Source organism: Triturus cristatus, chromosome 6, assembly GCF_964204655.1.
Source record: "Triturus cristatus chromosome 6, aTriCri1.1, whole genome shotgun sequence".
Taxonomy (NCBI): Eukaryota; Metazoa; Chordata; class Amphibia; order Caudata; family Salamandridae; genus Triturus; species Triturus cristatus.
The window spans coordinates 1,824,450,518-1,825,009,438 of NC_140589.1; the positions used below are offsets into that span (position 1 = coordinate 1,824,450,518).

Consider the following 558,921-nt stretch of genomic DNA (forward strand, 5'->3'; position numbering starts at 1 on the left):
CTCCTCGGCCCCTCCCATCGCAGCACCCTTCCCTCCCAGCACGGGGGGCTCGCCCCCAGCTGACTGCAAGCGCCGCCGAGTGCCTGCTACACTCACTGGGGACGGGACGAGTGTGTGTGAGGGCGCCTCCCGCGCCCCTCCCCTCGCAGCATCCCTCCTCAGCAGCACCAGTGCAAGTCACCAGAGCATCCTAGTGGAAGGAGGCGGGAAGGGGGCGCTATGCACCCAGAGGCATGCAGTGTGGGGGCGCGAACCGTGGGACATGCTCCACGGCGTGCACAGCACACGCCGTGAGGCATGCGCACGTTCACACTCACACACAACTTCAGTGTGGGGTGCATGCTTCGCAAGTTTGTAGCTTCGGGGCGATGTTTGGGTTGTTACATCATCCCCTGATACATGGATTATCTAATTGTTAGTTGGAACAGACACCTGTCCAAACCCCTCTGAAAACAACCACCCCCTCAAGAGGGCAGGGGGAAGGGAGTGAGTAATTAGTGTTTACTGAGACCTGGTGGCTTGCTGAAGTTCCATCGTGATGCTGTGCCCACCCCATTATTGTAAGAAAGTGGGTAATTGATCGAGGAATGTGAATGCAGACTACAAGTAAAAACGAGAATATCATTCAAAAGAGCTACATTAACTTGAGCCCAACCCCTGGCAGCTATGGCACGGAACAGACAGACTTAATTTAGGGCAATGTGTAAAGTATTCATCCAGTACTGAAACAGTAATAAAGTGGAAATGTAAAACAATAAAAATCCCAAACTGAATTAGAAACAGAGAGTAAAAATCACTAAACAAACGTTCACCAAAATGACAAAAATCAAATAAAGGAAACTGGAAATATGATTTTTTAATATTTCAAATGGGAACGCTGCCAGGAAGAATAAAGTGCCAATGGTCATTAATGGTCACAGTAGATCAGGACCTCGGCGCAATTTGACTCTGACCGAGATGGAGCGCGAATCAGACACACCAACCAGGTTCATCCTGGTCATAAATTGTAACTTCCGATTTTAGTCCCTTTAGTCCTAATCCACCACAGGAGCACACTGGTAAAGCCCCCCCAGGACCTAATGGGGGGCATTTAGAGACTCACAGGGTGGCAGGCAGAGGCCAACAGGACAACAGGAAGGTCTACTCCAGGTCCAGTTGCCACTGGTCAGTAGTTGCAGGAAAAGTCCTCTTGTAGCCTCTGCATACCTGTAGCTTTAACAGGCGGTCAGCCATCTGACTTTTGGAGTCCACTCCTTTGTCCTGGGTACAAGAGGGAGCGGGTCCAGTCCTTAGGGGCTCCCCCTAGGTCACAGACAGCTGGTCCAGTCCTCTTCTGTTTTTCCTCAAATTCAGTGGTGCTCTGAAGTGAGTGCCTAGAGATACCACATTCAAGCCTGGCACAAGCGGGTGGGTAGGAATGACTCCTGGGCACACCCTAACCAATGGGATAAAAGTTCCCAGGCCAACCTGGCAAGATGCAAAAGTCTTTAGTCACAAAATCTTGCGATATGAGGGTTGAGTATGTGTGTGCAGAGTGTAGTATGATAATCCCAGTGTCCTCCCACACCAAATGCTAAAATCCAGTTTGGGGCAGTCACTGTACCCACAATAAACCCATAAGCAGAAGTCTGGTAAAAAAAAAAGAACAGTAGGGGTTTCCATCACACATACAGTGGACACAAAATAATAGTTTTGGCACCCTGGTTCGCTTCCTTTCAAATGTGCCCCCGGTGTTAAATGTGAAACCCAGAGACAGATGCTGGTAGAATAAAATTAGGGGTTTCAATCAACCAGAAAGTGGATACACAAGAATGGTTTTGGCATCCTGTTTCCCTTCCTTTCAATTGCTCCCCCATGGTTATATGGAAACCCAGAAGACCTGTCAAGTAGGATTTGACATTCAAGCAGGATTTGACAAGCTAATGTCAACAAGCATTGGCCAATAGGTTACTCCTTTCTTTTCTTATGGTGTGTGGGAAACATGGACCACAGAAGGGGGGCTGTGAGAGAGAACGGCAAAACGGACAGTGGGAGTGAGGGGACAAGCAGTGTGATGGTAAAAAAAAGTACTGTGATTCTGCTTGCACAGGCCGCATCATAGTCATTTGTTTCTAACTTTTAGCAATGCTGCAAAGCAGCCGCGCTTCTCTGCAACATGGCTAATAGACATTGGCAAAGTCAATAGCTCTTGCATAGAAGAAAAACAGAAAAAGAAGCACGGGCTACGAGGAGGGAGAAGCAACACAGTTGAGGAAAAAGAAAGAAGAAGAAACAACACCGATAAAGAGGAAGAAGAAAGACAAATAGTACCTGAATCACAACTCGAGCAGTGGAAAGCTACTAATCAAACTAAAGCAATCAGTACTTGGTCCATGCTCCACACAAAAGAAGAAGTGAAACTGACATGTGCTAGCTAATTAGGAGGCGGCAAATAAGATTTGCAGTAAAGCCAACAAATGGAAAGCAGTGGGCTGACTCTAAGCCCATTGTGGTAAACAATATCTCTTGCAAGTGACAGTACATGCACAATGTCTTAGACAAGACCTAAAAAGGATGCTCACAGGCCCACCTTGCATATTCTATCAGGCTTATAGGAGTCCTCTCCGTCAATCAGGTCAGGCTATTGTTTGCTCCAGGGAAGCATTTCACACCTTTTATTTTTACAACTGTTCAGATGCTAAGGACTGGTTGACAGAGTGGGAGAGTAAATGCATATTTAGCCTCCAGGAGCTTCACCCTTTTTATACCTTTCAAATTTTCCCCTACTTACTGCAGAGGGAATAATTAAACTTTTACTCAACAATAAGTCAGGTGCCCCCTCTGTCTCCTGCCCCCCTAATGTACTCCATGAGGTTGTCGGGACAGTGGCAGGTCGTCTCACCTCCCTTCTGAATAATATCATCCTGTCCAGACACTTTCCAACTCTTTGGAAAAAGGCCTCTCTACTCACTCTATTAAAAAAAAAAATCTCAACCCTCAGGAGGAAAAAAAACTTTTATCTAATTTCATGTTTGCCAATGCCAGCGAAAATTGTTGAAAAGCATCTTAATATGGCTCTTTCTGATTTCCTTAAGCAAAATGAAGTCTTAGAGCATTCCCAATATGGTATTAGGAAAAACCATAGCACTGAATTGGCTCTGGTGGCGGTCATGGAAGAGATCAGATCCATAATGGACAAGGGAGTGAAGGCTGCGGTGATCCTCTTGGACCTATCTGCAGCCCTCGATACGGTAAGTCATTCTGTCCTCTTATATCATTTAGAGGAGATAGGGATTTGTGGAACACATTGGATCTCTTCCAATCTTTTTTTAAATAACAGGGAGCAGTCTGTTGCCCTGGGAGAGTTCACGTCTAAACCATTCTCACTGCTTTGTGGGGTTCCTCAGGGGTCGCCATTAAGACCCACGTTGTTCAATGTGTATGTTGCGACCTTAGCATGGCTGATCCGCTCTTACGGTTTTTCAATTACTTCCTACGCTGACGACACCCAAATTGTAGTGTCTATTTCCAGCGATGTGGAGGGTGTCTTGCGCCGCTTTAACATTTGTATGAGCGAAGTTGTCTGTTGGATGAGACTTAATTCCCTTTAATTGAACTCGGATAAAACAGAGGTCCTCCTCTTTGGTAAGAACCTTTCCTTATGGGTTTCTTCCTGGTGGCTGCAACACTTGGGTCCCCGTCCTCTTCCTGTTATGAAAGTTAAGAATTTGGAAGTGATCTTTGATTCTACACTTACTTTGTTTGATCAGGTCAATAAGCTCTCTCCCTCCTTTTTTAGCCTTTTAAGTATGTTGGGGAAGCTTTTTTATTTTATCTCATTTGATATGCAAAAACAATGGTCACTGCGTTGATATTTTCCAGGTTGGATTATTGTAGTGCCGTTTATCTGGGCATTCAGCAATGATTTCTGAATAGATTACAAATTTTGCAGAACAAAGTCGCTCGTCTTTTTTAGAGAATACCTAAGTTTAAATAGGTATCCCACAAAATAGCGAAGCTCCATTAGCTGCCGTTAAAAATGTAAGTTAATTTTAAGGCACTCTGCTTGACCCATAAATCATTGCATAATACAGGCCTGGAATATTTGAGGAAGTCCTTCTCCTTGTATATACCTAGGAGAGCCCTTCATTCCACAACATCGAAAACTGTGACTATCCCCAAATGGACCAAAATCTCTTGCTGGGGCAGAAGCTTTGTCTTTCTAACATGCAATTTTTGGAATAAACTGATCATTTAGTAAAAATATCAGCCTTATTTGATATGTTTCATGAAACAACTGATGGCTTTTTGCACTAGAGTATTAGTTCTAGGCTGTACTGAAAATATAATTTTTTGTTATTTATACTCTTTTTCTGTCGCTTACCTTGTATATACTAGTGCCAAGTCATTTGTTTCACTTTATAAATATTATTAATACCTGTTGACATGGTAATTAGTTGCTAGCAGAAGTTGGAGAGCGAATGCAAATTTCAGCTCAAGGAACTTAAGCAGGAAAAAGTTAACTTCATAAAATGTATTTTCCCTAATAGTAATTAACAATCCAACTTCACAATTGGATTGGATTTTTCTCCAATTTCCAAGATACAGTATCATGATTTTTAATTTGTACTCTGGTTTTCTACACAGGACAGCTAGGCCTTCCACAGTAATAAATAGGCTTTGGGTAAAAGTCACTGTAATACATGTTAAGATTAAGTTACTAAATTTTCTACTTATAAATACCATGCACCCTGTCTTGTGGGCGACAAGGTCAACATAGAGGTGACTTATTAATATTTAAAAGGGAGGTGTTGACCTGTCTAAAGGTTTTTTTTTGACAGGTCGAATTGCAGTTTTTACAGTGCTACAATCCGGCTACACTTCTAAGCCTGAAGCCGCCATTGTAGCCAGGTGTCACTGCGGTCAATGGCACAGTAGGGGCTGCAGTCCACTAGTGACATCTAACTCACAGATCATGTGTGCATTTTGTAACATATACTAGGGGCTAATATGTAAGTTAAATATACCAACTAGGTATATGCTAATTTGGCCATATTTTTAGGAGGAGCACAAGCACTTTACTGCTGGTTAGTAGGGGTCAAGTGTACAGAGTTCTAAAGTCAGCAAGAATATAGAGTTCAGCAAAAGAAGAAAAATCCGGGGTAACCACACAGAAAAGGCTATTTCCTATTCTTATCATGTTCTAATGTTTCTAATCTGGTCTCAACCAGTCCCAACACACACAATACTCTTGTATGTGCAACTCCCTCTCTTTCTTTTTCTCTCGCTCAATCCCTCTCTTTCCCTGTCTCTCTCTCTCTCTTTCCTCTCTCTATCCCTCTCTTTCTTTTTCTGTCTCACTCTCACATCACAGCTATTTATTACCAAACCAAGCTGTGTTACTGGCATTTGAATCTGTAATATGCAGGTTACACCCAAAGTTCTGTACCAGACACTCAAGTATGGATCTATCTTTTTTCGGATTCGAGCTTGTAAGATGCAATTGACTGCTCTGTTAGTTTCTTTCTGAGAGAAACCAGACTGTGGCCAGCCATCCTTTTGTTCTGATTCTTTCTTCCTTCAATGTGCAGTACAGCAGGGCTCTCCTTTAAGCCCAACTCTCTTCAACTTATACATGTCCCAGCTGGCTGCTCTTGTGAGATCTTTTGGATCAAATATCTTATCCTAAGCAGACGGCACCCAAATTATGGTCACTACTACTGATGACCCAAACTCCACCTCAATGAATTCCAAGTAATGTATGTTGGAAGTTGCCCACTGGATAAATTCAAACTATCTTAGGGCAAATGGAGGCAAAACAGAGGTCTATCTGTTTGGCAAAAAGGCTTCCACCTAGCCACCCTCTTGGTGGCACAAGTCTCTGGGTACTCAACCTGTCATGGTTAAATCAGTCAGAACTCTATGGGTCATCTTTGATAGAACACTCTCGTTCTCCACTCAGATTAACCAGGTTGTCAATACCTACTTCTTCATCCTGCATACATTTCAAAAGATCTTTCCTCTTATTCTATTAACATCTTAAAAAGTGTGCCATAGGCCTTGCTTTCATTAAGACTTGATTATTGCAACTCCTTTTATTTGGGCACCTCCTAACTTCTTTGGCAAAGGCTGCAGGTGGTACAAAATGGGGTACACAGGCCATTTTAGACATCTCTAAACACAACTCCATCTCAGGATCTATGAAAATGTTGCATTTGGTTGCCAACTGGATCAGACTGGGACAGAAAATTGTCCTGGACATCAAAAAAGAAGTGGCCCCTAATAGCAAATCAGAGCTAAAAAAGTGGCCCATATTTTCAAATCAGAGCAGTTTTGAACTTTGCAGAGACACGCTATACACATGTTTTGCAAGGTATGGCTGTGAGAAGTCGGCCTGGTATATGCTGTCCAATAATTATGGTGGGCACCCTGTATCAGTCCAGACAACCCTTATGGTGATTTAAGAGGTCAAAGATAACCGTAGAAAGCTATCAAAGTGGTAGCTGTGGAGAGCAGCCTTCAGGCTTAGTCTTGAAGGAATGTTGAGCATCTTGTTTTAGCAGAATGCAACCATATAGTATTGGCTAAATGAAAGGAGAACCACACAGTAGTTATAAAAATATGTATTTATTAATATAACACTCTCTAGTATGACACAGTATCTGCTACACGAAGATACTCACAAAGCACACAATACTGTAGCACAGAAACAATAGTAAATAGCACTAAAACACAGTGGCCCCGGGGGTACCAAACCATATACTAAAATAGTGGTATAAGAACCACGACTTGAGTAAAGACAGTGTCTAGAGGATGTAGAATCGCTGGGACCCCAAGGAACCATCGAAGGTGAGTAAGTAGGGACCCCACAGAGGACGTGTGCAGTGTGGGAACACAACTGCGTGCTCCGTACAATTCTATGGGAAAGTCACGACTGAAGTTTAAAGTTTAAGGACCCTTCCCAGTGGACTTCGAAGAAACCCTGTGGAACTTAGGAGGTTGGAGAGCCACCCCACCCATGGATACCGTAGTACCAGAGCTACCTATCACAGGGAAGCCGGGTGCATAGGTCTGAAGTGGCATCAGAAACAGACGTCGAACCCAATGGAGGACTTCGAAGAAGAGCTGCTTCTGGAAGGAAGAAAAGTGTCAGTTGGAATCCAAAGGTGGATTATTGTTAAAGAGTGCCTGAAAGCAGAAGGGACAGAGTCTGGGGCACTCAGGAGTGACCAGGGGCTCGGTAGACGAATGCCCACCGATGTCAGGTGCTTCAGGTGCGTTGAGGGGGTTCTTGACTCTGCAGTCACAGGGGCCAGGAGATGTCAAGGATGACCAGGTGCTGGATGCAAGCTGTCGCACAAAGGATGTCAAGTGCTGAGGGGTCGGTATCTGGCGGGAGCACCAACAAGCCTTGGCAATGACAACCCATGCAGAATGTCAAGGAAGGTTACGGTTCGGACCAGCAAGGTCCAGGAGACTCACCAAACACAGTGGAGTCAGGGCAAGCCTGGATCAAACAGGGAAGCCCAAGAAAAGCAAAGTTGACCCTCAAGGGGACTCACAGGCTGGAGGCAAAGGAGTCGCAAGGAGACCTCAAGCAGTTTCACAAAGCAGCAGCCCACGGAGTACTCAGTGCAAGGAGGCGATAGTTCTTTGTAGGAAATGGTGCCAGAAGTTGAGGCTACTCGGAGCCCAGTGCACTTGTTTGGGAAACGGCAACAAGCTTAAGCACTTACAAATGAACACGGTGCACAGGGGTATGGTATTGTAGCCCCCACTAGGGATTCTGGCCTCAAACTTGGTAAGAGGGTAGCTCAGACCTCGAGGGACATAGAAACCCACCTTTTGTGTTACTGTAGACTTTGGAGTCTGTAGGAGCCCAAGAGCAGCAGACTGGTCAGTTGAGGTGTGGTGCCTGCGGTTGCAGGGGAGTGACTCGTTCACTCCAAGGGAGATATCTTCAGTTGTCCTTGATGCTCCACAGCACCTGCATGGAGCCTGTATGGTGCACAGGCACAGACAATGCTTCAGAGTGAGAGGGAGATGAAGTTGGGCACAAACAAAGTCCAGAAAAGTCCAGAGTTTCCAGACGGTCGAATTTCAGTGGTTCCTGGTTCAAAATCTTGTCCATGTTGAATCTAGGGTCCTACAGCCTGGTAAGACCTTTTGTACCCATGGGAGAGGGTTGGACAGATTCAGGGGACTCTCTCAGGGGAGGATCTTGACAGTGGGGAGGTTACTCTCATGTCCTTTGTTCAGTTTCACACTAGAGCAGGAGCCAATGGCTCCTAGGACTGGTTTGAACTGGACTATGCACAGGGACACCAAATGTGCCCCTCATGCAGACTTTTGGTCACTGGCAAGCACACCCTCCCAGCCCTAATACACTAAATCCTGTCTGAGAGGTGGTCACACCTCCCTGTGACAGGATGCCTATTGTTCCACCTTCCTCTGCTCGAGCTTGGCTCAGCAGCAGGAGGGTAAAAATATGTCTCTGGTTGGCAGCAACCATTTTGTGCCGCCCGGTACTAGAAGACTGCTACCAAGAACATCAGGGACACCACAAAGCTCATCTCTAAGGGGTGAAATCATACCTCCCACACCAGTTACAGGTGTGGGGGTATGATTCCACAATGATTGACATCAAACACGATAGGGTTACTTTCAGCCATTTTAGAGGTGGTCATCACGCGGTCGCATAATGCCACTAAATATGTCGTAAATGGCTGTTGCACTAATAGCTTGGAAGAATGGGCTCCATAGGCTGCAGGGGTGTCCTGCTCATGCAGTGGCACCCTCTCACTTAGAACCAAGCACCCTGCCTTCAGGATTGTCAAGGCCTGCCACAGGGGTGACTTATAGGTTTTAAGTGTAGTCACACTTGGATATAGTAAACCTATATCTTAAGTAAATGGTGCATGCACCAACTTACACAGGCTGCAATGGCAGACCTGTAGTTTCATTTTGCATGGCCTCTCATGGGTGGCATAATACATGCTTCAGTCCATGGGAGGCCTCTGGGGTACCTATGCCCTGGGTACATGGGCACCATATAGTAGGGACTGACAAGGGTACACCAGTATCCAATCTGGAGTGTACCTAAGTACATGACATAACAGTTTAAGGAGAAAGCAGATAGACTGGGGTCCTTATTAGCAGGAGCCCAATCAGACTTGTCAAAAACAGTATCATATGAAGCAAAAAGTGGGGTTAACCATAAGAAGCAGAGCCTACTTTACTACAGTGTACAACTGCATGCATTTGTGCTTGCTGCAGGCAATGTTTGTGGTAATAGCAAAAAAACTAATCAGCCCACCTGACTATCAAACAGGCCCACAAACAGCTAAAAACACCTGTGCTTTTTGATTGGTACTTGTACCCTACCAAGCTCAAGCCAATTTTTCCACAAACCTCAGATCTTTGCTGGCAGGGGTGGAGTTTACTGGGGGTTTTCTGCCCCATTTGGTTGGATTGCCCAACCATCAAGCCATTCTGGGAGGAGATTCTGGCTCAAATGAAATAGATACTGGGGCGACTCTTCTAGGCCTTAGAGATGCCTCTCTGGAACACCAAGTGGATAAGGCAATCATGTGGGCTTGCTTAGGGGCAGTTAAGAAGGCTATTGCAGCCTCCTGGAAGAGAAAGGAAGCCTCAGTGCTATCACAATGGTACTCACGCCTGTGGAGGACACTCACCATGGAGCGGATGTCGGATATCTTTAGAGAAGACTATAAGAATTTTGAGTACAGATGGGGTCCCTTAGTGTCTTATCTCACAAGGGGTCTACTGTTGGCGGTGTGCCCACCCACCCTAAGGGAACTAATTTTTTTCAGTTCTAGATCCCCTGTAGGAAGGAATTCAGATAACACCTACCAACGGGAGGTAGAGGGCCACCCAGAGTTCCATGGGGGAAGAGATCAACGGGATAGAGCAAAGAGCAATGACAAAATAGATACAGCTTCTCCACCACAGGGGTGGGTGAGGGAGGGGGGGAGTTATATTCGTTGTAAATTTTTATCTTGATAGGCAAGAGGCTCGAGTCAATCGATTTAATATTGTATCTCCTGCGTTTTAAGACACTGTGTGCTCTTTAGCATGGGGAGGTCTGCAGGAGAATTCTTGAGGTGCCTTTCCTTGTTTAATAAACAGAAGTTTGACAAAAAACACCTGTGAGTCAAGTTCTTCAGGCACTGCCAGATTGCCTGATAGGCCTGTTCAACCCGGTTTGCCGATCTGCAAGAGAATCATGTACAGAGCCTTGTGTATCATCCATAAAGATGATTACAAGAGAGGTTGATCTTACATCGCAAACAAATTCTCCTCTTGCAATGTTAGATCTACCTACCTGCATAATGTTAAGATCCCTACTATCAAATTTTTCAGAGTGGCAGATTACTATGGCGCAAATTATCAAGCACGGCGATAATGGGCTTGATAATATGCCGCAGAGAATTCCAATAGAAGCCCGTGTTGACACCAGAACACTGCCGCTAAAGCGGCGATAATTTTAACACCGTTTCTTGATAATATGCCCCAATGTTTTTTTGGCAGCAAAGCTTTGGAATTCTGTCTCTTGAGGTCAAAAACATCAAAAATCAATCCCTGTTTTGGAAAAAAATGACTATTTTAATTCCAGCTGTTTCTGACGGCCAATGCCTTCACTAAATCATGAGGCATATGGTGCCAAGACACTAGAGGATATTTGTGCTTGTTATAAATAACATTTAGTTGATTAATTTCACATAAAGGCCTTGATTTAGACCTAAGCAAAGTCACCTCCACCTCCAAGGCGCAAACCCTGCCAACAGACTCCATTTCCTCATCACGGTCACCAGCTGTAACAGTCCTCGATTATAAGATTTGTTGGGGTGTGGCTGGAGAATGACAGGGTAGTGGGAGACATCAGAATGATGGGGTGGGCACTGCCAAGCTGATGTCCCTGTTCCGCTGATCCCCTATAGAGCCACCTGGTGGTAAAAGCAGCTGGTCAAGACTGCTGGATCCTGAAGGACACCCTGGATCCTCCGTGCATGCATCCTTCATGGGTAGAAATCTTGAGAATCCCACACAACCAGTGGTTCCCGAGGCACCAGGGCCTTCACTGGCGTGCACAAGCACTCCCTCCCTGATATAAGGGGAAATACCTTGCCAACTGCGCATGCTCACTCAATCACCAAGGGAATCTCGATTGGGCAGTCCTAAGTATTGACCCCTTCCTGGGAATTTCTTGATTAACCGCGCACATGTCGCAGGTCAGGAGGTAATCCCAGGGGATTCCCTGAATGCATTTGAGGAAGGGACAGCGGTGCCAAACCATGTAAAAATAGGGTGGCTATTGCTTCCTCCTGATTCTTACATGGCAGGGATTTGGCATGCTGGTGGCAGAGGTGTGGATATCTCCATTTGATTGGCGCTGTTCCTGCCTCTGGTTTGTGTTTGGCAATTGAATTATGGCGCCTTATTCAAGGCAGGCTATCGCTTAGTTCCACCAAGGTTAAGATCGAAGCCAACATTTTAGTGGTAGATTTTCTCATTTCTAATCTTTTGTCTACAACAGACAGACAAGTCAGTGACTGGATAGACTTGCAGATTTTCAAGAATGTTTTTACCTTTCAAGGTATATCCCTTTGTTCATTTTTTTACCATTTTATGAGCCATATGTTTGCTGGTATTATGACTCTGCATGGTGACACTCCTATTCAGTGCCACAGTGTGTGTGCTCTGTCCCTAAAATTATACTGTAAAGCTGGTTTCACTCGTTTGCTTTATTTAACTCTCCAGGAAGGGCATTGTAAGTTGGCACAGAAACTGCGCCAGTGGCATGAAAGTAACATGTCATATATGGACTGCAGTGTGTATTCAGACCTCCACATATATGACAAAATGTAGGGCTCCAGAGAACACCATTGTCCAAGAACCAAACGCTTCAAACCAAGATACGGATTTTTAAAATCGATTCCTCTGTATGGAGCAGAAACTTGGAGGACTACAGTTACCACCACTGACAAAGTCCAGACCTTCATCAACACCTGTCTGAGGAAAATCCTCCAAACCGCTGGCCAAACACCATCAGCAACAACGACCTATGGCAGCAGACTTTCCAACTCCTTGCTCATGGAAGAAATTATGAAACGACGCTGGGGTTGGATAGGTCACACCCTCTGTAAGCCCGCATCAAATACCACCAGACATGCCCTGGCCTGGAACCCTCAAGAGAAAAGCAAAAGAGGAAGGCCAAGAATACCTGGCGCTGGGACCTCAGGCTGGCTGCAGGGAGATGGACTACACCTGGAGTCAGATTGAAAGAAAAGTTCAGGACAGAGATGGCTGGTGAGTCCTGGATGATGGTCTATACCCTAGGAGGGGTAGTAGGCTTACGTAAGTAAGTGCTTAGATTGGAGTGGGGATAGTAAATCTAACCCTTCCAAAGTCCAAAACCTTCCCTACTGTTTTTTAGATTGGAGTGGGAATAGTAAATCTGTCCCTTCCAATGTCCCACACTTTCCCTGCTTTTGCATATGCTTGAGTGGAAATAGTACATCTAAACCCTCCACAGTCCAACACTTTCCCTGGTTTTTCCTTACTTTAGAGTGGGAATAGTAAATATAGACCCTGCAAAGTCCAACACTTTCACTGCTTTTGATTATGTTGGTCTAGAAATGGTAACTTTAACTCCTTCAAAGTCCAACACTTTCACTGTTTTGCTCATCTTGGAGTGGGAATATTTAATCTAACCCCTACAAACGACATCCGTTTTCGTACATTTGCTTAAATTGGAGTTACAATATATAATCTAACTCCTTTGTAGTCCATCACTTTTGATAATGTTGTTTATTTTTGATTGTTGTCTTTTTTTAGTATTGTGTATTTTAAATTTGTATATTATTATTAAAACATATATATTTTTTAAAGATTTACATTCTTAATATTAATGTAATGTTTTTAATTAATTGTCATATATGTTATTAGCCGATATATGTTTGATATTTAAGTTATTGTTATTATTAATGTAATTTGTTAATTTATATATTTATATAATATTATATTTATGTATTTAATTCACATTATTAATGAAAACTATTTTTACATACATCTTTATTTTATGGGTATTGCTAATATATTTTATTTTCATGTAGTTTAAATCTTGGTTAATTGTTTTTACATTTTTTTAAATATATTTATTTATTTTTTATTTTAAAGGTTTTATATAGCGCTGGCTAGACCCGGAGGTATCAGAGCGCTTTACATGAGTATAAGATCATAGTTGGAGGTTACATCGTTACAAAGGTTACACAGTTATTAGAGCATGGCAACATAGTTACTTGTAAGGTCGAGATAAACAATAAACACATATACGTAAGGGAAAAAGCAGTAAGGTAAGGGGCAGGGGAAGTCGACAGAGAATGAAGGAGGGAAAGAGGAGGGGCGGGGGAGAGACACAGCGTGGAAAGAGGGGGGGCGATGGGGACACAAACCGGAAGACGAGTCAAAGCTGCGTCCAAAGTCCAGTAAGCTGTGATCATAGGGGAAGTGGTATCATTTCCCCATCTCTGTTGCGAGAGGCTCCCTTTACGCAGTGGACTCTCTCAAAGGGGTCTCTGAGACTCCAAGGCCTACATACTGGATCCTTCCCCAAAAAGGGGAGAGGGAGTGCTTTGGCAAGGGGGGCCATACCATACCTCAGTTGTTAGTGGCTCCCTTGGCACTGTGGACTCTCTCAGCGGGTTCGCTGAGACTCCAGAGTGTAAATATTGGATCTTTCCCCAACAAGGGGAGAAGGAGTGCTTAGTCAAAGGGCACAAAGGACAGGGGGCTAGGCGGTGTAGCAGGTAAGGGGAGAGATTCGGGGGAGAGGGGATAGGAGCGAGCGTTTTACATGAGGAACACTAATGTTACAATTTTACAACAGTGACAAGTTGCATAAGTATCACGAAAAGCATTTAAAGAACATAGGGGACAAGGTTAATGGAGCAAGGAAGGGTAAGGGGATAGGGTAAAGGGGTAGGAGGAAGAAAGGACGTAGAGCCGAGACGAGCAGCGCAGTGCAGGACTGGCACAGCAGGCCGCACCCCTTGCCGCGCACCCAGCATCGTGCAGCGGGGGCTAGTTAGGGCGCAAAAGTTCACAAGTGTCAGCAGGAGTTTCCGCATCCCAAGCAGCCAGCCAGACCTGCTAATTATTTGGCCATCCATGGCTGGATCTTGTGCTGGGGTGGTGTCCGCGAGCTTCTCAAATGGAAGAGTTCTTTGCATTGGGTCTTTGCGGCCCATGCCACGCAGAGCGATGTTGCCGTGACCCACCAGGTCCCTCAGCGGGTATTGCCGACATGTTCGATCACTCCCGCCTCGCTGCGTGAGCCGCCAGGCAAGCATGGGTGAAGCAGGTGCCCAGTCGGCACGGCGGTGGTGTGGGCCGGGGGAGGGAGGGTGGGGTAGGGGGGGGGTGGAAGAGGCGCCACCCCAGTAGCTTGAAACAAGAGGAAAAAGAGGGAACTCCTCACTCCTGCTGTTGGTGACCAGTCTGTCACGGCATCTGTTCAAAGGCAGACTCCATATACCTCAGGGGAGAACAGGCGTAGTAGAACGGGGCAGATGGTGCGGAGATGAGGCTTAGTCTTGTGAGCCCTGTGTACGGGTGCAAGTTCCAAGAGCCCACTGCGTGGCAGGATGGGGGCTCACAAAGGAGTTGGCTCCCGCTGAAATGGAGGGTGCGAAGTCTTGGCCAGCGGATTAATACAAAGGCAGCAAACTGGGGCGGAAATGATGTCGTCCTCGAACCATCGTCATCACCGGCACGAGCGCTTGGAGCACGTCGCTCCTCATTCCGCCACAGCCCGCTTTTATGCTCGTCTCTATGTGCGCATGTGGTGGTAGATGCACTTCAATCGGCCAGCAAAGGTGAGGCCGCGCGCCGTTCCATTACGCTTCCCTCCCCCCGCAGGCCACGTGTGTGTCGCAGGAATCGGCAACGCTGCCGGTAGCGATGTTTGTCCCAGCGGCCGGAGGCAGTTGATAGGGGCATCGAGGAAGTCGGCAAAGGGAGGGAGCGCAGAGGCTCTCACCGGCAACGGAGGCAGTCTAGGTCAGTCCCGGGCGGTCCGGGCCTTGCACGCTGGGAAGGAGACAGAGCGTGGAGCCCGCGGCTGATCGGCTGCACCGCGAGGATCTCCCGCCTCCGTAGCGTCTGTTCCTGGGCACCCAGCGGATCCGTTCTTGCATCAGAGGGATTAGCTTCCCTTCCGATATCCCTCACATCGCGTTTGCGGAGCGATGTCGGCGCTGGCTTCAGGAACACGCCGGGAAGCTGGAGAGCCGGATGGAGCTTCAGAGCCAGGCGGCCAATTTAGTCACCGGCTTGGCCACGCCAAAATATATATAACAGCTCCATGATATCTTTTACTAAACATTTTAATAGTTTACAGACAAAGGACCTGATTCATGAAGTGCACTTTTCATTTTGTTTACACTATTGAGTAAGTTTGCTATTTTTCAGCATTCACAAACTGCACTTTTGAAATTCAAAACAGGTTATTATATATTTTATAATTAAATAATAAGTAAGTAATATTTATATATTTTTTAATAGGCCAGTCCCACTCAGCACCTGGATACCCTCACGGGTGATTAGCTGAGCTCTACAAATCCACATAACATAACCTAACATAACCACATAACATTAATGTATATTTATTTACATTTGTAACTATTTAAATAATTTATTGTAACTTAATGTAACGTTATTTCCTATCTTTTTTATTTTAAGTCTCTACTACATCATTTTCTATGAGAGGGTGTTGCTGTACCTGTGGCTGTCCATGTGTAATACTGGACCTACTAAAAAAGTGTAAGTTGCTACAAAACTGCAGTTTGTTAATACCGAAAATGTGTAAATTACCTTTGTGAATCAGACCCAAAATATGAGAACTCAATATTTTTCTAGACAACATTTTTGTCACAATATTCTTGTTCACTTTATTTTGTTATACAAACTGCAGTTTGTGAATACAAAAAAGTAGTTACCTTTGTGAATCAGGCCCCAAGCATGTTAACTCAATATTTTTGTAGACAGTATTTTTGTCACAATATTCTTAGGTCACAATATTGCTTTTCACAATATTTTGTTATATACCCTCCCTCAAAGGTTGGTGTATCCATTAAAACCTTAAATTTCAGGCCATACACGTCACACTTAGGACGTCAACTACAACAACAGCAAGTTGATGGACAGAATGCTTGAATTAATCTCAGCCACTGGCAATCGCTCGGGCCACATCCCAATCCATCGTTTTTCACCCCCCATACCACCTCAGTCTTATGGAAATCAGTCTTGATCCTGCTCCATTGGAAACAGTCCAGCTCGAGCTGCCAAGCCATGTCCTCTCAGGTCCTCCCTGAACCGCAACACAAGCAACGCTGGATTGGTTCCTCCCTAGTTATGGGCTCATCAGCTTGGTTCCAGTGACACCATGTGCCCTGTATGGTCAGCTTGCCCCTCCTGCCCTGCCCTTGTTGTTTTTGCATTTTCTTCCCTAAGTGCAGCGGGTATGCTCAGAGGTGGGTCCCGGGCTCACTGTGCCATTGTAACCAAACTATAACTGTCTGGAGAGCCCTAACTAGGTCGATACCGATCTTAGGTAACTTGTGTTTTGACTTAGGGAGTACCTGCTCTGGAAATTTGGCTGGACTCTTCCCATGAGGAGCAGGGTCAAGACTGATTTTCATTGGCTGGGTCCAAACTGATGTGCCATGGTGTGCAAAAAAACAATGAATTGGGATGCACCCCCAAGCGATTGCCAGTGGCTGAGAATAATTCAAACATTCCATCCATCACCAGTCATAAATCAGCTTGAATTTTGTCAATGGCCTGAGCTATTGCTTATAAAGGATTTTTAGTGGGATTAATTTAAAGAAGAGAATAAGGCGGCACAGAAAACTGTCAGGAGCATTGGATTGGGCTATCAAGTAGTCTTGCACTCTGGTACTGCCAATTGGCCAGCTTGAAAGGACCAGTGTGTGGGCTGTTTTTTTCGTCCTGTGGGCTTTAATAGGACCTAAAAAATGGGCCCACATACTGGTCTTTTAATCTGGTCCATCTGGAAAAACAGTTAAAGACAAGCTGTCCTCTAATAGAAGTCTCCACACAATTTTTATAGTCACACGTTGATGCTAGTACACTCAAGGCAGTAAGCCCCAAACTCATCACTACCCTGTTTACATCTGAAAGAAATTGTGCCTGTCCAACAGAACTCTAGACTCTTCTGAGTACTGTCTCATTATCCTTTCTTTAGTTTCCATATTAACAGTCCATTCTATATTATCAGCATTAGGCAAAGCAACAACTGGAAGGTTATCAAAGTCCTTTTGACCAGCAATACCAAGATACCTGAATAAAAGAGCTAACTTTCTAGGTAGTTCATAGGTTAAAGCATCAGTACCTGTAAGATAATTTTTAAATATGCAAAATTACTGTGTTCATTTGTTCTCAAGCTTGCCAGGTCTTTGAAGAAATGGTGGTGGCTGCACCACATTCTGAATAATAAAATAGATACATCATTTACAAGACAGTAGTGAGTAACGACAAAACAAAATTTCCACCTAAAATGGTTAAGTGAAATGACTCTTTGTGAATGGTGAAGTAGTTTAAAATAAACACAGTGCAAGGTAGGCCAAACACTGCTATATGAATAGAGCAGCTCGAAGAATCCGGATTCAGGAAATGCAACAAGGAAAACAAATATCATATGAACTAGTCCAATTCAATATGGCCACCGACGTCAATCATCATACATAGGAGATGACGCAAAGTAGACTGATCCAGACGCATGCTCAGCACTGCACGTCACACCAGCAGGGAACAGACTAGCGTAGGAGAAGTCACGCAGAAGGAGACAGGCTTTCGACTTCCGCGAGATCAGTAGAATCTATGCGCCAAGATAGCCTGCTGCAGCTTTTATGGTTCTTGTCCAAGGTCCCTTCAAATAAAGGTAAACAGTGAACAGTACCTTTAAACAATCACCAATGTGTTAAATTTGGCAAAGTAAAACACAACTCTTTCTTTCCTGCATTCCCCGCTGATTAACAGATTTTCTCTGTCCTGTGGGCTGCTATATAAGTAGTCGCTTACCTTACCCCTGGTACCAAAATGTAGGAGGGACGGTTGAAGAAAAGATCGTATAAAAGATCAATCCCACAAGATTGAGAGTGGACGTTGAAGTAATAAGTTTCATTCCTATACAAAACATCCCACGATGAGCGAGCACACTAGTCGGTTCAAGAGCCGTCAGCCTCTGAACAAGAACCATGGCAACTAGAACCATAAATACTGCAATAAATGTATGTAGTCATGTTGCTTAGTGATTGTTGCAAATGCATGGTGTGAGGTAATGGAATCCTCGTGGAGCTGTGGTGATAATTTCAGCTGAGAAGGCAAGGGAGCTCCATGTATGTGGCTGGTTTGGGTAATAAACTTTATTTCCTCCGTATCCTAACTCCATATTTACTTCAAATTGGCAACAAATGTCTGCCCTGATTGGAGACTAGGTACATGGAAGCTGAACCCAGTGAGTAGGATTCCCTGCAAGTACAAGTACGCTGACTGGAAACCCTATACCCGGTTGTTAACAACATTACAACATTTCCTTTAGCACCTCAACCATTTGTTGGACAGCCTCTTCAAATTTGCAGGCAGTGAGCAGTGTCTTGGGCACAGCTTATACTTGTGGGGGTGCCAGAACTTTTATTATAATGGGAGTGAAGCACAGGCCCAAACCGCATTACTTTCAATGCAGAGGAGATAAGCCTGTGCGGTCAGCGCGTGCAGTCTTGGTTGAAAGTGCGCACTGAGAGACGAGCGTGTGGATTCAGGAGCCTTCGGCAATGCTGGTGAACGCATGACTTGCAGGAAGGATTCTGTGGCACTTGGCACAATGTCATTGGAGGAGGACATTTAAAGCATTTAAATTGAGAGGTGCAGAGGGGAAAATATATGTATTGCGAGATGATCCTGCAATTCTGGGTTGGGTGCAGCAGAATGACTTACACTTTGTACTTGATCCTAGGTCTAGTGAGCAGGTTTTGGGTTTACAGGATTAGGAGGGGTTGGAAGTCATTTTGGACACATTTACTGATGTTTTCAAGGTACTAATTGGAACATTGGAGGATTACCTGCACAAAATATAGCTCAAGGATGGTTCAAGACCAGTGAGGCATAGACTAAGGAAGGTTCCCATAGCAGTGCGGGTTGAGGTGAGAAAGATGTTGGCTGATCTGCAGAGTGAAAGTATCATAAATCCTGTTGAGGCATCTGAGTGGCTTTCACCTGTGGTGATCACAAAAAAAGGAAATGTTGCTTAAGGTTTTGTGTGGATTTTGAGGACCCTGAACCAGTGAATAGTGTTGCACAGCTTCCCTCTCCCAAGTATATCTGAAATGGTGTTGCTATTCAATAATGACAAATATTTAACTAAGTTAGATTTTAAATCTGTCTTCCATCATATCAGACTACATCATAAATCTAAGAACCTCACAACTTTCATCACGATGGAGGGAGTATTCCATTTGGTTTAGCAGCAGATTCAAGCGTTATCCAGCGTATGATGAGTAGGTTGTGTAAAGACTTGTCAAATGTGTGTATCGTCCAGGATGAGTTTATGGATCAACAAAGGAGGAACACAATGGGGTTCTGGTTAAGGTGTTGGAGGTGTTGAGGGAAGCAGGACTAACGCTTCGCAAAGTGTCAGTTTTTACTAAAGGAAATAGAATATCTGGGGTATACCATGGTGTCAGGCCCAAGGAAGATTTGGTTAAATCTATCAGACTAGGTCCAACACCTCATGGAAAGGATCAGTTGCGCTCCTTCACTGGGTTAATAGAGTATTATGCCAAATTTGTCAACAAGTGCAGAAAGATGAAAGCATTGTGAGAGTTAAAAAGAAAAAGAGTTTGTGTGGGGAGAAAGGCAAGAGGAAGCTTTTGTGAATGTCAAATCAGAGACTGTCAACTCAAAACTTTTAACACCATTTGATCCCATAAGTATGAATATTTTAACCATACATGCCAGCGCTCATTGAATCCGGGCCTTGTTGTCTCTATATATAGGTGAGATGGAGAAACAAGTTGCATTTCCATCAAGATCTTTGAGTGAAGCAGAACATAACTACATTGTTATCGAGTGAGAAGCTTTAGTAGCTGCATGGGACCATTGAATATTTCCATACTTACCTGTGGGGAGAGTGTTTTATGCTGTGGACGGATCCCAAACCATTGTTGAGGGTGTTAGAGCCTGGTGGATTTGCATCGCGATTACAAAAGTATCGATACACGGTACATGTTGCTGGTTGGAAAAATGTGCCAGCCAATTCCTTGTCAATGCTGCTGTTATGTGTGGATAATGGACATGACACAATGTGTGAAACTGGGGAGGTGGTGTGTGTGGTAGCAAATGTTGAGGTTGCATTGGAAGGAGAGTATGAGGCTGGCACACAAGAAGAATGAGAAAATACAGTACAAAGCGATGCTGTTTTCTGCGCTTTAGTGAGGAGTATTTGGGATGGTTGGTAACTAGAAGATGTAAGTGTTCCTCTGCACTGTTATGTTAAGTTGCAAGGAGAGTTGAGCAATAGTTATACCGATGCTTTGATCATGAGAGGAGAAAGTTATATACCTCCGGAGGGAGTAAGGCGAAAGGTAATGGAATCCTCGCTGAGCTTTGGTGACAGGTACAGCTGAGCAGGCGAGGAAGCTCCATATAATGGGATGGTTTGTGAAATAAACTTGATTTCCTCTATCCAGACCTGGGGTTTACTTCAAATACATTCTGAATGATTACAACAGTTCACAGGAACATTCTACAGATTAAAGAAACAGTGTGAGATGTAACCGATAATTGCAAATAAGTTGGTAGAAATGCTTCTCAAAATTGAGAAAGAACCACACATTCAAGTATTGGAACAATCGTATCACCTTGTATTGTAATGTAGTATGAGTGGATTTTAGTTTAACATAATAGTTATTTTTAGGGAGCTAGCTTAGCTCAAATGCAGCTACTACCAAAAGATGCTAATCACACGAGAGAAAAACAAATGTGTATGCAAACCCAAATTATAGAGCACTAATGAGCACACCCCTTGATATTAACAATCCACTAGGGTATGAGATAAGTAAAATGAATCCTGAAGTTCAAAGTTACATGTATAATTCTTCAGCAAATAATGTCAGTCAAAGCGATCAAACGGCATACAGAGTCAACAAGAATCAACGTTTCTTCAATTTGGCGATTTTATTCTTATATTCCATACATCCAGCATGAAATCTGCCAATGTGGGGGGGCGTGGCTAAGCACGCGATGGAAGCAGACGTGCCCGGGTAGAGCTCCCGCTTGAGCCCTCCTGCCCCGGGTCGTTTATCCGTCACAACGCTCCTGTGTGCTGCTCAATCTGACTGGCGGGCCTGCTACGGAGCCTTCTCCGTCACCTGGCCGACTTTGGAGAGAATCGGCGGTGGAGAACCGCGCCGACCCTACAGGCGGGACTGCGGCCGCTCTGCTGGGCGCGCGGCCGCGGCCCGCGACTACGCGAGCCAGAGGCGCTGCCTGATCCCCTGGGCCCAACACTGCGGCCTACGGGGGAGCTGCTGCGACGCTGAGCGGCGGCCTGCGGCCGCGGCGGGGGTGGCCTGGAGAAGCGGACGCCACGACTGGACTCGTCTGGGGACCCCCCTGCGGAGCCGAAGGAGGGTGGCGACGAACGGGGGACACCCCCGAGAACACGAGACCGCGCTACTGGCGACGCCCGGACTCGGGGTGAGTCGTGTGCCTGGGCCCCAGAGACAACCGGACAGACCCGGGGGGGCGCGGCACCCGATCGCTGCTACGCGTCGAAGGCAGCCATCGTGTTCCACGTGGCTTGAGAGTGCCCTGGACGGGCAGTGGAGGAGGCCCCTGGACCTGTGAGGGCGCGCACGGCCCTAGCTTCTCCCCCCCCGCACTCTGCCCGGGCAGTGGATGCACTGGGGCGGCTTTAACTTTGGAGGTCGACAGTACTACAGTACGGCGCGCCGGCGCACGTTGCCGCCACCCGTGGGCCCTGAGGCCACTATAGGAGCGCCGACTTGGGCCTTCTGGACACGCACATGGCACGATCCCCGCGCCACGGGCTGAAGTGAGGGGCGACGTGGGAGAAGAGGCGCAGGAGTGCCCTGCAGACTGAAGGGAGCCACTGAGCATTGCACCGGCCGCGACCGGACCCCTCACTAGTTGGGACCCCTGGACACATGGCGATGACGGTACGGCCTGGCTGTCTGAGGCGGTGAAGCCTGGCGAAGTGCGACACTCCTCTCCCTTGGAGTGGGGCATTGACGGAGCGGAACCGCCTCGCTGCGCGGCAGCGGCCCCCCTACCCCTCGGCGACGGGGGGGACACCTTGCACACGCCGCCGGCTCCATGCCTAGAGGGGCGCGAACCCGCTCCGGACCGGGAGCTGCAGCGGAGAGGGGACGACACGAGAAAGCGACACCCACGATGGACACCGACCACGTAGCGGCGAAATTGGATAGCGTTCTGGCGGCCATGGAGAGGATGGAGGAATCGCTGCAGCAGACGCGCACCTCCCTGGAGACCCGAATTGACAGTGTGGCAATCGACCTAACACACCTCCGAGCCGACCATAAAAAGTTGCAAGCGCGCACCACCTCGCTGGAAGGCGCCATGGCGGAGGTCGAGCCAGCGACGAAACGGACAGAAACAAGGGTGCAAGACCTTCTGCATCGGGTGGAATTGCTAGAAGGACGGGCTGAGGACGCGGAAGGCCGGGCACGAAGAAACAACATTCGCCTGGTGGGCATCCCGGAGAGATGGGAAGGGGCGAACCCTGTCTGCAAGGTTGAGGACTGGCTACGAGGCCTGCTACCAGACAACACACTTTCCCCGCACTTCGTGGTGGAAAGGGCCCACCGCGTGCCCGCGAGACCACCTCCCCCGGGCTCTAATCCTAGGCCGTTTCTCCTCCGAGTACTCAACTATAGAGACCGCGATGCCATACTGCGAGGAGCCAGAGCCTTAGGGGAAATCACCATTGACAACGCAACGGTGATGTTCTTCCCAGACTACACGGCGCGAGTACAGAAGCAGAGACACTCTTTCCTAGCGATCAAACGAAGATTGCGCGAAGCGGCCCTCCAGTACTTGCTACTCTTCCCGGCCAAACTACGGGTGGTGGCGCACGACAAAACCCACTTCTTTACGAACCCCGAGGAAGCGGAGGCCTGGCTTGATGGCGGGATGCCGGACGCGCCACGGCGGACGATGGGAGCAGACGCGGCGGAGAGGACGAGGGGATCAAGACGACGACACCGCCGCAGGACGCCCACGCCGCCGCCGGCTGGAGGGACGGCGAGCCGCTCCCCGCCGGTGGACCTCGTTCAGCAGGAGCAGCGGGATGCCTTGCGCAGGGTGGCAGAGATCAGCAATTCCCCGGCGTCGTCGGCTCGGCCGGACGCCAGCCCGACAGTGCACTCAACGGACGACGAGGCGATCTATGGCATCCCGGACACACAGGACTCTGGGGGACCCCCGGAGGTCACACCACAAACAGCGGACCTCTTCGGCTGAGGAGCCCTGGTGATGAGCTGCCGCTTGACGCGAGCCATTGGCCTACCGGAGTCCCTGTTGGGCGGCCCCTTGCATGCCTGGACCTGCTGGAGGGCCCCGGCGCCTCCACCGTTGGCACTATGAGGGATCCGCCCACGGAGCTGGACACTGTGAGTACATTTTCTACTTATGAACACACGGCCTGCACACCCAATTTACAGACATGTAGAGATGCCTCTTGGTGCCGCATCGTCGGCTTGTTGCTAATGGCGTGATTCGAGGGGGGACATGCCCATGCCCCCCCCCCCACGGGCGCTCCTGCCCCCGCTGGCCCGATGGCCGGGCGCACAGCTGCTACGGCCTTGAACTATAGACATCAGATGCCTGCCGGTCGACAGCAGCATATACGCAACACCTGGGAAGCATGCGGGGCGCTTCCAAAACTGCACTGTTTTCATTACTGTTAAGAAGATACATCACCCACCCCCAGAGACTGTATAGTTCATAAGCTCACTTGAGTGTTTGGACGGCGACCTGTTGTGCAGCCGACCTTTTGGTATTCTACATTTTCTAGTTGCCATGTTCAGGCTTTCTATGTACCCTTTCTTCCCTCTCCCCTTACCCTGCTGGAGATCACGACACTGCACGCACATCACCCGCTTTAGCTGCACGGTGGGAGCGGGCTGCTGGCCCTGGGGGACCCTTGAGATGGGGGATGCGCTCTTGGGGGCTTGGGGAGACGCCCACGCACAGGACCACTATGGCTAGCATACAAATATGCACCTGGAATGTCAGGGGGATGCATACACCGGCTAGGCGCTATCATATCTATTCGTACCTAAAGCGGCACAAAGTCAACATAGCGCTGCTCCAAGAAACCCATCTGAACGGGACCGAGGTGAGGGCGCTCCATCGTAGATGGCGAGGGCAGCTGTACGCTACGGAATACTCCTCATTTGCTCGCGGAACACTGATATGGGTTCGCCCAGGGACCCCGTGGGAGGCCACAGACACTGCGATAGATAGTGAGGGCAGATATACGGCTGCGCAGGGCAGACTAGATGGCCAATTTATCACGCTGATGTCCCTCTACTCCCCAAATGTTGATCAGGGCGGCTTCCTGGCGCGGCTATCAACGACTATGGCAACTTGGCATGACACTTCATGGATCATAGGGGGTGACTATAACTGCACCTTAGACATCACACTGGATCGCTCCTCCCCGCCCCCAGCTAACGCCCCTACCAGGGGAGCCACGAAAGCGCTGCTGGAATGGGCCGCGCAATGGGACTTGCAAGATGTCTGGCGGCAGCGCAACCCAGGGACGCGGACGTACTCCTATTATTCTGGTGCCCACGACTTGCATGTCCGCCTCGACCGCTTCATGGCATCCACAGACCTACTACCTCATGTGACGGACGCACAATACATGGGCCGCACGCACTCGGACCACAATCCACACTTCATGTCCATAGCCTGGGCCCGCCCACACCCCCCTGTCCCTACATGGCGCCTACAGCCAGCGCTGTTGCTAGATGCGACTTTCCGCGCTGCCCTGCTTGAGCGCACCGCGCAATATTTCGAGGATAACACCGGTACAGCAACTGACTCAAGGGTGGAGTGGGACGCCTTCAAGGCAGTGATACGAGGCCACTGTCTACACACACAGGGGCAGATACGGCATCAACTAGAGAGAGACCTTACCAGGCTAGAGTCGGACTTGCTTGCGCGGGAGGGGGAGGCTGCGGATGGAGACGGGGGCCCACTGCATGAAGCCCACACGGAACATGCGCGCCTTTTGGAGCGACTTCGTAATGTCAACTATGCTGCGCACTCGGCGAGAACTCACCACCTTGGTGACAGACCAGGCAAGCTTTTAGCGTGGCTGATTTCGCGGGACGCCCGCTCCGCACCGGTGACGACTATACAGGGCGAGGGGGGGGAACTGACGTACACGCAAACTGGCATCCATGACACTTTCACTGTCCACTATAACGCATTGTATCGCTCCCGACTCGCGGTCCCTTACTCTGACATTACCGACTATCTCTCCCCCCTGCCAATGCCGCAATTGACTATTGCACAGCAAGACGAACTCGGCGCCCCGCTGGAGGCGGACGAGCTCAGAGAGGCCATCTTTCAGCTCTCCAATGGGAAAACCCCAGGCCCGGACGGGCTACCGGCTGAATACTACAAGGCTGGCTCGGACATCCTAATCCCGGAACTCCTGCGAATGTATGCAGCGGCGGCGGAGGGAGCTGCTTTGCCCCCGACGCTGAATGAGGCCACACTGGTTTCTATACTTAAGCCAGGCAAGGACGGCACGCGAGTGGGCTCTTACCGCCCATTGGCTCTGCTAAACACAGACTATAAAATCCTTGCTTCTGCGTTGGCTAGGAGGCTGGCCCCTCATGTACCTGCTCTTGTGCACCGGGACCAAAATGGATTCGTCCCCACACGCCACACCTCCTACAACATCCGCCGGCTCTTTCGGGTACAGGAATACGCCACGCAACAGTGGCCAAGGGCGGGATGCCTGATACTGGACTTGGAGAAAGCCTTCGACTCCGTTGAGTGGCCGTACCTGAGAGCGGTAACAGAAAAATACCGGCTGGGGGGGGGGCTATAACGCCAAGATCGCCCTGCTTTACAGCGGACCGACCGTCCGGGTCCGCACGGGCCGCATCCTCTCGGACGCCATCCGGGTCCACAGAGGCACCCGCCAGGGCTGCCCGCTGTCGCCGCTGCTGTTCGCGCTGGCAATGGAACCCCTGGCTGCGACGCTTAGGGCACACAGACTAGAATGGGGAATCCCATTGGCGGATGGCTTGCACGCGGTATCTCTATACGCAGATGACCTGCTGCTGTACGTCAGGGACATAACCGCCATCCCTGCCTCCCTCGCTGACGTATTCTGCACCTTCGAGGCAGTATCGGGCCTGAGGGTTAACTGGGCCAAGTCGGGAGCCTACCCCTTTGGCCCGGAGACGCCTGAGTGCGACGTCCGACTGGGAGGGGACAGACTGCAGTGGCACTCCACCACTTTCCGCTACCTGGGGATTAGAATCTACAGAACCCCGGCAGACGTTTTGGACGGGAATCTCCTCAGAGCGATCACATCTGTACGTGCGCAGGTTGGCTACTGGAACACCCTGCCCCTCAACGTGCCTAGCCGGGTGGCACTGACCAAAATGATAGTGCTGCCCCGCCTATTGTACTATTTTGCAAACCTGCCCTTGTATGTACCCGCCAAACTATTCCGCGACTTGGAGGCACTGCTGCGCAACCTCATCTGGAACAAGGGGAGACCGCGTGTAGTGTTGGCCAAATTGTACATGCCCACAGACTCCGGGGGCTTGGCGGTCCCCAATATGGAGTTATATTATCTAGCGGCGCAGATGCAATGGGTGGCGGGGTGGCTGAGTGGCAAGCAGCTAGAGGACACTGCCTCGCATGCGGCTGCCTGGACGCGGACACAAGTCCACACGCTGTTCCACCCACTGACTCGTGCGCCCTGCCCCTCCCAGGTCTACCTGGCAGTGGCACGCAGGTGTTTCCAGCGGTGCCTTCGCCTCACACGCGCGACCACACCGTACGCCCCAGAGTTACCGCTATTGGGCATGCCTGGCCCGACGGGACCGCTCACAGAGGCCCACTTGGCAGGATGGGAACAGGCAGGAGTAGACACGCTGAGTGACCTATATGAAGATGGTGACTTGCTGACGTTCGCCGCCCTGGCTGAGGGCACGGCGCTCCCGGCAGGGCAGTTCCTCCTACATGCCTCCCTCATGCAGACACTCACGGCTTCCTGGGGTGACATGGCGGTGGAGCCGCCGGCGCATACCTTCATCCAATATCTGCACATTATGGGAAATGGCGCACATGTCATACACTGGCTGGCGCAGGCGCTATTGGCGCATTCGCGACCGTCCATTTTGGTGCTGAGGGAGCGCTGGGCGACAGACAGGGGCAGAGACTGGACAGACAAAGAATGGGCGATGATACTGGCCAGCCCGACCAACGTTCCACGCAACCCCCGCTTCAAACTCATACAATATTACATACTGCAGCGTGCGTATCTCACTCCCGAGAAGATAAATAGATATTTCTCGCGGACGGACGCTATCTGCCAACGGTGCTCGTTACCGGGAGCGGACCTTTTACATATGCTCTGGCATTGCACTGGTGTGCAGACATACTGGAACGACGTGCTGTCACTGATAGAGCGCGGTGCTGATGGACGGCTACCACGCACGTGGGAGGCATGCATCTTAGGCCTATACAAGCGCACAAAAGCAAATAAGGTGCAGGCGCGCTTCTGGGACATGGGGCTTGTAACGGCCAAACGCCTACTCACCAAGCATTGGAAGGCGACGGCCCCCCCGCACGTCAGACACTGGAGGGCCTCCTTCGTAAACTGGGCGCAGGCGGAGAGTGCAGTGCTCTTACGTGAGGAAACTGCGGGGCTCCGGAAGTTCCCCATTGCCCAAATTTGGGATGACCTCCTTACCACCTTTCAGGCAGCCTGCCGGACCCGAGGGATAACCTGAACCTTGGGAGGGCATCGATGCACTACTGGCTGGATAGCGACATCCCTGAGACCATGGCGGGGATAGCTCCCGGCCCCCTCTGCTTGCTTGTTCCCCTGGCGCATCTCGCATATTGTGCTGCAGGGGATTGCTGCTAGACATCACCTACAGTGTGTCTATGGCGCACGCGCAGGGCTTGCTGCCGCTGCTGCTTGAGAGGGCGCGCGCACTACTGGGACATGGGCACACCCGGGAAGATATGACCATTCCGCCCCGCTCAGATGCCCCTTACTAGGCGTGGAGGAAAACCTCCCTCACATGAGAGGACAATCTCAGACCGCGGACGCAAGCGCGGCGGACTCTTGGCCCCCCCTCCGATGGCCCTCTGCCCCCCCCTTCTTCTTCCCCCCCCCTCACGACCTGCTACTCGGCGCGCCTCCCATACGGCCCGGCTATGCCCCGCTGGACAGCTCCTGTCTCCTCTTACACTGCTGCAGAACGATCTCCACCTCCCCCCCCACCCCTCTTACTCTAGTCCCCACCCGAGTTTTCGACCCTGGCCCTGACCCCTACGTTCATGTTGCACACACGGGGAGCAGTTCAGCGACTGGTTACGCCCCCTGGCCGAACCCGTGTTCCACCACAGCAACAGTTGCTATGAGCGTCCTTGCGAGCTATACTGCAACCTCCTCGTCGCGCTCCAGCTTACGCCAAGAGCAGGCCACCGGGGCTCCGTTGCCCGGAGACCAGGGCATTTGGTGGAAAACCAGGCGCCTAGCGCAATTCCTCCTATGAGCCTAGGGGCTAATTGACGGCGCTGCACTGCGGGCTGGCACACAGCGCCCTCCTCTCTTGCAGGCAATGCGCTTCAGATGAGACACGACGAAATACAGAAAAGCACCATCGACCCACTTACACGCAATGTACATACCTGATTCCTATGCATATGTTCAACTGATTACCGCCGCCGGACCTCCGGGTTGTCGGCTAAATGGCTGTGTCTCACCATCTGAACGTGTGTATTCTAGTATTGCTGAATCGATGCCTTGGCGAAGGACTGTACATTGTCAATTGATGCAACTGCGGTTAATAAAGGTTTTAAAAAAAAAAAAAAAAAATGAAATCTGCCAATGTGGCTGCCAACACGTGTTTCGTCTACCCGTAGACTTTTTCAAGGCAGTTAGCGCGAAAAACTGTTGTTCTACGAATTGTAATTCCTGTCATAGTTGACTCCTATCTGTAAAAACACATACATCCACATGCTATAGATAATGGGTGTTTCCTCATGTTCAAAAGTTGATTAAGTAGCTGAGTCAATGTTGATTAAAAAATGAGCGGTAGCCCTGATAAGTTCCACTATCCCAGAGTTGAATGGTCCAAACAAAACTCCCTGTGTTTTGAGTCATTACTGGTTGAAATATGTGTGGAAACCCTGATAAGTTCCACTATCGCAGAGACGGCCGAAGTGCGTCCTCCAACTCCTTCGCGTCGCTGAAACGCGTAAACCGATAATAATACATTGGAAAACATAAATAAAGAACAAACACACCACACAGCTCCTGCTCTTGGATTCCAGTGGCTATGCCACAGCATCAGAGCTAGTCTGGAAGAGGCTGGCGCTCCCTGGGTGGATCGGCAGGAGGTCCTTTGCTGTGGCCCTAACAACTAACATGTTCTACTTCCCCTCATTGGCTGGTGAGTTCTTCTAGATTTACTAATGGTAGGATAGGTTCTAGAGTGCTGCCAGGTGACGTGTTCTACAGTCCTCTCAGCAGCCAGCCTGGCATTCTAGATTTACTAATAATAGAATAGGTTCTAGAATGCTGCTGGGTGACTTGTTCTATGGTACCCCCAGCGGTCAGCCTAGTGTTCTAGGTTTACTAATAATAAAATAGGTTCTAGAGTGTTGTCAGGTGGCATGTACATCGCTTCAGTAGCCGGCCTAGTCTCCTAGATTTACTAATGGTAGTATAGGTTCTAGATTGCTGCCTGGTGATGTGTTCTGCAGTCCCCTCAGCAGCCAGCATGGTGTTCTAGATTTGCTTATAATAGAATAGGTTCTAGAATGCTGCTGGGTGACTTGTTCTATGTTACCCTCAGTGGCCAGCCTGGTGCTCTGGATTTACTACTAATAACAAAGGTTCTAAAGTACTGTCAGGTGACGTGTTCTACATCGCCTCAGTAGCCTGTCTGGTCTTCTAGATTTACTAATGGTAGAATAGGTTCTAGACTGCTGCCAGGTGATATGTTCTACAGTCCCCTCAGTGGGAAGCCTGGTGTTCTAGATTTTCTAATGGTAGGGTAGGTTCTACAGTGCTACCAGTTTGTGTTCTGTGGTCCCCTCAGTAGCCTACCTGGTACTCTAGATTTACTAATGGTAGGCTAGGTTCTAGAGTGCTGCCAGGTGGCGTGTTCTACGGTCCCCTCAGAGCCCAGCTGGTGTACTTTACTAATAATAGAATAGGTTCTAGAATGCTATCGGGTAATGTGCTCCATGGTATCCTCAGTGGCCAGTGCACTACCACATGATGCTTTAGTTAAACTCAACAGTCGTCTGCCTCATGCCCTTTAATGATAAGTGGGTCATGAACATTGTTGTACTAAAAAGTGGGCCTTGGTTGTCAAAAGTTTAGTAAGCACCCCCCTATATAAACATTACTGTTCACCAAGCGCCTGAGCCCATATCTAGTGCCTGTCCTTAACCAATGTCTTTGTGGTCTCTCCCTTCGCCCCATCTTTCCCCTGGTTCCATTTCAGACATTATTCTTTGTTGTATGAGTTGTAATGGGTGGAAGAGTGGGAGGATTGGATGCACCTTGTTGGCTTCTTAGAACCTCTTGATCATTCATCGGTGTTGGACCGATACGAAAATGCAAAAGAGGCTGTTTAACTGTAGGAACCCATCTCTGTCCGAATTGTGGATATTGCAAAAAAAATTGAGAGATCAATTGTTTCATCTCAAGCATTAGCAAAACAAGAATGCTTTTCACCTGTTTATTGTATTTATGAAGGATATGCTGTTTGTGCTGTGTGCACTAAGGGGGATATTCTCAAGAACGTGTGATAATTATCGCAAAAATAGCTTAACGCAACTTTGCACATCGCAGTCTATCGCAGGAATATAATGCCGGGTTAACGTTGTATTCTCAACCCGGCGGCACCATGCGATAGTCTCACGATAACGCGCCAAATGACCGCGTTAAAATTAACGTGATGCCGAATAAACGTGAAACACGAACGTGAAAAAAGTTGCGGTGTGGCCAATTGCGATACAAAAATCAGCGATAACCAGTGACAGGCCTGCAATTCCCACACGTCAAGCGGGAAAATGCACTATAAAAGCAGAAGAGAAAAAAAGGCAAAAATAAATAAACTGCGTAGCACCATGGATGCACCCGGACCGAGTGCAGAGGACAACGCGAACCCCACAAGCCCCACAGACGAACAGCAAGGAACCTCGGGGTCGGGGAAGGCAAGGGGAAGAGGAAGAGGAAGACGCGGTTCAGTCCGCAGGAAAACAGGATCATCGTGACGGAGGTGATAGAACACTACCAACAACTGTTTGGCACCTCTAACGTGTCATTGGCAACAAAGGCGCAAATATGGCAGACAATCTTGGACCATGTGAATGCAGTTGTAGCGTTGAGGAGGACAATGGAAGAGGTCAAGAGGTGCTGGAATGATGTGAAGGGCAAAACCAAGAAGAAACCGGATGCCAACATGAAAGCAGCAACACTTATTGGAGGTTGGGGTCCGGGGGGGAAGGAGGCAGGCCTGGGGGTGGTGGCAGTGGGTGTTGTGGCCCTCTTGGGGCCCGAGCTGCATGATCAGTAGCTCCATGGCATCTGTTGTTCTTCAGGTATGGCTCTGGCCTGGGCTCCCTTTTTATCGTGCAGGTTGTCGCCCGACTTTACACCAGGTAAGAGCAGGTGTTAAATCCCTGCTGCTAACTCGCCTTATTGTATGTTTTGTGATCTTATCACCGATCTGGCTGGTCGTTGAGAATGTTGCGAAGTGGTGTTGTCGCGGCTCTTTGCACGGGAACGCCTACTCTGTATATCATTAGAGTTAGTTGCCGGTGTCATCTGTGGCGATGTTTTTTGCGGATGCTATCGCAGGAAAACTGGTGATATCGGCTGTTAGCACTAGCTTGTGAATAGGGCAATATCTTTCTCTCCACTTTGGCTGCGATAATGTGCCGCTAACTTGGCGATAAGTCCTTGAGAATATGCCCCTAAATCTTTAAAAGGCAGGAAGGGACAAGCCAGCTGTTATACATGTGGTTTAATGAACAAATTAAGTAACATCGCTTTATGCTCCGTTGTGGGAAAGAAATGCAAAAATTGTGGTAAGCTGGGGCATTTCCAATCTGCGTGTAGAGCACAAAGAAATACCAATAAAATCAGCAATATGGATGTTGCAGAGTGCATATACAGATTTAGGGGGCGTTTCCGATCCGAGTCGGAAAGCACTCCGACCAAACCGGATCCGGAGTGTTTTCCGACCGAGCCGGAGTCCTGCAGTCCGACCGAGCGAGTGCGATGCGGCCGTATGCTGTCGGACTCGGTTCGGTCGGACTCCCATAGAAGTCAATGGGAGCCGGTCATACGACGAGTACATGTGCTCCCATTGACTGGATGGGTACGTCTCGGACAAGTGCGCCCCGTACAGTGAGTACGCGTCGGTGCCAACCGCACAGTACATGCCTGTGTTTGGGAGACCCATGGGTCTCCCCCTGTGTCCAAGTCGTAGGGACGCGGACCCCCAAAAGCAACCACCCGGACGATTTACGAGCCGGACACTCCGGCTCGCACAGGCTGTCTTACGCGTGCATCGTACTGGCTCGGTCGTGAATCGCATCCATTGCACGCCACGGTTGGCTTACGACCGAGACGTACGGAACGGTTCCGACCCGGAAACGAGTCGGTCGGTGAATTTCATGTAGCTCACATCGTACTTGCTCGCTCGTACAGCTGTACGAGTCAGGCGCGAAACACGCATACAGCGCATTGTTTTTATGGCCGGATCGCATTCGGTGCCCTTCCGACCCGGATCACAATCGGCCCCACAGTAATGTTGTTCTTAGCGTTGACACAATGGGCATGATGTCGGGCGGACCTGCGATTTTGGGATCGAGCGACTTGCAGTCACCAATCCCAACACTGCAATTACAATGCTACCATACGTGGTGCAGTCGCATAACCTCATTTATCTATGGGAGCTTGTGCTGCGGCATCAAACTGGCCGTAGCACAAGCTCCCATAGAGAAATGGGAGTCTGTGTAAATCCCTGCACTGTGTGGCAGGCACCTCAAGGTGTTTGCCACACAGTGCAGGGATTTACAGGGGGTACCATAGGTGGCCCCCAAGCCCCCAACCAGAGGGCTAGGGGGAAAGATGACCCTGCTAGGGGCCCCCAAATGCACTTCCCAGAGCAAATCCATGTCGGAAAGGCCGAAATGGATTTGCTCTCGGAAAGTGCCATCATAATCCCAAAGGCAGAAGCTCAGGGGATTATGTGGCCCTTCCAACTGGCCGACAGGCTCCACGAGCCTATTGGAAGTCAGCTGATTGACTGGCCGGTTTGAATTCCGACCACCATGATTGTAATACGGCGGTTGGAAGTCAAACCAGGGATGTCGGTATGACCGACATCCTAATTAGCCAACGTGTGAAAATGACAAAGATGGTCAAATCAAAGGTCCTATTTGTTAGGCTAAGATTGACAAAAAGTCCATAAAGGTGATGGCTGACTTAGATATGCCATTTACAATTTTGGCAGATGAAAACTTTTTCAAACATTGGCCTGAAACCTTTACATTTGAAAAGCCTAATATTAATCCCAAGGCGTTTGGAAATCATGAGATTAAATTATTGGGGAATTTTAATTGTTTATTGGAATGAAACATATTGTTGGATAGAAGATTTAGCCAGGTTAGGTATTCTTGTGAGACCTGGTCATAACAAACCAATTGTGTTTGGTGAGACACCTATTTTTTCCATAGGTGCTAATGATGATGTAGCTCGATTAATGGCTTCTAAATACTCTAAAGTATTTAAAAATGAGATTGAAACTGTTATGGGGTTTAAGCACAGCATTAAGCTTAAACAGGATGCAGTTCCCATCATACACAAAGTTAGGCCAGATCCTATTAGCGTTTTCGAATTTAAGAGTTAACTAGACAAACTTCGTGCTGAGTGGGTAATTTGTCCCACTAATTCATCCAAATGGGTCACCCCGTTTTAGCTTGAAAGATGTCTGGGGATCTATGAATGTATAAATTGTAGCTGATAACGGCACTCATTTTTTCTCAAATAATATGCGCCATTTTTGATATGATATGATATTAAACACCGTCAGGCTGCCTTACATGGTCCTTCTGCCAACGGCATGGTAGAAAGAGCAAACCAATTTAAAAAAGAAGGCGTCCAAACACCTTTATCTACTGCGCTTGATATCAGATGTTTTCCCAATGAGAATGGTTGGGCATATCACACTTCTCCACATTCAACTGCAGTAATGTCGCCATTTAAATTATTGAGAGGAAGAAATCCTAAATCCAAACTTCTTTCTCGCTCGTTAAGCCCAACCTGTGAGACTTATGTCCTTTTGCATGACGATGTTACTAAAATGTGTGATAGAGTTGTATACAAAAAAAATAATAATTAAGAAAAATTTTATAGCATTTTTATAGCAGGAGAAATAGGAAAGTGCTCGATTTTAAGGTTGGCAACTGAGTCCTGATTTAAAACCCTTTAAAATTGATAAAGAGAGAATCTAAGTTTAATCCACCAGTATAAATTGATAAAGTAAGTAAAGATTTGGTGTTGGTGGTTGGTGAAGGTTGATGGAATAAAAGTAATATAATTCCCATTTCTGACGTTCAAGCTGAAATCTATAATCTCGCATGTACCACGAGCTGCAATGGAAATTTTGGGAGATATCAGAATCGATGTTATCGTCTGATGTCATAAATTCTCATTCTAATAATTTTCATGCATCTTCAAATTACAGTCAAGAGTCTTAATTAGGAAGCAATTCTAAAACACTGCTAAATGAAAATGTGGTTGAGCAACAGCCCAAATTTGTTGAATCCAAATCTACAGTACGATCCGATAATAAATTGTTCCTCAACAAAATTTGATCCACAGCTCACGCAGGGTGAAGTTACCTGTAATACTGATAGATTATGATTGAACTTATTTTTTTGTTTTATGGGGTCAAATAATGTGGTATGTAGGTCTTTATATTTGTTTGCCAATGTATTATTATCGGTTAAATCTCACACTGTTTCTTTAATCTGTATTAGAATAATGTAATGTTCAGAGCTCCATTTAAAAGGTATTAAGACAAAGTATTGAGTTGGAAATGTTGACCTACATAAATATCGAGTTGTAAATATCATGACACAGAAATATCGACAAGAATATTGTGGTCAAGAATATGAAATTTAAGGTAAGAAATATCCTTTTTAGTGCTATAGAAGTTAATATTATCGTTTGCAAAAATATAGGGGGTCATTATGATGGCGGGCAGATTGCCACCGCCCGGCCGGCGGAGGTGATCCGCCCGTCATCACAACATCATTTACCCCCTGCCACATTATCATGGCGGGGGGTACCGCGGCAGACAGAAAGTCCATCCGCCGCTTTTCTGCATTGCCAGCCGGGCGGAACTGGGGCATGATATGCTGGCGGTGCCTGGAAGGCACCGCCGTCCATATCATTATGCCAGGTTTTCAGGGCCTTTCCATGGTGGCGATGCCGCCATGGAAAGGCTGGCGGGAATTGCTTTGGGGGCCCCATTGAGGGTTCCCGGTGGGGGTCTGCACTTGAGGGTACCTATGGTACCCCCTACATTGCCATGCTCAAGGTGGCAGGCCCCGTGCGGAGCCTGCCACGTTGTGCATGGCAATGCATGACATGCCTCTTTGGCATTGTGGTGGGTGCCGCAATGTCAAAGATACGGACTGTGACCGCCACGGTGGCGGTCGCATCCTAATTTGCGGTGTGGGACCGCTGCACCACTGGCGGCTGGTCCCAACACCACTAGGGTGGCCCGCCCGCTACCCTAATTGGGCCCATAGTTGTTTAAAATATCAATTTTTTTATTAGTGTTATGTATTTTCGTATAAATTTTAAATGCATGTGATGTATTTTTTTTGTATAAGTATTGATTATATTTTTTTAATATATGTGTCACATTTTTCGTAGTTATCAATTTTATTTTAATTACATTTTTACATTTCTTAGTTCCGTAGTGGGTTGTGGGTTTATAGAGGAATAGGGTGGGAAGTAATTTAATTATAATAAATTAATGATTCTTTTTTATTTATTATTATTTATGTAATTGAGGTTTTATAATGTTAATTGTGTTTTTATTTTTTTTAGTAAATTTTATGTGTGGGTTGTGGGGCTTATAGCGGTATAAGTTATTTATTTTTAATAAATTAAAAATTTGTTGTTGAATAATATTAATTAATTAATTGAAAATTAAATATGGGAATTGTGTAATTAATTTTAGGTGCGGTTGTGGCGTTTATAGGAGTAAAGGGTGGGAAGGAATTGATTTTTAATTAACTAATAATTAGTTGATCATTAATATGAATTAATTGATTAGGGTAAAGGCTTAATTATTTTTGTGTGTGGGTTTTGGTATTACAGTGGTAAAGGGTGGGGCGTAAATTCATTTTACTTACTTTATAATTAGTTGGTAAACACTTTTCATTTTTTCATTGAAAAATAATTTTAATTGTGTAATTAATTTTTTACAGTTTAATTTTAGGTGTGGGTTGTGGGGATTACAGGGGTAAAGGGTGGGATGTTATTTTTTTTTATTTAGATGTGGGTTGTGAATTGTGTGGTGTTATAGGGTAGGAACTAAATAAACTAATTTTTTGCAATAAATAAAAATATGTATTTGTTTGCAAAAAATGTTTTGTATTTTATTTAACATAATATTTGTATGTATTTGTGATATGTATTTAACATTATAATATGTTTTTGTTTAATTTTAATACTGCATATATTTTTATTTTTATTTTTAACATAAATATTTTTTGTTATTTCTTTTATTTTCAATTTTGTTTTTTTGTTGACATTTTGTTTGTTTTTAATTTTGAACTGACTGGAGTGGAAATAGTAATTTTTACCCCTCTGCTATCCAACACTTTCCCTACTCTTGCAATGACTGGAATGGAAATTGTAAATTTTTATCCCTCCGCTATCCAACACTTTCCCTACTGTTGCACTCACTGGAGTGGGAATTGAAATCTTTACTCTCTGCTATCCAAGTTTCCCTACTGTTGCACTGACAGGAGTGGGAAATTTAAGTTGAAAGATTTCCAATAGTTTAATGCTTTAATTTATGATAGAATGCTTTTTTAAATAGATGTTATGTTATTGGTATATGTATATATATATATATATATATATATATATATATATATATATATATATATATATATATATATATTTCTTTGTTAATTTTTTTATATAATTTTAAAATTATAAAATAAATTAAAATTAATAGTTTTAAATTGTTTTATAGTAAATATATATATTAATTATTATATGTGTTTTTAACTTTTTTTAATTATGTGTATTTGTTATATTTCTTAATAGGTATATTAAATCTAATTTATTTTGTTTTTATTAATTTTATTATTTAACATATTTAATTTTTATTGTTTAATTATATATATAAAAAATGATCTTTTGTACAACTATATTTATGACAGATTTTTTTTCTCGATATTTTTGTACTTCCCATTATAAATATAGGATGTCGATATTTTTGACACTGATATTTATAACTCGATATTGTGGTATGGGAATATTTTAGGTGTCGATATTCTGTCAGTGAACCCATTTAAAACAATTGAGTGGCTTCAGGCTTATAATGGCAGACATAAGCGCAGAGCTCCAACCTTCCAATGTTTGTCTTCATGTTTCTTCCTATTCAATTTTGAACATTCTACCCTTATTGTGTGGTATGGCCCTTCAGCCTCAGGCTATACCGGTTGTTAAAGGCCCTCTCCCTCGTGATAGGCCATCGCCTGCAGCTCAGGCCTATAACTCAGGTTCAGGGCATTTACCAACCGGTATAGCCCTGGGAACCGGGCTATATGGCTATAGAATGTTCCTTTGAACTGTTGAAATAATTTATAATGTATTTGTGATTCTAGTTGTGATGATACTCTGCACCACCAGCTCTCTACACCACCAGCCCTCTGCACCACCAGCTCTCTCTCTGCACCACCAGCTGTCCTGTACCACCAGCTCTCTCTGCACCACCAGCTCTCCTGCACCACCAGCTCTCCTGCACCACCAGCTCTCTTGGACCACCAGCTCTCTCTGCACCCCCAGCTCTCCTGCACCACCAGCCCTACTTTACCATCGGCTCTCCTCTACCACCAGTCCTCTCTGCACCACCAGCTCTCCTGCACCACCAACTCGCCTGCACCACCAGCTCTCCTGTACCATCAGCTCTCTTGCACGACCAGCTCTCCTGCACCACCAGCTCTCACTGCACCACCAGCTCGCCTGCACCACCAGCTCACCTGTGCCACCAGCTCTCTCTGCACCACCAGCACTCCAGTACCACCAGCTCTCCAGAACCAACAGCTCTCCTGTACTACCAGTCCTCTCTGCACCACCAGCTCTCATGCACCACCAGCCCTACTCTACCATCAGCTCTCCTGTACCACCAGTCCTCTCTGCACCACCAGCTCTCCTGCACCACCAGCTCACCTGCACCACCAGCTCTCTCTGCACCACCAGCCCTACTCTACCATCAGCTCTCCTGTACCACCAGTCCTCTCTGCACCACCAGCTCTCCTGCACCACCAGCTCACCTGCACCACCAGCTCTCTCTGCACCACCAGCTTTCTCTGCATCACCAGCTCTCGCTGCATCACCAGCTCTTGCTGCACCACCAGCTCTCCTGTACCACCAGCTCTCTCTGCATCACCAGCTCTCCTGCACCACCAGCTCTCTCTGCACCACCAGCTCTTGCTGCACCAACAGCTCGAGCTGCACCACCAGCTCGAGCTGCACCACCAGCTCACCTGTACCACCAGCTCACCTGTACCATCAGCTCTTTCAGCACTACCAGCTCTCGCTGCACCACCAGATCGCCTGCACCACCAGGTCTCCTGTGCCACCAGCTCTCTCTGCACCACCAGCACTCCAGTACCAACAGCTCTCCAGTACCAACAGCTCTCCTGTACCACCAGTCCCCTCTGCACCACCAGCTCTCCGCACCACCAGTCCCCTCTGCACCACCAGCTCTCCTGCACCACCAGCCCTACTCTACCATCAGCTCTCCTGCACCACCAGCTCTCCTGCACCACCAGCCCTACTCTACCATCAGCTCTCCTGTACCACTAGTCCTCTCTGCACCACCAGCTCTCCTGCACCACCAGCTCTCTCTGCACCACCAGCTCGCTTGCACCACCAGCTCTCTCTGCATCACCAGCTCTCCTGTACCACCAGCTCTCCTTTACACCCAGCTCGCCTGCACCACCAGCTCTCTCTGCATCACCAGCTCTCGCTGCATCACCAGTTCTCTCTGCATCACCAGCTCTCGCTTCACCACCAGCTCTTGCTGCACCACCAGCTCTCCTGTACCACCAGCTCTCTCTGCATCACCAGCTCTCCTGTACCACCAGCTCTCTCTGCACCACCAGCTATCCTGTACCACCAGCTCTCCTGCACCACCAGGTCTCCTGCACCACCAGCTCTCTCTGCACCACCAGCTCGCCTGCACCACTAGCTCTCCTGCACCACCAGCTCTCCCCTGTACCACCATCTCTCCATACCACCAGCTCTCTGCACCACCAGCTCTCCTGCACCACCAGCCCTCTCAGCACCAACAGCCCTCTCTGCACCACCAGCTCTCCTGTACCACCCGCTCTCTCTGTACCACCAGCTCTCCTGTAGCACCAGCTCTCCTGCACCAGCACCTCTCCTGCACCACTCTGCACCACCAGCTCTCTCTGCACCACCAGCTCTCGCTGCACCACCAGCTCTCTCTGCATCACCAGCTCTCCTGTACCACCAGCTCTCCTACACCACCAGCTCTCGCACCACCAGCTCTCCTGTACCACCAGCCCTCTCTGCACCACCAGCCCTTTCTGCACCACCAGCTCTCCTGCACCACCAGCTCTCCTGTACCACCAGATCTCCTTTACACCCAGCTCGCTTGCACCACCAGCTCTCTCTGCATCACCAGCTCTCGCTGCATCACCAGCTCTTGCTGCACCACCAGCTCTCGCACCACCAGCTCTCCTGTACCACCAGCTCTCTCTGCACCACCAGCTCTCCTGTACCACCAGCTTTCCTTTACCACCAGCTCGCCTGCACCACCAGATCTCCTTTACACCCAGCTCTCTTTCACCACCAGCTCTCTCTGCATCACCAGCTCTCGCTGCATCACCAGCTCTTGCTGCACCACCAGCTCTCCTGTACCACCAGCTCTCTCTGCATCACCAGCCCTCTCTGCACCACCAGCTCTCGCTGCACCACCAGCTCGCCTGCACCACCAGCTCCCCAGTACCACTAGCTCTCTGCACCACCAGCTCTCCTACACCACCAGCTCTCTTGCACCACCAGCTCACCTGTACCATCAGCTCTTTCAGCACTACCAGCCCTCTCTGCACCACCAGCTATCTCTCTGCACCACCAGCTCTCGCTGCACCACCAGCTCGCCTGCACCACCAGGTCTCCTGTGCCACCAGCTCTCTCTGCACCACCAGCTCTCCAGTACCACCAGCTCTCCAGTACCAACAGCTCTCCTGTACCACCAGTCCCCTCTGCACCACCAGCTCTCCTGCACCACCAGCCCTACTCTACCATCAGCTCTCCTGTACCACCAGTCCTCTCTGCACCACCAGCTCTCCTGCACCACCAGCTCACATGCACCACCAGCTATCTCTGCACTACCAGCTCTCCTGTACCACCAGCTCTCCGGTACCACCAGCTCTCCAGTACCACCAGCTCACCTGAACCAACAGCTCTCTCTGCACCACCAGCTCTCCTGCACCACCAGCTCGCCTGCACCACCAGCTCTCTCTGCATCACCAGCTCTCCTGTACCACCAGCTCTCTCTGCACCATCAGCTCTCCTTTACACCCAGCTCGCCTGCACCACCAGTTCTCTCTACATCACCAGCTCTCACTGCACCACCAGCTCTCTCTGCATCACCAGCTCTCTCTGCATCACCAGCTCTCCTGCACCACCAGCTTTCTCCTGCACCACCAGCTCTCTCTGCGTCACCAGCTCTCCTGCACCACCAGCTCTTGCTGCACCACCAGCTCTCCTGTACCACCAGCTTTCTCCTGTACCACCATCTCTCTATACCACCAGCTCTCTGCACCATCAGCTCTTCTGCACCACCAGCTCTCCTGTTCCACCAGCCCTCTCTGCACCACCAGCTCTCTCTGCATCACCAGCTCTTCAGCACCACCAGCTCTCCGGCACCACCAGCTCTCTCCTGCACCACCGGCTCTTCTGCACCACCAGCTCTCCTGTACCACTAGCCCTCTCTGCACCACCAGCTCTCCAGTACCACCAGCCCTCTCTGCACCACCAGCTCTCTCTGCACCACCAGCTCTCCTGCACCACCAGCCCTCTCAGCACCAACAGCCCTCTCTGTACCACCCACTCTCTCTGTACCACCAGCTCTCCTGTAGCACCAGCTCTCCTGCACCACTCTGCACCACCAGCTCTCGCTGCACCACCAGCTCTCTCTGCATCACCAGCTCTAATGTACCACCAGCTCTCTCTCTGCACCACCAGTTCTCTCTGCACCACTAGCTCGCCTGCACCACTAGCTCTTGCTGCACCACCAGCTCTCCTGTACCACCAGCTCTCTCTGCACCACCAGCTCTCCTGTAGCACCAGCTCTCCTGCACCACCACCTCTCCTTCACCACTCTGCACCACCAGCTCTCTGCACCACCAGCTCTCGCTGCACCACCAGCTCTCTCTGCATCACCAGCTCTCCTGTACCACTAGCTCTCATGCACCACCAGCTCTCCTGTACCACCAGCTCTCTCTGCACCACCAGCTCTCCTGTAGCACCAGCTCTCCTGCACCACCACCTCTCCTGCACCACTCTGCACCACCAGCTCTCGCTGCACCACCAGCTCTCTCTGCATCACCAGCTCTCCTGTACCACCAGCTCTTATGCACCACCAGCTGTCTCTGCACCACCAGCTCTCTGCACCGCCAGCTCTCTGAAGCACTAGGTTGCCTGCACCACCATCTCTCTCCTGCAGCCCCAGCTCCCCAGTACCACCAGCTCTATGCACTACCAGCTCTCCTGCACCACCAGCTCTCGCACAACCAGCTCTCCTGTACCACCAGCCCTCTATGCACCACCAGCCCTTTCTGCACCACCAGCTCTCCTGCCCAACCAGCTCACCTGCACCACCAGCTCTCTCCTGCACCACCGGCTCTCCTGTACCACCAGCTCTCTCTCTGCTCCACCAGCTCTCTCTGCACCACTAGCTCGCCTGCACCACTAGCTCTTGCTGCACCACCAGCTCTCCTGTACCACCAGCTCTCTCTGCACCACCAGCTCTCCTGTAGCACCAGCTCTCCTGCACCACCACCTCTCCTGCACCACTCTGCACCACCAGCTCTCTGCACCACCAGCTGTCGCTGCACCACCAGCTCTCTCTGCATCACCAGCTCTCCTGTACCACTAGCTCTCATGCACCACCAGCTCTCCTGTACCACCAGCTCTCTCTGCACCACCAGCTCTCCTGTAGCACCAGCTCTCCTGCACCACCACCTCTCCTGCACCACTCTGCACCACCAGCTCTCGCTGCACCACCAGCTCTCTCTGCATCACCAGCTCTCCTGTACCACCAGCTCTTATGCACCACCAGCTGTCTCTGCACCACCAGCTCTCTGCACCGCCAGCTCTCTGAAGCACTAGGTTGCCTGCACCACCATCTCTCTCCTGCACCCCCAGCTCCCCAGTACCACCAGCTCTATGCACTACCAGCTCTCCTGCACCACCAGCTCTCGCACAACCAGCTCTCCTGTACCACCAGCCCTCTCTGCACCACCAGCCCTTTCTGCACCACCAGCTCTCCTGCACAACCAGCTCACCTGCACCACCAGCTCTCTCCTGCACCACCGGCTCTCCTGAACCACCAGCTCTCTTGTTAGAAATGGGATTTCTGGTTGGCTAAGTCTTGCGCCAAAGTCAGACAGAAACCACCACTCTAGTCAGGGCTGGGGAGTTACACGCCAAAGATAACCCTTGCTCACCCCCTTGGTAGCTTGGCACGAGCAGACAGGCTTATCCCTGAGGCGATGTGTAAAGCGTTTGCGCACGCACCCAGCAACAACACCCAAGGCCCACCACAAAGGAAACTCCACACAAGGTATTATATAAAAATAACCTTTGTATTATACACAACACATTAGATAAAAACACACACTTTACAATGTGCCAACAGGCACGGGCAGAATTTACAAGGGATTATATATACAGGGGACAGGGCCACATGGACCACTGTCAGGAATTAGCACTCTTTAGAAATAGCACTTAGAACGTAGGAATAATATTTTAGAACATAGCACATACAATCACTGTAGCACTAAAAATAGAACATGTAGCACACAACCAGTAACTACTGGTATCAGAACGTACCACCTACGCAACCCTAACCACCTTTAGGAATACCACGCAGGGAACTAGGACCTTACTAGTACCACCTGTACTAAGGAGAAAACAACCACCTAAGTATCACTCTACCTGTAGGGGTCTAAGCACATAAACACATGATGCATAACATTCAGAGGTGTAAAGCAAAGCACATGACGCATAAACACATTCAGAGGTGCAGGAAAGGAACACAATTGCGCAAGAACTCACATAAGCCACCACCTGTGGCAGTCCCTAGGCCAACTGGCCTTGTCGGGGCTAGGACGCCCTATGTCCCAGCAAAGTCAGGGCGCGACTGCGCAGGTTGCGCAGACCTGGGCGCACAAAGCACAACCTACACGTAGCAGTTGCCCACTAAGTGCTGGGCAACTGGTGAAATGCTGGGGCACCACTGTGCCTTCCTAAACAAATATGGCAGGGGTTGGAGCCTCGTGGCTCTAAGAAAACACTTGTGGCCCCCTGAGCCTCGCAGGCTCTGATCAATATTGTGGGGCAAGGTGGGAGTGGCCCGCTGCCATCTGGGGCCACTCAATCGCCAAGGAAATGCCCCCAACGTTGGAGCGCTCTGAGCGCTCTACGCAACCACTGCTGGCCTCGTTGGAGCCTCGTGGGCTCGGAACCACTGTCAGTACATTGGAGCGTCTCACGCTCAGAAACAAAGAACAATGCCCCCTAGAGCCTCGCAGGCTCTAAATAACAATGTGCTCCTTCGTTGGAGCGGCCCACTGCCTTCCGGGGCCGCTCGTAACTGAGAAGGAATGCCTCCGTAAGGTGGAGCCTCGATGGGCTCAAAGAGAAATGCCCCCGTTCGTTGGAGCGCTCTGGGCGCTCTGAGCACAAGAGTGCCCCCAACGTTGGAGTCCCGATCGGGGGACTCGAAAGAAGCAATGTGACACTGTTGGAGCCTCACGGGGCTCGTGAGCACGGCTGCCCGCACCCCCTGCACATGCGCGGAGTCCCCTCAGCCCTCTAGACACTCACCGGCTGCTTGGGGGACTCCCGCGTCGTCTCCGTTCTGCTTTGCTGGTGCCGGCGGACTCTGGGGCTGCTTCTCGACACGGAGGGGGCAGGCACCGACAATGTGCCTCGCGCCCCCCTCCGCTCCCGCTCCGGCCGTCCTCGTGACTCTCCTCAGTACCCCGGGGCGCAGGGTAGGCTCCTGCCGGCTCCGGGGCTTGCAACAACAACGCGAGTCCTCGGTGGGAGGCGGGGTAGGCTCCCGCCCTCCTACTTCCGGTCCTGGGTGTCCCGGAGGCCCGCCCTCGGCCGCCTGACTTCCTGTGAGCCCGGCCGCGGCGGTGATTTCCAAACTTGGCAATAAGAGGGGTAGGCTCCCTCGCGATGTGAAATATACGGCGGGGTGGGCACCCGCCGCGAAATTACGACAAATAAGCGGGGTGGCACCCGCCAACGACCCCGGCAATGTCCCTGGCAGGGTGGGCACCTGCCAGAGGAATTCAGAAGCTGTATAGACGGGGCAAATGCCGGGTGGGCACCGGCTGTTAGAAATAAAAGCGCTCCTGAGCGCTAAAGGAAAATAAAAGCGCTTCCAAGCGCCTAGGGACACAGATAGAGAATTCCCAGCGCTCCAGCCCAAAAAGCACCACAAAGTCCAACAAAGGTCTCCCCTGCACACAGCAAGGCAGGGGTGGGGGCAAGGCTGGACCCAGAGCCAGCTCACTGGGCCTCCAGGCAGGGAGGTAGTCCAAGTGGCGGTCCTCTGGTCCAGCAGCAGCAGCAGCCCCCCTCAGGCAGGATCCTGGCAAAGAACAGTTTCTGTGGGGACACAGCCCCATTTTTATACAGGCAAACCCTTTGTTCTGGGTTCAGGGTGAGGGGGAAAACCAGTCGCAGCTGGTTGGGGAGCACCCTTGATGTGCTCAGCCCCTCACTCTATTCACTGGCAGGGCTAGGGTCGTCAGTCGCACCACAGGGGGCGGGGCCAGCATTGTGTGTGGAAAACCCTGTCCTATTCAGGACCCAGGTGTACTCCTCCCACCCATCTAGCTGCTGATCTCCCCATTCACCACTGGGTGACTCATCCTGACTCTGGGGAATCCCTAGCCAGTCACATGACATGACCAGCCAATCACGCGACAGACACACTGCACACAGAAGTGCCCACTTCTAGAAGTGGCACTTCCACACTAGGTACATGCACGCCGCACACATCATCGCGCAGCATTCACTCCCACGAGTCCGCACATACCAAACTCAGGCCTGCACACCCCACGCATCAGGAACTACTAGGGACACATACATTCCCCATGCATTCCTATGGGAGGGCAGGCCTATCTCACCACATGCACTCAGAGCACGCACGCACTTTACCCTGGGACACAGGGAAAGTGCGCAAAAACCAAAAAAATTACCACACCAAGTCACCAATAAAAAGCCAAAAAGTCCAGGGGTGAACCTGCCAGAAGGGCCAAGTCCAACACAACCCCCTTCCAGCCAAAACGCAGGGCAGACCAATCACCACCGTGATGGACTTCCCTGCTTGGGGCGATAGAACACGGACGCGGGCCCGCAACTGCAGGGACACCCTCCGGTTCTACGCCACGGTGAACCCATGGAATTCTTTCTAACACCACTGTCTGGACCAACTGGGCTACCCCACTGGTACTCCCAAGCTGTCCGCGGCCAAGACCAGGCCCTAGGCCACCCAGGTGCCACCGGTCTTTGCCTAACCATAGAGTGGGGGGTAGTAACCCCTGGCACATAGCGGCCATTCTCCACTCTTCCTCTCTGAAAGACAGGACTAGACTGCCACTGGTTCTCCAGCCTAGGGTCTACACCCTCAGGCGGACCAGGAGTCTCAGGGAAGGCTCTCCTCCCCCGACCTCTTCTCCTAGGGTTCCTCCTTCTCTGGCGAGGGGTACACCTAGAACGCCATTCCAACCCAGGGTTTAACCCCTCAGGTTGTACCGGGGGCAGAGGTGGGCTCTCCCACCCTCTGCACCCCCTTCCAGAGCCCTGCTCCCTACCAACTGGGGCGGTACCTCTGGAAGAAGAACTGGTCGGGACACTGGTTACAGACGTCCCACCATTCAGGTCAGGCTGATCCGGAACCTGGCCTTCCAACCTCCGGCCTAGAACCTTTGGTGGAATAATTGCCTGGCACTCCAGGACATCTGGGGATTTCCACTCCATCCCCCTGAGGCTATCAAAGGACACATACGTCAAGCGACTGTCTGTCTGGCGCTGATCTCCCGTCCCCTGTCCACCTGACAGTGCGCGGAGATCCCCCAGAACAGAAGTGGTGCCACCCTGGTCACTACACGGGATCCTAGCCCAACTGGGTAGTCCCTGACCCACAGGCTCTTCCACTGGGAAACTCATCCCCCAATCACTCCTCACACTGGACTCCTGTACCCTCCCTACCGGAGCGGTACTGCCAGACTCTAGAACCACAGGAGCCCTGGTTACAGGTGCTCCAGGTCCTCTACTCACCAGGAGATCTCCCTCAAATGGGCTCACAGGACAGCCTAGGTCCCCAACTTGGTGTTCCCTCATGGAACCATCCAAGTCCTGAGGCAGGGTTTCGTACGTCAGGGGACCCTCGGTCACCCTCTCACTCCTGCTCCACTGAGCCAGGCAGTGAGCCCCTACACCCTCCTCGCTATCCTGGGACCTAGCTGGGCTACACTGAGCCTCTTCCACCACGCTGGGCTGGAAGATACCTGACCCACTACTTTTGGAGTCACTCCCTAATGACTCTAGAGAACCTCTAGCCCTTTCCCAGCGCTCTGCCTCATCCGCAAGGTCAAATGGCTCAGACAATCCACACCCCAACAGGTGTTGGCGCAGCCCCGGCACACAACAACTGAGCAGGTGTTCTTTGAGAAGCAGATTACACAGTATGTCAAAATCACTTGCTGTGGAAATCCAATCAAACATTGCATCCTCACATCCATCCACAAACCCCTCCCAAGTCTGGTGAGACAGTTTCCTACTGCCCCTGAATTTCAACCTTAACTCCTCCTCCTCCTGGGGAACAGGTACCAGACTGGGGGAACTGGGACTGGGATTTCCTACACTGGAATCTACATCGCTACTACCACTGGACTCAACCCTCCCTGGGGAGCCCAGAAAATTAAAACTGCGCGCAGGGGATAGTCTACCCTCCAGAGCTACTTTGCCTCTGGTGGAGGCCCTCTCAGCCTCCTCTACCCTCTCCCGCGCCAAGACCCACTCAGTCTCTCGCTGTTGCTTCCTGGCCTCCAGCTGCGCCATAGCCTGAGCATGCTCTAACCTGAGCTTCTCTAACGCCAGCTGGTGCTCCCTTTCTTTCCTCCTATCTTCCCACTCCTCTGGGGACAGGGAAAGGGATGAGGCGCTGCCTCCTACGCTGGACCCAGCAAGGGACGCCCTACCTATGGGGTCCTCACTCTCTACTGGCGTCCAGGTATTGTCATCCTCTACCTCCTCTTCTGACTCTTCCTCTGTACAGTACCTTTCTAACTCCTGCCTCTGGCGCCAAGCTAGCTCATAGGGATCACAAGCAGGCTCCATTCTGGCGGACGTTATGGTAACAATTATACAGGGAACCTAGGGGTCTGAGTTTCACACAGGAGCACACAATTCACAAAAAGATTCAGCAAGCTCTCTAACCCAGAGAACTCACACTCACTTGCCTAGTGCCACACACCATTCATCCACACACACAACCCTCCCCTCGGACTGGTAAGGCAGTTTCTACCACCCCTGATTCCTCAACCTGACCACCACGTGACACAGGTACCAACTCTGGGCGCAGGGCGGGGGACAAATGTACAGGACACTATTACGCTGCCACCACTGGATCCCACCCTCTGGTGAATCCAGAAACACAATGCACTAAGGGGGATGATCTACCCTCCCGAGCTAGGGACACCTAACTCACAGTGCACAAAAACACATTTCCAAAGAAATGACAATTAAAAACAATTTTAAAACAATAATCCCTATACCATGTGATTTATCTAAATGCAGAGTTTTGTAGTGCGGCCAGTTGCCGCTGCGGTACAGCGCAAACGCAAGTCCAAATCCCACCGCTGATCACCAATGTTAGAAATGGGATTTCTGGTTGGCTAAGGCTTGCGCCAAAGTCAGACAGAAACCACCACTCTAGTCAGGGCTGGGGAGTTACACGCCAAAGATAACCCCTGCTCACCCCCTTGGTAGCTTGGCACGAGCAGACAGGCTTATCCCTGAGGCGATGTGTAAAGCCTTTGCGCACGCACCCAGCAACAACACCCAAGGCCCACCACAAAGGAAACTCCACACAAGGTATTATATAAAAATAACCTTTGTATTATACACAACACATTAGATAAAAACACACACTTTACAATGTGCCAACAGGCACGGGCAGAATTTACAAGGGATTATATATACAGGGGACAGGGCCACATGGACCACTGTCAGGAATTAGCACTCTTTAGAAATAGCACTTAGAACGTAGGAATAATATTTTAGAACATAGCACATACAATCACTGTAGCACTAAAAATAGAACATGTAGCACACAACCAGTAACTACTGGTATCAGAACGTACCACCTACGCAACCCTAACCACCTTTAGGAATACCACGCAGGGAACTAGGACCTTACTAGTACCACCTGTACTAAGGAGAAAACAACCACCTAAGTATCACTCTACCTGTAGGGGTCTAAGCACATAAACACATGATGCATAACATTCAGAGGTGTAAAGCAAAGCACATGACGCATAAACACATTCAGAGGTGCAGGAAAGGAACACAATTGCGCAAGAACTCACATAAGCCACCACCTGTGGCAGTCCCTAGGCCAACTGGCCTTGTCGGGGCTAGGACGCCCTATGTCCCAGCAAAGTCAGGGCGCGACTGCGCAGGTTGCGCAGACCTGGGCGCACAAAGCACAACCTACATGTAGCAGTTGCCCACTAAGTGCTGGGCAACTGGTGAAATGCTGGGGCACCACTGTGCCTTCCTAAACAAATATGGCAGGGGTTGGAGCCTCGTGGCTCTAAGAAAACACTTGTGGCCCCCTGAGCCTCGCAGGCTCTGATCAATATTGTGGGGCAAGGTGGGAGTGGCCCGCTGCCATCTGGGGCCACTCAATCGCCAAGGAAATGCCCCCAACGTTGGAGCGCTCTGAGCGCTCTACGCAACCACTGCTGGCCTCGTTGGAGCCTCGTGGGCTCGGAACCACTGTCAGTACATTGGAGCGTCTCACGCTCAGAAACAAAGAACAATGCCCCCTAGAGCCTCGCAGGCTCTAAATAACAATGTGCTCCTTCGTTGGAGCGGCCCACTGCCTTCCGGGGCCGCTCGTAACTGAGAAGGAATGCCTCCGTAAGGTGGAGCCTCGATGGGCTCAAAGAGAAATGCCCCCGTTCGTTGGAGCGCTCTGGGCGCTCTGAGCACAAGAGTGCCCCCAACGTTGGAGTCCCGATCGGGGGACTCGAAAGAAGCAATGTGACACTGTTGGAGCCTCACGGGGCTCGTGAGCACGGCTGCCCGCACCCCCTGCACATGCGCGGAGTCCCCCCAGCCCTCTAGACACTCACCGGCTGCTTGGGGGACTCCCGCGTCGTCTCCGTTCTGCTTTGCTGGTGCCGGCGGACTCTGGGGCTGCTTCTCGACACGGAGGGGGCAGGCACCGACAATGTGCCTCGCGCCCCCCTCCGCTCCCGCTCCGGCCGTCCTCGTGACTCTCCTCAGTACCCCGGGGCGCAGGGTAGGCTCCTGCCGGCTCCGGGGCTTGCAACAACAACGCGAGTCCTCGGTGGGAGGCGGGGTAGGCTCCCGCCCTCCTACTTCCGGTCCTGGGTGTCCCGGAGGCCCGCCCTCGGCCGCCTGACTTCCTGTGAGCCCGGCCGCGGCGGTGATTTCCAAACTTGGCAATAAGAGGGGTAGGCTCCCTCGCGATGTGAAATATACGGCGGGGTGGGCACCCGCCGCGAAATTACGACAAATAAGCGGGGTGGGCACCCGCCAACGACCCCGGCAATGTCCCTGGCAGGGTGGGCACCTGCCAGAGGAATTCAGAAGCTGTATAGACGGGGCAAACGCCGGGTGGGCACCGGCTGTTAGAAATAAAAGCGCTCCTGAGCGCTAAAGGAAAATAAAAGCGCTTCCAAGCGCCTAGGGACACAGATAGAGCATTCCCAGCGCTCCAGCCCAAAAAGCACCACAAAGTCCAACAAAGGTCTCCCCTGCACACAGCAAGGCAGGGGTGGGGGCAAGGCTGGACCCAGAGCCAGCTCACTGGGCCTCCAGGCAGGGAGGTAGTCCAAGTGGCGGTCCTCTGGTCCAGCAGCAGCAGCAGCCCCCCTCAGGCAGGATCCTGGCAAAGAACAGTTTCTGTGGGGACACAGCCCCATTTTTATACAGGCAAACCCTTTGTTCTGGGTTCAGGGTGAGGGGGAAAACCAGTCGCAGCTGGTTGGGGAGCACCCTTGATGTGCTCAGCCCCTCACTCTATTCACTGGCAGGGCTAGGGTCGTCAGTCGCACCACAGGGGGCGGGGCCAGCATTGTGTGTGGAAAACCCTGTCCTATTCAGGACCCAGGTGTACTCCTCCCACCCATCTAGCTGCTGATCTCCCCATTCACCACTGGGTGACTCATCCTGACTCTGGGGAATCCCTAGCCCGTCACATGACATGACCAGCCAATCACGCGACAGACACACTGCACACAGAAGTGCCCACTTCTAGAAGTGGCACTTCCACACTAGGTACATGCACGCCGCACACATCATCGCGCAGCATTCACTCCCACGAGTCCGCACATACCAAACTCGGGCCTGCACACCCCACGCATCAGGAACTACTAGGGACACATACATTCCCCATGCATTCCTATGGGAGGGAAGGCCTATCTCACCACATGCACTCAGAGCACGCACGCACTTTACCCTGGGACACAGGGAAAGTGCGCAAAAACCAAACAAATTACCACACCAAGTCACCAATAAAAAGCCAAAAAGTCCAGGGGTGAACCTGCCAGAAGGGCCAAGTCCAACATCTCTCCTGCACTACCAGCTCTCCCCTGCAACACCACCTCTCTCTTGTACCACCAGCTCTCCAGCACCACCAGCTCTCTGTACCACCAGCTCTCCTGTACCAGCCGCTCTCTCTGTACCACCAGCTCTCTTATAGCACCAGCTCTCCTGCACCACCCCCTCTCCTGCACCATTCTGCACTGCCAGCTCTCTCTGCACCACCAGCTCTTCTGTACCACCAGCCCTCTCTGCACCACCAGCTCTCCTGTACCACCAGCTCTCCTGCACCACCAGCCCTCTCGGCACCACCAGCTCTCCTGTACCACCAGCCCTCTCAGCACCACCAGCCCTCTCTGCACCACCAGCTCTCCTGTACCACCCGCTCTTTCTGTACCACCAGTTCTCCTGTAGTACCAGCTCCCCTGCACCACCACCTCTCCTGCACCACTCTGCATCACCAGCTCTCCTGTACCACCAGCTCTCATGCACCACCAGCTCTCTCTGCACCGCCAGCTCTCTGCAGCACCAGGTTGCCTGCACCACCAGCTCTCTCCTGCACCCCCAGTACCACCAGCTCTATGCACCACCAGCTCTCCTGCACCACCACCTCTCCTGCACCACCACCTCTCCTGCACCATTCTGCACTGCCAGCTTTCTCTGCACCACCAGCTCTTCTGTACCACCAGCCCTCTGCACCACCAGCCCTCTCTGCACCACCAGCCCTCCTGCACCACCAGCTCTCTCTGCACCACCAGCTCTCCTGCACCACCAGCCCTCTCAGCACCAACAGCCCTCTCTGTACCACCCACTCTCTCTGTACCACCAGCTCTCCTGTAGCACCAGCTCTCCTGCACCATTCTGCACCACCAGCTCTCGCTGCACCACCAGCTCTCTCTGCATCACCAGCTCTCATGTACCACCAGCTCTCTCTGCACCACCAGCTCTCTCTGCACCACCAGCTCGCCTGCACCACCAGCTCTCTCTGCATCACCAGCTCTCCTGTACCACCAGCTCTCATGCACCACCAGCTCTCTGCACCGCCAGCTCTCTCTGCACCTCCAGCTCTCTGCAGCACCAGGTTGCCTGCACCACCAGCTCTCTCCTGCACCCCCAGTACCACCAGCTCTATGCACCACCAGCTCTCCTGCACCACCAGCTCTCCTGCACCATTCTGCACTGCCAGCTTTCTCTGCACCACCAGCTCTTCTGTACCACCAGCCCTCTGCACCACCAGCCCTCTCTGCACCACCAGCCCTCCTGCACCACCAGCTCTCTCTGCACCACCAGCTCTCTCCGCACCACCAGCTCTCTGTACCACTCTGCACCACCAGCTGTCTGCACCACCAGCTCTCCTGCACCACCAGCTCTCCTGTACCACCAGCCCTCTCTGTAACACCAGCTCTCCTGTACCACCAGCCCTCTCTGTAACACCAGCTCTCCTGTACCACCAGCTCTCCAGCACCACCAGCCCTTTCTGCACCACCAGCTCTCCTGTACCACCAGCTCTCTCTGCACCACCAGCTCTCTGTACCACTCTGCACCACCAACGGTCTGCACCACCAGCCCTCTCTGCAACACCAGCTCTCCAGCACCACCAGCCCTCTCAGCACCACCAGCCCTCTCTACACCACCAGCTCTCCTGTACCACCCGCTCTCTCTGTACCACCAGTTCTCCTGTACCACCAGCTCCCCTGCACCACCACCTCTCCTCCACCACTCTGCGCCACCAGCTCTCTCTGCACCACCAGCTCTCGCTGCACCACCAGCTCTCTCTGCATCACCAGCTCTCCTGTACCACCAGCTCTCATGCACCACCAGCTGTCTCTGCACCACCAGCTCTCTCTGCATCACCAGCTCTCCTGTACCACCAGCTCTCGTGCACCACCAGCTGTCTCTGCACCATCAGCTGTCTCTGCACCACCAGCTCTCTCCTGCACCACCAGCTCTCTCTGCAGCACCAGCTTGCCTGCACCACCAGCTCTCTCCTGTACCACCAGCTCTATGCACCACCAGCTCTCCTGCACCACCAGCTCTCGCACCACCAGCTCTCCTGCACCACCAGCCCTTTCTGCACCACCAGCTCTCCTGCACCACCAGCCCTTTCTGCACCACCAGCTCTCCTGCACCACCAGCTCCCCAGTACCACTAGCTCTCTGCACCACCAGCTCTCTTGCACCACCAGCTCTCTTGCACCACCAGCTCTCCTGCACCACCAGCTCTCCTGCACCACCAGCTCTCCTGCACCACCAGCTCTCGCACCACCAGCTCTCTCTGCACCACCAGCTCCCCAGTACCACTAGCTCTCTGCACCACCAGCTCTCCTGCACCACCAGCTCTCTTGCACCACCAACTCTCCTGCACCACCAGCTCCCCAGTACCACTAGCTCTCTGCACCACCAGCTCTCCTGCACCACCAGCTCTCTTCCACCACCAGCTCTCCTGCACCATCAGCTCTCGCACCACCAGCTCTCCTGCACCACCAGCCCTTTCTGCACCACCAGCTCTCCTGCACCACCAGCTCTCTTCCACCACCAGCTCTCCTGTAGCACCAGCTCTCCTGCACCACCAGCCCTCTTTGCACCACCAGCTCTCCTGCACCACCAGCTCTCTCCTGCACCACCGGCTCTCCTGCACCACCAGCTTTCTCCGGCACTCCGTGTGCCCCGATTCAGGGGCATATTATCAAGAAACGGTGTTAAAATTATCGCCGCTTGAGCGGCAGAAAACTGCCGCTAAAGCGGCGATAAATGGGCTTGATAATATGCCCTTGAGAATTCCCATAGAAGCCCATGTTCTGGTGTCAACATGGGCTTCTATGGGAATTCTCGGCGGCATATTATCAAGCCCTTTATTGCCGCTAAAGCGGCGATAATTTTAACGCAGTGCTTCATAATATGTCCCTCAGCTCCCTAGTTCCCGCTACTCGGGGAGCCCCGGTATAGCTCCTTAGTTTCCAGTACTCCGTGTGCCCCGATATAGCTCCACAGTTCCGGGTACTCGGGGAGCCCTGGTATTATAGCTCCATAGCTCCTGGTACTCGGGGACCCCCGGTATAGCTCCTCAGTTCCCAGAACTCGGGGAGCCCCGGTATAGCTCCTAAATTCCCGGTACTCAGGGAGCCCGATATAGCTGCTTAGTTCCCGGTACTCGGAGAGCCCTGGTATTATACCTCCTTAGTTCCTGGTACTCCGGGAGCCCCGATAGAGCTCCTTAGTTCCCGGTACTCCGTCAGCCCCGGTATAGCTCCTTGGTTCCGGGTACTTGGTGAGTCCCGGTATAGCTCCTTAGTTCCCGGTACTCGGGGAGCCCCGGTATAGCTCCTTAGTTCCGGGTACTCGGTCAGTCCTGGTATAGCTCCTTAGTTCTCGGTACTCGGTCAGCCCCGGTATAGCTCCTTAGTTCCCGGTACTTCGTCAGCCCCGTTATAGCTCCTAAGTTCCGGGTACTCGGTCAGCCCCGGTAGCTCCTTAGTTACCGGTATTCAGTCAGCCCCGGTAAAGTTCCTTAGTTCCGGGTACTCGAGGACCCCGGTATAGCTCCTTAGTTCCCGGTACTCCGTCAGCCCCGGTATAGTTCCTTAGTTTTCCGGGTACTCGAGTACCCCGGTACAGCTCCTTAGTTCCCGGTATTTGGGGAGCCACGGTATAGCTCCTTAGTTTCCGGTACTCGGGGAGCCCCGGTATAGCTCCTTAGTTCCCGGTACTCGGTCAGCCCCTGTATAGCTCCTAAGTTTCCGGTACTCGAGGAGCCACGGTAAAGCTCCTTACTTCCCGGTACTCGGGGAGCCCCGGTATAGCTCCTTAGTTCCCGGTACACCGGGAGCCCCGGTACAGCTCCTTATTTCCTGGTAAACCGGGAGCCCCGGTACAGCTCCTAAGTTCCCGGTACTCGGGGAGCCCCGGTACAGCTCCTTTCTTCCCGGTACTCGGGGAGCCCCGGTACAGCTCCTTAGTTCCCGGTACTCGGGGAGCCCCGGTATAGCTCCTTAGTTCCTGGTACTCGGGGAGTCCTGGCGCCTATTTATAGCCCGGGCCGGGCCTGCGAGCGGCGTCTCTCTCGCATCATTGAAATTAAATCCGCCTTTGAGTCATCAGCAGCGGAAACTGAAAAAGGCGCCCGGGTGACGGGGGTTGGTGGGGGGGGGGGGGCACTAATGCATCCGCCTCACCTGTAACCCCCTCACCTTCCTCGGCAATAACCTCATCGCTGACATAATGTCATTGTCTGAGCCTAACCTGGCAGGGTGATGACATCCTGGGGGTTTACTGCTACAGAGAAAATACAAGCCAATAAAAGTGCCCATGAACAGGTCTGTGATAGGCCTCACACACGTTGCCAGGACGGAGAGGTCATTGCCTCAGCCCGGGAGCGTTGCATCACCCCCGGAGGCTGGTGTCATCGCTGAGTGACGCAGGCCTCAGGTCCCCCACTGCCAGCCGGGACAGGATATTGCCTCAGCCCGACGAGCATTGATCGGTACTGGCGAGTCCCGTCACGAGGACACATTATAACCCGCCAGAATGGAGCGGCAGGAGCCGTCTCCCCTAGTGACTCCCCAGGGGCGCTTGAAGTGCCAGCCGGGACAGGACATTGCCTCAGTGCTGGAAGCATGGGCGCACTTTTGGTAGGGGGCACCCGAAAAGACCCGTGTCTGTCGGTGCAGGACCCACTGCTAAGTGACGTCACGGACAGTCGCCCTCACATACATTGCCAGTCCATGCAGCCTCAGTGCTGGGAGCTTTACCTCACTTTCGGTGAGTGCCCTCATCAGGACTCGGTGTCTGCCGGGGGAGGGGAAGGAGGCGTCGAGTACAGAAGGACTTCCCCAGAAGCCAAGGTGGGAGGGTGGGCGACTCGGAGACCATCTGGGTCCCCGTGTGCTAAGCGGCCAGCAGTAGCTAGCACACGAAAATACGAGAAATAACCATTTGAGGATAATGCACATGATGTCACTGGGGGAGAACAACAGATGCTGGGTGCCCACTTGGCTGTAGTCTCGCCTTCAGAGACCGCAGACAAGTTGGCACCCATCACCTGCTACTCTCCGCTGATGAGGGCACCAGGCACCTGCTCCACTCCGCTGACGAGTCTACTGAGAGCGAAACACGGGTCAGAAGCTGAACTCTAACTATAATATTAATGGCAATCAGATTCATTTAAAAACGGAAAACACAAAGAGGGCAGAATTAATTATGAAATAAATGGTTACAAAAACAGCTGTCTGGCTTTCCCTCACCTGAGAGTGGCCATTGTGCAAAGATGACCTACATTGACCACAATGCAGGAGTTAAACTTTATAAAAGGGTCCCAAATCAAGTGACTTTACAAGCAATATGGAAATGGCCATATGCTTTTTTGTGCGAAGGCAGTGGCGGCTGGCAACTCTGAGAGTGGCCAAATGAGTGACGGGTGAGTGCATTCACGTGCGCTACATGCAAGGCGCTATAAAATAAAAGGCCACTTACCTTGAATGCTCCTCGCTCCGGTATTCTGCGTCTCTCGGCCAGGCCCCAGCAAACTCCATTAACAAATACCGGTGCTACTTTCATGCTGTTAACCAGCATGAGAGAAGGTCCAGGATTGGAGGGCGTGGGCTCTCTCGATGCTCCCCAGAGCACTGGAGGCCTGTGCTTGTTCTCAACCCAGCTGTTTCAACACAGCTGGGTTGAGGGGTTTAAAGCATGCATGTCAGGCTGCTTAGCAAGACAGCCGGCCAAACAGACATGAGCACTTGAAACTTAAGTGCACAGGCATACCACCACTCCTCCCTGCTAGGGTGACCAACGGGCATGGGTGCAAATTCAGGACGGTGCGTGTTTTAAAATTCAGGACAAAAGGTCAAAATTCAGGACAAAAATTCAGGACAGAAGGTCAAAATTCAGGACAAAACTTTGGGACTAAAGGTAAGCTTTACAGACATATCAGAGGAGATCGCGCAATCATATATAAGTAAGTGCAAGTCAAAACAAGTTTATATTCGGTAAACATTGTTATTTTCAAAGCACTAAGCTCTAACTTGCCCAAACGAGTGACCGATTGCATATGCTTGTTTTTTAAAAGTAACTGGACAATGTTACTTCCATCTAATGCGTTACATTTTTTTGCCTTGCCTTCAGGCCCACCACAGGCCTTAACTGCCCAGACTGGCCCATCGTCATTCTGTGTGCCACAATCAGCCGGCAGACAGAAGGACACTGGATCCATCGCAGCCTGTGAGAGGCTGGGGGGGGGGGGGGCTGCTCTTGAGCACAGAGGAGTGCGAGGCGCCTCCAGCAGGGACGCTTCCCAAAGGTGAGCAGTGCGGGTATCTGTAAACTCCCAAGTTACAGACAAAAGGCGTCCGTAAGAGGGATCGTCACGGACAACGGACGTGACTTCTAATTAACGGACGGTCCGTGAAATTTACGGATGGTTGGTCACCCTACTCCATGCTGCTGTCACTCAGCAGGCTCCGCCCTTCCTGACACTCGGGCCGGGACGGGTTGATGAAAACTAAAATGGTAATAAACTAACTGTATCACCGTTTTATTTTTCTTCTCTGGGGGCATTTTAGTTAGCGGGCGACGCTCCTCTGCTGTAATGAAGGAGCCGCGCCTGTGCGAAGGACTCAAAAAGCACCGAACAAAAGTACACCCACTCTCGCAGGCACAGATGGTCAGCTTCACAATGATAGATTTGGTCATAAATATATGTTAACAACTAAATTGGCAATACGTATGCCAATCAGCAGCTCAAATAGGGATTCCTGGTAGGCATAAGTCCACTCACATATGCTGAGATGTCTGCCAAGAGTGTGGTTTACTATTCACCCTTAAATCCCACTCGGGGTGCAAGGAAAGTGAGCTTTCCAATGTGACCCAAGAAATAGTAAGATTTCCCTCCAGCCAGGGACTGGTGTAACTCTTCCCTGGGCGGGAGAGGGAATGGACCACACCCTGATTTAGTGGGGGCTTATGGGAAGGGGTTTCTCTATGGGAAAAATATTTTCCACATGGCAAAAAAATTGAGTTTGCACAGGAGATCCAGATCCTCTTGTGCAAGGTTCACCAGTGTATAGAACGTCACACAGCGGGAATAAGATCCGGCTGGGAATGTTACATGAGCTTCCCAAGAATCCACATGGAAACCTGGGCCTGGAGCCAGGGACTGGTGGGAATTCTAGAAAGTATCTACACTGGCACACAGGTGTAAATCTGCAAATGTAGACTCAATGCACCTTTCACAATTGGGCCGGATTGCACTGGTGAATGTTTGTCCAGCCATGTTTGAGTTATTGCCAAGTGAAAAACACAAAGGCCCACATTTACAAACACTTTGCATTGGGTTTAGGCCACTTGTGTGATTGAAACCTGACCCAAAGTTTTGTGGTCAGATTTACAATCCAAAGCAAATTGAGATTTGTGTTGGATTGTAACTAGGGATCCTGGCTTTATGATATTTATTTGTGTAACATTTCCGTCTGTATTCATCCATATTTATTTTGTGTTTTGAGTATAAACGAAGTTGTAAAACTTTACATTTCGATATTTCTTTAACTGATAGACACGCACTCATACTTTGATGTATGTCGTGTTTTAGCTAATTAAGCTGCCAAATATTACATAACAATGCATTCACTGGTACATACTAGCATTATACCACAAATGTATGCTGACACATGCAGTTATTTAGAGAAATATCCTCTTGTTTGTTAATTTCCCATGCTGTCCATCTGCTCAGCTGTTGGGCTATAATTCATGAAAGACAGCACGGAGAGTCACTTAAAAGGTGCACAATTTTCTGTATTTATCCACTTTTAAAAATAAATGTTTTTTTCAGTTTTTATCTGTAAAAATTGGAAAACAGGGAGCCTTAATTGTAACACAAAGTAATACAAAACTGCGCAATGTACTGCCTTGCATTACTTTGCGTCAAGGAGGTGCTCCCATGCAACCACCCATGGGTTTTGGTGCAAATCCCTATGTACTATGGGGCAGATTTATGTTTCCTGGCGCATCCCTGCAAATCAGCAGGGATGCGCCAGGAAAGATGCGTCACACAAGTTTACCCTTGCGCCACCACAGATGCGCCGCATTTACAATGCAGCGCATCGTGGCGCAAGGATAAACAGATGCGTGACGCATCTGATGGCGTAAGGGCGGCGCATTGCTGGAGTCGTGTCGCAAGCACGACGCAACTCCAGCAATGTTTAGGGGCTGCCCATACCTTACATGCTGCGTCATGCCTTACGCCTGCTTCAAGCAGGTGCAAGGTTTTGACGCAGCAGCGTCGGAAAAGTGACTGAGTGAAATCTTGTAGATTTCACTGCGTCACTTTTCCGAGGCTTTTTCCGCTGGAACGCCCACCCTGCATACATTAAACCTGACGCAGGTTTAATGTGGCGCAGGGCTTTACAACGTGACGCATCTCCCTAGATGCGTCACAATGTAAATAGGGCGCAACGTGGCGCAGGGTTTACGCTGCCGCTGCGTCACAAAAGTGACGCAACGGCGGCGTACAAGTGGCGCAAGTCTAACATAAATCTGCCCCAAAGAATTGTAGACAGGGATTTACCCAAAAATCCTGTGCCTCCTTGGCCCGGCACCAGGCATAATGAGGAGAATTGTTGTAACTTCTCGTTGTTTTTCCCACTCTGTAAGGGAAATGTCCTAACACATAGTTTTTGTACTGAAAGGAATCCTTTACAGCAGAAACCATATGCTTCCTTCAGTGCAGACACCTTTCAGTATATGCAAGGGTGTCTGCATTGAAGCATGGCAGCCAAGAGAGCACAAGGAGATGGGAAAACAGCACCACATATTAGCAGCTATGGCTCTGTTCGGCTCTCTCCCGTTCATGCAATGCAGCGCAGCAACTTTACTTGCTGCGCTGCGCAGTCACTGGAAGTAGCGGGGGTGGTGCAGCACCCCAAAATAACAATAATGGAGTTCAAAAGGTGATGGTCGATTAAAACTTGTTTTCTCTTGTCGAATTTCCTGTGAATTCAAAGACAGAGGTGAAATGCCAGGGTATGTCTTCTGACAATGACTGCTCATTCCTTTCACGTGGAGACCAGGGTTACCCTTCCTTTCTCTGACTGCAAAGAGAGAGAATTTTGTAAAGTGAACTATGTGACAATCTTGCTGGTGTGAAAGGAAATGCTGTAGGATGTCATTTCTTTCTAAATCACAGCAAAATGCAAATACTTGCAAATTAACTGCACACATATTTAAAAGAAATAGCAGCTAGAGAGCACAAATGAAATGCTTTTTTGTTATTATGAAGTGTGATGGGAACATAGATTTTAATAGGACCACAATAAATCAAGACACTTGAATTGGTGATAAGTAAATGACAAATATTTGCTGAAAACCGATTTTTGCAGATTGTTGTTTGTGCGCTATATAGTTTATTAGTAAAATCGTGTCTGTGCAAAATTAATGCCCCGTACAATATGCTGTCTGTAAACTGTGTGGTACCACACCATCCTTTAGCAATATATTTCCACAATGTGGCACCAGCCGCTTGTTACCCTCTTATCACTCTCTTGCTGAATGGGCGTGGCCTGTTTGCTACACGTGTTCTTTGCTTGATACTTGACTTTTTCACAGTCCATATGAGTCCAGCAATATAACGTTGACGGCAATACCCCGCTCTAAAAATGCTCACACCACTAGTGCTGCGTTGCGTGACTTCTAAGTAAATTTGGGCTGCAGTGCTGTACAAATCAGTAAATATTTTCAACTACCTGGTAACGTTACTTAATTTGAGCCGGTGGCGGACACCGATACTCATTTTTGGAGACCAGCACTTATTTTTTTCTCATTGGACCCTTTCTGAGAGCAAGTGATGGAAAAACCCACATATGGGAACCAAGGAGGAAGACAGGAACCCGCAGGAGAAGGGTAAAGGGACAGTGAGTGTCTTGCAGTGGATTATAGAGTGCTGAGGTGGATTTAGGAATATGCACTCTTGGTATTCGCCCCGGCCGGGCTTCAGAGCAGCTCTTTTGGGCACCGGCACCCATAGATTTTCAAATTAAGCACTGCCTGGTAATGCTTCACAAGCAATGGAAACTGGTGACCATGCACATGCTCCACATTAGCACATTTTGACATATGCCACGAATGTGTGCAAGCACTAGTAGTTGCACACGTCAATGATTGCAAACATCACAATATAAACCATGTGGAAAATGGGAGTGGTAATAGGAGGGCTAAAGCTTAAGCTGTGGCTCTGTCACACCCAGCACACACACATACGCACAGGTACACATGCACGCACTCACATGCACACACACACATCCAGGCCACAAGTTAGGTTAGATAAATAATCAGAAACACCCCAATGTTTGCAAACATCAAACTGAACACTAGCTGGGTGCGGCAAAGCCTGGCACTGCATCCACAACTGACCCACCCTCCACACTCAAACTCAGGCCAAAAGGGAAGCCTGACAGAAGGAGTGCAGACCAGGCTTTGGATTTTTATTTATTGGAGGAAAGCCACAGTAATGTGTAATGGCCTCCCTCTGACTCCTGGTCCCACCCAGAGGTTGCTTTCCTCCTTTATTCCCTCATAATGTTCATTATGTGATTCAAATACAGGATCTGCTCAAGAATTCTGTCCTGTATGTGGAGATCTCATGCCTGATATAGGGCTCTCTTGTCAGGGTAGCACTGGTCATGGTTTTAGGATTTCCTCTCGTGTGGTCCTCCCGTTAGGCAGACGGATGCGAGGTGTAACCAATCATCCTAGTCTAATCTAATATCTCCCTCTTTTCCCTATGCTCATCCCTGAGTCCAGGCAGCAGATGAATGCAAGGTGTCAACACAGCATCTCTCCTGACTAATATCTCCCTCTTTCACAATACACGTCCCTGAAAGCAGAACGATGTGAGGAGTCAGGACAACATCTCTCCTGGTTTAAATCTCCCTCTTTTCACTATACACATCCCTGAATGCAGAAGGATGTGAGGTGTCAACACACCATTTATCCTGTGCCAATATCTCCCTTTTTTCACTATGCATGTCCCTGAAAGCAGAAGGATGGGATGCATCAGCACACCATCTCTCCTAGTTCAAGATCTCCCCGTTTTCAATATACACATCCCTGAAAGCAGAAGGATGCAAGGAGTCAGCACACCATCTCTCCTAGTCTTATATCTCACTATTTTCCCCCGTAAACTTTCCTGGGGGGTCAGCACACCATCTCTCCTATTCTAATATCTTTGACTTTTTTCCCTATACACTTCCCTGAAAGCAGAAGGATGGGAGGTGTTAGAAATCAGGTTACTGGTTGACTGGGGTGTGAGCCCTGGTCAAGCAGCATCTACAATCCTAGTTAAGGTAAGGCACAAGTAAACCCCAAACTAACCTCTGCTCAACTCCCTGGTAGCTTGCCACAGAGCAGTCAGGCTTAGAGGCAATATATAAATAATTTGTGCAACACTTCAAACAAGAAAACAGTGAAAACAGTGAAAACACGACACAAAAAGATCCCACACCGGGCTAGAAAAAGACTATAGTTGACAAGAGATGTGAGGACCTGCGCCGGAGATGCGTTGCGCAGCAGCAGTTTCAAAGGCAATGCGAGTTGGGGTGGCGATGCGCATCGGGTTGCGAAGCACATCTTTTCCACGGGTCCAATCCACGCAGCAGCGGAGATGCGACAGTTCTGCTCGGGATTGTGCCGCGCAGTAGAGGAGGTGTGTCAGTTCTGTTGGATCCACAGAGGCTGGCAAAGTCCCTTAATCCCACTAACAAGTGTACAGGATTGGGGTTCCACCACTTGGCAGGGTAGACTCGCAGATGGCAGAGTCCAGGTGCAGATGCAAGGTCATTGGAAGCCTGTTATGTCCCTGTGGCTTCAGATCAGGAGGCCAGCCGAATAGCTATTGGAGTCACTCTACGTTCTGGGCTCAAGTGATGCAGGTTCAGTCTTTCTCACCCAGGCAAGGGGGCAGCAGCAACAGGTCAGTTCAGCAAAGCAGGAGTGCAGCATGGTTCAGTCCTGCAGAGTTGCTGTCCTTCATCAGCATAGCAGTCCTTCTTCCTGGCGGAGTATCCACAGGTCAAGAAGTGTACTGAAGTTGTGGTATCTGAGGACCTTCTCTTATACCCAGTTGTGCATTTGAAGTGGGGAGAAATGTCTAGAGGCATGCCTTCAAAGTGCACAGATGCCCTGCACTCCCTGTCCTGCCCAGGCTCCACAATAACTACAGGAGGGAGCCAGCCCTTTGTGTGGAGACAGGACACATCCTATTCAAGTATGAGTGGGATTGTGCCCAGCTCATCCCTCTCCATCCTGCCAGTGGTGGCCCTTCCAGTCACACCTAAGATCCCAATGTATGTGGTTGTCTAGAAGAAATACACAAAGCCCAACTGCCAGCTACACCCAGTCATGTCCCTAAAGACAGGCTACAGGCACCAAACGGCTAAAGCAAGAAAATGCCAGTTTTCTAAAAGTCCCATTTTCAGAATTGTAATTTAAAATCCGACTTCACCATACTTTAGGATTTTAAATTAGGATTCCAGAGACATCAAACATGAACCAATTACCTTTCCCATTTGGAAATGACACTTATAAAATGTAATAAGGTAATTCTAATGTTATCCTATGGGAGGGGTAGGCCTTGCAGTAGTGAAAAATGAATTTAAGAGTTTTTGACTGCCAGGACAAGTACAACTTAAACCTAGATGTCAAACTTCTTAAATGCACTGCACCTTGTCCTTGGGGCTGTTCAGGGCCTACCTTATGGGTGACTTATATTTATTAAAAAGGAAGTGTTGGACCTGGCAAATATATAATTTTGCCAGGTCAAAAAGGCAGTTTAAACTGCACACCCAGGCTCTGCAATGGCAGGCCTGATACATGTTTTAAGGGCTACTTAAGCCAGTGGCACGATCGGTGCTGCAGGGCCATTAGTGGCATTTAATTTACAGGCCCTGTGCATATGTAGTGGCACTTTACTAGGGTCTTATAAGTAAATTAAATATGCCAATTGGGTACAGGCCAATTCTACCATGTTTTAAGGAGAAGGCACAAGCACTTTAGCATTGGTTAGCAGTAGTAAAGTGCACCAAGCTCTAACACCAACAAATACGAATTTAGCAAAAAGGAGGAGGAGGAAGGCAAAATGCTTGGGGATGACCCTGCAGAAAGGGCAAGTCCGACAGGAGGCATAATACAACAGTCAGACCCATAACATCATTGATGTGCATCGGAAGGAGACAGCTTACATAGAGTGGAGGGAACACCAGATCCTTCCCTGCAGGTAGCCCTCAACGGATGGATTGCCAGTCCGTTTTCTCCCTCCTTTACTCACCATCTCTAGATTGGGTAGAATGGTTGAGGACCCCACCCTTCTTAAAAGAAGATCCCGCCCCCTCTTCACTGCCCGAGTTTCACTATGTCTACCTGGGAGTGCAAATTCAGAGTGTTTCAGCCAATCCTAACACTGCTGTCAGCATGAGAGCAGCGTCAAGATTGGCAGCAGGGGGTTCTGGGAGCCTGTGCCTGCAGTGCACAGAGCCAGAGAGGAGCGTCAGAGGGCATGTAAGCTCTGTTTATTTTTTTTTGTTAGGTTGTCCATCGTCCCCAGTCGCCCCCTCCCCCCACCTCACCACTTTGCAAGGACACCGGCCGCTACTGCTTCAGCAGCTCTCGAACCTGTCTAGAGCGTATATAATGCATTCCACCACAAGTGGCTCCAGCGCGGAGATAATGCAAGTTAAAAATGGTACAGGATGATCCATTTTAGGTCTGAGGTGCTGCGGGCAGACACTGACGCCCATCCGCCGTGGGTGTCCCTGGCAACATATTCAGTGGTGGGATTGAAAGGGGTATCCAGTGTACACAGCCCCAGCCTGGCATTGTTAACAATCAACAGCAACAGCAGGCGCTCCTGAGTGTTGCTTTTTTTGATGATGTCTGCTTGGGTCTTCAGATGGATTGTGACATCCGTCACCGGATGCCCCTCGAGAGCCCTCTGCAATGCTTGTAGTCTGAGGGTATTTAAAAATAGCCATTCCATAGCACACAGTATGATCATATAGATTATAGATGGATAACAGTAAATACATGGGGATGTGTTTTAGCGATGGGTTCTAAGTGAGGTTAAATAGAGAGCAAAGCTCAAGTTGTTTATGGTGCTCCTCAGAACAGAAAAAAAGAAAAGAAAAACATCCCCACAATTCCCTTTTTACCCATCTATAGGCGTATGTTATATATGGCCCACCCACCCAAATCATGTGCCCCTGCTTTCGAGTACTATGGAGGGACAGAGGAGTAAAGGGGAGGGGGCCATACATAACATGACCTCTTGATTTGATTTGATTTGAATTGTTATTTATAAAGCGCAGCGAATGCCGTGGCGTCTTGGCGCTAACTGTGATACATGGGTAATTGGAGCCTGGGTGTTTTAATTTTTAGCAAATAGCCAAGTTTTTAATTCTTTCCTGAACCTCATCCGATTCGATTGGCAACGCAAAGTAGATGGCATCTGGTTCCAAAGTGTTGCCGCACAAAAAGACAGTATGCGGCCCCCCCCATCTTACCTTGCGTGTTTTTGGGACACAAACAAGGCCCTCCGTAGAGGATCTAAGAGTTCTTACTGGAAGATACCTAGTAAAGAGTTTCCGCACCTCCCTGGAAATGCCTCCATGAAGGGCCTTAGGTACTAAGCAAAGAGCTTTAAAATTGGCTCTTTGATGGACAGGGAGCCAATGTAGTGCTCTAATGGCCTCTGAGGTGGGACGACCCTTGGGAATATTCAATAGTCTAGCCGCTGCGTTTTGCAGTGATTGTAGCTTCCTCTCCTGTGCTTTGTCAATACCCCAAAAAAGAGCGTTGCAATAATCCAATTTAGATAAGAGCAATGCAACTACAACTGTCTTTTGAAGCTCAGGTGCTATAAACGGGAATATTTTCCTCAATGTTTTTAAGAGGAAAAAGCAGGAGGAAGTTAGTTGGTTGACATGGGTGGATAGATTAAGCTGTTCATCTAAGGTCACCCCTACATTTTAAACTTTAGTAACAGGGGTTGGACAAACTCCCGCCTCCATGGGCCACCAGTTGGTGTTCCATAACGGTGGTCCTTTACCGAATTCTAGGACCTCGGTTTTATCCGTGTTTATTTTCAATAAATGTGAGCTCATCCAGCACATGATATCTTTCAAACATGCATGGAAGCCAATGGCTACTGTGTCTGAAGATTTGGCAACTGAGACGGTAAGCTGTGAGTCATCGGCGTACATGATCAGTGAAAACCCATGTTTCCTGACCAAGTCGGCCAATGACGACAAATATATGTTGAAGAGGGTTGTGGACAAAGCAGATCCTTGCGGAACACCACATGGGAGTTGGAAAGTTCCAGACTGTGTATTCTCCCAATGTATATTTTGTTCTCTGGTTTCTAAGAAGGAGGAGAGGAGATTCAATGCGATATCCTCCACCCCTATCTCTTTCAGCCGCGGCATCAACACCTTGCGATTTACGGTGTCAAACGCCGCCGAAAGGTCTAATAGGACCAGAATTGCTCTGCCACCTCCATCCACTATCCTCCGAATCCCCTCTGTGGCCAGCACCAACACTGTTTCTGTCGAGTGACAAGGCCTAAAGCCATGTTGTGTGTGGTCTAACAGAAGGTTATCTTCTAGGTAGTGAATTAACTCCCTGTTTATGGCTCTTTCCAGATTTTTTGCTTTGTAGCGATAGTCGGGAAATTGGCCGATAGTTTTTTGGTTCTAGTGGGTCCAAGGCTGGCTTTTAAGAATTGGCCTTATACAGGCCTTTTTCCATGCATCAGGATATTTACCTGTTTCAAGGACCTGGTTTAAGAGAGGGGTAAGATGTGTACTGATGACCTTGGGGACCAGATGAAGGACTGCTGGGGGGCATGGATCATTTGGAGAACCGGATTTGGTGGATATCAGGAGGTCATGGACCTCCTCCACAGTAAGTGTCCTGAAGCGTGCAAGTCTACCACTTGTTGCCCATACATTTATATTTGGAGGATTACTATCTGGCATAGTATTGGCCAAGTTTAAAAGATCATCATAGATCACTTGTACTTTGTTTTGAAAGAAATTGGCCATCACGTTGCAGAACGTGACCTCTCCACCATATCACAAAAAAAATACAGACAAGGACAGAGATTTCTCATCAATCACACAGACCTTAACTAGGCCTCTACTAAATTCGAACTATGCAAAAGTGATCAGAGTAATTTTGATAATTTTACTTTACTCTTGTGACACAATAATGAATAACTGCAAATTACATGATTATGCACGCATGAGTAATTTAGAATAACTTGGGGGGAAAACGCCTACCGCAAGAGCACAGGAATAGAGCCTGAGCGGCCCACCAGCTGCTGTATTCGGGGCATATTATCAAGGGCAATATCGCCACTTTTGCTCCTCTTTTGCTGAAAAAGCGGCGATATTTATATCGCCTTATTACCAAGCCTGTGCTAACAGGTGTTAGCGCAGGATTACAGGCATCAGCTGTCGTTTTTTTTCCACTTTGCATGTCAGCGATATATATCGCTAATGACATGCAAAGTAGGTGTTCCTGACTAACACGTCATGGAAACACTCACAGACACAACTTCGCTCTATTATCAACATGGCCCTAGAACCACGAAGCGATTAAAAAAGCCGCACTAACCGCGGTTATCACCGGTAATTAACGTCTGCAAAAATCCTGGCTTGCCTATCTGCATCATGGGAGGTGGATTGTACGGCTAAGTCCACATCGCCCTATCAATAAGGATTCCCCTATCGCTGCAGGTTTATCGCTGGATTCACAGCGATAATCCCGCATTTCTCCACTATAGCTGGATTTTTAATCGCCTTGGAGATATGCGTTGATAATAACGCGATATTTCGGCAATTAAATCCAGCAATAGCCGGCGTTGGCAAAAATCGCGCAAAGCAGGAAATGCGATATTTATCGCGTTTCCTTGATAATATGCCCCTTCGTGTTCTGCTGCATTTAGCACTATTTTTTCTAGCGCAGACTGCATCCTGAGGTGCAGCCTGGACGCAAGGGAGCATTTTGCTGTAAAAAACTATTCTTAAAAGCAGGGTTACACTCCTCGCATGATACAGTGTCATTTTGCTGTCATTTTGCATAACTACACTACAGCAAATAACACAAGCTACGCCCACCTTTAATCATAACATTATTTAATTATTATTGCCACACCATATCATTAATCTGTAGCTGTTAACGTCCATGGTCAAGAATGGTATATTAATATTTCTATCTGTAGTTTTATAAAGTGTGCACAAGACCCAGGACATTACATTTACTCACAGGACACTACAGAAAGGTGGGTCTCAACTTGCAATGCAGGATGAGAAAAAATACAAGTACACAAATCTGAAGCAAAGGTCATTCGTAGGAGGTAGCTATAGTATTCCAGTGACACGCCTCAAAGGTTAGACTATAGACAGTGGTCCCATGAAACCCACCAGCCCCTGTTAGATAAAACTACGATGTTGCCAAAAACACCTCCTCTTCCAGTAGGAAAATTTCCTTTTCCAAAAGGTTGGGGGAAGGCCAGGCACACTGGGCTCTGGGGCCAGATATCACCAAACCTTTCTTGAGGGAATGTAATGAAAAGTGCTGCACATATTCACATCAAACCACAAAAGGTTTGGACCGGAAGTATCCTCATGCAAATATCACATATCTTCGGTACTTTTTTGCTATACGTGGAGCAAAGGATCCTATGACACTTTGAATGGGAAATACACATTTTTGGACCGCTGTGACGTCACACCCCACCCCACGTGACTTACAAGGAAATTCAGAGGGAGGCAAATGCTTCCACTGTGCCGATTGGTTAAACGGGGCCACCGTTATTACAAGGGATAAATAAAGGGATTGGTTTTCCCTCAGCAATATGATAAGCAGGTGATTGGTAAAATCCACCTTTTCTGGTATTTGCTTCCGCAACTGCGGATAGAAAAAATGGGGCCAGAAGCCAGTTGTATTCAGCAGTGGGTGTCGGCACTGATGTGAGATTACCAGCATGCACACACTGTTTTGCAGTCCAGGGCATATTAACAACGCAAACATAGATAGTTTTGCGTGTCCAGGTGCTTTATTTTAATCTGGCTCCAGAGCAGCGGTTAAACCTAAAACAACAGGGTTACCCTGAAAAGGCGACCTAGCTGGGTTTTCAATTAAGTAACAGACAAAAGCAGGTTAAAAACATTTTGCTTGTAGAAGAAAAATATTGTGATTTTAGCAGAAAGATTATATTGTGGAAAGTATTTGTCAATAAAGCTTCTGAAATCTACTTCCATAACGAGAAATTGCATCTAAAAAAGTGATGTCAATATTAGAAAGAAGGAGTGAGTTGCAAGTCTGCATCAATACCTTTCCGAAAAAAAAATCCTAAACGAATACATTTCAATAGCTCTAAACAACAGGACAAGAAGTCAAACGATGATACAATGGAAACATTCCAAAAGGAGCATCTAAATAATAAATAATTTGACAAATCACTTGCAACAGCACACCGCAGACGCAGATACAAGGGAACAGAGAAAAGACCATCATTGTCTAAGGGAAAAGGGTATAATTGTTTCGGCAGTCAGATCATTTTTAAAGGACTTCTTCAGGGACAAGAAATATTAATCTAAGGGATGCGAAGCCAGGGAGACAGGTTTCGAAAACCAATGATGTTAGCTGGTTTGATACTTCATGTAGAACTGCTCGACAAAGGCTGAGTGAAGCCCTAAGGTTAAGAGATCACAGGGGGGTTAGGGATGCAAGGGATCATTATAGGGAGGTGCAAAAAAAAGCCAAAAAAGACTGGGATCAACTATGGTGGCAGGATTTAAGAAGTGCCTGTGCTGCGAAGGACTCGAGAACCTTTTGGAGCATTGTCAACTGGGATAGGGGCGGGCGTCCAGAGCCCCCACAGAATAATGTTCCCCAGGTAAAATGGATTGAATTCTTTGGCCCCCAGTACGCTTGTAGCGTAACTAGCGAACAGACTTCACCATCTCTCTCTGAAAAATTTTATTCCGGTCCAGTGTTTTTTATTAAGGATGTCGAGGCAGCACTTGACTGTGTGGCAAAGGGAAGAGCTCCAGGTATGGATGGAATCCCGGCCGATATATTTTTAAGTGACAAGCCAACTTGGTGCCAGTACATAGCCCTTCTTGCTAATGCAGTGGCTAATGGAGCTCCAGTACCCCCATCATGGAAAGGTGCTGAGATAATCCCTGTTTTTAAGAAAGGAGACAAATTCCTCCCCAGTAATTACAGGCCCATAAGTCTTATTGATTCAATTCAAAAGGTTATGGGTCGTTTAGTGCTAGGAAAAGTACAGACTTGGGTAGAGGATGCTAATATCTTGTCCCCATTTCAAGCGGGATTTCGTTCCTGTACCAGCACCATAGACCAAATTTTTCGGTTTATAACTATCTACTGGAGGAACGTGCTCCTGAACGAGGGGTCATTATACGCTGTCTTTGTAGATCTCAAATCAGCGTTTGATTTGGTCCCTCGGAGGAAATTATGGGGTGTCCTCGGTGACCTGGGGATGGCTCCAGAGTTATTAACACTTCTCCTCCGCTTACATGAGGGTAACTTTGCAAAAGTCAGATGGGGGGCACAGGGGGAGGTTACCGACTCTTTCCCTGTTGGGCGGGGTGTCCGACAGGGGTGTGTGTTGGCTCCTACCCTGTTTTCTTTGTATATCAACGGGGTAGTTGAGTATCTTTCAGCGGTCCCCACCGATGCTCCCCTTCTGGCTGGCAACCATGTTCCTGTCCTCATGTTTGCGGACGATACCTTGCTCATCTCCAGGACTCCGAGTGGCCTCCAGAAGGCCATTAATGCATTTGTAGATTTTTGTTCCTTAAGAGGGTTAGAAATAAATATCTCGAAAACCAAGTTTATGGCTTTTAATCAGCACAAATCGTTTAGAGGCAGTATTTTATTAAATAATGAGCCCTTAGAACAGGTGAGTGCGTTTACGTACCTTGGTATCTCCCTACAAAAGGATTTGGGTTGGAAACACCACTTGGACATAACAGCTCTAAAACTACATCAACACATAGGGTGTTTGACCAAGAAATATAAATCCTCCTTCACCAAACCAGTTACTCCTGCCCTAGAAATCTATAACGCCAAAGCAGTGAGCTCGGCCCTTTATGGAGCTGAGCTCTGGGGATTTAACGACTTAAAACACCTAGCAAGATTAGAAAATAAATTTCTACGTAACCTTGCAAGTGTCCCGCAAAGCACTCCCACGATCCCGCTCCATCTAGATCTAGGGAAGAAACACATAGTGGACACAGCAAAGCTACGGCCACTCCTTTATTGGAGGCGTCTTTGGGTCACCCCAGAACTTGAGCAGTACGCTATGGGTTTCAAGGATGTGATCTTGCGGGACTGTTTCCACAGAGTAGGTTGGTTAAAGGAGGTTAGGGCCCTACTCATTAAACTGGATCTAGAGATACTCTGGAATAATCCAGAGACGGCAGTCTTCCCGTCTAAGGTACAAGTGAAACAGAAATACTGGGAAATGGTTTATGCATCTATAGGTCACTCCAGTACTCCAACTAGCCTAACAGGTCGTTTTTTGGATTTTAAATCATGGCCTGTATGTGAGGCTTACTGGGATTTGATCGAGAGGCCCTTTGATCGAAAACTTTATTTTCAGTTTAGGGCAGGTAGTTTGCCTATAAAGACTTTTACGTGTAAATGGGCCTCTAGAACTGATGACAAATGCCATTTTTGTGTGACAATGGCAGAGACCATTCCCCATATTTTCTTTGTTTGTCCATTATATGCTGCCCCACGGAGGAGATGGCTGAGGCCGATCTGTAACCTGTTGGGTGTCCGGAGATGTGCCGTTGCGTTGAGAATTTTAGGGTCTGATTGTAGCCCTAGTATAGCTATAGCAATGGCCAAATTTCTGGGCTGGACCTGGATTATTCGCACTCGCACTTTAAACAAAAATGTTGCTGCTACCTTACCATAAGATGTATCTTTTAAATAGGACTTGTTTATTCTGCTGCCTCTTCTCCTTCCTTTTTAACTGTTCTTAAAGTTTTTAGATATCCGACAGTATATGGAATTTAATATCTTTTTTAATCTGTAACTGTAATGTATTATGTGTTATTTATATGTGTGTTATGTGTTGTTTGGTTGTGCTTTTATGACAAACTGTCGAAATAAAGCTATTTGAATTTGAATTTGAAATATTAATCACATTTTACAGATCTAAAAAATCAAGTCTAGTTTTTAGTGCTACGTGCTGGGGAAGTTAATTTACTTCTGCAGGCAGAACATTTAAAGATGTGTTATTTATCACTGATACGTGGGCTACAAAGGAATCAAACTGTGACTTTCACGCTGGACTCTTCAACTGCGGGGTCCTTCTCGGGGAGTCTCTGTTATCGCCTTCCTGGCTCTTCTTCCACATTTGTGCAATCCTGGGCCGATCTTTTGTTTCCATTAAACCTATCGCACACGGCTTTCTTTGTATTGGGTGATTTTAATATTTGGGCAGGGATAGAGTGAGTTGCAACTGCATCAGGCTTGATGTGTTCATCAGAGGCCTTAGGCCTGGCGCAATCAGTATCAGGGCAGATGCACATTCAAGGTCATACATGATCTTTGCTTCTGAGGCACTGATTTCCTCAGTGGTAGAAATGTATTTATGTTCGAATAATTAAAATCATTACATGTATTTATCTTTAAAACAAAGTATTGGATAAATAAAAAATATAAAAGATTAATATAGAGATGCTTAAAAATTGGCATTTAAAAGAATTTTTCCTTTGAAAGGATCAGTAATTCAACACTTGTGCCCTCTGATTTCCTGAGTGGGCAGACAGCCTTTAAGCTGAACAGACCACATATGTATGTCCATCCGGATTGAAATCTTAGACCTTGTGCTGTGTGGACCCAAGTTAAGTATCCATAGACCCAGCAGAGCGTGCTCCAAATGAACACTTAGATTATATTATGGGTCACACCCACCATATCAGTAACCCAATAAGCAGATACGTTACATGAAAACAAATTTACAGATCTGCAGGGAGCCATTGTCAACTAGATGCATATTGATTAACCCTTACAACTTCAACTTTTTTGTTTTTTCTTTTATTCAAAACAATTTTCTTTTTAAATCCCTTTAAAAAAAACACCTGTGGCTATATCTGAGTATCAAGAGCTATTTATGGGACTTGTACTTTGTTTTAAAGGTGACAAAAACGTTATCACAGTAGAGCAATTCTGGATTAAATGCATTGATGTGACAAGTAGAAAGTTTTTTTTGAAAGGGGATTTTAAAAGAAATTGTTTTCAATAAAAGAAAAGGTGAAAAGGTGAAAAGGGTGAAGTTGTTAGGGTTAATTAATATGCAGCTAGTTGACAATGGCTCCCCGCTGATCTGTATATTTGTGGTGTAAATTAACACATCAATTTTGCGCGAAAGCCCTTGCAACCTCCTATGATGTGTGATGCAAATCGCACAGTTGACAACAATTATGACTGCGATCCGCATTGGGTCATGACAGCTCTTATAAGGTGTTGCCACTTAAAGATAAAGCGGCTCGCCGAAGGTCTTCAGTGCCTTGGTACTCAGACACTCTGAGACACTCTACAAAGCGATGTAAAAAAATTACAAAGACCCTGGAGTAGAAACTACTCTCAAGAGGACAAGGAGTTACTTAGGATAGCATTGAAGGAGTATCGAAAGGTCATTCGAACTGCCAAGGATTATTATGCCAAGGAAATCCCTGATGTGCTGAATGGGACTAGAATGGTCTTTGAGGCAGAGTGTAATTTGTCTAATCCAGATTCTATAAACCAGAGGGTAAACCCCCCCCCCCTCCCCCCTTTGCAAGGCTTATGTGACAACCTCACCTACTTTTGTGCCAAGAAATTGAGGGGCATATTATCAAGAAACGGAGTTAAAATGATCGCCGCTTTAGCGGCAGAAAACTGCCGCTAAAGCGGTGATAATGGGCTTGATAATATGCCCTTGAGAATTCCCATAGAAGCCCTTGTTGACACCAGAACATGGGCATATTATCAAGCCCATTATCGATGCCCCTGAATTCCTTTCTGTCCACCATTGAGCCGCATATGGTAAACTCTCAGTTTACTGAATCCTCTTCTCTCCATGTCTCTGTGAATTCATCCTTGACCTCCTTAGATGTTTTGGGGTTGTTGTCAGAGGTTTATTTTAGATCTGCCTCCTTCTCAATTGCTTCTGGTTCCTCCTAAGGCATGGAAGGAGCGGGCAGATTTCGTGATACCTCCAAGCTACCAACAATCCATTGTTGGAAGAAGGTATTGGAGCACGGGTATGGGAGAAGGTCCTGGCACATCCTTTGTTAAAAAAAGCAAATGCGGATCCTCATGAGCTCAGTAATTATCGACCTAGCTCTCAGTTGCCCTTTCCTGTTGAGATAATGGAAGGATATGTGAAGAAAACATGAACTGACTATCTGAAACTGCACAGTCTTCTGGATGAGGTACATGCAGGTTTCAGACCGGCTCATGGAGCGGAGTCAGCGCTGGTTTCTGCTTTGGATGATTTGCGAATGATGGCTGATTGTGATCATGCAGGGACTCTTGTGTTGTTAGATCTGTCTGCCGCTTTTAACACCATGAATCACAAAATTGTGCTTTCCGGCCTCGCAGAGATAGGTGTGAGTGGCAGAGCCTTGGGATGGTTTCAATCATTGAAAACAAAGAGGTATGCAGTTCCTAAAGTAAACGCGAGGTGTGTTAGAATGACTTAAGGTACCAGGGTGATACTGTGACGATGATGTGATAAGCAGGAGTGAAGACTACTCCTTTTGGAAAAGAAGACCCTCACACACCCAACAAGCGGGTGTCTTGCTTCATCACCGGGTCTTTGCTCCTTATCGGGCCGGCGGTGCAATGCCCGATCAGGCACCCAATGGGGCCTTCCTATCGGAGATCTTTATTTCCAACGCCGATGGGTGAGGTGTGTGGGGGAAGCGAGGTTAATTATAGTAGTGGGTGTAGGTGCATGTGAAGTGAAAGGAAAGTGTAATAAAACAGGGGTAGGTGATCCACTTAAAACAATTTTAATAAAGCATGGTCACCATCCTGATGAAAATCAAAATAATCCGCACATCTCTCACCTTTAGGTGTGTGAGTAAACGTGCTAAAAAGGATCAAAAGGTCAACATGTTTCTTGCCTTGTAATGTATTAAAGGGCAATTCTTCAGGACCAAGGAAAAAGGCGGCTACCTACACCTTTTTGGTGGTGGCCACAACCTCTAAGAGGTACTGCATACCTCTTTGTTTTCACTGATTGATGGGCATGTATGCTGGACCCCTAATAATAATTAGATAGATTATTATTGAATAGCCCCCCCCTTCCTCCTATTTGTTTGAGATGGTTTAAATCATACCTTGTGGATAGATCACAAGCCGTACAGCTGCTGCATGTTTTGGGCCCCGGTCGAGAAATATTCCTGAACCCGTTGTTTGGAACAACATTGAATTTATTATCCATTTTCAGCGCATTCCTGTCTCTTTCCCCGGCGCCGGTGCACAATGGGCTGCCGTGCGCCAACACGAGCACCTTTGCACCATGTTGCAAGGGTGTCTGCGTTGCGGGGATGATAATTTTTGTGCAGGAAGGGAAACCATCCTTTACAAAAACAATCACAGGAGGCTTTTTCCTCTTTCTATGTGTGCTGCAGACTAAGGAGGAAAAACAAGGAGAAATAAAGATATTTCCCCTCGTTGTGCCTCCCTTACGTCTCCTGTGGGGAGGCGTATGTTTTTGGTGCTGTTTCAGATTTACAATTTCTCATAAATCTGGGGCAGTGTCAAAAAGCCATGGATGTTGCTGGGAACACCCCCAGCAACACCGACAGCACGCCCCTTTCACACAGTTTTCTGCGCAAAAAGGGCACATATTTATAAGGCCATGTAACATGGCTTTACGTGGCCTTATAAATATGCCAGTGGTACATTGAGCCACCGGAACATCAAAAAAGTGACGTTCCGGCGGTGCAAAAGTTCTGGTTGAAGATGAGGCCCCCTAAATTTCATTTAATTCATAAATTAACATATAAAAACAATCTTTTTAATTTTATTGGGAAGGGTGGAGCTTTTCTAAATTCACTTGAGGGCACTCATCTTCCATACTATATTCTATTTGATGCTCTTGCACTGCTCCAACGAATCAATCTGAGGATACTAAATTAATTTTAGCCTCCAATTTTAGATTCATTCACATTTATATAACTCTTTTAAATGTTTCTGTTTTAAATTTTGCTTCTTAATTTATACACACTTTATACACACTTTATCAATCTGTTTATATTATTTAATTTTCTAAGCAGTCGTGGAACCCGAGTACCTACAGGAGTCCCCAGACAATAGGTTACTCTGGTCTAGTACATGGAATTAAAATAGCTTTATGCTCACAGCGATCGAAATTATAGTGTTAATTAGTGCATATTCATAACCACATATAAATCCCCTTCACAACTGGCATTCTCGCTGCAACACTGAAAATCAAAGAAATTGCTCCAAAGATTGTCACCATTGCACCAGGTGTAATCTGATAACTTCCTGCTCAGTTGTCTCCTATTCCGTATCCCTCCTCCCTCTATCTGGGTTCACACCTCTCCCCCCAGCTCTGCTGAGTAAGAGGAAAGGTAGGGGAGGTAGACAGGAGAAGATGAGAAAGGCAAACAGAATTAGGCCTGGGTGGTAAATTTCGTTCCGCTCGTGGAATTTGCGATATTTTGACATTTTCGCGTTCCGCGTAGAGCGCGAAAATGTCAAAACTTTCGCAACCTGCCGCGAAATGGAAGTATTTTTCTTGTTCGTGCTTTAAAAATGCATTCTCGCGCACGCGGTCGCGACTTACCGGGTCCCTGCGTTTGCTGACGAGTTTTCCTAACAGTTCACGCGCGCCACGAGATGTTGGATTGTTGGTAGCCGGTCGCGCTATCCCGCGAGAGTTTGCGATCGCGAACACGTCATTCGACCCGGAACAGGAAATAAGTATCACAAGCAAGATGGCAGCACCCATTAGCGACCGCATGGGCAAGTTGGAAATATATTTCCCCGCGAGCACGCAAAAACACATCGCGAACGGGCGGGAAAAGCAATCTCCACATCTTCGCGAAAGTTCTGCATGCTCGCGGAGATTTTGTGCAATTTCGCGATGATTTGTGAAAGTCAATTTCGCAAATTCCGCCCACCCTTAAACAGAATGGTATAGTGCAAGGGTGAAGTATGCGAACCCTTCCTCCCTCATTTCGTGCTTGACCCGGTTACCGGATGCGGCCTTCTCAAAAATCCCAATTGTAACTATATTTTCATTCTACTCTTCGATAACACTATGTTCTTAAACAATAATTCGCAACACCGACTGTGGTTATTCATTATTCTCTTCAAAACTGTTAATAACTGATTCTACACGTCCTTTGAAATCGCGTAATTTCCATTTTGAACTTTGAAATTGCTTTATGCCATGTTAATTTCTAATGCTGACTTAAATGGCATATTATGCTACTATGTGATCCACATTTCCTCTTATATTCTTTCTCCATATGAACGTTTGTTGATTACAATGTAACTCATATTATGTTTTCTTCCGCATAAACATATACCGGGTACTGTTTATAATTGTAAAATGTGCTTTCAACTGAAACTTGTCGAATACTCCCCACTAAATATACCCACCTTTCGTGTTCTAATTCTCACTATCTAATCACAACTGCTTATCCTCTCCCTCTAAACCGATTACACTCTGTACCATATTTTAACTATATTTCTGTCTCTCTCACTGACTAAACCGCTGTTACTCATGCAACACACTTTGTTTCCTTAAATGTATCCATATCTGCCGCACGCTTACCCTGATCCCTTTCTCACCTTACTTTCATTCTCTCTTCCCACACTTACTTTTTTTCTTCCAACGCTGCGTCTCCCTACGATTAAATAATTCTTCCTAAATCACCTTCACTATGTACATAATATACACATGACTTACGACACCATGTCCTTATCCAACCTTGGTTTGACATTGTCTATGTACAGCCCTGAGGAAGCCCCAGGCCTGATGGCCAACTAGGGGGCGAAACACGTGTTGGCTGTGCCATCCTTTTTTCGTTTGCAGCTACCAACAAGAATAAAAAATACAAACATCAACCGGATCTACTTGTATCAATTGGATTTTATCCCAAATAACGGAAATTCAAACTCTAGCCCAGACACACCATTGCAAAACTAGTTTCAATTTAGGGGGAAAGGGGCATCTCCCCCTGTCTCTGGGCCAGAACCAGCACATGAAGGCTTCTCGCTTATTATATGATGAGTAAGGGATGAGGATCTCTTTCCCCTCGCACACATACAACAAGGGTGAAGTATAGAAGGGAGGTAGAGGCAGAGATGAGGTAGTGAGGTAGAGGAAGAAGGGAGAGGAGTAAGGTAAAACGAGAAAGCTGATCTAGCCAGTTAGAAAGATACAGAGGAACAGAGAGGTAGAAAAATAGTGGTAGAGAGATAGGTGAGGTTTTAGGATGAGGAAGAGAGGTAAATCGTACCCAGAGATAAGAAGGCAGAGGGAGGAAGAGAGGGAGAGGAGTTGAGTGTACCGAGAGGTGAGGAAGAGAGTCGACTAAGAGAGAAACAGAGATGATTAAAAAATATAAAGGCAAATCGATGCAGAGGCAGACAAGTGCAGAGGTGAGGTAGTGAGAGGCGTGTAGGGACAGGCTAGGAATAAAGGGTGAAAATACAGCCACATTGTCAAGAGATAGAAGGTGAATTAGAGAGACAGATAAAGTAGATCAAGAGAAGTGAATTAGATACAGAGATAGAAAGAAGGTGAGGTTGAGACGGAGAGGTGAGGTAGAGATATTTAAACAGCAGCGAGGTAGGAAGATGTGAGGTACAGAGGGTGAGTTGAAATACAGTAAGTACAAAGTTATATGAGAGAGAGCGAGAGAGAGAGTGAGAGAGAGAGAGAGAGAGAGAGAGAGAGAGAGAGAGAGAGAGAGAGAAAGGTGTTTAAGAAAGACAGAGAAAAGAGGTAGAGACCGAGAAAAATATATAGTTACAATGGAGTAAGGTAGTGAGAGAAGTGTGATAGGGGGAATATGGAAAGGAGGTAATAAGAGTTGAAGGGGAGGGGGAGACATGAGGTAGCAAACACATGTTTAAGTAAATTGAAATATCAGGTAGAGGGAGTTGAGGTAGTGGTAGATGTGGGGAAGAGAGTGAAACGAAGGAGATAGATGAGCATTTTACACATGAGACTGGTAGCGAGAAGGGTGAAAGTGAGGTACAAGTAGCGGGACTACAGAGAGAGAGAGAGAGAGATAGGTGAGGCGAAAACAGAGGTGCGGTTCAGAGACAGGTGAAGATGTGGAAGAGAGATGCAGGTATGTGAGATGGAAATGCAGCAGTCATCTGGAGAGAAAGTGGTAATGCAGAGATAGAGATCAGGTTGCGGGGTTGAGAAAAAGAGATGCAGTCGTAGGCAGAAATGTAAGGTAGAGAGGGGTTGAGATACTGAGATGTGGAGATAGACAGAGATGTGAGTTAGAGAGGGGTTGAGGGAGATGCAGTGGTAGACACAGATGTGAGGTAGAGAGGGGTTGAGCGAGATGCAGTGGTAGACACAGATGTGAGGTAGAGGAGTTGAGAGAGAGATGCAGTGGTAGAGAGGGATGTGAGGTGGAGAGGGCTTGAGAGACAGAGATGCAGCGGCAGACAGGGATGTGAGGCAGAGGGGGGTTGAGAGTTGGAGATGCAGTGATAGACAGATGTGAGGTAGAGAGCAGTTGAGTGATGGAGATGTGAGGTAGAGAGGGGTTGAGAAATAGAAATGCATTGGGAAACAGAGATGTGAGGTAGAGGGGGTTGAAAGATAAAGATGCAGTGGTAGATAGAGATGTGAGGTAGAGGGGGCTGAAAGATAAAGATGCAGTGGTAGACAGAGATGTGAGGTAGAGGGGGTTGAAAGATAAAGATGCAGTGGTAGACAGAGATGTGAGGCAGAGATGGGCTGAGAGACACAAATGCGGTGGTAGACAGATGCAAGGTAGGGAGCGGTTGAGAGACAGAAATGCGATGGTAGACAGAGATGTGAGGTAGAGAGGGGTTGAGAGAAAGAGGTGCGGTGTTAGACAGAGATGTGAGGTAGAGAGTGGTTGAGAGCTAGAGATGCAGTGGTAGACAGAGATGTGAGGTAGAGGGGGTTGAGAGATAGAGATGCAGTTGTACATAGAGATGTGAGGCAGAGAGGGGTTGAGAGGTAGAGATGTGGTAGACAGAGATGTGAGGTAGAAAGGGGTTGAGAGCTAGAGATGCAGTGGTAGACAGAGATGTGAGGTAGAGAGGGGTTGAGAGATAGAGATTCAGTGGTACATAGAGATGTGAGGCAGAGAGGGGCTGAGAGGTAGAGATGTGGTGGTAGACAGAGATGTGAGGTAGAAAGGGGTTGGGAAAAGAAAGGAGTTGAGAGAGATGGCATGGAGGGAGATGAAGATGAGGGGCAGACTAGTCCTGATGTTCATCAGCCAGTGGGGGTGCTCCAGTGAGGCTCCAGTGAGTTTCCAGTGAGGTTCCAGTGAGGCTCCAATGAGTTTTTAGTGAGGCTAGAACAAAGCTCCAACAAGGTTCCACTGAGGCTCCAACGATGCTCCAGGGAGGCTCTGGCGAGGCTCCAGTGGGGCTCCAGCAGGTCTCCAGTGAGGTTCCAGTGAAGCTCCAGTGAGGTTCCAGTTATACTCCAGTGAGTGTTACGCAAGTTCCAGTGACGCTAGAGCAAGTCTCCAATGAGGCTCCAGCAGGGCTCCAGTGAAGCTCCAGTGAGGTTCCATAACGGTCGAGTGAGGCTAGAGCAAGACTGCAGCAGGGCTCCAGTGAGGCTCCCGCAGGGCTCCAGTGAAGTTGCAGTGAGGCTCCAATGAGGGTCCAGTGAGGGTAGAGCAAGTGAGAGGTACAGAGACCTGAGAGGATTGTGGCAGCTTTCTCAGCAAACCCCAGAAGAATTTCGTTTTATCTCTACTGAAGAAGGATGAAATCCAGAAACACATGTGTCTAGAGATTAACAGCACTAACCTGCGTCAACTTTGGTGAGACACTCTGCAAAATTTCAAGTAAGCATTTAAATTGAACTGCATGGACCATGATGCAAAGGGGCGAACTGTGCTGGGAGGTAGCAGTGTGCTCCCATCCCCCTTCAGGGTAGAGCAAGTCTCCAGGTAAGCTCTGGCGGGGCTACAGTGAAGCTCCAGTGAGGTTTCAGTGAGGTACCAGTGAAGCTCCAGTGAGGTTCCAACAATGTTCCAGGGAGGGTCCAGCGAGGTTCCAATAAGTCTTCATAAAACTGAAAAAAAGAGAACTGTGGAGCGGGATAGGAAGAGTGATTCTAAAATAAAGATAAAGTGTAAGTTATAAAACTTCCAGTCCAAACAGGAATGTTAGTAAAATTAAAAACAAGCATTTGCAATGCAATAGGTCTCGCATTTGCACCAGTTTGAGCTACTGACATTGTAAATGAGAATGCCTTTTATTTTTGTTTTTAAAACATAAATAAAAGGGATTGTCATTTACAATGCCAATAGCTTAAACTCTCGTATACTGAACATGTAGGTATTCTATATATCTGCAGTAATAGTGATCTCACACCTATATCCGCAGTGATGGTGATCTCACATCTAAATATCTGCAGTGATACTGATCTCACACCTATATCTGCGGTGATGGTGATCTCACACCTATATCTGAAGTGATGGTGATCTCACACCTATATCTGCAGTGATGGTGATCTCACACCAATATCTGCAGTGATAGATATCTCACACCTATATCTGCAGTGATAGTGATCTCATACCTATATTTGCAGTGATGGTGATCTCACACCAATATCTACAGTGATAGATATCTCACACCTATATCTGCAGTGATGGTGATCTCACACCAATATCTGCAATGATGGTGATCTCACACCAATATCTACAGTGATAGAGATCGCACACCTATATCTGCAGTGATAGTGATCTCACACCTATATCTGCAGTGATAGTGATCTCACACCAATATCTGCAATGATGGTGATCTCACACCAATATCTACAGTGATAGAGATCTCACACCTATATCTGCAGCGATAGTGATCTCACACCTGTATCTGCAGTGATGGTGATCTCATGCCTATATCTGCAGTGACAGTGATCTCACACCTATGATAGTGATCTCACACCTATATCTGCAGTGTTAGTGATCTCAGACCAATATGTGCAGTGATATTGATCTCACACCTATATCTACAGTGACAGGGATCTCACACCTATATCTGCAGTGATAGTGATCTCACACCTATATCTACAGTGACAGTGATCTCACACCTATATCTGCAGTGATAGTGATCTCACACCTGTATCTGCAGAGATGGTGATCTCATGCCTATATCTGCAGGGACAGTGATCTCACACCTATGATAGTGATCTCACACCTATATCTGCAGTGATAGTGATCTTACACCTATATCTGCAGTGTTAGTAATCTCAGACCAATATCTGCAGTGATATTGATCTCACACCTATATCTACAGTGACAGTGATCTCACACCTATATCTGCAGTGATAGTGATCTCACATCTATATGTGCAGTGATAGTGATCTCACACCTATATCTGCAGTGGTGGTGATCTCACCTATATCTGCAGTGATAGTGATCTCACACCTATATCTGAAGTAATATCTGCAATAATAGTGATCTCACACCTATATCTGCAGTGATAGTGATCTCCCACCTATATCTGCAGTGATGGCAATCTCACCTATATCTGCAGTGATAGTGATCTCACAACTATAGCTGAAGTAATATCTGCTGTGATAGTGATCTCACACCTATATCTGCATTAATAGTGATCTCACACCAATATCTACAGTGATAGAGATCTCACACCTATATCTGCACTGATATTGATCTCACACTAATATCTGCAGTGATGGTGATGTCACACCTATATCTGCAGTGAGAGTGATCTCGCACCTATATCTACAATAATAGTGATTTCACACCTATATCTGCGGTAATAGGGATCTCACACCTATATCTGCAGTGATGGTGATGTCACCTATATCTGCAGTGATAGTGATCTCACACTTATATCTGAAGGGATGGTGATCTCACACCTATATCTGCAGTAATAGTGATCTCACACCTATATCTAGAGTAATGGTGATCTCACACCAATATCTGCAGTGATGGTGATCTCACACCTATATCTGAAGTGATAGTGATATATCTGCAGTGATGGTGATCTCACACCAATATCTGCAGTGATAGTGATCTCACACCTAAATCTGAAGTAGTGGTGATCTCACACCTATATCTGCAGTGATAGTGATCTCACACCTATATCTGCAGTGATAGTGATCTCACACCAATATCTGCAGTGATGGTGATCTCACACCAATATCTACAATGATAGAGATCTCACACTTAGATCTGCAGTGATAGTGATCCCACAACAATAGCTGCAGTGATGGTGATCTCACACCTATATCTGCAGTGATAGTGATCTCACACCTATATCTGCAGTGATGGTGATCTCACACCTATATCTGCAGTGATAGTGAACTCACACCAATATCTGCAGTGATGGTGATCTCACACCAATATCTACAGTGATAGAGCTCTCACACCTATATCTGCAATGATAGTGATCTCACATCAATATCTGCATTGATGGTGATCTCACCACCATATATCTGCAGTAACAGTGATCTCACACCTACATCTGCAGTGATAGTGATCTCACGCCTATATCTGCAGTGATGTGATCTCACCTATATCTGCAGTGTTAGTGATCTCACACCTATATCTGAAGAAATGGTGAGCCCACACCTATATCTGCAGTGATTGTGATCTCACACCTATATCTAAAGTAATGTGATCTCACGCCTATATCTGCAGGGATGGTGATCTCACACCTGTAACTGCAGTGATGGTGTTCACACATCTATATCTGCAGTGATAGTGATCTCACACCTACATCTACAGTGATAGTGATCTCACACCTATATCTGAAGTGATGGTGATCTCACACCTATATCTGCAGTAATAGTGATCTCACACCTATATCTGAAGTAATGGTGATCTCACACCTATATCTGCACTGATGGTGATCTCACACCTATATCTGCAGGTATAGTGATCTCACACCTATATATGCAGTGATAGTGATCTCACGCCTATATCTGCAGTGATAGTGATCTCAAACCAATATCTGCTGTGATGGTGATCTCACACCTATATCTGCATTAATAGTGATCTCACACCAATATCTACAGTGATAGAGATCTCACACCTATATCTGCACTGATAGTGATCTCACGCTAATATCTGCATTGATGGTGATGTCACACCTATATCTGCAGTGACAGTGATCTCGCACCTATATCTGCAATAATAGTGATTTCACACCTATATCTGCGGTAATAGGGATCTCACACCTATATCTGCAGTGATGGTGATGTCACCTATATCTGCAGTGATAGTGATCTCACACTTATATTTGAAGTGATGGTGATCTCACACCTATATCTGCAGTAATAGTGATCTCACACCTATATCTAGGGTAATGGTGATCTCACACCAATATCTGCAGTGATGGTGATCTCACACCTATATCTGAAGTGATAGTGATATATCTGCAGTGATGGTGATCTCACACCAATATCTGCAGTGATAGTGATCTCACACCTATATCTGAAGTAGTGGTGATCTCACACCTATATCTGCAGTGATAGTGATCTCACACCTATATCTGCAGTGATAGTGATCTCACACCAATATCTGCAGTGATGGTGATCTCACACCAATATCTACAATGATAGAGATCTCACACTTATATCTGCAGTGATAGTGATCTCACACCTATATCTGCAGTGATAGTGATCCCACAACAATATCTGCAGTGATGGCGATCTCACACCTATATCTGCAGTGATAGTGATCTCACACCTATATCTGCAGTGATAGTGATCCCACAACAATATCTGCAGTGATGGTGATCTCACACCTATATCTGCAGTGATAGTGATCTCACACCTGTATCTGCAGTGATGGTGATCTCACACCTATATCTGCAGTGATAGTGAACTCACACCAATATCTGCAGTGATGGTGATCTCACACCAATATCTACAGTGATAGAGCTCTCACACCTATATCTGCAATGATAGTGATCTCACACCAATATCTGCATTGATGGTGATCTCACCCCTATATCTGCAGTGATAGTGATCTCACGCCTATATCTGCAGTGATGTGATCTCACCTATATCTGCAGTGTTAGTGATCTCACACCTATATCTGAATAAATGGTGAGCCCACACCTACATCTGCAGTGATTGTGATCTCACACCTATATCTGAAGTAATGTGATCTCACGCCTATATCTGCAGGGATGGTGATTTCACACCTGTATCTGCAGTGATGGTGTTCACACATCTATATCTGCAGTGATAGTGATCTCACACCTACATCTACAGTGATAGTGATCTCACACCTATATCTGAAGTGATGGTGATCTCACACCTATATCTGCAGTAATAGTGATCTCACACCTAAATCTGAAGTAATGGTGATCTCACACCTATATCTGCACTGATGGTGATCTCACACCTATATCTGCAGTGATAGTGATCTCACACCTATATATGCAGTGATAGTGATCTCACGCCTATATCTGCAGTGATAGTGATCTCAAACCAATATCTGCTGTGATGGTGATCTCACACCTATATCTGCATTAATAGTGATCTCACACCAATATCTACAGTGATAGAGATCTCACACCTATATCTGCACTGATAGTGATCTCACACTAATATCTGCAGTGATGGTGATGTCACACCTATATCTGCAGTGACAGTGATCTCGCACCTATATCTGCAATAATAGTGATTTCACACCTATATCTGCGGTAACAGGGATCTCACAACTATATCTGCAGTGATGGTGATGTCACCTATATCTGCAGTGATAGTGATCTCACACTTATATCTGAAGGGATGGTGATCTCACACCTATATCTGCAGTAATAGTGATCTCACACCTATATCTAGAGTAATGGTGATCTCACACCAATATCTGCAGTGATGGTGATCTCACACCTATATCTGAAGTGATAGTGATATATCTGCAGTGATGGTGATCTCACACCAATATCTGCAGTGATAGTGATCTCACACCTAAATCTGAAGTAGTGGTGATCTCACACCTATATCTGCAGTGATAGTGATCTCACACCTATATCTGCAGTGATAGTGATCTCACACCAATATCTGCAGTGATGGTGATCTCACACCAATATCTACAATGATAGAGATCTCACACTTAGATCTGCAGTGATAGTGATCCCACAACAATAGCTGCAGTGATGGTGATCTCACACCTATATCTGCAGTGATAGTGATCTCACACCTATATCTGCAGTGATGGTGATCTCACACCTATATCTGCAGTGATAGTGAACTCACACCAATATCTGCAGTGATGGTGATCTCACACCAATATCTACAGTGATAGAGCTCTCACACCTATATCTGCAATGATAGTGATCTCACATCAATATCTGCATTGATGGTGATCTCACCACCATATATCTGCAGTAACAGTGATCTCACACCTACATCTGCAGTGATAGTGATCTCACGCCTATATCTGCAGTGATGTGATCTCACCTATATCTGCAGTGTTAGTGATCTCACACCTATATCTGAAGAAATGGTGAGCCCACACCTATATCTGCAGTGATTGTGATCTCACACCTATATCTAAAGTAATGTGATCTCACGCCTATATCTGCAGGGATGGTGATCTCACACCTGTAACTGCAGTGATGGTGTTCACACATCTATATCTGCAGTGATAGTGATCTCACACCTACATCTACAGTGATAGTGATCTCACACCTATATCTGAAGTGATGGTGATCTCACACCTATATCTGCAGTAATAGTGATCTCACACCTATATCTGAAGTAATGGTGATCTCACACCTATATCTGCACTGATGGTGATCTCACACCTATATCTGCAGGTATAGTGATCTCACACCTATATATGCAGTGATAGTGATCTCACGCCTATATCTGCAGTGATAGTGATCTCAAACCAATATCTGCTGTGATGGTGATCTCACACCTATATCTGCATTAATAGTGATCTCACACCAATATCTACAGTGATAGAGATCTCACACCTATATCTGCACTGATAGTGATCTCACGCTAATATCTGCATTGATGGTGATGTCACACCTATATCTGCAGTGACAGTGATCTCGCACCTATATCTGCAATAATAGTGATTTCACACCTATATCTGCGGTAATAGGGATCTCACACCTATATCTGCAGTGATGGTGATGTCACCTATATCTGCAGTGATAGTGATCTCACACTTATATTTGAAGTGATGGTGATCTCACACCTATATCTGCAGTAATAGTGATCTCACACCTATATCTAGGGTAATGGTGATCTCACACCAATATCTGCAGTGATGGTGATCTCACACCTATATCTGAAGTGATAGTGATATATCTGCAGTGATGGTGATCTCACACCAATATCTGCAGTGATAGTGATCTCACACCTATATCTGAAGTAGTGGTGATCTCACACCTATATCTGCAGTGATAGTGATCTCACACCTATATCTGCAGTGATAGTGATCTCACACCAATATCTGCAGTGATGGTGATCTCACACCAATATCTACAATGATAGAGATCTCACACTTATATCTGCAGTGATAGTGATCTCACACCTATATCTGCAGTGATAGTGATCCCACAACAATATCTGCAGTGATGGCGATCTCACACCTATATCTGCAGTGATAGTGATCTCACACCTATATCTGCAGTGATAGTGATCCCACAACAATATCTGCAGTGATGGTGATCTCACACCTATATCTGCAGTGATAGTGATCTCACACCTGTATCTGCAGTGATGGTGATCTCACACCTATATCTGCAGTGATAGTGAACTCACACCAATATCTGCAGTGATGGTGATCTCACACCAATATCTACAGTGATAGAGCTCTCACACCTATATCTGCAATGATAGTGATCTCACACCTGTATCTGCAGTGATGGTGTTCACACATCTATATCTGCAGTGATAGTGATCTCACACCTACATCTACAGTGATAGTGATCTCACACCTATATCTGAAGTGATGGTGATCTCACACCTATATCTGCAGTAATAGTGATCTCACACCTAAATCTGAAGTAATGGTGATCTCACACCTATATCTGCACTGATGGTGATCTCACACCTATATCTGCAGTGATAGTGATCTCACACCTATATATGCAGTGATAGTGATCTCACGCCTATATCTGCAGTGATAGTGATCTCAAACCAATATCTGCTGTGATGGTGATCTCACACCTATATCTGCATTAATAGTGATCTCACACCAATATCTACAGTGATAGAGATCTCACACCTATATCTGCACTGATAGTGATCTCACACTAATATCTGCAGTGATGGTGATGTCACACCTATATCTGCAGTGACAGTGATCTCGCACCTATATCTGCAATAATAGTGATTTCACACCTATATCTGCGGTAACAGGGATCTCACACCTATATCTGCAGTGATGGTGATGTCACCTATATCTGCAGTGATAGTGATCTCACACTTATATTTGAAGTGATGGTGATCTCACACCTATATCTGCAGTAATAGTGATCTCACACCTATATCTAGGGTAATGGTGATCTCACACCAATATCTGCAGTGATGGTGATCTCACACCTATATCTGAAGTGATAGTGATATATCTGCAGTGATGGTGATCTCACACCAATATCTGCAGTGATAGTGATCTCACACCTATATCTGAAGTAGTGGTGATCTCACACCTATATCTGCAGTGATAGTGATCTCACACCTATATCTGCAGTGAGTGATCTCACACCAATATCTGCAGTGATGGTGATCTCACACCAATATCTACAATGATAGAGATCTCACACTTATATCTGCAGTGATAGTGATCTCACACCTATATCTGCAGTGATAGTGATCCCACAACAATATCTGCAGTGATGGTGATCTCACACCTATATCTGCAGTGATAGTGATCTCACACCTGTATCTGCAGTGATGGTGATCTCACACCTATATCTGCAGTGATAGTGAACTCACACCAATATCTGCAGTGATGGTGATCTCACACCAATATCTACAGTGATAGAGCTCTCACACCTATATCTGCAATGATAGTGATCTCACACCAATATCTGCATTGATGGTGATATCACCCCTATATCTGCAGTAATAGTGATCTCACACCTACATCTGCAGTGATAGTGATCTCACGCCTATATCTGCAGTGATGGTGATGTCACACCTATATCTGCAGTGACAGTGATCTCGCACCTATATCTGCAATAATAGTGATTTCACACCTATATCTGCGGTAACAGGGATCTCACACCTATATCTGCAGTGATGGTGATGTCACCTATATCTGCAGTGATAGTGATCTCACACTTATATTTGAAGTGATGGTGATCTCACACCTATATCTGCAGTAATAGTGATCTCACACCTATATCTAGGGTAATGGTGATCTCACACCAATATCTGCAGTGATGGTGATCTCACACCTATATCTGAAGTGATAGTGATATATCTGCAGTGATGGTGATCTCACACCAATATCTGCAGTGATAGTGATCTCACACCTATATCTGAAGTAGTGGTGATCTCACACCTATATCTGCAGTGATAGTGATCTCACACCTATATCTGCAGTGAGTGATCTCACACCAATATCTGCAGTGATGGTGATCTCACACCAATATCTACAATGATAGAGATCTCACACTTATATCTGCAGTGATAGTGATCTCACACCTATATCTGCAGTGATAGTGATCCCACAACAATATCTGCAGTGATGGTGATCTCACACCTATATCTGCAGTGATGGTGATCTCACACCTGTATCTGCAGTGATGGTGATCTCACACCTATATCTGCAGTGATAGTGAACTCACACCAATATCTGCAGTGATGGTGATCTCACGCCAATATCTACAGTGATAGAGCTCTCACACCTATATCTGCAATGATAGTGATCTCACACCAATATCTGCATTGATGGTGATATCACCCCTATATCTGCAGTAATAGTGATCTCACACCTACATCTGCAGTGATAGTGATCTCACGCCTATATCTGCAGTGATGTGATCTCACCTATATCTGCAGTGTTAGTGATCTCACACCTATATCTGAAGAAATGGTGAGCCCACACCTACATCTGCAGTGATTGTGATCTCACACCTATATCTGAAGTAATGTGATCTCACGCCTATATCTGCAGGGATGGTGATCTCACACCTGTATCTGCAGTGATGGTGTTCACACATCTATATCTGCAGTGATAGTGATCTCACACCTACATCTACAGTGATAGTGATCTCACACCTATATCTGAAGTGATGGTGATCTCACACCTATATCTGCAGTAATAGTGATCTCACACCTATATCTGAAGTAATGGTGATCTCACACCTATATCTGCAGTGATGGTGATCTCACACCTATATCTGCAGTGACAGTGATCTCGCACCTATATCTGCAATAATAGTGATTGCACACCTATATCTGCGGTAATAGGGATCTCACACCTATATCTGCAGTGATGGAGATGTCACCTATATCTGCAGTGATAGTGATCTCACACCAATATCTGCAGTGATGGTGATCTCACACCTATATCTGAAGTGATAGTGATATATCTGCAGTGATGGTGATCTCACACCAATATCTGCAGTGATAGTGATCTCACACCTATATCTGAAGTAGTGGTGATCTCACACCTATATCTGCAGTGATAATGATCTCACACCTATATCTGCAGTGATAGTGATCTCACACCAATATCTGCAGTGATGGTGATCTCACACCAATATCTACAATGATAGAAATCTCACACCTATATCTGCAGTGATAGTGATCTCACACCTATATCTGCAGTGATAGTGATCCCACAACAATATCTGCAGTGATGGTGATCTCCCACCTATATCTGCAGTGATAGTGATCTCACACCTATATCTGCAGTGATAGTGATCTCACACCAGTATCTGCATTGATGGTGATCTCACCCCTATATCTGCAGTAGTTGTGATCTCACACCTACATCTGCAGTGATATCGATCTCACACCTATATCTGCAGTGATGTGATCTCACCTATATCTGCAGTGTTAGTGATCTCACACCTATATCTGAAGAAATGGTGCGTCCACACCTATATCTGCAGTGATTGTGATCTCACACCTATATCTGAAGTAATGTGATCTCACGCCTATATCTGCAGGGATGGTGATCTCACACCTGTATCTGCAGTGATGGTGTTCACACATCTATATCTGCAGTGATAGTGATCTCACACCTACATCTACAGTGATAGTGATCTCACACCTATATCTGCAGTGATGGTGATCTCACACCTATATCTGCAGTGACGGTGATCTCACACTTATATCTACAGTAATAGTGATCTCACACCTATATCTGCAGTGATAGTGATCTCACACCTATATCTGAAGTAATGGTGATCTCACACCTATAGCTGCAGTGATAGTGATCTCACACCTATATCTGCAGTGATGGTGACCTCACACCTATATCTGCAGTGATAGTGATCCCACACCTATATCTGAAGTAATGGTGATCTCACACCAATATCTACAGTGATAGAGATCTCACACCTATATCTGCAGTGATAGAGATCTCACACCTATATCTGCAGTGATTGTGATCTCATACCTATATCTGCAGTGATTGTGATCTCACACCAATATCTGCAGTGATGGTGACATCACAGCAATATCTACAGTGATAGAGATCTCACACCTATATCTGCAGTGATATTGATCTCACACCTATATCTGAAGTAATAGTGATCTCACACCTATATCTGCAGGGATGGTGATCTCACACCAATATCTGCAGTGATAGTGATCTCACACCTATATCTGCAGTGATGATGATCTCACACCATTTTACTGTTATCACATCACTACATCAAGGCCAAGCGAAAGGAGCTCCTAGGGCATGAAGGGGCGTCTTGAGACCTCAATAAACAACAAAGGAAGGCTGGACTCTGGTGTTGAGCAGTGACTGATTGAAGAGTTGAAGGGAGCCTTGGCAGCTGGCAGGGGGGGGGATGTTGCACATGTGTGCTCTGGAGGCAGAGGGGGGAAATGGTTATCAGCACAGAAATCTGTTTAAACTAAACATTAGATTTAGGGTGAGGAAAAATACAGTAGCGTGAACGTTTTATTTCGGTGTAGACGGCGCGGTGCTGTTTTGTAATGTCGTCACTGGCAGACATAATCACATTTAGAAAAAAAACTGATTTTGGAAATATGATCTGTCACTACACGCCTCTTTTAGATAAGAAATACCCTCACGACAGCTGTTAAGCAAACGATCCAGTCTGGATGGCCCGTCCCAAAAGGAGACAGGGCACAGTTATGCGGGCAAACTCTTGGGCCAGTGCCCAAACCTAATTAGAAGCATCATGTGTCATTATTAGAATCAGGCCTATGGTTGTAGCATACTAAGCAAAGCCAAGATATTTTGATCATACAGGCTGTCATGCGCCCATAATATATTATAAAGCTAAGAATGAGAGAATATAAATAAATAAATAAATAAATAGATCAGTAAATGATCACCATGATATAATATTCAATGGATCAATCCCCCTGAAATAAGTCATTATATAAATCCTGTATGAATTAATTTATATCATAAAGTACAAAACACCAAATAAATCAATCCAATAATTCTTACAAATACAATAAATAACCCTGTATGTACAAACATTTGTGCATAAAGTGTCTGAGTGCGGGCCTGTAATTACAATATATTGGACATAGCCAACTCCAAAATGTTTTGTTCATCTTAAATATTCTGCACATATGATAAATGATGATGCTAACAATAAGTGAACATGGATCAACAAATAAATAAGTAGCAGCTATGATATGATAATCAAAAGATCAATCCTCATAAAATATAATACGTATAGAAATCCTATGAAAGTAAATTCATAAAAAAATACTTTGATTATCATATATCAATCCAATCATTCTTATAAATGTAATAAATAGCAAATGTATGTGCAAAACTTCTTTGGTGCATAAAGTGTCCAAGTGCAAGATATCACCTATAAAGGGTCATATATACCAAAACATACAAAAGTTCTCTAATACAGAGATGAAAGCATCTCTTGTTATGAAGCCAATCAGTGTAGAAAACTCATTGGGACTCACTTACCTCCACATGCAAGTTATTTTGAAATACAATATATGAGGAACAGGGAGATGGATGGGCAATTCCTCACCCCAAATATACTTCTAACTCCTCATCCCTGTTCAACACATTAGGACATTTAGTGTTCAAATCCAAGATATATCTAGATTCCAGACGCCTTAGATTGATAATTCTATTGCCTCCTCTGATGTGTGGGGGAACCCTATCAACGGCAAAGAACATCAGTAAGCCAGGATCACTTTCATGTTTGTAGTAAAAGTGTTTCACCACAGAATATGTAAAATCTTGATTCCTGATTGCTCGCTGATGTTCTAGCATGCGTTTTTTTAAAGGGAAAATAGTACTTCCCACATACATCATGGGATAAGGGCAGCTGAGTTCATAAATGCAGTGGTCAGTATTGCAGTTGTAAAACCCATTAATCTTTTTCATATGTCCATCACTTGATTTGAAAGTGAGGATATTTTTCACCATTCTATAGGCCTTACAATGATTGCACTTATAGAACCCCTTCATAGTTTCTAGCCATGTCTCTGGTGTACGACTGTCATCGAAATAGCTATGTGTCAGGTTATCACCCAGGGTCCTCCCTTTCCTGTATGTCCCTGGTGGTGCCATAGGTAAATCTTTACCAATTATATTTTCACTTTTGACTACCTGCTAGTGTGTTCTCAGGATATGTTATTTTTTCGGAGACATTTGATCGAAACAGGTGATAAATCTGGCCACTGTTTCTTCCTTGGGGGCTCTGTCATTCGGATAAAGCAGCTGATTTCTGGTGACACTCTTTGACTTGCATTTTGCCCAGCCAACATCTTGGAATGATATCCACGTTTACTGAAACTCTCATTCATTTTCCGTACCTGCCCTTGGAATTCCTGTTCCTGGCTACAAATTATTTTCAGCCTTAATGTTTCCCCATAAGGGATGCTAGCTTTCAAGTTGGTTGGATGTTGACTTTTAAAGTGCAGAGTGCTATTACCAGCTGTTGTCTTGCGATATACTGTTGTACTGATTTTACCATCCTTCACTTGTAGCAAGATATCCAAAAAGTATATCTCGCAAACACTCATCTGTGCTGTAAAATGTAGGTTATAGGGGTTTTCATTTAGGATCTTCACATATACTTCAGCCTCCTGCCTGGACCTACTCCACAACAGAAATAAATCGTCGATGTACGTGGTCCAGACTAGGGTATCTTGTACATATTTGGCATTTTCATCTGCCCAGGCCACCTGCTTCTCCCACCAGCCCATAACCAGATTGGCAAAGCTGGGGGCGAAGCAGGTGCCCATAGCAGTCCCCATGGTCTGTCCGTACACCCTTCCGTCATGCATGAAGATGTTATCCTTCAAACAGACTCAAATAATCTCCAACAGCATTTGTGTGTGTACTAAAAAAAACATGCTGGTCTCTTTTTCAAATAGTACTCGCATGCTAGCATTCCTAAATCATGGCCAATCAAAGTATATAGGGCAAAAACATCGAGAGTGATCATAATATAAGAATTACTCCACGCAAGGTCATTGATTTTTGTGAGGAAGTTTCCACTATCTTTACAATAAGATGGTAATGTTTTGACAAAGGGGAAAAGAAATGAGTTGATGTATATGGTTGTATTCTCCAGGAAACTCACTTGAGGAGACAATTGGTCTTCCAGAGGGGTTGTGTTGTCTTTTATGGCCCTTCGTCAAAAGATAAAACGAAGGAATCTTGGGATGCTCTGATCTTCAAAAATTGAATTCATCCTGATCTAAAATACAGGTATCATACCAAGACTTGAGTTGTATTTGAAATCTCTTCACGCTAACACAATATTCCTCAAGTGTAATAACCTGATAACATCCTACATTTTGCAATTGCCTCATACCTTCTTGGTTGTACTTCTCAGCATCCATAATAACACACATTTCCTCCCTTATCACTGTTCTTTATTACAATAGAAGTATCTTCTTTTAATGTTTTCAGAGCCTTCCTCAATTCAGGTGTTAGATTATCATTATATCCCCCACTTTTGGTTCTCAATTCAAGTAAGTCATGAATGACTATCTCGTGGAAGCAATCTATGTTGTCGTGAGCTGTAATATGAATAGCGCTGGACTTAGGTTTGAAACCACTCACACTGGTGGACCCAATATCGATCCACAGATTCGACATAAGATGTTCCATATCCACATCGGGATCGAAATCCTCACTTTTTCTATGTAATATTTCAAGAGCTAGAAGTCTCTCAGCCTTCCCTATCACCAAATCACAAGATGGTACAATAGCAGACACAACAGACTTGTTTTTCAATTTGTGAATTTTAATTTTCTAATAAACAAAAACAAATCGACCTTGGCTTTGGCATAATCAAATCCTGATGAAGGGCAAAAGAAAAGACCATATTTCAACAACGTTGTTTCGTGGTGTGTTAATTCTCTCTGTGAGAGATTAAGCACAGTTAATGTTTCCTCCAGGTTTTCTTTATCTGGCATAGATTCCGTTTGCTCTGTGCTCCTTTTCCATTTGCTTCTTCGGGTCCAGCATCTTTGTTTTCCCCTCTTCTCCTACCCCTTCCTCTGCCCGGTGGGAAGGAGGGGGGGGGGGGGTTGTCCTTCTTTGGTTTTTTTGCTTCCCATATTAGGCGATATTCGTTGTGAAAACCCGAAGCTCCAGCTCCTATTCCAGAATTGTCCTCATCATCAGTACTAACATCAGAACTGGATCCAGAAGAGATAAGGTCTTGATTTCTCTGTACATCTTCTTGGAGCAATTCTTTTCTATGGGTATCATATTTTTGGGCAAATGTCAGGATACGTCCTTCCATATAATCTTTTTTATCTCTATGGAATTTCTGTTTTTTTTATTTTTATTTCACCTCATTCTCATGCTTTTAGTAATCGTTTATTCATCTTGTCTCTGAATTCCTTAACGAAATTAGAGTTTTCCTCATTATCTTTATCCTCACGCAAACGTTTCAGTTCTTCTCTTATATATATGTCTCTTTGACGCATCTCTCTCTCTCGCTGTTTCTCTCTTTCCTTCTCCCCCTCTCTCCTGCCTCTCCCTCTCTCCATCTCCATCCTCCCCTCTCCCTCTTTTACAAGTCCTCTCTTCATTGCCTGAGATTTTCCAAGACCTCAGTTCAAGTTTTTTCATTTGCATTGTACAACATTTTGTTACCCTTCAAGATTACACTTTATTATAGAACAGCAAATCAACTAATGAAGGCTTAAAATAGAAGTGTGTTTATTCTAGTGCAAGCTCACACCACAACCCTCACACAATTAAAGAACACACGACCATATCGGTGATGCAGGGTTAGTCTCTCCAAGAAGAGACACCCCGTCCCTGCGGTCATTTATTTTAAATGTATTCAAGGAAGTGCACGCGTAGCAGATGGAACTCCTGTGCCACCTCTTTGCCTCACCGCGCCCCTTTCAGAAACCGCCGTCATTATGTACAGTGCGTCGTGTTTCCCCCGGCTTCCGTAGCCTGGGACTCAGGGCTGCAAGAATGTCAGACTCATACATTGGGTTGCATTGCCATCTACAGGCAAAAGTGTAGAATGCATCACATAACACAAAAAAGCAGCTGTTGACTGACCTGAGTTATCAAACAGCATTGGTCGTAGAAGGACATGTATAAGGGGGGAAACAAGATGGGTGTACCTGTCAGTGAAACATAATTTACATTAGGAAAATTATAACATTTGGGAAATTGGGATATAGATCATAATTATTGTAAAACGCTTGTTATTCACTTGTAAAAAAAAAAAAACGTTCATCTGGAGAGCAGTGAAAAATTAAGGGATTATGAACACCCTAGTTGTGAGCTGGAAATGTTTTAAAATAATGAATTCCAATTTCCAAATCACATTGATTTACTATTCACAGTCTGTACCAAATATCGATTTCCAATCTGCGAGAAGGGGGGGCATCGCAAATGCTGGGGGAGGTCGAAACAGCCACAATCGGAGCGACTGACGACATCAGAGAGGCAAGAATTCAGTCAGAATCCCTGTTGCAGCGCCTGGGAAGAGGTCACACCTCCCAACCACTGGATGTTACCTGTAGACATTATTCAGATTGTCGAATCAGGAGCCACAGCTGGAGGTGAGAAGAAAGAGGAAGTGGAATTCGGTCACTGGGACCTGGAGATCCTTGCGGATGATGAAGTGGACAAAAATGAGAATCTTTTCCGAAAGGCCTGACTTACCATCCCTGAGACTATCAAGAAACAGATAGGGAAGCACATTCAAGGACGCGTTAATGCTGCCGGGGTTTTCAATAGGATGTGGAGAAAAACTACAAATGTTTGTCATACTTTGGGTCTAGGAGGAAGGAAGGAATTGCGCTCCAGAGGCAAGAGCAACAGCCAGGGACCCACCATCACCAATGGAACAATTAATAGGGTTGGCTTTACAAATATCTGACCCACTACATCATGGGTACTGTGCAATTTGGCGTCTTTAAAAAGAGGCTTGCCTTTACAACGAAAGTTTAAAAATTAAATAAACCTTAAATGGAAAATGAAAGCTTATCATTAATACAGTCTTTACTGTTTGCATCTCACTTCCAAGTGTCCCCTTTTAGAAATGTTCACATGCTTACGTGTTTATACATACTACATTATTGCATTGTTACATTTAAATTATAGCAACGTACTCCACAATCAGAGCAGGATGACAACACTACAGCAGCACTAAACTACAAGTACTTATGAAACGACTGCTGCACCAGAAGAGGCCACTTATTAACCAATAGAACCTATGCCAAGACCATGAACAATACTTTCAGGAGACAACACATACATGCCTTTTAAAAAGACAACAATACCCCTGCCCTGCTTGTGTGACGCAGGGGCGGCTGGTGACATTTGAAAGTGGTAGGCGTAAAATGATTGGCATACTGCACCGTTGCAAGCGAGCGTAGCGAGCGAGCCCGAACCACCATAAGGGGGGTTTATTGCGATTCTCTTCCCGTGAAAATTTTGAAAAAAGAGAAGAAAAATGGTGCATTTTCAAGCAAATTTGAGAAACCAGGAAGGTTAATAAAGCAATTGTGAAAGTGCCTCTGTGAACTGTCACTTTTCTCTTTACCTATCTCTCTCCCAGAATTCACCACCTTCACCTGTAAGTGGCTGCGAGCTACTCTATCGGCGTCACTCTCTTCCAGTGACACTCTCACTTTCCCATCATCTAAGTATCCCTTCCTACCTTATCTCTTTTGCTATCTCAGCATCTCCCCTCCTCTGTCACTGGCTGGGTGCTGCTGACACTGCCCGGTGACTGTCTCTTGCTGCACCTTCCATTGTCTCGCAACCCCCCATGCTCTCCTCTCCCTATCTTGCTATCTCTTCCTATCTTGTTGCTGTCACATCCATCTTGCTTGCTATTCCTCCCTACAATGCCAGTATCCCTTCCTCCCCGTCTCTTTCTCTGTCTCCGCACCTCCATTCCCCCGTCATAGCAAATGACAAGTAGTTACGACAGAGCACATCTCACACAAGAATCGGATGAACTATCTCTAGACTCTACTATAGCGCCTAATATGTACCGGTGATTGCAGGTGGTGGGCGCTTAGCGCTGCCACTCCTTTAAGGTCCGGCGTCCGGTCCGGGGCGTATTTCTCATCATCGGCCTTCACCCCCAGAGCAAGAGAGAAAAGTCAGTTAACCGGGGAATAGAAAGAGAAGGAAACAGTGAAATAAGGGAACGAGGGTGCAGAAAGGAACGTTTGAGAGTAACGGAGCTGACCTAATGCCCATTGCTTATATCATTACAAAACGAAAGCAGAATGGTTTCAAAAGACCACGTTTGTGAATACAGAGCCGCAGTATGCATTTTGTTTTCCAATGCACGCCCCCAACAAGCAGGTATTTCAGTACCTCCAGGAATAGTGTGCTTTCCCACCCAGGGAAAACATGGTTGTTCAAAGAGCGAGGAGGCGACAAAAGTAGGGCTTCACTGGCAAACACTGTAATGTGGCGCTAATGTGTTTAGGTGTGAATAAATCAATATGGCCACCTTGCTTTAGTTAGTTAGTTATTTTTCATATTTTGAATGTTCTATTTCTCTCTACCCAGAGGCTGCACTTAGAAATTGAAAAATGTCAGCAAAAGACTACGTTTCCAGCAAGTGTTTTTCTTTTTTGGATCCATTTCACAAGGAAACAAATAAACGAAAGGAGGAAAGAGAAGGTAATACCTGTTTCTTGAAGTCTCAGACCAGTTTCTACTTCATGAGGAGGAGCGAGACAGAGAGGGAAGAGGGGGAACAAAGGAGGGGGGGCCAGCTGCCAGCAGTGGGAGAACTGGACACTGTCCTTGTCTTCTTTGGGCACGAAGGAAAAGACAGAGTTATTTTCCTTCTCTGCCCGTTTCGCCCGTCCCCAAAGGCCGAACCTTAACCATCGGCCTTGCCCCTTGGCAAATTCCGCCGTGGGGAAGGCATGTTTAAGAAAGTTGGGGAACGGACTCAAGCAGTGACTTACGACAGAGCACATCTCGCGAGGGGGAGGGGGGGGTCACGCGGGGGACCGAGGGAGAATAAAATTAAGACAAAAACTTACCTGACCGCCTCTGCTCCGCGTTGGCAATGGCGCCTCTTGAGTTCAACAGCACTGGAGTGGCAACCCCTCAGCCAATCCTGGCGCTGCTGCAGCGCCAGGATTGGCTGAGTGCACAGCTTACTCTTCGCCCGCCGCCTGCCCATTAGGAGACCGAGGAGCTCCTAATGGGCATGAATGTTCTATTTCTCTCTACCCAGAGGCTGCACTTAGAAATTGAAAAATGTCAGCAAAAGACTACGTTTCCAGCAAGTGTTTTTCTTTTTTGGATCCATTTCACAAGGAAACAAATAAACGAAAGGAGGAAAGAGAAGGTAATACCTGTTTCTTGAAGTCTCAGACCAGTTTCTACTTCATGAGGAGGAGCGAGACAGAGAGGGAAGAGGGGGAACAAAGGAGGGGGGGCCAGCTGCCAGCAGTGGGAGAACTGGACACTGTCCTTGTCTTCTTTGGGCACGAAGGAAAAGACAGAGTTATTTTCCTTCTCTGCCCGTTTCGCCCGTCCCCAAAGGCCGAACCTTAACCATCGGCCTTGCCCCTTGGCAAATTCCGCCGTGGGGAAGGCATGTTTAAGAAAGTTGGGGAACGGACTCAAGCAGTGACTTACGACAGAGCACATCTCGCGAGGGGGAGGGGGTCACGCGGGGGACCGAGGGAGAATAAAATTAAGACAAAAACTTACCTGACCGCCTCTGCTCCGCGTTGGCAATGGCGCCTCTTGAGTTCAACAGCACTGGAGTGGCAACCCCTCAGCCAATCCTGGCGCTGCTGCAGCGCCAGGATTGGCTGAGTGCACAGCTTACTCTTCGCCCGCCGCCTGCCCATTAGGAGACCGAGGAGCTCCTAATGGGCATGCGCAAGTCAGTGAAAACACAAGTGCGCATGACTGGGCACAGGCGAAACATTTGTGCACCGTCCCCACTCATGCGCACTTGTGCTGCAGTGCTGCCTGTCCCTGCCTGGTCTGACAATGCATGTCAGTCAACATGACACCGGACCGCCCACTGTCTGACGTCATGCTGACTGACATGCATTGTCAGTCCTCCCTCGGCGTCTCTGAACTTAAGTAAACTAAGTTCAGAGATGCTGAGGGAGCTCGGGGCGTGGGCGGGGGGTGGGGCAACACCCCAACGCCCCAATGGACGCACCGCGCCTGGTGTGATGTGTCATACATTAATTCCCTTGATGCGTGGCCAATCAGATATCGTGACAATATCCTGGGAAATAACCCATATGCACTTCTAAATATGGGTATATTATAAATGCTGTTTAAAAAATATATACTTAATTAATTTTATAAAGTGTTCTTTTAAATTAACCTACCAAGCACCCATCACCCAGCTCTCCTCCAGTCACAGTACGAACAAAGACAGAACATACATGATGTGTGTGTTCTTCCTGGGTCTGTAATAATAAAGGCAGCACTGTACACCACCTGCATGTTGCGTGAGTCCTGATTGTTCCTGTTTCTGTATAAAAAAACACTCGCCACTTACAGAATGAGGGTGCCATCAACACATCCTATTACATCTGGAAATGGTGCAATGGCATAGAACTGGTCATTTGTATCCTGCAGCTCATCAGGTGTTCTTTGAAAATGATTTATTTATTTGTGACAATATGGCATCAAGGACGTTTTGTGAAACCCTTGACAAGGCACTCTGAGAAATCCCACCTGCAACAGCTGCAGTCCCCTGATGCCAGTAGGGGAAGTCTACACACAACTTGTCTGTGTGCGGGCATGGCCTGGTTGGGTTGTGCTGCTGCCTAGGCTGGGCTCCAACCCATCCATAAAGTGAAGCATGACCTGTTTAGTAAATCTGTACTTTGCTTGAATCGCTGCTTCTGTTTGAACAACTAATGCCACCTTTATCTGAATAGCCTTCGCCTCTGCAGGGTCGCTCCAACACACATGCTCCTCATGCCTGCATAGAGCGCAGCCATTGTGAAAGTTTGCATTGTATTTTGCCTCTTTTAACACTTCACATCTGGGGTATATTCACATCAAAAATGTCAAAGCACACATGGAAAGAGCAATACACGAGGAGAAATGAATAATGTCTCCTCGTATCGCCATTCTAACGCCTGATATTTCATGGCGTTAGAATGGCGCTGTTTTTGGCGCTGCCCAGACTTGCAAATCTGGGGAAGTGTCAAAAAGCAATGGGTGTTGCGGTGGAACGCCCACGGCAACACCCATTGCACAGCCCTTTGCTACAAAGTGCTGCGGCAGAAAGGGGCATATTTACAAGGTGGCGTTAAGCCGCACTAACTGACTTAGCACCACCTTGTAAATATGGAAACTGGCGCTACGCCACACGAGCATCAAAAAATGGATGTTCCGGTGGTGATAGGGGCTTGTAAATTTTGCATCCACTAGCATCCACTTGATAGTAATTTGCAAAAGCTTAGTTCATAGTAACTGTGATTTGGTGATTAGTTATTGATGCTCAGAAATCACTATTTCACTATTGCAGCATAGTGATTTTTTTACTCATTGCTTAGCCCAGCAATGTTTGCAAACATTTAATTTTTGTGTTAAGTAAATTATAGCACGCGGATTTTTCATTTACAAACCAGTTTTCAACTGGTTGCAACTCGCTGTCACTGCATAAATCAGGCCTCAAAAGTGTATTCATGTGTGAGTGAGGGAGTGAAATATGTGCCCAGATCGCACCACAATATGAATTGCATGTTGATGCTGTTCGAGGGACAACCAGCAAATAAAAAAGTGTGGGTATTTGGGATAATGAGCAAGAAAGCCAGGCCTTAAAGGAGCAAGACTAGATTTTGGGATCATTTTCTCCCCTGGAACTATAGTGGACCAAGACATAGGCCTTGCTGTTCCATATCCCAAAGGCCCTGTCATTTAACATAGTTTTATTTTGTGAGCATGAGATTCTTGTGCATGGCAAGCCTGAGACTGGTATGAATGAATGAACGAACGAAGGAAGGAAGGAATGAGTGAATGAATAATTTTATAAAGCGCGCAGCTACTCCTCGAGTGTCCCGGTGCTGAGGTAGACAGCCAACAGGAGGGTAATGACAATCTAGTACTGGGCCAGTACAAGGGGGCTCCGGATTATGAGCTATTTTACTGGGCAGCACAACTTCAGCTGGTTACAAGGTGGGTAATGGACCCCTTACTGCAGAATCCTGATGCATTTTAGTAAAGTTTCCTGAGTGTGCAATCATGAACATGCCTGAGAGTGGAGCACATGGCTGGGATTCTGAACAGGTCACTAGGGCTGCTAGGTATTGCCGAGATAGGTCTTTAAATAAAACTGATGTCGGGACGGCTAATGCCCCAATGTCCCATCTCTACTACTGAATGAAGCCAGAGCCTGGGGGACCGAACCCGAGGAGTGGGTCAGGACAATGGAGGAGGGGTGGGAGGTGATATGATTCTGGGGCACTGTGGACGTTTCATGTCATATGTATAGCACAGATGTGCAACACGCCAGATGGACAGCGCTTCACCACAAGAAGATTGGGGGTGCAGGTTGCTGTAGCCGATAACTCGGGACCCACCAAACATGCAATGCTGCAATCGATATTAGTGAAGGAAACCGATAGAGAAAGCAGGTACTTTACTATAGAAAACAGTCCTTGATCTCATGAACATGATTGGAGGACCTGAGGATACATGGTCCAATGATATGGGCAGGATGTTGAACTGAGCCCTAACTCTGAGTCATGGTTAAGCCTAAAATATCCAAGAATGTGAGATTTAAGCTCTTATATTTCCACTTTGTGACCAGAATACACCCAATGCACAAAAAATTCGATAACATATCCCTGTTATCCACCGCCTCTTGTCCAAGTTGTGAAGCACAGAGGGAAACTTTTAATAAAATGACCTGGTCGTGCCTGGTCACTACATCCACAGTGGAAGGGGTGCCAGGAGGTCTGGATAAACGAAGCCTGAAATACCTCTTGTGACTACTGCCAAGACCCAGGGGAGGAACATTTATAAGAAGGGGAGAGGCACTGAAACAAAAACAGGATTGGGATTTTTTGATGCAATCATTTTTAAAACTCACAAATAGGAATTCGGCGCAGTCCTTCTTTCATTTGGAGGCTGGGGTCTGTCACCTTTTAAAATAAGGGATACAAGTTCTCTCGTTCCCTAATTCTGAGGTTGTATTACGTTTCAACATTGCACAGGATAGCTGTCCCATAAGAGTTGGCTAGGGATTCGTGTGTAGCTTCATGTCTGCCAAGATTCCAATTGACTTTTGTGCTGTGGAAGATTTAGAGGTTCTTACCAAGTTTTCCACTTGGGGTTTAGCTAGTTGCCTATGGACGCATCTTTGATGAAGATACTTCGATCAGTCTTTCCACTGTGTTGATTAGTAATATTGAGTTTGTTTACAGGTTCCTTGTGCCTGGGAGATTTAATGGATCTTATAAGATTTTTCAATTGGGGTTTAGTAAGTTGTGATATGGGAGCACCCTTGATGGAAACGGTTTTGTCAGTCTTTCTCCAAGTTGTTAAGTCATCTTGGGTTTCATTGTCATCTTTTTGAGCATTTTCATTAAGTTTGTACATTTTAGTTGTATGGACAGCCCACTCTTTTCCATCCTGTGGCGGTGCTGGTGTTCCCTATTCCCAGAACTATTTTTGATTTATTAATTATAATTTAATTCTTTTTCCTTGTGCCATTATAAAATCCGTCCGGAATCTTTATTTTTCTTTTAAAATGTTTGTTTTATTGTGTCTAGATATTGACATCTAGATAGTATCAAGTTTCTTTCCCAGTTCTCCATTTTCAAGGCATCACGAATCGGTTTATTAAGCACTCTTCTAGCTTTCTTTTTTCAGAGTCCCTCTCATTCTTTTTTACACAGCAACATGTCACCTTAATTGACGGTTTTAAGAATTGTTTAAAACGCTGCAATAAATATTTTATAAACATTCAAGATTTTCATTCCTCGTTTCGTCAGAGGTACCCTTTAAGCCACGGGTACTCACAAACTTTCTCTCGGGGGCCAAAATTACAGTGCGGTTTGTGGTCAAGGGCCGCACCGGTAGGGGTGGGGTCAGTGGGGGGCGGGGTCTAGAGTAAAAAAAATCAAACCTGTTTCAAAGCATTAGACAATGCGACAATGCTGTATTTCAAAAGCAGATGTAACTACAAAGAGCACATTTTGATAATACATTTTTATTAGCAAACAATAGCAATCTTAAGAGGCATTGCATAGCTTCATAAACACTTTGACCCCAATTCCATCACAGTTCCTTTCTCTCTCTCTCTCTCTTTCTCTCGCAGTCTCTCTCTCTGTCAGTCAGTCAGTCTCTGTCAGTCTGTCAGTCACTCAGTCAGTCAGTCTCTCTGTCAGCCAATCAGCCAGTCTCTCAGACAGTCAGTCAGTCTCTCAGTCAGTCAGTCTCTCTCAGTCAGTCTCTCTCAGTCAGTCAGTCAGTCTTAGTCAGTCTCTCTCAGTCAGCCAGTCTCAGTCAGTCAGTCAGTCTCTCTCTGTCAGTCAGTCTCTCTCTCTGTCAGTCTCTCTCCGTCTGTCAGTCTCTCTCTCTGTCAGTCTCTCTCTCCGTCAGTCTCTCTCAGTCTCTCTCTCCGTCAGTCTCTGTCAGTCTCTCTCTCCGTCAGTATGTCAGCCTCTCTCTTTCTGTCAGTCTCTTTCTCTCTCAGTCTAGCAGTCTCTCTCTCTCAGTCTGTCAGTCTCTCTCTCTAAGTCTGTCAGTCTCTCTCAGGGAGGCAGTCTCTCTCACGGTCAGTCTCTTTCTCAGTCAGTCTCTCAGTCAGTCGCCCTCTGTCAGTCAGTCAGTCTCTTTTCTCTCTCCGCTCTCTCTCTCTCTCTCTCCTCTCTCTCCTCTCTCTTCACTCTCTGCACTCTCTCACTCTCTCCACTCTCTCTCTCTCTCCACTCTCTCTCTCTCTACTCTCTCTCACTCTCCACTCTCTCTCACTTTCCACTCTCTCGCTCTCCACTCTCTCTCACTTTCCACTCTCTCTCACTCTCCACTCTCAACTCTCTCACTCTCCACTCTCTCTCTCCACTCTCTCTCTCTCTCTGGGGGGCCATGGAGACATTACCTGCAAGGTCTGCGGGCCGCCAAAGAAGGTTTGCCGGGCCGCTGGCGGCCCGCGGGCCGTACTATGAGTACCACGGCTTTAAGCTGTGATATAGGAAAACTGGTAGCCATGAATACTCTGCTGCACATCCAAACATTGTAGTCGGGTATGTGTTAATTGAGCCTGTGTATAAGGAGTACATTTTGGTGCTACTACAATGTCTAAAAAAAGGCCCCGCCACCTAGGGGAGTCATAAAAGCTGGCAACCACAATACAAAGAAAGCATCATAGCGCACACATATATAACGTCACAAAAGGAATTCCAATGACATTAGTAGGTCGATAGGTCTATATTTAGTGCAAAGAAATAAATGTTAGAAATCCAGTGTCCATGCAGTCAACATGTCTTTCATCCAAAAGGACTTTTTCAAGGCAAATGATTTCACGTATATTCCAAAACGAAGGCGTGTAATCCAAAAGTGCTTATAAGCATGTAAGGAAACCTTGGAGAAAACAGGATGCTGGCTGTAAAAGATGTGGTACCTTATATCCTAAAGATATGTCCTTGAGATAATCATACAAAATGGAGGATTGTTCCTGTGGCTAAGTAGTTGAAGACAGCTGTGGGGATGGCGTTTGATATTTCCTAACCAATTGCATATATAAATGAAGGCTATGAAAGGCCCACGGCACCTGAGAAAACTCGAGGAGATTCTTCTGTTCGTTTCGAACTATCCCCCATTTCGTGAAGATTATTTCATTGGACATTTCTTTAGAATGCGGGGTAGCATACCTGTCCTGCCAACATCCTTATTTTCCATAACACTATCGGCCTACATCACGATGTTGGGCGGACTTAAGTCTGCCTGGCACCATCTCGGTCCTGGGACCGACCGAACTCTGTTCGGCGGTCCCGATCGCATAATTAGGATGTGACAGAACTCTCTTCGGTCTCATTCCTACATTTTCCTATGGGATCCTGCATTACAGTCATAAACCGGCCGTAATGCATGCTCCCATAGTGAAATGGGAGATGCTGTTTATCCATGCACCCGTGGCAGGCACCTCAGGATGCCTGCCACGGGGTGCAGGGATCAACAGGGGGGCACCATAGGTGCCCCCTCGGCCCCCAACCAGAGGCCGCACACACAAGGGGGCCCTGCTGGGGGCTTCCAAACACACTTTCCGACATAGTTTCCATGTCCGACAGGCTGGCATGGAAGCCATGCCGGAAACCTTGCATCATATTCTCAAGGGTGGAAAAGTCCGCCCTTTAAGATTACGAGCCGGTTCCGACTGGCCGACGGAAGCCAGCCGAAATGAACGGCTGGTTTCAATTCCGACTGGCTGATACATAATCAGCCGGTCGGAATTGAAACCGACGATGGGGGTCGACCTCCATCATAATCGGCCCCTATATATTTATGTGCTCTTGTGCTTTATTTGTATTGTGGTTACCTTTAAACCTACTTATACATTCTGCAATATCTCCTGTTAGACTTCCTTCTATTTAAGCATTCTCCTCCACTAGCCTTAGCCTTGGTCCTCCCAGTCAGTTTCATAAGGGTTTAAATTGGTCTCTCATTGCTTCATCCATGATCTACAACACACATATCAACCACCAATGAAACGCCTTGAGAAGAGATTCCCACACAATCAATTAAAGAGGTAAAAGGGACATTACTAAAGGTGTTCTGCATCTGGTTGATCACTATAACATCTTTCATTGATTACACTTAGATTGAGATTTTTAAAGATGATGTACACTTCTTCCTTGATATTACATCACCCATCATTTGCCTCCTCCTAAGATTTAAATAAAGGATTTTGATATTTACTGCTGATAATCTTGCATTAAAGTTACTTCATAGTCCTATTGGGAAGGAGGGGTAGTTATTCTCAATTTGCTTGTCTGGCGCCTTCAGATGGCTCTCTGCTTGATTCCCTGGTGGAGTGTACGCATTCACATACATGACCATCCCAAACAAATTCAGATCAGAATCTAATTCACTGTATTTGTGTATACCATATAAAACCACTGTGAGGAAGTTACAGTGATTCAAGAATACTTTGTGTACCTTGTCATTTGGAGATGCAAAAATGAGGGTTATCAGTCCTCCAGAAGTACAGCCATACTTCCCTTTCACTTCATTTAGACCATACCACACTGTAATTGTTAAAAGTCCTGGGTTCCTAAAATTATTTCAAAGCTATAAGCTGTTCCATCCACCCCCCCCCTGTAATTTATGCTCCAGCCCTCTCCCCACCACCTACCTATCATTCACCGCTACGTTTCAGGCCATTATCTTCAAAGGGCCTTCATCAGGGTCTGCACGGCCTCTGTAACCGGTAAGCAGGGACACTGCTTTCACTATCCATTTTTTTGTTTTCACTGTCTATTTTCCTAGCATTCTGAAGAGCTGGTATTACCCTGCCTATATCTGTTTTGTGACTGGTATTTGATGGTTTTACATTCTTAAATGATTTAGCCACTCTGTACTCTCTGTACGAATCTTTATTAATATTGAGATACGGTCGTATATACTGTTTATTTCTTTTCTCATCCTTGTGCTATGTGTTACATTTGCTCATTTTGCCACCTGCTTGGAAGATTTTGCCCTTTTGGTATGTGAATGAAAGTTTGCAATTGCCCTGTTACATATTTTCTTCACCTCCTTCGTGAGTGCACTACACTAAGTATTATTCAAACATATTACTACTTCTTCTTCACCAAAGATGCCTTTAAATTTAAATAATTTAGTTCCTAGACTTGTGGTAGTGTTGTGAATATTAATTTCTTCCTTAGTGATGGGTGTGAGAAAGTGGCTCTGTATATACTGTTCCCATATAGCTACAGTGTGTACAGAGTCCACAGTCCCCAGAGGTTTGACAGAGGCTCAAGTTAGATATAACCTTACTCTATACAGTGGTAGCTTGTTCGAGCAGTAAGGCAGTATCAAAGGACAGTGTAAAGCATTTGTTGCACACACTCAATCAGCAAATGGTCTCACACACTCAATAACTGAACTCTAGGCCAATGGTTTATATAAAAAAATATGTCTGTTTTATTTTAGAACCAACAATAGGTATTACAATTTACTTTCTCAGAGTGAGATGCTTTAGTTAAATACTTTTGCAATATGCAATTGACTTTTGTAGATAGTTACAGGTTGTTGCAATAGGCAACACAATTTCAAACACAATAATGCATTGAGCTCAATGGAAGTTTTAAGTTATTTGCAATAGATTACTTTCAGGATTACTTTTGTAACTCCACGACTGGATCCTAGATTCAGTCCTGGGACAGTTTTTAGAAACAAGTGATAAAAGTCGACTTAGTTACTGTTGTGATTTTTAGGCAATATTTTGCTATTTTAAAAGTTGACACTTAGAAGAAATTTCATAGAAAAACAGTCAATGATTCCCTATGGAAGAAAATTCAAGTTGCAGGTAAGGTAGGTTCTCGTTACTTTTGTAATCCAGGGCTGGGCTCCTAGACTCAGTACTGGGACCTCTATCTAAAACAAGTAAGTAATTACGTTTTCACAGTTAGCACGATTTTTAAAGAATATTTGAAGTTTGCAAAAATCGACACAGAAGAAATTTCACAGAAAAACAGTCAATGATTTCCTATGGAAGAAGATTGGGTTACTGGTAAGTACGGTTGTGAATATTTTTCAGGGTCAGTGCTGGGCACAAAGATCCAGCACTGGGATCTCTCCTAATAGCAGGTGAGTATTTTCGTTTTCGTTACTCGGCTGATTTTTGGTGAATATTTTAGGTTTTTAGAAACTCCACACTTAGAAGAAATTTCAGAAGAAACCAGTCAATGTTACCCTATGGAGAAAATTGAGTTATCGGCTTCTGGGTAAGTACTCGACTGGCAGAGTTAAGGTTCTGGGCACAGACTCAGGGGTCTCCCAGGGTCAGGTAGGTACAGTTGTTACACCCTCAGCAGCGCAGGGGGAGCCAGGTGCAGTGTGAGTTAGGCCCAATGTTACCCTATGGGAGGCAGGTGGGCCTTGGTTGGTGGCTGCTGACTAGCAGGCCACACGGCTGTGGGAGCTGGGCTCCTGGTCACTTGTTCAGGGCAAATGGGGAAGTAGATAGGTGTGGAGGTTACACTGCCAGGGCCACTCGGGCGGCTGGGTGCAGGGTGCTTTTGAGCCTTCGGGCGCTCAATTGATTTTAATGGGAAAGCTTCTGGTTGAAAAAAGGCTGCAAGCTCGGGGACGAAGATTCTTCAGGTGCCACCACCACTTCGAGAGGTACGTTGGGTAGTTGGAGGATAGGTAGGTACCCAGGAGTTGGGCACAGGGGGCCGGGTGCAGGGGTGCCTTTTGGTGTCGGGAAATCTTACCCTCTGTTGATCGCGGTAGGGGTGGTACCTGGTTCTGAGGCTCCAGGCGTCGTCAGGAGCATCGAGGGAAGTCCTTGGGTGCCAGACTCAGGGTTACAGTCGCCGGGGGGTCGTCCTCGTGGTCTTTGTTCACTACCGGCACAGGCCAGGCCTGACGGGTGCAGAGTGTGCAGGGTTTGCGGTTCCGGGCTGATGCCAGGGATTAGAAGCTGATTTTGAGCAGATCCTCTGCTCATGGGAGCCCCAGGTGCTTAGAGCCAAAAGGTAGCCAGGTCCTCCGGGGTTTGTGAGGTTGCTGGCCCCAGAGAGATGCTGGGATGTAGCAGGAGCCGGTTCGAGAGTCGACAGGCCGGTAGGGCTGGGGTCAAAGCAGTTGGTGTCTTCCTCTTCTTAGCAGCTGCACGGCAGGTCTTCTTTCTTATTGCTCTTCTTTGTATTTTGGAATCTGGAATCTAAGGAAGGAAGGTTCAGGGTGCCCCTAAATACTAGATTTAGGGGTGTTACATTTAGGTAAAGGGCAGGGACCAATGGGTCCCTGTCCTGGGGTGGGTACACCCCCTATCCTGCCACTCTCCTGTGGGAGGGGGGCAGTAGCCTTGTCCTGATTGGGCAGGGCCTCCCATCTTCAAGATGGCGAGTGCCTGGAGATGTGCTTCACCTCGCCTCCCTCACCTGAGGGGTGGGGTTGGCAGGCTGGCACATCCCCTGTCCTTATTTGGGGTTTCCGGCCAGGTTTCCCACCAGAGTGGGGGCTGCAAGTGGCCTGGGGAAGCTCATAGAGGCGGCATGCATTTGAAGCTTCCCCCTGTCCATCCTGGGGGAGGAGACCTAGCACCTCGCCCAGGATGTGCATTGTTGCAGGTCCAGGAGAGCAGGGGCTCTCCTACCCAGGGGTCCAGCAACAGGTCTGCTGTGTGGCTGCCTAGGCAGCCTCCCAGACCAGACGTGGATTGTAGGTTAGGTTTCAGGGGGCATCTCTAAGATGCCCTCTGTGGTGCTCGGTACATTAAATCCCCCACTGGCATCAGTGCTGGTTTAATGTGCTGAGAAGTTTGATACCAAACTTCTCAGTCTTCAGTGTTGCCATTATGGTGCTGTGGAGTTCGTGTTTGAGGAGCTCTCAGCCCCATGTACTCTTAAATGCACTTACAGTACCCAGGAATGGACCTGGGTACTGTAGGGGCACAGGGCTCATGCTCCTGTGCCCACACCACTGGCATAGGGCACCCAGCTAGAGGGGTGGCTGATGTATGCCAGGGCAGTGTAGGTGGTGGGCATGGCACACAGGGATGTGTGCCATGTTGACTCTTTGTTTTGTCTTGTACCCAGACACTCAGCCTGCAAGGGCAGTGTATGTGTGTTAGGGTACAGGGCCTCTAAGGGTGGCACAATGAGTGCTGCAACCCTTAGAGGCCTTCCCTGGTCAGAAGGCCCTGGGTACCTAGGGTACCATTTACCAGGGGCTGACATGTGGCCAGGGTTTGCCAATTTGGGTTTTGAGGTTTTTAGGGAAGGAACGTAGACCCTGGGCACCTGATTGGCAGGAGTCCAGGGCACACTCAGTCAAAGTACATTCAGCTATTCAGCAAAAAGTGGGGGCATACCATGCAAGAAAGATGGCACTTTCTCACAGTGGGTCTTCACCCCACATCTCCGTGTTCTGTAACTGCCCAGCTGACCCCCGAGCAGAACCTGGTACACCGGAGAGAACCAAGGATCTGCAGATGTGGTCATGGCTGGCAAGAAGCTGAAGCTACCCAAAGAGGGAAGCAAACTCCTGCCCTCCACCTTGGATATCAGCTGACCTGCCACGGTTGAAGAGAGCCTGGGCCACCCCAGGTGGACGCCAGAAGCCAGATGGCCAAGGGAAAACAGCCCCCCTTTTCCCTCACTACCCTTCCACCGACATACTCCATGTTTGGTTGTGCACAGTGAAGGGAGAATGGAAGAGGGCAGGGAAAACTATAGGCTCTGTTCAGAGGAAAACTAAACATCTGGTACGAATGAGGGTAACTAGACAAGCGTTACCACTTAAATATGCAGCTACAAGCCTGGTGTGAGAAAGTGCCTCTTTGGACATGGTTAGCCCCCACGTTTTGCCTGGAAAATGATGTGGATTCTATTGATAGTACATAGGGTCCTTGCCAACCAGGTCCCATGTGCAAAAGCTCCTTCTCTAAAAACTGTACCATAATTGGCAACTTCAGACCCCCTTGGTACCTAGGGCATTGGGACTGAAGAGGGTCCCCCAGGGATCCCTCACCAAGGCCATGCAAACTGCCACTGCAGCCAACACGCCTTGGTGCAGAGCAAAACCGCAATGTCGGCGTGGCACACTGCCTGTGTGCCATACCAAGCAGCACTGCCTAAGGTATAGGTAAGTCATCCCTCTAGACGGCCTTAAAAGCCCTGAGGCTGGTTGCACTATATCTCAGGTGTGAGCATATTTACATGAGCAGATATGCCCCTACAATATTTAAGTCTATTCTTAATATTGTAAGTGCCAGGGAAGCCATAGAGAGTACATAGGCTGGAAACTCGACAGCTCGAGTTCCCCGGCACCATGATGGCTTCACTGAACCCAGGAGTGTTTGGTACGAAACAACGCCTCTCAATAAACTCATTGATGCCTGTATGGGATTTATTGAAACGTACCCAGAGGGAACCTCAGAGATGCCCCCTGAAAACCTACCAAGCCTGGTGTGGTCTCTGACTGGCTCTAGGCAGCCTGGCACGACCAGAAATGTTCCTGGACCGTGGGTCGAGAGCCCCTACTCTCTGAGGCCAAAAACAAAGCCCATCCTGGGCGGAGGTGTCAGACCTCCTCCCCCAGGATGAGCACAGTGCTCTAGCGGGAAGCTTCAAAGGCCTTTGTAATGCTACCCCAGCCTCTGCTGATAGCAGCAGATGGCATCTCCAGTTCAACCCCCTGCTTTTGGTGTGAGAACCAGCGGGAAAACCTAAGGGAGAACAGGAGGTGGGCCCCTTCGCTAACTCCACCCCTCAGGTGCTGGAGGCGAAGTACAGCACATTTTTCAGTGCCCACCATCTTGAAGATGGTGGGACTTATTCATTCAGGGCTAGGGTTATGCCCACCTCCTACAGGAGGGTGGGATAATACTGACCCCTTGGTCCCAACCTGTCACACCCCTGTAATGCCCCTAAATCAAGTACTTAGGTGGCACCCCAGACCCTGAAATCAGATTCCTGATGGCCTAAGAAGGGCTGAACATTACAGTCTCGCACCAGCGGAGAAGATTGCAGACACCAACTGACTTGGCCCCAGCTCTACCTGTCAGATCTGTGTACTCCTCGGGGTCCGGATGATGCAATCAGGGGTCCACCCCTTGACATCCCCAAACTCAAACTGAAAGTTACGGAGCTGTAGGGCGATCATGTGAGGTAAAGGAAGGGTAGGGAAAAGCAGGGAGGAGAACCTGTAATACAAAAAGTGACACAGAGTAAATACACACACACCTTATGCTACTCTCAATAATTCTCGCTAAAAGGACATAAGTACCTTATCCACTGTAGTAATATAGCAAGCCTGCATAGCCAATGAGAACCACGATCTCCAGTGGTGGATAGGTCTACAAAACAGAACACAAAAACATGAGATCACACGTATATCAGATACACACTCCCACTCTGTAAGTATTCTTCTGCCCAGCACACCCAAAACCCCAGTTCCTTCCTGCTTACCCAAACTAAAAGAAAAACTGCTTCAGGTAAAAACAAAACACCAAAGTCTCGATTCACGGAAGTCCAAGGAGCACTCCAGATCCAAGTGAAAGAATGCCAGTCTGTGAAATGAACTCAGGTAAAGAACTAACCAAGATCTGTTCCCTTTTTAAATAATTCTCCTACTTTTCATTTTCCGGAATAAGGTGTAGCTTCCACCTCCTTGACACCCAGGGTCAATGTCTCGCAATACAAATAACTTCTTTGTCTATAGACCTCGCGGTTATACTCACTGACGAATTCACTCCTCTTAATCCCTATGCGCTCACGGCCGAGCTTCGCGGCTTCCTCACCGTTTGCTCCTTAAACTTCTGATCAGCCGCAACCAGGGCTTAATCTGGCAAAGCAAGCTCCCCAAGAGCAATCCTTTGGTATTGGCTCCGACGTCCTGTTGAGCCTCGATTCTACACTTGCACAGTATCATGCACGTTAGCCGAACGTGCGTTGCGTCTACTTGTTGATGCTAGCTCCGTCCCTCCTGCTTCTGGGACATGTAATTTTTGGCTAGGTAGGCACGGATCCACGTAAAACCTGATAGTAGCCCCCCCCCCCCCGTCTAGCACCTCCTAGAACCTGGCTTGGAGGGATACCTGCGGCCAAACGACCTCACTGCCGCGGGGGCATGCACATTGCAACACAGCTCCCAGGAATCATCTTCGGCGGTATACCCCTTCCAGGAGATGTGGTACCACAGCTTGTCCCTCCAAAACTGAGAGTCCACAATCCTCTTCACCTCGTACTCCAAGCCCTCGTCACAAGAGATCGGAGGGGGCGTCCTCCGATGTGCCCCCAACGCTGGTTTCAGGAGACTGCAATGGAATACCGGATGAATGCGAAGACTTCCCGGTAACTTTAGCTTGTTGGCCACAGGATTGACCTGTTTCACCACGGCATAAGGACCGATGAACCTGGGATGGAATACGCTGCATAGTTTGAACTTGATGTTCTTAGTGGACAACCATACCCGGTCCCCGACCCAGTACTGAGGACCGTCGGTCCTGTGGCGATCCGCCCATCATTTGTACTCCATTTTAGCTAACAACAGACATGTAGCTTCCTTATGTACGGAACGTAGGAACTCAATGTGCGCCTGCACAGAGGGCTGGTTTCCCAAGTCTGCCGGTAAGTCGATGGGCAAGGTCTTCACATCGTACTCATAGTTCGCCACGAACGGGGATACTCCGATAGAACAGTGTACAGCGTTGTTGTACGATAGCTCTGCCATCCACAACAGAGATACTGATGACTCTCGAGCCTCCTGGGCGTAACACTTCAGATATTTCTTTAGCGTCTAGTAAACTCTTTCGGTCTAACCATCGGTCTGTGGGTGAAAGCTGGTTGAGACAGCCGTCTGGATTTTCAAAGCTCTAGACCATGTTCTCTAAAAACGTGCGATGAACTGGGGGTCTCTATCGGACACGATTACCTGTGGCAATCCATGCAGTCTTATGTCGTGTTCCAGCAGTAGTTGGGCTGTCTGTCCTGCCGTGGGCAGGTTTTTGCAGGGAATGAAATGGCCCAGTTTTTTAAGTCTATCCACTACGATCAAAATTGCAGAAAACACTTGATCCACAGGTAACCCAGTGATGAAATCGAGACTGATATTCTGCCATGGCTGTTGAGGAGTTTGCATAGTCATGAGCATACCTTTTGTCCTGGTGGTTTCTCCTTTCCCTCTTGCACAGTCTTTACACTGTGCAACCCATGAACGTACATCCTTGTTTAACGTGTTCCACCTGAAATAACGTTGGACTAACTGTGTTGTTTTCCATACTCCTGGATGCCCTGCCAATGGAGAAACATGGCACCATTTGTATGCTTTTTTCCAAAATTCTTCAGTAGGGAGATACAGTTTATCCTTCTGAAAAGGCAGTCCTTGTTTGATGTGACGATCTACCTCCTCCTTTGCCCAGGTCTCCCATTGACTGACAGATTTATCCCTGTCCACTTCAATCAGGAAGTTGTCAGGCTGTAGAATGCATATGACTTTAGCCGGATCGATTATGGCCGCAGGAGCTTGAGTGAGGGTTTCCACTGAGGCATCCTGCCTGGATAATGAATCAGCCTTGCTATTCTCAGTCCCTGGCCTGAAAGTGATGATAAAATCATATTCTGCAAAGAATAATCCCCACCTCATCTGCCTCTGAGTGAGATGCCGCGCTGTCTTCATATATTGCAAGTTTCGTGATCGGAATACACCGTGATAGGGTGATGGGCCCCCCATAAGTAGTCTCGCCATTCCTGGAACGCCTTTTTAATGGACAACAGCTCCTTCTCTGCAATGGTGTAGTTCCTTTCAGCCGTGTTCAACTTTTTGGAGAGGTAAACTATGGGATGCAACTGTCCAGTAACTTTGTCTCTCTGGGAGAGAATGGCTCCAATAGCCTTATCCGAAGCGTAGGTTTCTACTATGAAAGGTACCTCCAACTGAGGATGTCTGAGCACCGGAGCTGTTGTGGAAACCTGTCTCAAGCAGGCAAAAGCCTCAGATGCCTCTTTAGTCCATAAAAAAGGATCCCCCTTTCGGAGTAGTCTGGTGATAGGGACGGCTACCTGGGAGAAATTTAGGATGAATCTGCGGTAGTAGTTCGCAAAACCCAAAAAGCATTGAACGTCTCTCGTGCGATTTGAATGGTCCAGTCCTGTACAGCTTTCACCTTGTTCGCCCATGTTCAAACCTTCGGGACTCAGTATTACCCCTAGAAATTCCACTTCTTTCACGCCAAATTCACATTTACTCAACTTGCAAAATAAATGCTACTCTCTCAGTTTCTCCAGCACCAAGATGACATGGTTATTGCCCTTACGCCGACATAGAATAAACCAAGATATCGTCTATATACATGATAACGAAACGGTCCACATAGTCTTTCAAAACGTCGATCAAAAAATACTGAAAACCCGCCGGGCATGACACAGCCCGAACGGCATCACAGTATATTCGAACAAACCGTATCGGGTCTTAAAATCTGTTTTCCACTCATCCCCAAATGATATGCCCCTCTCAAATCCAACCTAGTGTAGATCGTGGCTTCTCGTACCTGGTCCAACAAAACTGAAATAAGGGGCAAAGGATAGTGGTTCCTAACTGTATTCTTGTTTAGCATTCAGTAATCACAACATGCTCTTAGCTCGCCACTAACTTTAGCTATAAAGAAAAGAGGAGAGGCTGCCGAAGAACGTGAAGGCCTGATAAAACCAATTTCCAGAAAATGATCCAGATATTACCTAAGATGGCGAGTTTCAGGGTCTGACAAGGTTGTACACCCTACAAACTGGAATGTTCGCTCCCTCAATCAAATCAATCTGGCAATCGTATATTCGGTGGGGCGGAAGCTGTTCTGCCTGTACCTTGCTGAATACATCCTGAAACTGAGCGTACTCTTCGGGCAACGCTACCTCCTTCTCTGCTGCCGTAGCCACACAAAAAGGGGAAGCGAGAGCTGTAGCCTGTGATGTATGGTCCTGCATGCAGTGTTCTTCACATTCTATTGACAGGAACTGTACGATTTTAGTTTTCCAGTCTATGGTGGGATTGTGATGCCAGAACCATGGCATTCCCAGTATCACCTCATACTGTGGGGCATCTATGATGTTCAAGGCTATCTCTTCCAGATGCTGTCTTATCCCATCTTCCATTGACAGTCTGAGGTATTCAGTTTGCTCAGTGATGAGACCTGATTTTAAGGGCTTCCCATCCACAGCTAGAACCTCATCGGGGTGTCTCGAGTGTACATTACCGACTGCTAACTGTCTTACCAACCCACTATCGATGAAGTTTCCTGTTGCCCCCGAATCTAACATCGCTAGTACTTGATGTACTTGTTGTTTGTACTCCAAACCCACAGCCAACACTATGTGTGTTTCGGTGTCTTTTACCCTGTTGGTAGACAAAGATGGAATCTTCCAGTCCTTATCTCCCAACAGCGCCGAAGGAGTGTTCCCTGAAGTAACAGACTCCATACCAACCACTGACGCTGCAGCCTTCCTATTCCTGTAGGAATAACCTTGTGCCTTGGGTTTCGATGGGTAGTCGCGTACGAAATGCCCTCGCTTACCACAATACATGCACAGCCCTTGTGTCCGACTTCTCTCTCTTTCCACTTGCGAGAGTGGTGCCCTTAGGGCCCCTATCTCCATAGGTTCACCTCCCGCCTCATTAGACGCTGTCTCTTTCCTGGCATACTTGTCCGACCTATAGAAAGATCTATCACCTTTATGCCTCTCTCCACCTCTCTCGGACATGCGTCCGTCTAGTCTCAACATCAGACTGATTAAATCAGAGCAGGTAACAGGCTGGGGATCGATCTGAGCTATCACATCCTTCAACTAATCGCGCAACCCCTGATAAAACAGTGACATCCTTTTTTCTTAGGGCCATGCCGCTTCCGCTACTAACCGATTAAAAGACGTAAGGTATGTTACTAGATCCTCTCTTCCTTGTTTTAGCTCTAACAGCTCCCTATCAGCGCTAAAGGTAGTGGATCTCCTGTTGAACACCTTCTCAAAAGTGGTGCGAAAAGCATCCCAATCAGACAACACAGAGTCATTGTTCCTAACCAACGGTACTGCCCAATTGGCTGCATCACCTATTAGATATGAAATCGCGAAAGCCACCCGGGAGTGATTACTTAGAAAAGACGAGGGTTTACAGGAGAAGTGAAGCATGATTTGAGTTAAAACACCTAAATCTTTAAAGGGCCACCCGAATACCTCTCTGGGCTGGCCAATGGTATAGGTGGAGAAACTGTGACTTGTATCTGAGGTGTGCCTGAGGTAGATGCATCAAAAGGATTCCTCACCAATCTGTCTACCCTTTTGCGCAACGCCGTGGTTTCAAGCCTAGAGGCCGCCAGCTCCTGTTGAACTGCAGCCAAAGCTTGAACCATGTCATCCAAAGACGCCATGTATTGCCACACCCGGACCAGGAGGAGTAACCTATTGTGGGTGTGTGATTCTGTCAGATCCTTGTACTCCTCGGGGTCCGGATGAGGTCCACCCCTTGACATCCCCAAATTCCAACTGAAAGTTACGGAACTGTAGGACGATCAAGCGAGGGAAAGGAAGGGTAGGGAACAGCAGGGAGGAGAACCTGTAATACAAAAAGTGACACAGAGTAAATGCACACACACCTTATGCTACTCTCAATAATTCTCGCTAAAGGGACATAAGCACCTTATCCGCCGTAGTACTATAGCAAGCCTGCATAGCCAATGAGAACCACGATCTCCAGTGGTGGATAGGTCTACAAAACAGAACACAAAAACATAAGATCACACGTATATCAGATACACACTCCCACTCTGTAATTATGCTTGTGCCTAGCACACCCAAAACCCCAGTTCCTTCCTGCTTACCCAAACTAAAAGAAAAACTGCTTCAGGTAAAAAACAAAACATCAAAGTCTCGATTCACAGAAGTCCAAGGAGCACTCCATATACTAGCGAAAGAATGCCAGTCTGTGAAATGAACTCAGGTACAGAACTAACCAAGAACTGTTCCCTTTTTAAATAATTCTCCTGCTTTTCATTTTCCGGAATAAGGTGTAGCTTCCACCTCCTTGACACCCAGGGTCAATGTCTTGCAATACAAATAGCTTCTTTGTATATAGACCTCGCGGTTATACTCACCGCCGAATTCACTCCTCTAAATCCCTATGTGCTCACGGCCGAGCTTCATGGTTTCCTCACCGCTTGATCCTTAAACTTCTGATAAGCCGCAAACAGGGCTAAATCGGATTCTGCCAAAGCAAGCTCCCCAAGAGCAATCCTCCGGCATTGGCTCCGACGTCCTGTCGAGCCTCAATCCTACACTTGCACAGTATCACGCACGTTAGCCGAATGTGCGTTGCGTCTACTTGTAGATGCTAGCTCCATCCCTACTGCTTCCCGTAGCGTAACAAAAGTTGAAGTGGTCCCCCTGCAAGGTACACAGAGGGGCCCGCTCCGTATTTAATCTGGAGCTCTTCAGTGTGAGTACAGTGCTGAGGGGCCCACCCCCGTACTGTGGGGGATGCGGGGGCCTGTGTTATGCCCCTGCCTGCTTCTGGACATGAAGTTTTCGGCTAGGTAGGCGCGGATCTACATAAAACCTGACACTACCGGCCTGTCTGCAGTCCTCAATGAACCTTCACCAAAAGATGACCCGTCATGTAGCCAAGCTACCTCCAAAGCCTTGGGAGGAATGTCTGCCTTCGACAAAGACCAAGATCTCCCATTGACAGCAGACCTGTCCAGAAGAAACCAACTTTAAAGAACAAAGACCTCTGCCGTAAGGAACCACTACCGGAACCACCGCCAGACCCACCTCTGCACCCGACGCACACAGCCCAAGTCCAAGTGGCCCACTGGTCCTGTGGAGGTTTCCCAGTACTTCTGAGCAAGAGTCTACCGTGGGCTGAACCCTACAGACTCCGCCTCGACGCCTACAGCCTCTACTTGAAGACTCCGCTGAGCGCGAGCTGCCCTGTAAGACTTTTTCGATGCCTAAGGACACCCGTTCACCCAAAGCCCCTGGGCCTTCGGGAACACCACGGCCAATGGTGTCCCTATGTCCTGTAGCATGTGTACTTGCCTGGGCAGTTGCGCACCCAGCCCCCCCCTGTGCTGCTGAAGGTGCAGATTTGCTATATACCTGAACCTTGCCTGGTGGTGAGTCTTCATCCTGAAAACCAAGACTGTAGGTTGTGTACTTACCTGCAAAACCGCATTCTTGTTTTCCTCCCATAGGTTAACATTGCTGAACTGAAAATTGCACTAAGTGTCCACTTCTTAAAGTGAAAAGTTTTTCTCTTGAAGATCGTACTTATCTTTGAACTTACATCTTGGTTTTAAAATAAATCTAGAAAGAGCTTATTTTTATAAAATTGGTGTGGATCTCCTTTTTGAGTCATGTGGCATTTATTGGTCAATGTGTGTGTAACAAATGTCATACACTCCTCTGTGTTAGGCCTAAGGCTGCTCAACCACACTGCCATAAATAGAGCACGTTGTGTTTACACTGAGCCCTGTACGCCTCTGGGAGAATCTCTGGACTCTGTGCACGGTATACCTAGTTATTGGTATACCACATAAAGAGCCAGCTTCCTACACCTGCTAAGGTATATATAACATATATCCACCTTCAGGCTGTGCATCAAGATTCTGTAGGTAACAATAACCTGCAGGTCATTTTGATGAGAGTTTGACTACAGAGTTCAAAGACAGTACTCCATACAGGACGTCATTACCCTTAGAGCTTAGGACACCAGTTTACTACCCCTACATACATCCTGCATGACTGTTTATGTGACGAATGAGACACCTATAAGGCCACCTTTTATACAAGATTAAGTGACTGACTACAGCTGGTAGGAGTAACAGTAGGTCAAGATGAAAACTGCAGACTCTGCATATGGCTACCCAAGGTCTTGTTAAAACATGTTGACCGTAAGACTGGGGAGCCATTCCCAGTTTCTACATTCAACACTTAGGGGCATATTTAAGAGAGCCTAGCGCCACCGTAGCATCACCTTTTGTGATGCTCTAGTGTGACAAACAACCAAATCTTACATATCAGGCCACACAAAAAGCCACTTTGCGTGACTTTGAATGGCCTCATAGATATGGAGTAAGGCAAGGCAGCACAAATCGCTGCGCTGTCTTATTCTGCATAAGGGAGGCATTCCATTGGCGTTGCGGTGGGTGTTTCCAAGCAACGCTCATGGATTTTGACACTTTTCCAGATTTACAAGACCATGTAAACCTAGGAATGCACCAAAATCTTATGCCTCCCAGGGGAGGTGCAAATAGGAGAAATAACACACGTAGTAAGAGGAATTTGCCTCAATGGATTGTTTCTGTGCGAGTAGGTCCCCTTCCTGCATGTAAACAATCCTGTCGACAACACAGGCATCCTTGCAACATGGTGCAAGGGTGCTTGCATTGGTACTAGGCTGCCGAAACGGTGCTAGCGCAGGTGGAAAGGACAGGAATGCACCGTATTGGATAAATACGGTGCATTTCTGCCCTTTCACTTTCATGTAGGCAGTGCAGCTAGGTGACATGCTGCGCTGCCCTATGCTAAATCCCCATAAATATGCCCAATAGTTTTTAATCATGCCATAGGAGACCCCCGATAAAATATTATAGGGCAAACCATAAGACAGTTTTATCCAGATAACATACCCCTGCACAAAAAAAGATCTCCCAAAGTGCTTCTGAAGTTAATGCCGTGCCTGGAGGTTGAACGAGGAGCAGCCCGATGAGGAAGCATGCCATGTAGGTTAATGGTGAGGGTTTGCATCCTTCTTTAGGGGACCGCTTGGGACCTCCTTGACAGGTTAGATACTATTCTCTTAAAAACATAAGTTCAGGTCCTAAGTAGCTGGTTGCGTTTCTTGATTCAAATAGAACAAACACGGCAAGAGAGCCATGAGAAGCAAATAGTGTTACGATGTTGGTGGTTTTCTGTCCTTTTCCGTTTAAGCTGCAGTAATTCTTAGTTATTTTTTCGCTACGGCAACCCACTGTGGAGTGGAAGCAGAGGAGGGGATCCGGGGATAACGAACGGGGATGTTCCAGACCCTGATGGAGAAAAGTGAGAGAACCAAGGGGCATATCAGCAACAACCGGCGATAATTATCGCTAAGCACACTTAGCACTAGGATAATTATCGCCGGCTAAAGTGGATTTTTATCGCTGAGATAGCGTGCTATTAGCAACTCGTATCTCAGAAGCGATAAAACTCCTAGCGCTAACTGCCAAGCGTGAGATTATCGCTGGAAACCCAGCGATAATCTCACAAAGTTTGGTGTTAGCTTGATTATAGGGCTTCACATACTTAGCCATGATATCCACCTTCCATAGGATATCATGGCTAAGTCAGTCCTGAAGCAGGCATAAGGAAAGTAGCGATAACAGGGGTTATCGCTACTTTTTTTGTTGCTATGCTTCATAGCGTGGGGCTTGATGACAGGAGAAATGTCGCTCAGCGACATTTCTCCTGTCATGTCAGGAACGCCCACTTTGCATCTCATTAGAGATGCAAAGCTGGGCGTTAAGAATCTGGGCACTAATGCAAGGTTTCACGTGATAGCGTGACCTTGCTAATTAGGCGATAAAATTATCGCCGATTTTCGCCCGAAAACGGACACAAAAGCGGCGATAATTTTATATCGCCTTGTTGCTGATATGCCCCTATGGCCCTTATCAATATGGACCGAGTCTGCACTGTGAGCAATTAACCTCTTTTTTTAGGAGAATTGCTAAATTACAAAAGGGAAAAAGAAAACCAGAAATAAATATTGAGTAGATGCATTCATATGCTGTGTCACATGATTTCCTTGTGCCTCAAACACCCACGTGACATGGATATTGAAAGATGTAATATCCTTATGCACATTGCCTTCCTACATTTTGACCAGTGAAATTTTCTTTTAATAATTCTCAATTTTACCTCTGGCCCTTATTGAAACTGCTGCCAACCCTGAGGTCTGATGCTTCTAAGTGCTTCTGTTCTAAATGTTCACGAGACTGCATCTCTGCAGTTTCAAACATTGCTTTTTCTCCCAATATCCTTTTTCTCTACATAAATGTTGACTCGATAGTATCCCCAGACGACCACTTTCTTTATTCCAGGAGTTCTCTTTTTTTCAAAGTCAACAAAGCACTTTTAGGCATTTTATCCAGGTAATTTAAAATATTATTCCTTATTATTGTTTGTTTGTTAGTCTTTGAACCTAGTGTTCATATTCTTAAATCTATTCTTTCTTTGCTGTGTACCCAAGCCTCCTTCACTCTTCACTGACGCAAGTAGCCCTCTCAGCACAGTTCAGCTCAACCGGGTTTTATGGGTCAACTTCACCTAAACACAGGGTCTAGAAGGTCAAAGGGCACTATAAAAAAGCAATAATAAAATAAGTTCTAAAAAGATAGGGGCAGATTTAGAAGCCCCTTGCGCCACTTTTGCGTCACTTTTAACATGGGAAAAGTGACGCAAAAGTGGAGCAAAGGGCTTGTAAATCTGCCCTATAATGTGCTTTATTAGCCTCAGTTTACAATTAGCGTACATTTGAAAATGTACTAACTTTCCCATAGTGTCATATCCATGACAGAACCTCCCCGCCCTCCTCACTCATGTGAAAGTGCTGTAGAGGTCTCCAGGAGACCCCCAGTCCTTAGCCACACTGGTCACCCACGTATTTCCTTTCTGTCGGGGGCTTCGCTGAGTTCTACTACTTGTTTGTCTTCAGTTCAGCCAAATGAAGCTAGGAGTCAGTTGCAAATCTGTTTTAATCCTCCAAAGAGGATAGGGGATTGTCCTGCTCATTTAGTGTGCCTCACTTTACTTCTCCTGACTTCTGCTTCCACCTTCTACCTTCGCGTAACTTATGGCACTTCAGTCCCAAATCCAAATTGAAACACTTTGCCCCCACTCCTGAGTGACTCAGTGGCTGAAGCAGTAACCTGCAGGCGGTGCTGGAATCAAAAGAGTGGTTTATCCCTTCTGGGTCCAAAGTAAGTCCAACTGGTCTGGTCGAGCTCAGCCTTACTAGCAAGGCAAGACCAGTCAAGATTGACTGTTGACTAAAACTCTGTCAAATTTGTCAGCGCCAGCAGCTCCAGATCACAGCGACAGCAGCGAGAACGCATGAACCGATGTGTACTGACACACTGGGTGGAGACTCGAGGAGAGGACAGAGGCACAACCCACAGCAAACCAGAGAAGAAGAGGAGGCAGGTCAAACACGAATAGCAATCGAGTGGAAGCGGGCTTCACGAGGATCTTGAACAAGACTTTGCAGAAATATGATCATGAGAAGGCCAATTCTGAATGGACTCCCTACAGCAGGAGTTTCTGTGTGAGTACTGCAACACCCCAGCCTCCACCGGAAACACTCACAGTTGCATGGTGTTAGACCAACCAGCTAAAGACATGATTCTGACTCATGCCAGATGCACTCCTTGGTTTGAGGATACCGCGCGATGCCGCCAACGAAGAAATTAACAGATGCCTGACTGTGGGCGGGATAGATGGATCGACATTCACTACCAAGGATACGGTGCTCATGTGAGATCAGTGACATGGATGTGAGTCCCTTTTATTGAGCCCACCACATGAACCATCAATGGAATAAAAGTGCACAAGATGTTAGTGTGGCAATGTGTCCCTTTTCAAAAACTGAGGGGCTTATTTACAAACCCCTTGCACAACCGGTACGCCACTCTCTCCCATATTAAAAGTGACGCACAGGCGGCCCAAGAGGCTTGTTAACAAGCTCCTGAATCTCAAAGGGTCCAGACTGAAGGATCCTACAGAGACCTGGATGACTGGGACACAGAAAATCTTTCTGTGAGCCAAGGTGTGTTGCTGGATGTCTCTGCTCCTAGCCTTCCTACCCGTCCTTTGCTTCCTGTAGCAGTCGCTGAAAGACAGTGACTCTTCCAGGCTCTGGAGTACTTATGAGTCGAAAGAGGCAGTCTCCATATATTCTGTGGCACCGTCCACAACCTTCCAAATAGTTCTGGGAATTTGTAGTGCTTTGTTTGATGGTAACTGGGGACTTAGAAGCAGTTTTCATCCTTTGTTATTGTTGGAGTATTTCTTGATCTCCTGCTTGGTAAGGAATGTTGTGTCCACCCAGGTTTAGTTTGGTCTGGCCTATTGTAGGGGGTTGATAATTTCCTCCTGATGTCATGTGAGTTATAAAAAGACTGGGAAACCGGCTTGTGCTACTTATATATATATGATATCATATATGTTTATGGGTCTACAGATGTCCGGTGCTTACAGTGGCCAGAACACCCCCCCTTCAACCCACATTCCACAAAGTGATGTGTTTTCTCCTAGCATATGCTTGCCCCTGCCGACTTCTGCTCTCCCCTTCCATTCTGTCTGCTTATTGAGCCAATTGCAGTATACACGGAAGTCTACTAAGTCCTTTTTTCACATATATTGCGTGAAAATACTGAACCAGAACATTTTTTTAAAAGTAATTATCCTTGTAATTTCTAATCTTTTAGGAATTATTAGGCCTTTTTAATTGGTCCTCTCTGGAACCACGATTCAGGTCTATGGAACTGAATTTGTCAATATAAGATTTTTCGGTGCTAATTTGGCTACTCCTCGGCCATGTGCAGACCTCACAAGGTATATTTGGCAATCTTAGGCTAGTTTAACCAACACGCTGTACCACCCTATAAACGGATTTCATTGCATCAAGTCTGATTAAAACACACACACATTATTATTCATGGCACAGTTCGCCTCTTAAGGCCACCTCTAGTTTCCCTACCCCTTCCCATGTGTCATCAGTCTGTCTCAGCCGGGTCAGACCCTATCAAAACCGTGGGAGTTTAAAAACAGCTCGCCCGGTGCTCAGATAGCCCTGTGTTCATTCTCAGAGCATGAGACCATTTCTCTGAGCCCAGTTGCACTTTGGGGTGAGATGTTCAGCTGACCAGGTCACAGCCCTCCACTGTCTGCACTGCATCTGCAATGTAAGGATCAATTCTAAGCGGCAGGTGTCACACGGTTCCTACTAATCTCGTAAGACTGTATGTAGAACAACAAAACTTCATAATACAGGGACTGAGTCTTACCATATAATCAGCAATTGTTGGTCCGTTTTGGCAAGCTCACACTACTGCATCTAAACTCCTAAACCCGCAGAGTTGTAGATGTTGTCACTAACCTAAAACATGACTCTCATATTCCCAAGGAAATCATAGAAACAAATCTATCCCTTTTGTTTGTCACTCATCCATGCCCAAAGTGTCACAAAGAAATTATGCAGTATTGCAACTATTTATTTAAAAGCTCTAATCTTTTAAATATAGCATGAACTGCGATTATGTAAAAGATGAGACCCATCATTGCAATAAGCAATATGAGAATGGTGAAAAGCACAAACAATTCAACCACGGTTATTGTTCACAATGTTACTAACATTACTACTATCTAGTCCTAATATCTCAATGCTAAAGAGAGCCTATTGGGAGAACCCTTCTGCCAGGAGGCCAATTGGAATGACCCAACTCCATACCTTGGTTTTGTACGTCAGGAAGCCAACCTTAGTGCATTAAGGAATACACTGTGGGCCATATTCTCAAGGAGCTATCGCCAAGTTAACGGCACATTAGCGCAGCCAAAGTCGCAATACATTTACCGCCCCATTCACAAGCCGGTGCTAAAAGCCCATATCACCAGTTTTCCGGCGATAGCATCCTCACCACAGATAACTATCGCTAATGAGATGCAGAGTAGGCGTTCCCCAGCAAAAAGCCGCGACAACACCACTCCACAACATTCTCAATGACCAGCCAGTTTGGCGATAAGATCACGAAACCTGCGATAAGGCGCGTCAGCAGCAGGAAATTAACACCTGCTCTGACCTGGTGCAAAGCCGGACGAAAACCTTCAGCATGAAAGGGAGCCCAGCCGAGAGCCCCACCTGAAGAACAACAGGTGCCATAGAGATACTCATCATGCAGCTCAGAGCCTCAACAGGGCCACAACACCCACTGCCACCACGTCCAGGACCGCCACCCTCCCTGAACCCCCACCGCCCCCCCCCAGACCACCACAGAGGCAGCACAGACAAAGACATCAGACCTTCAGGAAATGCACAAGCCTCACAGACTTAACACCAGAGCATGTCATTGCCCAGTACAGACTCAAAAGGACAACCATCCTCCGCATCCTGAACATCATTGCCCAAAGGCTAACGGCACCAACACAGCAACATCCCTCCGCAGACAAAGCTGCTGGCTGTGCTGCACCTGCTGGCCTCTGGTACCTTCCAACCAACAACCACCAGAGTCGGAAGAGTCGCACAGCCAGCCCTATCAAAGTTCCTCAAACCTGTCCTGGATGCCATCATCAGCTTGGTACCCCAGTACCTATACTTTCCCCACACTGCGCGGGAACAACTAGAGACCAAGCAAGGCTTCTACGCCATAGCTGCATTCCCGCACGTGTTGGGGGCAATTGACAGCAAACATGTCCTACTTGTGCCCCCTGCCGACACTGCACACAATTACTGCAACAGAAAGCACACGCATTCCATCAATATGCAGGCAATAGTGGACCACCGGGGACTCTTCACCAATGTCGTCGCCAACTACCAAGGCAGTGTGCATGACTCATACTTCTTCCGACAGTCCATCATCAACTGGCGCTTCCAGGATGGCACCTACGGAAATGCAGTGCTCGTTGGTAAGTACCAAATGAACACACCACACACCTCAACTCCACAATCATGCAACTCACAACTCTGGCAAAACACACGTCACAAACACACATACAACATGCCAAACAACATGCCCACGCACCAGACACTACAGCACAACTTACTGTGGTAACCTGAGCTAGCCATGTACATGAGCCATCAACGGCATGGCACCTCAGCCACACAATAGCGCAATGTGGGGAGAGGTGGGAACCAGGCATGTGCGAAGGAGGCAACTGACCCATGAATGAGAATGCACACAATGCCAAGTGTGGCGTGGATGTGCTGGACAGACTGCAGTATGCAGACCACAGACATATCCATGGCAACATATAATGCTGGTGGTGGTAGTGTCGTGGACAGTTGACGCAACCATTTCACCCCAGCCAGTGGGGAAAATCACAGAAATGTAGCTTGGTACGTCCCCCCTGTAAGCATGTGCAGAGTGGGCTGGCCCGGCGTACACCAGGCTAGCATAGGGGTGTGAATAAAAAGCACGTGGCGCTGGGCGTGGTTCAGAATGCACAACGTCTCTGCCAGGGCGGCGCTTCTCACCCTGCCACAAGGCTGAAGACGTGTGCGGTCTTGCCTGCGAACCTGGGTGCCTGCCGCAGCCAGGGCCGCTGCTCCGAGGACCAGTCTCGTCCGCCCCTGCGCATTCCTGGCATCACTGCTCACCTGCAGACACCAGCGTGTCTCCAAGAGTGCTCACCACGTGCTGGTACAAGCTCCAAGTCTTAGGCCACTGCGAATTATTGGCAGCCTCCTCAGACCATCACAGCCTCCGCGAGCAAGGCCTGCAGTACTCCTTTCTCGGTGACGTACTCCACCGGCATACACAGCGGACAAGTAGGTCACACATTTGGAACTGAGTCTTGATTACCCGATGGCAGAGTTCATATTTAAGGCAGAGGTTAAATCCCTATACTCCTTTCGATGTGGTGCCATAAACTCTGTGCATGGCCTTCCGACAACACGTGTCTGTGGGCCCCTGAGGACTTCTGCCTTAGGCCCACACACCGGTCCAGCAGGCCTCAGACAAATCCAATCCAGTCCGTCCCAGGCATGACACGACATCGTCGCAGGCTACGCACACGCTCAGCTCTGGTGCCCCCACCTCTGTCAACCAGGAATCTTCCACACATGCCATTCCAACGCCGTGTGTTAGAGATCCAGGAGGAGCTGGCTGCACAGCGATTGCCCCACGCTGACCCCTGCCTCCGGCACACACTGAGGTCAAGTAGGACACACAATTGGAACTGAGTATTGATTTGTCCATTGCAGAGTTTATATCATTGTACAGGCCTCATTGCAGACTGCATCCCCTCCAGCTCTGGTGCCACTGACTCTGTGCCACAGGAGTCATGGGCACTCTCTTGTTGAACTTTGTTGGCGTCTGAGTCCATGGCCTGGGGGTTGTCTTCATCATGTAGCTGATACTGACATGCCGGGGAAAAAGGAGACTTTAGCATTCAACTCCTCCATATTGCCTGTTTCTGCTTGTTTCTGCCCTCTGCATCATGCTCTGGATGGACACCTTCCACTGTTCCCCGTAACCCTCCACGACTTTCTCCTGAGACCCCGTTGGACTAATTTGGCGTCTGAGTCTATGGCCTGGGGGTTGTCTTCATCATGTAGCTGATACTGACATGGTGGGATACAGCAGACTGTAGCATTCATCTCCTACATTATGCCTGTTTCTGCTTGCTCCTGCCCTCTGTATTATTCCCTGGATTGACACCTTCCACTGTCCCCCGTAACACACTGCGACATTCTCCTTGGACATCAACGAGGACCCGCTCAGCTCATGTGTCCCTATCTCAGTTCACCATAAGTCACCGTCCCTTGCGGGTGTGCCTGTGCGGACCGCAGGGCATCCGGGACCACTAATCCTGTGCAGCTCACGTCATGGTCCCCTGCCGTTTGTACTTTGAACTTCTGATTGTCTGTTCACTGTTGTAGATGTTGCCAGCATCAACCCACCCCTGAGGGCTTGCGTACACTACCCAACACCCGTCCAGCACAGGCGTCACTGGACATGTGACCCTGGCAATAAAAGGGTCCGAGCGCACGTGCCCGTAGCCAGTTCCACAAATTCTCTCAGTATGTCCGTGTGGTCATTATGTATGCATGAGGGCCCCTGGCCATATCACATCACATTGTACTATGTACAGCGTACGCAACCTTGTCACCTCAGGCAGTGGGGTAGACCTGGGACATGTAGCTGTGCTGGACCCCCCTGTGAGTGTAGGTGAGTGGACCTGCATACGGCAGTATGGCGTAGGGGTGTGGTCATTCGACATGTGGCTCTGGGCGTGTTTGAGTTTAGGCCTTGACAAGGAGGTAACTGATGCGTGTGTCCCTTGTGTAGTGTCTGCGCCAGCCGTCACGCAATGTGCAATGTTACCATGTAGCATGCCCACGGATTGCGGGCTCGTCCGAGGGGTACATGAGGGTGAGCAAGCCCGCCTGGGGTCCGGGATCATACATGCCAACTTCTGTGTGTGTCTCTATTTCCGCTGCATAAGCCGAAGGTCTACCCTCAATGGCAGGGTGAGTTCAGTCAGATGGGGCATCGTGGAACGCACATTTGGCATGTTGAAGTCACGTTGCAGGTGCCTGGACGTCACAGGTGGCAGTCTTCTGTACAGCCCAGACATTGTGTGCAAGATGATCGTTGCATGTTGTGTGTTGCACAACATATGTGTACACAGCAAGGCACCATGTAGACCAGTTCCAGAGGCACCGGATGATAATAATGAAGATGAGGCAGGTGGACCACACCCCACTGCAGCGGCAGCAGGAATTGCCCGCAGGGACACTATCATTGCAAATTTCTTCTGATGATCACGTCACATTGTGACAGTCCTTGGCAATCATGGGACAGTACAGTGTAAACACAGGTACAGCATGTGCAAATAAATGCATTCCAAAATGACATTCCCTAAGTGCATGTCACTCATCTGTTCGGGCACATCACTCAGACAGGTGTGAGTGCGACATGTGTTGATGACGAGTTTATGATGTGTTCATGGATGGTGGGTGTGTCACCTCTGTGCAGAGGGGCTGTTTGAGGTGTCATGTGTTCGTACTGCCAGCTCTGTGTGTCACAGTTAGTGTGTATCCCACTATTCGACGTTTCACGTGTCCATGTTCATTCCATTTTGACTGCCATTTGTGACCTACAGGTGACGACAGTGATCCTTTGGGGGTCAGTTATGTGCCAACATGATGCAGGGATGCCCCCTGTGACTCAAATCCTACAACATGGGCAACATGTACGTAATTGGGAGTCACTGTCCCTTTATTCGTCCACGTTGTCATTGTTAATTGATCATGGAAATGTCTCATCTGTGTGCGGGGGGGTTGCTTGTCCCGTTGCAATGTGAAGGGGTGATGCGGTTTCACTGTGTGTTCCATGCATGTGTCTGCATTGGCGCAGTTTACATGTAGACTGCATGTCAATGTACATTGTGACTGTGTGGAGATGCCTATGTGATGCGGGACAATGGTCAGTTGTCCTAAGTCACGGATTTGGGGTTGTGCTCGTACATTGTCATCTCACAGTTTTTGCACGCTGCTTTTATGGTGCCTTTTCCCACATGAGACGTGGGACTTGCAGGGCTGTTGCTGGTTATCGCTGATTTTTGTATCGATATTGGCCTCATCGCAGCTTCTTTTGCATTCTTGTTTCGCATTTTTGCGACGTCACGTTAACTTTATCGCAGACATTTGATGTGTTATCGTGAGCCTATCGCATGATACCGCCGGGTTGAGAATACCACGTGACCACTGTGTTATTTTCCCACGATGGACTGAGATGTAAAGAGTTGCGTTAATCTAAATTTGGGATGATTATCACACGTTCTTGAGAATATGCCCCTGTGTCTCTAGTGTGCAAGCATGCACACTTTTTCTGCACGGCTATCTTCCTTCTTAGGATGAAGGCCAGGGACAGCTGACCTGCATCTCAGTCACAGGTCACTACAGCGTTCCATGACCGACTTCAGCATGGGCACTGGTTATATAATAAAACGGTAAGCTTATCACACTGTGCCAGAGGTGCAGAACAACATGATAATTAGACTGCAGCAGAGAAGTCGTATCCTTCAAGCACGGTAAAATTAAACAATACCTCGTATTCTAAATTGTACGACCCTGAAACTGAAATGTGCAGACTACAAGGAAGCAATGTCTATCTAAAATAAATGTGTGCAAAGGACATTTTTGCAAGAGGGAAAAGCATGTGCAAACTACCACTAAAAAACGTAACAGGTGTGTGATTGGCTGAGTCGCAGTACTGCAATGTGTGCACATCATTTTTGATGCGACCCAGACCCTTCTTACTGTTCCGCTGGACGACCACGATTGGAACAGCACAAAAAGGCCATTTACAAGGACTTCAGAAACAATTCCTGATTAATATTCAGGAGGCAGGATTACTCTAGTGAATCGCATATAATGACAGGCAATGCAGGGACGGAGGCCCGCAAGGGACAGCAGGCCTCCACCTTTGCATTCGTATTCACAAAGTGAGGGCACTGCGGGCATTTCTACTTGAAGGGATAGGAGCCGCAATAACAAAAGCATAAGTCTCAAGGCGAAAGGGTCAATGGGATGGTTTCCCTGTCCAGGTGACTCCTGTCTTCTCCATTCTATGCTGCCACCTATTCCTCATAGACAGTTGTGGCTGCTGCCTGGAAACAGCGGTGGGGCGGGTGGGTGTGAAGGGGCAGGGGGAAATCAGGTAATAAAAAAATCACTTACCTCCCGGCCGGCCAGCTGGCTAGAGGGGTGGGCATGTTTTCCATGAGGGCTGTAATGCAGCCTGCATGGAGAACAGGGAAGTGTGCATGACTGGTGTGGGCGGCCCCAGATGGCCGACCAAACAGTCACTGTGCAAAGGTGTGTTTTACCACTCCTCCCCTGCTCTGCAACCTCGCCCCGTCACGCACGCTGCTGCTGCAGGAGGACAAAATAAATTGAAAATACCATTACGTTATTATCATTATATTTTTTCCTTTCTTTTGCTGCTTCCTGGCAGTGGGACGACGCTCCTCCGACTTAGCGGAGGAGCTGCCACTGCTCATAGACAGATTCCACCATGTGATTGGTCAGTTGAGTCAGCCTCGATGTAATGCTTTGTGACCATGGGAGCCATTACAAGCTGTCTGTACATGTAACAAGGAGAGGGGACGACACCTTTGCAGTGCGCCACACAAATGTCACAATGTGGACATTACGGTTGCAAATACATGTCCACCTCGCAGTGTCACTTTTGGGTTGTGCAGTCAAAAAGTTTGTCAGTTTCTGCAGGGCATGCTTTGAAACTGCAGGAAGGCTTTATACGTCTCGCCTTTAGTTTGGCTCTTTGTAAGAGATGAGATGCATTTCATATTCAAAAGATCACAGAATGTTTTTGAGGACTGCTCCTACTTTCATTTGGCAACACACGGACTTCTACCCGTCAGTATTTATTCCAAAACATGTTTTATTGATTTTGCTAGAATACATATCAGATAAGTATAAAAGACATATCCAGTGTAGTGGTAGCAAGCAGAACTATCCTATGGCCTGCTGTCAGTTTGATGTGGGTCACACTGTAGTAACATTAATTAAGAAATATTGCACATACAAGGCATCTTACAACCAGTATAAACAGTATAACCCAGGCGGGTCTGCATAACAATAGCTGTGACTATCCACTGGTTCATGTCACTAGTGACAATACAAGTCTTACCACAAGTTGGGTTCTAATTACAGTTGTATCAGCGCCTTGAAGTCCAGCACAACGGAGCACCCACACCGGTTCATTCCCACCACACTGTGCAGCGAGCCCCACAACGGGACACCCTCACTGGTTCATTCCAACCACACTGTGCAGCGAGCCCCACAACGGGGCACCCTCACTGGTTCATTCCCACCACACTGTGCAGCAAGCCCCACAACGGGGCACCCTCACTGGTTCATTCCCACCTCACTGTGCAGCGAGCCCCACAACGGGACACCCTCACTGGTTCATTCCAACCACACTGTGCAGCGAGCCCCACAACGGGGCACCCTCACTGGTTCATTCCCACCACACTGTGCAGCAAGCCCCACAACGGGGCACCCTCACTGGTTCATTCCCACCTCACTGTGCAGCGAGCCCCACAATGGGGCACCCTCACTGGTTCATTTCCACCACACTGTGCAGCGAGCCCCACAATGGGGCACCCTCACTGGTTCATTACTACCACACTGTGCAGCGAGCCCCACAACGGGGCACCCTCACTGATTCATTCCCACCACACTGCAAAGCGAGCCCCACAACGGGGCACCCTCACTGGTTCATTCCTACCACACTGCGCAGTGAGCCCCACAACGGGGCACCCTCACTGGTTCATTCCCACCACACTACAAAGCGAGCCCCACAACGGGGCACCCTCACTGGTTCATTCCTACCACACTGCGCAGTGAGCCCCACAACGGGGCACCCTCACTGGTTCATTCCCACCACACAGCGCAGCGAGCCCCACAACGGGGCACCCTCACTGATTCATTCCCACCACACTGTGCAGCGAGTCCCTATCTAGAATTCCCAATGCGAGTACGTCCCCAGAGCAATGTCGGCGAAGCTGCCCTGCTTCCCAACATCTTTTCAAGGTAGTCATGTGCAATTCAGGCAAACTCTTTGCAAAATTAAATATTAAGTATTAAATAGCCTAGAGCGGAGGTCTTCAAACTTTTGTAGGTTGAGCCCCCCCAGTTGAATTTTTTTAGATGTTGGGGCCCCCCCCCACCACCTGACAGAAATTTCTGGAATCTGGTACACTACATAATCGACTGCCACGCGCATATCACGGGCCATATCTGGCAAATAATGTTCAACGCAATGAGTTTTTAGTAAACTGCAGGTTTGTGAATGGGTTTGGAGGAATGACAAAGGCTTATTACACAGCTCAAAACACATTTTTCCAAGATAAAATGTGCGCAAATTCTTTTTACTAGGATGCTTTGTTTTATACAGAACATAGATTAATAATAACACCACCAACATAAATGTGACGGGTGTGCTGGTTTTTATCCAAATAGACCGTCAATCTCTGGATGGATTTTTGCTACTGCCATCCACAGGTGGTGCTCCACATCTAGTCGTGAACGGTACTTATTCTTTAATACCGCAAGTGCTGAGAACCCAATCTCACATAAATAGGACGAGCTGAAAGGCAAGAGAGTTTTGATAGCAGTTTCTCTCAAAGCTGAATACTCTGCAGACATTTTCAGCCAAAACAGTGACTGTAAGGGAGACCGTGTTATCAGATTTTTCAAGCACTCCCTAGCTCAGAGTTGGTACACGAGAAACAATTCTTCTCTAGAAACCATTAACAAATGTTTTAGACTGCATTATAATGGGATAATTGCCCACCAACCAGTTATAAATCTCTCCAGAAAGGTGAAAGTCCACAGAGAGGGCGCTGAAAGAACACCTAATTGAGAATTCCTTAGTGGTACGATAAGTTGCTAACCTGAAGCAGTGGGGGTTTAGGACACGTCGGGCTTATGTTTTAAAAAAATAGAACTGATAATGAATTAATGATGTTGCCTATTTTACTTCAGAGCAATATCGTCTGACAGACTTTGTGGTGGCAGGGACATGTTAAGGAGTTTGGGTGCCCTAGGCCAGTACTATTTTGGGGGCCCCTGTTAAGAACAGCTTTGAGATTAAATGATTCACTTTCTCTACAAATTGTAATAGACTCTCTCACATCAATCACATTAAAAAGAAATTAAACAAAACAGTATTTACAAGAATCTGTTTAGAAATTAATCCAGGCCATCAGGGCAAAAACAGAGCTGCCTCTATCAAGGAACAGCCTGAAAGGCTGGATTGCAGTGCATGTAAATTTATCCATTTGTAATTTAGGACGAAAACCTTGATGGGGCACGACATGCCCATACTTGTGTACAGGGGCGCAACTAGACCCGAACTTCAGGGCGGGGGGGGCGGGGGCTAACTCTCCCATCCAGGCTTGCCCGGGCTGTTTTGGCGCCCCTCCCTCATATCCTCCTTCTCCATGAATTTCCTCACTACTGCTCACCAACAATGCACCCCATCTCGCTATAGCACCTTTCTGGCAAACATTTCATTTTTTTTATAGCGCTACTCATAGTTTACCCACACTCAGTTCTTTGATCTGGATGGTACACGTTCGTTGTAGCAGGCACATTAAACCTCTGCGCTGTGTGGGTGGTATGAGTACCCATGTGAGTGCAGGGTGAGCCATGCAACAGTGTGAGAGTAGGGTAAGAGGAGCGAGTGCAGGGTGAGTGAGGTGACCATATGAATTTGGTTGTGGATGTAAGTGCAGAGTGGGACAAATTAATGTATGGTTAGTGATGGTCTTATTTGAGTGAGTTTGCACATTGAGCAGTAAGGCAGACATGTGAGTGAAGTGTTGCATGAGTGCAGGGTGAGTAGTGTGCTTGTGTGACTGCAGGGTGAGGTACAGGGTGAACAGCGCAAGTGCATTGTGAGTGCAGAGTGAACACTGAGTTCAGGGTGAGGAGTGATCAGTGTGTGTGCATGGTGATCAGTGTGAGTGTATTGTGATCGCTGTGAGTGCAGGGTGAGCATGAAAGTGAAGGGCGAGAATGAGGACTTAGTTGTCTGAATGCAGGGTGCATTCCCAGACACTTGAAGTAACTCAGCAGGTTATTGACGGCAGCGTAGGGTTTCAGATATGTTGAACTATTGCTATTATGGCATTACCAGGGATCAGGGTGGAGGAAATAAATGTGCTGATCTTGCAACAAACTTTCAGTTTTATGGTTTGGGTTGCCAGCTCATTATTTTGATGTCCCATGCAGTACAAAAAATAAACAGTCACCTAAAGCTGTATTGTCAGCACTTGTCTGTGCATGCTTTGAACAGCAAATATAAATAGTAGCACATTTAATTGTGTTCTATAGCTGCCTGAATTTTCCATGACTGATAATAAAATGGAACAAAGACAGAAAAGTCACATTTCAAATGTATATATACTTATTTATTTATAAGCATATTTAGTGTCAAGACCAGCAATTTGCAGGCTATTTAAAAAACACATGGCTGACTGGCATTTTTCTGTTGCTAACTTGAAGCCCTGTGGGCGTTGTGGCGCCTGCCTGTGTAAATTTAAAAGAAACTTTGTCTCCTTTCTGCTAAGAGCTAACCCTCCCAAGAGGAGGTTAAACTTGTAGAGCTGAAATGCTTCAGCTGCAGTAGGAGGCAGGATGTCTCCTCTCCTTAAACTGAAAGAAAGGAACAGACAGTTATTCAGCTGCAGTGGGAGGCAAGAACTCTCCTCTGATATGAAATGGAACATGAAGGATTTGCTTTTGGTTTTAGCAGAGGAGGCACTCCCTCCCACTGCAGCCCAAGTATTTCAGGTTAACTGTTAGCTCTTTACAGGACAAAAGCGCTAGCTGTGCCTCATCTATTTCCCCTCCCTCCCCCCTCCAACCCTCTGTTAACAGAGCTTGCCAATAAAGAATTCCCATTTGAAATGGGTGAAGACTTGTGAGGCCTTGGCACAGTAAAGGTCCAACAAAGGTAAAATTTTAGCTGGAGTGCGCACCCCCCCCCTGAGATGGTGTCGCGCCCCCCTGGGGGTGCGCGCCCCACAGATTTGAGAACTCTGGCCTAGAGGCTGGATAAGGAATTGGTCCATCCGCCAAAATTGTAAGTAGACTTTGGAATGATTCATTCACCAGTGAATGGGTGTTTATTTCTGAAATTCCAGATAGAAACATACTCCATACAGACGAAAGCTCCATTTATTTACTTTTTTGCAGAGTTTTATATAGCGCAAAATTGACACGAATCGGGTATCAGAGCGCTTTACTTACATGAGGACACACATTCATTTTTGTTAGGCCCGGGGAGATTAAGTGATTTACCCAGAACCACAGGATGTTCAGCGTCATTGCCGAGACTCGAACCCAGTTCCCCCGGTTCGAGGTCGACCGCCCTAGCCGTTAGGCCAACTCCTCGCCATTGTATGCGTCTTACATTGACTTCCTTTGACTTGATCATCAGAAACCCTTTATGGAGTGAAATATTGGCATGTGGAATCCTGATACTTTTATTATGATTATCTGGAGTCCACCCAGACTCTTGGATGGAAATACAACTTGTTTAGTAGGCAGGGGGTTCTCACAACAGACAAAGGCACCAAATGTTGTAAGTCAGGTTTGTGTTTTGGCATCTCTCCTGCTCACAATGTATAGCACTGATGCATCCAAGGCCCTATAGAAGGTGCTGCCAAACTACTGCAGGAGGTCGATCCAAAGTATGTTTTATGCCAATAACACGATTCGGTTTGACCATACACCAGTGCTTAATTTGTGCCAGTGTTTGCGGTGCTCGCCATAGGAACTTAGGGCCCGATTCACAAAGGGCACCCGCACTCGTGGCGAGACTTCCTCACTGCAGGCTCTCATTGCGGAGGTCCTGTCATGAATGTGGGGCCCTGTCACAACTGTGGGGCCTTTGCCACGAGTGTGGAGGCCCATTGTGAATCAGGCCTACTACTCTTAGTACCGACACTTCTGTATGACACTCCACCACAGGGTGCCACTGTCTGCCTATTTTCAGCAATGCACATTAGTTTAGCAATTCAGTAAGTCCTAAAACAAAATATAGCAGAACATCCAGGCACTAGAACTGGCATTTTGAGGCAGGAGTCGGGGCAGAGGGTGGTACAAGCAGGGCCGGACTGGCCGTAGCGGGCACCGGGCAAACCCCCAGTGCGCCGCACGGGTGGGGACCGGTTTTGGGCCTCTGGGGGCCGTTTCTGTTGCAGAGCCGATCTGCAAAATCGGCCCTGTAACAAAATTGGCCGAAAACCGGCCCTGGCAAAGAGCTCGGTGGCACCCCCAACCCCCCGTGGGGGAAGGCGGGGCGGCCGAGCACTTTGCCAGGGCCGGTTTGGGTTCCCAGTGCGGCCCTGCGTACAAGCTGCAGTTGCATCTGAGGCGGTACCTTGTGCCCTGGCACTTATCGTTTTAGAAATTAAGTGCTGGTTTACCCCATGTAAATCAGATTACTTAAAGAGTAATATAGGAAGGACCACATGGTGTTCATTAAAAGCAGGTAAAATAGTGGTTCCCAATGTGCTGGGATGCATGCCTGCTAGAGGCAGTAACAAGACCCTGCTACTGAGGGGTAATCTTTTCAAGTAACTTGTCTTTTATCCACCATGTCAATGTGCCCATAGGTCTAACCAGGGTGATAACAGGAGCACTGAATAAATTAGACAAATGCATGCCGCACAAATCAGTTGAAATGTTGAAGGAAATGTAGGAGCTGAAATAAGTTAGTCTGCTGCTGCATGGAAGTGAACTGCAGGATCAGAAGGAGCGGCACAAAATCCCAAAAGTGGAAATGTCCATCTGGAAGAACTGACTGAGGTTAGCTCGAGACACATCCAGATTTGCTCTACCTCTAGAGCTACGTAAAACACAAATTGCATTTAAATAACATGCAAGAATAATAACATATATTCGTAGAATGTACTTAGCAAGGAAAGGCCCCACGCGCTGTATCATCAAATAACCTCTTGATATCCCACCTACTGCTTTTCAGCATTCCAAACCCAAATTGATATTATTATGAAAACCTGGAAGAGCAGAGTTGAACATATCACAAGGCAGGAAAGTTTTGAAAGAGACAGTCAGAAATGGGGTTATTCATTTGGGAGAGGGCACCCCGCTGACTCAATAAACCCACTCTGGTTAAGTTAAAACATAGTTCTAAAAGAAAACCTTTGCTCAACCCCTGGTAACCATGGCAGGCAATACCAAGATAAGGGTTTGCTAAGTTCAAGCAGTACCAACAATTTTAAAGTAAATAACACAACACAAAAAAAATTCCAAACCAATTAAAAAAAAAATGTGAAAAATGTAATGAGAAGAAAGATACTAAGGTCATCAAGGGGCATATGTATCAAGCGATTTTGTATTCGCAAACGCTACGATTCGCAAGAAAACAGCGTTTGCGAATACAAAATCGCAAAACGCGATGTCTGAGCCTTTTTCGCATTGCACAAATAAGGAATCATTAATATTGCGATTTCTTAATTTTGCGTAAGCATTTAAGGAATCGCAAATTGCGATTCCTTAAATGCTATGTAACAAGCACCCAAGTTGTGCGATTTCTCCTTAAGAAATCGCAAATTACCACCAACTTCAAGTTGGTGGTATTTTGCGAATTCTTTCAAAAATGCACTTTTTGTCATTTTTCTAGGTGCCATGTGGCGCACATTCATGCCCTTATGGCATGTATGTGCGCCATATGCGCACACATGCTCATTTCAGGGGTGCATCAGGGTGTCTTCATGACACCCTTGCACCTTTGAAATTATTCTGAATTTGCGATTAGCAAATTGCGAATCGTAATTTGAGAATGACTTCCCATTCATTCCTATGGGCCTCCAGGCCCATAGGAATGAATGGGAAGGTATTCCTTAATTGCGATTTCGCAATTTGCTAATCGCTATTAAGGAATATTAAGAATTCGCAAAATATGTGCGAATTTTTCAATACATCCCGTTTTGCAATTCTCAAATAGCGATTCTCAAAAAATCGCTATTTGAGAATCGCAAATACGGTTTTTGATACATATGCCCACAAGAAACAAAATAGGTAAAGGGTAACCGGAGATATGAATTTTAAATGTTTTAAGGCAAAAAGCGCCTAGAAAAAGACAAGCACTTAAAAAAAATAAGAGTTTGTGGTGTACCGGGATCTAGGCACAATTTCTGGCTGCACTTGATGGAGCTGAGGTCGGATACACCAACCAGGATATCCCGGTCAAAGGTTTTACCCAGGGGTGTGTGAACATTTGAGTAATTTGCATAAATACACAATATTTTGGAAACATGTCTCATTTTTATGTGTAATTACATGAAAGGCAAATTCATCACATTTTAGTGTGAAATGCTTCCTTGTGTCAATTTTTGAGGCAAGTGTGCATTTTACGCAAAACAGGCAGGCACAAAAGACACAATTTCTGCAAACAGCAGCTTGCATTCTGGTTATTCACTTTTTTCCCACACTACCACACTATAATGTTGCTGAGAACAGCTGCATAATTATGCAACATGGTGTAATTTGGGGTATTTCGTGCAACAAGCATAACACAAAATTCCAGAATTGACACAAATTACAGCGGCGCAATCTACATTCCACCCAGGCCCAATTTTACCTGCAGACTGAGGCACAGATTTACTAATCTTTCACGCAATGCAGTGTAGCAAGACAACTTGCCGCGCTGCGTTGCGTGAAAGGCAGAGAGCAGAAATTCGCCGTATCTGCTAAGATATAGAGCATTTCTGCTCTCTCATCGCGCTGACGCACTTCAGGCAGCCTATGCCGGCGTTATAAGGAGAATTGTTTTTGGGCAGCACAAAAACAATCTCTTGGGGCTTTTTCCTCTTTCTCTTTGTGCTGCATTGTGCAGCACACATATAAAGAGGAAATAAGTAGAAAAAAAGATTTTTCTCCTTGTTACGCCATCCTCTGGGAGGCGTAGCAATTTCACACAATCCCAGGTTTACAAAACTTTGTAAATCTGGGATTGCGTAAAATCCATGGCTGAATGCATGAGAACGTCTATGTTCCACCCATGGAACAGCTCCAGAATGGATTGTAACGCAATGTAGTGCAAGTCGCTGCATCGCATTGCAATTTGTTTACAAAGCCACACAAGGCGGCACAAATCACTCCTTGCGTAGCTTTGTAAATGTCTATTAACATTTTGCGTCATGGATATGTCAAATAAAAGTGGTGCAACCATGAGGCAAAATGTTCGTAAACCCGGCCTTTGGTCTCCAAATGCTGTGAACGCTTCTTCTGGTCAGTCCTGCAGCCGCTAGCGCCACAGGGCAGGCTTCTGGGCACCACCTATCTCTCCAGCTAGATCTCGTGAAGGGTCTAGCCCTCCTTAGTTAGCTGGGCTCTATTGGAATCAGGAGCCATTCTGCTTTCTGTATCCCTGAAGCAGATAACCAGGAGGCCAACTACTTCACCCTTATGTGAGTCCTCTTCTTCCAGCGTGGCCTTCTTTGTCAGATGGAGTCTTCCCTGTCCAGAGAATGTTCTGAGAAGGTGGAGGTCGAGGTCCAAGATTTATCCTGTGCACTAGCCAGCAATTGTAGAAATTCTACCACCTAATCCTGACAATTTTTGGCAGTCCCAAACTCCTTTTCCAGCACATCCTCTTTGAGTTAATATACAATTACAGAAGCCTCTGTTTCAAGATAGTGGGACACATTTGCCACCAGGCCGGCCTTTCTTCAGATTCTTGGCCACTCCCCTACCTGACAGGGTTACAACTGGCTGGAGCCAGTTCGGCTACCTGTTACTGTCCACACACAGATAGCTAATCCCAGATAAGTGGTGACCAATTAACACCCATTGTCCTCTTCTGTGTCGAGAGGGAAGCCATTGTCCACTAAGTTAGAGTAATTAACTCTCCCATGCAAGGATGTCTATTGTAACTCTAGAGGGCAGATGAGTGGCAGAAATGCTTTTTAACCAGTTCTGGCTCAGGCATCCTAAAATAAATTTTTACAAGGTTACTTTTCTGCTTCAGTTATTAAAAATCTGATTTTACCATTGTTGGTCCTGAAATCCTTGGCGTGGTTTTCCCCCCAACTTTTTGCCTTCCAGCCTCCTGTTATGGCTGACTTCATCTTTGCTGCTTTTAAGACTCTGTGCACTTTACCACTGTTAACTAGTGCTAAAGTGAGTGTGCTCTCTCCTTTAAACATGGTAGCATTAGCTTACACCGAATTGGCATATTTAATTTACCTCTAAGCCCCTAGTAAATTGGCACTACTTGTACAGAGGACCTGTACATTAAATGCTACTAGTGGGCCTGCAGCACTCATTGTGCCACCCACTTAAGTAATTCGGTAAACATGTATCTGGGCTGAATTGCAGCCGATGTGCACAGTTTTAAATTAACATTTAGTACTGGCATGTTAAACTTCGTGCTAGGCCCAAACCTTCCTTTTTAATATATATAAATAACCCTAGGGTAGGCCTGAAAAAAACGAGAGGGGAGGGTGCAGTGTATTTAAAAAATTAGACATGTACTATTAAGGTTTTCATTTCCTGGTAGTGAAAAACTTTTACATTGATTTTTCACCACTCTGAGGCCTCCCTCTCCCATAGGATAACATTGGGTTAACTGATTACATTTAATAAGTGATAACTTTCAATTGGGAACAGGTAGGAATGTCGAGTTTGGTACCTAAAGAACTGTCATTTAAAGCCCTCTTTAATGGTAAAGTCGAATTTTAAGTCACAATTCTGAAAATGTCACTTTTAAAAAGTTAAGCCAAAAGGGCACGTTGCTGCGCACCCATCTTTCGCACTGCGAAGTACTGGAATATATCCTTTATCATGAAACAACTCCTTTAAACAGTAATCCTCTTTTTCCAAGTGAACCAATCAGTAATCAAAAACCTTCATTCGAAGTTCATCCATACTTTCTTCATCACTACGAAAACAGCGCAATTACAGCATGATCGCTATACTGTACATTTTCAAATGTCTCCTGCACCCCAACCGGGCTTAAACAGTGACATGTTTAGGCTGAATCATACACAGCGAGTAGACTCATAAAAAGATTTTATTGGTTTCAACCCAATGCATTTCAGGCCGCAATGGCCCTTCGTCAGGGCTCACTAAAATAGATAATGAAAAAAGTCGTCTCATCATTTCTGTGCAATCCAAGCTCTCTACATGATAAATAATACAATAAATGATGATGCAACCCCTAATAGTTCTACCCTCTACTCACCCATGCTCACACAAAAATCAAATTTCAAAATGCTAATACCCCTCCCCACCGCATGTTATCCCCTGCACAAACTGCAAGATTCAAAATAATCATGTACTTAAATTCGAAATGATTTGAAAGCCCCACTGCCCATCTAAACATTCACTGAAACTACACCCATATCCCACCTAAAGCCTCTCAGTACAACCCCCACATTTGACTAATGTCAACCCTTTCAGTGCATTATGAGTTAAGAACGTATAAGTAGTTTAAAAGCCACAAATGGCTGCATAATCGTAGTACGCTTCCATTCACCACTGCGAAATTCTGTTTGTCTCCACCCTCTCAGCGCGTTGTTTTAAAAAGAGAGACTAACCACGTGCGCACTAGGAAACAGGTGTGGCTTTAACCCCGTGACCTAAACCAGTAAATACGAGAACTTAAAGAGACATCTTACGAAGATGTTACGTGAAAACAAAAACATCCCCATACAACACCCAAAGAGCTCATGTGTTATACAAAACTATATATACAAATATCCTTCCACCCAAGCTCATCCCAAATCAGACCTCGACCGTTTTAGACAAAATAAAACAAAAAGGGGCAAATTTAAAAAGCAAACAAACTAATGCTCAATGTAAAAAAAATAATAAACACATTATTACAACTACTGTTGAATAATGCAGAGGACCCCAGGTATCTACACAATTGAAACGCCCTGAAGGCGAACATGGTGATCTCAGTCCATTGTAGTCCATTATCTACTGGGGCGCCACTCGGATTTTTCCATGTCCTCACGCTGCTTCCGGAGTGATGTACATATATTTGCAATCAGTCCGTAATGATGTACATTTAATCCATGGGGTGCAAACTAACTTAGGGGCAGTCATATTGCGAAGCAAGGAAATAAACGAAAGAATGCACTCCTTCCCTTATGGTTGGTAGTTTGTCGAACTTAGTTGAAAAATTGTTTATAAATGCGTGCGATTAGACTGTGATCTGTCTCAACATCACAGATCTAACAAAGATAAGCAAAAAGGGCACGTTGCTGCGCACCCATCTGTTGCACTGCGAAGTACTGGAATATATCCTTTAACATGAAACAACTCCTTTAAACAGTAATCCTCTTTTTCCAAGTGAACCAATCAGTAATCAAAAAATCAGAAAGTTGACTTTCCCAACCATTTGGTGTCTGCTGCCTGTCTCCTGGGTAACATAACTAGGTGTAGCTGGAAGTTGGTCTTTGTGAATTGCTACCAGATAGTGAAAGAAAGGGACAACGGTGTTGACAGGATGGCCCATCTCAGACTTGATGAGGGGAAGGAGCTGTCACCTATCACAATTACACATCACAAAGGTTGCCTGAGCACACTCACAAAGGGTTCGACACTTTTCTCGTTAGTCATGTTTAATTCAGGTAAACTCTTTGCAAAACACATATTAAGTAGCCTAGAGAATGGATAAGGAATTAATCCATCTGCCAAAACAAGGTCTATTGTGACCCTAAACAATCTGGGGTCAGGGCACGGAGGCAGGAAATTCTAGTCACCTCTGGGGTTGGAACCCTCCAGAACCTTCTCCAACTTCAAAGTGGGCACCAGTTATAAGTATGGGACCCTCAGACCCAACATTTCAGTACACATCTGGACTTGTGGAAAACTCAGGACTGCTCTGCTACTTTGCTGAAAAAAGGACTGCCACTCTACTGACCTGCTGTATTGCCCTGCTACCCTGTTGCCCTCCTATTTGAGTGAAAAAGACTAGGCCAGCATCTTGAACCAAGGGCCACCAGAGTGACTCCAAGGGCTAGTTGGCTGACCCCCTGATCAGAACAGGCTCCAACAGTCTTTTACCCAGCACCAAGACTCCAGCTGTAAGCCCTGCCATCCCAAGTAGTGCCACCCCAGTCCTGGATGCTTGGCAATGGGTCTGAAGGTGCTCTGCTAGCCCGGCTGTGGTTCCAGCAGAACCAACACAGCATAACGCATTGCTTCCCAAAAATTCACATCAGAACTACAGTGTGACGCTTTGACTCACAAAAGCTCTACATCAGAACCGCTGTGTGACGCATGCCTGGTGCAGGAATTCACATCTCAGCCTGCAGTCCCCTCGGAACTGCCACTACATGGCGTATCCTTGACTCAGATCTTTGCATCGCAAGTCACTCAACGTCATACCAACCCATGCAACTTCTTCAGAACCAGCCAGAGGGCAATGCATCTTCGACACAGGATCTCACATCGCAAACCCCTCATCGACAGCATCCTTAATGATGATGCTTGACCTCACAGCTCAGCCTTTCAACTTCAGGACCATTGCTGCACGACACATCACCACACCAGGACCTTGCATCGGCTCAGCTATGCAACACATCCTTAACACAGGATCTCTTAACGCTTTGCAACCAGGATTTAAGAAACTTTTATTCATCGGGCCTTACTTGGTCCCTGTAGCTGGCCCACAATCCATCGTGATCGGCCTGAACTTGTGTCTTTGGCCCAGTCCAGCGTGATCATAGTAACCACAGTTGGCGCTTTGTGCTTCTTGGCACCATTTCTAATTAAAACTTTAAAATTGCATATCTCCAGTTCTATTTTAATTACATTTTACTTTTATGTTCTAAATTGGTTGGGATTGTTTTGTGGTGTGTTTTCACTTAGTTACTGTTTGAAGTGCTGCATAAATACTTTACAGATTGCTTCTAAGTCGAGCCTGACTGCTTTTGTGCAAAGCTACTAGTGGGTTAAACACAGGCTAATTTGAGGTTTGCTTGTGTTTCACCCTGACAGAGATTGTGGTTGCTGCTTGAGTAGGGTTTCACCCCCCTCAACCAGTAACCCAATTGCCAACAACCATCAAGTCAGTTTCAAGAAACTAAGCAGGAAATAACTTTGAAGCATTTACCAGTCCTTTCCTAAACAAAGGTACAAAAGTCTACAAAGTGAAATTAGTTTGGGGTATTATTTGACAGAGAGGAAACACTCACCCAATATGTGAAATACCCTACTTTCATATATTAGCACTCTGCTCTGAGGGCTTACAAGGCACACTTTACGGTGAATTATGAATATATCAAATAGGCTTTGCGTACACGGCAAAGGCATTTTCCCTGTCATGTGTCACTGCAGTGCATTTAAACTGCAACCCAGAAAATGTACAGCTGTTCGTCTGGCAGAAATATATTTTTGTCACATACGTGGGCTGTGTAAATATACACTGCAGCCCACATATAACATTTAATATTCCATGCATTTAATGCACTTTAGGGAGGGTACATGTCCAAATAAGGGGAATCCCACGTATAGCACTTATGTAAGGGAAAGCATTGGCACTTTACTACTGTTTAGGAACGGTAAAGTGCACAGAGGCCTAAAGCCAGCAAATCCAGACATGCAAGTATTGAGGGACCACAAACAAATTTGGTAATTTCTTACACAGACTGACTTGGATGTATAAAACATTTTTATCTCAACCACATTGCCAATAGGGAACTGTCAAGACACCTTCAGCAATGTTTGATTAATTTCAATCCCAAGAAATCAGGAGATGGATGATGAATCTCAGGGTTGGATTCTGTTGTAGGAAATAAGGAACTTATAGAAAAAAGGGTCAAAATCCTTATAAACATGTTCATTATCCCAAGGTGCAGTTCAATCTCTTTTTTGATTTTATGTTGTTACACTCTTATTCAGGAACTGAAAACCTTCTTACTTTCCTAATGAAGAAAATTACAGATTCGAAAAGTACAGAAGGCTTGTGTTATCTAATGAAATTCATAGCTATTCAACTATGTTATACTGGGGAGACATTTAAGAAAATTTGATAAAAGGTTGAAAAAGATTTTTATCTTCTCTCTCATTTAATCTTTTACTTGTTCATAATTGTATAAATAATCATTTAGAGTAATGTTTGTGTGGAGATATTGGGCAAAATCAAACAAATGAAACTCGATGTGCAATGGTCAGTGACTAAAGAGTGAAGTTAATTCAGGTCCCTTAAATGGGTGACGGCTCTCTCTCTGCATTCCCGCATGGGTCGATAGGTATAGAACATCTTCTCCAGATAGGAGATGGCATCATCTCAGAGGCTGTCTGCACTGTCTCTACCTCAAAATTCTTGCTCTAATCATCCACAACAAGAAGTTAGGGCCTTATTTAGGTTTTGGCAAATGTCTCGCTATCCCACTGCCCAGCCAAGGGGCAAAGGTCATGACCTTGACTATTCTGGCAGATGACCGTTCACCCTATTTAGATTTCCCCGCCTTCCTGGCAAGGATTTCTCCAATGTGAATGGAGCCAATCTTTAAATTCTCACACTGCAGTCCTTTTTTGTTCAGAGAAAACAACCTCCCAAAGCTTAATATTGACACAGCCTTCTCCCTTGAACTCTCTTTTGACAGAAACTGTCTTCACAATATGTCTGTTGCGGTATCGTTCCAATCTCTTCTGCACTTTACTTTGTAAAATGTCATGCTCACTTCTTAACACACCACACCTTCGCATTCACGATGAAAAACTCTTTAGGCAGGCTACTGTGCCTTGCAACAACTTCAATGGCAATTCTCCGGTTTCAGGACGCAAAATAGAACTATAATTCCATAACATACTCTGAACTTCCCTTTTTATTCCAGATGATAACAGTCAATCAGTTGTACCCTATCCCTCCAAATCGATTGAAGCGCTAAACTAAACCATTCTCAGGTAGATTACATAATACTGCTTTTAGTCTATGATCTCACACTTCTTCAAAAAGTTCTCAAATTCCCTTGATACAAATTGTGGACGAATATCAGATCACAAGTTTCAATTCCGGCCACTTGGACAAGCAATTAACTGTTAGTAATGTATTTTTTACATTCAGCCCTGACCATGGAAAGGTCGATATGCGTCAATTCCAATTTACCGTCACTGACATTGTGGGAACTGCCTGGGAACTAGGGAGTTTCTTTTACCACATGTGATTTGCCACTGAATCTACACAAAAAGACAATTTCTCACAAACCTTTCAATTTACCGATACACACCTGGCCACCAACAATCTCCTCTTGCCATCCTCTGTACTGTAGATGTGTCCCATTGACCTTCATGTAATAAAAACATTAACCTTTCAAGCAAACCTAATAAAACTAACAGGTTGTTGGATCTTTTCACAATTCCCTTATAGTTGGACAAAATGGACATCTCATGTTTTGTCACTAGTCACCCTGACTGTGTCTTCTTGACTTGAGATTGATTCAGCGGAATGAGAGACAACATTTTTATCTCACCACAATTTTTGCAATTTGATCACTTCCTCTCACTGGGTCCATATCTTAACCTCATGTAATCACTATTCGTCCAATGGGTCTTTTATGTGAGCTAACAGGGACTTGGATATTTAGAGAATGTGAGGCAATTCCTTATGAGGACCTGGAATAAGAAATGCCAAATGCATGCAAATTTCCATCACCAATTCACAGTTGTCATTAACATTTATAAATCTTAAGACAAGATAATTTACTCCAAGAATGACTCGAATACGATAAAGTTTGCCCACGTAAGTCATTTATCTAAAGCCTCAATTTGAATGGTCAGGAAACATAAAATCGCATTTTATAATCAGATTTAATAACAGTCATTTAGTAAAATTAGCCACACAATGCCGTACAGATTCAATGAAACATTTGCTGGTTACTTGGGAAAAGAATAAGAGCGAGACATGGGAAAAACTTGAGATTCAACATTTAGATCATTCAAACCAAATATGCAGAGTCGAAGCACAACGTGCCACAGTAAAGAGTTAATAAACCCTTCAGCCTGAATATTTAACACCTGCACACTTAACCAGCTGGCAAAATACAGTTTTGAGTCAGTTCAGGAAAGTTCAGTTCGAATGGTTTGGCATTAAAGGGAAGATCAGAGTTCAGTCCAACAGCATGCCAGGCAGGGAAATAGAAAATGACAGTCAGCCCGACTCCTCCTCCAGGGGGCAATTTTACTTCCAAAGGTTTTCAGTTTACGCCCATAAAGGATCCTTTTAGTCATCTCATTTGATTTCCATTGGTTGTCCACAGTGGGCTGCTAATGGTGCGATCAATACCTCACTCAAAATATGGAAGCATTAAGTAATTATTTTGCAAAATCATCAAATTTAATTATTTTATATTTCCATCCTTTCCTCGAAAGTAAGAAAATTCACTTTGTTCACTGTCTGTCCGTTCCCAGATGCTCTCTCTGGGTTTGTAATTTTATCGATACATTTCTGTCAAAAGTGTTACAGAATCAAGAGAGTTCTTTGTCCTAGTGCACAGGAAAGAAACTTCACAAAAAGTTCTCACAGCATCTAAAGTGAATACTTCAGATAGATTCTGCCTTTCGAACAATAAAAGGAAAGCATCTGAGGCCTATATGAAAATTCGCTGAATCATTACCACGTTATGATTAATGTAAAACACACATTAATATGAATATTTCAATTTTCTTACTTAATTCAATCAATAGTCTTTTTTTAGTTACATGTCACTATAAGGTTCTACTAAAAAAAGTTTTGTTTTAATGTTTATCATTTTCAAAACAAAATAAAATACGTGTCACTCTGAAATACACGTTTTTATCACACAATACTAAGGGAAAAACTGTGAATCTACATATTATTAATCATTTCTGAATTAAGCATTTTAATCATTTCAAGTGTTTCATTATCGAAGCATTAATTTAATTTCACACATTTTAGAAGTTCTGGTCAGCGCATTTTCTATGTTAACTATGTTTAGTTTCTCAAACTCAGGATTACATGTATAGGTAAATGATCATTGTTTTTTCTTTATTTACGTTTTCACATTCCCATGTTTCAAAATACTCCTGCATGCTTTTACGATGCAGTATGCAACCTCACGTTTTTCCTCCAAGTCATTTTTCATGATTTCATCAAGAATTTGTTATCGTAAATCTCTTTCAATGGTGAAAATTGATAGAGGCAACCGTTATTTAACTTTTACGCTCCCTCAAGATCTCTTCATCCTTCTCTACTTCCTTCTTCCACTCATCTTCACTTATGACACCACCACGGGACGCCCCCAGATTTGCCGCAATCCAATATTCCTCCTCTATGCAAAGTCACCATCCACTGGTGTTCTTGACAAACCATATAATTTTACATTTAGATTTCTAGGTACATACTCCATTACAAATGTAAACTCTTGCAAATAATACAGCCCCTCTGCCAGTCTTCAGTCTTTGTGACTCTTTTCCTGCCCCCTTCATCTTGAAAGTATCCACTGAGGGCAGATGATCAGTTCTGACTTTAAACTCAGTTCTCCAAACATATGATCTATAATGTTGTAATCTCCACCAGCATACCAAAGCGTCTTTCTCTGTCACTGAATATGTCCTTTCTGCGGCTCTAAATGTGCGTAAATCAAATGCAACTAAACTGTTTGCACTGTTTGAACTTTCAATACCATCCCTCCTGGACGTCATATAGGGGTCGCAGCCGCGACTACGGACTTGCTTCCTGATACCCCTGGCACTGACTTTGAGACCCCTGGCATCAGATGTCCTAAAGGCAGTGGCAGAAATACAAATGAAATAAGGTTCTCGCATTGTTTACTTTGAGTAGCCAGCAGTTATTTAAGACTTTATGAGAATAAATGCATTCAGGAGCAGAACACAGGGCTACAGTGAAAGAAAAGGCTTCCATCTGAACCTGGACAGGGGCACCATCATCTGTGTCCCGTTGCTAACTTTGCAGCTTAGGATGGCATGAAAAACAACGCCGGACAGCAGCACTCCTGCAATAAAATGTTATTTGTTTTCCTAGTGGAGAGGGCCCATGTTACAAGGTGTATCATGTCTTTGGTTCTCTGTGAGCATGTGTGGGGAGAGGAAAACTCAGCCTAGGAGAAAGATGAGAGAGAGCAAATAGGAGAAGATGAGCAGGGTAGCAGAAATACAGGAAGAGGACACTGCAGAGTGGCAGGTCAGTGACAGAAAGACAAAGACAGATGTGTGTCTGTATGTGCGTGAGAAATGAGAAAGAGAGAGCTGAGAGTCACAGCATGATTGTGAAAGACATCAACACCTGTAAGAGAGATTGAGACTGGTGAGAGAGGTGAGGGAAATATGATAATAGATGAGGAGAGTATAAGCGACAGAAAGAAGGGGTGAGACAGGTGTGAGAAAGATGCGATGGAGATAAATAAATGAGAGAGACAGCTCAGAAAAAGAGGGCGGACAGATCATAAAGAAACAATTCAAAGAGCTAGAGAAGGGAAGACAAGAGAGGTGATACAGAGGCAGACTGGTGTGAGAGATAACTCATAAAAAAGAGGAGAGAGGGGTAAAAGAGGGGATCTACAGGGAAAAAAGAAAAGAATGAGATAAATGGGAAAGTAGTGAAAAAGAGACAGCTGTGAGGTGAGAGATATAGGGGAGAAACAGAGAGGTGATACAGAGACAGGTGAGAAAGAGAAACATGAGGGAGTGGGACAGAGGTGGGAGACAGGTGACAGAGGCTATAAAGAGACAATCAAGAAAGGTTATGTGAGGTCACTTCCTGTGATGTCACTGGGGACAAAGGGCATGAGATGTCACTTCCGCTTCCCCAAGCAATTTGGTGAATCTATGTCTATGACATCTCTCCTAATCTATGCACACTAGCATCAGTTACAATGACTGTGGTATCTTTTGGGTCATAAGGCTTAAGAACATCTGCCTCTGATGTACACCTTTAATGCTCCTTGAATGTGTTTCAGACCATATAATTCTTCTTCAACAACATCCTCATGTATCTTGTTTGGTCAGAAAAGTGATCTATAAAATTAGCATAATATCTTTACATCTCTATAAAAGAACACAGTTGTTTTTTTTATCAGTAGGACTGTGTGTATTCTAAGTAGGGTTGACTAGCTTCAATTTTGGCTTAAAGGCTTTGCCAGAAATTGTACACCCAAATTGAATGCTCCAAGTATTCCCCTTCCTTCACTCTCAAACGTGCATTTTTTTCCTTCAACTGCAAACCTCTTAGCCCTTAAAATCATCAAGTCATCTCGCAATATCTTTTCATGCTGTTCTTTATCTACTCTCCAAACTCCCAAGCTAGTAAGTCATCTTGGAAATTCATGAATTGAGGTATCTACCCAAGCAATCTCTGTAGTGCTAACTGGAAACCTTACCGATCATCTCGTTAATATTCAACAAAGGATGACGTTCGTCCAGATGCATTTATTCAAATCTCTTAGACCTACGCACATTCTTATACCACCCTTTGATTTTTTTTAGCAGTACCACAGGACTTAACTAAGCCAATTATTCCATTGGCTCAATGATGTTGGTCGCACAGAGTCTTTATGCATAGACAGGGTGATATCCCTTACTTTGTGATCTTTCTGTACACGTCCCTACCATAAAGCAATACTATGTGAAAATAATGTTCAAACACCCTGGTCCTCTCGAGAAAACTCTGGAGAACGTTTTCCTCCCATGTCACGGTGTCCCCTTACTCATTACTAAACTCTGATCAGGATGGCTCTGGTTCAGTACAATACCCTCTGCTCCCCCATCCCAATGCTCACCATATGCACCTTACTTACTTAATCTGTTGCATCACCTAAAGCTTGATTCAGTTTTAAAATACTCTTTTAACATACCTACTGATTTGCTACGTATATTGGCAGAACCTCACACCACAAATGAAATTGTGGTGTGAGGTTCTGCCAATATACAGAAGGCTGATCAACACACCCCGTTACTCAAGGTTGTTACCCTCAACACCAAAGGCCTCAATCATAGAGTGAAACGTAGGAAGTCCACGGACTAATGCCACTGGCTTAGGGGCGACCTGGTCTTCCTCCAGCAAATCAGATGATAATGGCAGATGGCTGATCATGCGGCTTCTAAACAGCACAACGGAAATATATGCAGTAAACATTTGTGCCCCTACTTTGGACAAACCACAATTTTGAGACAATTTATTTGTGAAACCTTCACTTCTCTCCCCAAAAGCCCGGATTGTCCTGGTTGGCAACTTTAATCTCACTATGGACATCACATTGGATAGGCACTCTGCCTTCAGGTACAGAGTCCCCCAAGGCTCATAAAGCGATGCACTCTCTCTGTACAGCACCCTGCCTAGTCGATGTCTGGAGACTGCATAACCTCACAGGTAATGACTTCACTTTTTTTTCTCCACCACACAATACCTTCTCTAGAATCGACTATATTCTGATCGACTCTTCCCTCCTCCATGATATGTCCTCCACGTCTAGTGAATCCATTACAATTTCAGACCACGCCGCTATCTCAATCACTTTACAGTTACTACCCATTCACTCTGGAGGCCGAACTTGGTGTATGAATACTGAGGTTTTGGACGACAGCAGAATTGTGCATGACTTACATAAAGAACTGACCCTATTCATACGAGAGAACAATGATTCAGGCTCCTCCCCAACCGTACTCTGGGACTCTCTGAAGTGCTTCTTCAGAGGCCAGGTGATAAGCTGCATGTCTAGGATAAACGGAATGAAAAAAAGCTTCCCTAGCCAAGCTCTCTGCTGAGATTATGGCTAAAGAATTGCGTTTTAGACAATGAAATGACGCTCTAGACATGGTGGCACTCAAACGTCTCAAATATGAGTATTACTCCATTATCAGTGAATGCGCTTATTTATGGGTGCACAACCAGAAAGGCAAGAAATTGTTTTACTTGAACAAGGCTGGTAGATCCCTGGCGGCATACCTGAAATTCAAAATTAACTCCACTCTAACCCAGGGCATTAGAGACCACCATGGAAGATTGCAAACAACAACTGATGATATCATCAAAGCCTTTCAAAGATTCTATACTAAACTATACACTTCAATCACAAATACACCCACTGAGGCCTGTTTAGACTTTCTCAAAAGCCTTCCCAAGAAATCAATCTCTACCGATGATCAACTAACATGAAACAGGCCGATCGATCGAGATGAGATTAAGCTAGCAATAAAATCTATCCCAACTGGTAAAGCCCCAGGCCCGGTTGGTCTCCCCATCGACATCTATAAAACCTTTGTCCCCGCGTCTTGCCTCGGCTGGGGGCAGCACGCGGAGCCCACATGACCTGCTGCTTGCACTCTCCGTGATCTCCCTCTGTTCACGATGCTCCCTGTTTCAGCTTCCTGAGCAAAGATGCCGAAGGTTTGCCTGAGCACGAGGCAGGGCCGTTTCTAGGTGTTTTGCCGCCCTAGGCGAGAAATTAAAAATGCCGCCTCCTCGTATAACTACCATCACTCTCTCCCCCTATCATCCAAACTAGAAGAATTAATGCATTAGATATTCCCAAGCTCATGGTTTTTTGCCGCCCTCCCCCTTTTGCCGCCCTAGGCAGTTGCCTAGTCTTGCCTAATTGTAGAAACGGCCCTGGCACGAGGGCTGCTGCTTTGAGTGTGTCCTGCACAGCTTTACAGGAGGGGGGGGGAGCAAAACTGCTGCGACCATGGAGTAATAGCCACTTGCCTCACAGAAGGAGAGAAGAAACACAGCCTGCACAGCGCTTGAGAAGGGTATGTAAGTAAGAGGCCGGGAGGTTCTTAAGAGCTTCCACGGTGGGCTCGGCTAAATCTACTATCTTGTGGGGGAGCTGCTTGGTACCAAGTCGGGGTAAGGAGAGTGCTCTCTATATGCAAGGAGTCAGGGCAGGGGGTATCTCTACTAACCGGCTTTTGGACCTTTGGTATGCCCGCTAATTGACGCTTCACAACAGCATATTCTGCAGCAGCTCAGCCGTACATGTCAGAAAGGCGCCTCCCCCCGCAGTCAATGGATCAGCATTAGTTAAAATCAATGACTCTATGCCACGGGGTTTCATAGTATACCCCAATACTTTTCTTCGACTATTATACGGCAACTGCATCTTAAAGGAACAACGATGCTTGAGCTCGGTGTACTGCACCTTTGCAAAAAGCTAAAAAACTAATTGTACAGGCACGCCTCGCTGCAGCAGGGAAGGCATAAAGCGCTGCTTCTAGGGGAGGCCCGTACAGAGCAATGCCTGAAATGTCTACAGCAATTGATTCTGTTGAGCCTGCTATCCAACAGACAGAAAGCAGCCGAAGCCCACTTTACGATTGATCTTATACGCTGGTGAGGGCCAGTAATTTGATTATGCCTATGATAAGATATGTTTAGAGACTAGTGGTGATAGGCGCTATATAAGAATATTTTAACATAACATAACATAACCAGTACAATCAGCACAGAGCTAAGTCCAGGGCTAAGCTGCAGAACCATGGAAAGGGCAGAGAGCCTAGAGGGGGGTCATCCAATCACACAGCAGGGCAGAGGTGACCAAAAGAAGGAAGTATGGCCAAACGAGTATCCGCTCTTTGTGAACCAACAAAGAAGTTGCACCAAGATTGCAGCGTCGCAGTTTCCTTCGGCCCCACCCAGAGCTGGTACCTGCGTTAGTAGGGGAGAGAAGACTGCAACTACCTCAGATCTTCCACCCACCAGGCTTACAGGTAGCATGACCTCCCACTCCCCGGACAAGCCTAAGGACAGATCTCTCCTCAGTCAACCGCCCTTCCTGGAGCCAAACTTGAAAGGCCATTAAGCCAAGTGGCCAAGCTGGCTCACCAACACCTTTTGCCGCCCAGCTCTCTTAGTACAGTGGCTCCTGGGCTTGATCAAACCGCACTGCTTCAGACTTAGCCGGAGACTATCGTTACAGGAATCCGGGATTTAAAACTGACCCAAGCTCTGGAGGTTGCCGCTCTTCAACCGAGGCTGAATAAAATCGGGGAAAGTGTCTTGCAAATTCTAGCGAGACTGTTCACGGTAGAACGAAGCGTTTTGGACCTTGAGGATCCCTCCCTTTCCCTTGATAATGACGCAAGGAATATTAAAAAACAAACCATCAGTGTCTGAGAACAAAATCAATTAAATGGACAACTATGCAAGGAGGTCCAACTTGAGATCTGTGGGGGTTCCCAAAGGAGCAGAGAACTCAGGTAGCCATTAGAATACTTTTCAGCTCATTGAATTCCTGCTTAAAACATACATTCTTGATGAGGTTCCATCCGATATCTCCATCTTGCAGGCTCATCGGGTCCCTACCCACTGTCCTGCCAATCCTAAATTTCCTCGTACCATCCTTGTTAACTTTGTGGACTATCACATAAAGGGGCGCATTCTTTCAACAGACATTCAGAAAAAATCTTTTACAATGGCTGATAAGGTTCAGTTTTGAAAGTTGTCCAGATATGTCCACATTCGCGACTTGACAACATAGAGAATTTCAAGGATTTGAGGGATGCGTTGAGGCTGCGGGTACTCAGGCTTCAATAGCCCAATAGTTTAAATTAAAAGTTCTGTGCAAGGGACAATTCAGCTTTGTACAACCATTAAAGAGGCACAAGACCTTTTGCAAAACATGCATTTAATTGGTGATAGAGGATGCAAGGTGCCAGTTCAAATTAGCATATAATAGTATTTGTTTCTGTCCAGGAGCAATTTGTTGCCTTTTTTTCTCTTTTTCTTTTTCTTTTTGAGCAGGGCGCGGGGAGCTGCTCTGGACTGTTGCCAGGTGCAGTTACATGGCACCAAAAACAAGGTTGGGGTCTACAGGGACTGTGGTATCTCAGACTCTTAGGAGGAGGAATACTGATTTCTAGGCTAACACCTTTTCCGATCATTCTATAGTATCAGTACATGCCCAATGCCAAAGCCTCCAGGACTGGATTACATGTGATTGAGGAAAGGTGGAAGCCTTCCTTCTTCATTTAAAGAATCTGTGATAGTCAGCTTCCTTAAAAAAGATAAATCGCCCATTTATGTTCATTCATATCGCCCAATAAGTCTTATAAATTGTTCACCAAGCTATGGGCATCTCGAGTTATTCCCTCTGGCCGATTATTGATTCATAAGGATCAGAATGGTTTCTAACCCAATAGCCGATGATCGCGAAAGCAAATTTCTTTATCCAAGCAATTGATTACTTCTCCTGTAATTAAGAGAGAGCAGTGATCGTGATGATTGACACTGAGAAGGCTTTTGACTTGGTTAATTGGAATGCTTTATTTTTTATTTTGGACAAATGCGGATGCGGATCTCATGATCAATTCTCCAAGATGCTTAAGTACTTATAGCAAAACGCAGAGGTGTGAATTATCATATTTTCTTTTCATGCCCTAAACTTTATCAATTTTTGGAGGAACTATTTCAAACCGTTAGTAAATCTTGGCAATTTACAATTGTGCCTAAAGCCACTTTAGCTTTTTTGGACGCATATTTTACTAGCCGGAAGTTCAACCAGTATGTGCAATATTTTCTTTCAGTCGCCCTAACAGTAGCTCGTTCCCTGCTACTTCAATCTTAGCAGTCGTTTAATATCCACACCGTTAAAACTTGGTATGATAAAATGAGGAAGATCAAGGCCTTTGAGGAGGCAAATGCGTATCGAGTGGGGAATATCTTTCGGTTTTCAGCTGTTTGGGAACCATTTGAAGTTCTGGAATGTAGTGGAGAAGTGTGGCTCAATGGTTAGAGTGGCAGACCTCGATGCAGAGCACTGGTCCGGGACCAGGGTTCGATTCCCGTCACGGTAGGGTCTCGGGCTATAAATTCCGCGGACCGGATATTCTCGCCTCAGTGCCTATTCTAATCATGGGTCCCACGCTGCAACTCTGGGCAATAGCTTGCTTAATCTCCACAACGGCCCCAACAGCACTGGGATGCCTGGCCTCACCATGGGGGTGCCCAGGAGTGGACACCTCACATGGAAAGCCAGGAAGGGTTCCACAGCGGTATGAGTAAACGCGCCAGGATGCCCCCGTTGGGGGTGGCAGTGCGCTATACAAGTACAAACACATTTACATTTACATTTAGCCCAGTCTAGCATTTTATGTTTTTGGGAGGGTAGCCGACTTGGTGCTAAAGGAGAAACGCCATATTTGCTTTGCCTAGCTTAACCCGAAATGTATAATTTTGTTTGTGTACTTCAGGGGGAGCTCTCCAAATTTAAAGTTTATTCTTTTTTTGTTGTTGTTGCTGTTTCTGCTCTTCGAGCTGGGAATATGATTGCACTTTAATATTTATATTTACTGCTAAGATAGTGACGTTATGCAGTTGCTCCTCACGTTTTTTGCACAATTACACTTTATTCCACTCAGATGCTTAAGTTACGGTGCTACTCTCTCTAACTTTTCTCTCTTTTTGTATTGGTGTTTTTTAAGTCAAGTTCTTTAAATTTGCCGGATGATCTTTCCCAGGATTATTATTGCACTTTATTATGCTTATTCTACAATGATGATGTTCAAATGTGTGCGATTGCATATGATGAGGCTATCCTTATCTCTTTCGTTTATATCCTGTAAGCACTTTCGCACTTTACTCTGCATTGCTGCTAAAGATATGGTGATGCATTTTATTCTTTATTAGTGCCAATATTGCATAGGATAATTTTCCATCTACGCATTTCAGGCAGAGTTCTTCAATTAAATTTTTCTGGATTATAACTAAACTCTATATTACTGAGTTGTGGGTAAGGCACTGTGGCACTTTGTAAAGATGTAGCTGAAGATTTGCACTTTATATATTATGCAATCTGGGTTTTCGCATGTCGAGGTTTAAATTCTTCTTGGATCTGCTTAATAAAAAAGTAGAAATAAAAAAGTATGTGTGCATATTTGCGGCCTGCAAGTGCTGCATGCATGATCCCACCCTTCGTCACAAGTGTTTTATCCAATGCTCATGTAAGGCGCGTGCCACGATACATATGAGACACCACCAATTAAAGTTGAGATCACAAAGGGCCTCGTGCCCATACACCTGGTTCCCTTATAGCTCACATGAAGGGAAGTGCTGAAGTCACAGATGCTAGAAGTGCGAAGAAAGTGACTGATGTTTTTTAATCAGTGCTGAGGGCGAAGAAAGAAAAGACAAACAAGCACGGAGTTTCCACCTACCCAATAAAGATAGGTCAAGGAGAAGGGACAGAAAAGTGCACACCAAAGGGGGCTACATAGGGAAGTATACTTTGGGGCATATCCCCTGCTAAGCAGAAAGCATGCATTACAGCTGCAATGCAATTTCATGGAAAATGCACTAGCCAGGATAGATTCAGTTTAGCTGACGTGTCAACTCAAAATGACATCTTCAACAAGGCATTCATTCAGTCCCATTCATCAGCACAACAGAGAACCAACAGGGAGGGAATGACAGAGACTCAGTGTCACCTGTGAAAGGTTTGAAGCCCAGCTCTAGCACGAAAGGGCCCACCTTCTTTAGAAGATATAAGGGCCATCCTAGTATACAATGCAACCAGTCATTTCACAAGTCAGCAAAGGAAAACCCCAACTCATATTATAACTCGATGTTATGGGGCTTCCGTGGAAGCTAAGACGTCTGAACAAATACACTGGCAAGCATGCATTTGGTAAAATCAATGACGAGAGGGACAGGAGCGAGGCAGTCATCTGACCCCCAACAGGTGCTGTCATGACTGAACCCGGAAGTACCAGAAAGCGGTCCTCCAGCCGGCGAGAGGAGGCCGCGGCCTCCTGTCCCAGTGGGCCAGCCGGCATGGTCTAACATGCCCAATTAGTTCAAACATAGCATGAGGTCACGCGTCATATGTGCTGTCAGAGTGAATACTGTGATAGATGTGGTATGTGTTGGGCTGAGCCCTGCTGACGGGGTGCCTCAGATTCTTTTCAGAAATGCTGAGCCAGAGATTGGCTGATCCATGTGGCCCCTCAGCCAATGGTGCTGCAGCAGTTTTGGGAATGGGGGTGCTGCCATCAATGGTACATCACTGAAGTCAGAGGGCTTTGTGACAATTCCAAGAGTCCCACAAAGAACAAGTGTTCCAAATGAGCCACGCCCATTCAGCAGGAGAGTGGTACGAGTGTGGTATGTTCCTGGTGGTGCATTGTGGAGCACACTGTGGCACATATATTGCTAAAGCATGGTGTAGCAGTGCACTGTCGTTTACAGACAGAACATTTTCCATTACAGTGCCCACAAAATTCATACTGACGTACTTTTACTGATAGAACTGCATAGCGCACAAATGCAGAGACATTTTAACCTGCAACCTAATACCTGGGCAAAGTGGGCAATTGCCCAGGGCCCCTCTAGGAAAGCGAAATGTCCCTCTATTTGACCTCTGTCTATTCTACTCTTTCAAAATGTTTCTCCATCTCGTCCTACCTCACCCACTGACTCTGTCTCTCTACTCAGAGTAATGTTAAGGATTTTTGTGGCAGCAGATAAGTCATATTTTAACAGTTTTTTTGTGGACCTCTTAAAGTTTAGAATAAAATTTAGAACTGTTCAGCATCATGCAGGCTTGAATTAGCAGCAAAGGGTAAAAAAATTCATATTTGCTGCATATACGGACACCCTAATTATGTCTTGACCTGGGCCCTCAGAATTCTTAAGATGACATTGCACAGATGGTAAGGCATGGAAATCAGGTTTCAGTAAACAGTTGCACATCACCAAGCAAAGTGTCCTGATTTCTTTGAAACCTATGAAAATAATTATTTCAGTCACACTTTTGAATAACAGAAAAATGTGCTTCATTTGTGCTTTCCTAACTGCTCTGTTTTGAAATATTTGTACAGTTCATTTACAGGTATTTAAATGATGTTCTGTGTTAGAAAAAAATGACTTCCTACAGACTTTCCTTTCACACTCCCTGGACCCCAGAAAGATTGTCAGATCACTTTACAAAATGTTCCCTCTTTAGTTAGAGAGAGAAAAGTAAACACCAGTCTACAAGGTAAGTGTATAAGCCTGGCATTTGACCTCTTTCTTCGAATGCTTTACTTAATGTGACAAGATAAATACAATATTTAAAGGCATCTTTATTGCACATTCAACTCCTGAATTCCAGTATGTTCATTGCGGGGGTGCTGCAGTGCCCCCTGCATCTCTACCTCCAGTGCCCATTTTGGGGTGGAGGATATGCAGGCAACGCCTAGCACAAGATTAGGGGAGGAGGGTGTTGTGCCTCTATATCTCAGTAAGATACCAGATCATGGGGTGCATGAGGTGGTGAGAAGCTGAGAGGTATGAAATAGGCCAAAGCACACACTAACAGGCAGATTTTTATTCAAAGAAGTCACGCAACGCAGTGCACCAGCCAAAAATGCTGCGCTGCATTGCATGATAGGGAGGGAGCAGGAGACCGCCATATCTACAGACATATGGCTCTCTCCTCCCCTCTGCCTAGCGCCAGCGTTGATTTTAGCTGCTGTGGGCCAGGCACACACCTTAGCGCCATAGCGCCAAGGTGCGTGTCTAAGTGTAGCATAGGTTCTGTACAGGAAGGATATCCTTCCTGTACAAACTACTATGCCTAGACAAGATCAAACACTTTTCCCACTTTGTATTTGTGCCGCACAGTGCAGCACGCATACAAAGTAGGAGAAGAAAGGAGAAATGTTTTTGAAAACATTTCTCTTCTTAACGTCTCCTTTCAGATGGAATTCACTTTTGGCACTAAACACGGTCTACAATTTCTTATAGATAGGGTTTTGCGTCAAAAGTCATGGATGGTTGCATGGGAACGCCCATGAACGCCCCTTTGGCATTACGTAATGAAAAGCAGTGCTTTGCGCTGCTCTGCGTTACTTGTAGGGCTCTTTCTAACACAAAACAAGTTTTGCCCTGTAAAGTACATTGGTAAAAAGATATTTTGTGCTGGTGATGCTAACCCAGTGCAAAATGTTTGAAAATCTACCGCCAAGTGCCTTTCAGCCTAGGTCACTACGGACTGTTCCCAGCTTAGGTCACGTACACCAAAGGAGGATATTGTCTAGACAAAGCCACAGAAGCAGGACCAATAACTGTAGATAGTAAAGGTCAAGGTCAAACAAAGGTTAGCCTGGAGGACAGGAACATAGCTGGTGACGTGTAACCAGAAATGACAGTGGCCAAGGGGAAAAACTTACATCTACTGAAAGATGTCTGACGGCGCTACCACTAATCACCACTAGATGAAGCCAGATCACAACAAATGGCCCTAAGAGTAGCCTTAGCTTGAAGGGGTGTGCAAAACCATGTTAGTTTTCTGTGAAATTTCAAGAAATTCCACAAAATTACTTTTTTGGAGTGAAATGGGGCTTATCTGTATATTGCATTACGTGTTTTACCCAAACACGCACCCTGCGTACAAAATTGTCACTAGATGGCGGCAGGATAGTGGCAGGAGACATTTTCTGTGCAAATTAGTCTCCTGCTAATATTTCATTAAGTTTTTTTTGCGAGTTCTCACTCGGGTAGAAATATGTTAGATGAAATTGTATTATACTACATTTTGAGAAATGTCTTTATACCATAAACCTAATTTAAATTTCACCCAGGCCTGGGAACTACAATGCTAAAAATGCAAAATATAGCTTTGGCCAGGCAGAGTTTAATTTGAGCCAGTAGTTTTCAGTGCTCGGCACCAGCACTTACAGTTTTCCACAGCACAGCAACAGCTGTTTAATCAGTTAATATACATTAAAAATGAAGATTACCTGCACCCACAGCGCTCTGATACCATCGGGTGGCTTGTGTAGTCTGAATTGTCACACTTTTATGAGTATGGTAGTTAATAGTTGTGTTGAGACCATCATTGGCGGCAATGGGTGGTGCAAGATGCAGTGGCCTCCCGAGAAGGGCACTGGCACTTACCTTTTTACAAATAAAGCACTGTCAGGGCTTCAGAACTTCCTAACATGTGAATTCTCTGAAATTGAAATTGCCACTTAACAATAACCTTTGTAAATTATTGGGCAATAGATTGATTTAACTAGTCTGTGGTGCTCATTGAACCAATGTTTTATTTGTGAACAAGGTCTAGGACGCTCCCTGCATAGCAGAAAGCCCTTTATAAAAATAGTAAGTGGACACCCCAACCACCTAAAAAGCACAAATATTTGAAGACATTACCACTTGTTGCTCAATGGAGTAGGGGGTATTGTGACTACATTCAAGCAGAGCCATGGGAACCAAGTACTTGCAGACGAGAACCAGGAGGGCACAAATGGAAGGTACACGCAAGTAGACGGGAGCTACCCACTATTCTCCCAGGGTGTGCACTGCCCCCCTGCAAAGAAGTTGGGCCCCAGTGAGGTAAGCTGAATTTCCCTGGTGTAATTTTCTGACACAGGGACACACTCAGCAGCACCTGCCCATTGTCTGCTTTCTGCCGAGCAACAATGTGCAGGTGGTGGAGGGGTTTTTTAGGGTAGAGACTGCTGGAGCATGCACTAGTGCACGCGTCTCGCTTGCGAGACACTGTAGTTAACAAAAAAGGCTTGTAGCCCACCCATTGCTTACCATTTGGAGGCTTGCATGGCATTCTTCTTTACAGCCTCGCAATTCAACAAGGCAGGCCTTACATTATTTCCGGCCTCTGTGGAGCAGGGACCAAGCACTGATTGATTAAACTTAATCAGAGCCCCTGGCGCGGCTCCTGATGTGATTGAGGTACTACTTTGTTCTGTTTAACTTTTGGTGTACTGCAAACAGAAGGCGTGTGACTGGCAAAAGCGTGCCCAGAAGGACAAACAAAACTGCAAAGATTTATTTTCTATAGTTGACTTTCTTTTATTTTGCCAAGTCTTCTTTTCTCACTTCGCACTCATGTTTTCCTATTTTTTTGCTCGTGGGTGTTGTTCTCAAAAGATATCGATTATCTTATTGCAAAGTGACACTGCTTCTTTCTTATGTGTAACTTCTGAAATTATGCTTGCTTTAACACATAATCGTACAGTATACCCCAATCCACCTCACTCCAATTTGCTCCCACACCAATCCACCCCACCTCACCCCACACCAATCCACCTCACTAAATCTAATGCACCCCAGACCAATCTAATCCACTCCACTCCAATACAAAGCACACATCCAATCCACTTCAATCCTCCAGACTCCAATCCTCCCACCCAACCCCACTCCATTCTGCCCCATTCCAATTCGCCCCACTCCAATCCAAAACAATCTGCCCCACTCCAATCCAAAACAATCTGCCCCACTCCAATCTTCTGCTCTCCAAGCTGCCCCACTCCAATCCAAATCAATCTGCCCCCCTCCAAACAATCTTGCCTACTCCAATTCAAAACAATCTGCCCCACTCAATCTAAAACAATCTGCCCCACTCCAATCAAAAACAATCTGCCCCACTCCAATCTGCCCTCCTCCAAACCACCCCAATCCAACAATCTGCCTGACGTCAATCCATCCACAACATACTGTCCCACTCCAATCCAAACCAAACCAATCTGCCCCACTTCAATGTGCCCCACACTAATCCACCCCACTCCAATCCAAAACAATCTGCCCCCTCCCGAATACAAAACAATCGGCCCAACTCCAATCCATCCCACTCCTATCTGCCCCACTCCAGTACAAAACAATCTGCCTCACTCAATCCAAAACAATCTGCCCCACTCTAAACACCCACTCCAATCTGGCCCACTCCAATTCAAAATAATCGGACCCACTCTAATCCACCCACTCCAATCTGCCCGACTCCAATTAAAACAATCTGCCCACTTCAATGTGCCCCACTCGGGACCAAAACAATCTGCCCCACTTCAGTCCAAAACAATTTGCCTCACTCCAGTCGGCCCCAATCCAATCCACCCCACTCCAATACAATCCACCTCATCCCAATTCACCTCATTCCAATCCAACACAATCCACCCCACTTCAATCCAGTCCACCCCACAGCGATCCAATCCACCCCAATCCGGCCCAATCCAATCTACCCCACTCCAATCCAATCTACCCCACCCCAATCCACCCCACTCCCTCCCCCAATCCACCCCACTCCAATCCAAAACAATCTGCCCCACTCAATCCAAAATAATCTGCTCTACTCAATCCAAAATAATCTGCTCTACTCCAATCCAAAACAATTTGCCCCTCGGCAATAAAAAACAATCTGCTCCACTCCAATCCAAAACAATCAGTCCCACTCCAATCTGCCGCACTCCTATCCAAAAAATGAGCCTCTCTCGAATCTGCCCCACTTCAATCCAAAACAAACCACCCCACTCCAGTCCAACCCATTCCAGTTCACCCCACTCCAATTTACCTCACCCCAATCCAATCCACCTCACCCCAATCCATCCCCACCAGTCCAGTCAAATCCACCCCCACCACTCTCATTCACCCCACTCCAAACCAATCCACCCGATCGACTCCACCCCACTCCAATCCACCCCACTCCATTTAATCCAACCCACTCTACCTCTATCCAATCCACCCCAATCTACTTCAATCCAATCCACCCCATTACCTTAATCCCCTCCACTTCGCTCCAATACACTCCACTCTACAACACTGCACTCTATGATACTACACTCTACAACAGTCTCTGCCAGTATGCCACTGAACCCTACAACACTGTACTCAAAAATATCCAGTCTGTGACACACTACTCTGACTAATCCAATCTGCGTCACTCTTCTCTAACAAATCCAGTCTTCGACAATCTATTCCCCTCACTCCACTCTAGGACACTGCACACCACTAGCTTGTATCCATGCCAAACAGCAGCCACACTGGTGTACAACATGGCAAAACCCATAGCCAAAGCTAATAGCTCTTGTATAGAGACCTATTGGCTGTGCCAATGCTTATTTGTTTTCACCTCCAGCTGGGTCAAGACAAAGGGCTGAATTAAGGGCCATCAGCTTTGCAGTACAAAACTGTGAGAATTCTGCAGCCTCACACCTAGGTGCAAGAGCAGCTTGTTATCACTTCACAAGCATGTCAGAGAAACTAGGATTTGGAAGCAAGCTTTTGACTTTAATCAATCCCCACGTATAGCCATTTAAATACCCACTTTTTATGTAATTGTTTAACAGATACCACTTCCTGTGTTCTCACATGTGATGCGACATGCAGTGAGGTCACACGCTGTGATGTCATTTGCATTTTGTGTAACTTAGTCTCCCCACTTCTGTTTTTAGGTCTCGGCTAGCGAAGGCTGCGCTTGCGAGATTTAATGTTTTTCAGTAGTGGGGCTTGAACCCGCCCCTCTTCTCCATTGGCTGGCTTCCTAAACGGAGGCCAGCCATTGGAGGAGAGGGGCGTCTGTCCATTTAAGCCCCGTCTTTTTCGGATTCGGGGGCGTGTTTTTTAGTTTCTTTCTCTCCTCTGGAATGTAAACATTCCAGCCAATGGGAAGAGGAGAGAAAGAAAAACACGCCCCCGAATCTGAAAATGATGCTGCGTTTTTCCGAGGCATTTCTGCTTGACCTCGGAGAAAGATGGTGGCGCTCGCTCCCTCTCCTCGGGCTACTTTTTACTGGGTGAACTGCATGTCCTTATTTGCCTTAGTGAATTGACTGGCATATGTGTGTGTGGGCAGTGGCCAATTTGTTTAAAAAATAGGGACCGGGCTTTACGCTTTAATTGGGACCTCCCTGCCTCACCCCGCACGATTTGGGAATTTCCGAATACCAAGACTGATTGGCTCATTTTGCCTATTTCTTCCGCCGCATCCTACGCTATTGTTTTTGCCTCTTGGTGTGTATAACTGTCGCTTGTCTGGTCTGGCAGCCTCGTACTGCAGGTTGGGCTTGTTTGGGGCTTCTTTCGGCAGGAGGTGGGTCTAGTTGCCCCTACAGGCCTGGTTCCTCTGGGCATGCGTTGTTCCTCCCATCACACCCCTTGCGCTGTGGCTGGCTGCAGTGATTCCTGGATTTCTGCCGTCTGGAGGTTATCAGCGTCCAAGAGGGAAAAACGACAACAGGAGGATTTGGCGTTGGCCAGGCTTGTTTTTTGGGAAGTTTGGAGAAAGTTTCGGGTCCCGGAATCTTGCGCCTGGATGGACCACGGAAGGGAGAATGCGGCCGACTAGGATTTGGGGGTGAGTACCGGGATCCCTCCCAGCAGGCCCCGCCGCTGGTGTCATTTAACCAAAAAGACTCGGATTACGGGATGTTTTAAGGGCTGAACCGGGGAGTCCCTCTACCCTTTAAACGTATTTTAGAAATCTCTGTTTAGTAAATGACAGCCCTTTACATTGTCCCTCCGCTGGCTAAGAGGGCTGGAAGAACTTCAAACAAACAAATCTGAGCATTTGGCGTTGTATGGTTTGTAAAGCTTGCGTGATCTGTCATCACCAAAAATGCATCACGATCTGCAACAAAATAATCACGTAACCCCTCCCCCACACTCTAGGATTTTTGTATTCGAACTGTCCTTTTTTGTTAATTGCGTACCACCTTCATCATAGGGAGTCGCAAGGTTTTCTTTGATTGTTCTATTTGTTGCCATATTTTTGCAGTCGGTGTTGGTAGCTCTATTTTGAATACTGTGTTAGTTATTGAAAATTGTGTAAATTCTACAAATACCCTTTCGCGCAGACTATTGCCTATAAAGGGAAACGCTTGTCATTCTCACGCTCTCTTTTGGTAAAAGTTAACAAAAAGTGAATTTATGTCCACCATCGTCGAATTGGTTGCAGTGCCAAAATGTGAACCATTTTATTGGGGTTTTGCACATTCAGGTGATGCTTTACCTAGTAAATGTTCGTCTTCATGGTGTAGAACAGCATGGGAATTTACAATGATATACTTTGTTGAACTAAGATAAACCTAAACCATTATCCCACCCCTCCCCGGGAATGTCCACGACTACTTCCATCACTTTTTGACGAAAATGATACCTTTCTTTATGTCTCCTCCTAAATGTGTTGCTTTAAGCAGCCTTCGGAAGAATTAGGAAGGCGTTTTACAGTTATCTTGGTTGTATAGATAAGTGGTGATATTCACTTGTCGCCTCTAGGTGAATAGCTCTGTGTAGGTGGCTCTGTGTGTGTGGGTGGCTTTGTGTGTGTGGCTCTGTGTGTGGGTGAAAATGCAATAGGTCTCGCATTTGAGAGAGATTAAGCTATTGGCATTGTAAATAACAATGCCGTTTCTATGTTTTAAAAACAAAAACATAAACAAAAATAATGTCATGAGCAATGCCAATAGCTTTAACTTTAACCCCTTCTGTGCCACGCCCTTTCCCCCTCCTGTGCCGGGCGTTTTATTAGTGGGTGGGGTTCATGACGAGATAGTCTCGTCATGGGCACAGCGCGACCGTGCTCTATGACGAGACTATCTCGTCATGGGCACTGAAGAGGTTAACAATGCCGAGACCATTGCATTGTAAATGCTTGTTTAGGACGTGTGCCCTGAAAGCCAGAAGTGAGGGTCACCCGTGTTTATCCATGCTCGGCGGAGGACTGCGAGCTCCCCAGGTACAGAAACCACACATGCCCTCTCCAGGTGTGCAAACAACTGGCTGCGTGCACCCCACCTTCTATGTACGTGCAACATGTGAGAGAGTAATGCTTTCAACTGTAGAGGTTTGATTTACAGTTACCTCTAGTAAAATCGCTAATCTGACTAGAAGCAGGGTGTTACAAAGATGACCAGCGCTTGACCCCAGATGTACGGGCTTGATGCCCTCATGTTAGCCAATAAACCTTTTATCTAACAAGTCTTTTATCTGTAGGTACAGCAGTTTCAAGTAGCGTCCAAGCCCTGCTTCCCATCTCGTTGTCAATGCCTGGCCGCCTCACTTTCACTTCCTGCGGAACAGAAACTACTGACCTTTGAAAAGAAATCCCAAAGAGAGAAGTGGTCGCGGGGATGACGTGCAAGTCAGCAAATAATACTGCACGTGCCAGCTGGGGTCATGTCATGTCTTCCCTCTCGCCTCCAGCAGAGGGAGCACCAGGACCACAGATCAGGGCCTCGCGCCGGAGGGCGCATGCAAAGAAAGGCATTGTACTTTCAGGACAGGGTGTGCTGCTGGAATATGGTTGTCAATTATTGTCTGAGATAAATCTGATAAATGTCATGTCCCAAGTATCACCCACAAAAATATCTAATCTTTGGGGTGAATAATAAAAAAATGTATATCGAAAGGTACAATAATTTTCTAATTCGAAGAATTCAAGGCGCCGTGTTCATGCCTTTTCTGTAAACAATATTGTGCCCAGCAACTGAGGTCAAATGGGTGCGGTCCGTGAATATTTCTACTAAGGAAACAGATAATGCAAAGTAAAGTGCTTTGGTTTCCAAGAAATGTGACCACACAGCATCTCTTGGGCACAATGAATCACTCTTCTCTTTCCAGAGAGTCTTGGCTTTTTTTGTGGTTCTGGTTTGATTTCTTAAAGTATTTCAAGGTGGCTCAAAAAAGCCACTGCTCTTTGAAATGTTGCCAAGTAGTTTCAACTTGTCGGTTCAAGGTTAGATTCTTTTTGCAGTTCTTCAACTGCAGCAACTTTCAAAAGTGGAATGGGATAAGCAGGAGGTCTGAGGTCTCTGCTTCTTGTGTTTCTTGTTAGTGCAGAAACCAACATACAAATTGACTGACAAACAAATTCACAACGTGCAATAAAGTGCACCTAGAATGCACCCAACGCCAGCTTCCAAAAATGAATCCATGTAAAGTCACTCGCCTTACAACAAAACCAACAGGCTGTATTCCAATCGTGTTTCCTTACCATACCACTGTCATGTTATTTGCCCTTGCCAAAGCTTGATGTAGCTTCTTGGTTACCATGTCTAGAATGTGTCTCATTCTGCATCCATCAGTTGAGTTGTGGATTTGTGTTGAGTTATCCGAAGCACAGTTGCTGCAGACAGACTTCCTGCTTCTCCTCGTGGGCCTTAGACATTTACTCCTATGAAGACACTGCCTTGCAGAGTCACAGTAGGACAAGACATCTCTCTGGACCCCCTCCCCCTCAGTGTAGGAAACTGATGGAGCAGGGTTTTCGAAAGAAATGAAACCTGCTCAGATCATGTATCCCCATAATTCATACTAACAGTAAGTAGACGTAGTAAGTCCAATGTGCACCCACATAAGCACAGGGGAATTGCTTTGCGCATGTTTTAAAAATAACCCATAATCACATTGTATTGTGATAATTGATGCGTTATTGAAGAAACGAGAAATTGCATGAGTAGGTCGCAAGTGCTTCAATGTTTGCATGTCGCATTTTGCTTCTAAATTAATGATTAATGCCGCTTGCTTGTATTTGGCAAATGCTAGGTAGCATTAACGGGAAATAGTGGATGGTGGGAGGTAAACGGTTAAGGTTTCATTACCATATAATTAATAAATGTTCATTTTTATCCACTTTAGTGTGCTGAATGAAGACTCCATTTTATTCTAACTTGGCAATGGTGGGAGGAGGGATTGCTAGGAGAGAGTTTGTTCTGCCATGAGGACAGAAGGCTGTGCCGTGTAATGAAGATGACAGAATGGAGTGAAGGCCAGTGCCTGCATCGCCTGCCAACTACTGTACATGAGCGTGGGACCGGAGGTGTCCTCAGCAAAAGAACTGTATTTCACTAATAAAGAAATATACATTTGTAACTAATTTGTGAACATGTGAATAAAGTTGAAATCCAAACCCTGGGAACACTTGTGAACAAAGAAGTGATGAAGAAAATGTAAAGTCATGGTGATGTGACAGTACCACCTCCCCCAGCCCACCATTAACAGTGCAAGATACAGCGTAAATGCAACATTTTAAGGGATGAACTTGTCGATTTAGACTATATTTGGGACTTTTGGGGCGGAGTTTAAAGAGTAGAAGGAGACTGCCGCTAGGAGAGAGAAGAGGGAGATACGCTGATGTTCGTCGGGTTTCCTGAGATGCCTAACTGTCCCATCTTGGCCTGTACCTGTCCTGAATCTCTGCGTCACCTTGGTTATCCTTTGGGAACCTTGGTCATCTATTAGGACCAGGGGTGGTCTTCCCAATTTCCCTACTGACCGATAAGATCGTATGTAGCTTAGATGTCCTTTAAAATTCTTTGTATTAATATATCTGTTTGAACCTTTGTCTCTCCATCTATCCACTCTATCAACAATGAATGGTTATATATATTTCTAGATGAATCTATTGTCTCTTCATCTATCCTTCCGTTAGGTATTATATATATTGGTTGGCTTATTCATTTATGCTGAACCCTTATGTCTCTTACTCTATCCACTCCTGCATTGCATATTGTCATTGAATATGAAGTCTGTAATCAATAGATAAGAATTTCTTTCATGAGATTTGGTGTTTATGTAATTGTGACCTCAACATTATGAGAATTCTTCCTTTGAATTGAGATAAAACTTATATATTAATCTTACCAAGTGTCTGAAGTTTATTAAATAAATGTTTAGTAAAATTTGTCTTTATTATTACCATCAACTATTCAACTAATTGATCCATCGATCAAGTAGAGGAAAAGTTGATAAATCATATAGATAGTTAAGAAATGATTTAACCAACACAAATGAACTTTCGAAACAAATTGACCCCCGGCGTAATCAGGGATTTCTGGGTTGAATGTGTATGGGCCATTGGAGTGATTTGTTGTGTATTGATCCCTGATCAATGGGTAGTATTGGCGCCGGATCAAATTCATTTCCAGTTCCGCCACACTTGGATACTATTCTCTGCATTTCGGAATTCGGGAAAATAGTGTTTCGATCTTGACGTTTTCGATTCACCATTGCCTTCTTATAGTGGATATAGAGCCTCTTGAGTGTCCCGGATGTTAATTCTGCGCCCATTAAGTCAACAATCCGGAGGCGGGCATTAACTTGTGGATGCAGAATTAACAGGAATTCTGCATTGAACTCTGAGAATCCCCCGAAAGGAAAGGAGTTATTGGCGGTATCAGTAATTCTGTGTCAGATTAACCCGCTAATGTCTCAGTTCCCTAGACTTTCACTTGGAGATTTCATCTGCTTTCAACACCCAAAATGTCCAGGTGACGGTAAACAGATCTGCTGTGTTCCTATGGATCTCATAATTCAGATAGGAAAGAATTAAAAGTGAATTCACAATGAGGTTCTTAATGTTGTAGTCTTTCTTTCTGTGGTATTGTTGCAAGGTGGAAGTATTAAATGATATGGCTGAGGGGCCTTATCATGTGATACTACCACAGTACACAAAAGTGGACCTCGGGTTCACCCTTAGCAGCCTTGACTCGGGCGTGGTGGTGTAGGTTGAGCGGTCAGGCAAACTCAGAGGAGCATGTGTTAAGCATTTCAAAGTACCAACATTGTCCAAGAAGTAAGTGACACAATTTCAAAGAAACCTTGACACCAATTTATAAAAATAGAATGTATTTTTATACAAATATAGGCATAAAAATGAAGTTGATATGTTTCACATAACTGAAGTTATAGATTTTCAAAATGCATTTCACCATTAAAGTCAATAGGAGAAAGCACAGCAATACAAAACTTGCAGGATGAATTCAACGGAAACCCTCTTGTGGTTAAGGTTCTGCGGGCCCCTAGGCCAAGGATCGACAGTCGGTTCTTCGTTATCTTGCTCAGGGATTCCAGGTGCAGAGGGTACCTGGCTGTGCTTGGTGATGAGAGGTTCCACGGAAGCAGTCAAAATGCAGCACTTAACAAAATCACAATTGTCATTGAAGATATGCTTTACCCTTGGGAAGGAGACGTTTTTGGGGGTCCCAACAGCTAGATTTCTTCTACCTTGCTCGGAGGCGCCAGGTGGCGAGGGTAGCTGTTAGTCCCCGGGGCAGATCGTGCCAAAGAGGCTTTGCTGCACACTCGAAGGCACCAACATCAAGATGCAGGGACACAGCAGCGGGGTTCTTGGCAAGGTCGGTCGCTGTCGCTGTGAGTTGCTCTCGGGCTGGAAAGTTCACTGATGAGGACGATCACTGACTGGCGATCACCAAGCCTTGACTGCAGCAAATGCAGTCTTCAGATACTTTGGCAGTGGGAGGTCAACAGGAGTGAACTAGCAGCACAAAACTTGACGTGAGCTTGGCTAGGATTATGGACTTGCAGGACATCACTTCTCTTTCGACAGGACCAGCGGATCGCAATTCTTATCAATTCTTCTGCAGGTTGCAGTTAACGGGTTCCACCAATCAGAGGAGTCTGCTTTGGATTTCTGGTGTTCACTAGAGTGCCTCTTGGCAGAAGCAGCGAGTTTTCACCACAGGCACATGTCACCCAGGTTCAGTATATGGTCTCTTCAGGGCATTTAAGTGTCTTTTCATTGCGCTACGGCAGAGTCCAGAGTTCTGATTTCGGTGACAGCGTCTTCTTCGTGCTTCTTCTCAGATTCCAAGGTAGTACTGAAGTTCTGGTACCAGGGGAGCCCCTTACATCCCAGTTTAGGGGTTTTAAAGGCATGAGGGGCAGTGGTCATTGGGTTACTAGTCCCTGCGGCTAACCTGCCACTGTAGTGATAACATCCTATGGGTGTATGTCAATATGCTACCCAGAATATACTATTTTGGGTGCTTTCAAAATGGCAGGACCCTCCCTCAGCTGTATAGACCACCTAGCCCACCCTAAAAGTGTGGCTAGCCTTTTGGGGGTGTACGCCTCCTGAATACCTGATTTTTCTGCCTGTCGGGCTGGACAGGGCAGGAAGGGCTTCATCCTTGAGTGGGGGACAATGTAATTACATATCAACGGCAGTGAAGCCCATCGCCTTGATCACAGTAAGCACTAGCCATCCTAGAAGGGCCAAGTTGTGACCTCCTTCCTGCTCGAGTATTTGTCTCCGGCAGCACATCCCACCGGGAGGGGAGACTATTGTCTTGGCTGCAAGCATATAAGGGAAGCTCGCAAAGGCACTGGAGCTTTGTATCCTGGAGGGCAACATGTACAGTGGCATCCCTGTGCATGCCGGCTCACCCTCAACACAAGAATCATGTTGGGGGTGAAAAAGCACGGTGTTTGGTACCAAACATGACACAATTCAGTCGTTCTATAATGGAACTGGCTATCTTGAGTTTGCTTGATAGCCAGCCCATGTTACTCTTTGGAATGCTGGTCACTAACAATAAAACTTTGAATTACAGGGTTACTGTAGTAATATCTATGCATATATATATATATATATATATATAGTAGCTATGGGGGCCAGCTTCTCTCCCAGCTATGCATGTCTCCACATGGGCTGGTGGGAGGAGCTGGTCCTCAACACAGATTACCAACATGTAGTTGAGAGCAATATTAAAATCTGGCTACGCTACATTGACGACCTGTTTCTGGTTTGGCAAGGTAGTACAGAAGGAGCGCAACAATTTGTTGATAACATTAATTGCAATTTATTTAATCTTCACTTCACTGCTACTATTAGTGACACAACAGTCAATTTTTTGGACACACAGATATTTGTGCACAATAACAAATTAGAAACGCGCATATATCGAACAGAGACAGCTGGTAATTCAATCCTACATGCTGATAGCTCCCACCCTCAACAACTAGTAAACAGCATACCATATGGAGAAATGCTGCGATTAAAGCGAGTGTGGAGTACCACAACTGACCTTAAAATTGCACAAGAATCAAGTAAAAACAGATTCTTAGAAAGGGGATATTCATTAAAAATCATAGAACTAGCTATCTCCAAAACAATGTCTGTTGATAGAAAGATTTTATTGCAAGATAAACAAATAGCTAACAGCCTTGATTCCATTGAAGTGGCTGACAAACCCAACATAAAGAAAGAGTTTCGTCTCATTATGGGTTTTAGCAAACAACACAAGGCAATTCACAAACTCATTCAATCATGTTGGCCGTTAGTACTGTGTGACCCGGTATTAGGACCCCTGCTACCGCAGAGGATGTCCATTACCTATAGCAAGGCACCGTCCATGAGAGACTGTTTGCTGTCCACTAACCCTGAAATTATTGAGAAAACCTCATGGTTACAAACACACAAAGGTTTCTTCAAATGCAAGACGTGTAAAGCTTGTATTTATGGAATTAACACGGTGACCTATATCACCCCATTCTGCAATAAGAAGTATAAAATAACCAAACTTCTGACTTGTAAGACGGAATATGCTATTTATGTATTGATGTGCCCCTGTGGCCTAAAATACATTGGGAGCACCAAACTCCAGGCCCACAGCGTATTTTACAACACCTCCGCGCCATCACCAATAAAGACAATACATATCCTGTTGCAAGGCATTTAAAAAAATTCCATCATTCAAACAACAGAGATCTTAGCTACTTCGTGATAGATGCAGTACCTCCCAGCAGAAGGGGTGGAGACCGTGATTTCAAACTCAGGAAACTTGAAACAAGATACATTATACAATTAGACACTAAGCACCCCAACGGCCTTAATGTGACGGAAGATCTATATACATGCTTATAATTGTTAAATGTGCAAATTTCTTTTGTGCCCGATAGATGTAGTAATATAATCAACTTATCAGTCATAGGCAGTCCAATATACAAACACACAGGGTATTATATCCTATATTATCATGTTTTTGATATGTATCTTTTATCTGAGATGTTATGAAATAGAATATATTTATATATACATTTATATATACATTTATTTATATGTACAGTCATATGCTCAGCAAAACCATATAGGTGTGTTTATAATATGTTAAGTATACATATACAGAAACATATATACATATTTTTACTCATGTTGGTCGACCACTAATTAGAGATATCAACCGGTCTGATATTGGGTAGGACTTTGCCTTTACACTATCTGATTTCAACTTTGATTTTTAACTTACTTATCTTACATTTATTGTTCAAATTGGGCACAACATATGCACATGCTCAAACGTACACTCACATGATAGAGTTTCATATTGGCGGATACCTCATAATATAAAATAATCCGTTTTAGATTAAATGGTTATTTTTAAAAGGTTACAAATTCCGCAACCATGTTTCCTGACGGCCCACATATTGTATTTCACATATATGCTCACGATCATTATGATGTTCTGCCCAACTTAAACAAACAAAAAATGTGGACATGTTCTCAGGTTTAAATATATAACTATACTCATGAATTGTTTCGGTTTTTTAGCAATATTTTAATACAAATTCACAACACTTTATTATTGTTATTTGCACATATTGTTGTTCTTCCCCAGGGTGATTGAGATTTTATGAGGAACAATTGTTTTTAATAACACTCATAGAAATATCAAATGACAATATGTATGACAAAATGGCAGTTGAATTTTAACAACTTTGGTGGTTTTTATTGAACCAAGAACAATTTGAAGTTTGTTTTTCATGCTTTACTATTTAATACTCCGACTTGACGCATCTAAAAACGATGAGTATTTTGTCTATGTCTATGTATTTACCGATCACGTGGGGTAAGACTATTTTGCACGCTCACTTTAAATTCACGAAAAAAATGTATCCATGTTGAGTGAACAAGGCTCGTAAGAGCTGAAACGCGTATTGAAGACAATGGAGGAATAAATATTTCATAAGCACCTATTTCGGGTCTGTGTGCATCACTGGTTTCCTGTTTATCCGGAATCTTGCTGGAAAGAAGTTATATATATATATATACACACACACATCTTTAACATAATGCACTCTGCCCACTGGGCTAAGGAGGGCAACCTTAAGCGTGACTTACTTATATTAAGGCTGTAGGGTAGCTCTGTGACAACTGGAGCAGCCCCAATCTGCTCCAGTTCAGGAAAGACCTCAAGACCTGCCACTTCAGATGACTCCAACGGAACTTCACACATTCCCCCCCCTAGCCCCTGGAGGCCCTAACGGGTGAGCAGTGCGCTTTACAAACCCCTGATTGATTAATTGTTGGTGTGTGCAGATCGCTTCTCAAGCAGAAAGGCTGCTCGTGCAGGACTGTAATGGCTCACCTGCAGACACACTTTTACTCAGGTCATCCAGGGTGGCACAATAAAGTGCTGCAGCCCTGGTAACCCCAAGCTTCTTTTACCTGCTTACACTAAATTACTGTCGGTAAGAATGCGCTTTAGAAATCCCAATTAACAATAACATATTTTGACGAGGAGAATACCTTAATTACTTGGCACACCGAAGGATCCTTTCTGCATTTATCTACAGTGAGATCCTTAGGCCTGGGCCAAAATTCCGTTCCCCTCGCGGAAATTGCGATAATTTGGCATTTTAGCGTTGCGCGGAAAGCGCGAAAATGTCAAAATTTCCACAATCCGCATCTTAGCGATAATTTGTTTTTTGCTCGCGCTGTAAAAAAATACATTCTCGCATGCGCGCGATCGCCTTGCCTGAATCTCCGTGTTCGCCGACAAGTTTTCCCGACCCTGTCGCATTCTCCACGAGATGTCGGATTGTTGGTAGCCATATTACGCTGTCTCGCGACAGTTCGCGCCCACATTAACGTCATTTGTCGCGCGATCATGTCATTTGTCGCACGATCACGTCTTTCTTCTCGCGATCATGCACCGCATGAGTATGAGAAGATTGCGATCTCGAACACGTCATTCTCCACCGCGAGGGAGAACGTGAGGACATGGGCACGTCTAATCGAACGCGAAAAGGAGAAAGAGACCCCGAACACGTCATATCCAACGCGACAGGGAGCGAGAGAACGCGATCAAGTCATTTTGGACACGCCATCGACATCCGGCGGAAGTAATGTGAAGCTCAAGAACTCGAACATGTAAAATTTTCAATTTGGAGAAGAATATCAGCTCTAGCAGCATGAAACCTTCTGCAAATGATGATTTTGGATGAAAACAACTCCTCAGATTGACATTTGGCTGTCCTTTTTTGTGCAAGGAGTCCTTTTTAGGTCTCGCCTTGCTATCGCGTAAGCGATCGCAAAGCGAGACTATAGAGAGCGGATTTGAAAAGTGCTCCCAAAAAGCGGATTGCCTTGCTAGCACGCGCACAATCACGCGCATCGTGCCGCCATGCAATCTGCCTTTTGGGAGCACTTCAAAGGGTCCGCCCCCCCGCCCCCAAGCGCTCGCGCGCCACGCTCTGCAAACACAGTCCGAGTCTTTGATCTCTACGGAGTGTCTTGCTCACGCTGTCTGCTCTCTGCCAGTCGGCTCCCTGATTGGTTGGCAACTACCAAATAAGCTTTCAGATTGGTAGACCTTGTCAACCAATCAGAGAGCCTACTGGCGCGTGCAGGCAGCGTGAGCAAGACACGCTGTAGACTCGCTGTTCCAAGTGCAGCACTGGCGCCTTTTCCTTCCATCCGGTCACAAAGGTACAGGGCTGAAGCAAATACTTCTAAAGAGGACCCCTGGAGGCCGGCAGAACCGGAAGAGGCTGGAAACATTTGGTAAAGTTTCATGGCGATGACTGTGAAGGCTCCGATATTTTCAAAAAACGTAGCATGTATGTTTGTGTATGACTTTGTCCGCTCTTTAAGCTCTGGCTGCCGACGTGAGGACTGGATCATTCACACAGTCGAGAGGCATACTTCGGTAATTAACCATTCCACAATTGAACTTCTTAACTACAATGTCACATCTGCCGAACTGTTCCAACTCCTCCCGCAGTCCCACCCCACCAAAACACTTGTATTTGGCGCTATTCGCTGTGCGTGGTGGAGCAGCCCCCGCCCATCCCTGCCGACCAAATTTGCCAGCCCGCCCCCATAGGCCATAGCCGGCCCTCCCTGTTCTCCTTATCTGAGAAATTCCTTTCCTCGGACGGCCCCTTCCCTCCTTTCACTAGCTGCCTAAGTTAGTGTCACCCTACCCCCCACTCCGCCGCTCCCCCTGGCGGGCTTTTTCTCCCTCCAACCTTACTCCCGTCGCGCTGCGACTTCACCAGAGACAAGGTACCACCAAATCATCGCTGAGGAGGGGGCTAAACACTTCTGTAGAAAGCACCCAACTGTCCAATGGTGCACTGCACACTCCCAAAACCACAATCCGTCCACAAACCACCGGGCCAGTGCCCCTCCATCTCTGGCGACCTGCAGCAGTCAGAGCCTCCCGCCGGCCAAATGGGTGCAATCTGTGCAACCTATGCCTTCTTTGTGTTTATTTATTTATGCTTTTTTTTTATATAGCGCGGACTTTACCCGAAGGTGTCAGAGCGCTTCACAAACCCACTTCACTGCCCGACCCCTGCCCGCTGGACAGCGGCACTCACAGCGGCTAACACGTCACTCACAACCCCACCGGAAAATGTCACACTTAGCAAACCAAAACCTTGGCCGCTATGTCCGTTCCCTAAACTGTATTCTCCTTCTGTTTGTAACATTCAATTAGTCTGTGTATTGTGGGAATGGCGCCAACCCCATACCGCACAGACCCCATGTGAGCGACCACCTGCTGGATTATAGTCATCACCCACCCTGTTCTCCTTATCTGTGATAAATTCCTTCATTTGGACGGCCTCGACCCCCCCCCCCCCACTCACCCTGTAACCAGACCCCTCGCTACCTCTTCCTTAGCTGCCTAAATTACTGCCCACCGCTCCCCTTGGCGCGCTTTTGCCCTAATCAGTATCCTCTATCCTGCCCCCTGATCCAGAGATGCGGCCCTCCCAGCGCTCCCCGCGTGTTGCCCCACTCGCGCGGCTTCTACCACTGGCCACCGCTATTGTTTACGGCCCTAAACCTTGCGTTCTTTTCACACCATTTTATTATGACCTGCCCATAAACCGACCCTCTTCCCCACATAGACCTCCTGTCACCCCGTCCGCCCTGGATCCCGGCATGCCACTAACCTGCAAATCCTCTAACCACCATTGTGCCAGACCCCGAACCAACACCTCCGCACATTATATATGCCGCAATGGAAATGATCAGTCAGGGTTGGAATGCCTGCTCATGACAGCAGCCACTGTGACAAATTGATTTATTTAATATATAGTACCATACGATACCCAACGTTTAAAAGACAATCAGATTCAGATAAGACCTTGCACACCGTTTGCAGGGCCCCAGTTTTAAGGTTGCGTCAATCAGAATATAAACTTTATTTTACAATTTAATTTACAACCGCGGTGAAACTATAGATTTGCTGCAAAATGTTTAACATGCGATTGTCAGAAATTCCTTTGTATGATGGGCACAAGCTGATGAGCTTTGCGGGGGTCAACAGGGGTTAACAAGCATTTGCAATGCAATAGGTCTCGCATTTACGCGAGTTTAAGCTATTGGCATTGTAAATGACAATGCCTTTTATTTATGTTTGAAAAACGAAAACACAAATAAAAGGCATTGTTATTTGCAATGTGAATAGCTCAAACTCGCGTAAATGCGAGACCTATTGCATTGTAAATGCTTGTTTAAAAAGGTGGGGTGAGGGAGGAAGTGCCACAGAATCTCCAACTTCCTGTTCCTGTCCAGCAGGCTCCTCCCAGTGCTTTGTCCATCTCCTGCTCATTCTGCCTTTGGATTTTGAGCTGGAAAGATCACTCTTTTTGTCTGCTGCATCATTGCAATTGGATTTGAGGATTTTTTACTTGGATATTTTACAAGTAAGTGGTTGTTGTGTCTGTTTGATTGTGGGCATTGCAGTTGTAACTAAAATGTATTTTTGGTAACTATCATCATTCCTTTTTTTTAAAAATGTTGTGGGTAGTAGTAGGCCCGAGCTAGTCATGGCCTCATGGGTGTGTGCATGATGAAGCAACTATTCCTTTGGTGTTTTTTGAATTTATTTCATTTTCAATCATCATTTAGGGCCTGGATGGCATTGGAATTAGTTGGGGAAGTGTGTTTTTTTGGGGTGGGCTTTCTGATGTTGTTGGGCCTGGCCATGGGGTGGTGGCCATTTTGAAGCCTAGGCCTGCAAGCTTGCCTGGCCTTGTCTGCCAACAGGCCTGCTTTCATCCAGTAGGATCAGAGCAGGTAGCCACAGCTTTATTAATCAAGTGTTTTCTGTGTGGTCTGTTGAATTTAGACATCATTTAGGGCATGGATGGCATTGGATTGAGTTGGGGATGTGTGTTTTTTGGGGTGGGCTTTCTGATGTTGGTTGTCTTAAAGACATGCTTTTGTTGTGTATGTCTGGTGTATGTTGGTGTGCAATGCATGCACCCTGGAGACCTTTCTGTGAATGTTCGTATTTGCATTTTGTTGCATTAAAGAGGCAGAGCAGTGTGCTTTAGCATGCATCCTTTACCTGGCTTTTATAGGCCTTTTGTCAGCTCCTGGTGTTTCCCAGGCCCCCTGCTTGTTTGTGATTTGTGAGTGTCCATGTGGCTGGTGGCCTTTTTTTGTGTTGGGAGTTATTAGTGTCCTGCTTTTGCCATATAGGCCTGCATGGTTTTCATATTGGCTTACTGCTTCCATACATCCACCCCCTTTGCCAGCAGCAGCTCCATGGATGCTGAGATGCTCAAATAATCTAATGGCAAATAGGGTCCACCCCATTTCCATTACATTTTTATTTTGGTGGTTCTTATTAACTTTCCTATCCTTCCTGAGAGTGTAGTGTGTGACTGACTGTACACAGTAGTATAACATAGCCCTTGTTAAAAAAAGTCATAAATGGCTAGACTATATCTTTTGTTTGCACTAGTACAGTAGTAAGTAACTGAACCACAACAACAAATGCAACATTTCACTGATGTTCTTCTCCTGGCTTATTTGCTTTTAGGTGCACAAAAAGCCAGAGGAGGAGGTGTCATCAGCATCACCCGGCTACCCGTTGTACTGCCAGCCAGACAGAAGTCCTGCTGCGCATCACGTCCACGTGTGACCAGAACTTGTTGTGCATCTGCATCCTGCCTGACATCTGAAGATGATGGCCCCAAAGAAAGGTACCAGGTCCAGTACCAAGAAAGTTGCCGGTGAGAAGAAGGAACAGAAAAAGGAAGTGCCATTAACCATGACTGGTGGTGTGCCGGCCAATGTTTTTTTTGGCACCAAAAATGTTACGCCTGCAGCAGCGTTGTCCGGGAACCAAGCTGGGAGCGGCACCAGCGGTCCAACCCCACCAACCTAGGCCCAAGGGCTTTAGTGTTGCAGACGTAGCCAGTCTACTAACGAGCAGCGATGTTGAAGAAATGTCATTATCGCAAAGTAGTACACAATCAACACAGGCGCAAACTCAGCAGATAAGTGTGCAGCTGCAACAAGAACAGCAGCGGCCGCAACAAGAACAGCAGCGGCCGCAACCGGTGATCATGAAGCAAGGAGGTGCCACACTCTTATGGAGCTCCCTACAAGGCCAGTGCCACCAGTGATCATGAAGCAGGGAGGCGCCACACTCCTATGGAGCTCCCTACAAGGTCGGTTACGCACTCTTATGGAGCTCCCTACAAAGCCGATGCCACCAGTGATCATGAAGCAGGGAGGTGCCACACTCTTATGGAGCTCCCTACAAGGCCGATGCCACAAGTGATCATGAAGCAGAGAGGTGCCACACTCTTATGGAGCTCCCTACAAGGTCAGTGCCACCAGTGATCATGAAGCAGGGAGGTGCCGCACTCTTATGGAGCTCCCTACAAGGCCGATGCCACCAGTGATCATGAAGCAGGGAGGTGCCACACTCTTATGGAGCTCCCTACAAGGCCAGTGCCACCAGTGATCATGAAGCAGGGAGGTGCCACACTCTTATGGAGCTCCCTACAAGGCCGGTGCCACACTCTTATGGAGCTCCCTACAAGGCCAGTGCCACCAGCGATCATGAAGCAGGGAGGTGCCACACTCTTATGGAGCTCCCTACAAGGCCGGTGCCGCACTCTTATGGAGCTCCCTACAAGGCCGGTGCCACCAGTGATCATGAAGCAGGGAGGTGCCACACTCTTATGGAGCTCCCTACAAGGCCGGTGCCGCACTCTTATGGAGCTCCCTACAAGGCCGGTGCCACACTCTTATGGAGCTCCCTACAAGGCCAGTGCCACCAGTGATCATGAAGCAGGGAGGTGCCGCACTCTTATGGTGCTCCCTACAAGGCCGGTGCCGCACTCTTATGGAGCTCCCTACAAGGCCGATGCCACCAGTGATCATAGAGGAGAACCCGGGGATAGAGGCCGAGGTGGAAAGCAATGGGGCATGGAAGTGATCAGCGACAGCTTCCACCATCTCCTGATTCCAATCCTTACTGGATTGACAAAACATTTGGGAGGCTCAGCCATCCAATGATTGAAAGATGTGAAGAGCTGCAAGAAGGCTTTATCTATGCCTGGGGTTTCCAGTGGAGGTCCCGGAGGGGGGGGATAGAGGCAAGATTTTTTGAATATAGGTACAAGATAAATTCACATGCAATTAATTTAAATTGACTTCATTTACAACGTTAATGATTAACCTAAACAACTGACCTGTACCCTGCCTCCCTGAATTTATGTTGAAAATCCCTGCTCTACGTATAAAGCACTTTTACCTAGCGACATTCAACCAAATTGTGGCTAGAACCTCAGTGTCTGCCCCCATCCACCCCAGCTCCCTTCACCCTGTGCAAGCAGAAGGAAATCTTATGCATCATGTACCCACCCTCCCCAAAGTCACCAATGTTCATGCAAGTGAGAGTAGGAACTGTACAAAGAATGAGCTTACGCGTGACGGAGGTAGCTGTCAAAAACTATCATGCCCTGCCCATGCCTTAATATTGCAACCACTAGCATATTTACTTTTAGAAACCCAGAACAGTGGTCACTGTCTTCCCAGCCTGACCAATCCTTATTATTCCAGCTCTTCCAAAGTGTGTTTCTCCATTTAGCTTGGTAGACGTCTTCCTTATGGTGTAAGGCTTCAACCTTCATAAAGTTATCACTGAACTTGTAGGAAAGGCTCTGAAATGCACTGCCCAACCTCCAGGGTGTAGGCAGGACAAGTGGATACAAGACCAGAGCACAATGTAGCCCAAGGCTCTGCACCCAGACTAGGGGCATCAACCTCGGCAGTGGGAGAATGACACCACCTGCACTTTTCTCTTTAGTAGCTGAGACTTTCCTGTTTTCTATTTACTGTGCATTCTGGTGGGGGTTTTCTTCAGTGTAAAAAGAAATCTGTCAAAACAAGTCAGTAGCTATCAGTGTTTTTTCATGTTTGCTCCATTAAAAAAACGTGTGGATGGTGCCTGTATCTATAAGGAGTTTGGCTTTTCTTTCCTTCCTTACTTTATTCTGATAGTCCATTCTTTCTTCCTTCAATGTACCAAGCATCTTCTCTGAACCTTGTCCTTGAATTTACTTTTGCAAGTAACTTTTCGTTTTTCCCTACCCTGTCTGATTCCACAGCACTGCGGCTACTTTTTCCAGCAGTCCAGTCCCATCCCATATCAGGTGTACGGATGGATGTTTGCAACTCATTAGCATCTGATTGCAGCACATAAATGGTTCATGCCAAGAATTCATTTATTTTATTGTTTTGGATTTTTAAAGCGCATCCTACACCCAAATTGAGTTTAATGGAACTTCCCCAAGACACCTTCACAAACACCAACAGAGCACAGACTGAGGGAGCAGCGTTGACATATGGATAGGAAACCACCAGGTTTTTCAGACGTTTCTGAAACCTCAGCAGCTTTGGTTCTGCCAGTAGGTAGGCGGCCGTAATGGGGGGAAAGTCATACTTTCAACTGCTTTACAGCAGAGTTTGGGCACCACTGGCCATATTTGCTTTGCAGATCTCAACAGGGGGGTCAGCACAGTACCAGCTAATCCTGGATAGAACAGCAGCAGCGAGGGGTATCACCCGCCGTGTTCACCAAGCACGTGGACTGAAACCAAACCTGCTGATCTACAGGATGTCAATGCAAGGAAGAGGGGGCAGGCGCAGTACAATCTCCCCAAAAGTGTTAGAGCAGCCCTAGCTGCAAAGCTTGGACCAGCCGCAGCCTAGGAGTCTGGTATGCAGGAAGTTCAAGATAGATCAGAGCTGCAATAGTTCAAGCGGATAATAGGACAGCATTGACTGCCCGAAGCTTTTGAAGGGGCGTAAACTGATAGAGGATAGGTTTCAAAAATCTGTTCTTCAGATGACGAAGATGGACTGAATGAAGATGTTCTACTTAGGACACGTTATGTACTGTGGTTGCTCGATGCTTTTATTTCAGCCCTGTGCTTGGACCCATGGCTTCACTGTTGCCGGGGGGGAAGGGGGATTACCTACTGAGAGGGACGCTACCGTTTCTGTTGAAGATTCCCCTTTGGTCTCCCCCAATTTTGGGTCGGTGTGTCCCCGTGCACTCTATGCTGGTTGGTAACCCTGGACTGGTAAAAGAGGAGACCACTGTTGGTGCATGGTCTTGCCTGGTGTTCCTCATGGATGGTCGGACTTGAACAATGCATTCAGTATCCTTAAGTTTTACAAACCTAAGGCAGACACCCTAAGCCAAGAACACCTTTTGTAATCATTATCTGGCAAACAAGTCAGCAGCTAAAGTGGATTTCAAGGTGATATCACAAACAGAGCAGGTCAGCTTTTTACGTTTTACTTCTCACAGAAAGGGTACTTCACAAATAATAAAGCCACCCTGTCCTTTTGGACCAATCAGAACAACAAAGTCCGTCTTTTCTACTGGAAAACTGAGCAAAGCACTGTAGTTTCTCCTCTCTGTGGGACTGTGCTGTTTATCTCACCAGTTTTAGGGAACAAAACTTCTCAATATGAAATACTTGGGGTTGTCACACACAGATCAAGCTATTTTGTGTTTAAACATTGAAGATCATTTGACGGGAAATAGTCTGTGCTCTAATTCCTTAAGAATTTAGGAGGTGACCTACTTGTTGCCATGGCAAGATCTCATCTGGTCAAAGCATTTGAAATCTAGCTTTCATGCATGGTGTTGGCCTTTGCGTTGAAACAATATTACTGAGCCATGGAGACATTTTCTTCTTCCACTACAGCAGACCCACTAGCATAGGTGTGGTCTTTGTGCGCCATTTTATCTTAACACTCGTTTCTGGCAATTAGAAGACAGTCTGTACCTAGATTCCAAAGATGTTCTCCAGCCGACCCTTCATATGTAAATACCGTATATGCCTGGTGTAATGTTTGAAGAGGGAGCAGGTTTCCTCTTCGTCAGCTTTCATCTGTAGATGGAAAGTACAAGTATGGAAAGAAGGGCTCTGCCCTGAAGTCTTTCCCACATTGAATCACTGGAAACTGCTGATTAGGACATGAAAGTAAGATTCTTCTAGATCCCAGTCACACTTCAAGTCCCATTGATGGAGAGCTAGACAAAATCCAGAGAAATGTATCCTGAACTTTTTCTTTTGACTATTATGTTGCTCTTTTGGAGATACAGGTTAGGATGAAATGTCCCCAGTTATTGGCGTTCATCGGTGCCCGAGTTGCAGCCTCAACAGACCCACGCAGAATTACAGACACGTATCATTTTGGTGGAATCGGAGGCAAGGAAATCAAAATCGATGTTTTGTACCCATTCCCACGCATCGTTTGTGATACTCAGCAAAGATAAAAATGGGTGGAAATACTCCCACTGACTTTTAGGTGTGGGCATGGAAAGTGGGTTGGGGGTGAGATGGATGATGCAGAACAGATCTTGTCCTGCAAGAATCCTCCCAACAGCTAAAAGTTGCTCACCGGTGCCTGTGCCTCTGGAAGACTTTTGGCCCACAAAGCTTTTTGGTCTAAAGTTGCCTCTTCCACGATCAAATACAAGTGTGATGCTTCTCTCTTGCATTCCCCTTAACTAAACATTTGGAAAATTGTTTCTTTTGCTCAAATCCTACAGATTTAAATGATAAGATCCAGTTTTCCGGGTTTGAATGCCATCACCCACGTGAGCCAAGTGCAGAAATCCACGTGAAAGGCAGGTCCAGCATCTCCTATTGAGCCTGTACCGATAGAGGCGAGTCTCCGCCATGAGGTACGGCAAATGGCAATACGGTGACATTAGTCTGCACTGGAAACGGTAGCTCCGTCTCTTGCCACTCCAGTTAAGCGGTCTTGAGTTACCATTCCCTCACACTGCTTAGAGAAAACATGCTCTATTCATTTGGCAGGTACTGCAAATAAAACAAATCTCACAAGCCAAAAGAAGCTGTTGTAAATCCCAAACAGAGCCGAACTAAGGGCTCTATGGATGCCAGTCCAAGTCTGGCAAAGCCGACTTACAAGCCCTCCAGTCTTCCAAGTAGCACTGTACCTTTTATTTGAAGCAACAACTACTTGAGTCTAGAAGAATGTGCTCTTAAAGGAACTTCAGATCCAAAGGCACTGGTATTTTTTTTCCTCCAACTGGCTTTACTTAAAATGGATTTAACAAAGTTTAGGATCGGCAAAATCGATCATACTTGCGGTTTGGCCAGTACATCTAGAAGAAAAACGATTGCAGGGACAACTTCAGGTGCAGTACTCTTAATAGTATACTCATTTGCAACGATGACTAGCCAAGACTTTGTGACATTAATGGAGAATACTTTCGTGTAATGGATTTTGGACGAGTCTGAGAGAAAGCATTAAAGTCAGTTTAAGAATCTGAAATAGAAGTGTCTACTTATAGAGTTATATCTATGTGGCATTCTTATATCCTCGGACCGGAAGAGTCTCTTTGGATCCTGATGTGGTCACTTATTTGGAATCTCCCATACTGGCTAATAACCTTTTCTTTAAGAGTGGCCAGAGCACTTCTCTTTATTTATAAGAGCATCTCTTGCCAGATGTCACTTCTGCCCAGAGCAATTGGTAGCATGGCAGACGCTGATCTGGCTTATGCAAGAGGTCGGCAGGCGCAGACACCACAGGGGGGACGAGACACCCGAAGAGGTGTCATCCTGTGAGGTTGACCAGTGACTACAGAACTGTAAGCTGAAGGATGGTATGCCAATAACTGCAGTCATGGACGGCAGAGACCTCATTGAGCGCTTACCTTACAAAGTGGCAGATGCAGTCAGTTGAGAGACAGGTCTTTTGGACTCACAAAAGGCATATATCACATCACAGTTTCTTCCTTATACACCCAAGGTACACACCCTTTCTGCCCCCCCCCCCCCCTCGGCCTTGTGCATGTCATTTTTCTAAATTGCACATATATATATGATGGTTATCTTTCCAGATATGACTGGCTACTTGTCGAAAAGTGCTGGCATACAGCTGACGGAAAAAAAACGTGCAACACTGACCTTTTCTCATAAGGGTGAGGGGTTAGAAGGAACATGCCAATGTATCATAAAAATAAAAACAACATCCTGGGTACGATGAGGCTAGCACACTCCAAAATTCTTTAGGGTGAAGGGGCAGTTTTTAGATTACAGTTGTTAAAATAAGTTAAGATTTAGTGTTTTTTTTATTTATTTTTTATGAATGTTTAGACTCTTATTATCAGCCTTGTTTTCAGTCAAATGTATTTCCATTGGTTACTTGGGTCAGTGTTTAAAATAGAGACACAAGGTAATGGATACATCTACTTAATTGTAGGTTTCACATTTGATAACATGCTATTAAAGCGGGGCAACCAGAGGAGAAACAGTTCTTTACACAGTCCTGTATCTTTAACAATCACCAACAGACATTCAAACAAGTTACTTACCTGCAGTAACGCATTGTCTATTAGAGACTATCTAGCCGCAGATCCCTTACCATAGAATTATCCCCAGGTGTCAGACTGGATCTAAAATTAATTTTGAGCACTACCTCAGCACACCAGTGGCAGTGTCCTTGCCAGAAGTCACCTGCACAGTATCTAAATAGACACCATCTCAGCACGCACGGACGTCAGTTACTTTCACAAATTTCCACGCCAGGAGCACAGAACCACAATAAGCACTGACCACTGGTGTGATAAACGGGTATTCCCCACACTGTAATTATTTCACAGGAGGATGGAAGGGTCGGTAAGGAATCTGCAGCTAGAGTGAGAGTCTATACCAGATAAAGAGTTTCTGAAGGTAGGAAACTTGCCCATCTGAAAGACTTGTAGCCGCTGATTCCTTACCTTAGAATAGATACACAAGCAAGGTGGGAGACAATTGGCTGGGGCAAGCCCACCTTCGACTGCCTATTGTCGAGTTAGGAGTAAGACTGGAACCCCTAACCTCTACAATCGCCGAGGGAGCTGGTAAGGCGGAATCGGATCACTGCAAACAAAGCACTCTTGGTCCACTTTGAACATCAGGTAATGTCTGTCGGTAGGCAGGACGGGAATGTGGAAACAAGTGCCCTGTAAGTCCAACGCTACCATTCAATCTCCCGGGTCAAGGGCAGACAGAACTTGGGCGAGGAACAGCATTTTGAATTTCTCTTTCCTCAAGAAAAGCTGGAGAAGGCAAAGGTGTAGGATAAAGTCCTCAGTCCTTTCTTGGCACCAGAAATTAGCGGGAATACCATGACAACCTACTTCCGATGCAGGCACCTTGACGGAGTAGAGAGGTGGGCCTCCGTCAGTCAATCGCATGTGTGTAGCCACAAAGGGGAGGGGAGTAGCCTCTTCAGGCAATCTGGAGAACCCAGCGGTCTGATGTCACTGAGCCAGTGGGGCAGAATATCACGCATCATGCCTCCCACTGGATGGCTATGAGGGTCAGACGGCAAACTAAACAGGCTTGGAGGCAGCAGCTCCCAGGGGAGTGATGGATTGGCTTGACCACTGGTTGCCTGTCTGACACCGTCTGTGGGACCCGTGCCCTCGGCCACAAAAAGGCGGGGAAGCCTGCTAGCTGGGAGGGTAAGGCAGCGGTTGGAGACCACTTCAATGGCCACAAAAGGGGTTTAAGGTATATTGGGGTTTGCAAGGGGCCATAGACACGCACAAAGACTTGGCCATAGCTTTGCTGTTCTTAAAGCACTCAAGCGCTGAATCAGCCTCGTGTCCAAAGAGGCGCTAGCCATCAAAGGGGATGGCCATGACGGAAGGCGGACATCCCCCCCAAAAACTGTTCTCTGACAGGCATGGTTCCGCAAGGCCACTGCCAAAGAAATAGCTCTACCCATTGAATCACTTGAGTCAAGCCCACACCTTATGGTGAAATTTGCTGCATCTCGCCCATCAGCAATAGCCTGGGTGAACATGGTTTGCGCTTCCTCAGAGACCATAGGCAGCAATGCACAACCAAGTCCCAAATCGCATGGAAATAACAGCCCAAGAGACACACACTGCTCACCGACTACTGTGCTAGGCTGGAGGGAGAGAACATGCTCTTACCACATTTTTCAAGCCTCTTGGATTCCCTATCAGGTGGAGTGGGAGGGAACACACCAGGGTTAATCCTGGACATGGAGGCTTGGACCATCAGCCTCTGGTGGGTGCTGGGTGAGGAAATTGGGAACCCCAGGAGTGGGGCTCAGGAGGCAGGCAACCATCCTTTGCACAGGAGCCCCTGTGCCCCCCCCCCCAAGTAGGACATCTGTAAGGGCTTCATTGAATGGGAGAAAGGGTACAGAAGGGGAGACTCCCAGCTGAAGACGTTCATCTCGACTGCCACTGTGGACAACTGAAAGTCCAAAACACCAGCAGTCCATCGAACCACCATTGCAAAACAGACTCGCTCCTCAGTATCCAATGTCAGGTGAGGTACATAACCCACTGGCCTCTGCCAGCTCCTCATACCAGAAGGTCTCTTTCTCGCTCACAACTCCACTCTGGATCCAGCAGGGGATCCGTGGGGCCCGACTGCTGCAGAGGGCGATCCCGCCAGCGTAGATGCAGTAGGGGCCCAGACTGCGCCTGTGGGGACCAAAGGCACTCCAGAAGAGCCAGTCCTCCCAAATAAGTTGCAAATGGCCGCATAAAAGTCTTTCAGTTGGGCAGGGGGTCGCTCCTGCAAAATCTGGGAAGCAGTCCCGCGTTTGTCTGGACAGGCCCAAACATGATTTAAAACCAGCCGGTTTCTTGGGTAACATACTGCACACCAGGAGAAAATCTCAAAAAAGAATTGACAAAAAATTGAAAAGGGCAAATCAAAAAATGACTGAGGGGGTAGCTCAGACCGGATAAGCTCAATCTGACATGGAAAGGAAAGAACTGACATAAGCGTGGCGAGGTGGTGTCTGTATAGGTTCTGTGCCCGTCACTTTCAACATGGACGATGCCACCACCGAAGCCATATGATGCCACCTATCGGTGCGCAGGGGCACTGCTCAAAAAAAATCTACACATCCAGTCTGACACCTGGGAATAATTCTAAGGTAAGGAATCTGTGGCTAGAAGCCCATCAGATTAGAATATTTGTTTGACATCAGGGAGCGGTGGGGGTTAAATAGTTTGTGACATTCACAACGTGGCCCCTTTAAAGAGGAAAAAAAAAAATAAAAGAATCCAAAATCCTGCAGGTGGGTAGAGATGTTTTACCTTTTAGGAAAGTTGGAGAAAACAGCTTTTTTCCCCCAGAGTTTTATATAGCGCCAACTTGACCCGAAGTTATCAGAGCGCTTTACAAGAACACTTGCGTTACACAAGGACACATTCATTTTTTTTTGTTAGGCACAGGGAGATTAAGTGATTTGCCCAGAATAACAGGATGGCAAGTGTCATTGCCAAGACTCAAACCCAGTTACCCAGATTTAAGGTTGACCGCCCTAGCCATTAAACCAGACCTTATCTTACATCAAGAGTATGTACCCCTAGGATTTTTGGCAGGAAAAAAAGTCTTTAACACAACTGGTTCACTAAGGTGAAAGTTTAAAGGTATCTTAGTAAAAAAAGTGTGGATATGGTCTTAGGATGACCGCCATCTCGGAATTGTCTTAGGATGACCGCCATCTCGGAATTGCATGTACGGTTCCTTGATGGTAAAGGCTTAAGTTTTGCTCACAAGTATAGCAAACGTCAAAGCCAATAACAAAACTGTTTTCCAACAGTTCATTTCTGCCTTCTGAATCGGCTCAAAAGGAGATTAAATAACTGTGATAAGATCGTAATGAGTTGCCATGAAAATTGTGGTTTTCTAATTGGCGGATAGGCCCTGAACAAACCTCTGCGGAACTCTTTAATAATCAGATTTGACTAGAAGGAAAATTTGTTAGCCGGCGTTCTAAATCATTAGATTGCGGCCAAATGGACTTTGAAACAAGAGTGGGATTTCCTGGATGTCTTAAGTAAGCATGGAAGAGTCTGTTCCACTAAGGAATAAATAGAATGAATACATAAAAGCATTTCCATTTTGCTACTTGTCTTATTTGTTGAAACTGCTGTAGCTTTTGCTAGTAGAACTCTGAAACGTTACAGGATATTTAAGAGATAATATTTATTATGTTCAGGAGCCAAGCCAATACATTGAATGATTTCGTGTTTGGATGAAGAACTTGTCCTCTGTGCAGAGTTGGGAGAATGGGCAGTGTTCTGAGGGGGAATGTGGCTCACCTCTGAAAGGAGAAGTAGCTCTGTGTACCAGTATTGCCTGGGTACAATTAGACAGAGAGCAGGGTTCACATTTCATCTTGCTCATGACCCTCATTATCATTGGAAGCACCAGAAAGGCGTAAGCGGAAATTCCCAACCATGCTATCTGAATGACATTTCCCCGATGACCCCCTTTTGTGGGAATCTGCTTCCACAGAATCAGCATTTGTGGTTCTGGTTGTTCGCAAACAGATTCAGGTTTTGAGTCCCCCCACCATTTGAAGAGAATTGTCAGTTGGTTTTTGGTTATTTCCCATTCGTGACACTCCTTTTTTATGCTCAGAATGTTGTAGCATTGGTTGCTGGAACCTGGTACTTATTTCACTCGGAGTAATCTGATAACGGATTGTCCACAAATCTTCTGTGCTTCTCTGGAAAGTAGACATCTTCTTCCTCCTAGTTTATGTAGTACATGGTTGTGGCATGGTCTGTGTGTACCAGTAGTGATGATTCTATAATACTTGGTAGGGAGGATTGAAGGGCTAATGCCACTGCTTGCAACTCCAACAGGTTGATATGTATCTGGAACTCGAGGTGACCATCTTCCTTTTGCCTCTAAATCCTGGAGGTGAGCGTGCCAGCCTTCTAATGATGCATTGCTGTTCATAACAAATCAGAGATGGGTTGAGAAATATTTGTCCTACCAACACATTGTCTTCCAGAGTCCACCATGGTATTTCATACTTCTTGGTGGGCGTGCCTGTCGAATGAATTTACTGATTGTACAATCCCTCTTGGAAAGGCCTCGTACACAGAAAGCCATGTCAAGGGGATACAAGATGACAATCCCTATGAAAGATCTGAAGAAGAGTACCAAAATAGACTTTGTGGAGCTTGTGAATATCCTTGTTAGAGTCTTTGGTGGAAAAAGCCTCGATTGCTCCATGATAATTAACCCCCCAAAAAACGTATTTACTTGCTTGGTTTGAAAGCAGATTGGTCTTTGCGGAATGTTAGTCCTAGGGTGTTGAAGAGTTGCAGACAAACCCTCAAGAGTTACGAGTCTCTCAAGAGGATGGTAACTTTGACTGACCAATTATCCAAGTAAGGAAACATTTGGTGATCCATTCTTCTCAGTTAGGCTCCCACTGGAATCATGCATTTGGTGAAAGTATGTGGGGCAGATGAGACCAAAGGGTAGGACTCTGAATAGAGAATTGATTCTGGCCACTTCAAACCTTAAGGATTTTGTGTGTGCGAGATGCATAGGAATATGGAAATCTGCATCTTGTAGATACAGAGACATGATTGAATCTCCTTGGTTTAGTAACTGAAGGATTTCTAGAGTGTAATCATGTGAAAGGAAAATGTTACTTACTCTGTAAGCATGGTTGTGGTGTTCTTTGAAGAATTCTTCTCAAGTCACGAGGTAGTGTGACTCCACCTCTTGCTTGCAATGTGCATGGTCATCAGGTCCATGGTTAGATTGTTTTTCTGCACAACAGGAGCAACGAAACACAAGAAAGAGATACAAAGATTACCACGCAAGAGAAGTACAAAGTAACGGTAACTGCGACAGTCAGAGGCATCCGGGAAGGAGGGCAGTCGCATGTGAATCTACAGTACTACATGCCACAAACTGATGCTTACAGAGTAACATTTCCATTAGAGGTATGTCTGGCTGTAGAAACACATGGATAGGATAGTTATTTATAAAGCGCATACGTATGCCGGAGCGTCTTGGCGCTGGTAGAAAGAGAGGGAAGTATATTGTCATCATCAGCGGGTCTCATTAAAGAGCCATGTTTTAACTGTTTCCTGAAAGCCTGATGATTGCCTAATACTTTCATAGAGTAGGGAAGCTTGTTCCAAAGACTAGCGGCACGGAAAGAGAAAGCTCTCCCTCCCCATCGGACTTTGCATACCCGGTTTATCTTAATGAGGCCTTGTGTGGTAGACCTTAAGACCCAGCCGGGCACATAAGGAGTGAAAAGCTTCTTAACATCCCTGGCTCCACCTCCAAAAATCGCCTTGTGCACTAAACATATAGCCTTAAATTCTATACGTTGCTGGATTGGGAGCCAGTGTAGTGTTTTAATGCCACTAGAGATAGATTGGTCTATGGGTACTGCAATCAGGAGTCTGGCAGCAGCATTTTGCAGAGTCTGCAACCTCTTCATCTGAGACTTATTTATGCCTAGCAGCAAGGCGTTGCAGTAGTCAAGTCTCGATAGTACAAGAGCCACCACCACCGTCTTGCGAAGGTTAGATTCGATGAAAGGAAAAATCTTCCGCAGCATCCTTATTGAAAAGGAACATGCTGAAGCAAGGTTGCTCACATGTGATGAAAAATTAAGTTGATTGTCAAAAAGCATGCCCAGATTCCTGCCTTTATGGACGGGACAGGGACATTCCCCGGCCTCCACCGGCCACCAAGATCCGCTCCACACGGGGCTGCCCTGGCCAAACTCTATGATCTCGGTCTTCTCTGTATTAATTTTCAGGAAACTCTCCCGCATCCAGCTCATAATCTCAGACAGGCAGCTATGGAACTTAAAAGCCACATCGTTCGATTGGTCATCAGTCGAGACTATGAGCTGGGAATCGTCGGCATAGGAAATAATGGTAAAACCATATTTCCTAATGAGCTTGGCCAAGGGTGCTACATAGATGTTAAAAAGTGTTGGTGATAAGGAGGAGCCCTGCGGTACCCCACAGGGTAGCTGGAAAGTGCTAGACTGTAAACCATCCCATAGCAGACTCTGCTCCCTACCTTCAAGAAAAGAGGAAAGGAGGGACAGAGCGGATCCCTGCACACCAATCTTCTGAAGTCTCTACTTCAACAGCGCGTGGTTGACCGTGTCGAAGGCCGCTGACAGATCTAACATCACCAGCACTGCCCTGCCTCCCCCGTCCACAATGCCACGGATTTTCTCCGCTGCCACCAGGAGTGCTGACTCCGTGGAATGCTGAGCGCGAAAACCGTGCTGAGAAGGGTCCAGCAGGTCATGGGAAGCCAGATATTCTGTTAGAGCCCGGTTTAACTCCCTCTCCATGACCTTGGCCGCCAAGGGTAGTGCAGCGATCGGACGGTAGTTCTTCAAGATGTGAGGATCCAAAGTAGGTTTTTTTAACAGTGGTCTAATTATTGCCCTCTTCCAACTTGAAGGATAGCTACCAGACTCGATTACTTGATTGATAAGTGGAGACAGCTCTCCAGCGATAACCTCTGCCGCACGGTGAAATACAGATGGGGGGCAAAGGTCTAAAGGTGATCCTGATTTTGTCATGGTAATCAACCTACATGTTTCCTCCACCGAAATGGGAGAGAAATAGCTAAGGCCCGTGTCATCCTCGAGATTAACTGCCTGCTCCTGGCCACCATAATCCCCGTTAGTGGGAGAGCTCATAAAGTCATTATGGATAATCTGAACTTTCTCCAGAAAGTACAGAGCTAGTTTTTGACAAGTTGCTAAGTCAGGCCGATATGTGCTGTCTTGGGGAGGCTTAGAAAGAGCAGATATGGTCTTAAAGAGCTCCTTTGCTGAGTTACCGGCTTCCCTGATCTTGGTGGCAAGAAAAGCGCTTTTGGCTGCGATTACTGCTGCCCTGTAGGCTGAGAGAGCATGCTTGTACTGTTCTTTACCCTCAGCACTGTAATCCCTTCTCCACCTGCGCTCTGCCCTTCTACAAATAGTCTTCTGGGCTTTAAGCTCTTTGTTATACCACGGTGCAGATGGTCGAGTTCTTCTAGAGCCGAGCAGCTTCTCGGGTGCTAACTTGTCCACCGCCGCCGTCAGCCAACCCTCAAAGAGCAGTGCAGCCTCTGATGAGTCTAAGCTATGAATGAGACGCGAACCTTCCAGAGCAGAGCAGAGATTATCAGTGGTCAGCTGAGACCATGGCCTAATCTTCTGCTTGCATGCCCTAGGGCCCCGAGAGCATGCTGGTGCTCCAGTCGCAATGTTAAAGAGGACGGCCCTATGATCAGACCAAGGGAGAGTCATAGTATCTACTGCTTCCAGGTTCATGTTGTTAGTAAAGATACCGTCTAAGGTATGGCCCAAACTATGCGTCGGGCTCTTAACTACCTGATTAAAATCTAATGCTGCTAGATTTTCAATTAGCGCTGCCACCTCTGGCTGATCCGTAAGCTCTAGATGATAATTAAAGTCACCTAGAATCATGAACGGATGGTAATCTATCCGGGATTCTAGGAGTTGCATGAGCTTCTCTGGAAAAGTGGTCTTAGGCCCCGGAGGACGATAGACTAATACTCCTTGACACTTGTAGGAGTTGCCAACGTAAATCGTAAAAGAGAAAACTTCCGCAGGAAGATCTAAGTGTGTCTCCGTCCGAACTTTTAGATGTATTGCATGTGCAATGGCTATCCCTCCCCCTCTTTTACCTATTCTATCCTGGGAGGTAACCACATATCCTGTAGGTAAGGCAGTGTTCCAGTCTGGACCCGATGTACTGTCCGTCCAGGTTTCCGTTAAAAAGATTGTCAGGCGCACTACGTTCAATCCGATCATAAATTTGATAGCTGTGTTTATGCACAGAGCGTACATTTACCAAGATGCAACTTAGTATTTGCGATCTTCTAGTTCTAGTTGTACTAAGGGTGTCCGCAGGGTGCTCATTCACTGCCACTGTTATATACTGGCTATTCCTCACCCTCTTCATTTCCACTCCTATGTGCTGTCCCTCCTTCTGGAAGTCGCATCTAGTACAGGACCCAGGCTCTGAGGAATCCTCACAAGGGTCCCAATCCTGGGACCTACATGGTACAGTATCCAACGCCAGCAGCTCCCCTCTACTATAGCGTGGGATAAAAGCAGGGGCAGGGGTTCCGGCGCTGGGCGGGCGCGGACGGGCGCAGACGGGCTTGCCTTTGGCACGCCTTCGGCGCGCCCGCTGCGCGCGCCCGCTGCGCGGTCGTCTCAGCGCCACTTTTGAATGCCTTAGCCCCGCCCACCCTGACTGACGCGTCAAGCCCAGGTGCAATGCGGACCCGCCTAGCCGGGTCCGCTTGGGTCGAGCGTCTGGGATGGCAGAAGGAACAAACAGCGTCCAGAATCCTCTCCCAGTAAGTATTTAGGAATTCAATTCAGTGTGCAAAGTTCTGCTGTGTGCAAAAAATGCGTTAAACAGTGATGTGCCACTTGTAGTTCTGCTATTTCAGGACAACACAAGCGCGCTTAAAGGAAAAGTGCAATCACGATTAAAAGCGTGCAGTCACGATTTAAAAGGTCGCAGCTATCACAAACAACAACTTTAACAAAAGTTAAAACGAGGTGTGGAAGCAAACTGATAATGCAGCGCAGCCCTCTCTACTACCCTACATGCTGTGCATAAACTGTAAAACAGTCCTCCCCTAAGGTGTTAGTGTTCCACCACTGCAGACAGCGGTGAGTGCTGTGCTGATTAATACTAGATCTTCCCAATGGCGCCTTTTTTAGTCCACTGATGTGATTAGCATTCCTGCAGCAGGTGCATGGGCAATCTTGCGTGAGGTACTATGGTGATGCAGGAGGCCATCATGCCTAGGAGGTGCAGGACTGTCCTTACTGTGTCCTGTTGCTTTGCTAAGAGGCAGCAATGCTTGGAAGGACTGGACTCTTGCCAAACTGGGATAGGCCTTCCCGATCTCTACATTGAGGATGGCTCCCATATCAGGTTGAATCTGAAAGGGTTGGAGATGGGACTTTACAGCGTTGATGATAAAGCCCAATTTGTGCAGGTCAATTGTGGCTTGGGGTGTGCACGGCACCGCTGTTGCATTGCACTTTATCAGCCAATCATCCAGGTAGGGGAATACATGGATGCCCTGTCTTCACAGTTGCATGGCTACTACTACAGGGCATTCAGTAAATACTCTGGGTGCAGTAGTGACCCCGAAGAGCAGCACTTTCAACTGGTATTGTGGACTACTTATCACAAACCAGAGGTAGCGACAATGTGTGGGATAGATTGGGATGTGGAAGCAGGCGGCTGAGGTCGAATGCAGCCATGAAATGACATTGCTGTAGCAGAGTTATGACATCTTGAAGAGTGACAATGTGGAAGTGTCCTGATAGGATGTACTTGTTCAAGGGAATCAGACGTGTAGATTAGGTCTGAGGGACACATCCTTCTTGGAAATGAGGAAGTAGAGGGAATATATACTTGAGCTCTGTTGGTTTTGTGGCACAGGCTCAATGGCCCCCTTGAGAAGGAGTGCTTGGATCTCTACTCAAAGCAGACTGTGTTCTAGGGAAAGGACCTGTCTGCGCGGTGGTATATTGGGTGGGGCCAATGTGAGCTCCAGGCAGCAACCATGTTGGATGTTGTCTACCACCCACTGGTTTGGGGTGATATTTTGGGGAAAAACACCTGAAGTCATCCCCAACAGGTGTGTGATCCTTTGTGGGAGGGTGTGGCAAGTCAATGTTTGGCTGGAGCGCCTCTACCTTTAGTGCTATTTCCTTGATAGGAAAACCTGAAGTAGCCCCTTGCAGAAGATGGTTGGGAAGGCTGGCGTTAAGGCGTGGCGGCTTCGGGGGACGTGGTCTTGAAGCCTCCACGAAACATGAAGGGGCAAAAAGACCCTGGGGGAGGTGTGTACAAGGAGCCCATGACTTTCCCCGTTTCCAATTCTTTTATGATTTTCTCCAGCATCTCAAACATGAGGCCCAAATAGATGTTCCCAAACGAAGGGCAGGATGAGAAGATGTGTTTAACATCCGGCTTGAGGCCGGAGTCACAAAGCCAGGCATGCCTGTGGAGGAGGACGCTAGAATTAATCCCACAAGCAGCGGTGCCATGTTAATGGAACTTTTTGAGTGCATGAATACCTGGAGGTGTCTTGGAGCTAGCTGACAACTAGGCTAGGATTTGGCAACTAAGTTAAACAAAAAGCCATGTTTTAAGTGCCTTTCGGAATGCTAATAAACGAGGCATGGTACTGAGATTGGAGGGCATTTCATTCCAGAGTCTGGCACTGAAAAGCACAAAGCTTCTACCTCCCCAGCTGGTTCCTTTTATCCTGGGAAGAGGGAGATTGTTTACTCTGGAGGAGCACAGACATCTGAATGGCTCATAATTTCTTTAACTATACCTAAATTACCTGGCCAGCCTCCAAGCAGTGCACAGTAAGCAATGCAAAAGGCCTTGAATTTGATGCACTGACTGGTAGGGAGCCAATGTAGATTATGGATAGCTTGTGAGGCTGACTTGAATTTGGGGATTCTGGTGAGCAATCTAGCTGCTCAGTTCTGGGGATTTGCAATTTATTCAGGTGTTGGTATTGAATATTAAGGTACAAGCATTACAGTAGTCAATTTTTGATAAAATCAAAGCTGTGCCCACAGTTTTCTTAGCCTCTTCTAGGATAAAAGGGAGGACTTTCTTAAACATCCTCAGCATGTTAAAAGCAGGTCAGATCACAGCATTCACCTGTTCTCTAAAAGTAAGTTTATTGTCCATAATGACTCCTAGATTTTTGGCTTTATTTACTAGAACCAGAAGGTAGCCTAACTCCCCCGGCCATCATGACGGGGACCAGACAGTAGGTTTTTTCCTAAACAAGATGACCCCAGTTTTACTAGATTTAACTGAAGACAGTTGCTGTTCATCCACTTGCTTATTACTATCATGCAGTCATGAAATCTTTCTCCAATGCCTACGTCATTGATACCACAATTTGTGTATCATCCGCATAAGAAGTTAAGTAAAAACAGACTGATCTAATTAAGGGGGCAAGTGAGGCAACAAATATTTAACAGCATTAGGCTGATTGAGGAGCCCTGCTGGATTTTAATAGGGAAAGGGGTGGTTGCTTCAACTCCTATGGCCCAAAGACAGTCGACCAGCAAAGCATAGTTGACAGTATCGAAGGCAGCCAATAGATCAAGAAGTACCAGAGCAGCATTACCTTTTTATAAATAGATATGCACATCTCTCCTGAGGTTTTAATTAAGGCGGTCTCACTAATATGACCGGTAATAAAGCCAAACTGAGTGTTGTCTAATGACGAATAGTTTACCTGTCGGTGTACTTTTGCAGCTGAAGATTTTTCTGGATTTACTATGCTGTGCATTATTACGCCATCTAGTGGTTGGGTCCGGAATTGTAGTATTTCTTCTCTTTTGTTTGTTATTGTTGTTGGTGGGCATCGACGTACCACCATTTGGTGTCCTTCTGGGACGTTGACGTGCTTCCTCCGGAAGCTCCCACCTTTGCTCGCCCTCGGATTTGTATTTTTTTTCCTTCACCTACTTATTGTTCTGTTCCTTGGCAGAGGATGGTGGGTTCGCTAGTGAATCCAGAAAAATGTAAGCTGCAAAACTACACTGACAGGTAAGAAACGATTTGTTTTGCAGCATGAATCATTTCTGGATTCACTATACTGTGCATAGACTTTGTTGCAGTTTGCTAGTCTTGTGGTGGCTGGGTGGAAGATGAACTTTGATTTGTAAATAGATGCTGTAAGACCTTGTGTCCTACTTGTGATTTGTTCATTTGAATGTCCACACAGTAATGCTTTGTGAATGTGTGTACTGAAGACCATGTTGCAGCCATGCAGATGTCTTGAATTGGTTCGTTAGCTAGAACGGCAATAGTTGCTCCCATCTTCCTTGTTGAGGGTGCTCGTGGCGCACCTTGTAAGGTTTGTTCTGCTTGCCTGTGATATAATTGTATGGCTTGCGCTATCCATCTTGCAATTGTGTTTTTGGTTACTGGTCTTCCCAGAAAACCTTTTGCAAAGGATACAAATAACTTTTGATTTTCTGTATTCCTTGGTTCTTTCAATGTAATACATGACAGCTCTTCTTACGTCAAGTGTGTGCATGGCTCTTTCCGCTTTGGTCTTTGGATTTTGAAAGAAACTTGGTATCTGAATACTCTGGTTTATGTGGAATTTTGATATGAATTGAGGATCTGTCCTCATTACAATCCTGTTACTATGTATTCGGAAGTAGGGTTCCTGTAGTGTTAGTGACTGCAGTCGATAACTCTCCATAGGGAGGTTATTGCCACTAAAAAGGCTGTTTTTAGCGTGAGCATATGTGGCGTTGCTTTGTGTAGTGGTTCAAATGGTGCTTTCATCTTTTTTGTTAGAACAAGGTTTAGATTCCATGTTGGTGCTGGTACCATTTTCTGTGGTGCAATTTTTTGCTCCTTCAAGAAACTGTTTGACCACATGTGAAGTGAAGAAACTCTTCCCGGTTTCCCCTCTTGTATATGCCACAATTGCTGCTAAGTGTACTTTTAGTGAAGTAAAACATAATTTACTTTGTAGTAAATGTGTTAAATGCTTGAGCACAGTTCTTTCTTTTGTAATTTTTCTTGAGTCATTTTTTAAGACACCATTGTGTGCATCTTTTCCATTTCGCTGTATGACATTTTCTTGTTGTTGGTTTCCTAGCTTCTCTAAGGACAGCCATTGTGCTTTCTGGTAGTTTGAGATGTGCAAATTCTAAGTCCTCAGGAGCCATGCCTCTAGGCCTTAGCTCTCTGGTTCTGGATGAAGCACACTCCTGTTTTGCATTGTTAGCAAATCTTTTCTTTTTAGAAGTTTGCGCATTGTTCCTTGAAACATTTCTATTATTTCGGAGGACCAAGTTTGCCTGGCCCACTGTGGTGCGATGAGTATCATTGTCATTTTGCTGATCCTGCATTTGCTGATCACTTTGTTCACTGACAGTATTGGGGGGGAAAAGCATAAGCAAATATCCCTGACCAGTCTATCCATAGCGCATTCCCTAGGGACTGACTGCAAGGTCGCCTGGATGTGAAGTTTTGGCATTTTTCATTGTGGGGTGTTGCAAAGAGGTCTATTTGTGGTGTCCCTCATTTGGTGAAGATCTTTTGCACTTCTGTTTGATTTTGTTCTCACTCGTGGGATGATGTTGTTTGTCTGCTGTCTTCTGTCTGCTTCTATATTGTCTTTTCCTGGTAGGTGTATGGCTATAATGTCTAATCCCCTTGGGATTGACCATCTCCAAATGTCTTGGACTAGCTTTGAGAGAGGAACAGACGGAGTCCCTCCTTGTTTATGTAAAACATTGTTTGTATCAACACCCTTTTCCCGTAGAGCGCTTTCTGAAAGGCTTTTAAGGCTAAGAATACTGTTTTTAGTTCCAGGATATTGATATGTTTCACTGCATTCTGCTGTGTCCACAATCCCCTTACTTTGAGGTTGTTCATGTGTGCTCTCCATTCTATTATGGACGCATCTGTTGTTATGGTCACTGTTGGAGTACGTGGGGTCGCCCCTGTGCTATGTTTATTTTGTTCCACCATGCCATCTCTTGATTAACTTTGTTTTTGACAACCACTAGATCCTCCTAACTCCCTGCTGCCTGTGACCACTGTGTCTGGAGCAATTCTTGAAATGGTCTCATGTGTAAACTAATGTTGGGAATTAAATGAATGCATGAGGCCATCGTTCCTAGTAATGTACCCACTATTCTCACTGCAAGATGATGCCCGTTCTGATATAAGTGAGTCTCCTTCAATAGTGCTGATCTTTTCTCGCTTGGGAATGCTTTCCCTAACACTGTACTTATCTCTGCGCCTAAGAACACTTTTATGAGTTCTGGTTCTATTGATGATTATCCTAATGTATGGAGAAGCCCTGCTGAACTAGTGTATCACTTGTATGTGCTGTTTGCATAGGTTGTAAGAGTTTGCTCTTACTAACCAGTCGTCCAAGTAGGGGTAAACCTGAATCCCCTGCCTTCTTAGATGTGCTGCTACTGATGCTAGGCACTTTGTAAACACTCTTGATGCTGATTTTAATCTGAAAGCGAGTACTTTGAATTGGTAGTGTTTTTTTTACCGAGACCAACCTTAACAGTCACGTGTCTCGTTCATTGGGATGTGTAAATACCCATCTTTTAAGTCTATTGTTGCCATTTAATTCACCCTTTTGCAACTGAGGTAGCACTTCTTGCAGTGTAGTCATTTTGAATCTTTATGTTTTTATAAATTTGTTCAGGAACCTTAGGTCTAATATTAGCCGTAATGTTTCGTCCATCTTTGGAATTAGGACGTTTGTTGAGTATACTCTGTTCCTTTCTCTGTGTGGAACATGCTCTATTGCAGGTTTTCCCTGAAGGAGAAGAGTTGGGGAGAGGAGTTGGCCTAACAGCTAGGGCGCTCGACCTTGGACCTGGGGAACTGGGTTCGAGTCTCAGTAAGGACACCAAACATTCTGTGATTCTGGGCAAATCACTTAATCTCCTTGTGCCTAACAAAAACATGAATGTGTGTCCTCATGTAACGTAACTGGTGCTATGTAAAGCGCTCCGATACCGGATTGGATTCGGATCAAATTTGCGCTATATAAAACTCTGCAAAAAAAAAAAAAAGACCCTGAACCTCTTTGACTAGGTGAGATCATTCTTCTTTTGAATGTATCCTTTGCTTTGGCCTCCTGTTTGGAGGTTGTTTTGTTAACTCTATGCAGTAACCGTACAGTATTATGTTTAAAATCCATGTCTGAGGTTATTTCCTTCAATTTTTCCAGGACAAACCTTAGTCTGTCTCCTACTGGGGTGGTATGATTGAGGAACTGTAAACAGGTTTGTTTTGGTCTTTGACCATGTTGTCTTTCTCCGTGTACCTTCACTGCTGTTTGTGATTGTACCTTCTTGTGAGCGCAGTCACTTAGTAGAGGTTTGTTATCCCCCTCTTTGTGGCTGACCTCTGCTACGGGGACGCCCTCGAAAGGATGCTCTTCCTCGGTATTGCCAGCTTTGCTGCTGTCCCGCTTGTGGACCCTGGTTTACAGCTTGGTAGGCTTGCTGGTAACTTTGAAGTGAGGTAGTAGGTTGGTGTGTAACTCTCCCCGCTGGTCTACTTGATGGTGTGCCTCTACGCATGCCTCTGAACTGCAGAGCACCCATGGACCTTGCAGTTTCGTTATCCTTGAATTGATTGAGGTTTTCATCAACCACACTTCCAAACAATTGCTCCACATTGAATGGCGAGTTAATGATGTTACTTTGCACTTCTTGCTTGATGCCTGAGATTCTAAGCCATGCGTTCCTCCTTTCTGTGATACCAACCATCATTTGTCTGCTTTATGTTTCAGCAGCATCTAGGGCTGATTTTAAACATGTATTTGCAATGTTTTTACCATCTTCCACCAAGTGGCTAGCTCTTTTTTGGAATTGAGGCAGATTGCTTAACAATTCTCCTACCTCCTCCCAATGTTGATAAGCATGTCTGTTCAACAATGCATCTGAATTGGCTATGCGTCATTGATTTGCTGCACTTCTGTCCACCTTCCTTCCTACCAGGTCCATCCTCTTGCTTTCCTTGTCTGGAGATGGTCCCACTGTAGTTGGTACATTTGCTCTTTTTCTTACTGTTGAAGTAATAATAGTCAGCTGGCACTGATCCCCTGATGTATATAGGATCCTTAGAGGAGTGCTTATGCTTCTTTTCTGCTCTTGGTGTTATAGCATTGCACGCAGCAGGCTCTTTGAATGCCTCTTTCCCCTGTTCTAGCACACTTGGCAGCATTGGGAGGAATTGATTTCTGGATTGTGTAGGCATCACGGTCTCTAACAAAAAACATGACTGATTTGTCTTCCTCCAGTTGAACCCCATAAGTTTCAGCAGCTTTTTTAATCACCTGATTATACATGCCAATTTTATCTGGGGGATGATGGCCTCGAAGGATGTGTTTCCACAGCCTCCTCCAGTGATTCGGCGTCAAGATCTTGCCATTGGAGGTCTTGATTCTCAGAGATCGCCGATTCGGCATATGTTTGTTCATCTTCCTCGACGTCGTCTCAGAAGAAGAATGGTTCTTCTCCTTCGATTAGTTCGGAGGTTGTCTGCGGTATTAGTTCTTTGACAACCTTTTCGCCTTGCATAATCATGGTTTCCGGCGACATCTCGAATTGCTTCAAGCTTTCAAAGTCTTTTTGACGTTGCAAAATATTAGCCATTTCGGCTTCGAGCCTTTACCTTTCTTCCCCTCTATCTCAGCCACGTGTGTTTCGGAGTCGAGATTTTCGTCTCTCTGTTTATCGCCTGTTGATGCCGAACCGGTCGTCGACAAATGTTTTGGGCTCTTTTTTCGATGCAGAGGCGTCCTTTTCCAGACTGTCTTTCGACGTCTACCTTTGAGGACCTTTGCTGTTCCGGAGTCCTTTTCCAAAGAGCTTACGGTGTGTTTTTGTTTGGATGCAGCTGTGTTCACCGAATGCTTCGACGCCAAGGCTCCCTTTGGTGGTCTAGAGTTTGATTTTCGAGCCTCTTAGAGTTTTTAACAGGTTGACAACTCTTCCCTCCTTCGAAGTCTTCTCAACCTCCACAACCTAACCCTCTGTCCTCGTCCCCCTCTGGTCCTTCGGTTACGTTATCTTCCTCCTCACTGGAGAGGCCCAGGTCTCGCAGCAAAGGTGGTGGCCCTTGGACTTGCATGTTGTAGTTGGCTGGTCGCTGCCTTTCTCTCACCATCAACGTCTTCGGGGTTTAGACAGAGCAGGCGTTACAGTCGTCGCTCTGATGATCTAGCAGCAGGCTCAGATTGCAGACCGGAGGATGATCCATCTGTGCGTACTTGTGGTGACAGTTCTTGCAATACTTGAACGGTGTCTTGTCCATTTCAGCGCACAGGGGTCCCCCTGGGTGCACATTCTCCGATCGTCTAAGACTTTGTTTTTCGACCCTTCATCGATCTCTGGTTGCATTGGGTTGAAATTCACAAAAAAATCTTACCGGTGTTTTTGATTTTCCTTTCTTTGTCGATGCCTCTCTCCAATCTTGGGAGCTCCCTCCGTATCGATCCAGACCCAACAGCAGGGAAAAAAAACAATCTGAAGATGGAGAGCAAAGGTCGGAGCTTCCGGAGGAAGCACGTCGGCGTCACAGATGGACACCAAATGGTGGTACGTCGAACCCCACCAAAAAAAAACAAAAAAAAAACTACAATTCCGGACCCAACCACGAGATGGCGGAATAATGTACAGCATAGTGAATCCAGAAAAGATTCATGCTGCAAAACTGATTATTCTGAAAAAATTGTGCTAATTGTCGGTTCATTTCTTTTTCCACTGATTTTGCTGGAAGAGGCAACCAGGAGATGGGTCACTGGTTGTCAGAACCGGTTTGATTTAAACTTTTTTCAGTAAGGGGAGGATAAAGGTAATCTTTCACTGATTAGGAAAGTAACCTTTCTTAAACATGGCATTAAAGGAGGTGGTGAAGGTGATGGTGGGTTCTGGGTGGAGTGGAAGAGGGTGGAGGCAGCCTAGGAAGAAAGGAATAGGACGAGTGGCTTTCTCCTGCTTCTTCCAGTGCTTTGGATGAGGGGGCTGCATAGCTTCTTAAAAGCTTAGCTGTGTCTTAGGAGACAGAGGATGTGACGGACGCTGTGCCAGTATATGGCCCATTTGCGGGTGAAAAATGTGTTTCTGGCAGGTATCAAGCTGCTTCTGTGGCTTCCGCAGGAACAGTTTGATTGGTTTGTGGGCTGGTCTTGCGGTCACCACCAAATGTTTTGGCACCGGTGCAAGCGGTGGGTCAGTGCAGAGGATGTCTGTTTTAGAATTTTCTTTGGTGCAGAGCCGAAGCTCGGTGCGGTGTTCAAAGTGGACGGTCGGTGCCAACCATGTCAAGAAGGCAGTGGCAGCCCAGAAGCCTGCTCCTGTGGGTCCAGTGGCTGAATGCACCTTTTGGAGTGGAAACTCAGAGCGGTGTTGAGGGAGAGTTGCGCTCATGAACTGTTGAGTCAGCGGAAGCTATTTGATCTCCAAGTAGGAGCCGGAACTCTTTAGCTGAAAAACCTTGTGGCTCAGTATGATGTTCTTCCTTGGGGTCCTCGGTGCCGGAGCGGTCTGGAGTATTTTTGGCACTCCTGAGCAGCATCTCAAGTCGCAGTCCTGGTGGTCTCAAGTGGTCGTCTTTGACCGAAAAGATGGGCAGTGTTGGGTAACAGGCAGAGGTTACAGACCTGGTGAGGACCGGGCCAGGGGTACTTTGCATGACTCCGTAGCATCGAAAGGGTCTCCGTTCCATCACTGGCAAGGCATGTTGAATGCGGACCTAATGGAAGGAGAGGCAGGCCCCACCGGGGGCTGGAGTTAACCAGCGAACTATCCAAGATAGTAACTGGAAGCGTCAACCAGATACGATAGAAAAGGGGAAACACGATCTAATGCAATACAGACCGTGATAGGGACCGTGAGAACAGAAAAGATCACTGCAACAGCATAGATAGGGAGCATTTAAGCACAAGTCTGAACCAGACGGCAGAAGGAAAATAAAAACATAACAATGGAGCCAATGATTACGTGCATTGCAAGCAAGAGGTGGTGGTGATTCAAGGAGAATTTTTCAAGAAAAATCATGCACACATCAGAGCACAACACTAGACGGCATGAGTATCTAAACCCACACAAGTCAAACTGATTGTTTAAGGAACTTGTTTTGCTGCTGTAGGTCGAGTATATTTTTTCTTACTTTCGAAGAAAAATTGGAAGAGAAACTTGTGTCTCAGTGAGTAAGGTACCTGTTCTATTGCTCTCTTTTGAAACTGAAAATTTCGCACCAATTGCAACTGATGAAGATGTTGGAATGGCCTCCTTTTGTGTGGGTTTGTGGGAGTTGTATGGATGAATCATATGGTGTGTCCCTCGTCCAGAACCCAACGATGTGTTGTAGAAGATTGCCAATGTCAGTAGAAGTTGGAAATTCATTCTTTTTCCGGAGTTTTATATAGCGCAAACTTGACCCGAAGGTATCAGAGCGCTTTACATGAGCACCAGTTGCGTTACAACAGACACATTCATTTTTGTTCGGCACTGGGAGATTAAGTGATTTGCCCAGAATCACAGGATTTTGAGCGTCCCTGCTGAGACTAACCTGGTTCCTGAGCTTTGGGGTCGACCGCTCTAGCAGTAAGGCCACATCCTCTCCCCTACGGAAAGAGGAGAAAGTGTCACCAGTGCCAGGAAAACACCACTGACGTCTAGTGGGCTTGTGTGATCTTTGTCGTGCAGTAGTCTTCTTACAAGTGGTCTGTTTAAAGTAGGTAGACGGTGAACAAGCTCTATATTGCTGGGGGAGGTGTTGATGGTAACCCAGTTGGGTTGGTTGGCAAGGCTTATTATGGTTACATTAGTAACCTCCTCTGTAGTGGAACTGCCCTCTTCCTCTAGCACAACAAAGTGCTGGGGTCACTGCTGTTTGAGAACTCCAACCGACCTCATAGTATCAGTATCCGGTTTTATGGAGTGTAATGAGTCATCAGCATGCTTCCCATACAATGCTTCACCATCATAATGCATGTTGAGAATTTTTGTTTGCACCTCAGATCTAAAACAGGTTGCTTTAAGCCAGCCTTGTCTTCTAAGTACTGTCGCCCCAGCAGGTTGACGAAACCCCATTGAAACTATGTCCATGGTTGTGCCAATGATTTTTAGGTCGAGCCTGTAACAGCGCGCATGCGCTCTTCTGGCGAAGACTTTATGTAGGGGCTTTTGAAATCTGCCCTCACACTCGCTCGTGCTTTTTCTTTTGTCCTATGCTATTGACCTTTGCGTGCGTCTTTTTAACAAAGACAGCACGCAATTGGCCAAAGGTGGGCGCATTGCCCCGCCCATGGCCTATTGGTGGCGGTTACCCGCACGGCCGCCATGTGGTTTCAATTATCGTGCCCAGACACGGGCGCGATAATTGAAACCATATGGCTCGCTGTGGCGCGCGCTCACTCCTAGCGTTATTTTTTATCTCCCATTCAACGTGGAACTTGCTGGTCTCGCTCTTGTGAGCCTTTATTTACTTGTGACCACATGGGCTGCGTGTGAACGCTGCCAAACGCACAAGCGCAAGGTATTCCAATGCTTATTCAAAGAGACACCATAATGGACGCGGGGATGGCCAAGCCCGCGATGTGTGCACACAGATGCTGCTGCCGTTCACCTTTGTGGCACGGCTGTATTTGCCTAGCGCTCCGTGTATTTGTTTACATGGTGTAGGCATGCATTTCGGCTGTACTATGAGCCGGCTTGTAATTTTGAACTCCCACAGCCAGCCACAATAGTCTGCTATTTGAATGAGCTACCCAAATGAGTTAGTTAACTACTTGAGTTCAGTATATCATATAACCCCCACTCCCCCTCCCCAATACTTGCTTATGGTGTAGGCATGCATTTCGACTGTACTATGAGCCTGTTTGTAATTTTGAACTCCCACAGCCAGCCACAATATTCTGCTATTTGCATGAGCTACCCAAATGAGTTAACCACTTGAGTTCAGTATATCATATGCCGCCCCATACCCAATACTTGCTTGCTATTTACCGATAACATATAGGTAACTGAATGAGATGAGATCTTGCAATTCCTAGAGGACAGTCCATCTGCTATATTGTGAGAGGTTTCAGTCCTGTTGAAGAGTGAGTTATTGAGTGAATGTTTCCGTTTGCAGCACTACATGCACCCTGGCATCTAGAGAAAATATCCCCTTACCGAACACCTTGCTTTCGCGAATTACATACATGCCAACATTTTAGAAGAGGAAGGGGGGATAAATCTTTATAGCATGCATTTGCAATGCAATAGGTATTGCATTTGTGAAAGTTTGAGCTATTGGCATTGTAAATGACAATGCCTTTTATTTATCTGTTTTTAAAAACACAAATAAAAGGCATTGTCATTTACATTGCCAATAACTCAAACTCTCGTAAATGCGAGACCTATTGCATTGCAAAGGCTTGTTTTAGGATGTTCTCCCTTCCCTGAAAAATTTACTTTGCCTCTCTTTTCTTGTTTTCTGGGAAGAATTCAAGTATTGTACTTAAGTATGCCAACATTTGTCTATCGTAACTTCTGAGGATTGCTAAGAACTTGGAAGTAGCAGCCAATGCAGAGAAACGTTTTCCTACGTTTTCTAACCATATATCTTCTATGTCTGCTGGAGTAGAACCAAGAGCAGGTGGACTACTTGAACTTCTCTGTGTCGCAAGTATTACCACAGAGTAGGGTTGAGCGTAGCCTACGAGACAGCCTGGGGGATGGTCAGGGACCTTGAATTTCTTGCCCAGGCGTAGGATAACAGCCGCAAACATTGCTGGATTTTTCATTATTTGTTGACCTGTTCTGACGATCCATGATCAGGATCGAATTTACAAGCTGGATCCCTAAAGTGAACATTCTGATGGCTTTGTGGGTAGAGGTGGATCACCTCTCTGGAATGCTCTCACAAGCAATGTGTGAAATCCCCTGATGCAACCTGAAGATCAATTTGCCCTTCCTCGCTGTGCATCTGGATTCAAGTTAGCCTGTCTGATGAGGGACGATACCCCGAAACCAGCCCCAGGATGCCCGTTTCCAGTCCAGAGAGGACCTGGCCTGGCAGTTCAGGCTGAACTTGTCCCAGGAGGAACAGGGTCAAAACTGATTTGCATATGGCTGGATCCAAACTGTGGTGGCATAGTGAGCAATAGAACGATGGATTAAAACCAAGTTAGTGGTTGAAAAATGTCCACACTATATCTTGTTGCGTTTGCTAGCTCTTCAAAGGCCTCATTGGCATATTTCTCTTGAAAGGACTCTGCATCCCTTGGCATTAGAGTTCCTAACTGGGAAAAGGTCGTTCATGAAAAGAATATTCCCCTTCGAGTGATTAGCTATTATAATAGTCCTCCTGGCAACTATCGTTGTGTAGGACTGAAAGCAGGCCAGGGAATCCTCAACATTCAAATAGTCTGTCCAGCAAATGCTGTGGTAGAAAAATAAATTTACAGGGTGAAGTGTGCCCGGGAAGCAGAGACACAGAAATGCCTTCGTCTAGATTAGAATAATCTAAGATGGTCACATGGACGAATCAGTCTAGGACAGTTTTGACAATGTCAATGTCTTTAGAGATGGTTGCGGAAATGAAGTCCACAATTTCACATTGACAAGATGGTTAATGATTTAGGAACATTCGCAGACAGGTTGTATTCAGTGTGTCTAGACTATCTTTTTTTGGTGTTTTCTTTGCTGACAAAGGATCCGTTGTTGATGACTATTTGACTCTTAGATGAGTCGAGAGTGAACCTTTAGAGACTGGGTGGAAAGTTCAGATTATGGTCTTTCTAGAACTGAAGAAACATCTTTTTATAGTGCTTTACAGAAAGTCTGAAGCACAGCTATGAGGTCTAGGTGGTATCAGCTCTGTATGTTTTTGCATCTTCCTCCTAGGTTATCCAGAAAATTATCTATGTACGGAATGCTTTAGAAAATGCCTTTGTGGGGGGTTTTGACAGGCCTTCATGTTCATCTTATGAAGATGGCATCTCCTTGGCCTTGATCTGTTGTAGTCATAGAAGTGATCTACTTTCCCTGTCCTTCTGGGGATTGACTAAAAAGGTGAGTCACATCTTCAATTCCTTGGTCTTGTGTCTACGATGTAGGCAGTAGATGCATTCCTAATGAGGGCCTTAATAATGTAGCAATAATTTCCCACAGGGCCCAAATGGTCTGAAAACTTGTTTTTACACATCTGTAAAGTCAGGAACAAAAAGTAAATAGTGCTCAAAGTGGACTTCGACATGAGGAAAGTGACTGAGGAAAAAACTGAGCAGAGCTCAGGGAGTCTCATTCCACATGCCTTGGGGTAAATAATCTGGGGTATGAGGGCCCTTTAGGGGCGTGGAGTTTTATCAGTCTGCAAGTTAGTTGACGTTTGGTTCCTTTTAACGTCTGTGAATAGGTTAATTAAGTAGTCATTTTAAGCTTTCAAAGCTCAATCTAGCATTGCACTGCTTACTTAAGCCATTACAGTGAGACTCCCAGCTAGACAACTGGGATGATTCAAGCATGTGAATATATGTAAGAACGAAGACTGGAAAACAGCAGATTCAGAAATTGATGCCCCTTTTGAATTTCATGCGCAACAACTTCTATATTTGTGGGCAACAAATCGTTAACAAAGAAAAAAAAGGAGGTGAAACTCAAGTCTACATATTAACAGAAGTAGGAAGTAGACGATCTCAGAAATATTAGTTTATTGAACTTGTTAGAATGTGAAACAAGACTTCGAGGCAACTAGCCCCAGTGGTGTGGTTTGTTTCTTCTATCCAAGAGGAAGGGTTGCAAAAGTAGTTTGTACAAAGAAACCCATTGGGTTTGCAGAGAGGGCTGCTGGTAATGAGCCAATTAACCAAGCTTTAAACAAAGTTTACACAAAAAGGTAACACACTGCAATTTCCCTTTTTCTTTAACAAAACATCAAAGTATAAAGCAGATAGCAACAGTCTACAGAGCAGGCCTACCTGCTTCATACCTTAACAAAACAATAACCGTGTCAGTTAATCTCTTGGGAGCCCTAGGGTTTCATTTTACTCACTCAGCTGGGGTCACATCAAAAGATACAAAATTTAGTTAAACTCTGCACAACATCTGCAACAAAGACTACAAACAGCAGTGACTTGTTGACATGGCAAAGATGTAGCTCATCAGTAAAAGTAAAGAAAAAAAAAGAAAAATACAATTTTATAATGAAAGTGCAAGACAGGCAGTTTGTAGACGACAGGTTAACATTAAAAGTTTTACAGAGCAGGTGGGCCTGGGAGCATCCTCCCAATTACAGGGGGCTGTAGCTGTGAGCCAGGTGTACAAATTAATAAATACTCATCAAAATAGAACATGCCTCGAGACTGAGGTTAGGTGGAGCGGGGAGGAGGGGAGAACCAGAATTCCAAACATCGGACCAATATGGCCTACATTCAGAATTCGGCAATCATAGGAACTTTCTGACTGATGCAGTCACTTCATCAATGCACTCAAAAGGCCTGCGGCCATTCCAGGAGAATCTGGCAGGAGATTGGATGCCATATGTTGGATGGCAACCAGAGTGCTTATAGTGAGTGAACAAATTAAAAAGTACATGGTATGCACCCTTATCAGGTACTGCATTATTGATCCACATCAGTCCTCCACTCTGTATTGAACCTGAATACTTCATGCACACATGGAAGCTGCACATTGGCTAATACAATGTTGAATTGGTCACAGAAGACAATAGGCACCCCTCCTTGTGACATCTTCTGTGCTTGCTTCCCATATGTCCACAGATGAGAAAAAACATCAGCTTGTAACACTGAAAACCTACATTTTAATAAGGCAAACTAAGCTGAGGCTTTACTATAAAAGATAAAAAGAAAAATCCTTATCACTAGTTCTCTCTACTGTACAGAGCTATATTGACTGATATGCTTTGTTTTTAACAGTTAATTCATAATTACACTATATACCGCTTTTCTACTCATCCCCACCCACCTTTTCACACCCAAGACAGGATGCATTTTGTTAAACATTTAGTGCATCCTTCACAAGTGAAAACAACGCACGTGCCGAATATTTTTAAGATGCAGATCTGCAGTACTTAAGCAGAGAATGCAGAAAGGTTAATCTAACGAAACATGGTCACATTGGTTTAGTTGTGCCCTACAAAAACAAAAATTAGCAAACACAAGCAGTGAATAATTCAATCTTTGAAAAGCTACCTCAGCAACCAACTTTAGTTTACATATAGCACCCCAACATACTAGAGGATGTACAGATCAAGTCTAGTTCCTGCCCCGAAGAGCTTACAGTCTCCCATGATTTTCCATTACAGTAGCCTATAAGCAAGGACCAAGAAGGGGCTAGCCTCATAGCAGTGTTTAGAAAGAAGGGGATGGAGGGAGAATCCCACAAGTTGAAGTGGAGAGGATATTTATTAGTCCAGCACACTTCCTCCCTAATACAGCAATCTAAGTATACACTGGGTGCAGTTTCGGAGTGGCAGTTCAAACTCTCAATTACAATGAGCATAACATATGGAGGTCACGCACAGCATTCATGCTTTGGAGCACAGACACTCACCCACCAATTGGTGGCATCCATAATCACTGGGCTGTGCTCCTCAACTGGCTGTTGCAATGCCCAATGGGACCCTCATGGGGGTTCTTTTAGTTAATTTTACGTTCCTCCTCTCTCACTCTTGGTCCGACCTACTGCATACACATCAAGCCCGAAATTTCAGACTTGAAGACTGATTTTGAAAAAGATCTCGGCCAAAGAGTCCCTTTGAGGTGGTCGTTCGCGCATTGCAGCACCAGCCTGACTAGGAACACAGCCCAATGATGAGGCATGCTACCAACAGGTGGTGGGGGGCTTCTACTACAAAACACTACTGCTGTGTTTGACCTCCATATGTTCCACTCATAACAGAGTTTAAATTATCATTCGGGAACTGCACAGAGTATACTTGGGGAGAATTCCATATCCATTAATTATATCTTTCCAATGGATGGACACCAAGAAAAAAATGGCTCATCTCACTCTGCCCCTTTGCCTGCATTTTCTTTTAAATTCTTACATGCCAGCAGCCATGGGTAATCGGAAACGTCTGAAACTGCAGCTATGACAGTGACTTGAACCATGCTCCGAATAGTATGTGCAGACCCTGGGACTGTTAAACACTTCTGACTCTTCCAGATTTCTCAGACCGAGCTTTTAAGCAGGCACTCCTAAATGTTCAAGAAAAGCAGTATGTGCTAAGGCTAACCTAACACTACGAAATGCAAAAGAGGGGGCAGGGAACAAAAGAGTGTCAGTTAAATGACAATGAATTAATCTCTGAAATATTTACAGAACGTTTGGAGAAGATCTGAAATATTAAGAGGCCAGAAACAGAACTATTTAAAAGCCGAAACGTCAGGTCACCATTGAAAGGCAATCAACATTCTCTATCCTGGAAACAAATGTCCTTGTTCCAATACTAATGGTGCTGAAAATTCAAGAAGAATTAAAAAACAAATCCATTTTTCAAAAAAATAGGGCAGAACTCATCAACTTTTTACAGTTTATTAACAGGGGTATGTTGCATATTTTACTGCACAGACTATTTCGAGTTTTCTGAGAGTTAAGAAACTTTTCATTTCGTTACAAAATCTGGCCATCACCAAATGAAGAAAATGAACGCCACCAGTCACAGGACCCTTCACAGTAAACCACCACCACATGCAACAAAACTATCGCCATCTAAAATAACCCGAGGCAGGCAGAAGCAAGCTGGTGTGTTAGTAGGATGCACTTTGGTGAAATCAGTTTCGGTCTAACACCAGCCCCATTCAGAGCAATATTCTGCTTAAACTGCTAGTGTGAAACACACACCACAACAGAAAAAGGAAGTTGGAATGCAGCATGCGGAAACACAAAAAGCCATGTAGTGAAGAAAAAGCATCAGGGACATCCCTGGAATAATTGATCAGAGCAAAGGGTGCAAAAAGTTACTACAATTGTAATGTGTGTAAAACAACCACCACCAGCTCTTCAACCTTCAGTTCACTACATCACGACAACTGCAGTAAAGCAACAACAAAAGGAGGTTTTCAATTTTTTTTTAATGGGATAGATCTGTTTGGCATGTCTCCCCCTACCCCCTCCACAAAGGCTTCTATCACCTTTTATCCCCTTAATCCCCAAAATAGGGGTTTACACGTATTCATAATTGTAAATTGATGGATTAACACATACACACATATATCTTAAGATATATATTTATATGTTTAAAGTTGAACTCCCATAAGGCACAGCACAAAATAAACGTTTGACATAATCGTGCTTAAAAAAACGGACTAGAAAGTGGGTGGTATTTTGCAACTTTTTTGCCAATGCATTTTCACGGATCCAGACGACCCCAATAAACACTGGTAAAAACACCACCTTTGTGCAAATACAAAATAAGTAAATCTAGCTTTTACCCTCTTACACTGTCTGCAGAAGAAAGTTGAAATGATCGATGTAAGTCGTGTACTCCGTTTTAATATGGAAAAGAACCGGACTACGGTACAAGAAAAACATGTAGTGGTGAGCTGAAGAGGTACATTTAAAATGAGTTAGACATGATTTCTCTCGTCATCTTTACACACCGTGAAGAAAATGATATAGTCGGCAAGCAGTCAAATGGAAGAACAGTGAGTTTTTGTTAGGATGATAGGGTTGAAATATTTGCTTTCAGGGTTAAAAATAGGGGCGGAGTGGTTTCTTTAGAAGCAAGAAGAGAGGGAAGGAGGAGAGAGCAGTGGAAGGTTACAGCAGGACAAGGGACGCTCAACAGCATTTGCTCTTCCAGCCCGTGACGCCGCCTCCGCTGCTGATATCTACATTTTCACTGTTGGGCTCTTTCACAGGGGTCTGCAAAGCAAACAACAATATTAGCATGAACAAACCTGAACAGCAGAATTCAGACTACAAACATGAACCCGACTTCAGCAACTGCGAAATTAAACTTCCCATTCAAACATTCTCGGCTCTACAACCTTTCAATTCTACAACTGTCTGCACTCCCGCCATTATGTTTAACTCTGTATTCTACTTGTACCCATCAACCCTACAACAATATTTGATTAACCATTACAAATTTGTATACTGCGTGTCTTGAAGTAGCCACAGAGAATGTGTCAAATACATCAATGTACAGCAGGGTTGAGAACCTGGCCAACTGCTTCACTTCACATTACAGGAAACCGCCATCTTGGACAAGCAGTGTCAGATTCTACCAGTCTAACATAAGTGCCCCCAAGTATGAACTTTATTATGCAGCTGCGCAATGACACATTCAAGTGGGTGGCAGGGTCTGTAGACCCAGAAACACGCAACTTCGGGAATCACTTGGGTGGGACCCCAATCCTAGTCTGGTTGTTGGGAACGGACCGTAGTGGAGCTACCACTTATGTACTACTGAAAGCAGCCCTCTGGTGCATGCATACGGATGCAGCTCAGGGAAACCACCGTCCTCTCCGGAACTACCTTTGTGGTCCTCACACGGATGGGCAATATTAAGACACGACCCTGGTCGGACACAGACATTTGGGTTTGGGGAGGCATGTCCGCACAAGGGACACTGCAGTCTTCAACAACCTGCGTGAGATGCACGATCTAGGCACAGGTCAATTTTTGCTACATAATGAGCTGGTGCGCTGGGTTGCGGGCAACTGGAGGCCGGGCACCAAGGAACTTGTAACCTCACTGCCTCTCTAGGCATTAGAGACGCATGGTATTTGCAGAAATGCAGTCACCTTCTTGTATGCAGCACTCTGTGACAAAAACAGAGTATCTCACAGATTTGTGGAAACAACTCGTGGGATCTTAACTACAGAAAGAACGGGCGACATCCTTAAACAAAGTTAACTTGATGTCTAGGAACTCAAGACTCCATATATACAGTTTAACAGCCAACACCCCACTTAATAGACCCTGAGGCGACTAGTTAATTTGTACCAGGAACGACTAATACATGCCCTTGATGCAGGGAGGGAGGACAATGCAGATATCCGGCATATGTTATACAGCACTGTCTGGTTATTTTACGATTGTGGGAAGAACTTCAATGTGAGTTGCCACACATAAGCAATCAGAAACTTTGGCAGCTATGAAATGTGTCTGAGCTAACGGGCTGGATAACGCTGAAAGATATAAATAACTACGTGTCCCCTCTGGCTGACTGTGCGGTCCAAGTAAACCAAGCATGTGTAAATTCCCAGAATGTCCTAGAAGAACAAGTTACTTACCTTTGGTAACAATGTATTTGTAAAAGACATACATTAATTATAGACTCCTTACCTTAAAATTACCCCCAGGCGTCAGACTGGATCCGGAGGAATTTTTTCAAAGCAGTACCCTATCGTGTCTGTAGGTGGTGTCGGTCAACTGAGCGTTAGTCGGCAGCGTCACCGGGATGACATTGCGGTATCTACTCAGACGCCGCCCCTGCGCGCTGACGTCAGTTCCAACACGACTTTCCACGCCAGAAGCGCAAAGCCATGCAAGATACTGACCATTGGTACACAAAACTAGGGTCCTGTAATGGAGTCCCTCTCCCTAGAAGTCAGTTTGCAGAACTGGGAGGATGGGTGGGGCAGTAAGGAATCTATAACTAATGTAGGTCTCTTGCAGATACATCGTTAGTAACTCGCTCATCTGAAAGAGACCATTAGTAATAGATTCCTTACCTTAGAATAGATACCCAAGCAATACCAACTCCGGAAGGTGGGTCTGCGTACTAAGTTCACACCAGGAAGTCCTGGAGAACAGAACGGACGAAAAAGCAGTCTCTCCGGACTTGACTGTCCAGACAGTAATGCTGAGTAAACGTGTGCAGGGATGCCCACGTGGCTGCCTGGCAGATGTCAACGTGCGGAACTCCACGTCCCAAAGCAGTTGTAGCTGCCATCGGCATTGTAGAGTGGGCGCACAGTCCTACTGGAGGTTCCTTTTAAGCCAAAGAATAACGGATCTCAATGCATATGACAACTCATCGAGAGATGGTACGCTGTGCACCGCCCGACCTTTCTTGGCACCCACATAACCCACAAAGAGTTGATCATCCACCCAGAAGTCTTTAGTGCGGTCAAGGTAAAAAGACATTGCCCCTTTTGGATCCAGACGATGGAGTCTCGCCTCCCTTTTGGAAGGGTGTGGAGGCAGGAAGAAGGTGGGGAATGTGAAAAGAGGTAACCACATTGGGCAGAAAAGAGGGCTTAGTACGAAAGACTACTTTTGTCCGATGGATAGCAAGAAAGGAAAGTCTGGAAGATGAGGCTTGAGGTTCACTCACCCTGCGAGCATAGGTGATGGCAAGCAAGAAAGCAGTCTTCAAAGTAAGGAGACGGAGAGGAAAACTAGGTAGAGGCTCAAAGGGAGCACACTTAAGTGAGGACAAGATTCAAGTCCCACTGAGGCATTACGAAAGGAGAAGGAGGAAAGAGATGAGTAATACCTTTCAGAAGTCTTAACAAAAGGGGACTTGAAAAGAGAAGGCTGATCAGGAAGGCTATGAAAGGCCTAAAGATAGCCTTTAAGGATGCCCAGAGCAGAGCTCTGCTGGGCCAAAGAAAGAATGAAGAGGAGAATCTCTGAAAGAGGGGCAGATAGGGGAGATCCACAGCCTTTGCTGAGCACCATGCCACAAATTTGTTCCATCTACAAGCGTATACCGTTTTAGTGGAGGGATGCCTGGCTGCCAAGATGACATTACAGACTTCGGGAGAAAGGTCGAAAGCTGTCAACTGTCGCCGCTCAATCTCCACGTTAGGAGGTGGAGGCTGGACAGTTTTGTGTGGAGGACTGTCCCCTGCTGCTGTGACAGAACATCCTCCCGAAGAGGCAGTCTGATAGGAGGATCAATGGCAATGCTTATGAGCTCGGGGGACCAGACTCTTTGTGCCCAGGCCCGGTCGCGCTTGATCTTCAGCACTTTGGGTAGAAGTGGTGCAGGCGGAAAGGCGTACAGGAGGCCGCAATTCCACGTGCGATGAAAGGCATCGCTGAGCGAGTGCTGCCTTGGAAATCCCAATGCGCAGAACTGCTGACATTGCGCCTTCTCTTCGGTGGAGAATAGATTTAACCAAGTCTCTCCCCACTGCTGAAAGAAACCTTGCACCACTTCGAGTGAAGACGCCATTCATGATCCATAATGCACTTGCGACTGAGTTTGTTCGCCCTGGCATTCAGGGAACCTGCCAGGAGTTGAACCACCAGGGATATGTCCCTGATGTTCCAGCCATGTCCAAAGGTGAAGTGCCTCTTGAGCTAGGGTCCAAGACCCCACCCCGCCCTCTTTGTTGCAGTACCACATGGCAGTGGTGTTGTCCGTGAACACCTGCACTACTCTTCCTTTGAGAGAGGGAAGTAATGCCTTCACTGCAAGACGATTCGCCCAGAGCTCCCGAAGGTTAATGTGGAGCCGGGACTCCGCCGGAGACCAGAGGCCTCTGATCTCCTCCTCCCCCCATGTGGCTGCCCCATTCCAGAAGTGACGCATCGGTCACTACTGTGAACTCTGGTTGGGGTAGAGAGGGATCTGCTGCTGACCCCATTCTGGTTTGTGAGCCACCGCTGCAACTAACTTGCAGTCCCCTCCGAGATCTGCACGACATCGGAAAGATTCCCCTGATGTGGAGTCCACTGGAACTTCAGGTCCCACTGCAGACCCGCATATGCCATCTGGCATGATCCGCAGCAGGATGCAGGAGGCCATGAGGCTCAGCAGCCTCATGGTCATTCTCACCGAAATCCAGGATACAGGCTGAAACATTGGCATCATAGCCCGAATATCCCAGACCCCAGTGAATGCAGGAGGTCCGCCGTAGTCTGGAGGTGGGAGACGAAAGCCTCGGGCGAGCCCACCTTTAACAGCCAGTCATCGAGATAGGAGAAAGACTGGAACCCCTGACCTGCGCAGATGAGCTGCGGCCACTGCCATCACTTTCATGAACACCCAAGGGGCGCTGGTAAGGCCAAAGGTGAGCACGGTAAACTGAAAATGTTTGTGGCCTACTGTGAACCGTAAGTAAGGCCGGTGGGAAGGCAAGACGGGCATGTGCAAATAAGCTTCCTGCAGGTCCAAAGCTACCATTCAGTCTCCATGGTTGAGGGTAGACAAGACCTAAGCCAAGGTTACCATCTTGAACATACGGAGGAAGCGGTTGACGTCCACGAGGTCTAAGATAGGACGCAGGTTTTTGTCCTTCTTGGGTACCAGAAAGTAGTGGGAGTAGCAACCACTACCTACTTCTGGCACAGGGACGCGTTCAATAGCTCCATTGGGCAAGAGAGCCGTAACTTCCTGGCAGAGAAGGGCCAAATGATCCTCTGACATAAGATGGAGTGTGGGTGGCATGGAGGGAGGGGTAGTCTCGAAGGGGAGGGAGTAGCCCCATCGGAATATCTGCAAACCCACCGGTCTGACTTGATGCGCCAGTGGGGCAGGTGATGGCGGATCCTGCTGCCCACTGGCGGCCCTGAAAGGTCAATCTAGGAAGGCTTGGAGGGTACAGCAGGGGGGCCATTGGTAGACTGGCCCACCTGCTGGCCCCCAGACCCACGACGGTGGGTCCCACGTCCCCGGCTACGCAGAGGCTGGGTAGCTTGCGCAGGCTTGTGGCTCTGGGCGAAACGTGGTGGGGTACCCCTTCCGTAGCCACGAAAGGGGCAAAAGGCTTACTGCATGGGGCGAGAGGTGGCAGCGAGGCCCAAGGATCTGGCCGTAGTCCTCGAATCACTCAAGCTCATTGTCCGCCCTCTCAGCAAACAGACGGGCATCAAAAAGCATGTGCAAAAGAGTCGATTGGACATCCCTAGAGAAGCCAGTGGACCTAAGCCAGGCATAGCGTGGCATCCAGCCAACACCGGATGGTAAACTTTGCTGTGTCTCGATCCTCTGCAACAGCACGGGTAAGCACAGCCCGGGCCTCCTCCGGGCACTGCGGCAGAACTTGCGCAACCGTGTCCCACACATTGTGTGTGTACTGGCCCAAGAGACACGCGGTGTTCACTGACAGCAGTCCTAAGATGGCAGAAGAAAACATCTTTCCAAGATGGTCCAGCTTTTTGGATTCCCAATCTTTGGAGTTGTAGGGAATGCACCTTTTGAGGCTGGGGCTTGGACCACCAAGCTCTCGGGGGTAGGGTGTTGAGAGGAAAAGCGGGTCGCCAGGGTCCAAGCTGTGGCGTTGGGCAATCATCCTGTTCACAGGAGCCCCTGTGCTGGGCTTGGACCAAGTGCATAGAAGGATGTCAGTGATGGCTTCATTAAAAGGCAGCAGGGGTTCCAAAGAGGCTGCTGCCGGCTGAAGCACCTCACTAAGGAGGTTAGTTCTGACTGCCACCGTAGGAAGGTAGAGGCGCAGGGCCTCCTCCGCCCTTATGCAACATCACAGCATAGGAGGCTCCCTCCTCCATAGCCACGGTAGGGGGAGAAAACATTCCAAGGTCTGGGTAGGTATCCAGACCACTGGAATCACCAAACCCCTCTCTCCAGTCCGGCTCTTCAAGTTGGTCTTCAGGAGGGTCAACAGACAGTGGGACAAAAGTACCCTCCGGCACTGGTCGATGTCAGTCTGGCACCGTGTCAAAGTCGAGGGTGAGGCTGGGGTGGACGCCAGCTGGGGGCACAGCAGACGTTGGGGCGTCGCCACTGGAATCTGCGCCGGGGAAGGTACCGTGAGGTCAACCGGCACCAATCCGGATCCAGGCCTGGATCCATGGGGGCCCTGCGGCGCCAGAGCCGCGGGCATCAAAGGCCTAGAGCCCCCAGCCAAGTCCGTGGGACCTGAAGGCACACAGGTGGAGTCGGGCAGGCCAAAGATGGAGTGGAGGGCTTCGTAAAATGCACGAAGCTGGGCAGGGGAGCTCTATCTCCCGGAAAGGGAGGGAGGCACAGAGTCGTCTCAGTGGGCTCTGAGGACGGAGTCGGGGAGCGGCGACGCTCCGGTCCTGCGTCACGTTGGCCGATGGATGGGGAGAAGGCAAATGGAGACCATGCTTCTTCGCCTTCTTCTTGTGCTTGGACTTACCCGATGAGTGGGATGACTTCGATGACAAATGGTGAAGGGTCCTGCAACCTTACTCTCGAGCGGCGCAGACTGCCAGGCCTAAAAAAAGCTTACGGGACCGCTCCCGCAAAGACTTTGTGTTCAGTGCCCAGCAGACGGAGCACGACTTCGGGTCGTGGTCGCATTCCAGGCACCAAAGGCACACGAGGTGCGGATCGGTGACAGACATCAACTTGTGACAGGAGTCACAGGGCTTGAAACCAGGCAGACAACTGAACATCCCTCATGAACCAGGAGTCGCATGACTCAAAAGAGATGTCGACAAAAGTTGAAAAAGAGCTAGTCAAAAAGTGACTAGGGGCATGCTCTCTCCAGATCTGCGCTGACAGAGGCAGAAAAGGAAGAACTGACGTCAGCACGCAAGGTGGCGTCTAAGTAGACACTGCGACATCATCCCGGCGACCACGACGTCAAACGCGGAGTCTACGACGCGCAGGGCTTCTGCTACGAAAAGATTTCTCCGGATCCAGTCTGATGCCTGGGGGTAATTCTAGGGTGAGGAATCTATAACTAATGGTCTCTTTCCGATAGCAGGATCTGTACTGCCAATCTGAGATTCGTTAAAGGACATCTACAAGTGGGCATACGCAGAGATTGATAGATTATCGGGCTCTCTGAACAAAGGCAGGAGGGGCCCACAATATACCAACTGGAATAGCTACCTGGAAATACTGGAAGCCAAATCAGATATTTAGCCTCCGTGAACTAGTAGGTATTATGCGCTTTAAAATCACATGTAGACAGCAGGGTGATTGCATGGAAGTACCGGGAGAGGGGAGTCTTAATGGGGCGTTCATGTTGCCTCACCAACTACCTTTGAAATCTGCACTGTGAGCACATCTGTCACCTTTCAATTAGCGACTGACCGGTTTCATCGCAATGTCACTCTGCTTGTATGGAAAGCTTTATGCTTACTTGGTTGTATGTCAACCTCCAGGCTGAGCTCTGTTCATAACTAGTTTACTGATGTGATACGATTGTCGTCTTCTTTCTCAAACTATCGTGGCTGTGATATTTATCGATTATGTGATTTATGTTAATCTTGTAAAGCGAAATAACATTTACTAAGGGGATAAAAAAATCAATAAATAAAAGTAATGTCACGCTAAAGTGAAAAATTAGCAGGTTGCTTAGCAGCAGCATAAATGATGTGAGTGTAAGTGATCCAGAGCATTACTGTTTATTTGGTTTATCAAAAAGCATAAAGATACATTAAATCAATGAATAAATATGCATTGAATTTGAAGATACTTGTATCAGATTTTACATATAAAAAAAATGTTAAAGACTGCCAATTTGTAGCTATTTCTTCTTTTTCAAATTAGGTAACCGAGTGCTTTTGCAAGGAAAGTCATTCTTGCTGCGTGCACGCAGCAAAGCAGGTGTTCAAAAGTTTGCATTTTATTAAAACAGACAATATTAAAATCTCTTTCTTTCCCAATTACTTATCGACTATAGCACTTCTACACAAGGTAAAAGAAAAATATGCTTAACGTCAAAACACACAGTAGAATAAAAGCTGTGTTGTAGCTGTCAAAGCTTACATGGGTGTAACTGGTAGAACGTTTGAGTTTTCGCATACACGATCATTTATGAAGCTGCAGTTTTAAAATAAAGTCTTCAAAATCCTACTCCTAGATGACATTATCACAAAAGAATGCCAATTTAACATCCCAAACCAAGAGAAGCTAAAGGATAACAAAGAAAATTAAAGGATTTGTATAGAAATAAGCTCAAAAGCGGGACCCTCAATCAATAATATATATTGCAATATGCAACTGATGTCAAAATCATCACCTCTGGAGAGAACAGACAATTTGAGTCATTGAATTAATAGGGCACAGTTTCACATACGTCGAACAAGTTTTTCCTCATAATGCCCTCTCTTGTCAAGCTCCAAACAACCATCATGCCACAAAGTTGGAGTTTTCTAACTCTCTTTAGGAATTGCTCTAGGCGATCCTTTCCCTAATAAAAGGAAAATGACCAACCAATTTGTTTGCTGAAACATTTAATAGCTCTTTAGGACCTCAGTTTGGTACCTGGTTGCATTCGAGGTTAATTTTGGGGAGCCACAAAACAAGTTTATTTGCTTATGATGCCCAATGGCCCTTGATTATACCAGGCATCAATATCTTTTTTAAAGTTGAAAAAAAATGTATTCACCTGAGACTTCACTGTTTTCAAATTATCTGTCCTGACTTTACCCTACTGTTTGACACTGCTTGATCCTACAGTATTTATTACAAATGTGATATTTTGGCTTTTTTTTGTTTTATCCCCTCTGCTCCTTAACATTGTAAAGCGTGATACCTATAACCGGTATTTTTCTTCTTCATATGATTTTATTGTTATCACTGTGCTGCTCTCTGTAAATCTGTAAAGCGCTCTGGTACCCGCAAGGGTTAAGTTCACGCTATAAACTATCAAATAAAGTAAATAAAAAAATACTCTTACTTAGGTTATGAAAGAATGTGTTTATATCACAATATTTTACAACCTTGTAGCGACAGTGAAGTATCCCAACCGCCATCATTTAAAGATCTCAATGAATAATTGAAGCCAGCAATAAAAATATTAAAGATTTGAATCAAATATACAACTCTGATTCACCCATCACTGTCTTGATTTTCTTAAAACATACTTGAAGAGAGGTATCACAAGACAAACGTGAGTTTCAGCTTCATTATTGAATTCCATGCAGGTAGGAAACACGACCAACCAAGCAGAGACACCGCTACAACTGCTGTTACAGTTCTAATCATCACATTCCAAGCATCACTGGATTCCTAACCCAGAATCCAGACAACACATCTTCCTCTTTGTACTGATTGCAACAAAATTAATTAAACAAGCATTGGCATAGCCAATAGGTCTCGCCTTTGGGACCTTATAAGTGTTTAGCCATGCAACAGTTGCATAACTAAATACTTATAAGGTCCCAAAAGCGAGACCTATTAACTATGCCAAGCGGCCGTGAAAGTGATCGTGATAGCAATCAAACATCAAAGCGGCCGTGAAAGTGAAAGTAATCCCGGTAAAGCGCGACGCGCGCGCCCGCGCACATGCACTGTAGCTCTAGGCTGGCCTGGTAGCACTTTTTGGAGCACTCTCAATAAGTCTCGCCAGAGCAGCGCATGCGCTGGGTCAGGCGAGACCTAAAAACACATGAACCATAAAAAGAACTTCCAAAATAAACAAGCAAAATGAAACGACCCATTTGTTATGAAACGGCAGTTTGGACATAGAAATGGAATTCTGAAATAAAAATACATGTTAACAGACTGCACACAGTCCTAAAATCCTGACAAGGACACATGTTAATAAACTACCCATAGTACTGAAACGGTGTGGGAGGCCTCCTCATACAGGATGACCTTAACACATGCGCACACCTAGCACACACCACACCCACATCACCACTCATTACATCCTCACTCCACTGAGGTGATAATCTTTCACTTGGGTTCCACCCCTTGTCCAGAACTTTTGTAGCCCAAATAGTTTGCACACACTACTACAAACTTGCATTTATCTGCTCTCAACGTCATGCCTTCGTCTTTTGAAGCAGACAAGACCATGGCCAATGACTTGTCATGGGAGGATATGTCTTGACCAAAAATCAGGATATTGTCCTGAAAATATCAGACATTGGGTATACCCTTGCACAGCGCCTTAACCACTCTCTGAAAAACAGAAGAGGTCAAAGCCTAACCAAAACAGTTTTATATAGTGCGGATTTGACCCGAATCGGGCATCAGAGCACTTTACATAGCACCAGTTGCGTTACATGAGGGCACATTCATTTTTGTTAGGCACGGGGAGATTAAGTGACTTGCCCAGAATCACAGGATGTTCAGCATCATTGCCGAGACTCAAACCAAGGTACCCAGACTCTAGGTCGACCGCCCTAGCCATTATGCCAACTCCTCTGCCCAAGAAATTTAAATTTAGTTTAAATCCAAACGCAACCTCTGGCGTGATAAAGGATGTTAAAGGCCTCGATTCACATTTGAGCGCAATGTGGTGATAGGCAGCTGTCATATCTAAGGTTGTAAACACCTTGGCACCCTTAAGAGAAGTCAACACCTCATTTATATTGGGCAGGGGATGCCTATCTACCCAGATTCTATTGTTGAGGTCCCTTAAGTCAATGCACAATTTCAACGCCCCATTGGCCTTCCACGCTAACACAACAGACAACCATTCAGAACTTTTAATGGCTTGCTCACACTAATTGTTTAGTTCCTTCCCGAGCTGCTCCCTCATAGTTAGTGCACCACCAGAACAGCCCCAGCCTTTGATATGATTTAATGAGAAACCCATTAGTTTTCCAATTTTGCTTGAAAAACCTTCAGGAATGCTTTGACCCACAGACAACCGCTAACAGCTGCCAGTCACTAATCGGTCAACAACACCTGCTCTGGGTTATTGGGATCAAGGATTATTCCCAACTTTCTCTGCTCCAACCACCTCAATGGACACGATCCATCTTTGGGCAAATATACAGTGGACCGCGCTTTGTTCCCTTTAAAATCCTAAACTGTATGAAATTCATCCACGACCTCAATGGATTTCCCTCCAAACGCAATTGGTCACACATTGGGCTTCCTTAAACTAATATCGTTGAACCATTCCCACTCTTTCGTACCAATCAGAATGAAAAAAATAACTGAATCAGCCATCATATTGACCGCAACGTCTGCTACACTCACTAAGCAAAATGGTCTATTAGCCTGTTCAGATTCAATTTGCATCACACCTTTGTCCAGATCGTCACCAACCTGGTGTACACAAAATACAATATTCTTATCATCCAATTTCTCCGACAAATGACCCTTGCCAATAGTGGTTTCAATTTCATGAATGTATTTGGACTACTCTTCTTGTTACTAGATTTATACACCTTGGTAAAATGCCCCTTTTTCTTACACTTCACACACTTTATCAGCAGGGCACGGGGAATTAGCAAAATTAGTCCTATCCCCAAATCTGTAGCATTCCTCGACTTTCCTCTTAGAGTCCACTTAATTATCTTTATTATCCTTGCGCTCCAGTCACCCACCCTTGCATAGCGTGTACCTGTGATCCAAAAGATATCTGTTCCATGTAACTAGTGGTAGTTTCAATTCTACTAGCAACTTCAACCGCTCGGTCCAAGGTTAGGGCATCTGTGGTCAACAGCTTTTCTTGAATAATCTTATTCTTGTTTTTTTCCACAATCTGATCCCTGATCATCTCTTCCTCAAACACCCAAAACTACAGGTAGCAGCAAAGATTCTTAATGTGTTTACATAAGATTCAATGCATTCACCAGACAAGTTCTGCCTAGAATAAAATGTATGCCTTTGCAGAGTAACGTTTTTCTTTTACTTGAATCTGGCATCCAAGGTTTTGATGGCTGTAGCATATTCATCCATAACATCCCATTCTCCCAACACGCTAATGCTAGGCAGATGTTTTAACACCTCCCTTCTTCCCTTTGGACCTAAAGAATACCTTAAAAAGCGAATTTCTTCTGCGTAAAAACCTTTTCTTTCGCCTCCAAATACTTTTCGAAACCCTTTTCTTTGTCCCCATTCGCTGAGTGGAGACCCAGAGGTTGCTAAACAGGCAAGAGTCCTGAAATATGACACCCAACCCCCAATAGTTTTTGCAGTTTCTCGATTCCTAAACGCAATGTGGCTAAAGCGCATACATTTCTTGTAGTTTCATATTGAGTCTTGTGTTGTCCGAATCTTATGTAACATTTTTATTTGTGATTTAATGTGTATATCCTTAACTGTAATTGTGATAATTTATGTTGCTTTTATGGCCTTCGGTGCCGAAATAAAGATTAACAATGGCAATGGCTAAACAGGCAGGAGAAGGAATTATGGTCTGCTGCAGGTTATCCTTTGTTCTACTAAAAATCCCCTATGAAATACAGTCTGCTTACATATACAGGTACAGAAGCTAAGTATGAATTGTGAACACTAACAGAAAACACCTGTGCTAATTCCACCAATGTCTCCAACACGAAAGATGTGCAAATCACATGCCCATACACAACTCCCAATCACAAGGTGAGCAAATCACTGAAATCCACCTGAAAGGAGGAACAGTTGAGTATATAGGTAAAGAAATTGTGTACGGATTACCGTGATCCGCTGCCTAAGTTACCTTTTTCCTGTTTTTGAAGCTTGTATACCACTGGAGCGTTATGGCCACACCAGTTAAAAATAACCAACAAAGGTGTGCGGATCACCGTTGCCGGTTGTAGGCCGCTGCAGGGTTGTGATCCCACTGGTTAAAAATACCAAAACAAAGATGTGCAGATTACCGGGATCCACAAATAAAGACTGACAACCGGAACAACATGTGTCTGCGTCTCCTGTGTGCCACGTTGCCAGGCACCCAATCTAAGATGCCACAACACGTTACGGTGTTCCCTGCATGCCACGCTGCCAAGCAACAGAGCGTCAAAATCCTGAAAGTGCAGAATCAGACGTGTAAAATGCCGAATCCTGGCGCATGGCTCCTCCCGGCGCAACACTTCCTATTTTGTAGGGCCCTGGCTGAGCCCAAATACCAAGATCTTCATGGCGAAGAAACCAGAAAGTCGGGAATGGCACAAGAAACCATCCGCCTTGCAGTGCCTCACAGTACCACACACTGAGGCTGCGAAAATCCTAGAAAATGAGGAAAGGCTCCAAAATACTTGACCATCAGCAGTGCCTCGGTCATGAACCACTTCTCCTGCGAATCGCCACTGAAGAGAGGTACCACAAGACAGAGGTGAATTTCCACTTTATTGAAGTACACGCAAGGAGGTGGAAACACAACGGACCAGTCAGGGAAACAGCTGCAAATGCCACTACAGTTCTGATCATCACATTTAAAGCACCTCTAGATTCTCAACCCAGAATCTAGTCCCAACACTACTGTAGCTGGAAACAATGAACACCACAAACCTAAAGTCTAACATTTCTGATCCGACACAGCAGAGATCCCATTGCTTCAATGTAACAATTCACAGCACATCACTTATAAAGTTACTAATCCACAAACGTACAACAATAAACGTATTACGGGGCCAGCCAGTACACAATTTGCATCTTCCTCAGTGGGCCGAGAAGACGCTCCACTCCGAGTCTGTGGGGATTTCTCCAGCCTGGCTGCTCAATGAAGCTGGGCTGGAGAAACACTAGGTGGCATGTGTGTTTGGACGGCCTGAGACGACCGGCCAAACACACATGCGCACTTAAGAGCATGTATATAATCCTCCTCGTCCCTCCCATCCCCTGCCCCTCGGTGCACAAGTTGGCTCGGAGACGGCAAATGAAAACTAAAATGATACTAAGATATCGTTTTTATTTTTCACTTGCTGGCTCTGAGCCAGTAAAGCGACATTCCTCTATCATTGCGGAGGAGCCACCCCTGCAGGAAACTTGTCATTCCACAAAGTGGCAGCTACCACAGTAAAGGCAGTCACCAAACTTTGCATTAGACTTTTTAGGGAATGCTAAGAGAGAATGGTTGGCAGGTCAGAAGATGCAGGGTAAATCTATTGACTAGAAAATTTAGAGTTTTTGCATAAAATGCAGTGTGAATGTTGGTCATGGCCTTAAACGTCATCCTTTATTGAACGGGGAGCTCGTGCAGTGAACAGGTGATGTCAGTGTATTATAAAAGAACTGAGGTAGCTCTTACTGCTCAAAGGGAGAGTTACTAGAATCCCTAAAAACACCATTTGTTATGTTATGAACTTTTGTAAAGCGCGAATGCCCGGAGGAGTCTTGGTGCTGGCAGTACTGCAAAGGAAAGAGCAGAAGGAGGGTCACACAGAGTGAGAAGGAAAAGGGGGCTACAGTTATTGCTTTAGTAACAAATTTAAATATTCATGCTAACTTCCATACCTGCATTCTAGCAAAAAGTGAAATGAAAGTCCCTGTATTTAACAACTATAGCTAAGATTCATACCAGAGACATTATTGTGCTGGTTTGTCACAACTTATTTCAAAACCTACAGGTATAAAACTAGAAGAAATCTAGAATGCTTCGGTACGCCATTAGAATTCTGGAGTGGGAGCTTCCACTCTGCAGACCAGAAGCAATTTGAACAAAAAAAGGATATTGAGGAAAGACATCCACTCTCACAGAGCAACCTAATACCTCAAATAGAACAATTTCACCAAAAGGGAAGGAACCCTGTACAAATGCTTCCCTTGCTGTTGTGCCTCAAATCCGGAGGCCTGCATGAGACAAGAAACGAAGTAAAACACAGCCAAAGGAATATGCTACTTACCAGTATGCATCTGTTCTTGGCATGTAGAGCTGCAGAGTCACACACTGAGGATAAGATCGCCATCTGGTGTTGGGCTCGGATGATTGCAGGTTGTTGTTGTCTTCGGAAGAAGCCTTTGGTCACGAGGTTGGTGACTCCTCCCCTGGACAACAGTGCGCATGGGCATCCACTCCATCGTCAGATTGTTTTTCGCCATGATGGGAAAAGATGGAGTGTATAGAAATGAAAGAAAGGATGTCCATGTGTAATGTCTAAGTAAGACGGATGCTGGAACAGATACAGGTCCCGGGGAGGCGGGCGGGCGTGTGTGACTCTGCAGCTCTACATGCCAAGAACAGATGCATACTGGTAAGTAGCATATTCCGTTCGAGGCATATGAGCTGCAGATCACACACTGAGGATAGATTATATAGCAGTGCTTCCCCTTAGCGGTGGTCGCCTGTATCCGTTGCAGCAGCTTGAAATAAAGTTTTTAGGACAGCCTGGCCCACGGAGGCCTGTTGTTTGGCCTGCACATCAACACAATAGTGTTTAGTGAAGGTATGCGTGGTAGACCACGTGGCTGCCTTGCAAATGTCTTCTAAGGGAATGTTACCTAAGAAGGCCATAGAAGCCCCTATTTTACGCGTGGAGTGCGCCCTAGGGGGAACTGTAAGTGTACGTTTAGCCTTGAGGTAGCATATTTGGATGCATTTAACTATCCACCGGGCTATACCTGATTTGGAGATTGGGTTGCCTTTATGTGGTGGTGCGAAAGCAACAAAGAGTTGTTTTGTCTTTCGAAAGGGTTTTGTCCTGTCGATGTAATAAAGCAAGGCTCTTTTGACATCTAAGGTATGTAGGGCCCTTTCAGCTACGGAGTCTGGGTTTGGGAAAAAGACCGGTAGCTCTACTGATTGGTTAAGGTGGAAAGGGGAAATCACTTTTGGAAGAAATTTAGGGTTTGTCCTAAGAACCACTTTGTTACGGTGTAGTTGTAAGAAAGGTTCCTCTAGTGTAAGGGCTTGTATTTCACTCACTCTGCGTAGGGAAGTGATTGCGATAAGGAAAGCTACCTTCCATGTTAGGAATTGTAATTCACATTTGTGCATAGGTTCAAATGGGGGACCCATGAGTCTTGTTAGAACCACATTGAGATTCCACACTGGTGCAGGTGGCAATCTTGGGGGAAGGATTCTTTTGAGACCTTCCATAAACGCTTTGATGGCTGGTACCTTAAAAAGGGACAGGTGTTGCCTATTTTGCAAGTAGGCTGCCAAGGCTGCTAGGTGTAAACGTATAGAGGAATACGCTAGATTGCATCTTTGCAAGTGTAGTAGATAGCAAATGATGTTTTGGATGGAAGCGTCCAATGGATGTATGTCATTATTAGCGCAGTAGATGGCAAATCGTTTCCATTTAGCGGCATAACACGCTCTAGTAGTAGGGCGTCTGGCTTCCTTTATGATATTCATACAGTCTGGAGGGAGATTGAGGTAACCGAACTCTAAGACCTCAGGAGCCAGATCGCTAGGTTCAGTGTTTGAGGATCTGGGTGTCTGATTTCTCCATGGTTCTGGGTTAATAGATCCGGGGAGAGGCGTAGCCTTTGATGTGGAACTAAGGATAGTTCCAGAAGTGTGGTGAACCACGGTTGACGTGCCCAAGTGGGAGCCACTAGTATTAGTGTTAGTGACTGTTGTTTCAGTTTGCGTACCACAAATGGAACTAGTGGGAGAGGCGGAAAGGCGTACGCAAATCTGCCTGACCAGTTCATCCATAGGGCATTGCCCTTGGACTGTGGGTGTGGAAACCTGGCGGCGAAGGTTGGGCATTTTGTGTTTTCGGGAGTGGCGAACAGGTCTATGTCTGGTTGTCCCCACTTTTGGAAGAAGGGGAGTAGAACCTTGGGGTGTAGTTCCCATTCGTGGATCTGCTGTGTGTGGCGACTTAGGAGGTCGGCCACTTGATTGTGGATCCCTGGGAGATGTTCTGCTAACAGATAGATGTTTTGGGGAACTGCCCATCTCCAGATTTGCTGTGCCAGTTGGGACAGTTGGGGAGAGTGTGTCCCTCCCTGTTTCTGTATATAATACATTGTCGTCATGTTGTCTGTGCGTATGAGGACAGTTTTGTTCTTTAGGTGAACTTGAAAGGATTTTAGTGCTAGGAACACTGCTAAGAGTTCCAGGTGGTTGATGTGGAGCAGTTTTTGTTGACTGGTCCATCTGCCCTGAGTGGTATGGTGAAGGAGGTGGGCTCCCCACTACGTGAGAGATGCGTCGGTAGTTAGCACAACTTGTGGAAGAGGCTCCAAGAACGGTCGCCCTTTGGACAGGTTGATGGTGTTCCACCATTTCAGTGAGCGAAGTGAGCGACTGTCCACCAACACCAGATCGGTAAGTTGTCCGTGAGCTTGGTTCCACTGTTGTGCTAAACATTCCTGTAAGGGACGCATTTGAAGTCGTGCGTGTGGGACTATGGAGATGCGGGACGCCATCATGCCTAGGAGCTGCATGAACACTCTTGCTGGAAGAGATGGATGAGTTTGAAATTGAGAGATGAGATTTTGTATACTGGCTATCCTGGCAGTGCTGGGATAAGCAATGGCCTTGGATGTATCTATGGTTGCTCCTAGATACTGATGTAAGTGGGAAGGTTGTAGGTGGGATTTGGGGTAGTTGATAGTGAATCCCAAATCGTGGAGAGTTTGAATCGTGCGATGAGTGTGGAGAACGCATTTTTGGTATGTATTGGCTTTTATGAGCCAATCGTCCAGATAGGGGAAGACATGGATCTGTTGTCTTCTGAGGTGCGCTGCCACGACTGCTAAGCACTTGGTGAACACTCTGGGTGCTGTTGTTACTCCGAATGGGAGAACTGTAAATTGATAGTGTTGCCCATCTACCACAAATCGTAGATATTTTCTGTGAGCGGGATGCATAGGGATGTGAAAGTATGCGTCTCCCTGTTGTAAAAGTGGGAGGACTTGTTGGAGAGTGGTCATATGAAAATGATCCGAATGTATATACTGGTTTAGTAGTCTGAGATCCAGTATGGGCCTTAGTGTTTTGTCCTTTTTGGGAATGAGGAAGTATAGAGAATATACCCCTTTTCCCTGATGTTGAAGGGGGACTGGTTCTATCGCATGTTTTTGTAACAGGGATTGAACTTCTTGTTTGAGGAGAGAGAGATGATGTGAGGACATTGGGCGTTGTTTGGGCGGTATGTTTGGGGGGGATTGTATGAGTTCGAGGCAGTAGCCAGACTGGATAATTTGTCTTACCCATCTGTCTGTGGTGATGGAAGTCCAGACAGGTAGGAATTGTTGGAGTCGCCCCCCGACCGGAGTGGAATGGTCTGGGGGGAGTGGTGGCAAGTCACTGTTTGGTGGCTGGGGAGGTGCGGGTGTTGTTGTTGTTGCCCCGCCCTCGGCCTTTGTTATTGTTTCCCCTATAACCTCCCCGGAAATAATCTCTGTTAGGGGATGTTTGTCCAGAATTTTTAAAGGTGGACGTGGTCTCAGTTGATGTGTTTTTGGAGCCTCCTCTATAAAAGGAGCGACGAAAGGAACCCCGGTTTTGAGGAGACTGCAGTGCTCCCATAGACTTGGCAGTTTCATTATCCTTCTTCATTTTTTCTAATGCAGTATCCACTGCAGGGCCAAATAACTGCTCTTGGTTGAAAGGTTGAGCCAGAATTGCGGTTTGAACCTCCGGTTTAAAACCGGAAATACGGAGCCAGGCATGTCGTCTGAGTAAGACGCTAGTATTGACCGCCCTAGAAGCAGTGTCTGCCGCATCTAAGGCGCATTTAATGGAGGCATTAGATATTAATTTGCCTTCTTGAATGAGGTCAGTGGCCTGGGACTTAAAGGGTTCAGGCAGATGTTGCATAAGGTCCTCAAGTTGGTCATAATGTGCCCTGTCATACAGAGCTAACAGGGCCTGGGTATTGGCAATACGCCAGTGGTTCGCCGCCTGTGCGGCGACTCGTTTGCCTGAGGCCTCTAAAAGCTTAGACTCCTTGTCTGGGGGGGGCGTTTCTCCAGTTGTCTGTGAGTTAACGCGCTTCCTGGCATTTGATACGACCAAGGAGTCTAAAGGGAGCTGGGCTTTAATGTATGCAGGGTCCTGCGGGGCTGGGCGGTACTTTTTTTCGATGCGGGGGTTGAGAACCCTCGCTCGAACAGGGTCTTTAAAGACGTCAGTGGCATGCTTTATAACCCCTTTAATCATGGGAAGTATATGAACAGTTTTTTGTGACTGCTCAAAGGTATCGAGGAGAAAATCCTCCTCAAGGGGGTCCGTGTGCATAGTGACACCATGGAACGTTGCTGCCCTATTTATTAGTTGGCCAAACCCTAGGTGGTCATCAGGAGGGGAGGGCTTGGAGGGGTAGGTAGTGGGGTCAGGCATGTCAGGCATTGGATAAGACCAGTCATCTACCGGTGCTGTGTCTGGAAAAGTAAACTGGTCGGTTGGATCAACAGGATCATTAAATAAATCAGGGTCCGCCCCTCCGCCTAAGTCATCATTATCATCCTGTGGAGGAGGTGAATGATAGGGAGGTGGTAAAGGTAAAGGTAAAGGAGAAACAGGAGGAGGAGGGGGGGACGGGTTAGAAGGTAAAACAGGAGAGGAAGGACGAAGTGGTGAAGTGGCACAGTCCTTTTTCCGTATGGGAGCTGGGGGAGGTGTAGTGTCCAGCTTCCGTTTTTTATATGGGATGGCAGTCACATGTCCAGTGTTAGGATTGATGTAGATCCGCTTTTGAGTAGGATCTGGTCGAAAAAGTTCATCTGGCTCCGAAGGTGGTGGCGGCGACGTCCGCTTCGGGTCTTTATGAGCTGTTTTCGGTGTGGACGTAGTTTTCGGTGCCGATGATGTTTTCGGTGCCGAAGGATGTTTCAGGTCCGATGGATTTTTCGGAGCCGATGGAGTTTTCGGAGCCGATGTATGTTTCGGTGCCGATGTATGTTTCGGTGCCGAGGGACTTTTAGGCATCGATGTCGAAGAACGTTTCGGCGCCGGTGGAGACTTCGGTGCCAAGGAACGTTTCGGTGCCGATGGAGATTTCGGTCTTGAAGCCTGTTTCGGTGCCGATAGTGGTTTTTTTGGTGCTGAGGGTGTTAAAGGCACAATCAGATGAGGTTTGCTCGAGCCCGAGCCACCTACAGGCTTAGATGTCTTCGGAGCCGGGCCCGAGGGCGGGGCTTCTGAAGAGGATTTCCGGTCACGACTGGGCCCAGCTGGCGGAGTCTTGACCAATGCTTTTTTGGATGGGGCAGGGGTAGGGGGGGTGGTACTCACACGCTGCCCTGGAGTGATGAGGTCATCGGAATCGTCGGCCTCGGACACGATCTCGAGATCTTCGGTGTCGTCTTCGGGAACATCTTGAGCAAAGATGTCCTCCGGTTCTGGAGCTGGTTTGGCCATAATATGGCGTCGAGCTCTTCGGTCCCGGAGGGTCTTCTTCGAACGGAAAGCGGCACAAGCTGGACAGGTGGACTCGTTGTGTTCCGGCGACAGGCAGAGGTTACAAACCTCGTGGTGGTCACTGTGGGGGAACTTCGCTCCACACTGGGGGCATTTTTTGAAGGGTGTCCTGTCCACCAGCCGCTTCCGGAACCGGTCCGAGTTGATTTCGAAGTCGATGGAATGGAGATTAAGGAGTTAAATTGATTGCTAGAAGTTTTCTGCTGGAGCGGAAAAAAGTTCATCCGAACCCAATGGCGGAAAAAAACAATCTGACGATGGAGTGGATGCCCATGCGCACTGTTGTCCAGGGGAGGAGTCACCAACCTCGTGACCAAAGGCTTCTTCCGAAGACAACAACAACCTGCAATCATCCGAGCCCAACACCAGATGGCGATCTTATCCTCAGTGTGTGATCTGCAGCTCATATGCCTCGAACATCCAATTCCCTACTTTCAGCCCTGAAGTCAGAACACTCTCAGAAGGCAGAAACCGAAGCTTACCTGATCCTGTTTTGGTGCGGATCAGCGTACAGTTGACTATTACCACATAGGATAAATGTAATCTGAAAGGAAATCCATCGAGAGACATGCCAAAGAGACCTCCACTGTCTAAAGGCTCTCTCTTACGCCAGCACTCACATACACAATCAGGAGTGACAGAATTGAAGCCACAGAAATATTCCCTATGAATAACAGGGTTTGACAATAACTACATCAAGTCAGACAGCGGCAGGATTCAATCTCCGTTTATAATCTAAAGGTGGCTTTGAAAGCTTTTTGTTGGTTCCTGCAGCTGTCTACTCAAAATTCATTTTAACCTCACGAGTAATAATTATTATCTTTCTAAAAAAAAAAAAACAGTTGTTCTCCAAGTCTACTGCAAATGAGAAACTGCAGAAGCAGTACAATTGTGCTCAGGGAAGGATTCTCTGCTTCCCCCCCCCCAGCAAATAAAGGTCTAGAAATGACTCTTGGGAAATATTTAACTGACAGATAGTTTGGCGTATCCCAAAAGGACAGTCACGTTATTTTGCTGCAGAAAATACAATGTTCATGTTGAAAAGAGATTTTCTTAAAACTTTAGCCTCGCAGTAGGAGGTTCTTCAGAATAGAAATCCGAAATAAAAAGTCTTTCATAGAGACAACAACTCCTGACACAGTGACTGGGAGGCAGGAGAGATTGAAAGGATGGATGGCGGGGGTCGGGGGCACCTAGCTATAATCTTATGTCTGAAAGGAAAATCAAAAGTAGCACTTTGTGCAATTTGCTTTCGCTGTTGGCTAAATGTTTGCAACATGGTGAGCGATCCTCACATAACCTGAATGGCATGCTGCGCCCCTTAAAGGACGGCCAGCCGAGTCTGGTGACACTGCTGGAACCTGTTTGACCGCAGGATCACGAGTGCGAATACCGACGGCTCCACCCTTTCATCCTTCCAAGGTTGATAAAAAGGACTGTCATTGACAAGGGTTAACAAAACACGTTTTTTTCAGTCAGCTCCGAGATGGCCCCTGCTGGGATGAACACACGCCTTACTGTGAGAAGGTGGCCAGGTATATGCTGCCCACTAATTAAAGTGGGCACCTTGTACCAGTCCACACCACCCATAAAAATATGTATTTATTGATAGAACACTCTACAAGTCTCTATACATGACTAGGGCACAAAGTACACAATGGATCAATAGAACATTCGGAAATAGCAAAATACACAGCAGGCTCCAGGGGGAGACCGAACCATTACTAAAAAAAATAAATGGTATAACGACTTAACTAGACAATGCCTAGAGCGCGTAGAATCACTGGGACCCCAAGGAACCACCCAGAAGAGTGACACAGGGAGCCCACGGAGGACGGGTGCAGTGAGGAAACACGGACGCGTGCTCCGTACAACTCTATGGGAAAGTCGCGATTGTAAAATTACAAGTTATGGACACTTCTAAGAGGACTTTGAGCAAACCCTTTGGAACATAGGAGGTTCTAAGGCCAACCCACCAGTGAGTACCGAAGTACCCGTGTTACCTATCCAAGAAGAGCCGGGTGGATAGGGGTCAAGTGGTGTCGGAAACCTTCGTCGTTTTCAATGGAGAGTTGCGAAGTAGTACTGCTGCCAGGAGGGCGAAGAATGTCCGGTGGTATCCAAGCCTGGATTCGAGGTGAGAAGAACCTGAAAGCAGAGGGGACAGAGTCTGGGTCACTTCAGGTGACCAGGGGCTCAGTAGTCGAATGCCCACTGATGTCGAGTGCTTCAGGAGTGAAGAAGGGGTGCTTGACTCTGCAGCCAAGGGAACCAGGATCCGAAGGTGAGCTGTCCCACGGAGGATGTCGAGTGCTGGGGGGTTGATGTACGGCTGGAGCATCAACAAGCCTTGGCAAATGCAACCCACGCGGTCAGAGTAAACAGGTTAAGGTGTGGACCAGCAAGGTCCAGGGGACTTACCAAGCAATGGAGAGTCAGGGCATGTCTGGAGCAACCAGGTAAGCCCAAGAACAAACAAGGTGACCCTCGCCAGGACCCACAGGCCAACGGACCAGGAATCGCAAGGAGACCTCCAGCAAGTTTGTAAAGTACCAGCCCACAGGACACTCGAGGAGTGGAGGCCGGAAATCTTTGGTGCAAATACTGCTCGGGGTCAGGACTACATGGAGTCCAATGCACAAGCTCGGGAATCGTCAACAAGCATATGCAATTGCAAAAGTACACGGTGCACAGAAGTTCAGGTTGCACAGTCCCCATGAGGGATACTGGTCTCAGAATCGCTGAGAGGGCAGTTCGACCTCAGGGACCTTCGGGAACCCACCTCCTGTGTTGCTGAAATCGTCGGAGTCCTCAGGAGAAGCAAACCAGTCAGAGTAGTTTAGGTGCCTGCTTTTGCAGGGGAGTAACCCCTTTACTCCAAGGGAGATTCTTCAGTCGTCCAGCTTCCTGCAGGCAGTCTAAGTACTTGGTTTCCTCTTAGCAGAATCTTGTCCAGATAAAATCTAAAGTCCTGTAGCCAGGTAACCCACTTTATACCCATGGGAAGGGGTTGGAAAGACTATGGGGACGCTCCTAGGGGAGGGGCAGGACAGAGGGGTGGCTACACCCATGTCCTTTGCCCAGTTGCGAACCAGAGCAGGAGCAAATGGCTCCCAGAACTGGTTTGAGCTGGACTATGCACAGGGACACCAAAATGTGCCCCCAGTGCAGGCTTTGTGGCACTCTGAGTGCACCCACCCAGCCCCAATACACTAAACCCTGTCTGGGAGGTGGTCACACCTCCCTGAGACAGGATGCCTATTGTCATGTCTTCCTCTGCTCGAGCTTGGCTCAGCAGTAGGAGAGCAGAATCTTGTCTGTGGCTGGGAGCATCCATTTTGTGCTGCCCAGGTCAAGAAAGCTGGTACCGGGCAGACCGGTGACCCACATATGTCCCTTTGGAAGGGTGGAATCATACCTTCCACACCACTTACAGGTGTGGGGTTATGATTTCAAGGTGTTTGACACCAAACACAACATGTTTCTAAGCAGCCGTTTTAAAGTTAGCATTTACCGCGAGGGTATAATGCACATAAACATATATGTCTGGCTGCATCACAGACAACCCCAGAGAATGGTCTCCGAAGGCTGCAGAGGGGCTCTGCTAATGCAGGGGCACCCTCTCACGTAAAACCCAGCACCCTGCCTTCAAGATTGAGAAGGCCTGTCATAGAGGTGACTGATAGGTTTTTAAGTGTAGTGATTTAGATATAGTGAACCTATATATTAAGTGGTGCAAGCACCAGCTTACACAGTGTGTTATACCAGGCTTGTCTTGTCAATTTGAATGGCCCCTCATGGGTAGCTTAATACATGCTTCAGCCCAGGGAGGCCTCTGGGGTACCTATACCCTGGGTACATGGTGTACCATATACTAGGGACTGATAAGGGTACCCCAGTATCCAATCTGGAATTTACCTAAAGTACATAGATAGGAATTTTAGGGAGAAAGCTGATAGACTGGGGTCCTGAATAGCAGGATCCCAGTCAGACTAGTCAAAAACCAGCAAAACACCAGGAAAAACAGTGGGGGTAACCATGCAGTCAGATCTTACCTTCCCACACTTACAAATACACGTTCTTTTACTAACAGAGGAAGCAATCTGCAGAGCATTTGCCAGATTTGTTCCCTTCTAGTAAAGAATACCGAGAACTTTCCACAAGTAGATAACAGGAATGTACACACCATATGGATGTAGAACACTCATGATGGAAAAGTGTACAACAATTTCCAGGTCCCTTCTTAGGTAGGGTCCTGTGTGGCTGACTCTCACATTCTGCACAGAATGATTACCTGGCATAGCAGCATGGGGAGGCTGTGATTTGAGAACGACCCCTCTCTCCATCAGCCATTTGGATAAGGAATTGGTCAGGGCGCCTACCAGCATTGTAACAGTTAGCTGTGAGGAGGCGCTATAATCAGGAGGGTAACACTGGTCCATACATAAACATGCATTTTAATCTAACCATAGACACTTGACCAGGATCTTGGCCTTCATCCCAGTCAAAATCACAGAAAGCGCTCTTAAGACCAGGTTCCATACTACGGATCGGGGAATGGAATACGAGGGAGGTACTGGAGTGTGGCGTTTACAGCCCAGGTGGAGCCAGTCTCATTTTTAAGGGAACTCAATGTTGGGGTCTAAACATTTTCACACAGATTCAAGTGAATTTTCAAAGAAAGTCTTTCCGGCGAAGATGTATTTTTCACATCTGTCAATGGCAGTATCGGCTCCGAAAGTGGGAAGGGGTTGAAACTTTCTTCAGTGTCACCTAGGGCAAGCAAAGCAACAAGCCACATCTTTTTGCTCTGTTTCTCGGGGTAGGTGAATTTGGTCGCATCAATTTTGGCATAATATGATGCTCCAGTCTTTAAATATCAAGGGTATGTGTAGTGTTTTGCTGAGAGTCATGAAATTTTAAGTCTTTCAACGTTTTTGTTTCTAGGGTTGCTCCTTTCACAACATCTTCAGTGTAATTTGTGAAGCCTCTCTGGGGCAGTTGTCCTCACTGTAAACCCCTCTTAGTATTTTTTCATGGGTTTCAGAACCAAATGTAGTTACCCTTATTGGTGCCCAAAGGGCGCTTGGGTCTTAAAGCACATGCTCCCCAGACAAGTGCTTGGTCTCAGCTTCCATATGGAAGTGTTTCTAGGTTGATCTTCTAACTTCCCCCCATGGAGTGGAACACACTACGGAATCCTAATTAAGAGCCTTGTCAACTTGAGATCCTAAAAACATTTCATAGCGCATTACATTGATCATACGGAAGCTACCAATTACTGTGCTGTTGCAGATGAAACCTAGAAAACTGCCTTTTTTAATGGCGAAAAAAACCTCTAGTGTGCGAGGTATCAGATATTACTAACTTGGTAAACCATAAAAAATGAAATTTGCAACCAATAATCTTCAGAGTCCAAAAGTTGAATCTGAAAGGCAGAAAAAAAAACTGCTCGACAATCAAGGCAGTTTTTCCATTACATCTCGACATAGATAAAAGAAAAAATTAAAGATTTCACATGGGCATGGTGTGTTGTATGGTTCTGATTTAGGTCATACTGGAGGTCTCATTGCTGATGCCGACAACTCGAAGAAAAAGTTAACCTTTGGTAACAATATTCCTGGTGGACATAAAACCTTACATCAGATTCCTTACCTTACGAATGAATACTGCTTCCAGGCTATACTGACTGGTACGGAAAGCTTTTTACCCGAAATGACTCGCATACCACTAGGTGGCATCACATGTCTCCAGGCACGACTGCTTCTGAATGTGGCATCACCCGAGTGTGCCAACATTTGACCAGGATATTCATTTCTCTCTTCATCAATGAATGCAGTGAGGAACAGAAGGAGTGACGAACAGCACACAATACATTACCATAGACTGGGACCTTATATATCACGGTAAGCGCTTATTGGGAAAGTTAGTGAGGAGTATGCAGGAAGGTTATAGATCCACCAGAAATACTGCTACCAAATGTAACATTTTCTTCTGATGAATACATCTTCCTGTTATTTCTTCACCTTATAAATGATGGAAAGCATACAACCTGTGAGGTGGGACAGAATACGGACTATTAACCAAGGTAATCATGCAACATAGCTGGGGCACAGTACCAATCATTGTGACACTCAGAATGCAAGGGTGACCACATGCAGCCCAGCAAGTGTCAGCACCAGTGACTGCTCTAACAGCCACCGCCCTACTTAAATGAGCAAGAATGCCCTCTTGGGGCAAAGCAAATCTTTATACAAAGGATGACCTAACAAGAAATAAGGGGTTTAGTCACTGCCTTGCCCTTTTCAAGTCCAGCGAGCCCCAGAAAAAGCTGGTCATCAACTGTTCTGTCATGTTGGGGTGATTAATGATACCTCAAGCCTGGCATCCAGCCAATGCAGACATTTCTCCTCCTTGGTTGGATGTGGAGGAGGCAGAAATATGGAAGAGTAATAGTATGGGCCATATGGAATAAATAACCACTTTTGTCAAAAAGAAGAGTCCCACCAGCTTATCTGGGTAGAAAACTGAAGAATGGACAAACAGAGAAGAAGTAATCGCCACCAACAGAAATGTTTTTAGAGTAAGGTGCTGAATAAAGAAACATTACCTTTAACTGAGATGGCATCAAGAAGGTGAAAACAAGCATTGCATCCAATTTAGTAACAATAAACAGAATGTGAGGGAAGAAAAGCAAACCTTTCAGAAAATATGCCACTAGTAGCAATCTCACCAGTGAAGATTGAGTAGGCATGAACCATCGAAGCAGACAGGGCCACCAGATATCCCTTAACTATAGCAAGTTCCAGGCCATACTGAGAGAGAGAATGCAAATCTTAAGGCATCGGAAAGGCAGGACTTAAAGGCGTCGATGACTTACCTTACACTACTGACAGAACTTAGGCCAGTGACCTATGTAGATCGATTCAGCATCAGGGTTCCAGGTCACCAAGATGTCTGTGAACCCATCAGATAGCAAAGAGGCTCTTAACTGGAATTGCTCCATCTCCTTGCCTGCAGCCACAGCATCTGGGGATTGAGTACTTGACAGCACTACTCTGTACAATAGAGGAAGGGCAGCCATATGCTGTGTACCTAAAAATCAGCACAAGCCTTTGATTCCATGTCTCAGAGTCGCTGTTCATAGTTTGATTCGCAACAGAACTTACTTTCTTGATGTTCCTTGAATTTTTATACAAATCTTTGGTCTCTAACTGCCTCAAGCATTCATGCCTATAAATCCACTGTAGCTCCTTAAAGACCTCTCCTCATTGACCGAAGCCTGAACAATCTGGTGCGCGTAGCTGCATCGTGCTATCGATTAGCACTAGCCTTTGATTTCCTGTCTCTGAGAAGCCACGCCGCAGAGATTTGCTGTTCAGGATTTGATTCCTGTTGGGCTAAACTTTGACTTTCCTTGAATTTTTATTCAATTTTTTGCTGTCTTTTTTAAAAAACATTATTACTTCTAGTCAGTGCACTATGCAAGTCACACGTTTAGAATGTTTCCAATTTTCGTTACATTCAAATGGGGCCTCCTTCAGTACTTCCCGATGACCTCGCCCAGTGACACACCCACTGGAAAACTACCTTGAGGGCGCTAAGCGTCCTGCTGCATATTTACCTTCCCGCCGTCACTTCAGGAACTGCTCTCCCTGCAGGCGTTCTCTGATCGGGAGTCCACCCGAAGAGGCCATCACCAGCCCTTTTTACAGGTAAGGAAGGACGATTTACCTTGTACTACGCAACGTCCTCACACGATCACTCTGGGGTATTCGCTCTCCCCTTCTTTTCATCTAATTTATGCAGGGATCAGCACACAAGGCTGACATTATAAACCAGTAGACGTTTCCCTACTGGGAGTCCGCCCAATGTGACCCCCACCAACCCTACATTTATGAGTAAGTGATCACCAGACCTATCCTTAATCATATTTTATTCTTTAAAAACTCCTTCTAATGCTCTACCCTTATAAGACAACCGGGTCCAGCACGGCAAGCTGACATCTATGCCCCTGCCAAAATTCACCATTGGTCGACCAGTGGCCTTATTGAAAGCACAGGACCACTTCAATTCGACCACCATTATGTAGCACCTTTATTGCACCTCCTTATGAACTTAGTCCAGATCAGTAATTCCAATAAATCTCATTAGCTCCCCAGGCTCCTCTCTGTTCTGTAGAGACCCTGATAAAGGCTCGAAATGCAGTAGACACCCTTAAAGACCGACCTAATTCCTGTGTGAATTAACAATGGGATTTTACCCGCTGTGTTAGAACAATAAGCAATATACCATGTATGTTTACTCACATCATCACTTTCCTTTTTGATGGTTTTGGTTCTTAGCACTTATGGTTCTTGCATAATATCTCTTTACTACTTACTTGACTGTTTAATTTGTGACTCAGTATTTGTGATTTATGAAATAGTAAACTTCAATTTGGCACTTACTGTAGGACCAGTGCCGGTCACAGTACGGGTCAGTCCTCCGCTGCGATGACCGACCGCCCTCCCCATGACGGGCTCGGCTGTGGTCAAGGAGTCAAGGACTCACTGCCACCCACCACAGCATTCTCAAATTATGGTTGCTTCACAGCGCTGCCAGACTGCACCGTGAGGCACTGCCACGGGTCGGGCCGCCACTCCGGGCAAACAGTGTCATATATATTGATTGCACAGACAGTGTCAAAATCGTCCGGTCGGCGATGCTAGTAGATGCGGTCGTGCTGACTAACTTAAACCTAGTGTTTGCACGGCCGGGCCGACCCATCAATTTTTTAATTACACACGAATGTCTTTCGGCTCCTGTCTGTCTCTGAAGTAGCAATTGTGCATATGGCCCACTCATCATGTGACAAGAACAGTCACAGAGAATCGGAATGCCCAGGCCCGGCGCTAGTGGGTTAACTAATTTTGTTCCACTGTAGCTTCAGCCTGCCTGCCTAAGCCAGTTCAGAGCACGCTCCCTCCAGAGATCAGATGCAACCCTGCGATAATTCTTTGACGAAATTCAAAACTTTCTTGAATATTTTCTACTTTCCTACTATGCTTTCAGATCCAATGCTGAAAAAAAGTATATCAAGATGACAGCCATGCAATAGAGCAGGCATCAGACATCACAGAACGATGGACAGAACACCAAAATGTCGCTAAAGTCCAGGCAAAAAAATAAAAACAAAAATAAAAAAAAGCACTACAAAGACAATGCAGGACCTAAACACTGGGAGGCGGAATAATGATGCACAATGTGTGAATCCAAAAAAGACACAGTGGCAAATCTACATCTTTGCAATCCTGTCCCTCAGTGCACAAACTGATCTTCATCCGCTTTGAGCATGTCACTGAATCTTTTGCCCGAGGTTACACGACAGGTAAGTCTACACAGTCAAGTGGCCTCAGTCTGCTCAAATGGAGTATTGCTATTGCATCACGCCCATCATTTTTCCCCAACTGATACTCCTGAAACTAACAATCCCTCATCTGCCCCACTGGATAAGCATAGAGTGGAAAATACAGAGTTGCCAACTCAGTTTCAGAAATTCTCAAATTTGAATCATTGATCCAAAACAACTAATATGGTCAGAGTAGCCAAGGTACTGGCTAGGAAACTTGTGCGTCGACTTAAGACTGATCCATGGTTGGACTGCTCAGCCTCTTGTGGCAAATACAGGCCTGATCATAGGAGGCTCATATGGGAATCAGCTGGCATTACTCAGGTGGGTCATCTTTTTGAAGTAGGTCATCTTTTTGAAGTAGGTCATTTAAACCCTTTTTCTACCTCAAATCTGAATCTGGCGTCAACCTGTCACAATGATGCGATACAATCAGATAACACCATGCATCCATAGCCATTTCAACCACCTCATTGAAGACTTGCACAGAAAAATGGTGGAGATTAAAAAGGGTGGTGCCTGGTTTATAAGGGCTACTGACTGATCAAATATAGTCGACACCTTCATGAAAGGGAAGCAACTCAATGAAAGCTCAGAAGAGGACACCAAACTGCTTTACAAATAGGAAATCTGCTAAAACTCAGTTATCTATCTCAAGTAATTGCTAAACCCCACAGCTGTCTCAAGCCATTGCTAACCCCCACAGCTGTCAAGCCACTCACTGAATCTAACAATAAATCAATTCATCGAATTTGAAAAATGAGACTTAGTCTTTCCTAATTTAGGCTAAACAAAGCAGCACCTAAGGCAAGGTAGAAACGAATACAAGGAAGGAGCCATTGTAAAGTTCCATTATCAAACATGGCAACAGATGCGATTCAGGCGAAGACTCCCTATTTTTTTAAGCCAAGGTCTCCCATCTGAAATGGAGTCTGCCTCAATAGAAGTCAATCAGGACAATACTTTCACCCGAAATTTTTTATTCTCAAAATCTCCCACTTTCCTGTTCTGAAACGTTGGCATGTATGCATCATTATGGCACACTTGAGCAGTGCCGTTGTTTTCTTAGGTACAGACCAGACGTTTTACAGGGGAGATTTTAGGGGTGGTACTTATAAAAATCGTATGCATTTTTTGCCTAGCTGTTTCAAGCACAAGCAGCCAACTGAAGTCTTTGTGAGTTTTTTTTCTTAGTACAGTTGACAGTAAAGGTTAAGCGGTGCAAGAATCAGCACTTAATACTAACAATTTCAGTTACCACCTACAGTTACTATAACATAGCTGTCTAGCTCTTCTAGACAAGGGTGCTTCGTAATAGGAATACATTTTGAATGGAAAGGGGATTACTTATTCTTAAACTGATAAAAGCAAAAAATATCTTCTATCTTATTCGGATTATCAAACCGTTAGAGAGACGAACAAAAGTATATATTATTGCATAAAAAGTTTTTCCGACGATTACTGAAGAAGATGAACAAATAAGATAAGCATTCAAGGTCACCTAATGGGGATAAATACTTGGAAATTCAGTTAATTACGTAATTTAGGGAGTGCTAATGACCTACAAACATTTTAGGTCGAGACTACCGGACAGAGCAAGCTGTCTGGCTGAAAAAGATTTATTGTAGGCTTAAGAACTTAGAGGGTTTACAGCCAGCCCACTACTTCCCACTGGTGGGCTTTAGTGTCACTCACTTGCCAAATGTTTTTTTCAGTAGCTTTCCTTGTTTAGTCTGGCCCTCTACAGGATCATAGCATTTGTACCAACCTTTGACTTGGCTGACAAATATCCTTCCACTGCTCACTTTTAGGGAATTGCTTTTTTCTTTTTGCTAAAGCACTAAATGAGTATGTATTTCCCATCTCTCATGTGCTGATCTCTCTCCCAAATATCCCCCCTCACTTGGTAATTCTGTCTCCCAAGTGTTACCAGCTCTCTCGTGAGCGCCTTCCCGCCAAAACTACCCCTCAACAAGTTCCTTGTAGCTTTATCACTGGTGTGCTTCTCCCCGCCCCGTGTGGCTCCCACTTGTGTGCTTTTCCCTTCAAATCGCCCCATGCCCATTGCTTCTACAACACTCCTGTGTTTTCTTTCATTTTATTTATATTTGGGGGTAGGGTGGGTAATTTGCTGCCGGGACATCCACCTGCCGCACTTTAGTACAATTGTTTTTGGCTTACCGATCTATTGTGAATCAGTAAATATATATATTTTTTAAAGTACCTGTGCCCATTTGTAAGTACGTGCATGAGCCTAAAAAATAATGCATGCCTGCCCTTCTTCCCCACTTTTGTCCGTGCTGCACAGCATTTTGCCAATGATGTACAGTATAGCTAAAAGGCACTGGCAGAGCCAACTGGTCTCAACGGATACCTACTGGCTTTGCAAATTGCTTATAAAAAAAAAAAATGACCTGCTGTTCATTTTAGTTTCCCTTCTAGGTTTGTCCTAATTCACAGAGTGTACCTCTGCAAATTTTCTGTACCCTTAATTCATTATCCCTTCACACAGCTCACTCCAATGTAAGTATAACCACAACAATGAGATGGCATCAGTCCAAGGTGGAACATGAACTAGAGAATATTGCAGGTAAATTGCAATTGTGTTTGCAAAACACTTCATACCTCATGCGAGACGTCAAAGCACATTGCCAGGCAGGTAGCACATTATACCATTAGGAAGTGCTCGACTAGAAGGATGTTTTGTTTGGGGTACGGAATATGTGGGAAGTATTTTGGTGTAGTGCTTGAGCACCAGGGCGGTGCTTTTATTCTGTCTTGGTTCACGACACAAAGCGTGGTGGAGGGAAAGGAGTAAAAGTGTATGCAGTTTGGCTGTTAAAAGTCACTCTACAGGTGCCATATGAGTTAGCTTTTACTGTGAAACTAAACGTTAACCCATGTGCTGCCCTTGTTACAGCAGGTAAAGACAGCTCCTCTGTATTATCTCGGTGGGGATCAGAAAGAGATCGCATGAGATGCAATCTTTTATGTAGATGGTATCTGTGCAACTGCAATTCAAATGCTTACAGTGTCCAGTCTGGTCTGTTACTTGCAGAGACTGACTATATAGAGGTGGTGGTATAATAGTCAGTTGATCATACTTTGCTGCGCCGGTCAGTGAGAAGTGGCACATTTGTGTATTGGAGCGCTATCTCTAGGGATCGGGTGGATTGTTTGAGAGTTGAAGGTAGTTGTCTATGACTTTACGGATTACAGGTTTCATTGGTATTATGGTTTCAGGGGTTCCAATCTGGGGCAGGAGATCTGTTTTGTTATGCTCTGGTTATAGGCCACCGGTAAAGATTTTGTTCTTAGGATTGCCCAGAGGAGTGTAAGGTTAGTTCAAGGCCTGCAGTGAGAAGTCAGCAGTGGTGGTTCATAATGTACGTCGTTTGGGGGTTTGCTGGAACTGGTCCCACTCTTGTGTCAGACTTAGAGGGTTCAGAGCAAATAGTTCACTTCTGGCTTCCGTTTGCTAGGAAGAGCCAGCGCTTTTTTTCTTCCTTAGGTTCAGATGATCTTCCATACATCACATGTAAAGGGAGTTCCAGATGATACAGTTATGCTGTTCACACTACAACTATTATAGCAGAAACTAATATCAATGCAAAGATCAGTGCCCTGACGCTGATGGTGTCCAAGGGACCATACAAAAATATCTCATGGCTACTAGGAGTAACATCTGCAGCCATGTTTGAATTATTAATTGCGAAGGGCCAGTTTATGTCCAACAGTCACCTGCAAGTATATTGTGTATCTTCTACATCATTGAAGACAAAGCTAAAGGCTTCAGAATAAAATAATTCAACTAATGTCTGACTAAATGTGAGCAGCTTCGACTTACCTTTCGAAGAATATCTTCTGCTAACGTGAGGAATGCCTTCTCAATGTTTACGTTTGCTTTTGCGCTAGTCTCGAAAAACCTAATCCCATGCTCCCTGGCAATCTAAAAGAAATAACATGAATTCTTTTTAATCAGTGATCATCAAAGTCCATCTCAAGACAACATGCTATTTATTTGTACACAAAGTACAAAAATAAAATAAATAAAAAAGCAGCATTTCTAAACACAGAATGGGCAATGCCATTTGAAATATTCACATCTGCAAAATATGTCATTTGTACAAGGTGTTACCCCAGTTTTTCGGACCTCATGATCTTTACCCTCTGCAGTTCTACTTGACAATACATAATTTCCAGACGTTATAGCCTCTTCGATATCACCAGTGTACGATGCAGTGATTATTCAGACCTCAGACACTGGCTCTTATATTCACATCTTCCCTTTTATGTGGAGGAGATTATCTTCAACTGCAAGAACCAGTCATCCACCACAATACCAAGGATCCACTTGGTGCTGAAGAAAGGGAAGTAAAACCTCAGAAGGGCCTCTTGGGCGTTCCTGAAGGGACCAGAAATGACTCAAGTAGAGGAAAAGCACCCCTGCTGTACTAAAAGATTCCTGACACATGAAGCATCTTTATCCCCAGAGGAACGTTAAACACAAAAGCCAAACAATCGCTCACAAAACTGAGCACCAAAGACAAATCCTTTCAAAATAGAGCTCAAAGCCAGTGTAAAAATCTAAACCTACCACTCACTCCAAATTCTTGTCAACAGTAGTTCTCCTGATGTTGAGAAAAACAGATTGAGGGAGCTGGAGTGGGCGATAGAAGGGAACAGAATCTGATAACCTTACTCTGGAGGATAAGGCCTGAAGAACAATGGAATCATGCGTGTGAAGTGAAAAAAGGACTCAGAGAAATCAGTGAATAGCAATGAAGGGCACAGCTCTGTATTCAGTAATCATACCCAAAGTGAACAGTAAAACGAACAAGTATACCAACTACTGCTGTGTTCCATGCTGGGGCTGTGGATCTGCTTGGCTGCATCAAACGGATACTAATGTTTTTCGTGACAAGAGTCTATATTCCGGTTGGAATGGATTCTATCATTTTAACTCTTAAAAAAGAAGAAAACAGCTTGCAATGCGTCTTCTTATGCTTTAAACACATCAACAACAGGTTGTATAGTCTATATTAATGTTACCTAGATGTAAAAAACCGCTGCCTTTGCAAAGGAGAATGAAAAGCAAACTGCCTGGGATCTTGCACATAGGCACACTGTATGAATATTAAGGATGATCACATAATGAGAAACTAGTTCTAGTATTAAACATTTTAAGAAATACACACAGTTATTAGCATCATGTACCTTTTTGAATTTCATGGTGCTGGGGTATTACCCAACCTAATATGCAACAAATTATGTTACTGTTCTTGGCATGTAGTACTGTAGATTCACATGCTTTGCATGCTCCTTCCATCTAGTGTTGGGTCCAGATGTGTGCAAGTTGTTTTTCTTCGAAGAAGTCTTTCGAGTCACAAGGTAAGGAGACTCCTCTTGGTAATAGTGCACATGGGCATCGACTCCATTGTTTGTTTTACTGCAACAGGGTGAGAATGGAGTATAAGTATTAGTAAAGAAATGTCCATGCAAATGAAATTATAGGCAAGAACTGCAAGGACGATCGGTTTCTGTGGAGGAGGGTGGGTGCATGTGAATCTACAGCACTACATTCCAAGAACAGATGCTTACAGAGTAAGTAACAATCCTTTCGGGGCATGGGTGGCTGTAGATACACATGCTTTGCTTAGTCTGTATAGCAGCGCTCTCCAAAAAGGAGTGGCTAACCAGTGGGCGTTGCAGTTGTTTGAAAAAGTGTACGTAACACTGCCTGTCCTACATTAGCCTGTAGACGTGCTAGAGCATCCACACAGTAGTGCTTAGTGAAGGTGAGTGGTGTAGACCATGTAGCTGCTTTACAAATGTCAGCTATGGAGATGTTGCCTATTTTACGAATAGTGTGCTCTAGGGGGTACAGACAAAGTTATTTTGACTTTGATATAGCAAGCTTGGATACACTTAATGATCCATTTGGAAATGCCTAATTTTGAAATAGGTTTTCCTTTATTAGGGGGTGCAAACGCAACTAAGTTTTGTTTTGCGAAAGTCTTTTGTCCTGTCAATATAATACATTAATTGTCTTGCGACATCTAGTGTATTCAGGAGCTCTTTCTGCAGTTCAACCGATTGGTCAATGTGGAAAGGGGACACTACTTTTAGAAGGAATTTTTGGTTGATACGAAGATTTACCCTATTCCGGTGTAGTTGGAAAAATGGTTCTTCTAAAGTTGGTGCCTGGAGCTCACTGACACGCCTTTGTGAAGTGATGGCAATTAAGAAAAAAACCCTGCAAGATAGAAATTGGACGGAGCAATTGTGTGACGGTTCAAAGGGTGGACCCATAAGTCTAGGGAGAACAATACTGAGATTCCATGCAGGTGGGGCTCTGGGTGGTATTACTTTTTTAGGTCTTCTATGAGAACCTTAATGACTGGAAATTTGAACAAGGATAAGTGTTGCCTGTTTTGAAAATAGGCAGCCATTGCCACAAGATGTAGACAAATGGAAGTGTACACAAGGCCTGGGCATTGCAAATGCAAGAGGTAACAAATAATGTTTTGTACAGATGCATTGAGTGGATCTATTTTTGGTTACTACAGTAAACCACAAGTTTTTCCCATTTGGCTGCATAACAAGCTCTAGTGGTAGGTTTACGTGTTTCATCAAGAATGGTCATGCATTCTGGTGACAAATTTAGATACCTGAATTCTATGATTTCAGGAGCCAAATCGCAGGGTATAGCTCCTTTGGGTTTGGATGTCAGATTTTGCCATGGTTCTGAGAGAGAAGGTCTGGTTTGAGGTGAAGCTTCTCATGTGGAACTACTGGCAGTTCGAGTAGTGTGGTGAACCACGGCTGACGAGCCCATGTAGGAGCTATAAGAATGAGGGTGAGAGACAACTGTCTGAGTTCCCGAACCAGAAATGGAAGAAGAGCGAGAGGCGGAAAAGAGTAAACATCCCTGATCAATTCATTCATAGCGCCTTCCCTTTGGATAGAGGGTGTGGGAACCTGGAGGCGAAGTTTGGGCATTTTGCTTTCTCTGCGTTTGCAAAGAGGTCTATCTGTGGAAACCCCCACTAGTGGGAGTATGGAAGACAGACTTATGGGTGGAGTTCCCACTCATGGACTTGTTGCCGCATCTTGATGAGGTTGCAAAGTAGTTGTCTGCGCCTGGAAGATGTTCCGCTAACAGGATGGATTTTGTGATGTATTGCTTAAAGCCAAATGGTCTAAGAGGCGCCTGACAACTGAAGAAAGTGCTCTCCCCCCCTCATCTTTTTGTACATAGTATATGGCTGCCATATTGTCCGTTTAGACCAAGTCAACTTTGCCTATGAGGTGAGGTAGAAATGCATTTAACGCTAGGTGAACAGCTCAAAGCTCTAGGTAGTTGATGTGGAGATTCTGGTGTTTAGTGACGCAGACCCCCGAACTGTCAGATCTTGCAGGTGAGCAACCCAACCTGTGAGGGATGCATCTGCTATAAGCACGACCTGTGGAAAGGGATCGCTGAACGGTCGCCGGTTTAACAACTTTTGTATGTTTCACCACTGCAGAGCGTGATGAGTGCGGCTGCCTATAAACACTAGATAGTCTAATTGACCCTGTGACAAACATTTTTGTAGGGGACACATGTTTAGTCTTGCATGAGGCACTATGACAATGCATGCCATCATCCTCAAAAGACGCATGAACATTTTGACTGTTGGGTATTAATTGGCTTGAATACAGGAATAGATGAATGTTTTGTCTGTATAAATGTGCTGCTACCACTGCTAAGCATTTGGTGACTACTCAGGGTGAAGTGGTGACTGCAAATGGAAGGGTTTAAAATTGGTAATGTTTTCCTACTATCAAAAATCAGAGGTATTTGCAATGTGCTGGGTGAATGGGGATGTGAAAGTATGCGTCCTTTAAATCTAGAGCTGAAATAAAGTTGCCTTGCTGTAGAAGTGGAAGCACTTGTTGAAGTATGACAATAAGGAAGTGGTCTGATAGTATGTAGTGACTCAGAGTCAGTAGATCTGAAATGGGCTGTAGGGAGCCGTCCTTTTTGGGAATAGGGAAGTACAGGGAATAAACCCCTGACCCTTGATGTTGTAGAGGAACTACCTCTATAGTTTAAGTAAGAGATAGGGCACTTGCTGTTTGAGCAGTTGTTGATATATGTGGGTGTGAGGTGGAATACTGGGAGGAGTGCTTATGAGCTCCAGGCAATAACCACGGTGGATAATGTCCAAAACCCACCTGTACGATGCTATGAACTGCCAGATAAGAAGAAACTGCTGTAATCGACCCCCAGTGGGGGAAGGATAAGTGAGTCACTGTTTGTTGCTGGATGAGGCATTATGGATTGGTGTACCTTTGGCCCAACGTTGTGAATGGTTACCCCTGTAGTTGCCTCTGGAATACCCTCTAGATGGAGAGGATTGGGTTTGTGCAGAGCCATCTGATGTGGTTTTGGAACCTGCTCTCAAGAGGAGCGAAGAAAGGAGTCCCGAGGAGTCAGTGTTTGAAGTACTCTCATAGATCTGGCAACCTTGGTGTCTTTTTTCATTTCTTCGAAGGCCTTATCTACTTGTGGCCTGAAGAGATGCTCCTTATCAAAGGGGACATTCAGTAAAGTCTGCTGAACGTCTGGCTTAAATCCAGAGCTACGCAGCCAGGCAAGACACTTGAATAGATGCCTCTGGCAGCAGTATGGCAGAGTCCAGTGCGCATCTAATGGAGGAGTTTGAAGGAAAATGCTACTTACCAGTATGCATCTGTTCTTGGCATGTAGAGCTGCAGATCCACACACTATGCATAGATCGCCATCTGGTGTTGGGCCCGGATGTTTGCACTTGTTTTTGTCCTGGAAAAGTCTTTGGAAGTCACAAGATAGGTGACTCCTCCTTTGGATGATAGTGCACATGGGCATCGGCTCCATCTTCAGATTGTTTTTCGCCAGCAGGGAAATGGAGTTTTGTGAGAAACAGAACCATGTATGCTGTATCCAAGTAAGATGAAACGGGAACAGATAAAGGTAGCCGGTGAAGTGGGTGGGCCTGTGTGGATCTGCAGCTCTACATGCCAAGAACAGATGCATACCGGTAAGTAGCATTTTCCGTTCGAGGCATATGAGCTGCAGATCACACACTATGTATAGATTGTATAGCAGTACCCCTCCTTAGCGGCGACCACCAGTATCTGTTGCAGTAGTTTGAAATAATGTTTTGAGTACAGCCTGGCCCACACTAGCTTGCTGTTTTGTTTGCACATCTACACAATAGTGCTTTGGAAATGTGTGCGGTGTAGACTATGTAGCTGCTTTGCAGATGTCATGTAAGGGAATGTTCCCTAAAAATGCCATTGAAGCCCCTATCTTTCAGGTAGAGTGGGCTTTAGGGGGAACTGATAATGTTAGTTTTGCTTTGTGATAGCAAATCTGTATGCATTTGACAATCCACCTTGCTATTCCAGATTTTGAGATGGGGTTGCCTTTATGTGGTGGTGAGAAGGACACGAAAAGTTGTTTTGTCTTGCAAAAAGGATTGGTTCTCTCAATGTAATAAAGCAGTGCTCTTTTGACATCTAGAGCGTGAATAGCTCTTTCTACAACTGTTTGTTGTTGCGAGAAGAACACTGGCAACACTACAGACTGAGGTGGAAGGGAGAAGTAACCTTAGGGAGGAATTTAGGATTAGTTCGGAGAACGTCCTCATTATGATGTATTTGTAAGAAAGGTTCCTGAATGGTTAGTGCTTGGAGCTCACTAACTCTTTTTAAGAGAAGTGATGGCTACTAAAAAAAAACAACCTTCCATGTTAAAAACTGTAGCTCACATTTATGTAGAGGTTCAAAGGGAGGACCCATTAGTCTTGTGAGAACTATGTTTAAATTCCACACCGGTGAGGGTGGTACTCTGGGAGGAATTATTCTTTTGAGGCCTTCCATAAATGCTTTGATGGCAGGTACTCTGAAAAGAGATAAGTGTTGCCTATTTTGTAAATAGGCCGCTATGGCAGCGAGGTGCAACCTAATAGATGTATATGCTAAGTTACACCTTTGGAGATGTAGGTAACATATGATGTGTTGGATAGACCAATCCAGGGGATTGATAGTGTTATGACAATATATAACAAATATTTTCCACTTGGCTGCATAGCAGGCTCTAGTGGTGTGACATCTAGCCTCTATAATCACGTTCATACAGTCAGGGGGAAGGTTAAGGTAACCGAATTCTGAGACCTCAGGAGCCAGATCGCAAGGTTGAGCTGAGCTGGGTCCGGGTGTCTGATCTCTCCACGGTTCTGGGTTAAGAGGCGTGGGGAGAGGTGCAGTTTTTGGTGAGGAACTACAGAGTGTTCCAGTAATGTGGTGTACCACGGTTGTTTAGCCCAAGTTGGAGCAACTAGAATGAGAGTCAGTGAGTGTTGCTGTAGCTTTCGCACCACCAGTGGAATGAGTGGGAGAGGCGGAAAAGTGTACACAAATCTGCCTGACCAATTCATCCATATCGCATTGGCTTTGGATAATGGGTGTGGAAATCTGGCAGCGAAGCTTGGGCATTTGGCGTTTGTGTGTGGCGAAAAGGTCTGTGTGTGGCTGGCCCCACATTTGAAAAAATGGTTGAACTTGTGGATGAAATTCCCACTCGTGAATCTGTTGCGTTTGACGGCTTAACAGATCGGCTATGTTGTTTTGGACAGTGGCGGTCCGTCCATTGGGGGCGTTGCCCCACTAAGCACAGTCACTCACAGTCATCATGGATGCTAACATTATGAAAATTGATTGAAATAAATATTTTGGAAATCGATCGATCGCACGCACTGTGCCACTGACTCGCGCACTCCGGGATAAGCCCGACTCAATGTGGACGGCACTGGGGGCGGGGCTGCTGCAGTGAGTGACTGACGTGACAGCGCGAATAGTGCAGCAGCAGCAGTGTGCGCATGTCAATTTTTGGGCTAGTCATGACTGGCCCGAACATGCGCACACAATACCTTCCTCCCCTAGCGACTCGGTCTCAGTGTGTGTGTGGCGAGGCGAGGGACCCTTCATACCGCAGCCCCCGGGTCTCATTATGGGCAGGGAGTAACCCTGCTCTTGGCCCAATCCTGTTGCAGTGCGCTGCTAATGCAGCGCCATGATTGGCTAAGACACCGCGCAGCCTGCATGGTGCCGCGCGTGGGTGGTGGCCGCACTTGTATGGCCAATCACAGTGTGGCTGGCTTATGTGAAGCCAAGCCATGCAGTAGTGATTGGCCATTGATTTCCCGACGCGTACGCGGATACGCTCGCTGACTCGGCAGTCGGCACGTGTCGCTCGTTCCCGCGCCAGTGCTGCCACATGACTCGAGTCACTCACGAGTCGCACTGAGTGTCGCAGTCGTCGTTATTCACCTGGCCTGGCAGAAAGGTAAGGCGGCACTGATGTTCTATGCAAATATGCATTGATTTAAGAGTTTTGAACCTGAATCACCATAGATGGCGGCGCGCCCGCAAGGTTTTGTATTTTGTTTGCTTTTGAAACATGCACAATTCACAATTGCCTCCATTGCCTCATGTAACGTAACGTTTGTTTGCTTTAGTGTTTTGAGTGTCTGCCAAACGGCCCAAACGGTAAACCTACGTAGTACGCGGCCGCGGCCTAGTTAATCTCTCCCTCACTCCCACGGTTTTCATCTCTCACAACCAGTTATTTCTTCCCCTTTGACCTTTCTCGACGCTCCCCACACCACCCACACGTCCCCCTCCCCCTCTCCATCACCTTAGTACGTTCACGGCCTGTCACAACAGTTTTCTGAGCGGTGTCAGCGCTCGACGCCCTGCTCGCATTATAAAGTTTCAGGACAGCCGTCCCCGTCTTGCGAGGCCGAAGTGAGCTGGAAGGTGGTACCTTTTCAGTCTGTTTATTGCCCCCTCGGCCCTCGCATTATCGCATACCCTTTCCTCAATAAAAACCTACAAAATGTGGTTTTGTGCTGCTGAGTCACGCGTTGTAGTAGTGTCATAGATTTGTGTCCAGCGCCTAGAATTTATGCCATTTAGTGCAGTATTATACCTTTTACTTGTACTTTGTACTCTTTCGTAACATGCACACGTCACCTTTCCTTTTGTAACGTATCGTTTGCTACCTCTTGTATTTTGTTTGCTTTTGAAACATGCACAATTGCCTCCATTGCCTCATGTAACGTAACGTTTGTTTTAGTGTTTTGAGTGTCTGCCAAACGGCCCAAACCAAACCTACGTAGTACGCGGCCGCGGCCTAGTTAATCTCTCCCTCACTCCCACGGTTTTCATCTCTCACAACCGGTTTCCCCTTTGACCTTTCTTGGTGCTCCCCACACCACCCACACGTCCCCCTCGCGCCTCAGTCCTTTGTGCCCCCCTCCCCCTCTCCATCACCTTAGTACGTTCATGGCCTGTCACAACAGTTTTCTGAGCGGTGTCAGCGCTCGAGGCCCTGCTCGCATTATAAAGTTTCAGGACAGCCGTCCCCGTCTTGCGAGGCCGAAGTGAGCTGGAAGGTGGTACCTTTTCAGTCTGTTTATTCCCCCCTCGGCCCTCGCATTATCGCATACCCTTTCCTCAATAAAAACCTACAAAATGTGGTTTTGTGCTGCTGAGTCACGCGTTGTAGTAGTGTCATAGATTTGTGTCCAGCGCCTAGAATTTATGCCATTAAGTGCAGTATTATACCTTCTACTTGTACTTTGTACTCTTTTGTAACATGCACACGTCACCTTTCCTTTTGTAACGTATCGTTTGCTACCTCTTGTATTTTGTTTGCTTTTGAAACGTGCACAATTGCCTCCATTGCCTCATGTAACGCAACGTTTGTTTTAGTGTTTTGAGTGTCTGCCAATTATTGCAATATTTTACCTCTACTCTACTTGTACTTTGTATGCTTTTGTAACATACACACATAACTTTTTCCTTTCGTAACGTATCGTTTGCTCCCTCTTGTATTTTGTTTCCTCTTGATACTTGCACAATTGTCACTATTGCCTTTGCAACATGCTCACTTGTACTTTTCTCCTCATGCATCATTACTGTTCCTATTGTGAAGCACGCTGCTGACACCTTCAGGTAAAGTCCGCGCTATATAAAAACGCATTAAATAAAATACAATAAAGGGGGAGCTTCGGCACCTATCAAAGGCTGACACTAGGCTTTGTTTTTCGTAGGATTTTGGTTATTTTGGTGTCCATTGTAATTGTGAGTCTTCTCTGAGTAGACTCTTGAGCTTATTGTGCGACATTACACATGTACGCTTGTGTTATGTCGTAGAAAATGGTTAAAAGGATGCTACTACTGATAACGAGACTTATGACTTCCAAAGATGTGACAGACGGTCACTACAGGGCAATGACGTCACACAATCCCATGTCGACGAGTACCGATTACCTCTGCCAATATAACCCACAATACCTTTTCTCTTACACAAGGACCTATTTGGAGATGGGAATTGATAACAGTAAAAGAGTTAATCTAGTTTGGGGCTTCTCACACCTATGAGCCGTTAACAGGCGGAGACTAGAATGGAGAATTTCCATGGTTTTATAATCTGACAACAAGGCACAATGCCATAACACGTGTACTTCAAGCAGAACGCGCCGTGTTTGCTTTGGGAGCTGCTCTTGTTCTCAATCTCAACTGCGGTCCAAGCCAAGGTCCCCAAATGGCCAAAGTGTTCCTTCCGACCCTACTACTCGACTCTATAGTGCTGCAGCTGCTGGCTGCTAGTGGTAAGTGAGGGTGTGAGAGTCACGAGTTGCACTGTCGCAGTCGTCGTTATTCACCTGGCCTGGCCTGGCAGAAAGGTAAGGCGGCACTGTGACTGATGTTCTATGCATTGATTTTTTTAACCTGAATCACCATAGATGGCGGCGCGCCCGCAAGGTCTGATTAACGGTTAATCAGACCTTGCGGGCGCGCCGCCATCTATGGTGATTCAGGTTCAAAAAACGAGAGACTCACCACTAAACTGGATCTTGCCCTGACTTAACCTACGTAGTACGCGGCCGCGGCCTACCCCTCTATATACTGGCCCATCATCACTGACCTTTTCAGTCTGTTTATTCCCCTCTGAGCTGGAAACCCCCAGTGTTAGCATTAGGCTTCAGGAGAGTTCATGTACCTGATGCAGGTCACAAAATGCACATGAGGTCAGTGAGTCACTGCATTTGTCAGAGAGATCATTTTGTTAATTGCAGTTTGTAAGTAAAAATCCTAACATACAACAGTGAGCTATGAACTGTCATCTAAGAGCTGCATGCAAACTGCAAGGTAAAAATTGTAGCGTTATGTTTTATTCCCCCAGTCTTTGTTTGATTACCCTAATCTTTCAAAAATAAATTGTTATATTTTTATTTTCAGCACCTGGTAAAGCCTGACATGTTGCAACTGGAACCTTTACCTAATTTTTGGAAAAAGAACAAGAGGCCCCAACCTCCTTTGCTGCTCTTTCATCCCAGCTACGACCCAGCAAACACCAGTGTTAAAGGTAAGGAAACTGATGATATTTTTATTTAGATTGGAGTTAGGGCTATGTTTCTGGTCACTCTACATGGTGGTTGGGGTGGGTGCACATTCTGTACATTGTACCCTCCCTCAGTGGATGGAATTTACTAATACTGAGCCTTAGCCCTGTGGTTTGGGCAATAACGGTTGTGAAAGGCACTATCTATTCCTTGCCTTCTTCAAGGCCCTCAAACAGTGTCTGTTTCAGTGCCTTCAGCAACCACTATGGCACACAGAGGCAGCGAGCAACGGTAAGGCTGGATTTTTAGCAGTCCTGTTGCGCAAAGGGGAGCTGTTGGATTGGAGATATATTGCGAAAATGCACAAGATAGATGTATTTATACTGAAATTTGCTATTGCACCAAATCTTATACGTTGTACTTTGACTATTGACAGGCTTCTTTCATATTGGTAAGGACAACATCGACATGATGAATACGGTAGAACAATTAATTACACGGTCATTCCATGCACGGCAACTAGAAGAGAAACTACAGATAAAGAGATTAGGACCTGATCGGCCAGACCTACAACAAGTTACCCAGGACAGAGGAAAATCTTACACACGTACATTCTCAAACACCTGGTACACAAAAGCTGAATGGCTTACAGGGTGTCCGACAAGAAACAAACTGTTCTGCTTCCCCTGCTTGCTGTTTAATGGTGATTTTCCTTGGACAAGAGAAGGAGTGATAGACTTGAAGCATCTGTCTGAAAAAATCAAGAAGCATGCACACACAAAAAAGCATATGGAAAACGTAACAAGACTGGGAATGTTGGGAGACACACCGATTGAGCAGCACATAAGCAGTGCATACCGCCAAACAATACAGAAACACAATGAAACAGTTGATAGGAATAGGCACATACTATCAAAATTAACTGATTGCATTCGTTTCTGTGGTGCTTTCGAACTGGCATTGCGAGGCCATGATGAATCAGAAGATTCCACAAATCCAGGAATATTCAAAGGCCTTGTGGATTTAATAGCAAGCATAGACAAAGAAATGGAAGTACATTTAGCAACTGTACAGTCTTTAAGGGCACCTCTAAAACTATCCAAAATGAACTCCTTGAGTGTATGCTCGAAATTCTGAGAAGCCATATTGTCCAAGAGTTGCAAAACACAGACTTTGTGGCTATTCAGGCTGATGACACCACTGATGTGGCCACACAAACACAGTCCGTATTAGTCTTTCGGTACCTGGACAATGACAATAATGCTGTGGAGAGGTTCTATGGTTTCACTCATTTAAGAGACTCAACTGCAGAAACCATTACTGCACCTATACTGCGTCAACTGAACTTCATTTTTCTAGAGATGCACCAAAAAAAAAAAAACTTATTGCACAAAGCTATGATGGTGCGTCCGTAATGAGTGGAAGCCTTGGTGGAGTACAGAAAAGAATTAGAGATGTGTACCCTTATGCTCATTACGTGCACTGTTACGCCCACCAACTTAATCTTATTATGCAGCAGGCAGTATCAAAGATCTCCGAGACACAAATTTTCTTTCTGGATGTAGGAGGCATGGCAGCATTCTTCTCACGTTCCCCAAAAAGAACGGAAGCACTTCAGGAGATTGTGGACAAAAGGGTTCCAAGGGGATCCTCAACTCGTTGGAACTTTAACATACGTACAGTCCAACTAATATATCAATATAGGGAGGACCTTGTGAAATGTTTTCATAATATAGAAGTCAATGACACCTTTGATTTCAAAACTCAAAGTGAAGCCCGTGGCTTTGCTAGAACACTAGAAGATAGAGAGTTTCAGTTCTTTCTGTTTTTATTTCAAGACATAATGTCAGCTGTCGAAAATTTATACAATCAGTTACAAGCACGAGAGATCGATACGGTCTCTGTGAAAAGAAATACCGCTATGTTTGTCGAGCGCATAAGCATAGTGAGAAATGAGGTTGACAATTTAGACAGCAAACTGCCAGAGGCTTCAATTTTTGGAAACCACAGGAAAAACATCACCACTCTGGTCCGAAATGCAAAGGAGATATGTGACATTGTAATTGTGCATGCACAAGAACGGTTTGCTTTCACAAAACATTTGGTGAGTGCCACATTATTGGAAAGTCAAAACTTTGCAAAATATGGTGAATCCTTCCCTCAGCATGCTCTGCATGAAGCTGTGGAAGCTTATCCCATGCTCAACCAAGAGGACCTCAAAAGTGAGCTGACTGTACTGTACTCAATGCCTGTGTACCGAAATGTCAGAGATGCCAGGGCTTTGCTGACTTTAATTCATAAACTTAATATGGAAAAGATATTTACAGAGACAGTGACTTTACTTAAAATTGTCATAACCACTCCTATGACAACAGCAGAGGCAGAACGATCTTTTTCCGCCTTAAAGAGGATTAAGACATTCCTAAGAAACACCATGCTTCAGGAAAGACTGAATGCTTTGGCAATGCTTTCTATAGAGAGCAAGTTAGTTCAAAATATCTCTGATTTTAACGTTCAAGTAACTGAAAAGTTTGCTGCTCTTAAAGACAGACGTGCTGAGTTTAGATACAAAAAGTAAACATATGTATGTTCAATGCTGCTAGTTTCCGACCACCTGTTTAGTTGTTTGTTAAATAAAAAACACCTGTGAGGTACTCAGAAATGCATTATATCTCAAAGTCTGTTATGAAGCTCTGTGGTTATACTGAATAAGCAGCTACCTATGTTATATGACATGATCTCTTTATTACTGTAATAACTGCACTTTCTTCATCGCTTTATTAACCTTTCTGCTTTCTCAAATTTGCTTGCAAATGCACCATTTTTCCACTCTTTTTTCAAAATTTTCTCGCGGGGAGAACCCCCCCGAACCCCTCTTAGGTTGTTCGGGCTCGCTCGCTACGCTCGCTATGCTGAAGTATGCCAAACATTTTACGCCCCATCACTTTCAAATGTCACCGTCCGCCACTGGTTTTGGACTCCCGGGACATGTTGGGCTAGGAGAAAAATGTTCTGCGGTATAGCCCATCTCCAAATGCTTTGTGCTAGTTGAGAGAGCTGTAGAGAATGTGTCCCGCCTAGTTTCTGTATGTAGTACATGGCTGTCATGTTGTCTGTGCCGACTAGACAGCCTTGCCTGATATTTCCTTCTGGAATGCCTTTAGTGCTAGTAATATGGCTAGTAACTCCAGGTGGTTGATGTGGAGTAGTTTCTGTTGAGGAGTCCACCTGCCCTGCATGGAGTGATGTAAAAGATGAGCTCCCCAGCCGGAGAGCGATGCGTCCGCTGTGAGGACTATCTGTGGAACTGGCTCTAGGAACAGTCGCCCTTTGGAAAGGTTTTAGTTGTTCCACCACTGCAGAGAGCGATGAGTGCGACCGTCTACCAACACCAGATCTCTTAACTGACCTTGAGCCCGGTTCCATTGGCGGGCTAGGCACTCTTGGAGAGGACGCATCTGGAGTCTTGCATGAGGCACTATGAATATGCAAGAGGCCATCATTCCTATGAGTTGCATGAACACTCGAGCTGAAAAGAGTGTTGAGGCTGAAATCTGGTTATGAGGGCTTGTATGCTTGCTATCCTGGCTGGACTGGGATAAGCAAGCTCTTTTGAGGTGTCTATCGTGGCACCAAGGTACTGTTGTATGTGGGACGGTTGTAGATGAGACTTTGCGTGGTTTACTGTAAACCCCAAGTCGTTGAGCAGTTGAATAGTGGCGTGAGTGTGGTGTACACACTGATTGTATGAGCTGGCTTTTATGAGCCAGTCGTCCAAATATGGCTAGACGTGAATGTGTTGTCTTCTTAGATGAGCTGCCACTACCGCCAGGCACTTGGTGAATACCCGTGGTGCTGCGGTGAATCCGAAAGGGAGTACTTTGAATTGGTAGTGTTGACCGTCCACTACGAATCGGAGATATTTCCTGTGAGATGTGTGAATGGGAATATGGAAGTAGGCGTCCTTGAGATCTAGAGTGGCAAGGAAGTCGCCTTGTGAAAGAAGAGGAAGGACCTGCTGAAGTGTGACCATGTGAAAATGGTAAGTGTATGTAGAGGTTTAGGGATCGGAGCCGTCCTTTTTTGGTATGAGAAAATACAGAGAGTAAACTCCTGTGTTTTGTTGGTGCAGGGGAACTGTTCTATTGCACTCTTTTGTAGGAGGGAGATGACTTCTTGCTGGAGCAGTGATAAATGTTCCAACGACATTGGGCGCTGTTTGGGTGGTATGTTTGGGGGGGTAGAGGTGAGTTCTAGACAGTAACCTGATTGAACAATTTGTCTCACCCACCTGTCTGTGGTGATGTTGCTCCTAACAGGCAGGAACTGTTGTAATCTTCCCCCGACTGGAGTGGAATGGGCCTGGGGGAACGGTAGTAAGGGGTGGAGGCAGAGCGGGTGTTGGTCTTGCCTCTACCATGGTTATTGTTGCCTCTGTAGCCTCCTCTCTGGTAACCTCTGGTGAATGTAGACTGGGTGTGAGTCTTATAATAAGAGGTGGAGGGGTTGTCATAGGAGTAGCCTCTGGAGGTGCCCTTATAAGAGGAACGAAAGGAACGTCTGGGAGCTTGCGATTGCAAGGCTCCCATTGATTTAGTTGTATCCGTGTCCTTCATCTTTTCAATGGATGAATCTACTTTAGGGCCAAATAGGTGTTCCTGATCGAATGGTTGGTTTAAGATGGAAATTTGTACTTCAGGTTTAAAACCTGATATGCGTAGCCAGGCATGTCTATGCAGGAGAACACTGGTGATGACAGCTCTGGAGGTGGTATCTGCCACTTGCAGCGCGCTACAAATGGAGGTGTTGGTGATAAGTTTCCCCTACTGTATAAGGTGATTGGCCTTGTCCTTATATTTGTCAGGGAGGTGTTGCAATAGGGTTTCTAGCTGGTCGTAATGTGCCCCATCGTACCTGGCTAACAGTGCTTGAGTGTTGGCGATACGCCATATGTTAGCTGCCTGTGATGCGGTTCTTTTGCCAGAGGCGTCCAAGAGTTTGATATCTTTATCGGGGGTGGAGCGTCCCCTGATGTCTGAGAGTTGGCCCTCTTTCTAGCATTGGAGACTACAAGGGAGTCTAGTGGTATGGGGCTCTTAATGTAAGCTGGGTCTGCTGGGGCAGCCTTGAACTTTCTCGATTCTGGGGTTAATAACCCTAGCCCCAACAGGATCTTTAAATACCACAGGTGAATGCTTGGTGACTCCTTTTAGCATGGGCAGAATAGTGGTGGACCTTTGTTGGTTATCAAAGGTGTCCATAAGGAAATCTTCCACAGGGTCAGTATGTAAATCCACCCCGTGCTATTGGGCAGCTCTGTGGAGGAGCTGATGAAAACCCATCGTGTCCTATGGAGGGGAAGGCCTATAGGGGTAGATGTCATCCTGTGAAACATTAGGGACATCTGGCGTACTGTAATTATCCCAGGGGTCCGGCGAATAAGGTGGACCCCCTAGTGGCTCATCATCCGCACCCCCTCCTGTGTCAGAGGAGTCATCATCCATTGGTGGAGGAGAATGGTGTGGTGGGGGAGGAGGCGGAGGAGGCAATGTCCCTTTTTTAGGTGGTGCAGCTGGTACAGGCGTATCCAATGGTCTCTTCTTTGTACTCAGCCAGCTGACCAGTTTTAGGGTCTTTTAGAAGAGTTTTCTGTCTAGGGTCTGGTCTAAATAGCCCTTCTGATAGAGGATGGTCTTTCGGCGTCGACCGGTTCGGCAAACTTGCGCTGCACCGACTATGTAACGGTTTTGTGCTCCTTTGGCTTGGAACTGTGATGTTTTACAGTCTCTGTGACCGCTTGTGGAGCCGGGTGTTTTTTCAGTCCAGAGGCCTTTTTCGCTTCCGAAGGGTGTGAATCGGAAGCTTTAGGAATCGGCTTTTTGCTCGGATCCAAGAGTTTTTTCGGAGTCGATGGGGCGGTGCCTGTAGATTTCGGTGCCAAGTTCTTGGATGTGGAGGCAGCGATCGGCACGGAGGAGGAGGGTGGTTTCTTTTTCGGTGCCAGTGACCGCTCGGTACCGATGGCAGACTGACCCGAGCCGGAGTCGCCTGAAGGCATAGCAGGCTTCTTTGCCGGGCCCGAGGGCGGGGCATAGGAAGCAGTCTCTCGGTGTGCACCTGGGCCCGAAGGTGCGACCGAAGCCTTTTTCGATGGTGTAGGGAAGGGGTCGGGGTCTACTTCTTTACTTACGACCCGCTGCCCAGGAGTGATGTCCTCGAAGTCGGAGTCATCGGCTTCGGAGGCGCTGATGGGGCCTTCTTCGACCTGCTCCTGTTCTGGTACATCGATGCCCTCCTGGAAGAGGTCATCGGGAATGGGTGCTGACGAGCGAGCCCTTGTTCTCCTGGCGCGACGATCTCTAATGGTCTTTTTGGAGCGGAAAGAGGCACAAGCCACACACTCTCTGGCCTCGTGCTCCGGTGACATGCAGAGGTTGCACACCTCATGCAGATCGGTGTGGGGAAATTTCGACCCACATTGAGGACATTTCTTGAATGGCATCCTTTCCATGAGCAAAAAACCAAGGCCCAAGAAGGCCCGAAGGCCTTAGTCGACAACTGGAACTGAGGACTTCGATGCTGAAGAGATGCACGACAACTAGGGATCGAGATCGAAAACCATACCGGAGACGGGTGAAGGATTGCGCGTCGAGATTGGAATCTGTGACAGTTCCGAACTGGAGCGCGAGAAACACATTCGAGCCCGATGGCGGAAAAAAAACAATCTGAAGGTGGAGCCGATGACCATGCGCACTATCATCCAAAGGAGGACTTCCAAAGATTTTTCCAGGACAAAAACAAGTGCAAATATCCGGGCCCAACACCAGATGGTGATCTATGCATAGTGTGTGATCTGCAGCTCATATGCCTCGAACATTAACTTTCCTTCCTGAACCAGTTCTTGCCCTTTCTTTTCATGCTCCTCTGGGAGACATTGGAGAAGCGCCTCCATCTCATCCCAGTGAGCTCTGTCATATCTGGGCAAAAGCGCCTGTGTTTGCAATTTGTCAATGATTGGCAGATTGCAGAGCAACCCGTTTGCCTGGTGCATCAAAAAAATTGGATTCCTTATCAGGTGGTGATGTGTGTTGTAGTTTATGAGTTTGCCAGTTTACGGGGATTTGAAACTCTGGAGTCAGGTGGAAGCTAGCCTTAAATAAAAATTGGGTCAGATGGTGCAGCCTTATATTTCTCATCTACCCTAGGGGCGATAATGAGAGCCTGTGCAGAATCCTTAAAAATGTCATCTGCAGGTCACATATTGCATTTGAGCATTGGAAGAGAGTGAGATGCTATGTGTGGTGTTCAATGTCTCAAATAAAAACTCTTCTTCCATAGATTCCTTATGTACTGTAATACCATGGTATGCTGCTGCCCTAACAATGACCTCCTGATATGATAAAGTATCACCAGGAGGTGAGGGTTTAGCAGGATATAGGTCTGGATCTGCATCCCCTGGGAGGTCAATGTCAATCCTGCCAGGGGTCTGGTGGTGGTGCAACGTGGTATCCCCTGCATCTGGGGATGTATGTGGAGATCCCAGAGGTGTAATATTTACAGGATTGTGTGGTGAGTGATGTACAGGTGATGGTATGTGAGATGGAGAAGGTGGAACAGGGTGCAAAGGACTGGTAGGCTTGTCCTTTTTCTTTCTTCATAGGTATCGGCAGATCAATGTCTTGCTGGAAAGAGGTTTGCCGCTTGGTAGAAGGCACAGACATCTTTGTGATAATGCGGCCAGTCTCTGGATGTATATGGATTTGTTTTCGGATCGAGTCTTTCCGGCATAGAAAAATGGGCTCCAAGAGTGTAGCGGGAGCAGATTTCAGTACAAAAGGTTTCGGAATCGAACTAGTTTCCATCTGAACAGAAGCAGTCAGGGTCGAAGAAGTGGGATTGCTGCGCGGAACTGAAAGTCTGTATGTGCTTTCAGTGCCGAGCCCGAAGGCAGGACAGTTGAAGCTAATTATCGTGCCGAACATGGCTGGATGGCAATGGCGGCCCGGAAGCTTTTTGTTTTATAGAAGCCGAAAGTTTTAGTGTGGGCAGGCGAGGGGTTGGAGTACTCGTGGCACAATGACACGGCGAAAGATAGTGCAACTCCAAGTTGATCTCCAAGTCAGAGTCCAAATCTTGAACCATATAGGCCCCTTCTTCAGCCGCAGAGGACTCAAGATCGTCCTCTTCTGATTCGATATGTTCTTGATTGAAGATACCGTGGCGTGTGCACGATTTCACATCCCTGCAATTCTCTGTGTCTGGAAGGTCGGTCGGCAGGTACTTGGAATGGCATCAGGCGCAGAATCTAAACTGAGTGTTCCATCAGCAGAATATCAGTGATGGAGTTGAATGAATTTAAGATAGCCTGGACTGGAGAGAACAGAAAGCCGCAATTGGAGTGTTCCGACCCTTAGAGTGTCTTCCGAATTTCGATACGCAAGGGAGGGAAGGATAAGTTACTTACCTGTAATCCTAGTTCTCTTCCAGGGGTATCCTCATCAAAGTCATAATCACCGAATATTCTGTTCTGGTATCTGAATCAAGACAATAGTGTCTCGTAAATGTATGTATAGATCTCCAAGTTGCTGCCTTGCAGATCTCAGAGATCGGCACATTGTTAAGAAAAGCAGTCATAGCTGCGCTTCCTCTAGTAGGAATGAGCCTTGGGCCTAGACCAAAGTGCCCTTTGTGCTAACTGATAAGCCAGTTTGATACACAACACTATCCACCTGGAGATGAAACGTTTGGAGGCTGAAAGCCTGTTCTGATTGGCCCATAATTAATGAACAGTTGATCAGATTTCCCAATTGTCTTAGACCTGTCCAAGTATAATTTAAAAACCCTTTTCAGGTCTAAAGAGTGAAGGGATCTCTCAGCTGGTGTAGAGGGCTTAGGAAAAAAGGTAGGTAGCAAGATGGACTGGTTGACATGAAAATCCGACACCACCTTCGGAAGGAAGGAGGGGTGGGTTCTCAAAACAACTCTATTGAGATTAAAGACTGTGTACGGTTCTCTTGAGCAGAGCTTTGGTCTCGCTCACCCCGAGAGCTGAAGTAATTGCCACCAAATAAGCTGCCTTCCAAGTTAGGTGCTGGAGGGTTGCTTTGTGGATAGGATCAAATGGAGGACCCATCAGCTTAGACAGAACCAAATTCATCTCCCAGGGAGATGAAGGAGGCCGAATCGGAGGAAAGACCTTCTTTAACCCCTGTAAGAAATCCTTCATTACCTGCAGCTGAAAGAAAGAAGGCTGAGAAGGGGACCGCCTGAATGCCGTAATGGCAGCCAGGTGCACTTTTATGGAAGAGAATGCTAGGCCTGCTTTAGCTAGATGAAGTGGGTAAGGTAAAATCACCTTCTCCTGCCACCTGGTAGGATGGTAATTATTTCACACACCACAAATCGAAACGCTTCCATTTACAAGCATAAGAGTGCGTTGTGGAAGGCCTTTTTGCTTCTTTTAAGATGGTCATGCAGTCCTGAGGGTGCCCTAAATTACCATATTGGAGGACCTCAGGAGCCATGCTGCCAAGTTCAGTGATGGAAGGTTGGGGTGGTGAATGCTTCCATTCATCTTGGGCAGCAGATTCAGTCTGCACGGCAGTCTCTTGTGTGGACATTCTGATAGATGTAGAAGGTCCGGGTACCACCACTGCCGTGGCCAGACCGGAGGGATCAGAATCATTCTCGCCTCGGAGTGGGAGAGCTTGGTAACAACCTTCAGGATGAGAGGAAGGGGAGGAAAAGCATATAAAAAGCTTCCTTACTAGTTGATCAAAAGGGCATTCTCTCTCGACCCTGCTCGATAGAACCATGAGGCGAAGTCGTGGTATTTTTTTTGGTTTGAGTCGTCCGCGAAAAGGTCGAAACTCTGACGACCCCATTCTCAGAAGATTGACGACTTTGTGGTTTAGAACCCAGTCCAGCTGGTCCTCGAAGTAACAGAGTTCGGCTCCCCGGCAGGTGTATTGCTGCAATTGTCAGATCCCTTGCCAGGAGCCAATGCCAGAGCGCATGGGCTTCCAGAGAGAGAGAGACCGCAATAGAGTCCCTCTCTGCTTGTTCAGATAGTACATGGTGGTCGTATTGTCTGTCTGAACTAGAATGGAGCTGGTCTGAATGGATGGGAGAAAAGCCTTGAGGGCTAAATGTACCGCTCGTAGCTCCAGCATGTTGATGTGGTACAACTGTTCTTTTTTCGACCATTGACCTGGAGGGACTCCATGTGTGCTCCCCAGCCCTGGAGGGAGGCATCTGTGATTAGCGATTGTGTCGGAGGAGGTTGATGGAACAGAACCCCCACCACCCGATTCTCCGGTTGCATCCACCAAGGAATTGATGCTCTGGCTGCTTTTGACAGATGTATCCTGTCGTCCCATCGAGCCGTTCGTTGATCCCACTTGTCCTCTAGATCCGGCTGTAAAGGATGCATCCTTAGCCTGGCACTGGGTACAAGAAAATCAGGATGCCATCGACCCTAGGAGAGATGCAACCTGACGGACCGAAGGAGAGTTGCTGCGCAGAATCAGTTTGCTTTTCAGAGTGATAGATGACAGTCTCTCCTCAGAAGGAAACACTTTTCCTACTGCGGAGTCTATTGTTGCGCCCAGATAGTGGATATTTTGTGTGGGATGCGGAGTCGATTTCTCAGTGTTGATGTGGAGACCCAGCCTGTGGCTCAGGGCTAGACATTGCTGATAGTGGGCCCTCACGCTCTGGGGAGAAGGACCTTTCAGAAGCCAGTCGTCGTAGAGCAGCTGCTACTACTGCCATGCACTTTGTAAACACTCTAGGAGCCAACTTCAACCTGAAGGGCAGTACCTTCAACAGATAATGGGTCGATCCCATCAGAAAACGCAGGAACTTTCTGTGATTTGGATTGACTGGGACGTGCTAGTATGCATCCTGCAGATCCAGCGAACACATCCAATCCACCTGTTGGAGATGGGGATATATTTGGTGGAGAGCCAACAAGCGAAACATCTTTTTCCTGATAGATTTGTTGAGGGCACGAAGATCTAGGATAGGTCTGTATTCTGATTTGACCTTTCTTCTTCACTAGGAAGTAACTTAAGTATAACCCTCGACCTCGCTGTGAAATAGGAACTTCCTTGATGGCCGATTTTTGCAGGCGGGTGGATACTATACTTCCTGCTGCAGTATCAGCATCTGGCGATGATTTTACTGGAGGGATCGAGGGAGGCCGATGCCGGGAATGTAGAGAGTACCCATTCCACAGCGTACTTAGCACCCTTTGGTCTCTCAGATGGTTGGCTATACTCCCCCCTCCCCCACTGGAGTGGGAAACTACGAAGAAGGAAGTGAGCATTCATTGCTTCGAAGGAGTTTTATTGCTGAGGCAGCAGATTGACGAGGGGCCCCTCTCCCTCTGGGAGCATGGCATCCCTGATTGTAGGATTTAGAGTGGCTCTGCGGATGTTGGTGCCTCAGCCACTGAGGGGTTTGAACACTCTGATGGAAGGGCTGCCGATTGTATGGTTTGTATCGGTGCCTTAACTCCTTTCTTTCAAGCCCTACTGCCTTTAAGGTATCTAGTTCTGTCTTAATTCCAGACATCATCTCTGTGTGAGTGCCAAACAAGGATGATACTGAGAACCGGAGGTTGAGAATCTGTGACTGAGCTTCAGGTTTTAGCGCAGTTAGACGGAGTTAGGATGATCTTCTAGCACAGATTCCGGGAACATAGGAGTGCGCAGACAGTGTCACTCCATCAGCTGCAGCGCTGATAACTTGATTTGCCACCAAGTTTCCTTCGTGCAATACCTCCTCAAAGTCTCAGCGGTCTTCTTTGGGCAGTTTTCTGTGAACCTTTGAAGAGAGTACCACATGAACCTATCGTAACACCCAAATAGCGGCGAGGCGCTGGAGACCTTCGACATGGAGGCCAACGTGCCGCAGACTTTCCTGCCACACGAGTCCTGCACTCTGCTTTCCTCATCAGGAGGAACGGTTGATGAGGATGCTACTGTGTGCGTCTTTTTCGCAGCCGCAACAGAGTAAGGAGGTGCATCGGATCTAGGAAATAATGGATCCTCTTCCGGAGGCTTGTACTTCAAGATCCTCCCTGGTGCGGTCTTGAGCGTTGCCGGTGTAAGAAATATTTCCATAACCAGCTGGAGGAGATCTGGCACCAAGGGTAGCAATGGTCTTGCTGCTGATCTTTGATGCAAAGTCTCAAAGATCACGGAGGATAAACTCGGAAGGGTAGGCATAACGATGTTCAGCTTCGCTGCCCCTCTGGCCAGGACGTCCTGAAAGGTACAGACGTCATCAACAGGGGAGATCCTAGGAGGACTGTCTGTATGGGTTGGAGAGTAGTCCCTCTTTGAAGATTGGTTAGAGGAAGGAGAACGAGTTTGTGAACTGCGCCTTCTCCGATGATCCAGAGATGTATACCTCCTCCTTGTAGAGGCTGCCGGAGTACGTGTATGATCTCGACCCCTCGATGGAGTGGTAGGAGAGAGATCTACTGCTTGTACCAGCTGGGCTAGTAGAGACCTGTATAGAGGACTTGAATAGTCCTGAGGTGCCTGTGCTGTTCCAGACTTCTGCCAGTGATGGAGGTAAATTCCACCTAGGAGGTGTACTGATGGAGTTCTCTGCCTCTCTTCCTGTGCAGGAGCCTCAGGGTGTGAGCGGGGGTGTACAGGTGAATGCACCGGACTGCTCAATGTTGATATAATCACCTCCGGTGACCTTGAGGCTGAGCAAGACGTGCGTCTCGAACTTGTGATGGGTCGACATCGACCGATGAGTGCCTCGACGTTGAACGTGGAGTTACAACGTCCTGAACCACCACTGGGGATTTTCCCCTCAATGTCAAGGAATGTGACGGAGCAATGCTCACTGGACGTGGTGACGGTTAAGACCAATGTCTCGACGCTAAGCGTTGCGTCCCTGATGTTGACCACCCTCCGGAGACAGATCTGTGCCTCGACGTCAATCATCGCCGGGTTGGTGACGACGGAGGTGTTTGTTTCAATGTCAAGAGTTCTTGAGTTGACGCAGACAAGAGTCCCCTTTCTTGTTGTTTAATGCCCATGAAGTGGTGCCGACTGAGTCTTGTACCTCGACGAACATCCAGTCAACGGAGATTTGTGCCACGACGTCAAGCGCCTGTGTGATGACGATGACGGATGCTTGTGTCTCGACGTCAACCGTCTATGGGAGGGTGAAGGAGTTTTCTGCCTCAACGTTGAACGCCCGAGAGAGGACGCAAACTGAGACCTGCTAGACGTTGAGTCGCCTTGTTGACGCCAACGGAGGGTTCGTTACCAACGTTGAAACGGTCTTCTTCGGTCTTGGAGTCAATTGATGCACCGGCAACTGCGGAGGTCTCGACGACATCGGTTTCTTCGCCGCTGGAAAATTCGATGTCTATCCCAACGCCGAAGGGGAACAAATTGGGATTTTACACCTCGACATCAATCTGGACCTCTTTCTTCTGTCTCACCAGAGACCTTCTTCCGGATGTAGATTTCTTCCTCTCAGAAAGTCCATAGAGACGTATTCTCTCTCTCTCTCCTTAAGAGTTCTTCTGGACAGCTTTTTGCAATGCTGTCAGGTCTCTGAGGAATGACAGTCAGGAACACAGAGGATGCACACAGAATGTGTCAGATCTGGCCTTCTTGCCACAGGAGGGGCAAGGGTCAAAAAGAGGGCATAATGACAGAAAATAAAACACTTTCTGCCAAAGAAATGGTTGTACCTCACTCTAAGACCAAAATGACGTCAAGTGAAAGGTTGAAAACCACATTAAATGTAGGAATATTTGACAAAAAGACTAAGTCAGAGCTGTGAATTCCAGGGTCCTGACTGAAGGAGCAGGGCAGAACAACTGACCTAACTGTCACCCCTGAGGCATGATGGGAAACTGGGGGTCATGACTTCCTCAAAGGCACAGTGCCAGTTTTTTGTGCTACAACTGCTTTAATTTTCTATGGTATTGGTATTCAATGCAGCCTGTAGGCTAACAACGCAGGCTCGTTTGCAGTTTGGTGTTAATTCTGCTCATTAAAAAGGAGTTCAAGTAATGCTGCTCTCCTGTGGTCTATATTCTATAGCATAGTTTGCAAAAATAGTTAATTATGGCATTGATTAGCCTCTTTTGTTCAAGGGGCGGCATTGATATGTGAAAAAATGATATATGTGTATGTATTTATATGTTTTCATATATATTTTATTATGTCCGAAGTCCCCGCATATGGGCAGGAATATTCAGTGCTTATGACTTGAGAAGGATCACCTAGAAGAGAAATGAGTTTGAAAATAATGACGAGGGTTAAGTGGATTATGAACCGAAAGGATCCTGAAAACTGTCTTGAACCGGAGCGCTGTGTAACATGTCCAAACCCGATGAAGGAAAGAAAGAAAGCTAACAACGGTGTTGATGTCCATGCACACTATTTCCGAGGGTGACTCGAAAAGACTTCATAGAAGGAAAACAACTTGCACACATCTGACCCAACACTTGATGGTAGGAGTATGCAAAGCATGTGTATCTACAGCCATCCATGCCTCGAACCTACTGTTTTCAAACGTAGTGGCAGCCTAAATAATTTTGTCAGTGCAATTGCACTCGAGGGGGGATTTGTAAGGATTATTTACAGTTTCATTAACTGTTTTTGCATGCAGTCTCTGTACACCTAGCAAGAAGAGAGCAACCACTGATCTGATATACACAGAACACATCTGATCCCTATCTATGGCATCAGGTGGTCTGAGATGACAGACGTGGAAAGCACCCATCCAGAGATGTCCACAATGACTGCCCGTATAGGAGCCTTGTCCATATATGTCAGGCTTCTCCCACCAGTAGATTGTGAATTACTGGTAAGCTCTCCAATATCTGTACGTAGCTCTCCTGTGTGCACCCAGCTTAAAAAATTTGAAGATTTTGCTTGGCTGAATTAATTATATATCCTTCAATTGAAAAGCGTGATTTGATGAGGAAAAATTGGATATTTTCAGCACTCAATCTGATGTTTGGAGAAAAATAGTTGTATTTCAAGCTGATACTTGAGTGATAAATCATGAGACACCGGGGAGAACTTGTACCCATTATTATCTTGTGGCTGATACTCTGAGGTAATCACATCTGGTAAGCTTGCAAGTGATGGTCACTAATATAATCTTGTTGATTGGGTCACTATTACAACACTATAATATTTGTAGCTCTGTACGATTTCCAATAAATATAAGAAGCTTTTATTACAGAAAAGTTTGGAGACCCCGGCCCTAGGTACATTGCCTAAATGGTATCTGTGCCAGGGAACCTTCAGATTTTCAAACTTTACAGTACAGATAGAGGAGCACAATACCTTGCTTTATATAAAAAAAACATTGCTAGGCTGGAGCTTTTGTTAAATATACTTTATTATGACTTGGCTGGCTGAGTTATTTATTTTAATTTTAAAAGAATGTACTAAAAATAAGCGCCAGCATATTAACAAATATTTTACAGTTTATAAATATCCCATTATAGTCCTTAACTAAGAATCGAAGAAATCCAGCATTGACAAAACAAATCCTTTAGCCTTCATGAGGTCGCTGACTAAATGCAATTATAAAAGCTGTTCATGAAGCACAGAGAACACAATGTGACAAAAAGAGAAAAAAGGCAATTTACCCAAGAAAGCGCTGTACGGGAATGGTTTTAAATTACACCTGATAAGGCACCCAAGTGCATTTGTGGAGACATACCCTGCTACTCCACAGGAATGTTTGTAGGAGCTTTGTCACGTGCCCTAAATAAGTCGTGCTTCAATAACACATGTAAGGACCAGAACTAGGTTCCTATTGCCTTTTTTCTTTTTTCTCTGGTGTGAACTCAAGCTCAAAACAGAAAGGAGAGACGGATGTAGCACTAAAGCATTAGATGCTAGAGTATGGATGAAGAAAAAGAATGAGTCTTAGTGCAGCATGGCCCATACAGGAACTATTTTACTGTGCATGTATTGAGGAGACTTAACAGTGTAGCAGCACACATGCACGCATGCATGTAGAAGACAAATCGGAGAATATCTGCCATCTTTGGAGTGGTCTGCATCACAAAGTTTAAAGTAAAGGTGGTATGTAGGGTCTATCGACCAAATAATTGCCCTGGAGTCCACAAAAGAGGCTGAGGAGAAGCACTGAGCTGGGCATTGTACAAGCAGCCATGGTTGTATGCTCTGGTTAGACGACAGTGTGGAACCTTGAGGAGTGGGCATCTAGTTAGGAGGCAGTGTGGAACTGAGGCCTGGGCATTAAACAGGCAGCCATGGTTATATGCTCTGGTTAGAAGGTACTGTGGCACCCCGAGGCGTGGGCATTATACAAGCAGCCATGGTAATATGCTTTGGTTAGGGGGCAGTGTGGAACAGTCAGGCGTGGACATTATACAAGCAGCCATGGTTATATGCACTGGTTAGAAGCCAGTGTGGAATCGTCCGGCTTAGGCATTATGCAAGCAGCCATGGTTATTATAAACTCTGGTTAGTGGGCAGTGTGGAACCATCTGCCGTTGGTATTATACATACAGCTATGGTGCATGTTCTGTGGAGACCACCCATGAGCCACAGAAACCAACACACAGCAATGGGTAGTTATAACTCCGCCATAGAGGCCTTGGGATCCCACCCAGTAGTGTCAGAGGGCATTATCAGCAAGTACTCTATCACTTGAGGAGAAGTCTACCCTTTCACCTCCTCCACAAAAAAAACAAGCATCGGCAAAGCCAAAAGGTCTCAGCAATGCCCGAGCTATTAATTAACTATTAGGATGTGGCGTTAACGGCCACAGCTGACGATTTTGGAACTGGGGAGCCAGGTTTAAGTCTCTGCGTTGTTCAACATCCTGTGATTCTAGGCAAATTAATCTCCTTGTGCTTACCAAACATGAATGTATCCTTGTGTAATGTAACTGGTGCTCATGTACAGCACTCAAATACCCTTGGGTCGAGTTTGCGTTATATTAAACTACAACAACAAAAAAGTTGGACTTGTCAATGTGAAAGTCTAAATCATGTTGTCTAGCAGCACATCACGCATGCATTTTAGTGGTATGTGTACAAGGGAGACTGCCTGAACACACAAGTACTCCTATGGAGTGCTTGAAAACAAAGAAAATCGCTCTGCCAACCGGGAGCACTGTAAGGAGACATGTATTTGGGTCCATGTGCTATGAGAGGGTCAAACACAAAAAGAGGGCATGACACCCACGTGCCACGATGAATGGCATCAAAGAAAATGAGCGACGCTGAAGTTTGATTGGTAGGAGATGGGCGGCATGTAAGCAAACGGATAGAACACAACACGTCTCTTCGAGACAGCGCATGCGCTATCTAGCTAAGAGCTACAAAACGCAATTGCAGATGATTAGGAATGATCCACTCATCTCGGAGACTTGTCCTTCACATTTTCTGCTGTTCTGAAATAAGGAAATTAATACAACATAGTTATTACGTAGAGTCCATGTTTCTGCTCTTTCATTTACTCTGTCAGTGTTTTCTCCAAATTGTCTCATTAATAGCGTCTGTCATAATGCGATTCTGCTTCCTTCTCGTAAATGTTGGCGCCATCCAGGTTTTAGCCCGGCACACACCCACTGCTTGGATAACTCTTAATTAGAACAATAATATGTATACTGGGCGCACAAATGAAGACCCCTGGGCTGCACTTTCGCACTGCATGCGGGGGGATCAAATTGGGAATCAAATCTGGATTGATACCAGATGAAAAGTAACTAGCCATTCAGTATCAGAGATATCTCTTCCAAAGAAGATGGGAAGTCTTTTTCGATGGAAGATATTTTATAACCAGAGGACCCTTGGAGTACCGAAGAATCCAAATCCTCTCCTAGAGTTAATGTTTTATGTTGTTTAGAATCAAACACAAGGAAGAGGAAACTGGAGCACCTAAAGGACAGAAAATCTAAGCACGCAGTCAGGTTGCAGTGTTTAAAACAGGATTTCCAGGATCCAGAACTGTGTGGAGATACTTCACCACTTAGAAGTATCAGAGACTCAAGGGGGGACCTTGGCGAAGTTTGGATGAAGCTTATTACAGAACGAGGTTTCAGAGTATCATTTGTCGCATTCTGGACTCTCTCGATCAAATACTATTAGTGCTAAACAAAAGTCTAGTTACACATCTATTTTTGTGGCTTTCTGTAGTGCCACTCAAAGGAGTGACACAGAAATAGTGGATTTTAAGTTGATGTTGTCAAACAATACCCAGGTTGTTTATATATTTTCTCATAGTACACATCGCCTAGCAATTAGGATTAGAGTTCTGTCTTTCTGTGTTCTGTTGTAAGAGAGCTGTACAAGTGTTGTGTGGTCAGAGGCTCTCAACTATGTGGTTTGTCTCTGCTGTGTTTGGTGGGCATGTAGTTCTGTTTAAGTGTACAGTGGCAGATTATACTAGCACATACCGTAGTCATCATATAGATAGCATTCCAAGCGGCATATCAGTGTTCTGTTGATATTCTGTCTTATATGTGCTGTTGCAAGTTGCATTTGATACAGTTTAGATCCATCTTAGAAGTGTGCTAGTGTCTATATACTGATATCGAACAATAAAGAGCATGTACTTACTGCTGGATACATTAGCGAAATACTGTATACCATGCACTGCTGATGTCTATTCAGACAGAGCTGAAAATATTTACATTACTAAATGAGGTGGAGGAGGGCTCAGCCATGGGCAGGAGTTCAAAGGGGATGGTGGACATGCTCCTATCCCCCCACGCAGGTACAAATTTAGGACAGGCCACTAAATGCTGCTTTCCACTCCTTAGTTTCTCCATGGCTAGCAGCTATGGATAACCACTACGGTGTACCCACAGTAAGATCCATTTTGTGGGACTGAAATTTCAGTAAAAGTTAATCATCATTAAAAGCTAGTTAGTTTGGCAGTCAAACTAGACCGTGAACCAGAAACTTAATGATCGAAATCCGCTATTTTGGCAATTTGTTCCTGGAGGGCGAGGTTGATATCCAAGGTGGGTCCAAGTAAACATGGCATTCTGTGAAATTGGGGTTCAAAGATATCAAGTTTCAAGCTGCTGAGCAAAGTTTGAACTGTGCTTGTTCTTGGCAAATAACAGGAACTCTGTCTTGGATGGGTTGAGCTTTAGTTAAGTGCTGGACATCCAGGCCTGGATAAGACGCAAGCAGTGGTTCAGGAGCTGGTTTCTAGAACAGAGGAAACTTTGAGGCACAATTGTGCATCAATGGCATATTAATGAATCTTGATGTTAATGTCTGAACAGAGCTCCAAGGGCCTCCATTTAGAGGGTGAAGACGACACCTGGTATGGAATTTTGGAGACTCAGCAGGTAATAGGGATCTTTTGGGGCCAGGAGGTGACCATGTACAAAAACTGGTGTAGATTGAAAAGGAAGGTGGTAACAGAGGGAAAGACATTGCAAGTGAACCCCATTCAAGATTTTAGGGTGTGGTACAAATTTGGATATTTAATACTCTTCCTTCCATAACCAGGGAATGTAACTGAGCATTACTCTCCTATTTCTCCTAATTTTAGTTTTTTCCAGAATCAATTAGATAAGTTTCCTGCAGCAATGCTTTTCCTGGCATGTGTCTTCAAAGGAATGAAAGCATCCCGTCTCTTGAAACGATTAAGGCCCACACATTCCATTAAGTCTTTCTTCGTCATTAAATAGGAATACTTAACGGCTCTGTGGAAAAACAGACATAGCACAGGCATAACACATATATGATGCTAAAAACATATGGGGACCTAGAACTGTTACACAATTTAACTTTACCAAACTCATAACTCTACCTCTGGATAAACGCCGCAAAATTGATGAATTACTTCCTTCAAGAAAGGGGCAGACAGAGACCCAAAGCAAATTTAAGATCTATCCCTACCTTCCTACACCCCGTAAGGACAAATATGGGCTCGGCCTATGATAGCAGATGTGCCACCTTCGATTTAACTTCGTCTTCAAGATGCAATAAGTGCATACAATGTAGGGGATGGGAGGCACCCAAACTCCCCATACATGCAGATTCCACCAGTTTCACCATCTCCTCAGTACTTCTTCATGGCGCTTCTGCTGCAGTTGTCCCATTCTCAGGGCCAGGCAGATTCACAGCCCCATCTAATCTGCCAAGCCACGGCCTGAGACCAAAAGGCATGGGGAGCCGAGAACACCAGTGCCAACTTCAAGATCACAGGAGCGACATGGACTTGCATCGAGGCTAGCTTGAAGCACAAGCGCACCTACTTCCCAGGTCTGGCCAAGGAGTCTGCAGTCTGTTGTCAACTGGGGAATTTATAGAGTAGGACACGTAACAGAGCACGGCTCAGGACATCCCCAGGGCATCCGCCAAAAGGGGGGTTGGAGGCCACCCTAGCACCAAATCATCATCATGGTCATTTGTAGAACGCATGGTTACACCCAACTGTGTGTCCCCGCGCCGAAACAAGACAAATGGGAGGAGAGCGGAACTTTGCAAGAGTGGACAGATTAAGAGAGGGACCTGAAAAGCCAGGTTTTCAGATCTTTGCGGGAGGCTTGTTCAGTACAGCAAGCCTTGAGGGAGAGCGGAAGAGAATTCCATATTTTTTACAGCTAGGTAGCTGAACGAGCGAGCGCCCACTCTAGCCCTGCAGACTCTGGGGACACTTGCCTGCAGGGTTCCACATGATCACAAAGTACGAGCAGGGCAGTAAGGAGTAATGAGCTCTCCAGTAGCTGGGTCCCTCGTTCCACCAAATTCTGTAGCAGAAACACATTGCCTTAAAAATAACTCTTTTCCACTGGAAGCCAATGTAAATTGGCCAGAGTTTTTGAGGCAGAGGATCTCTTGGGAAGCCCTAAAACTAGACGAGCTGCAGCATTCTGAATACGCTGGTCTCGTCAGGCTTCCTTTGTTGGCGCCTAAATAAAGGACATGTCCCGTAGTCCAAATGTGCTGTGACCAGAGCGTGCACAATGGGCTTTCTGGCAGGTATCGGCAGAAGCTCAATCAATTTTCTTAGCATTTTAAGAATGCCGAAGAACTTTCCAGCAACTAATCTGATCTGATGATTGAAGGAGAGATTTGAATCAAACCAAATCCCCATGATTTTTTATTGTATTTTTGGGCATGGGACCTGACCTAATGCATAGGGAGAAGGTTTCCAGTCCAGAAAGCTGAAAGAGGTCTGTTCCCCCGGCCTCCTCCTCTCTATTTCACTCATGGTGATACGGGAGCCATGTTGCGTTTACGGAGGCCCAAACAGCAATAACAATCCCTGCACCACAGGGCAAAACTGTTCCGGATGACATCGGAGGTGCCTTACACAGCTAGGGTACAGCTACTGTCACTTTCATCTGTAAAGACCCAGGATTGCAAAGTTTTCGTCTGGGGTGTTGGGATCTCTGGACGAATGATTGTTGCCGGCCATGCTGCCTGGCAAAGCCATCTAGGAATTATGCTTCATTAACAGTAAATAGGTGCAAGTCTATCATAGGAATTGGTGTGAAGGTGAACAATGGTCTTTACTTGGTTAATTCCATTGGCATTCTTCTTTTTCTACATTGCAAAGAGAATCATCTGTCGTTTCACAACTTTGTTGTTGTATCTTGTAAAGATAGAAAATATCTCAACCACAGATTAACGAAAGCTCTACTACAATGCTGAAATATATCCCTCCACCAAAACATAAGGAAGAGATCACATCCTAGAGACGGCCATGAAGCTGAAGTGATATATGCATTACATGTGAGAAGCAAGGCACAACTGGTTGTCAATAGCAGGAGATTTCAACGCGTCCAGGGTACTTGGTGAATATCATCGCACAGCAAAAAGACAATGGGAAATCACTGCCTAATCAACTTCAGAAAGTGCTCGTGTTGACAGTTAATGTTTCTAATAGTGGTCACACAATACAGTAGAGAAATAAATGAATGCATTAGAATCACATCAAAAACGAAAAGGGAGTGCTGTGCAATTTACCATGTACAGTTAATTGAAAAAATAAAGAATGTATGCCTCACCTGCTCTCCCTTTGCTTTTGGTACAATTCGCTTGTCCTCCATGTCACACTTGTTTCCTAGCAGCATTCTTTCTACGTCTTCATTAGCATGCTACAAAAAGTAGTAAAGTATTTACTTTAAGGAAAACAAATCAATTTAATGTTCTTCAGAAATTTTTTACAATTGTATTCAAATTCAATTCTGATTCTCCAAACATTGTTGCCCACACAAGCTTGATGTAACAGGAATCTCTCAAAGTTTGTCTTTCAACCGAAGCACCCCATGTGGTCAGTACCCACAACAGCCACTAACAAATCTTGGTTACTTTTCCTTAGAGGCTGAAGTAGGAGCAAATAATCATTCCATTGAAGACCTCATTGTATCAGACCCCACACAGCTAATTCTGAAGCATGCCTGACCCCAAAGTTGGTCAATAATTAACCAGCGCTATCAGTTGCACTTTTAACAAGATTTGCAAATAAAACATTTGTGATAAGGAAGAAAAAAATTACTTTCCAGTAAAAAATACTTTTGAGCTTGAAGAATTCTTGATTCACATGCTGTATATTATTGCAGCTAGAGGTTGAGCCCAGAAACAATGGTTTCTAAAACCACTTTCTTTCAGATATCAAACATACAAGAAGTCTTGCTGACTCACTATAAAGTCTGGTGTAAGCCTTCAATTCCACAGTATGTAGACACCCTCTTCAGATACATTTTATGTTCCTTGGTGTTTGTTAGCCTCTTTACTTTTCATCAACTCTCCAACCTTCCTTAGGAAGGTGGGAGGGTCAAAAGTGAATCTAGAAGAGCTTCAAACGCCATACTATTGTTACAGGTATGTAAACTGTCTCTTCTGGATTTATATGCTCTGCATAATTACATCTCAATTTTAATTTTATGTGGCGCAGGAGGGTGAAATGCAGGTAGCTGTACGTGTTTTAGCACATCTACTCCACTTGGGACTCTTCGAGTGTACATATATACAGTGTTTGGTGAAGGTATGTTCAGTTGACTATGTTGTTGCCATACACGTATCCATTAAATAAGCATTCATAATTAATGCAAGTATAGCCCCTTTTTACTCGTATAAAGCGCCCTTGGCCTTCTTTCTACAGCATAGCACAGCTGTATGCCTGTACTATACATCTCGCTACTGATCCCTTAGAAATGGGGATCGTTTGCCATGTGTAGAGTATGCAACAAAGAACTGATCTGTGTTCTTATTGGTTTAGTCTTTTGTATGTACTACATTATTGCTCCCATGCACTGATGTTTGAAGCACACTTTTGGCCGGTCTCTTACTGGGGAAAGAATGTAGGTAGATCAACAAACTGAGTGACATGGGCAGCTTTGGAGCGAATTGTGAGTTGTTCTCTTCACCACGTTGTCCTAGAGTATTTGAAGAAATGGTTCCTTAACAGATAGGATTGCTGTGAGGAATACAGTCTTAAATGAGATGATTTTGTCAGTGGTCAAAGGGCTGCCTCATCAGTTCTAGTAGCACTATGTTGAGTTTTTAGCTTGTAATAAAATAGACCAGGTGAGTGTCTCATGGTGCAGGTGGGGGGGGGGGGGGGGGGGGGGGATATCTTTATACTTACATTTTCAGCATAGCAAAAGGGTTCTTGCCTGTACAGCCCATAGAGTGTGCCACAATAGCAGACAGGTGGTCTCCTGGAGAAGCATATGAAAGCTTAGAATTTCTCAAATACATTAGAAATGTTAAGCCTTCCTGAATTTGCTTGAGTGCGCCGCACAAAGCCAATTTTCCAGTGTAGCACCTACAAATAGTTAGCCTTCTCACTTCTGATCACCTCCATGCACTCTCTAGGTACATCCAAGCAAGCACTTTCTATGTCCTCAGTAGCAATGCTGCTGGAGGACAAACCTTTCACTGCTGCATTGTTAGCATATCTGGCATCCTTGCAATAGTTATTCTGTCTAGAGGTATTCCCATTAGTGAATGTCTTCGTGAAGACTTGTTAACGGTATGGAAGGAAAGCATAATGCCATTGTGCTTACTATCTTCATGACAGTGCCTATGAAGCGGACATGCAGTTGAGGCAAATGTTCCAATCTATAGCAAAAGCTATTGCTTTCACCAAATCCAGCTTCGGCACAGAAACACTTCATGCAGACATGGGGTGGGGGGGCTCGACGGGGCGATGTCCAGTGAGATTTTCTTAAATTGACTGAATATTCCTGTGAGATCGTATGTGCGGCTTAATTTAGATATGACACTGCTGGAACAAGTTACTCTTTAAGCATGGGAACATATATCATTTGGCATCTTAAGTGTGCTGCAAACATTGCCAAGGATTTTATAAACACTCATGAAGATTACTTTATTCAGAAAGGCCCAACTCTTACTCATTCCTCTACCTCTATATGATTGCTTGTTCCTTCCTGCTACCACTGTGCAGCCCCTTTTTTATGAGTAGACTGTGCCCGGGAGAGAGGGGAGTATGAAGTATTCTTTTGAGCTTGAGGTAACAAGTTTGTGTACATTTGACAATCCATTTGGCAATGCCAACTTTGGAAATGACCTGTCCCTTATGAGGTTTGGTAATTGAGACAAATAACTCGCCTGACTTGCAGAAAGGTTTAGTCCTATTTATGTAATTAATGTGACTTTTTAACATAAATTACACAATGCCTTTTCAGCCACAGAATCGGGCTGTGGAAAGATAGCTGGCACTTCAATAGCTTTACTGAGATGGAAAGGTGATTCCACTTTAGGAAGGAATTTAGGGTAAGTTCTAAGAATCACTATCCTTGTGGACCCATATAAGGGGTTCTTGGATGGTAAGGGTTTGTAGCTCACTAAGGGAGGTAATGGCTACTTTCAGTGAAAGGAATTTAAAGGGACACGAGTACAAAGGTTCAAATGGTGGTCCCATAACTGTGGTAAGGACAATATTGAGGATCTAGACAGAGGCTGAGGGTGACTCCAGAGGCTATTACCCTATTTAGACCCTCCGTAAATGTTTTAGCCACTGGTATCATGTACAGAAAGGTGTGTGGTCTGTTCTGCATGTAAGAAGCAAATGCGGTTAGATCAAGACTGATAAATGTGTAAGTCAGCCCAGAATTTTATAGGTGGAGAAGTAATCATCTCTTGTATTGTAAGATTTTAGGGGTCAGATTTATTTGTGATGTAGTAATGGACATATCTTTTTCACTTTGATGCACATCAAGCTAGAGTTGCAGGATACCTAGCCTCCTTAAGGATGGATATACATTCTAGTGGTAGGTGCAGGTATCCAAACTATGACCTCAGGTGCAATATTGAGCTGTGCTGGATCTCTGGGTCTGACCGGTCCGTGTCTCTTTGTGAGAAAAATCTGGTATTAGGGGAAAACCTGGGGGACTGGTGAAGTTTATAGTAGGGTTAAGCACAAGGATTGCATGGCCCAGGTTAGAGACACTAAAATGAGGATTAGAGACATTTGGCCAACCTTCTGCATGGCAAATGGAAGCAGTGGGAGAGGTGGAAAAGCGTAGGTAAAAATCCCTGACCAAACCATCCATAGAGCATTCTCTTTGGAATGGGGAATCTGGGGATACAGCTTGATCATTCTGCATTTTTGACTGTAGCGAATAGGTCCATTTGTGGAGTGACCAACGACTGGAAGTATGGATGAAGAAGTTGAGGTGGAGTTTCCACTCTTGGACTTGTGGATGCATCCCCCCCCCCCCCCGTCCTCCTTCCGAGTACATCTGAAAAGTTTTGGCTGATCTCTCCACCATCAGGTTAACCCTGTGCCAGGTGGTTTATGCTAGGCGAGAGCTGCAGAGAATGAATATCTTCCTGCTTTTGTATGAAATATATTGCAGTCATGTTGTCGGATTGTATTAGAACCACTTTCCGACGAATAAGTTGGAGAAAAGTTTTGGGAGCAGGTTTTATGGCCAGGAATTCTAGGAAACTGATGTGCCGCCCCGATATTGTGTGGTGTTGCGCTGCTGCGCACTAATTTAAGTTTGGGGATAAAAAATCTCAAAAAGACAGCCAAAGGTGGCAAGAGGGCATTAACAATTCAATTAAGCTTAAGAAAGTCTGGCGTTCATGAAGAAACTATTCATTATTTGGTGCCAGCTGCTACTTAGTAGTCAAGTTAACATCCTGTGAAGAACCTGTGAATCCTAGGTCCTTCCTGAAAGAACTGGAAGGAGCATGGGGGCAGGGAGTCAGACATGTTTCAAGGGGCAATGAAAACACTTTGATTAGTCACATGGTTCCTACACAGATGGTGTTGCCTCCAAGTGTAGGAAGAAGTTGAAGTATTATGCAGAGAATGGCTCGACAGTTAAATGGATGCATTGGTTGTGTCTGCTGTTTTCATTTGCTTACCTATTATAATTGAAGGTATCCAAAACATCCAAATTAAAACGTAAAAAGGGATGCAGAAACCACATTCTTGTCCGACAGCCACATACAAGTAGTGGGCACAAACTCAGTAACTTTAAGTCAGGACACCAGTGAGCATAAGGGAAGTACTCCCTAGTGATCTATGAACTCAAGGGAGGAGGGGTTAGATCCCAGAGAGCATCAAGCTAACCATGATACTTCCTGAGAGTCCTGCTAGCATTGCCTGGGCAGCAAAAGAACCTTCACAGTGAAGACCACACTTAAAGGTGAATGTGGCTGCTGAGGTATAGTGTAAGCTCCCTCTTTTCCCAGGATGTGAGCAGCTGATCCAAGGTGTTGCACTCATGTTTGTGATGATTAACCCAGAACAACCAGACTTCGTCTGGCAGTGTCCTTGTGAACCTCCGCCTTCCAAATTTTAGCCAACATGTGATTCTGGCTTCTGCGACCCACCCTATTGCAGTTTCAAAGTAACACACCCACAGGGATTTTGATGTGCAGGTGTGGAGATTTATGTGCATTTATTAAAACTGTGCATTATTAATGTTGTGCAGAATATGGATCTACACTCAATGTGTATATACTGTTTGATGCCATTGCCCTTGAAGCACAAGTTACTACTTGTGTAACGATATATCTGTAAGAGACATTAGTTAGTGATAGATTCCTTACCTTAAAATATCCCCAGGCGTCAGACTGGATCCGGAAAGTTTTGCTAGCAGTACCCCTGCGAGTCAGTAGGTGACGTTGTGCAGCTCCGCGTCGTAAGCACTGAGATAACGTCACGGAGACTACTTAGGTGCCACCCATGCGCGCTGACGTCAGTTCTGTACACGACATTCCACGCCAGGAACGCAGAGCCATGCAAGAAACTGACCACTGGTGCCAAGAAACTAGGGCCCTGAAGGGGATGACCTTAACCCTAGAAATCAGTTTGCAGAACGGGGAGGATGGGTGGGGCAGTAAGGAATCGATCACTAACGAACGTCTCTTACAGATATATAGTTACACAAGTAGTAACTTGTGCATCTGAAAGAGACACGTTCGTGATAGATTCCTTACCTTAGAATAAATACCCCAGCAACAGCAACCCCGGTGGTGGGTCTGCGAATAGATTACACCAGAAGGTCACGGATAACAGAACGGCCAAAGAAGCAGTCTCCCCAGACCTTACTGTCAAAGCAGTAATGCTTGGCAAACGTGTGCAGCGAGGCCCATGTAGCTGCCTGACAAATGTCCTGCAAGGGGACACCGCGTCCCAAGGCAGTAGTAGCTGCCGCCGCCCTGGTAGAATAGGCACGCAGCCCCACAGGAGGCTCCTTCTTAGCCAACGAGTAACAGGCCTTGATGCAGAGAACGACCCATCGAGCGATGGTCCGCTTGTGCACAGCCCTACCTCTTTTTGCGCCCACGTAGCCAGCAAAGAGCTGGTCATCCACCCGGAACTGGCGTGTGCGCTGCAGGTAGAACGAGAGCGCACGTTTTGGGTCCAAACAGTGGAACCTCTGTTCCTCTTTCGAAGGATGCAGAGGCAGAAAGAAGGTGGGCAAAGTGATGGTCTGCCCAATGTAGAAGGCAGTGACAACGAAGGGAGCGCACATCAGATATGTCAAGACAAGGTTTAAGTCCAATTGAGGCATTATGAAAGGCACAGGAGGAAACGGGTGCGTAATGCCTTTTAGGAAACGGTTAACAACCGGAGACCTAAAATGAAAAGGCTGATAAGGAAGTCGTAAAAAGGCTGAGATGGCTGAAAGATAACCTTTGATAGTGCCCAGAGCAGAGCCCTGTTGGGCCAAAGAAAGAAGGAACAGAAGGACTTCAGAAAGAGGGGATCCACAGCCTTAGCTGTGCACCATGCCACAAACTTATTCCACCTGCAGGCGTATACCGTTTTAGTGGAGGGACACCTGGCTGTCAGAATGACATCACAGACTTCGGGAGGAAGATCGAAGGCTGTCAACTGCCACCGCTTAATCTCCACGCATGGAGGTGGAGGCTCGACATGTTTGGGTGGAGGACCGCACCCTGCTGCTGCAATAGAAGATCCTCCCGAAGAGGCAGATGAATCAGGTGGGGGGTGGGTCGATCGCCATGCTGAGTTGCTCGGGATACCAGTATCTTCGTGCCCAATCCGGAGCCACAAGGATGACTTGGGACCGGTCGCACCGAATCTTCTTCAGCACTCTGAGCAGAAGTGGTATTGGCGGAAAGGCATACAACAGACCGCAACTTCACTTGCGACGAAAAGCGTCGCCGAGCGAGTGCCGCCTTGGAAAATCCAACGCGCAGAACTGATTACATTGCATGTTCTCTTCGGTGGCGAATAGATCTAACCAAGGCTCTCCCCACTGCTGAAAGAGACCTTGCACCACGTCAGAGTTCAGACGCCATTCAGGATCCATCAAGCACCGGTAGCTGAGTTTGTCCGCCCTGGCGTTCAGAGAACCTGCCAGATGTTGAACCACCAAGGTGACGCCTTGATGTTTCAGCCACGTCCAGAGGCGAAGAGCCCCCTGACATAGGGTCGAGGACCCCACCCCGCACTGTTTGTTGCAATACCACATGGGGGTGGTGTTGTCCGTGAACACATGCACTACACTTCCCAGGACAGAGAGAAGGTATGCCTTCAGTGAAAATCGGATCGACCGAAGCTCCAAAAGGTTGATATGGAGCCGGGACTCTGCCGGAGACCAGAATCCTCTGTTCTCTGCCTCTCCCAAGTGGCCTCCCCATCCCAGGAGGGACGCATCCGTCACCACGGTGTGCTCCGGTTGGGGAAGGGAGAGGGATCTGCCATTGACCCAATCGTGATTCGTGAGCCACCACTGCAATTGTCGTGCAGTGCCCGTTGAGTTCTGGACACGATCTGACCGGTTGCCCTGATGCTGCACCCACTGGAACTTCAGGTCCCACTGCAGAACCCGCATATGCCACCAGCAAGATGCAGGAGGCCATCAGGCCCAGGAACCGGAGGGTCATCCTGACTGAAAGCCAGGATAAAGGCTGAAAGATCGGAATCATAGCCTGAATATCCCCGACTCGCTGCTCGGGAGGATAAACCCGAAACCGCGTCGAATCCAGAACCGCTCCGATGAAGGGGAGCTTCTGAGAGGGACTCAGGCACGTTGATGGAGAACCCAAGCAAATGCAGGACGTCGGCCGTAGTCTGGAGGTGGTAGACGACTGCCTGGGGCGAGCCCGCCTTTAACAACCAGTCGTCGAGGTAAGGGAAGACTGACACCCCTGACCTGCGCAGGTGAGCTGTGACCACCGACATCACCTTTGTGAACACCTGAGGGGCGCTGGTAAGGCCGAAAGAGAGCACGGCAAACTGATAATGCTCCTAGCCTACCGTGAACCGCAGGCAACGCCGGTCGGCCAGAAGGACAGGGATGTGAAAATAGGCGTTCCGCAAGTCCAACGCTACCATCCAGTCTCCAGGGTCAAGGGCAGCCAGAGTCAGCATTTTGTACTTCTCCTTCCGGAGGAAGCGGTTGACGTTCCGGAGGTCCAAGATGGGACGCAGACCCCCTTTGTCCTTCTTGGAGACCAGAAAGTAGTGGAAATAACCACTCACTACTTCCGGCTCAGGAACGCACTCGATGGCCCCCTTGGCCAAGAGGGCCGGAACTTCCTGTTCGACAGTTGGCAAGTGGTCCCCCGACATGCGGTGGTACTGAGGTGGCATGGCTGGAGGGGTGGACTGAAAGGGAAGGGAGTAACCCTTGCGGATGATTTGCAGCACCCACTTGTCCGAAATAACAGCGTGCCAGTGAGGGAGGTGATGGCGGATTCTGCCACCCACTGGCATGGGGTGCTCCACAAAGCAGGGATCAGGAAGGTTTGGAGGTAGAAGCAGCGTGGGCGGAGGTGGACTGACCCCCACACTGATAACCAGACCCGCCCTGCGGAAGCCGCGTCCGCGCTGAGAGTGGTTCTGCACAGGCTTTCCAAAGGAACGTGCCTGGGTGCCTCTGCCGTGGCCACGAAAGGAACGAAAACCAGGAGTGGCTGGGCCTTTCGTGGAAAGGCCCAAGGACTTGGCTCTGGCCTGCGAGTCCTTAAAACCATCCAGTGCACTGTCGGCCTTATCGCCAAACAGGCGAGTGCCATCAAAGGGCATATCCATGAGCGAGCTTTGGACATACGGCGAGAACCTGGTAGATCTCAGCCAGGCGTGGCGACGAAGCGCCACAGTTGTAGAGATCGCTCTACCAGGCGAGTTCGCGGTGTCCAACCCACACCGAATGGCGAACTTAGCCGTATCCTTACCCTCAGCAACAGTTTGGGACAGCACAACCTGGGTCTCATCAGGAGACTGAGGCAACACCTGTGCAACTGTATCCCACACCACGTGGGAATAGCAGCCCAATAGGCATGCGGTGTTCACCGACCGCAGCCCCAAGCTGTCCGAAGAGAACAACCGCTTACCGTACTGCTCCAGCTTCTTAGAGTCCTTGTCCGGCAGAGCCGTGGGAAAGGCACTCTGCGACGTTGAGGCTTGGATGACCAGGCTCTCAGGCGTAGGATGTGTGATCAGAAAAGCGGGGTCACCAGGCACTGGGCGGTGACGCCTGGCGACATTCTTATCCACAGGGGCCCCTGTGGCCGGCTGCGACCAAGTGCCCAACAAGATGTCAGTGAGGGCACTGACACCTTCACTGTTCGAAATCTAACTGCAAAGCAGGTGTTGGATAGTGAACTACTGTGTGAAGCATTGGGTTCAGCAAGAGGAATTAGACTTAAATATACAGAGACCACAAAACCACCCAGAAACCTGCACTGGAGGCACAAAAGCTTGATCGCTGCAGCAACTGCTTCCCTGCATCCAGGGTATCTGTCCGCTCCATCACCAGGTGCGGAGTGCATGCATAAGCAGGCAAGGCTCTTCGTGGCAGGAGCAACTTAGGCAACTCAGGACAATATTATTGTGCTGCTCGCAGAAAGCCACTCCATCACAAACCTACTCAACAGTGGGAACATTAAAGTTTGTTGCTTAAACAACTAAAGAGCCTGCATTCGTCTTGTAGCATACTGGCAGTTTCAGATATACATTTGTGTTGCGTTTAGCAGTGCAATTTGATTTTTTTAAATTATAAAGTACTGTCTAGACAACCAGAATAGTTACTCGCCATTACGTTACTGAGTTCAGATTCTCTAACTCTTCACTTGCCATAAAAAAGTCTTTGATCACTCTGCTTCACGTCTGTGAGGAACAAGTGCATATGACCATTGCGAGGTCTAGATGGGGGCAGGAAAACAGTCTGCTGCACTTCAGTTTGGCATCTGCTATTTAAGGTCTCTGGCTGTAAGGCCTGAAATGTGCACGTATGCTACTCAGGAACACCCCCAGAGCTGCGCTCTGAAGGTGAAGACTCCACTGCAGTGCTCTCATCCATTAGCGAGCCTGGGGGACCAGCAGTATGGACAAGGCTAGAAGGCCAAGAAGTCTCAGAAACATCTGGGTTGGAACACAAGATTGAGCTTGAAACACTGGGATTATATCCTAAATGACAGTTCCTAGGCCATGGTCAGCATACTGAATTGGTCCTTCCAGAGGAAACCGATAAGTCTCAGCCTGTCTTTCTAGGCCATGAAATACTGGAGCAGCACCCTGTGCCTTTCTCTGCCTCATGGACTCTAGTCCTCTCTTGGTCAGCAGGGTGTGGACTTCCTGTGAAAGGGTGGTAAAATGATATGCCAAAGACAGGACAAAAACAGGAGCAACAGGAAGGGGATAACTAGAAAAGGGAGGGCACTACCATTTTGAACAAACTCCAAAACACGTGGGGCTGAGGTAATCACAAGCCGGTCGCAAACAACCACTGGAGGAAATGAGCTGCTTGGTGGTGTCCACAGCAGGCAACTAAGGGACAGTCTGCTGCTCTTGTTGAAGTTATTGTGGGGAGCATGAAGAAAATAAATGCCTGAACATATATGCTGAAAACAACCCCTTGATACAAAAAGAAGGTTCTTACAATAAATGCAGCTTTTCTGAAGTAACCTCCTCATACAGGACGAGTCATCCGATCCTGTAATGTGAGAAATGGAAGATGACCTCTGTGGGAGCACAAGTCTATTCATCTACTGGTTGAAAAATAAAATAAAAAAACTCAAGCACGACGAAATGGATATGCTTGATCACCTAAACCACTATTGTTAATTTAGCTAGTATTTCTAGCATGTAAACAAGTACAAAATACACAATGCCAGATCTTGGTGTGGAGACTTTAGATCTTAAAATAGGATGCTCACTGAAATCACAAATGGCCAGGCAACATTGCACAGCAGCTTGGACCACTATATGCATTCAATAGCTGTTACTCTACTAAGCATAAAAATGTTTCCAAATGAAAGATGTTCCTCCGAAAAGTATTGCTATATTTAACCGGCTTTAAGGAAAATACATCCTTAAATTAAGAAGATGAGATAAAATCCCATTCTTGAGATAGATTTGCCTTTCCTTATTTGGGAAGAATAAAAATTGTTCCTTAGTTACAGTAGGTAATAAATGCTCTGCAAGGAACAAACGAAGGCTGGTGCACAATAACTAGTTTTCAGGCAATACTCTATGCACAAGAGGAGTCTTTGTAGCATGCTCTCATTATGCAAACTTTAATAACTTAAATGGCACCAGCAAATAGTATTTATTTACAAAAGCAAGTTTTAACTTTGAGGGCAAGCTTAAGATGTTGGTGTCGCTTGCGGCCATGGCAGATCCTCAAATATCAGTCTACGTAAACACCCACACAAGAGAACAGCAGGACTTAACACCTGTTTATGAACGTTTAGAAACTGAACAGAGGTAAATAAGGAGATCGATTAAACTACTTAAAGAAAGAGGCTTGAAGGTTTCACGTTCAAAGCTAAAATTAGACAACAAACCTGTCCTGGAATGTGTGCTTCACAGGGGAGGGGTGGATATATTACAAAGTTACAATATTTGGAGATGTGAAGAGAAATCTCAAATGTCTCATTTAAAAGTGTCAAAGGGGATTATACCATTTTTGCAATTAACTTATAAACACTAACCTCTAAACTGAGCATGGAAGTTTCCAATTATAATGGTAGTTTAAGAAACTATGCTGGAAAATAAAAATTAGGCGAGAAACACTACGGCTCTCTTGATATTTAAGGCAAGTTTGGCTGTCAAACAACTGTACAGTCATGCATCACTTCTAGCTAGTGCAAATCCAGCCATGCCAAAAAACAGTATCTGAAGAGTACATAAATATTAAAATCCTCGTGGGTGGATGAACCCAAAATAGCACAATTGAGATTTACATTTCAGAAAATCAACTAGCTTCTTACTAATAAAATATTAGTGTGTTTTGCAACTACAGTAAAGGTCTGTGGAAGACTGTGTAGTCCGCAAAGCTTTTTGCTTCTGACATCTGTGCAACTTTTGTGTTAATTTGACACAGCTTTGTCTAACACTATAAAAATGAGTCAGCAAAAAGTAGACTTTGCAGGCAGATGTTCTTCTCATCTAAGATGACATTGTGCAAAAAAAACAAGTTACTTACCTTTGGTAATGCCTTATCTGTAGAGACTATCTAGCTAGATTCCTTACTTGGAATATTCCCAAGGCATAAGAATAGATATGGAAATCTTTGGAGAGCAATACCCTTGCACGCCAGTAGATGGCATCAGTCAGCTCCGCGTGGCGTCGTTCGCCCTGAAAGTGACGTGACTACGACAGACCGACTGTCCAGGCAGTAGTGCTTTGTAAATTTGTGCAGGGAAGTCCTCATTGCTGCCTGACGGATATCCAGGACATGAACTCTACGAGCCAACGCAGTGGTCACAGACTGGTAGAATGAGCTCACAAACCTTCAGGAGGATGTTCTAGGGCAATACGTAGTTGATCTTCATGCAGAGCACCAATCATCGTGAGTTGGCTCGTTTCTGCACCTCCTTTCCTTTCTTTGCTCCGACGTGCCCCATGATGAGTTGACCGCACAAAAGAGTTCCGGGTGGACGATCAAGGCAGATCAATGGGTCCAGTGGATGGAGTTTCTGCTATTCTTCAAAGAGGTGAGGTGGAGCGTAAAAAGGTAAGCAGAGTGATAGACTGGCCTTTGAGAAATTAAGTGACCACCTTTAGTAGAAAGGATACTCTAGTCCGAAGGACCAGTTTGTCTGGCTAGATGTTGAGGTACAGAGGATGTGTTGACACTAGGAAGAGAGGAAAGCAGTTTTCATAGTAAGGAGTTTGAGTGAACAGGTATGTAGTGGCACGAAGGCAGCACACATCAAAAAAGTAAGAACATGGTTGAGGTCCAACTGCGGCATTATGAAAGGTGCTGGTGGGAACATATGTCGAATGCCTTTTAAAAACCTACGCACAATAAGAAACTAGAAGAGGGAGGGCTAATCTGGCAACCACAGTAATGCAGAGATGGCAGAGAGAACCTTTTAATGTGCCCAACGGAGAGCCCTGTTTGGCTAAGGAAAGGAAAAACAAAAGGAACTGGGAAAGGGGTGCAGATAGATGGTCAATGTTTTTATCTGCATGCCATGCCACAAACTTGCTCCAATGGCACGCATATAACGTCTTGGTGGAGGGATGCCTGGCTGCTAAGATAACATTACAGACTTCGGGAGGAAGGTCGAAAGTAGCCAATTGTCGGAGCCCAATATCCGTGCATGAAGGTGAAGCGTTTTCAGGGTCAGGTACAGAAACCTGCCCCGCTGCTATGATAGAAGATCCTCCTGTAAAGGCAGACTGATCTGAGGACTCCTGCTCAACAGCTCAAGATACCAGACCCTCCACGCCCAATCCAGAGTCACAAACGCAAGTAGGGCTCGGTCATTCCTGATTTTTTTGAGAACTCTGGACAGGAGTGGTATAGGCGTAAAGGCATACAGGAGTCCGGAGCTCCACTTTTGACAAAAAGTATCTCCAAGCAAGAGCAGCCTTCGAAACTCCAGCACCCAAAACTGCTGGCATTGCGCATTCTCGGCAGGGGCAAACCGATATAACCAAGGCCCTCCTCACTCTTGGAAGAGACTTTGCACCACCTGTGGGTGGAGACACCATTTGTGATCTGCTAGGCATCGATGGCTGAGTTTGTCCGCCCCGATGTTCAGTGAGCCCGCAAGGTGTTCAACAACTAGCAATATGCCATGGTGTTCAAGCCAAGTCCAGAGGCGCAGCGCCTCTTGAAAAAGGGTCCACAACCTCAGCCCACCCGGTTTGTTGCAATACCATATGGCAGTGGTGTTGTCCGTGAACACCTATACAAGCCTTCCCCTGACTGAAGGAAGATAGGCTTTCATTGCCAACTGAAAATCCAACAGATTGATGTGGAGCCTGAATTCAGACGGACTCATCTGCCACCAAGATCAGATCTGGTTGGAGAAGGGAGAGGAGTCTGCCACAGACCCTTTTGTGATTAGTTAGCCACCACTTTGAGCTTTTTGCAGTTTCCTCCGAGATCTGCACCATGTCGGAGAGATTCCCCTGACACTGCACCCACTGGAACTTCAGGTCCCACTGTAGTGCCCCGATATGCCAACGGGCATCTGTAACTAGAAGGAGGCCACGAGGCCCAGCAGCATCTGAGTAAGTCTCCCCAAAATCCAGGATAGAGGCTGAAACATCAGCATCATAGCCTGTATATCCTGGGCTCGAAGCTCTGGAGAATAAGTCTGAAACTGCACTGAGTCTAGAACAGCTCAAATGAAGGGGAGTCTGAGAGGGAGTCAGGTGTGACTGTCACGTGGATAGTAAACCCCAACAAGTGTAGAAGGTTTGCGTAGTCTGGAGGTGGGACACAACTGCCTGGACAAGCCTTCTTTTAACAGGCAATCGTCGAGGTAGGGGAAAACTGAACGCCTGGCCTCTGGAGGTCAAGGATGAGGAATTTCTTACATAACCTACTTGTCCAATGGACAAATGCAACATAAATCTACATGTCCCGTATAAAAAAAAGGTCTCCTTGTCACAATAGTCCCTACAGCAATTTTATGGGCTGACAAACAAAAGATTTTTGCTTTAGTTAAACTGACTAGCCATAGCAATGATTTGCAAAAATGCTTTAAGCAAAACTTAATTTTATTACTGAGAAAAGTAACAGTATCCTTATTATTCCAAAAACTATTAAACCACAGCAATAAATGCTTTTGAATAACTGGCTGCCGTGTGGACATCCTTGTCCACAAAGCAAGCTGCATTCCATTTGGATACCCATGCATTCTGCAGTCAAAACGGAAAAATCTAACTGTGCAGCTGGAGAGGTGAGGTCTGTCATCAGATGCCTGCAGTACTGCTCAAATGGTGGAGGATACTATCAAGATGTTGCACACTATTTAAGGTTCAGCGTATCATCCTGCAAAGCACTACTAAAATATCACAACAGGAGTGATACCCAGATAATTCAAAGTACTATGCCTGCATTAGTTTTCAGTGATGATCATGCAGTGCTGGAGTTTCAGGTTTGCCTCAGTTCAAAAACACACTGCCATGCCATTCACATGTTCATCAATTAATACATTGTCAAAATGATGCAGACAGTGGTTCTCAGCAGTATTATTCAGTGGCACACATGCATGCATAAAGAGAAGTTATTTGGGGAGGGTGACTAATGAACAAGTTACTTACCTCCGGTAACGCTTTTTCTGGTGGATACAGTATCTGCCTGTGGATTCCTCACCTTATGAATATCCCCTGCGCCAGCATTCGGCAGAAACTTTTTCCTGGCTCTCCACGCCGACGATGTCGTCACAATGCTATGGCCCCGCACGAGTCTCTGCATGACGTCACTGGAGCCATAAGAGGGCCACGCCGGCGTGATGACATCAGTTCCACCAATTTTTTACGTGCCACTGAGGCAAAACAGGAGGACCGACCATATAGACAATGCATACACAGTAAACAGTATTCACACAAATACACACAGTGTAAAGTGAAAAAGGAAAGCAAAAGAAAGTAAGCATTTCCTATAAGCCTATACAAAGGCAAACAGAGGCAATACAGAATGACAATATGAAACAACATATTAACGAATACCTCTTTTAAGGTATAAAAGGGTGGACAACGGGAGAGGCGAGTGGGTCAGTGAGGAATCCACAGACAGATATTGTATCCACCAGAAAAAGCGTTACCGAAGGTAAGTAACTTGTCCTTCTGATGGATACATCTGCCTGTGGATTCCTCACCTTATGAATAGAATTCCAAACGTCCTGCAAAACAGAGCGCGGAAAATAGCCGTCCATCTTCAATTCGGAATCTAATGAATGGGGCATAATGAAGGGAGAAGGCGGAAACATTAATAAGGCCCTTAATAAACCTTAAAACAACCGGAGATTTGAAAAGAGATGGCTGATAAGGCAAATAAAGAAATGCCGACAAATAACCTTTAACAGTAGCAACAGCACAACCCTGCTGGGCCAAATGCAGCGAAAAAACAAAGATCATCAGAAAGATGAGCCTTTAAGGGATCAATAGACCTCTCTCCACACCATTTAACAAATCTTGACCACCTGTAGGAGTAAACTGACTTGGTGGAGTGTCGCCTGGCCGATAAATTAACATCCACCACGTCGTGAGGGAGAGAGAAGGCACTAAGGTTGCCCCGTTCAATCTCCAGGCAAGAAGGTGCAGGCTCGGGAGGTTATGGGGGGGTGGGGTGGAGTAGAACCTGCCCCTGCGAGAAGGGGGTCTGCCCTGAGAGGGAGACCGAGCGGAGGGTGCGATGAGAGGTGAAGTAGATCTGGGTACCACACCCTTCTAGGCCAATCCGGGGCGATCAATATGACTTGGGCCCGGTCTTGTAGAATCTTCCTCAGAACCTGAGGAATCAAGGGTATGGGAGGAAATGCATAAAGGAGTTGTAAGCTCCAACTCAACTGAAACATGTCCCCCAACGCCCTGCATTGGAAACTGGAGACTGCAGAATGACGGGCAATGCGCGTTCGAGAGTGGCAAAAAGGTTGACCCGAGGAGTCCCCCACGGCCGGAAGATGTGTTGAACTACCTCCGGATGAAGCCTCCACTTGTAGTCGGCAGAGAACTGCCGACTGAGACTGTTCGCACGCACATTGAGCACCCCGGCCAGATGATTTGCCATCAAACAAATCAGATGGTCGTGAGCCCAGGACCAAAGCCGCAACGCCTCCCTGCAGAGACAGTACGACCCTACTCCTCCCTGCTCCTTCACATCCAACATCGTGGCAGTCAGGACTTTAACCGACTGACCGCGAAGTGAAGAGAGAAAGGCCTTGAGGGCCAAACGTATCGCCCGCAATTCCAGAAGATGGATATGAAACAATCATTCCTCTGGAGACCAAAGACTCTTGATCTCCAGATCCCCCAGATGAGCACCCCAACCTAGGGTAGAGGCATCCGTTATCACTGTGGCCACCGATGGAGGATGATGAAAGGGCTTTCCTTGACAGATTTCCCTCCACACTCCACCAAGACAGATCTGCTGCAGCTTCTCTGGAGATCCTGACAGACTCCCTGAGATTTCCGTTGTGCTGATATCCCTGCGTGCGGAGGCACCGCTGGAGCGCCCTCATGTACCAGTGTGCATGGTTGACCAACAGAATGCAGGAGGCAAACAGACCGAGCAGGCGTAGGACCTTCAGAACTGGAACAACCAGGCGTAGGACCTTCAGAACTGGAACAACCGCTCCATTGTGAAACAAAGGGATCATTTCCTGAATGTCGAGAATCCTTTGCGGAGGAGGAAAAGCTCTGCCCCTATGAACAGGTTGCGCTGAGAGGGCACCAGGTGGGATTTGGGCACATTTATCAAAAAACCCAATCTGAGCAACAGCTGAGTGGTTACCTGCAGATGACGATGCACCATCTCTGGCAACTCTGCCTTCAGCAGCCAGTCGTCCAGGTAGGGGAAAACCGGGATCCCCGGCATCCTGAGATGAGCAGCCACCACCGCTTTCACCTTGGTGAAGACTCGAGGTGCAGTAGTAAGACCAAACGGAAGGACCGCAAACTGGTAATGTTGCGAACCAACCGCAAACCGGAGATACTTCCTGTGCAACTTCAGGATTGGAATGTGAAAACACGCATCCTGCAAGTCGATGACACCATCCAGTCCTCTTGTTGCAGTGCCTGAAGAACCTGTGGTACGGTGAGCATCTTGAACCTCTCCTGCTTAAGAAACAGATTCAAGATTCTGAGATCCAGGATGGGTGGTAACCTGCCATCCTACTTGGGAATCAGGAAATACCGGGAGTAGCATCCCTGACCCCTTTCCTGGTCCTGAGCCACCTCTATCGCACTTTTTTGTAACAGGACAAGAACCTCCTTCTGAAGAATTAAATGATCCTCTATGCAAAACCCTTGGCAAGGAGGGTAAGGAGGAGGGAAGGGCGTACCCATTTTCAACCAGATCTAAAACCCAAAAGGTCCGAAGTGACCAATTTCCAATCCTGTAGAAATTGGGTAAGCCGGCCCCCCACAGGTCCTACATGATCCAGGATGGCGGATCTAGGACTGCTTCCCTGCATTGCCAGGAGGGGTTGTGGAGGTGGAGGAGGAGGAGCAGGAGGAGGAGGGCGGCTGACTACCCGCTCCACTAAGGCGACCTCTGCCCTTACCCCTGTAGGACTTGTACAAGGGCTTTTGTTGCTGTTGCTGCGGCTGACGGGACCACGAAAGGAAGACTTCCCGGTTCTATAGCCATAAACCCTTGCCTAAGACTGTAGACACAAGGATTTCGCTGTGGCCTTACTGTCCCTGAACTTTTGTAAAGCAGAGTCTGCTTTTTCTCCAAAAAGCCTAGATCTAGAAGGGCAGCCTGTACATCAGGTGAGAACCCAGAAGACCTTAGCCATGCATGCCTTCTCGTAGCAATGAATGAGCCGATCACCATGGCAACCGAATCTGCCATGTCCAGGTCAGACTAGATGACTTGGCGAGCCGAAGACTGTCTGCCTGTACCGCACTGAAATTTCCCCGGTCTTCCTCAGATAATTTTGGAGGAAGCTGCTTGGCAGAGTCCATAAGGGCATGAATGCATCTACCCAAAGAGGTAGCGTTGGTGGATTTCAAAGTCATACTCGCTGACAAGAAGACCTTCTTTGCAGACTGTTCAAGCTTCTTGGAATCCCTGTCCGCAGGAGCCTGCGGAAAGGCGCCCGTAGACTGCTTTGAACATGAAGCCTGCACCACCAAACTCTCAGGCGAAGGATAAGAAGAAAGGAACACAGGATCTCCTGGAGCAGGCCTGTACCTTCTGGACATCGACCTTGAAACTGCAGGAGCAGAAAGAGGATTGCGCCAAACCAAGGATCGGCTTCGTCAGGGCATCATTGAAAGGCAAGAGTGGTTCAACCACAGAGGACGGAGAGTGAAGCACCTCCGTGAGCAAATTGGGCTTATTCTCAGCCATAGGGAGCTGTAGATCCAAGAGCTCTGCAGCCTTCCTTATCACTGTATGGTAAGGTGCAACCTCCTTCGAAGGAGAAGTTTTCTAAGAAGCAAAGTCCCACTCCGGGGAGGTGTCAAGTCCACTTGCCTCACACAGACCTTCGAACATATCCTCAGGCTCATAAATTTCACCTTCTTCCATTTCATCAGCCTGGTATTGTTCCTCCTCTAGCAACCTCTGCGCTTCTCTCCTCGAGCGTATCTTCGGTTGGGCCTCGGCGGCACCACACGCAGCATCGATGGCTCTGGGAGCGGCGTCGAATGCGGATCCGCAGCAGCAACCTGCGATCGAATCCGTGAAGAAGGTTCGCCGGATGGAGCCAGGAACTGCGCATACATTGTCGACATACTCGAAGCCGGAAATTGCCATGACAGCGTCATCGGAATGAATGGCACAAAGGGGGCCTGAGGATATTGGTGAGGCACACCCAAATTAAATGCCAGAGGACCCATGGGACCCGAAGGTGCACCAGAAGGGTACGAAGTCCTGGAAAACACACCAAACACCGCATTTAAAAAATGCGAGGGATCCAAACCTGGCGCTGGGAAAGAAGGATATAGAGCCGGTTCGAGATCCAATCGAGGCACCTCCGGAGTCGGAACCACCGGGGCCACAGGCGGAGCCAGAGGAGCTAAAGGAGTCTCAGCATCAGCCGGATTCGACAAACCTTTCAGAGCCAGAGAAGATCTCGGTGTTGGAGACTGCGCCGGAGTCCCCTTATACGAAGGAGAATGGGCAGGAGTCACCTGAGGAGACACTGAAGGTGAAGGAGAGACGAAGTCCTTAACACGTCGTCGAGGAGACGGAGAATGAGAACGGCGCCGAGATGCATGCCTCTTCTTCTTGTGCTTCCTCCTCAAATCATGTGAAGTCGACGACCTCTACTTCAAACGTTTTCGACCCCTTTTTTCTTCTCACTTTAGCCATATGAACAAGTTACTTACCTTCGGTAACGATGTATCTGTAAGAAACATTAGTTAGTTAGATTCCTCACCTTAGAATATCCCCAGGCATCAGACTGGATCCGGAAGATTTTTCGTCCGCAATACCCCTTGCGCGTCGCTAGGCGTCGTCTGTGGCTCCGCGTCCGTCGTCGGCGTCGTCGTGCGCCGGAATGACGGAGTACTTGGACGCCGCCCTCGCGCGCTGACGTCAGTTCTTGTACATAGCCTTCCGCGCCAGGAACGCAGAGCCATGCAAGATACCGACACTGGTGCCAAAAAAGTCTAGGGCCCTGAAAGGGATAACCTTAACCCTAGATGTCAGTTCCCAGAACGGGGAGGATGGGTGGGTCGGTGAGGAATCTAACTAACTAATGTTTCTTACAGATACATCGTTACCGAAGGTAAGTAACTTGTTCATCTGAAAGAAACACGTTAGTTAAATTCCTCACCTTAGAATAGATACCCAAGCAATACCATCCCCGGTGGTGGGTCTGCGAACCAAGATCACACCAGAAAGTCCTGGAGGACAGAACGGCCAAAGAAGCCATCCCTCCGGACTTGGCTGTCAAGGCAATAATGCCTGGCAAACGTGTGAAGCGAAGCCCACGTTGCCGCCTGACAGATGTCCTGCAAAAGGGACACCCCGTCCCAAAGCAGTAGTAGCCGCTGTGGCCCGAGTAGAATGGGCGCGCAGCCCAACAGGAGGGTCCTTTTTCGCCAAGGAGTAACAGATTTTGATGCACAAAACGACCCACCGGGAGATGGTCCGTTTGTGCACAGCTTTTCCCTTCTTAGCACCCACGTATCCAACGAAAAGTTGGTCGGCCACCCGGAACGGTTTTGTGTGGTCCAAATAAAAAGAGCGCACGCTTTGGGTCCAGACGGTGGAGCCTCTCTTCCTCTTTGGAAGGATGCGGAAAGAAGGTGGGCAAGGTGACAGACTGCCCAAGATGAAATGGAGTCACCACCTTCGGTAGAAAAGAAGGAAGAGGCCGAAGGACAACCTTGTCCGGATGAACAGAGAAAAGGAGGCTTGGACGATAGAGCCTGGAGCTCACTCACCCGTCTAGCCGAGGTGATGGCTACCAGGAAAGCAGTCTTAAGCGTCAGAAGACGAAGAGGACAATTGTGAAGTGGCTCAAAGGGAGCGCACATCAGAAATGTGAGAACAAGATTCAAGTCCCCAAGGCATTACGAAAGGAACAGGAGGGAACGTATGAGAAATGCCTTTAAGAAAGCGTTGAACCACAGGGGACTTGAAAAGAGAAGGCTGATCAGGAAGCCGTAAGAAGGCAGAGAGGGCAGCAAGATAACCTTTCAAGGTGCCCAGGGCAGAGCCCTGCCGGGCCAAAGAAAGAAGAAAGAGGAGAACCTCAGAAATAGGGGCGGAAAGGGGATCCACAGCCTTTGCTGTGCACCATGCCACAAATCTGTTCCACCGGCAGGCGTATACCGTCTTTGTGGAGGGACGCCTGGCTGCCAGAATGATATCACAGACTTCAGGAGGCAAGTCAATTGGCATCACCTGCCGCCGCTCAATCTCCACGCATGGAGGTGGAGGCTGGACAGGTTCGGGTGGAGGACCGTCCCCTGCTGCTGCGACAGAAGATCCTCCCGAAGGGGCAGACGTATCGGAGGATCGGTCAACATACTGAGTAGCTCGGGATACTAGTACCTTCGTGCCCAGTCCGGAGCCACCAAGATGACTTGGGCCCGGTCGCGCCTGATCTTCTTCAGCACTCTGGGCAGAAGTGGTATAGGCGGAAAGGCGTACAACAGACCGCAACTCCACTCGCGACGAAAAGCGTCGCCGAGCGAGTGCCGCCTTGGAAATTCCAACGCGCAGAACTGCTGACATTGCGCGTTCTCTTCGGTGGCGAATAGATCTAACCAAGGCTCTCCCCACTGCTGAAAGAGACCTTGCGCCACTTCGGAGTGCAGACACCATTCGTGATCCATCATGGACCGGCGGCTGAGTTCGTCTGCTCTGGCGTTCAAAGAGCCCGCCAGATGTTGAACCACTAGGGCGACGCCCTGGTGTTCCAGCCATGTCCAGAGGCGCAGAGCCTCCTGACAAAGGGTCCACGACCCCACCCCGCCCTGTTTGTTGCAATACCACATGGCGGTGGTGTTGTCCGTGAACACCTGCACGACACTTCGCCTGACAGAGGGAAGGGAGGCTTTCAGTGCAAGTCGGATCGCTCTCAGCTCCAACAGGTTGATGTGGAGACGAGACTGGGCCGGAGACCAGAGGCCTCTGATCTCCGCCTCTCCCATATGGCCACCCCATCCCAGGAGTGACGCATCCGTCACTACGACATGCTCCGGTTGGGGAAGGGAGAGGCTCTTGCCCGTGACCCAATCGCGGTCCGTGAGCCACCACTGCAACTGCTGTGCAGTGCCCTCCGAGATCAAGACATGGTCGGACAGGTTGCCGTGATGCTGGGCCCACTGAAACTTCAGGTCCCACTGCAGAGCCCGCATGCGCCACCTGGCGTGATGCACTAGTAGGATGCAGGAGGCCAGCAGCCCCAGAAGCCGCAACACTAGCCTGACCGAAACCCAGGATAGAGGCCGAAAGATGGGAATCCGGGCCTGAATATCCCGGACCCGCTGTTCCGGCGGATAGACCCGGAACTGCGCCGAATCGAGAACCGCTCCGATGAAGAGGAGCTTCTGAGAGGGACTCAGGTGTGACTTCGGCACGTTGATGGAAAACCCCAGCAAATGCAGGAGATCCGCCGTAGTCTGGAGGTGGGAGACAACTGCCTGGGGCGAGCCCGCCTTCAACAACCAGTCATCGAGATAGGGGAAGACGGAAACCCCTGATCTGCGCAGATTAGCTGCGACCACCGCCATCACTTTCGTGAACACCCGAGGGGCACTGGTGAGGCCGAAGGGGAGCACGGTGAACTGAAAATGCTCCTGGCCCACCGTGAACCGCAGGTAACGCCGGTGGGCCGGCAGGACGGGGATGTGGAAATATGCGTCCTGCAAGTCCAATGCTACCATCCAGTCTCCAGGGTCGAGGGCAGCTAGAACCTGAGCCAAAGTCAACATTTTGAACCGTTCCTTCCGGAGGAAGGCATTGACGTTCCGGAGGTCCAAGATAGGGCGTAGGCCCCCTTTGCCCTTCTTGGGAACCAGAAAGTAGTGGCTATAACAACCACGACCTACTTCTGGGCTCGGAACGCGCTCGACGACCTCTTTGGCCAAGAGGGCCGAAACTTCCTCTCGCAGAAGATTCAACTGATCCTCCGAGATACGGTGGTCCTGCGGTAGCATGGCTGGAGGGGTCGTCTCGAAGGGGAGGGAGTAGCCCCTTCGGACGATTTGCAGCACCCACCTGTCCGAAGTGATGGTACGCCAGTGGAGCAGGTGATGGCGAACTCTGCCGCCCACAGGCGAGGAATGGGCCGGAAACCTCGGACTAGGAAGGCTTGGAGGCGGATGCTGCCGGGGTGGATGTGAGCTGACCGCGTCGTCCTCCAGAACCGCCTCGGCAGAAGCCACGTCCGCGCGCAGGTTGGTTCTGCGGCTGGTGGCTAGGCGGACGGGAGGAGGCACCCCTTCCTTGGCCACGAAAGGGGCGAAAGGCGGAAGTTTGCGACCGCGGGGCCGAGAGGCCCAAGGACTTGGCCGTAGCCCGGGAGTCCTTAAAGCGATTCAGCGCACTGTCCGCTTTATGACCAAAAAGGCGAGTGCCATCAAAGGGCATGTCCATGAGAGTACTCTGGACATCCCCCGAAAAGGACGTGGACCGCAGCCAGGCGTGACGTCTAAGCGCCACCGTGGTAGAAATCGCCCTACCCAGCGAGTCCGTAGTATCAAGCCCACATCGGATAGCATGTCGTGCTGCATCCCTCCCATTGGCCAAAGCCTGGGTAAGTCGTGTCTGGGCCTCCTCCGGGCACAGGGGCAGCACGTCCTCCACCGTATCCCACAGAGAGTGGGAATAACGGTCCAAGAGGCAGGCGGTGTTCAAAGACCGCAGGCCCAAACTAAGGGAGGAGAACAGCTTTTTGCCAAACTGTGCCAGTCTCTTGGAATCCCGGTCCGGCGGAGCGGTCGGGAAGGAGGATTGGGAGGTAGAAGCCTGGATAACTAGGCTCTCGGGGGTGGGGTGTTGGGACAGAAAACTGGGGTTGCCCGGAGCAGGGCGGTGGCGCCTGGCGACGTTCCTGTCCACAGGAGGAACTGTGGAGGGCTTGGACCAGGTGCCCTGCAGAACATCAATGAGGGCCTCATTGAATTGCAGCAGAGGCTCAGTGGAGCTTGCAGCAGACTGAAGCACCTCAGTGAGGACGTTAGTCCTCACAGCCACGGCAGGCAGCTCGAGCCCAAGGGCTGCGGCCGCCTTGCGCAGCACCACAGAGAAAGCAGCACCCTCCTCCGAAGCCACAGTCGGAGGAGAGATGAATCCAGTGTCTGGAGAGGTATCCAGACCACTGGCCTCCCCCAGTTCATCTGCCCAGTCCTGTGACAGCTGAGCCTGAACGGCCATACGGTCCTCGGACCCCTCCCAGTCGCCCCCGTCATCCGATTCCTGGTAAACAGGAGGAAGGATCGGAGCAGGACGATAGACATAATGCTTCTCTAACGGCGCCGAACGCGGCGTCCATCGACGCCGGATCCGGAGCTGGGCTGAACTGGGGCTCGACGCCGAGCGGAGCCGGCGTCGGAGGTGGAACCGGTGTCGACGCCGGCGGAGGAGGCGTGACGAGGACGACCGGCGTCGGCGAGTGCCTCGGGAACATGCGGCATCGAGGCCGGCGACGGCACCGGGGCCGCCGGCATGCAAGGTTGCCCAGTCGGGTCCGCGGGGCCCGAAGGCGCGCGTCGACGGCGGAGCCAGGTTCCTCATGGCCGAGAGGAAGGCACTGACTTCCGCCGGTGTCGCGTCAGTCCCAGGGACCGGCGGGTATGGGGACTTGCGCGGCGCCTGCGGCTCCGCCGGAGCTGCGGGAGTGGAACCACCCTGACCCTCGGCCGAGTCGCGCGACCGGCGAGGGGAGTCCGAAGAGCGGTGTCGCCTCTTGGACTTCTTGGAGTGCTTCGACTTACCCGAAGACTTGGAGCCAGACGAGCGATGGTGACGTCGGCTGCGGCTCTGCGACCGATCCTTGGACCTCCTCCTGGACCGGGATCGAGGAGCTTACGGGACCGCTCCAGTCTAGCCTTCGAGGTCAGGGCCTTGCAGTCCGAACACGACTCTGCGTCGTGGTCGAGGCCCAAACAGTAAAGGCACCGGCGGTGATGATCCGTAACCGACATCAAGCGGGTACAGTCAGCACAGGCTTTGAAACCAGGCATCCTACCGGCACAGGAGTCGAGACAAGATCAAAAAGGATCAAAAAACGTAGTCAAAAAAAGACTAAAAGGGGTAGCTCTCCCGGATCTGCGCTTACCGGCGCGGAAAAAAGAAGAAATGACGTCAGCGCGCGAGGGCGGCGTCTAAGTACTCCGACGTCATTCCGGCGCACGACGCCGACGACGGACGTGGAGCCACAGACGACGCCTAGCGACGCGCAAGGGGTATTGCTGACGAAAAATCTTCCGGATCCAGTCTGACGCCTGGGGATATTCTAAGGTGAGGAATCTAACTAACGTGTTTCTTTCAGATCCAGCTTGGCTTCTCGTTCCTTCAAGGCCTTCAGGTTCATCTTTCTACAGCATGGACAGCCCTCGACGTCGTGATCTGAAGATAGACACCACAAGCAGTCCTCATGGGGGTCAGTGATCGACATATGCCCCCCGCACTCTTTACAGGGCTTGAAACCAGACTTCCTTGGAGCAGACATGTCGAAACCACAGAAGGAAACCAGACAACAGCGCGGAAAAAAGGGAACTGACGTCATCATGCCAACGTGGCCCTCTTATGGCTCCAGTGACGTCACGCGGAGCCATGGCATTGTGACGACCTAGTCGGTGTGGAGAGCTAGGATAAAGTTTCCGCGAAATACTGGCGCAGGGGATATTCATAAGGTGAGGAATCATAAGGTGAGGAATCCACAGACAGATGTATCCATCAGAATGGCATATCAATGTGTTTTTGAAGAGGGACAAATATGGAAATAGTAGTACATGAGGATTATTCTGGGCAGTATGCCCATTGGAGCACATGTGAATTTGGCAGGCAAAACTATGGTTCGATAAATGCATTTTCTTAAACCACGTGATAAGCTACATGAAAGAAGGTCATCAAATTTCACACCCTGTGACTGTCACCATGTCAGGCAAGACATGGAGCAGCAGGACTAGTGCACTGGGAGAAGTAAAGACAAATTGATCTACAATTCACCAACTTCACTTACCTGATGGTTGATGTTCATCAAACCGACTGCTGTCATTTTAGTCTGCCAGAAGGCCTGCTGGGTCTACCCTGATTTTGTCTCAGGCATTGAAATTAGCTTCCCCCTTCACCATCCATCATTCCAGCTGCATGCAGAAATTCTGTTCACTTTGAAGTCTTTCTTACTCCGATCGCAAATTTCTCTATTCCATCTTCCTTGCTAACTAGTTCTTCTGTTATTAGTTTATGCACTGCACAAAAGAACAAGTTACTTACCTTCGGTAACGATATATCTGTAAGAGACATATATTAGTTATGGATTCCTTACCTTAGAATTACCCCCAGGCGTCAGACTGGAGATGGAGAATTGTTCTTGAGCAGTACCCCTGTGCGTCGTTCGGTGGCGTCGGTGGACTCAGCGTGCGTCATTGGCGTTGTGATCTACTTAGACGTCACCCCTGCGCGCTGACGTTAGTCCTTTGCACAACATTCCACGCCAGAAGCGCAGAGCCATGCAAGACACTGGCCACTGGTGCAGAAAACTAGGGCCCTGAAAGGGAGTCCCTTACTCTAGAAGTTAGTTTGCAGAACTGGGAGTATGGGTGGGGCAGTAATGAATCCATAACTAATATATGTCTCTTACAGATATATTGTTACCGAAGGTAAGTAACTTGTTCATCTGAAAGACTATTAGTTATGGATTCCTTACCATAGAATAGATACCCCAGCAATACCAACCCTGGAGGTGGGTAGGCGAACCAAGTTCACACCAGGAAGTCCTGAAGAACGGAGCAGCCAAAGTAGCAGTCTCTCTTGACTTGGCTGTCCAGGCAGTAATGCTTAGTGAACGTGTGCAATGAAGCCCATGTGGCTGTCTGGCAGATGTCATGAAGGGGGACTCCACGTCCCAAAGCAGTAGTGGCTGCAGTCGCCCTGGTAGAATGGGCATGCAACCCCACTGGAGGTTCCTTTTTCGCCAAGGAATAACAAGTTTTAATGCAAAGAACGACCCATCGAGAGATGGTTAGTTTTTGCACAGTCCAACCTTACTTGGCGCCCACATAGCCAACAAAGAGCTGATCATCCACCCGGAATGGTTTTGTACGTCCAGATAAAATGAGAGCGCACATTTTGGATCCAGACAGTGGAGCCTCTCTTCTTCTTTAGAAGGATGCGGGGGCGGGAAGAAGGTGGGCAAAGTGATGGTCTGTCCTATGTGGAAAGAGGTGACCACTTTGGTAAGAAAAGGTCAAGTTCGAAGGACAACCTTGTCAAGATGAACAGCAAGGAAAGGAGGCTTAGAAGAAAGAGCCTGAAGCGCACTCACCCTGCGTGCAAAGGTGATGGTAACCAGTAAAGCAGTTTTTACGGTTAAGAGACTAAGAGGACAACTATGTAGCGGCTCAAAGGGAGTGCACATAAGGTAAATCAGAACGAGGTTAAAGTCCTACTGGGGCATTACAAAAGGAATAGGAGGAAAGAGGTGAGTAATGCCCTTAAGAAACCTATTTACAATAGGGGACTTGAAAAGAGAAGGCTGATCAGACAGGCGAAGAAAGGCCAAAATGGCCGCAAGATAGCCTTTGAGGATACCCAGAGTAGAGCCCTGCTGGGCCTAAGAAAGTAGAAAGAGGAGAACCTCAGAAAGGGGGCAGAAAGGGGATCCACAGCCTTTGCTGCGCACCATGCCACAAATGTGTTCCATCTACAGGCGTATACCGTTTTAGTGGAGGGACGCCTGGCTGACAAGATAACATTACAGACTTCGGGAGGAAGGTCGAAAGCTGTCAACTGCCGCCGCTCAATCTCCACGGAAGGAGGTGGAGGCTGGACAGGTGCGGGTGAAGGACCGTCCCCTGCTGCTGCGACCGAAGATCTTACCTAAGAGGCAGTCTCTTCGTGCCCAATCCGGAGCCACAAGAGCGACTTGGGCCCAGTCGCGCTTGATCATCTTCAGCACTCTGGGCAGAAGTGGTATAGGTGGAAAAGCGCATTGAAGACCGCAACTCCAGTCGCAACGAAAAGTGTCGAACGAGTGCCACCTTGAAAATTCCAACGCGCAGAACTGCTGACATTGCACATTCTCCTCGATGGTGAACAGATCTAACCAAGGCTATCCCCACTGCTGAAAGAGATCTCGCACCACCTCTGAGTATAGACGCCAATCGTGATCCATCATGCACCTGTGGCTGAGTTTGTTGGCCTTGGCCTTTAGAGAACCTGACAGGTGTTGAACCACCAGGGACATACCCGGATGATCTAGCCTTGTCCAAAAGCAAAGAGCCTCTTGACATAGGGTCCACTGCCCCCGCCCCGCCTGTTGCAGTACCACATGGCAGCTGTGCAGTCAGTAAAAACCTGCACTACTCTTCCTCGGACAGAGGGAAGGAATGCCTTCAGTGCAAGACGAATCACCCGGAGCTACAGAAGATTGATGTGCAGCCAGGACTATGCCGGAGACCAGAGGCCTCTGATCTCCGCCTCCCTCATGTAGCCGCTCCACCACAGAAGTGATGCATCAGTCACCACTGTAAACTCTGGTTGGGAGAGGGATCTGCAGTTGACCCAATTCTGGTTCGTTAGCCGCCACTACAATTGGTGTGCAGTGCCCTCCGAGATCTGGAAGCAAACGGAAAGATTCCCCATATGCTGTGCCCACTGAAACTTCAGGTCCCACTGCAGAGCCCGCATATGCCACCTAGCATGATCCACCAGCAGGATGGAGGAGGCCATGAGGCCCAGCAGCCTCAGGGTCATTCTCACAAAACCCGGGATAGAGGCTGAAACATCAGAATCATAGCCCGAATATCCCAGACTCACTGCTCGGGAGGAAAAGTCCAGAACCTCTCTGTTGATAGTGAACCCCAGTGAATGCAGGAGGTCCGCCGTAGTCTGAAAGTGTGAGACGACAACCTGGGGCAAGGCCGCCTTCAACAGCCAGTCATCGAGATAGGGGAAGACTGGAACCCATGATCTGCGCAGATGAGCTGCGACCACCGCCATCACTTTCGTAAACACCCGAGGAGAGCTGGTAAGGCCAAAGGGGAGCACAGTAAACTGAAAATTCTTGTGTGGAAATAGGTGTCCAGCAAGTCCAGTGCTACTATCCAATCTGCAGGGTCGTGGACAGATAGGACCTGAACCAATGTCAACTTTTTGAACTTCTCCTTCCCGAGGAAGCAGTTGACATCCCAAGATCCAAGATAGGAAGCATGCCTTTGTCCTTCTTGAGGACCAGAAAGTAGTGGGAGAAACAACCACGACCTACTTCTGGGGCAGGTACTCGTTCGATAGCTCCCTTGGCAAAGAGAGCCACAACTTCCTGGCAGAGAAGGGCCAAGTGATCTTCCGACATGCGGTGGAGCGTAGGTGGCATGAATGGAGGGGTAGTCTCGAAGGGGAGGGAGTAGCCCCTTCGGACTATCTGCAAAACCCACCTGCCCGACGTGATAGCTTGCCAGTGGGGGAGGTGATGGCGGATCCTGACGCCCACTGGCAACTGGTGGCCCTGAAAGGTCGGTCTAGGAGAGTTCGGAGGCTGCTGCAGAGGGGGCACTGGTGGACTGGCCCGCTCATTGGCCCCCAGACCCACGGAGCTGTATCCCACTGCCCCGGCCGCGCAAAAGTTGGCAAGCTTCCACAGGCCTGTGGCTTTGGGTGGAACGTGGTGGGGTACCCCTTCTGTAGCCACGAAAGGGGCAAAAAGCAGACTGCGTGGGGCGAGAGGTAGTAGCTAGGCCCAAGCATATGGCCGTAGCCCTAAAATCCTTGAAACGCTCCAGCGCGTTGTCCGCTTTGCCGCCAAACAAGCGACGACCATCAAAGGTCTACTGACGTTGAAATCGTCCTGCCTAGCGAGTCGGCGGTGTCCAGCTCACATCATATGGCGAACTTTGCTGCGTCTCTCCCGTCCGCAATCGCACCGGAAAGTACGGCCCGGGCCTCCTCCGGGCACTGTGGCAGCACCTGCGCAACCGTGTCCCACACGAAGTGGGTCTAATGGCCCAAGAGATATGCGGTGTTCACCGACCGCAGTCCTAAGCTGACCGAAGAAAAGATTTTCTTCCCAAGATGATCCAGCTTCTTGGATTCCCTATCTGGGGGAGCAGTAGAAAAAAAAAAGCCACTGGACGTCGAGGCCTGGACGACCAAGCTCTCTGGGGTAGGGTGTTGGGAGAGGAAAGTGGGGTCGCCCGGAGCCAGGCAGTGGCGTCTGGCAATCATCCTGTCCACAGGAGCCCCTGTGCTGTGCTTGGACCAAGTGACCAGTAGGATGTCTGTGAGAGAGTCATTGAACAGCATCAGGGGCTCCGAAGAGGCTGCTGCTGGTTGAAGTACCTCAGTCAGGAGGTTAGTCCTTACTGCCACCGTAGGTAGCTCAAGGCCTCAGCTGCCCTACGCAACACCACAGCGTAGGAGGCTCCCTCCTCCGTAACCACGGTAGGGGGAGAAAGCATACCAAGGTCTGGAGAAGAATCCAGACCACTGGGCCCACCCAGTTCCTCTCTCCAGTCAGGCTCTTCCAGTTGGTCTGCTAGAGGGTCAACAGACCCCTCCCAGTCCTCACCCTCCTCTGGCTGCCACTCAGGGCGATAAGGAACGCCAGAATAGAAATGGGGCACAAAAGTACCGGTACTGACGACGGTACTGGCGTCGGTCCAGCTCCGTGTTTATGTCGAGGCGGAGGCCGAGGTCGACACCAACTGGGGACACTGGCATCGGAGGTGTCGCCAATGGATTCGGCGCCGGAGGAGTTAGAAGGTCGACCGGCTCCGATGCGGATCCAGGCCTGGATGACTGGGGGCCCTGCAGAGTCAACCCAACGGGCTCCGCGGCAGAGCCGGATGACTACCTTCTGCATACCGTGTCGGCCGATGGACGGGGAGAAGGCGAAGAGCAATGGTGCTTCTTCGCTTTCTTCTTGTGCTTCGACTAACCCGAAGACGAAGACTTCGAAGAGGAGTGATGTTGGTGGCTCTGCAACCTGTCCCGCAACCTCCCTCTCGACTGGGACCTCGAGCGGCTCGGGCGGACTGCTGGGCCTCGAGAAGCTTTCGGGACCACTCCCGCAAAGAATTGGGGTTCATGGCCCGGCAGTCGAAGCAAAACTTCGGGTCGTGGTTGCGCTCCAGCCACCAGAAGTAACAAGGCTTGAAGCCGGTCCGTTGATGTGACATCCCTTGCACCAGGAGTCAAACGACAAAAAAATAAGTTGACAAAAAGGTCGAAAAAACTAGTAACATTTTTTTTTTTTTAAATACTGAGGGTACCGCTTTCTCAGGATCTGCGCTGGCTGGCGCGGAAAAAGAAAGAACGGCCGTCAGCACACAGGGGCGGCGTCTAAGTAGATAACGCGACGTCATTCCGGCGATCACAACGCCAACAACGAACACTGAGTCGACAGACGCCACCTAGTGACGCGCAGGGGTACTGCTGAAGAAAAATTCTCCGGATCCAGTCCGATGCCTGGGGGTAATTTTAAGGTAAGAAATCCATAACTAATAGTCTCTTTCAGATATACAACCCACTGCACAGACAATACTGGCACAGAGAAACACATCTGCATGCAGTCACGGGTGAGTAGTGTTTCAGACACGATGATGCGCTAGATGGGCCATGTACGCACGATGCGCTTCGCGCACCGTGCGCACATGGGGGACATATTATGCGCTTCCTTGTGATAGGTAATCTGTTGAAATTTTTTGGGGAAATGCTGTGCTCTTATATGCCATGCTCAAATGGTGGCCTTCCGCCACCATTTGCACACGGGGTGGAGAGAGTGTGGATTTTTTTTTTTAATTTTTTTTTCCGTACGCGTACGGTAAGCGTACGGTAAGCGTAATCGGCGAAATTTTCGAAAAATAAAAAATTACCGTTTTTTGCCTTGGGGGATCTTTGAAGACTCAACTAACATGGTTATGTGCATGGCCCCTTTATATGTTTTTGGCATTTGTTTATCAGCTCCCCCCTCAGAGTGCGAGAGAGAAAATGGCGGCCGCCGCTTCCTGGTTTCGACCGATTCGAATGTTTACTAAGATCTAAGGGCCAATCAGAATCGCGCTCGCGCACGCCACCGTACGCGTACGGTAAGCGCACCGTAAGCGCACCGTAAGCTGGCTCAGATATATATATTGATTTAAAGGCTATTTTCTCAGAATCTACTGAACAGATTTACACCAAACCTACAAAAGGCACTTCCTTGACCTGAGGACTACCTCTCTGCCAAATTTCAAGTAATTCTGTTCAGCCGTTCGGGCTGTAGCTGTGTCTAAAGGTCCTATGGAAAAATGCATGGGAAAAACGCGTTTTGGGACCCCCCTTTTATCTCAGCCCCCGCTTGACGAATCCCCCCGAGACTTTCAGGGTAGGAGCGGAGCGTAGCGCCCCACCTATTTTGAAAAATTCGCAAGGATTCGTCGACCGGCGCAAAAGTTATTCAAAATAGAATGTTGCGGATTTCCTATGGAAACGTGGTCCTAACTATAACTACCTACTGGCGACCGCCAGTAGGGGATGGGGATATATATATATATATATATATTTTTTTTTTTGTCAAACCCAGGGAGATGAGCTGGGACCACCGCCATCACTTTAGTGAACACTCGAGGGGCAGTGGTAAAGGCAATGGGGTGCCTGCTAAGTAAAAGTACTCTTGGCCATCCATGAACCGCAGGTAATGCCTGTGGGCAGGCAAGACTGGAATGTGAAAGTATGCATCCAGCAAGTCCAATGATATCATTCAGTCTCTTTAGTCCAGGGCAGAGAGGATTTGCACTAATGTGAGCAGGCTGAATTTCGCCTTCGTCAGGAAGAGATTGAGAAGTTGCAGATCTAGGATAGGATGATGGCCTCAGTCCTCCTTGGGTACCAGAAAGTAACGTGAATAGCAACCACGGCCTACTTCTGATGCCAGCACCTTTTTTTACAGCCCCCTTAGCCAATAGAGCTAACACTTCCTGACACAGCAAGGAGAGGTGGTCCTTCGTCAGCTTGTCATAAGAGGGTGGAGATGGGGGTGGGGGCAGTCACGAAGGAGAGGGAGTAGCTGCAAACCCATCGGTCTGAGGTGATTGACCTCCAATTGAGCAGGTGGATGCAGTATCCTGCATCTCCCGCCCCCACACAATGCCCATGATGGTCAGAGGGCAAACTAAAGAGGATGCTGGGGGTGTGGGTGAGGGGAGTGGGGGTTTGACAGGCTTGATTTCTGTCCACCTGTCCCACATGCCCAAGCTTAACACACCAGTGGTCAGTGTGCTTCGTAGCTTTGCACTTCTGGAGTGAAATATTGCAAAAAGAAACTAACATCTAGCTCGGGTGGCTCAGAACGCCACGCGAAACGACGCCACTTGCCGCCCGCTCACCAAAAATTTCGAGATCCAGTCTGGTCCCTGCGGACTATTCTAAGGTAAGGAATCTGCGGCTAGAAGTTTCTATCACACAGAAAAAACTCTGGGGACAAAATTGTACACACATTTTCCAGCATGAAATTATTTATATAGAACAGTATCTGGCACCACTGCATTCATTAGATTAGAAGCAGAAATGGAAGCAGCCCAAATCTCACTTTGCGGGCTCGGTTTTAGTTGGCTGAGCTCCGTTAGTGTCAATTATCTTGCTATCCAAAAAGAATCTTCAGGTAGGCAAGTGAAAACCGGGAAACACTGCAAACTAAAAAGAAGTGAAAACCAGAAAGTTGGCAAAAAGTATAAAATAACTAAGAATTGCTCTAGACAAAAACATTTCAACTCTTAAAACCCAACTCGCCCTCCAATCACTCATTGTGTGTAGATCATTACCCTTTGCCTTGTACAGCGCTTCATTGCCTTTTTAGGTATGTTTGTGCTATGTAAATCACACAGACATACTTACACACATAATGAAAAACAGTGGTGAAAGGACAACAGCTACAAATTCTGTGCTTGAAATCAACTTACCTCGTCTATGTTTCGGAGCCATTTGCTTATGTTTTCAAAGCTTTTGGCATTTGTGATGTCATAGACCAACATGATTCCCATGGCACCTCTGTAGTAAGAGGTTGTGATGGTGTGGAACCGCTCCTGTCCTGCTGTGTCCCTGTGAAGATTGAGTAAACAGATTATACACAGTATTATTAACCGTGTCTATACAATAGGCTGTATTGATTAAAAAAAAGTGAGAACGGCTACCAAATTGAGTTAAAAAAATATAAATGGGCAACTTTCACAGGACAATTATGTTAAATCCCCCCCCCCCCCCCCATCAAATTAATAGAATAAAAGACCAGGCACCTAGAACTTCAAGACATAAGGTCGTTAAGGAAACTTCGCTTCTCCAGGAAGACTATGATGGAAGATTCCATTTACAGAAAAGAATTAAAGATAGAAGAAAAACATGCAACTCCAGGTCTGTATCATAGGTAGGCTTCTTAAATTCTTGAATAGTGAATGCCGCACTCAATTGTGAAATCTAAGAATAATAAAGGAGGGGAAAAGGAAGCTTCCATAAAGGCAGTGGATCCCATCGCTGAATTAGCGAGATCTGATACTATTGAGTACAATATAGTCTAGAACCCAGGTCTGTGCTGTTACACCTCAAAGGGCCACATGATGCAAGTGGTGGCACAAAATACAGCCCATGAGCAGTAGCTTGTTCATACTTCTAGTTTTTTTTTTTTATCATTATTTTTTTAAAATCATTGTATTCTAAAGTCTACTTCTATAACTGCATTTAGTTCTGTTGAGAAGAATCATAATAGTTTCGCTAAATAATGTCCTTGAGGAATGACAAGATCGCAATACTCTCGTATGACATGATTCGAGTGTTATATTGAGGTTAATTTTATTTATACGTTTATGTTACACACAAACCACAGACAACTCTGCCTTGGTACCCAAATGAATAAATAGTTATTAATGAAATCTCCTTTTGCAAAACGTAGCTAGTGTAAAAGTATTTTGTGGGGTGCGTGAAAAGGATGGTTGGGCTCTATTTTTAAATTCCGTTCTTTAGGACCAATAAAGCAGTTTATCTACCGTGCAGAATCGTGCTTCGGTTTTACAGTGCTTTACCGGAGCTGACTCGGTTTGCTGGCAACCTCTAGGCAGCCACGTGCTTTCGGCAATCAAGTCAACAGCTTGAGATCTGGTTTTCGAAAGGAAGATCTTTGCCTTCCTGCAAAGAGCCGATGTACCAGCTGTTCAATTATAAAAAAATACATACATATGCAGGACAATCCACTTAATCCGCAGTAAGGCATGCCATGCAGACACGTCCTGAATCCACCTTCACCTTTCACACCCAAGGCATGGCATAAAATCCAGGGAGAGGGCGATTGATAGGGCCTGACAACCGGCATAAAGAAGGGTGCAACACCTAAACAATGCTACAGTCAATCGCACCAAGACACCAGCACGCGAAAGGGGCCCATACTGTCCACAGCATTCTTTCTGTCAATAAAAGCAAGCAGTGCAGGACATCCTTTTGTGACCCTGTCCAGGATCACTGCAAACAGATCGGACTGCAACTAAAGAGAAGCTAGCGTTGGCGGGCTCAAAGACCATGGCACACAGGAAGGAGCGGTTCTCTGATCTCAGGGAAGTAGCCAAGAAAAGTAACAAAGCTGTTCCTAAAGATGGGTGGGACAGACCATGTAATGTTCTAGGAGAGTTATTGATTTATGGATATTGTGGCCCTCACACAACCATCAGGATGTCGTGAATCACGTACCCCTCAGGATGTATCGTATTGTGTCATCATCGGTCTGCTCCTGCGTCGGGTCGGCTGGTGCAATACCCGACGGGCTCTTATTTAGAGAGCACTCTTGTGGAGATCTTTTTATCCAATACAGCCGCTGGGTGAGGTGGGAGTGTGGGGCTCTTTTAGTAATGTAGATGAAAGACAATTATTAAAATAGGTTCGGAGTGCTTATCTCAATCAATTTATTTAGGCAGCCTCCTCGCCTAGTTAAAACTGTGAGGTTGAGTGTTGGTAACTTAGAGTAATAGACTAGGTTATATACACTGCCTCAGGGAAGTAGCAGCAGGAAAACGCAAGGAAGGCCTTGCAACAGGCGAGTCATACATGTAGGCAGACTACAACTGTGTGCCCCTCAAATCGGATCCTCAAGGGAGACATTAGCCACCAACGGTGGACACCTAGGTCCTGCTATTGGCCATGGTCAACCAGACCCTAAAGAATTAAAAAGACCCCTGGAAAGTCATGCAACAAACCACACTCTGGAAATAGTGCTGAAGTTGCAATTAAGATTTGTAACAACGAAGAATGACTACTGGGTGGAACCTCAGATGTGTGGCTCACGTGTCACCACTGTAGGCATAAATATTTTTCAGGTCTTCTGCCAGCAGAACAAGATAACCCAATTCCAGAATTTCTTGGTTTCGATTTGAAAACAAGGGTCCAGCCAGGTAAGCGGCCCTTTCTGGGCTTTTTAACAAATGAAAATCTCTTAGGAGTGGGCTGTTCTGTACCTTATTTAATCAACATTTCCAGAGCAATTGTTGCCGATGAAAATTGCATTTTAGATTTCTGCCAGGGGTGGATTCATGACATCGATGACCTTTTCTTCTAAACCTTTAGCTATTTTTGAGACAAGGTTGCTTGCATTTTTTTTTTTATTGCTGGTATCTTGCGCAGTCAATTGCAGGTGGCCTCCCACGCTGATAAGCGCAAGGGAAGGAGACCGAGAAGGGAATTTGGTCAAGAGGAGGGAGGAGAGTAATAGGGACCCCAGGGAGATGGAAAAGACGAGTTCGGCGGACTTCAAAGCAAATGGAAATTGTGCGGCAAGCAATGTGTCCCATACGGAAAGTGGCAGAGAAGACAATGGCGGGCCACACAAATATGAACGTGCTAGTACAAGTTCAAAGTTGGAGAAATTAGAAAAGGACGCGATTATGGCAGGCTGGATAGGATGTGGGGTGGGAGGGAGCTGGATGCAGAGCTTAAGGAAAAGGAGAAAGAACAGGTAGAGATGCTAAGGAAGAAAAATGGATGAAGGACGTGAGGGAGCTACAGGCTGTAAGATAAAATGAACCCATAGTAATGAAAATGAACCCATAGTAATGGATTAGTAAAGATGAAATAATTATGTCAACAAGTTCAGAAACAAATAACAGAGTGCAGGACAAGAGGAAGAGCATGGGAAGGTGGATCTGTGAAGGTAAACTTTCCTGTGCCCAATAGTACTGCAGATTGAGGTATTCTGGTTTCTGTTGATGTAGAGAATTGAGAGAAAAGAGCAAGCCCAGACATGCGGATCAGAAAATAAATCATTCAAAGCTTCTGACATACTCAACCGCCAAGGATAGCGCTGCACCCACACGTGAGCCCTCCTCACGTTCAAAACTTAGATGCTCCCCTTGGGTGAACACAGTAGTTCCTCCGGAAATTCACACCGGTAGATGTAAGACACCATCTCCATACTCACCATTACCCCAAAACGTATACATTGAAACAAAGCGAACACTAAATATATATGGCTCCTTCAAAGACTCAGACCAATAGGTCTACCAAGTCAGACGGACATGCAATAAATACCCAGTCAGCACAAACTGGTCCTTTGTGCGTCAAGCCCAGATTCTCAGGTTAGCTGCAGTTTTCAAGATAGCAGCAAAAAGACAATGTCAACTGGTCAATCATGTAAGGGAACCATTAAGTATCAGAATTAATCATATTGCACAGGAAGAGACAAGGGAGACCAAGGAGAGGGTGAAGGGTTGTTATTTGTAGATAGAAGCACAAAATACAACTAAATTACAGTAACCATAACAACCATATGTGCACTGGGGGTGTCGTGGTGAGTGAACGGCACAGTGACACAAGTGTGTAGGAAACAACGTGGGGCGGCGAGGGGCAATTAAACAATGGGGGTCAAACAAGGTATTTACAAGATATTTACAATTACAAACATAAATTCATTATTTGGGAATGACCCTTCTCAATGCCACAAATGGCGTAGAGTCGACGGCGTTTCGACCTCTTTAGCTTGAGGTCATCATCAGGACTATGGTTACACGATTCATAAGGTACTTCTATCGGAACAGAAGGAAAAGGAGGGAAAGTAATTGGTCGTGGGACCCAGAGAAGTAGATTGCAGCATAGTAGACCGTGGGAGAATGGATAGAAAGTTACCTGGTGACAAGGAAGGGAGGGTAGAAAAGTCCAAGGTAAGTCAATCACGGGGGCGCTGTGGCGTCAGAGAAACAGTAGTCGGGTTACTGTGGTGCGTATCTGGACATGGAAGGAAGTGAACAGTACGAATTATCTATAAAACAGGCCAAGAAACGGAGGGAGAGCGGCGTCACGATCTTACCAGTTAGTGATGGTTCAGGCACCTGTGAGGAGCTAGAGCGTGCGTCGTATTTGGCGGCGCTCTGAAAAGAAAATGAGTGGGCTCTGTTAGTTGCCGGGGTGGCGGGGGTGTATGTGGGGTCGGGGGGGTTAAAGTAGTCAAGGAGCGATTGGTCGGACAACTGGGAACGGGACAACAAGGAGTAAGGAGCTTACCAGAAGCATTGGTTCGGGGGTAATTAGATTTGAGTCCGGCTGTGGAAGAGGTTGCGACAGTCCAGGACGAGGAAACCGAGATCAGTCCGGTGGTGAGAGGCCGATTGAACGAGTGAAGCGTCTCGGGCGTACTGCGCGCCAATGCCGGGTTCAGTTGTTACTGGCAGGGTCACGTGAGGTGATTATGGGCGGGTCAAGTCCGTGCATTAGAGCAGGACTAGAGCGTGAAATGGCGATGCAAGTGCCCCGGGGGGATAGGTAGGGTGAGAGCGGCACTTAGAAAGGTGGCCGACGGTAGGCACCGTGATCGGTAGAAAGAAATATACAATTAAAGTTTGGGACATTTGAAATACTCGAATTACAATGAATCAAGCTGTAAATTGTACATTCACAAGAATAAGCATGAGACAAATATGAAAACACGTAAGAATTATATCAGACATTCAAGAGGAAAAAAACATGAAAAATGAGAAACGTGAAAGAACGGTTCAAGAATTGTATACATCACTTGGAAGAGAATTAAACAAAAACTAAGGATTCGAAGTCAGATTGTTGAAAAGTAAACATTGATTTGGGACAATAAGGGTAAAGCTGTACAATCAGTGTAAGGTGGTTGCTATAAAGCCCGATAAAGCAAATACTGGGGTTTACAAGTGGAGAACCACAGAGGCCAAGGAAGGCTGACAATTGCGATCAAGGAAAAAATCTTTTGTCAAAACAATCATAGAAGGTTAGCATAGGTCGTTCGATCAGCAATAGGTGGAAAGATGATCAAGTACTGAAACAGAGTAACTACGGGCATATAATGCTAAGCCAGTTGAAGGTAGAAGGAAGCTCCTATGTGTTGATAATAACTGTTTTCCACTCATCAAGTGAATTCAGACCATGTGACCCAGAATTACAGCGTGTGATCCATCTACATTTACATTTGTTTAGTAGAAGTTGAATGTTTCCGCCACGAATGGGTAGTAGTGGGCGGTCTATGACATGTCATGTCTGTCTCAGAATGATTGTGTTCTTTATAATGTGCTACCAGTGGTGCGGTAGTAACATTGCATCTAACGCAGCTCTTGTATTGTGAGATGCGTTGCTTAACCATTTGTGTAGTCTCACCTATGTAAAGTAAATTACAAGAGCAACGGATCGCACAAATAACATTGTTGGTACAAACAGTTGGAAAATTGTTTGAGTTGGTATGTGCGATCTGTGGTGACAAAGACTTAGGTGTTATTTGTAAGGTCACAGGCCATTTTAAATGCCAAAACTGTAATGTCTATTATGGGTGGAAGGACCCACATGGTTGTTACTGATATGTCTTTCCTTAGAGGGCCATGCAATGGCATGAACCAATTTGTCCGAAAGGTTGTCGCCCCTTTTGTATGATAGTAATGGGGGGATCTGAAAAGTGTGGAAAGGTGCGGAGCAATGTCCAGTTTAAAAAAAAAAATGATATTCCCATCCCTGTTCCTGAAAGGACTATAGGTTGAGACAAAAAGAATGCATGTGTTGTGTTTAATGGACGGTGCCAGGATGACCTCCCTGTGACTATACCACGCACGTTTGAGAGCTCTTTTAACCAGACGTTTTGGGTACCCTCTGTTGGTCAATTTTTCCAAAAGGATAGATGCCTCCCGGAAATAATCCTTGCGCCATTTGCAATTACGCCGGATACGGAGGAATTGCCCAAACGGTAGTCCATCATGTAGGCCACGGGGATGATAGCTAGAGTACAGAAGGAGGGTATTTCGTTCAGTGGGTTTGCGGTACAGGGTTGTGCCAATATTGCCTTCCTCTACGTGTAGAGTGAGGTCCAAGAATGGGAGATCATTTTTTCGAATGTCAGAGGTGAAGGTAAGGTGGGGCTGAGCATTGTTGAGCCAAGTGACAAAGGAGATCAAGACATCTTGGGTTCCTTGCCACAGTAAGAGGATGTCGCCTAGGTACCTGCACCATAGGGTGATGTTATTAAGGAAGGGGTTTTGGATCGACAAGATGCGTGTCCATTCCAAATGGTGGACATAGAGAACAGCAACATTTGGGGTGAAGCAGGCGCCCATGGAGACTCCTTTAATCTGGAGGTAGCATGCGTCTTTGTACAAGAAGTAGTTATTGGTCAAGGCGATATGTAAGTTGAGTTATGAAGTCATCGGGAATGCGTGTAGGCCTTGGTCGTGTGTTCAGTAAATGTTCCATTACCTTAAGTCCGTCCGTCTGAGGGATGTTGGTATACAAAGATTCAATATCCAGGCTTGCCATGAGGTCTGTCTCAGAGTTAAACGGGAGGTCCTCAACGATATTGATAAGGTGGGTGCTGTCTTTGACAAAAGTGTCAGTAAGTGGGACAAAGACCTTGAGGGTGGAATCAATATATTTACCCAATGGTTCCAGGACAGAACTATACCCGGACACTATAGGTCGGCCTGGTGGTGTAGAAGGGTTATTATGAATTTTGGGTAAGGTGTAGATCACAGGTGTTCTAGGATGTGGGTTGTTGAGGAAAGCGTGTTCTTTCTTATGGATGATGCCATGGTGAAGTGCCCAAGAGGTGATAACGGAGATTTTATTTTGAATGGCAACGAGTGGGTTAGAGTTAAGCTTGCGGTTGTGTGTGGTGTTGCTGAGCTGGCGAAGAATCTCGATGTCATACTTGTCATGGTCCATCACCACTATGCCCCCGCCCTTATCGGCAGGTTTGATAATTATATTTTGGTTGTCGCTCAAACTGCTGATAGCCAATTTTTCAGTGAGTGGTAAATTATAGGGTACAAATTCAGGTTGTTGTAATTGTTTGATTTCATGTAGCACAAGCTTCTCAAAGGTTAAAATCTCATGTGGTATCATTGAAGAGGGTGGCAAAAAGGTGGAGGCAGGTTTGAATTGTGTCTCAAAATGCCTGTTAGTTTCAGGTTTATCTGAAAAAAATTGTTTTAGACGGATACGTCTGAAAAACAGGAGTAAGTCTTCTTGGAGTTTGAAAAAATCGCTACGTGCAGTGGGGACAAAGGAAAGGCCCTTGCTGAGTAGGGAGATTTCGTCCGAGGATAAGGAATGGTTAAATTAAATATGGGTATGATTGTGTCAGTGACAGATGGAGTGGTGGGGGAGCATTGTGCAGTGTGACAACGAGACTTGTAGATGGTTCGGGGAACCCGATATCGGTAGAAATAGAAAGGCTGGAGTTTGTGAGGGAAGCGTCATACGCAGTGTTACAGACAAGGGAGGTAAGAATGTCGGTTTGTTTCTTATGTAGCACGTTTGTTATTGCTGGGGTTCCCATTGGTAGAACTTGGAGAGTGTCTTTCGCCTGCGTATTGATACTGGTAGTTCTGTCTCCTGCGGCCGCGACCGCGATCCGCTCCTAAAAAAAACCAGTCGGTAGGAGTCGGGGTGGTGGAGGAGGTCTAAGTGGGCCTGAGCTTGTGCCCTCCCCGCTGTCCGAGTACTCAACAGAGGTGTTAGATGAATCCGAAAACGTGATTACCTGGTTGTTGCAATATCTACCCCAGTTCTTCATTCTAGGTGGCTGGTAGGGTGTATTTTAGAATGTGTCAAGTAGGTATGGGTATGTTTGGTTTCTATTGTAATTCTTAATGTCTTTCTGAATTTTATTTATTTTCTTGTTCTGTTCGAAGGTGTGAAAGGTAGTAATGGTAGCGTTTACTCTATCTAGGAGACCTTTGGCATCAGTGATGGTGGTGTCGGCTAAGATAAGTTTTTCAAGTTCAGCTATCTCCTCTAATTCTTTTCTACTGTGTTCTACGGCCGTGTCAATGCAGAGCACCATCCAGTGCCTGGAGCAGGTAGTGGCCAGATAACTGAAGCCAGAACGGAATTTGGGGTCCTGCGTGAAAATGGCAGGAACGTTACGGATTTGTAATCCTAGTGGTATAGTGTCAGATTTGAGGTACTCAGTGAGCATGCGAGCATGCAGGTTAGTACGAATTTGTTTTTTCTTGAGATTTTCTAGCTTTTCGAGCAATATCCTGGAGTTATTGGGTGCTGAAGGGAGGGGGGAGGTCGAGGTATATGATACTAAAGAGGGTCCACTAAGAATATTCTGGATATAGTCATCCGAGTAAGAGGGGGTCTCCCTGGAGGACATAGTATGCAGATTAGTTGCACATTATGTAAACACAAAAATTAATGTGCAGTATAATCAAAAAACACTCTCGCAATCCAGCGATTGCTCAATCGTAAGAAAACAGAAACAGGAGTGAACCAGTTAGCCCAGCTGAGACCAGGTAAGTACAGCAGCAAAAAGACAATGTCTCAACTGGTCAATCATGTATGGGAACCACTAAGTATCAGAATTAATCATATTGCACAGGAAGGGACAAGGGAGACCAAGGAGAGCGTGAAGGGTTGTTATTTGTAGATAGAAGCACAAAATACAATTAAATTACAGTAACCATAAAGCCCATATGTGCACTGGGGGTCTCGTGGTGAGTGAACGGCGCAGTGACAAGTGTGTAGGAAACAACGTGGGCAGCGAAGGGCAATTAAACAATGGGGGTCAAACAAGGTATTTACAATTACAAACAAATTCATTATTTGTGAATGACCCTTCTCAATGCTGCAAATGGCGCTGTACAGTCGACGACGTTTCGACCTCTTTAGCTTGAGGTCATCATCAGGACTATGGTTACACGATTCATAAGGTACTTTTATAGGAACAGGAGGAAAAGGAGGGAAAGTAATTGGTGGTGGGACCCAGAGAAGTAGATTGCAGCATAGTAGACCGTGGGAGAATGGGTAGAAAGTTACCTGGTGACAAGGAAGGGAGGGTAGAAAAGACAAAGGTAAGTCAATCACAGGGGCGCTGTGGCATCAGAGAAACAGTAGTTGGGTTACTGTGGTGCGTATCTGGACATGGAAGGAAGTGAACAGGGCAAATTATCTATAAACTGAGGCCAAGAAGAGCATAAAACAGAGGGAGAGCGGCGTCACGATCTTACCAGTTAGTGATGGTTCAGGCACCTGTGAGGAGCTAGAGCGTGCGTTGTATTTGGCGGCGCTCTGAAAAGAAAATTAACGGGCTCCTTTAGTTGCCAGGTAACTTTCTATCCATTCTCCCACGGTCTACTATGCTGCAATCTACTTCGCTGGGTCCCACGACCTATTACTTTCCCTCCTGTTCCTATAGAAGTACCTTAGGAATCGTGTAACCATAGTCCTGATGATGACCTCAAGCTAAAGAGGTCGAAACGCCGTCGACTCTACAACGCCATTTGCGGCATTGAGAAGGGTCATTCCCAAATAATGAATTTATGTTTGTAATTGTAAATATCTTGTAAATACCTTGTTTGACCCCCATTGTTTAATTGCCCTTCGCCGCCCCATGTTTCCTACACACTTGTGTCACTGCGCCGTTCACTCACCACGACACCCCCAGTGCACATATGGTTGTTATGGTTACTGTAATTTAGTTGTATTTTGTGCTTCTATCTACAAATAACCCTTCACCCTCTCCTTGGTCTCCCTTGTCTCTTCCTGTGCAATATGATTAATTCTGATACTTAATGGTTCCCTTACATGATTGACCAGTTGAGACATTGTCTTTTTGCTGCTATACTTACCCGGCCTCAGCTGGGCTAAGGGGTTCACTCCTGTTTCTGTTTTCTTGCAGTTTTCAAGATGGCATAAATAACAAAAATTGGGTTTTATCTGTGTTTTCTTCGATTGCCAATCCTGCTATTCCTTGGTGTGCAAAAGTAGAAGTTACCTGCCACAGGTGTAAGGAGATCATTAATGAACCGAACAGTGAGTGTAACTGCAGGAGGCCCACACAACAGCGGTCTACGTGGGTCACCTTGGGAATCTGACACCAAAGGCATCTGCATTTCTTAGAAGCCAGTCCTCTATGGCAAGCTAAACAAGCATCTGCAATGTAATAGGTCTGGCATTCACGCGAGTTTGAGCAATTGGCATTGTAAATGACAATGCCTTTTATTTATGCAGCTGAACCCGGGGGCTCACGGTTCGATCGCCAGCACCAGATTAGCCCAGCACCATGTGACTGTGGGCAATAGCTCGCTTAATCTTCCCAACGGCCCCCAGTGCCTTGAGACCCTCGGGCAATTGTTCGCACTTTACAAATACTGGACATTTACATTTATTGGTGGGGGAACGGCGGCATTGGAGGGGGAGGCGGCGGCATTGGAGGGGGAGGCGGCGGCATTGGAGGGGGAGGCGGCGGCATTGGAGGGGGAGGCGGCAGCATTGGAGGGGGAGGCGGCAGCATTGGAGGGGGAGGCGGCAGCATTGGAGGGGGAGGCGGCAGCATTGGAGGGGGAGGCGGCAGCATTGGAGGGGGAGGCGGCAGCATTGGAGGGGGAGGCGGCAGCATTGGAGGGGGAGGCGGCAGCATTGGAGGGGGAGGCGGCAGCATTGGAGGGGGAGGCGGCAGCATTGGAGGGGGAGGCGGCAGCATTGGAGGGGGAGGCGGCATAGGAGGGGGCCGTATTGGTGGAGGTAGTGGTATTGATGGTGGTGTTAATTAAACAGGCTTTTGAAAACAACCAGTCAGGTGGCTTCAGTACAGATGACATGTAACACAGATGTGCGGTTGTCAGCTTCAGCCCATTAGCACAGGATTATGTGCTACCTGGAATTCACATGACTCAATTTGCTAATCATTTCTAATTCCATTTTACAGTGGGGGGGGGGGCTTGGGGGGTGAAACAGACACGAGAACGCCGGGTTGAAGCAATACAAAGCAGGCACCCTTGTTATGGGGGCAGCCGTGCTGCTTAAAGAAACACAAGCGGTTTCAGCTGACGCCGCGCATGTCTGGCCTGCAGAAAGTGAAACTCAAGTAAATAGTGCTTACAGACTAAATAACAGGTCCTGTGTAACAACCAAAGTAAAGGGGCCAGTCGCCATGGGAGGTTACAAATGAAGACAAGGCCGTACTAAGGAGGGACTAACAAGCCTATTAACGAATCTGAAGGCAGCATTTACACATGCGCGCTGCCGATCGGCTCGACCTAAAAATGCTACACGAGAGGGCAGCATGAAGGATCCAAGGCCCACTGTGTAGCTATGCATCAACACATACATCATTTTATAATGTGGGCTTTACACGGATATAGGGGCAAGGCTGCAAGGCCATTTGGCACTGCAAGACCAGGCACAAAACAGCATGCTACTCCAGCAGAGGTTAGCCAGGAATCCCCACAATAGAGTTTAGCCCCTCCTCATCACCTCCAAGTGTAAATGTCTGGCTGGCCCCCTATGAGAAGGTGACAGGTTGCTGAAAGAGAAACATGGTAAAAGGAAGCAGATGGAGCCAAAAGGAGGGAAGAAAATACAAGTGAAGAGGGAGAGTGGAGAAAGGAGAGTGGTGATGGTGTACCTAGTCCGGAGCATGGGGGAGATCTGCATTTCACTACTAGTAGTGTGTAGAGTCGTTAAGTGCAGCTGACCAGTCTTTAAGGCACACCGATTGTGCAGATTAAATACAGGTTTTATCCTGTGCAAAATCCTGACAGCCAACTAGGCAGCACAATCCGAAGGTCTGCTGAGAAACGGCTTGAATGGCAAGAAAATGATTGCAGCTCTCTGCACTCATTGGGGTCCACCAATAATATGACAAGGGACAGCCGAGAAATGCCAAGTAACAGAATATAGATGTAGAAAAGCAATGATACTAAAATGTGTGGAGGCAGTCTTGGTTGGAGGATTTATCTGAGCACCGCACGATAAAGCTACAAGACAGTGTGCCACCTCGCTGTGTCTTAGCAACACCTGCCTGTAGAGTAATGGATAATCGAACTCCAGCTTTAGGAAAAGCAGGAACATCGTTAAGTCATTTAGCTTCCAGAGTAAATTTGCAAAGGAAACCTCAGTCTATGCTACTGCAGAACAATTATATAGAAAACAAATGCAGCATTAAATGCTATGCACAAATAATTACTGATACTTAAGAACTGATGCATTTATTAGCAGGCAATAATCGTACATACGCCTCAATTCTGTCATACATATGCAGAACTTAATAGCCCGCAGGGGCTGCTCCTCCACTAAGGCGGAGGAGCGTCTCCCCACTGTTCTGCGAGCAGTGTAAAAAAGAAACCTAAAACAATAAAAACTAACGTTATCATCATCGTAGTTTTCCTTCCGGCTACGGTGCAGGGCGGGTGGCCCAGGATGGCCAGTGCAGGAGGCAAGGGAGGAGGGGAAAGCACACTCTAAAGTGTGCATGGCGGTTTGGCCGGCACAAACAGTCATGCGCTCTTTGCAATCTCCCCACCATTTGCATTACACAGCCTGGTTGGGAACATGCAAAGCCTCCAAGACCCTGTCTAAGCGCCGATCCACAGAGCTAAGACCAATCACAACGCTGCTTAATGCAGAGTTGTAATTGGACAGGGGATTCTGGGAGCTTTTTGTTTTATTCCCCCCTCCGAACAGCAACAGAACACTGGATGAAGAGAGGTGGCTGAAAGCCTGAAGGTGTATATAATACATATAAAAAAATGTTAAAAGGTCCCGACTAGTGCCAGACCTAAAAAAAAAAAGTCAATAGAACTCAAGAAAAACTGCCAAATAAATGAACTGTAGTGTTGTGAGGGAGGCCCAAAAGGCAACAATATCACAAATGCCATCGGACTAAAGAGTGGTCACCTGAAAAGTTCTGAAACTCATTACACCTTTGCCAGCACTGTGTAAAATGCTTCTACACCTGCCTGCATTGCAAAATAAATACAAAAATAAATCCAAAATAAACATGTAGCGTGAGAAATATGTTGTTCCCAATTTAATACCTGGATTGCTCGCTGTTAAGACTCTCTGGTTTAGGTTTGTCAGCCATGAATGAGTTTCACTACACCGATCTCACTTTCTGTAAGCTCTGGTATCATGGATTGGGAGTGCTAACCACCAGGGAGTCTGCCCTTAAAGATAAGGTAGGGCGATGCGCAGCTAGGGCAAGAGGCCCTAGGCTTGTTTCACAAGAACGTGTGCACACCTGTGTGGGCGGACCATGTGAAACCACTATCTAACTTAGCTTGGTTTCTGTGCACAGCTAGACTGTCACACAAAGGACCATTCATGGATTGCTACTTACCTGTGCAAACTTTATAAGTGGCAATATTAGTGTAAATATGTACATCAAGTGCTTTACGGTATTATACACTATGGGTGAAAACTGAACAAAACTACAGTTTCGTTATAGTTAGGCCTATGTACCAATATTATGATAAATCGAGATACCGAATGCAGATCGGACATTAATTTCTACATATAATTAACTCCTTTTGGCACGTCAATATTTGGTTTTTTTCTGACTCAGCTCCTGATTAGAATGTGACAAGCAAAAGACGTTCCAGATTTTTTTTAATGCTGAGTGAGCTCCTGAATAAGAACTGCAAGGAGACTGATGTATTTTAATCCCCAGCTAACATGGATGCACCTATGGCTCCACAATGAGGCCTTTGAGTCAACCTGCTGGTACAGGTTTATTACCCTGCCTGACAGCTGGATGATCATAGACCTCACCCATTCAATAGGGCCATTAGCCTGTAATCCGGTCTACTTTTCAGAGAGGAGAGGGTGGGGACTGACTCTCCATGTGCTATTTATTTTTCACACTGCACCATGTCTGGGCAATATCAATCACACAGAAAGAAAGGAGACTAGCCAGCCACTGGAAGGGATGCCCTTTGAAGTTTTGGAGGCAAGCAAGGAGGCAGCTGTGGCAGTTAGGGGCAAGGCTTAGGCTCGCAGAGAAGGTCTTTCAAGAGTTAAATTAATAGCGCCATCTTGGAAAGTCCCAAAATACCGTGCTGGAGGGTTGTGGCAAAGAAGGGGTGAAGTGCTACCCTAGGACTGGGCAGTGGTGCCTAGCTTCTAGAACTTTCCACCTACACTTTAAATCCCCTGCATACACAAGGGAGAGACTTTGTTGAACAGTCTGGACCTTGGTAAAGCCACGGTCAGCCCAGCTGGGGGTGGGAAGATTCCCGACACCACTACAAAGGCTTCGGCTTTTAGTTTGCACCCAGGGGCTAGGACTTTTCTCAAGGGCCTGTGGCACTCCTTCAACTCACCCTCCAACCCCCCTCCTCAAAAAATACAACTGGTGGACAGTAAAGGAATTGTTTTGTTGGGGAGACTCTGGAGGGTACTCCTGGATCTTATATGGACTGGCCTTGCAAAAGAGTGATATCCAGAAGAACGCCCCTCATCTGACTTGCCCAGGCACTCCGCAAGTGGTCAAAGGAGGCTGTAGGACCTGGATAGTGCAGGCAGAAAGGACACACTACCTTGGATACCTGGGGCGGAGGACCTTGGACCAAGGAGACCTGTCAAGTCCCCAGACGGCTTCTGTGCGAGAGAGGAGCAAACATCAGGAACCACAAAAATTGCAAAATTTAGAGGCCATGGTGAGGCCTTGAGAAACCACTCCTGGTGGCTGGAGCAAGCCGTCAAGTGCAAAATGCACCTTTCTCTGTGAAGGGTATGAATATGTATGTGGATTTTATTTGTGTTGCATAGGTATGCGTCATACCTCTGCTTTTATTAATGTGGCGACACTACATTAAATGTGAGAAAAAGAAATCTCCTACAAGGCTAGGCTGCGTCAAATTCAATTCTATCAAGCGGTGAGTGCCTACACATCACCCTATTTGGTCTGTGAGATAACATTGAGTGGGTCAGTGAAATGTCCCCGCAGCCAGGTCAAAAAGGCAGACTTTTTCCATCTGATGTGGGAACACTTTTCTGGCAAGAGATCTTTAAAACAACTAACATGCAAAGAATGCCACCCAACACCAGAAGCCTGTCTTGTGGCCCTAAACGAGGTAAGGGACCAGATTTGTGGATCTACTGTTCATTCAAGCTAAACAGACTATCACAACTATAAATTGAAAGTCCACTTCTGGTTCCTAAATTAAGCAATTGAAGAAAGAAATCATACAATTTACAGCCAATGAGAGCACGTGGTCTGCGCACATATCAGATTGCCAGTGAATGTAATGAGTTACATGTAGCATTTTTAGAAAACACGAAAGAGGACACTGCGGCCCGGCTAAATCTCTTGACAAATTGATAAAAGACCTCATAATAACTACACCAAGTTGAACAGCGAGATGACTAAACTCTGTATAAACGTGACCCTCATTTTACAATTCGCAATATAGAAAGCCTTGGACATTCCAGTTTCCGCCTCTACCTTTATCTCCCTTTTCTGACAATAACTGGAGATAAGGCCCCAGTTTCATAGCTACATTTCATTATGCATACTCGACATAAGCAACTAGGGAATTGCTACTTTTTTTCCCCGTTACTCTATTTTTATTTCATGCTTGATTTATCCAACCTTAAAATGGATTTCTTCTAGGGAAAGGGGATTCATAGATTTAATTGGTCAACTCTCAATCTCATAATTATGACTCAGCAGAAGGGATTTATGTAAAGTTACCAATGATTAACATACATAAATGAACAGATCTTGAGTTTATGTATGACTTTTGCAACATATTAGTATGTATTGCATAATTTACGTTATTGCTCTTCAAACAATACCTGATGAAAGGCCAACAAAAATAAATGTAAAAAAATATGTTGCTACCCTCAAATGCAGAGGGCCTGCCTCTTAATACCTACACCCCATTATATGGTCTCTAGTGTGTGTAAGGTATTATGGTTTTAGGGCTCTCACTGAGTGGAGGGAACTGTTAAGGTGTCACAATAAGTCTTTCCACCGGTCATTATGCCTATATTTGCAAACTTATTTTTTTATTTAATATTGTGTGTAATAAAGTACTTTTCCTTTAAAAGTAAAAGCACTGACTAGACTTGATTTACTGAATGTTGGTTGTGCGCCAGGGTACCAAGTTAGCCCACACCATTTCCACTGAGCAAGCCTTGGACTTCGCGGTCCCCGCTACCCTGAGAAAGTGCTTGGTTCCCATTAGACAGAAGATTGAGGACTAATTACTTGAGAAGGACCCTTCCCAACCGATAACCCACTTTCTCACTAACAGCATCATGATTAATTTACCACTCCACCACCGACAAGGACTAAACTTTATAGCAATGGTCAATATTTGCATACAGAGTTCTTTTCCTTGCCATGGTCCAAAGTCTTTTTCAACAATCGGTTTAATTTGGGACTAACAAACACTAGTAGCTTGAACGTTAGGGCATCACCACCCGCAGTGCAACTACATATACCCAATACCTAAAATTGGGGTTGAACAAAACATGAGGAAGATTCCAGAGGCCTTAGCCCCGAAAGAACCATATCCCCAACTTAACGGAAGATTGTGGTCTGGAATACAGCACTTGGACGGCACAAAGTCATTAGGTCTCGCCTGACCCAGCGCATGCGCTCGTCTGGCGAGACTTATTGAGAGGGCTCCAAAAAGTGCTACCAGGCCAGCATAGAGCTACAGTGTGCGGGCGGGCGCGCGCCAAGCTTTACCGCGATTACTTTCACTGCTGCCTTGATGTTTGATCGTGATCGTGATCACTTTCAAATTTCGCGGCCGCAGGGCCGCTTTGCATAGCCAATAGGTCTCGCTTTTGGGACCTTATAAGTATTTAGTTATGCAACTGTTGCATAGCTAAACACTTATAAGCTCCCAAAGGCGAGACCTATTGGCTATGCCAATGCTGTTTTTTTTTTGCTGTTACAAATTTTATTAGGTTTTAGCAACTAGACAAGGCAGTGTTGACCACGAATGATGGCACTTTGTTATTTGTCCATGACTGGGTCATTCTTGTAATGCTGGAGGACCTGGGCCATGGAGGGACCAGCAAGGCTATTCAATTGAACAGGAAAGTGAGAAATTTCTCCAAAGTCTCCAAGCTTGAGGTTCAAAGACTTTAGCCATTCCTACCAGGACATAATGGTAGTGCATTTTCTGGTGGCAGTGACAAAGTCCTGGGACATACTTAGTTTACACTTCTGACTCCTGCCTAGATTCAGCATTAATGGACACTATCTCTTGGCAACAACTAAGGCAGTAGACCCATCAAATTCATGCCACAAAGTTTACCTACTACTTGCCACAGTGTCCCTGGACGGTCTCAAAGGAAATTAGACTCTTAGATTGTCTCCCATTACATTCAACCTAAACAGTTCTCTGAAGGCCTTATTAGAAGATGCTTGACAGAGTTCCACAGATGGTCCAAGGAGAGGTAGAAAAATAACAAAGATGAAATGTCTTAGCATATAAAGTTCCAATTTATTGCACTGATCCCACCTGGTACAAAGAGGTTGAACTTGTAAATTAGGACAAGAGCAGAAACTGAGGAGTGCAATGAAGCTGTTCCTCTAATGAATACAAGAGTGTTTTTCAAAAACTGCATTTTGCGTTTCAAGAGCTAAAAATAGTAACAATTATAGGTTGATTTCACAAATAACTTTTGTCTTGAAGTTGACTAATTCAGTAGTTGGAGTTTATCCACAGAAATGGGTGGAATTAAAATCCCTGTTCTCAGATTGCTAGTCTGGACATGAAGGGTGCACAGAAAGTGTTCGATATCCAAAACCAGCTGCAAGAGCTCCAGAACAAGGACCAGGCAGCAGTGCCGATCTTCTCTATGTCTATGCTCAACAGCATCGGCCACAATAGACAATGAGCTTCTCCTCACCAGAATTAAACATGCTTTGGCAGTAAGTGGATAGGACCTTTTTATCAAATCACTATCAAGTTTGCTTAACCAATTTATTTATTTTAAAAATATCAGTCCTGAAAAGTGATGTGGTCAGGGTTCGGTCAAATCTATTTTAACTTCTGTGTACTACAACAATTCATTTGGCCGGTGTCCTGTCTGTGCTTAAAGGCCACGACTCAAGTGCCCCAAAATCTGCCCTTTTAGGCACTAGACATGGGAAATCTCTAGTTCAAACTATTTCCAGGCGTTTCTATTGCATGCAAATGTCTCAATGCTCAAAAGGTATTGCACTGAAAATATACAAACATTTCAAAATGAGATTTAAGAATTTTGTATAGATCAGCAAAGAAAAAGGTGAAGCAAGACTAACTTGTTTTTCTTTTTTACTAAGGACATTTCACTCTGATGGAGGACATTGATATATTCGACCGAAGGAGATAGTCTACACAAAGCAAACTGTTCTGCTACCTGCCCTGACGAATCCAGATCACAACCAAAATAAAAGATAATTATTTCACTTGCCATATCTGTAGCTTGATCTTCTTTCCTTGTAGCTCAACCGTTTTGATCTTGAAGTCAATTCCTACAAGAGAAAATGCAATTCTTCATTTACTGAACGCAACCGTTCCGCATTACAGCATTTTCGATGGGCTTTAAAGTATTCACAGGAATATCGTTTTTATTTAAAAAACATGCCGCTGTACACCATGATTAGGATTTCCGCAAGAACAGCATATATTCAACAACTTAGATTATCACTTGACAAATCATTTTATCATGGTTGACATTCTTTCTGTGCGAGAATGCATACGAAATGAACATGTGAAACGTTTCTTGATCCCTAAAAGTGTTGATATGAAGTTAAATCTACTTTTATATACAGCAGTAAGCAAGTTATACTTGGTTGACTTGGTGTCGATTTTCACGTATTGTGGCTCGTACCTATCAAGGCGGTAAACCTGCACACGTGGTGCACTTACTAAGGAAAGTCATCAAATGCGGACATACTCTTCAGTCTCAAAGCGTGTAGTCTCTTCTGCAATCTATGTGGCCATTTCCAGAATTAAATAAGGCGATATGGTTCGGCCTAGAATTGTGGCAGTGGACTACTTTACCTGGATACTGTAGGAAAGATCTTTCGATTGGAAAAAAACGGAGACTGCAGTGAGAAAAAACTGGATAAGTTAAAACACTATTTATATGCACACCTGTGCAGTCATGTGGTACTGCCTTCATATCCTAACAACCAACCAGGTAGATTTAGAAAAAAACTTTGGTAAACATTGGATGTTAACAGAATCACATGAGAAGCGATAAAGGTACGTTATCAAAACTTGACTCTGTGGAGCTGTACAGCAAAACCCATTACTCTGAATAAGAAAAACACTGCATACCACCACTATTCTACTGTGCACAGCTGAACTTGGTTCGGATTTTCCAGGGAGCTCGCTGAGAGCCCATCGGAATTGCCGTGGAGAATGCAGTTTCTCAACCGCTCCTTACTTGCTTCTACAGCCTCCACGAAAGCACTATTCAACATTTCCAGCGTATTTCATCGCAAGCTTCAACCTGGTGTGAGGAGTCAAAAGGTCATTTCCTTCGTAACCCCCCATTCTTCAACATGGTTCAGGCCCCCGCTGCCCGGCTTTCCCCGGTTATCAGTCGGTGTTGCCGCACCCCCTAGCCAGAGCTGGGTGTTGCACGGGGGTGCGTCCAGCAGTGGACTGAGTGCGATAGCACGAGGGTGGCGGAGCGGTGCCAGCTGGAGTGCTCGCCATGATTCCTTAAGCAGCCCCGGCCCACGGTGGCAGCACGACGTAGCTCTATTTAAAACACAGCCACACTTTCCTTGCCCTTCGCGCACCTTTCAAATGACTGCTGTAATCACCGGATAGCCAGACCATCATCAGAACATCAGGTCGCCCAAGAGTTGAGGTGTGGTGGGTGAAGAGAACTTGCGTATTTGGAGTGCATTGGACAAGCATTGGGACAGCCCGCTCACCTGCCCAGACCTAGGCCCGCTAACGAAAATCCAACAGCCCAGCCATCTAGCTGGGGGTGCGGGTGAGCAGGAGGGCAGGTGTGAGTTACGGAGGCTGCGGAGTCAGCGGGAGTTTGTTTGGTGGCCCAGCAGGTGGTACCATATCTGCTCTCCACCCTACCAGCCCATCACCATATTCCCCCTCTTCCTCCCCGCAAGTGCCTTGTGTACAGACCAACCATGCAGACCAGAAACTCAGGTCTGGCTCAGCACCAAGACAACCATCGCCCACACAAAACTACAAGGCGGCAAAAGTCTAAGATACTATATCCCCTGGGGAGAGGATGTGCTAAATCCGGGTTAACTCCCAGGGAGGGGCTGCAAATGGGCGGGTTGTCAACAGCAATTACAACCTCAATTGAAAAGACCACATTTACAAACAACACTACTGTAACCGGTAACAGCAACAGTATCAAAAGGAGCACGACCACTACTAACTGCAAAAGCGACATAAGAGCGTACCTTCATTAAACAACCTTAGAACGTAAATTTGGCAAATCTGGCAAAATTGTCTATAAACCCCACGTTGAAGGTACTGCTAGATCGGCAGACGCCTATAAATATGCAGACCCAAGTGTAGGACTTCGACCAGATGTTCCACTTTCTCCGGAAATAACCATCTTCACAGGGGCGGGAAAATAAAAAAAATAAAAAAAGTGTACCTGAAATAACAACGGATCAAGGCTCAGCCTGCTCTAACAACTCAGCAAGTCGAACTTTTGGGTCCGCAAAAGTGGACCGCATGGACGAGGGAACCAACTCTCTTAACACAAACGCACTACCAATAGGCAGTACCCAACACCAACAGACAAACTTGGCTCCTCCCATATCTCAAGGGGGTACGCCAATAAACAGTCAACTGGCCTGCCAACGGTGTCATCCACAAATGCCCCAAATAATGCTTTACTGCCTGGTCTAAAAAACATGTCAACATGCTTTAAAAGCAACAATAAGGCTATAAAAGAAACAAGAGTAGCATCAATGGCAGCCTCAACAGCTACACATTCAAATGGCTCTAACTCATCGTTTTACAGCCCAAATCCCCAGTCAATCTTGAGAACATCTCCTGGATCACCTACAAACCCTTCCAGACTCTGACCAGCCCACAGAGTTAATAAGCACACAGGAAATAGTGGGGAATACTTTAATCAGTTAAATTAATCTCCCAGCCTTTTAATTCCAGAGTCAGTGAGGACTCTCCTTCGGCATCAAGAAACATGGGCACACACAGAACTCCTTTAAAGCTTCAATCGGAGCCTTTAGTCTCTCCCTTTGTGCCAGTTGAGTCCTCAAGTAAACACCTCCCACCCAAATGGTGCCCTAATCTTTCAAATTCCAGCTTCCTTTCACAAGTAAATGAGCCTCGGGCCTTTGGTTCTCCCAAAACTGGAGTGGAAACTGGTCTCCCACCTCAAAAAATTGAGAATCATCTTGCACTGATCAACCACGCCCTGATTTCAATGGCAAATGCTGCCATAATGCATGCAGGTAAGTTGGATACTCAAACAAATATATTGCAAACAGTTGTTGGCCTGATGTCTGGACTAGACTCAAAATTGGAACATTTAAACTCACTGATCCACAGAGCCCAAGCAAATACGGCTTTAACGGTTAAACAAGAAGGTTGTGGATGCAGTCAAATATTGCAGAATCTGGAAAAGCTACCAGAAATAATGAGCACTCTAGTTAAAGACCTCAAGAAAGAGGTCAATAGGCGACCGTACAACTTACACACCGCTCCTCAACAAACAAAACGCAAAGCGGATTACAAGCATGAATGATTTACAAACAAAAAATAAGAAAGCTTTGCATGAACTCATGGGGGCTATGGGAGTCCAAATAAACACTAAGTGTAGAAGAATCGGATACAAAAATCAGTTGAAACTTAGACAAAAGTTCAGGAACGATCAACAAGTTAAAGCCCACAACTTCAGAAAGTCAACAATTATCTAGAAAAGATTTAAAAAGCTAAATAAATTGAAAAAAGGCAAAATCGATAATGAAGGGTCTATCATGCACTGGCTCCAGCAGGAAAAAAAGGAAAACAATGATCATAATACAGAACACCATGAGATTACTCCTTTTCTCAAAAATTAACTTCAAATATTAAAACTTTAGGTATACAGACGGCATAACCATCAGCGAAACCATCGCCCAGGCACCTTAGGACATGCTGTGACGCATCCTACTAAAACCTTGGATATGACAGACTTAGAACCTAGGTGGCACTTTAACAATATACAAGGGTCACATGCTGAAGAAGCAAACCACAAACAAAGAAACATCTAGAACCTAATTTAAAGTGGTCTCTAGTGACCAAAGCAGATCATTCAAGTATGAACAGTATTCATCAAGGAAAACTTCAACCATGCAGAACAAAAAAATGTGCTCCCACACCGTCAGACCACAAGGTGCCTCAACTAGCAACCACAACTATTAATTATAGTGAGATGAAGTCCATTCAAACAAGTACTAACAATGTACTTTCGTCCACCGCCTACTACCACAGTGCTCAGGAGCAATGCTCATCGATGGCAGTAAGTTCAAATTTGCCTGGGGAAGACTAGGACACCCGGGCAAAACCAACTCTGAACTCCATAGAGGCTCCCGACACGCAGGAGGCAACACTATCAAAATTTGTTCTTCAAAGAGCAAACAAAAGATCTAGAAAAACTAAAAGTATTGCTGTATCCCGAATATACCTCGCAGGGGAAATGGGACATTCCTAATAGAGAAAGCCTCCTGAAGCTTTGTGTAAATATTCCGGGCTTAGAAAAAATAAAAGATAAAAAAATAAGAGAATCTTCGCCAATCTGGCTATGGCCGAGGCCCCGAGGGGAAATAACAAGCAACTGGAAAACTGGGGTATAAAAATCAAGGACCTGTCTGTCATAAAATATTCAGCGATCCTGAAAAGCAGAGGGCCGAAGGTACAGAAGCAACTGCAAAAACCGAACAACCATAAGAGGATGGTCAGAAAAGATACAACTCGGCCAGCAACAGCAATAGGGTCCATTCTGCATGGCACCAAAGGTGGACCAAAAATAAATCTGAGCGGCAACAGTCTATCCAAATTACAACATGCGCAGAAGGGGGCAATCGCTCCTGTTTGACCATGGGGAACATCAGCAAAGACTGGTCCTGGCTCCCACGGGCCCTAAAACTTCGCCCCTAAAATCAGCCCCCCACCCGCTAAAGTACGGTGTCTGCTTTATCAAAGGACCGGCCCCCCCCAAAGAAACGGCTCTATCCAGCATAAACGTCCTTTGGACAACATCCAAACATTAAGTATCATCACTTGGAATATCGCAGGGATTATCAAGGTTTTGCAAAGTCCACCGGCAACCACTTTCTTTGAAGGAGCTGATATAATCTGTGCCCAACAAACGTGGGGAACTACATCTACACCAATAGGAGGATACGCAGAATATTTCAAACCTGCCACCAAAGGTAACCTATTCGGGAGACCCTCTAGAGGGATTACCGTATATATCAAGCATTCACTGAAAGTACACTTCACAAAGATAAAGAATTCCTCAGACATGTTCCTGGCTGGCACTCTGAAAGGCCTCAATACGGTTGACGGCCCATTATCAATACTTCTGATTAATGTCTACTACAACCCCCACAGGCCGGGCCCGAAGGACAAGCTTATTCGGATCATAAGTCAGATTGAATGTCTGCTTTTACAGTTGGCATCTATGGAACCCATCATTCTTGGGGACTTCAATACGCACAAAATAGGGGACAATGTATCTGAAAGTAACCCCTTTCGGAGCACCGAGAGTTTCAATTCCCTTATGCAGGCATACAACTTGACAACGCACTCTATCCATAAAGTTTAAGCCTGGGGCACTATTTGCACCCACCTACAACAATCAGACCACATTAGACTATATCTTATTAAGTGAGATATTCCAAAAACTCATGTCAAACTATACGGTGCACCCACGGAGTGAAAGCGTCCATGCCACCCTAATCGTTTAGTTAACCATTACAGCGGATACTCGCCACTTCCTTCACTGTATTGGTGCATCCAAAGGGAAAGAACAGCATAGACTCCTTAGAAGAATCAAATGGGGGCCAATGTCAATCAATAAATTTGACTCATGGTAATTAACATAGATAGGCTGGCAAGCTGGCCTAAATAACTGCTGTATAAGAGGAATGGGATGAACTAACCTATGAACTAGCCTCATTGCTTCAGGGGGAGTTCCATATATAGAACTGCCGTAAACTCAGCATATACCCTAGGACAAGTCTCAGCGATCAAGGAAAGTGCCAAACAATTAAACGACAAACGCAGGGTTTATCAGAAATCCGGGTCAGAGTCCGCCAAAAAGCAACTTAAATCAGCAGCAAAAAGCCACTCCCAACAGGTTTGGAAATCAAAATGTTAACTTACGGATGCATACTAGCTTAAAATCGTTGAGCTGCTGGCACCGTGCAAGTCCCAAGAATTTTGGGAATATCTAAACAACCTAATTCACGGGACCACTAGTAGAGAGAATCCACTCGATCCGGGCACTTGGGTAGCCCATGTGAAAGCCCTGTACATGGATGATTCGAACTCAACTCCTAATTAGTCCCACAATACTAGGGGAGGGAGTTGGCAACATCACAGCCAAGCCTACCGTACCTTGGGATGATTCAACCCTCCCAGGTAAAGGAGTAGTTTGCACAACCCTAAAAAAGATACAACACAACGGGGCGCCTTGCCCAAATGGTCTGCCTGGCTCCCTCTTTAGGGACGATACAGACTTGGACGGACAATTTGACTCCGTTATATGCCGAATGCAGGCTTTTGGGGGCTGTTCCAGATTACTGGAGGGGCTCACTGCTGCCTCCAATATACAAACAAGCATTTACAATGCAATAGGTCTCGCACTGATATTATTTTGAGCTATTGACATTGTAAATTACATTGTATTTGTTTTGTAAAACATAAATAAAAGGCATTGTAATATAAAATGCCAATAGCTAAAAGTTTAGTTTAAGCTATCGGCATCGTTAATAACAATTCCTTTTATTTATGTTTCACAAAAGAAAAATCAAACAAAAAAACACAATGTCATTTACAATATCAATAGCTCAAAATAATGCCAGTGCGAGACCTATAGTATTGTAAATGCTTGTTCTTAAACGGGTCTTCTTCAGTTTGTTTATGAGCTCAGCAAGCATAGCATTCCAAAGCTTAGGGGTCAAATGCGAGAAGTCTTTACCCCGCCCACCCCCAATCTAATCCTTCGGGTTGACTGAACCTTTAGTCGTTACGCAATGGACGACCTTAGGGTGCTGCCGTGGGTGTAAGTTACCAGAAGGGCCCCTTACCAAGGAGGGTCCTTTCTGGTTAATTCCACTATGCGCCAAGTGGAGTGCCTTGAATTTTAGCTTTACCTCCACTGGAAGCCAGTGCAAGGAGGCAGTGAACTTTTTGGGTTGCTTGAGGATAGTTCTTGCTGCCACGTTTTGGAATAGCTGGAGTGTCGTGATAAAATATTTGTGTGAGCCCATATATAGGGCGTTCCCATAGTCCGAGCAGGAAAGAATCTGCAGGTCTCTTTATGGTATTTCCTATGATCAGAAACCACTAAGCTGGTTACCGCACTGGTATTTCATTCTGAGAGTTAGTCTATGGACAACAGCAGACATGGTTGGAGAGAGAAACGGTGTGGATATCTGCTGGGATGGACTTTGTTAATATCACCCCATATCTGCTTGCCATTATGAGTAGTGCCATTGGAATTAAAGGATTATGTGGGCGCTGCGGTTTTCATATAATTATGGATTTGCCGCATTTGCCACATAATCCATCACCTGCTTCATAATTTGCAGATTTTAACAAATAAAAAAGTATGTTTCGATCTCTAATGGTTCAAAAGTTACTAAAAACGCAGCAACATGTGTTGCCACACAGTGGAAGGTCCTTAGCAAAGGTTGGTTGGGAACCATTCTATTGCTTATTCCTATATTTGGGTGTTTCACTATTACTGATGAGGTGCAGCCTGTGCCCAGACAGGGTTAGCAAGTGTAAACATGACAAAATAAGGAAGTAATTCTATCACAAAATTTACTGTGTTATGCCACACAATTTGCCTTTTCTTGCCGCATAATTTAGTCAACCCTGCCGCATAATTTGAGCTTCCCTTGCTGCATAATTCCAGTGGCCCTGATTCTGAGACGTTAAAAAGCTGCCCTGGTATGTGGCTTGTCAGAACCAGCAGTTGTTGACAAAATGAAGGTGCCCGGCCATTGGTGAAGGAGCTTCCTGCAGATTTACACAGTGGACTGAGCAACATTCTCTGCTCCTGACACGCGGATCCTTCCTGGACTCCGGCTTTACCTTTGTTTTACGTTGCTCCACGCCTTTGCCAATCTGTTCACTGTCATTGCCCTGGTCACAGCTGCTGTAAACAGAATCCACGTGCTTCGGTCTGTGTTTTACTAACCCACAGTCCACGTTTGCCACACTCCGCCAATTTGTGTGTCTTGACTCTTATATGCAGTTTGTATAATTTAAAGACGCGTGGTACTACAGGTCCCAGAATGCACGGCACTCTTGGCTACAACTCCGCGGAAGGCTCAAGCTACCGTTACGTCACGGGGCAAGTGGCCAGCTCTGCACAAGTGAGGACAGCGGATACAGTGTCACTAAGCTACAAGGCAGACAGTGAAAACATAACAAGCGCTTTATACAAAGCAGTATTTGTTTTGGTGCTTCACAGATGGCCCTCTCAAGTCTCCTTGGAAAGCCCCAGGCCCCCCTGATAAAGCAGGAGGTGGCACAGCTGTGTGTTAAAATGTTTGAACTGAAGGTGTGAGCTCTTGATGCCTCAGGTGAACACTGATTTGGGGTTTAGTGTCTAAATCCATTGAAGGGAGCCCCAAAATTTAATGTAAGAGCTACCTTAAAGCACATCCCCAGGGCAAAGGTCACTTGGCGCTAGGGAAGGACAGAAGGGGAAAGCATCGGAGGGTAACCCGATGGGAACTCAGACGCACCATTTTGTGGTCCGCTGGAGGAAGGGTGCTGCTTAAAAACAGTGCCAGGAGAACCCCCAGTTCACATTACAGCACTATACCTTCCTCTCCCTAATGAAGCGAAGAGGCACACGTAGCTAATTAACTTTAGATGAATAACTTTAAAACAAGGAGACTTCAGGGCTAAGCCCTACTTCACTTGACCGAAAGCGTGTGATCTTGGACTGAGTCCTTTCGCTTTGTCACCCAATTACCTTATTACCAAAATGCCACCTGCTTATAGAGTGAACACTGCTCCATAAAACAAAATGGACTGTTTGAGTCTGCAATGCATGTACCTAGAAGCCACCCACTGCGCAGAGTTGTGATATACACGTCTATTCCCTCCGACCTGAGGCACACGCCACTTCAACACAACCGTAAGTTGGTAAAAGGACTATATACAAAAATAAATAGAACTTTAAAACCGACAAATGAAAGCCATTCTGTGCACGTTTCTTCCTAATCTCTGCATCCATAAAAACGCTTACTTCGCTCCTGCAATCAAGCGCATTATAAATGCATCTAAAAGTCATAGCACATAATGGTTTTAATTCTTAAGCAGCGAATCAGGAATCTCTCACAAAAAATTTATATAGTACTTGTAGTCTATCATAACAAGTACATGGCTTGGGTATTATATTTATAACTCAGCTCGCCGCCTACGTAGAAATTCAGCACTGCATAAAAAATTACACCCTCTAGTAAATATTACTGTCGTACTTGCCGAAATACTAGCCAACGTATACAGTACCTACATCAGCAGATTTAATATACGTAATGTAAACAATGGTTATTCCAGCATGCTTATTATATATCATAAACACTGTGCTTCGGCATGTATAATATAACACGAAACAATTAGTGTTTATTAAGGTACATTAACGTACTCCTGAGTTATATTGCAAACGTAGAGTATGAGAGTTAAGCATAAAATTGTGCCGGCCTGCAGCTGCATGCTCCATTATTTAAGCAATTGGTAAAATGCTACATCAGTGATACGGTAAAACACAATGAGTACTGCTTGTACCAGCAGAAATACCAGGTTCGACAAACACGAGGCCTGCAAACCAACGATGCCAGATGCTGGGGTACTGTAGCACCTATCAATGAACACCGCACCAGGAAGAGGCTGGTGTGTGCAGATACCATTCGGTGCAGCATTTCAGTCTACAGTGACTTTAGCAACCGCAGCTCACCTCCAGGGGGTACTAGCCCACGGCGGAGACTGTTATGAGCATGGTTAGATCTTCGGCGGTACTGCAATAAACCTGCGCAAAAGAAAACAAGCGCGCAGTGAGGCAGAGAGGAGACGCCATGCTCGTGCACATCGCCTGTCCGTGTGCGCACATGGTTTGTCTCCCTTCGCACACCAAACCCACAACAATAGTCTCACCAAGGCGTCATACTTCGCTCATCAAGAGGTGGCCCATCGTACCCCGCCACTTTTTGCCTGCTTTATCGATTACTCAGCAGCCTTCAACGGGGTACATTGTACCATCCTCTGGCAGAGACTGGCACGCTGGAACATCAGTCAGTCTTTATTACAAGCTATTAGGTCGCTGTATTTCCGAACCTGGGTAAGGGTCAAACTCTCCAGCAAGTTTGCCACAGAGAAAAATGACACGGATCGGAGGCTAAAGCAGGGCTGTGTCCTGGCTCCGATGCTTTTCAATTTATATACAGCTAACATGGGCCAAGCTTTGCGTGGAGCCACGTTAGCCACCCCTAGGATCGGGCACACAAAGATACAATTGATGGGGCGCTAGGTGGCGCGCGACCAAGATGGCCGCACACCAGTGAGGCTCCTGCTAGGCGGAAAAATATTCTTAACCCCCATCCTGTGCTGCATATAAGGCCATATACGAGTACCGAAGAAGAGCGGAGCGGTTACTGACCCCCGTAGAGAAGATTTCTTCCTGTGGGAGCAATTCGTTACAGAGTGAAGGGCCGGAGACATCCCGTGCAGAGGGCTGCGGTGGCGATCTGGAGCAGCAATGCGGCTACAACTACCAGAAAAGTCCGAGGCCGAGCAGGCCCTCCAGACAGACGGCGCGGGGAACTACCATGCTGTACCGTTGCCAGCGTATAACCACGTTCCCCCGAGGTGTACGTTTGTGGGACAGAAACAAGTTGGGCTCTCCACACTGACGCTGTGACAAACGACAATCGGTAAGAAGGGAACTGCGTCGGGGGAACACCGCTCAGAGACTGTGCAGTCCCGTAACGAGGGTCCCGATTGGAGGTGGAGCACCGGCGTGGGGGCGGTTAAGACACTAGCGACGGCGCACACTGCGAACCCCCTTTGATACCCACGGATCCGGGGCGATTGTTTACAAGACACCCAGCATCTCACGGGGGTGCCGCCGTGCGCGCCATTGTTGACACTGCGACCGCCTATTTAGCTGTCGGGCATAGATGCAGACGCTAGTGAGAACGAGTAGACGCAGGAGTTGATTACTGCATTAGTAAACCCTCAACCCTGTGTGTCTGCAGCCAGGTGAGGCTAATTGTGTGCGCCGCCCTTGGAAGAACTCATGGCATGGTATACATGAGCGGTCTGCAACACTGAGGAATCTACGTGATTTACACTGACAGGCGGCCATTTCAGGGCACAAAGTGTGAAGCAGGAGACTGCGCTGGCGGTATTCGGCAGGTGTACTAGAGCGAACCCTGGAAGCCGTAGGAAGATAACGTGACTGCTGGGAAAATACTAGAGATTCTGGACACGGGGTGGAACCCATTGAAACATAGCAAGTGACCCAAGTGGCACGGTGCCCCACCACAGCAGCTAACAGCCCTACACTGCAACTGCCAAAAACGATAGGTGTGGCTGGCATTACAACAATATAATATTCAGCTGCGTTTGACTATCCGGGAAGGCCGGGACCGGACATAGCCAGTGGCCAGACGGCTAACATCCCCACCCGGGTGTGCCTGACGCCGGGGGTTAGGAGTTGCATATACCAATTACGCACACTGTCTGGGCAGGTTGATATACTGTGGATCCCAAGTAAATGGTGCTGGAGGTAACCGTTTCGGGATACATCTAGGATAGCGACTCGAGACCATAACTCCCCGCCTTTCACTTCCTGGTCAGTAACTGCCAGTCATCATGGGGCGCACCGATACCAAACAAACAAAAATACCATTTGAACCGTGCAAAGCGCCTAGGTCCAACTCAACAGACCAGACTTACTCGGATACCGCAGACAACCAGGAAGAAGACTGGAAAGTTACTTGATATGAAACAGAGCCTATCATCTATCGATGCGAAAATGGACACAACGAACGCAAGGATAGATTCGGTGGTAAATAAACGTGGCCAAGCATGATCCGCGGATTAAAGAAGCCGAAACCAGGGTATCTGAGCTGGAGGATAGAGCCATGGCAGATAGAGAGCATGTTCTACAAATGGACAGACTGCTCAAGATAATTGCGGATAAGAATGAGGACTTGGAAGCCCGTTCCAGACGGAACGTCGTCCGTATTCTAGGCCTGGCCAAATCGACCAATACCGGCCGCATGGAAGATTTCATTGAAAAACTAATTATTGAGCTGTTTGGGAGAGACTCCTTCTCGGCACACAGGACAATGGAGAGAGCACACAGATCATTAGCTGCACGCCCGCCCCCAGGAGCGCAGCCGCGTCCCGTGATAGTGCGCTTCCTGAACTACCGTGACAGAGACGCGGTCTTGCGTCTTGCCCGACAGAAGAAACAGGTTCACTACGAAAACACCACTTTGGCGTTCTTCCCAGACTTTACACCGACAGTGCAAGAGGCACGGCGCAAATTTGCAGCAGTAAAGAAAAATTTGCAGGCACAAGAGATCCCATACGCCATGATGTACCCAGCGAAACGTGAAGATAACGCATCGTGGGAAGCAGCATTTCTTCCAAAATCCCCAACAAGCGGAGGACTATCTCAAACAAAATCGTCGAGCAGCATCCAAGGAGGCGGAAGCACGTAGACGCTCCAGATCCCAATCACCAATGTCGGACCTAGGCTGAAGTGGACAGCTTCTCCCGATGCACACGTGGCTACCGCTGATGGCCTACCCTCTGTGAACTGTTCTGAACTGGTGAAGTATTGAATTTGATAATGCACTGTAATTCGTTACGCCCAGGCACTCGTCTCCATCCCGCTATAGCTGCTCACCTACTGAAGCGGAGTGGCATGTGGGTGAAATGGAGGAGGAGAGTGGGCAAGTCGTGATCCCCTAGTGACTTTCACACGAGGGTGAACCCCCAAGTTTCCTCTACCGATGAGTGGTAATTGACTGACTTACGTTTTTTACTGGTAGGGAGGGTATATATGCCCGGCGAGTTGGGGATGCCGGAGTGGGTGGGGGGTGGATGCGCTAATTTGGGAGCAATGTTTTCTAATCAGCTTGCTAATGGTAACGGCATATGTTTACGTTTGAAACACAAAAATCGAGGGAATGGCAGACATCACAAGCGACATAGATAAACTAAATGTGATATCCTGGAATGTACGGGCCTGAATAATCCTAGGAAAAAGAGACAGGTACTAGGGTACTTAGACAGGCACCACATTAAGGTTGCTCTACTGCAAGAACCACACTTGAATCCAGAGGCCACACCCCAGTTCGCTGCGAAATGGGCATCACATCGCTGTTTCGCATCGTACTCCGAGTACTCTAGAGGTGTGGCCATTCTTATCCGACGTGGGGTGAATTTTGTGCTGGGAGGGTCGGAAACAGACGCTAACGGGAGGTTTTGTTTGATCTGGTCGCGGTTGAACTCGCATGATGTGACATTCGCCAATTACTATGGACCTAACACTGACGAACCACATGCTTTGCTCCTATTATGGAGTAAAATCCAAACGATGGGTACTACTTGCGTCATCTGGGGAGGCGATTTCAACACGGTAGTGAATCCACAGATGGATAGATCCCGAGTTTCCCCTGTGCAATAATCTAATGTGCAAAAAACACTGAAAGACATAATTGACACTATCTACTTGATACATGGAGATATAAACATCCTACGCAGCGGGAAGGCACGCACCACTCTGCAGTCCACTCGACATGGGCTAGGCTAGACTACCTGATTTTATCAGTAGGGACGGCACAATGGCTGGAAAAAGTGACTCATCTTGCCCGTACGTATTCGGACCACTCTCCTGTGGTAATGGTTATGCAGGCCCCGGTGAATCAGACCCCCTACATTAACTGGTGAATTAACCCCCTGCACCTTTAAGATGCTGTCTTCAGAGCCGAAATAGAATAGGAAATTCAAGATTTCTTCACGCGAAATGTGGCGGTGGTGAGTCTCACAACTGTTTGGGAGGCATTCAAGGTCACAGCCAGGGGCTGGTGTATATCCAAAGGTGGGGGCATACTCAAAGACCTATGCAGAGATCTACACAGACTAGAAGGGGAAATAAAAGCCCTTGAAAGATCTTGCTGAAGGCAATAACGAGAACGCAACGAAGGCCAAAATGCGGGATAAAATAGCAGAGTATGGGGATATTGCTGATAGAGAAAGCAAATTTCGTGGGAAACCTCATATGGCAAGGGTTTATGGTGAAGGAGACCGCCCAGGGAAGGTTTTAGCAAATGCGATACGCCCTCCCAAGTTCTCCAACTACATAGCAGAGATACAGGATGCGCAGGGCACAATACATAGGAACCTCTCAGAGCAATTGAGCACGTTTGTAGATTATTATAGTACACTACACCTCCTAAAGGGGAACCCCGCTTGATATGTCACAATACTTTGAGGACACAGCTTTGGCTTGGCTGGGGGATACGCCGCAAACAAATTTGAATCTGGAATTGGAGGTGGACAAGATAACTGATGCAATAATGCACATGAAATCAGGACGAACGCCGGGGTCGGACGGCTGCCAATAGAATTCTATAAATCTTACGCACCAATATTAGCCCCCATTCTGAAAGAGGTCTTCTATGCGGCGATTGAGGAGGGATGCTTGCCAAAAACCTTTACTAAAAGCTGGCAAATCCACGCTCTATTGTAACGCCCCCTCTCATTGCTGAATTGTGACACTAAAATCCTTGCCAAAGTTCTGACTGCCCGGCTCAGCCTCCTGATGGAGCGGCTGGTGCTGCCGGACCAGGCAGGATTTATCCCAAACCGAGCCACGTCCCACAATCTCAGGACTCTCTTAGCAGTAATGCAGGATATAGATCCCAACTGTTCGGCGGTAGCAGTTTTCCTAGACGCCACTAAGGCGTTCGATTCAGTTTAGTGGGATTACCTCATAGGAACTCTGAGATATTTGGGGATGCCCTTTACCTTTTTAAACTGGGTGCAATTGCTGTATAAGCAACCAATAGCCACAGTGATGTTGAATGGAGCCAGATCTACCGCCTTTACTATTTCCAGAGGCACGAGGCAAGGCTGCGCTGTCTCCAATTTTATTTGCCTTTGCCATTGAGCCCTTGGCTGCAAAACTAAGGCAACACCACAAAGGAAGAGCACTGATATACCCGGCTAAACAACTACTGGTTTCCCTATACGCGGACGATATGACTGTGTATAAAAAAAACACCAGGAAATCCTCAACCCAGTGCTGCGAGAGATAACTAAATTCGGGGCCATCTCCGGCATACAAATAAACTGGGCTAAGTCCGCAATATTTCCCCTGACAAATAAGACCACCCCACACCAACTGGCCTACCCCTTGGTATGGGAGAGTGACAAAGTGAAATATTTAGGTATACATATCACCAGGGATAGACGCACTAATGCGTGCCAACTACGGAGCGGCCATTGACAAGGTGACAGATAGTATAACCAAATGGATACGGCTACCACTCTCGATGGCAGGGAGGATATTCCTTATTATGATGGTATTATTACCTAAATTTCTATATCTGTTTATTAACATACCGTATCATCCCGGGAGGTTTTTTTCAACACACTTAATACGCAACTTATACGACTCATTGGGGGGGGGGGGAGGGGGGGGGGGGAGAACAGGCATGGCTCAACCTTGCTACATTGATGTTACCATATCGCCAGGAAGGGTATGATGTCCACAATTTTGAATATTATTACTATTGTGCCCAGGCTCACTTTGCAGTATATTGGTTTCATCCACCCCTTTCATGCCACATCTAACAGTAGAGGACGGCTACATGGCCCCGACAGCCCCAGAGGGATACCTATTCACAGCAGTGAAGGAGCGGGAACGTGACCCGTCCACTGTGGACTGTACCATCACTGCAGACTGGAGGCCTCCATGATGTACTCCCCTAGGATGACTGCGGCGTAATCCTCTATTGCAGATCACGTATGAAGGGATATGTCGCAGAATGCTTGATAATGTCTACTACAGCACCTGGGGAGATCTTTATATCAGGGGACAGTTCCGTACCAGGGAACAATTTTTTGGCAAGCACACACCCATTACCATGGATGTATTTATTTATAAAGCGTTAAGGCCGCAACCCCGGCATTTCCTGCAGAACCATATACATTCGCACCTCTACAAGCATTATTGCATTATTGCAAGATGCCGCCCCTAAGCACGTCACGTCCCTATTGTATAAGCACGCACAAAACACACCTCCCCCTCAGAACCCATGTGCCAGGATGGAATGGGATAGCGATTTAGAGGTCCCTCTGACGGATGAGCAATGGGAAATTAGTTGCCTGCAGACAGAGGCAGTCACAGCTAACAGTAGGTTACGTCCAATTCACTTTAAATTTCTACATAGATTGTACCATACCCCGGTCAAGCTACGCAAGTTCCTCCTAAGGGAGGATGATAGATGTGAAAGGTGTGGGAGCGAAGGGGTGGATTTCATGCATTTGGCATGGCACTGCCCTCAGGTGGCAAACTATTGGATGCAAGTTTTCGAAGGCATGTCAACCATGATAGGAGTACAAATACTACCGACCCCGCTTGCGGCCCTCTCAGGTCTAACCCAAGATATAAACACAGTTCACAAGAAGTACTTAGCAATGGGTATGTTACTTGCGAAGCGCCGGGTGGCATGTAGGTGGACGGAATACATGCCTTGTCCACTTGGCAAGACCACCTGCACTGCTATGCTGTACTCTTACCTATACAGTCCGGCCCAAACGATATCTGGGGGCCACTGACTGCATACCTTCTCGCACAGGGGTCAGACATGGAGGAGGACCGGGGGAGAGGGTGGAGACTGCTGGAAAGGAGGAGAAGAATGCAGATCGACTAGTGGCCAAGCCGGATGGAATCGATGCAATATTGCCTTGCAGTATGGGAGGGCCGAATGGGTGAGGTTATTGGACTGGAAATGCCTAAGGTTTTTTACGAGGCAATATCCTCTTTATTCTGGGAATGTAAGAGTGATCTTCAGACTGTGTTCTTTAAGAGCCCCGATCTACGGAAGCATGTATTGTTGGTCTCTGCAATATAATGATGTGCCGTTTCATATAGGTCTGGGTGGGTTCTTTGTTAAAGGGTTCAATAGAGGGGGGGGGGGGGGGGGGGGAATGTTAGTAACTTGCAAAAGATTTGCGTGGTAAGGAGTATGATATATGAAAGTTACAGCTGCACTTGATTGATGTCAACTTGTTCGCTGATGTAATGTGCAAATTCTCAATAAAGTTTTTTTAAACAAAAAAATAAAAGATCCAACTGATGCAATACACTGATGACCTTGTTCTTTTGGACAACACCAAAATCTGTCTACAAAAGGCACTCACAGCCCTCTCAGACTACAATGCCAAAAATAAGCTGGCCGCTAACCCAACCAAGGCCAAAATAGTGATCTTTTAGTGGCTAAGTGGAGGTTGGGTTTGCTGACCTTGGACTGTGTACAACACTATAACTATCTGGGGGCTTGGATTAGCGAAACGGGCTGCTCATGGGTCCACCTCCACAACTGCAGCAGAAAGGAAAAATGGTCACCTACGCCCTCTGCAAATTATACACCATTTTAGATAGCCCAACAATGGCCATTCAAAGAGTACTGAGTGCGAAACGACTACCGTCCCTCAACGATGCACAACAGGCATTTCCAGGGAAATTTGCGCAGGACCTACAAAAAGTTATTTCGTTTACCAGCCTGCTCCAGGCACAACTTAATTTGTCTGGAATTCAATCTTAATCAATAAAAATTGGTAGAGCTGTCAAAAAACGGCGGCGCCAGAGAACTTTATGAAGTCCGTTATAAAATGCATCTTCCTACAACCTGGCAATCATTGGTCCGCCTGTCTTGCTTCAGCCAAAGCCCTCTTGCAACTTGCTATAGAGAACTGGGACCCCAGCATAATCAAGTATGCTACGATTAAAACAATAAAAAAGCAAGTATGCCTACGTTCTCTTACTTTGGATATTGAATCCTTGGTAGCCAGAGGCTTCCAGGAGACCTAAAGCCTTCCCCCACACACTGCCCAGTCTTAAACCCCACCTTACGCAGCCTGCGTGGAGACAAGCCCTACATAGGATCCTAGCAGCCAGACTACACTCTCTCCCTCTTAAACTATTTCCAACTGGGAAAGTAAGGAGGGACATCATGGAGTGTCGCCTCTGCAATTACAATTAAGAGTTTTTGGCCCATATTTTATTCTGCTGCCCTGCAGCTAGTTCTCAGAATCCACCTCAGGCCCATTCTTCTCCAACTGGGCACTCGTACAGCAAATGAGGCAGTCCATCGTCTCTATACGTTGGATATAGTGAAGCAAATGGACAATTTCGTCCACTACACTCGTACAATATTGATGGACATATCCCCCTAGGCTGTCAGGCGGGCGTCTGCTGGTGTTGTTGGCTGGCCATTATGTAACAGATTCATTCAACACAAAAGACTATTATAACTTGTACTGTTTTTACCTAAGAAAGCAAAGGAGATTTTAACAATGTTTTGTACATTTACTTGCTCTTTTAGATTTTCTTTTTTTCTCTTGCCATTTTTATATGTTGTATTTTGTAATAGTTTTTAGTAACCACACAAACACATTTATTAATTCATTCACTGCATACCACCAATTCAATTCAACTATCACATCTGAACTTTCGTCTGGGAAACCACCAAGCTGTGGAAAGTGTGTAGGAACCAGTGAACCATTCACTAGGATTTCGACAATTAAAATAGGTTAAAAGAGCGGATCTCTTTTAAAAGCGCCATCTTGCACTGAACTTTTTTCTGTTGTATGATGCCAAGGAGAAGGTTCCTGCTACGGATTCGGGTTTTCACCGAGCGGACACCGCTGACATTAGCACTGGAAATCGGCCTAGTAGCTTTGGTTGGTGCCCGATGCAAAGCAGACGCAGTCAATCCACGCTGCCTCAGTGCAACACTTAATCACTGCTCAAAGCAACCACCACTGCTGCTGCATCACCTGCACAGACTAGGGAAGCTGGCAAGAGCTAAAAGGATGGAAAACAGTAACGCAGCTAGTTTTAGGGTGGTGAAGCAGTAGTACTGTACACCACTCAGTATGACCTTGTGAAGAAGAAAGCGGATTACCCAAACGAAAGAAGACAAAGACCGGAAAGAAGTGTAAGGGTCTGTACCAAAGTCACAGAAACCTCAATCAATCAGGATTTATAATGCGAGGCTAATCACCTAATAGGGTATCAAGGACCCCGGAGGCTTATTCAAACAAAAAGATCTTGAGGGCCAATCTGAATTCCAGAAGTGAGGTGATGGTCCGGAGGTGCGTGGGGAGGCAGTTCCAGATCTTTGCTGCGATGTGGGAGAAGGAGCGTCCTCAACTTCTGCTTCGATAGATGCAAGGATTATGGGCAAGTGAAAGGGAGGCAGAGCGTAGTATTCGGTGGTTGGTGGAAGTTCAGTCAGTCGTTAATGTAGGCTGGTCTTTGGTTGTGTAAAGCCTTGTTTGCGTGGGTCAGCAGCTTATATTGGCATCTCTTATTTAAAGGGAGCCAGTGGAGTTACCCGAGATAGGGTGTGATGTGGGTTTATCGGAAAGACAGAGCATGAGTCTGGCTATGGCGTTCTGCATGGTCTTAAGTCTCTGTAGAAGGTGTGCGGTGATTACTACATAGAGGGCATTGACGTAGTCCTGTCAGCTGGTGACGAGGGCTTGTGTAATGGTGCATCTCGTGTGGAGGGGTAGCCACTTGAAGATCTTACGTAGCATGCGCAGCGTGAGAAAGCAGGCGGTATTTGCTGAGATGCAACTTTTGGAACTGACCTCAAGCTGATACGAGGAATTTCCACTGCTTAGCAATTTTGTATGACGTCACGTAAGCTCTGCTTTGAGTTGTGTATAAATATGGAAGAGTAAATGTTGATCCGTGTGCAGGGTACGCTTGCCGCAGGAGTGAGAGTTGTATTTTGTTCCTGCTAGCGTAATAAATGGCTTAAAGTCTGCCTCCAACTCATCGCACTTTAACTTCTTACTAAAGGCGTAAATGTTTGCTTTCCTCAAATGGCGACTCTGGTGGGACCTCTACATGGGACATCCAACAGCTCTTGAGTCTGTGGATGAGGGGACCAATCTGAGACTGAAAGATTGCGGGGGCCCAATAAACAAGAGACCAGTTTCTCACAGCTGCCTTCTCACGTTTCAAACCGGCATCCCTCAGCAACAGGATTTCCCCGGCAGAGGTCCAGAACGGGTTAATTGCAGATTGACACATTTGTCCAAAGTACGGAGAGACGGACGCCCCCACATTAACTTGGTGAGGTTGTTCTAAATGCATGCTTGCACAATTGATTGAATTAAAGAGACAATTGTCATTTTGGGAGACTGGGATTATTAGTTCTCGTTTATTGAGGGTCTCCAATTTTAGGGGACAATGAGTAAACTAAGGAAATGCATTTCTTATTGTTGTTTTAGAAGTCCATATTTGGACACATTGCTCCACTCCTCACCCCATATTGGAGGATGTAGGTGAAATTTGGAGTGAATTTTTGGAAAAGATTTTTTTTGGTAAAATATACAAAGGAGAATTAAGATTTGAGAGGGCTGCTGGACGGCGCCTTAGATTTAAATAATACAGTATTTACAACAATTTTTTATTTTTTTTAAGGAAAAAAAAGAAGTTAGATGAAGAAAAATAAAAAGTAAGATAGGCAATATGGGAAAGATTTTCAAAAATGGGTAAAACATGCACCACATTAGCAGGGCTTGAAAACAAATTCCATCTCACAATCTCGAGCAAGATTTAACATGGACGAGCTTTAGGGAATACCATAGCGAGTTGACAACAGGTGTTCTGCTTACTCAGCAAACTGAATGAGAAATAACAATGCTTTTAAATATTGTTATCTTGCAACATTTGCTCAGCTTTCAGAAACAGAGGTCAAGTCAGTTTGTTCTCTGTGACTGAAGTTAAAGGATTTTGTATAGTGAACTGTGTGACAATCGCACTGTGCAAAGCATGAAAGGCTGTAGGATGCCAGGTTTCCTTGTCTAGAATACAGCACTGAAATAGCTAATAGGTGAACGGTTCAAACATTTCAAATATGCTTCACTAATTATGAAGATACACTTTTGTAATTTTGTGGTGAGAAAAAAAATATTTGTATAGGATCAAAACAAATTAAATGTGTTTGCTTGGTGATCTGCAAATGTTAGGTATTTTTGCTGAATGCCAATTTCCAAACATTGTGTGTGCACTGTGTATTTTTATCAGTAAGACTACATGTTAGTGGGAAGGTTTTGTGGCCATTTCAATGGAAAATATGCTATCTGTAAATGACATTGCACTCCTACAGTATGCTTTGTTTTACTAATATATTTGTGATAGGATAGTTTTAGACAAAGTTGAAAATATTGCTATTCCTTCCCAGATGACAATGCTATTACCAAGTCAACCACCACAAGGTCCAGCTGGTCAACAGCCTGACGCTCCCCTTGTCCATGATGCGCAAAACATTGTGCCTCAACAGGGATATGTGCAAATGCTAGCCCATTCAATTTGGCCCCTTGTTTCAGTGCAGGTACATTCCGCCCCAGGTTCACAGCCTGTTAGAACAAGCTTTCTGGGGACCAGGGCACTAAGGGGTCACTTTACTCCAATTGCATCAACAGGAGTGTTCCCCACTTGTGTTTTGGGGCCTCAGTACTAGTGGATACAAAATTGGATAACAAAGTACTCCAGCATTTGACTCTTAGGATAGCAAGACAGAGCAGTCCCAAGGCTTACTCAAAGAGGTGAGGTGCAGTTAGACATTCAGAATGCAGTGCACACTGTACTGCCAGCTGATAAGCTCAATGTCCAACCAGTGCTTTACTTTTTATAAAAGAAAAGTACGTTATTACATCCAAGAGAATTATATTACACTTACAATTAGGTTAAATAGTGAAAATCAGATGTCTCTACAACCCTCTGGGCCAGAGTTCTGACCCCAAACAGTATTATAGCCCCTAGATACTATGAAATTTAAAAACACAGTTAACATGAAAACCTACAATTAGCATTGCGTTTTACAGACCATGTTACACAGGTTGGTCTCATTTAGACATTCTTATTATTAAAGTTATTTAAAATTTAACAAAAAAAAATTCTGATAGTGATATTATAACAGTTTTTTTTTTAATGTAGGGGAGACAGAAATTAATGGGAAATAGAAGGGAGAGGAGGACGACAATGGAACATGGGTTGGCCAACCTTCATTGCATCCGGTGCAGCAAAGTAGTGGAGGATTAGGCCAAAATGAGTGTAGCTACTGCTTACAGGAAGGGTCATTGGAAGGATGAATGCACTAATTTATAGGGCCAAACAACGGTGTGAGAATATTAATTTTAGGAATTTGATTATTGAGTGAACTAAAACTGTATTCATTTCATATAATAGGCCTAGAAATGTCGTTCAACGAATAAACTCCCCTTAGCAAGAAAAGCTTGTTTGCTCCTAAGTTTGTTTTAGTCAGCAGATAGACTGTGCCCACTTGTGCAACTCTCCTGACTTGCTGGAAGATGATCTTTGTGCCCTAATTTGTTCATCTGTTTGACATGTAGCTGATAGACCACAGAATTCGGTGGTCTTTACACTGAAACTCAATTCTTATCTGCTGAGATGCAACTTTGGAACTGACCTCAAGCTGATAGGAGGAATTTCCACTGCTAAGCAATTTTGTATGGAGTTACAATCTCTGCTTTGAGTTGTGTATAAATATGGTAGAGTAAACGTTGATCTGTGTGCAGTGTACGCTTGCCGCAGGAGTGAGATTTGTATATTGTTCCCGCTAAAGCGTAATAAATGGCTTAAAGTCTGCCTCCAACTCCTCGCACTTTAATTAGTTACTAAAAGCGTAAACGTTTGCTTTCCTCATTGTTGCTTGCTCCTGAATGGACTGTGTCGGTCTTCTACAATGCTGTCTCCACCCCCTGGAGTGAGTCAGGCAAAACTAGATTATGGTTTGCCCGTGGAATATTGTTTGTGTCAACTTCAAAGGGAAGTGTGGTAAAAATATTGGGGCCCTGACCACAGAATTTTAGATTACTGCTGGACTAAGGTACCTTCTAGGAGGAAGAGCTGTCAGGAGTACTGTCCCCTTTGCTGGTGTTGCTTTGTTGGCCTGTCGTTGCTGTTTCTGTCTTGGGCAGGGAAAAGACTGGACTGATCTCTCTGCAAACTAAATATCTCCAGGAACTTGATGTAGAGCTGGTCTCCTGTTGGAAGTATCAGGGAAATCAAAGACTTCAACATCTTCTGGGTACTGCCTCTGGGACTGTGTGTTTCAGTGACCACAGAGAGAAACCGCAATCAGACGCAGTTACCAATATCGCCGAGGGTTCCGGGACCTCAAGGCACCTCCGCACCACAACCCTAGTCTCACCTACAACATCAGCCGCCGCGACCTGTGGACACCACATTCTGCATTGCCTTGCTTCACTCCGCCGGTTTGGTCTCACCCACAACGACGCTGCAACCTGGCATAGTCGCCACTGCCTCCACCGTTGTTTGGGGGCACCACTCATAAGTTACACAACGCATCATCCCGTATTGCCGTCTGGGGTCACCAACGCAAGCCCAACGACTCCAGATCCTCAACTAGCGTCATGGTTTGCACAATGACCTGTCAGCACCGCGACAAACACAGCCACACTTCGCACTGCAGCTCTGGTCTCACAGACGCCGCTGGACAACTGCCACTAAGCAACTGCCTGCACCGCGACTTGAGGGCACAGCACACTGCACCGCTCCACACCGCAGCCTCAACACTCGCCATAGTTGGCCCGCACCTCAGCAGTAGGCCAGAATAGAAAGGTACTGTTTTGAGGATCTTCTGACACCACCACAGTCCCGCACTGCCACAGTTGGCCAGAACCATTGGGCTAGGGTGTACATGACACCCCGATAGCCCCTGACGGAGCTATCCAGTTCAAGGAACTGCATTTGAATTCTATTTTTACATTATTGGTTATTTTGAAGAACTGCATGTTGTATTGTTCTAGTTTTGGTCTTGTTTTACACAAATAAATATTGGATGCTTTTCTAAAACGGGTGTGTTCTTTTGTAGTGTTTTCACTGTATAACTGTTATGTGCAAATGTTTTACACATTACCTCCGAGATAAGCCAGACTGCTCCTGCCAAGCTACCAAGGGGGTGTACAGGGGTTATTTCAGACGTTTAACTCCCTTATCCTGACTAGAGTGGTGGATTCTGCCAGGCTTAGGTGCCTTCCCTAGCCAGCCAGAAAACCCATTTCTAGCAGCCTGGTTTAAAAGTTTCTGAATGTGGTTGTTGTGGAATAAGTGGGCAAGGTTGTTGCACAGCTCCTGTGTGGGTGTGTTTTCGCTGGAAGCCGGGTTGGAGAATCTTAACTATATTGAAAAGTTCCTTGGTGGCGCTGGTTTTGATGCGTGTGACAATGGCAGTCTTTTTTGTTGCTCTCAGCAGGCGGTGGGAGAGATTGGTAGAGGTCTTGAAGGCTGCCCTGTCACAGGTATCGTTGCAGGCGAGCCATCTCTTCTCCTAGTGTTTGCTGGTTGTTTTCGCTGTTCTGAGTTCTTGGGTGTACCAGCTGGCCTTTTTGGAGGATATTCTCTGGATGTTGCTCTTGATGGGGACGATGCTGTCTGTGCAATTGGTGATCCAGAAATTGAAGTTTTTCACTCCTTGTTAAAGGTTAGTGGAGGTAGCAGGGTTGGAGGTGTTCGCCAAACTGGTCTCTGAGATTGTTTCACCCCCATAGGTGGGGCATTGGTCATCTTGGGCGTGGCGGTGTGGGGGCTGGAGATGGTGAAGTGGAAGATGGCATGATCAGTGAGAGAGTTTTTCCGAGTCAACCCAAGGCTACTCATAGTGTTAAAGTGGTGTGAGGAGTTTGTCTTTGGGCTAGTCGATGTGGAAATGTAGGTAGCTGAGGAAGATGTCGTTTTTGGGAGTCTGAGGGTAGGGGCCCAATGAAGTTTGCAAATACGAGCAAGATCTTCCACGCAATTACCACAATAGGATTCATTTTAAACAATCACTAAAGACTAATTGCTCAGCCGCATACACCTGCCGCAAGGGACCCAGACTTCATGTCCCAGACCTCCCTGCTTGGCGGGAGACAGACACACTGTAGCGCTGGCAGGCACTTTAAAAGCCACAAAGAACTCCCACGGGACGCATTATTCAGAAGGCAGACACTGTTGCGCCAGCGGGGTCTTCCAAAGCCACTAAGGACTCCGCAGCAAGGGACGTGCCCAGGCAAAGAACAAGCATTGGCACAGCCAATAGGTCTCGCCTATGGGAACTTACAAGTATTTAGTTATGCAGCACAATATCCTTGGTGCAACAGCATCAACTGTTGCATGGCTAAACACATACGGTGGTTAAGTATGGCAGTGACCGGTACTGTAGTTTATAGAGGAGGAGGAGGGGGCGTTGCCAGGCTAGGGAAATCACACACAAGCGTGACTCAGCAGCAAACGTGTTACCAAGCCGACGAATGAGCTGTGGATGGATTACTCGGACATAAAGCCCAAACTGAATGAGAAGATAATCAGAGCTGCCAGCCTGTATTAAGAACAAGCTTTTAGCCCGCATTGTCAGCCCTATAATCACCACGGGAAGAAAGGGGCACCAAGCACAGCGTTGTGCTCACTTTGAGCTCGTGGTGCAGATGGGAGGTGGATTCCCCTGCGTTAGCTTGCCTGCTGTCGTTGCGTAGGCTGGGAGCCACTCTGAGGGGGCTTGAAGAGGGGCAGGCGCTGGAATACAACCCACAGCTGAACACGAGCCAAGGCAGGAAACAATAACTAGTTGTGTAAGGAATGCAGCTGCCATCGTGCCCGTCGCTGAAGGCGAAAGTGAATTGGAAACATGATCCGGAACAGATGGCACCCTGCGCGCTCCCGGGACCCCTAGGCCATGGGAGGGAAAGTTGAGGAAAGGCGGGACATGCACCCGTCTTTTGCCATTTGCGTGCTTTCAATTATTGAAAGCCACACGCAAAGGCCAATGGGATGTGTGGGAGGAGGCACACCCACACGGAGAAGGCTCTTGGAAGTCTTAAGTGCTTCTAAGAGTCCTCTCCTAGAGCAACGCATGCGCACTGTGCTAGGCGAGACCTAAAAATGGGCCTATCTGCACCTGTCCAATGCCGACTGAGACCGGGCTGACCAGCCTCAGCAGGAATTGGACAGGTGCAGACAGATCCCCTTTTTCCCTCTGCGGGAATAGTCAATTTCCTGAGAATGGTCCACGTACAGTAGAAAAGTCCATGAAAAGTCTATTTCCACAGCCATGCCAACACATTTCCAGAGTTTCTCACTTACTCGTGGCTTCCAGTATTATAAGTAGACTAGACTTGCCAGTATTCAGGTATCCATACCTCATTTTCTCCAAATTATTTTTCTTTATTGCATATACAATCTCCTCCTTTACATGCTGCATTAATGTATGTATATCTCGCTCTCTCTCTATAGCGCGCTCTCTCTCTATAGCGCGCTCTCTCTCTATAGCGCGCTCTCTCTCTATAGCGCGCTCTCTCTCTATAGCGCGCTCTCTCTCTATAGCGCGCTCTCTCTCTATAGCGCGCTCTCTCTCTATAGCGCGCTCTCTCTCTATAGCTCTCTCTATAGCTCTCTATAGCTCTCTATAGCTCTCTCTATAGCTCTCTCTATAGCTCTCTCTATAGCTCTCTCTATAGCTCTCTCTATAGCTCTCTCTATAGCTCTCTCTATAGCTCTCTCTATAGCTCTCTCTATAGCTCTCTCTATAGCTCTCTCTATAGCTCTCTCTATAGCTCTCTCTATAGCTCTCTCTATAGCTCTCTCTATAGCTCTCTCTATTGCTCTCTCTATAGCTCTCTCTATAGCTCTCTCTATAGCTCTCTCTATAGCTCTCTCTATAGCTCTCTCTATAGCTCTCTCTATAGCTCTCTCTATAGCTCTCTCTATAGCTCTCTCTATAGCTCTCTCTATAGCTCTCTCTATAGCTCTCTCTATAGCTCTCTCTATAGCTCTCTCTATAGCTCTCTCTATAGCTCTCTCTATAGCTCTCTCTATAGCTCTCTCTATAGCTCTCTATATAGCTCTCTATATATCTGTGTTTTGGGAGTGTTTTTACTAATCTATCCTAAATTTTGTATTTTATGTGAAAAATAAAGCACCAAATGTAATTTGCTTCAGTTTGCTAAACACTCTTACCTTATTATTATTTGCCCTATACGACCAGGGCTCTGCAGGAGGTAATGGCCATCAATGATGCCAAGTACCAGCTTCCAGAACTTTTGTCAGGTGGTGGTGGTGCTCGATGAGTAAAAAAGGTCTAGATTTGCCGGGGGGGGGGGGGGGGGGGGGGGGGGTAACTTAGCCGACACAAGTTTGAAGACCTCTGCCTTATGTGATCAGCTTGGCAAATGTTCCAGTACTGGCATCTAGTGTTGTAGAAACATTAGGCCACTTAAACAAGGTGGTCCATTAGCTGGATAAACGCTTGGGTCGTAACTTGCCTCTGACATCATGGTCAGGAGGGTCCCATGGATTTGGTCTCAACGCAATACCATAGATGGCGACTGTATAGTAGTTAACTTTGATAATCTGCATCTAGCCAGGTTTATGCTAAATCAATTGTCATTCCGTATTGAGGCTCCTGCTGGCATTTGTGTTCCCTTTAGGTTTTTTTCTGTAAGCCCTCTCCTAGTTTAAAGGGGTCTAATGCCATTTCAGCTTTACTAGCAGGCCCTCTAGTTTGTACCTCAAATCTACTGCCCGAGGGCATTATCCCCACCTTTAACAGATTTGCACCATTAAGTTCTTTATGCAATAAGGACATTGTGCCCAATTCTGCTGCAAGGGGTCTGTCTTCATGTTTGGGTGACATTGGACAATGCCAGTCGAATTCTGATACTATTTCGATTTTTAGCTGTAACATCGCCGGCCTTGCAAACAAAAAGAGAAATGGGGCTTTTCATGATTTTTTAAAAATCAAAATAAAATATTGTTTATTTACAAGAGACATGGGACACAGCCTCTAATGGTTTTCTTTCGTTCTCAGTCCCAGCTGTTTCTTCATTGCATGGAAGAGCAGGAAGTAGACTTCTTATTTTGATTTAATTAACACCAGTATGTACAGAGACTATGGTTCACACCGGTTCGCCTAATTCGGCAGCTGTTCTGCTGGAGGTTTCTAAATCTCCCAGTCTTTTAGTAGTTAATTTTTACAATGCTCATTCCTTGTGGATCCACTAGCCACGTACAGACCCTCGAGTGTTGATTCTTTGCCTAAACCTTGCCTGAAGAAAAACGTTGTCATCTTAGCTGGTGACTTTATTTTGCACCCTTGTACGTACGAGTGCTTTAACCAGCCTGGTGACATGGCCAACCTCTTTACAGTCTTCACATTTTTTACATATCTCTTCGGGGGAACTTTAGAATTCTTTTCTAGCAGAGCTTAATTTAGTTTCTGCTTTCGCCCCAGACTATGCAACCCAACCAAAAGGACATATTCCTGCTTTTACAGACCGAGGTGCTAACAGTGTGATTGAATATCTTTTTATTTCTTCCCCTTTGATCAATTTTTTATTAAAGTTTGAAGTTTCTCATAGTCCATTGAGTGACCACAACCCTTGGACAGCCTCTTTCCACTGGGTACATAGCCATGACTGTGTAGTGTACTTAGTCACACTGAGCGGGAGTTTAACCTCACAAGGTTGCCGCTTTAAATGATGTACAGTGCTGCCAGAAGTCTTCCACAGAGATTTAATTTGGTTGTGCTACACAGAGTTTGCTTCGTGTTTTAACTTTGATTCCCCCGACACGTACTGTAAATTATTTGGATATTTATCGTAATATACATTCTCCGTTAACATGCAATGGCAACTACAAGCGTCCTAGGCTCATTAAATGGCTAGATGCTGATGTCCTTTTTTAGGCTGTGACGGCTGTCCCCAGAGACCACAAGCGGGTTGCTTCCCGTCACGCCTCATAGGAGCGTTTTGGAGAAGCTTAAGAGGACGGGGCAAGGGGAGGCTGGGAGCAGCAGTTGGTTGCTAGCTGTTCATGTGAACTCTCCAAATTTTGGGTAATCGGTAATCGCCCTACCTATTGTCCACCATCTCGCCTGAGGCACGGGTTACACAATTTGAATCAATTTACGATGCAGCTAATCTTCTACCTGTTGCTTGTGAGAATTACTATTAATTTGATAATTTTCTCTTGTGAGGAGATTTGTAATGTTATCCAAGTGTTACCCTTTAACAAGGCCCGAGGTCCCAATGGTGTTCCCCGTTGGACGTCTATATGTCCATCCTTGAGCTCTGGGCCCCCAATTAGCTCTATACTTATATTGTGCTGTTAAATTGCCCATCCCTGAAACCTAGTTCACCTGCGTGAATGTCCTAGTTTTCAAAAAAGGTAACAATTCTGACCCTAAGTGCTATCGACCCATTTCCTTGATTAGTTCTAGTCATGTTCTTAGGCCGGATCGTCCTGAATAGGCTAACAGACTGGACCATGGGTCAGAACATTCTATCTGATATTCAATAAGGCTTTTGGCCTTAGTTAGGGTCGGTTGACCAGTGCCTTATTTTTTTATCTCATCGGTAACAATAAAATTGCAAAGGGGCCTTACATCTGAGATTTTTAGAATTGAGCACTGCATTTGATAGGGTTAACAGGGAGAAATGATGGCCCGTCGTGTTGGTGTTCGGGACGGACCCCTAGTTAGTTTTATTTCTCTGCGACCTTCATTAGAAGGTGTCAACCTCAGATTTGGTGCAAGGTGGGGAAACTGAGCACTACGTTAAACCGAGTGGGGGGGGGAGGAGGGGGGGTTGGGGGGCGTCAAGGCTGCATTCTGTCCCAGTTTTTATTCACACTGTATATAAACAGCCTAGAGAAGACACCAATTGAAAGGGGAAAGAACATGCCTAAGATTGGTCTCTGCCCGACTCCTGTGCTGCTTTATGCAGACAATGCTGCCCTAATTTCGAGAACAGCTATGGATCTAGACCATTTGTTCAACTCCTTTGCGGAATATATGGATCGCATTGATTTAAGCACCCATATCACAAAATCGCATGTCATGGTGATTGGTCCCCGGTCTACTAAGACTAGATAGTACTGAATTAAAAGTAATTCTCTTAAACCGTATCACAACATTTCCATACCTGGGAGTCTTATCTGACTCTATATCTTGTTCCACTCTCGTATTGGCTAGAAGACCTGTTGATTAGGAGCATCGCTTCGGTTTTTGAACCAGGCTGGGGTTCAAATCCATGAAGGCCATGCTCGAGATCTACAAAGCACAATGTGTTTTCATTGCCGCCCATGGTAGCGAAATATGGGGGTTTGCGAATGTGACTTTCCTAACAGTCCTAGAGAATATGTTTTTGAGAAGACTCTCTCTCTCTCTCACAGAGATCATCGGCTATAATCATTCACGAGGAGCTAGGTATAGATTACTTAGCGGATACACTGTAGTTACTGCCTTTACTTCTCAGGATTTCGGTCTGGCTACTGCCTGCTAAAAGCTTTAATCGCTTCGCAGTAAAATGCGGTTTGACTCTCGACCAACTGTCCAGTATTGCCTGGATAAGTAACGTTAAGGACAGTTTTTTCAAGATGGGCCAACCTGAAATTTTAATAACCCTGAATCTATAGTTGCATAAGATAATGCACTGACAAAGAAAACTTTTAAGGTTTGGAGAGAAAACGAGAGAGACGCAATTGCTTGGGAAAAAATTGTTAGAGCTTATTTACCACTTTAGACTTCGATTAAAAAAACATTGAACTGTATTTAACTTGCGCTGTGTCTGATCATTTTTTTTTAGGTCAGGCCTGGCGGTAGCGCGCATGTGCTGCTCGTGCCGTGAGGCATGCTGTATTAGGGTATGCAAAAGAAGCCCCGCACACACTCAGCCCATATTTTTATGCAATTGTCCTTCGTGAACGCAGGCTTCCGATTCATTATGAGGCTTGTTAGTCCTGCCATGGTACCGCCTTGTCTCCTTTAATTACCGCTCATAAGGACTGAACCTTTTACTGGTGCCGTTACATGCTCTGCTTTATAAGTTGGTGAGCACTATTTTCCTTAATGCTCTTCCCCTATTTAACACACTACATAGCAGCGCTCCTACTACTGTATTTAAATTACTACGCAGTCCGTTTTAACTATAGCAGCCGCACTTATTCAATTTACGGCGAGGTCCACTTTCAGTTTAGCGGCTCCGCTTTATAAAATATTTTACAGGCGGCCGCTTTCATATTAGCAGCCAAGGTTATTTTATGAATTAACAGCGCAGGCCAGTTTCACTTCAGCGGCCGCACGCAACATTTCTTAATTAATGCATTTTTACTTTGTGTGAGCGCACCATATGCGCTTTCTTTCACTTTAATATTGTTTGTGCCCCTTTGTTTAGACGCTGCTCACTGTAACTTGAATACCGTGAGCAGCGTCTAAATAAATGGGAGTGGTCAACATTAAAGTTTATTCATGCTGTTTCATGACAACAATATTTATGCTGTAGCACGTGCACTATCTTTTCATGGACCTCCGAAGGATGAAAGTTCGAGTCTGCCCCGCCCTGATCCGAACCAGAGCTTAGCACAGTCTTCTGGAGAGGGTGCATTAACCCACTCTGCTAGTTCAACGCTATTTTTGGATACTATGAACTGGTCAGGTTCAGTACCAGTGCACAGAAGGCAGAGAGTCAGCTGTGTCTTTTGCGGAATGAGCACTCTGACGTGCTCCTCTTGTGCATGTACAGGATAGGGGTTTTAAGGAGGAAAACCGAGAAGGGAACATTAAAAAACTTTAAAAAAGAAGAGGGAGCATTAGAGCGAGCGGAGCAAACACTCCCGCTATATAATTAATGCCTAGGCAACACGCAGCAGAAAGGTGGCAGGAAGGGATTGGTATACCGCTGTATTGTCATTTGAGAATCTAATTCTTGTGTACAGCCACTGCTGGCGATTACACCCATCCATGGTTTGGGGTGCCCTTAGTCAACACTTTACCAGACAGGATCCTCGAAGAGCAGGTAAACCCCGCTCAGTCACTCATATATAGCGCCTTGGAAACAGCGACAATAGTAGTATGTTGAGTCGCTTTCATCTTCAGCGGTGGAAGAGCCACGACCCTCCCCTCACCGAGCTGTGTGGCACATAACTCGCACCCTCAGCGTGGCTACCTATATAGCACGGATCTAGCGCCAAGAAGCATATTAGGGGTTGAGGTAGAGAGGATTGTGAGGTAAAGCAGAGGCAGAGGCCTGAGAGCAGAGCAGGGAGGTGCACAGTGAGGGGAGGACGGAGAAAATGAGTTGAGGTAGCCAGAGAGAACTAGATGGTGGTGCACAGAGGTGAGGGTATGAGACATATAGAGGCGGAGTAGAGAGCCATATTGGGAGATCGGTGAGGCAGAGGGAGGTGAGGTACAGAGGGGGTAAATACACTACGATTTGGCAGGTAGAGGGGGAGAGGTAGAGAGATGGGCGAGGTATAAGAGGGGGTGAAGTAAGAACAAAATACATGACAGTAATATTTGTTTTATTTGAGACTGGGGGGTGAGAGGGTTAAACATGGGCAGGCGGTGCAACCACTCTTTGGCACTCTTTACGACTGGCCCAGTAAACTGCAACCACGGGTAAACCACACAGGGGTCATAATTGTACGCGTGTCAGAGGGCATCGCACCCGGAGATTACCGGGTGCAATAAAGTCTAATTCCCAAATGAAACGTGCGCAGGTGCAACGCACTAAGATTTACTGGGTTACAAATATCCTGTAAATACTGCAACACGCAGATTAACGAGCATTTAATTCCCAAATCCAGTCAGATTCATATGTTATGTTACAGCGATTTATAAAGCGCGCGATTACCGGATTCGGTGTCCTGGCGCTAGCTACTTCTCCCAAGAAATGGTAGGGTGGAAAGAAATTAATTCACAAAAAGCCAGGTCTTCAACGCCTTTCTGAAGCATAGCAGATTATTAATGTTTCTTAAGTACAAAGGCAACTTGTTCCACAGCTTGGCGGCGCCAAAGAAAAAGCTGCGCTCACCCCATCAAGACTTTATCATCAAGGGGACAATGATCAATTTAGCTTCGGATGATCGAAGCAGGCGCGGTGGGGAATACCATTGAAATTGCTTTTTTTTTTTTAAATCCGGGCCCTCATCATGTAAAGCTTTAAAAACCAGGCAGAGTGCTTTTGAACTGGACCCTGTTCTTAAATGGGAGCCAGTGCAGCTCTTGAATTACGTTAGAGATAGGAGCAAATTTGGGGGTACCTTTCAGGAGTCTCGCCGTGGCATTTTGAAGCATCTGCAGTTTGTGCATCAAATTTTGCTGTAGATTTAAGTACAGACTGTTGCAATAATTCAACCTGGATGAAACCAGGGCCGTGACCACCGTTTTACGGCAGTCGAGCGGCAGCAAACTCAAGATTTCTTAGAATGTACCCAGTTTTGGAGGCTCCTGCCTTAACCTGGGCAGCCATAGAGAGTTTTACATCAACCAAAATCCCTAGGTTTTTAGCCTTCTCGACCGGGGTGGGGAGAATCCCCAAAGACGGCGGCCACCAGGAAGGCGTCCAGAAATTAGGGTTGTTTCCAAACAGCATGCCCTCGGTTTTATCCGAGATCAGCCTGAGGCAATTACCAGCCATCCAGCGTCCTACTTCCAGCATACATGACTGGAAATTAAAATCCAACCCCTTCTCCAAACCAGGAAGTAGAGACACCACAATTTGAGTGTCATCCGCGTACGAGGTAATCCCAAACCCGTAGCGCATGATGATCGGAGCGAGGGAAGTGATATACCCATTATAGCGGGTAGCACTTAATGATAACCCCTGCGGAACGCCGCAAGGTAAGGAGAAGGGTTGTGAATGAAAATTGCCCAGTGCGACTATTTGGCTTCTGTCCGTAAGGAATGAGTTAAGTAACTCCCATGCTTTCCATTGAATCCCGCATTTCCTTAGACGGTCCATCAAGAGCCCATGATGGACCGTATCAAAAGCGGCCGAAAGATCCAAAAGGATCAGAGCCGCCCTGCCTCCCTGATCCACTGCTGACCTAATTTCCTCTGAGGCTTTAATCAAGGCAGATTCAGTACAGTGCCCTTCCCTAAAGCCGTACTGGGATGAATCGAGCAAAAGGGACTTCTTCAGAAAGGCACTAAGTTGCTTATTCAGTGCCTTTTCAACCAGCTTGGCAGGGAGAGGCAGGCGAGAAATAGGTCGGAAATTGTTCGGGTCCAGACTGGTTTTTTTTTTAGCAGCGGTAAAATGGAGGCTTTCTTCCACAGTTTCGGAAACTGTCCGCCTTCAAACATCTCATTAAAAATGGGGATGAGATAGCAAGCAACAGACGCCGGGGATGCCTGGTTTCACCTTGGAGATACCCAGTAAGGGACCATCTCACAGGGATAGCCAGGACGGGTTCCCCAGCGGTCTATAGCGCCGGGACACTTCCGAGAAGCTGTGCGCTGTATACAATTAAATAACATAACATAGGGGCCGGGGCCATTTTAATAGTTTTCAAAGGGCAGTGGTCCAGAGGGGAACCAGATTTAGCATTGGCTAAAAGCTCCAATGTGTCTTGCATAGTTAACGACTTAAAAGACTCCAGGGTCCCTGCCTGCATGACCATGTCTCCCCCTTCAGTCACTGTTTCTAGTCCAACTTTTATAGGATCACAAAGGCTAGAAAAGATATTGGTGACTTTGGTTTAAAAAAATAAGGCAATCTGTTCACATAGCTCCGTACTGGACTGGATCGAAGCTGGCCTGAGAGAGGTCAGATTGGAAACTATTAGAAAGCTCTTTGGAAGAGTTTTTAGCTGCCTCAATTTGAGCTGCGTAAAACTTCTGTTTGACCAGTCGAACCATTTGTTTATAAGTAAACACGCTAGCTTTATATGTCCGCTTCTCTTTGTCGAGATAGCCCTTCCTCCAGTTCGGCTCCAGTCGTTTGCATGTGCATTTTTGCAATTTTAATTCCTCAGAGTACCAAGGGGCTGAGGGTAAAATTCTTTAGAAAAACAGATTTCGGAGGGGCTAGATCTATACGGGCCTGCGTAAGCCATCTTTTATAAGAGGCGGCTGCCTCCTCCGTTCCACCTGAGCAGGGGGTGGTAGACGCAGTCAATACCTTGGACAGGGTCTCCGCTTCCACCCTATTCCAAGCTCTGGTTTCAATCTGTTCCCATGCGTCCCTACCTTTAGGCTTGTGGGACTTCATATTGAGATTAAAAAACACCCCAGTATGATCTGACCAAACCAGAGGCAAAAGGCCCATGAAGGATAGCCCTGGAAAGTTGGAAAAAACCCCATCCAAGGTGTGACCTGCTTGGTGGGAGGGACCTTTCACGTGCTGAGAAAGCTCTGCGGCTTCCATTAAGTACAATAATCGGGCTGTCTCTGGGTCATCAGCAAGTTCCAGATAGAAATTAAAGTCTCCAAGAATAGTATAGGAATCGCTCAGAAAGGCATTTTCCAAGAGATTTCCCAAAGAAGGGAAAAAGGAGAGTCTAGCACCGGGTGGCCTGTATATTAAGATGCCCTTAAACGAATGATGGTGTGTTAAACTAAAATTAAAAGCAAGGGCTTCGCATGCGGGCTGTTTGACAGATTTGAAAGTTCCCTGGATCGAATTGTGATAAATAATAGCCAAACCGCCTCCCTTCTTGTCAGGCCTGTTAAGCACCTCACAATAGAACCCGGGGGGAGTGGATTTAACTAGATCTGGGCCGGACGTTACGTCTGTCCAGGTTACCGCAATAAAAGCAAGATTAATACCATAGTCTTCCAACAGAGTAGCACATTCGGTGCTGTGTTTAACTAAGGACCTGGCACTAATAAGTATGCAGCTAACTGCCTTGACAGGAGTTCCGGCCAAACAGCCGTCACCCTTCAGAGACCTAATTGGTTCGAACAACAGTTTAGGGAACATAGTTCTAAAGTTGAGGCAGGATCCAAAAGGAATGTTATTCCTAACGTCAGCAACCAAACACCCGCAGGCAGCGTGCCTTCCCACGCCTCTCAGTCCCAGTAAAACTTCTCTAGTGTATACGTGTTTCATAATAGCTCCTGGTACTTCTGGACCAGGGGTTTGGGCGCTGTGCGCGACCCGAGCGCGGACGGGCGCAGACCGGCTTGCCTTAGGTGGGCCTTCGGCGCGCCGCGCCAGCGTCCCTCTAAATATGCAGGCGTGCGCACACTAGACTGACACCTTGCACTCCCCTCAAGATGGCTGCCACCACCCGTGTGCACCGCTCCGCAGGGAACTGCCTGCTCGGTTCGGGGACCGGCGCCAGGAGAGGAGTGAATGACAGGCTATTCAGTAAGTTTCTAAAATAATGTGGACGGGGTAAAAAGTTAAAAAGACCAAAAATAAAGTTACAAATTCTCTGGAAATGTTCAAACAAACCCGTGTGCAAAGCAGCAATATTAATATCAGCAGCAATCAATCAGCAGCTTCGAGCTAAAAGCGCTTGAATACCTTTAGCAAGAACGCTTCCCTCAACTCCCGGCTCAAGCCTCAGGAGTAGTAGTACTCACACATTTTACGTTTGAGGTGAAGTACTTCATCGTAGGATTAATTGCAGATTCTTTTTTTCTAGGGGTCCAAATGTACGGTCGAGATTTTAGTTATTTTGTAGTTCATGTTTTTGCAGAAATTATTTTGAGGTGCGTGATGTCAAGTGCTGCTCCTCCAGTGATAATCCACAGAATGGCTATTGGAACAGTGGGCAACTAGAAATCCTGCGAGTGTGTACCCTGCAATCAGGGTCACTGGAATTATGCGGCAGGTTGGGGTCAAATTATGCGGCAGGGTTGAGTAAATTATTTGGCAAGAAAAGGCACTTTATGCAGCAAATTTTGTAACAATATTACTTCATTATTTTTTGTATATTTAGGCTTGTTCACACTGCCTGGGTATTAGCGGTTCCTCAGTACCAGTTTAGCACTTTAATATGGCAATAAGCTACAGAAAGTGACCAGTCAACCTTTGCAGAGGGCCTTCCCCTGAGTGGCAACAAGGTTTGCTGTGGTTTTTACTGATGGGGACAATGGCGGCTGCTTTATTTTGTCGTATTTGCATGTTGAGAGTGCGGCTCCCGCTTCAGGGACACAGCGCGTTTTTCACCCCCCCTCCCTGCCCCGCCCCCCCAAAAAACTTTAATACTAAGAGCAGCTCCCACTTCAGGGACACCACTCTCGGTTTATTTTATTATTTTAAATGCAATACCAGGCGCGGCGCCTGCTTCAGGGACACCGCGCTCTGCAATGCAATAGGTGTTGATTTTGGTGTTGTAAATGACAATGCCTTTTAATTTTTTTATAAAAGGCATTGCCATTTACAATGCAAATCGCTCCAAAACTACTCGCAATTGCGAGACCTATTGCATTGTAAATGCTTGTTTAAATACGTTTTAGATTAAATCTAATCCATTAGTTACCTGTCCCTAGAGGTTGCTCTTTCAGTCTGTTTCTTTTCCATGTAGTTGTGACAATACCTCAGTGCAGGACACGTTTCAATTAATCATGTTTTGCACTTTTTTTTTTAAACAAGCATTGGCATAGCCAATAGGTCTCGCCTTTGGGACCTTATAAGTGTTTAGCCATGCAACAGTTGCGTAACTAAATACTTATAAGGTCCCAAAAGCGAGACCTATTGGGTATGCAAAGCGGCCGAAAGTGGAAGTAATCGTGGTAAAACGCGGCGCACATGCACTGTACCGCTAGGCTGGCCTGGTAGCACTTTTTGGCGCCCTCTCAATAAGTCTCGCCAGACCAGCACATGCGCTGGGTCAGGCGAGACCTAATAAAAGATTACGTCATGCTTGTATTGTTCCCTTAAACCTGCCACGATTTATTAGGTCTCGCTTTGATGTTTGATTGCGATCACTTTCACTTTTGCGTGCGATCGCATTCAGTTTCACTTTTGCGGCCGCACGGCATAGCCAATAGGTCTCACTTTTGGGACCTTATAAGTGTTTAGTTATGCAACTGTTGCATGGCTAAACACTTACAAGGTCCCAAAAGCAAGACCTATTGGCTATGCCAATGCTTGTTTAATGTTACTACCAGACGTGTTTACATGGTTTAATGTGCCTTGTTTCTGTAATAAGGGTCTTCCGACTGCACAAGCCTTTTTAATCATGACATTTGTTTTAACCTATGTTGTTGATTTTGTAAAATTTCCTTTTTCTATCATTGCTAACGTTTTGAACTAGGATGTCTTTTATAGGGATCGTATGGCACAGATCGAGAAACCTGGTATATCCGCGACTACAGGAAAACGGTGAAAACAATTAAGACTGATACACCCTTAAAGGGAGTGAGTGGGTGATCCAACCCGGCACAACTGATTGACTTGGAAGATAAGTGAACACAGAGCGGTTGCAGTTTTTAATATTGTATTATTCATTGCTGCTATTCTTTTAAATGTAACTAGGAATATGGGCAATAAAAAGATATTCTTAAAGTAACAAAATGTCTCCTGTTAATCTTCGTCAATCTAATTTTAACTGGGGATTGTCAGTGCTGCCATCTTTGCAGCAATTAACTCCAATTGCAAACAGAAACAAGCATTTGCAGTGCAATAGGTCTTGCAGTTACGAGAGTTTCAGCTAACAGCATTGTAAATAATGCATTTTATTCATGTATTTTTTTTAAACAAAAAAAGGCATTATTATTTGCAATGTCAATAGCTCAAACTCTCGTAAATGCGAGACCTATTGCATTGAAACTGCTTATTTTCACTGGGGCATCAGTGTTCTTTGCAAGTGATCAGTCCTTCAGTTGGTGCCCAGGCAGCTCCTACCAGGCACCAGGGCCCAGTACTTCATCCATGTTGCTGCCCCTCTGCTGTGCCACCTGTGCTCAGTCAATGGGTCATGCCTCCTGCAGCCGTTTAATGTTATCAGTGCCCAGTCCATTAGATGCTTCTCGTGCACCTGTGTTATGGCATCATTACTCTGCTCTGCTATAGTGACAACAGTGCAACATCGAAAAAAATCACAACTGGTTTTATAACAATCATCACACCGACAAGCGCACAGAAACAATGTCCCTGAACACAACTCGCAGCCCCGTTTCAATGAGGTCTGACATGCCCGATACTGTGAACACCCACGAAGGGTGATCGGCAGGCAGCTTTGCAAGAGATCCAATAACAACGAAATGTACATTAAAGCACACTGTGAGGAGAGGGTTGTGAGCATATGTTCCTCCTTTCCAAACACATATATACACACCCGTCAGTAGGTGAATTCCTTTTTTGAATGTAGCACAGTACAAGTAGGTTGGAGTAAAAGTGGTTCTTTTTATTTTTCACTTAATTGAGTTCATTTCACTCATCTTTTTTTCACAGTGAACATTGTAAGAAGAGAGAACAGCTGACGCGTGTTTCGCCCAGTGTGGCGAGTAAGGCCAGGGCTTTCTCAAGGCTATTTATATTGTTCCAGTAAGACAAGGTATCAGCGTCAGTTTCATACATTTTCAAGAATTGTAGCGTGACATTGTTAAAAACATCCAAATTTGAAGAAACGGTTCAATATAGTATCTCATCTAGTCACCGGGTAAATACGCTCTTCCAAATCTCTAGGGATTCATATCCAGACCCAGGATCTCTGGACCGTTCTCTCTTTTTTACATTAAAGCACACTCTTGTCAGTCCAATAATTATTCTTTTTCACTTGTAAGGGTCAGCCGCCAGCCTAGTGTGAATTCAAGAAAAACGACAGTATTTCTGAAGTACTTGATAAGGAAGATTTTGAATATTGGAACAACTGCTTCGCTGCAGTTAAAGTCCCATCCATTGTTAATGTTAAAGTATCTTTAAAAAGCAGAATATTTGGGATATCGAGCTAATCCACTCCAGCAGCCATCTCGTGAATAGAACACGGCCTTCCTTCCACACAACCATCGCACCAGTATCGAAATGATATAGTAAAGTGGTTAGCATGGAAGCCCGTCCCCCTAGAGCGATCTATCTGTTTAATGATAGCTGTCTCTCCATAACCAGCAATCAAAATATTTCTTTTTATCAATAAATCATTCTCTCTAACTATGTGTGTATCGATCTATCTCTCGATTTACCTATACATCTGTTTATCTTTAAATGTATTTATTTTTCTAGGACTATGCTGTGTGTATGGTGCATCTGGCATTTATACATGTGTTTTACTTAAAAAAAAAAAAAAAAGTGCATTCATGTTTGTGTTTTATTTTGTGTTTGTACGATGCACAGTCTGTTAGTAGTATCTACCTATTTGTCTTTCTCTGGAATGGACGGCTTCCCCCTCGAATACTACACCACCTTTTTGGGGCAGCTGTCTCTGCGCCTCGTTACCATGTACGACTATGCGCTAAAGAGAGGCGAACTCCCCAGTTCATTCAGGGAATCTACCCTGGTAACCTTCCTTAAACCGAACAGAGATCCCACTCTCCCGCCCTCATACAGGCCCATAACTTTACTCAATGCGGACTGTAAAAGTTTAGGGAAAAGACTGGCAGATCGATACATTCAGGTTCTCCCACAATTGATCCACCCAAACCAAAATGGTTTTCTCCCCAGACGCAACTTTTGTCACAGAATATACGTAGACTCTTCCATGTACAAGATAGAGCAAGGGACCACTTCCCACAAACCGCATGCCTATTTTGGACCTTGAAAAGGCCTTCGATACGCTCCTTTGGCCATATCTAGTCACAGCCCTCCGCAAAGTACGTGTTGGCCCGACCTTATTGGCATACAAACAACTCCTCTATAACTAGGGTGAGAGTGGGAAAGTACATTTCAGCTCCACTTCCGGTGGAGCGGGGAACGAGGCAGGGGTGCCCCAAGTCCCCCCTACTCTTTGCCTTGGCAGTGGAACCTCTGGCCATCCGTTTGTGGTAGGAGGGTGATGCCTGGGGTATTCCAATTGCAGGCACGGTTCACTGTGTATCGTTATATGCCGATAATCTCCTGATCTATGTGCGGGATGTCACAAGCGATCTTACGCCAATATGGACAATATTGCAGAACTTCGCAGAGGTCTCCGGACTTAAAGTCAATTGGGAAAAATCGATGAAATTTCCTCTCAGCCCTCACCTAGCTCCCTCGGAGATCATGATAGGACCCCAGACACTTGGAGTGTTGCGGCACCCAGATACCTGGGAGTGAGACTGTACCACTCAACTCAAAACCTCTACGAGGGCAACCACCGCAAAAAATTAGCAGGGCTACGAGTGGCAGTTACCTTCTGGAAGACCCTACCCTTGGCTCCCATAGGGCGTGTAGCCTTAGCAAAGATGATTATGGTACTCAGACTACTCTAATCCTTTACCAATCTGCCGGTGATACCGCCTTGCTCCCTTTTTCAAGTACTAGACACTCTACTCACGACATTGATATGGGGAGGTGGTAGACACAGAGTAGCCTTACGAACCCTCTACTTACTTACAACATAAGGGGGTTTAGGGGCCCGCTCCTTCGAAGCTTATTTCCTGGTGGCTCAGATTTAGTGGCTGTCCCATTAAACAGCAGAACGCTACATAGAGGAGACATTTACTAACTACGGTCGGATACCTCTCCCGGCTATCCGGAGACTGTTGATGCCAGGAACCAAGCCAACGCCTACACTCCCCCCACAGGTGTCGATTGCCCATAAATGCATGACGCGCATACACCGTTTGTCAAGGCGTCTACCCCTCTACTCCCCACTGCTCCCATTAGTGGGATTCCCACAGAAGGACACCTATTACACATCCGGAGCCCTCCGGATATGGACGGAGCACGAGGTGACGGAGATGGAGGCACTGTTTGAAAATGGGCAGCTGAAAACATATGCCCAAATACGGGATAACTACGATCTCCCTCCAGGACAATTCCTGGTGCACAGCCGATTAGTAGACAGCGCACGACAATGTTGGGATCTCACTGAGGGGGAACCACCGACACACCCGGTACTACACACAATCCTATGTATGGGCAGGAACTTAGTCACTTGGCATTATAAGGCAATAAGGGAACTGATCATGGCCCCTCTACTGGCCGTACGCTAAAAATGGGAAGACGAGATAGGATGAGTGCTTAATGACCAAGAATGGGAAAAGGCTCTAGAGTACCCAAAGAAAGTCTCACGGAACGCACGGTTCAAAAACATTCAATTCAATATTTTACATCGCGCATACTTAACACCGCACAAGCTCCACCGATTTTACCCCGACACACATTTTGCACGCCCCAGATGCCAAACACCCGAGGCGAACTTCAAAACACATGTTCTGGGACTGTCCCGTAATCCAGCCATATGGGGGTAGGATACATCGGGTTCTTGGGGCGACTGTCCACCTCATGCACATTACCACATGGGAGGCATATGCCCTGGGAGTCTTCCGCAGGCGGAAGATAGAAAAGGTGCAGTGCAGGTTTGCGTCCTTAGCCATACTCCTGGCGAAACGGGGAATAGCCATGTATTGGAGAGCACCAGCAGGACCCCCTGAGACAACCTGGATAGGCGCCGTTAAAAAATGGGGGGCAGCGGAGGAAGCAACATTGAGAGATGAGGAGGTGAAAGGGATTCGAAAACATCCCATCTCTATGGAATGGGCACAACTCCTGTTCCAGTTTACACAAGAGACAACACAAGAACCCAGGGCTACACCATCCCAATTCCAGAATCCACCCCTGTCCCCGATAGCGCAAATAAATGCCACTACGCAATAGCCATATCAGATGAAAGGGCGATCATATAATCGGGTCCCACCAGACTAGTACCCAGACTAGTGATGGGAGCTACAGCCCCCCTTAGACATCCCTCTTTCCCTGATTCTGATGCCACAGACAGTTCGTAGACGAACTGGAACCAACCACAAAACAAGATACTTACCACAATCTATTTTGTATGCTCCCCGGACCCTTCCCATCCCCCTCCCCCCTCAGTTCACAGTTTCATGTTTACCCCCTTGCACCGCAAAGTAGGCTCATATATATTGGGAATACCAACATGGGCATCAATCAAAGAGGTATACCGGGAAAGGGTGGGGGACTACATATCAACCCACACCCTTGCGGAAACCCACATATACAGGCACCTGGCATTAGTCAACATGACAAATCTCGCACAAGATCACTGGAGGGGTAATATCCATGTACAATTTGCTGTTCTTACTTGAACTATACGATGTATGATGAGATGGATACTCCATAATACACTTATATTGTCTGACTGCCTGAGTACACCTCGCATCATGCCTTAATTGAAAATGTATAATGATGTACCATGGAAAATAAAACTCATTAAAAAAATATTTTAACAAAAAAAACCTATGTCTTTCTCCAGAGACAAAACGATGCTTGTTGAGGTCATGGTAACATTTGTGTATTTTACATAGGAGTGACCTAAGAGGGAATGATAAAGCACTCAGTTTCACGTGCTGGTGGCACAAGTGCCTGAGGTGTGCTTAGAGGACCGGCTGTCGGCTGCACTCACCCGGATTCTCCCAGCTAGTGTCTGCAGTCGTGTTTTGTTGACACACATCACCTACTCTTGCCCTGCTTGCTAGAGGTTGTGTTAGCACCGGCAGCCTTAACGATCCAAGGACCTGTCCCAAGAGCAGATGCCGGAGCGCAGACGGCTTTACTGAAACATCCAAAACTTCACCGGATTCCCCCCTCAGGCCACCCACCTTCAGGGCTTGGAAGGAAGCATCAGTGCGTCCTCCCATCTTACGGATCCCACAGCACAGCTCTCAGCAGAATGCGTGAAACGCACAAACCAGGCGTGCAGAGGAGATTCGTGCGCACGGTTCTTTGCACCGTTTGTAGCCGCCAAAATTGCAGATTACACATTTCCATGCATCACACTGCTGCATGCACGGTGCAGTGAGAGAGGTAGACATCTCCAACTCCACGAATCTTTCAGTCTGGGATTCAATCTGAATTGTTCCTTACGAATTTGTGCAACTGCCAGACGGTGAGCGCAGCGTCTGCAGCGGTGCTGCGTCAACCTCTAAAGTAAACACACAAAAGAATCTGAGATACAGCCACGTGTACCGCATGCTGCGGTCACAACACCGTGGCGCGCAGCATTAAACCATGCGCTGCTAACGCAGAGAGCGACTCGCTAATGAGGCAGCAAGTTGAGCAGCGTTAATGCACTATAACAATACTGTCCGACGTGCTTGTTTCCAGAAATTATCCGAACAATAATCTGCGCAGTTACGAATGAACGCTCGTGCAATACGGCAAACGTGGGCGACAGCAGCTTAATAACCCAACTAATAAACTTTGTTACAGCAGCGATTCAATTAAAGGCCCTCCCGCAGGCCTGCAGTGCTGAGAGTGACACATTTATACCAAGCAGGCACGCGTGCGCATCGCCTGTCCTCCGAGTTGTCTTGTAAGTAATGCAGCTGACGTAAGCGCGCCGCGCCAAGACAGGAAATGTGCACGCGTATGGTGAGAGCAGGAGTTGTGATAACGCCACGAGCCAGCCGTACACGTACACATATCCTGCCCCCCTTCGGCCAAGAAACTGACAACAGATCTCACCAAGGCGAGCAGCGCATGCGCTGCGTCGCTAGGCGAGACCTAAAAACCTGCACTAAATACGTAAACTAGTTCATTAATCTCCCTTTAACATTTCAATCCGAACACTATTGATGCTGAATTGCAAGACCTAAAATACTTCAAAGGGGAAAGAATTAGAGGCCTTTACGAAATCTACCACATAAAAGACTCCCATATGTACTTCTGTCATGCTCACGCAAAATCATCCAACACCTTCTCTATACCTTGTGCAACACTTAGCAATGCTCTCATACCCCTGGGATCGGCCGCTGAGAAACAAGCGACAGCCATCCGCATTCAGTGTTCTTGGAAATCGCGCATGACTAAAGATTGTGACCAACATTTCCTGCCCTGCATGAAAAATCTCACAATGAAGGAGCTAAACAAACCAGAGCCTTGTGTGTCATTGACAAAAACCCTTAGGGTAGGCATATGTTCACGATGCAGTCTTTTTCTTGTACACTTCTTAGAATATGTAAGCACCAACTGGTGGTGGCTTTCCCAAGCTTGTTTAAATAGCATCTAACAATGACTATACCGGACTTCGAAAAAATGTGGGTGAGTGACATTCCTACCAGAATAAGGAGGTGCATACTTTGGCCTTCTAGGTCGGGTTTAGAAAGCAACTCAACTACTGGCAAGTATGTTCTTGCTGACTTCTCATCCTGGCCACTAGTGTTCCAAGAGAGCTCCTGGCTGACATGACCGAAGCCAGGTGGAAAATTTAACTGTTAAACTGATGAGTTGTTACTGGAATAATTTAGGAGGTACTGGTGTTCAGACCAATAAAACACAAATTTAGGTCAAGAGGCCGTTAAAAGGCAGTGCGGTATATAAATGCAAGTCAGTAACAAGGATTTGCAATGCAATAGGTCTCACATTAATGACTGCTTGAGCTACTGGCATTGTAAATAAAAAAAAATAAGGAAAGATTCTAAAGGGTGTAGTACCACACGCTGTTACGTGTCCCAGTGGAGTTTTAAAGGGACCTCTATTAGCCAAATAAGGTATTGTAACCTTAATGCAATTTTCAGCTGCAACCCTTTTGTTTATAATTGCCTTAAGTGTGCAGTACCTTATGTGGCTAATAGAGGTCCCTTTACAACACCACAGGGCCACCGGGTAATAGGAACAATGACCAAAGTTATAAATGTTGTTGCTGTAAGGTAGCTTTTAACACCAGTACTGAGAAAGTGTGCAGCAATAACAGGGGTCAGTGTAAAACTTTACTCCAAAGATCAAGTTTAGTAAACGCACTGGTGAAAAAACCCATTCTGCAGAAGAAGTCTAGGACTGAGGGACTAATGCAGGTGAAAAGTGATGGGGATGAGGTAAACTACTCCAATCCTCACCCAGGCTAAGAGAGGGGAATAAGCTCATGAGGAGGTGAGGGGAAAGAGAGAACAGAGACCGTGGAAAGGAAGCTAAAAAAAAAAAAGAAGAGACATTAATTGCAGGGACTAGAACCTATCAGCAGAAGCAAGGTATGACATAAAAACAGGAAAAGAGAAACCACAAGGAGAAGACAGGAGAACAGAGGTGCATAGAAAGGAAACAGACGAAGAGGAAAGAGGATTATTGGAAGTGCAGGGATTGTCTCAGATCTGGAGAAGAAAAACATACCGGAGGCATATTGCTAAAGAGAACAGAGGTGCCCCAGGAGAAGAGCACCATGAAGTCTTCAGGTAATGAAGAGCTCTGAAAATTAAATAGATGGAGAGGGGAGAGAGGCAACATATGGCTGAAGACATCGCAAGAAGGAGAGGTAAAGCTATGGTCAAGAGAAAATCACCACATCGGATAAAGAGAGGCAAAGATGTAGCCTAATGTACAGGACAGTAGAATAGAAATGAAACAGAGGCATTGTAGTTAAATAATCCCACAAAGAGGCAGCTAGGTAGAACTAGAGCCTGGGGGAGGGGTTAGTGCAGGCATTAAGAAAGGCCACTAGGCACATACACACCCGCTAAGTCAGACAACCCCGGAAGAAGGTAGACTATTCCTTGTCTGCAAAGCATAGAACAATGGCAGCAGGTGGGTGTGTGGGGACAGTGACTGGCCGCCAGTTGTCTTCAAACAGCTGAGATCGGCACATACTTGAGCATCGGAGATAAGGTGGTACTGGTTGATCTCAGTGCACTGAGAGTCTCTGGCACCTCTAGCCGTGCGCACCACCGTGCACACTTATCTTATAACTATTCTGGATGATAACTAAAGCATGCATCAACCTTTCCCACTTACGGTACAACTCATTTTTGAGCCAGGAGGTTCCACAACAGGGCAGTAGGAGCATGCAAGGCACTATCTAGAGGTGGAAAAGTGACAACTCTTGCAGCAAGTTGGCACAAAAATGGACGTCCTTGCAGTGAGTTCACAGATGAAAACAGCCCGCGAAGATAAGTAGAATGGACAAAAGTGACGACTGCCCCAGCAGTGAGTTCCGAGCATGCCCAAAGTGTGCTCACAAAGTGTAATGCGTATGTCGCGCCCACCACCACCACGCACTGTAAAGAAAAGAGAGTCTCAGCAGCGACAGATAAATGGAGAACGCCAACATTGGTCTGAATTCATGGACGTTCTGGGTAGCTAGCGATGTAAGTAGACTTGAATTTCATTGGCATAGTTGGGATAGCAGGACTCTCTCCCTAGGTATGAAACTAGTTTTGTTAACTTGCAGCATTATTAGATAAGTGACAACTTTGTCAAATTCATAGTGTTATCAAATCCACGAGTTGTGTGACAGTTGTAGAACCATAAAGCAAAAAAGTTATGCCCTGGCGTCCAGTCTGTAATAAAAAAAACAAGCATTGGCATAGCCAATAGGTCTCACCTTTGTTGGGACCTTTTAAGTGTTTAGCCATGCAACAATTGCGTAACTAAATACTTATAAGGTCCCAAAAGCGAGACCTATTGGCTATGCAAAGCGGCCGCGAATGTGAAAGCAATCGCGGTAAAGCACGGCGCGCGCGCCCGCGCACATGCAATGTAGTTCCAGGCTGGCCTGGTATCACTTTTTGGAGCCCTCTCAAAAAGTCTCGCCAGACCAGCGCATGCGCTGGGTCAGGCGAGACCTAAAAAAAAAGGGTCTAGGTCTAAATATTCCCCCCTTTTCGACATAACACGGATGGTGCCTCACTCGATGCACATGGAATGGGTGGGCTGCGTTTGTGTTCGGGGGGGGGGCTCAACACAAATCGGGAGGATGAAAGTAATTTTCATGAGAGCAGCCAACTTTTAAGTTCCCGGGTGGGCACCTGTGGTGGCGTAATAAAAATGAAGAGGCATGCGCTGAACAAGAGGAAAGGCAGCCATTAACGGAGCGAGAGCGCTTAGCGAGCGAGGACAAGATGTACACAGAAAGGAGGTGGGGGGGAAACCCTGCGTTTGTGCTCGGAGAGAGGAGGGAGGGCTTCTAATGTGAACCAAGAGGGGGAAAGCAAAACAGCCTGAAAGCTGCATACTTTGAAGCTCAGAGGTGAGTGTGCTGAAGAAAGAAGAGAGGCAGCCATCAGCTGAGCAGGAGCGCTACTAGAGTACAGCTAAAAAAAAATTGTCCTCACAAGTGTAACATAACATCCAGAGTAACAAAACATGCAAGAAGGGTAGCCCTCATGGGAGGTTACAACATGAGAAAAGATGGCACTAAGAAGGGACTACAAAGCCTATTAAATCAAAAGCCACCATTTACAAAGGACAGTAACAAGCCAATTGAAAAGTCCATACCTGCATACAGCATGTCTCGAAGAGACAGCGCAATCGCTGCCTAGGCGAGACCTGAAAAAAACATGCAGAGAGTCAAAGGTATTTCTAGCCTCTTGGCGAAGGGGAGCTCTTGCAAACTGGTCTGAGTAAGGCAGTTGCGAGACGCGCTCACTTGAGAAACATTAGTTTTTCCATTCTCCTCTAGATTCACTACTCTTTGGTATTGCCATGAGGTACCCAAAGCTAGCCAGGCTAAACCACTCACACTAAGCACTGTCAGGCTCCTACTCTAGATATGTTGCACCCAGTGACTGTAAAGTGGCCCCACTCTTTCATGGTGAAATGCACCACTTGCTTATAAGTGTGGAGTAACAAGTCTGTTTCTTTAGTGTTTGCAGAGACTTAGAAAATCAATCGGTTTGCATCAATCTCTAGCTCTCTTGCTTTTTCAGTATTTATTTGGAGCTCGCAACACTCACCAGTGGTGTACAAGTTTGTCTGACAGACTCGTGAAGTCAGCAAGATGTTGGGGTTGCATTCACTGGTTCATTCGAACTGTGTAAGCAGTGCTACTTTGAGGGATTCTTACATGTTAAACAGTTACTGATTAGAAGTGAACCACCACCACTCACAGGTACACTAAAGACGGTTCTGTGCTCGTGTAGGAGGTGTCTTTTGCTCAACCTTGGATGACTAATGCCCTTTGCCCATTTTAACCCTACAAGATATGTAAATATTACAGTTTAGCTCTTTTTAAACGTATTCTTACTTTACACAAGGTTACTTTCATAGCTCTTGATCACACTTGCTAATTTATAACATAAAAGAAGTCCTGCTTAAAAAGAAAACTATGCTTAGCTCTGCATGGTATGTGGCAGCCACTGTAAATGGCTGCATCTGTTCTATTAGAGTCTGAGCTTGTGAAATAAATATTTCCCATGTTCTCGTGTAATTTTGAGAAGAAAAAGACACATTGGCCAAGAGGTCTACGATTTGACTTTTCTTTTTTCAAAATGTTTTTCATTAAAACAAAATTGGGCCCTCTGCAATATATATATTAAGTTAGCTAAAGGCAAAATCTTTTTTTGTCTCAAAAAGAAAACACTGCCCTAGTAGCCCTGCGTGGGCACAGAAGAGAACTACTTTGCGCGTGGGCATGCTCCTTGTGAAAAGGCAGAACGAGGTCATTCTCAGTTTAATTTGATAATGGGTGATTTTGGCTGACCAACTGCCTCATGCTGAATGAGGTAATCAGCGAAAGAAAAATCTAAATGACAGCAGAACAATGGATGAGGAGAGCTGGCAGAAAACCACAATGTATGTACACTGTATATATCATTTTAATAAAATCAAAAGATCTTGGCTAACGCCAGGAAGAAGAAAAAATAAAATAAATCAACTGGTGCAAATGACTTTCCACTAGAACCACAGTACCATATGCAGGTCATTTCACGAGTCAGTGGGTTTCCCACAACGGTACACAGTCTGTGTCCCCTAAAGAAAGCACAATCAAGTTGAGGGATTGTAGCATCGGCAATACTGTGCTTAAGTGAAATAACAGAAAAAAGGCCCTTTCATTATCAATGAAGCTGTCAATTGAAGCAGAACACTTTAAAGATAACCAAGCACTGCATCAGACAAGTTCAACACCAACAGCCCCTTTTTCAGTGGAAAAATAAATTCTGAAGATCAGATAGCACAGCGACAACACCAAGCCAGTTTCTCTCGTCCCTATTACAACCACCCCTCCATTTAAGATCCTGCTGTGGCCATCCTTCAAACCATTGCCCAACACAGATCTCACCAACTGACAACGGTCTAAAGGCCACCTCCTATAAAGCCCACTCTGTAGAAGCTCTCTCTCCCAATTACTAGTGCTAATACTACCCTCACTCAAGATACCATGCCAGAAGTTCAAGACAGGCCAGCTCATCCCTCATCTGAATAAACTAACACTAGACTGATAACCACACAGACTACAGGCCCAGTCGCCTACCCTTCATCTGCAAGATCATTGATACGGCAGTTTATGCTTAACATTAACCATCTCCTGCATGACTACAATCATGCCACAATACAAAAAGCAACCTTGCAAATCATAGATAATGTCCGACTCCTCCTAGAAAAGACAAACCAAACCTCCTGATATTGGTGAACTTCAAAGCTATTGTTGCAGGCTATAATCCCACCCTTGTCCACAACTTGCAGTCTTGAATATGGTTAACAGCGTTCACTTATGCTCCTAAAATGAATTCAACCAACATCACTATGTTCATTTGAGAACTTCCAGAGCTCAGTTGCTCCCCTATCACCTACCGAGTCCCAGAGGGTCCTAACTTGTAATTTTCAACCAGTAGATTACACCAGTTGGGAATCTACTCACCAACAAAAGTATCAAACTTAACCAATAAGCTGATAACTCCACTCGAGTCTCCTCAGGTCCAGACATTCAAAGCCTCAAACACTATAGATACACAACATGAATACATGGATAGCTAGCACCTATCTGAAGCTCAACACCGTCACCAACAAGAAAGAACTAGTCTAAACCTGTTTCAAAGACATAAACCTGGACAGATTCAAACCCCAATGCCAAGTCACTCAGGCTACTCTGAATGTCGATCATACCCTCAAAAACACTTGGCGAAGAAACCAGCTCTCTTAAGGAAATCAGTATGTCCCAGAAAAAGACTTCAGAACTGATGTTTATGTCCTTGTATTTCCATATGGATGGAGAAAATACTCAGCTTTGCAGACTTCACACCGATCCAACTTAATGGAATTCTACACTTTGCAGTACATCTCATTAAGCCCCTGAAAAACTAACGGATAGATCTCGGACTCCCCATGCCAGCCCGCACCATTTTCAAAACCAGCTGCAGCATATTCAAAGCTTTCACAAATGGCCACCTCACCTACTGGATTGAAAAGCTCACCATCTTCATTGGCTTTCAAAAAAACTGCAAACAGGACACCATCAGAAAGATGCTAAAATGAGGAAAAAAGAATGCAACAGGATATTTCCTTCTATGCATCTAAGATCTGCAACAGGCACCCCCAACCAATCAAGACCACAGCAACCCTGCTTCAATTAGGCAAGAGTTTAAGATGCATCTCTTTAAAGAGTACTACATGATCATGCAACAGACTACTTTAGTTCCCAGAAGGCAGCTACTCCTCCAGTCACACCGAGTCTATCTTAGTGCATTTTACAAAGTGAAACACTCTTGCTGCCATTCGACTGGTTTTCCATTCAAAAAGATATATAAAGATGATATCTTAAAAAAGGTAAAACAAACTTACTCCGGTTGGCCCATCAGTTTCACACCGTTGCCATCCCTAGCTTTATGCACTGAATCAGATGCTGCTTCTTTTCTCCCCTTTGCCCCCAAATGTCTGTAGACGAAGCAAAAGTTTGTACGGCCCAGATGGAAGGCCTGGGTATTGCCAGCTTTGTGCGAACTAGAATTTAGTTTTTTAATCTGCATCTCACCTCAATAAACCCAAGCATTCCAAACAAAATATTAAAATTGTCCTTTTCTCATACTGCTTTGTTAACTATAACCATCACCTAATGGCAGCTAGTCAGGTTATGTTATTTATATTTATAACGGCCACAGATACTCCGAAGAGTTATCACAAGGAAATACTTTTGTACAACAACGTTTTACAAATTTCTTAAATACAGTCTTCGTACCAAAATACACACAGCTGTGAAAAAGAGGCAACATGGTAATATCCATTGATACTAAAGATAACTGGGTGGTGGAAGGGGTTATCTATGTGTGTGTATACTTTTGCAACACAGACTTAGATTATTAATCCCTATGCAGAAAAAGAACAAGGGTGTAGGATTAGCAACTAGGACGTACTTTGAACAGAAATCTTCGATAAAGTAATAAACAAAAAAGACATGTATGGTGGAAAATGTTATATTGCAACCCTGCAATAATACTCATTTAGTGCCATAACACCCTAAATAAATGCTACAGGTAAGACATTTGATTTTATAAACTAAAAAATCTGATTTTATGACCAATAGTTAGAAGCTCACATGTTACATTAGTCTCAAGTATGAGATCTCTGTACAGAAACTATGCAGAACAGCAAGTAAGTTAACACATGTTATAATGGCATACTTCCACTTTCTTCTTTAGAATGAAGTGATAGGTTATTTCCCTTCTGTAGCACTCATTCTTGGGGATACTCTAACAGCTGATTTCTCACATTTAGAATATCCTCAGACAACAGACTGCATCCCAAAAATGTGCATCGTGTTGGAGTTACTAGGCGGCGGCGTCCACTTTCACTTTAGCTTTGTTCCACTCCAGAACTGATGAAACAGAGTTGCATATATGAACCAACCCTACAGACAAACGTCAGTTTCCTGCTTTGAATTTTCTACACGCTCAGATGCCGAGCACAAAATAATGATCAGAACCAGTGTGCAGATCTCTACTATAAGACATTCTCAGATGTTAAAAAGACAGCTCCACAGACCAAGGAAGAGGGAGGGCGGGAGGACCTTTTCGGAGACTCCACTAGTAAGTGTGTCACCGAAGGCAAGTAACTTGTTCTTGGCATGGATACTTATAACTGCAGATTCCTCACACTTACAATACATACCACAGCAGTACCTCCCTAAAGGGGGAGGGTCAGTGGAGCAGGCTCAGACCAGGAGCGACTTACAGGACTTAACAGGCAAAATGTCTTTCCTGTCTTGACCTGGTTGTCAAGGCAGTAGTGTTTTGGGGGTGTGTGCATGGACATCCACATTGCAGCTTGACAGATGCCCAGGAGAGGCACTTTGTGCACCGATGCAACAGTAGCAACATTAGCCCTGGTGGGACTGACTCTCAGACCTGCTTGAGTCTGCCTTTTGTCCGATTTTTAGCAGATCTCAATGCAGAGCACTATACACATCAGAGTCCATTTCTTCACTGACTTGCATTCTTTCGCCCCGGAGAACCCACAAAAAGCTGATCGTCCACCCAATAGTCTTTGGTGCCATCAATGTAAAGGTTTTTGGGGTCCAGCTAAGGGAGCCTCTCCTCTATGAAAAGGGGAGTTCAGGCAGGGAACGCTGGAAGAGTGGAATTGACAAACATGAAAAGGAGTTGTGACTTTCAGCAAGAACACCACAGGGATTCTCAGCGTCAGTTTGCCCGGGAAAAAGGTGGTGCAGTGTGGCTGTACTGAAAAGACCTGGAGTTCACTCCAGCAACAATATGAAGTAATCACAGTGAGCAAACTCAAGCAGCTGTACACTGGCTCGAAGTGGGTACACATGCAGAACGGTCAGGGCCTAATCAAGGTCTCACGGACATTATAAATGGTTTGGGAGGGAACACTGTCAACCCTTTAATCAACCGCATTACAACAGGACTGTTGGTCCAGCAAATTAATGAGGGATGCCTGGCAGCAACAATATCCAACACCCCAGGTAACAGATGAAACGCAGTCAACTGCCACCGCTCAATCTCTTAAGTATGGAATTGTGCATTACAAATGTTCAGGTGCAAAACCTTACCCTTCCATTGCAACGGGGTGTTCCTCCTAAAGAGGTAGCCTGATCAGAGCATAAATACTCTAGAACAGAAATTCTGGGTACCACACCCTTCTGGCCCAATCCAGAGCCACTGCGATGACTTGGGCCAGGAAGTTCCTGTTCTTCAGATTTCTGAGCAGGAAAGGCAGAAAGGTGCAAAGGAGTCCCATGCTTCACTCTAGCCAGAGAGAGCTTCCAAGAGAGCTTTAAGGACTCCAGTGCACAAACATTTTGACACTGAATATTCAACAGAGGCAAAAAGATACAGCCACGGTTCTGACCACAGTTAGAAGATGCACCTTGGGTGCAACAACCATTCGTGATCCAGCCTTATCATTTGAAGATCCCAACAGGTGGTTCATGTTCAAGGAGATGCACCGACACACCAACTAGCTACAGGGGCACAGGGCTGCTTGGCAGAGAACTCCAGATTGCATTCTGCCCTGCTTGTTGCAGTACCACATTACGGAGTTTATGTCCATGAAAACCTGACCATCCTCATTTGTTAGTGCTAAAGGTCTTCCAGATGTCAAAGCGAACGGCCCACAACTCCAACAGTTTGATAGGAGTCAGGTTTCTGTAGGAGACCAAAATCCTCTGAGTACCGCCTACCCAACCCAGCAGTGACGCATTTGTCGCCACCATTGGCTAAGCGTGGGCAGAGAGTGGTCTGTCATGGTCTAATTTCAGTCGAGCAGCCACCACTCCAGATAGCTTGCCCTCTCCTCTGAAAATGTGATGGAATTCAACTGGCTTACTTGGTGCTGAGCCCACTTACTGTTCAGATTCCACTGCAAAACCTGCATATACCACCTGGCATAGTCAAGTAGAATACAGGAAGCAAACTGGCCAATAAACCTCAGAACTGCTTAGAGACCCAAGACCACGGCTGAAATATTTGGATCATAGCCAGAACTTCCTGGACTTGTGATGGAGGGAAGGCCCTGAACTGCACCATGTCCAAGACAGCTCCAACTAAAGGAAGCCTCAAAGGAGTTGGTGTGACTTTGGCACATTGATCGAGAACCCAAACAATGTTGGGAGGTTTGCTGTCTGGAGGTGTTACCAGTTTAACTGTGGAAAACCAGTCATTGACAAAGAGGGAAAACTGGTACTGGTATCCCCAATCATGGGCGTTGACCACAGCCCACCACTTTTGTGAATACCAGAGGCACGCTGGGGAGGCTGAAGGGGAGCACAGCAAATTGAAAATGCACATGGCCTACCTTCAACTGCAGGTAACGTCTATGGGACTACAGGACAGGTATATGAAAAAACATGTTTTGCAGGTACCACGCTACCATCCAGTCACCCTGATCCGGGGCAGACAGAACCTGGGAGGAGTGAGCATTTTGAATCTGTTCTTTTGCATGAAGGTATTTAAAGGACTAAAATTTAGATTAGGACCAAGTGCTTCACTCTTCTTTTGCACAAGGAAATAGCAAGATTAACAACTTGTTCATTGGAAAGTAGAGATCACTCTTCTTGCAGCAAAATAGAAAGCAGATCCTCTGAGAGTCACTTTAATGAGGGAGGAAGCTGAGGTGAATGGAAAAGAATCGGAAGAACAGCCCTGCTTAATAATCTGGAGGATCCACCTATCGGATGTGATGGATTGCGATCCTGCATCCCACAGGTTGGGCATGGGCCACTAAGGACAAATTAAAGCTGCTTGGCAGCTGATGCCACAGGGAAGGGGGACTGGGAAGATAAGTACCTTATGGACATGTACGGTGCCCGCTTGATCCACTGCCCCAGCCACAAAAGAACTGGCGTGACTACTGCTGCTGGATGGAGGGTCCTGGCACTACCTGTTGGGTGGCCTTGGAAAGGCCAAATCTGGTTGGAAAACTGACAGGGGGGGACAAGGCCTAAACAACATGCTGGAGCCAGGCTCTCCAAGTCAGCTTTTTCATCAAATAGGAAGGCTCCATCAAAAGGCATATCCATAACGGATGCCTGCACATCTCCTAAGAACCCCTGGACTGCATTCACTCATGACCACTAGAACACCGGACTAGAGTACACTGCTCACCCAAAGATATGGGTCGTATCTAGGCCAGCAGAAGTTACGTGTTTGGCTGCATTCTGACCATTCTGAATAGTTTGAGCCAGGGAGGCCCTAAATTCTTCCTGAACTGCCAGTAAAATCTCCCTGACCATATTCTTGGGGCGTGTATATATTGGAATGGTAGGCAAACTACACTGCCAGACCTCAAGGCCAAGCAGGTGGAAGAAAACATTTGTTTCCTGAATTAATCAATCCCTAACCAGTGGAGAAACAGGTAATGAATTGATCACCTTGATGGTGGAAGACTGGACCACCACTCTCTTGAGCAGGAAAACTGGTGAGCAAGGGTTAGAGCAAGGGTTAGATCAAGTGCCCATCAGAGAATCAGTTAGGGTTCTTAAATGGGAGTAAGGGCTCAGAAATCAGGCCAATGCTGCACAATTTCTGCAAAGACATTCTTTTTAACTTCAAGAGAAGGACCTCAGCAGCACATCGAATTACAATCCTCTGATAGAGGCTCAATGAAGGTAAACAACCCTGCATCTGGGGAAGTATTAAGCTCTCTGGCCTCCACTAAATCCATGAATAAACGTATCATATTGTGGCGTAGGTCATCTCCATTACTACTGTCTTGTCCAGGAGGTAAACTCAGGTCCCAATCAGAAACAAAAAGACTCAGAGGACGAGTCCACTCTAGTGGTAGTAGGTTAGCAGAATCAGATTGTACAGGAACTGGGTGTGCTGAAGGGGATTCGGAGCACGACCTCAGTTGCTGTCACCAAGGAGTTGGTTCTGGGTTGAACATCAAAGTTAGCACCAGATCCTCCTCCAGCACTGGTGACACCTGTAAAAGCATTGATTGGTAAGTGACCAGTGCAGGGCTGAGCTGAAATGCAAGTCAGCATAAGAGTCAGTGTGGATCACGGGGCAGGTTTGAGTGGATCAAACAGCACAGAAGACGGATCCACTGGTGGCAATCCGACTGGAGGTCCCTGCGGATTCTTTGGGCCCAAAAAGTGTGCCAGAGGAAGTCGCACAATTGGTGAAGTTACGCTGAATAGTCCCATGAAAGGCCTCAACTTGCTGCTGCATCTCAAAAGGCCTGGATAAACTCTGAATTTATCAGGATTAGTTGCGGTGCTGGTTCCTCAAGAGACAATCGGGAGCAAAACCAATTAGAACCTTGGCAATTCAACTTATGGCACTCAACGCAGGTCTAAACCATGTAGCATTCTGTGGGGAAATCCTTCTCTTGCATGTCTGGATTTAAATAGGAAAAATGCAAAAAATGCGAGCAGAGCTCCAAATTCAAATTCAAATGAGATAAAAGAAACACTGACATCAGTACACAGGGGGTGGTGTTGTGTATATGCAGCTCTGTTCCATCACTATTGGCAGAATAAAGCCAACACATAGCCACAAGACACCACATAGCAGAGCTTGAGAGCAGTGCTGAGAAAATGTTAGGATCCAGTGCCTGGGGATAGTCTAAAGGTGTTTTATCTAAGGAGTGAAGCATCCATCAGAAATATAAAAATATATTTTTAGAATATATTAATCAGATTGCCCTGCATTAAAAACATTATGGGGAAGCTCACTACTTTTATCAGAGTAGCATTTAATATACATCTTCGGCATTTTTTTCGCATTTGATAGTTTCAATAACTTTCTCTTTAATCAATAAACCTATGGATTCCTTGCCCACTATAAACAAAGGTAATCTACAGGGAGATAAAATGATAGAGAAAGGGAACTTCTGATATACCACACGTTCCTAGCCAGCACTGCAACAAGGACATTCTCTACTGAGGTTTGCACAAATGCTGCAAACACTGCGCTGTGGCTCCCATGGTATTAAACATCTAAAGCATCTGTGCTTAACCACCACAACCTATGCGCTGAAGCCAACAAACCAAAGGATGAACTTAAAAAACAGACGTTTATAGTAAAAGGGACAAACTAATGACAGTAATCTACTGCTCAAGTTATTCAATTTTAAAAGAGACACTGCCACACACTTCGTTAGCTTACTAATCCACCAAAAATACCATGGAGTAACTTACACGACTGAAGCTGGGGATGAGCTTCTACACATTACAGCTACTGTAGAGGCCACCTTTTGGTTTTGTAGAACCCCGGGAGCTTAAATGGATCAGGCTGATGCTTGGAACACTGAACGAAGAATCTAAAAGATTACACACTATTACCATTGAAAGCGCAACTGGTATTTGCAAAGTCAGCTTGAATAAACACGTCTAAGTCTGCGCAGGCCTAAACTCGTGTTCAAAATTCAAAACAATGCTCCTGTCAAGGAAGAACTAGCTCAATTATCACGTGTCACCCAAAAATAAATAGATTTTTGGCTTTGAGGACTAGGTCAACTCAATTCCTTTGTTCTGCAAAAAGCATCTACGATGTAAACCGAAATCAGGTTCCAAGTCCCAAAAAAAGAAGCAGACCATCACGGCTGGTAAAGGCACCAATAATCTAATTTCAACAGTCACTCAAAACCCAAAATTTCAGTTGTACAGGTATCACTAGTATCAAGTCTTCACAGCTTCAACTGGTTGATTGTCGCGTCACTGTAGCCAGTTACTGCAGATAAAGCATCTTTCGAAATCATAACAAAACAGTTGAGAAACAAACGTATCCCTCTGCAGGGCTTTAAGAAGTGAAACAAAAGCTCAAACAGAGTTATGGAATGAGGAGTGCTTCCAAACTGTAGATCTCACAAAAGTCCTAGGACGGAGAAGGTGCCTTTGCACTGGAAGGCTGTTGACGTGATATCCCTATTGTGCAATAGTGAGAGGAGGCACTGTCTGGGACTAGTGGAGCGTTCTTAATGCATGGGTACTCACAAAAATTCTCTCAGGGTCAACAAGTAAAGTCGTGGGAGTGCCCGAGGGCCACATCTGTGTTGGTGCATGCTGAGGGAGCCAGGGTGTGAGGTGAGAGTTTATGGTGAAAGAAAAACACCTCTTCAAAAGATTAATAGAATTTTTATTCTCTCAAAACACAATTTTTTTGCGCATTTTGCAGGTGCCTCTCTCATACTGTGAAAAACCCATACACTTTTTAAAGTTTTGTGTAGAACGCATTTTGTAAAAAAATGACATTCACAGAAATTACTGTCATAGGATGGAGCCCAATATAACTATAAATACACATTGCTTGACGAAACGGCAGGATACTTTTCCTATATACAACCTGTTAAATGGAATTTTATACTCACTTATTGTACTGTTTCCATGCATGACTATAATGTAATGTTTAACCTATGAAACCAACAAATGCAATAAAGTTTGTGGTAAAAAAATACACTTCACTTTTCCCTAATGTATCAACAGGGACTCAAGTAATGACGACCCTCTATTCACGCTGACGTCTGTGGTGATCAAACTGCCCTTGTATACAAAACAATTTTTAGAGAATATTGTTTTTAGGTCTCGCCTGCGTGGGTTGCGCACATGCGCAGTCTCACTGGCGAGATTTAATGTTTAAGTATTTACTGTAAAGGGCTTTAAGCCCCGGCCCTATTTTCCATTGGCTGGCGTCACCATTTATGCTAAACGGTGGCCAGCCCTTGGAAAAGAGCTGGTAGGGACGTTTTCGTTTGGCTTTTTGAGACGTCCCATTTGGACGGGCTCGTCTGACTTCAGTGCGTCGTGAAAGCTTTCTTATCTTTATGGTGCCATGCGTTTCAAACACATGGCCCCATAAAGACAAGAAAGCTTTCACAAAGGACGAAAGTGAAAGCGGTCCGTGCTTGTTTTATATACTCGCTGACTCCATCGCTTTATTACAGAAGGTAATGATTATCCCCTTAAATCCATCTTCCGCAGGACCCGCTAGACATTGATACGGTTACTTATACATGTACACTGGATGTACAACTAGGATGTTTTCACAATGCAAAACTGAGGAATTGGTATTGCAGATGTTGAACTGTCGATCTTGCTCCACACTAAAGTCAGCGCCTGTAGCTCTCGGAGAGGCGATGAGTGTTGTTAGTGGAAAGAATAAAAAAAAAAATTACCTGCTTTATATGTGCGATTTAGGGCTAAATGGCAGCGTGGCTCGAGTCCCATTGCTATAGGGACCTCCCCTCCCGGATCCTTGCATGGGCAGCCGGTGCCTCGGTACGCCGGTCCCTCCCTCCGTGCGCTTCTGCTCACAACTGGGGCGGGCTCTCCCGCAGCTCCCTCCGCGAAATATGGGGGAGACCAGGGCGGGAGAGGACAGCGAGCCAGAGGAAGAGGCAGCAGAGACAGCTGTTGCTGGGTCCCTGGGGCCAGGCGGGGGATGCCCTTGTTGATATTTTAACAGATAAAAATAATCCAAAATCTTGGCGACTTCCGGATCCCACCACAGCCAATCACACGGCAAAAGGTATTCTGGAAATCGCCAGGGCTTTCGTAATGTGTAAACAAACCTGGGATTGGCACATCCTCTACATCTCAGCCAATCGCAGTGCGCAGCAGAGATTTACGAAGTACTCATTGGCTGTAGGTACTCATATGTGTCAACGGTTTTTAAACACGGATCGTTCAACAATAGTGGGGGCACAGTTTAAGGGTTAATCCTGGAAGTGGAGTGGCGTTTGATGGGAAATCGGGTGGTAGTTGGCTTGTCAGTTTAAAACGTTACTGACCTCGGGTGGAGAACTGCCACAATTAGTGAAGGTCGGACCTTATGACGGATCAGTCATCCAAGGCGGCAGTCGGATTTCAAACAGGTAAATTCACGTCTGAAAGAAGGTTGTAGCCCAATGGTGGCGAGGAAGTGTTGTGTTTGTTTTTACTAATGTTCTCGGCACGGACCCGAAGGTTCTGCACACCAACAGTTATGGGACTTGGGTCAGGTCATTGGCTTTGATGAGGTGCGCAGCACGGCGCCACAGGCTTGTGGTATGGTTGGTATCTAATAACACAGCGCCAGCGCCCAAGTTTTTAAACAAGCATTGAAAATGCAATAGGTCTCGCCTTTTATTAAGTTAAAGCCATTTGCTTTGCTATACAATACCATTAGCAAAGCAAATGGCTTTAACTTAATCAAAGGCAAGACCTATTGCATTTTTAATGCTTGGTTTAGCTAGCTGCTGAGACCCTCCTCACACTCACTAACCCTACCCTGTTACACTCCTGTTCGTAGTTCCAATTCTTCTTCATTGCACTTTCATCAGCTCGGCTAAAATTTTATTTAAGCAGGGTTGTCTTGCTGTTAATTCAAGTTGAACTAGATGTAGAAACAAAGCCAATATCCACAAAAGTATTAACAAATGTACCGCGTAAAACTTTGTTTGCTTTCTGTCTAAGGGGTTAGTTGCTTATAGCCATTTCCGCTTGTTCTATGAGCAGGGCAGTTCTGCTCATAAAACAATCTCAAATAACCAAAGAAACAGACCAGAATCACAAAACTATGTTAAAGGGTACTCTCACACCGGCGAAGTTTATCAAAGGTGCAGGGGACAGCACCTAAAGATTTCACTCAATTTTCTGCTCTCACCCCAGAGACCTATATAAATGGGTGCTATCGGAAGAACTCACAAAGAAACTGATCGCTCAGATCGATTCAGAAGAAAATGAAACATTTAAAAATTTCATGAGATACAACCAAAACTAGCACATAAATTATGAAACTGTAAAACAATTGTAGTACCAGTCACAAGAGTGATGAAAGAGCAATGTATTCTCAAATACTGGGTACTCTATACTGTAACCAAAAATTACCAGAGGTTGTGAGGTTATCCATACATCATAATCATTAAAGAAAACAATTAAAGTAAGTTATTTTAAGGAATATTGCACCGAAATACTGGTGATCCATCTACACCAGAGAATACCTCCAAAACATGCAACCGAATTGACAGACCATCCTTACACGTGACATTGACATCACGTTCATCACCGAAACTTGGCTAAAAGAATTCTCTCCCCCCAATTACGGACATGCTTGTGCCCCCGGGCTTCGCTATCATACACAAAGACAGAAAAAAACAGAGGAGGGGGCATAGCAATCATACATAAAGAACAGCATCTCCGTAACGGAAATAAACGCCCACAAATATAACTCTTTCAAATGTCTTACAACCATTAAGATGAGTGACAACAAATCACTACTCTGTCATCTCCTCTACCATCCGCCAAGAAACACCTCCTCCTTCGGAGAACCCCTCTCCGACCTACTAACTCATTCCTCACTCCATGGCTCAAACAACATAATTCTAGGCGACCTTAACTTAAACTGGAAAGATGAAAACATTGCGCTAATCAAAACTCCAAATGATCTTCTAAGCAACCTCAATGTCACTCAACACTGCACACTGAGACAACCCACATCAAAGGCTCTATCCTAAACGCCATTATCGCTCATGCAGATACAGTCTCCATCGACCACACCTTGCCTGTGGACTGGTCGGATCATCATATCATTCTGTTCCACCTAAACCAAAGGATCCAAGACCAACCCTGCACTCAGGACCCTCCGCGCTGGGTCAGAAATTTAAGTCAAATTCCACTTGCAGACCTGGAGCAGAGGGTAAGCTCCCTCCTCCCCATCCACACGGATGAACTCTCAGCAACAGAACTCCTCAGTACACCACCACTATGACCTCCATTATGGACCAAATAGCCCCCCTGAAACTAAAAAGAGCTAGGAACATTCCTTCCAGATCATGGTTCAATACAGACTTAAACTCAGAAAGAAGCGAACTAAGAGCGTCAGAAAGACTATGGCAAAACAACCCGTCCACAATCCTACGAGCTAGACTCCATGCAGTAAGAGGAAGATACAACAAACACATAAAAAATGAAAAAAACGTCCTTTTGCAATGCCCTGGACAAAGCAAAGAACAGACCGAAGGAACTATTCAGCCCCATCAAGCAATAAACCTCCAAACCCACTATGACAAGTTTTGGCCTCTAAAGACCGGTGTGACAACTTTGGCAATTTCTTCAATGACAAAATCTCCAAAATAGAACTCTTCTTGGACGTACAAAAGCAGTCCCCACAAAAGTATATCGCCCACTGACTCTGAAGACATCACACCCAAGCACCCTCCTAACTTATGAAAATCTTTCAACCCCATCTCCAAAGCAGAGGTCATCAAAATGATCTCGAACACAAAACCCTCAGCACACGTCATGGATCCCTTACCTGCCCAACTGGCCAAAAAGCTCAAACTATGCCTAGCCCCACACTGGACTAAGATAATAAACAGCTCCTTAAGTACTGTAGTCTTGCCTGACTGTCTCAAAATCGACCAAGTCACTCCTCTACTGAAAAAAACCTGGCTCTGACACAAACAATATGAACAACTTCAGACCAGTCTCTTACCTCCCTCTCCTAGCGAAAATTTTGGAAAGATGTGTTCACCTCCAACTCACTCAAAACCTAGACAACACCAACCTTCTTGATCCTCATCAATCGGGATTCAGTAAAGGATACAGTACAGAGTCAACGATCCTAAATGTAATAGACGATATGCACAGATCTCTGGATAAAGGCCAGGGCCCATGGGGTCAGGATAGGTGGTTTCTCCTGATGTTCCTGTTTGCCTCGTTGTATCCCATGTGATGGGGAGCATGGGAGGTGGTCTGCGAGGCATTTCTGTTCTATTGTTTAGCATAGTGCTGGCGACATGCTGGGGAGGGGCTGTGTTGGGGGAAGTTATTGAGCGGGAGGGGGGGGGGCTGTTATTCCACTCTGTTGCATTGGATTGTACATGTAAGGCGGGCAGCAGGGAATTGTGGATACTTTAGGGGACCTTGGATGGGGGTCTAGGCTGAGATTGATGGGCTGTTGGTGGTATTTCCTTCTGATCTTCGCTATCACCCAGTTAATGGGCGGCGGGGATGTGTGTGCATTTATATGAAACTTAATAAAAGTCTTTTTAAAAAAAAAAAAATCAAAGCACTTCAAGAAAGGGCAAGAGCGGAGGAGGTGGTCCTACAGTGGTTCACCTCTTTCCTACAGAACCACACCCAAAGTATAAAAATCAAGAACTTCTCGTCTGACCCACTCCCCGTATATAGGGGTGTCCCCCAAGGATCAGTACTCTCCCCACAACATCTATATGGAGTCCCTTACCTCCATACTCAAAAAAACCAACATTCCCTTCCACCTCTATGCAGACGATACCCAAATTTATCTGGAAACCTCCTCCATCGAAGACATCCAGAGACTGAACACCACTCTACGAGAAGTCCAGCAATAGCTCTCACGCAACCACTTAAAAGTAAATCAGGACAAGAAGGAAATCCTCCTCATCTCCAACAAAGAGAAGCCGCAAATCACAGAATGGATAAAAGTCATCGAGGCTCTCAACCACAACGTCACCCTAGCGGATGCTGCAAAATCGTTGGGAATCACTCCGGACCCCAAACTAGACATGAACAAACACATCAAAAACACCGCAAAGAGCGCCTTCCTCAACCTTAAACTACTCAATAAAACCCTTCATCCCTCTGAGTGACCTCAAACAAGCTACACAATCCCTGGTACTGTCCAGACTAGACTACGGGATTGCAACCCTCACAGGAGCAGCAAAATCCCATCTTGCTCCACTCAGATCAACTCTGAACGCAGCAGCCAGAATGGTCACCGGAGTAAAGAAATATGATCACATCTCGCCTGCACTCAGAGCTAAAATGGATCCCTGTTGAAATGCGTGCCAACTTCAGAACCACCGGCCTCACGCACAAAGTGTTGCACACAGGGAAACCTGCCTACCTGGCTGCTAAACTCCAGAAGGCCGGTCAGTCAAGAACCCTAAGGAGTGCAAACACTACTCCTTATCCCCCCCGAAATCTCGCAGACAAAAAAAAACGCATCTCGATCCTTGGCAGGAAGTGCACCGAAAATATGGAACTCCCTTCCAGTCCACATCAGGACTAACGCCTCCTACATAATATTCAAAGGGCAACTCAAGGACTCCTCAACCGATCTCTCCCAAACGGATAGCTACAAACCAGTCGCCGAAGACCAACCATAGTAGCACATGGATACTTTATCAATGACCTCTACCTCACTCTCCGTGTGACTAGCTCCCACCCCCCTCACCGGTCGAACCCCGCCGTGAGACTCTGGGTTCTCTACGACTACCTTAGCGAGGTGTCATTTGTTCCCTGTACATTCTACTGCGATAACTTACTTTACGAGTGACATTTTGCACTCCATGTCGATATTATGCGATGCGTCTTGGGACATTGTATATACTGAACTACTTAATGTATCCTACGAGTGATTCATGTTGAAAAGCGCACCGATACAGTTGGGTCTGGCTAGCGCTATATAAAACTCATAATAAATATATATAAATAAGATTCCATCTTCATTGAGGCAGTGACTGGGTTTGGGGGAAGCATCTTTAGTAGCGGTTGATAGACACAGGAGTTCACCTCTGATACTACTGAACTCCAACGGCATAACCAAAGTTACTCCCTTTGAATGCTTGACTGAGCTAAGCCCTCTAGGTCAAGGTGTAAAGCATCTAGATAAGTAGCAACTGGTCAGAATAAAAACGGATTCTCTCTCACAACCGGAGGTGAGGTTTAAGCAATTCTTTCTTCCTTTAGTTTGCATCCAGCAGCCATTAAAAGCATAGAACAGATCAAAAAAACATCTCCCATGATACTCCAGGAGATACAACACAGGCCAACAGCCAAGCAGTGCCGGTCCACTCCTACTCCTTCCCTCGAGGACACACTATCCTCCTCTTTCTTCGCTGCTCCAGCAGCAATGAGATGGGATTTTCAGCTCTTCATTTTGGTATACAGTGTGATGTTTGTTTGGGCACGTTATGCTTGTAGTTGTCTTTAGTTTAATCAATGTTGCCTAATGTATCATATTTTACTGTTTTAACTTGCAGCGCGGTAGCGGGAACACCGGTAGTCGCCTTCGCGGCCGCTTGTCTCCCAACAGGCTCTGAGGCACGGTACGGTCTTCTGACCACAAGGGGAGCTGCGACCTTGAAATCCGATTCTCGCTTTGACCCGTTTTGTGGCAGTCGCGGCAGTCACCGCTAACTGACGCTTGGTGAGGCACATACTGCTGTGGTCTCCAGCAGGGGAAGCTTAATTTGCTGTCGGGGAAATACCCGTGAGAATAAAGAGCCCCTGGCTGCGAGACACCCGCTGTTACGGGTAGGACGTGTGATTCTGGAAATTTAAGGGACCGGCCCAGGCAGTTTAAATTAACCCCTACGACTATAAAGGGTAGGAGTGGTCCCAGGCCTTGAGCCAAGCCATTAACCCTTTGGAGTAGTGAATATATGTTTTTTACACAGGGAATCCCCGTCTAATATCCCCTATGTACTATTCAGGTAATTTGTCTGCCTCCAATATGGAGAAATATGAGGACTACTATGAGGAGGAGGTTACTTACCTCCCCATAGATGACCATTTTTGCCAGGTGATGGACGCTTCCATCTTCAAGGCAGTGTCACACGTGGGAGCGCCACTGGAGAGGAAAATTGAACTTCAGGCCTAGTGCCAACGACCCCTCGGGCAGAGGAAAGACCTATCCGGGCTTCTGGCTCAGCTACGTCCGGGGCAGCATACCACGACCTCCTCAGATCATAAACGTAAGCGAGACACCCTATCTGGGGTAGACATGGATGATTTGCACGCCTCAAGAAGGCATTTATGGAATCCCAGCCCACACCTACCCCTAAGGGCCCTCCTGAATCTACAGTAGCTCCAGCCAACCTGACACAGACATCAGACTGAGATGGGGAACCAAGCAGGCCCTGGAGACAGTCTGGTCCCACGCCAGCAGCACTGACAGAGGCACCAAGGAACACCCTGGATCAGGCCTCAGATATGCCGGATGACCTTCTACATCCTAGATCAGCTGAATGGACCCCAGCCCCTCGGGTGGCATCCTATTTAGCGGCTCGCCTGTGCAAACCCCTAGATAAGGAGGTTAGGAGCTGCCTGAAGGCAGAGTGCCCCAGACCAGCCTTAGAGGGGAAGGTGGACGCAAAGATGGCCACCTTCTTAGCCAAGATAAGTTATTAGACCTAACGGGTCTATTAGCAAAAATTCTGGACATGGCTGAGGACGCAATGAAGTCAGGAGCTCGGATACCCCTTGACGTTTTGTCTAACTGGGAGCAAAGGGCGATAGTCTTCCTTGGAAATGTAAACTGTGTGATCGCTACAGAGGGATGTAGTTCCTTGCTAATTTAAAATCGACCCGAAGTTGGGCGAACTTTTTACCTCAAAGGCAGGCCCCACAGTGGAGGGTAACCTTTTCGGGGACCGCTTCGTCAAAAGAATTGGGCAAATTTGTGAACACTTTCAATTAATTAGACAAGGCCCAATCCTTAATCAAGTTATTTACACCCTGTATTTTTGCCGGAGCCGGCCGTGGTATGGAGAATTTGACCGGCGGCACTGATCACCAAGCCTCCTAAAGAGGTGGAGAATCCCGAAGAGGACAATAGCAGAATCCAGCCAAGTTTGGGAATTTCTGACCCAACAAGAGCGTACCGTTGCAAGAGAGGCGGCAGAGGATGGGGCAACGGCTCCTGTAACTCTCAACAAGGTGAGTGTACAACACCAGGATGGTGTACCAATGGGGGCAGACTGGCCCAGTTTCCACAGGCCTGGGAGTCTGACATTGGATCCTTGGGTACTGCAGACAATCAATGGGTTTCAGATATAATTTTAAGATTACTCCTTGAAAACATCCTGCCCCTTCACTTCAAGGGATCATATGCGATTGGCAGACAAGGAGATAGCCAGCCTTTTGGAGAAAGAGGCTATCCTGCGCTCTTCCCGTTGTCCCCAGGGCTTTCTCAGCAACCTAGTTCTGGTGGTAAAAAGGGACGGGGATATCGTCCGGTCATGAATCTCTGCAAATTTAACGAGTGGGTGGTGTATTGCCACTTCAAAATGGAGGAGGTTCATCTCCTCCGGGATCTTTTTCAGATCCAGGATTGGATGGTCAATCTGGACCTGCACGATGCATACTTCACGATCCCTATCTTCCTGCCACATTGGCGCTTTCTCCAGTTCCAATGGCGTTCACAGGTCTTTGAGTTCGCATCCCTTCCTTTCGGTCTGTCCTCTGCTCCTTGGTGCTTTACCAAGGTGATGAAGCTGGTGGTGGAACACTTTCGCTCACTGGGGGTATGGATGACAGTCTATTTAGATGACATCTTGTTCATGAATGTGTCCTCTACACCGGACTTCCCAGTTGCAGCAGAGAATAGATATACTAGAATTTCTTGGTTTTGTGATCAATGGTTCAAAGTCTGTTCGATCTGCGAATCCCCCACAAAACCCAGAAATTCATTCTGTTGGGTCGGTCAGCGCTACGCTGAGCCTCCCTTTGTGGAAACTTCCCAAGATCAGACACTAGCTCATACGGACACTCTCCAAATCCACCATATCTTTGCGCCATCTTGCCAGGATCGTGGGACTTCTCTATCGAGCCAAGCCGTCTTTCCAGGTCCCCTACACTACTGGGCCCTACAGCGTCTCAAGATCTCCCATCTCCACAAGGGCCTAACTTACTCTCAGCTCGTTCCCCTTCCGGAGAAGAGGACGGAAATTCAATGGTGTATCGCACATATGGAAGCGTGGAATGGACTTGCGATCTTTGGGTCCCAGCCAGATATTGTGATCGAGTCGGATGCCAGCCGCTCGGGAAGCTCATTGCAGAGAATTTTCCACAGGAAGAAGATGGTCCTCCACGGAGCGTTCCCGCCACAAATTGCCTGAAGCTTTTAGCAAGGTCGTATGCAGTAAAATGCTGGACCAAAGAAAGCTCAGTGCTGTGTTCTTCTCAAGATGGACAATGTAGCGGCAGTCCGCTATATCAATCACCTTGGCGGGACGCACTCTCAGAACTTGTCAGATCTGGCTTGGGATCTTTGGGAATACTGCCTAAACAGATTGCGTTGACAGCAGAACATCTTCCGGGAGCGTCCAACCAGGTGGCTGACTGGCACTACAGTCATAGGTCCGATTCGAGCCTTTGGAAGCTTTACCTGGAGGTGTTTCACAATCTCCAAAACAGCTGGGTTCCTTTGGGGTCTTTTCTCAATTGACCTTTTTGCCTCTCGCCTGGAAAATCAGCTGGAGAGGTATTGCAGCTGGTGCCCAAACCCCAGAGCATCGGCAGTGGATGCGTTCCTTTAGGACTGGTGTGAGGAGAGGGTATGCACTCCCTCCATTTGCCATGATCATGAGGGTATCGACCCAGAGCGGCTCTAGAAGTGGTTACCCCGATCTGGAGGTCACAAGCCTGGTTTCTGGTTCAGATGGAACTTTCCTGGGATTTTTCAATCCCTCCACCCCGTTCAAGGATCTCCTTCAGGATCCTCAGGGGGAATACCCATCACCTTCTGTAAACCAACTCGCTCCAACTCATGGCATGGCAGGCTGCAGGCGACATTGGGCGGTGCCGGGACTTTCAGCGGAAGCTGGTGCTTTACTTACCAAGGCTTGGGTGTAGAGTACCAACAAGAGGTATCGGTCAGCCTGGTCCAGATGGGGGAGTTGGTGCTATCAACGACAGGCGGATCACATGGGGGCAGGAGTTGTTCCCATCTTGAATTTTTTGGCGTTGGATGGTCTGGCTTATAGGACTATCAATAGTTTTTACTCAGCAATAATCGGCAGGGCACATGACTATGGAAGGACATCCAGTGGGGGAACATCCCTTAGTGTGCAAATTGCTTAGAGGTATTAGGCTCTCTGATCCCAGGGACATAGATATTCAGAATTATGGGACGTGAATATGGTCTTGCGCATGTTTAAATCCTGGCCCTCTAATAATTATCTGGCTCAGAAACAAATGTCAGCCAAGTTAGCTACCTTGTTGTGCCTGATCTCCTGCTGTAGAGTGTCAGACGTCAGAACGTTGAACTTCATAGGTAGAGAATTTACCCCTGAAGGGCTTACTTTTTATATTTCTGGGAGAACAAAATCTAATTCTAGAGCAGTGTCTCACCCTTCCTTTCCAGATGTTCTAAAACTGTGTGGTACGGGCTCTTAAAGCCAATGCAATGACTGAGGATGTGCGTCCACACGGTGTGAACCAACTCTTTATTGCCCTTACGAAACCGCACAAGGCAGTGTCTTCTATTGCCCGCTGGGTCCACTGGGCTATGCAAGAGAAAGGGATTGACATATCCAGATTCAGAGCTCACTCAGTACGGGAGGCAATGGCCTCTAAAGCCTTTATGCTGGGAGCACACTTGGAAGATATCAGAAATGTGGCAGATTGGTCACCGGATTCAACCTTTAAGAGGTTCTACTTTAAGCCGGTTAGGAATCTGGCTTCGCTAGTGTTGGATAAGCTTTAATCTTGCCTAACAGTCACCTTCTGTCCAGACATAGAGTGAAAAATGTCCTAGATATCATAAAGGAAAGTTTACATTCTATTAAAAACTGAGGCGGGGATTAGCCTACCCAAATTGGGAACTACCCTCCCAGATTTCTCTTCATTGCTACTGTAAGTAACGTCTTTTCCTTTAAGTAACGTTCATTTAAGCTGTGTTTTGCTCTCAATGGAGAGTATTGATTTGTTATACCCACTGAATTCTTGTTTTAGTGACCCATCTGGTCCTTCCTGAGGTAATGTCTGTCTTCTTCTCAGTGACGGATTCGGGTAAGCAAGAATGAGGCCGTCCAGTCCCGGCTGTGTTCGCATGAATAAAGAGAAGGGCAGAGTGTCAGAGGGAAGGCTTATGAGTGGACCGGCACTGTTTGGCTGTTGGACTGTGTCCTATCTCCTGGAGTACCATATGAGATTTCGTTTTTTGATCTGTTATATGCTTTTAATGGCTGCTATATGCAAAATAAAGGAAGAAAGAAATGCCTTATCCTCGCCTACGAATACTTAATGGGATTGACACTTTCCTTTACAATAGTTAGGAAATTTTTCATTGCAGGCCGAAAGGGGAAAAAAAATAATCTAAAGAAGGGCACGCAGCCAACTGCTCAAAGTAGGTACGAAATCCTAATAAAAGGTTGAGAGCACATTCAATTGAAACCCCTTGAGAACTTACCTCTTGTGGTGCTGAGAAATGCATGAGCCTGAAAACGAAATAAGGGTGCTACATCCAGGAGATAAATGTTGGATAGATTAAAGATACAATTGCGCATAGTAATAATTTTCACACTCAATGTCCCGTCAGAACTACTTCTAGGTATGAGCTTATATTAAGGTGAAGACAAAGCTGAGCTACACACAATACATTTCATTGTACAAAGGAGAAGCAAAGGTACAGAAGAGGCAAAACATGAACTACAACTACATACCTCAATAACAAAACACAGCACTGTTCAAAATCATAACTAAATATGAAAACCTATCCCTCAGCCTTCAGAGAAGGAAGAGCTTCATAGCCATGTCCGGGTTCTTTTGACTGAAGCAAGCTAAGCCAAGTCAATTTTGCCTCAGATGAAACAAATTATCTTTGGTGAAACGGGTGTGTCTAAGCAACTGATGTATTCACATGCATAGTGAAGCATTTCAGGCAAATAATCTCATAACACGACTCCAAAAGAATGACTAAGCTTCAGGAAGGTGACATTTAGACTATGTAATTTAACTCCAAAGAAAGCTCTTTAACTTGGGCAAGAGTAATGGTTTACAAGCGAACACAATCTGTTCGCTTATCTCTTGAAACACATGCATATTTTTTTAGCTTAACAAATAGACTGGGAATCTTCTACAATGCAGGTGATGGCTTCGGTACCAGTACAAAAATTCAAGTAAAAAATCTACTTACCCAAGTGACAGTGATGAAACAATGCAAATAAGGCAACGTTACCAGTGCAGAAAAAGGTATCTTATTTGGGTAGCCAAAATACTGCTTTTAAAATCCTAGTAGTTCAACTCGGCCTCAACAATTGGAGATCCATTATCCATCCAGGGTCATCTAGAGTTGTAATCTGCACCATGTGCTCTGGGCTTAGATGGATATTGCAGCTCATCATGACCATACACAGTGGAAAGGATGTGCACACTACCTGTAGGCCCACTCAATATACAGTACACCTTTGGGTTCAGTAAACCAGGCCTAGCTCCACTTGAATCAGTAAACTTGACCTTGGTATCTGTGGATATTATTAAATCAGAGACCTATTGGAAACTTCAACTAATATAAAGTACACATTAATTTACAAACATTGGATTGCATAGTGTTCCCACAGGACTTTGGAACGCAAGACAAAGCAGAGTACTGGGGTGTCCAACATCACATCAAAGGTAGTGTCTAGAAATCAGTGAAGCTGCCATTCTGCAAAAAGTATCCTTTGTTTTTCTTCCCTGTAGGACTGTATATGAGCATCCCGAATCTTGTGTTTCATTTACACTGTATAGTTCTGGAAGATGCTATACAAAGGGTAATGAGTTGCAAAAGCTGAATCATTCTTACAATAATAGAACTGGTTGGACATAACCAGGATAAATGCAGTCCATCAATACAAACTAGAATTATCAAGTTATAAGCTAGGCAGGTGTTAAGAGTACAGAAATACTGAAGGTAAGACACATTATGACAGCTATGTAAATAGAAAATATTTCGCTTGGGTGCTGGGTTAATTTTCAGTTTAAGATACATGTTTTTATTTATTCAGGCAAGACAATGTGTTACGCAGTGTTTGACTGTTGATGTATTTTATTTCACACTTGCTCTTACAGCAGTGGCATGCAATTTTTTTTATTTTTTTTAAAACATTACGTCCAAGCAAGATAGAGATACAAGAAATTTGAAAGACCTTGCACAACTTAAAAGGCAGGAAAGGTTTGAAGCATTTAGATTACTAAAAATCCAATTTTTGTGACTGGACTAAACACCTTTCTAAACATATCGATAGAGCATTCAGACTTTTTAAGTCACACAGCTTAAAAATAGAGCTTTTAGGAGAGGATTTCATCCAACTCATTGCAATCAGACATCAACAGATCACAGAAGACCAATAGACTCCTAAACACATACCAGGCTGGATTCGGGGACCCGTTGCGGGTCCCTCTGTGTTCGGCGAGGTTGCAATGGGGGGTACCCATGGTACCCCCTGCATTTTCAAGCAATGCAGGGAAATTCACAGCATGGCATTTTAGCATTGCTTACGGTGCTGCAGCAAGCAGCACCGTCTGCAATGTTAAATGCCCTGCATGTGCCCGCCATACTGGCAGGTGCATCCTAATTGCAATAGTGGGACCGTCGCACGTCTTGCGGACGGTCCCGGCAACTCAACGATGGCGGGCAGACATCAGTCCGCCCGCCATCGTAATGAGCCCCAAAGTTACTTACCTTCACACTGTGGTTCTCCACTGTTGATATCTTTGATAGATTCACATGCTTGAATCTTCCCTTTGGTCGAGGTGGTAGTCTCACAGTAATCATAGTAACTAGTGTAAAGCTAAGCAAAGAACAGTCAAGCTTAATCGAGTACCATCGTTAACCAATTCACAAAGTATTCGAAAGAACCAAACTCCGGCTAATCAAAGACCAGCTCATGAATAACCCTTCCCCTCAAGACCCACCATACCTCACATCACTCAGCCAGAGTGCAAAGGTAATAAGAATGAGGTATCTAATGTGGTGAGCTTTTCTGTAATGGGGAGAAGGGAGGGTCGCATGTGAATCTATGAGAGATCAATACTAGAGAACCACAGTGTACAGGTAAGTATCTTATTTTTTTCCACCAGTATGGGAAGGACTTTAAATTGATAATGGCATTCGGTCACCCTGGATCTTAAGTGTCTTCTGTGTTTTATATGAAAAGGGATATGAAAATAAGTTGCCTGGAGGTCTAGGCATATCATGAAATCCCCTGGTTTTATTAAGTGAGGATGTCCTGCAACGTTACCATCGTGAAAGATTGTTTCTTCAGATACTTTTCTGCAGTCTCAAAACCAGAACATTTTTCCATTTGCCTGTTATTTTCTGAAGGGAAAAATATGAATATAAAACTGATGAGCACAAGGGACCTTTCTATAGCATAGCACGACAGGATCCTTTCACGTACCCAGGAGGAATCTCCACTCCACTTACCTCGCCCTGGCAGAGGTACCCCGCATCCACAGGAACGCAGGAGAGCTTTTACCCCACATCGCAGCTAAAACCTGGAACGAGCTCCCAGTTATCAGACGCTCCCTGACCCTACACACGTTCAGGAAGGACCTCAAGACGTGGCTCTTGGAATCATCCGGAGCTGCCCAAACCCCCTCCCCACAGCGCCATGAGATCCTTTCCGGTGAGTAGCACGCTATATAAACCCCGGATTGATGGATTCTGGTGTAGAACAAACTGAATTTCCTCCTTTAACAGATGCAGGAGTAACATCCTGTGAGGTGGAACTCCAGGAGCTTTCTGAATAAACTGAAGGGTATACCCATGCTGGATTAGCTCAAATACCCACCAATCCGAAGAGCACCACTGACATCTGATTGTCAGCCTCCTGTAAAAGAAAACTGACATAGCTGTAATACCCTCAAAGCCCTAGCCATCTACGTATCCAATTTTGATTGCAGGACATCGAAAATGTGTTCTGTCTTCGTCAGATGGCATACCTAATATTTTCAACTAAATACTTTTTGGTCTGAAATAAGTTGCCCTCAGCCAGCCCATTTTAAGACAGCTGCACTGGCAACTTGTCTAAATCCTATTGAGGATATTATTCATTGGCGTATCGTAATTTCGGAAGATGTTCTTGGCCATGCATTAGAAGCTCCAACTGTCAGAGCAGCAATGGCTGAAAATCTCTTCCCAATTATGTCCAGACATTTACCCTCCCTGTCAGGAGGAGCACAGCAAGGGGTAACTGGATTTCTTGAACGTCTGTGCTGCTTGCCTAACCATAGAGTTTGGCCTTGTGTCCAATGAGTCACATTGGGAAATCCTACGGGACTTTTTTGTCAGTGTATTTTTTGTTAGCTGCTACTGTAGCAGGGTTTTTCATCAATTTAAAGTCTGCTGTCCATGTTTAAGCCACGATGCGTATTGAGTTTACCGACTTTCTAAATGTCCCCTCAAAGTCATAAAGGAAGTCAGTTTCTTGCACTGGCACTGTAGGATCAAATCTTTTGGACGCTCTTTGCAGGAGCACATGGAAGCCTCCTCTATCATCCGGAGGGCAATTAACAGCAGGTGTTCTCAGAGGGGACGAGAGTATTGCCATATTAATAATTCCACTATTGTCCGGTAGCAGTCAACTGATCATGAACAATTTTCCCCTCTTCTGGTTCATCATCATATACATAATCATTGATAGCGATAGATTCAAACATTCTACGTTTTGCAGTTTGTGGCAGCTGCAAGACAACCATTTTCCTCAACACACAATCTAGGGGTGTGTGGGGAGGAAGTATAGTGAGGAACTTGTGACTGATGCGACTGGAGACGCGGATTGCTTGATTCAGGGAATCTTTTATAGTAATCAGAGAATTTGACCAAGGTCTGTCAATAAGTCCATTTGAACTCGCATCACAGGGTCTCCTAATAAGTTTGATCATCAAGCGTGACTTTAAAACCAGATTATTCTTGAAATTCCTCAAATGCTCTAGGCCTTGTTTGAGGCTCATCCTTGAAAGAATAATCCCCTTCTACATAGTCAGTACCATAATCCTCATCTAGGTTCTAGCATTTCGCAACAAGTTAAGAAGGGCTATATGAAGCACCAAAAGGGCCATCATGGTCTTCCTGATCCCTCCACTTCTAGGAGATGTGCTGGAGGGAACAGTGAGACTTTACTTGGAGAGTTCTGATCTAGTCAGATGAAAACTAGCACCGTTGGTCGCCTGGACTGGTCCATTAACTGTGTAGTCGATGTCGGACAGTGCGAGTCCATGCTTGAAGAAGGCCTCCTGCTTGTTGACGACATAACTGCAGTTCACAGCTTCATAGATGTTGTCGATATACACACTGACAATGCAGTCGTCTTTGAAGTTGTCAGCAATGATCGTTTCTTTATCGACGAGGGAATCGATCCATAGACTACTTTTTAGTCTCTGGTGAAGTAAATGCCTTTACTGATGGGAGTTTAAGGCTCATCCGGATTTTTATTTCCTTCACTGGCACAAAAACATGAAGTTTTAGCCAATAAAGGAGGACTATTACTCATGAGAACCTATTCAGAAGATTCTCCTGAGGAGTCTTTCTTCTGGACTATCAAATTTGTGGGCTTCTTGGGAGGAGAGGAAGTTTGCTCAACTTCCTCTCGCGAAACTAGGATTTTCATTGCTTTCTTCCTCTGTAGCCACAAAAGCAGTCTGGCCTCCCTGACCTGAAGGGATTTAGTAGGAAATGTACAGCAGTGCTTGCATTCCTTGGGTTTATGATGAGGATGCAGACAATATAGGCATTCACTATGGGGTCTTCCACAGGACTTGCAAGGCCTAAAGAGCCTTAAAAAAAGGCTTTTAACATAATGCCCTGTCAGCAATTAACAGCAAAGAGGTTATCTTCTGGTAGATAACAGTTGGAGTGCAAAGTTAAAAAAAAAAAAAAAAAAAAAGATTAGAAATCAGTTGTCAGGCTCAAGAACAGAGCAGAGCTCCGAGTCTCTCCCTTTAAAGGAAATGCATTTCGAAATCCGAGGTATGGTGAAGGAGGTTTGCCTTGAAGGAAACGGCGACTCAAACTGATACCAGATTGGCTGGAGTTTGATTCTTTCTAAAACAAAGGGCATTGGTTAACAATGTCACTTGTTAAACTTGACTGTTCAATGCTTAGCTTTACACTATTTACCACAATTACCACAGAACTCCCACCTTGACGAGAGGAGGATTCAGGCATCTGGCTATGGAAGATTCAATTCCGGAGAAGTCTGAATTACTACATTGCTGGTAATCCCTTATCATGAGAAGAGTACTAACTGAATTACAGTGTATGTAAAGGTGAAAGTGCCTTTTCCAATCAAAAGGCTTACAGTGCCGGCAGTAACTGTGGTTGTCTGCTTGCACAGGAAGATGTATAAACGTGTTAAGCCGGGACAAAGGGCAGACAGACCAATTAACCCGCTTGCTTGTATTGGGGGAGATTGAGAGGATGGGTACTAAAAGCATTATTGCACACATTAGGCATTAAAAGCCATCAGCTGCCTCCCCCTCCGTGTGCACCCTTGCCTTTAGCTTCACCCAATGCACAGCAGAGAATTAACTGTACAGGTCCTCTATAAATGGCACTAACAATTAAAGTCCTTAGCGGGAGGCACTGAAGCGCAAGTATTCTGACAATTCTAGAGAGTGCCAATCCTCCAAATTCCTGCTTGCTGTCATTTCCCCACTGCCCTTTAACGGTTTGAAAGAGGCTTTGAATCAGGTCACCTTAAGTGAGATCTTTTATACCAAACACCATTTGTGTTAACCAAATCGAGTTTAAACACGAGCAGTTTGCTTGCCTGTTGTACGTTAGTCAATCTTCGCTGTTGCATGGTTTTTTGATATATAAAAATAGTACTGTTGGACACAAACCAAAGACTTCCACATCAGGCAATTTGTATCAGCAACTTTAAAAAAAACCTGCTGTCATTAAGTTGGATTCTTGGTTTTGGCTCAATTTGACTACTGTGTTATTAATAGGAAAATGAAAGTGCTGCGCTGAGGTTTGACAAATTCAACCAAAACCCTTGAAACCCAATATTAAGATGAGGGAAAACATTGCAAATAAAGCTGATTAATGTCACCCAAAGGTATGTGTACATTTCTAAGTCAAGGTACAGCAACACCCAAGTTCAAACAAAGTTACTCACTGGATTCCAGATACCTATCGGACCACATACCAGGATACTGTAGCTATCTAAACACAACAGACCCTGCTTATTCACAATAGCAACAGTGCTAGTGTGTGCAATGAATGAGGATGCCTGTTACAATCTGCGAGGTCTTAGTCACCACATGCATGAAATCCAGAGCCAAAGCATATATCCAACAGATCCGGCTCCACTAATCTCCATTTCCTGCCCTCCCCGAATCTTACTTTATAGCTTTCTACTACCAGCCTACCTCTCATTGTATTGGCTCGCCAGGTGCCTATGGTAGGTTATGTACTACAAATGCTCACCCAGCTTGGGTTGGGTGGTATGAGAGGGGGCTTTTCCACGGATCCCTCCTTCATTCTCTCCATTACAGCGCTTTGCCACATCGCTGTACCAAGCATTCTTCAAGACACTAACAACCAATCTATTCACCACTTAAAATAAGTAAAGAATGCTTTTAATTTATATGTTTTGCCTTATTACAACATGGTCCAAGTCGTAGAATAGTTACTGATCATTCATTGCATCTACAAGACAACTGGGAACTCAGCCCCTGTGGGGACGGAGTTAGACAACACTGAAGACTGAAGGAAGGACAGTATAAACAAAAACTATGGGGTTGTTATTGGGGAAACGTGGACTTGCTTTGTCCTTTCAATAATTTCTTTTCCGACCTAGAGATGGCAACTTAAGTTTACAAAATATTTTTTTTTTAAATTGCACTGAGGGTTTTTTTAAGTTGGGTTAAAGGGAATTTGTTTTAAGATAAACGCTGCATAACAGCAAAACACTTCAGGAAAGTGTCCCCCTTTTTCCTTTATTGGGCAATGGAACCACAGCTACCTACATACAACAAAATTCATGCACATAGGTGAAAGCCAAATTCAACATCCTACTGGAAAGTGAAAGTGTGTACTGCACATTAATAAACATCAGAAATTCAACAGCATTGAGGATGGTCCTTCATAAAAGGCCAATAGACAAGGCTAGAAAGACATGCCTAAAAAAATGTAAACATTCAACAACAAAGATTAGACTAACAAGCAGACTAATATCTTTAGATTAGATAGAAGATTAGATAAACAAGCAGACTAATATCTTTTTAGAAGGCATGCCTTAGTCACCAAAGATAGTGGGTGCAATGTGAATGAGTGCCTGTCTGGATGCCCGACAACCTGCATCATCCTGCCCTAATTATCATCCAAAGATACGATGCCTGATACAACAAACACAAAGGAAAATCAGCCAGCACCCCAAAAATGAATCCGGATGCAGGCAAGCCAAAAGTCTTTGACGAAAAGCCACATGGCCGACAGGGCTAGACTCTGGTGGCACACAGTTCTAATGTGACGGATTTCCTTGCCAGCAGAACAGTCATATCCACCTCCCTACCCCCATTCTTCTTCCCACTAGGACACCAGACAGTGTACGGAGTCCTACTGCAGTCTGTATGGACAGCTGCTGATGTTCGTGGGGTTTCAGTGATAAAGTGACAATGCCTGGTTCTGCATGGGATGTCGGCCTCAGTCTCAGCAGGATACTGGGTCGGTCTCCGTGGCCCACTGCAGTTGGTAAGATCCGTAGCCATCATTACGGAGGCATCCTGGGCCGAGGGCAAGAGACGTCTGACTGGGCCGAGGGCAAGAGACGCCTGACTGGGCCGAGGGCAAGAGACGCCTGACTGGGCCGAGGGCAAGAGACGCCTGACTGGGCCGAGGGCAAGAGACGCCTGACTGGGCCGAGGGCAAGAGACGCCTGACTGGGCCGAGGGCAAGAGACGCCTGACTGGGCCGAGGGCAAGAGACGCCTGACTGGGCCGAGGGCAAGAGACGTCTGACTGGGCTGGAGGGGACTGCATCAGACAGCGCTCCCAGTGCTGAGGAGGCAGAGGGAGCTACCAGTCCATTAAAGTGCGAGGTGACCCGGAAAAGAAAGCATTTTTTAAACCTTTATTTAACACGGACGCCATCCCAAGGGTCATCATTTACACTGGGGTAAAACGCTGCCCAGACTGCTTGCCAAGGACCTCGAGGCGCGTTGGGGCAATAGGAAATGAATCGGAATACACAAGAGGTATTGAAACAGAAGTGTGAACCTGCATTCTTACATGTGATAGTTCCCAGTCTCATCACTTGTCTGAAATAAATGTGCATAGGTGAAAACTGCCGCCAAGGGGAGTATGAGGATGCAAAACTGACAAATCTATCTATAAATCTGGTGACAAGGTGTTCCACCCTACCATAAGTTCAAACAAGATCAGTTCCTAGAATGGCGGTGGGCTGAAACAGATTACCAAAGACAAAAAAAAGATAAGTTCAACCATATCCCCAATCATGGGAAGATTGTTAAATTTGTGCAAATGACTGAGTCATCAGTCAAGGTGGGATCTGCCACACCCACCTCCCCAGATGTGCCCTTGGAAGGCCTCAAAGGGCTCTACAAATCAACTCCAGACCATACAAGAACCCCGCACTTATTTACAAAACAAAATTGGGGAGGATGGTCTTGAGATGGCATTGCTGCACCAGGACCTCTTATATATACAAAATACCCTGCAGCTGATTTGTAACATGAGGAGACTAGATGCAGTCAACAGTATCATAGCTAATGACTTTAGAAATTGGGCCCACACTAGATTAGTTGTAAAGATGCTTCATGACCCTGACTTCCATACCCGCTCGATGCTCCCCAATATAGACTTTGACTGCTGTGCAACTCTCTCTAAATTCAAAGAATACTTTCCAGTGGTAAATATGAAACTTACTTCAGTGTGATACTGGGTTTCCATAGGGTGTGCAAGTGACCACGGCACTTCCATTATTCAAAGCATCATGGTAACTTTTTGAACTTCAGGCTTGGAGAGGATGTAATTAACTGCTATCTTCAATTGTATAATTAACGGTTAAGTCTAGCGTTATAAACCGTAAAACCTAACAGTGTACTATCAGAGTTTCACAACACGTCAATGAAGTGCAACTACACCTCATGTCAACATATTTCAAACACTAGAACACTATTCAATCCCCCTATTACAAGATCTACAGCTCCAGCTAAACAAGCATTGGCATAGCCAATAGGTCTCGCCTTTGGGACCTTGTAAGTTTTGAGTTATGCAGCACAATATCCTTGGTGCAACAACATCAAGTGTTGCATGGCTAAACACTTATACAGTCCCAAAGGCGAGACCTATTGGCCATGCCAATGCTTTTTTCTCCCGAAGCTAATACCACTATGGACAAAGGAGCCAGCACGGTGCCAATCTTTAAATTACTCTATAGGCACATTATGATTATATAGTAAGAATTAACTAAATATTCTAATGGGTGTGGTGTTATTACTCCCTTGATAATGGTTAATATGAATACAGGAATCTCAAATTGAAAGCATTTCACAGACTTCCGGCACCAGTGTTAGAAATGCGAAACGTTAAATCAAATACAACAATCTGAACAGAATCCCACAGTGATGCTGTCCACATAATTACAGTCCGCAGTACCCCGAGATGCCAAAAATCACCAAGAAATTGCAGCAGCTGCATAAAAAAGACGAGACGCTCCCATCTAAACCCCAAGGCACACATCCAGCCAGCATAGCCAACATTTGGATTTTGCACTAGCTACCTAAAAAAAAAACAAATTTAAGTTTAATATTTTCACGCGGACTCATAACGCGTCAGATCGCCGAGAACTCATGCTATTCATGGAACAGCCGACGTGAAAGCTCCTTGGCAGGTCCTTCCGTCTGAGTGAGCAGCACCTGCTGAGCTGACCACCCGAGCGCTGCAACGTCTATGCGAATAAAGGGGAGTCTCTGGGACCAGAGCTTCATATATGGCTCAACCTATCTGGGAACTTGCGCACAAGGAAGACCATGCCGTGTAGACATTTGTAAACGACTGTTTAAACAAGCATACATCATCTTAAATGGCGCAGCAAGGAATAGCAGAATGCAGCGAAATGGAATGCCACATTTTCTTATTACAGTTGATTCGTCAGGTCAGAAATAGTCTGTAACAAGAAAACCGAAACTAGGTGTTCGTGTATGCTTGTTTCAGGTATTCCAAGACCGTACAACATAGTTATGTACACAAATCCTTTCTTTAAAAAGGGTAACTGGTGGACATGCCCTAAAATACGGATTGTAAAGGAATCCTTAATATAAATGACAATAAAAAGAAAAAAACAGAGGCAATCTAAGTATTTTATTTACAAGCTAGCTATTCACCAGTACATTGACTATTTAGACCTCGTCCAGGAAGGGCATTCTAATAAAAAAGGTATGCAGAAATAAGCCAATTCTGTTCATTTCTTGCTAGGCGGAGACGGTTTTCTTAAACTCTCGGACTTCCCGTGGCTGGCAATTAATTTTACAATAACAGAAAAGAAATTCACAAAATGAACACTGGAGGTCAGTTTTAGCTCTAAGAAAATCTTGGTAACACACGCAGAGACACAATATAAAAATGCATTCCTTTACTTCGGAAGGTTTATAGGTCTTTTCCAAGCAATGTGGGTACCCGTAATCAAAGTTTTCATTTTGGTAGGGGAGGGGCAGAGTGAGGCACTTGGGAGAGCAAGGCTTAATGAGCCATGAAAGCCACATGGAGGCTGTGCGCGTGCACGCGCTCGTGAACGCAAGCTTGAGGCCAGGAAAAGATAGTGGTTTTTCAAAGTGCTACCACAAACTAAATGTCTCGCAGAGCAGCGCGTACGCTGGCTCAGCAAGACCTCTTTATCCATCTACAGGTTTCTGATAAAGATAAAAATAGATAATAAATATAATCTACATGCTGCTTTCGACTAAAATTAGGCAGATGAAGCGAAAAGGTAAGAGGCTTGCAGCATTTGTTAAGATGCCCTTCGCATCTTTGCTATTCCTGTGTTTGATACAATAAATGCTACTGCTTCCATGAGTCAATTTACTAGATAACATTGTAGGGACCATAGTGAACATTTATCAGGGTCTAGATCGAGGAACTCTGAGCAAGTCTGATCTAGTCATCAGTTCAGTTCAGTCCAGTCCATAACTTAAGAGAAGCATTTACGCAACTACAGACATTGAGAGAACATGCTTTGAGGCCATAACACTAGCGATGTAAAGAGGTAACGGACTCCATGACAGGATACAGCCAGTCACTTCATTTGGCCAGTAGTTCCTGTTCGGCTGGTTTCATTTATTTAAAAAAGTTGATGAAAAAATGCATCCCACTTAAGTTGGCTATACCAGAGACATCCTATACCATGTATACCCCCAAACACCACAACATTCAGGCTTCAGATCAGGTAGGATTAAGCAAAAAACTCACAACATAAAGTGCAATTTTCGAGCAGGTTAGCACTCCCACATTGGGAAGTCCGTGAATCAGCAAGAATCTTGCCAGGAAACAATTATGCCTCCCCAGCATCTAGTAAAACCCCTCATTCACCAACCAGTGAAACCAGTACCCGAGACAGCCCAGCCACATTGAATAACCACACCCATCAAGGCATGCACAGACTTCTTCTGCTAAGCAAACATATTCGGAATTTAGAATGCTGTCAGTGCCCAGCATGCTCAAGCAGATCCCCTGATGCCAACAAATGCCCTAGAGCCTATGGAGCAGACACCTTGGTGTTCAGCTACGAACTGCAGAGATGTCACTGGTTTTCGACATTCTGATAGAAAATCTCCACCGGTACACGCCCTGCTTTTCTTGAATTTATGCTGTGCTTAAAATGAAGAAAACATGCCTACTACTGAACCAGGTTGAATAATAACTCAGTATTTCCATTCATACTATTTGTGCAAAACAGTTTTCAAGATTGATATAGAACGTTCAAGACTGAGAAAGCATACACACTGATTTGGATTCTGACAAAGCGTCTCAAGGAAAGCAACTGCAACTTTCCTCAGTGGAGAATCACCATTATAGTTACATGGAACGGCAAGAAACCATGGCCTGTAAGATAACAAACTATTTTTTGTTTTTCAATGTTTTCTGCTAATGATCTGTTCAAATAAGGAGATCAGTTTCACTTGACCTAAAGGACTAGCCTTGTATACAAGACATTTATAATTCATTATAACTATGTATAAACATTCCACATGCCTGTGTGAATGCTACAAAATAGAACATAAAGCATGTATTAACTAATCCACTTTTTCAAGGCAATGAATGATCATGAATGGATTTAACACACTAAATGTACTCCCATTTTAATAAATCAATAAAATGTTTCTTCATAACTTCGCTCCAGAAGAAATATCTATATCGGTAGGGAACAAACACTGCTTAAAAAAAATAAAAATAAAAAAAATAAAAAACATTTTTAACGCTGGTTCACATATCATGAAAGTTTTTTGTAGAGGAAGGTGCACTCAGAAGTGTGATTATTAAAGAGAAACCCAACACAGGCCACTCTTGGGCATTAGTCCACGGCCATAGGTGAGAAAACATAACACTCAAAGCTTTTAATCACTTTTGCTGGTTTGTTAAAAAAAGATATTGGGATACAAATAATCTTGCTGAGCACACTAGGACATACATGAGCAATTAGGAGAGACTGTTCATCGCTCATGTCCATCATTGCCGGGAGAAATTTAAGAGCAAATTCAGATGAGTGGAAATCTATAAAATATCTACTTGTCCATGGGACAGATTGCTTCATAAATCTACTTGCCCTACAACAAATCTACTTGTCCCTATGGCGTCACGTAGTGCAGCAATAGCAATCTCATTATATATGGGTTTGAACCTTGTTTAAGATGATGTCGTTGCCGCGCTTTCTGTACGCTCTCCAGAACACTATGGACTTGGTCCCGGCGCGCTACTTCCGTGAGGTGGAGAGTTTGCAGCGTCGCCTGTTCTGGGACGGGAGGCCACGTATTGCCTTGGCTAAATTGACGCTCCCGTGGTACGATGGGGGGGTCGCCCTCCCGGATATTAAACGGTATTACTGGGCCTCCCAGCTAGCTGCGATTAATCATGGCCTTTACGGGCCCGCCCTGAACCCGGCATTTGAAATGGACAAGATGCTCCTGCCCGGTGGCGACTACAATCGAGCGCTCTACTCTGGCGCGCCGGACCCTCGCCTGACGGGACCGACGCGTGTCATGGTGCGTGTATGGCACGCGGCTAACGCAGCTATGGGGTGGAAGGACCGTTTGACCCGGGCGTCACCGCTATATGCGTCTGCGAGGTTGGGCTCCCTGTGGACCTCGAAGGGCTTCGAGAAGTGGGACACGATCGGCATCAGCACAGTGGGAGATCTCTGGACGAGGGGGGGATTCAAAACTTTCGAGACGCTGCAGACGGAGTTTCAGTTGCAAGGCAGTGAGTACTTTCGGTACTTACAAGTCCGCCACGCGCTGGGCTCCGTCTTCCCGGATGTCGCGTCCATTCCGGAGTCTTCCCCCCTGGAGGACAGAGTGCTGGATGGCCATGTCCCAGACAGCACGATCTCCCTTATATATAAAAAACTGATCAACGACCGATCGGGCCTGCTGACTGGCCTCCGCGAGGCCTGGGTTGCCGATGGGCTGGAATTGGACGACGAGGACTGGATTTCCGCGGTGGCCTCTCCGAAGGAGGTGGCCATCCCGGCTCGCCTTCGCTTCGTCCAGCTTAAGATCCTCCACCGGGTTTACGTGACGGGGCCAAGGCTTCTACGTATGGGCTTTGCTGAGGATGGACTGTGTAAGCGCGGCTGTGGTGCTTTGGCAACTTTCTTGCATATTCTGTGGGAATGCCCAAAGGTGGAGCGATTCTGGCGTGGTGTGCACGAGGTCCTGCGAGTGGTTACGCGTGTCGCGCTGTTGCCTGAAGCGAGGAGATGTTTGCTGAATGTGTGGGAGCCAACTGACTACTCGGTTCCGCAGACGCGGTGGGTGACTCTGGGATACATGATAGCTAAGCGTGACATTGCTCAATTGTGGGGATCCCAGAGGCCCCCGGCGGTGTCGGCCTGGAAAGAACACATGGATTGGTGTATGTTTCGTGAAAAGGTGGTGTATGTTGCGAGGGGTAAGCCTGGGGCGTGGGTGAAAATCTGGGGCCCCTGGAACGCCTATCGCGGGGGTATTTGCGAGCCGCCACTGCTGCCGGCTGCCTCACCAGCTCCGTCCCCCTAGCCGACCCCCTCCCCCAGCCACGGGCACGTGGTCCCCCAGTCCCTGATCTGTTCTCATTCCCCTCTTCAGAGTTTGGCGATTGGTTGGGGTCCCCCACTTAAGGAGCGCGTGCTGTCACTTGGGATTGCGGGTTGCCTTGCGGGTGTGGTTTTTTTGTGTTGTTGTGTTTCGACAAAAGGAAACCGTATTGTGGGTTTGGAGTTATGTGGCCTGCACTATTGATATCTCCTGATTTACCTTTTTGCACCGCCAAGAGATTTTTCTGTATATATGTCATATGCTTCTGCCACTCTAGCGGCCGGCCAGACGGTTGTAGGCCCATACCTGTAACTATTTGAGATTGCAATAAACGGTTTAAAAAAAAAAAAATATATATATGGGTTTGAAAACTAGCAATGCACGTATTTTGCCACCTTTCCACAAATCTTCATACTGGGGCTGGAAGTAGAGGAAAGCAATAGTTTCAAGATTGTAATGCCCTTCCGCATCTGTGCAAACCTACTTATTTGCATGTTTAATGGACTTCCACCAGCTCTTCTCTAATCTTTTTACGTCAAGCCTAGCGTTGCAGCGCATGCGCAGCTCGCTCGGCAAGGCATGCTGTAGAAGGTTATGGTGTAGAAGTGCTGTGGAAGCCTCCGCCCATATTTTTCATTGGCTAGTGTCATTATCCTTGGTAAATGCTGGCTTCGGATTCAATATGAGGCTTTTAAGTCCCTCCTTTTTACCGCCCGGTCTCCTTCACTCCCGCGAGTGCTGTGTGGGGCGGCAGCCATTGTTAAAGTGAAAGCGCAATGCAAATATAAACAACCGGCTGCCTCTGCGCAATGGCGACAGCTTGTTAAATTTGCAGCCGAACATTACCATGTAATTATGCCTCCATTATTTCGGCCTGTTTTGAAATGTCGTATTCCGTGAATTTAAAACCCGGTATGTCAATATTAAATCATCCCCGGCATGCACAGCTATGAATGCGATTTTTCCACATAGTTAGGCTGAGAGGTATCCCTGCTGCACACGCAATATTATTGCTTAAATGAACAGTTGCACTGTGCGATGCAATAATCCAGGTTAATAATAAATGTCCCTTCCGTAAATTGGACATCAGCGCTTCTTCTCCTGTATTATTCTAAGGGACACCAGGAAGTGAATTGCTTAATATGAAAGAGGAGACTTTATCCCCACCCCCCTCCTAATCCACCTGCGTTGCTATGGGAAATGGTAGCGGCCACAGCACCACTGACCTGCCAAGACTTTCACTACAGTAAGGGGGAGGCGGATCAGAGCCCACCCAGCCAAGGCCCGGATTGGTTCCTGCTGCCATGTGATCCACACTGGAATACAAATGTATTATGGTATTTTCTACCACTCTGGCTCTCTGTCCCACCCCCCCTCCCTGGCTCTCCCCCTGGTATGCTGTCTGAGGGACGGTGGCCAGATACAGTATGCTGAAGGAGGACAGCGGGGAGCCCGGAAGGACGGGGAAGGCGGCAGAGGTGTGAGAAGCTAAAAAAGGTACAGTATGGCACAATTCGCCGTATGTCGCGCGCCGTCACAGTGCAGTGGAGTGTCGTTAGGTGCACACACTCGTAGGTGTTTTGCATGATTCTAGCTACTTAGACAGGCACCTCTGGTTTAACCCCTGCAGTGCGGCGCTGCCTCGGTCTCTCAAAGAGGCATAGAGCTACTTCCGTATTTGAATTCCGCCGGAGACTAGTGGGCTTACCTGTTCCACATGTGTGCATGTACGAATGATTATTTTTTAAATATATGAATCCATTTTAATTGCGCCTGTAACTCCCAGATCTTATTAAAAGCAACATTGCGGTTTTCATTAGGGGGACAGTGTACACTTGGAAAATGCAGGAGTTGGCTAGAGCGATAAGTACTAAAAGAACTACTATACAGAGGCAAACCGATTCTTTCATTGACGGGGGTTTGCTGCACTGATCTTTTTTTTAACACCTAAAAACACTGCTCTGGAGCTTTGCTCCTACCCATTTGTTTTCTTTCCTCACCAAAAAAAGCAAAACTATCTACACAGTTCCACGCCACATAATCCAACAGCACAGCCCCATGATTAAACTCAACAAAAACATTCCACACAATTACACTCCATAACACACAATCCCACTCCACATAATTCCAGTACTCAATACCACATAATTACTATACACATTTCCACTGCAGACCATGCCACATAATTCCACTACACAAATCCACAGAATTCTACGCCACACAATTCCACAACTAACTTCCTATAAAACCCACATAATTCCACTGAAGACCACATACATACACCCCATAACACGTAGGTAAAAGTCATTGTCATTTACAACACAATAGCTCTAAATCAACCAAATGTGAGACCTATTGCATTTTCAATGCTTGTTCTATACTGATATAGGTTGGAGATTTACTCCTGACAAGAGCAGAAGTAAAACTTCTTCCAAACTTGAGAAAACAAGCATTGAAAACGCAATAGGTCTCGCCTTTGATTAAGTTACAGTCATTTGCGTTGCTAATGGTATTCTATAGCAAAGCAAATGGCTTTAACTTAATCAAAGGCAAGACCTATTGCATTTTTAATGCTTGTTGGTAGGGAAATTAAGTGATTTGGCCAGAATTACGGGATGTTGAGCCAACGCCGATGCTCGATCCTTGTTCCCCAACTCTGGCCATTAAGCCACATCCTCAAATTCTGGGAGTTCAGACTAGATTAATTTCAGCAGAAATAAATCAGCATCTTAAAACAATGTAAGAGTCGGGAACAGGAAGTTATCCGGTGACCTTAAATACCAAGTGCCCCGTTTTGGCCGCCCAGCCTTAGATTGTCTCAAGCGCATATTTAGCTTTACCGCTGCCTTCGATTGACACTGACCGGCAGGCATTACTAATCAATCAATAAAGACTGTGGTAATCTAACTAATACAAGAAACAAACCAGCAAACGCTCGCCTCTGTTGTTGGCCGGAGGGGACACCTCGTTCTCCGAGGGAACACTTCTTACAACGTTGGGGGTGGCCATGCTGCACTATGAGAACCATGCACTACTCGAAAGAGCCAGCCAGATGGAAAGGCTACGTCACCCGCAGGGGGGTGTTTACAGAAGACAGCCCCTTGATATTTCCCCCATTGTCCAGGAAGAAAAGTCTTTTTTCACGTAGGGTAACAATTTCCTAAAATGTTATCACACCTTTATCCTTTCCCTTAATCCGCTGGGAAAGTTACTTTGTTTAATTAAAAAAAGGGGGGGGGGGGGGGAGACGTCCCCACCCCTACAAACCAGGCTAAACGGTCCCTTGATAATTATTCCCGGGTCAGGCTTTAGCGGGGCATTACGGCCAGCCGGAGCGTGTGATATTCGCTTTGAGTTTTCAGGCTGTATGTTTTTTGCTGCTTGTATTGTTTGGGGGGCTACTTTGAGTTTCCAATGAAGGGCGCCACGCCAGAGAAATTAAAGTTTCTAAGCTTCTCTTGCAGGACACATTTATTTTCTAACTAACACTGAGGGGGGGGGGGGGGAGAGGGAGTAAATCGGACCCCATCATACGGGAAGGCACCTTTACATCTCATGCCTTATTTCAGTTTGGAAAGGAAACGTTACAGAGATATGACTTTTGCAGAATCAGTGAGTAAGAACCAAATGCGCAAAAAAGAAAAAGTGAAGCCGTGGGCTTTTGCGCCTCACTGCACCGCACCGCAATTTCCGTATGACCAGGGTGAAAGTCGACGAGGACGCCCAGGTGCCTGTCCTCGACAGAGACTTTTCTCTTTTGGAGCCGTCCCACTTGGACAGACTGCCCTGCTGGCGTAAAAGATTTATTATCTTCTTTATGGGGCCATCTGTTTCTCCCCATAAAGAAGATAAGAAACCTTTTACGCCAGCAGGAAGTCAGAAGAGCCAGTCCAACTGGGACGGCTCTAAAAGAGAAAAGTGTACGTCACTGGAAGCTCTTTTCCAATGGCTGGCCACCGTTTAGCATAAACGGTGACGCCAGCCAATGGGAAAGAGGGGCGGGGCTTAAACCCCGCTAGTGAAAGCTACCCAAGAACAAAATCTCGCCAGCGAGACTGCGCATGTGCGCAACCTACACTAGCCGAGACCTAAAAAGGGGCTGGCAGAAAGGTAAACCGGTAAACACTGCATTTCACATGAGAAAATTTACACATGCATAATTGCTCATGCTAAAATGCAGTTTACAAATATTTTGTAGGAGTATCATTTCCTAGCTTACTTCTGTAAATTCATGAAAGCCACAAATCTGCATTGATGTTAGGACATTTGGCATTGGGTGTACTTTTGTAATTATCTTTAAGAATTAGGTGTCTAATTAGGTCTGGCATTAACCAAGACCTTTTGTTTTTCTGAAAACTATCTCGATCTATGAACTGAGCACATTGAGTGACAGCATTCTGCTCTTTCACAAGGACCATATTGGCACAGAAATTCATTTTGTTCAGTGCAATGGACTGACTACTGTGGCAATGTGTGCTTTTGAATACCAAAAATATATTTTTGGTTTTTGTCAATGTTTGTTATAATGGTGAGGGCCCACCACCTCCCAACACCAATAAAGTTTTACAAAAACCAAGTCAAAACAAGAAACACATTGGGGGAAAAAAAACGCTGACCAACAATGTCTTAGCCAATGCTTGTTTACTTTCATGTTTCCCACTATCTTGTTGTAACTGGTTACATTGATTTTCCATTAGGAATATTTTGGGAAATACTAGAATGCATCAACACATTTTACTAAATGAAGAAATAGTACCTAAAATTTCACAGTGTAGCAAAACGTTTTTTCATGGTTTCATTTTTCTGTGAACATTTTATTTTGAAAGCAAAGACACCAATCTTGCTTTCAAGTTTCTGCAAACATCTGCATCTAATCGGACAGCATTCTGGGAGCACTGGTTGTAGCCTCATATTTTTAAACACTGCAAACGTGTTTACACATTTTTATACTGGAAACACCGTCAGTAGTGCAGTCCGAACTTACAATGCTTCCTTAGAGGTCACCCTAATAAAGGCTTTGCCTTAATGAACCATAAATGCAAGTTTGAAAAGTATTAACATACGGGCACAAATATTACCTTAACTGCAGACAATGCCCTTCCTGGATCCATAATTTGGTACTGTGAACTGGCAGCCAAAGGGTTTGTGCTTCGGAGGATTGGGCCTACTTGTCCCAAGGACAAAATAAACATGAAAATGTGTTGTCCTTGACCCAAAACCATATGTCCTGGGCACTGGGCTTCAGGAACTCCACACTTCCTGAAAAAACGCTTCAATCTTTGTGCAACTAAAAACTAGGTGAAAATTAGTTTAGGCTAAATTTGTTTTACTCTATTAGTTTTCTCCTTGTAAAGCACTGTTTTCCCAAACAGCGGAACAAATTTATACAAGCATCCAATATTTTTTATGTGATCAATCAAGCAGGCGTTTAAGACCATCTAGAATGTTAAAAGTTTGTAGCAAGGGGGTGATACTCGCCCCATATTTGGCTTTATAGATCAGTTGAGCAACGTGATATCCATGAAATTAATCTTGGAGTATGGCCAGTCTTTAGGTTTACAGGCAGCCAGCTTGTGAACTTCAATGTAGTGCTACCATATTACCTCAGCAAGTGGGAAAATGCAAATGTTTAAGAGGAGAGAAGACAATTCCAGAGGGACTTCTATGCTGATTTGCTTGCAATCTGAAAGAACACATTTGGATATCTTGGCAGCAGTCTTAAAGATACCCCATGCTGCGCTTTGTTCTGACAAGAGAACTATGTTTACCTTAAATGAATATCATAGAGGGTTTTCCCAATATATCTATTAGGGTTGAGGCTGTACAGCTTTCTGGATGGAACACAGATAGTTTCGCTCCAAAAAGTCATCTTCTGGGCATTGTCAAATTTGCCATGTAGCTTGGGGCGGAGAACGGAGGCGGAGATTCATAGGATGATAATTTGAAAGGTAGTATTTGCTCTAGGTGCTGCATATTGTGCACATCTTGCTCTAATGGGAACATTATTCCCCTTTGTAAAGATGCTGGGAGAAAAGGAAAATTGTTGAACTGTGAAAATGTGAAATAAACCTTAAGGGACTCCTTCATAGTGTACAATATACTTAGCTTAGAAATTCACTGCACTGAAACATTCTTAAAAGAGTACATTCTGAGATTAATCGATACTAGAAGAATTAGTAACTTCTCTGTTAGAGCACTATATTACACGCAATGTTAGCAATTCATAGGATAGTCTACTGTATTACACAAGTAACTAACTTCTGGTAACCGAATGTATTATAAAAAGTTACTTATTTGCACGTCAGTCTTCTATACTACAGAGTTACCCACAAGTCTGTCTTAAACAATCAAGGCACCAATATCTATATCAAAATATATTTTTTGTAAGTTACACTGGGTCTGCAAATGCTAATTTTGCACGACAGATACCCAACAGAATATAATGCTGATTTCTAAAATAAAATGTGATTTTTTTCTTAAAGACTAGTGTGAAGGGGTATAGATAGGACATGTTGGCATTTGCTTGCTTTTGTCTTACTATACCAAAAAGGGAATTTAATAGGACAGGATCATTTTAAACAACTTCTGATTAAAAAGGCAGTCAATTAACCTTAGAGTCTTATCCAGTCCTTTGTTTAGGTCTCGCCTAGGCAGCTCTTGCACTGTCTCTTCGAGCCATGCTCTATTCATGATATGGACAAAGCTCAGGCCCACTTCTTCGCCCAACTTTTTAATTGGCTCTTGTCCTTTGTAACTGGTGGCTTGTCATTGGTCAATAGGCTTAGTAGTCCCTCCTTAGTACCACCTGGTCTCTTCTTGTAACCTCCCATGAGGACACCCTGTTACAAGTGTTGTTACTCTCTAGGTTTTAATTACAGCCTCAAAGCACTATGCTTGGTCCTAAGCAAAGCTGGTACTGATTACTCACTAGCACATATCACATTTATATGAGACCTTCTATAAATTTCTCTTCATAAGCTCCACAGACTACAACCTAATCAGGAATTCATATAATAATTCTTCTGTCACATTTCAAAGCTACTAATTGTATATATGGATATAGCCATTTGAATGTATTAGTAGTACTGTCTTGCATGCAATGCATTATTGGTAGGGTGGATTTACCATATGTTCTGCACAGTGCAGTGCCACCACATGGGGCCTCTTTTGGCCACATATGGTACTGACCCTTGCAACATGGCTAGGTGAAAAACATTGCCATTTATAATGCCATTAACTGCAACTCCAACAAATGAGAGACCGATTTCATTTCCAATGCAATAGGTCTCTTATTTGTTAAAGTTAGAGCTGTTTGCGTTAAAAATGAAAAGTTTTTTGCTTTTTTATACCATTGGCAATAGTGCTATGCAAATATAACTGCACTGAAAATGGAAGAAAAAAACGAAGTGAAAAACATTGTTCTTTTCGACGTCAACAACTAACTTTAACAAATGCAAGGGCTATTGCATTGCAAATGCTCATTTTGAATAAGCAGTGCTATAGTTGGAACACTAACTTGATGACCCTTTTGCAGGCATTCCAGTCCCAATAGGGGTATTGATATACACATTTTCCAAAGTGTGCCCTAAAATCTGGTACATTGAGAGGGCAAGCAGAAACCTGGTAATTGCTCAAATTATAAGCGTTTCCTTGTTTTTTACAATATGGCTTAATTACAACTGCGTCACAGTCTCCATCACTCCACTGTAAAAAATGCAAACTTGCTGATAGTTACCCTCATTGCGTCGCATACTACTTGCACAATCTACCAGGTGGTCTATGGACTATTGATTGTGTATAAGAACTCCAAATGCATCATGAATGTATTTTGGCAAACAGTGACAGGAACTGTAAGGCATGTACACAAATGAATCCTTAACCAGTCTCTTAAGCAATAGAACTGCCCTGGCCGTAAGGCCTTGAGTAACATTTTCAAAGTGACTCTTCAGCAAGAAGTTCTCTCAGTCAGCATTCAGGGTTTGGCTTTTCAAAAAGTAGTTGCATATTTTTGCTAAGCGGACTTCACAGAAAAACTTCCTGGAAATCACATGCTGCAATATGCTAGTTAGAAGACTTCGTTCTAAAGTTCCCAAGGAAAAGTAAATACACAGTTCAAGAAACCTACAGCTAAATTGGCAAGATGAGCGTAGTTTACAGACTATCAATGGGTCAGAAAAAAGGACCCCAACGATGGCTTAAGCTCCTGACTTTAAAAAAAAAAAGAAAAAGTATTAGCAAAATTAATGTATCAACTTTATAATGCGAATGATTAACTTTATAATGCGAATGATTAGCGGTTGGCTTTGCAAATGTTTGTAAAGCTGGTTGTAAAAAAAAAAAAAAAAAAATTTTTTAATATTTTTCAAAATACAGGAGGAAAAACAAACCTACCCTGACGGTATCGCGAAATGGTATATTGAATTCAAGTTTTTTTTATTTTTTTTATCAATAGCATAGTTTACTTTTCAAATCCTTTTCACTCTGGAGAATTAAGGAGAATAATAAGGATGTGTAACAATGTAAAGGGAAACTCTTGCCAGGGCCCAATTTACTTTCCATAGGATGCAGCCATTTGGTTCTCTGTTGTAGGCATGAGCAGATTTAAGGTCACTAGAAAAAGTGTCAATGCTTTGTACACATCCTGCCTCAGCACCAATTAATTGCAGTAGATGACCCATCTTAAAGCACCGTATAAGCCTTTGTGTGTCAAAGCCTGTGCTTTCATGTAATATGTGGAATGCAGATGATACAAAAATAACCCTTAAAATATTTTCTTCGGTACTACCCCAGCAAAAATATCCCCGTTGCTGTGCTTTGCAGTGGGAATTTGGCGCAGGGGTAGCACAAGGGAGAGGACTAGAAAACACATTCGCTATTATGGAGTGTTAAATGAAAGACTACAGCAGTTCTCCAATTGTGAGCAGTGGAATGATACAAGGAAGCCAATTGAAAGAATCGTAACAAGGCAATGCTCCTCAGGAGGAACGAATGCTAGGAAAGGAAGGCAAGCTATCGCATAAGAAGCAGGCAAATGATGGACAATAAAGCAAACCAATGGTAAGTAATTGGCAGGCTCCAAGCCCACTGTAATTTGCAATAGGTCTTTCTCAAATAGACAACTTGGATAAATACCATAGATACAATTAGGAGTGCTAGACAAGCTGGTGGCAAACATACGCAGAAGTTAAAACATTAACAAACTCAGGCCTTATTACCACAGAGGTCTAGGGTTGATTCATGGTGGAGTACTATTTGCAGATCCACATGCTGCCGTCGAGGTGTTTAGAGATCTCCTTAATATTAAAAAGATGGCTTTTTTGTGGAAGCTTGGAAAATGTCAAACAAGGCTGCCGACAAGTATAGAAAGGCAATATAAGTTGATTAAATGGCTTGCAAATATTTTCTATACAAGTACTGCCAAGCAGCAGTTAGGGCAAAGCTTGCAGCAACTATGGAAATGCTAGCAGCATTTTCAATGTACATTAACGCACCTTCCCCAAATCCACACCCATGTTTACTCTAGCTTACTCAGATATTGAGATGGCACACCGAGTGCTGCGCTACTTTCAACATTTATGACTAATTTGACTGTGGCCATGTACAACACGGAATCAAATAATTAGTTATTTCTGTGAAAGATTATGAGCAATCACCTGCAAAACAAGGCACAGGCTGAAACTGTAAATAAATGTCACCAAAAGGTGCATTAAGTAAAAATTAATATTAGTTCTCAAGCCAACAACCTTTTTTTTTTTTTTAAATCCTGGCACACCCTATTAGTGTCATGCTTCATCATCGGATCTCACACTGGTGCCTAAAACCCAGGATGGGTTCAACCATTCTCCAGGCAGCACCTTGGAAAATCTCCTGCCAGGGTGTTTACAATTAAAATATCTAACACCTAGGTATCCCTTCGTTCTTGGTATTGTTGGTATGCTTTAAAGTGTGAGGGAAGGATGCTCGTGGAAGTAGGGGTCCAACACTTTATGGAGAAGTCAACATTTTTACGCCTTAGGAATTAAGAGGCCATAGGGCCGAAGTCTTTCATCAGGACTAAGTTAATAAAATGTACCAGGTATTGCTTAATTTTGAGGTGTCTAACTCTTATACAGTCTGGGCACAACACAAGATACAACATATATATAGCATGTACAGGGCTAGCTCACCCTTTCCCACAACATACTCCTCTGGGGCCCCTGAATTTTCAGGATGTTATGCTACATGACATGTATGATATGTCACTTCGCTTTTTCCTCACTTTTAGCCTTGCTGCATAGCAGTCGCTAAAAAACATTGTCGAGGGCTACAGCTTTGCCAATGCTTTTTTTTGTTAAGTCTGATGACATGATTTTATATTGCTAAATGTGAGGAATATCTGAGACGGTGATAACAATGGAGACAGTCATTGAGCGAGCACTATATTCATTCGACACCCCTTACAATGAAGGCCACGTTGCAGTCAGTGGGAATCCCACTCACAATAGCTCTACCTGTTATAGGGCTGCAGCTTGAAGTCTCTGTAAAATATGTTCCTATTCAAACTATTATGGTGCAAAATCATCACACAACTGTTTTTAATTGGCATTTCTATGATGTACTAAAGAATATGGCTTTAAAAACGGGGTAAGAATTTGGAAAACGTGACGTAGTTTGTTCAATGGTGCAAGCAATATAAACGTAGATTAATAAGTTAACCCCTTCTGTGCCACGCCCTTTCCCCCTCCTGTGCCGGGCGTTACATTAGTGGGCGGGTTTCATGACGAGATAGTCTCGTCATGGGCACAGCGCGACCGTGCTCCATGACGAGACTATCTCGTCATGGGCACAGAAGAGGTTAAGCTTTCTACCCAACATAATTTATTATGAATAGTAGTAGTAATGGAGGAAGAGTGCTCTATTACAGGTCCGTTAGTGTATGCTGTATCATCATCAGTGGTGCATGGGCAGAAACATCTAATGCAAGTTAAGTTCAACTATACAATATTGTCGAAAAACATTGTGTTTTTATACACGAGGTTACAGGTTCAGGACTCAAGACGTTAATGCTCAAATGTGCAATTCTGAATAGATCAAAAATACACTTCTGAATACTAAGTTCACAAACCACTTCAAGAGAGAAAACAGTACAGCAAGTTGGATAAAGATTATACCACACATTTTAAAACCGTGCCTTTGAGACATCTTGGCTTTGCCAATGTTTCTAGCCATGCTGAACAGCATCACACTACTATGCAGCACGGCTTTTAAAGAAAAACAAAAGAGCTTATGATGTGACCGTCTGCATCATTTTCTACACATCAAACCCAAGCATTCGTGGGCCAACAAAATTATGCAACTGCTTTTCTTTTGAGCAAATTAGATCAGTAAACAAAAACGTAGCACTGTTGAAGGGAAGCAACATGCCGGGGGGGGGAGGGGGGGGAATAAGGATAAACACGGAGGGTAAGCAAAAGGAGGGAGGGGGAAGCAACAGAAGGGACATGCGGAGCAAAATTGAGGCGCAGTGGTGAAAGCAACATGGAGGGCCCAGCTGAAGGAAAGCAACACAGTGGCGGAGGGGGGAGTAGCAGAGTGCACATGTGGGAGGAGCAAACAGACAAGTGGGAGTTAAATATGTCGGGGAGAACTGCATGGGTGAAAACCAACACAAGGGCATCACAGAGGAGAGCAAGGAAGACACATGGGAGAAACCTCAGCAAAGGAACTGGAGGGGTAGAAGTATACAAGTGAGACTACTCGAAAACAAATGCACTATTGTCGGGTACTTATAAAAAAAAAAAAAACTTTGCACCTGACAAAGTAGTGGAAAGACATGTAATGCTTCATGCTCCAATATAGGGGCAAACAAAAGGAAGAGAACGAGTAAAAAGCAAGCAAATGAGTGACAATGAAGCCAACCAACGGTAAGCAATGGGCAGGTTCTAGGCCCACTGTAAGCGAATATATCTCACATGCGCCCTCTTAGGCGAGACCCAAAAGGCGGACAATGTGTCAGGACAATTGTGAACGCCCAAAATGGGGAAAAATGTTAAGACAAGAATGTGAAGATGCGTACAACTTTTTAAAATGAGGGACTCAGAACTCCGAAGACCTTCAACAAATAAAAGCTCTCACCCTAAGGGCACGGCAAATAAGCGTAAACCTTATTTACCCAGGAGGGTCAAAAGGGAGTCAAAACGCAAGCAACATAGCATTAAGAGGTATAGCAAGTTGTTTAAAATAAGCATTACCTAATCCAACAGCGTTGGTTCTTGTAGAAGGATAAGTTTACTCAAGCTTCAGTAAGATACGTAGGTATCATAGGATCATCCGCTGCACATGCATCCCTCACAGAGTGTGGGCATGCAATGGGGTGCATGCAAATCTGTGCACGTGAGTGCTTGAGGAAACACGAGCAGAGTCTGATAGATCAGGTGCACCCAGTACACAGAGCAGCACACTGCTCGTTTTGGACTGTGCTACAATGCCAGTCACGCACACAGTGGTTCCCCGATGTGCACCGCACCCAACCACCGGCAGGGAGCCGTGCAGCTCCATATTGGCTCCTTTGAGTACAATTGACTGCCTCACAGCACCTGTGCTGGGGCAAGACTACTACTCGAAGCCAGACGATGGGTAGTGGCAATATCGGGCCGAAAAGAGCAGAGCATCAATGCGGGAGGCAGTGGGAGAGAGGGACAGGCCTGAGGTACGAGATTCCTCTCCGCACGTTTATTGTTGGAAACAAAGGTTTCCAAAGTCTCCTCAGTGCAAGCAAAGTAAAACCTGAAAATAATCACAAGTGTCGGAACAAAAAAGGAGCGCCTCATAATATAGCTTATTTCAGTTATCACAAGTGGTGTACATATGTAAGCATATTTTGTGCAGGGTGCAGTACAGTATATGTTTCACACAATCTATTTTACTGCGCAAGGTGCAAAGGACAACTAATAAAATTACATTCCTGCGCCTCCATGCAAAATTAACTGATGGTGAACACAAAAAAATTAGTCAGACTGTAGTTGAAATTGTTCCTTTCTTAGTTGACCTATATGTATGTTCAATAGCACTCGGATACCTTTAGAAGTGTGTTTTAAAATGTTAATAAAGCTTTGCATTATGCCTCAGAACGTCCTTCATTATCTGCATTACTTCATGTTGCTGCACGAATCGAATGGTGTTACTTTGATATCTGATGATAGTAGCAATGCCTATCCGAGCAGATCTCTCCACTTCTCTCTCCCTCCAACCATGCCAGCTCAGGAAGACAACTGTATATAAAATCTCAGAAGAGACAACCCAGTGCAGTAACTGCCTAAGCAGACCATCAGGAAATACCATAAAGGGCCTGCAGAGCTGCTCAAAGCTACCAGCATACTGAAAACAAAACTGTGCATCGTTCGCACACTTCATCCAGCATATGGCTATGCGGAGCATTGCATAACATGATAACCTCACCTCGGTGGCGCTCACTCACGACATAGAAAAATCCCACTTAACTTCAAAAAAAAAACATTGCCCTTCCAACCACGCACCCTACATGGCGTAGTTTGCTACACATGTAGGTAAGAACTTATGTAGGTAGAAAGCGCTATTTAAATGCTGCACTCCAATGCATAAGGAAGAGCTAACGGTGCGCATGTGCCTTGTGAGCGGGAAGATGCAGATTCAGAGATTTACAGAATTGACAATGCAGCAACACGGGCTGCAGCACGTTTAGTCTGCAGAGGTGCCCAGGATGGGAGTGTGAATGTTCTGGGAGATTTACAGGATGTGTGAGTGGGCTCTTAAGTCTTAATGTCAAAACATTTTTTTGCATGATATAGAAAACTAAACTGAGCGAGTTTTAGTTAATACAAAGTCATGCTGCCATGGTACAAATCACTTTATACAAAAGGACTCATTTGGTCAGCCCGTGATTATCCAAAAGAAAACAAGGCATGATGAAACCTTTAACATTTTTAGCAGTGAGAGGCGGTTTAGAAAGCGTCAACAGGAGGGGAGGCAAGAAGATAGTGGTGCGAGGGCCAAGGTGGAAAACAACATTACCTCACGTCCCTCCCTCGCCTTCCTTCTTAACCAATGAAGCTCCCTTGACCCAAATAGACACCTTGCTCTTCTAAATAAAAAACGCCCCTCGCCCCCTCCTCATCCTGTTCTTTTTTGTCTCCCAAAGAGACTTACCTTCTAGTATTTTTCCTTCTTGGCGGAACCTTAGGGGCTTCCGTGGATGGATCCCTGGCAGTTGCAGTGCTTCTGGTGGCAATCTCCCTGCTTGGTGGAGTTTTCCAGGTTTCTCTTAGACGTAGCAGGGAAGGATCGGTAGTTGTCTGACCGGCAGGCCTGCGGTGGCCAGGGTGGTGCTTCCGGGTCAGTGTCTGGCGTGGCAAGATGCATTTCGGAGGAGATTTTGAAGGAAGGTAGGAGTGGGTTTTGTTGCCCGATTTTCTGTGTTTTTATTGGGTGTTTTGCGTTGGCGAGCAGGATCGTGTTGATCTTTGGGCCCTGCGATGCTGGCATTCCCATAGTTGTTTATTTTGGGGCGTTTTTACCCTTGAGGAGCTCAGTTTGGAATGAGTCGCTGTGGCCTAGAGCTTAAGGTCCTAGTCCCTTGCCCTGAAAGTTATGTTTTTGTTTCCTGATGTTTCGACGATGGCGAGTGCTCAGTTACGAGGATGGTCAATGATACTTTAGTTATGAAAGGTGCATTTGGGAGGGAGGGGTGTGGGAGAAGGTGGCTGGGGTGTTCAATGTTCAGTGGGGTCTCTTTAGCAAAGCACTCCAGTCCTACGAAGTTTCTCCCTGTTCCTGTGCCCGTTTGTTGTGATTGTTCTAAAGTGGGGTCTTTCCAAGTTGGTCAGGTTGGCTTCTCAGGAGTCTGCCATCCTTGTGCCAGCCTTTGGACTGCCTTTTCGTCTAGATGTTTGGCACCAATGGTGTGGCCAGACTGTTTCTGGTTATGCAGTTTACACAGGAGGGTGCTACCATGTGTCTGTCTTTCGCTCCTTTGATGATTCAATGGGTGGCAATTCAGGTGTTTCGTGGGTCTTGGCACATTTTAACGGGGCTGGTGCCTTGGTTTTTTCATGGGCTGTTGTCCTGGCTTCCCAGAGCAGTGCGTTCTTTCCCTAAAAATGAGAATTTGCAGTTGGAGTTGAAGGTTTTTCTTGGTCCTCCATTTATGCCCATTGTGCAACTTGTTTTGGTACTTTTTACATTTTGGACTTATTTTTTGTGGTTATTGTTTTCGGTTGGTGCTCGGGGATGATAGGAGCATTGTCCTGTGTGTTTCCTTTCTGGAAGGATTGTTTTGATTCCGATCCCCTGATTTGGGCCTCAAGGCAGTTCTTCTGCCTTTCCTGTCAGTCGGGTGGTTATCCTGCCGGCGTTCTGCTAGGAGTTGTCCTTGGGTGTGGAGTGTGATTTGCATTATTTGGATGCCTGACAATCTTTGCTAGAATGCCTGGATGGGGTGTTGTCATCCAATTAGGGGTACGCATGTGTGAAATGTGGTCCCCCAAGGAGGGGGGAACGCTATCTAAAGCTTCTTTATGTGGGTGGATACATTCTTGGTCTTTTTGGCTTATAAGGGGATGGGTGTGGTTTCTCTTGGTTTTCGTGTCTTCTGCACACTGGATGGAGACTACAGTGGCTGTATTCCAGGAGACATCAGTGGTGGCGATCGCAGGACCGGGACTAGGTCCACTCCTACCTCGTTTGGGCTTCTCTATTGGATTGCTGTGTTGGATCCTCTGGGTGATGAGTTTTGTCCTCTCTGTGAGAGTAAAGGTCTCTATGTATAGGCTCTAGGCACTCTATTGCTGGTGGATTTTTTCTGACTTAGTTGTCCATTTCTATTTTACTTGCTAAGACCTCATTGTCTAAGAAAGCAGGTGCGGGAGCGACAGGAGGTAATACGTCCATTACTTGCCAGAAATTGCATTACCCCTAGTCCTACTCCCTCGTCTTCCTTCTCGGTCCATCCTGCCCTCCCAGGACATAGCAACTAAGTGTCTGGGTTGGCTTGTTTACATACAGGATGAGGAGGGGGCGAGGGGAGTTTTTATTTAGAAGAGGGAGGGGTCTAGTGGAGTGAGCCTCATTGGTTATAAAGGAAGGGGAGGGAGTAGGACTAAGAGTAATGCCATTACCAGTAAGTAATGAATGCAAGACTAGCTGTGCAATGTAATTGCAATCAAGACTGACTCAGCAAAGGGTATTCCTGAGACCAACGGAAGATTAAAGCTTGTAGATTGAGACTGCAACCATGCTTTCAGCGCAAACTACTGGAGGAGCCCTTAAAATGAAGCAAGTGACAATTGCTAAGAACGTTTCATAAAAAGTTCATGAACATCAGAGGAAACACCTATAAAATAACAATTGCCTACCTGTTTCAACGCTGGGTCGTTGAGGTTTGGATGAGAATAAAGATATTATAGAAGGTGAAAAATGCCAAACCATTCCTTACCTAAATACAATACATACTTTCACAAAAGAATTGAACTGAATGAATACACTGTGGCTCTGAATGAATACATTCGCTGATCAGGCAACATTCATCAAAATGAGCTATTATTCTTATGCTTGGGACGCAAAGTCCATTTGTAAATGTTGAATGACCAGAGGAAAAAGAAAACAAAACCCTGTCTGTTTCTCTGAAGCAATGGGGCAAAGGGCACAATATGCGAGAAACATACTCCTGAATCTCGACAGAAGCCGAACACAGCTTGGGATTCCACGTATTCATTCAGGAAATCCTTTTTATGCTGAAATGTTGGTCACTCCTTCAAACTCAAATCTGTAATGTCTGTCCTACCCCCATGAAACACCACACTTAAACTAGATGTGGCTGCGTCAGTTGTATGATGATACAATGCAAGCATTTACAAAGCACTGCCTTTACCACGCACAGAAAGTTAAAACCACGTATGCATGGGGGAAGGGTGGAGCCACAGTGCTGCAGGGGTTTTGGACCGGAATATTTTAATACCGCACGGTTTGCAAATGTAAGTCAATAAAATGGGAAATCCTGAGCATATGAGCTTGTTTTCTGTTTACAGCAATAGTTGTTCCCTAGACAACCCCTTGCAACGCTAACAGGTATTGTGGCAGCCGTCGCCTTAAATCAGTACTGTTTGCATAGCTGCTTATGGCCCATCCCTGAAAATAACAAATTTTAGACATGCTTCAGTGCACGCAAGCATTTCCACATTATAGCTACAAGACCTATTAAGTGGTTCTACTTGCACAGCACTTCATGTTATAGTTCGGCACGGAAATAACGGACAGCTTTTTAATTTAATGCTGAAATGGGCTAAACGGTTGTGGGGGGTGGGGGAGGGTGACATTAACCTTACCGGCCTATTCCTCTACCCACTCCTAAACCCTAAAAAGATACCATACCCTTGCCCATCCCTAAACCCTCAAAATTATCTTGCCACTGTGTGCGTGTGCCAATATATAGTGTTGTATATAGAGTGGTAATGCATGTGTTGTAAAGGCTATTTACCCTGGTGGCTCTCCACCACAACTAATAGCAGCTACTGTACACTTGCCACTGCACAAAACCACGATCTAACCACGAGTTAGAGGTAAAAACACTACACTTGAGCATCTAGGTTTCAGCACCTCAACTCAGTTCTCAGAAGACAAGCGCTCCAGTGGAATTTCAACACCTGATCTGTGTTGCATTAGCCACTCTACTGCTGAGGCTAGTGCACGTATGAAAGGAAATGGCACCCGCTTCTGCCCATCAACTTTGAAAACCCTGTAAAGAACACGCTTTACAAAGAGAAGCTTGCTCAGATAGTGCCTTGACTGCCGCTAAGCTAACATGAGGTATCTCAGCCACAAATGTACACAACAATTCCACTCAAACCCAGGTTTTACAACGGTTGCTCATCGCTCATATGCAATATTCACAGTATGCATTGAACATCTGTTTCCTCAAACTAGCATCTAAATTTTAGATGAGCATAACAAAAGCTTTGTTTTCTCTCCTTAAAATCTTGCCTTCTAGGAGACACTGTGAAACAAGAACATTTGAGCATTGTTTCATGCAAACAAACAATGTGTGCAGCTGTCGGCATATGATCAAGCAATTTATTATTACAGCACAAGAGTGCACCACACAAGACTCGAATAAAAACACTCCAATACAAGATACTCTGACAACTTTAAGTTAAAAAAAGCAATTGGCTCTCAAGCAATTAAGCACTGAAAAAGTGGCATTTTATGAAGTGGACTAAACGAAAGCAACTAGCTGGATGGGTCCCATATTTCTTTGTGGTTAATATGAACTGCGGCATACTCCAGCCAACTATATGCAAACCTACCTGAAGTGGTATAGTGGCTATGTTGATGAAGGAGCTGATTGAGGCCATGAGAGTGACAAGTCATGTCATTAGGGTGGCCACCAGATCAGAAGTTACTTTTAATTCTCGTTTGAGCTCAGTCACTTTCCTAGAACTGTCCCTTTCATGGACATCAGTTGTACCATGAAAACCTTACTGATGTGCATGTAAACCAATGATAACCTGCCTATAAGGCTATAAAGCTTCCTGGTTGAATATGGGGCATCTATACATAACGTTCAACAGAGCTTTCTTTTTAAAAAAATTATTTTACAGAGTTTTTATATAGCGCGAATTTGACCCAAATCGGGTATCAGAGCGCTTTACATAGCACCAGCTGCATTACATGAGGACACATTCATTTTTATTTTTGTTAGGCACGGGGAGATTAAGTGATTTGCCCAGAATCACAGGATGTTCAGCGTTGTTGCTGAGACTCAAACCCAGTTTCTCAGATTCGAGGTCGACCGCCCTAGCACTTAGGCCAACTCCTCTTTAGTCATTACCTCTGTGAGTTACTCCAAGATGAGAATTCCTTTTTAGGTCTCGCTTAGCGCAGCGCGCATGCGCTGCTCTAAGCAGAGGGCCTCTTGTAATCACTACGGACTTCTCCAGACTTTCACTAAAATCGTGCGTATGGCTTTTTATTTCCCACACTTTCTATTTGCCTTTGCGTGTGGCTTTCAGCACGCAATTGGCCAAATGCGGGTGCATGTCCAACCTTCTCTGTAAATGTTCACTCCCACGGCCGACAGCTGTCATGAGCGAGCATTGGCGCCATCTGTTGTGGATCAGGTAACTACTTTGTCTGGGGAAGCCTGACAGTACCCGCCCATTCACTGCACTAAAACCAGCACGTGTTGCCTGCCTGCCCCGGCCGTCTCGTACACCCTCGCAGCAGGCATCCGCAGACCCCGAGCCCTCCCCCCCCCCCTCTCATTCACCAGCCCCCCCCCCTCTCCCTCTTTCTCTCTCCCACCTCCCTGGCCCCTCACTCGGCACGCACCACTCCCGGGCTTGTTTAAAGGTCCTTCGAGCCGTTCGGGGCTTTCAGAGCATGTCCTGCAAGATGGCGGCACCGGGCAGAGCACAGGAGTTGTCCCTGTACATTGCACTGCTGTGGGAGAGCTCTGGTTTCAGTGACTACAATTACAGGTAGTGCTTACCTGCCTTATTGGCAGCCGCAGTGCTAAATGTGCTAGTTTTGGACGCTCCTGGATATTCCGCTCATTCACTGTATGCGCCATTTCGCTGTGTTCGGAACAGAGCAGTGTTTACAAACTTAGTCACTCCTCCTCAAGACACCCCCTCTTCATATAATTTTAGTTTTAAGCAAAGCTGTATTATGCTTTATATGAACACCTGTATCGTATAGCTATTACTGCTGCTAAAGAAACACTTTCATTTTAGGCATTAAGTTGCAGGAGATTCACCAGCTGCGGGCAATTATACTTTATTTGTTTTACGTTAATTTGTTCCGGTTGTGGGCAGTGCAAGAAAAATTAAACAAAAATTTACTCCGGTATTTGAGAAACCACCATTTTTTTTGTAGGGTGGGGGTACAGGGAGCGGCACCACGCGCGAAGAGGGGAGGTCACGGGTTGCCAGTCACGAAGGGCTGTGTATTATGAGTAGGAACACGGCAATGAAAATAAGTCTATTGCCTGCCGTTACCAAACGGTTCTTTTTCTTACAAACTGTACCCCTGAAAGTATTAACAAGGAAAAGGTAAAGCTGTTCTGATTTTACTAAATTAGTTACTAGCTGAATTAATGTAATATTTTAGGGGTAAGCATCTACTCCAGAGAAAGTTTGGGCTACAATACAAGTAAAATATTGGTTTAATGTGCTTGCTGAAGAGATCTCTGGGCAAAGGCTTGGCGCACTGTGAAGTAGTTTAGGGAATTAATATGCCTGCTACTTTGCTGAGCATCTCGTGTAACTGTTAAGTCACATTTATATTGTGTGAAGAGCTTACAATGTATGGGGTTAAAGTTTTGCTTCTTTCATCCACATGTATTTTCGATTTAGTGAACTGATAACTCATATATGTTCCTATTTATTTAATTGATAATTGCACACGCACCCTTGGATAGCTCGCATGTTTTGGCAGTATAAACAGCCATATGTAAAAAATGAGCTTAGCGGAAAAAACATTAGCATTGTTTAAGAGATACCTTTATGACATTTTCTTCTTCATTCGGAAACCTCTTTCCTGGTTTTAAACTTCCCTACCTGTCAATACGCATAGTTTTCAGCCTGAAAAATTCAACTTTTGGTGCCCTGATTATCTAAGATAGCTCAATCAATGCGTTTGTTTCAGAGATCTCTAATGAATTTGCAGATCAAAAATTCAAATAACAGTATGTTACGGGCTAGCTGTACTTAAAGATCAAGGTTTAAGCTAGATTTCTTGCAAGTTTGTTCTGAATGTTTCATTAATCTGAGTTTAATTAAATATGTTTCATTGGGTTGTAATAAACATTTGTTATTAAATGCTATAATCAGTTGTCTATATTGTGTACTATATACATGTTTCCGATTGCGAGTTAGCACAATAATACGCCAAGTGTATTTTTCTTTCTCACCATGTGCTCCCAGCTGGTAACAAGGTGTGAGCATCAATTATGTTCGTTGTGACTTCCATCTTCCACTCCCAAATAGGAAAAAGCTCAGTCAAAAATAATTACAAATTGCCCAGGAAGTGAGGCAGTTGCAGCCCTGTTGTGCTGGAGAGTGACATCAATCCCCCCTGCGACATTCTACTCTGAATGTAGACATATACAATTAATATGTACTGGCACCACTGCATTTGTCCCAGTGTTGATGCACTAAACTGACACGATTTGCTGTGGTCAGTCCGATATTATTTGACCTTTCTGGGTTAATGCTGCGGGCAGCACCTGTGCAGGTCTTGCAGCACTCTCTCTAAATGCCTGTGTCTAGTTGCTTTTTTGAGACTATCACACAGAGTCAGCAAGGCTTTGTGCTCCCCATTCCTAGGGCAGGTCTAATCCAAGGCTGAGAGTACTCGTTTACTTAAAGTGGTAATACACTGACACACAACTGACAAGCTAATCAGCACTTTGTGTTACCACCAAGTTGAGATAACCACAGTGCCTAGGGCCCTTTTACATACAGAGCCCAGTGAGCGTAATCAAAGTGTGCGCCCATTTTCTTCTCCCCCAGGGCACAGTAGATTTACAGAAGGTGCTTGTGTGCCCTGCTCTGTAATTCAGACAGTACCGGCACACACACAGCGCCATTGCTAACTTATGAGGGGGGGGGGGGGGGGGGGGGGGGGATCTCTGACACCCCCCTTTTCAAGTCAGGCCTGATGGAATGGAAAGCCATTGCTAAAGCGCATGGCTACTCGGAAGCATCCCAGCGCTAATAGCGTTGCAGTTCCCACTATAAGCAGTCCTAAGGAAACCGATACGTTTGGAGTAGCTTTCTGAAAAGAGAATTGTTGGGTTGCAGGCGGATAACGGTAGGTAGATGATGTCACCGTTTTGCGGCATTGAATGAAAAGCGACGTCCTCCGCTTAGAGTTCTTTTTATTATTGGGACTACTGCCAGTTGTTTATTGTCTGATCTTCAAGATCTCTTGGGGCGGTAAGGTTGGATAATGCCTCTGATAGTGGGAGGGCCTTTGCCTGAGAATGATTTATGTACAATACATAGAGCCTTAAATTGGATTCTTTCCTGCATGGGCAACCAGTGGAGTGATGCCAGTGCCGGCTTGGCTGATAGGCGTTTGGGGGTGTTCAGAAGCAATCGTGCCGTGCAGTTTTGGACTATCTGTAATATTTTTATTGTAGTGAGGGGTGCTCCTAGATAAAAGGGCATTAGCATAGTCCAGGCGAGAGAAAATCAGAGCTTGAACCAGTAGCTTTCTGGCCGTGGAGGGTAGCAGAGGGAGGATTTTTCTTAGCATTCTAAGGATCCCAAAGCAACAGGCTGCCACCTTACCCGGTTGCTCTTTAAAGTCCAGTTTTTGATCTAACCACACACCTAAACTCTTGATGAGGAGCTTTGGGGAGGGGGGTGTCCCAAACAGCTAGGCCAGAAGGAATCTATATTCAGCGAGGTGGAATTGCCCAAGAGCATGAGCTCAGTTTTGGCTCCATTCAGCTTTAAATAAGAGTTGTCCATCCAGCTTAACACTTTTTCGAAGGCATAAGGCTAGTTTTGAGCTTGTGTTTTCCTGTTGATTGACAGCAACAACCAACTGGATGTCATCTGCGTAGGTGACAATTTGAATGCCGAACAGTGTAACTATGTCTGCTAACGAGTTCATATATATATTAAATAGAGTGGGGCTCAGGGAGGAACCCGGAGGAACCCTGAGGAACCCCACATCTAAGGGACATTTGTTTGGAGGTAATTCCTTCTTCAAAGACAACGAAAGATCTATCCTCTCAGAAGGACTGCAGCCAATTGAATGCTGTTCCTGCTACTCCTATCTTCCTCAGTCTTTGAATCAACAGCTGGTGGTTTACCGTGTCAAAAGCTGCGCTGAGGTCCAACAGAATGAGCACAGGGCAGCCTCCTTCTAAGATTTTCCGTAGTTCTTCCACTGCTATCAATAGTGCAGTTTCTGTAACATGCTGTGGTCTAAATCCATTCTGTGAAGGATGGAGACGAGAGTTGCCTTCAAGGAAGGAAGAAAGAGTGCGATTAACATGTTTCTCAGCCAATTTCCCAATCCCTGGTAATAAAGAGATAGGGTGGTAGTTGGAGAGTACTTCAGGGTCAAGGTTAGTATTTTTTTATTTTTTTAAAAAGAGTGCTCTAACCATGGCCTGTTTCCATTGAGAAGGCACTATTCCAGTTGCTAAGGAAGCATTTATCACGTTTAGAGCCACTGGGGACACTGTTTCAGTGATCAAATTTAGGATGTTGTGGGGGAGCAACGTCTGACGGTGCTCCAGACTTGAGCTGACTGAGGAGTCCTTGGAAGGAGGGCAGGTCCAAGGGGGGAATGACCTCCAGCAGCTGGTATCCCTCTTGGGCGGTCTCATCAGGTAGCAATGAGATACATGGGGTCGTTACTTGGGGAAAGGAGTTGTAAATGGCTTGTATTTTATTGAAAAAACATTCTGCCATTTCTTTGCACCGGTTGGGGAGGTCTGTGAAGGTAATGAGAGGCACAGGGGGGTAAGAAGGGATTTAGCAATTCGGAAAATTTTCCGTGGACAGTTCGCCGCCAAAGTAATTTTTTCCTCATAGTAGAGGGCTTTAGCTGCCTTTATTTCTGTTTTATAGATCTTTATAGCCTCTCGATAGTTGCTTTTATTAGTTGCAGAGGGGAATCTCCTCCATATTCTTTCTAGTTTTTTGCTGGATTGTCTAAGTTCCCTGAGTTTGGGCGTATACCATGTGTTTTGATTAGGTCCTGTTTTATTGTTGATCTGTTTTTTTGGTAAAATATTGTCAAGTGATGACTAACCAGTTAACTAAATTTTCATTTGCGGTGATGGGATTGGTTTCAAGATTGGGAACTGTGTCTTTCAAATTAGTCACCCAGGATTTTATGGACAACTTCGACCAAATCCGCACCAATTTTTTTGTTTTCTCTGTCGGAGCAATTACATTCTGTACTGTCCATGAGAATGGGATTAAAAAATGGCCGGTCCAAGGAACTGGAATGGGATGGGATCCTTAACCCAATGATCAGAGATATTTGAGAAAATCTGGTCCAATAGATGGCCTTTACAATGAGTAGGTCCTTTAACTAATTGATTCAGTTGGAGTGATTCCAGACCTTCTACAAGTTCCACTCTAGGTGGGGACAAGGTATCATCGAAATGTAGATTAAAGTCACCTAGGAGAATCAGATTTGGAAGGGAACTGGCTAAATTAGCCACAGTATCAGAGAGATCTTTACAGAAATTACCTAAGGCACCTGGGGGTCAATAAATTAGAATCCCTGAGAAGGTCCTAACATGCGAAATGCTTAAGGTAAAATATATACTTCCAGAGTCTGGTAGGGGATGATTAGTGGAACGACAGTTGAATGTATTCTTATATATGATGGCTAGTCCACCCCCTCTGCCTATATCTCGATCCAGCCACAGAATTCCATAACCTGGGGGGGAGGGGGGGGGGGGGGGGGGAAGAGTACTTGGACAATTATAGGGTCAGCCTCGTTATTCAACCATGTGTCTGTTAGAAAGAGAACGTCCGGGCTTTCCTCTTCAAGTAAGAGGTAGATTTCTATTGAATGTTTAACTAATGAGCGGCAGTTCAATAAGAACAATTTAATAGTTTGTGTTACTGTGAACTGTGGGCATTTCAAGCGTGTGACAATTTAACACCACAAGTTTGGCAGCGCCTGATGAGACTATTTGGGGGCATAATGTGTAGGCAAATACTTCTAGGTGCTTCTCTGAAGGAGTTAAGTTGTTCCTTGGTATAGGCGATGTTTTACCCAGTAAAAAACAGGCAGGGGTTCTGGCCCCTGGACCCAGTAGGGTGCAGACTGGCTTGCCTTAGGCGCGCCAGCGGCGCGTCCGCTGCGCGGTCGCCTCATCGGCTCTATTTAAAGGCCAGGGGAACGGATCCGCGTTGAAATCTAGGGCGCTGACCTAAGGCTCTCTCGATCACTAATGCCAGACACACCGGAGCATTAACACAGCTCCTTACAGTGCGAGGGGTTAAACTTGCGTATTTAATTCTGACTTAAAAACACATCAAATAGCAATCCCTCCCGCACTGGGAAAGATGGAGTCCTTGCAAGGTGTTTTTTTACAAATAGAGGTTGTTTGTGCTGGTTGGTTGGGTGACATGGGTAACAAGCATTGGCATAGCCAATAGGTCTCGCCTTTGGGACCTTATAAGCGTTTAGTTATCCAGCAAAATATCCTTGGTGCAACAACATCAACTGTTGCATGGCTAAACACTTATAAGGTCCCAAAGGCGAGACCTATTGGCTATGCCAATGCTGGTTTACTCTATCTGCTCCCACTGAAGTTAGTCAGAGGAGTCTGCATTAAAGCAGCTTCATCACATCCCCACTCCCTTCTGGGACAGGGGAGGGGGATCCTTGAGGAAGCAGCACTTTGGGACTGTTGGGGATGGAAGACATGGGGACAAGGGGGCAAAGACCTCAAGAATACTAGAAACCGTGCAAGGTAAAAACACACTTGTCCCAAATACAAGAAGAAAAGAACCTAGAACAGGAACATACACACCAGACGAGAAACAGATCAACAAACACTGTACTACAAAGGCACATGTGTGCACAGGTCGTTCATAAAGATGCCATATCCACCACCACTGCAAGACAGTACCGCCCTAGTTCGCAAATTTGAGGCAGTGGGAATCAAGACCGTAACCCCACTAAACTGGACAATCACACTAGTAAGAGTGAAGCAATTGCATATGTTCTGCATGTCAGTTACTAAAATCTGCACCAGGCTTTTTCAATAGAGTACCAATGATGGTTCAAACCAAGAACTCATGGGTTGTCTTGTGAAAAGATAAGTATTGTTTCAAGTTATTTCAGCCACACTCATGGAGAAAAACATCTGATAGAAGTTAACCACAAAGCAGGCGGCATGAGCATCACAACAGTCAGTAAGGAAGGATAAAACATGATCGCTTTCTTCTATACATCTTGACTGATTTCATTTTCCAATTGGGATTGGAAGGTTCGTTGTTGAACCTTGATTTAAATACCTGTGGCAATTTGTTAAATTGTTTTAGATCAATGCAATCGCTGCCTTTGTGAGCAAAAATGTAATTATAATCGACTTTTCACACACTGACACTTCTGAGGAATGCGGATTGTCCACAAACAATATTCTCATATCCATGCATAGAGGCATGGTTCCCTTACGAGAGGAGCTTTAACAGTGCAGTGTGGATAGCAGATGGAGCACTGAATCCGAAGCCGTTGTGTGAATCATGCATGACATTTGTAATATTTATAAGCTTTCTTGTTTGTGAGATACAGCGGAGATTTCCAGGCCGGATACAGTATCATACAGTTAACTAAAGTAGGAATTGCCGACCAAAGAGTGAAGGCTGATGAATAAGACTAATAGCCAAGAACAAGTCAAGGAGAAGACAGAACTTGCCCCCCCCTTGAACTACATGGGCTTATATCCAGCAATATACAAAATAATTCATCTAGAAAGGTAGCGCAAAGCTATTTTTTTTCATTGTCTGAAGCTTGGTAAATGCCTATTTTGCACTACTTTTAAAGTACTCTTTTTAATCAATTTTAGAATTTAGCATATTTGCACACTCTCACCTCTGTTTTACATCTCCAACCAGCAGCCTCCTACCACCCGCTCCACCGCAGGTTGTCCCGTTCGAGTGGAGGGAGCAGGGGCAATCAGTAGCGGCATCACCGGGGGGAGCTGAGGGGGCGGAGTTTAGGGGTTAGCCGTTCTGCTGCTTAATCCTATAAAAATCAATGACTTCCGCAACACACAGCAGGCGCGCCAAAGGCAAGCTCGTCTGCGCCCGTTAGCGCCTGGATGGGACCAGGGGCCAGAGACTCTGCACGTTTCACTTCAGGTATACGCGCATTATGTTTTTTGCAGCCATTTGTTCAATCATGCAGTTCTTATATTAAAGACACTACAGATTTTTTACGACGATTGGAAGATCTCCTACAGAAGGGAACAAAAGATTGGTGGCTATACACTATAGAAATCACATCTCTTTATACATCGATCCCGCACCAGGAGGGACTGGAAGCCACTGAATGGGCACTCTTGCAACAGGGTATAAGAGCACACAGTTTTTCTCTTGGAGAGCCTCCACTTTTGTTTGCACCATAGCTATATCAAGTGGGACAACAAACTCTTTCTTCAACTCAGTGGAACATCTAGGGGTACTTCTGGAGATCCAGGATATGCCAATACCTTTACGGCCAAATTTTAGAATGACTACATTTTGTAGAATCCATCATGGCAAGAAAACTTGAGTATTGTAGATATATCAATGACATCTTTTTAATTTGGAAAACTTCACACGAACGTTTGGAGCAAAACATTGTGGTTTTGAATTCAAGGAACTCCAGGATCTAATTCACCAGAACTATCAGCGATACTCACCTCTCATTTTTGGATGTGTGGGTCAAAGTGGTGGATTCAGGAATCAGTACAAGAAACCAAAGGATCGGAATAACGCTCTGTTGTATCAAAGTTACACATGTAAAGTGCAAGTTCCCTTTGGGACGAATCGATATAGCATGTACCATATACGTGACATGAAACAAATAACACTTAAAAAAACTAAGGCTAATGAGTTCAATTAAGATCTACACGACAAGTAAAAACTTATTACGAATATTTCTTTTAATTAGAATTACATAAAAATCATTACAATTGCATAAGGAAAAGATCCTCTTCCTACATACAAGCTATTTAAAAAAAAAAAATTATATGTGTCAAATTGAAAAAAATTCCTTAACACAAACATCAATACATATAAAAACAAGAGAGAAAACACAATTACAGACTACTATCGTTAGTCTTTATCTGTACACGGTCATCTATAGCAGTGAATTTATGGTCCGTTTTCAACTTCTATTCGTACAATGACAAGACCATATTCCCATAGAGATTGTGTAATCATATTAGCTTATGCAGAGCATGGGGCCCACCCCGGTGCCTTGTGCCCAGGCTAAAAACCTGGGGCTATGGATGGATTCTAATCTCTCCTTTGAGTACCAGACCAGACGGGTTGCGGGTGCTTGCTTCGGAGTTCTGAAGGGCCTCCGCAAAACCCTGGATATGCTGCCCATTACAGCCAGGAAGACCTTAGTCCATGCCCTGGTGACATCTCGCCTCGAGGAGAGCTCCCCCTAGGAGAGCTCCATCGAAGCTGGCTCTTGCTTCCCTACATTGGCTACCGATTCGTGAACGAGTCTGGTTCAAGGCGTTGTGTGTCTGCCACCGCTTTATTCATAGGACTGCGCCGGCCTATCTGCTTGATTTTCTCACTCCCTATGCCCCAACTCGTTGCTTAAGATCTGAGGGGAGTGGGTTGGTATGTGTTCCGGTTGTGAAGAGAGCCAGGATGGGGGGCCGTTCCTTTCGTCTTTTGGCGGCACAACTCTGGAATAAACTTCCTCCGAGTCTGCGACTGGAGCCCTTGGAGGGGGTTTTCAGGAAAAATTTGGATAATGGTCCGGTAGCTTACCTTAGCGGCTTTCATCGTAGCGAGGGGACACACTGGCTGAGTGTAACCAGGCGCTTTATAAGTGTGCTAATAATAATAATAATAATAATAAATTAGCGTCGACGCGTTTCGATGGATTTTTCAAACTATTTCCATCTTTCTCAAAACAAAAGAATAAGGTTCTCTCTATACATTATTTCCAGGTTCTTTATAGGCCTTCAATTTCAATTGTATTATATTTTCAAAACCCTATAATGTTTTCTATTCTGTTCAGATCAGAGCAGTTTATAAAGAGCGGAGTTGCCACCTTATTGTTAATAATGCGTGAAATTTTCAGTATCTTGGCTCGTTTTGGTATTAATGGCTATATTCTGTAAAGTCTCCCGATGTTCCCCCTTGCGATATTTCACGTGAAGCCAATTATCGGGGCTCCGTTTTCCAAGTCGCCCAAGGGGCAAGAGACAATTACCTCCGCGGTGTGCGAATACAATGCTGCCTGCGTCCTGCACCTCTTCCTTCACTGTTGTGGCGTTCTCTCATTCAAAGTTACACATGACAAATACACGTATTACTGTGATAATACGCCCTTTTTGTACTGTTTTTTCTTTTTGTTTAGAGTGACCCCTGAAGAAGGGATTTCATCCCAAAATGCATTGGGCAGCAAAAGTTTGCTTTTAAACAATACTGTATTCATGTACTGTTATTACCACGGTTGTAGACCGTTGGTAAAGGAGTGGCCTATGTAGTATCAATAGGTTTAAATCTTCCCTGCTAAGTTTGGTCAAAGTACTAACTGTATATTTAGTTGGATTATTTTTGATTGATATTGGTGATAAATTTGCTAGCAGAGCACACAGAGTACAGGGTACCAGTTTGCACCAGCCATATGCATGTTCTGCACATACTTAAACTTTATTAAATACTCAAGACAAAATAAAAAAAAAAAAATCACAATGTCTCAAGTTAATATACGTAAATAAAAAATCCTTACATTCACTACACTATTAAAGTCTTATGCGGGTATGATTTGTTCAACTTTTTGTTTTAACGAATTAACCTATATTCTCCAGGAAGGTTGAAGTTCCTTTATCTGAGAAAAAAAGTGGGACGCATTTATGTATTTCTAGGAGCCTAAATACCCGATACTGGGGGAGATTTAGTCTAGTGACAATTATGTAGTGGCAAACGAATCAAGACTGTTTCATGGAATGTGATGTGGCATTCAAGAATTGTGGCCTGGGCCACCTGCAGATTCAATCAAACAGTCTTCTGTGATCAGAATACATGCAAGACAAAAAAAAGACAAGTTGAAAACCAGCTGCAACCTACGGAGGATGCAAGTCTGCTTCAGTGCAACTTAGCACACAATGAAGATGTATGTCAATATTTAACCCTCGTTTTCAACATTCTTTGGTTGCCATAGGCAGTAAATTGCAGATTTCCCCTCAAGAAATGTGTTGAACTTTGCAGGTTTCTTCCAAAGCTCGTCATTCCCTCACAGTCCACACCTAGATCTTGGCAAACCTACCAAACGTTGGTCAAGGTAGACTTTCAAACATCTCAGGATCTCTAAAAGCATGTTCTATGTCCAGTTGGTCTATGTAACAGACCACAGGATGGAGCATAAGCTGTGAGAGAGGTAGAGGAACGGTTTCAGAATTGTGAGTTGCAGTGAGCTTTCCTATTGCGTAAAAATAAGAAAGCCATAGTCATCTCAATATCTTGTTATGAAAAAGGGGCTAGTAGTGAAGGTTACAGACTGGTCTAAAACATCAATCCTTTCAATGAAAAAAAATATCATGAACCGTGCATGAAAATAGCACATTGAGGACAAATGGCAAATACATTTCGAAAACTTATTTATGGATGAATAAAGTCTTTCAGCATAAAAGCCCACTCTTGCTAAGACAGCCTGCTTCTAGCCTCAGTGTTACTTTTTTTTAAATAATTTCATTAGGACACTACCGACTGGCTTAACAAATGGTCTGAAGTGGTCTTCTCAAAAAATTCTAGCCATGCACAGGCATCGACTGAAAAAGAATATTCAGATTCTTGCGGGGGAACGAATAAGGTTGTGACATATTGTCAAAGACTAACGTTCTTGGAAGAAACTCACAGTATGAAGTCACTGCTGACGCCCACAAACCAAATGGGAAAATCTGCACAAAAACAGTTTACTGTGACATTTATAAGCACAACCAACTCTCCAGTTAATTGGCATTCCAAGATAATTGAAAAAGAGTAAACTGGGAGCTGCGGAATGAGAGGGGCGAACGTGGAATGACAGTAAACCGTCACTAGCCAAGACACGAATTTATAACGTGAAAGGCTTACACAGAGGCTCAGAAATTGCTACGGAGAGGAAAATCTACAGCATTTCAAAATAACTCAGATCTCAAAGGTTGACAGATTAAAAAACAATTGCACTGGTTTTATAATAAGGGTTTTAAGTTTTAATCCGTTGAAACCATTGAAAGTACGAGACTGACCACTTACTCAGGAACACCTGGCTTTCCTTGGGGTCACTTAGTTATTATATGCATTTCAAGGGCATATGTGCAGGGAATTAGGAATTGAAGCTGCCTGGACAACCACAAGATGTGAACCCACCAAGAAACAAATCATTCCAATACAGATTAAGCATTATCAGACCCTAACTCCCAAGACCTGGCCTATAATCACTTTGTGCATGCGGAAGGGTGATAACTTAGTAATTGGCTAATCTTTAATGTATGGAATGCAATATGTTAAACTGCAGAACTGTACACAACTGCCACCGACTGCAGCAGAACAGTACACTTTAAGAAACTCAACACCATATCCCCAAACACCACCAATGACCACATAAATAGCAAAGCATTAGTCATGTAGGAAACTGGATTACATTGCCTGGCAAGAGCTAGTTGCTGGGAATGACCCAGGGGCACACCCTTACCAATGGAATAAAAGTTCTAGGGACAAGCTTTTGGCATTTACAAGGTGCTGGAAGCCTTAGGCCATACTACATTTGGCTTCTGAGGTAGGGGTGAGGGGGGCGAGTGGGTGAAGGGGACGAGTGGGTGAGGGGGCGAGGGCATGTGTGGGGGGGCGAGGGTGTGTGCATGTGTGGGGGGCGAGGGGGCCACGAGCTCACTAAAAATAAAAAAAAGAGCATACTGTACACACACCAAGGCCCGTTAGCCCATAAGCAAAGATCAATATCATGTTCTAATCTAACGCAGTCGAATTACATTTATTGAAAGCCAATAAATCATAAGACGTTCAATAGGGAGCATGGCTATAGGAATAATGACAAACCCATAGCTTCTCCTCAGGCCTCAATACGGATGTAAAAGCTCCTGATTAAGGACTTTAAGAGACCATATGGTATTTAAATCACAGAACAGGTTTCTACTGCACATTACAGTGGATCTTTTTCATGGGAATCCCATTCGCGACAATTATCACTGAAAATTACTGCAAAGGAGACTCGCACAGAAGCTAGATCTGTACGCACCATGTGTGGAGTTTGAGTATTGCATTGTTAGCACAATAAATATCATACGCGTTCTGAGTGATGTAACAGAAGTAGTTTGTCCATCTGGTGCCCATGTTGGGAATCAGACTCTGCTGGGGTTAAATGCAACCCGGGGCAGTGCTCAACTCAAGACCAGTCTACATTAAGTCTGGTTTTCCAAAGTTCTCTAGAATATGTTGCAATTGATCCAGTTACCTGTTGCAAGGCAAAACTTCAAAATGAGCAGTATTTTGGTGTGAAAATCCTAGCCAAGGAAAGCAAAAACATGCAGCTTTACTAAAATATAGTAAGTAGTTAGATCTGCCTCTCCCATGGTTTTATTTTTTTCTGATTGGAAGGGTTGCCACGTATCTGCAATTGCAGTTGATTTCCAATCATAGATTTCATTTACTGCTGCACCTTAAATATACTCATAACAAAGGGTAAAGGGGGAACATTAAGATTGTAGGACAAAAAGCAAGCAGAAATGTCAGTGTGCCTGCATGTCTGTGCATGGACGCCTATGGTTGAGTTGATCTGCATATACATGGGAGCATGAATGTTGTGTCACTTTGCGCATGCGCAATGCTAGGTCATAATAGTCTGTAAGTGCTTCTGTATTTTTTAGTCGCATCATTAGACAAATGGAAATCCTAAATCTGTCTTTGAAATAAACCAGGCCTACATCCAGTTACATGCACAAAAGCCAAGTGTACAAAAACCATACAAAAGATATTGGGAGCACTGAAAATTAGACTCTGCATGTGTGCATTCACCGAGTATATGGAATAGGCTACCTTAAATTAATTATTACGTATAAATGGAGAGTTGCTGTCTTTTCTATTCAGCTTTGAAACTACCTCGTCAAACTCATCCGGAAAAGACTAGCTGTACAGATCACAAGGAATCAATCTTTCCGACAAAAAAGAGAACAAAGAAGGCTCCTACGTCGCGCCAGGTTAGGTTTCTGTAAAGTGATAGTAAATACATCACCACCAGGGACTTTGCAGGGACGCACTGCTCATCCGTCAGCATTATAAGTAGGGCAGCACTTAAATTAGTTTAACAAGCCATAAGCAAACTGGAAATTACTAAAGTAACTAACCACTAATAAGAGAAATACTACGGGCCCAAAACTGTCCCATGCAAAACTGCATGTATATATATAGTCTGAACAAACATTATGATGCTATGTCTGAATCATTTCAAGTTGTGGTGCCAGCAAGGTTCAATACCGATAAGTCACATGTCTGTGTGCTTTGAGTGTCTATCACAGACTAACCTTGCATACTATGGACCGTCAACCTGCACTGAAAGTCAAAACTAAAATCTTACATAAAGATAAAAATTCTGCAATACGGGATATAGACTGCAAAAAATACCAAAAACTGTCACAAGAGTGGCTCAACCTGCATAGGTAAAAAATACAGATTTTTAACTTTTTGGGGTAACTAAAAGTGTGTAAGAGGAGAGAACAAAATTAGGTGGCACGACTGTTTAAATTATGCAGTAAAGGCAAATTACAAGGCACATTCTTTGGCATTAACTAGATACGACATATTGACGCGAAAAGGATTTCAATTCAGTTGACAATATATAAGATTCTTCAGAAAGGAAATATGTACATTCAATATATCCTCTCAAAACTGCTTTTCGCCAACAAGTAATGATGCATTGCTTGGATGCACAATAATAAAAAACACACAATTGAGCTCTGAAGAGGACAGCTCTACGAATCTGTAATAAAGGGTGTGCTTGTTTTGCATGTCAGACTTAGTTTTTAAAAGAGCCTACAATTTTGGACTTGCACCATAGGGCCTCTGCAAGCACGTACATACATTAAACATAAGCTCAGAAGAATATAGTACATAAGGAATAGGATATGTACATGTTTCACTAAGAGGCACTTTAGAATTGAAGACATCAGGTTTTGGACCTTAAAAAGATCTACAACACGTTTTGGACTTTACTGAATTTTAAGTGAATTTTTAAGTGTGACTTGCTGAGATGGACAACTCTTACTATGAAGCTGCTCCATTCTTATCATTTTTAGTTTTCGCCTGCAGTGTGCATCCACTGTCAGTGAAAGCTATTGAACACACACATATACATGTATATACATACACACACACACACACATACATACATATACACACACATACATATACACACCACCCACCCTCCCTTACATACACACAGGCAGACATTTGAGGTGAGCAAATTTAGAGTGTCGCAGGTGTTGAGTGCACTCTATACTGGAGCTGCTTTCCACCTAATCGTGAAAACTACCCAGAGTTTTCTGCTTCCTTTTTTGGCATAGATCTACAAATACACACATAGAAACGACAAAGACAGCTCCCTTGATTGCTGGATATATACACACACACACACTTGAAGGGGCTTAGAGCCCGCCTATTACTTACCTTTTCTTACCATTGGTTGGCTTCCATGTCACTCATTTCCATAATGCGTATTGGTCGGCGCCTCCAGCTTCCTCAAAAGTAGTCGTTTGCCCTTCTGTGGAGTGTGGACCAAGGAGCGCTTCCTTTGGCCAGAGTCCTTCCACTGGCCACAGGCAGGATCTCTACCAGGGTAGTGCGTGCTTACAGGAAAGGGGCGAATGGTTTCTGTGGATACGGTGTCACATTCGGCACTCTGCCCACCTTTGCAGAAAGTTTTCATGAGTGCTCAAACAACGCAAAAGGTAGCACCTATTTACCACTGTAAAGGCTGCGTACCCAGAGCAAAAGCACCACGCAAACTGGAGTAAATGTGAGCAAAACTGTTAAGAAAAAAAAAAAAAAAAAAAAAAAAAAAAAAACTCATTTTGTAGGTACACACGCCCATACAAAATGAAGCCATGACTGCCGCATCATAGCACCTTTTTTGTTTTCTTTAGCTGTGGCATCGGGAATACAGTTCACCATGGCGAAAAACTATTGGCAAACCTACTGGGTCCCAAGGCGAGAATTATTGCCTTTGCCGAGGTTTGTTTTTATTTGCATACACTGAGGATGGGTAGTTTTCTACTGAATTAATACCCTGAAGAGTATTACAGCTTGAGGTCACCAACTTAAGTTACCTTTCTTCTTGCAGCTTGTGTGCCTGAAAGAACATTGAGGCATAGGGTACACACGTAAGTGCTCTTAGCCTTTTTGAAGCAGAAGTCTCGGCTTCGCATGTTTTACATTATCTTCAAACGTATTTGATACATGCTCGGCCATAAGGTACTTTATAACATAATTGTCTGGCCTGCTTCTCTCATATACGAGAGACGCTCAGAAATAAGATCTTGTGGACTGATAGTCGATCCGTTTAACAGTGTAACAAATGCTCTGAAACAAATGACGAGTCAACATGCTGTCAAATACAACATCCCAACCAACACTCGCATGCTGCTCAAATGAACACATTTCCCTATACTAACCCACCACTAATCCTTTTTGGGTTCCGAAGTAGCGCGCTCCTCGCCGAAAAACACTTCTAACACCTCGTCAGGAGTAGTAAGGGCTGTAAAAATACAATATCATACATTCAAGCTTTTAGAATATGTTGAGAGAATAAAAGCTACCATAAAACTGTAGCTGAAAACTTGAATGCAAGAGCCAAACTACTTTTGTAACGGCAGGGTACATGGAGTTAAACAAAGAGTGAAAGGTTTAAGAATTAGTCATAGACAGATGGGAATGGACTCATCCATGAGGTCCCCCTAGCGTGGTTCCTAGAAAGGACAAACAGGATTGACAGCACGACAACTAGTGGCAGTCAGAAACAGCCAAATTAATGAAATTGTCAATTAACTAGCGGCAATGGGTTCCAATAAGTCACACTCATCCAAAATGTTATATGCACACCTTGAAAAGAAAATCAGTAATTATGACAAGCTCATGACAGCACAGGAAAGGAATTTCTAGACAGAGATGCTATGTGGGTTATAAACTAAAATCCTAATGCGCCTATCAAGGATCCCTGCCACTTTCACAAAACAGACCATAATTACAAAATCTGTTTGAACAACATTTACGTAAACCACACAGAATTACTAAGCACAACATCTGCAAGACCATCCCACACAGATTCCCAAAGATTATAATAATATAAAATATCTGGGCAATCATCCGCCACACAATAGACTTCCCCAGAGGACCGGTAGCCTGGTACAGCCGCACTTCTGCCCAAGAGGAAACCAAACCATTCACATGCCGGCAGCTCCACAAGATCGGAGAACTGAGACAGGCGAAATACCGACATTTGGAAGAGGACTGGTGCAATGGATGGTACTAACTGCTACTTAATATACTTAATACTTAGAAAAGCTATAAAGTGCTGTGACATTTCATTCCTGGGCCCACCTCTCAAACCGTACAAGCAGTCACAGAGCAGCTCAATGAGCTGAAGGTGGGGCGGGGACACCGGGCACCTCTATGAGGCACCCAAGGCAGGCTCGTCCGTCCACCCTTGGCTATAAATTCCCGCAAAGGCTCCCGCTAGCTTCAGCACTGCCTACAGCCCCATTTGGCCTGCTCAGCTGATAGGTGTGAGTCCTAGTGGCACCTGGACAGCTTCACCTCTTCGGGGGGCTCCCCTGCACAGGAGACCGCGCCCAGGAAGACCAGAGCCTGCCTGTAGTCAGCACCTTCCTTCTGGTGGCAGGCAACGGCGGCATGTAGTCTTACCTCCCCATCGCGGCCCTTATTCTTGAAACTCTTGATGCAGTGATTCGAGGCCGGCGCTCTCCGCCATGGTGACGTCAGGAACGAGGTGCGTAAACAACTACAGGCTACAGCGAAATGGCAAAAGGACACTGGTCGGACATGTTGGGTGTGGGTGAGCTCCATGTGTCCTATAGTGCAGGACTACCGTTCTTGAAGTAAGAGGCACAATTGAACATTTTGAAATGGCTTTTGAATTTGAAATGCTATATCGATTCCCCTTGCCGTCCCTGTAATGTCTTCTGAAGCTGGCATCTCGAGTATTCTGATCGCTCCAGACTAGATTTCAGGCGAAGTGCAAAAATTTAACGTTTGACCTGGCGTCTATTGTGAGCTGAGATTGGTGGACAGTTAGTACGGTAAACAGCAGGGCTCATCTGGACTCTGGTCCCCATGTGAGGCCATTTACAATACAATAAGGCTTTATTGCCGTAAGTAAACATACTAAGTTATTGCCAGTACTTAGATACTTCTAGTTGTACTTTCTGATATTCGTGAGGTGTCAGTTATATTAGACACCAAAAAAGTAGTCTTTTTCTGTGTACTGTCAGCGTGTCGTACATATATTTTTTTGTATTTGGCAGCGTTAGGCCTTCGTGTATGTTTCTGGATTTCCTTTGAATTACATCGGCGCACACTGCTGTATATTTGGCTGATTTTATGAGTCATCTCAGTTTTCATCTAACACGATGTGCTGCTTTTGTTCATTACTTAAATGTCGCTGGGAAAGCCTTTGCAATGACAATCGAAACCGAACCAGGAGCAACTTATCCCTTATATATAGACAGCCCACGTTAACACGAATAGTCTACAGTGGGCATGTATGTGGCTCCTACCCATTCGATAGAGCCACGCATGAAGCGACTGTGTACGAAAAGCTCAAATCGAAGAAACTCCGCCATGGTGCCGTATACGTCAGTTCAACGTTAAGTACCAAATATCACTGTTTTTCTTTTGTGTGTCTGAACCTGTGCGGCTGCCAGAAAAAGCTTCCAGGGGATTGCTGCATTCTCTTGCCCCCAGTCAAACATTTTTAACAGAGACTAGAACGGTCTGGTCGTAGTCGCTTCAACTGTTTCTTGAAGTACTCCATCTGAAGCGCCGGGCTCATGAGCGGATTGTTTTCCTCAGAGCGGGGCTGCGCAGGGGGCGTGGCTTCAGCGTTCAGATCGCGCTTCCAGGCTCTCCTTTGACAAGTTCGTAGGCGTGCACATCTCCTGTCCCCATTCGCAAGCAAAATCTGTGACAATAGATCTCGCCAAGCGAGCAGCACATGCGCTGCGTCGCTAGGGGAGACCTAAAAAAGTTATTTTTCTAAGCAGGGTAGAGTGAAGAGGGCAGAAATCACCCAGGAGTGAGACTTAGTGCCTGCTCAGGACATCTGACCTCTCCCAGGCGTCTGTTTGTCAGGAGATGCCTGCACAGATGTGCTGTTAAAGAATTAACTGCAGCCCAATCAGTGACACTAGTGCAGGGGCCACTCTATGGGTCCCAAGTGAGCGCACCGCTGCTTGTCCAGGGTGATGGAGAGACTTGTTCCTCAGTGACGTGGGCTTTGAGACGCTATGGCGAGACCTTCAATTCTCCACACAATGGGTGCGTTAAATAGAGACCCGTTGTTGGTTTTTTTTACTTAGGTAAAACGGGGATAAACATCGCGCACAGGGGGGCCGAACAAGTTCCCAGCTCAGTACTCTGCGTCTTGTTTTTCCCTCACCCTGACGCCACTCCTTAATATGCTCTGTTCTGCAGGGTCCCACCAAGCTGCTAACTGCCACCAATTGTTTCCAGGAGCACAGGTATCAATAGTGCGGTAGATGAAGTGGCAACAGCGTCAAATGTTAGGAGGGGCCCACTGCACCCCAGTTGTGCCTCTAACTACTTTACCAATGAAAGAGGGGGTCAGGGATATTTTACTAGCTTGCATTCATACCCTTGCTTCCCCACTGAGTGAATCTGTGCGAGATCGTTCAAAGCTTCCTGTTTTGTATGCCTCCAGACAACATTAACAGCTATTGTTTTACCTCGATTGACTTCTATGACGTCTAAGGCAACATGTACACTACACAGATCCTTGATCAATAATCTAAAACGGGCCAAATGACATGAAGTCTAAGGAATAAGAAAAGTCACAAACTTTTACTCTTTGGGTTAATTTAAGTGTTGCTCAGAGGATTTCACATCAGTCAAATGAAAAACAAAAACCCCTGCACCAGCAGACCGGTCTAAAACTTGATGCAAACTAATGATTACCTTTTCTTCTTGTCGTCAGTGCTTTGATGCTATAGGACTTGGGTGTGAAGACAGATTTCTATTTGGGAGAAAAGAGAACGGTCGTGCCCGAAGTAGGATGTTAAGCGGTTGCACAATCTATTATATTAATCTCAATATGTGACATTCAATGCTCGGCCAAAGCCCTGCCGCCAGGCAATGAACAGTGTCTCAACAGGTAGATCACGTGGGGGGGACTGTTCAAAGGAGAATCAATCACAAAGCACAAGAAGGAACAAGGGAGACCAAGGGAGGATGGAAAGGCTGTTATTTTTGCATATAGAAGCACAGAAATACAACAAAATTGCAGTAACCATAACAACCAAATGTGCACTGGAAGTGTTATAGTGAATGAACGGCGCAGTGACGTGGTGAAAGGACATCGTGAGGCGGCGCAAACAATAAGGAGATTGGTGAAGGTCAAACAAAAGTATTTACATTCACAAACGTAATTTCATCATTTGTGAGTGACCATTTAGTATGCCGCAATTGGCGTTGTGGGGTCGACGGCGCTTTATATAGTGCGAACTCGACCCGAAGGTATCAGAGCGCTTTACATGAGCACAAGTTGCATTACAGACGGGCACATTCCTTTTTAGGCAGGGGGCGATGAAGTGATTTGCCCAGAATCGCAGGATGTTTGAGCCTTCCACTAGACTCGAACCTGGTTCTACCAAAGTCTGCCATCCAGGCCGTTAAGCCACTGTTCATCTGTTTAAATGGGGTTCGAGTAACACCTACCCCACCTCATTCCCACTCCCCCCACACACACACACACTAGACCCGTGAGCAATGTTATCAGACTGTTCAGACTGAAGTTGTCTCTTCACTCGTGTGATCAATTGTCGTGTGAGCCACGGGTCTTCCGGCACAAGTGCCTTGTTATGGTACCAAGATGCCAAAGGCACTGCCAAGGGCCGCTTCTCGGCTCATCTCTTTCTCCTCACAGGCAGTAGGGGGTGACCCCCGGCAGTGAATGAGGGCAGAGTTCATGGGTACCCGATCCCCATCCTGCCCTCGCGTCCCTCTCTAGCTCCCGTCCTCCACAGCTAAGCCTGATCCACCCTTCGGGGTGAGAGCTGCGCGTGCAGTCTGGAGGCAGCAGCAGAGCGGCCCTCAGTGCCGACAGTGGGCTGGGTGTGTCAGGAGAGCTGCGCCTCTGAGGTGAGGGACCCAGCGAGCCGGTGGGTGACGAGAGAGTGAGTGTCAGTGGACAAGAGAGCGACTGACTGAGTTACTAGGAGAGTGGCTGGGATACTCTTCAGTGGGTAGGAAAGTGACAGTCTGAGTGAGTCAGTCACTGGCATGATGAACGTTGGGTACCTGATGCTGCTGAAGGTGAAAGTCATACAGTGGACTCTAGTGTGAATGTGTCCTCAGGTCCTGGAAACGACCGGGCATGGCTTGAACAGAGCTTTATAAACTTTAAGGAAGATTTCACAAACATACTTTGTCGGGCACCAAGGTCATGTGTGTGAGATGACCTGGGGCCTCACAAATCTTGAGGATTTTAGCAATATTCTATAGTTTCTGCTTCAAGTTGGCTTTAGTTTAAACCACATATTGTCGTCATAGTAGGCGCATATCTCAACACAGTTTTCTCGGAGACGGATGTGAAAAAAAGGAAAAGCAAAAATGTTTCCAAACAATTAAAAAGTAAAGTTGCGTGGATGTCGCCTTCTCCGTGCTGGGGGAACACCTCTGGAAGGTGGATTTTGAGGCAGCCCTGTGTAACAGTAGATAATAGGAGAAAAAACAGTGAAATTTTCTGGGTTGTAAATCGAAAGTTTGATTCCAATGTGACAGTATTTGGTGTGAGGAAGGATGGGGCGATGGGCCTGAATAAAGTCACATGTGCCAAAACTGAAGATCAAATCGTATACATCTTGGAAATCACGTTATATTCCTTGCCCCAATCTGGGAAGATGTGCAATGCAGATGTGTAGTATGAAAATATGTGCAAGTTAAAAAAAAAAAAAGCCAAGCCCTAAGGTACTTCCCCCATTACTTAAGCTATCCACTAGCCCAAAGCTGTCCAAGTATAAGCCCAACCTCAGCCAAACACAGAGCAGTATCAGCCCAAAAACCAGCCCAATGTCGCAACTCTCAGGTTATGCACAAATAGCGTTCAGAAAACATTTTACTATTGATGATGTTGGCCATAAGCTCTCAATGTTTCACCATGTGGTGTCAATTTCCAGATTTTTTTTTTTATCTGGTGCCCCACTTACTTTATAGTCACTAAACAACCAACAACTAAACAACTATAACTAAACACTTAAAAAGGTCCCAAATGCGAGACCTATTGGCTAAGCCAATGCTAGTTTTAACCTGGTTGTGCAGTTCATTGTTGACTAAATATTGTGCTTCTTTGGAAGTCAGTGGGAGGACTGCTAAACATTGGATTCTGCGAGTTAAATGCGGACCTGTGTTTTTACTTGAAATCAGTATGGGAACTGCTGTGCTCCTGCTGATCATATGCAGGTTGCACAAGATGTGTTTTTGTGCAGCAGTTGTCCATTATGCATTCCTTTTTCTGGTGACTTTTTGTCTTGTTCAGAAAGAACAAGCACAGCTAGATATAAGGCTATTAAATACGCCATAGCAGCATGGGGAGATCATCAAGCTAAAGCTAGGTGAGCCATCCTCCTAAAATGGGAGGGCCAAGACAATGGAAGAAACTCTAAGTTCCAGGGATCTTGGAGACTAGCACAGTCACGTGAACATTGCTTGCACCATGCCAATGCGGAAAAGAGATGTGGTGAAGTTGCTGGCTTTGCATTCAAAACCAAAATGCCGGCTTACACTCTCGTTATAAAAGAGCCATTAGGTCATCTTACTGTGCCTCCATTAATATTCTGAATGCTCTAGATAAACAGCTCGATATATAAGCCAAGTTCTATTTCTCTCTAGAGTTGTAACTTGAGTTCTGATATGAGATATAGGGAGTCAAACTGATGAGTCTAAATCTTACAAACCGAACCTTTGATGGTAGCCCCAACTCAATTACATAACCAGATAAGAGTGTCAAAGAGAACAAGCATTGGCATAGCCAATAGGTCTCGCCTTTGGGACCTTATAAGTGTTTAGCCATGCAACAGTTAATGTTGTTGCAGTAAGGATATTGTGCTGCATAACTAAATACTTATAAGATCCCAAAGGCAAGACCTATTGGCTATGCCAATGCTTGTTTCCCATTTATAGCACTAACACCCTGTGGGGTATGACGCTAAAGGTGCATCAGTAAAATAGTTTTTTTAATCTTTTTTATTTTGCAGTTTTATATACCACAAACTAGCTGAAGAGCATGAAAGTACTTTATATAAGCACCAGATTGGATTGCCCTTTTTTTAGGCACTGGGAAGAGAAGTTATTTGCCCAGAGTCACACAATGTTAAACGGAGGACTGGACTCGTTCCCGGTTCCGCAGTTTCAAAATCGGCTGCTACAGGCCACTCCTCCACCCTGACTACATTTGCTTTTAAAATCATTCCTAGAAAAGTTTATTTATCAAAAGTAAAATATATTCTAAAAATTTGAAGGCGGCGGATGTCAAACCTTTGGCACAGGATTGTAAATAAATGAAATTCTTGTGTGGTTTTGCCGATTTTGGTCAGCTTTCTTAAAATTATATGTGGCAAACAAAATGGGATGAAATATCCTATAAGATACAGACATTAAATCCATTGGCTATAAGGACATCCGATTGCTTTTAAAGCCACTGGAGTACATGGTAAGAACGTTTTTTGGACTATTCACGGATAAAATAGGACAGGTGAGAATGTGAAAATACAATCTATGTCACACCTATAAACACATAATAAGGAAATGTCCCTTGGCTGGTCTAAGACGAGGGGCATGTTGGATGGTATGGGCAAGAATATTATAGTATAGCACATTGCATCATCTGGACCATCTAAATAGCTATCACTAAATCAGGAATATTATCAGATAGGTAAATTAAGGCTATGTGAGGATTTAGGAAGCTTTCCTCATAATGGGTGGTCAGGCACTTTGTGCCCATTACAAGCTAGAAATCACGACCTTGGGAAATAAAAATCGTATTCTGCTGTGATGACATCCACGTTTTAACTCTATCTATATCCCCAGGAAACATTTAAAAATTAGAAAACGTATAGACTTTATACTTCTCACAGTCGCGAGTTTGACGTCTGTTCTCCCAAAACCGAGCACCATAAACATGGATTCCATCACAATGTCATGATCAGTGTTAACATTACATGATTGAGGGTGCAGACTAGATTGCTAGGAAAATCCACACATTCAGTATTTCCAGGCTCTTGACATTCAAGGCAACATTTCCTTGATTACTGTTCTGGCACATATGTTTGTCCATTTGAAAAATGCAACAGAGAATTGAGCAATTTAAAAAGAAATTAAAATATCTTCACAAGTTTCTTTATATCATGAGGCTGCAATGAGATCTTGATATATTGTTCATAATAACACATATCCCTGAATGTTTGAGTGCACAAAAAGACCTAAGAGGAACATGTGCTTTAACAACCGAATGCCTCGTTTTTGAAAAAAAGGTTAACAAAGGGGTGTGCAGACACTCGAGCAGTGAAAGGGTTAATTAAGTCTATAGCACAATGTGCTGCAAAAATTCAGTTAGTGCAATAAATGGTTTCAAATCCCACAGGGGCATTTGTAGTGCAAAGCAGCGTGAAGTTGCCCTGCAAGGCATCACCAGAGAGAAAACGCCCCCAAAAAAGCAGATTTTGTTTTTCTTGTTGCGGAGTGACCAGGCGGGGTAAGATTATCACATAGCCTAAGAGTTCATAGAAGAATTCTACAGACAGATAATTTTAGACTAATAGAGATGTAACATTGCTACAACTTTCTTTAAACTTTTCCACCCAAACCATGATGCTCTTCTGCAAGATGGCTCAGTGAGTAATGCACTCACTGCTGACATCTGAGTTGGTCTGAAATTCACATGTTGGCATCACGGCATAGTCAGCACACTTGTATATTCTTCCATAATCATTACATTGAGTACCAGTGAATTGCCTAAAATTAATACATATTATTTATAGTGGTTAAAAACGACAGAAATTCGATAAGACGCACCTTAGGAAATGTAGTTATCATTCTGTCTGGGCACAGTACACAAATGACAATAGAGGGTGTCAAAAAATTCAGCACCATAGTTTATGCAATTTTTGCGCTTCCCTTATGGAGTGACCAAGAACGGAAAATACGAGGGAAGATGGTGTGATCCGTCTGCAGAATCTGTAAAACTTAAAAGTGTCTTGACCATCTGTGCAGAGACAACTAGAAAGCTGTTGCTGAGAGGGTAATAATCTGAGCCCGGACACTTCCCGGATGTAATGTAGGCCAAAACAGTAGACGACACCATCTTATATGATGAATGCTGGCGCGAGCCCTGGACGTGCTGTCAGATAATGGAGACTGGAGCCAGCTGTCAGGCAGAGGGCTCATGAGCTGCCCTGATCCAAGAGCGTCTGGTCTTAAATACAGCACGCTGTGTCCACAGCACCCGGGAAGAACGGAAAGTGTGACGTCATGAACGGAAAGGGGCAAATATCTGGCCTTGTAACAGAAGCTTTGTACTAGTGCAATACAATGTAATGCAAAACAAGCATTGGCCGCGCGGCCGTGAAATTGACACGGCCGCGAAAGTGATCGCGATCAAGCACGGCGAGCGAAGCGATCTGTGGTGGGGGAGGGGGAGAAGCGAGAGTTGTGTGACAGAGGAAAGACAGATGGCGGCTGCGGCTTGAGGCCACCAAAGCCTGTGGTGGCACTTTCAAAAGCCACTTACTAAATGTCTCGCAGAGCAGCGCATGCACTGGCACAGCGAGACCTAAAAAGAGCTGGGGGGGGGGGGGGGGGGGGGGGGGGGGAAATCACCAAATCTGCAAACCACCTATATTTATTGTAGAAAGGGAAGGGGGGGGGGCGCTATCTTCAGCAACACCTATTCCAACACATCTGGTCAGTCATTACGCTCTTCAATCCCAACATATGCAGCCTTAAGTGACAACAACCAGGAACAGCCCCTTGACAGGATGGGCAGTGAGCGAACCACTGCTATTTACCTGAGTGGATGGCCACCTTCCAGCGGCACTGTAGGCACCGGCACCGCTCCAAGGTGACACTGGACATGGGTATCAGTTGGTGTCCTCGGAGAGCACCACTGACATTTACTGTGACAGAGATGAGCCACGAATCTACCACTCACTAGGTTTAAACTGGTAATTGCTACATGTTTTACTCATTTCTGCTAGCGATCTTCTGTCTGCAGACATCGGTTTCATTTAGCCCTACAGTGGGGATCCCAATCTACACGTCTCAGTGTCTGCCATAGAGGCATTTAACGAAAGAGAGACACTTTCATATTATTTACAAAGTAATTTAGGAACTATAACAGACACCACAATTAGCTTTTCTTGTAGCCGGCACGGCATTAGGACTCAAGGGTGCTCGGTTCAGCTGATGTCTATATCCCTGTGGTGTGCATATCTGTACTTATTTTGAATTGTTTTTAAAGATCAGTTTGTGCACTCTACTTTTAGAGAACTGTATCATCCAAGATGTTATCACCAAAGATCTACCTGCAAGGGCACATAAAATGAGGTGGTACCCTGGTAATGGAGACTTACAGCCCAGGGCGCCAATCTATCACACCGTCCCAGTCCTGAAAAGGCCTATGAGTCGCCGTAGAACAAAGGCGGCAACATGAGGACACCAACATAATGGCAGAAAGCGTATGATTAGGGCTTGCGTATTCAAACGAGTAAGGTAGTATTGACCCCAACAGTTAACTTATTCATGGGAAAAGGACTCAAAAGATGGTTCCTTTTTAAAGCTAAAAAGGCATCTCGGTTTTATGTGGCAGAATGTGGACGGTGTCCTGTATGGTCTGCACAGGGTCTGAACCGAGGGGTATCTATATCAGGGCTTTCATTTATCGAGGAGGAGGTCCCGTATTATAATTGAAAAGGACAACCTCTGCTGGTTGAACTAAGTAATCTGGTTAAAAGAACGGCACAAGATGTATAGAGGGACGTTTGGAGACAGTGACGCCTTACAATTTGAGGTTTTGTTCGAAACCCCTTGAACCAGAGTGCTCACGTTGTGATTTTATAGCAGCATATTTGAAATTTGAAATGCCAGTCTCAATCAGGGTTGGTCCTCTTCAGTTCTGCCACAAAACCCTGACTTTTTTTTTTTTTTTACTTAAGTGAACTTTTAAGTGCAGTCAACCATTGTTATGATTTAGTGCATATGTATCCCTGAGGAGTGTCGCAGAGAGCTGCACACTGCTGGTTGTCATATGTAAAGCCTATTCCTCAAACGGTGCAGCCCCAGTTTTGATAGTACATTCACCATCAGTACCAGTTTAGTGCAGCCCGTTTTTAGGTCGAGCCTAGAGCAGCACACATGCGCTGCTTGCGAGACTTTTAGTAAGGGGGCTTCAGAAAGCTCACCAAGCTCACCACACGCTCGTGCGTTTTTGTTTTTCTCACAGGCTATTGGGCTTTGCGTGCGTTTTTCTAAGAAATACAGCACGCAATTGGGCAAAGGTGGGTGCATGTCCTGCCTTGGCTCCGCCCACGGCCTATTGCTTGCTGTTACACGCACGGGCGACATCTGTTTTGAATTATCGTGCCCAGACACGGGCGCGATATTTGAAAACCGAACACTCGCTGTGGCGCGCGCGTGCACACCACTCGTGGGCTTGTTTCCTTTTCGGTTTCCCGTGTCTGCTTTTTCTTCTGTTCTTCGAGAATCTTTTTTCTCCTATTTCTCCCTTCCTCTTCTACTTATCTCGCTTATATGCCTACAACTTTCTTCCGCTTTTGCTTGCCTCTTTCTTCCTGGTTTGTGTTGTGCCCCCTGCCCGTTTCCAGCCTGGCCGGTCAGTCCTTCACTCAAAGTGGGGGACACAGTGCCAGAGCCTGAGTTTTTCCTTCCCGTGCGAGACATAAGTAGCATCCGGGACCTCGTGCATGAATGGTACACGGCAGACATCTTCAGACCCAGTCGGGGCGAATGCACAAACAACGTCTAGTGACTTTTAAAGAAAATGCAGTTGTAATAATCTTGTAACTTAAGTTTATATTGGATTTCAGACAAAAACATATCTATTTTTTAATAAGACGGCTCGGTGGGGCAATGCACCTGCTCCAGAAGTCTGTGTGCACTCTGCAGGGCACAGCTGCCCATCCCGGCAGGGCATACGCCCTTTATCCTTCTGAGGCCGACAGCAGGAGGCTGCCGGAAGTGATGGCTCTGCGAACTGAAGTTTCCACTGAAGGTGCACGAGTTTGACCTGTGGTCACAGGCTCGACTCCTGCCGAATCTTTTATCTTCCACTCACTTGGGTAACAAACATCTGTCATACGGCGCCAGGAAACCCCATGTGTGATCGTGTGCTTTACAAATACATCTTACGTCTCTGCGCCATTGTCGGTCACTCGTAGCGCTAGGAAGCCTCAGACTTTGGTTAGAAAGCGCTGCAATAAGAAACGTACTGTTGACTGTTTTCTTTGGCCTCTCAGAGGCGTGTACAATCCTTATGAGGACTCGCGCACTCCGATGTGCGCACTGCATTCAAAGATTGATTACAGCACACCTGTGCTTCTTGGCACTTGCAAACGAGGCAGAAGCAGTCATGTATAGAACACACACAGCACCCACCCCCAGCGTGCACAGAAACACAACCCACGCCTTCACCGTACTGCACAGGACACAGCAGACAGAGTGGACACCCAGCCAGGGGCGTAGCTTCCCTGAGTGCAAGAGGTGCAGTGACACCGGGCCCCAGACACCTGAGGGGCCACTGACCCTTGCAGATTCCTGTATTTAACAGTTCAAACAGCAGTCAACGGGCCCATTTCCTGACTTGCACTAGGACCCACGACGCACTGACCACGCCACAGCATCCAGGGGGCCCTTTGCCTGCCTTACACTAGGACCCACGCCGCACTAACCACGCCACAACGTCCAGTGGGCCCTTTGCCTGCCTTGCACTAGGACCCACGATGCACTGACCACGCCACAGCGTCCAGCTGCGCACACTGTGAAGTCACAGAAACTAACCTCTCCTTAGTCTTTCCTGCACCCATCTCTTTTTCTCTATCCCTCTCCCTGTCTCCTTTTCTTTGTTCTCTTCTCCTTTTCGTATTTTCTCTTCCATTTTTCTCATTCTCCCTCGATCTTCTGAGTCGGTTTACGTTATAATTCCTTTCTTTAGCTTTCCTCTTACCTCCCGTTTTCTCGCTTTACCTGATTTCTCTCTTCATATTCTCTCGCAGGCTCTCTCCCCACGCTCTTTCTCCCTCTCCTGCTCCGTCCCACCTTACCTGTACCCTCTCCTCTTCATGCCATCTGTCTCTCAACCCTTTGTGTTCTTTCCTTTCATTTCTCCCCTTCCTTGATTTTTCTCTTCCTCTCCCACTGTTCTCTTGGTCGTTCTTTCTCCTACCTCTTCCTTTATATGTGCTTCTCCATATTACTTTCCTTCCCTGTCCAGTGGGTTGCAGTGTGGCCCAAGTAATTACCGGAGGCTGAGATTAATTCCAGCATTTTATTCTGTTTTTTTAGTTCACTGCACATCAGCATCACAGCTTCCTCGTCCTGTACACCTACGGCACAGCCGTTTTCTACTTTGCGCTGCTGTCTCTCCTCTCGCACAGCTGCCCCTCCTCCTGCACATCTCACGCACAACTGCCTCTCCTCCCACATCTGTAGCCCAGCTGCCCCCTCTCGCACATCTAGCACAGCTGCCTCTCCTCTCCGACATCTCTAACACAGCTGCCTCTCCTCCCGCACATCTCTAGCACAGCTGTCTCTTCTCCCGCACATCTCTAATGCAGCTGCCTCTCTTCTCGCACATCTCTAGGTCAATAGGTCTCGCCTTTGGGACCATATAAGTGTTAAGCCATGCAACACGATGTTGTTGCACCAAGGATATTGTGCTGGATAACGTAACACTTATAAGGTCCAAAAGGCGAGACCTGTTGGCTATGCCAATGCTGGTTCAGTTTAACATCTTAGTAACCGAGAGAAACATAGTTTGAATATGTCACATTAACACACTCATCCAGTGCGGTGCAACACAAGAGGGTATCCTTGTTATGCCACGGGAAACAGTTTGATTAGATCTGCATGATCAGGGCACACAAATAACCAAATTGCACACATTTGGGTTTACAGTAAAATAAGGAAACAAAACAGACAGTGACATCACACAGGGCGGGCTTCGTAGCGGAAATGCAGAAGCCTGTACTAGCGACCCCTTCAGGCATAGAGAATAACTACATAAAAATAACGGAGTGAATATTCTTAACATCCCTTGCGGTGTTGCTGGTTCAGCTTTTTGCATGTTAGATCTTAAAGAGATACCATATTGAGTGGGTTTGTGGGGCGAATTAGTACATGCTTTAATTGAGGGAAGAGAGAAGTTCACTGTCGCTGGTTACAAATTAAGAAGTCCTGAAATAGACAGTTTTCGAACTCAGTTCGGATTTCATGTTACAGCAGGCCACAAGCATATAAGGTCGGGTCACTAAGAGCAACTGAGTCAACAGGAGGAAGACGCCGGAAATCTTCTGCACTGTATAATAAAATTATCGAAGGCAACCTTTACTTCTCTGTACAAATTCAACTAAGCCGGGGGTGGGGGCAACTATGCTCAACCAAAGTTAAGAAATACATTTTTGATCTAGATTTGTCCGATAATAATAAAAACTACTGATAACCTGACTAGTGACTGAAGACAGTATTTGCAGCAAAGCGACTACCGAGCAATGGTTAGGGGAAACTCCCTGAAGGGCTTAACTCAGCCAGGAGAATGGCGCCAGTGTTTTAGTTAAGCAATTTGGGGCTGGATCTTCCTCGTCTTCTGACGAACTGAATGTGAGGCCTCCTAAAGTCAACACACTTCAGATATAGACTGTATGTTAACACTGACTGGTAACATCTTATCTACCCACCATGTAACAGTCTCAAACACCTATGCCTGTTGTCGGACAGGTTGCAGGAATATTTATTATAAATCTATATTGTTTTCAATTTATTGGTTATGGACCTGAAAGAAAATCATTTTTCCATGCAGACTAGTCTAGATTTAAAGCATGCCTCTGTCAAAGGAAAATCTCCCACCCTTGTTGTTTCTGGCCTGAGGTGTGTAACCAGTACCCTACATACACAAAAGCACTACATAACCTGCCCCAGGAAGCACTGTCTGGACACTGTCATTGTGGTCACTTATAATTGTAAGCATCTCCTTCACATACTGCAAACGCTAGAACCACTATTACTGAATGTCCCGAATATTATTGTAGGCCAAGGTGTGTGAAAAATCTAAAACTGACTATTTTTGACAATTTGTGTTATTACATGACCTGCTGAGAAATCGTAAATGCTAGACAACATTAATAACACTTTTAAACATCAGAGAATGGTGGATTTGATTGCACCGCTCTACATGTTGCTTGAGCTCTCCAATACATTACTTTCATTGCTAGGAGACTACAAGTCTCCTAAAATCTGCTCCTTCCTGGATCTGCTTTCTATTAGCTCATACTCAGGATTCGATGGACAACCCTAGTTCTTTCAATCACAGCCTACACCGACTGTGCAAGTTATATACATTTAGTTCTTTTAAACAATATGTACCCAATGCACACCAAATAAAGCCTCAAAGTGCATTGCTTTATGGCCCATCGCGCCCAGATAAACAATTGAGAAAGACATTTTGGGGTTTTCTAAAAGGTTTCAAAATCTGCCTGCTTTTGTCACCGTCCAAGTAATCTGCGTGGTTTTACATAGAGCAAACATGACCTTTCAGCATTAGAAACTTTACAGTGAAACAGTTCGTTATAAAAAATAAATTAACAACACGCATTGAAAATGCAATAGGCCTCGCCTTTTATTAAGTTAAAGCCATTTGCTTTGCTATACAATACCATTAGCAAAGCAAATGGCTTTAACTTAATCTAAGGTGAGACCTATTACATTTTCAATGCTTGTTTTATTATAGACATGACGCACAGCTCCCGTGATGCGGTACAACATGGCTATAAAAGATTGGCCAATCTAATAGGTGATGCTTGTTAGTGCAGTTAATCTCACTTAATTCTCAAGTAAGTTTCAAGCTGTCCACACAAAACCAAATTCGAAGTCGAGACTAGATAACTGAGCATGCAAAATTGTGAGTGACTGACATCTGTTTATTCCAGTATGCACAGTGGGTTCGTCGAGATGTTTTTTTCTGCGGGTCACTAGAATTAATATCGCGCAAGTGATGCTTTTGGACTGGTCTGCTGAAGTTTACATGATTTTATCATGCTAGAATGGGACCTCGGACATGTAAAGTGGGTTGGACAAAGCTGCTTGGTCATTGCGAAGGTCCTAATGTTTGTAAAATATCAAGCATCAACGTCCGAAAGGGTTAACAGGGAAGCAACGCTCTGTTGGCGCCGGGCCCCCTTTGTTTGGACATGTGCCACCTTATGTTACATCCAGAGAACTATATGTGGCCAGTGCGGAATGCAGACGGTTTGTAAAATGTACCGTTGCTTTAGTGTGCAGAATGTAGCGCTGTGTGGTTTTTGCAATTAGCTGTGTGATATTCCACATTTAAACGCAAGAGGGAGCTTTTCTTCTGCGTGGGTACATTGTTTTCTCTACCTTTGAATATTGTGTCGGCTTGTTTCAAGACTATTGAAATGAACCTGGTATTGACATTTGTATAGCGCTATTCGAACCTTTTCGATGCCTAACTAGAGATGTCACCAGAATTGATAGCGCCCTGATACCATTTGCCTGGTCTCGCGGCACTTTGAATAAAATAGAGATAATAAAGATGGCCATCAAATCCGATTTCTTAGGGTGTATGTGCTCAAAAATTAGCACCTCGGGAACAAGGCGATCGAGGTCAGCAGAGGTCTGGAGAAGCTTACGGGCATGTCCCGACCCGCCTTCCCATATCCGACACTAACCACCCCACTTTACACTAACTATGGCTACCCTACCGACGCTGGGCCTCAATCCACCCCCACTGACCCCCGCCCTCGGGGAGATTACTAGGAAGAGATAACGAGCAGCCAGTAACAGAGGAACGTGCACAGGTAGAAACGTGTGCTTGCGGAACATAGTAAAGCCAGCAGCAGGCACAAGAAATAACCGCGGAGTAAAACAGCACGAAACTCGCACCATCATAGAACATCAGAAGCAAAACGGGCATCGAAAAACAGGGTTGTGTGCAGAGGAAACGCTGCACAGAGCACAACAAAACCAGCACAGAACACATCAACTCTAGCAGGCACAGCGCAAAGGGAAAAAAAAAACCACCACCGAGGAGCAGGAACAATGCTGTGGAGTGCCATAAAGCCTGTGTCTAAGGGAAACTGTCGGCGTTGTGCAAAAAATATAGTGCGTCCCAGCTAATGAAGGAGACTAACGCCGCAAGTGAGAGATCCAATCCCAGTGGGCGGGGCCAATAGTGGACAGGGCGGTAACAAGAAGGGACTAAGAAGCCTCCTTTTCAATTGTGAGTCAGCGTTTTGCATGGAGGATGACGCCAGTGAATGAAAAAGATGGGTGGGGCTTCAAATCCGCCTCTGAAAGCTTCGTAATCCGTATTGATTCCAAGAAGCCCTCACATGGCGAGAGGAACGCATGCGCGCTGCTAACGCCAGGCGAGTCCTAAAAACAAATACATGAGGACATGGTCAGTAGCGTATAGCAGGCATGTGAGCAAATCATACATGAGAAAACTGAAACCCTAATCGGTAAACCACCAATGCAGAGATAGACAGTTAAAACCAGTAAAAGAGGGACGATTGCGGAGAGGAACTAATGTAAGGTCCAATTAAAAGTGCTGAGATTAGGATTGACACAACTGAGAGCGCAGTGAGGGCGATAGTCTGTTTTCATTAAGAACTGCTGTACAAGTGCACAAAAAGTAGTTAAAGTCCTGTAATTTTCTCCATGTCCAAAGATGCACATTATCACAGGTTCCAATTGTGAGAAGTTGAAAAATTACGAAGGGTAAAACTTGTGCATGTGAAGTTCACTTAAAAGTCTCCTACCTAGCCAGTTTGCAGCTGTGGATGTGCTGTGAACCAACACTTGGAAAGTAAATAATTAAAAATGGAAAATACAATTTGTCTAGTATGTGTTTAGCATATTGACGCCTGGTACAGTTGCATTTGGAAAATTAGACAAAAGTGAACTGGATTTATCTTTTTTCTTATTGCTCAAAAAATGAGTGATAAATAATCTATGATCCAACAAAAAGCTTACACTGCTGTACATACGCAGATGATTTTTTTTTTTTTTTTAATTGTAAATCCCCCTTCTACTCTCCCCACCCCCTGCCAAAAAAAACAGGGTCCTATGGCAGAACTGGCACAACCTTGACTAAAACTGGCACGTGCAATTTCAAATGTGTCACTTACATTCAAATTAGTACTTGCATTTGACTCGTCACAAGCTTTGATACATTACGAAAGTAACAGCGGGGAGTCCAAAAGGTAATAGTACCAATAAGCTAATTTATTGATTACAAAACCTGTGCTGGCCGAGCTGTGTTGTAAGGTTCGGCTAGATAGAGTCGCAACTTCATCAAAAGTAGTATTTCTAGCCCATGGAAAGGTCACTCATGAACTTAACTAAACTTCTTTCTGTGGAGAATAGCAACTACTTTGTTAGGGTATAAACCTTAATCCCTCTCTTAGAAAAATCTTTACAACTAGAACACTTTAGGGAAATAAAAGGTTGGAAAAACCAAGAAACAAGTAAGCCCTGCAAACAAATTAAAAAGAATTCTTCAAAATGTGTAATAAAGAAATTTTAGCTGTTCAACCACAGGAAGCTTGTAGCATGAAGGGGAGGTGGTTTTGAGAGGAGACCGCAGCACTAAATTTGGATCAACCCATTAAAAAAAAGTAGAACAGGCTTTTACTACGATGAACACTGGAAGTCACACTACATCTCAGTGTCAATAAAGACGGGATAGTAATTGGCCAAAAGGTTGAAAACATGGGGAATCACATGGGGTTGAACCACCCCATGTGATCCCCTGTGCATCAGGAGAGCTCTCCTTCAGCTGAAGATACACTGAGCAGAGCCAGTAATTCCACAAAGGTTTTCTTAGATCACTGCTTATACACTCTCCACAATGAAATCCTGAAGCAAAAAGTTGTATATGTAAAGTAGCACAACAAAGTACAATGCTCCGTAGGCAGAGGTGAACCTAAAGAGGAAGTGCAAAGCGGAAGTCAGTTAAGTAATAAAGTTCAAGTATTGTTTTGGGCTTATTCTCACCAAAAATGTTTTGATAGATTATGGTTTTACTTACAAAACCATGTTTGCATATTAATCATGGCCTTTTGTAAAGGAAAATAATTTTATCAAGAAGTATTCCAGTATACACCACCCATATTGACATTCTGCACCAAGTGTGTTGTTCTTCTGAAATACAAATTGTTCTTTTTAAGGACAACTTGGTCTTCAACTCTTAACAAGCTTGGTTATCAATACTGAGAAGCTAGGAAACTATTTACGGTGGATTCATTTACTAATGACAGTCTACTTCAGTAGCTTTTAATGTTTGCTGAGAAACTATAGACAGCACAGCAAACAAGCATTGAAAATGCAATAGGCCTCGCCTTTTATTAAGTTAAAGCCATTTGCTTTGCTATATAATACCATTAGCAAAGCAAATGGCTTTAACTTAATAAAAGGCGAGGACTATTGCATTTTCAATGCTTGTTTCCAGACTGCAGTGACAGGCACATCGATGTGCGCGTGCTCACTTCTCACAAGTTTAGAAGATACGGCGTGACATCATGCCAGGTGAGCATTGTAGGGGGGGGGGGGGAAATCCTTCAGAAAAGACATTTTCTCTCTGGATTCCCCTTCTCTTTTTGAAACTCAGGAGCAGCAACATCGTCATGGTGTCACCAGGGCTTTAAGTGAAAACTTTTTCATTATATTATATACAAGCCATAGTTGCTGCTTATTTATCTTATGCAACGAACAACCATTGGCAAAGCCAATAGTCCTGACTTATTGTAGGTATGATGTTACTTGTATCATATCTGGATGAAGTGACAGAAACAGCAAAATACAAGTCGGGCGGCACACTATGCTATGCACAGATGCTTAGCTTACCGTTTTAAGCCACGCCGTTAATTACATTGGCCACGCCCCCTTGAGACAAGCACCTCACCCCAGTTTTTTCATCCCACTTAAAGCCCTGACTAAACCCCTCTCACTCTATGTTCTTGGCAGAGGAGCAGCGCTGCGCCAAAGACTGTGCTATTGCAAACCACAAATTACATTCACCAATTTATATCATCAATCACCATTACAAAGCACCATGCAAACACTGCTAGCTCCTGCGAGACACAAGCTGATGTATGGGGCCACGCGGCGTTCTTCTTCCCCCATGAGTCGCACCGACGGGCACAGATACTTTGCAACCTGTTTTTTACAGTTGCACAGCTTGGAGTGGTTGTTGACTGCAGAGGCCAGGCGTAGCCACCCTCAAAGTGCAAGATTTCCATATTTGTAAGTTTGCCTGTGCTTATGCTGGCTTGGGAGGGGCCCCGGAGCCCCATAGGCTGCTGCATGTTCTCCACAATGTCAGATTCAAAGGACGGCACCACTTGCGGCGATGCGGGACAGTGTCGTTAATGGACAGGGTCGCAATGCCAGCGCGTTACGAACATGAAACTGAATGATGAGATGGTAGTCTGGCGTAACATGCAGGCTTCCGGCCCAGCAGTTACAAGTGATAACAATAAGTTTCAAGCTGTTTCCCTCCAATCAATGTTACTGGCGTGATCAGTTTGTGCCTCAGTGCGAATGGTCCCTTCACTGCAAGAGATCTCAGAATCTCTTGCGCTGGAAAGGGCACGTGCTGCCATCAGACTCAGTATGTTTAAGAAGCTTGTGCACACATACGCAGCTCTGTGACTGTGGTTGATAATACCCACCTAGACCGCAATTTACACACGAACCTGTATGCAAAATGCACCCAAACCAATTTGCAATTAATCCCACTCTATACGGAAAATAATATTAGAAATCATAAAGCACAAACACCCTACCCTGAAACATACTACCAATGTAAAAATGATGCCCCCGCCTGGAGTAAATTAGCCAGCAAAAGTAATCAATGCCCCTATAATAATAGATCGAGTAATCGCCCATCCCCCACCACTGTCGAGGCACTGCGTCCCAGGGCAAGATCATAAATTAATAGACTGGGAAGAGGCGGTTTTTACCGTCCAAGGGTAGGAGCGACCGGTTCACTTTGCGGTCCCTGGCGGCGGCGGTGTGCAAGCCAGTCTAAGATAAAGGGCCACCTCCGTGCCCCGGCTCCTCGCAATCCCTCCTTGTCAACGCTCGCACAGCCACTAGCCCGGGGGAGGGGTCGTCTCTTAAGTGGCGGCCATCTTAGGGTCAGGCTGAGCACGTGCCCATTCTTTCCGCGTTCTGAGGGAATAAGTGGCCTGATCAGGCTTAGCCGCCCCAGCCAGGATGGAACGCAAAAGGACAAACAGGACTGTCGCCTGATGCCGATATGGACGCTGCCTATGACACTGATCCGCCTCTATATGCTTAATTCAATGTGCTTAGAGAAGCAAGCTGTACAGGCGCTGTCTGTTTGCTAATTTGCAAGCCGCCATTTTGCCTTCCTTACCTCTTGGCGTTAGAAAGACAAGCAGAGCGCGGTCCTTGGTCAGATGGTCCGCTGATCTCTGGTCCCCCGCTCCAGCGGGGCGAGAGCCGTCCCAGTTGGACTGGCTCACATGACTGGTTTCTTATCTTTATGGGGCCATGTGTTTGGCCCCATAAAGATAAAAAAAAACTTTTACGCCAGCAGTAAGTCGGGGCAGCCAGTACAACTGGGACGGATCTTAAAGAGAAAAGTGTACGTCACAAGACGCTCCTTTCCAATGGCTGGCCAACGTTTAGCATAAACGGTGACGCCAGCCAATGGAAAGGAGGGGCGGGGCTTAAAGCCCACTAAAGAAATCTTACCTAAAACATTAAATCTCGCCAGCGAGCCTGCGCATGTCTGCGCAGTCTTACGCCAGGCGAGACCTAAAAAGGTATCACTACCCTTGTCTTTATGAAGATCATGTTGACTAATTTACGGATGCAACGGTGATCCAAGAATTCACTCTATGATGCCTGAAACCGTAAGAGAAACCACATGCTAAAGCATACTTCTTTTTGTGATTTAAAGTGAATAAAAACATCTGCCTACCAGCTGTCATGAAGACATTCAAGTGCTTAAAAAGATGGGACAAAATATCCTCAATCACAAAACTATGCGCAATTTAGAACTTTGTAACTTTAGGCAGTACACTAAAGTTTATTTGAATAATGCTGGTTCTTACTAGTGGGAAATGGCCTGAGAAACTTTTCGGGGGAATAAATCAAGGAAGATTCAGGTCTTTCTGCTAAATGCTTCGTATGCATAACACCGTGAAAGCCTGCTTGCTCTGAAATTACCTGTACTCTATTACACACATTGTTTTAAATGCGAATATGATGGCTGAGTGTGTTCTGCACGTCGTTCCTATCTAGTTCGGCATAAGAACTCTATACACAGAAACCAAGAGGCCATTGTCATCTCTCAGATGATACAATGCCTCCCAAATCATTAGACCATTTGAAGGAACTGTTCAAAACCAGAAACCGGTTCTGAGAAACTGGGCACCTAACGCAGACAGCCAAAGGTGAAGATATGAACTGTGTCTGTATCATTGAGTAAAGTCGAACAAACCATGACTACATAAGGAACACTGGCCCAAGGTTTCCCAATAAACATTACCCAGAATGTAAAGCTAAATGAAAAATTCTGCTTTTGGACCATGGAAAATTGGTATAGCAGTCAGGCTTGTCATTTTATGATATACATTTTTCCCCCCAATAAACAAAGCAGTGAGGCTGCTTCGCTTTTCAAATGTTATGCCCAAACCAATAATGTATACAGTTGTAATAAACGATAGAGGAATTGTACAGAACCAAAAAACAGCTGGCTTTCTGCAATTGTGTCAGAAAGCAAAATCCCTCGGTCTTACACTAGTCAGTGAGGTCTGGCAGATAGCACATTCACAAGCAACTTGTAGCTGTGAGAATAATCACAGGTTGTAAACCAACTCCATTAGCAGCTTCGTCCACGTACTGCCAAAACTGGGCCATGGGACGACTCAAAAATGAAGGGAAAAAAATAATACTAGTTAATATTATATTGACCTAGGACATCTACATCACCAGGGCAGTAATTAACTTGCGGAGAATCTTAGAATGAATTGTTGAATGCACAGTCGGTCAGATAGGTGTCAAAAAGGGGGCTTCCTAATGTATTTTCAGACATTCAGCTCATCCTTGACGCACGTTACTAACAAATGGCATTGCGAGACTAGATTTAATAAAGCTGCGGCGTTACCGGGTCGATTGGATAAAAATTTCACAGAAAAAAGTAACTATTTTGTGACCAGTATAACACCATAAGCATAGTGCAGTTTGGCAGTAAACAATGTTTCCTTTTGCGGCACTGACAGCGGAAGGGGCACCGGGTTATCTCCCATCCCCAGGGCCAGCACCGGCCCTTTAAACCCACAGGCCGCGCCCCCACAAGCTAGGGTTTCTTAAGCCCATCTGCGAGTGATGTCATAGCTAGGAAACCCAAGCCGTGCCTCGGGATCCCTTTTCACCGAGTGAAGGACTGCAGAAAAGGAAGCAGCAGACACACATCACACCAGAGCGGGAGGAGAAGTGTGCATTTCAACAAATAGAAACTCTTGGGTAACTCAAACGTGCGATTCTCCTCTTTTCACAGCAGACTTGGCCGGGGAGCACTAAAGGCAGCAGCTCCAGACACGTCATGAGCTAAGAATGCGCCCTCGTCTATCTTGTGCTCTAAATCTGGTTGCACTTCTCTCTGGAGGACTGTCCGCTGCTTGCGTGCCTGGTGGGGCCACGAGAAGAATTCCAACTGCTCAAATGGCTACATGGAAATAACTGTTTTACACGGAAATCAAAAAGAGGAAGCCACATTTCCACTATGTTTGCACATTTACTGTCCTTTACTTCGACTCCTCTCCAAGGGTTGTCATATTTGTGGAAATAAAAGTTAATGGTGCTAAACATTCTATTACATGAATAAAAGCTGAAGGCACGCACGGAAGCTCAAGGGCACAGGAATTGGAGTGCTGCTTTAATAACTGGGCCTCGCCATCACAACATTAAATTATATGTAGATTGTTGTTGGCCAATTGTCATAGGACCATCCCTACTCGTAAAAATGATCGCATTTATAAAGTCTGAAACATGACAGCTTAGGTAGGCATCTAGCTCTGTTGATCGCTGTGGTCGGTTCAAGGTCACCATATGAATCGTAAGTACTTAAAAGATCACTGCAAACATTAAGCACATCGACTTAAAACCCCACAAAGTAGCAGTACATTAAACTGTCAACAGATAGAGCCTACAAGAGGCTTGCTGTTTTATAGCAGTGTCAGAGGGCAGAGACAACAGGTGGTGAACCGTGACAACTACATAAAAGGACTCCTACCTCAAACTATTGTAGTAAAAGCACAAGTCAGGTGCAGAACGAGTCTTTCAAAACAGAGCGCATTGGTAGAGCAGCAGAAAGTTAACTTAAAGCAAAATTCAGCCACTACTACTGAACACACACAAATACCAGTTTACTCCTTAAACTACTTAAGAGGAAATGTTTGACCCAATGTTATTCCAATCTGTTGTCCAATCAAACGATCACTATAATAGCATAAAATCCTATATCACAAAAGAAAATAATCACATTACATCTGAAACATAAGCTATTCAGGACAGGGCCTCTGAGCGGTTGGACCTCCCTACACTTACCAATCAGTTTCAAGGCTTAGACGACAACACTAAGTTTAAACCCCCACGCCAGCAGTCAGCAATAAATAGAATTCACATGGTAAACTATTCTAAGGCACAGTGACGAACAAGTCACCTTTCTATCCCTAGATGTATACGACCAGAAACACACACGTAGGAAATGAGGGAACTAAACAGCCATGCTTACTGGAGGCGCTCAATAACATGTACCAACTGATGTTTACTTTCTTTCTCTCGGTAATTAAGAGCTTCGCAAACTGTTTCTACCCAAACATGGAGTGTGCAATCGAAGATCAAAAAGGGTTACTCCACATTAAAAGTTAGCAAAGATCCATTGACTAGTTAGTCTTTAAACGGGTCAATGTAAACATAACAGATTTATTAACCAGCTTTCTTTTTCGTCTAAGGTTCAACACAGATGCAGTTAAACTACGAAAATAACCGCACTGACTCAAGACATGATAATAAAAAGGGTGTGTGCTGCAGCTGGCACAGCAGTATCGACGCACCCCCAAAATATGATTCTCCTTCAAGATGACGCTGTCTGTGGCTGTGTGTGAGGAGGCCATACCACTAATTTTACTTTTTTTTTTTTTTTTAAACCAAGCAAATTGAAGTCGGAACCTGAAACAAAGAACGGCGTGGCTCCCCCCCCCCCCCCCCCACCCCCACCCCACCCCCGTTCATGCATTTTTAAAATGGTGCAGGACAAAGAAGCAAGACTGGAAACAAACAGCTAACCCAGCTGTTTATAAATTCAGAAAGAGCACAATCTTGAAAACAGAATAATTTAACAGCGTAGTTCATCTCTCATGCAGTAAGCATGCATTCAATTAAACTTTACCTTGGTACAGAACCCCAAATAGAAATATAATGGTTAAGTTGACGCAGAAACTAAAAGCTACAGTGGGGGGATGGATGTTAAAGTGCACAGCTACCTTAAAGAACTGTACAGACTTAAAACACCTAAACCAAGTTCAGTCCCACAGGTATATTTGACGACGCAAAAGATCCAGGATAATAACTAGCAATTAAAGAAATCAAGGAGGGACACAGCTATAGAGTAAATTCGCTCTACATGTACAAGAATGTTGGACAGTATCTAATGGTGTGTACCGTTGCTAATCAGAACCTTAAAAACTGTAATAATGTTCTACTCCTGAATGTACAGCAAAACAACTCCTGCGCCTTGAAAGTGTGCACCATTAGACTAAATGAGAAGTCGAGTCGTGTGGTAGTGGTGCCACGAGAGGACTGAACAGGGGGCGATCGGAATACAAGCAATGTATATAAGATGTCTAGACTGCAATGCCACGGAAGATAGGACAATGAGTGAGGTTTGGGGAAACTGCTAAAATAGAGGCGCCTCCACTCACAAAACAGAATCAGCTGGTACTACTCACTCAGGAATAAACATGGATATACATTATATATGCACTTAGGGTGTTTATCTGAGGAGGATCTCGTCGTGGGTTTGTGAGAGCCACACCCTGTTCTCTCGGAGTTTAAAGTTCGGCATCCCTCACTTATGCTACACTGTAGCGAAACTTTCCTAGCCCAACATCCTGTACTATTCGTCCACTATACCAACGAACCTCTGATAGGAAGAATGGTTCTGTGGGATAAAGCAACGCCGCTGCTGTTTCTCACCACACCTTCGACGTGACCCAATGCTATGATCGGCTTTAAGATGCTGGCATAGGATTTATACTGTGGTGTAAAGTGGTGGCAAACGCGTGTGATATTTTTTAAGTTGCAAGAGGACGGGCGCGAGAATGATGTGACCTGGGTCAACAGCAGATACTGAAAATGGGAGATTTGATTTTTTGGTGCATATACGTAATGAAGCAGGTGTGGTTCTAAAGCCATGGCATACTTTTTCATTTCGCCCTCCAAGCCCCAAAACGGTGGAGATGGCGATGGTACTCTGATTGTTTTTAATGCAATCGCCGCCATCAGACCTCCACTCCCACCCGTAACACAAGCAGCTGGTACTAACGGAGGACCAATAATCCCGTGTTACCCCCACATAGGTACCACAAACACTCACCTATGGTGGAGATGAAGGTGGTGTTGAAGGCATCGTCGGAGAAGCGGAAGAGCACGCAGGTCTTGCCCACTCCCGAGTCGCCGATGAGCAGCAGCTTGAACAGCAGGTCATACGTCTTCTTCGCCATGGAGAGGTGGGTGGGGGCTAAGGCCTGTCACCGGACAGGGGGCGGGAGACCTGTCACCGACAGGGGGTGAAGCAAGCCTCTAACCGGGAAGGGGCGGTCGGGGATCTTGGCTCTACACAGGGTCAGCTCTGGGGGAGGTGGGGAGCCGGGCCTGTCACCTGGAGCGAGCCTGTCACCTGGAGCGCGCCTGTCACTGAGCGGGCGGAGGCTGTCACAGACAGGGAGTGGGAAGCCGGGCCTCTCGGGAGGGCGGGGGCGCTTGGCGGGGACTCTCACCCACAGGGGGCGCAGCAGTCTTCCTTCCCCGCACACTCAGCAGCTGAGCCAGGCGCGCGAGACTGCTACAGGCCGCGACACCCCCTCATTGCTTGAGCCCTGCTCTCTCGGACCCTTCAGCCCGGCGAAGTCGTAGCCTCCTTTTCTCCGGCAGGCTCACTCGGGACAAAATGGCTCCCGTTCTCTCTCCGCTCCGGACTCCCGTCCGCCCCTGCTAAACGCATGCGCAGTCTGCTGCCGGAGGACATGAAACACTACCGCTGGCTCGCGGGCGTGGGAACGTCCGGCTCAGTCGCCACAGTGAGGTCAGGCACGCCTATAAGGTACTAGCTTCACATGAAACAATAGACTGCTGATGCATGAGGGATAGCTAGCCTGACCTCAAGATGGCCGCCGAATGGAAACCGGCCAAGCCCGTGCCAAAAGAGAAAGAGCAGTCCATGTTTTGGTGTCGTAGGTTTCCCCGCCTCCTTTGTGCATAGAGACGTGCATGGCAGCGCCGTCTTCCATTTAAGTAAGTTTGGTTATATCTATAAGTCAAACGGTTCATAAAAGTAACCTTGGTAAAGTAGCTATTTTATTAATTCATTAAACCGTCAAATATGAATTGGTTTATAGACTGAAATATTAATGAGGGGTGCAATCATTTAAAGAAAATAGTAAGAAAAACGAAACACTTAATAGATTACTTTAATCAACGCATCAAGACTCTGTCTTACTTTATTGGCACGTCCAAACTAAGAGGTTGGCATATTTTATAACATGGCAACCAAAAACTGCGAGGAAACTGCTGACATCAGAATCCTCTTTTTATCTTTGATGTAATCTCGGCCTTTGTATCTGGGGTGGCTTGTCCGCCATCTTTGAAGAGTATTTGTTAGTTACACGTACTGTAAATTGTACGTTAGTTTGCCTACTCTCTATCTGTACTGCTACCCATTTTGACTCTTTTTAGACTTGGCGCATTGTACTCAAACTTTTATTCCACATTTCTTGCATGCATCATGCACATTGCGAAATTGGGGGAAAAGTTGAAGGGTTTAAAATGTAAAACATACAAAATACAAGGTGGATCAGATCCTTAGAGTGAGTACTGTAGCAGGTTATCAGTTCTGGTTAATCTGTCAAACAGGATTACTTTAAATTAATCAGGGGTTTATAAAGCGCGCTACTCACCCGTGAGGGTCTCAAGGCGCTGGGGGGAGGGGGGGAGTCGAAGAACCAGCTCTTGAGGTCCTTCCTGAAGTCGTGCAGGGTTTGCGAGTGATGGAGCAGGTAAAACAAAATTTTGTATACCTCCTCTAATTTGCATGAATTTAATGAAGTAATCATTCTAAAATTAATTTACATAACCTGTTTGAAGTGGAAGTGTTACTAATCAACATTCACACATTGATAAACATAAATACACGTGGGACTAAATTGCTACTTGCATGGCAAAGTTAAATAATTATCAATGGTACGCAAACTAACCTTAGATTGTGTTAAAATAGTGAAATTGCATGATTTATATTGCTTTGTCATTGTATTGTGGCTTAAAGTTATCGTATGGTAAGTATTATCGCTTTAAATGTTGCTGCAGCTAGGAAAATACTAATATGAAGTGGGATTAGTGTGGATTTAAACATTAGAACCTTCATTTCTGAATTTTAATTGCTGTTATGTCTATTTTCGCTTAGTTAATATTCAAGCCTACTAGGCCGCAGTACTCAAGATGGCGTTCTCTAAAGCATATGCCACCATGTGCGCGCGATGATTTCTGCGCATGCGCAGATAGCTCTGGAGATCACAAGGTGAAATGAACTCCTGGCACCCTGTTCCTTGCCAAGGTCGATGTGTTGGGGACTTGACCACAAGCCAGAAGATGAGCTGATGGGAACCAAGGAAGTGACAAAGAATGAACTTGTCAATAGGACCCTTTTGCCTTGAAAAGATACATTTGCCAGTCCCCGCATGGGAATCGGAGAACACTATGCAGAACCCGTTTGCACTTTGAAGAATGCAATGAACTATTGATAACCCTGAACTGTCCAATCAGATCATTTGGTCTGCCCCTAAAGTTGCCATATTTTGTATGAAGTAATACATGAAAAGGATATAAGAACCCCTCATCTGCCATTACGGATGCGGATTTGAGGGAGAATTGAGGGTTAGTTCAGGAGGAGTTCGAGAGTTGCGTTTGGAGCTGCGGTCATGATAATCTTTGGGTTATTTCTTAACAAGGAGTTCTTGTTGGGTAATTGTTCTATTTAAATTTCCGACTTTCTGAAATTTCTTTAATTTCTGTGCGGCCCGTCTGGGTGTGGAGTTGATCCATACTGCGGATTGATATATGGACTTTGCAAAGCTGTTGCATTGTATCCTGTATTCTTGCCTGACGGTTTTATCCCTTGGTGTGGGTCAGACAGCCTGTCTAGGGGAGCTTTACATGAGAATGCGGATAACTCCCTGTTTGATCTGAAGCTATCGTCGACTATTCCTTGGTAAATGATTTACTACATTTTTCCTAAAAATTATGTTTATATGAAATCTCAATGTTTGATACTCATTAATAAATCTGAATTTCAAATTATGAACTCTAGTAAATAAATGCATGTTTAAAGGGAATGTTAAATAACCTAGATAAACAACTTTGAAATAACGAGAAATGAGTTTGTGGTTCTTATAATTAATCACGAAAGAGATTAATGTTTCCTAGACTTTTATTGTGTGTTAGCTGGTTCTAATTCACCATCAACCATTCCAACTAGTTGGTCCATAGACCAAACGGTGGAGTGCCTTGATGATTAAGTCAGGATTCTGAAAAGTGTATATAGAATGTATATATAAAATAGTAAGAGAATTTATCCTGATAGATAAAAAGGTAACCACATGTCCAGCAACCCTTCTCCTGTGTACAGATTTGGGCGAGTTTGTGTGAATGTGAAGTATGTTGCTTTTATGGGCCCCACCAATGAATGTATGAATGAACTTTTGTGAATAAGAATCTGTGACATAGGGAGAATATGTAAATGTTGTCCCTTTGCGCTGGATCAGTCTTTCGTGGTAGCAGATTGATGGTTTCTATTGTATTGGTGTGGTGAATATTGATTAATGTTTAACACTTTATGTTGAGTATTGTTTATGTTAAGTGTAGTTGGAAATTTGAAGCTTCCTGGAAGTAGGGAGTGGATTTATGTGACAAGAGAAGTCACATGGAATTGAACATTGTCTGATTTCAAGAATTGTGATAACACGGAATTGTGTTATGCTAGGGAAATCTCCATATGAATGTGTGTGAGTGGAATAGCAATAGGTTTTCTTGTGAAATTCTGGCCTTAATTCTCAGGAGCATTATAGCCTCTACATGTGTTTTATCACCAGAGAAACAGATTTGCCTTTTGCTTGTTAGAAGGGTAAGGTAGAGGGAAGGGCTACTTTATCGGCGAAACGAAAAATTCTGTGGTAGGGTAGAGGTAAGCGCTGCCTACTGGAAGGACAGAATTCTTGTGTAAAAGGACAAAGCTATCTCTTTGGTTTAGCGAAACAGGCAATGGAGATGTGTTTATGTTGTTACTAACAGATTTGATTAAAGAAAACTTAAGAAAAGTTTGACGATAAATTTTGCAAAGGAGGGGTCAGCAAGACCAGGAGTAGTTGGAAACGCTGACGACAGAACGACCGCACTGAGATTGGTCAGGCGTGGAAAGACAAATCTTTCATTGATTGATGCGTTAGTTTATGTCGCGCTAGGATTGGAGAATTACAAGAGTGACGTAAACGCTCTGGATTGGTGCGTTAGTGTGAGTCACGCTATGATTGGTCAGAAAACTGAGAAGCCGTGAAAAGGTGAATTGCGGAGCTTCATGGATTAAGTGTTTGAAAATTAAAACAAGATGTATTACGATTCACTTAAAAGGAGAAAAAGTAATGGTTGGGAAAAATCAAAGACCTATTTAAGAAAGATAAACCGATTGTAACTAGAGAAGAACAGATACTTCCTCCACCGAAAACGCCTACATCCTTTATGGTGGCGAAATATGGTTATCATACATGCATTTGGCTTGAAAATTGGGTAAAATATACCAAAGATGATGGAGTACTAGCGTTTCCGGAAAATGGTTCATTTAGTCTAGCTGTACCAAGGATTTTGAGAGATAGAATGATGAGATTGGAACCGAAACCTAGACCTACCCAATTTGAGGCTTTGACTGAATGGGAAGAAGAGATGTATGAAAGAGAAAGGCATCGGAGTGGAAGAAGGTATAATTATGTGTTTGGTAGACATTATGGTCAAGAAAGCCATGATGATAGAATGAGAAGATGGCGTAATGCGAGCATGACTGAAGGCATGTTTCCTCTGAGAAGTGCTGGAGTCAAAGTCAAAACCACTTTATTCGATTAATTAAAATCATAAAAGTGTACAATACATTTTACAACAAATTAAAAACATTTCATCGTATACATAGTTAAAAAAAAAAAAATAAAGTAACCCGGTGATTCAGTATATAAAAACTAATTAATTTCCTCCAATGCAGCCAATCTCAGTTTCCTTAGTCTAATACAAGCAACTAAAAAACTAGCCACACAGAACATAGTTGTAGGCGATTCCATCAATTGCAAAAACAATAATGCTGGTTTAACTTGGATAAAAGCTTCCTTTCTCAGAATAGGCAAAATAAACCTTATCCTGGCCTCTAAGTACAAAGGACAAAAAAATATAAAGTGCATCATATCTTGGGCAGAGAAATTGTCACATCTGCAAGGAACCCCATCTTCAGGCCTAAACCACCCCTGTGGGACACTTAAAACAAAGTGAATTTGATTAAAACGAAATTTTGTCAAGAGCCATTTATGATAAAAATTCGTGACAGTAGACAAATATGGGTGCATAACCGTGGATAAATTAAGCAAGAGGTGAGCCCTTACTGAAGATTTACCAAGCTCATGGAATTCTCGCTCAGCCTCGCAGTGCTTAATATAATACGTCTTAACCCATCTTAAATCAGCTTTACATAAACCTTCGGGGTTGGTAAAGAGCTCAGGGCGTCCTAGCACTTTAGTGATCAATTTAATGTATGACAACCACTGAATACCTTTCCAATTGTCTAATTTGGAACAATCTTTCAAAATACTATGGTTCAATGTAAGGTCCGGGTTCAGCCAAGTTCTGATCCATTATAGAGAAAAGTGGTCCCAGCATACAATTCATTCAAAGCAAAACATTAAAGGGACACAATTAGACGAACAACTCAAAAGAGTTCGAATGCCATTTAATCACATCGAACATGTTAGGATGTTTCAAATGGAATCAGCAAATTTAAGCAACAATTTGAAGAAGTAAAACAAGTGCCCAAGGAAAGGAAGGGGGAGTGAGTGAAATGGTGCGGAATTTGGAAAAAAGTGAACACAGTGGTAAAATTACTATATTGCACTCAAATTGGACGGCATACATAAGTCTCTGCCGTATTTAGAACACAGATCCAATCAAAATCACAATATCTACAATTCTCAGTAATGCCATATAGAAACAATCACAGTGCATCATGTACTGTTGACGGTATTGGCCAAAAACGTTGAGTCGACGTTTCGACCCCTTGAGTGTTGTAGGTGTTGGATGCAACCTTACGAAGTGGGGTCTTCATCAGGACTGGGATAAACACAAAGGGAGGGTGGGCACCTGAAGAAACAAAAGTATAAATGAGTTTAAACTCATCAATCCTTAAATCAGGGGAGCTAAAGTATATTGAAGTGTCAACAAAAGTTACCATTTCTGTCGGAGGACAGGCCTCTAAGACGTCCGAAGGTCGTCAAAGAGAGAGGGATTCAAAACTCCTCGGCGGTAACGAACGGTCGTAGAGAGTGGTAAACACCTAAAATAAAGTTAGGTGAATCAAAATACTGAACCAGAGTAGTTAGTTCAATGAATGGTCGCTCCCAAAGTAAGCGAAAAGTAATTTACCATAGACCGCAACTCTTAGGGGTTGTGTCTTATATTTCGTGAAAGAACATTGCCTGGAGATCAAGCCAGGTAATCTGGATGGTCGAACTGCTGGAAATAAATCACCGCTAGTTCACCAACAGGGAACGAATCTAAACAGAGGAAAAGACAAATCGGTTGGTTGGGAGGGGGGACCTGCAGGTGAAAAATCACAAAGGGCGCTGGAGATTGCACCATTCTAGGAAGGTATAAGGTAAAAAATCACAGTTTAGTGAGTGAATCCCGTAGGATCATGAGGACCATGGAGTTAATATTGGAGCATGGTTACCGTGCTGGCGCTAGATGCCGGTTGGTAACCGTAATGGAGAAAAGACTATAGTTGGAAGAGTCACGGAGTAAACAACATCTTAAAATTGTGCAGCCACGGAAGTATGTAACGTGTGAGTCTAACAAATCACAGAGATGGCAAAGATTGCTCAACTAGAAACATTGTAATCAGTATATACATTGTATACCCAGACGCTTTAACATTACGGTTACCAACCGGCATCTAGCGCCAGCACGGTAACGGAGATCACGCGTTCACCGCGCGTCTCCCTATTTAATGATGTGCCCCATTCGCGCACTCTCCATTAACTGATGCAGCAGACGCTGAGACGTAGGGTAAGCTATCTCCCCCTTTCATGCTGGCCTTGGGGCTCTGTTCACTGTCTTAGACACCCTGCCCTGTTTATCTTGGTATGATATGTCCGCATGTAGTACATGACATGCTGTGTCGGCGCCCGACACTTTGTCCCAACTTAGTGCGTAATATACTATTTTTAGTACCAACCATGCTCCAATATTAACTCCATGGTCCTCATGATCCTACGGGATTCACTCACTAAACTGTGATTTTTTACCTTATACCTTCCTAGAATGGTGCAATCTCCAGCGCCCTTTGTGATTTTTCACCTGCAGGTCCCCCCTCCCAACCAACCGATTTGTCTTTTCCTCTGTTTAGATTCGTTCCCTGTTGGTGAACTAGCGGTGATTTATTTCCAGCAGTTCGACCATCCAGATTACCTGGCTTGATCTCCAGGCAATGTTCTTTCACGAAATATAAGACACAACCCCTAAGAGTTGCGGTCTATGGTAAATTACTTTTCGCTTACTTTGGGAGCGACCATTCATTGAACTAACTACTCTGGTTCAGTATTTTGATTCACCTAACTTTATTTTAGGTGTTTACCACTCTCTACGACCGTTCGTTACCGCCGAGGAGTTTTGAATCCCTCTCTCTTTGACGACCTTCGGACGTCTTAGAGGCCTGTCCTCCGACAGAAATGGTAACTTTTGTTGACACTTCAATATACTTTAGCTCCCCTGATTTAAGGATTGATGAGTTTAAACTCATTTATACTTTTGTTTCTTCAGGTGCCCACCCTCCCTTTGTGTTTATCCCAGTCCTGATGAAGACCCCACTTCGTAAGGTTGCATCCAACACCTACAACACTCAAGGGGTCGAAACGTCGACTCAACGTTTTTGGCCAATACCGTCAACAGTACATGATGCACTGTGATTGTTTCTATATGGCATTACTGAGAATTGTAGATATTGTGATTTTGATTGGATCTGTGTTCTAAATACGGCAGAGACTTATGTATGCCGTCCAATTTGAGTGCAATATAGTAATTTTACCACTGTGTTCACTTTTTTCCAAATTCCGCACCATTTCACTCACTCCCCCTTCCTTTCCTTGGGCACTTGTTTTACTTCTTCAAATTGTTGCTTAAATTTGCTGATTCCATTTGAAACATCCTAACATGTTCGATGTGATTAAATGGCATTCGAACTCTTTTGAGTTGTTCGTCTAATTGTGTCCCTTTAATGTTTTGCTTTGAATGAATTGTATGCTGGGACCACTTTTCTCTATACTGTTCCCTACCCAGGTCCCAGTGACTACATATGGGTTGACCCTTTATATTTACTAAGTTCTGATCCATAACAAGAGTGGAGCTAATTTTAAAATATCGGAGATATATCCAGTCCCCAATTCAAGATGGACCGAATAGGTCGCTGTGGATTGAGGAAGGCCAAGAAGAGCACGAAAAAATTTATTCTCTTCTGTTTGAATAAGTTCAGGGTTAATATATCCCCAAATAGCTGCCCCATACCTAGCTATTGAAACAGTTTTAGCTTGGTATATTTTTAAAATAGCCTCACAGGGTTTCCCTCCCAACCTTTTTGCGAAACCCAATATTGCAGCCGAAGAACTACGTACAGCTTTCACCTTAGTAGTTACTTGGGGAACCCAGTTACATTTATCATCAAAAACGACGCCCAAGTAGGTGAAAACTTTAACTCTAGAAATAACTGCTCCATTGCAGTAATACGTTTTAAGATGATTTTTTCCCTTCCCCAGTGCCATAATATGGGATTTACCATTGTTGACCACCAGGTCCAAAGAATTCATAAAACTACCAAAAGAATTCAATAATCTTTGAAGACCAAGCGGGGTCCGCGCCAATTGGACGGTATCGTCCGCATAAAGTAGTACAGGTACGGGAGTACCATCAATCCGGGGGATATCAGGGAAAGCAGCTAGCAGACTATATTCGAGGGAATTTATGTACAAGGTAAATAGCAAAGGAGCAAGTATACACCCCTGACGTACCCCTCTATCAGATTTAAAGCTAGCAGTGCATTTCCCCTCCTGTGACATCCTAATTGAGGCCTTCAAATCTTTGTGTAGCTCGGCCAGAAAGTACACAAGGGGCTTATCCAGACCTAATTCTAGGAGTTTTGACCAAAACTTAGACCTGTTAACCAGGTCAAAAGCCGTGGATAGGTCCATAAAACCTGCAAAAATCGAACCCCCTGAAGCTTTGGTGTACTTTGCAATAATTAGATATAAATTGAGACATTGGTCCTCTGTACCCCTCCCCGATCTAAACCCATACTGTGCATTAGAGATTACACCTTTCTCTGATGCCCAGTCACTTAACCTAGCCAGAATAACCTTTCCCAAAATTTTAAACGAGGAATCTAGCAAGGATATGGGCCGATAGCATCTAGCGTCACCCCTTTGGCCCTTCTTAAACACTGGGATTATGATCGATTGGGACCACGACTTCGGTGGGGCTGCTACGGACGCAGAGTTAAAAACATTTAACAGAACTTTAGCCCAGTACTTAGGGTTAGCCTTAAAAATATCCGTAGGCACCCCATCAGGGCCTGGTGCCTTACGGCCGGCCGAACCCTCGATTGCTTTCTCCACCTCTTCAATAGTAAAAATAATAGGGGAGAGGGGAGAGCAAGAAATTGGAGTCACAAAAGCTTCCAGCTCAAGATTACTCCCATAAATATTTTCGAAATGGGCTAGCCAGTCCTCCTCGGCGATATTCAATTCTAGGACCGAGTTCTGGGAACCGGATAGCAAAGGGGAATTAATAATTTCCCAGAATTTGGAGCTGTTTTTCAAGATGGCATTGTCCATTAAGGCTGCCCAAGCTTCTTGTTTAATTTCCCTCTTTCTTGCCAGTATTATTTGGGAATACTCTTTCCTTAGCTGTGTTACAAGTCCTTTGTTCCTCGGTTTGTCATTAAGGGCTTTTCTAAGTTGATTTAAGGCCGAGGTACAATTATGATTGAACCAACCTCGGCCGGATTTGCTTTTAACAGCTCCACCTTTTATGGTAAGTTCACTAGCCACTTGAGAACAAATGGCTTCAAAGGCCGTTATTACATCTTTATCATAAGAGGATGGATCGGTACATATATTTAAATGAGTGCCAGTCTTTAGGGTAATTAAGTTAAAAAAGTCTTCAGGGATTACCTTGCTCCATTTTAGTCTCCTCCCTTGATCTTTAACATTCACAGAGACCACCGCAGGTATCAGGGTACGTTTGTCTATAATAGGGAAAACATTGGCCATAATCAATACCACCGGGTTATGATCACTAAAACAAGACCGTAGGGCGTTATAAAAAAACACGTATCTTAAGAGCCCTGCAGATAAAAATATATAATCAATTATAGTTTCACTATCCCTTGCAGCATAGGTAGGGACACGAGAGTTCTTGTCCCGGAACCCTACCTCATAGAGATCATTATTTGATAAAAGGGACTCCATGGCTTCCCCTTTCGAACTGTGTTCAAAATGTTGGGGAGTTGTAAATTGAGGGCCATCCTTATCTCTATAATGGCAGTTTACATTACATAGATGAACATTAAAATCACCCATCAGGATATAGTGACAAAAAGTGGTTTGACTGTCCTTATAAAGTTTAAAAAATTTAGTCAACCAGAGAATATGCTCATTAGGGGACTCTTCCTGCTGGGAATTATAACAATTAATTAATATAAACTTGATATCGTTTGCCAGACTTACTTCCAGAATAAGGCAGTTATGGGTGGTACTTACAACCTTCTTGACACTACCCAAGATATTTACTGAGATAAGGTACATGAGGCCACCCCTGTCTCTTCCCGCTGTAGAACTCAGGGCCGGCACAAAATAGGAGGTAAAACCATCCAACCAAAAATCACAGTCCTTATCCCAAGTCTCTTGTAGGGCAATAATGTCATATTGTTTTAAAATATTTAACCAACCACTGTCGCTCTGTTTGGACCGTAAGCCTGCAATGTTCCAGCTCAGCATTTTTATAGTTTCGCCGGGGTTAGATGCAGTGCTATCAGAATTTAATTGTGAACTTCCTTGGCACATTGAGACTTCTATAATTTCTCTGGAATCTAAAGTAACCACACTGACACTCCCCTGAGCTACAGAGTCCTCCCGTCAGTCGCAGGCCTCCAAGCCCGAAAGTGCCCCAAATCTATTATAGGTGGAAATTGTCAGGACTCGAGGTTCCAGGCAGAGGTTCCAACCACGGGAGTGAAGACAGGTCTCTACTCTCCCTCTAGGGCACCACCTAGTTCGTTAGTGCAACCAAACCAGATAAACTACCCCACTGGGAGAGAAGTGCCAGTGTGGACCATCAAATAGCAGCAGAGGAGAATAGGAAGCAGGGTCTCAGGAAAGAGGAGTTCCTATAGAAAAGAGAGAGAAACAGTAAATAAGTGCATATGTAAGTGGCTCAAGTGTAAGCTTTCCCCCTATCCCTAGTAGCTATATTCGCCCCTGAACTCTTTCCCTGGATGTGTGCTGTTGCAAACTCACCGTGGAAGAAGGGCTGATGGCTTTGTGGATAGCAGTCCAGACTTTAGAGACAATAGCGTTCTGATGATAGCAGGTCCCAGAGTCCAAACAGAGCGAGCCTGGCGGTTGCTCCGGTGTCAGGTACAAAGTCCTAATGAATGTAAGAGAACTGCCACACACGAGTCTCTCACACTCGAGGTGGTACCGGGCACAAGTTGTTTTTTATATCACAGCACTGTTGGTCCCAAACGCACAACTGGCTCAGTAAGGGTGGCGGGAGAAGTTGGGGGGCGTGCGAGTAGCAAGTCCGAGTACGCCCAACACCCTGTCGTCAAGGAGAAAGTTCAGGAAGCAGAAGCGGCCGACTGAGGAGCCGCCGAGGAAAAAGGCAGGACAGCGAAGTCAATTGGTAGCGAGGAGGCGGGGACGGCAATTGAAACGCTGGGCGTCTGACGGGTTCAAACACAAAGGGAGAGGGGAAGGAAATACGTGTACACCAGTGCCACGGGAAAATAGGCACCAAAGTACAGAGGTTATGTACTGCGGAATGAAACTTCCCAAACGCGGTACATACACGAGGCAAGCACACATCCAGTAGCAGACGAGCTACACGAAGCAAAGGCAGTCAAGGCGTAGACCGAAGCAGCTGCAGGGAGGCGTGGTCCATCCGAAAGGAAGGATTGTCAAGCACTGATAGCAGGCAGAGGCGTGGTAGATAAACGCCTCTCAGATCAGGTGATGAGATCAGGTGATGTTTACAAGAGCACACAACCTCCTCCCCCTTCCCACAGCCTTCTGGATCTTGTAGTGTACTGTCGAAACGGGGCTCAGGAATGGGTGCAGGATCTAAGGTGTAACAGTTTCCCCCCCTAAAGGCCTTCTTACCGGTCTGGGCTTACTAGGGTTCAAGGCATGAAAGCGTCTGACCAAAATAGGGGCATGTACGTGAGCAGCTGGTTCCCAGGTCCTGTCATCTGGGCCATAACGTACCCAGTCAACTAAATATTGTAATCTTCCCTGGACCCGTCTAGAATCTACTATACGCCTAACTTCGTATTCCTCTTCCCCGTTAATGAGAAGTGGAGGAGGGGGTGGTTCTGTACATGAGGGCTCTAGATACGGTTTAAGCAAAGAGGTGTGGAACACTGGGTGGATCTTCATTTCCCCAGGGAGCTCTAATTTCAGGGCAACAGGATTGATGACTGTTTGTACAACAAAGGGCCCTATATATCTGGGTTGTAACTTACGTGGTCCTGGTAATCTTAAGCTTTTGGTGGCTAACCATACCTTATCGCCTGGCTGATACTCTGGTGCTGGTTTTCTATGCGTATCTGCTAGTCTCTTCATTCTTTCCTTAGTCTCTGTGAGTTCATGTATTGCTTGTTTCCATATCTTAGTGAGCCTGGCATGATGTTCTTCTACTGTAGGGAATTGAGCAACAGAAGGAGGCAGATACAAAGGCAAGAAACGGGGATGATAACCGTAGGAAAAGAAAAAGGGGGATAGTTTAGACGCTGAGTGAGTGGAGTTGTTATAGGCAAACTCCGCCAATGGAAGTGCTTGTACCCATTCCCCTGTGACGGTGCTCAACAGACATCTCAGGTATTGTTCCATTGTTTGATTAGTGCGCTCTGTTTGCCCGTCTGTCTGTGGGTGATATGCTGAGGACAAGCGATGATCTAAATGAAGGGCTGTGCAAATACCCTGCCAGAATTTAGAAACAAATTGGGGACCCCTGTCTGAAACTATGATGGAGGGCAAGCCATGCAACCGAATGACATGTCAGATAAAAGTGTCTATTAACTCTTTGGCTGTGGGTAGTTTCTTAAGGGGTACGAAATGAGCCATCTTAGTAAACATGTCAACTACTACCAAGACGGTAGTGAATCCCTGGGATGGTGGCAAGTCTGTTATAAAATCCATACTGATGGAAGACCAAGGGCTTTGAGGAACTGGTAAGGGAAGTAAAAACCCTGCGGGTGCACAACGAAGGGATTTTTGTCTGGCACACACAGGGCAGGCTTTCACGAACTCGTGGATGAGTACAGACATATTGGGCCACCAAAACCACCTTTTGCACAAGTGTAGTGTCTTATCACTTCCTGGGTGTCCGGCCAGTGGGAGAGTATGACACCACTGAACTATTTCCTTTTGTAACTCCATAGAAGGAATGTTCAACAAGCCTTCGTGATAAAACAAAGAGTTTTCAATTGTGTTCATCGGGTCTTGTAACCATTCTTCTTTATTGAGGGAGGTGTATGCTGCAATCAGTCTGTCAAGAAAAGGACTGGGTACGCTCTCTTGTCTGTCCTCCGCAGCCACTATCTTGTTGGCGGGTATCAATGGGACTGGTGCATCGCTGGTGCACCTGAATTCCTTTCCTAGGCGCGATAGAGCATCAGCTCTGCCATGTTTTGCACCAGGTCTGAAGTTAATGACAAAGTCATACTCACTAAAGAAGGACACCCATCGCATCTGACGGGGTGTGAGTGCTTTCGCTGACCTGAAAAACTGAAGGTTCTTATGATCTGAATATATGGTTATGACGTGAGGTGAACCCAATAAATAGTGTCTCCACTCCTGAAAGGCCAGTTTTATAGCGAGTAGTTCTTTTTCCCCTATCGTATAATTTTGTTCAGCGGGGGCCAGTGTCTTAGAGTAGCATGCTACAGGATGGAGCGTACCGGTTAAGGGATCTCTTTGCAGCAATACTCCCCCCACTGCATATTGAGAAGCATCAGCCTCCACGTAATAAGGTTGTGATTCATCTGCATGCCTCAGAATTGGGGCCGAAACGAACTTATCCTTTAAGGCCTGGAAAGAACGTTCAGCAGTCTCATCCCACTGAAAAACCACTCCCTTCTTTAATAGTCTGGTGATGGGTGTGATGAGCTCTGAGAAATGGTCTATAAAACGCCTGTAAAAATTGGCAAAACCAAGGAAAGATTGTACCTCCTTAACGGAGGCAGGACTGGTCCAGTGTGTAATGGCCTTGGTTTTTGCGGGATCCATATGGATACCTTCAGGTGAAATCACAAAGCCTAAAAAGTCCACCTTCTCTACATGGAAGAGGCATTTTTCGAGTTTGGCAAAGAGATGGTTGTCTTGGAGTTTCTGGAGAACCTTTGTTACATGGGAGACGTGATCTTGTGGGTTCTGAGAATATACCAGAATATCGTCGATGTATACTATAACGAACACATCGAGGTATTCTCTCAGTATTTCATTGATAAAATACTGGAATGCCGCCGGGGCATTGCAAAGGCCAAACGGCATTACGCAGTACTCATAGAGTCCAAATTTCGTGCGGAATGCCGTTTTCCATTCGTCCCCTTCTTTCACTCTGATAAGGTGGTATGCGCCTCTCAAATCAAGTTTGGTGAAGATCTTAGCTTTCCTAACTTGATCCAAAAGCCCCGGAATCAGAGGGAGAGGGTATTTGTTCTTAACTGTTACCTTATTCAGGGCTCTATAGTCCAGACAGGCTCTCAACCCGCCTTCCCGCTTAGGTATAAAGAAAAGTGGGGAGGAAACAGGGGATGTAGAATGGCGAATGAACCCCTTTTGTAACATATCCTGCAAGTATTCCTGTAAATACTTGCTTTCTGGTTCAGTTAAAGCATACACTCGGCTCACCGGCAGTTCGGCCCCTGGAATCAGGTCAATGCGGCAATCAAATGCTCTATGAGGCGGAAGAGCCACCGCCTTGACTTCATCAAAGACAGCCGCGAACTCACGATACTCCGCAGGTAACGCGAAGTCATCAGCAGAACTGAGAGCACAGATAACAGAGGTAGTAGTAGGGAGTGTATCCTGATAGCAATGTTGAAGACAATAGGGGGATCGTAGAGTGACTTTTCTAGTGACCCAATCAATAAGGGGGTTATGTTTTTGAAGCCAAGGCACTCCTACTATGGCACCAAAATTAGGAGCTGCTATTAAGTCAAACTGGATGTTCTCGGTATGACCGTTATCACAGACCATCACCATTGCCTGTGTTTGGAAAGTGATTTTACCAGATGAAAGCTCTGTACCATCTACAGCTTTAACTGTTTCGGGATGAGTCTTTGGTATGAACTCTATGCCAAGGGATTTTGCCAAATCTATATCCAGGAAGTTACCCGTGGCTCCGGAATCCAGCATGAGTGATAAGGGAGTCTTGTTACTAGCAGATAAGACTAATACTAAAGATATAGTTAAATGTGCAGGAGTTACCAAGGAGGTGTTGGCTAAATATGACGAGACCAAAAGATTCATCGGACTTGAAGAATAGGTCTCTCTTATCTCCAAGTCTGTTAGTTTTCCGCCTGAACCGACAGACTACTCTTACTTTCTGCTGGTCTTCCGCTGTTCTTTGGCTTGGCCAAACAGTCTTTCGCGTAGTGCCCCGCTTTACCGCAGTATAGACACAAATTCAATTTTCGTCCTTTTCTTTTTCTACTTTACTTAGCGGACCACGTATTCCCCCTATTTGCATAGGTTCTGTTCCCTCCTTCACGTCCCTCTTCTCCCCACGCGTCAGCAAGAGACGGGAAAAGTCGCCTTTCGTGCGTTCTCCTTTCCTTTCACTTAATCTATGGTCCAGTTTGACTACCAAATCTATGAATGAAGGACAGTCTTCTGGGGGATTGACAATTTGTCAGGACTCGAGGTTCCAGGCAGAGGTTCCAACCACGGGAGCGAAGACAGGTCTCTACTCTCCCTCTAGGGCACCACCTAGTTCGTTAGTGCAACCAAACCAGATAAACTACCCCACTGGGAGAGAAGAGCCAGTGTGGACCAGCAAATAGCAGCAGAGGAGAATAGGAAGCAGGGTCTCAGGAAAGAGGAGTTCCTATAGAAAAGAGAGAGAAACAGTAAATAAGTGCATATGTAGGTGGCTCAAGTGTAAGCTTTCCCCCTATCCCTAGTAGCTATATTCGCCCCTGAACTCTTTCCCTGGATGTGTGCTGTTGCAAACTCACCGTGAAAGAAGGGCTGATGGCTTTGTGGATAGCAGTCCAGACTTTAGAGACAATAGCGTTCTGATGATAGCAGGTCCCAGAGTCCAAACAGAGCGAGCCTGGCGGTTGCTCCGGTGTCAGGTACAAAGTCCTAATGAATGTAAGAGAACTGCCACACACGAGTCTCTCACACTCGAGGTGGTACCGGGCACAAGTTGTTTTTAATATCACAGCACTGTTGGTCCCAAACGCACAACTGGCTCAGTAAGGGTGGCGGGAGAAGTTGGGGGGCGTGCGAGTAGCAAGTCCGAGTACGCCCAACACCCTGTCGTCAAGGAGAAAGTTCAGGAAGCAGAAGCGGCCGACTGAGGAGCCGCCGAGGAAAAAGGCAGGACAGCGAAGTCAATTGGTAGCGAGGAGGCGGGGACGGCAATTGAAACGCTGGGCGTCTGACGGGTTCAAACACAAAGGGAGAGGGGAAGGAAATACGTGTACACCAGTGCCACGGGAAAATAGGCACCAAAGTACAGAGGTTATGTACTGCGGAATGAAACTTCCCAAACGCGGTACATACACGAGGCAAGCACACATCCAGTAGCAGACGAGCTACACGAAGCAAAGGCAGTCAAGGCGCAGACCGAAGCAGCTGCAGGGAGGCGTGGTCCATCCGAAAGGAAGGATTGTCAAGCACTGATAGCAGGCAGAGGCGTGGTAGATAAACGCCTCTCAGATCAGGTGATGAGATCAGGTGATGTTTACAAGAGCACACAACCTCCTCCCCCTTCCCACAGCCTTCTGGATCTTGTAGTGTACTGTCGAAACGGGGCTCAGGAATGGGTGCAGGATCTAAGGTGTAACAGAAATGTTAGGGCCATACCCACAAAGAGTATCCGCAATAAACCCTTGGGGTTCTACGGGCATCTGAGGTTCCCTGGTTGAAAAGGGTCTAAGAATTGCTCGATTCGGGAAACTGCCTTGGTGCATATAAAAATAATCCAACGGGCGCGCACACACACTAGTTGTATCACTGGCCAAGGAGGCTGCACGTAGCAGGACTGTATTAACGTGTTGAGGAAATCTAAAATTAACTATAACACAGTCCCCACTACAGCTTTTCTGGGATGGGCCGACCCACTTCGTCCTTCTAGTAGATATAATTTGATCAGCGAAGTGTACCGGGAAACCACATCTTCTGTTGAGCCAGGACACAGTTTTATTTTTTAACGACTCATGTGTTTCCTCACGGGATTGAGCGTGCATGTTTCCTAAAGCAGGCACATTTGTCAAGACAACCACATATGGCGCACACTCAGGGGGAAGGTTAGTAGAACCAGTGGACGTTCCATATCTAAAGGTAGATATACCACCTAGTCCCACAGAGGATTGTTTAACAGGACCAGTAGGAGTTAAGGGGTCAGTAGGGACAAGTTCCGGTAAAGCGGATAACTGGGAAGGTTGCAGCGAGGGATTACTTAAAATATCATCAATGACCCCTGCAGAACCAGTATCTAGTGACTTAGTTTTCCCACTACCGGGCAAAAGTTTCGCTACCAGATCGCCAAGCCTCCGCACTTCCTTATTAGCATTGTTTAATTGGAGTAGTAAAGATTGAGTGTGCTCGGCTAACTTAGTTTCAAATTTGGCCTCAAGAGTAGCTACAAGTAATGCAAATTGGTCTGGATCTAAAATACTACAGACTGGGCTTCTAGCTTCCTGTAGACCAGTCCCAGAAACAATACTATTATGGGCTTTGTGTAGGGCTTCCGCTCTTTTTTAATAGGCCTCCCCCCCCTTTTGTTTATTAGTTTCCTGCAAGCTCTCACAGGTCTAGGACTAGGTGGAGCATCCTCTATAACATCAGGGGCCGAGTCATGAGAATCCACCGGGCACTCAGAATGAACCTGAGCTTCGACCGTTATAACTGGACAAGCGTTCACACTGGTAGAATCCTCAAAAGGGTTATCAGCCACAGGGTTGGAGGTGGCATCGGGCAGAGCAAGGAGGGCCCCCTTACCAAGGGAAACTCTGCGATCATTGTTAATTTTGTTGACCACTTTGACTAGATAGTTGTCCATTAGGCCAGACCCAGCTGCAGGTTTATCCAATTTAGCACTCGGCATGCTCGATAATAAGGTATTCACAATAATGGCACCCCAAAATCCAATATGGAATCAGCAGCGCTACTTTAAAGGAACAGTCAAATCAGTAAGCCAAACCATTACAAGCAGGATCCACAAATTAAAGGGTATTACAAGCTCACGTATATAGTAGTCCGAGACGATATAACAAGGTTTGTGGCCCAGCCCAGCCACTTCTGTCCCCGGACGGCCACAGACGGCCCGGCCCGCCCCCTGCCCGGGCTCAGCCCGGCGTCGCCCGCGCGCGTCCCGCGACGCGGAGGGAGCCTCGCGGTATTTGTGCGCCTCCGGGCGTGATGTCGGGCGGAAATGCCCCGCTCAGGACCTTGGGAGATGTAGTTCGGTGAAGCCGCAACGGCGGCGGAAACCACACAGCGTGACCACAGCCGGCCACAGCAAGACCCCCAGTAACCTCACGAGCCTCGCACCTCTCAGCACAAAAGTAAGTTCTGATTTTAAATGTCCCCGCTCCACCGAGGGAGCCTCGCGGTATTTGTGCGCCTCCGGGCGTGATGTCGGGCGGAAATGCCCCGCTCAGGACCTTGGCAGATGTAGTTCGGTGAAGCCGCAACGGCGGCGGAAACCACACAGCGTGACCACAACCGGCCACAGCAAGACCCCCAGTAACCTCACGAGCCTCGCACCTCTCAGCACAAAAGTAAGTTCTGATTTTAAATGTCCCCGCTCCACCGAGGGAGCCTCGCGGTATTTGTGCGCCTCCGGGCGTGATGTCGGGCGGAATGCCCCGCTCAGGACCTTGGCAGATGTAGTTCGGCGGCGGAAACTACACAGCGTGACCACAACCGGCCACAGCAAGACCCCCAGTAACCTCACGAGCCTCGCACCTCTCAGCACAAAAGTAAGTTCTGATTTTAAATGTCCTGGAGATACGGGTGGTAGAAAGTGTACAGAAAAAAGAAATAATACGGAGTCAGAAGGTTACAGATATGGAGTGAGTAAATCTGAGGATGAAGTGCTGGAGGACATTTTCTATAAAAAAACACCTCCATATCAACAGGATTCTGCGATGGTGACTCCAAGTGCACCACCAAAGGAAACTGTAACAAATAAAAGTTTTGAGCAAATGCCGAATAATTTTGGGAAAAATAATCCATTTAATGATTCAGAAATGTCACAGACGATAAGATCTGATAATGAAAAGTCTGTTGAACTAGTTAGAACAACACAGGAATTAACTGAAAAGATTAGAGAATTAACAAAGAATATGGAAGCAGTGACTGCGCCTGTAACTATAGGACCAGTAATACCAATTTTCGATAAACAAAAGGATAGTGAGCATTGTTTAACAGTCCCGTATAATGGCGGTACGCAAAAGGAGAAAGAAAGGAGTAGTTCAGGAGAAAATGAATGGAAGATTACTGCAGGAATATCAGGATTAAGTACACCTAAGAATGTGACTGTAAACCACAGTCAAGCAAATAAGACACCTATGGCAACAGAATCAGCCACAGGAACCCCAGAGAAAATGATAGATAAAATGAGAATAGTGACAACCCCTGTAGGACCAACATCTGAAGAATTAAGTGATTGGTTAAGAAGTTTGCAGAAAAAGGATACAGAACCACAACCTTTGGATGTGGCGAAATTAAAAGTAACTTTAGAAGAATTAATTGTAGGAACTATTCCAACTGAAAAATTTAAAGCATACCAAGGTGAAGAATTAATGTTTTTATGTAAAAGCATTACTTGGAGAGCAAGGACTTTGCATGAAAAGTTAGAAGAGACAGCAAGTGAAATGGGAATAGATTTTGAAAAAATAAGGTAATTGCAGAAGCCATACAGAGTAGATTTTACTGAGAAAGACATTGAAAACTTGAATACGGCAGGAAGGTTAACCCAAATTAAAGAGTCGATTGCATTATTAAGGAAATGGGGTGATGTGGATCGATGGAAAAGTAGATGGTTTTGAAGGAGAGAGGAAACTACAGACAAAGCCTCCCTAGCTTTCCCGATGAGAGAGAAAGAGCCAGTGGTAAAAGAATGTCCCATGAGAGAAATTCCTGGAGGAGGATATGTACATGTTCCATGGACTAGACAGGATATTTTGGCATTAACAAATGATTTTCCAAGGTTGAGAGAAAAACCAGTTGAATGGTATAGACAGGTAGATAGGTTTGTCAAACGTTCGAAGGTATTATGGATAGATTTGAATGGTCTTTTTCACATAATTGTGCCTGCAGATTTATGGACAGAATGTGAAACCACTATATTGGCCAACTCAAGCGTACCCTAGGGATCCTAAGACAGGAGCCCCGGAACCAGAAGTAATAGAAAATATGATCAGGTAATTACGTTTCTGAAAAATAAAGTACCTCCGAAAGAAACTGATTGGGTAAAAATTGATAGAACTCACCAGGAGGTCAAAGAATCAGTGCATGCATATTATGAGAGGTTACTGTTGGCTTTTAAGCAATACAGTGGCGATGAGAAACTAAGTGAAAAGGATTTGAGTCATTTTGTTTACAGATTTGTTTATGGTTTAAGGCCTGAAGTTAGTGAAATGATTAAACAACATACGGTAGATTGGCAAAATAAGAAAATAGATGAAGTGTTGCGACATGCAAAATATTTTAGTGATGAAATTGAAGCCAAACAACGAAAATTGAAGGAAAAGGCAATGTGGGCACAGGTTAAAGTAGCGGTGCGACAAGAAGCCCAGTTAATTGAACAAACCAGTGGAACAGAGCAAGCAAGACAAAAAACTAATATTGGAAAGGGAAAAGGGCAGATTAGCATAGATGAGGCTAAAAAGAAGTGGCCATGTCATAATTGCGGAAAATTAGCGCATTGGAAATCCGAGTGTAAATGCCACCGAAAGCTAATGGTGATAATACTTCATTGAACCCACAGGTGCAGAATGAGGTGAGTTGCCAACCGCCGCAACAGCAGCAGGTTGTTACACAACAGTGTCAGGTGCCAAAGCCACCTTTTCCACAGAACCTAAATCCTCAAAGATACAGTAATGAGACAGGATTCTACAATGAAGAACAGGTAACAAAGCTACTGTGCGCTGGTGCCATTTCGCAGGATTGGCTGCAACGTGATGAAAGCGAGTCAGAGGAAAGTTATTGACGGTGCCTAGGAGAGGAAGAGGAGTGCGTACTTGGCAGCTCTAGAAGTAGACCAGACGGGACCCTTTGTGGATGGAAAGGTGAATGAAGTAAAAGTTACTTTCCTAGTGGACACTGGTGCTACTCGTTCGACTGTTAGATCAGTTGAAGTAAAAAATCTTCCTCTCTCTGGTGAGACAATCCAAGTGGTTGGAGTTTCTAATAAACAGATAAAAGCCCATCTTACCGATCCTGTAAAGGTTAGAATAGGGAAATTTGCTGACATGCATCACTTTGTAGTATTTGACACTAGTCCTGTAAATCTGTTAGGTAGGGACTTACTTTGTAAAATGAATTGCACCATCTTTTGTACACCTGATGGTATAGCTTTTGAAACTCCAGTTGATGATGTACTTTATAGAATGACCATGGCTAACCTAGAACCAGAAATTACTGATGCATTTGTTGTATTTGATCCAGAGGGAATACCTCAGGAATTAAAAGAGACAGTGAAAACAGAAGCGTGGGATTTCACAGGAGAAGATGTCGGATTAATGAAAAGGGTAGATCCTGTGAAAATAACTGTAAAAGAAGGAGTAAATTACCCAAATACTCCTCAGTACAAGTTGACACCAGAGATCATTACAGGAGTAACACCTATAATAGACAGAATGATTGAACAAGGAATTCTAAGAGAGATAATGAGCAGTCCATGTAATTCACCGATCATGGGTTTGAAGAACCCAAATGGGACTTTTAGAATAGTGCAGGATTTGAGAAAGGTGAACAAGGTTGTTGTTCCTTGCTGTCCCATTGTGCCAAACCCTTCCGTTATTCTATATCAGATTCCCCATGATGCAGAATGGTACACAGTCATTGATTTGTGTCATGCTTTCTTTTCTATTCCATTGCACCGTGATAGCCAACCAATTTTTGCGTTCCGGTTTGGCGATCGTATTTTGGCACGGTGTCGTATCCCTCAGGGGTATACAGAAAGCCCTTCAATATTTAATCAGATCTTAAAGAAATCACTGGAAGATTTGAAGATGCCAGAAAGTTCAGTGCTAGTCCAATATATCGATGACATATTAGTGGCATCGAAGACGCCAGAAGCCTGTGTGGTTGACACAATTGCACTGTTAAATCATTTGGCAGATGTAGGACTTAAAGTATCACCATCAAAATTGCAGTTTTGTGGAAAATAAGTACAATACTTAGGTCATAAGATTGAAAAAGGCCTGAGAAAAGTAACCTTGGATAGAATTAAAATCATTAAAGGAATGAGAGCTCCAATGACACCGAGAGAAGTCAGAATGTTTCTTGGAATGGTGGGATACTGTCGCCAGTGGATTAGTAATTTTTCTTTGATTGCAAAACCATTGGTGCATTTGACAAAGAGTGATGTGAGAGATCCAATTGAGCTGAATAAAAAAGAGATGAAATATTTTAAACAATTGAGAGACAGCTTGTGTGAAGCACTGGCTCTTGGAATGCCTGATTATGAAAAATAATTTGAGCTTTATTGCAGTGAGAGAGATGGATGTGCTCTTTCCGTGTTAGTGCAGAGACATGGAAGATTGAGAAGACCAATTGCCTATTTTTCAGCTGTACTAGATCCAGTAGCTGTAGCATTGCCTGGATGTTTGAAAGCATTAGCTGCCACATGTAAAAGCTTAGAGAAAAGTTAAGGAATTGGAATGGGATATCCTGTGAGAGTGTTTGTCCCACATGATGTGGCAATCCTTTTGACGAGAAGTAAAACACAGTTCATGACGCATAGTTGTCTAACTAAATATGATAAGGTGATTTTGGGTGTTACAAATGTGAATCTTGTAAGATGTACTAATGTGAACCCATCAACGTTACTGCCCGATGCTGTGAATGCAGAAGTGAAGGATGACGTTGATCATGATTGTCTGGAAGTGCTTGATTTTTGCACCAAACCACGTCCTGATATAAAGGACATGCCTTTGAAAGAGTCTGACTATGTGATGTTTGTAGACGGGTCATGCCTGAGAACTGAAGAAGGAATCTTGAGTGCAGCATATGCTGTGTGCACTGTTGCAACCGACTTTGGGCAGATTTGGTCCCAAAGAGGTTTCTTGACGTCAAGTGGAACTCCAATTAGAAATGCAGAAATAGTTGGCAAGTTACTTGAGGCGATCCAGCTGCCTAAACAGATAGCTGTCGTAAAATGTGCAGCACACAAGAAAGGAACAGATTATGTGTCCGCTGGAAACAAATTTGCAAATGACATTGCCCAATACTGTGCTCGAAACCAGACCTGATTGAATCGTAACAGGGAAAAGGAAATGGATTTATGTCCCTTGCTTTTTACTAACATAGTAAGTACATGGGATGAGGTGAGACAGTTACAGGAAGCAACAGAGGAAGAGGAGAAAAAACAATGGATAAAATCAGGATGTACACAACAGGAGGTAGACAGAGTTTGGGTTTACAGAGATGGAAGACCAGTAACGCCTGATAGCATGATCTCTACCATGGCACGGATGTACCATGGCCAAGCACACATTGGAAGAGATGCCATGATTAGACTTTTCAAACAAACTTGGTATAATGCAAAATTCCGGCTTATAGCTGAGAGCCTTTGCCAGAGATGTCTCATATGCCAGCAATTTAATCCAGGAAGGAAAACTGTTGTGAGCTTGGGAACCATAGGACGGGAGGGAGGTCCTTTCACATCTATGCAGCTTGATTTCATTGAAATCCCCTCATGCAACAGGTTAAGATATGTACTAGTGATTGTTTGTCTGTTTTCTCGTTGGGTTGAGGCTTACCCGACCAGAAGGAATGATGGAGTTACTGTAGCGAAACTCCTACTGAGAGAGTTCATTCCTAGGTTTGGTTTCCCAGTAACAATTGAAACAGATAGAGGAAAACATTTTCAGAATGAAATTATAAAACTGATTTGTGAAGCATTAAAAGTACAACTTGCATTGTGCCTACCGACCAGAGGCTTCTGGCGTAGTGGAACAAATGAATGGCACCATAAAGAACAGATTGGGAAAGATGTGTTTAGCCACAGGTCTCAAATGGCCAGATGTCTTGCCTCTTGTCTTAATGAGCATTAGATCAATTCCTTATAGGAAAACTGGTCTGAGCCCCCATGAGATCATAATGGGCAGAGCAATGAGACATGTTTTCATTCCTGTCAACAAACTGCTGCCTATATCTGATGACTTCATCTTGGACTATTGTAAAGGATTGGCTGATATGGTACATTCTGTGTTTCATCAGGTTGGACCAGATGCGACCACTCTTAAAAAGAAGACAGCTCACGAACTAAGTCCAGGAGATTGGGTCCGCACAAAACTACACCGAAGAAGGAATTGTCTGGTTCCACGCTGGGGAAGACCACGTCAAGTGATTCTGACAACGACAACTGCTGTGAAGTGTGCAGGAGTGAAGAACTGGATTCATGCCAGTCATACACATAAGAAAATTGATGACATTGGGCCCATTGAGGCCATGTTTTTTTATGTCAAGTTTTCCACAACCTCCTCTATGGCAGGGCTCTTGGTCTACAGACCCCCTAATACCGTGGCCACTTATTGGCCGAAACTGTATGACTGTATCGCTTACCTTTCTTTGAGGTACTCCAATTTCACCGTTCTTGGTAATTTTAATGTCCATATGGACAATGTGAACTGCCCTTTAGCCATTCAATTAGGAGATACCCTTAAAGGTCTAAATTTGACTCAAAAGGTTTCATACCCGACTCATGCAGCTGGCCATATTTTAGATCTCCTCTTTACTAATGATCCAGTCATTCAGGTGGAGGAGCCCTTACCGGTGACCTTGTCGGACCATATGTTGGTCACATTTAGGCTGACTTGGAGGGTCTGTGATAGCCATAGGAGTTCTATCACGGAGAACAGGAGGAACTGGAGGAAGGTTATACCTGAATCTATGGTTGGGGAATTATATAACACCTCCCCCGAACTCTCCGGCGATCCTAATCTCGATGCTCCTCTTTTTAATGCCTGGGTTAATTCAGCCCTCGACAAACTGGCCACTATTAGGTCAGTTAAACTGTCCAGGAACAAACCCTCGGCCCCCTGGTTTAACACGGCGCTCCGTATGGAGAAAAGCCTGTGTAAAAGGCTCGAGCGTGCCTGCAGAAGAAATTGTGAACCCTCAGCCAAGTGTGAATATAAGGCAGCACAGAGGAAATTCCACAGTTTGAAGCGTAGGAATATTAGGGAATATGTGGCAACACAGATTATGGACTCTGACAACTCCCCCAAAGAAATTTTCAAGATAGTAGAAGGCTTTAAGAAACCTCAGGCCTCGAAGAGCATGATTCCCCCATCTGTGGCTCTCTGTGAGGAACCAGCTGTCTTTCTTCAAAATAAAATTTCAACCATTTACTCTGCCTTTCCTGTATCAGGAACGCCCGATGTGGCAACTTTTGACACATCAGATAAATGGTCAGCTTTTTGTCCATTTGAGATGGAGGCATCTCTGAAAGAACTAATGAAAATAAAATCAGGCTCACCTCTTGACCCCTGTCCTGCCAGATTTTTTAAGCTTTTAGCACCTGGGCTTAATGGTATCCTGAATTCAATCTGGAATACCTCCTTGGAGACTGAGATCTTTCCAACTAGTTGGAAAAGGGCCTTTGTTCGGCCTATTCTCAAGAAAGTGGATGCTGATCGAGCAGAGCCCCAAAATTTTAGGCCTATTTCTCTCCTGCCTGCACCTGCCAAAATCTTAGAAAAAGAAGTCCAGAGACAACTTTCAGAATTTCTAGAATCTAATAATCATCTTCACGACTCTCAGTCAGGGTTTAGGACAGGATACAGTATGGAGACAGCCCTTCTGGAGGTGGCAGAATCAATTCGTGAAACCTTAGATCAGGGAAACTGTGCAATGTTGGTGCTGCTGGATCTGTCCGCAGCCTTTGACATGGTTTCCCATAGGATCCTCCTGAACATATTATACCATTTAGGAGTAACAGGGACTGTCTTGAGCTGGTTTCGGTCATTTCTTGAATGACGGTCACAACAAGTATTTTTGCACCCCTATGTCTCCAGCTCTGGCCCTATGCCTTATGGGGTTCCACAGGGTTCTGCTTTAAGCCGCACACTTTTTAATGTTTATCTGGCTTCCCTTGCGGCAATTGTAGAAAAATGGGGGGTGAAGGTTGTCTCGTATGCAGATAACACTCAACTTGTGTTCTCTTTTAAAGAACAAAGCGAGACAGCCTTCGCCAATTTTAGGCAATGCCTCCTAAATATTTCATCATGGATGACGGACAGCTGCCTAAAGCTGAACACTGATAAGACGGAGGTCTTATTTTTTAATCAACCAATTCTTCCGTGTACTGAGCTATGGTGGCCAGCCGAGCTAAACCCACCCCCGCTACCTGTATCCTCGGCGAGGAATTTGGGTGTCAGGTTCGATTACCAACTTACAGGCAAGGCACAAATTACACATGTGTCCTCTCAGGGCTTTTGGGAACTTAAGGCCCTGCGTAGATTCCTTCACTTCCTGCCGTTGGATTGCAGGAAGTCAGTGGTCTATGCCCTAATCTCATCTCAACTCGACTATGCTAATGGCCTCTATATTGGTCTCCCAGAGTATTTGATGAGGAGACTACAGCTCATTCAAAATGCAGCAGCCAGGCTAATCAGGAATGTGCCACTGCGACATCATATCGCCCCCCATCTACGCAGCCTACATTGGTTACCAGTGAGGAGAAGGGTAGAGTTTAAAGCTCTAGTATTGGCAAACAGAGCAATAAGAGGGGCAGGTCCTGATTATCTGAAGCAGAGGCTCCAGAAATACCATCAAGCGAGGGCACTCAGATCTAACAGTTATAATCTTTTGGTCACTCCTCGCTTTAGGAAGGCAATGACCGGCGGCCGTGCGTTCTCTGTCAAAACTGCTACATTATGGAGTACTATGCCCAATGATCTCAGAAATGTAGAGGCGGAAATCCCGTTTAGGAGAGCTCTTAAGACTTGGCTTTTTGGTTTGCCCTAGATACAGTGATCCTCCCTGGTCTCTCCCCCTCTTAGTTAGGATGCTAGCGCCGGGACACTTCCGTTGGAGGTAGCCGAGCGCTCTATAAGTGTTGTTAATAATAATAATAATACACTTCGAGTCCCAAATCCGGAAGACCAATCTGCAGAAGAACATCGAGAAGTATCAGATACCAGTTCAGAATCCAAATCAGAAGAAACGAAAACAAGACAAGAACCAGAAGCAGATGAACAAGGTCCAAGTCAAATTATTGGTCAAGAAAATGTACCATTAAGATGACGCCTTGAAATTTCAGATACCAGTTCTGAATCTGAGACAGAACAAGCAGGAATACGAAGAAGAACTAATCATGAAACTGGAGAAACTGAACAAGTAATCTTTGTCAAAGAAATCCCGAGTACAAGTACAAGAGAGATTCCTCCAGAAATGTTAGAGATAGAGGGAAAGGAATTAGATACAGAGAGTGAGGGTGAAGGAATTGCGGAAGAACCCCGAGGAGGTTTAGGGACACAACACAAACGGGTAGAAAAAGGGTCAGATAGTCAGCAGGAAGATTGTGTGGAAGAAACACGAGGAGGGATAGATTCTGACAGTGAACCTGAAATATTGAGAATAAAATTAAAAGAAAGTGATATCCAAATGGAGACAGATTCAGAAGAAAGTGAAGCAGAAGATAAAGGGGGAAGAAATTTGAGAAAAAGGGCTTGGAAAACCGAACGAGATGAGAAAATAACTAAATTGAAAGGCCATTGAAGGAAGATACTTGGCCCAACAAAATTAAGAAATTGAGATACCGACTGACAAGAATAAAGCATAACAATGCTGAACAAGTGAATGAAGTGTCCAGTCAGGAAAAACAAGAGGACACGGATCAGAAGCACTTGCAACGTACAGAAAGGATAAAAAGGCCTAACCAGAAGTACAAGTCACCGGAATGGACATATGTGGCACTTCCTGATATACAAGCGGAAGCTGATAGCCGAGAAAGTCTGAGTGTGACTGTGCTGGTAGTGGACAAGGTAGAATAAGGCTCGGAGATCCTGAGAGTAATATTGACTGATACCAGAGAAGAAACGGATGATCGAGAAATATTGAATGGAGATTGTGAGCCCACGGATAAGAATGATTCACAGATGAATTATAGAGACAAAAGAACTCTGAAAGGAATTGAAAGCCCGGATAAGACAGATGACCAGAGAGAACCAAGTAGGCAACTAAAAGCCTTAGGTTTAGACAAAGATTTTTTTTTTTGGAAGAAAAAGGCTAAATCAAAAGACACTGATTATTGACAAAATGGCAAACACTAAAAATAGAAATCCAACATATGGATTCCGAAGATGGTGTAGAATGTGTTTTTGTTGTACAGGATTATTAATGCTTGTTGGGATTATATTGGCAATAACTGTTTCATTTAGAACAACATTTGAAAACGTAGACAGACACTCAATGAATGGAACTATTAGTCAAAACTCTGATGACAGTCATTTCACAAAACCGTTAGATAAAACAGAACTTCACAGAGAAGTCTATAAATGATTTTTCTAAGAATGTTTTCACAAAGCTATTATATGAGTACGTTGAAACAATGGATGTTAGAGATTGTTATGTCTGTATGCAGTTGCCTGCATCTGTATCTGAAGGTGTTACTTATCATCACCTTCCTCTGACATATGGGATGACTTGTAGTGTCCTAGCAAGTTCGTTTTATAAAACAGGCAAATTAGAATATTATTACACTGACATAGATAATATTTTCTCACAAGTTCCTATAGTTCCTGTATTGAACAAGGTGAAGCCTGGTAAAACTCTTGGTGAATTTTTCCTAGAAACTAGGAAACTAACTTTAGAAGAAGTGTTTAAAAATAACCTTACTTGTAATTTAAGAAAAGAAGACAAAACTGTCCTGAATATGGTGGAAAAGAGGAGAATTGAAATGCAAAAGAATGTGACTGGGGAAAGAAGGGAAACACCATTTTGGGATGTTGGGAAGGAAAATCATTTCAAAGGAGAAACAAACCCAGCAATGGCTTTAGATTGGCCTCAGAAAAGGAAATTATGCATAAGTAGAGATAACACTGTATATGACAATTACTTTGTGGGTGCAAGTGAGTGCCAGGTTTTATACAAAATCATGGGAGGATGGTGATTTAAATGAGGAAAAGATCCGGTATTCCCTGGAATATATTACATGTGTGGGAACAGAGCTTATTATAGGTTGCCAGACCATTGGTACGGAACTTGCTACGTAGGCCTGGTCTTTCCAAAAATATTTCATATGGAAAGGGGAGAAAATGGATTGCATGAAATAGATTGACATCTAACACATAGAAGGAGGGAAAGTTGGTCAGAGAAATTATTGGTGATATTTTTGGAGCACTGATCCCAGCAGTTGGAATATCTCTGAATGCACATAAAATTAGAAAATTGTCTACAGTTGTGGATCGTTTATCAACAAACACAGCTGGAGGGTTCTTAATAGTAAAAACTGAAATGGTTGCCATGAGAGCTATGGTAATGCAAAATCGACTTGCCCGTGACGTTATATTGGCAACAGAGGGAGGAGTTTGCGGAATGCTGAAAGTACAACATTACTGTACTTACATTCCTGACAAAAGTCAGAATATAAAGAAATATATTAAGAATATAACTGAAAGGGGGAGGAGCCTAGCGCTTGACTAAGATGGCCGCGTGAGCTTAGAGCTCCCGAGACCCTCGCGCCCTCCGTCGACTATCCTGTCTCTAATCCTGATGGTATGCATGGCACCGTGTTGCTGAGTTGTCAGGGAGGCGATTGATGCTACCCACGGTCGGATCGCCCATCGGGAACCGGACTTACGACTGGCGGAAGATTGTGGCCTAACTCCCGGGGATGCCAGGGGCTAGAGTTGGCAGGATGCCCGACTCCTAGTTGATCAACAACGGCCTGGCGAGGTGTGAACTGTCGGACGGAGGTCCTCGCTCTTTCACTTTCGGTTTCGTTCCCTTTGTCTGCCCGGACACTGTAGAGCTCTGGGTGGCTTTATTACCCCAGGGACGCTCGGCGGGCTGCTCTGGCGGCACAAGGCGGACCTGCTCACTCCTTATTCCTCTCTCTGAGAGGGAACAGTCTTAACTGCCTGGAGTCCATTATGTCGGGCAAAGCAGAAGGGGATCGGCTGAAGACTAAGTCCACCAGGCGGGGAACGTATTCCCAAGTCAACAGTATGGACCGCTACGCCCTCCTGAAAGCATCGCCGAGTGGGTCGAGCCAGGCGCCGGATGCCCAGAAGGAGGACTCGCCTGGGACACCGGAGCTCTCCCTCCAGGATGTCATGGGCGCGCTCGACGGGATGCAGTCCTCGATGGGGAGACAGTTCGAGGCCCTGGCGCATAAGGTGGATGCCATCCTGGTAGACGTCAATCTGATCCGCTCGGATCTGGGCAAGACGAACGAACGCGTCAAGAACCTGGACCACAAGACCACGGGCCTCACTGATGATGTAGCGGATCTGCAGACCGAGGTTCGGAAGTTGAGGGCCGAGAGTGACCTCGCCGCCCGCCGACTTGAGGACTTCGAGAGCCGGGCCAGGCGCAACAACGTGCGCGTCATCGGGGTCCCGGAGTCCTTGGATGAGGCCTCGGCGGACCTGCTGGTGGAGGATTTGGTCCTCACTCATCTGAAGCCTAAGGGCCTTGGAAAGTTTTTTGCGGTGGAAAGGGCCCATAGGGTGCCGGGCGGGCGGCCCAAGGCGGGTGCCCCGCCGCGGCCGATTGTCGCCCGGCTCTTTCATTTTCGAGATCGGGACGCTATCCTGCAAGCTTCGAGGGTGACGGGCCCAGTCCCCTTCCAGAATGCGTCGGTGAATTTTTATCCGGACTTCACCCAGCAGGTGCAGAGACAGAGACAGAGCTTCCTGGGGGTGAAGCGGAGACTTCGGGAACTGGATCTGAAGTATGCCATGCTTTTCCCTGCCAGACTACGGGTGGTGCATGAAGATCGGACATTCTTTTTTGACTCTCCTGTTATGGCCGACGAATGGCTGGACGCTTTGCCCCGGCGACGGACGGGGGACGACACAGCCGAGCATGGAGACAGTGGCCGGGATGGACAGGGCTGATATTTCAGAGCCGGCCTGACTTGATTTGACCATACTTGAAGATTTGAACGGAGTGCAGTAACTGTGGAGGGTTGCGGGAGGACGAGGGGTGCTCTTTTCCTCCCTTAGGGTACTTTTTGTAGATTTTTTGTTTTTGTAGGGCGACAGGCACACTGCAAGTTGGGGGGGCTTTGTAAGCTGCAGCAGGGGTGCAGGGTGGGGGGAGTTTTGGGGATTTTGAGTTTGTTGTTGGGGGGTTTATTTCTGCAAGGCATGATGATTATCCTCAGGGCTGTTCCATGGTGGTTCCTCGGGTGTGGGGTGGGCCTCTTTCCGTTTGAGGATGGGGGGTAGGGGCTTAAGTGTTATAAGCTGGAATGTTAATGGTTTGGGGGATCGCATCAAGAGGGGGATTGTTTTGCAATTTTTGAAACGCTCAATGCCAGATGTTGTCCTGCTGCAGGAGACGCATCTCATAGGTAATACGTGCTATGCCCTGAATAGGAAGGGGTATAAATTCATTGCACACTCGGGATTCTCTTCTGGGTCTAGGGGTGTGGGCATCCTCGTTAGAGCATCGTTGCCTTTTGAGGTGGACTCCACCATTGTTGATGATAGGGGGAGGTTTGTGGCGGTGGCGGGGCGGTGGGAAGGAAGGACTTTGGTTTTGGTTTCGGTTTATGTCCCGCCGGCCCTGCAGGCCTCCACATTTGCTGAACTGGGCAGGGCTTTGCTGACTCTCCCGGGGGGAATGCTGGTGGTGGGAGGGGATTTCAACGCTGTGGGCTCCGGACTGTTGGATAGATACCCGCCCAGGGACACAGGGGGGGCTCAGAAATGGCTTCCAGACTTCCTGGATACGTTTGGTCTGATAGACTGCTGGAGGCTCCGGCACCCCACACAGAGTCAATACACGTTTCACTCCGGGGCGCATGGTAGCCTCTCCAGGATTGATTACCTGCTCACTCTGGCTGCACATGCCTCGTTGATATCCGAGGCGAGGCACATGGCACGCGGCATCTCTGACCATTCGCCAGTGTGGATCCGGCTGGATCTAGATCGGGAGGGAGGAGGGAGGGTGGCCCCCATCAACCCATGGTATTTCCGAGACCCCAAGATGCGCAGCGCCTTGGTAAAGAAGGTAGATAGTTACTTTAAGGACAATCTGGGAACCGTGGACTCGGCGGTGTCGCTGTGGGAAGCTTTTAAGACCGTCCTTCGGGGGGAAGCCCTCTCCCTGGTGGTGGCTGCCAAGAATCGGAGGGATGGCGAGGTGCGGCAAGTGGAGGAGGAGATCGCGGCCCTTGAGGGGGCTATGGAGGAGGAGGTTACAGAGTCCTCACTGCACGAGCTTTGCTTGAAGCAGGCGGAGTATAGGGACCTGGTGACGAACGCCGCTAAGACCCTCAGTAGGGAACAACAGGGCCGCCTGTATGACGTTGGTGATAAGGCAGGGAATCTCCTGGCGTGGTTGGACAGGAAGGAACGGGTCAATAGAGTGGTGCCAGAGTTGACGGGAGAGCGGGGAGAGGCGATTGTGGAACCTGAGGGGATTGTGAAGTGTTTCGCGGAGTATTTTCGTAGGGTTTATTCCTCGGTGTCGGACAGGCCGCCCGAGGACTCGTCTGATCTCCTCCGTGATATCAAGTTGCCCTGCCTCTCTGACATAGATAGGGACGATTTGGATGGTGACATCACGGTTGACGAGGTGGCGGGGGCGATTCGCGCTTTAAACTCGGGTAAGGCCTCTGGACCGAATGGACTGCCGATCGACCTGTACAAACTGTTCCCGGATAGGGTCGCCCCTCACCTGCGCGCCATGTTTTTGGAGGCGCGGGGGGATGGGATCCTTCCGTTGGATCAGCGGCTGGCGTCGATCGTGGTCATACATAAAGAGGGTAAACCCCGAGATAGGTGCGCTTCCTATCGGCCCATTTCACTCCTCAACGCTGAGCCGAAAATTCTGGCCAAACTCCTGGCTACTCGCTTGATTAGGGTACTTGGCGATTTGGTACACCCGGATCAATCTGGCTTCATCCCGCACCGAAACACAGCATTAAACCTTAGGCGTCTTCATGGCGTCATCGCCAGGGCGGGCACGCTGCGTGAACCGGCTATTGTGGCATCTCTTGATGCCACGATGGCCTTTGACACGGTGGAGTGGGCATACTTATGGGCCGTGCTGGCCAAGTTTGGTTTCGGTCGCGGTTTTGTGAGTTGGGTTCGGTTGCTGTACGAGGGGCCGCTAGCGAATGTTGTGGTGAATGGTCGGGCATCTACTCCGTTTCAGCTTGGTAGGGGTACTCGGCAGGGTTGTCCCCTGTCGCCTCTGTTGTTCGCCCTCGCCCTTGAACCGTTGGCTGCGTGGATACGTTGGCACCCCGATATACGGGGCCTTCGGTGGTCGCCTGATCACGAGGACCGTATTTCGCTTTATGCCGATGATATCCTGCTGTATCTTGCCTCACCTAAGAAGTCACTTATAGTGGTCTGTGACGTACTCGCATCGTTCGGTAGGAACTCGGGGCTTGTGATTAATTGGGGCAAATCGTACTTGTACGTTCTTAGTGGCGAGGTCCCACCGATCCCTAGAACATGTTCGATACAGGTTGCCCAGCAGGGTTTCGTGTATTTGGGGATTTTTATATCCATGGATCCTGCTGTGCGCTATGAGAGGAATCTGCTCCCCCCCTTGGCGCGCTTGAGGCGAGATGTTGAAGGTTGGCGGAGGCTGCCGCTCTCCCTTGTTGGGCGTGCGGCCCTGTTCAAAATGATGTCTCTTCCCCGCTTCCTTTACGCCCTCCAGAACACCTTGGACTGGGTACCGGCCAAATACTTTCGGGAGGTCGAAGGCCTGTGGGATGGGCGGCCGCGAATAGCTATTTCAAAGTTGACGCTCCCATGGTACGATGGGGGCATCGCGCTCCCAGACATCCGACGGTACTACTGGGCCACGCAGCTGAGCGCGATCAACCATGGGCTTTATGGCCCTGCCCTCAGCCCTGGATATGCCATGGATAGGTGGCTGCTGCGTGGCGGCAACTACTACAGGGCGTTGTATTCGCGGTCCTTAGACTCGTCCCTTACGGGGCCCACAGGCGTGGCGGTGCGTGTATGGAAGATGGCGACTGATTCGTTGGGCTGGAAGGGTAGGCTCACCCTCGCTACCCCATTGTTTGAATCGGAAAGATTGGGAAGACTCTGGCATACGAAGGGCTTTGATAAGTGGGACCTGATAGGTATATCCAAGGTGGGAGATGTGCTGCATAAGGGGAGGGTGAAGTCCTTCGAGGAGTTGCAGACTGAGTATGAGCTGGGGCCCTCAGAGTATTTCAGGTATATCCAGCTGCGTCACGCCCTCCGATCAGTCCTCGTTGAGGGTGAGAAGGTGCCGGAGTCCTCTCCCCTTGAGGACCGAGTCCTTGATGGTCATATGCCCGAGAGCACGATCTCGCTTATATATAAGAAGTTGATTAACGTCCGGGCAGACATGCTTTTGGGGCTGAGAGAACAGTGGACTAGGGATGGCCTTGAGTTGGATAATGAGGACTGGCAGTCAGCGGTTTCTTCTCCTAAGGAGGTTGCGATCCCGTCGCGTCTGAGGCTGGTGCAGCTTAAAATACTGCACCGGGTGTACGTGACGGGGCCAAGGCTGGTCCACATGGGATTCTCGGAGGACGGCCTGTGCAGAAGGGGATGTGGTATGGTGGGTACTTTCCTGCACATCATTTGGGAATGTAGTGCCATTGTGGAGTTCTGGAGGAGAGTCCATGCAGTTATGGGGGAGGTGACGGGCACTGCGGTACAGCCGGAGGCGCGGTGTTGCCTCCTGAACGTCTGGGGGCCTACTGACCTCGATGAGGCGCAGACCCAATGGGTGACTCTGGGTAACATGGTAGCAAAAAGGGATATCGCGCGATTGTGGGGCTCCTCGGGACCCCCTACACTGACCGCGTGGAAGGAGAACATGGACTGGAGCATGTTTAGGGAGAAGACGGTCTACTGCTCTAGAGGTCGCCCCCGGAAGTGGCATGCCATCTGGGGGCGGTGGAACCAATACAGGGGGGGAATATGTCTTGCCCCGGATCTGGAACCTCCCGAGGAACAGCTTTCCCCCTGACCTACTTTCCAGCACAGTTCGGGTTCTAGGAACCGTTTTGGGCCTCTGCTGTCCCCCTTCTTCCTCCGTACACAGTTTTGTAACTAGTAGACGAGTGGGGTCCTGCCTCCCCTGGGGGCTTTCGCCATGGGCTTTCAATGTCCTTGCCTTGCTGGGGTTTGTTGTGAGTTTTTTCTGTATTTACTTAAAATTGGACCTTTGCATTACTCTTTGAACTGTATTGGGGACACATCACTGTCTCCAACTCTCAATGCTGCCGAACCTCCGGGCTGTCGGCTGAATAGCTGTGTCCTGAATTCTGAAATAAAGGTTTTCAAAAAAAAAAAAAAAAAAGAATATAACTGAATTGCATGAAGAAATTGTTCCGATGGAGGTTGAAGGTGTATGGGAGAAACTTGGTAAAAGATTTTCCTCTTTTAAGAATTTATTAACAAAATTAGGTAGCTCTTTTGTGGGCAAAATACTAATACCTGTGACATTTGTGATTATTTTAGTGTTAATATTGAGATTAGGATTAAGATAAAAAGCGAAAATTAAAAAAAGAAAGAGAAAGAAATAAGAGAAAGAGAAATAGAAGAAATAGGGTTAGAAGAATAACAAATGCAAAGTGCATTCGAATAAAATCATTTCCTTAGTTAAATTTAGTGAAATTAGTGAGTAGTGGTGATGTTTAAAATTACCAAATGGGGGATTGATGGAGCAGGTAAAACAAAATGTTGTATACCTCCTCTAATTTGATTGAAATTAATTAAGTAATCATTCTAAAATTAATTTACATAACCTGTTGGAAGTGGAAGTGTTGCTAATCAACATTCACACCTTGATAAACATAAATACACATGGGACTAAATTGCTAATTGCTTGGCAAAGTTAAATAATTAACAATGGTACGTAAACTAAGCTTAGATTGTGTTAAAATAGTGAAATTGCATGATATATATTGCTTTGTGATTGTATAGTTGCTTAAAGTTATCGTATGGTAAGTATTATCGCTTTAAATGTTGCTGCAGCTGGGAAAATATTAATATGAAGTGGGATTAGTGTGGGTTTAAACATTAGAACCCTCATTTCTAAATTGTAATTGCTGTTATGTCTATTTTCGCTTAGTTAACATTCGGGCCTACTTGGCTACAGTACTCAAGATGGCGTTCTCTGAAGCAGACGCCACCATGTACGCGCGATGATTTCTGCGCATGCCCAGATAGCTCTGGAGATCACAAGGTGAAATGAACTCCTAACATCGTGTTCCTTGCCAAGGTCAATGTGTTGGGGACTTGACCGCAAGCCAGAAGATGAGCTGATGAGAACCAAGGAAGTGACAAAGAATGAACTTGTCAATAGGACCCTTTTGCCTTGAAAAGATACATTTGCCAGTCCCCGCATGGGAATCGGAGAACACTATGCAGAACCCGTTTGCACTGGGAAGAGTGCAATGAACTATTGATAACCCCGAACTGTCCAATCAGAACATTTGGTCTGCTACTAAAGTTGCCATATTTTGTATGAAGTAATACATGAAAAGGATATAAGAACCCCTCATCCCTCATCTGCCATTACGGATGCGGATTTGAGGGAGAATTGAGGGTTGGTTCAGGAGGCGTTCGAGAGTTGTGTTTGGAGCTGCGGTCATGATAGTCTTTGAGTTATTTCTTAACAAGGAGTTCTTGTTGGGTAATTGTTCTTTTTAAATTTCCGACTTTCTGAAATGTCTTTAATTTCTGTGCGGCCAGTCTGGGTGTGGAGTTAATCCATACTGCGGATTGATATATTGACTTTGCAAAGCTGTTGCATTGTACCCTGTATTCTTGCCTGACGGTTTGATCCCTTGGTGTGGGTCCGACAGCCTGTCTAGGGGAGTTTTACCTGAGAATGCGGATAACTCCCTGTTTGATCTGAAGCTATCATCGACTAATCCTTGGTGAATGATTCACTACATTTTTCCTAAAAATTATGTTTATATGAAATCTTGAAATGTTTGATACTTATTAATAAATCTGAACTTCAAATTATGAACTGTAGTAAATAAATGCATGTTTAAAGGGAATGTTAAATAACCTAGATAAACAACTTTGAAATAATGAGAAACGAGTTTGTGGTTCTTATAATTAATCACGAAAGAGATTAATGTTTCCTAGACTTTTATTGTGTGTTAGCTGGTTCTAATTCACCATCAACCATTCCAACTAGTTGGTCCATCGACCAAACGGTGGAGTGCCTTGATGATTAAGTCAGGATTCTGAAAAGTGTATATAGAATGTATATATAAAATAGTAAGAGAATTTATCCTGATAGATAAAAAGGTACCCACATGTCCAGCAACCCTTCTCCTGTGTACAGATTCGGGTGAGTTTGTGTGAATGTGAAGTGTGTTGGTGTTATGGGCCCCACCAATGAATGTATGAATGAACCTTTGTGAATAAGAATCTGTGACATAGGGAGAATATGTAAATTTTGTTCCTTTGCGCTGGATCACGAGCATCTGATGTTGATGGGGAGCTCGTTCCAGGTCTTGGCTGCGATGTAGGAGAAAGCTCTGCCTCCTGTTCTGCTCATGTGGAGGTGGTGAATCTCTGCCAGGGCGAGGTCGGCAGAGAGGAGGTTCCTCTTGGATAAGTGGATGGAGAGTCTATCGTTGAGGTATTTGGGTCTGATGTTAGTGAGGGCTTTGTAGGCGTGGGTGAGGAGTTTGAAGGTGACCCTCTTCTCAACTGGGAGCCAGTGGAGGTCTCAAAGGTGTTGGGTCATGTACTCGTGGCGTAGGGTCCTGAGGACGAGTCTGGCGGCGGCATTTTGGATGGTCTGGAGTCTGTGTAGGAGAGATCTGTTGCTTCCGGCGTATAGGGCGTTGCTGTAGTCCAGTCTGCTGGTTACGAGCGCGTGGGTTTTTAGTGCCTTTTTCCATGGGACGCGTGTGTTAATTTCGCCAAATCATTAAATGGAAAATATGTAAATTGTATTTTTTTTAATATTGAAAATAATGGTTGGTAGTCGTTGAATGTCACTCATAATTACACTGAAATTATGAAAATATCACACATAAGCAATCTGAAACCTTGGCAGCGATGCACTGTGTCACTTTTCTCTTGGGTCTCAGACTGTCAGACCCGGCCTGGTGGTGCAGCCCTGTGCTGCTGTGGCCGTCGACTCGTGGGGCCTGGCCGCAGCATGTAGAGGCAAGCACAAATTGAAGTAAGTTCATTTATAGTAAGAGTAGGAATGAGTGCTATATGATAAATAAAGCACTCTGAATCAGATGTTCTGTATAGACTTGTTATCTTTCATGTGAACATTTGCTGTTGTAAAGTGTTCTGATAACTTTGGATCTAGCTATTGCTATATAATAATCTCAAATAAATAAGTGAAGGTTGCTGTGCTACTGTCTGTATGTTACCTGTTCTGTGTGAGGGAGGCGCACACTGCTGGAGGCGCACACTGCTGCTCCCTCCAACACATGGCTGTGGCCGTAACGCCACATCCTCTCCCATAGGTGGTACTATTATTAAATTTAGCCAGAAAACTGCACGTTTTGGAAGCTAAAAAGTGTACTGTTTTACGTAACTACCTCTTAAAGTACCCCCCCCAAACAAAATACAAGTTAAAGGAGTAGTTATTTTAACATGGGTTTGTCTCTGAATCTCCCTCTTATTTGTTTCCAAATGTTGACAAATATGCTGTAGATGAAATAGAAGTGGAGATTGTCAGACTGCATTCGGGAAGGAGGGAGGGGGCTTGAGGGCTATGGGGTAAACAGGGGCTACTAAGCATTACCTTTGGGAGCTGCTTAAAATACAAATTAGAGGGAGCAGTAATTAGCACATAATACTATTTCTGCCTTTCTCAATCTCTGTGCTTTCTACCATTGTAGCTTTAGCAGTGCCTGTTACAAGTTGCAATGTCACAGTGGTGACGGGTCATGAAAATGAGTAGCATTAACACAGGTGCCCAGTTAACCCCCTTCCACTATCTGTATATTGAATAGAATTTAGGTTCATCCTTTAAGTGGTTTCTGATGACTATTTCTGCATAATTTGAGAGTTGCGAATTTGGGCTGGTTTTTGGGCTGAAACTGGTCTGGTTGAGCTTATTTTGGGCTTATATTTGAGCGGCTTTGGGCTTGGGACGGGGTTAAAAATCTGGCAACACTGAGTGCAGTTCGAGTGCGACCGAGGGGGGAGAGAAAGAGCTGTTGTCCCGGGAAGTGCCCGTGTTTCGATTCGGTGTTGTGCTCACTAGGGAGGGGACGGAGACATAATTCTTCCATTTTGTTGGTACTTTTTCAGGGGATGGAAACGGGGGTGAGACAGGTGTGATTTCCAGCATCTCTTCAACCCTTTGGTATTTTGGGCAAGTGTATGGCTTTGTTTGAAAGGCAGGTGCCCGCCATTTAAATGCAGCCATGTACCGTAGTGTTTTATTTGGTGGGAGAGGTGGATACTGGGTGTAATCTATTCATGAGGTCTGCCTCTCTGTTGCGATCTTTTACAATCATGCTTTCTTTTCAGGAAATGAGACAAGGCCCCCTCAAACCTGTGGGCTTGCATGTGGGGCTTTGTTTGGAGCCCTGCACGGACTGCTAAACAAAGCACTTCCATCAAGGGGTAGAGACGGGCGAGCTAACAAATGGAAAGACGACCCATTTGAGACAAGAGATCGTGTAGCTCTTAGAACGCATGCACAAGTTCAGCCTTGAAAATATTATGTATGTATATCCGGCAACAATGAAGCTTCAATCTCGTAAAAGGATTTCCAAATTCCAGATAAGTGTATTTCTTTAACATGCGTAAATATTTCCCATTAGAGCATCGCTACATAAATATCATTGCATAGATGAGTTTTTATTAAAAGTGAAATGAACTGAAAAACAATCTTGTCTTCACCCTGATAACAATGCTATTAGTGAACTATGAGGCAAGTCCGTTGTCATGTGCACCCTATATGTGGCCTCCATTCTCATTATACATACAGCAACATTACAGTTAATTAAATCAAACAGGAGAGGCTTTTATGCTGCACAAAACCAGTATTTGAAGGTGCTCTCGCTCACATGTGATAATGAACAAAAGGTATTTGTCCAGGATCACACAATTTGGTCAAGTAGGGAAGCCAGGATTGAGCCCTGTTTCATGATTTCACACTGCGGTAATTCAGCCACTAGATGAGTACCACTTTAACCAATCAAAAGTAATACCATGTCTTTAATTGTTGCTGTATGTGGGTGACTGATAGAATTTTTTTTTGGGTGTTTTATATAGCGTAAACCATGGCCAAGGACATAAGTGCACTTAGCAACACAGACTGCGTTACACCTTTTTTGTTTTCTCAGCACAGGGACAGTAATGAGGCTGTATTCTCAGGATGGTGAACCAAGGCTAGTATTAGAACCGGTTTCTAAGGGGTGTATCTTTCATTGTTGCTGGAGGTTCAGGGCTCATAGACCTGAGGGGTCCACTGACCTTGATTATTGCTGTATTTTACATTTGAAACAGCAGCCATGGGGTAAGACTGGCATGGCACACTGGCTCCGCCACTGCTGGTTCCCCACATTCCAGGGATGGCATTTTAGCCAATAGACCACATCTCCTCCTGTGAAAGCTCGGCTCCTTTTGGGGACGAGGTACCAATAGGACTTTGACCTGAGCCAGGGCAGGCATCTAACTTGAGCCCCACCTCGAGCTGTCAGTGGCACACCCATCACTATTAAGGGGTGTATGAGCTCGCTTCTCAAAACCAAAATAGCAGACTCAGTTGAATTTCATGCTTTGTTAATGCAAACGTGTGAGTGTGTGAGAGACTATCGCAATGTGGGATTTCATTTTGAAAGAGGTGGCAGTGGGTTTTTGTGTCTGAAAGTCTTGTCGTGATTTTCCACCCAAAATGCTGATGGGATGACTGACACTTTATCACCTTTTAGAATGGCAGGAAAACATCCTTTGTTGGCAGAAAACCCTAGCACGCTAAAATAATCAATATTGTGTGTCCTGGAAAGCAGAGCTATACATTAGGTGAAGAAGGCCCTGGAATGATACAGCACTGTCATACCTCAACTTTACATGTTTTATTACTGTATGTATTATGAAGCAGAGATGTACACACTTTCTTGCTCTCCTTCAATATCTGATTTTTTCCTCACCTCCCCTTTTCACCTCACTCCTTTCCAACTTTTCTTCTCTCTCAGCTTTTGTTATTCCTTCGCTAACTGCTTTTCACTTTTTCGTGTTTCCCTTCCACTTTCCTTTTACTCCTCATTTGCGCTCTCCTTTTTAGGTCCCCTTTCCTTTCTTTTCCTTACCCCCGCTCCTTTCCCTCTTTTCACTTTTCATTCTCATCATATTAATTTCTTCCACTCCAATCTCTGCTTTCCCGTGTTCGATAACATGTTTTTTTCATGCAATATTACTTTACCTTTTAAACGTTGTTACTATCACACTGTGTTAGACTTGGCATCTTTTGGTGTGTTTCCCCTGAGTTTTTCCTCTCTGACCTCCCGGTTTTGACTCTGTTTTTGCTGGCGTAGTGTTTCTGCGCACTTTGCTCACTGCTGATCAGTGGTAAAGTGCAAGTGGTCCTGTGGTACATTGTGTTATGGATTGGTGTTTCCATGATTGGATATTTGATTTACTTGTTAGTCCCTAGTAAAGTGCACTGAGTGTGCCAGGGCCTGTGAATCAAATGCTACTAGTGGGCCTGCAGCACTGATTGTGCCACCCACCTAAGTAGCCCTGAAAAGGTAACTCAGACCCGCCATTGCGGAGTCTGGCGCAGTTTGTAACTGCCATGTCGACTTGGCCAGTGCACACACTTGCCAGTCCCTCACCTTCCCTCTTCTTACATGTCAGCCACCACTAAGGTAGGCACAAGGTACCCCTGTGGGCCAGGTGCAGTGTATGTGAAAGGTAGGCCATGCCCTGGTGTGTGTGGCATGTCCTGATAGAGAATTACGGCCAATTTAGTTTTTTGCTATTGCAAGGCTACCTGTTCCCCATAGGACAGAATGGGAGTTTGTTTATAACATCTTATAAACATAACTGGCCCAGGGAATTAGGTAGGAAAATAATGTTCAGTATACCTGAACTCAGAATCTAAAGATGCATCTTTTAGCGAAGGTGATTTTTGCACTCTGTGTTTGAAAATACCACTTTTAGAAAGTAGGTATTTTCTTACTCAGTCATCCCGTGTGCCTCTGCTGGAATGTGGATTGCCTGTCCAGGTTTTGGATGACAGAAGGCTGGGGAGCAGGAGTGGCTCCAGATAGTCTAGGTGGGTCAGGAAAGAACTGAATAGACCTGGGCTGCAATTGGGGAAGGGAGAGGAGATTTCCTTGCACTTTAAAGGGCCTGGTCTGCCTCTGGCCATGCCGTCTCCACCTCCTGCCAGGAAGTCACACCAGAGAAGGCAGAACTGGTTCTGGCTGGGCACAGGCACTCGCTGCCTAAGAGATCAAAGGATTTGGGGATATAAATATTGGGGCCTGTTATAAATGGTATTTTTGGTCTGCTAGGGCATGTGCCAAAGTCGGGCAGATAGCACCACTCTAGTCAGGATAAGGGAGTTACACTCCTAAAATAACCCCTGCTCACCCCCTTGGTAGCTTGGCACGAGCAGCCAGGCTCATCTTAAAGGCAGTGTATAAAGCATTTGCACATAACCAACAGTAATACAGTGTAAGCACTGGGGACTGTGTGTTTTGTGCTGCAACAGAAGAAAACCAACCCGACTACGTCTACGACGCCACTGCCAACTCCGTGTCCTGAAGGCACTGCAGAGGGCACCGCCACAACACCGCACCATGACCCTGGTCTCACCGACGCCGCCTGCTTACGCCGTGACCGAGCTGCTGCTCGCACCGCGACCTGTGGGTACCGCACTCCGCACCGCCCTGCTTCACCACGACGCCTTGGTATCCCCGTCGACGACGCTCCACACCGAAATTGACGCCGCTTCTTGCACCATGGTTCGAGGGCACTGCTCGTAAAGTTACACGACGCACAGCTCTCATCCTGCACCGCAGCCTTGGCCTACCGACGCCGGCGCCATCGACTCCAGTTCGTTAGCCGACGACAGCGCTACAGTAAAGACAACGCTGCTGCTTGCACCGTGACGAGCACCGCCTTCACCTCGCACCGTGACCCTGGTCTCACCGATGACGCCATCTGATGCCGCCATCGAGCCACTGCTTGCACCGCGACCTGAGGGCACCGCACGTCGCACCACTGCACTTTGCACCGCAGCACCCGACGCCTGCCGACGCCAGCGCTCCTGACTCCAACACAGAGGAGATCGATCTGCAACACGTGTGACTTTGAGGGCCCGACGACTCCTGCAACGACCTCCGGAACCGACGCCTGCGGACGCCGTGCTTTCGGAAGCTCAACGAGAGGTCGCAGACGCCCTGCATTTCTAAAAGGTACTGTTTGCGGGTCTTCCCGACACCGTAGTTGGCCCGTGACACCGCAGTCAGCCAGAACTGTTTGGATCTGTTTGCTCACAACGCCGTGATAGCCCCGGCCAGAGCTATCGACATCAAGGAACTGTTTTTCAAGCATATTATGATAACGAAGATTTTTAAGTTCTGTATTGTGTATTTTTATCGTTTTTGGTCTTGTCTTAAGTATATGAAATTATTGGATATTTTTCTCAACTGGTGTGGTGTCCTTTTGTAGTGCTTACACTGTATTACTGTTGGTTATGTGCAAATGCTTTACACACTGCCTCTAAGATGAGCGTGACTACTCGTGCCAGGCTACCAAGGGGGTGAGCAGGGGTTATTTTAGGAGTGTAACTCCCTTATCCTGACTAGACAGGTGGTCTCTGTCTGGCTTTGGCACATGCCCTAGCCTACCAAAAATCCAATTTGTAGCACACTGCTTCATATGATTCCATTTGTCAATCTCAGAAGGATGGAAGCCTACATTTGTGTTGGAGGGATTTGAATTAATCACCTGCAGATTACTAGAATTTCATGAGTATTTACCTCACTGAGTCATTTTGTTGATGTCGGCAAAAGGGCGGGCTGACAGAAGGAAGCATGCTGTCTGGACAAACTAATGAGTGTCACCATGCAGCACAAGGGACACTGGGAGGGGATTATGACAGAAGAGAACAGGAGTGGATATTTTGAGTATATGGTTGTCGGAAAAGGGTGGGATTGGAGGGTACTGGATTAAAGGATTGGTGGCAGAACTTGGCAGTTTGATTGACAGAAGTGGACAGGGAAACAGTGACCTCTGATAGATGCTGGGAGAAATGTTAATATATTGGTCTCAGTAGGAGTAAATTATTCATGAGCGTAGGAATGAGATGCTTGGTGAGAGATTGTTAATTAAATAGGAGAGGGCTGTGAATTCACGGAATAGGCACAAGGGGCAGACAGGGGATAAGCCTCAGGTGGGAGCAGGAAATAACAGTGGCGTAACAAAACATGAGTGAGAGCCCCCCTGCCAGATGTGCTGAAGGGGCCCCTCAAACTCACATCAGTAGGGGCTGAGGGTGCTCCCTCAGTATGGGTAAGCCTGGGGGCCCCCTCACTGCAGGGCCTGCGGGGGCCTTTGTTACGCCCCTGGGAAATAGGCGTAAAAGTGTTTTATAGCTGATGGTTAACAGAAGGTGAACTCAGACATGTGACAGATGGGACATGCAGTGTATAGGTGACGTGGGCGGTCGCTCCTTTCAGTGCTGGGCTCCCGCTAATGGAATTGTCTGCCATTGTCCCTCAGACAGGTCCAAGATCTGCTTACTTTCAGGAAAAAAGCTAAAAACTTGGCTTTTCCAGCAATAGTCTTTTCACTTTCTTCCTGTTATAGCGCAGGTGCCTGTCTTGTGGTCCTTTAGCGACGGGACACTCTGTGGAGTAGCTGCGCGCTTTATAACTACCTATTTGCATTACATTACATTTACATGAGATGCATGAGGAGGTTGGTTGAGAATAGTGACAGGTGGGAGGATGCAGGTCAGGTGAAGATGGAGTTGGCTGACATTGGAGATGAATAAAAGAAGAGTTCACAAGTTTAAAAGGGAAATTGTTTTGGTGCAAAGACAGGATCATAGAATGGTGGCGTGCTGATGGTGCCATGACCATGTGCGATGTTGGGAGGGAGACAGACTGAGGTAGGACTGGAGCGAGAGATCTGAACTGGGCAGTATTAGTGGCAGCAGAGGGCAGTAATTGATGGTGGGATGGCTAAAAGGCATGGCAAATGGGCAGGGGGGATGGTTGACACAGGTGTGTGACGTGAATCCATACGCAATTTGTGATGTCATGACAACAAAATATTTTCCACCTTTCACACTTTTCAATACAAAGTTGAAGCAGCATTGTGAAATAAGTGGATTCTTTCATTGTAACATTCAAAGCTAGAGAGCTGAGGTGCATGACTGAAGAGTCCGGGAGCTGGTGGAGATCAGAGAGCACAAGTTAACAGGTGGCTACAGGACATATCCTGTGCCTTATGATTAACATAGTACAGGGTAAGTGCCACTCGGCTGGGACTTGTGTGTGAAAAAGCACTCCAGAGTGCCACCAGACCTTGTTCTGTAGCCTTAAGACATGCATGGTTGTTGACTTTCTTTATGAGAAACTCTGTATACTTCCATCACACATCAAGATGCTCCCTTGCAGAGTATCTGTTCAATGGGTTCATTCACCAGTCCCAGTAGCTAGATTCTTTGGCTATCACATCTGGTCACAGAGCTCAGGAGAAGGCAGTAACATATGCCAACCCTTACATGGCTGGACATGCTGATTTAGTAGCTTGTTGGATACCAAGATAGGTGTCAGTCTCGTGTAGCCTCTATATTGGGTTCTACTAGGCCTTGTTTTTAATGTTTTCACTCCATGAATTCCAGGATTGGCAAGGCCTGCGCTGTCCTCAAGAAAAGCTTTCAGATGGAAGAGTAACAAGCATTTGAAATGCAATAGGTCTCGCATTTCCGCGAGTTTAAGCTATTGGCATTGTAAATGACAATGCCTTTTATTTATGTTTTAAAAACTAAAACAAAAATAAAAGGCATTGTCATTTGCAATGTCAATAGCTCAAACTCGCGTAAATGCGAGGCCTAATGCATGGCAAATGCTTGTTCACGTAGACAGCAAGACAGTCCGGAAAAACCCGAATTCCTGACAAACTGCTTTTTTTTACAGCATTCTACTTCAAAGCCTGTTGCTTTCTGGCCAGTAATTAAAACATAGTGAAGTGTAACCTTGGCCAGTAGTTCTGGCAAGTATATCTCTATTTTATGAATTCTGATGTTATGTATCATTTGAAAGGACTATCTATGCCCCAGTCAGCTGGAATTATGTTTCAATGGAGGACCAAATTATGTGGCAGAGCTAAGCTGAATTATGTAACAAATATGTATCAAGAAAACATAAATAAACTGGCATATTCTGTGGAAGTATTATTTTGTCTTTTTTACCAAATGCCTGGGCAAACGTTTAACCACAAAAGTACCCATTAAAACCTGGAGTACAGCTTTTGTCACGTCTAAGGTAAGCAGATAACTTTAGCAAAGGGTCTGTCAGGTCACAGCACCACGTATTGCTCCTTATTTTGTGATTTCGATCAATTTGAGCTCGAAACAGCTAGTTGAAATAGACAAATTTGATAGTACATGGTGGATTATGTGACCAGTGCAGTAAATCCATACTTCTGCAGAAAACACTGCGGCTGCAGGGTCCCTTAAGTCCGGGGACCATGCTCTATGCCAGGCCATGCCATATCACCAGTTTAAAGGACACCCCACCCACATCACCCCACTATCTCATACATAGCGGCCAGGGACGTGTTCTGTGTATGCACGTGATGCTAAAATTTGAAATTATACATATTAGTACCTAAATGAACTTGTAGATGTTCCAGTTAAGAGGTCCTAGGATGTAACGATGGTGATGCTCTCTAGCCCTGGCTTTACTGTACTTGGTGGTAGTGGTGGTTACAAGTGACAGCGTCGCTATTTGTTAAAGTAACAAAGGCAGCACGAGTGTGTGATTTACGTACGTGGGCCATTTGAGAGGTGTAGCATCACTTGAAGATCACACAGTGCGTCAAGTTGTGAAACCGCCGTGATCACACAACTGCATTGCCTTTTCAGGCTTGGAGTAAGTATTGTTCCTGCACCTCTTCAATGTGTCAGTCAGTATTCCTGTCCATTACTACATGTAGACCCTGTTCGCAAGGCTGTTAAGGAACAGTCAGTTAGTAATTGTATGTGAGGGGCTATCCTTTTCAGACTATTATTGCCTGGAGGAGAAGGGTGAAGTGGCACATAGTCAAAATTAACTAGAGTGCCCTCATGCGGACAAACACACACACACACCCACGGGAACGTGTGCATCAGTTATCCACTTGCAGCGACCCTAGGCTGAACCTGTGAGGAACAGGCAGAATAGTGCTGGTATGCAATATATTCTGAGTAAGTCCCCGGCCATGTTGTGGGGTTTAACCTTAAGAAGCGGAGACTGGTATAGTCGAAAAGTCATGTTCCAGGGTCTGAATGAAAAAACGCGGTTTCTTCCGCTGCTTCTCCACTTGGCTGAATTTTTCGAATGTAAACATTTAACTTTCAATAGTATAACACCCTTAAAATCTTGCTACCTTCCTCTTCCCTAGATAAAATACATTTTAAAAGAACGAGTTTATTATATTATACTCACGACAAACACATTGCGTCAGCGCTCTAAATGGAAATACCAAACCAACAAAACATCTTGTCCAAACTGAGAGCTACTAGACAACAATCCCTTTTCAACAAAGGCCTATCATGAAGTAAAACAGGAAAGGAAGGCTTTACGAATTGCCTTTTACTCAGAAAAACATTTATTATTTATTTAACATTTTTCTTTTTTGTGTGATCAGCAATTATTCATTGCACATTTACATTTTACAAAAAACGACACAATATACATACAAATATATTCAAACAGAACGAAACAGAACTATAAATACCCTAGGGGTTTTAGACTACATTCATTCATCAAGCATTCTTGGCCTAACCATTCATACATGCAACCGACATACACTAAACAAAACGGTCCTAATGACACCTCTCCCTTTGAAATGAATTATTATCCAAACTTTATGTGTGTTCCGACATTTTCTCTTTTTCATATACGATTAAAGCACCAAAAGCACATTTAGGGCAAAGCTTTCAAAATGGATGTAAAAAGGACCGACTGGTCGACGCGTTTCGAACCTCTATCTTTATGAGGTTCTCCTCAGGACCAACCAATTTCTGTAACAAAACAACAAGAAAACGAAAAAACCTCTTTAGATAGGTGAAACAACTTAAGAACTCATGCCAGCCCCCACCAGCGGCTTAGCACACCCACCTTACAAAAGTGTGTCAGTATGGAACCTTAACCTTCGTTGACCTTCAAAAACTCTAACAGCTTGCACTGGAGCTGTAAAAACAAACAGATAATTCCCACTCATATTGTCACTCTTCCTGTCATATACATAGAGAAATGACAAACATAAAAAACATAAAACCAGCTTAATTTCCATTTTGCTCACCCTGAATTCCTCCTGTAGTCTTACTAAATTCATGGGCAGATGGAATATTTCCGTCCTGGCGTGGTCTCTCACTTTTGCACGTTTGCTGGGTACTTAGTCGTGTCTCTTTTCTATCTCGTGCTGTCAGCTGAAACCGAAGGCGAAAAAACATCGCCATTAGTTAAACTCGGCATTTTCTATCCACGCAGTTGACTACGATGACAAAAAGGATCCGTTTCCCGCTTACCTACGTTTTTTGATTGTTGCAGCATGCCACGATCCCGTTAGTCCACGTAAGGCACATCAAGCACGAACTGGATGCAGTAACGATTGATTTCTCCCGGGTCATGACGCTGCCATTGACTCATGGGAATTGTAGTTTCTTCCAAAAAGAGGTGGGAGATGTAGTTTCCTGCTGGAAGAATGCTAGCCTGGCTTTCTTCTAACATAATTAATTAGAAGGACAACGACATTACTTCATTAGAGGGTACACATGGTGGAACGGAACCTGATATGTTTCTATGGTTTAGTGGCACAATTCTACGCATTGCATGAACGGACAGCCACTACTCAGGGCATCTTCATGTTGTGATTGGTCTGAAAATCTCTGCTGTCTCATTAAGTCCGTTGGTTGTCGTGTTGAATTTCATAATGAGAAAGGCCTCTCGTTGGCTCAAGAGCCTCTCCAAATCACCCCCGCGGGGGTCTTTCTCAATTTTGGACAACACTGTCCATTTGAAGTCTTCCTCACTATGTGTTTTTTGTGACCCAGTGGCTAACTAGCGGAGCATTTTCAACTCTCCGTCGAATCCTCGACTTGTGCTGAGTGATGCGCTGCCGAACCTCTTGAGTGGTCTTTCCAATGTAAAGTTTTGGACATGGGCAAGTTACTGCATAAACGACATTCCTGGTTCTACAGTTTGTAAATATGTTGTGTTTCCAATTGATGTTATTAAAGATAAAGACATCTTCTTCTATGGTTTGCTCGCAACAAATGCAAGTCCCGTATTTGTGATGCCCTACAATTGGTGGTAGGGCTAGCAAACTTCTCAGAGTAGGGGTCTGCTGCTTCGGTAAAGCTGCTCTGACGATGAAATTGGCTATGCTTTTTTCTTTTTTGAACGCAAAAAGGGGTGGTGTAGAAAAGTCCTCATGGAGATCTTTAATCAAGTGCCAATTAGAAAGGATCAGTTTGCGAAGTTGGTGTGTGTTCGGGCAAAACGTTGTGACGCAAACTGGCCTATTAGCCATATTCTTTGTTTTTTGCTCCAACAGTGTTACCCTTGGGGTCCACCATGCTCTCTTAAGGGAGTGTTTGAGTAACTTTTTTCAGATACCCCCTTTCCATTAAACGATCTTTTAGTTTATTCGCATGAGCAAAATATTCCTCTTTTTTTGAACAATTCCTGCGGATCCGCAGGAACTGGCCATATGGCAAATTCTGTCTCAGACTTCGAGGATGGTTGCTGGTGTAATGGAGCGCCTTGTTTCTATCGGTTGATTTCCTAAAAAGTGTGGTTTCTAGCTGCCCCTCCGATGCCTCCACTTTTACATCCAAAAATGTAATTGATTGATTTGATGCTGAACAACTAAACTTGATGTCTTTAGATCGTTCATTAAGCCATCCTACAAACTCGTCTAGTAGTTGTTGTGTGCCAGACCAAATTAAAAAGATGTCATCTATGTACCGCATGTAGCTGGAAATATTTGCCGAATACGGGTTGTTGTTTTTTAAAATTGTTTTCATAAAGGCCCATGAATAGCACTGCTAATTCTGGGGCGAAAGGACACCCCATCGCCACGCCTCTTGTTTGGAAGAAAAACTGTGACTCAAATGTGAAATAGTTTTTCGACAATGCAAATTTGGCAAGAGCCAGGATAAATTCCGTAGGTACTTGAACCGGCTGTTCTCTTTTGCCTAAGAACCACATTAATGTCTCCAACGCTTGGTCTTGGGGTATTTGGGTATAAAGCGACACCACGTCCAGTGTCACCATTAACTGCCTTGTGTTGTCAAACCGGACCGATGCTATTCTGTTTAGAAAGGCTGTAGTGTCTTTAAGATGGGCAGGAATTTCACTGATGAAAGGTTTTAAAAAGAAGTCAATATATTGAGCAACTGGTTCAATAAGTGACTCACACCCCGACACGATAGGTCTCCCAGGGGGGTCAAATTCACTCTTATGTAATTTAGGCAGAACATAAAAGACAGGCGTTCTCGGGTTCTTATTCTGTAGAAAAATCCGTTCTTTTGGGTCAACAAAACCTTGTGTGAACCCTTCCTCGATGATTAGGAAAAGTTGATGTTGTAATTCCTTAGTTGGATCCTTGGAGATTTTGCGGTAACAGTCGGCATCTTCTAACTGGCGCAACACCTCTTTCTTATATTTATTCACGTCCCAAATTACCACTGCGCCCCCTTTATCCGCCTGTTTAACCACCACAGATCTATCATTCTTGAGGGCCATCAAAGCATCTTTCTCTTGTTTGGCTAAGTTGTACTTAATATAGCCTTTTTTCTTTTCCATTGCCTGTATCCCTGATAGAATGGTTTTTTCAAAGGTACTGATTTCCTTGGGGATTTTGGGGCCTGATGGACAAAAAGAAGATTTTCTCCTCAACCCTGTTATCTCTGTTGTAGCGACTTCGGGGGAGTCCTGAAAAAACGTTTTAAGCCGAATTTTGCGACAAAACTCCATTGTTTCCAGCTTTAGTTTCACAAAGTCGGTTGGTCTAGATGGCACGAAACTAAGTCCTTTCGCCAGTATTGACAATTCAGCTTCTGTTAGGATTTTTTCGGACAAGTTGAACACCGGTGAGGGGACTAGCTCCTGTAATACTGTCGGCGCGTTCGCATTTCCCATGGTTGGGAATAACGTAGGCGTCCTCTGCCCTGGCGTTGGCCTCGCGCTAAAAAATGTGCCCCTTGGTTTGATATTTGCTGATCCAAATATGCCATCTAGATCATCACATGTTTTCCATTGAAGTCATCTGGGCCTAATCCTGGAGTAGTTTCTCTGATGACTCTAGAGTCATCTCATTTAAATATTCCACCCTATAGGCATACTTCAGAATGCTTCTGATTACTTCCCCAGTTAATTACAGGAATAGCTTAGCTGAAGTCATCAGATGACTTCTGAATGATTTCAGGATGATCTTCCTTTTTGACTTGGGAGTCGAAGACACATGGTTTTTTATGCTCGCACTGCATTACCAAGTGTGTGTGTATTATTTAGGTGGCGTGTGCGGGGCTGTAACGCTACCCCAGCAGAAGGTAAGTGGTCCGCAACACTGGCGACAAGGATGAGATGTGCACCTTGAAGCTGCTGCAGACTGAGCCAAGTGCGCCGTGACGATTCATGGTCGCACGGCATCTACCTTCCCGTGAGCCCCACCTCCAGTCTGGGATGAGCCATGGGCAGCCCAATGATGACTGGCGGCCGATACTAAGACCTCAGTGTCACCACAGGTATTGGTGTGCCTCGCTCCATGGCTGTGAAACTTAGATCGTCCTGCGGCGCTGTCAGCAGGGCTTGAAGACCACGGACTACTCCAGGACAGCCCGCTGGCAAGGCCCCGCGCATCACCAGTAGAGTCCACGTTGAGTATTAGCCCAGGGCCAGAACCGCCCGCCACTTAGCAGCACATGTGCCCCTGGCTGCTGCTGCACCATGTGAGGGCCAGCCTACATCTCTGGCTATTCCTTGTCAGATCTGCGTGAGTGCACATCGGCTAGAAAGAGAAAAGGGGGGTAAACAACCAAGCATTGGCCCACACAATTCCCCAAGGTACATTTTGGCGATACAAATAGTCAAGCAGTGAAGTATCCAACCCTATGAGGTTCTGAGGGCTCCATCCAGGGACCTTCCATCATAGCCCCAACAACGCCCATCATGGCTGATGAAGCAAACGCAGCTCAACCCCAAAGACAGTCCACTCCATAACACACACTCACAGGGGTGCTATGACCATTCAGTGAAATCGCAGACCTGGCAACAGTGCCCCCTTGCTGGAAGATGTGGCTAGGACTACTTGATAAATATTTCATTGCCATGCTAGAGATGGTCAGTGCCATTAAAAGATCTCCGTTACTTCACTACGCTGGAGAGGAAATATAAAAACGATTCCAACACCTGCCTAATATCGGCCCGCCACAGTCTATGACACAGCTGTGAGAGCACTTTAAGCTCACTTCGACCCGCAATTGAACCCGGACATTGAGAGGTTTAATTTACGCCAAACCCGTCAGCAAGAAGAAGAATTGATCAATGCGTTTTACGCAAAATTGCGGGAACTAGCAAGTACCTGTTCAGCAGACAACCAACTCAATGAAAGTTGAGCTCAAGTAATTTAAGGATGGCGCAACAAAACTCTGCACAGTCTGATCCGGAGGCAACCCAACATTAGTCTAGATGACATCTTGATTTTAGCGAGATCTCACAACTTGTCCGCAGCCATAGCTAACGAGAAGGACTTAGCCATTATACAAACACTTGAGGAAGCTACAAATGTCAAGGTAGAGTGGGCTGATGTAGTTCTCACAAAGAGCAAAAGTGAAACCGCCAAGGTGCGAGGACTCCCACTCAGGAGGTCTAGGTGAGATACAGTGGCCGCGAAGAACATCCAGTCAGCGAATGTCCAGCCCAAGGCCCTACATGCCCTACATGCTCCAATTGCGGCATCGTCAAGCCACAGCCCAAGTGCATCGTCTGCGTCGCTGGATCCGAAGTTAAGGCCATCATTGATACCGAAACCTCAGTCAACGTGATGGGAGTCCAGAAATATAACTGTCTTCGACCAAAACCTCCATTGGTCCCGTCACACACCAAGATCTTTGCATACGGAAGCCAATTGTCCCTAACCCCTCCCCGCAGACGCATGTCCATACAAGTTCTATTTAATGACCAAGAAGTTATGACAACATTCCACGTCATCGACAAGGAGGCTGACACACTGATTAGAAGCAACACCACGAAGATTTAGTCCTAGTTTCATTTGCCAAGAGTGTGAAGTCACATCAGGTCGACGACCTACTGGATAAATTCCCTGAACTGTTTAGTGGTCTAGGGTGCCTCAAGTGCCCTCTGGTCTAGCTGCACAGTGACCCCACGGTTGCACCAGTAGCACTGCACCACCGCCACATTCCCTTCCATCTCCAACCTTTCGTAGAAAAAGAGCTCGAGAAGCTTGAGATGCACTGAGTGGGACAACACCGTGGGTCTCCCTAATGGTAAGTGCAGAAAAACCAAAGCAACCAGGGAAGATATGCTTGTGCATCGATATGCAGCTCCCAAACCGATCCATCAATCGTGACTGCCACATAACGCCCACAAATGATGACATCATAGCAGGCGTGAACGGTTCTCGATGGTTCTCCAAACTGGATTCAAACGCCGGCTATCAACAGCTGCTTTTAGCTGAAGAGAGCAGTCACAGTACCACCTTCAGCATGCACACAGGCTTACACCAGTACAAGTGGCTAAACTTTGGCATATCATCAGCCGCCGAAATATTCCAGAACGCAATACAGAACATTATCTGGATTACTCGGCCCCATGAATGTCAGTGACAAAGTATTCATTTTTCCAGTCACCCATTGAATTCTTTGGATATTTATTCAAACAGTAGAAAAAATGGGGAGGTGACAATGGCCTATACAGAACTAACACATATACAGTATTCGGGAAGTAAGTTCATCAAACAAACAGTAAATTGTGGTCAATGGAGCAAATAACACCACGTCACCGAAATAGTGTAAGGTATATAGGAGAAAAACTCCCAAATGTACAAAAAATATAAATTGTATATCCAGAGCACCACCAAACAGTCCGTCAATTTGACAGGTCCAAATTCATACAGCGAGATCCAAAACAGTGAAGTTAATACAAGAGACCGATGGTTCCAGTTGTTTTAATAAATTCTTCACTTTCTTGCACAAACTGGTATGAAAAACATCCTACACGTGTTTCGTCATATTCGACGACTTTTTCAAGGCTGTACCTTTAAACAAAGCAAGGATTTTCTTAAACTCACAATACACAAGACAAGTGAATAGAGTGTGTTAAATGGTAGCGGCAGGTTCAGTCGCTAACCTTTCAAGTATTGCCCGGCGGTAACCACCTCTTATACCATTCGATGATTAACCAACTAAAGAGGCAGGCGCCGGAGACTGGAAGGCAGGAAACAAAGTTTTATTCCGTCGGAGCAGAACACGTCAGATCGGACAGCAGGGTATCGTCTCGAGGTGCTCTAACCACATCTCTGAGGCCTGGCCTCTTATACACAAGTTTATTGCTTTATTACACGTGACACATTCTTGTTGAGACTTTGATGTACGGAAAGACATCCTTGGAATCCCCACTTCAAGCTCGTTCCCACACATATCTACAGTGGAAGTCCCCACCCCACCCATAGCAGGAGATGGCTATCACACAGCTGGACATTCCGCCAATTCCCGGGGGTGTGTGCGACTGGTCGGGTCTCAGGGGGTGGGGGTCTTGATCTACTGTAATCCCTTTGATGTGAGGTGTTTCCCTTACAGTGGGGGCAATAAACTGCATCCGCAGGGCTAGGTGATGGCCTGGGATCGGTTCGGACAATCGGGCGCAGAGGAAGGGGGTTATCAAAAGGATGTATGACCATGTATGGGATGAAAGGAGGTGTTGGTCAGGCGCGGGATGTGGTTCCATGGCAGGGCCGCGCAGAAGGAGAGGGTTTATGGCCTATGCATGAGAGAGCGGGGGTGGTCAGCGCACGGGGGGATGTTCGCAACGCCAGAGGGACGCGCTGGCGATCGGCAATGAGCAGGGAGAGGGGCCATGATGCCTAAAATGGCCGCCGTGTGTTTCTGCGTGCGGCGCTGGAGAGAGACAAGATGGCGCAGATAATGTTCAGTTACGAACTACATTTCTACAGTCCTCCCTTTTAACATATCTCGCCAGCTTGTTTAGCCGACATCCACCTTAGTTAAATTCTTAGTCACGACATCGCAAATGCTTTAATGCGTTCCTGTTTTCAAAGTACGGAGTCTTAGGACAGACAGGAATAATCTGACACAATTGTACATAATTACATGTAGTTGATGTGATAGGCGAGGAGGTAGCGCATACAAAATTACATCAGCTGCGTCATATGTCAGACCCGGAGATAGGAGGAGGGAAGCTCGCTTGAACACAAATATGATACCGTAAAAAATGTTCTGGCAAAACAAGGAATATTACGTACATTACTTAAGGCCTAGACTTCGTGTTGATCAAACTAGACAGCATAGTCATGTGCACGGCTGATGTTATACAATTGTCATTATACAAAGTTAGTGTTTCTTAACTATCAGTGTACAGTTGGAAGTGACAGATGTAATATCTTGGAAACTCGATTGGAAGATAGTCAATACGAAAGTGGTTGGGAGAGGAATTCAACTCAACATGAGTTACAGTCAGAGGGGGGCAATGTCCAAAAGGGAGTTCTTCTTTCCAGTGTCCTATTACAGCGAGCCATCACTGGTAAGCTCTCATTGTTCTTCTTCTTTCGTTGGCACTGTTGAGCACCGGCGGTGGAGCTAAGGTCCAGCTCAAATCCAGGTTTTCGCGTTGCAGGGTGTGACCATTCTTTGCTCTCGGATCACAGTCCTGTTTTGTCCTGTTCCCTAACTGATCTCATCATAGGTACCTTGAGACGGGGTACCTGCATTTCGTTCTTCTTTTGTCAAGTCAAATTCAAAATCTCATATGAAAAAAAGGGGGGAATAGGGGCATGCTTTGGGAGGCCGAGGGAAGAGGGGGTGGAGTGGGATCGGATCAAAAAGCGGACCAAGGAGAGCAGAATCTTTTAGCACTGAGCCCATCAATCGGGCTCGACGGGCTGGGACTTCAGGCACGAGCTGATCAGTGAGCAGGGGGGCTTCGGGACAGCCCTTCTTTCTATCGCTTTCCATGCTGAGAATGGTGCCTCGTCCCGCATCTTTTTGCTCCGTGGCTCCTCCTTGGTCGAGGCCATAGATGTTCCATGATCCGCAGCCAGGCTGTGTGTCACGTCCGACCCCTCTCCTCCGATGACCGCATGCTATCTTTGAATGAGTACAAGAATCAAAATCTTAGAGAACTGGTAGGGAAGACGTTTACACACTTCATTCTCTCTCCCAACCCCAAGTAGTCGGGGAAACGTTTATCGGTCACTCCATGGTGGATGTCTATTAACTCTTATGTCGTTGTATGCTACTAACTCATTAATCATTGCTGTGGTGCAGATTTGCGAGGGTTCCTGCAAATTTCCATCATCAGGTCTGCTAGGTGTTGATTCCTGTACCTTATAAACGTGGCAAGAAGTCTGACATCTATCAACTTCCTGGTCTTATCAAAATTCGAACCGACTTCTCCGATAGAGACTCGTCTTTCTAACATAAGCCCTGTTGATTCATATTTTTCTCCAGGGACTGCTAAGTTTATGAAAAAGTGCGAGGTGCTACTGTCATGGGCTCACAAATATCTGTTTCGGGGAGGAACACAAGCTAAACATTTTTCTTGCTGGAGACAATAGTTAACCTTTATCAGTTTTAGGCGATGTATCTTTAAAAACAAGGTCATCAGCTGTATTGCTTAAAATATCCAGGGACGGCTAGTACAGAACTGGGACTATTCTGGAAGGACGGGGTGCTTAGACGCTCTATTTCTGTGCAATGGGCGGGGCGATTCTGAGCGATGGAGGTGGAGTCGTTAGAGTCCTAAAACAACAAAAACCACTGACATATAGTTCCCGTTATAAGGGTCAGATTGGGAGACATCAGTCGTCTTACCTGTCCTTTCTTTCTCAGCCAATTAAGTTCCATCATTTTACAGAAAGGAGAGGTAGTAGTGTGGCAAAATACGGTCGTTTTGCTTCTGTCAATTTGTTCGAACACTGTCGTGTTTAGGCCAATTATACATATACTGAGGACGTACAGTGTCGTCATCTATTCAAAAAGAGGGCAAGGGAGCCTTCAGCGAGAGAGAGAGAGAGAGAGAGGGAGAGAGAGAGAGAGAGAGAGAGACGTGCGCATCAAGTAGGCTATTTGGTACACGTACGACATAAAACGAGAGAGAGAGACAAACGTGTACGCTAATAGGCCACTTGGTGTACACACACATAGAGCAACACGGGTCAGTTTTACGTACAAAAACACAAGCTGGGGGAAAACAAATTCAACGTTCACGTACACACAAATACCGGATAGGGTGTAACAGTACATACATCAAGCACAGAAACCTAAGACGAAGACACAGAGCTATTTTGGGTCAGGGGACCTTTCCTTTCCTGTCCTTTTTATATACGTGCTGCGTATTTTCAGTATTTTCCGTAATTCATTTTTGGGGGGGGGGGTTTTGGATGAACCCCGACCTGGGGTATTCTTAACCTCTCTTATTTAGTCAGCACACGAATCGACTCACTGGTGGTACATTCGGGTTATCAATTGGAGTCGGGTTCGTCGTACTGAAATGACCCTTCAAGTTTCTGGTGTAAGTTACCCTCCAATTTACTAGCTTCCGGGAGAGGGAGAGTCGTTTCTTCAAACGAGGAGTTACCATATTCGGGCTTATTTTCCCATCCCCTTGATCGATAGACAAGCATTTTGGTCATACAAAGACGTTCTCTCCAGCGACCCAGGCATATGCAATACATACACATTCATACCGTACAATCAGGGCACATACGCACAGTCATACCATACAGTTTTTCACGTTCCCAGTGATGGTCTGCACTCCACGCACCATCACAGCGTTTGTCTATGTCTTTCCCTACATGGAGCACGGTGTGGTACATGTCCACTCCATTCTTCAGTCGGAACTCCGATGTAACCTACAGAGAAGAAAAGAAGGGGGGGGGCAGCATTCAAAGCACATCAGCGCGCATAAACACGAAAAAGTTCTACTTACCACGTACTAGACTAGCTGCAGGAACGTATAATACCACAGATCTTGACTATCCTTTTTGCATTTTTTTTTTCTGTGTACTATATCCTTCCTTTCTACTATACCAAAAATGCTTCATTTCATTTGTCCTTAAATTCGAGTTCCCTCTTCGTGCATTTGTTTCCCAATTAGTCGTATATTATGGGACAAATACCATACCTTACATTCGACAGATACCTTAAGCTACAGTCAACCATTTTCTAACAACTCTGGAAAAAAGACAGGTGTGACGGATACAAATTTTCATCAATCCAAAATGTAGGCAAAGGGTCTGCATTATCTGTCTTCTATTGTTTGGGGATGACAGCCATTATTCAAAACCTTACCAACCTAGGCGATTGTTATGACGCTGATTCCATAATTCCTTCGAAAACCCTTTATTGTGAAAATGTCAGTATACAAATACGGGCCTACAACCGTATAGGCCGGCCACGGTGCAAGAGGCGTCGAGTATCATGAGCAACACTACCTTAGCGCGAAAATAAAAATAATCAATAATGAGAAGACCAGCATCAATAAGGTTGTTCGCATGCCCAGTCAGTACCCTCCCCGTCCCCCGCCCGCCATGTGCAAAAAGACCGTATACATATCCCTTAACATCAATGCCAAGTAACCGGAACGCCATAAGGAGTTGTAGGTCCCTCCCACATCGGCGCCATTTTGGGGCGAGGTTGGGTGGGTCCAGGGTACAGTCTAAATGTTTCCACTAACTAGCGGCCGGACCAGAATCCCTTTCGGCAGTTCAAGAAATTTTCATTAACGCCCACAGAAAGGACAGACAGCATGAACCGTGACTCGAAGGTGGGGAAAGCGAAGTTTTTTTTTTCTACCGGGTCATGCTGAGGTTCCACCGGAACTGATTCGAGTTGGTAGTCTACAGTGTCTCCTGGTAATTCAAACAGAAGCTGGCGTCAGCATGAGGGCACCACCATCTCGCAGCAACGCCGTGGTCCTTTCGGAGAGCGGGACAGCAGGCGTGTCTCTCTGCCGACGCCCTGAATCAGTCTCTCTCACGGCACCAAATAGGGACAAGATGGCTGCCGCCCGGGGCAAAGACAAGTTAACGTGGAATGATCGAGCAATAGTGGCGGTTGCCCCCACCGGAAGTCCGCGGGAGTCGAGGGCCAATGACTCCCGTAGAATCTGCAAAGCTGAGAGGACGCCTTTGAGGGTGGGGCCCATGCCCGAGCAGGCAAGCTTCCGAGTTCCAAGGTAGCCCAGAGCCATCTTAGTGGACCAGGCCCGAATCCGAAGAGCCGGCCGCCATTTTGAGAGTCCTGTGGCAGCAGCAGTTCTCCACCACAGCCACCGGAGTGGGTCCCCCGACCAACCAACTGCGGGGGCCCACTTCTTGGGTGGAACGCTAATGGACACTTGGTGCAGAAAGGAACCTCCGCCTGGGTGGTCGTCCAGCAGGTGAAACGTTAATGGCTGTCCTGCTGCAGCTGGCCGGCGAGGGAAACGCTAAGGGGTGCTCTACTGCAACTGGTCGGTGAGTGAAAAGGGGTGCCCTACTACAACTGAGGAGCCTCCACCTGGGGAGGCGGGGGAGGCCCGTTCGCGTCGCCTCCCCCCAGGGCACCCCACGCCGTCTTTCGGCGCAGCATTGTAGGATGGCCAGACCAGTACAACAACTTGCTGGACACCACCTCGGTGCCGTCCGGATCTCGGCGCGTCGTGTCGCCTCCGGCCTATTCGCACAACGGTTCGCCACTGATGCCGCCTCACAGGCCGATGGATTTTGTAGGCGTGTTTATAGCCCAAAGCCTACTAAAAGACAGACCAAAGCAGCCCAATGTTGCTACTCAGAGGAGGGAGGGACTGAGACTGTGTCACGTGGACGGTGAATGCTTTGGGATGGATGTTGCAGCAGGCTGCCATGTAAATAGTTGTTTAAAAAGAGTGTTTTAACATGTTTACCCTGTTGGAGTGATGCATATACCTACAAGTTTTTATGTTTAAAACGTTTTTATTGGAACAAAACAAACCATGGGGGAGGGGGATAGGAGGTTAGGATACATAGAATACAATCAAAGAAAAAGGGTGCAACTCCAGAGGGTTGGCAATGGATAGCTCAATGGGCCAGGGGAAAAACACAGTAAATGCAAGGCTAAAAATGCAATCTGTGGAATCCCCGCATGCATATCCGACACCCCAAATCTAAGCAATGAAAGCCCGCAGCAACGCAACAAAGCACAATCCCCCCCTCCCCATCCCCCATCCCCCCAGTAACGAAAAAACAACACCCCACCCCCCCCGTCCTATGGTCCCGCACCAGGTTAATCCTCACCAAGAAGCCCCGCACCCCCCCCCCCACCCCCCGGAGGGCCCCCGTCTCACATATGAACTAGTCCGCTGGGGTCACCGGCGGCGTCAACCTAAGAAGCCTAAGATACCTCGGGCAGGTGAGCTCCCGGAATTCAGTGGATAGCAGCGCTAGAAAGGGTTGCCACAGCTCTTCAAATTGGTCTATCTCCCCCGCAACCGTAAGCGACAGCTTCTCCATCCCCAGCACATGCCAAAGCCTATGCAACCAACCCGTGATGGAGGGGACGGTGGCGGTGCGCCAGTGGATAAGAATGTTCTGAACCGCAGACCCCAGCGCAATCGCGATCTGCCTACCCCTGCGGGACTTCAGTGGGTACATTAGGTCATTGGGGAGGCCCAGCAGGACATACGCCGGGAGGCGCGGCAGCTCTATCCCAAAGTGCTTATCCACCTCATCCAAAACTTCCTACCAGTAGGCGGTCAGCACTGGGCAATCCCAAAGAATGTGTGAGAGGGTACCTTCCTGCCCGCAGCCCCGCCAGCACCCCTTGTCAGTGTGTTTATGCATTTCGTACAGTCTCTCAGGGGGGTAGTACCAATATGTGGACACCTTAGTAAAGGTCTCCGTAAGGCCCGTGTGATATGCAGAGTGCCGCGCCCGATACGCAATTTTGTCCCATTCCTTGTGGCTGAGTGTCCTACCCAATTCCCTGTGCCAGCGCTCCCTCCCCGGGTTGTAATAGTGAAACGGCGGGGGTTGTAGGTACTTGTACAGATCGGTAATTAGCTTGGCGTCGGAGGTCCGAGTAGCCAGCCACCTCTCATACGGTGTAATTTGACGGGCGGCGGTGGCCCGCACCTGGGGCTGGAGGGCCCAATGCCGAACCTGCATGTAGCGCAGTCTGTCCAGCTCCGTCAGGCCGAACTCCTGGCGGAGTTGCTGAAAAGGAACCACTCCCTCCGGGCCATAGATCTGGAAAAGTGCCCTGCAGCCTGCCTGCACCCAGTGGGAGAAAACCCCCGGCTCCATCCCTGGGGAGAAGTCCGGGTTGCCCACTATGGGCGTGAGCGGCGAAGGAAAGGTGGTGAGGCCCCGAGCCTCACAGACTGCGTCCCACACCCGCAGGGGGACCCGCGTGACAAAGGAAGCGTAAAGATTAGGGGGGCGATGCGCGCGGCGCAAGAATGGAACCTCTTGTAAGGTGCGGCCCGCCACTGCCTGGTCTTGAAAGAGCCAGTGTTTGTCGGACTCCCACCTGCTCCATTCCACCAGATATCGCAGCTGCGCCGCCTGAAAGTACTTACGGAGGTCCGGAATACCGAGACCCCCCGCCTCCGGAGCAAGCGTGGAGAGGACCCTCTTCATTCGGGGCTTGCGGCCCTGCCAGACAAAGCGGGAGATGTCAGCCTGCATTTGATGTATCCAGCCCACCGGGGGCTGGAGAGGTAGGGCCCGAAAAAGATACAGTATCTGAGGCAACACCGTCATCTTAACCGCCGCGATTCGCCCCAGCCAGGACAGTAGGCCCTTGCTCCAGCGACCAAGCTCCTCCTTGATCTTCCTGCTAAGGGAGGCATAATTAGCCGTAACCATCTCCGGCAATGTGGGCGCCAGCAGAATCCCCAGGTATGGCACCGTGGACGAGGACCACTGCATGGGGAAGAGCCGCTGAAGGTCCCTCCTGGTATCCGCAGCCAGGGACACGTCTAACGCCATCGACTTGCTCATATTCATTTTGAAACCGGCCACACATGCAAAGGCGTCCAGTTCCCGGAGGCAAGCAGGCAGCGACCTCCTAGGGTCGTCCAAGGTCAACAGGACATCGTCCGCGTAGAGACTGACAGTGTGGACATACTGGCCCATCCGGACCCCAGTAGCATCCGGATTATTGCGAATCCTCTGAGCAAACGGCTCCATGTAGAGGGCAAACAAAAGCGGCGAGAGGGGGCAGCCCTGCCGCGTGCCGCGTTCGATAGCAAATCCACCGGAGCTACACCCGTTGACCCGCACCGACGCTGAAGGATGCTTATAGCAGTTGAATACCATGGTGCGGAACTTATCACCGATTCCCAATTTCTTGAGGACCAGCTCGAGATACGGCCAGTGAACTCTGTCGAAGGCCTTCTCCGCATCCACAGACAGCAACATCCGCTCCCCCGGGATCCGCGAGGCCTTCTCCAGAACATGCGTCACCCTCTTGGTGTTGTCAACCGTCTGTCTGCCTGGTACGAAGCCAGCCTGGTCCGCCTCCACCAATCCGGGGAGGTGTGGACCCAGCCTGGACGCTAGAATCCCTGTGTACAACTTGAGGTCGACATTTAAAAGCGAGATGGGTCGATACGAACCGCAGAGGGCCCGGTCCTTCCCAGGTTTCGGGATCACCGCGACCGTCGCCCTCAGGAGATCCGGGGGGATGGCTCCCGGTTCGGAAAAGGAGTTAAATAGCCGAGTAAGGACAGGGGCCACAGCCGTGCAAAAAGTCTTGTAAAACAGAGACGTGTACCCGTCCGGGCCCGGGGCCCTACCATGCTTCAGCCGCGCAATAGCGGAAATCACTTCTTCAACGTGGATATCCCGCTCCAGGTGGTCCGCCTGAACCGGATCCAGCACCGGAAGGGTCACCGACTCCAAATAGCCTTCGGCATCCCGTGGCAAGGAGGGCTCTTCAGCATACAGCGCCCCGTAGAAGCCGCGGAAAGATTCCGCTACCTCCGCGTCCCCAGAGACGACCCCCCCGTCCGTGTCCACCAGTTCTCTCACAACGCTACGCTGTTGCGTGACCCAGAGCCGGTGTGCTAGGAGCCTGCCACATTTGTCCCCCCCAGTGTAGTAGGCATGTTTCAAGCGCAAGGCTGCATACTCCGCCCTGTCAAGATCCAGTGCCGACAGGAGCTTCCTCGCTGCCTTCAACTGCCTCCACACCCTTGGCGCCCCCGTACGGCGGTGGACCTGCTCAAGCTCCCGAACCTGAGCTGTCAGCTCGTCCCTCTTCCGTTGCCGCTCCCTGTTTTCGGCTGCGGAGATAGAGATAAATTCCCCCCGGAGGACTGCCTTCAATGCCGCCCACTGTGTCGCCTGTGAAGTGTCGGTGTTGCTATTGTGAGTGAGGTAGTCTTGTATGACCTCCCCAATGCGCTGCACCACCGACTTTTTGTGTAAAAGGGTATCCCGGAGGCGCCACACCCCCCGAGAGGGGGAGGCCGCCGGCCACTGGAAAACGCCGGTGACTGGGGAATGGTCAGACAGGGTCAGGACCCCGATGTCCGCCGCCGTGGCAGCGGCACGCAGCGGTCCACTCACAAGAAGGTAGTCCAGCCGTGAGTAGGTTCGGTGTGCGTGCGAAAAGTAAGAGTAGTCCCTATCCGTGGGGTGCATGGAGCGCCAGAGGTCGTGCAAGTCCATGTCCGCAATCCGGGCCTTTACAGCCTGGGACAGTTCCCCCGTCTGCGGGAAGCGCTGCGCCGATCTGTCCATCACAGAATCGAAGACAATATTAAGGTCTCCCCCCAAAATAACGTGGCGGTCGGGAGAAGCAGTGACATCCACCAACACGGAATCCAGGAAGCGCTCTTGGTGGTCGTTAGGGCTATAAACGGAGCCAACCGTAAACGCAATGCCTCCTAAGCGCATGCGATACGCAAGAAGCCTCCCCTTCTGTTCAGCACACTTATACAAAACCTCCCCCCGAAAGGAGCTCGCTAAAAGAATGGCTACCCCCGCCGTCTTGTTCGCTGCCGAGGAAAAGAACTGGGTAGGGAACTTAGCAGAGCGCAGCCTATGACAATCCCGGGGCAATAAGTGGGTCTCCTGCAAAAGGCAAATGTCCGCCTGCGTCCCCTCCAGCAAAGATAAGATCGCTCTGCGCTTCACGGGGTTATTTAGACCCTGAACGTTAAGGGTCACTACCTTTAGGCCCGACATCCCTCTCGGGGATCGGGAGCGCCGTGCAATGGGCAGGGGATCAGCGGGTGGGGCGCGCAGGGCAGCCGCGCAGGACAAGCCAGAACAAGGTGGGCATGGACAACATCGGACGGGACCTCCCCAACCCCAAAACAACCCCCCCCCACCCAAAACACAACCCTGGCAACTAGCCACCCGCAAACTTAAACACCCCATTGTCCCAGTCAAGCCCCAAGATGGGCAAGTCCGTAGAAAGAAACGAAGTGGACGTCCAGCCACTCACCTCCATCCGCTCCCCCCCGACCCCCCCGCCCCGTACCAAGCATGTAAAGAAGCTAAAGGCATCTCCCCCCGGAGTGAGTGTTAGGCCGTCAAGGCCACGCCGGAGGAGCCGGTCGAATCCCCGGCCGCCGCCCTCAGAGCGTCGGCCATGTCCGCCCTAATGGTAGGGGAGTCGGGACGCCCTGCGCTGGCCGCTGAGCGCCGCCTCGTCGACCTCCGCCGGCTCCGTCTCTCAGAAGACCTCCACGACGGTGTAGCTCCTTCCTCCTCCGCCGCCGTGAGCCCCAGGACACCACAAATGTCTTGCAGGGAGCGTAGCTGGTGCAGCACCCCGTTCCACCGAAAAATTAGGCGGAAGGGATGACCCCAAGAGTACGGCGTCTCGTGTTCACGCAAAAAGTCAGTGGCAATCCTAAAGGACCTGCGTTTCTGCAGCGTGATGGCGGAGAGGTCCTGGTAAAGCGCCACCGGCCGATCCCGGAAAGTCAGGGGCTGTTTCCTGCGGGCCTCAGCCATGATGCGCTCCTTCAGTGGGAAGTCGGGCAGGAAGGCCAGAATGTCCGGTGGAGGTGCCGATGACTGGCGCTGCCGGCCGACCCTATGCGCCCTATCAATGCTGATGGGGAAGTCCGCAGCTTCCCCCAGGATCTCTCGGAACAGGGCCCGCAGGTAGCCCCCCAGATCGGACCCCTCGTCCGCAGTCGGCACACCACGCACTCGAATGTTGTTCCACCGAGATCTGTTCTCCAGGTCTTCAGAATGGGCCTGGAGCTCCACACACTGCTCCCGGAGGCGGAGAACATCCTGTTGAAGATGGACTATCTCCTCCGCTCGGTGGTGGGCCTCCGTCTCCACCGTGTCAACTCGCTCGCCAAGGCCCTCCACTTCCCTGCGCACTTCCCGGACCTCAGTGGCCACCTCCCGCTTCAGTGTCTGGAAGTCCTCCCTGAGGGAGCTAAACAGTTCCTCCATAAAGGTCCTCGTGACGGGTGGCTCCCCCCCAGTCACATCCGCCGGGGCCCGGGAGGACCCCGGCGAGGGCTGTGTTCTGTCCCGCAGTTGCTGGGCCCTGCCAAGCATGTCCGGCAGGGTGCGGTCCCCCTTCTTCGGGCCGCCTTTTCCAGACATCGCCAGCACCGCGGTCGGGCACAGGTACAGCCGCCCCAGGGATGCCCAGCCGCTGGCAAGCGTTCGACGTGGGTGTCCCCTCACAGGCAGAGTCGCTGCGTCACAGGTGACAAAATGGCGGCCCAGCCCGGTCACCGTCAGCCGCGGGAGCCCATTCGAGGCAGCAACGGGAGCCACAGTGGGGGGGTCTCATCAGCACATCCCCCAGAAAGTCAGCCCAACAGCAGCGGGGGTCACATACATCCAGCAATAAGGGCTCCGGCGAAGGCCACCACCACTGCTCCCTCGGGGACAAGATGGCGGCAGGGCGGAGCAGGGCAGAACGACCAGGCCCGGCGGCACCACCGGGGCTCCCAAACCGCACAATAGTCAAATAGGTTCCACCGCCGGCTTCAGTCTGTCACACACGGGGCCCAGGTGGTCCGACTCCACCAGAGAGTCCGTCGTACCTCGGCTAAGGGTTAGGGGGCCCCCGCAGTGCGAAGTGTCGCCGACACCAGTCCGAGTGCCCAGGCGCCCGTCCTAGTCCTTCCGCACCGTCGGGTCCCCTCCTGCAAGGCTCCTTCAACCTCCGTCGAGTCAGCTTCCCTCCAGATCGCAACTTTCAGCACCAGGCCCAGCCGAGGCGCCCGGACAGCACTCCAATGCGCTCCGCCCCTCAGGCCCTCCGTCGCTCCGTGAACTCGATCGGACTTTTGGGGGGCTTCCCCCGAGGCGATCCGAACCAAAACGGCGACAACGTACGCCCCTGGTGCTCCGCCACGCTCCACTCCCACACCGAGCCTCAGCGGGGGGAGAAAAGCAGAAGAAAAGGGCTCAAGCTTGGCCGGGCCGGAGGAGCTACGGGAGGAAGCGTCCGCTCACCCCGCCATCTTGGCCACGCCCCCCCTACAAGTTTTTAAAGCGTTTCAATCATACTACTTTGTTGGAGTGTTGTACATATTTGTAATCTGGCAACGAACACAAAGATGTTACTGCATAACCAGAAAAGACATAGCCCCATTGTGCGCGATCTAGCCCAGTTCGGCGACGCCGATGGTGGGTATCAGCAGACTTCCATTTGTGTTGGGTTTTGTAGTTTTATTGGGCAGGGTGGGTGGTAGGGCAGACATGCTTAGGCAGCGAGAGCGATGGAGCCGAGCTACCTCGTGGCCATCTCGACCGTGAGCTTGGCTCCTTCCCCTAGTTTCATATTTTTCGCGAAGGGCTATTTCCTAGTGTTTCTTATTTTTGCAGGGTCAAAAGGATCCCACCAGTGGCCTACTGGTTTTGCTCGATCCCTTTTGTTTTTCTATAGCGATTTTTTATGCCATAGTTTGCAATAAGCTACAGCGACTAGTCCATATTTAGTAAACATGTCCTTATTAGGGGTGCCTTCCAGTGGAGCCGGATGGTTCATCTCTAATAAGCGGTCCGGGCAGAACCAACTACCAATCAGTGGGGAGAAGATAGGCCTGACGGGTTACAACGGGGACAAAAGTCTGCACTACCTATCTTTTCACTGCTTGCAAAGACTAGACAGAATATCTCTATTCCACGTTATTTGTAAGCAGAGAATACCTCCAAAGAACCAATATCGAACAATCAGTGTTCGGACAATCAAACAATCAAATGGTGAGACAGAGATAGGCACGACGGGTTACAACGGGGGACAAAAGTCCGCGTTACCTACCCTTCACTATCTGCAAAGACTAGACAGAATATTTCTATTCTACGTTATTTGCAAACAGAGAATATCTCAAAAAGCACTATTCGTCAAAGACAATCAATGTTCGGACAATCAATCAGTGGGGAGAAAAATAGGCACGACAGATTACAAAGGGGGACAAAGGTCCGCGTTACCTACCATTCACTATCTGCAAAGGGGGAGGGAGTATTTCTACTCTTCCCCGTTTGTAGGCAGCGAATATCTCAAAAAGAACAATCAAATAAGCAATACTAGTATTTTCAATCAATCAATCAATCGTTTCGCAATTCGTCGTGTTACACGACCTTACCCGGACCGCATGGACAGTTTCTCGTCTTCCGCCTCCAGCGCCCGATCGTTCTCTACTCTCCGTATTTGCCGCGGCACTCCTGATGGTTCCCAGTCAGGACCGTAGATCACTAGAGAGAGGTCTGCTCGGAACCAGTGAAGTTCGGATGATCGGCTGCCAGACGAGGGTCTATGGGGCAGGAGCTCTTCCCGATCGTTGCAGTCGTTCACTCTGTCGTCGGGACCTCTCCCGTTGGATCCACTTGTCGCTGATGGGCCCCACGTTTGGGACGCCAATTGTTAAATGGTAGCGGCAGGTTCAGTCGCTAACCTTTCAAGTATTGCCCGGCGGTAACCGCCTCTTATACCATTCGATGATTAACCAACAAAAGAGGCAGGCGCCGGAGACTGGAAGGCAGGAAACAAAGTTTTATTCCGTCGGAGCAGAACACGTCAGATCGGACAGCAGGGTATCGTCTCGAGGTGCTCTAACCACATCTCTGAGGCCTGGCCTCTTATACACAAGTTTATTGCTTTATTACACGTGACACATTCTTGTTGAGACTTTGATGTACGGAAAGACATCCTTGGAATCCCCACTTCAAGCTTGTTCCCACACATATCTACAGTGGAAGTCCCCACCCCACCCATAGCAGGAGATGGCTATCACACAGCTGGACATTCCGCCAATTCCCGGGGGTGTGTGCGACTGGTCGGGTCTCAGGGGGTGGGGGTCTTGATCTACTGTAATCCCTTTGATGTGAGGTGTTTCCCATACAGTGGGGGCAATAAACTGCATCCGCAGGGCTAGGTGATGGCCTGGGATCGGTTCGGACAATCGGGCGCAGAGGAAGGGGGTTATCAAAAGGATGTATGACCATATATGGGATGAAAGGAGGTGTTGGTCAGGCGCGGGATGTGGTTCCATGGCAGGGCCGCGCAGAAGGAGAGGGTTTATGGCCTATGCATGAGAGAGCGGGGGTGGTCAGCGCACGGGGGGATGTTCGCAATGCCAGAGGGACGCGCTGGCGATCGGCAATGAGCAGGGAGAGGGGCCATGATGCCTAAAATGGCCGCCGTGTGTTTCTGCGTGCGGCGCTGGAGAGAGACAAGATGGCGCAGATAATGTTCAGTTACGAACTAAATTTCTACAAGTGCTAATACAAAAAGTAAAAAATTAGTACGGCTGTAGCAAGTTTTAGAAGACATTAAAGACCTCTTCTTATTTTTAGGTAGCAATGCTCCTACAATTGAAGACAGTGGCCAGCTGAATGTCCAGTCAGAGCAGGAAGTTTTGTTGTATCTGCTTTTCTCTATGATCTCATTCTACTTTTCCCAGGTCTGCTTCTTACTAGCATATTATACTGTATATGACTGGTGATGTATTCGATGAGGTGTGGAAACATACATCTCCCTTGGATCTGTACTACAAGGTTAGTGCTTTCTGACAGACTTTTGCAGAACCCTACAAATATGTGAGTTTAGTGCTATGAAGACTTCAGCAACATCATTTGTCTTGATAACCTGAGAAGTATGAGTTTGCGAAGGAAGAATGTCTTGGATTAGGATTGAGTACCTCTGTCTTTTCCAAAGAAAGTTTTGGATAGGTCTTTCCCTAATAATGTTAAAGAGACTCAAATTTTCATTGGATTTACAAACTTTTATCATCAATATATTACAAATTTAGATAACCCTGTTTTTGGAAAAACGAAATTATGAAGACAGGTTTTTACTGGGATGAGTATGTTGAAAGAGCTTTTATTACAATCACAAAGATGATTCCTCAAGTGTTAATCTTATAGCATCCTGATACCTCAAATAAGTTTATGGTGAAAGTAGGTGCCTTTGCTAGAGTAGTTGTGGCAGTTCTGTTACAAGAACAAAAAGATGATTGAAAAAACATCCTGTCTTTTATTTACCTCATGGTATGTAAGAGTCAAAACAGAACTAAGTTACTGAAAGAGGCGTTTTAGTCATGAAGTTGGCTTGCAGTGAATGGCGCTGTCTTTTAAGGGGCACTAGAGATGCAATTGAAATCTGAACAGATCATCAGAATTTTCCATGTTTCTAAAATTTCCAATGCAGGAATAGTTGGCAAGTGTAGGAAATCTGCCTTTTTAACATGGTCACCCAGAGATATTTCTCCTTTTGCTGGAACAACTATTTTTGCTGGCTTTAGAACTCTGTGTGCCATACCACCGCTAACCAGTACTAAAGTGCATGTGACCCCCCCTTTAATTGTGGTAGAAATGGCATATTCCTAATTGGTATACTTGACTTATCTCTGTCCCTAGTGTATTTTATTTATTTATTTTGAAGGTTTTGTATAGCACGAACAAGACCCTTTCTGGTATCAAAGCGCTTTTAAGGGCAAATTTGAATTTGAATTTAAAAGCATTTGTTAAGCGCACGTATACCATGCGGTTTCATGGCGCTTTAAGTGATGCAGTAGCGGTCGGCAGAAGGGCTAGACAGTATAAGCTTGCTCAAATAACAGGGTTTTAAGGTCTTTCCGAAACTGTGTGTATGACGGAGAAGATCGGAGAGCAGGAGGGAGAGAATTCCAGAAAAGTGGGGCGAGAACAGCAAATTTCGCTCCGCCAGATTTCTTTTTCTTGAAACGAGGAATGATGAGGAAAGCCCTATGGGCAGAGCGGAGTTCACGACCTGGGAGGTACGGTTTTATGGCGGCGCAAATGAACTCGGGGGCTGTACCTGATCTAGCCTGAAAGGTAAGGCAACCCAGTTTAAAAAGAGCACGCTCCCTCACCGGGAGCCAATGCAAAGCTTTAAGCAGGGGAGTGGCACGATGGTATTTGGGTAAGCCATAGATCAAACGAGCCGCTTGATTCTGAATGAGCTGCAAACGATGGAACGCATATGCTGGAGCTCCATTGTAAATGATGTTACCATAGTCAACTCTCGACAGTACCATGGCCAGCACAATGATTTTTAAAGCAGGAAGGGAAAAAAAGCGGGATACTTTCCTAATTAGTCTTAAAGAAAAGAAACAAGCAGAGACCACTGAACCCACATGTGAGTGAATAGAGAGTTGTGTGTTAAGAAAAATCCCAAGAGTTTTGACCTTAGAGACAGGAAGAGGGGGAGCACCAAGTGACAAGGGCCAGTGGGCAGAGGTCCATGGACTGCAACCACCTCCGGTCAGGACTAACTCAGTCTTGTCCGGATTGAGTTTGAGGTGGTTGCAGTTCATCCAGTCCTGAATGAATGTCATTACGGTCTGAACATTGGAAGCAGATGAGGGGGAGTTGGAGAGATTAAAGATTAGCTGGAGATCATCAGCGTAGTTAAACACCGAGACCTCCATCTGCTGTAACGAAAAAATGAGGGGATAGATGTACAAATTAAATAAAAGTGGGGAAAGTGATGAGCCTTGAGGGACTCCGCACTCCACTTTGCGAAAGTCAGCGGTGAAATTGGCCAAATGGACGGCTTGGGCCCTCCCTGTGAGGAAGGACTCAATCCACGAGAAGGCAGAACCTTCTATGCCCGCCGCCCTGACACGGCTGAGAAGAATGGAATGATCCACCGTGTCAAAGGCGGCGGACAGATCTAATAGAATCAAGGCTTGCGGAAGGTTGGTGTCAATGCCTTCACGTAGCACGTCCATTACCGAGATCACCACTTTCTCGGTGGAGTGCAATGGGCGAAAGCCGGCTTGACGGGGGGAAAGACAGTGATTGATTTCAACATGAGTGCTTAAGGTGGTTGTGACGTGAGTTTCCAAAATTTTTGCTAGGTAAGGCAGTAGGGAAATGGGACGGTAGTTGGAGGGGGAGGAAGGATCAGCGTCAGGTTTTTTAATAATAGGTATGACAACCGCTGATTTGTGTATATCAGGAACGTTTCCCTTCTTTAGCGAGTCATTGAGGAGGGTCAAAGGGGGAGTGGGGGAAGATAAATAGATTTCCCTGAGGATATGGGCGGGGGCAAAATCTAAGGGAGAACCGGATTTGACTCGGTGAAGTAATGAGAAGAAGGTGTCCTCAGTTAAAGGTGGAATAAGGTTAAGTTTGGGGACAGTGGGGGGAGGGGAAGAATTGACAAATGCAAGGGAGGGTGGTGGAATGTTAAGTTTGATTTTGAGTATTTTATCAATAAAAAACTCATTGAGCGAGTTACAGAAGGACTGAGAGGGGGGAATGGTAGTCGTGGTTCGACTGGATAATGCTAATTCATGGACCGCGGTAAAGATTTCCTTTGAGCGAGACTCAGCTGCCATAATCCTGCTGGTATAGAATGCAGTTTTAGCCGCTAGAATGCCCGCTTTATAAGTTTTTAAAACAGACAGATATATAGTCTTTAGCTCTGGGCTGTAGTCTTTCCTCCAGGCTCGCTCGGCTCTTCTAGCTGCTAGTTTCTGTTCTTTTAGCTCTAAGGTGAACCATCGATTGGCTGCATGGGCCCGCTTGACAGTGAGTCGCCTCATGGGGGCGAATTCGTTGCCTGCCAAAGTCAGCCAATTATCAATGGCGGCCAGTTGCGACGTAGCAGTGAGATCTGTAAGGTCGGGAGCGGTTTTGGCCAAAGTTGAACAGAAGGAGGGCATGTCCGTTTTACCCCATTTCCTGACCCAAATGTTTTTAGGAAGAGGAGGTTTGACCAGTGCGGTCAGTGCAAGGGAAAAGGAAATAATAGAATGGTCGGACCAGGAACACGGGGAAATTATGGGGGGTGTGGATGGAATATTTAGCGCCCAGATTTGATCCAACATATGACCGTGGGTATGTGTGGGGCCATGAGTGAGCAGAGAGAAGTTCAAGGAAATCATGAAGTCTGTAAAATCTTTGGATTGAGGGCTCTCAGCAGGTTCATTGGGCCAAAAGTTTAGGTCCCCTAGCACTAGTACCGATGAATTGTTAACCACCAAGGTGGCTAAGAGAGCCTGAATGCTAGGGAGAAAGGATGGGGTTAGCTGGGGAGGACGATAAATTAAGACAAAGGTGAATGGTACCTGATGGAGAGTTGAACGAGCTACAAGGTAATCTACCTCAGGAATGGGTAAGGAGGGGAGAATCTGGAAGCAGAAGTCTGTCCGGGCTATTAAGGCTACTCCGCCACCCCGCTTGCCCTCAGGCCGATCTGCTCGAATGGCAGAGTATGATGGAGGCAATGCGGCTAATACATTGGGTAGGGAGTCTGCCTTAAACCAGGTCTCCGTTAAGAATATGAGGTTTGGATTATGGGTGTCAATGTAGTCAAATAGCTCGTATTGATGACTAACCGCAGACCTGGTGTTTAAGAGTATTGCTGAAGTATTACAAATTGGTGCTGGGAGGGCTGGGGGGGGCAGGATGGTGCGGGATGGTGTATTGGATAAAGGAAATAAAGGTGGGCTGATACTAGGAGGACGATAAGGTGGGGAAGAACATAAATCAAGCTGTCTCAGGTGGGTACTGATCGAAGGGTCAACCGTTCCAGGGACCCAATATGAGAGTAGTAGTGCAGGTGAGTACGTAAGTAAACGGGCAGCCTTTCGTGCCCCTAGCCCCGGTCGGCCGCGGACGGGCGCAGACGGGCTTAACTCTGGCGCAACTCCGGCGCGCCTACGTCGCGCCCGCTGCGCTCGTCCGCTGCGCTGACACATGCTGCACGATTAAGTAGGGAAGGAAGGCAGCCCGATCTAAGATGGCGCCCGTTGCTGCTTAGAAGCCCGCAAGTGCACCAACCCGCCCTGGCAACCCACCTCTGAAACCGCAAAAGGTAAGAGACCTGCACAAACTTTGAAGATGAGTTAAAAGCAGTAAAATACAATACAAATGTACATCGCCTGCGCTAGTAATCAGCGGGGGCGGAGAGCAGGATGATCGCGACCAGCAATCCAAGCATCAACCAGCAAGCCCACTGCCACCGGGCTACTGGCAAACACAGTAGAAGGACAGGTCAAGGCTCTTAAATAGGGGCGGAGCGGTGGAGGAGGGGCAGGGCTAGGGAGGAAGGCAGCCCGATCTAAGATGGCGCCCGTTGCTGCTTAGAAGCCCGCAAGTGCACCAACCCGCCCTGGCAACCCACCTCTGAAACCGCAAAAGGTAAGAGACCTGCACAAACTTTCAAGATGAGTTAAAAGCAGTAAAATACAATACAAATGTACATCGCCTGCGCTAGTAATCAGCGGGGGCGGAGAGCAGGATGATCGCGACCAGCAATCCAAGCATCAACCAGCAAGCCCACTGCCACCGGGCTACTGGCAAACACAGTAGAAGGACAGGTCAAGGCTCTTAAATAGGG

The 558,921-nt window shown here is 46.0% G+C and overlaps 2 protein-coding genes and 1 non-coding gene across 3 annotated transcripts in view; all 3 read right to left on the minus strand.

Annotated features, from left to right (window-relative positions):
* The window catches only part of GAREM2 (GRB2 associated regulator of MAPK1 subtype 2), a 470,347-nt gene extending 470,258 nt beyond the window's left edge, over positions 1–89 (minus strand). Inside the window, exon 1 of the mRNA XM_085613200.1 lies at positions 1–89. This exon is cut by the window's left edge and continues 308 nt beyond it. The gene's annotated coding sequence lies outside the window, so the exon portion shown is untranslated.
* Positions 90–213,750: 213,661 nt separating this feature from the next.
* Positions 213,751–484,505, minus strand: RAB10 (RAB10, member RAS oncogene family). The gene is made up of 6 exons (XM_085613201.1): positions 483,867–484,505; positions 336,403–336,463; positions 317,685–317,823; positions 283,753–283,842; positions 251,145–251,246; positions 213,751–217,942 (listed from the first exon to the last, which is right to left on the minus strand). Exons 1-6 carry the CDS (start codon positions 483,991–483,993, stop codon positions 217,859–217,861), a joined length of 603 nt encoding a protein of 200 aa, XP_085469327.1. The 5' UTR covers positions 483,994–484,505; the 3' UTR covers positions 213,751–217,858.
* LOC146822107 (small nucleolar RNA SNORA8) lies at positions 345,964–346,101 on the minus strand. Its single transcript, XR_014965189.1, has one exon. It is a non-coding gene; the product is annotated as a small nucleolar RNA SNORA8 (small nucleolar RNA).
* Positions 484,506–558,921: the final 74,416 nt, after the last annotated feature.

Coding starts and splice junctions, on each gene's coding strand:
- RAB10 (XM_085613201.1), bottom strand. CDS start 483,993: ATGGCGAAGAAGACGTATGACCTGCTGTTCAAGCTGCTGCTCATCGGC. Junction 336,464..483,866: donor CACCTTCATCTCCACCATAG/GTGAGTGTTTGT, acceptor TTTCTCTTGTAG/GAATTGACTTCAAGATCAAA. Junction 251,247..283,752: donor CAAAAGCAAAGGGAGAGCAG/GTGAGGCATACA, acceptor TATTTCTTTTAG/ATTGCCAGGGAGCATGGGAT.